This window comes from Sebastes umbrosus, chromosome 16, assembly GCF_015220745.1.
Source record: "Sebastes umbrosus isolate fSebUmb1 chromosome 16, fSebUmb1.pri, whole genome shotgun sequence".
In the NCBI taxonomy this organism is placed as follows: Eukaryota; Metazoa; Chordata; class Actinopteri; order Perciformes; family Sebastidae; genus Sebastes; species Sebastes umbrosus.
Window position 1 is genome coordinate 25,791,524 of NC_051284.1, and position 576,716 is coordinate 26,368,239.

Below are 576,716 nucleotides of genomic sequence, written 5' to 3' on the forward strand. Positions count from 1 at the left end.
TCTGCATAAGTAACATTGTAAATGCAGGACCTTCACTTTTAGTAGATACTGTATTTTAGTGTGGTATTACTTTTGCTATCTAAATACTCCTTCCACCACCGGTAATGAATTAATACTAGTAATTGTATTAAATTAGAGTACATTTTTGTGTTAGCAAATTCACTATAATATTCATTACAAAATCTTAAGAAAACAGTCATGCAGCAATGCACTCAAGTAGAATTTTAAATATAAAGACAGCCAATAAAAGTAGTGATATAATGTACTGAAAGTTAAAAAAAAGAAAAGCACTTTACAAAACGGAGTTACAAAGTGCTTTACATGGTGCAAATAAAATAAGACAGTTAAACTAATACTAAAATAAAATATCCAACAATAATAATAAAAAACAAATAAGTCAAATGTATTTATAATTTATAGCACATTTCATACGACAGGCGTAGAATCAATGTGCTTCAAAGTAAAACAAAAATAGGCAAAGATCATACATGACGAAAACAAGATAAGAAGATATACAAAAACATAAGATAAAAACATAAGTTTAAGTAAGGTATTACAATAAAAAGAAGAAGGTAAGTAAATAAGAAAGTATTTGTATTACTATTAAACTACTGATATTAGAAACGGAATAATAATAATACTGATTGTAAAATGAAAGTTTTATTGGTTAACCACACTTTTGACATACTATACTATGACTTTTTTCGACATTTTATTATTAATAATAATAATAAATTGGACTTTCAAGAAACCCAAGGATGCTTTACAAAGATGGCACTCAAAATCATACTAATAAATAAAACGGAGGAAAAACTATTACTTTTTTCGAAATACTATACTATAATTTTTTTTTTTACTTTTTTCATGGTAGAATACTTTGACTTTTTTTTTTTTTTTAAACAACTTTTTCTTACATTCTTTACTATGACATTTAAAAAAAAAAAAAAAACTTTTTTCCATATAATATATTATGACTTCTTCAACATACTATACAATTATTTTTTTTAACCTTTTGCCATATAAAATACTATGAAAAAGTGTGTTTAGTCTGCTTTTAAAAGAATACACTCTTATAGCAGACAAAGTTCCAGAGAGTAGGACCGTAATGACATGTTGGAAATAAAACAGTGAGCATTAATTATAAGCTGTTCCATGTAAACAAAAAAAATCACAGATACAGTGCAATATTTAGTCCAGTGTGCAATCTAGAAACATGTATAACATGTAGAGTTGAGGTAGTAAAACTACATGACATCACAACTTAATCTGTATTTTGCATTTTATGATTTGCCTCCATGCTTTGTAATTCAAAGGTCGAACCTGCAGTTCCTCCTTCAGCCCATCAGGAGGCAGCAACAACCACAGAGCTCCACAGACTGTAACCGAGGGAAGCAAAGTGAAACTCCTCAATGAGTTAGTTCACCTTCACTGAAATAGTTGGTCCCTTCTTCTCTCTCAAGACTTAACCGGTTTACTGTCTATGCTGATATACAAAAACACAAGATTAAAAATAAAAAAACGGGAAGTAAGTAAGAAGGTATTATTACTATTAAACTACCGGTATTAAAAATGGAATAATAATAATACTGATTGTAAAATAAAAGTTTTACTCAACCAGACTTTCGACATATTTTGTTATGATTTTTTTTACTTTGTTCAGTTGAGTTTTTTTTAACTTTTTAACTTTTTAACTTTTTTCGACATACAATACTAGAACTTTTTTATTACTTTTTTTTTTTATATATGACATTTTTTAAAACTTTTATTCAATATACTATACTATGACTTTTTTTTTTTTTTTACTTTTTTTGACATACAGTACTAGAACTTTTTTATTATTTTTTTTACATATGACATTTTTTAAAACTTTTTTTCAATATACTATACTAAGACTTTTTTTTTTTTTTTTTACTTTTTTTGTCGTACAATACCAGAATTTTTTTATAATTTTTTTTTACATATGACATTTTTTAAAACTTTTTTCAATATACCAAACTATGACTTTTTTTTTTTTTTTTACTTTTTTTGACATCCAATACCAGAATTTTTTTATATGACATTTAAAAAAAAAAAAATTCAATATACTATACTATGATTTTTTTTTTTAACTTTTTGACATACAATAAAAAATGTGACTTTTTTATGACTTTTCTTTTTTTAACATATGACATTTTTTAAAACGTTTTTTCAATATATCAAACTATGACTTTTTTTTTTTTTTACTTTTTTCTACATCAAATACCAGAATTTTTTTATATATGACATTTAAAAAAGAAAATTCAATATACTATACTATGATTTTTTTTTTTTTTTTTTACTTTTTTTGACATACAATACTAGAACTTTTTTCTGATTTCTTTTTTACATATGACATTTTTTAAAACTTTTTTTCAATATATTTTACTATGACTTTTTTTTTTTATTACTTTTTTTGACATACAATACCAGAATTTTTTATATATGACATTTAAAAAAAAAAAATTCAATATACTATACTATGATTTTATTTTATTTTTTTTTTACTTTTTTTGACATACAATACTAAAACTTTTTTTATGACCTTTTTTTTACATATGACATTTTTTAAAACTTTTTTTCAATATACTATATTATGACATTTCTTTTTCTTTTTTACTTTTTTTGACATACAATACCAGAATTTTTTTATAATTTTTTTTACATGACATTTTTTAAAAAAATTTTTAATATACTATTCTATGATTTTTTTTAGATTTATTTACTTTTTTTGACATACAATAAAAAATGTGACTTTTTTATGACTTTTCTTTTTTTAACATATGACATTTTTTAAAACTTTTTTCAATATACCAAACTATGACTTTTTTTTTTTTTTAACTTTTTTTGACATACAATACCAGAATTTTTTTATATATGACATTTCAAAAAAAAATAATTCAATATACTATACTATGATTTTTTTTAATTTTTTTTTTTAAACTTTTTTTGACATACAATACTAGGACTTTTTTCTGATTTCTTTTTTACATATGACATTTTTTAAAACTTTTTTTCAATATACTATACTAAGACTTTTTTTTTTTTTTTTTACTTTTTTTGTCGTACAATACCAGAATATTTTTATAATTTTTTTTTATATTTGACATTTTTTTAAAAAGAAATTCAATATACTATACTATGATTTTTTTTTTTTTTTTTTTTTTTAACTTTTTTTGACATACAATAAAAAATGTGACTTTTTTATGACTTTTCTTTTTTTAACATATGACATTTTTTAAAACTTTTTTTCAATATATCAAACTATGACTTTTTTTTTTTTTTTTACTTTTTTTGACATACAATACTTAAAATTTTTTCTGATTTCTATTTTACATATGACATTTTTTAAAACTTTTTTTCAATATACTATACTAAGACTTTTTTTTTTTTTTTTACTTTTTTTGACATACAATACCAGAATTTGTTTATATGACATTTAAAAAAAAAAAATTCAATATACTATACTATGATTTTTTTTTTTTTTTTTTACTTTTTTTGACATACAATACTAGAACTTTTTTCTGATTTCTTTTTTACATATGACATTTTTTAAAACTTTTTTTCAATATACTATACTAAGACTTTTTTTTTTTTTTTTACTTTTTTTGTCGTACAATACCAGAATTTTTTTATAATTTTTTTTTATATATTAAATTTTTTAAAAATAAATTCAATATAATATACTATGATTTTTTTTTTTTTTTTTTTTTTTTTTACTTTTTTTGACATACAATAAAAAATGTGACTTTTTTATGACTTTTCTTTTTTAAACATATGACATTTTTTAAAACTTTTTTTCAATATACCAAACTATGACTTTTTTTTTTTTTTACTTTTTTTGACATACAATACCAGAATTTTTTTATATATGACATTTAAAAAAAAAAAAATTCAATATACTATACTATGATTTTTTTTTTTTTTTTTTTTTTTTAACTTTTTTTGACATACAATAAAAAATGTGACTTTTTTATGACTTTTCTTTTTTTAACATATGACATTTTTTAAAACTTTTTTTCAATATATCAAACTATGACTTTTTTTTTTTTTTTTACTTTTTTTGACATACAATACTTAAACTTTTTTCTGATTTCTATTTTACATATGACATTTTTTAAAACTTTTTTTCAATATACTATACTAAGACTTTTTTTTTTTTTTTTACTTTTTTTGACATACAATACCAGAATTTGTTTATATGAAATTTAAAAAAAAAAATTCAATATACTATACTATGATTTTTTTTTTTTTTTTTTTACTTTTTTTGACATACAATACTAGAACTTTTTTCTGATTTCTTTTTTACATATGACATTTTTTAAAACTTTTTTTCAATATACTATACTAAGACTTTTTTTTTTTTTTTTACTTTTTTTGTCGTACAATACCAGAATTTTTTTATAATTTTTTTTTATATATGACATTTTTTAAAAAGAAATTCAATATACTATACTATGATTTTTTTTTTTTTTTTTTTTTTTTTACTTTTTTTGACATACAATAAAAAATGTGACTTTTTTATGACTTTTCTTTTTTAAACATATGACATTTTTTAAAACTTTTTTTCAATATACCAAACTATGACTTTTTTTTTTTTTTTACTTTTTTTTTAAATACAATACCAGAATTTTTTTATATATGACATTTAAAAAAAAAAAAATTCAATATACTATACTATGATTTTTTTTTTTTTTTTTTTTTTTTTAACTTTTTTTGACATACAATAAAAAATGTGACTTTTTTATGACTTTTCTTTTTTTAACATATGACATTTTTCAAAACTTTTTTCAATATACCAAACTATGACTTTTTTTTTTTTTTTACTTTTTTTGACATCCAATACCAGAATTTTTTTATATATGACATTTCAAAAAAAAATTCAATATACTATACTATGATTTTTTTTAATTTTTTTTTTTAAACTTTTTTTGACATACAATACTAGGACTTTTTTATGATTTTTTTTATATATGACATTTTTTTAAACTTTTTTTCAATATATACTATACTATGACTTTTTTTTTTTTTTTTACTTTTTTTGACATACAGTACTAAAACTTTTTTTATGACCTTTTTTTTAACATATGACATTTTTTAAAACTTTTATTCAATATACTATACTATGACTTTTTTTTTTTTTTACTTTTTTTGACATACAGTACTAGAACTTTTTTATTATTTTTTTTACATATGACATTTTTTTAAACTTTTTTTCAATATACTATATTATGACATTTTTTTTTTTTACTTTTTTTTACATACAATACCAGAATTTTTTTATAATTTTTTTTTATATATGACATTTTTTTAAACTTTTTTTCAATATATACTATACTATGACTTTTTTTTTTTTTTTTTACTTTTTTTGACATACAGTACTAAAACTTTTTTTATGACCTTTTTTTTAACATATGACATTTTTTAAAACTTTTATTCAATATACTATACTATGACTTTTTTTTTTTTTTTTAACTTTTTTTGACATACAATAAAAAATGTGACTTTTTTATGACTTTTCTTTTTTTAACATATGACATTTTTCAAAACTTTTTTCAATATACCAAACTATGACTTTTTTTTTTTTTTTTTTACTTTTTTTGACATCCAATACCAGAATTTTTTTATATATGACATTTCAAAAAAAAAATTCAATATACTATACTATGATTTTTTTTAATTTTTTTTTTTAAACTTTTTTTGACATACAATACTAGGACTTTTTTATGATTTTTTTTATATATGACATTTTTTTAAACTTTTTTTCAATATATACTATACTATGACTTTTTTTTTTTTTTTTTTACTTTTTTTGACATACAGTACTAAAACTTTTTTTATGACCTTTTTTTTAACATATGACATTTTTTAAAACTTTTTTTCAATATACTATATTATGACATTTTTTTTTTTTTTTTTACTTTTTTTTACATACAATACCAGAATTTTTTTATAATTTTTTTTTACATATGACATTTTTAAAAAAAAAATTTCAATATACTGTACTATGATTTTTTTTTTTTTTTTTACTTTTTTTTTACTTTTTTTGACATACAATAAAAAATGAGACTTTTTTATGACTTTTCTTTATTTAACATATGACATTTTTTAAAACTTTTTTTCAATATACTGTTACAACCCGGCTCAAAGGTTGCAACAAAAATGGGGGACCAGACGAGTTTAAAAATAGTAACAGGCATTTATTTAACAAACTAACAATCAATAACTAAATAAACGTGGAAAGTCAGTAATCAGTAATGTAGGCATGTGTGGGTGTGTGAAAATGTCTGCTGCAAACAAAACCAAAACAGGTGTGCCAGCCAAGGAAGAGAGAGAGACATCTGTTGAAAGGTAGAGAGCTTTTATCCCAACCACACCAAGCCCAGGTGTGGCTCATCAGCCTGACGACCCTCTCTCCTGCAAAACAAAGGAGATCCAGCAAAAAGACACAGGACACCTAGTGGAGTGGAGGGGTCGTCACAATACCAAACTAAGACTTTTTTTTTTTTTTTTTACTTTTTTTGACATACAATACCAGAATTTTTTTATATATGACATTTAAAAAAAAAAAATTCAATATACTATACTATGATTTTTTTTTTTAACTTTTTGACATACAATAAAAAATGTGACTTTTTTATGACTTTTCTTTTTTTAACATATGACATTTTTTAAAACTTTTTTTCAATATATCAAACTATGACTTTTTTTTTTTTTTTTACTTTTTTTGACATACAATACTTAAACTTTTTTCTGATTTCTATTTTACATATGACATTTTTTAAAACTTTTTTTCAATATACCAAACTATGATTTTTTTTTTTCTTTTTACTTTTTTTGACATACAATACCAGAATTTTTTTATAATATTTTTTTACATATGACATTTTTTAAAACTTTTTTTCAATATACTATACTAAGACTTTTTTTTTTTTTTTACTTTTTTTGTCGTACAATACCAGAATTTTTTTATAATTTTTTTTTATATATGACATTTTTTAAAAAGAAATTCAATATACTATACTATGATTTTTTTTTTTTTTTACTTTTTTTGACATACAATAAAAAATGTGACTTTTTTATGACTTTTCTTTTTTGAACATATGACATTTTTTAAAACTTTTTTTCAATATACCAAACTATGACTTTTTTTTTTTTTTTACTTTTTTTGACATACAATACCAGAATTTTTTTATAATTTTTTTTTACATATGACATTTTTTAAAACTTTTTTCAATATACCAAACTATGACTTTTTTTTTTTTTTTTACTTTTTTTGACATACAATACCAGAATTCTTTTAAAATTTTTTTTTACATATGACATTTTTTAAAACTTTTTTTCAATATACTATACTAAGACTTTTTTTCTTTTTTTTACTTTTTTTGTCGTACAATACCAGAATTTTTTTATAATTTTTTTTTATATATGACATTTTTTAAAAAGAAATTCAATATACTATACTATGATTTTTTTTTTTTTTTTTTTTTTTTTTACTTTTTTTGACATACAATAAAAAATGTGACTTTTTTATGACTTTTCTTTTTTAAACATATGACATTTTTTAAAACTTTTTTTCAATATACCAAACTATGACTTTTTTTTTTTTTTACTTTTTTTGACATACAATACCAGAATTTTTTTATAATTTTTTTTTACATATGACATTTTTTAAAATGTTTTTCAATATATACTATACTATGACTTTTTTTTTTTTTTTTTACTTTTTTTGACATACAGTACTAAAACTTTTTTTATGACCTTTTTTTTAACATATGACATTTTTTAAAACTTTTTTTCAATATACTATATTATGACATTTTTTTTTTTTTTTTACTTTTTTTTACATACAATACCAGAATTTTTTTATAATTTTTTTTTACATATGACATTTTTAAAAAAAAAATTTCAATATACTGTACTATGATTTTTTTTTTTTTTTTTTACTTTTTTTACTTTTTTTGACATACAATAAAAAATGAGACTTTTTTATGACTTTTCTTTATTTAACATATGACATTTTTTAAAACTTTTTTTCAATATACTGTTACAACCCGGCTCAAAGGTTGCAACAAAAATGGGAGACCAGACGAGTTTAAAAATAGTAACAGGCATTTATTTAACAAACTAACAATCAATAACTAAATAAACGTGGAAAGTCAGTAATCAGTAATGTAGGCATGTGTGAAAATGTCTGCTGCAAACAAAACCAAAACAGGTGTGCCAGCCAAGGAAGAGAGAGAGACATCTGTTGAAAGGTAGAGAGCTTTTATCCCAACCACACCAAGCCCAGGTGTGGCTCATCAGCCTGACGACCCTCTCTCCTGCAAAACAAAGGAGATCCAGCAAAAAGACACAGGACACCTAGTGGAGTGGAGGGGTCGTCACAATACCAAACTAAGACTTTTTTTTTTTTTTTTTACTTTTTTTGACATACAATACCAGAATTTTTTTATATATGACATTTAAAAAAAAAAAAATTCAATATACTATACTATGATTTTTTTTTTAACTTTTTGACATACAATAAAAAATGTGACTTTTTTATGACTTTTCTTTTTTTAACATATGACATTTTTTAAAACTTTTTTTCAATATATCAAACTATGACTTTTTTTTTTTTTTTACTTTTTTTGACATACAATACTTAAACTTTTTTCTGATTTCTATTTTACATATGACATTTTTTAAAACTTTTTTTCAATATACTATACTAAGACTTTTTTTTTTTTTTTTTACTTTTTTTGACATACAATACCAGAATTTGTTTATATGACATTTAAAAAAAAAAAAAATTCAATATACTATACTATGATTTTTTTTTTTTTTTTTTACTTTTTTTGACATACAATACTAGAACTTTTTTCTGATTTCTTTTTTACATATGACATTTTTTAAAACTTTTTTTCAATATACTATACTAAGACTTTTTTTTTTTTTTTTTACTTTTTTTGTCGTACAATACCAGAATTTTTTTATAATTTTTTTTATATATGACATTTTTTAAAAAGAAATTCAATATACTATACTATGATTTTTTTTTTTTTTTTTTTTTTTTTTTTTACTTTTTTTGACATACAATAAAAAATGTGACTTTTTTATGACTTTTCTTTTTTAAACATATGACATTTTTTAAAACTTTTTTTCAATATACCAAACTATGACTTTTTTTTTTTTTTACTTTTTTTGACATACAATACCAGAATTTTTTTATAATTTTTTTTTACATATGACATTTTTTAAAACTTTTTTCAATATACCAAACTATGACTTTTTTTTTTTTTTTTTTACTTTTTTGACATACAATACCAGAATTTGTTTATATGACATTTAAAAAAAAAAAAATTCAATATACTATACTATGATTTTTTTTTTTTTTTTTTTACTTTTTTTGACATACAATACTAGAACTTTTTTCTGATTTCTTTTTTACATATGACATTTTTTAAAACTTTTTTTCAATATACTATACTAAGACTTTTTTTTTTTTTTTTTACTTTTTTTGTCGTACAATACCAGAATTTTTTTATAATTTTTTTTTACATATGACATTTTTTAAAACTTTTTTCAATATACCAAACTATGACTTTTTTTTTTTTTTTTACTTTTTTTGACATCCAATACCAGAATTTCTTTATATGACATTTAAAAAAAAAAAATTCAATATACTATACTATGATTTTTTTTTTTAACTTTTTGACATACAATAAAAAATGTGACTTTTTTATGACTTTTCTTTTTTTAACATATGACATTTTTTAAAACGTTTTTTCAATATATCAAACTATGACTTTTTTTTTTTTTTACTTTTTTCTACATCAAATACCAGAATTTTTTTATATATGACATTTAAAAAAGAAAATTCAATATACTATACTATGATTTTTTTTTTTTTTTTTTACTTTTTTTGACATACAATACTAGAACTTTTTTCTGATTTCTTTTTTACATATGACATTTTTTAAAACTTTTTTTCAATATATTTTACTATGACTTTTTTTTTTTATTACTTTTTTTGACATACAATACCAGAATTTTTTTATATATGACATTTAAAAAAAAAAAATTCAATATACTATACTATGATTTTATTTTATTTTTTTTTTACTTTTTTTGACATACAATACTAAAACTTTTTTTATGACCTTTTTTTTACATATGACATTTTTTAAAACTTTTTTTCAATATACTATATTATGACATTTCTTTTTCTTTTTTACTTTTTTTGACATACAATACCAGAATTTTTTTATAATTTTTTTTACATGACATTTTTTAAAAAAAATTTTAATATACTATACTATGATTTTTTTTAGATTTATTTACTTTTTTTGACATACAATAAAAAATGTGACTTTTTTATGACTTTTCTTTTTTTAACATATGACATTTTTTAAAACTTTTTTTCAATATACCAAACTATGACTTTTTTTTTTTTTTAACTTTTTTTGACATACAATACCAGAATTTTTTTATATATGACATTTCAAAAAAAAATAATTCAATATACTATACTATGATTTTTTTTAATTTTTTTTTTTAAACTTTTTTTGACATACAATACTAGGACTTTTTTCTGATTTCTTTTTTACATATGACATTTTTTAAAACTTTTTTTCAATATACTATACTAAGACTTTTTTTTTTTTTTTTTACTTTTTTTGTCGTACAATACCAGAATATTTTTATAATTTTTTTTTATATTTGACATTTTTTTAAAAAGAAATTCAATATACTATACTATGATTTTTTTTTTTTTTTTTTTTTTTAACTTTTTTTGACATACAATAAAAAATGTGACTTTTTTATGACTTTTCTTTTTTTAACATATGACATTTTTTAAAACTTTTTTTCAATATATCAAACTATGACTTTTTTTTTTTTTTTTACTTTTTTTGACATACAATACTTAAACTTTTTTCTGATTTCTATTTTACATATGAAATTTTTTAAAACTTTTTTTCAATATACTATACTAAGACTTTTTTTTTTTTTTTTACTTTTTTTGACATACAATACCAGAATTTGTTTATATGACATTTAAAAAAAAAAAATTCAATATACTATACTATGATTTTTTTTTTTTTTTTTATACTTTTTTTGACATACAATACTAGAACTTTTTTCTGATTTCTTTTTTACATATGACATTTTTTAAAACTTTTTTTCAATATACTATACTAAGACTTTTTTTTTTTTTTTTACTTTTTTTGTCGTACAATACCAGAATTTTTTTATAATTTTTTTTTATATATGACATTTTTTAAAAAGAAATTCAATATACTATACTATGATTTTTTTTTTTTTTTTTTTTTTTTTTACTTTTTTTGACATACAATAAAAAATGTGACTTTTTTATGACTTTTCTTTTTTAAACATATGACATTTTTTAAAACTTTTTTTCAATATACCAAACTATGACTTTTTTTTTTTTTTACTTTTTTTGACATACAATACCAGAATTTTTTTATAATTTTTTTTTACATATGACATTTTTTAAAACTTTTTTCAATATACCAAACTATGACTTTTTTTTTTTTTTTTTACTTTTTTGACATACAATACCAGAATTTGTTTATATGACATTTAAAAAAAAAAATTTCAATATACTATACTATGATTTTTTTTTTTTTTTTTTTACTTTTTTTGACATACAATACTAGAACTTTTTTCTGATTTCTTTTTTACATATGACATTTTTTAAAACTTTTTTTCAATATACTATACTAAGACTTTTTTTTTTTTTTTTTACTTTTTTTTGTCGTACAATACCAGAATTTTTTTATAATTTTTTTTTACATATGACATTTTTTAAAACTTTTTTCAATATACCAAACTATGACTTTTTTTTTTTTTTTACTTTTTTTGACATCCAATACCAGAATTCTTTTATATGACATTTAAAAAAAAAAAAATTCAATATACTATACTATGATTTTTTTTTTTAACTTTTTGACATACAATAAAAAATGTGACTTTTTTATGACTTTTCTTTTTTTAACATATGACATTTTTTAAAACGTTTTTTCAATATATCAAACTATGACTTTTTTTTTTTTTTTACTTTTTTCTACATCAAATACCAGAATTTTTTTATATATGACATTTAAAAAAGAAAATTCAATATACTATACTATGATTTTTTTTTTTTTTTTTTTACTTTTTTTGACATACAATACTAGAACTTTTTTCTGATTTCTTTTTTACATATGACATTTTTTAAAACTTTTTTTCAATATATTTCACTATGACTTTTTTTTTTATTACTTTTTTTGACATACAATACCAGAATTTTTTTATATATGACATTTAAAAAAAAAAAATTCAATATACTATACTATGATTTTATTTTATTTTTTTTTTACTTTTTTTGACATACAATACTAAAACTTTTTTTATGACCTTTTTTTTACATATGACATTTTTTAAAACTTTTTTCAATATACTATATTATGACATTTTTTTTTCTTTTTTACTTTTTTTGACATACAATACCAGAATCTTTTTATAATTTTTTTTACATGACATTTTTTAAAAAAAATTTTAATATACTATACTATGATTTTTTTTAATTTTTTTTTTCAACTTTTTTTGACATACAATACTAGGACTTTTTTCTGATTTCTTTTTTACATATGACATTTTTTAAAACTTTTTTTCAATATACTATACTAAGACTTTTTTTTTTTTTTTTTACTTTTTTTGTCGTACAATACCAGAATATTTTTATAATTTTTTTTTATATTTGACATTTTTTTAAAAAGAAATTCAATATACTATACTATGATTTTTTTTTTTTTTTTTTTTTTTAACTTTTTTTGACATACAATAAAAAATGTGACTTTTTTATGACTTTTCTTTTTTTAACATATGACATTTTTTAAAACTTTTTTTCAATATACCAAACTATGACTTTTTTTTTTTTTTTTACTTTTTTTGACATCCAATACCAGAATTTTTTTATATATGACATTTCAAAAAAAAATAATTCAATATACTATACTATGATTTTTTTAAATTTTTTTTTAAAAACTTTTTTTGACATACAATACTAGGACTTTTTTATGATTTTTTTTACATATGACATTTTTTTAAACTTTTTTTCAATATATACTATACTATGACTTTTTTTTTTTTTTTTACTTTTTTTGACATACAATACCAGAATTTCTTTATAATTTTTTTTTACATATGACATTTTTTAAAACTTTTTTCAATATACCAAACTATGACTTTTTTTTTTTTTTTTACTTTTTTTGACATACAATACTAAAACTTTTTTATGACCTTTTTTTTTTTTACATATGACATTTTTTAAAACTTTTTTCAATATACCAAACTATGACTTTTTTTTTACTTTTTTTGACATACAATACCAGAATTTTTTTATATATGACATTTCAAAAAAAAATTCAATATACTATACTATGATTTTTTTTTTTTTTTTTTTACTTTTTTGACATACAATACTAGAACTTTTTTCTGATTTCTTTTTTACATATGACATTTTTTAAAACTTTTTTTCAATATATTTTACTATGACTTTTTTTTTTTTATTACTTTTTTTGACATACAATACCAGAATTTTTTTATATATGACATTTCAAAAAAAAATAATTCAATATACTATACTATGATTTTTTTTAATTTTTTTTTTTAAACTTTTTTTGACATACAATACTAGGACTTTTTTATGATTTTTTTTACATATGACATTTTTTTAAACTTTTTTTCAATATATACTATACTATGACTTTTTTTTTTTTTTTACTTTTTTTGACATACAATACCAGAATTTCTTTATAATTTTTTTTTACATATGACATTTTTTAAAACTTTTTTCAATATACCAAACTATGACTTTTTTTTTTTTTTTTACTTTTTTTGACATACAATACCAGAATTTTTTTATATATGACATTTCAAAAAAAAATAATTCAATATACTATACTATGATTTTTTTTAATTTTTTTTTTAAAACTTTTTTTGACATACAATACTAGGACTTTTTTATGATTTTTTTTACATATGACATTTTTTTAAACTTTTTTTCAATATATACTATACTATGACTTTTTTTTTTTTTTTTACTTTTTTTGACATACAATACCAGAATTTCTTTATAATTTTTTTTTACATATGACATTTTTTAAAACTTTTTTCAATATACCAAACTATGACTTTTTTTTTTTTTTTTACTTTTTTTGACATACAATACTAAAACTTTTTTATGACCTTTTTTTTTTTACATATGACATTTTTTAAAACTTTTTTCAATATACCAAACTATGACTTTTTTTTTTTTTTTTTTACTTTTTTTGACATACAATACTAAAACTTTTTTATGACCTTTTTTTTTACATATGACATTTTTTAAAACTTTTTTTCAATATACTATATTATATATACATATATATTATAATAATTTTTTTTTTTTTTTTTTTACTTTTTTTGACATACAATACCAGAATTTTTTTATAATTTTTTTTATATATGACATTTAAAAAAAAATCAATATACTATACTATGATTTTTTTTTTTTAACTTTTTTTGACATACAATAAAAAATTTGACTTTTTTATTACTTTTCTTTTTTACATATGACATTTTTTTAAACTTTTTTTCAATATACTATACTATGACTTTTTTTTTTTTTTTTTTACTTTTTTTGACATACAATACCACAATTTTTTTATAATCTTTTTTTTACATATGACATTTAAAAAAAAAAATCTCAATATACTATACTATGATTTTATTTTTTTTTTTAACTTTTTTTGACATACAATACTAGAACTTTTTTCTGATTTCTTTTTTACATATGACATTTTTTAAAACTTTTTTTCAATATACTATACTATGACTTTTTTTTTTTTTTTTTTACTTTTTTTGACATACAATACAGGAATTCTTTTAGAATTTTTTTTTACATATGACTTTTAAAAAAAATACTATATACTATGATTTTTTTTTTTTTTTTTTTTTTTTTACTTTTTTGACATACAATAAAAAATGAGACTTTTTCATGACTTTTCTTTTTTTCACATATGACATTTTTTAAAACTTTTTTCAATATTCTATACTATTTGTTTTACATACAATACTAGAACTTTTTCGACTTACTATACTATGACTTTTTTTCTACATAGTATACTATAAACAAAATTGTTTTGTCTGCCTTTAAAAGAAAACACTTTTGTAGTAGACAATATTCCAGAGTAGGACTATAATTGGAAATACAACAGTGAGCATTAATTAAAGCTGCTCCATGTAAACAAAAAAAAATCACAGATGCATTGCAATGTATAACCCAGTGTGCAATCTAGAAACATGTATAACATGGAGAGCTGAGGTAGTAAAACTACATGACATCACAACTTAATCTGTATTTTGCATTTTATGATTTGCCTCCATGCTTTGTAATTCAAAGGTCGAACCTGCAGTTCCTCCTTCAGCCCATCAGGAGGCAGCAACAACCACAGAGCTCCACAGACTGTAACCGAGGAAAGCAAAGTGAAACTCCTCAATGAGTTAGTTCACCTTCACTGAAATAGTTGGTCCCTTCTTCTCTCTCAAGACTTAACCGGTTTACTGTCTTGACAACATGAATGGCTCTCTGCACTCTCCACCCAACACGGTGGACATTAAACTGAAGCGAGGCTCGGCAGGTAAGACTGGACTGTTAGCTCAGTTAGCATGTAGCAGCTACTAGCAGCTACATGCTAAAAAGCTACGTAGCAGCTAAAATCAATGCTGTCAAAGCTAGCCTCAAGCTAACGGCTAATTTGCGCATAAAAAACAACAAAACCTCCTCCCATTATGTGTTATAGTGTTGTACAAGCAGGGGAAAGGTGTTGTGGAAGCCTGCTGAGCTTTAACAAGTTAGTTTTATATATATAAATTTGAATTTATACACTTAAAGTCAGTAAAAGTGACGTTAGCTGCTCGGCCTGTCAGATTCCAACAGTCTCTGCATTGAAGCCAGTTGGACAGTTATGAAGGTTTATTCAGCTCCCTGAGAGAGTCATGTCTGATTCACAGGTAGACAACTTGTACCTGTTGAATGTTACTCTAAAACCCTGCATCTCATCCCACTATGTGTTATTGTGTAGTACAAGCAGGGGAATGGTTTGTGGTTAGTTTAATATATATAAATGAGATTTATATACACTTAAAATAAGTCAAAGTAAACATATAAAACATATCAATATCATGTGCAATACTACACTTTAAATTTGCAATGTCACTGTTCATTGTGTGCAATATTAATATCCAACATGTGCAATATTACTTATTTTTAGCTTACTTTACCTTTTTTATTTTACTTATCTTATCTTATTTGCTCATTTTACTTAATGTATCCTACTTAATTGTTATTCTATTAGGCACTGGTGCTAGAAATAGTACTTTTTTATTTTACTTATCTTATCTTATTTACTCATTTTTACTAAATGTATGTTACTTAATTGTTATTCTTTTAGGCACTGGTGCTAGAAATTGTACTTTTTTATTTGACTTATTTTATCTTATTTACTCATTTTACTAAATGTATCTTACTTAATTGTTATTATTTTTTTAGGCACTGTTGCTAGAAATAGTACTTTTTTATTTTATACACTTGAACTTGTTGTAATTTTGTTGTACTTTTGAGCAATCTCTGGCACAAGAATTTCCTTCGGGATTAATAAAGTTCTATCTTATCTTATCTTATCTTATGTTATCTTATCTTATCTTTAGAGCCAGTGAACAGTTAGGAAGGTTTATCTATTTTCCTAGGAGAGTTATGTCTGATTTACATTTGTTATGTAACATCTACTGAACTAAATACATATCTGAGCAGCAGTACAGGGTTGTAATGATTCCTATTGTACTTTGATCCATTGAGATAAATGACTTTATCAGCAACTTCTGCACAGGTAAACAACTTGTACCTGTTGACTGTTACTCTAAAAACCTCGCTGTCTCATGCCTCTATGTGTTGTTGTTATTTTTTAGGCTTGAAAAAAAAAAAAAACTTTACAAAACGGAGTTACAAAGTGCTTTACATGGTGCAAATAAAATAACACAGTTAAAGTAATATTAAAAATAAAATACCCAACAATAATAATAAAAAAAACAAATAAGTCAAATGTATTATAATGTATAGCATATTTCATATGACAGGCATAGAATCAATGTGCTTCAAAGTAAAACATAAATAGGCAAAAAAAAATACTAAAACACAAGATAAGAAGATATACAAAAACATAAGATAGGAAGGTATTACAATAGAAAGAAGAAAGTAATATTATTATTATTATTATTATTATTAATAATAATAATAATAATAATAATAATAATAAACACTGGTATTAGAAACTGAATAATAATAATACTGATTGTAAAATAAAGGTTTTACTGGTAAACCACACTTTTGACATACTATACTATGACTTTTTTCGACATATTTTAATAATAATTGAGATAAATGATGTGACTGAATCAGCAACTTCTGCACAAGTAAACAACTTGTGCCTGTTGAATGTTACTCTAAAAACCTCTATCTCATGCCACTATGTGTTGTTTTGTTTTTTAGGTTTGGGATTCAATATAGTTGGGGGCGTGGACCAGCAGTATGTGGTGAATGACAATGGCATATACGTGTCCAAAATTAAAGAAGATGGAGCTGCAGGTTTGGACGGAAGACTCCAAGAGGGGGACAAGATCCTGGCGGTAATATAACTTCACTTTTATCAAGAGGAGGGTCCTTTTATCATCTCTATAACCTTTGCTAAGATTATTGTGCAGAAGTGCACTATTAAACTGCACTATTTGATTTACAGAGGTGGTGGCAGTACAACATTAAAGGTGCAATGTGTCCAAAGAAGCAGCTTTTCACATCTACTTTAATTAATCGAAAGTGGAACTGATGATTAACTGCAGCCCTCACTGAAGTTTTGATTAAAGGTGATAATGAATGAAAAACCAGTTCCTCATTGTTCTGTGTCTTGTGGGTTGTGCAGATCAACGGGGTCAAGCTGGAGGACCTGACACATCGAGAGACAGTGGATCTGTTCAGGACATCAGGGGAGGACGTGGAGCTGCTTATTCTGAAAAAGGTGGGAGGCACGATCCTTTAAAATCACCTCGTCTTTGTATTCAAATGTTGAAGTGGTTTGTTGATGTTTGTGGTTTTGTATTTATTTTGTCGGCAGTTGGGGAATTTTTTGCTTTATTGTCCGCCACGGTGGAAAATTGTGTTTAGCTCACTGAAACATAAAAGCAGAGCAAGAACATGCAGAATATAAAACAAATATAGTAATGAAACACCATCAAAGTATAAATCTCAGCACAGTAGTAAAGAAATACAAAAAAAATATGTATAAAATACTTACTAAACATATGTGTGCACTCTGAAGCGCCTCCCAGAGTTTTTCAGTCTCAAACTGAGAGAACAAAGGATGTGAACTGTCTGTGAGGTTGTTATCTCTCGCCCTGACCGTGCACAAGTCACAACTAGTAAAGCTGAAGATAAATTCAGCATGGAAACATGAATAAGTAAATGTTTCCTTCAATTCTCAGAAACAGTGGCCTAGCCATAGCCATAATAAAGTGGCATTTTGTTGACTATCTGAATAGTCTGTCTTCTGTTCCTTTTTCCCTGAAGGTTACTGGTTTAGTTTATAAAAGTTTATTCATTTTTTTTATGATATCAGTGGAGGTGTTTCAGGCGAGATGGCCCACCTCCGCTATAAAACACAATGGGAAGCCCCGAGACATCATGTAATGTAATATCAGTGAACTATTTCCAGCTATGGATTAAAGGTAATGTCCGGGTAACATCCAGCTCCACTTTCTATACCACCGAGTTCCTCCTCTATATCCTACATCCTTTAGTTCCTCCAACCAACATTTCCTCTAGAAAATAGATCAACTGAACACCTGATATTTGTTCATAGCTGCCACACCGTGAACAAATATATCTACTACTTAGACTATAATACCAATAAGACACTTAGGAAGTGTTATGTAGTTTATACAGTGTATATACAGTGTAGTGTTTTCATTCTTCTGATTAAATTACATACATTTCTAATGGTTGGATGTTACTTCAGATGACATTACTTGTGCTTTCATTGGGTTCTCTAGCGTTTTGCCAGCAAGTGGAAGAGATGCCACCAGTCACAGTGGAATTTATCTCTACTCACAAATCTTCTTTTGGTTTAGTGGAATTTTGGCAGCAGGTTTGGCGAGAGCAGTGAGGCTCACTGTTGTTGCTTTGGCGACTTGTCTTAAAGCCACACAAGTGATTTTACATGTTTTATCCATTAAAAGTCTCGCTGTCCATTTTCTAAAGCATGTGCATATGTTTTTACAGTAAATAGATTTCTTAAGTAAGTAAAGGGGCCATAAATGACTAAAACAAAGTGTTTCTCAAATCCTCCCAACAGCATTTTTTCATTGGTGGAACTGAACTTTCCAAAACCGACATTCACGCACGGCCATTTTTAACCTTTCTCTCAGGCTCTCTTGTTTTCATTCTTTACACATTTACTTCTGTGACTCTTTTGTGGTACAAACATGTACAAAACTACGTAGAAATGCCTTTGACAAAAGACGTTATACCCATTCAAACAATGATGATTGTGTGACCTTGTTGATGCAACAAGTTATGAAATTCACATTTGCTTTTATGCAGTGAGTGGTGTACATTCATTAGGTGTAACAAAAAATAAATCCAACTCAATGAGAAGTGTTTAACGTATGTGTAAGGTGATTTTCATGCAATACTGGGATGAAATTATATCAGTCTGAAAACATATGCTTTGGGTCATGGCCAACAATAACATCAAGTAAGTTTTTAATTGGATTTATAACTTCTTAGAAGATTTCTTGAAACTGAAATTGTGTCCAAACACCAGAATGTAATTCAAGCAGCCCGTACTGTCTACGTGCGTGGTTTAAACGGATAAGAAACAGGTGTATTTCTACATAAATATCACCTCCAGTGCAGCTTCAATATTTATTCTTGTTAGGGCTGTCACGAGAACCGATACCTCGGTACCAAGCTGACGCCAAAATTCAGAATATGTGACGGTACTCGATTTAGGTGCCGGGATCAGGGCTCGAAACTAACGGCGTGCCGGGATTGATAGATAGTGTTGAAATCGGCAGAGGAGAGTTAATAACGTTAGCTGTTAGCAGCCGCCGGGCAACACATTCCTGTTTGGCTAAATAACGGAGCTAACAGCTAATGTACGGAGGTTGCATTGATTTACATTATGATGTATTTAAGCTCTATTCAGTAAAAAATGGGCAAAGGTAAATTATAACGTTATCATGATGTGTTCAAATATATTCTTGTACAATTTAGTTTTTGGTGAGAAACTTGAGGCGGATCATCAGGGATTAATAATACATTTTCAAAAACCAGTATGCAAACGGTTATAAAGTAGTGTATGTTGAAGTAAATGGGATTTATTGTTTTGTTTTTTACCGTGGTATCGAATTACGTGACGAGAATCGTGGAATTTCACTATGATTGGTATTGACTACTAAATTTCTGGTATCGAGACATCCCTAATTCTTGTTTTTATATCTGTGTCTTGCAGTTGCCCCATCAGGCGAACGGACCCACCGGCTCACAACCCGATCACAAATCGTCCGGGTCTCCTCTGGGAATACTGGCTGTTTTGGCCGGAGCTGCAGCCATCTTTGCATTTTTCTACATGCGGCACCTTAAGAAGCACTTTTAACGACGCCGGCATTTGTCTGTATATTATTTTTAAGACCTAAAACGTTGCTAAAGGCCAAAGAAAAGACAGAGGGAACAAACTCTAAACGGTAGACGTTATTATTTTTTTATTAGTAGCTGTTGGTGTCACTGATGAGTTCCTCCATGTTCATGTGTATAATGTGATTAATGGTAGCTTCTTGACACCCTTCCTATGCAAAAAGGATGTTCTCTTACCACAGAGATTACTTTTACTAGATAACTTTGTGATTGTAAGGCGTAGAAGAAGGATGTATACATGATATTCCTGCTGCTGGGCTGAGCTGGGCTGAGCTCAGGCAGAAACAAACAGCTGCCCGTACACAGATGTTGTATGCAGAATACTATTAAATGCTCGGGTCAAGTCAGACTGGCCTCAAGCTTCAGGGTCCAAACTGAAAGACAGTGTTGTGTTCAGTCTCTCGTAGGCCTCTCTGTAGCTCCATCCCTGAATGGTAGACCTGTCTGAGAGGAACTCGCTGCACTTTCAGTTCGTCAGTGTTTAAAAATTAATGCGACTGGGTTTGATTTTCATTTTCACTGTTGCACAGAATCACGGGAGGAGTGGCGTCCTGCTGCGCTGAAAAAGCCTGCAGTTAATGTGATAAATTATAATGGACTTTCAGAGTGCCTTTTTCTGTCTATTAAGTAATGTTGGTGTTTGGTTCTTGTCGCTCCTTATCGTGATCAAAATGAAAATCAACCCGCTACATCCATTAATACATTAAATTAAAGGATGTTGCTGGCGATAATCTCTATTTTCTTATTGTCAACAAATCCCATTAAAAAGCCCCAAACCATCAGTGAGTTATAACGTCTCTGGCATAGACTCTACAAAATATGGAGGTAGTCTTTCTTTAGAGCGGTTGTGAAGCTCAAAGTGGGTGTCTACGGGTCGTCGCCATCTTGGCAGTGAAGACACAGCTGATGGTTAAAGAGGTCGATCGTCCTGGTGACGCAGCAGAGCAGGCAGCTAGCGACCTAGTACGGCAACCACCTGTCACTCAAAGCGGCCACGCTCTCAATAATTCCGAACTTTAAGCCTTAATATGAATTACGTTTTTTCGTACCAGGCTGTGTTTATTTCAGCTCTATGGGGTCTATGGGGATTGACTCGCTTTTGGAGCCAGCCTCAAGTGGCCATTTGAGGAACTACGGTCTTTGTCACTTCCGCGTCGGCTTCATTTCTCAGCACCGGAGATTGCCGCTTGATCATTCAATACCTTCCGCCTTCCTCAGCCTGTTTGTTGCACGCATCCACAAACCTATTTGCTCAACATGAAATAAATCTTTAAAGACACGTCACAAATGTAAAGTTTAATTTTCAAAAATGGCTCTCTAGGTTCTTTAGACAGCTGGGCACTGTGGTTTTTTAGCAAATGTTTCTCAAACTGGAGGAAATTGTGCATTTGTCAGGGACTATTTTGAGCTACGGATTAATACACATTTGGTGCTCTAGTGAGTATTTACAGCAGCAGGACGGCGTATATGTGACTGACTCAAAATAATCTGCAGTGCCAGTGTTCATCGTAATGAAAGAACATGTCACCCAGTGCTAGGGGTGCATCGATCCGCCTTTTTCAGTTCTGATACGGATACCTGGGCTTTGGGTATCGGCCGATACCGAGTACAGATACGATACCAGTGTTTAATTAATAGTCTGTATGCCTCACTATGTGGAAGTGACTGGGATCATTCTTTTATGTGTAAGGCAACATCAGGCGTGACTTAAACATTGCTTTCTTAACTTCGTAAAACAAAATATAACAAATAAATGAATAGATATAAATGTACTTAATTGTTATTTATTAAAATAATGGTCTACCTCATCTCTACCCAGTGCAACATGCGTTTTTAATATTTTTTTTGGACAACAATGGAGCTCTATGGCACAGAGGAATAAGATGTATCAGACAATACTTGTTAGTAAAAATCAATTCACTGCTGGTTTTGGTCTTTTAATGGGATTTGTTGACAGTAACAAAAATATAGATTATCACCAGACGTATCCTTTAGAGTAAAACACACCAAGTAGTACAATATCACCAAGTAGTTTCACTTTGAAGGGTTTATTATAAAGTGTCATACGGTCACTCAGGGTGAACCATTAAATCTATACCTTAGAAACAAATCATTCCTTAAATGTATATATATCATGTGGTCAGCAGCTCATTTCTCACAGCCATTTCAAACAGTTTCCATTGAGGCCAGTGCTTATAATCACATCACACTTCTGCTATAAGTGATTTATTGATGTGAAGGATCAACAGCTTAATACTGAAAAGCGGTTTGAGCCAGTTCAATGTAAAGGAGAAGTTATTTTTTAATGAAATTAGTTGCCATCAACAACTTTCAATGTTTTTTTTTGCACTAGACACAATCATGGAACTCCTCCGGTTACTTCCATAGAACAGATGAATAAGTGAATTGTGTGTGCTGGGTGTATTTGTCCACATTTGTCAGTCTGCAGCGCATCGACCATGCAATTATCTCTGACTGTATGTGGCTCCTGTTGTCTGTAAATACATTACATGAGTGGGATTGTGAATATGTGCAGTATGCCAGAAAAACAGATCAGAAGCACTAATAAATTATGCAAAATACTGTTGAGTGCGAGTGTTTTACATCCAAGCACCTACTGTATTACAATTATATTACAAGTAATACTTTTTTTATTTTCATTTAATAGCTGGGAATACAGAATATTTCACATGAATCTGTAACTACCACCGTGTATGGTAAAATAAATGAATATTTAGGAAAGATAAATAATGAAAATACTCAGTAACTGAGATACCAAAATCTAAATTATTTAAAATAAAAAAAAAAAATTTAAATCTACTAAAAAGTCCTAAATCAAGATTTATTGAGTCAAAAGTATAAAATACAAAGTCGAAATTGAGATTTACTGCTTAAAATTAGGAGGTATTAAATCAAAATTATGAGATATTAGTCAAGAATTTACGAGGCTAAAGTTACTATTAAGTTAAAATCTTGATTTACTACATCAACATTATGAGATAATAAGTATGTCTTCTCATAATTTTGACCATAAGTCCAAAAACTGCCTTAATACCTTATTATTGTGATTTAATACATCTCATATCTGATTTAGAACAAAGTTCATTTGACTTTTGGAGATTTGTCTGATGCTAAATCTGTAAAGTTAGTTAACGATAACATAACTAATAGATTATTTAGGAAAGATAAATAATAAAGATACTCTGTCAGTCAAAACTATGAGATACTAAGTAAAAAATGATCCGATTGCAAGTCAAAATAATTATAAAGGCTAAATTGTGAGACATTAAATTGAAATTATGAAATAACCAAAAATTATAGGTAAATTTAAATTATTTTTGGTATTATGTCAAAATATATAGTCACAAGTTGTTGAAAAGTCCTGCATCAAGATTATGAAAAATATGTTAAATTGAGATTTGGTACTTAAAATAAACACTAACACTAACACTAATTCTGTAAAGTTACCTAGTTAATAATAGCATAACACCGGATGTTGCCAGTTTACCTTCAAATTAAAAGTTGACGTGATTGCGACAAAACCTTCCTCTCTTCCTGAATACAGTAAAATATTAACATGAGCACAAATAATACTGCTTATTATTAAAATAATATAATATAATGGGGACTAACGTAAATTAATGATGGATAACTGAATGAAATTTTTTTTAAATATTTTTATAATCATATTTTTATAATTTATATTTTTAATAATTTTTTTTGTAGAGAATTTGATATCACAAAATAAACCTCAAAACCTGTCATTGCATCATATATACATTTTAACACATTTTATTAACCCATTTCAGTGTTAGTCAGTCACAAAAATTCACTTTGACAAACAAAAACAGACATTTCTTGACGCCAACGGTTATTCAAATGAAGTGAATTATCTTTTTGAATATGTGTCGTAACGGTTTTTAACGGTCGGTCTCAGTGGGCTTTAAACAGCACAGTGATGGTGATGGGCTGTGGTTGACAGAAATAGTATTAAAGTGGTTGTCTCTCTCTTTTATAACAAAGATGTTTCTCCTGTAACACCCACCAGCAGAAGCAGCTCTCTGTCTCACATCAGCCTGTTGGAGGATGTTGCCTCGGAGGCAGATATGATGTAATCTAAAGCTTCAGTCCCACCAGGAGAGAGAGAGAGAGAGAGAGAGAGAGAGAGAGAGAGAGAGAGGCAGAGAGCTGGAGAACAACCCGCATCATAACGGATGGATCTCGGCTGCTTTGAAACTCTATTTAAATCCATTTTGAAAAACCGTTGAAGAGATTAAGCGAGTTGTAACGGTTAACGGTTAACGGTTGTTGGAGTCATCATGCCGCGGAGGTTGGTCGCCACCCCACGAAGAGGATGCTGGATGCGGACCAGCAGCAGTAGGAGCAGCACCGGCCGCCGGGGATAGTGCTGCTCAACTTAACTCCCCCCTCCACCACCCCTCCACATCATCAGCTGTATTAACCACCATGGCTCCGGAGTCTTCTCCAACATCCTCCCCGTGAAAAATGAGCCTCTCTCCGGCTCCATCGTCGACATCAGTCCGCTCCAGCTGTCGCCTGCTTTTCGCCCCGTGATGGTGCTGACATGACAGGAGGGATCTTCACATTTCAACACTTGTAGGCCCCTTTATGTCCACTGGGGATCCTTTTTATCACCTCTAGCTTATCTGATATGACATTATAAGCTATTGTTGTTGCTTTTATTTCGCAAATATTATATAATTTCCCCCTTAAAACAGATATTTTGTGGAGCCAGGCCCTGTCCACTGCTGCACTGCCCTGCTGGGATCCATGCTGTCCTGACCTCTCCTCTTCGACACAGTTTCTCTGTGACTTCTTCTTGTTTGTTTAGGGACATTTTTCCTGGTTTTACTCGCTTTTACAGCCACCTCTGCAGAGCTCCATGCAGTAGTAGGAGGGGGTAAGAATGAGCAGCCTCCATCCCTCCAGCTCCAGCTCCAACTCCAGCAGACTCCTGCCAGCGGCCACAGCTGTCCACCGGCTGGCCCTGTGACTTTAGAGGGGTGTGGAGGACCATAAACAAGGTGGAGGGGTGTGGAGGGACGTCTGCCTTTCCAGCTCAGGTTTAAACCATGGCCAATGAACCTGTCATCCTTAACGTGTATGATATGGTAAGAATCCATCTCAATTACTCACTTTTTATTGTTTTGTTTCTTGGGGCTATTTGTAATCTGACACCAGCAGCAGAGTGAAAGTGAATGCACCACTAGAAATAGGCCCACTACACACCTGTTTCACAAGTGCACTTCACAGCTATTTGAATGCTGGAAATAGTCCAGTTGGACTCAAAAATGTGGCATGAAAAACAGCCTGCAGCATAACACTGTTTATATAAATCCCACAGTTGTGTATGAATCATTCTCCAATGCTGATTTTTGCTACTTTAAAAACTAAAAACTGTTAAATTTAAAGAATTTTCAATGGAGTTTGGTGAGCACAGTCACACACATCTTCAAAGATTGAAGAAAAGCCTGTGCGGTTGTGTATAGCTGGCCAGTTTATATGGCTTTATCTGGCTCACTGCAGACATACATTGTGTTATGAAGCCTAATTCAGGTTTTTCTACTAGTCATTATTTAGTAGCATCACTGTATTTGGCTTGTGTAAAAGTAAGAACTTGCAGAGAAATTTGAACATAAAAAGATGACAAATTAGATAAGAAAATTCACTTATTCCAGAGCTTGAAACAAGAGCTTCCTTCAACCCTCTGACCTCTGTCACTGTGTCTACAGCACATGCATACAAAAGCACACATGCACACTAACACGCACACACACACACACACACACCAGTAAAGGACAAGAGTCTTCATTCAGACATGTGCCCACTGCCTGGTCTCTTCAGTCTGTACTGCTGAACAGCCTTCTGTGTGAACATTATGCAACATGTTGCTGTAAATCCACAGAAATACTCCATTTACATCAAAACAGCTGTGCTATTGTGGAGTGTATATCCACATTGGTACTTAAACTACTACTACTAGCAGTTGTAAGCAGATGCACAGACGCTATAAGTGTTTATTAATGTATTTGTCAACAACTGTTCATCTATAATATATAGTTAATGAATGATATAACATAGAGGGTAATCATATTTAATGATATATGATGACACACGGCTCTACTGTGTATTATAAAACGTTTATTAAACTGTTAATACAAGTGTACAAATCACTCACATGTGGGTCCAAAACTGTTATAATATTATATAATAATATAATAATAAATGTGTGCAAAACCCACAAAGACATGGTGAGCTTCAGGGTTCATTCTTGACCTTGAAAACTGTAGAGCTGCAACAATTAATCGATTTGTTGTCAACTATTAAATTAACTATTTTGATAATGTATTAATCAGTTTGAGTCATTTTTCAAGAAAAAAAAAGTCTAAATTCTCTGATTCCAGCTTCTTAAATGTGAATATTTTCCTGTTTCTTTACTCCCCTATGACAGTAAAATGAATATCTTTGAGTTGTGGACAAAACAAGACATTTGAGGACGTCATCTTGGGCTTTAGGAAACACTGATTGACATTTTTCACCATTTTCTGACATTTGATAGGCCAAACAACTAATCGATTAATTGAGAAAATAATCAACAGATTAATCGACAATGAAAATAATCGTTAGTTACAGCACTAACTTCATGTACAAGTGTAGAAGTACTTTGTTTGCACGTAAACCAAGTGAAACCGGAACTTCTTTGCTTTGTTCCAGATGTAACAAAACCTCATTCAAAACCCCATTGACATTTGTAATAATTATAAATCCAGCCTTGGAACAGAGCCTTTCTCAACTGTATGTGGTGTGGCTTGTTTAATCAATATTTATGCCTTTTACAAACACAATCTCCCCCAGTTTATATGATTCCAACTGTTATATTGTTAGTCACTCATTATCTGTTTACACAACAGCTACAGATGATTTATGAGAGGAGTTACAGCTGTTGACAAATACATGAATAAACACTGAACAGTAGGGCTGTAACTAACGATTATTTTCATTCTCAAGTAATCTGTTGATTATTTTCTCGAGTAATCGATTGTTTTTTTGGTCTATAAAATGTCAGAAAATGGTGAAAAATGTCGATCAGTGTTTCATAAAGCCCAAGATGACAAATGTCTTGTTTTGTCCACAGCTCAAAGGTATTCAGTTTACTGTCACAGAGGATTAAAGAAACCAGAAAATATTCACATTTAAGAAGCTGGAATCAGAGAATTTTGACTTTCTTTTAAATAAAAATAATACTCAAACTGTTTAATCGATTATCAATATAGTTGGTGATTAATTTAATAGTTGACAACTAATCGATTAATGGTTGCAGCTCAACTTAAAATGTCCTCATATGTGCTTAAAAATTACACTGATGAGTGTTAGAAATCATGTATTAATTATATGTATACTGATTATAAATGCTAAGTGTATGGGGTTAAGATAAGTGTTAAATAAATAATGAATATAATGATAGAAAGTCTGCAGTTGACAATCTAATGAAGATGATCAGCTTAACGCAAATATTTTTATTCACCAAAGTGTTATGAAGCTTTTTTTTTTGCTCACTTGAAGTCAAGTTTTTCAACAAGTGCCGTCATCTGTTATCTTCCCCAGACGTGAGTCAGCTTGCTCCATATTTTGAGAAATTGTACAAATGTAAAACGACGGCACGATATTATGTGCATATACAGCCAAAAATGAGACTACCCACACACTTAAATGTATAATCATACACTCAGACACAGAGCCAGGTGCAGTGTTTTTGGTATCTTGAAGTCGTCTCACAGATGGGGACCTCGGTGGGTCCATGAGTGACAGCTGCTCAAACAGATGATTTAATTCCGGCGGGGCTCTGATGTGCCAGGACTTAGCAGGTCATGCAGGGTCTGTTGAAGAGGGAGAAAGTGATCATGGCAGTCAGAGTCAGCCTTAAATACTTTTGCAGAGAATTAAACACGAAGAAGGCGGCAAGATCCGCCCGAGAGTGAATCATGCGGGGAGGGAGGATGATGAATCGATTGTTTTCAATGTGAAGTCAATGTGACTGATGGATTTGTGTAGTGTGTAGATGCTGCATCTGCATAGGGAGGGTGTTGTAGAGGAGACTGTATGGATTTGTTGGCATGCAACAAAAGAGTTGAGGCACATCATCAGAGAAGTGTGATTTATATCAGCAAAATAGTGACTGGAAAAACAGACTGTTGTCAGGCTATAAAATAGGCGTTATCAGTCAATAGGGGCCTACTACACCCACTAGTAGGTTTTATAATCTATTCACATTGTAGATCCCTGAAAGAAGGTGCAAAAGAAGACGACAATGACCTCTAACGACCGTAGTATTTATGACAGGAGCAGAAGTGGAAGTCAGGTTGTAGTATAGACAGTGTGAAACTCCAACACAGGTTTTTCACCCAGGAGAACGGAGTTTCCATCCCATTAGAACCAACAACGTGTAGTTGCCTTTAAGTTTGCAGTTATTTTAAATCAAAACACAATTTCTTTCCCTAAACTTGACTGTTTTTTTGCTTAAACCTAAATAAGTTGTAGTTTTGTTGCCTAAACCTAAAAAAGTTATAGTTTTGTTGCCAAAACCTAAAGAAGTTGTAGTTTTGTTGCCTAAACCTAAAAAAGTTATAGTTTTGTTGCCTAAACCTAAAGAAGTTGTAGTTTTATTGCCTAAACCTTGATAAGTTGTAGGTTTTTATTACCTAAACCTAAAGAAGTTGTATTTTTTATTTCCTAATTCAAAAGGTGTAGTTTTTGTTGCATAAACCTAAATAAGTGGTGGTTTTATTGCCTAAACCTAAAAAAGTTGTAGTTTTTATTGCCTAAACCTAAAGAAGTTGTAATTTTTGTTGCATAAACCTAAATAAGTTGTAGTTGTGTTGCCTAAACCTAAAGAAGCGTAACATTTCATTAGGTTTTACAACATGTTAGAAAGTTTCACTTTAACAACCTAGTAGGTGTAGTAGGCCTCCTATTAGCGACTGATGACGCCTATTTAATGGCTTGATAACAGTCGGACTCTTTTGTTTATGTACTGAGCAGGACAAAGTCATATCATTTGATAGTCAGCTTGTCACAATCTCATTTCACACTCTCTGGAAGAATTTGTCCTTGTGGATTGTTCCCTTTGAGGAAGCTGAGACAAATATTTCCTGCAGTGTTCCTGGTGTGAAAAAGGCAAAAGCCAGAGAGCTAAAAAGGGGCAGAAGTCACGGCAGAAACATGAGAAGACTCTGTTGACACAAAGTAAAGAGGTGGATATGCTTTTATTGTATCACTCTGAGCCCGGAAATGTATTCTATTATTAATAGAGGACAGCCGGGGCAGTGTGGATAGCTCTTAGCGTGTTTCCTCAGGGGTGTCTAAGGGTGCGGGAGTGTCGGTGGGCGTAGGGGGGAGAAGAGTGGTGGTCCTGCCATAAATTATCTCCTGATTGTTCTGCAGTGAAGGGCGGCATGGTGGCTCATACATCAACAGGATCCGTTCTTATGTGTTAATTTTCCTCCAGCAAGCTGAAGACCTGCAGGTCGAACATACAGAGACTCGTTGTGTGATTGATTGTTTGTCTGCCCTTGTGATGGATCAGTCCTGGGTGTTTCCGTTGTTTACTAGCCAAGTGCATGCTGGGATGCCACCGCTGTTATGATCCCTGTAATGGAATAAGTCGATAAAGGCAATTAATTGATATTTGCTATTTACTTAATGTTTATTTGACCAGGAAAGCCTAGGTGTTCTGGTAAATACAGACAGGAATAACAGTGAGTTATAAACAGCACAAAGTATTGATACATTACATTTCTTTGGCAGACATCTTTGTTTTACATTTGCACAAACATTGGTAGTGATTGAGGCTCAGTGTCTTGCTAAAGGACTTTTCATCATGTGACAGGAGTAGAAGTAGAATTTATTTAGCAATCAAGAGACTGAATATACTGATGTGGTATTTAAAACTACAGTATCGTAGTGTTTTCTGTAGAGCTGCTGCATTGTCTCTTTCCTGATACAACACAAATTAACTCTTGATATTGATCCTAAATGAAGTCCTCTCCTTAACTCTTCTTCTCTTTCTCTGCAGTACTGGATAAACGAATACACATCCAATCTGGGCATTGGAGTCTTCCACTCAGGCATCGAGATTTATGGCAGAGGTGAGGTACCTTTTTCCTTCCTTTCCTTTATGTCTGTGAAATCCCATTACAGCTTGTCAGAGCAGAATCACAGCAGGCCCAACTCGGACCTGTACGTCACCGTCTGATCGGGAGGTTTGTACGAGGCTGCTCTCACATGAAGTCTGTTTTTTTCAAAATGAAATATGGAATTGTGTTCCTAATAACATGACCCCATTTCTCTGGGTTGAGTCACCACTGACTCACTCTGTATTGTGTGTGTGTTTGGTTTGAAAAAAGAGAGAGAGGCAGAAACCAGCGTAAAATCACTGGGAATGCCATTACGCCCTTGCAACCAGAAATATTGTCTCTATGCACTGTGAAATGTGATGATAGTAAAAATACGGGCCTTACTAGGGCAGGAAATCACTTCTCTTTGTGGGATTTCAGCATATGATTTTGTGCCCGCTGCATATTTTTGCATTATGACGGCATGAATTTAATAATCAATCACTGTCAAGTAAAAAACCTCCAACTCCAAAAGTTTTTGAGCGCTAAAATCACAGAATAGACAAGTTTTTAGAAAGAGTTTTATTTTAAATGTTGATTTTTACAAAAGACTTAAGTACCAAGCATCTATGAGTTTATCCAGAGGAGATTTAAAATTATTAATTTATTTATTTTATTTTATTGTTTTTTTTATTTTATTTTATTTTTTATTTAATTTTAGTTATTTGTTCATAACTCAAAGACAGTGATGGAAAGTAACTGACTACATTTATTCAAGTACTGTATTTAATAAAAATGTCAAGGTACTTGTCCTTTAATTACTCCAGTTTGTGCCATTTTATACTTTTACTCCACTACATCCCAGTGGCAAATATTGTACTTTTTCACCCCACAACATGTATATGTTAGCAATAGGTACTAATTAGCTTGCAAATTAAGTTTTTACATACAAACATGTATGATTATTTTAGAAAATATGATGCATTATTTTAGATTAAACAACCCAACCGTATATAAAGTAGTTAAATTAGCTCCACATGACCAGCTGCAACATAAAAATGCTGCTTAAATGTTTATGCATCAGTAATCATTATAATCCAATAGTATAATTCATGATAATATAACTATGACATTTCTATTACATAAAGAGTACTTTTATTGATACTTTTAAGTAAATTCTTCTGATAATACTTCTGTATTTTAAGTAATATTTTGAATTCAGGTCATTTAGCGTGTGACAAAGTATTTTTACATTGTAGTTTTGCCCCTTACAAGTAAAGGATCTGAATACTTCTACCACTGCCCACATGGGCCTGTTTAATCCTTCAACTGGCATTAAAACATAATATCAACAACAGTATAACTACAATTTACTACCAAATCCCTGGTAGACAGAGTATTCAGATCCTTTACTTAAGTAACAATAGCAATACTGCAATATAAAATGTGTCCTATACTGTAAGTAAAAGTGTTATTAGAAAATTGTACATAAAGTATCAAAAGTAAAAGTACACATAATGAAGAAAAATGCCCCCTGTGAGTGTTATACTATTATATATTATATTATGGATTATCATTTCTGATAAATTAAAGTACAGCAGCATTTAGAGCGTCATGGTGGAGCTCTTTTTTAAATTTGTATATACTGTTGTGTAGTTTAATCTGTAACAGTGCTTCACATATGTTTTGTATGTCAAGTGTTCACTTGTAAAGTAACTAAAGCTATCAGATAAATGTTGTGGAGTAAAAAGTACATTATTTCCCTCTGAGATGTGGTTGAAAAGAAGTATAAAGTTGTATAAAATGGAGATACTCAAGTACAGTACAGTGACATCTTAATACATTTAAGTAGAAGGCAAAAATAACTGCTTTAACATATTATTCACAACAGTATGCATGTTGCGTTCCCATATGGCTGAAACAGCACAGAGTGTTTGTTGTTAAAATGTATAAATTTAAATTAAATTCATAGCTAACAATGTCAGGCACTCTATTCAGTATGCTGTGTTCATCACTGTTTTCCATTATGCTGCTGTAAAGACAGAGCAGAGAGGTCTGTAATTAGCCCGGCCTAATGATTTAAACACACTGTGTCAGTGATTAATCGCTCGCTTCTGTGTAATTACAGCTGTTTGGCGTTTCCATTTGAGTAATTAACGTGTGCTTTGCGTCTTTGTCCACTCAGAATTTGCATACGGGGGTCATCCGTACCCTTTCAGTGGCATCTTTGAGATCACTCCCGGGAACGCCACCGAACTGGGAGAGACATTCAAATTCAAGTGAGGGTGCTTCATTTTAGCATACAGTACTCTGAGAGGTTTGTAAATGGTAATAGGTGCTGATGATGTATCTTTTTCTGCTTTCAAACAGGGAGGCCATTGTTATGGGCACCACAGACTTCACAGAGGAGGACATAGATAAAATCATGGAGGAGCTCGGTAAAGAGTTCAAAGGCAACGCCTACCATCTAATGCACAAAAACTGCAACCACTTCTCCTCCTCACTGTCGGAGGTCAGTCTGATGCCGTTTTTGTTCCTACATATACAGAAGTGCTGAGTAACAACTATCATACATAAGACAAAAATATCCTATTACATGAAAGTTTGTCCAGAGAAATACACTTAAAGGGGCACGCCACCAATTTTATACATGAAGGTGTGAAAACATATCTGTGGCTCTGAAGCACAGACTGTATATAAAGATGGAAGACGCGTCTCCATTTCCTACCACTATGTACAAATGTGAAGCCAAAATATCCGGATACGGTGGCTGCCATCTTGATATTCTGATGTCATTTGGAGCCAGAGTCTGTGCAGTAGTGATCGGGGGGCTGGAGCGGCGTTATCGAAGTCCCACCGAAACCAATCACGAGCCGAGCTGTCGTGAGCCACCTAGCTGCTACGTTAGCACCACAGTAGCTGCTAGAAAGATACAACAACTAACCATAATATCTCTATAACTACATTTGTAATCAAACTGACACATGTTCTATTACACAGACTTGTGACGGTTATGGAAAGTTTAATTTACATCTCCTCTCTTGTACACTCGGCGGCTCACGTTACCGCAGTCTTGGAAAGGTAGGAGTCAGCGGAGGGGTACTTAGTTGGTTGCAATCTGCAACCACACCACTAGATGCCGCTAAATCATACACACTGCTCCTTTAACTTGCTGTTTACTTCCAGTCAAATTCTATTTTTTTAAATATCTCGCACATTTATAGAAATAAAAGAGAGACAATATGTTTCACATCAATGTATTCCCACTTTTTTCAGTTGCTGTGTGGACGGGAAATCCCTCGCTGGGTCAACAGACTGGCGTACTTCAGCTCCTGCATCCCCTTCCTGCAGAGCTGCCTCCCCAAGGAGTGGTTAACCCCGGCCGCCCTGCAGACCCACATCAGCCTCGGCCTTCACAAAGAGGAGCATAACGAGTCGAGCGACGAGGACCCTACGTCCCCGTCCGGAGCGGCCGCTACCGGCTCCTCCCACAGCTGTCGCCACACACGGGTGTGAACTGCCCGACATACTTTGACCTTTGGTACCCCCCCTGCCACCTCTGCTAGTGGCTCAAGTGGCATTAGTAGGCTTGAACAACCAGCTGACCTCATACTGTTTGTCCTCTGAGTAAAGAGGCAGGACAAGAAGAGCTGCCGCCAGAGACTTCAGGCCTACAGAGACCCTGCCTGTCCTTCCTGCAGACGACAGGAAGACAAACTTTGACCTGAGCACTGCAGCGTGGCTCAGACTCCACAACAACCACTTGTAGATCTGAAGTTTGTAGTACATTATTATGAGTCTTTTCCATGAACTTTTAAACCTTTGTCAGCCTTGTTCCCTGCCCTGCCTTCAGAGCTGCTTTTGTAGAACAACTAGATAGACACCTGAGGCTACCAGGAAACTGCTAATCTGCTCAATTTCAACAAGTTCTCGTTCTATAACCTCTATGTGGCCTTCAGTTGATATCGTTGACTCTGCTTTCATTGTGTGAAACTTAAGTAGTTAACTTTGGCCATTGTAGAGGGTTTAAAGAGGATTTGATTGTTCCTCGAGTTCAGTCTGAACTCGTAAAAAATGTTGCATGTTGAAAGAATTTGACAAAACGTCCAACTAATCTGAGACGCCACATTTCTGATCATATCATCAAGTATTTCTTCTCCCTTTTTCTTTTGTAAAACAAATGATCCAACCTGGGACCTGTTTTCCAGTTCATAGACAGTTGTAAACAATCAAGGGCAAATACTGTTCAGTTTAAATAGCTGTTCATACAGCCTCACTCGGGCAGCCCGGTCACTGTCTGTTAACATCTCAGAGACACAAACACAAAGAAAGTCAAGCTGCTACACTGACAATTATTGACTTTGTGACCCAGTACAACTTTTGTCTACGCTTTTATATCCAAATGGTCTTTATATTATAATGGTGCGATAACCTCAAGGCTTAGAAATGTACATTTATGCCCAGAGAATGTTCCTCTGTGATACTGGTCCTATCACCTTTTTCACCATTAAAACCAGTAAAGACTGAGCAGCCATGAGAAAGAAAAGCAGAAAAGCAGTATTCTCCTTTCAATTACAGTTATACATTTTTGGGAAATATACTTATTCGCTTTCTTGCCAAGAGTTAGAGGAGAAACACCATTTTCATGTCTGTGTGGTAAATATATTAAGATGCAGCCTGCAGCTGGTTAGCTTAGCTTAGCATAAACACTGGACGTAGGTGGAAACAGCTAGCCTGGCTCTATCCAAAGCTAGCAAAATACCTACCAGCACTCTTAAAGCTCACCGTTTAACACATTATATCTTGTGTGTTTAATCCGAACAAAAAACCAAAGCGTAAAAACGACATGTTTTTTTGCAAGGCTAGCTGTTTCCAGTCTTTATGCTAAGCTAAGCTAATCTAACCGACTGCTATCTGAAACTTCATATTTCTCCCATAGGCATGAATGGTATCAAACATCTCATCTAACTCTCCGCAAGAAAGTACGAATATTTCCCCAAAAATATCAAACTAACACCATATTTTTATGTTTTATTTATTTCAACTGTGAACTGAACTGTGACATGTTTACAGATACAGAGCATTTTAATCAAAGTAAATAAACCTTTTTAAGAAGTTTACTTCTGAGGTTTGTTGCGGTGAGAAGATCACATACTCATAAAGGGAAAATATGATGTCATAAAGTTATTTGTAATTAGCATACATGCAGGTAAACAACCCCATTAATGACTATTGATGATGGTGGTGATTATAATGATGATAATGATGATGACAAACACCGGCTCCTGGTAGTTTTGCTCATTTTAATTCATGTTGCTTTGCTGTTTTTTTTTTCAATGCAAAAGCTCAGTGAACCAGGCCACATGTGATTTTAATCTTGTCCCATCCCTCCTGCTGTAGTGTGTTCATGGACAGCTACCCTTTCTCAGGAAGGAAATCACAGGACTCGTAATAGTGATAGTCATCTCATTCCTGCTGAACACGTTGTTAAATGGATTTGAAAGTGCAAATTTGACTTCATGTTCTTGAATAAGCTATATTCTTATTTATTTTTGATGTAGTCCTACATTTCACCGGGTGTATTGTGTTCAGATGTTTTGGTATATTTTCAGTTGACAGGAGCTGTACAGTGATCAGTAATCCATGCTCAAAAGTATTTCTACAGAGCAGACCAGACAGGTATTTTTTTCTATCGTTCTGTATCAACCATAACCATGTTTTTCCCTTTTCCTAACCCAAGACAACTTCATGAATGATGATATAGTACTAGAATAAAGAGACAGAATAACAAATACATGTTTTGCCTCTTCTGTTGTAGCTTAGAATATGGGTAGGGTGGGCAATTTGAGGATATATACTGTGAGATGACATAAATTGTGGACCATCAGAGATTTTGCCATGGTTTTAATACCATGATTAACATCTCTGGGTGTATTAGGCCGTGAGCAGGACTTTATAATGGCAATTTTTATATGATTTCTCTTAAGTTCTTTGATTTGTCAGGTATTTAACTTGACTTTCACTTGATTAATTTCTAGATAAATAGAACTAGACAGATATATCAACTAGGCCAATATATCGGCCAATATCAGCTAAACACAGATGTATCATGTCAATGTATTTGATGGCCAATAATTAACAATAAATTGCAGTAGAGAAATGTTAAAGATAGGTTTAAAGTAGTTTTGTCCTCCATCAAGTTTATTTTTCAGCTGTAAAATGTCTCACTTGGTACATATCTTAGTCTTTAAAAATCGAATGTATTGGAGTCTTATCAAAGATGTTAATGTTATGTATTTATGCATCATTATCTGATTTTTGAAAACTCAAATATCAATATTGGTGTCTACGTCAAAAATCCAGTTTCAGTCAGGCTATATGCCTAAATATACAATAGGTGATGACAAGGGTGATTTAGTAAATGTAAAAAAACAGTAATTTTTTTTTGAATAAAAAGAGAAATGTAGAAAATTATATCAAAATATTGAATATTAAATAAATTAAATTAAATTAAAAAATTGTGTTGACACAGCATCACTATGCCTACATATTAGCATAACAACAACATGTATTTATTAAGATGAATATTAAATATATCATACAATAAAAAACAAGTAATTATATGAAAATGTGAGCAGTAATTAAGTAATTAAGAAATATTAAAAACACCACTAGATTTCTAGTTTCTCTCCAGCCTGCTGGCTCTCAATGGAAACTGTGAAGTAGGTTGCCAAATCCGTATTTAATCCCCCTTTAAGGATTCCCCCAAAACACCACATATTTTTTTCATAATTAAAAACATTCTAGTGTATTTAAACTGCATAAGGTGCTGTTTATTTCATCATGATAAGTTAACACAATCGGTGCAATACTTATTTGAACGACAAAAAGGTTACAAAGTCTTCAATTTCAACGAAGTTAAGGATTAACCGCTGCAGTAAGAGACCAACACCCAAACTGGCAACGTGAAAGCAGCAGCATTTCCTGTTCCATGCCAAGGCCTATGGAAGGAGGCTGGGTCACTGGTCTTGGGATGTGTGGTAAAACGCAGGCGCAGTGTTTTTTATTTATTTATTTTTTATTTCAAAATTACAGTATACATGGTAACAGCAGAAAACATTAAAAACATTTACATACAAAAGAAGCATAACGGAAACATAATCAAAGAGCTGTGCCAAACATAAAAGGACAACAGAAATGAAACAAAACAAACATAAAATAAAATAAAAACACACAAGAAAAATAAATAAATAAGTAGATACTAATAAAAAAAAAGATCACGCGAGAGTATGGCAATAATTTCATAGATATTGCATACATTCATTGTTTTCATTGCTTTTTTGTTATGTGAGGAAGACATTGTTGACAGATATAATTCCATTTCTTTTATAAAAACAAAGAAATTTTTTTGGGTAAATTTACACTTGTGAATGTGAAACTTTGCGAGAATTAAAATTAAATTAATAAGAAAAAATGCATTACTGTCTTTGTCACTGATTGGCGGAGTGTAGACCAAAACGATGACGTACTGATGACGCGTGTCCGAGCCTCCTTCTTTAAGCCTTCCTCGCTGCTCTTTGGACTCATTCCGCCATTTTGTTATATAGTCGAGTAGGCTGAGACTAGACCGCTCAGTCAGAGAGGCAGCTTCACCAGCGACCAGAACAACCAAACCAGAGACGGACGAGAGAAATAAACAGGTAAGAATCTGACTGAATTGTTGTATTAATTGTATGTTATTTTAAAATAGCTAACTATGTATGTTCTGAAGAGATAATAGTGTTTTTGTAGCTAACGGTCGGTAGCTAACGCGCCGAAGCTAACGGTAGCTAACTAGCTCTAATTCAGGGGTCTCTAAGCAACCTGCAGCTCGAGCCACACGCGGCTCTGCAGCTCCTCTCCAGTGGCTCCCTATGGGGTTATAAACATGGAAATGAATAACTGTTTTTTGTTTACATTTTCATTTGTCCTTATCGTTGTTGTAGGTCTATTGTACGAAGGAGTATTAGGACCACATTGAGGAACAAAAATAAATCTGAGATTTCAAGAATAAAGTCATAATATTATGAGAAAAACAAAAAAGTCGCAATATTATAAAGTAGTAATTTTACGTGTTATTTTCTTTTTCTCTCATAATATTATGACTTTATTATATAAATCTCAGATGTTTTTTCACTCAATGTGGCCCTAATACTCCGTAGTACATTTGCACTTTAGAGAATAAAATCACAAGTTTAAGAGAAAAAAATCGTAGTATTATGAGAATAAACACATAAAATAATATATAGTAATTTTACGTATTATTTTCTTTTTTTCCTCGTAAAGTTATGACTTTATTCTCATAATATTACGACTTTTTTCACATTAAGTTATGACTTTATTCTTGTAATATTACGACTTTTTTCACATTAAGTTATGACTTTATTCTTGTAATATTACGATTTTTTCCTTATATTATTACATATTTTTTTCACATTAAGTTATGACTTTATTCTCATAATATTACGACCCTTTCGTCGTAATATTTTGACTTTATTCTGGAAATCTTAGACGTGTTTTCCCTCAATGTGGCCCTAATACTCCGTAGTACATATGCACTTTAGAGAATAAAATCACAAGTTTAAGAGAAAAAAAATCGTAGTATTATGAGAATAAACACATAAAATAATATATAGTAATTTTACGTATTATTTTCTTTTTTTCCTCGTAAAGTTATGACTTTATTCTCATAATATTACGACTTTTTTTCACATTAAGTTATGACTTTATTCTTGTAATATTACGACTTTTTTTCTAGTATTATTACATTTTTTTTCACATTAAGTTATGACTTTATTCTCATAATATTACGACCCTTTCGTCGTAATATTTTGACTTTATTCTGGAAAGATGTTTTTCCCTCAATGTGGCCCTAATACTCTGTAGTACATTGTCTCTTTGGCCCTCGTTGCTCTAGACTTATATTCTATATACTTAGACTATAAGCTGTGTTACCTTCATTACAATGATCACATGTTTTGCAGCTCCAGACAGATTGTTTTTTCTTGTTGTTTTGCCTAAAATGGCTCTTTAGATAGTAAAGGTTGCTGAGCCCTGCTCTAAGCTAACTGTAGGTGGCTAGCTCTAAGCTAACTGAAATCGACCTCGAGGCGAGCCGTTCTGCTCGCACCGAGCACGAAGCCACATTATTTTTAAGCGGGATATCGAAAAGATTGCTTTTATTTTGGGATGGTATTTGGCACACCTCTTGCATGTATTCATGAATTTAAGGTTATCACAATTAAAAACATTTAGCTAGCTAGCTAAACATTAGCTTAGCAACGTGTGTCCTCGTAGTAAAGGACTAAGGCTGAAAGTTGGGCCCATGTGATGATTTAAACCGAGATAACTATTAGTAAGGATTGTTTGGCTTACGTTAGATGTATTAAAATAGAAGCTAATGGACTACTCTAACGTTACCATGGTGTATAATGAAGTTAATTTGCATTTTTGAGGTTGTAATTTATGGTGCTGTTGAATTGTATTGTGTATACCGAGAGGTTTTTAAGGTTATCTATCCTATTTATTATCAATAATAAATCACCTAAGACAATTCACTTCAAATTACAGTAACGTTACAACCTCCAAAATGACTATATGTGTTGAAGTAATGCCTTTCTAAAGCCATCCAACATAACCCTATTATAACCTTTGTGTAGGTAGGAGTTATTGTAGGTCTTTCGTTTTATAAAATAACAAGTTGGGGGTGATACGTTTCGGTTGTTCGAGATCATTAGGGCTTTTTGAAACTGTGGGTTCGACCAGAGCTAGCTGGCTTATCACTTGTCTTCAAAGATACTCAGGTTTGCTCAGTTTCACTTGAGTAGTTTTCAGTCTAGACCTGGCTTAAGGTGACACTAACCATGAATATAAATGGTTTGAGAAACCAGAAACCAATGAATAAAGTGGTCATGAATAGATTTAGATGCAAATTTTGATTCTTCAGCTCTGAACACACATCTTGTCTGTATTTCTCATCAGTAATAGATCTGTTACTAATTAATCTTAGAACTTGTACTTTGAAATGTCTATAATTAACTTGTGGCTAAGTGAGTCAACATACTAAGCCTCAAATATTGAGCTACTGCACTTTTCCCCCTACTCTGTTTTAGGGCTGGGCAATATGGAGAAAATCAAATATCACAATATTTTTTACCAAATACCTCAATATTGATACCTCAACGATATTGTAGGGTTGACTATTGGTGCTATCACAAAATATTTACACTATGAGATTTTTGATAAATAATCAACTAAGTGGGTAAAGGCAAATAATAGAACAGCTAGAACAGTCTGGTAACTTCAGAAAATGACATCACTTGTGACTTTACTGCAATGCAGCCTTTAAAACCAGGAAAAGACAACACTTATACCATATTACAATAAGACAATATCTAGTGTCCTATCACGATATCGATATTTAATATCGATATACTGCCCATCCCTATTCTGGTTTAATGTTTACCAGGTCTTGTTTTTTCCCATCTCAGCAGATAACAATGAGTGGTTGTCGTGTCTTCATCGGCCGCTTGAGCCCACACGCCAGAGAGAGAGATGTGGAGAAGTTTTTCAAGGGGTATGGACGGATTCGTGAAATCAACTTGAAGAACGGATTTGGCTTTGTGGTGAGTGTGACTGTGCACTTTGTGTGAATTAAGAGTTCTGATCCTGTTTTTTCGTATTTAGTAAATAACCTTTTGTTTCATCTCTTCTCAGGAATTTGATGACCACAGAGATGCAGATGATGCTGTGTATGAGTTGAACGGCAAAGAATTGTGCAGTGAAAGGTAAGAATTGAATCTTGCATTATTTCCTTGTTCCGGGCCTCTTATTACTCTGGCATGTTCACACAGACTAAATGATAGCATTTGATTACAATCACTGTAATACATTTTGTTACTACCTGAACACTTATACTAGCTTTGTTGTAATTCCTTTTTTGAGGAAGCCATCTATGTCTGCAAGCCATGTCTACTCCCACCATGACTCACTTCTTCATTTTGTGAGAATGAAGTCACAATGAGTATAGACAATAAAAGTATAATGCAGTATTCTTCAAACCTTCCAGTTTGGCTGCAAGAAAGACCAAATCTGATTTTGTTTTATTTTCCAAACAAGAAGAACATAAATTAGTAATGACATCACAGTTCAGAGTTTGTCCATTGACATTGAATCAGTGACTGAATCTGTGGGTTTACTGACTATTTGTTTGAGATATCTTATCCAGACTACCCATATCACAGTAAAATAACCAGCACGCATGCTGTCGGACTCCTGGAAGTAGTTTCATTATTCACTGTCAATGCTTCAGCTCTGGTATTTGTCTCTTGATGACCTCACTACATACTTTCTGTTTCCTGTAAAGCAGGAGTCTGTTGATGCATTTAATCCTGCATTGTCCCCCTAAAAACACCAACTTCATTCAAATTAATGATTTATTTTAAGTCAGCCCACACAGAATTATTAAAAAAGACATGGCTGTATATCTACCATGGACTTTCTTCACAGACAAGTTGGAAACAATTAGTTTGTTATTCATCTGTTATCCTAAGAATTTCTCGCTCTTCTTTTCAGGGTCACTATCGAGCACGCTCGCTCCAGAAGGGGAAGAGGTGGCGGCCCTGGAGGAATGGGAGGCCGCTTCGGCGGTGGTGGAGGTGGTGGTGGTGGCGGCAGCAGTGGTGGTGGTGGCGGCGGTGGCAGCTATCGCCCATCTCGCAGCAGTGGATCCAGGTACATTTGCCTAAAAAATAACTTCTTGAAATGCTTCTACTCATGTTTTGTTTCAGTCAAAGAGTAAGAGTTTTTGTCAAATTTCCAGTATAGTAAAACCAGTGTTAAAGGGTTCTTACCCCATCGTTGTTCCCTGTTTGATAAAGAACTGTCATTTAAAAAACATTATGTTGTTGATTTATCATATCTTAGCATGGAGAGACAGCTTTCCAGCCAAATACAGTAACAGCCCTTAAGTGGCCAAATATATTTGAGTAAACAAAATTATTAAATGTCTTTTAAAAAAGCCCATCCTTTCCTGCCCACATTAAAATAACGCTGACCATTTTACCCATGTTTTGGTTTCTAATTAGTCATACATTTCACTTGACTGTAAACTGAGGTTGTTTAACTGGTTGTGACTAAGTCAAATAAAGCACGGTGAACTGTGACAGCTGTGTTTATCCAAGCGCACAACTCGTAAAAATTGAGTTTAAAAACTGAAAGGACTTCTGCTCATTCATGTGGCAGGAAACGCGTGTACAAAAAGATGTTTGACGTTAGTCTTTTGAGCAACATTAACTAAGATAAAATCAGGTGATTTTAATGTAAACCTGTTCCACCTCTCTGAATCAAGTTTTCAAATATTGACTCGGCTCTTAGAAAAAGAGTAAATACAACAGGTGAACTTGAAGAAAAACTGGTTGTGCTGTGAGAATACGTTACTCCTCTTTTCACTGGAAAATGTTGTATTAAAACCTTTTTTTTGGTTTGCGTTGACTGGACAGGTATGGCCCTCCTGTGCGGACGGACCACAGACTCATTGTGGAGAACCTCTCTTCACGAATCAGCTGGCAGGTAAGAAATGACTAAACTTTCTTATTTATCTTATAACACAAGCTTTTTAAAAAATTGTATACATCACTTTGTAACGACATGTTTTTTTAATAAAGCAGCATTCATTTGATCAGGCCGGGTCAATAGTCTCTAGTCAGATTACATTAAAAAACCCAATAGATAATCGGCCAATTACAGTAAAAAAAAAAACCCAGTGTTTTTTTTTTGTTTTTTTTACTTCCAACTACATTTTTTTTTTTTGTCAGAAAAAAGCACATTACAGCTGCTCATACACATTCTCACCAAAAACACGTAACTGTTTTTTTTTTAGCTGCTCTGATATGGTTTCCTTTTATATCAGAGGTGAATGCACACCCTCCATGGAGGTGTCACAAGTGTGTAGCGCCCTCTCCTGGTTGTTTTTCTGAATAGTGTCCATTTGGTGCCTCTCCTCACACGCAGTTGCCGCCGGTCTAAAGTCTTGGCTGGGCCCCGTAGCGGGTGAAAGTGGTCTAGCGCAGGATACGGTAGCCTTAGGAGGTCCGTAGCCACAGTCTGGAGGTTCTGTGGGCTGGCACCCCCGACTGCTGTAACCCCCCTCAAATCCATGGTCCCTACACTCTCCCGTTTGGGTCTTTTTCTGTTGCTGATGGAGCTGGGGGGGTGTTGAGTCGGGCACACACCCCTCCCCCTACTTGCTCTCTGGTGGTTCCTTACTTGTGGAGGCCGGATGCTGAGTCAAGGCCGGGGTCGTTTCTCAAGGGCTTAACACTGCATTGGTTCCCATTTGCTATTTGGACAAGTGGCTCTATGCTAATATCTTCCTGGGTATGGAGCGGTAAGTAGCATAAAACTCATGTGATTGGGTTTGTTCAGGGTCGGGTGGTAACGGGGTGTAGAGTTACAGTCTCAAATGGGAAGGAGGTAGTTTTACCATGTAAACACTTTAGGACTTTTGAGCCAAATATTTGTATAGGTCACATGAACAAAATTGTTGTCCACTTACCCAGAATACTATTGTCATCAACCACCAATAAACACACAGGTTCATCTCACATACTCAGACACCAATCCAGTATTAATTTGTATGCAATAATGCATCAAACTTAAATACATTAAAATCTTAACTGATGTGTTACCGACTCACTATGGAGCAGAATTTGTGTCTTTGCTGATGCAAATTCATGGAGCCAATTAAAACAGTTTGAGTAAAGGCAATACTTGTCCACACAAAGCATTTTCAGTGGCTCTTTTGTTTACATGCCCTCCACTGAAATGGGAGCTTATCACAGGGTGACAAAGTCAGCATTAGATAACCAAAGTTTCAGTGTGTGTGTGCTGGTTTCTTGCTGCCTGCTCATTTCTCTCCCTCCAGGTATGAAAAGGCTCTCACTGGCACCTCGTGTTTTGTTCTCGTCACTAATCCTGCATTATGCTTTGAAACAGGACCTGAAAGACCTGATGAGAAAAGCAGGTGAAGTTACCTTTGTGGACGCTCACAGGCCCAACAAAAATGAAGGGTGAGTTGCTCTTCTGTAAGTCAAATTTCTCAAATGGTCTCCAGAGTTTGGTCCTAATGAATGTTTCTGCTTTTCTACAGAGTGGTTGAGTTTGCATCCCGCAGTGACTTGAAGAATGCCATCTCCAAGCTCGATGGCTCAGAGCTGAATGGACGCAAGCTCAAGATCTTTGAGGACAGCAGAAGGTGAGCTGGTTTTTAACTATTTTTCGACTTGAAGACAAATGTTTGCAAAAAGTAAATCGTAAACTGGACGATGACTCCACAAGTAAACTTCTTGGAGGGCTGGTACAGAAATAGTTCAGACATTTTGATATCTTTTTGTAGCTTTGCCACGTCTAAAACGCGTGGAAAATGCCAGCCGTGCCGCTTTTATCCTTTTGTCCAAGGTGCTTGGGATGTTGCACTATTGTCACTGGATGAATCTTTAAATTGACTTTCTCTCTTCTCAACAGTCACAGCAAGAGCCGTTCCCGCTCCCGCAGCTACTCCCGCTCAAAGAGCCGCTCCAGGAGCCGCAACCGTTCCAGGAGCCGCTCCAGGTCCATGAGCCGCACCCCGGAGAAGAAGACGTCAGGAGGGGGCAGGGCCTCGGGCAGATCCCCCTCCAGGTCCAAGTCTCGCTCCAAGTCCCGCTCCAGGTCCCGCTCCAGGTCTCGCTCCCGTTCACCGGCTCCCGCTCAGAACAAACAGTCCCGCTCCCGATCCCGCTCTCGTTCTCGCTCCCGTTCACGTTCCCGCTCCGCCTCTGCAGACAGCAAGCACTAAGATCAGTGCACCTGTCGGCCGTAATAATAGACTGATAGTGGCTCACCACAGGCCTGTATGGTGATGTGATTTATTTTTTCTTTTTAATGAAGGGGAGGAAGTCGCCGGCTTCTTTTGAAATAAGATCGTTAATGTGTCCACATTGGCTTTGATTTCTCTGTTTTGTTTTTTAGTTTGGATGTGCTTCCACAGGAAAAAAATATTTTTTTGTGTTCCTATTACTTTGTTTTCCCATCATAAAATGCCCTTTTTTATTTTGATGAAATATCGAGTGACAAAACATTTTGATCAGCAATGCTACTCGTCACAGTCCTGCAGCCTGTCCTGTCTGCCATGTTATGATTCCATCCACTCCCCTGTGCTCTCCGAGTGTTCACAGCAGTTCAAGGTTAGGTAGGAAAATGTTGATAAGTATGTTTTTGTTAGCGAGCTCCTGGCATTGCCGTGAAACTGTGATTCTGCTTCTGATAGTCTACATGTGTTGCATTCACTGCCCTGATATGTGAACATAAAAATGCATCTCAGTTGGTGGTTTATTTCAGCTTTCTTGTGTAATGATGTTGGAATCTGGCATTAATTTCGTGCTGTTCAGGACTTCTCGTCTCGTGTTGGTGATTCATCTTCTTTGCTTTTTATTTACTTCATCTCCAGCGTCGGCCTGTGGGGTGTCGTGGGTCTGAACACAAGTGTCTGTTTCAGCAAGAAGAAATGTCTCTAAATAAGTTTATTAATTTGATACTAATAATACACTCACTGCATATTGTCAATTAATTTTTTAGTAATGTCCAGAAAGAAGTGACTTGTTTTTTTTTTTTTAATATTTTGTGAATATGGGTCGAGAGACTCTCGTACGTTATAAAGTCTCTGCAGTTCAACCGAATAAAGCTTTCACAAACTGTTAAAATCTGTCAGCTAATGTTGATTATTACTGCACAATCAAAATACAGACACATAAAACTGCTTCAATAATGCAAATAAGTCAGTGTGAAAAATGTTAGATATCATGTAACGAGTGCATTTTATTTTAAAGATATGTCAGACTATTTTAGTTATTTCAATTTTATAAGAAAAAAGTATTGTATATTAAAGTGACAAGATTTCAGTCCAGGTTGATTTAGGATTTCTATTTGAGGGAAATATGAAGTTATGCTTAGAGTTTAGGAGTCTAGCCAAAGATTATAGAAGCAAAGAGAAGAAACTTGTGTTTTTTTGACAATGGCCGCTGCTGCCATTTTGGACTGAAAATGCTTATATTTATAATATTCTGTTCAACCCTGGCCATTTCTGTAGAATATGACGATGGAATAGAAATAGTTTTGTTTTACTTTATGGCACTATTTACCGGTGTTCGGTAATCGCTTTCAGTCCAAGATGGCGGACGTGTAACTTCGCGGCTGAGTGCTTATGTTGCAATGGAACGAACAATTGACTTTCACTTCTTGGCAATTTATGTTCCTTGCTATTGTTTCAGGTTTTCAGAATTGTGAGCATAGTTGCATTCTACACCAGCTGACAGGAAGTAAACATGGACCCTAGGTGTTGCTTAGCAACGTAATTCTTTTGAAATGTGCTAAAAACGGAGCGTTTCAGACAGAGGGTAAATTCAGGTATATTCAGGCACAGTATGAGGAAAATACTTTTTTTTTTTTACATAACAGCATGTAAACATGTTCATAATATGAGAATAATGAGCATAATATGGAACCTTTAATTAACATTTTCAATGCAGGACTTCTACTTGAGAATACTTCCTCCACCTGGAAATAAATATAATAATAATTCTCTTTATTAATGTATTTAGACTGTAAAGTGAACATGAATTAATCCAAGGGTATTTTATTTTTGTAAGAGACTTTAATAAACACGTGTGTTACCAAGGAGATTACCTCAAATAGTATAAGAGAGGAGTTATTAACTACTTATGGGCGGTCTATCCATGGATTAATATGTTACAGCTTATCCAGCAGCTCATATTAATCCTTAAAGTGACCGAGTCCATGTCATACAGTCCCTGAACACCTTAATAGCGAACGTTTCCTCCTCCCTAAAACAAAACACAAAAGATTTAATTATATAAAATGATGTACTTGAGAACAAAAGGTCATTCAGTTCTTCAATTTCAACCACACCCATCACCACATGGTGGCAGTACCTGCTTATAGTAAGATGTCATCAAACTAGAGAATGCATGGCTCTGTGTTCACAATTAATATTTAATATTCATTATTATAATAAATATTATTAATAACAACCTTTATTGATATAGCACTTTTCGAAAACAAGTTTACAAAGTGCTGCACAGACATTAAAACAGAAAAATAGAAATTATTAGATAAAAGACAATGAATAAAAGCATTAAACAAAAAGATAAACTCTAATTAAAAGACATTTAAATATACATTTTACTCATTCACAATTAGAAAATTGTTGTTTGGTGGGAGAGCAGGTATAGTTTGTAAAAGTGGGTTATTAAAAATGTACACCAAATTGCACAATAAAGGGAGAAAATGAAACACTTTGCAGCAGTGCACCTGTGTGTCTGATTACTGAGCAGTGACAATTTGGGAAATCAATGTGGTTTGTGACAACGGAACCGCCCAGACCTGCACCGGCTGCACCTGCCAAACAAGTGGGCAAAATGCAGCTTGGAGAGACCTTCAATGACGTCTTTACTTTGGGGGAAAACTGTATGAGAGGTGGTTAATGCCCGAGACGAGCCAGCTGAAGAAGACTGAGAGCAGTGACACTGAAATGAAGCTGCAAGAAAATTAGTGCCACCATCAGAAATAAATCTGCTGTTTCTTATTATAATGAGAACATCTCGTTATCAGGATGATGTGTAACAGGATGTTTCTCTGACACATTACCACCAGTGTTACCTGTTTATTCTACCCTGTTGAATATTTCCATTTTATGCTACTTTATACTTCTACTCCAATACATTTTGGAGCCCAATATTGTAGTTTTTACTGCACTACATTTATTTTAACAGCTTTAGTCACTTTGCAGAGTCAGGTTATAAATACAAAAAACGATCAACTAATTATTAATCCACCTGATAGTACATAAAGTAGTTAGTAGTGCTTACACATTAATGCATCAATGATTGTAGTCCAATAAGATACGATAAGATAAGATATTCCTTTATTAGTCCCGCAGTGGGGAAATTTGCAGTGTACAGCAGCAAAGAGGATAGTGCAAAAACAAGAAGCATCAGCTAACACAGTAAAAAAGAGCTAAACAAAGTCTAACAAAATATGAACCATTTAAATAGAAGGAAGTATAAAAATAGGAGCAGTATATACAGTATTGACAACAAGCTGTTAGAATTTCTGTCCATTTGTGATGTCACAAATAGACAATATTTAGACCATTTCACAGTTTTAAACGTAAACATACTAAATGTGTCCCAGTTTATTTCCTGTTGCAGTGTATGTGAATGACATCAGCTGAAAGGATGCAAACATGGACCCAAACTGTTGCCTAGCAACGCAATTCCGTTGCCATTCTATTGAAATGCACTAAAACGAAGCGTTTCAGACAGAGGGTAAATACAAGTATATTCAGACAGACAGTATGAGAAAAATAATCTGTTTTTTTAACATTAAAGCATGTAAACATGTTCTAGTAGAAACACAAAATACAAGTATGAACCTGAAAATGAACATAATATGGGACCTTTAAGAGTAAAATATCTGAGTAGGCTACTAGCCTACTTCTCCCACCACTGTCTAAAAGTAGTAGGAGGCTAACACTATTAATGAATTAAACAGGAAAATTAAGAATTACATTTTTAATCACATAAAGATTGAAAACAACAGGAAACAAATCTACTCTTAAAGCTTCAGTAGGCAGTATATTTTTGGCATCATTGGGCAAAAAGTTCCATAATAACCTTTCAGCTTATTGTAATTCAATGTGTTCTGAGAGATAACTAGACTTCTGCTCCTCCTCATGGCTCTGTTTTCAGGCTTTAAAAAAATCTAGCCCGTGACGGGAGACTTTGAACAATCACAGGTCATTTCATTGCGAGAGCGTTCCTATTGGCTGTGCTCCGGTCATGTGACCAGAACTTGGCGTTGCTTCACCAGATTTCACAATGGCGGCAGCGTCACAAACGTTCTCATTTTACAGCTAAACCGTGCACTGCAAGATGATTCTGAAAACATTTGAGGAGAGAAATAGGCATTAACGTAACATAATATTGATTCATATTTGATCAGCGCTGCCTAGTTTGATTGTTTGGTCGGAGTTCGCGAGTGATTGACAGCCGGCTCTCATAGACGGCAGCTCTTACTGCTTGTTTTCCTCCGGTAAGTGACATCTTGCACATGCCATTAGGAGCACCGGAGATCACAGAGGCACAAGATTTTTTTCAGGTTACTTGTTTCATGTACTACTGTCAGGATATAGCGACTGTTTTATAAAAATAACTATTGTTAATCATATTTGCTCCAATCTCGCCTACTTCAGCTTTACAGTTTTTCTCGATTGTTTACACACATTTTCTGAAAGCATGCCTCATACTCTCAGAACTCTACACACAAATCAAAAAACACACACACAATGGGCAAAACCCCTCAATTCTCCTGCAAAATGAAACTTTACATTCAAAACAATGTTATTTCTTCTCAAAATGGTATTTTGTTTTCAAATGACACACACAAACCATCATATGAATAGACATTTATAAGAACCAGTTGAACACTGATGTGCTCAATGTAAAACACTATGATGAATGGAAAACACTTCTTCTCCATTCATCATAATGACTTAGGCCTTTTTTTTGTTCAGTGTTACACTTACTACAGACAGTACACACATAAGTGTGTTGTAAAATATTTTAGAATATTGTTTTTATACTCAGAACACACAAATACACGGTAACAAATATATTTTATTTTCCCCACAAAAACAATGTACACAGTGTACATCCCAACCAACACAAAGTTGCACATACAGTGGTCTACATACAAAACAACAGAAGAATTTACTGTATACAGTTACAGTAAAAAAAAACTATGCTGCATCCTCTCTTCTGTTTCGGTCTGGCCACAGCACCTCATCCACATCACAAGCAATGTTTTCCCTGGCCAAGCAGCGGGGGAAATATCGCTTAGCATGTCGAATCCAGCCATGAAAAGCATCAACTGCTATATCTCCACATGCGTCTTCCATAGCTTGGAGAAGGGGTATACGCGTTTGTGGATTTCGGTCATACACTTTCCATGATTGCTAATTGTAACACTGTGTGACAGGTGTTTGCCCATGTGATGAGTCAGTGTGCATAGTAGGGCAATTGACTTTAGAATTTTGAATGACAGTGTGTTCCTTGTGAAAACGAGATTTTCTTCATGAAAATTGTGCCAAATGCAGAGAATTGTGTGTAGTGTTTTGAAAAAAGTGTGTTTTAGAACTGCAATTTGAGTGTAAAGCAGGAATTGTGCTTGTAGTTTAGCAGAATTGGTTCAGGGGGTTGGTGCATGAGTTACATGTTGTGGTCATTGTGTGTCAAGTACCAGTATTTGTGTGTAAACAATTGAGAAAAACTGTAATATAACCATGATTTATATGTAGTCTATGCTGGCTTTCCCTGCCTCCCCTCCTCCCCTCCCGCCCTCAGTGTGGCACTAATCACCCGTCATACCTCCGGAGCAGCGTGGTAGGCACAACAAGCTCAGCGGTCGGTCCGGTCGCTCCTCTGCCGCTCCTCTGCAGTTCCTCCGCTCCTCACACACCGACAGCCGAACCTCCACCAGGACGGAGAAATGAGCTCGTCCTCCGCCGTTCACATCGCACTAACGTGAGCGTGTCACGGCTCTATTTTAACGGACACTCAGCAGAAGACGACCCGCACCGGTCGGTGGTGATAGGTACCCTCCTCCTCCTCCTCCTCCTCCTCCTCCAGCTCGGTGTCGGACCGTCCCAGCCGCAGCACCGGACGGACCATGGCGGAGAGAAGCGGCCGGCTGAGCTTCGCCGGCAGCGGGGCTCTCAACAGACCGGTACCCATGAACCTGTTCGCCACCTGGGAGATAGATGGATCCTCTCCGAACTGCATCCCCAGGTAGGACCCTGAACGCACCACCACACTGTCCTTTTAAACTTTAAAGCGTCTTCAATGCGCCATGCAGGCTGTCATCTATCATCACACTGCTACCGGTACAGCTAGCTGCAGGATGTCATCATGCCCAGTGGATGATGCCCATGCATGCATGCAGGCCCTGCAGTGGGCTCCTGCAGACAGCTGCTGCTGTGGTGGTGAATGTTTAACTGGCACCAACAACAAACAACTCACAAACAAACAGCTCCAGCCTCAGTGCATGGTTGAATCACACTATAAAGGTGTTTTATTATGCAGGTATGTGTGTGTGGGTTGACAGCTCAGCTGTTCAGGTAGATAACCAGCTTTATGCCGGATCATTGTGCCAGCAGGTTGCACCACATTTGGCTCCAGTGACCCAGAGAGACTGCGTTCACACTGATCCTGATTTTACTGCTCAGCTTGGATTTGTATTATTAGATAATTATTGCATCAAAATTCAGGTCCACTTGGTAACTTTTTCTGGGTCTTTTGACTGTATCACATGGTCTTCATCAGTGTGCATGCATTTGTTAACATGTGAGCTCAGAAGCTGTTATGATTTCCAAGATAGGGCTGCAACTAACTAATTGTTTTCATTGCCCATGCATGCAGGCCCTGCAGCGGGCTCCTGCAGCCAGCTGCTGTGGTAAATAAATGTTTAACTGGCACCAACACAAACAAACAGCTCCAGCATCAGTGCATGGTGGAATCACACTATAAAGGTGTTTTACTCTGCAGGTATAAGTGTGTGTTGACAGCACTGCATGCTCACAATCACCCAGTCAGCTGTTCAGGTAGATAACCAGCTTTATGCCAGATCATTGTGCCAGCAGGCTGCACCACATTTGGCTCCTGTGACCCAGAGGCTGCGTTCACACTGATCCTGACTTACTGTGTAGGATACCATCATGCCCAGTGGATGATGCCCATGTGTGCATGCAGGCCCTGCAGTGGGCTCCTCCAGCCAGCTGCTGGTGTGGTGGTAAATAAATGTTTAACTGGCACCAACAACAAACAACTCACAAACAGCCGCAGCCTCAGTGCATGGTTGAATCACACTATAAAGGTTTTTTATTCTGCAGGTATATACTGTTTGTGTGTGTTGACAGCACTGAATGCTCATAATCTCCCATTCAGCTGTTCAGGTAGATAACCAGCTTTATGCCAGATCATTGTGCCAGCAGGCTGCACCACATTTGGCTCCAGTGACCCAGAGAGACTGCGTTCACACTGATCCTGATTTTACTGCTCAGCTTGGATTTGTATTATTAGATAATTATTGCATCAATATTCAGGTCCACTTGGTAGTTTTTTCTGGATCTTTTGACTGTATCACATGGCCTTCATCAGTTAGATGCATTTGTCAATATATGAGCTCAGAAGCTGTTATGATTTCCACGATAGGGCTGCAACTAAGTTTTCATTATGGATTTATCTATTGGTTGTTGAGGCTTTTCTCTTTTTGTTCTTAAATGTAAAGATTTTGCTCGTTTTCTTTTCCTTTTTATGATCTACCAATGAAAATATTTTTGGACTGTTGGTCAGATGAAAAACAAACTGTTTGAAGACGTCATCTTGGGCTCTGGTAACTTGTGATGGTCTTTAAATTCCACAGTTGTTTAATGTTTTATGGGCCAAACAATTAATCAAGACCATAACTAACAGATTAATCAATAATGAAAAAATAATGGCTTCATCTCATGTACGCTGGGTTTACTGCATCATTATAAACTGGCGATGTAATCAAGCCACACACAACTGTTTTATTTGTCTCTTTTTTAAAGACACATACTGGTTCTGTCATTTCAAGTTTTGCGTGCATTGAATTAACTAAAAAATAGAGGATATTACCTCACTGTCGCTCTACTGGGCAACGTGGAGTCATAACAAAAGATGCACTGGAATGACCACAAATGAGACATTCATTTTAAAATGTGTGATTTAATAATGTGTTTTTAAATCTTTAATCTGATCTGGGACTCTTCTGGGAGCACTAAAAACGTAACTCTGGATGTGGTAACCATTTTTAAACATTTAGACCTCTCAAAACTTTGTCCGTTTAAATTAATTTGTGGTTAGAAGTCCGTGTTTTGGACTCTTTTCCAATAACCTTGCAGCTATGTTCGTATATAACTTCTCAATGGAAAAAAAGACCAGTTTTATTGGAGCTTTTTGACATCATGGATATTATTTTGAGGACAAAGTAAATGCACATTATTTACTGTGATGCAACGACAGAGTTTGTGGTTTAAACTCTTCTCGATTTAAAACCTGCTGTCAGACTCTGGTCAGCAGCTGTCTGCCTGTAGAGCTGTAATTAATATGAGAGTTTGGGGGGAGTACGTGTGTGTTTTATTTATTTATTTTAAAGTGATGACTGTCTCTCCTTAACCTCTCTCTCTATCCTCTTTAGTTAATACCTGTAGTGGTATTACATCGCGTGGCTTTTAGCTGAAATAAGACTAATTCATTTTCCAGGAATAGCTGTGATGTTATTCAACAGTAGATAAAAAGGTTTCTGTGACTAAAACATTTCCAGGTTCAATCCCACCGTGACCCTGCGTGTCTGTCTGCAACATTAACACTGCAGGTCCTTAAAAAAGATCCACTTTATTTAATGTGTTTAGTTTCCTACAGAGTCACCTCACTGCCAGTCACCATCCCTGCAGCTCTCTATCGACCGCCGTCTGTCACAGTTTAGACAGGAGGAATTCCGCTTGTTAACCACGTGTCAAATCAGCCGTCTCATTCAGAGATATCAGCCTCTCAAGGTGGATAAACAAGCTGAAGGCTGTCGCTCTTCAGAGGGCAACTTTCTTTAATTTGACTTCTCACTTCTTTTAAAGGTTCCTTGTGGAGTTTCTGACCTCACTTTTTACATGAGTGGGTCCCCGTTTTGTGCAGAAGAAGACTGCTAACTAGTAAACATTAGGGGTGAAAGAAAATATCGATTAGTGGTGCAATCGTTCACAAAAGTCACTGTTTGAATCGTATCACGGTTTTGAGTCACGGATCGGATCAGTAGAAAGAAAGGAGGCGATCACGTTGTTCTGTCGTAGATACAGATTGCAGATCATCGACGAGCCATAGCGGTCGATACAGATCGTTTTTGTTGTTATATTTCAATTTAAATTTTATCCTTTTACTTTGTTATAGTCGTCTATAGTGCTTATTTGCATAAAAACACACAATTCAAATGATTAGGAAATAAAAGATTGTATTTTTATTGATAAATAAATCTTGGCATTAGTAGCTGTATTGTAAATGTAGAAGTATTATAAACTGCTTAGAGCTATAGTGTCAGGAAGTTAAACAGGTCATAATTCCCTCTCTGTTATCTATTTTGTATTGCTGTGAAAACATTTCCTTCAGTCAATTTGATTTATTCAAGTTTCTCGCCAAAAATGAAACTACATTTTATACAAGATTACATTTGAACACATCATGATAACCTTCACCTAATACTCATTTTCACTGAATAGAGCCTGAACGCACCATAATGTAACCTCCGTCTGTTAGCTGCTCCGGTGCTGCCAACGTGACCTTGCTCTCTCCTGCTGATTTCAACACGGATTTGTTTTTCACACCATTTTCAGGGATCGGTGACTAAAAAGCATTAATGCTGATCTCATATTATTACTGAATATCATGCGATAACGATCAGCAGTAAAACTTTATTTCACACCATGATGGTTAAACTGTGTAATAAATCTACGGTTCACATGTGTGCCGAAACGAGGGGGGGGATCCGTACGGATCACAACTACAGTCTGTTACACCACTAGTATTGATACACCTGAGTATCGGGTTACGGTACTGATTCTCAAAAACACTATTGATTTTTAATTGTTAATTTACATGCAAAGATTCAGGACAGACAGCGGCTCAGATTGCACTGAAAGTCGTGCTATGATGTTAGATGTTACAGAGATAAATGCAGATGTGGATCCCACTGTTCTGATTGCATAAAAAAGTCAACTTTTTTTACTCAGATTTTATGCATTTGGTGGTGTGTTCTTTATACTATGACAGTTTTCCAAAAATTACATTTAAAACCCGCAATATACCACCTTGCTTAGTATCGCAATATATTGAATCGTAACCCCTGTATCATGATACGTATCGTATCGCCAGATTCTTGGTAATACACAGCCCTAATAAACATGGATGTAACAATACAGGACTGAAGATGTAAAACAATAAATCAGCTTTGCAAATATTTTATGAGGAGACAGAATCAGGTTTATTACCAAGTAGGTTTTCACATACAAGCGTTAATATTTTGGTGCATAACAATAAACCGAGAAAAGAAGAAAAAAACAAGTGAAGAATCATGAATTTATAATAGAAAAATGTACAATTAAAAAATAGGTCAAATATACTTGTTTTTAGACAAAGGCAAGTTCAGAGTATTAAGAATAAAGAATATGTGCGATGTAGAGCGATAATACAGGAGGAAATGCATTCCCTGTGTTTGTTAGACCTCAGGGAAACACACAATGTGTTTTAGTGAGTAACATTGAATGTTTTTGTTTGTTTACAAGAAAACTCCACAGGGCACCTTTAATATTTAAATATTTTTTTTATCAAACAGAAAGAAGGCTGAGGGGGACTCGGAGTACAGGAGACACAGGGGAGAGTGTTTTTTTGCAGATTTTAGCAAAACCTTAGATGTTAGTCATAAATATTGTGCACAGTCAGTGTTTTTTCACACATTTAATTCACTCTAAAATCTGTTTTATGATCCACACGGTCCTACGCAGCCAGATGCATACTCATCAAAAGCAGATGTCCGCAACATACTGATTTTTTTTTGTTCGTAATGAGACGTGAAAAAATGTGAAAATGTATCTTGAGTAATGTTTCATTATGTCAGAGTGTGCCTCGTGCCAGCAGCAGCCTTGTTAAGTGCTGCGTTGTGCTGCTGGGTTTAATAGAATAGTTCAACATTTTGGGAAATACGCTTTCTTGCCAAGAGTTGGATGAGAAGATCGATACCACTCTCATATCTGAAGCTGGAGCTCTAGATAATCACTGCTCCAGGCCAGGATACACTCTGGCACGTGACCCCTCGGAAAACTGCAACTTGGCGTTTTTACACTTTCGCTTTTGTATAAATTAAACAAACCAAGTAGGTCAAAATACCACAAATTTAGTAGTCGATGCCAATACTAGTGAAATTTCTCAATTCTTGATACCCAATTGATGAAAACATCTCCTTCAAACAACTGGATTTAATCGAGTTTCTCGCCAAAAACTACATTTGGGCTCCCTCTTAGTGGATTAGTCAACTAATCTGTCATTTTGGTCTCGGTCAACCAAGATTTCTTTAGTCGATTAGTAATTTTTCATGCTTTTTTCATGCTGAATGACTTATTTCCAAGAAACTTATGAGCACATCTCTGGTAAACACAAGATTTAAAGTGGTGCTTTTGTGTGATTCTTTGTGGAGAAACTCCGCTTTACAGATCTGTCGATTAAATCAACTAATTGTTTAGTCGACAAAATCGTATGAGTGTTAGTTGACAAGAGTTTCTTTGGTCGAGGACAGCCCTAAACTAGATTTTACAAGATTATATTTGAACACATCACGATAACTTTAGAATTCACCTTCACTCAAAACACATGTTTACTGAATAGACCTTGAATGCACCATAATGAAACTCAATGGCACCTCCCGTTAACGTTAGCCGTTAGCTCCTTGCAGGACTGTGCTGCCCAACGGCTGCTAACAGCTAACGTTAACCAGCTCTCGTCATGCCGATTTCAACACAGATTTGTAGTTCACAATATAGTAATATCTGGGAAAATAGGACGTGTCGATAGTGAGTTTACTGCGTCCTTTCGGATTTTAGACACTGTTAGTCTCGAGCTGTGACAGTACCTATGTTATCTGTGGTAATGCAGAAAAAGGAGTACTGTCACGTCTTTAGAATTTTAGCATCGACTTGGTACCGAAGTGTCGGTTCTCATGACATCACTAAAAATGAGACAGAGCCATGCTTATTGTGAAAGCTGTCAGGTCATGGATCAGACAATAATAATCTGAGTGGAGTGCTTTGTGTTTCTTTTTTTTTGTCATTTAGTTTAGTATACAAGTTAACATAAGATTGCAAGGACTGTGTTGTAAGGCTGCATTGAAAGGAGAGCAAGACTGATGTGATATGATAAGAAGACATTAGGGGCTAGTAACATGTTTCCATCATTGTGCTGATCCACGTTTACACCTGATTTTGTTGCCAAAATGAGAGTCTAGATGTGATCCGTGCTGTATACAGGATAAACCTTTTGTGTCTTAATCCCTTGCTGCTATTTCTTCAGCATGTTTGGTTGTAACACTGAAGCAAACTACTGTACATCATCAGGGACCAAGTAGCATTTTTTAATTTGACCCGCTACACCGTCTTCCTCTGCTGATTTTATCAGTTTGTCCCGTAATTTCTTCATGCCTCCATAAATCCCGCTCGCTGTGGCGCGGAGGTCTCTGAAGCCCAGAGGCTATTAGGCTGGGAGGCTTATAGAAGTGCTGCCTCGGCACGGATCTCACGTTTCCCAGAGTCACTTCAGGACACGTGCCGCTCCACGCTGAGACGCTTGATAATCACCTATCATAGGTGAGGGAGGGGCTGTAATCACCTGTCGTAGAGGGTGGCTGAATGATAATAGCCTGCGGTCTGGAAAGCCAGATGTTGGATTTAGAACTGGCCACTGAAATGCACATGTTGTCATGTCAGAGTTTATGAGGTCTGAAGGACATGAAGTACATGGAGGATACACTGAGGATGTCCTTATTATCCTCCTCCTGAGTGTGAATGTGAAATGTGCTCTTATGCTCCGTCACCTCTTCGTGAGAGGCATTTGAATGAGCACCAAGTGCAGCTCCTCATCGCTCGGGGCGTCTGAATGTGCTCCAATAATTGCACACTTATTCCTAAAGATGGTCGTGTCTCTGAGAGCCTCTTCAGCCCTCTAACCTGCGTTCAAAATCAATCACGCCAGCGATGTGAACACCTAAGCCTCTACTCTGAAGAGCCAAGGGCACGGAGCTGTATTTCATCTTTGGTATGTCTGAAGTGGGCATCGGTTGCATTTCTGCACACATCAGCCTACAGGCGTGAGGCCACGCGAGAGACGGGGCCGATCTCTGAGACAGAGGCGGGATTGAACGGGCCCTCGAGTGGCAGCTGGACCCGGTAGGCTGTCATATTTGGGCCTGTTGGAGGCGAGAGTGCTGAGATGTCGCTTTGAGCTGCGGCGAGACACTCGCTCTTTTGTCCCCCGGCTGCCTGGGATGTTCACACTGCGGGAATTTAGAGTAGGATGATTGAGAGGCAGTTAAAGCCTCTCATTGTTACATGTTGTTCTTGTTGTCCTGTGCTCGCTGCTGGTTCTGTACCAATGTTTAGGAGTTTAAACAAGACTGAGAGTCTACAGCCAGCCGCTCTGTGAGGCTGCACTTACTGGTGCTTTGAGCTAAATGCTAACGACAGCATGCCAACATGCTGATTTTTAACGATCATGTCTAGAAGGTAACCCACATGTTGCAAAACTCTTGCGAGATGGTCAAGGTTAGGCATTGACCTTGAATACTTAAGGTTAGGATAGGTTGCTGGCAGCATGTCTTGCGAGAGTTTTAGCAAGTTTTTGCAACCATGTTTACACGACCATGTTTAGCAGGTATAGTGTTTACCATGTTCACCATTTGGGATGCTTCAATCCAACTTTTTCAGTCCTGATATGATACCTGGGCTTTGGGTATCAGCCGATACCGAGTACCGATCCGCTACCAGTGTTTAATTAGTAGGCAGTATTTCTCACTGTATGGAGGATCATTCTTTTATGTGTAAGGCTTGACTTAAACATTGTTTTCCTAAACAAAATGTCCGTAGACATTTCATTTTAGACATTAAATAGCCTTAGAACTTGTTGCCGTAGCAACCCTGAAATACCTCCAAACAGATGACATGTTTGTTTGCTCCCTCAGCTATGCGGCCTACCGGTGTGCTGCTGACACATGAAGTCGTACATGTAAAATAAATATAATAAAAATGTAGAAAAAAACATTTAAAACAAATGTAGGCATTAATTGAATTATAAAATGTGACATAAATTGATATTTTTGTTTTAATTTTCTACTTTATTTATTTACCATCGTATTAATTCCCCTATCTATCTCCTCTTTTATTAAATTTTCCCTTTTATTTATTTATTTTTAATTCTGGCAGACTTTGTCCTCCATATAAATGTCGATATTGAGATATTTTACTGCAAAAGTGAAAATAATTTGAAAATTTAATGAAAATGTATCCTGTGGGGACCATGAATGTCTGTACCAGAATTCATGGAAGGACCATGGATCGCCAAAGTCACTAGGATCCATCCTCTGGGGAACATGAATATGAGATATTTCAGTCTGGACCGACTGCAGGAGTGTGACAAAGTCAAAGTCACACTGCTGTTAACTTCCAGACTAGTTTTCATACGGACGTCTTTGTCGAGTGAATCTCTGCCGTGTTCTTTGAATGTTAAGTCAGAGAGCCTTATGTAAGATACCCAGATATCCTCCATCTTGCTGATGCAGCGCGTCCTGGAGGACAGACGGGGCAGGACGGGGAAGGGCAGTCGCCTCCTCACACACACACACAAACACTCACACACACACACACACACACACACACACACACACACACACACACACACACACACACACTCACACACACACTCAAACACACATTTGAGATGCTTTGTGACTCTGCAGGCCGATCAATTTTGCCTCCAGCTGACTGTCCTCATGCCTCAGCGCCCGGCGTCGCGCCTGGCTGCCTGCTTTTTGTATCCTGCTATTATTTCCCCGCAGACGCTATTTGATTTTAAGGAACCGGCTATGATAATATCTGTTCAGCTCTTGGTTTTTAATCCACTGTCTCTCTCTGCAGAACGAGTTCAGGGAGTATGAAGGAAAAGCTGCTATATGAGAGGCTGCATAGTTTCATAAAAACATGAAATACTGTAAAAAGCTGACACATTATGGGATTGTTTAAACTGAATTTAGCTTTGTGACTTGAGGCAGGGACTCCAGTAAAAAGTCGAGGCCTGCAGCAGTGTGACGGATATTATACAGCTGATAAAATATAGACATAAACACTAGATTACTGTAAATAGCCTGGTTCAGCCCAGATCTGCAGCGACTAAGAAACAGCACAACAACATAGCAACGAGTTAATCTTCTTTTGGGTGAATAAAGATTGTGAAAATTGCAGAAAAATTAAAGTGGGCTTTTGTGTTCGAGGCGTTTAATACCTCTGGGCTCAGGAGCTAAAACTGTAAATATTCTACGTGGATCTACAGCGCTGACGTTTTTATTAGCTCCCCAAATTAAATTCTCGCTAATTGGAAAAAGGGACAAGCACATGTGCCGCTTGAGATACGGAGTAGAGAGTTTCTTTTTTCAACTCAGCAGAACATTTCGACTTCTCGGAGGAAAATGTCAGCTGTGATGCAGCCGAGCACTCTGTAAACGTTCAGTCCTCTTCAGAGGCTCTTTCAGTCTAAATAGACCTCAGGGTAAGAGCACACTAAATGGCACATGATAAGAACGGCTTACTAGTGGGATATCAAACAGTGAGGCTTTCATTCATCAGCAGAAAAATGTGTAATGCCTCAATAGATTCAATTACATGTTTGCTGCCAGCGTCTGCGGGGACAGATAAACATTTCATTTTCACTATTTGAAAGGTTGTTTGGCCTCGGCTGGTAGAGACGCTTTCAAAATGGGATGTTTCTTCAGTTAAAGCTGCACAAATAAAAATATTGATATTCAAAATGGAAAAAAAAATGATGTGTGAAATGTGTCACACGTAGTGATGAAATATCAGCTCCACGTAGCATTTTATCATCTTTCAGCTTGTTGTTTTGCTCTTATGTTACTTCCTCCGGCAGCGACTACTTCACTCAGAGCAGCTGTCAATCATGTCGTCTCACCCCCTTTTTATAGCATTAAATAACTAACTAGAATGAACACTTGGTTATAAATCAGCGTGATAAGAACTACCTAAAATGACAAAAATATGTATTTGACGTATATTTTGACTTTTTATTTTGACCCATGTCCCATTCGCTAACATGGAGGAGGCAGGATTTATGATCTATACTGCAGCCGGCCACCAGGGGGCGATTCAGACGTTTTGGCTTCACTTTTGGGGAGCTGTAATGTCAGCCATCTTCATGTAGTCTATGGTGGAGACCAAAAACAGAGCTAAAAGGAGAGTGACTATTGAACTAACATTCACCAGGTGGACAGAAGCACAGCTCCAAATGAATGATAAAGTTGCTTTACATCTTGTATATGTGTTAATAAGCAACTGTTTGTTAAGCGTTTCAACTTTATAAGGTGATGGTATATCAGTGTTGTGTTTACAGCTCATTCCGCTGCTCCATAGTGGCCAAAACAATTATTATTAAAGGTTTAAAGCCTAATGTTTGAATACTAATTAGCTGATTTATTCAATTAAAAAGTAATTTATCAAGCAAAAGTATCAAACATTCGCTGGCTCCAGCTTCTCTCCTTAAATGTGATTATTGTAATTGAATATTTTCAAACAAAACAGGCAATTTGAAGATGTCATTCTGGGCTCTAGAAAATTAAAATGGGCACAATTTTCCCTTTTTTCTGGTGTTTTGACTTTTTTTGTTTGGTTTAAAGAGTAACAAATCCATTGATTCATCAAACAAATGAATGAGAAATTAATTAGTAATGAAAATATTTCTTAGTTGCGGCCCTAAAAAAACAATTTCAGCTTGTTTGACAAAATAATCTTAACTTAAGCTTCTCTTACAAACTTTTTCCAGAGCTTTCTAACGCATCTCACTGTCTTCATTGGGTTTGTTCTGTTGTCGTGGCTCAAAAGACCATGAGATGTAGTTGAAAGTTCTGGAAAAGGAGCTTGAATCTGGACCTTGAATTGAGATTATTTAACGCCCTACTTGTTCAGTTTAAAACAGCTGTTATGCACTGCTCATTACTTTCAACAATATAACGGCAGATAATGTGTTATTTAATAGATAATGTCCACCTCATTGACTGAACCTCAATTCATCTAATAGATAAAGTCCATTTCTAAAGAGCGTCATTATGTAAATGTGTGTTTTCTCAGGTCGTTGGCTGCAGAGGTGACCTTCTCTCCAAATGTAGCTCAAATTATAGAAATAGCTCCGTGATTACGCCGGGCATCCTGCGGCCTGTTTACTTTGTCTCATTGTTCCGGCACTTTCGAGGGGTAATGCAGCTAAATGAGGTTAACGGGCTGAAAAAGGCAAAGAGAGAGAGAGAGGGAGAAAGAGAGAGAGAGAGAGAGAGAGAGAGAGGGAGAGATTTGTCAAAACTTTGTGCCAGATGTAGATGAGATTATGTATCGAGGCAGTTGAGGCTTAGTGTAGTGAAAAGGAAATGTGACATTTCTGGAGCGGTGTGTTCTGGCTGCCTCGTCCCTCTTTGAATCATCCGTCCCAGAATAAAATGTTCCTTTGTAGTTCAGTGACTCACGTAAGAGGAATATTTTATAATAAGTTCCTGAGAACTATTTTTTCTTCTCACTTTAAACTCTTCTTGTGTTATTTTCCATCTTTGAAAGGTGAAAAACAGTGCTGGTACATTTTTATGTACTTCAGTATTTCCATTTAAACTTGTACTCCTCTACATTTCACAGGGAAATACTGTTTTTCACTGCACTACATTTATCTGACAGCTTTAGTTACTTTCCATATAAAGTACGGTAGCTAAAATTAGCTCTACCTCAAGACCAGCGACAACATTAATATTAATGTTATAGTAAATATAATCTGATAATATAGTAGCATAAGAATGAAAGATGCTGTTCTGTTGCCTCATGAGTACTTTTACTTTTCATACTTTTCATACTTTTTGTTGCTAATACTTTTATACTTTTGCTTGAGTAAGAATTTTACTTAAAGGGATAGTTTGGGTGTTTTGAAGTAGGGTTGTATGAGGTATTTATCCATAGTCAGTGTATTACCTACAGTGACGGTCAGCACGCCTCCAGTTTGGAGAAACAGACAGGAGTTACTGCACGATAGCAAAGCAATGTACTGATGTGGAAGGGGACGGCAGCAAAATGTATCTTAGCCATATAAAAAAATCAATATCAGTTTAAGTGTACACTATATTTCGAATATTTTCACTGCTTTACCTTGCCATCAGACATCCTTTTCTGACGTGGAACTGAAGCCGTTGTATCCATCTATGCTCTCTTCAAAGCCACCAGACTCCATTGCAAAAACAGTAATTTCACCTCGTAGAACACGCGAGTTGCTGGTCTACCGCTGCCTCGATCGGTTAGTTTGTTTGTGTTATTGTGTGACTTTGGTGTTTTAAAGGGTTAGTTCGGATTCACCAAAGTCACACAATAGCACAAACAAACTAACCGATCGAGGCAGCGGTAGACCAGCAACTCCTGTGTTCTGCGAGGTGAAATGACTGTTTTTGTCAATGGAGTCTGGTGGCTTTGAAGAGAGCATAGATAACGCCTTCAGTTGGGGAAGCATAGACTGTATAGCTAGTAAACCGGAAAATATTCTAAATATAGTGTACACCTAAACTAATGTTGATTCTTTTAGGTGTCTAAAATACGTTCCACAGCGTACATTGCTTTGCTCCTGTGCGGTAACTCCTGTCTGCTTCTCCAAACTGGGGGTGTGACGACCGTCATCTACTGTAGGTAATACACTGATTATAGATAAGTAGCTCATACAACCCCACTTCAAAACACCCAAACTATCCCTTTAAGTAAAAGATCTAAAAACGTCTCTCACCACTGGTGATAAATGAAACGTTCTCTGTTGTCTTTCATTGCTATAAATGTCCCGTTAATCTTCACTGTCACATCGATGCTCAGATCATTAATAACATGAACTCTTCCTGGATGATTGTCTCCGGCTGAAATTAAATTTTTCTGCCTCACTAGTGATGCAACGTCTAAATGATCAGCCTCGACTGGGAGCAGTAATGGTGACATTTTTTTTTACATTTACATTTTGCACTCGAGGCATTTACTCGCCTTATTATTCATCGTGACTTATTACAGGTTTTTTTTATTTATTTCCTGACGTCTTGATTTGTTCCCTCGTTCACATATTGATTATTCTGACCCGTGGAAGTGTGGATTCCTGCTCTGAGTGGAGTTATTGTCGCTCGTCATATCGCCGCTGTGGTTTTGATTTGTGTGTGCAAACACTGACTTCCAGGGAAACCCTTGTAATACATTAGTCACGGAGTTCCATAGCGAGCTGTGTTACTTTGCACTTTGGCAGCGGTAATGGCAGAAAGCATCCTGTGTGTCTGACACTGGTTGTTGATTATTAATGTTGTGCAGGAGTGTGTTGTCATAGATTTGATATCTCAGTTATGACTTAGATAATAATTCATCTACAACGCCGTCCTCGTCAATCTCGGTTCATTTAATCTCTCATGAATACACCGTTTTAGTCTTTTGGTTAATTGCATGAAGACCCTGCTGGCTGGGTTTTGCAGGCTTGCCTCTTGCGGTGTGAAAAGGGGGAGTTTCTATTTCAGTTCCCTTCACTGAGGCTTAAAGAACTTTTTTCTGAATTCAGAGCAGGGAGGAGAAATGTAGGTCAGCTTCCTTTTTAGAAAACCTCGCGGCCGGGAGGAGAGCTTAGAAGGTTTAACATATTGTAGTAATTAGGAAAGCTGCTGTGCCACGTCTGGCAGCTCGCTCTCTGGGTGGCTGAGTCATATGACCCCCGTCCGTGTTTCCAACGGACTCCTCCCTGACGTATTTGGCCGGACAGATGGACAAAATCCTGAGGTTGGCATCAAAACCTTTCACCACTGTCGAAATGAGCATCCATTTATCTCTGCCAGTCAGAAATAAGCATCGCTTTACAAGCCTGTAAACATAACCTCTCTGGCCTCCCAGATGCTGAGCAGCCTGGTCCGGTTAATCTGCTGCAATACGACTGAAGTTGTTTTAATAATGAGAATAAGTGACTCTTCAGGACAGAGCAGACAAACCTCTCATTCAGTTAAGTCTGGTGTATAATTCCCCAATAGTGCTGTTACACAAACGTAATCCAGACAGGAGGGATGTTTTGTGTCTGACCTGTCTGTAAAATACAGATTCACTGTCTCTTTAATCCATATTAGTTTGTGCTATTAAGAGCTTCGCTTACAGCTCAGAGAATAGATCGTGTGATGTAAAAGAAATACACGATGGAAGACTATTTAAAAAAGGTTTCTGTAGATTCTGCTACTTCAGCTGTAAAGTGTCACTATTTGAATTGCTGCCCCCTTTTTTTCGATTAGTTGACTAATGGGTTGTTTTGGTTTTAGATTTCTTTAGTCCATTAGTTGTTTTTTATGCTTTTTTCATGCTGAATGACTTATTTTCAAGAAACTTATGAGCACATCTCTGGTAAACACAAGATTTAAAGTGGTGCTTTCGTGTGATTCTTTGTGGAGAAACTCAGTTTTACAATCAACTAATCGATTAGTCGACAAAATCAGATGACTGTTAGTCGACTAAGAATTTCTTTGGTCGAGGACGGCCCTATTGTAAGTGTTGTGAATCCAAGCTGACTGCAGATGGCCACTTAACCACAAACTAGGGCGATTAATGGCATGATTGTCCATAGTTAATCACAATTAATTGCAAAGTGATCACACATTTTTTATCTGTTCAAAATGTACAAGTATGTAATACTCTTATCAACATGGGAGTGGACAAATATGCTGCTTTATGCAAATGTATGTATATATTTATTATTAGAAATCAATTAACAACACAAAACAACGACAGATATTGTCCAGAAACCCTCACAGGTACTGCATTTAACATAAAACAATATGCTCACATCATAACATGGCAAACTGCAGCCCAACAGGCAACAACAGCTGTCAGTGTGTCAGTGTGCTGACTTGACTATGACTTGCCCCAAACTGTATGTGGTTATCATAAAGTGGGCATGTATGTAAAGGGGAGACTCGTGGGTACCCATAGAACCCATTTTCATTCACATATCTTGAGGTCAGAGGTCAAGGGACCCCTTTGAAAATGGCCATGATAGTTTTTCCGCCACAAAATTTAGCGTAAGTTTGGAGCGTTATTTATTTATTTTATAGTTTCATATAATACCAGTATCTCCACTCTGGCTTTAAAACTACTAACTTTGACAGCCATACTTCTGAAATTACAAATCAACATGTAAACATGCGATGATTTAGCGTGTAAAAATCTTCCGTAATAACATGCTTGAGAAACTGGATGTTTCTTGCTTCATGCTACGAATGTTTCAGAGCCACTTCTAAGCCTACAGGTGTTGAGTATTTGATATTCAACTGATGAATGATTCTTTGGAGTCGTCCTGTGAAACACACTGCATTAAACATCCATAACAGTCCATAAAGAGCTTCAACAGAGCGCCAGACTAAAACAGTTAAAGGTGACTGAAATGTGACCCTTTCAGCCACTTCAGTCAATAAACACTTTTATAAATGGACAGAGTGCTCTGTCTGCGCGTCCACTTTTAGCCGCCCTATATTACAGAAACCTGTCAGAGCGGCGATGCTGCTGAAGAGCTCTTTAACCAAACAACACCGAGCTGTGCAGATGTGTGGTTTCACTGTTGTGACGGGACTGTTCATTTACAGACTGCTCCGTAATTACTCCGACAAAAGAGCCAGAACAACTTCTTGTGTTTCGCAATTACAGATCCTTTTAACAAACTCTGGACTGGTATGAAAATCATCATGTGGGACTCTTCAGATCTGTAATGGGATCTGAAGTGTCTGCTGTTGTTTAATCCACCTTTAGGCTACATTTCTAACTCCGACACCGTAACTCATAATTCACATGGCGGTCTGGCTTTGTAGAAATGATTTAGGGCTGCAACTAGTGATTATTTTCATTAGCAATTCATTATTTGGTCCAGAAAATGTCAACAATTATTGATAAAATATCAATCACAACTTCACAGAGCCCAACCTGACGTCTTCAAATGTTTTGTTTTGTTTGACCAAAACTCCAAAACTCAAAGATATTCACTTTACTATTATATATGACAAAGATTAGCTGCCATTCTTAAAGTATTTTTGATTGAAAAATCACTGAAACGATTAATCAGTTATCAAAATAGTTTTTCTGTTGATCTATTAATCAATGAATCATTTCAATTCTAGCTGCATCAGTGTCGGACCTCACTATTACTCGTGTGGCTGAATGGGAGCAAATTCCTGCGCCACATACTTTTTGCAGTGTAACGTAGGGTCATCATATCACACACTTTCCATATTTCTATCAGAGATGTACCAGCATGCGTGACTGAACCAGCCAGTACATCAGGATCAAACATAATGCAAATGCTTATCAGTGTTTATCATGTGACGGTTTGAATATTTCTGGTTGAACAAAGTGACCGTACATGAACGTCTTGCTTCATAATATATTCAAAGGTTCTGGATGTGAACAGGACTATTGCTGAAACAGATGATTTAAAGTTGGTGTCCAGCAGCATCAGCGTGGCAGCATGGGTGGAGCGGCGTGCTGCAGATCGCTGCATACAAAGCTCTCATTTGTATTCTGATGTCTGCTGCGGCCCCCCGGGGCTCTCAGAGGGCACGCTTCATTTTCACTTCTTCAGTGCAGAAGACACTTTGCTTAGAATCATAAAACAAGCACTCGGCTCTCGGCTGGCTGCTTCGTGTTTCTCTGCTCTGCGTCAGCTGCTTTAACCACAGACCTCATAATACCTACCTTGTCTCTCTTTCATGACGCTCACCTCTCTTTTTCCTCTCACCGCAGACACCTACGAATCTCCCTGGAGATAAATCACTCTCAGTATCCATTGTTGTTGTAATTGTTTCTAGGTCACTCTTACTCTGAGCTGATGGAGGAAATGTAATTCATGTCTCTTCATTCTGCATTTTTAATGGATTGCATTCATTATACATAAAAATAAATCTTCTTCTGGTTTAGTGAATGTAGCTCTACGTCAGTGTTTTCTCTCTCCACCTGTCCTCCCACTTCCAATACCAAGGCCAAGGATATCTGGCACAGAAGAGTCTTGATTATTAAGCTCTTTCTTTGTGGACGGCTCTTCAGTATTCAACAGATTGTTATTTATGTGTGGAGAAGACTTTGCTGTCTCCAGCAAGCTTCAGAAATAGCTCAGCTGGATGTGAAATGAAGGCATGAAAGTGGATATTTTTTGGGTGAAACGGATAAAGAGAGAGCGACCTTTTTCAAATTTTATTGCAGCTAACAAAGTTTTATTGGTTCCTTTTCAGTTCAACAACCATTCATTCATACATGCACACATTGCAATTCATAAAATTGAAAAAGCTTTTATTGAGTGCAAGTCTTCACTGAACCTGAAGGTTTCAAGGTAATCCTCTTTTATTTAGACTTCTTTTTACAAATGTGTCGTTTTGAGCAAACGGAGTTCATAAAAAGCTTCGCAGAGGTTCATATTTATAATTTTTCAACCCAAATTTCTGCTTCAGATGTTCAACTTCATACATACAATTGATTAAGTCCATGTCATTTGATGCATAACGCCTGCAGCAGACACATTATACAAGCAGAAGAAGAAGAAGAAGTCATGGTACAGTAACCAGGTTGTGCCAATCTGGGGAGCGAATCTGATAAATTACTGTTTTTTTGGAGTTGATGCAGGTTGAACCTGGAAAATAGAACAAACTTGATGAGTTGAAGGGTGTTAAAGCAGATTGAAGAGTGTTACGGGTGTTGTGTGTGTTGTTGTGCCGATCAGGAGAGTGTTTGCTATAGAATTGCTGCTTTTCTGGAAAGTTGAAGCGCCTTAAAATGTCAAAATAATTAGAAAACAGTGATGTCCCCATGGCTTAGGGGCTAACCGTAACGTCCCAGGTCCCAGGACATAACAACAGGTGGTGCAGGTGTTTTGTCGTGTGTTGTCCCAACACATTGTCATCCCAACTCGTCACATACTGACGCTTTATCAGGAACCCTTGGTGTCACTTTCTAACGCACTGGGTAGCTCAGCGCGTCAAACTATGACACTCCACTAAGGTTGTAGTAAACACGTGGTGAATTCAAAGAAAAACACTTGCTTAGGTTTAGGCAACAAAACAAAAAAACACTTAGGTTTAGGAAAAACATCATGGTTTGGCTTTAAATGACTACGTTTGTAAAGTGAAAGTGAACATTGTGAACACAAACAACACGTTGTTGGATTCACACAGGACACAAACTGTGCTCTCCTGGATGAAAGCCCTGTGTTTGTTGGTCCCATCCACCAGTTTTTCACTCTCTAATTTACACACTCCCGGAGCACTTTCTCTTAGCGTTTAATATTAACGCGGATGGGATTACGTTGTAGCTACTTGACATCCCGGTACGTCTCATACAGACGCTTAAGGGTGCCTTGTGCGGCAGTATCACATGCAGAGGGGCGTGACAAAGCGTCGGTATTAGAACGGTTTGGTTGCCCTTAAAGGTCCCATATTGTAAAAAGTTGCATTTTCATGGCTTCTATGTTATAAAGCAGGTTTAAGTGCTATATAAATACTGTGAAAGTATTGAAATGCTTAATCCACAGAGAAATACACACAGCCCGTATTCAGAAACTGAGCGTTTGAAACAAGCTGTCAGGATTTCTGGCCATTTGTGATGTCACAAATCTACAATATTTAGACCATTTCAAAGTTTTAAACGTAAACATACTAAATGTATCCCAGTTTATTTCGTGTTGCAGTGTATGTGAATGTCATCAGCTGACAGGAATTAAACATGGACCCAAGCTGTTGCCTAGCAACGCAATTCTGTGTCCATTCCATTGCAATTCCATTGAAATGCACTAAAACGGAGCGTTTCAGACAGAGGGTGAATACAGGTATATTCAGGCAGACAGTATGAGGAAAATAAAGTTTTTTTAAACATTAAAGTATGTAAACATGTCCTAGTAGAAACCCAAAATACAAATATTAACCTGAAAATGAGCACGATATGGGACCTTTAAGAGTCTACAACCATGCTAGCGGCTCTGTGCGGCTGTAACAGACACCGTGGTGCTTTGAGCTAAATAATAACATCAGCATGCTATCATGCTAACAATGACAAGATGCTGATGTGTAGCAGGTAATCTGTCTCCAACGTTCACCATCTTAATCTAACCTGTTAGCATGCTGACATTTGCTAACTACTAAACAGAATACAACTCAACAAACATGCAATATCTTACTGTTTTTATAGGTAAAGCAAATACATATTTTCTATTTATAATATATATATCTTTTACATTTCTTTATTTTTATTGTTTAATATGTGTGTGTATGCACTGTCAGGATTGCTACTCAATTGTTGTAAACGTTGTACTTTGTGCAATAACAATCGGAAGAAGTGTCATTAGTTTTGCAGGTGTTTGGTCGTTTGGAAAATTACAATTTGACCGGATGAAGGTGCATGATGAAAAGTCTGCAGATACCCCAAATCATCAGGATTCATCTGTTAAATGTCAGCTCCAAATATCACGGCAGTCCATCCAATAGTTGTCAAGATATTTCACTTTGGACCAAAGTGGACCGTCTGTCTGCCTCTATAGAGACAAACAAACAAGTCTAGATGATATATTATAAAACCACAGTCAACAGTGAATATTGCATCGCTGTTGTCTCTCAGAATCCATATATTAGATTTCAGATTAAACCCTTTATTTAAAGCCCACTGAATGTCTTGAGGAAATCCTCTGAAGAACAAACGTCTGGAAACACAAAGCTGAAGGTCTGTGTATGCTCCAGTGCACCTTTAATAACTCTTATCTCCTCTGCAGAGCCTCCCTCCTACGCTTTAGTGGGATTTCATTCAGCAGCTCTGCAGCCACTAAAGGCCATAAACCACCAACAGCCTCAGTTCCAGTTCACACAGACTGGGAGATGGTGACGTAGTGAGGCGAGATAGTGAGGCTATTGATCTTTGTGTGTGTTTTTACTCCAGGCTTCAGAGAAACTATTGTTGTTTTAGATTTACTAATACACATAAGTTTATTGGCTTTTGCTGGTCAGTTGGGAAACTAGTCAATGTCGGTCCAATACATGTTTTTCATGCATTATTTAGTGTCTCATAATATCTCATTATTGAGATAGATTAGTGGTTTTAATGACAAACTGACTCAGGAAGTTGTAGTCAGCCTAGTATTGTCGGTCCAGGCTGAAATATCTCAACAAATATTGGATGTATTGGCACAAAAATTGGTTCAGACATTCATGGTCCCCAGATGATGAATCCTAATGACTTTGGTGCTCCTCTGACTTTCCATTTAGCACCACCATGGCATTGACTTTTTTGTTTTTTTAGTGAAATATCTCAACAACTATTGGATGGATTGCCATGAAATTTGGTTCAGACATTCATGTTCTCCTCTGGATGAATACTAATAACTTTGTTGATCTTCTAACTTCTCAACTAGCAGCATCATCAGGTCAAAAACATGATGGTAACATTCCCATCAGCCTCATCTGTACTTTGTATTTAGTGCAAATGTTAGCATGCTAACACGCTAAAATAAGATGGTGAAAGTGGCAAACATTATACCTGTTCAAAACATAGACTGTATATTAGAAGTGGACGTAGTCACCGTGATGTCACCCATTGGTTTGTGGACTGCTGTTTTAAAGCCTCGAGTTTGGCATTTTGGCCGTCACCATCTTGGTTCTTTGCAAACAGAGAGGATGGAGCTAAGTAAAACCGAACGCTGAATAAGACATGTTTAGGCGACCAAATGTTATAATTAACTTTCATGAACTGAAATCACACTGTGAAAGGGTTAAAGTTGAAGACCAAAACACGGACAACTCCCAGACCGGCCATCGCCGTGGTAGCGACCTGTCAATCACAAGGTAGCCACGCCCTAAATCATCCCCTGCTTTATGGTTTATTTGACTCTAAATGGGACCATTATTTACTAAATGAACATCATGCTGTATTGAAGAAGACTTGAAACTAGCGATTGAGACCATAAACTCATGTTTACAATGTTTACTGAGGTAATAAATCAAGTGAGAAGTAGGCTCATTTTCTCATAGACTTCTATACAATCAGACTTCTTTTTGCAACCAGAGGAGTCGCCCCCTGCTGGCTGTTAGAAAGAATGCAAGTTTAAGGCACTTCAGCATGTTGATGTTAGCATTTAGCTCAAAGCAGCAAGTTCATTTAGTCTTGTTTACATAAAGTCAGAGAGGACATGAATGTCGGTTTGTCTTCATCATGAATCATCATCATTAATAAGATAATTGTTTTATTATCTTGTATCTTAAGAAGAAGGAATCCTCTCTGGTTTTCAACACTCTGTCACCAGCCTTCAACACTCTGTGAATCTCGTCTTTCATCATGTATCCGATTGATTAAAGTCAAATTTGATCTTTTGATCAATCGCCGTCTTTGTCTGTTCTGTCGGACTAAAACTGCGGCGACATCAGTGAGACAAGTTTGGATCTGGAGATAATGGGATATTTGCAAACTCTTTGATATGGTTTCATATCTTTAGTCTCTTTGAAGACTGACAAATTTAGATTAAAGCATCTCTCCCCCAAAAGGTAGACAATTTAGTAAGATGTTTTGAAAAGAAACCATTAATTTTCTTCTCGGTGATGATAGCATTTCTTTCTTAACACGGCAACACAACACATGACACCTCTGTTGTGTGTGAGGTTAATCAAGACGCCACGGTACAGTGGAGCAATAACATGTGAGACAAAAGGGAAGAGGAGGTGTCTGATGTGTAGTGCTTTTGTCTTGGAGCGAACCCCAGACGCGTCTCCGTGGCCTAATGGCTCCCTCTATTAATAAAAGATAAGCAGTCAATTATTGAGCCGTCAAAGTGACGTTAGGGACGATGCAGGGCCGGGACCGGAGGGCGGAGGGCGGAGGGGAGGCGAGGAGGCGTGTTGTGTGTGTGTGAAGAATTTCATGGTTGAGTTTCAGTGTCGGAGGGACGGCCTGTATCCTCGGGGTCTGTATGTTCCCACAACATGACCTCCTCCCATCCAATTCACCTTTATCATCTTTATCCCTCTGTCTTTAACTCGCCTTGTCACACTCTTTATCCTTTTCTGTCTTTCTCGGTCTATTTCTGTCCCGTTTGGTCTCTTTTGCTTTATTTCTGGCTGCAAAAACACCAAACTGACTCCTAGCTGTCAAAACACTGTCCTTTCTTTCAAAGTATTTTTGATTGATTATCAATAATGAATTAAACAGTAACTGTACAGTTAAAATACTCCAAACACATCCATCTACTCGAACAAAAATCAAACACACAGGCCACCACGGAAAATGTATTCTAAATTATGGATAAATAAAGTTAAAAGTATAGACAATACAGATTAATATCTATAATACACCTTAATAGTAACTGAAAAAGTTAGTCGAGAGATAAAGGAAATAGAAAATTGATAAATAGAATAGGAAAAAAAAATAAAAACAAAATGTAAATAAATAAGATAATAATAATAATAATAATAATAATAATAATAATAATAATAATAATTAAAAAGAATTTGTGTATGTATAGATAAATAAATAAATAAATAAATAAATAAACAAATACATAAATACATAAATAAAAAGCTAGTGGGTATGTAGTGGGTTTCTCAAAGTCAAGAAGGGGCGCCACACCTTGTAAAATGTACTCTCTGTTCCCCGAGTAGTATAACAGATCTCTCTAGATTCATAGAGGACATAATGTCTCTACGGTAATTTAATGTGAGTGGGAAGTAGGAGCAGAATCTTAAGTAAGATAGATTGTCCAGCTAAAACTATTGTCCTTAAATTGACCTGCAAACTCTTTTTCCATGAAACCAATTAAATGTATTTTTACCTGCTACTAATGGATTTAGTTTAAATGCATCGTTTTTCCCCTGTTTGAGTTTTGCTGTCATTTAGTTTCTGTCTAATCTAATTTAGTGTTTGATTGTTTTGTCATCTTACTGTAGTTGTTTTCTCGCAGTTTCATTTTCAGACCTTTTTTATGTTGTAGACCCCCGGGGGGTTCATCCTTTTGAAGCTTCTTCTTGTACTCATTATTACCCCGCTGAGCAAATTAAAAATTAAAATTCTCTGTCACACACACACATGCACACACAACTGCAGGTTGTTTACACCGAACCAATTACAGGATGTTAAAATGCAGCTGATGTTTTCTTCTTCTCCTCCATTTAGTTGTGCATGCACGTCATAAAAATGCCAAACATCTGTCATGTTGTCATACCTTTTGTGTTTTCATTTTGCAAAGTTGATTTTTTCTTCTTCTGATGTATTAATACAACAGAATAAACTAGTGTTACACTGTTTGTATCAGCATGCATCAGTCGTGCAGATGTTTCTCCTCTTTCATCTGTACGCATTCACTCACACTGACTTCCTTTTATCCTCCCTTAAAGCCAATTAGGAAATACCGTGTTACAATGCCAGCCTACATTTTTCCCTCTGTGCTTTAAATATAAACATGTGAAGCATCTTTCTCTCTCTCTCTGTGTTCCCTCCACCTAACCAGTAATGGCATTCCTGTGTTTGGTCCCGCAGAGGGAAAGCCTCCTCCTCCTCCTCCTCCTCCTCCTCTTCTTCCTTTCATGAGAAAAGCTTGTTTTTGTGGAGACAGAGAGGTGCAAGTGTGAAGAGGTGAAGCAGAGCTGTATCTGACTATCTGCTGACGCTCCGTTGGCCTTCAGAGCTTAATGATCTACTGACACAGATTCAAAGAGCAAATATGAGCGTGATTTCTAGGGAGCGAGGGCAGCGCTCAGGACGGAGTTTAGACTTTGCCTTCAGTTGTTTATTATTCATAAGCAACAGAGGGAGACAGTTTATGTATGAAGCTCAGCGACTTCAAAGAGGGGATGAATGTGTATGAGTGCATGCAAGTGTGCTTTTATTTTCTACTGTATATATGTGGGATTTGCCGTTGTCATGTGTCCTCTGATGACCTTCACACCCTTAGTTTTAAAGGTGCTATTGTCGCATTCTCACTCCCTCGTTTCATTGCAGTCGTTGCCAGGCACTTATCGTCAATCTCAGACATTTATCCGTTTTTTCCACACTAACTGACGACACAGAGATACCACGCGATACCAACGTTGTTTTACTATTGGCTCACAAGTCTTGTTAGAAGTGGGAACCAAACGTCAGATATCTTCCACAGAGATAAACAAAACATTCATTTTGGATCCGCCAACATTTTTATAAATGATGATTTTTTTTTTCAGGAAAAGTCATACTTTTTTAATTCGGCACCTTTCTAAAGGATCTGTGGATGTATCTGAATAATAATACTTCAACTCCAAATGAAGGGTTACCTGCTTTACTGTGAGTTCAGGAAAATATAAGTCTCCCCAAAATGTTCAATATATGTTTGGGTGAAGTCTAAAATGTGTGTTTAATGCTGAACGCAGCTGTTTGTATTGATTCATGAAAAGGTTAGAAGGTCTGTCACTTTGCAGCAGCAGCATGTTAAGGCCCAGACACATCAAGCCAACATCAAAGAACTAGCGCCGGCGATGAAGTCCGACTGTTGTGTCGTCTCACGTTGCCTTCGTCTCGGCTGACAAGTGCACTCGAACACACCGCAAAGACTACAGCCGACAGCCAGTTAGCACGTACATTCTGCGCTTGCGTGAGATGAAATAACTCTCCATACCAGCATGTCACGGTAGTCTGTATCCATCATTGAAAAAGGGAAACCGGAAGACAGAGGACTGCGGATATACAAGCCGTTGTTATGATACATACATGAAACAAAGCGGTGTCTGCACTTAAAATATCCGTGTATTGGAGTGATCAGATGATATGAAGATGAAAAATGAGAAGAGCCTTCTGTGTGTGCCCTCTTGACTTTACTCGTTGGCTTGCTTTCCTCACGTCCGTTTCTCTTCTCGTGCTCTGATTCGTTTAAGCTGAACAGCCAATCAGAGTGATTTCCCTCACTGACAGGCGCCAACATGCTGAATCGGCTGAAAAAACTCGGGCAGACTAGAGCCGACGGTGCAGGAAACACTGCAAAAACTAGACAGACAGACGTTCACCAACGGCCCCAAACTGTCCGAGAGCCATCTGTCGGCTAAATCAGCACCCTTAAAGGAGTGATTTTGCAAAATACTCTTAAATTAGCACCATTAAAAGTACGCCGAATCGACTATTAGCAGCTCCTGTTTGCAATGAACCCATGAATGTACAAACAACTATCACTAGATTACTTTAATACTGAAGAAAATAAAAAACGTGATAATTCTCAGGCAAATTCTGGAGTTATAAGGAGCATCTTTTTAGTAGGCGTTTGACAACGTTTGGATCAATCAAACGAGATATAACGTGTTAATTAGAGGTGCTGGTGGACGGATTTTGTTACCTTTGGACAAAGCTAGGCTAGCTGTTTCCCCCTGTTTCCAGTCTTTATGCTAAGCTAAGCTAACCAGCTGCTGTATGTTCATATTTAACAGACAGATATGAGAGTGAATCTTCTCATCTAACTCTCAGCAACAAAGCGAATAAATGTGTATTTCCCAAAATGTTGAACTTTTGTGAGGATTTGTTTATGTGTGTGTGTGTGTGCGTGTGTGTGTGCGTGTGCGTGTGTGTGTGTGTGTGTGTGTGTGTGTGTGTGTGTGTGTACTCTAGTCTTCAGCACATATTCATTCACAATCTTCAGAGCTCTCCTTGTCAACGCTGTCGTCTCTTGTCAGACAGGTTTGAACTCAAATCTATTTTAGGGCTCGGTGTGTCCTGAGCTTCGTGACCAACACACACACACTCACACACACTCCACACACACGCACACACACACACACACACACTCACACACTTACACACTCCTACCAGGCTCTGCTCTGTCACTTCACTACACCGTCTCCCCAGCCAGCCGGTAAATCCCACAGCTGAATATTGCATGAGCAGCTGAGCGCCGGAGAGCCCCCGGCACACGTCTGAATAATGGGAAGGAACCACGGCAGATTGATTATAGTGTGTGTGTGTGTGTGTGTGAGTGTGTGTGTGTGGTACAGTACGACTGCTCGGTCTGCCTACCGCAGCAAAGCCCGACTTGGAGCTTTTTCACCTGCCACATCTTGCATATATGTGTTGTTGTGACACGTTGTTGTTGTTATCAGGGTGCTAGCAGGCCTGTCCTGAGCAGCTCAGTGAGTGGATCAGAGTACCGACGCTGCAGTGGATCAGGGTCGACTCCCACTGGGCCCACACATACTCCACTATATGCTAATGTGCTCATTTTAGTGCTCAGAGCTCCAATATTCACACTGAACTGTACAGCAACTTAAAAAAGGGGCTGCAGAGTCGACATTTATATCAATGAGGTTAGACTCAATAACAGAAACTCCTCTTTGTATAACAGCACCACAAACTACATCCTCCAAAATGACCTTCATGAAAGTAGATTTACTGCTGACCTAATACCTAACAGTACCCAATAATCTGGCAAGTAGGTAGGAGGGGTCAAAAGGACAAAAGTATGCTGACACAGCACATTTCAGGAGTGAAGTATTCAAAACATTTATTTAAAAGGCCAGTGTGTAACATTTAGTGTGATCTATTAGCAGAAATGGAGTATAATATACATAACTACGTTTTCTAGGGCTGTCAATCAATTAAAATATTTAATTGCGATTAATCGCATGATTGTCCGTAGTTAATCTTGATTAATCGCAAATTAATCACACATTTTTTATCTGTTCAAAATGTACCTTAAAGGGAGATTTGTCAAGTATTTAATACTCTTATCAACATGGGAGTGGACAAATGTGCTGCTTTGTGCAAATGTATGTATATATTTATTATTGGAAATCAATTAACAACACAAAACAATGATAACTATTGTCCATAAACCCTCACAAGTACTGCATTTAGCATAAATGATATGCTCAAATCATAACATGGCAAACTGCAGCCCAACAGGAAACAACAGCTGTCAGTGTGTCAGTGTGCTGACTTGACTATGACTTGCCCCAAACTGCATGTGATTATCATAAAGTGGGCATGTCTGTAAAGGGGAGACTCGTGGGTACCCTTAGAACCCATTTTCATTCACATATCTTGAGGTCAGAGGTCAAGGGGCCCCTTTGGAAATGGCCATGGCAGTTTTTCCTCAGCAAAAGTAAGCGCATGTTTGAAGCGTTGTTTAGCCTCCTTGGCGACAAACTAGTATGACATGGCACCAATGGATTCCTTAGGTGTTCTAGTTTCATATGATGCCAGTATCTTCACTCTAGCTTTAAAAGTGAGCCCGCTACACTCTACTCTTATTGCTAGTAAAATATTTAAAAGGTTGTCTTTTTGTTGCCTCTGCTGGTTGCTTTAGGAACATGTCTGGGGAAAGTCATCCATGTTTAAAGAAGCAAAGGAAATCCTTATCTGTCCCAGATTCAGACCAGAGAGTATAAGGTACACGAACAGTTGTAGAATGAGTCATCATTTGCTCTGTGATAGAGTATATGAGCTGTCCGTCTCTCTTCAGGGGGTTCCCTCACTCAATCCTAATCTGTTTGGACTGAAGTCATTAGAGTCTCTTATCCCTCCGACTGTCGCTGTCATCGACCTTCATGTGTGGTGATGATGGACCTCTGGATTTCTCACTGTCTGAAAAATGAGACTTGGTGATGCTCTTTAATCACTTTTTGCACTTTATTGGACTTGTCAAGGATGAATAAGTGTTACTCTGTTAGGAGCCAGGAGGGGGGCTTGATTCTGACATCCCAGATAAACTATTACATTTCCTGAGTTCATTTCTAATTACCTGATACAGCTGTACCTGTCTGTCTTTTTTGTTTTACAGTTGATTGTTGATGTCTGAATCAGTGATGATGAGGGCCGAGTCACTGTCAGCTCATTGTTGAGGAATGATTGTTACGAATCACTGTTGGTTCTTCTTCCTGTACGTCTGCTTGAATGTGTGATTTGAGACGTGCGTCACGTGTTGATGGACATTCGTTGGAAAGTGCATGAAAAATGGGGAACAACTTTTCATAAGATATCATACGAATCGTTGTATTAAACCTAACTAAGTAGTTTTGTTGCCTAAACCAACAAAAGTCGTTTCCTGTGAAACAGAAGTTTATTTTGAAAAGACTGTAGTGGAAATTGAGATGTGCGTCACGTGTTGCTGGACATTCGTAGGAAAACTATCATACGAACCGTTGTATGTGGATATGTTGCATGTAGGCAGTGGTGGAAAGTACACTTACTAAAGTACTGTGCAATTTTGAGATTCTTATTCTTGAATAATTCCATTTTATGCTACTTTTTCTACTATAATTCAGAGTGGAAAACTTCACTAGACTCTAAAACTCCGTTGTATATATAGTTACATTTCATATTAAGATTTCACATTGGAAACATACACCTATCAGCCATAACATTCAGACCACTGACAGGTGACGTGAATAACATTGATTATCTCGTTCCAATGGCACCTGGAAGTGGGGGGGGGGGTATATTAGACAGCAAGTGAACATTTTGTCCTTGAAGATGATGGGTTGGAAGCAGAAAAAATGGGCAAGCATAAGGATGTGAGTGACTTTGACAAGGGACAAATTGTGCTGGCTAGACGACTGGGTCAGAGCATCTCCAGAACTGCAGCTCTTGTGGGATGTTCCCTGTCTGCAGCGGTCAGGATCTACCAAAAGTGATCCAAGGAAGGAGAACCGGTGAACCGGTGAACCGGTGACGGGGTCAGACCCGAGGCTCATTGATGCACGTGGGGAGCGAAGGCTGGCCCGTGTTGTCCGATCCAATAGAAGAGCTACTGGAGCTCAAATAGCTGAAAAAGTTAATGCTGGTTCCGATAGGAAGGTGTCAGAACACACAGTGCATCCCAGTTTGTTGCGTATGGAGCTGCGTAGCCGCAGACCGGTCAGGGTGCCCATGCTGTCCTAACGTTATGGCTGATCGTTTATGATAAGCTATTAAAATACATCGCATTTATAAGGTTAAAACCAACCTCTTTTGGCTCGTGACCCCTACTGTATGAGTTGTTAACAGTTCTACCAAAGAGACATTTCCCCTCTAAACTTCTCAGATGGTTTCATTAAAAACACTAAAGATGTAAAAGTCAATATCTCTCAAAAGAAGCAAAGATTAAAAAGAAAAAATAGTAATTTCTTTTTTTTGTAGCAGAACATTTTTCATCTTCTTCCCTCTCCCATTAATCATCTCACGTCCCCTCAGATTTATCTTGTAGAAGAGGACCTGACTGCCTGGACTAAAATACTGAACTGAAACTAAAACTGTATATAAAGTAGCTCCTCTATAACAGTAAAATGATGTTTATACACTGTTGCATTAGTATTAACAGTCTTATATTGTAATACATAATAATACATCACTCACAGGAGACATTTTACTGCAGAAAATGTACTTTCACTTTTGATACTTAAAGTATATTTTGCTGATAATACTTCTGATACTTTACTTGAGTCTTACATGTTGATTGTGTAAAGTTTATTATTCTTACTTTTGGCTTTTATTTTCGTGCTGTCCCTTTTGTAAGGAATAATGTACAGCGAGCCGGTCATTTGTTGTGAAATAAACCCTGGCAGGGTCTTGCATCACCCTGAAGGGGTTTATTTCACAACAATGACCCGCTAGCTGTACATTATCCCGCTTATTACACGGCTACTTACTCAAGGAATCAATAATTTGACACAAAAACGGTCCTCCATAGTCATCAGACATCAGAACTGCGCCCATAGCAACGGTCTGTTATACATAGCAACGGGCTGTTATACATAGCAACGGTCTGTTATACATAGCAACGGTCTGCTATAAAGAAAAACACACCGTGGAACGCCATGATTGACCAATCAGAATCAAGTATTCAACAAAGCTGTGTAATACATTTTTATAATACACGCTTATTTCACCATGTAATTAACGCTGGCTTTACAAATAGCTTCTTTGATTGATTGAATAAGACCAGTAAATACACAGGACGCTTTCAGGTTTTCTGGTTGTTTCATGCTCTGTTGTCAGCCTTTAACTCCGTAGTATTAAAACCAGAAGTGACATAACAACAGAACATTAATCCAGTGAATATTAAAAAGTCCCTCACTGAGTAGAAACAACTTTTCCTGTCAGAGTTTTATTCTTGTATTCATGCTGTGAGTTAGCTTCAGGAAAGGGGCAGTAATTGGGATTCGTCGGCTGGCAGATGTCAGCGCAGAGACGGACTGGCTGTCAAATCTGTTTTTGCACTGTGGAAAATAAATAGTGGCACCGGGCTGTGACTGTGCAAATGCTGCTTCTCTTTCTCTTTCTGTGCTCTCGCACTCTTTCATTATGTAGCTTTCACTTTCCTCTTCTTACTCACCCTTTCATCACTGTCTGCTTCGTTTTCCCTCTCTTTCTGTTTCTCTCATTCTCTCTGTGTGTCTCAACATATAAACGCTCTCCGTCACAACCTCGTGGATGTTAGCTGAGCTTGTTGGGGATGCAGGACCGGTGGTTTTGGGGGGTAGTGGGGGGGAAGTCTGGGAACCGATCCAGACCAGGACTCTCCATCCCAGGGCTTCCTGGCCTCACTCCACCAGGATAATACCAGCCCACAGGAGGGAAGAAAAACAAGAAAAGAGTGCCTAATCATCACTCTGAGCCTTTCTCAGCTTCACTCAATTTATGGCTTTTACAAATTCAGCACTTGGCCTCGACTCTCTGTTGGTGCTTCTTTCATCAGCATAGAATAAGCCAGTACCTACGTTACTTTCCCTCAGGTTACAGTACCAGTACTGGTACTGTAACCTGAGGGAAAGTAACGTAGGCTAAGTTTCAGTTAAGTTTTTGAATGTGTGTTTAGATGAGATTATATCTACATAGTAAGGTCACTGTGAAGTATCTCTTATTGGTACGTGTGTCAGCGGCGCTGGAAAGAGTTTTGAAGTGGGGAAGCAGCGTAATACAGAGTTTCTCACAGGATTTTCACAGAACCCTCTAGGGAAGAAAAGTTTGTACATTTTAAAGTTGAATGCATCAATCTGGTGCACTATGAGAGCAAAATGAAGAGGCTATGTCTATGAAGAACTTTGTGCTCTAGTAAACAATTTAATCATAAACACATGTCATTTTTCCACTTGTGCAATTTTGTTAATAGTCAATACTGTTTATATTGTTCCTATTTTTATATTTCCATCTATTTAAATTGTTCATATTTTGTTTCACTTTTGTTTTGCTTATTTTTTTTACCGTGTTGTATCTTGCTTTTTGTTTTTACTGATGCTTCTTGTTTTTTGCACTATCCCCTTTGCTGCTGTACACTGCACATTTCACCACTGTGGGACTAATAAAGGAATATCTTATCTTATCTTATCTTATTAGTTGTATTGATATTAGGGCTGTCAATCGATTAAAATAGATAATCACAAATTAATTGCACATTTTTATCAGTTCAAAATGTACCTTAAAGGGAGATTTGTCAAGTATTTAATACTCTTATCAACATGGCAGTGGACAAATATGCTGCTTTATGCAAATGTTTGTATATATTTATTATTGGAAATCAGTTAACAACACAAAACAATGACAAATATTGTCCAGAAACCCTCACAGGTACTGCGTTTAGCATATGCTCAAATCATAACATGGCAAACTGCAGCCCAACAGGCAACAACAGCTGTCAGTGTGTCAGTGTGCTGACTTGACTATGACTTGCCCCAAACTGCATGTGATTATCATAAAGTGGTCATGTCTATAAAGGGGAGACTCGTGGGTACCCATAGAACCCATTTTCATTCACATATCTTGAGGTCAGAGGTCAAGGGGCCCCTTTTGAAAATGGCCATGACAGTTTTTCCTCACCAAAATTTTGTGCAAGTTTGGAGCGTTATGTAGCCTCCTTCCTGACAAGCTGGTATGACATGGTTGGTACCAATGGATTCATTTGTTTTTTTAGTTTCATATGGTACCAGTAACTTCACTGGCTTTAAAACTGAGCTCACTACAACCTAAAAATTGCAAGATGCGTTAAAGAAATTAGTGGCGGTAAAACAAATTTGCGTTAACGCCTTATTATCGTGTTAACTTTTAACAGCCCTAATACATATACAAATATATGAATGGTGATGACACTCCAAAAAGTCCTACCTACAGACCTCCACCAGTCTCTAAACGAGAGTCCGTGTTTCAAGACGAGTGGGTTGCCGACATCCCCGCAGACCCCAGACGCACTGAGGACAGTCCGCCCTGGTTGATAGTTATGCATTGCACAAAGAGCACTCCACGGCCCCGGGAAGTGGCGAGGTCCGGGTGAGGGAACTCCCGGTTGGAGCCTTGAGCCACCTTCACCACGGGCCTTTCCAAGCCGTTGCACCAGAAGAAATGCATGGCCAAAAAATACCAGTTATTGCAGGTTTAGTAGGATTTAAGTAGGATTTTGAATGCAGGACTTTTTTCTTGAATCTTTGCAGTATTTCTACTTTTAGTAGTACTTCCTCCACCAATGCAGTCAAGTAGATTCATTCTTCATGCCAGAACAGTGCCACTGTTACATCAGTATTCACTATATACTTTATAGTACAGTATGCTTTTGGGACTCAGCTAACGTGTGTGCATCCAAGCAGGGCGCTCTAACCTCTGTCAGATCTCTTCTCACTCACCTTTCCTGCCTCTGAAATGCTCAACAAAGCAGAAATGTCTTGAAAGAAAGAATTCCCTCCTGCATCTTGTTTACCATCTTTTTTTCTGCGGCGGGTGAAGCACGCGGCGCAGTAGCCGATGACTGTGGCGTTACAGAAGGTGTTGGTATGGCATGTCGGTCATTCCAGCCTGAGTAAGTGTGTGAGAGGCGTGTTTAGAGTGGGACGCCACCAGTATGTGTGTATTTAAATAGCTGGAATACAGTATTCCTCTGTAATGTTTGCGTCTCAGGTTTCAGCGTGTCCCATGTGGGCGCTGCTGCTTTTTCTTCTTCCCTCTTTGATCTCAAAGCATGCAAAAAGATCTGCCGTCAGTATTTACGTGCACACTGTGTGTGTGTGCACAGTAAGCTGCAGCATGTGTAATAATCCCAGTTGCCATAGTGACGGTAAGCCCGTGTGTCCGTACTGAGATGTTTCCTCACCAATTCTCCAGTGCTTGAAGGGGTGCGATGAAGAGGCCGTCATCAGAGAGGAGACACCTCGATGGAGAGATAAATACACGCAGCAATTACAATCACATCTTAAATGTTCAGCAGCTCTTACAGGGCCGGAGAAACGTTGATTATGAAGCCTGTCATTTGCTGGCAGATGTGAGCGGAGTGGAACAGAAAATAACAAAGGATTGATTTTCTTTTTGAAAGTTAATGGCAGCCACATATATGCAGTATATATATATATATATATATATTATAGGCATTTAACTGACTCATTCAGAGCAATTTAGTCAGCAGGTGGGTCCAAAATACATGTTAGTTGATGGACATATAAGCTGCTGCAGGGATTGAAGCTGTTACTTTAACAGTAGAGTGATTGAAAGCTAAATTAAAGTGCACTAAAGGTTTTAGGTCTGGATGTAGCCCATCAGAGGGATGAACATGAACTGTACTTAGACTGCAGCAGGTTTCCTCCACATCCATAAAAACATTTTGGTGAAACTCTGAAAGCTCCAGATGGGTGACAAAGTGCAGCACAAACCAAGAGCATTTTCATATTAGGCACGATTGTTCCGTACCGTGCCCGAGTACGTGCCGCTCAGCTTTCACATTAGTAAAGTTCGGGTCTAGTGGCGGAGCATCGTAAAACACTTCATTCAAACTTGACAGAAACAAAATAAAAACTCACCAAAACCGTTAGTCTTTCCAACAATCACCAACTCTGGTTTGGTCAAAATGAACTCTTATTTCACGGGTTAGATATGAAAATATGTCGACTCAACACTCCACACTGTTTCCCCTTGCTGTCTCTCTCTCTGCCTGCTGAGCAGCTCTCGTTCTTCAGAGGCAGACCATTAAACTAAGCTAAATAAAATTACTAATCAATCAACGCGGATGTCTACTATTGTTTATGTTTAAGCAACCTCTCGCCTGCCTTCCTGCTTTATCACCCACGGCCGTGCAGTTCAGAGGATGAGATTGGCGCATGTTGTGTGTATATATAGATTTCAGAGATGCCCGGCGTTGAGAAAAGCCTGCCCTTTCAAAACTATTTGCTGACTGCTAACGTCACATGCGTTAATTAGCAATCCATTCCCGAGTACACATGAACCGTAGTGGACTCGAGTACGGATTGACGAACCGTGCGATTCGGAGAGTTCAAACTAATAAAACAAACTGGACTTTGGGGTCAGGTGTACCCGGGTGCCTGATGTGAAAGCTCCCCAAGACTAACTGTCTTAGGAAGACGTTGGACCACCACAAGCCTCACGATAATTTTCGACTTATTGTACAATATATGACCTTGATCATTTTTGCTGATCTCTATATTGCCCGTTCTGTTTACATGCATGTTTGTGTACGCAAAGCTGCCGTCACTTGATAAGAAATTTGCTCTTCACTCACTGCGAGGTCGGGTGCAGAGCCTTGCAGAGGCAGCAGGTAAAATATGTTCCCAAAAAGAGTGCAAGGAACGGCATTCACTGTTTCTAGGCAACAACAACAACAGTTGCAGCTGTTCTCATTGGTTGTACTTTGAAAAGTCAGCAGCAACCGAGGTCGAATAATAATAAGTTGAACTCTCCACGCCACGGGTATTGTTGACGCAGTCAGCACAGAGCGTTTTTTACCGCTGATCATGTGTGGGCGGCTGAAAAATGTCACCAACATTTTAGCCATCATGATGCCAGAATAAACACCAGGGTTTCCCCTACCAGTATAGGATGATATATTTTTGTTAACAGAGCCAGGTTGTGTGGTTTTTATTTATATAAATGTTTTTTGTATTTAGGATATTTTTTTACATTACAATTCCATTTGCTCTTTGAAAAGGTTTCCTTGCATTATTATGCTATTGTATTATTATTATATAAGTGGCTTGAAATGGTCTTAAAATGAAAATAATATTGTTTATCGTAATTATTTCTGGGACAATATAAAATTCTGCGAGTTTACAAGAACCCTACGGGAGGGATGAACACTATTCTTTCAAACGATATTCCCTCATTTGGTGCATTGTTGAAGGGGATGGAGAGTGATGTCTCTCTTTAGGACCAAATTTTCCCACAGGTCCTCAGTTGCGTTGACATCTACTAACTTAGAGCGATGGAAGTTGAGCCAGTTAAGTCATTTACAGACATTTAACGTTTCTTAGAAGCACATTTGTTCTGGAGGAAGAAATTAATTTGGTTTAATCCTAAGTAGGTGGTGCATATAATTGAATATATCATCATAATTCTATCTATGCCTGTGATTTTTTATTTCTAAGTAATTAATTAATTCACGAGAGCTAGTATTAAAAAGCTTGGCACCCATTCTACTTTAAATGTAAGTTTAACACTAGTTTGATCGCCTCTAGTCACAAATTAATGCTAAAGAGAACTCATTGCAATTTTTCCCATTAAAGTTTAACATTTATCTTCCATCTGATTAAACAAAAGTGGGTCTTCCTCAAAGTTTTACAGTACATTTAAACCCAGTTCTGAAATATTTGTTCACAGCACCTTAAATTCATATTTTCAGCGACACATAAAGTTTAAGTGCAATAGAGAAAGTGAGACTTTCTCCTTTTTTTTCGTTCCCTGAGGCCTCTATGAGTACCTGTGCCAGTGCCACTCCTCCCATGTGACATATTTAATTCCCTGACAGGTGATGGATCTGTGGTCTGACAGGGAAAATACTCTTCTTCCTGCACATCTGCTCCAAATTTCCTCTTAATATATCAAAAAAATTGGCATCTCTCAAAATACACTCGAATTTCTGCAGCTGAGGAGTTGTTTTTCAAAGTGTCTCTGAAGGCTTGTTTTCACGTTTTTTCACAGTGAGTCACAACGTGAGAGATGGTTTGAATCAGACTGAGATAGAGAAAGAGGGAAGGATTACCAGACTGAAAGAAAGATGGACAGAGACAGAGGGGATGTTGCTTTTCCAGAACCCCCAAGAGACGCCAGAATTTAGGTCACTTGAGCTCACACAACATCAACGCAACTGGGAAAGATATGAGCTGAGCGTGAGAGGCGGGTCCAGGCCGGGTCGGGCAGATGATGTTGACTACTAAACATGATTGCAATCAGATGTCAGATTATTAGAGAATGGACAAACACACAACAGATTTATTACATAAACACACATAGACACTGTTTATACCCCAATAAATGCATCACACTTTCTCTTAGATAAACATTATCACTCATAAACATGCACAAACAGATGTTCATACACCAATCTGATGCAGAAATACAACAACATTCACATAATAAGCATATTTTACTTACATCATACCTAATTTCCAACGATACCATAACTAACTAAAATACTCCTCTCTGATTGGCTGGACACCTCAGACAAAGATTAACAGTTTATAATTGTTTTAATGAGTGGCAGCAGTATTGTTGTATTGTTGCTATGGTTACCCACATTCTAATGTTCCGTGCCCACTGATTTAGAACGATGGTGAATATTAAAATACAGGTAACCATAGCAACAAAACAACTATCACTGAAACAGACCTTGAGTTAAACTTACAAACACAAACAACTTTTGAAAAATTAGATAATGATGATGATTTGAATACATTTTCAACTTATTTTGCTTTGGTAAAGTGGCCATGGCGGGCGTGCAACGATACACTCCGAGGTATCCTGATGCGGAAAACGTTATATTTCATTGGGCGTATTATGAGAAAATGGACCCCTGGGCTCAGTCATGCAAAAGGTACCACCTCTCCTTTATAGTTTTTTAGCCTCTTTCTGTTGTTATTTTGTGTGTCTTTGTAGCCGTTACACATCTCTCTGTGAATTTGTGTCTCTTTGTAGATGTTTTGTTTCTCTTTTGTAGTTGTTTTGTGTCACTTTGTAGTCATTTTGTGTGTCTTTGTAGTTATGTTGTGTCTCTTTGTAGTTATTTTGTGTGTCTTTGTAGTCATTTTGTGTGTCTTTGTAGTCATTTTGTGTGTCTTTGTAGTTATTTTGTGTCTCTTTGTAGTCATTTTGTGTGTCTTTGTAGTAATTTTGTGTGTCTTTGTAGTCATTTTGTGTGTCTTTGTGGTCATTTTGTGTGTCTTTGTGGTCATTTTGTGTCTCTTTGTAGTCATTTTGTTTCTCTTTGTGGTAATTTTGTGTCTGTAGTTGTTTTGTGTCTGTTTGTAGTCATTTGTGTCTCTTTGTAATTGTTTTGGTCTTTTTGTAGTTATTCGTTGTCTGTGGTTGTTTTGCCCCTTTTTGTAGTCGTTTTGCGTCTCTTAGTAGTCGTTTTGCATCTTTTGGTGGTTGTTTTCTCCCTGTTCATAGTAGTTGCGAGTCTCTTTGTGTCTTTGCAGCCATTTTTTGTCTATTTGTAGTCGTTTTATGTTTCTTTGTGGTCATTTTGAGCCTCTTCCTGGTTCGTACATGTCTCTTTGTGTGATATTTTGTAGGTGAAGGCCAGGGGGGGCCCCTGACACTTTGGGCCCTTGGCCCTGTGCCGGGTAGGCCTGTTCAATAATCCATCCATGTTTGTATATCATGATCAAGGCTAGTTTACCAACCGAGCAAAGCGGGAATCTGCCCCAGAGCCCCATACCTTCAGGGGTCCCTAGATTCAAAGTACAGGAATTAGTTTGTGTAGTTTTAATACCTTTTTTAATGTTTCAGTTATTGTGCATATTCTTAAATAAATTTGCAGTTAATCAATTTATAATCAAACAAAGTTGGGGAACGTGATGCTGAACAGGGGCCCGAAACTCACTTGCTTAATCCGGCCCTGATCAGGATACTTCCTTTTGTATTATCCCTTCATTACTTCATGTTCATGGCATTCACAGTGTTGGAAAGTCAGCAGGTTAACTGACATAGATGACTGTAGACTAATGTGGCTCATTTGAATTTATAAAGTCGATCAGAGTAACTATTACATGTCATTATGTAGATGAATGTGCCATGTTGGGTCGGCAGCGGCCATAACAAGTTAACACACGTCAGTCCACAGTACGACAGGTGACATCACACTGAGGTTCAGGTCAGACTGCAGGGGGTAATAACAGCAGAGAACATTTCCTGTCCTGGTTAATAACCACCAAAAGTCTTCAGTGGAAACATTAACAGAAACATTTGTTGGTATTTGGACAAAGATTGCCACGGGGTGAATGCGTTTTCTGTTGTACATGGTCACAAATATACAGGCTGGAGGAGGGAAGGTGTTAGTAGTTTGGAGCATTCAGCTCGTATAAACTGGCTCCATTAACACCTGAAGATTTACACATTCCTCATGAAGCATCCATTTCTGGCCTTTATGCTGCCTCAAGGGGATGGGTGCTTTCAGCTTTTGTCAAAGTGCGAGAGTAATCCAGGCAGGGTTCAAGGAACAGTGAAGGGAAATGTCATTCATTTATTTCCAGGCCAACACAGTAGCAGTTTCTTTGAACAGCTTTGGCAATGAAGCATCCATCCATCAAACGCTGGCAGTTTTGTCGAGTCACTGTCACAATGTATGGCATCTGTTATCAGGGCCACAGTCGGTCCAATGCAATACTGAATCTTTATTATTGTCACTGAGTTGTATAGTTTGTCATCTTTTGGAAAGCAGTCATCTTTTTGTCAACACAGATTGAATAAAATAGTTTCCCAAATAGATTTATTTCTAAATTACTTTGGCAATTTACGTCAATTTGTTGCAGTTCGACTGCAAAAGATGGTGAGAAACTGTTAAAAGAAGAGTGACGACATAAAACAGATCCATGTGGTAGTGAAATCCATTATTACTCTGGTCCCTTTGATGCTCCAGCTCTCCCGACTGTGGTGCCCTCATGGACATATCAGAACAGAAGAAGTGCATCAACATGACGCGCATCGAATCGTCTCTTAATGCATTCAAGCCTATGAAGAGGCGAGCTCATACGCTGTCTGACGGCGCTGTACTTTATTCATAACTGATGGTTAACCTACATCAGAGGAGGAGAAAAAAACGTATTTCCATGGCAACCCCTGGAAATTCATGCAGCGTGTGTGAGCAGCAAACCAATAGTCTCAATTAAAAACCATTATTATCAGAGGCTGTCCAGACCGTCAGCGGTCACTTTGGACACATTCATTTCTTTCTTTCAAATTAACAAAATCCCAAAGCGCCCCGAGCTGTTTCCCATCAGGGCTGTGTGTTCACGTAAGTGTAGTTCTGTGAGTGTGTATGTGTGAGTGTGTGACTGCTTTATGTGCAGCATCTGTCGATTTACTGCGAGTCTTGTGTTTCAAATATTAGAGGTAATCAGATCCTTCTGCTCTTCTTGGTTTGAGCTGGACTCAGCCGGTCTGTGCGCTGTGGTAAAGTCAAAGTGACCCAGAGGTCGCTGGTGTGAATCCATGAACAGACTGAAACAAGAGTAAAAGTGTAAAGCCGTTAAACACCAGAAAACAGAAATGTTGGGGAAAAATGGATAGAAGTTTGCTCTTCCTAAAGACAGACATTTAATGAAGATAGATAAGAAGTTCGATATCAATCTTATGTCTGTGCTGTAAAGGCTGTCTAGGAAACCCAGAGCATTAATATAGCATCAAACAACTATTTGCTATGTAAAGATATAGAGGAGTAATGTCTACCTGAGCAGAGAATGAAGTCTCTCTCCCACTGTGTGTGTTGTAATCTGAGTTTCTCCATGCTTTGTTGACATAGCCAGGCAGGTCTATGTGCAACAAACAGAAGCACATGGCTATTTATTCAGAATGACATCATCGGACCTTCCCATCTTGTTGCCTTGAATGCCTCCTTGGTGGTTGGTTAGGTTTAGGCATGAGGGGTGAGATTAGGCAGTAGCCTAGCTTAGCATAAAGACTGGGAACAAAGGGAAACAGCTAGCCTGGCTCTGTCCAATGTTTAAAAAGCCACCAATCGGCACCTTTAAAGCTCACTAATTAACATATCTTAGTTTGTTTGTTTTAGGGGGAGTTAGCTTGCCAACATGCTAACATCGGCATATGTTGACGATTCACATGTGACATTTAGCAGGCTGGCATGCATACATGTGTAATAGTTATAGTTTGCATGGTAATATGTTTGCATTTAGCAGCATTAGGGTGTCGTTTAGCATTGTAGTATGCTTAAGTTAGCATGGTGGACAAATTTGACCAAATTACACCAAAATCTGAGCCTTTAACACTGAAAGAAGTCTTGAATCTGTGGTTAATGATGGAGATTGATGCATCGGTGTGGAAAAACTTGGCTATGGAACAATAACATGTGGGAATATTTGGCCTGTTTTCTTTGACAGACTCAAACTACACATTGACCATGTAGCTTAGAAGTACAATTATGTTTTGCACTGGAAAATCATTCCCTTGGCATTACAACTGCGGGGAAAAGTAGTCATTTTTATTTTTATTTTTAGCAGGAAAGCAATCCCAAACATGGATCGAAGCCGTGCCAGTTCACTGTGTGTAATCTAGGAAACAGCAGTGAGTGCTGACATGTGTGGCTTTTTCTCCACAGTCACCAGACCGCTGAAAATATACTGGGGAATATTTGACAAAGCAAAAGGCAAAACACACGCCTACTGTAATGTCACAAGACTTCTGCTTTGAATAATGTGGATTCTCAAACCTGCCAAAACCTGAACAACTGATGCCAGACGGTGCAAACAATGGACACGACAAGTATTGAGAAAATCGGACTCACAGGAAACATTTGTTTTCTTTTACACACTAGTGAACAAGTGCAGATCAGATGTCCGGTTCAGGACGGAATAATAACAGTGCAGTTGCAGGAAAAAGGTGTCCCGGTATAATTTGATGCAGGCTGCTGTGCCAGCTCAGCCAGACTGAGGTTTGTGTAAGACGTGGGAGTGCTGGAGGTCAGCAGAGTCAGGACGGCTCTGAAATGATTTTCTCCTGCTGCTGCTCAGCCTTGAAGTGTTGTTGAACAGTGCAGCGTCGGCCTGAATCCAATTTCAATTCAGCAGATTCAGAAATTGGATTTTTCTTTCAGGGAGTGAAAGTCTGACGTGTCCAATCTCTTAGGATGATATTGAATGCTTTATTTATCACTGAATTGCAGTTTCACTGTACGGTACGGTGCATTTTTGCCTGAACTGAAACAGCACTGACTGACTGACTGACTGTCTCTCAATCCTATTACAGTGAACTACAGCAAGAAAGACGGGGCTGTAACTTTAAATAACACCTTTGAGCTCTGTCCGAGCTTGGCTGTGACATTTAATCAGAAAGAATGCAGAGATACGAAATTACAAATCCTCTAGTTTATCCTTTGCCCTGTGGTTTAAGCCTCGAACTCAATCATAAACAATACATACAGTATTGCTACTGTACGATAAAAGCCTTGTACAGTACCATCAGTTAGTGACAATTCAGAAAAGCACTTCTTTCTTTAGCTAAAATCCTGCTTTTAAGTGTTTTTCTAAATCGTTATGTTGCTCAAATGTGATGACATTTTCTCTATCTTAGGGTGGAATACCCATCGTCCAGCAGAAGCCCTGCGATGGCTCCTCTCATGATATCTGATACGCTATTAACTCAATTCTTACATCGCGTCCAAGCATCTATTTTAAGTGCCTCTGTGTGTGTGTGGGTGAGGTCCGGGGCAGAAGAGCAGGAAGTAGCAGTGTGAAATATGGAAATCTCATTATGGATGCAGCTTGCTGCTCGCTGCAGCGGGGCTCCCGGTGTACGGTTGCTCGACTCTCACCATCAACTGAAGGAACAAATGCAGGAGTTGAAACTGAATCTCTGATATTTATGTTATCCGACCTCCACGCAGTCGTCATCTCTCCCATCTGACTTGTCTTATGCCACCCTCTCTCTAACTATCCCCTCATGAAAAACAATTCTACATTTTAAAGGTCCCATATCGTGCTCATTTTCAGGTTCATACTTGTATTTTTTTGTTTCTACTATGACATGTTTACATGCTGTAATATTAAAAAAAAAAACGTTATTTTCCTCATTCTGTCTGCCTGCTTATACCTGCATTTACCCTCTGTCTGAAACGCTCCGTTTTAGTGCATTTCAATGGAATTGCAACGGAATTGCGTTGCTAGGCAACGGTGTGGGTCCGTGTTTACTTCCTGTCAGCTGATGTCATTATCATACACTGCAACAGGAAATAAACTGGGACACATTTAGAATGTTTACGTTTAAAACCGTGTAATGCTCTAAATATTGTATATTTGTGACATCACAAATGGACAGAAATCCTAACGGCTTGTTTCAAACTCACAATTTTTCTGAATACGGGCTGTGTGTGTTTCTCCGTATATTGAGCGTTTTTGATAGTTTAACAGCATTTTTATAGCACTTGAACCTGCTTTATAATGTAAAAGACCTGAGAATCTCACTTTTTACAATATGGGACCTTTAAAATATTGATATTATAATTTAGATATTAGATAGATATTTAAATACTAAATATGTCAACAATACTTTACATTTCCAGTATACAGAAGATCAATGTCAAGATATTGTGTTAATAAAAGTAAAACAATAAATTGCATGTACTTCAACATCCTCTCCTTTATTACCGTTCGCATATTGGTCATAATTTCTTCTCTATTATTTATTTTACATTGCTGTGAAAACATCTCCTTCAAACAACTGGATTTATTCAAGTTTCTTGCCAAAAACTAAATTTTACAAGATTACTTATTTCGCCCAATACTCATTTTTACTGAATAGAGTCTGAACGCACCATGATGTAAATCAACGGCACCTCCCGTGTTGAAATTGTCAGGACGAGAGCTAGTTAACGTTAGCCATTAGCAGTCGGTAAGCAGCACAGTCCTACACGGAGCTAACAGCTAACGTTAACTAGCTCTCGTCCTGCAGATTTGTTGTTCACAAAGAAGCATTATCAGGGAAAAAATAGGGTGCGTCCCCTGGACATGTCAATAGTGAGTTTACTGCTTCCCAAACCCTGATGGTATCGTCATGTTTTCAGAATTTTGGCATTGAACTGGTAGTATCTGTTATCATGACATCTTTAGTTCAAACATATTTTTGTTCTTTTCTTGCACACAGAAAAAGAACAGCTTTCTTGTCAGTAAGAGTCCATTAGTTTTGAGGTCTTTTGTGTCTTGAAATATCCTGTTAGCATCTGTGTTCCTTCAGTGTCAGCATGTCTATAGACAAGCAAATCAATGGCTGGCCATGCTCATGGATTATAGGCTCAGGTGTAGGGTGTCATCTCTTGTAACCTAACCTTGTAACCTTCTCCTCTCTACTGATCTCAGCTCTTTTTTTCAGCCAGATCTTGACGTTTTCTTGTCATGTCTTGTGACTTGTTTCAAATCAAGAGATGAAAGCAGCTGTTCGCCTTCTAACCTTAACCCAACTATTGGATGTGTTGTCATGATATTCGGCACAGACATTCGTGTCCTTCTCAGTATGAATTAAAATCACTTTGATGGTTCTTTAACTTTTCATTTAGCGCCATGTTTAATTAAAAAATGTAATTAGTCCAATACTTTTGTTGATAAGAATACCTGTAAAACTAATGTCACTCACCAGCCTCACCTGTTCTTTGTTTAGTGCTAATTTGCATGTCAGCAAATGTTAGCGTGCAAATACGCTAAACAAAGAACACGGTGAACATGTAAATATTACATAAATGCGTTGACATTCACGACATCATCGTGAGCATGTTTGCGTGACAGCTACTGCCATACAAACCACTGCTGTTTTTACATTTACTTCACAGTGACTGCTAAGATTTAAAACACATTTTGTCCTACTACTATTACAACAAGACATTTAGTAATACAAGTAGCAGAGGCAGATAGCTGCGGCACAAGTTCAGTAGTAGCAGTAAAGACAGGAGTAGATGTAGTAAAAGTAGTCAGTGGTGGAAGAAATACTGTGATCTTTTACTTATGTAACAATACCAAATATCCACTGCTGCTTTTGTAGATTATATTTTACAGTCTTAAATGTAAATTTTTTTGTAATATGTATATATCATCTGTCACTTTATGTACATATCTGTCTGAGTAAATATAAGTCCTATTCACTATACATACAGTATATAGACATCTCCACATCATCCAGTCCATATATATCCATTCAGCATGTATTTCTTTGCACTATTTGTATTGTTTACAACTTCCAGAAGACTTTACTTGTATATAGACATTTTATTTTTTATTTGTATTATTGTATTCTTATTTTATTGTTGGTCATTGTTTTTCTTGGCTGACATTTCTATTGTGTAAGTACATTGAGAGAGCTGCATAAAAATCAGAGTCAAATTCCATGTATGTATACAGGTATACCTGGCAAAATACACCTGATTCTGAAGTAATTGTACTTATAGTACATAAGTATTAGTAAGTACATAAGTAATATAATTCAAGTACCAAAAGTAAAAGTGCTCATCTAGATGAGCTAGAATCGTATATATATTATATTACTTGATTATAATTATTGTTGAATTAATTTGTAAGTGGCACTAATGTTGCAGCTGCTAAACGTGGGGCTAATTTGAATTACTTTATATTCTGTTTGGCAGCTTAATCCATAATAATATATCATCATTTATTAGTTGATTTACATTTTTTTATGAATAATCTGAATTTGCAAAGTAACTAAAGCTGTCAAAATAAATGTAGTGGAGTGCAAAGTACAATATTTGCCTCCAAAAACTGTAGTGGAGTAGAAGTATAAAGTAGCATAAAATAGATATACTCAAGTAAAGTACAAGTACCTAGAGTACATTTTTCTACTTAGTTACATTCCACCGCTGAAAGTAGTTGTAGTGGCATTTCTCCAAGCATTAGATGAATGTAGTGGAGTTAAAAGCACAATATTCCCCTCAGTGGAGAAGAATAGAAGTATAAAGATGCACAAAATGATAATTAGTATCTCAAAATTGTGTGTATGTGCAGAGTTTGAGTAAATAAACTAGTACTAGGAAAGTAGCAACGTCAGCAGGAGCAGTGGTAGTAAAGTAGCAGTGACTCCCGTTAGGTTATATACAGCTTTTAATCCATCTTGCCGTTTGTTCTCCTTCACAATAAACATCCTCACAGCTTCACAGAAGAAAGATTAACGATAATCATGCGTTTAATTTACATCCTGTCGTCCCTCTGCTGTGTTTACGTTCGGTACGGTGTTGATACGTCTCTGCATCATTGACACCAAAACAAATTCCTGTTGGTTTGTTGTTCCTGGCAGATGAAGTGATTGTGATTGTGCTAACACAGCACCGTACTGGGCCTGCTGGTCCTCCCCCCTGGTCTTTGCCAGAGCATCTGTGCTGAGCTGGCCCCTGGATCAGGATTTGGCAGGGCCACGCTCCAGGCGGCGGACCGTGTGTTTCAGCAGACCAGAGATCCTCTGGAGCTGCGGCGAGGCGAAGGGAAGAACGGGGAACAGGTTGCTTTGCTGCAGCGCCAACACAGCAGCTGTGTGTTGAAGCTCAGTGCACGAATGCGTTAGCTGGTGGTGGTGAGTGCGTCCTCCTCGACTTCAGCTCAGAGAGAAAGAGACAGCAGCTGTTGAGTGAAACCTCAGCCCTTGGCCATGATGTGTTAAAGAAGGAACAGACAGGACGTCCAGACTGCACTCACTGATAAAGCTGATGACTTCTCAGGGCTTCAACAACCTTTTGATGAGATAAAAATGTGAAGAAAGCGTGACGTCGTATTGAAAAACTTTTCTAACTCAAGGTTTGAATCAGTTTTATATGCTGGTATATGTCACCCAATTGGACTGTTATCAAGCCATAAAAATAGGCCTTATCAGTCTCTATAAGCACCATAGATGTGGGTCATTAGGGCCCTGCTACGCCTACTACGCTGTAAAAGTGAAACTTAAAAGCAACACATGAAACTATGCAATGTCACGTTTTGAACACAAACAAAAAGGCTTCTTTAGGTTTAGGCAAGAAAACTATACAGCTTCTTTATGTTTAAACAATAAAACTACAACTTATTTAGGTTTAGGCAATACAACTACAACTTCTTTAGGTTTAGGCAACAAAAACAGTTAAGTTTAGAGAAAAACATTGTTTTTTGGGTTAAAATAACTACGAATACAAAGCCTAATACACATTGTTGGTTTCACACGGGATGCAAACTTCGGTCTCCTTGGTGAAAACCCTGTGTTTTAGCGCCTGACTTCCTCTTCTGCTCCTGTTATAATTACTACGGTCGCTGTCGTGTTCTTTTATACCTTCTTTTGGTGATCTACCATGTGAATAGATGATAAAACCTATTAGTGGGTGTAGTAGGCCCATATTGACCCACATCTATGGGGCTTATAGCGACTGGTAACGCCTATTTAATAGCCTGACAACAGTCTAATTGGCTGTATATGTGAGCATAGAATGATATAAATTATATCAGAACAGAAGCCGGTATGGAAACCAAAAGATTTTTTATGAAACGGACCAACCTTTGGTGGGAAAATGTCACCAATGTGTCCACAAAAATTCTAAAACAATCCCTGCACTTTAAGTTGCATTTATGTCAGGATTTTATGCCACTAACCAAAGAGAAGTGGGTCAGCACAGATCCTCTTATAAAGTAAGTGGTGTTTCATTAGAAATATCATTTCAGTGCTGTTCCTTTGGGAAGATTAGCCGCTGGAGCACACACAGTGCTTGTGACAAATCCATTGTGAGGGATAAAATGTGACTTTTTAAGCAGCAGTGCGGTCTGTGTGGCAGATATCATTCGGCCGCCCACGCAAACCAACATCCAGCCACCTAGCATAGCTGAAATAGATGGTGCTGTGGGCTTGGAACCAACGGGAACAGGGGAGAAAACAAGAATGCTGCGTATTGTCTGCGTGAGAGCACAAGACAATGAGAGCCTTCATTGGCTTGTGTCCATTGTGCTTGAGATTTCTTGGGCTCAGCTGAAGAAGAGAAAGGTCTTCATTCAGCCTGCTGGAGGCTTCTTCAAACCTGCCATTGTCATTCTCCTCTCTCCGTCTCCATGTTTTGCTTTCTCTCTCGAGGCTGATTGATGCTGCAGCGTTATGTCACTCAGCGCACTGTGTGGTTTTGAAAGCCCTTGACTTGTTAGCGCTGCTGGTTTCTTTTGTTTCGGTGTCTCACCTTTCCGTCAGTGTTTTGCCTCCAGTTCTCAAAATAGGAGAATTGGCGAGGAGTTAAATTACACCCAAGGTCAACCCCTCAGTCCTCACACTAAGTGACAGGGGATATCGGTGTATTTAATGTCGTCTTTCTCCGCTCAGCTCTGAGCACATTTCTCTCTCCGCCGTCATTCATGGCAGTTTTGACCCACATCTTTTACTCTGTGTTGTTGAATAGCCATTCCCGCAGCTGAACGACATTCAATGTCGTGTTGTTGCGCCCCAGAATACTTCAGGAGTGATGTCATTCCGCCGTTAACACTGTTTGATTTTGCAGTAAAAAGAAGGAGAGCATGATGATGAATGGTTGTGGAGTAAATAGGCCTTCCAGATTCAGAGCAGCTCTCCTCAGTGATTCACTCAAAGAGTGCCTGAAAAGAAAAGTTTCTTTTTCACTTCAGTCTTTTGAGGAAGTGTCTCAAAAAATCGTGACGGGCTTGTTAAAGCAGCGCCCCCCCTACGGCCCGCACAACGGCCCCCACCACGCTGCTCTAACAATGCCACCCCGACCGCCCCGCCACCATCCTGCTGGCAGAGGCCCGTCTGCTGCACCGCTCACACACACACTGATGGTAAAAGAGGTGTTAGTTCAGCCTCAGCTCACATTAAGTTAGTCTTACAAGTGCAGGAATTTAGAAATGTTGTTTCTGTGATCTTTGGCTAAGTCTTCCTCCGTCGCTCCGGTGTCAGTTTAGCTATTTGATGAGGAAACATTTCTTTTAGATGAGGTAGTGGCAGCAGAAAGGAGGCCCACTGGCTGCCTCATTACCTAAATGTCATAATGTTTGATTACTTTCTTTTGTAGAAGTTAGAGCCCAACACTGTATTCTTCAGGTTGATATTAGTATTTGAGAGTTTTAAAATCTCATGGTATATTGGCTAATATTTGTTATTTAAAGGTAATCTTTGCAGTTTTGTGCGGGTGACTTGACACATGTTCCTGTTAATGGTTTCACACAACAGTGTGGTGCAGGAATGAGTCCTAAAACCCGGAAGGCATTTTAGTTAGACGCAATATGAAATAAGGTCTGTGGTTAAAACAAACTGAAGAGATTTTAACGTTTTGTTCTACGACATAAAATACGCCAGTAATTATCCCACTCGTGAATTTTGAGGCTTTTACGTGTCTTTAAAAAAGGCGTTCTAATTCGTCATCACGTAGACTCGGCTGCCTTTACAGCCTCGTTGTGTTTACTCCGTTCATGCTACCGGGGTGTAGCTTGCTTATACTGTAGCCTAACGTTAGCTTTTTACTTCTGGCGATTGCATTCACACTTCAAAAATCATAAAAGTGGTGTTCCACAATCCCCTCTCTCACCTGCGTTGTTCTATCAGGAGGTGGAGGGAGAGACATCACTCTGCTAGCTACTATTACCATGGATGTATTAAGAGAACTGGACACAGCGTTGGAGGTGGGGTCCCGTTTATTCCTATGAGAGTTTCTCAGCGGAGAATGAAGCAAAACAAGTTTGACTTCCGAGTGATAAAGTACCCGGATCATCAGGCGATCTTCCTCATCCATTGGACCCATAGAGCAGGCGCAGTAGCGTTTCCTTTAACTCCGCCTCCCAGCCCGCGGTCCAGCCTCGGTCTGGGGCTCATTCACATGAACGGAGGAAGGGAAATAACTCTGGATTCGGCTATAACTGCATTTTACAACTTTTAGGACCCAATTATTTAGATAAGGACTATTCAAGTGTTCATACTGGGAAGTTGATTTACCTCTAGATAAATTATCTGCTGATTTTCTGATGTCTCTTTCCCAATGTAAGTCTATGGGAAAAAGTATTTTTGGGCCGAGTGACATCACATGACGGACACGGAAGTTGTAATTCCACCGTTTGGCCACCACGAAAATTTTGCAATGGTCAAGTGCAGTTTTACATAATGGTTGCTGAATGACCTCAGACATACTTTTAACATTTCTGTCCTGCCATTTCTTATTACTTATCAGCCTGCATATACACAAATAATATAAATCTGTGATAAGCTACAGTAACAATATCGGCTGAGTTATTGTATTGGTCTGTAAAACATTGACCTCTGCCTGCTCACACACCTTCATCTGCTCGGCATAAGAGCATCAAATTAACACCTGCTCTATCAGTGGAATTATCACAACAGCACAGAGTCATTAGAGCTGTTGATTGACTGATGACATGCTGTGTTGTTAACTGTTTAATGAAAACACCGTCTGTTTTTATGTATGTGTGAATGACTCATGTGTTTGTGCATATTAATAAAACACTCCAGTGGTGCCAAACTAAATTCTTTCTCTATCTCTCTCTCTGTCCTCAGATTGTGCAGTCTGACCCTGAAGAAGCTGGTTGTGATGAGGGAACTCGATAAAGAGCTCATCTCTGTGGTGATAGCGGTTAAAATCCAGGTATGCTGCAGACAGACAGACATAACAGAGCGGGCGAGTGCAAACCTGCTGCACACACAAATAAACACAAACAAGTATACGGGATAATGAACAGCGAGCCGGTCATTGTTGTGAAATAAACCCCGACAGGATGATGCAAAGACCTGACCTCTTACTTGAGAAATCAAAGAACTGCGTCTATAGTAACGGTCTGTTATACATAGCAGCAGTCTGCTATAAAGAAAAAACAGACTGTAGAACGCGTGTTTATATTTCACTGTTGACCATTTTAAATCCATGTTTTATTATTCTTTTTATTCCTCTTTCAATGCGAGTTGTAAGTGACTTGTTTTATATTTAATCCACTATAGAGCTGCAGCGATTAATCAATTAACTGTCAATTATTTTGATAATCAATTAATCGGTTTTGAGTATTTTTTTTAAGAAGAAAAAGTCCAAATTCTCTGATTCCAGCTTCTTAAATGTGAATATTTTCTGGTTTCTTTACTCCTCTATGACAGTAAACTGAATATTTTTGAGTTGTGGACAAAACAAGACATTTGAAGACGTCATCTTGGGCTTTGGGAAACACTGATTGACATTTTCTGACATTTTATAGACCAAACAACTAATCGATTAATCCAGAAAATAATCGACAGATTAATCAACATTGAAAATAATCCTTAGTTTCAGCTCTAATCCAGTAGCATGAACATCAAATAAGGTTCTATTTTTTGTCAAAGATATTTTCTCATGCAACCGTAACCAAAATAGGTAAAATGCATCAAACATGTACTGAAAAATAGTTAAGTTTACTTTGTAAAATTGTAATATCACTGTGAAATATATGATGACTTACTGTAAATGTTCTCACACATTCACACCTTTTAAAATCCTGTTGAATTATTTATGCCGTTCACCGCTGCTGCAGAGTGAAAAACAACAGCAGAGATGCAGAATACTTCCACAGGAGGAACTCCCACTAAATTAAACACCAACCTTTAGTTATTTATTTATTTATTTATTTATTATTTTTTTTAAACAGGGCTCCAAACGTGTCTTGAGGTCCCATGAGATAGTGCTGCCACCCAGTGGGTCTGTGGAGACGGATCTGGCTCTCACCTTCTCTCTGCAGGTAAAAACAAAGAAGATCACCGGACTGCTGTTTAGTTTAAAATAAACTGTGTAGGCTGCCATATAAACCATTTATGAATTTTAATTTATAGTTCTATATTTGATGTTTTTTTCTCATTGTAGAGAGATCTTACAGAGTGAAGTATGTGTGGGATGAGTTTTTATTACACTTGTTGCCATGGCGACCGTTCATACTTACATTAGATGTCGATGAGCTCTCTTTTGTAAATTGTTGAAATACTAAAGTCTGGAGATGCATCTCCTTTGTGTGTGCTCAAAGAACACAGTGTTGGGAGAAAAGGCAATAATCTATATTTAACTTGTTGTCAACAAATCCCATGAAAAGACTAAAACCAACAACGTGTCTCTCGATGCTTTACAGCTTCTCCAGCTTCCCTCATTCCTAATGAAGATTTAAAACTTTAAGAACACAAAACAAATAAATACTTTCATTTGAAGACATTCTCGATCATCTTTTTACAACAGTTTTGGTTATTTCACACACGAGAGATTTCCATAGAAATAAAATATGAAGATGTTAACTAGCTAATTCTTGTTATTCTTGTTGAATTTATTTCAGGATTCATTTTATAGCCATATTAATTAATTAATTTAATATTGAATGAAATGACATTCCATAGTAAAAAGGGTCAATTTATTGCTGGTTTTGGTCTTTTTATGGGATTTGTAGACAATAAGAAAAATATAGAATATCACCAAACTGACTCTTAAAGCTATCAGCTGAATTCTAGTTTTTCTTATTCCCGGTTTCCTCTCCCTTCAGTACCCTCACTTCTTAAAACGAGAAGGAAACAAGCTGCAGATCATGCTGCAGAGGCGGAAGAGATACAAGAACCGAACTATCCTGGGCTACAAGACTCTGGCGGTGGGATCCATCGATATGGCCGAGGTACAGTACGACCTGCATTCATGTCGTCTATGTAAAAGTTAATGGTGGGTAATATTGTGTTATTACTGTGTGCGGTATGGAGAGGATAACGAGGTTGCAGCTTCTTTCCGCTGCAATTTTTTCTTGTAGTCTCGGGGCAGACAGGAGCACAAAGGTGCATCAGCTCTAATAGGCTGTTAGTGTCAGAAACGCTGTGAAAATATAATGAGGAAATGCCTGATGACACTTTCCTCCTCATGTTCACCGGAGGGATTGGCAGTGCCTCGTGTACTATAACTCCTGGCTCTTTGATAAGCCGTCTAAAATGAATCCTTTTGCCCTTTAATTAGTCTGGAAAATAATATTTTTATCTTTGAAAGACTTCATATTATTTCCCTTTCCTCAGTACAAACGTGCTATCTCACCTCAACTTGTTTCATGTGTTTTAAGAAAACCACGAATACATGAATCAGGGTGTCTTCCTCTAGATGAATATCTTAGTTTGAGAGCAGATGATGCTGATGCACTAAGGAGTTCCCAGATGGCTCACAAAGCTCAGTGGAGCTTATTAAGGTCACGTCTCAGCAGCTGAGGTAAGAAAAATAAAACATTTTGGCGCCTGTGAGGAAAGAAATAACCCACAGAGCCGTAGTTTACCACAAGAAAGAAATGATTCTCACTTTCTCAACTCAAGGATACAAAGAGGCTTTAACACATCATGCCACACAGGATACAGAGTACACAGCTGAAGGCTGACCTGCTCTCACTGCACTAGAACGGAGACACTCGTCCAGAATTGGGGGCGGCGCTGTCCTGAAGTGACCTGCAGGTTTCAGAGGAGACTTTGAATCTCTGGAGTGTAAAATATGTCAGGAATGAATGAATAATACTGTAGTTCCTGTTGAGCAAAAACAGTCAGCTGCTCTAGTGGAGCCTCAGTTTGAATCAGCAGGAAACGGTAGGTGGATGAAGTGAGCAGCTCCAGGTGTGAATGTGTGGGTTTGTGTAGATGAGGCAGAGAAGCACCTCCATGCTGAAACGAAGGTGAATAACAAAGAATAGGTAACTAAGATACAATCAATTCTTTGAATTGTTTGGCTACCCACTCCCTCAGTGATACGCAATTATGACTTTTAAGTCAAGTTAATTTTACTTATATAGCCCAATATCACAAATCACAAATGTCCCTCTAGGGGCTCTACAATCTGTACAGGATACGACACCCTCTGTCCTTTGACCCTCGCTTCAGATCAGGAAAAACTCCCCCCAAAACAGCCTTTAACTGGGAATAAAGGTAAAGCACCAAAGGACGGATCCTAGATAGATGGATAGATGGATAGATAGATGAATAGACACAGTTTAGACCAGTGATTCCCAAACTCAAGGACCCCTGGGGGTCTACTTATGCAGCCCAGTCGCACAAAAAGGTGTGCAAATGACACGATAATGTGCAGGGCAAAAGCGTGTAATGAGAACGCCCGTCTTGCTTTAGGCATGTCATTTTCACCGCATGTAGTCTGCACTGACTGCAGGGGAGCATGCCGTGGGCGGGGTCCAACAAATACCAGACTTTAACCAGGAGACCGGTGTTCAAGACCGGTGTTTTTGGAAGTTACGTTAGTGACATTTGTTACGTGTTTTCAATACTGATGTTACGTTGTTTACGTGTGTATTTTACTTAGTTTACGTACTTAATTTAAACCCAACCATGATGTTTTTACTAAACCTAACTAAGTGGTTTTGCTGCTCCCTGCTGGTACTGAACCTTCATCAACTCGTGTAATATTCTTGCCTCGGCGAGGCCAAACGTGACACTGACACGCCATCCTCTGGTGGACAGGTGGGTCTATTACATACTTTGGCGTGATACCAGGTTGACTTATGAAAAATACTTTAAAATTGTATTTAAAGCATCACATAGTTTTAAAACAGTAAGGGTACCAATACAGTCATGTTCAACCTGCGTAATTAAGAGGTGAAATCTGTTTTGCACTTCAGTACACTTGTTTTTCGTGGCTTGAATTACATTAAAGTCCAGTTTTATTTCCAAATTTCCACGTTCAATTAGAATTGGAACACAGCATCTCTGGGCCTGCAATGCATTATGGTATATAGAGTTTACTGCAGGTGGAGAACTTGACATATCTGTATTTCTGACATAGAAAAAGCTCCTAAAACGTACAACGCCAACACTGTTAATGTCTCTAAAGGTGTGGTTATTTGATAAGAATCTAAATATCTGAGAAGTGAGCTCAGATCACTGAAGTGAAACATTCCTCCCCTGTCTCATGCTCACCTCTCCTTCACCTCCTCCAGGTGATGCAGCACCCGACAGAGGGAGGTCAGGTTCTTCCTCTGTGCAGCAACCAGAAGGAGCTGCTGGGGAAGGTGGCCGAGATCTGGATCTTCTCCCTGTCCAGTCAGCCAATAGACCACGAGGACGCGGCCCTGCAGGGAGGACAGAAGATCAAATGCTCCGGTACTCTTTCCCTCTCATTACCCCCCCACGGTGTTGTGAGGTTAACGCGGCAGGACGCCGTCGTAATCACCTAATATACTCGATGGGCTCAACAGAGCAGGGATCACAGGGTTCAGGGTGTTTTATTCTCTCTATTCATGCAGAAAGAGATTAAATTCAGGTAGCATACAGGGTACTGTACATGAGTTTATTTAGAGCCTGGCCGCATGTCAGATTTAAAAGAGTCTTTGAAATATGTATGAGACATCTACTTCACTCTTTAATCCGCCTGCTTGTCCTCTGCTTTAGATAACTACTCAGAGGAAGAGTATGAGAGCTTCTCCTCAGAGCAGGAGGCCAGCGACGATGCCGTCCAGGTACAGGTGAGTCAGCCTGGAAGTCTTCGAGACAAGCAGACTTCAAATCAGTTTATCCTGGTCGTCTGTATTGGCTCTGCAGGATTTACTAAGGAAAACTTCAAGACATATAAGTGTAAATAATGCATCGTTATGGGAGGCTGTATTTAACTTGTCTTGTTTTTCAGGATCTGGAGGATGACGAGTACGATGTGAGGAAGCCAAAGAAGCAGAGGAGGTCTATTGTGAGGACGCCTTCCATCACCAGAGTAAGAGACGAGGCCCAGCTAAACTATAAAGAAATGTTTAGTTTGAGCTTCCTTACCTACAGGGAAACAAACCTTTGACCACGAAAGCATCTGTGCAGTGAACCCACACAGTGACCTCTAGTTTCATGGCGATAAACTGGCGGTAACGGGCTTTTTCTTGGCCAGGAACAGTCACTTCCTGGAGTCTTCAGGAGTCTTCAGGAAGTCACTGTGCCTGGCCAAGAAAAAGTCCCACACATAACGCCCCACAACATGTCGGTTTTGCACTTTGGCTTTTGTACATGATGCACAATAACAGGCAAACTAGATATAACATGTCAATCAGTGAACATTAGAGGTGCTGGTAGGCAGATTTTGTTGAGGACAGAACCAGCGTAAACTTTCCTGAAGCATCGTAAAGTAGTAAAGGTGACGTGAACAAGACTATGTTGATGTTTATCTTTTTACCTCAGATTTAGAGGTCTATGAGTTCAACAGACAGAAAGTTCTCCGCAGTTTAGATTGCTTTGCATTTCACAGTTTAACGCTAATGTTTTTTTTTCACCAGTCAGGCATGTGGGTTAGAAATCAGTTATCGAATAACAACAAAAACTATAGTTAACTGTCATGTTTAATCTTTATTTAAGTAAATTAATCTGGAGTTTCGCCCACATCCTCTAACGCCACCCAACTAAACTCCTGTTTCCAGGATACTTGAAATGCTCGCCTGCACTTCAGCTCATTAACTTTGTCTTTACCCGCCGCCATTTTCTCGTGAGTGCCCGATCGGTACTGCGCATGTGCAACTCTCAACGGAGATGGCTCACTCCTCAGCTACTTCCATCATCAGCTCTGGAAAAAAACATTGTGTTTAATTCTTTTTGACCACTTGCCAGTTCGGGTTGAGTTGCTAGATTCAGTAGCCCGACGTGGCATACTTGCCCCGGGCAAGTGGGCGATCCTTATTTTTGAGCCCTGCATTTGTTCACAGCTGAAGAATACAGTATTTAAGATACTGCAGTTGAATGTGCTTCTAAAATAATCACCACTTATTTTCAATTAATGCCTCATTTTGTTCATATTGTAGATGACTAATTTGCAGATGATTAAGTACCTTTCAAAGAGACGGTTTAAATATGTTTTTGCTGGTGGCTGATATGGTTTTATGGAGCTCAGTCAAGAGGAGATGAAAGCCCCAGAAAGCAGATGAAGCATGATGTTGCTTGATTATTGATTCACATGAGTACGCGCAGGGAAATCGATACAACAACCAACACTGCAAATGCATCTACTGCCGGTAAAGTGACTAAAATGGAGGAGCTGAGCAGCTGTAGCTGTTTTCTGTGTACTGAATTGCTGAGAGCTCTGTAGTAAATCATAACTAGGTCACACACTGACTCGTGTGTTTGTTCTCCTGTGTTTTAGCAGCAGAACTTTAAGCAGCGCGTGGTGGCTCTCCTGAAGCGCTTCAGAGTCTCAGACGAGGTGAGTGGTTCTGTCTTCTGTTGTTTCTACTGAGGAGCTGCTGAGCTATTAAACATGTAATGTATCTTTGTGTGTGTGAAGGTGCTGGACTCGGAGCAGGACCCTGCAGAGCCGCCCCCTGAGGTGGAAGAGGAGGACCTGGACCTGGACAGCGTAGAGTTTGAGAACCCGAGCGACAGCGGCCCGGAGCTGGATGACGACGACAGCGTCCTCAGCACACCAAAACCCAAACTCAAGTGAGTGTTTCTCAGCAGTAATGAGTGTGTTTGTGGCGTATATGGGGTGTTACAGACCAAATGATGATGATAACAAAGTTAAAATGCTTCATATAAAGTCTGAATACTATTATACTGTAAGTCTGAAATTGCTAAAAGAGTAAGTTGAGGACATGTCCATGTCCTTAAATGTTCCTTAAACCCTGCAGCAGGCGGTCACATGTCACACAGTCTGAGACTGAAATATCCAAAGGCTGCTTTACTATAAATGTTAGCATTGTTATTGAAGCTTTATTTAGCCAATATGTTGTAATGACATTTTAATGTCACTGCTTTAAAACTTCATATATTCAGGGTTTTCTCGAGGTTTTGATTCTCTGCAGGGTAGGAAACTCTCTGAAACAACTTTTAGATAATCATTAAAACATCAAATTAAAAGAGCACAGAGACTGGCAGTCAATAATCATATGTGAGATAAAGTGATGTGTTTTCTTCTTTCTTGTGTTTCAGGCCATATTTCGAGGGTCTCTCCCTCTCCAGCTCTCAAACTGAGATCGGCAGCATCCACAGCATCCGGAGCCACCGAGAGCCTCCGAGCCCGGTGAGACCGATGTCCCCGCTACAGCACAGCGTATAAAACACAACGTACAAAACAATCCTAAATAACTTCAGCTGGGATGCAGATTTCCTTCTGCATATTTTGAACGTGCAATTTCATTTAATTTCAAATGAGATCAGATTTTTTCTGTTCACATGCCCACCTCAGTCAGACTCCTGCCTCCTCTACATTTACTCAAACAGACTGGGTTACTCACACCTCAGAGAAACAGCTGGAGGCCGACCAGTGTAACCACTGAACTGCACCGACAGCCGATGAGCAAATCCACCGGAGCAGAAAGGCGTCAATTATCCCGCTCAGAGGCACCTTTTAGTGAAGTAACAGTCAGATTTTCCCATCAGTCCGCAGGTTTAAACCAGTTTGTTCATGAAACCGTAGGGTTTCTGTTGATCCATCACGAGATGCTGAATGAAACAATGCTTCGTGTGAAATAAAAGCTCCCTGGGCTCCATCTAAACCAGGTAATGTTTATTATTCCTCTCACCGTCTCTCTCCAGATTGACCCAGATAAAACCAAGAGCGGAGGGGCCAAATTTCCAGATGACGGTGTGTCTGATAACGTCTCCTATGTGAGTATCAACTCTTCCAGCTGCCTTAGATCAGTAGATAGATAGATAGAGATAGATGGATAGATACTTTATTAATCCTAGCAGGAAATTTCACTGTTACAGCAGCTTAGCAAAAAAGACAGGTGATGTGCGGTCATAAACACTCAGACACTATTAGAGTAAATCATGATGGATAACAGCTAAAATCTTCTGGGACAGTCAAGACATCTAAGGTGTGAAAAAGTGTTATTTTGTAAAGAAAATGCATAAACACGTGTGTTTTTCTCTCTTTGTTTTCTGTCAGGAGCAGCCAGAGGCGGTGACTCCGACCACGGAGCTGGAGATGGACAACATGGACACGTTTCTAGAGAGACTGCCACCGAGTGGCAAAATGACCAAGACAGAGTCCCTCATCATCTCATCCAACAGGTAGAAAGAATACATAGACAACAATAGTCCACTTCTTTAAAGCACTAGTATTCATCTGCAGATTGACAGAAATCTTTATGATGGAAATTCGCAGAGAAGAACATGACAGGTGCATTTATAGTGTCTTTTAAATAGATTTAAATAAATAGTGAATCAGTTTTTAATTAATATTAGTGGATGTGTGCCTTTCTGTAATCACCTCCTACAGATGTGAGCAGGGTTTGTGCTTTGTGTCATTCACCATTACATCACTGCCTTCAGTCCTCCAGCTCTCTTCTTCTGCTGTTTTTCAGGCAGGAACCGAAGTTGGCAGGGAGGCGAGGAAGGAGCACGTCACTGAAGGAGCGCCAGCCCAGCAGGCCGCAGAACGAGAGGGCCAACAGCCTGGACAACGGACGGTCCCTGGACACGCGCTGCCACCTACAGGTAGGAGGAGGGAGCCGCAGGACAGTTCTGTCTGTGGAATGGATTTTATCAACATGAAACACCAGTTAATATCACACACGTAACCTCTCTGTACTCACCATGATGTCTTAAAGATTCATCTTAAATCCTGGCAGAACAACTCAGTCACTTTAAAGTTTAGGATGATTTTATCAAACATATTTTATGCTCCTTATTTTAATCCAAAGGTTTTTTATTTTCCTGCCTAGATCCCAAGAAAGACGGTGTACGACCAACTGAACCACATCCTGGTGTCTGATACCCAGCTCCCTGACAGCATCATCCTCATCAACACGTCAGACTGGCAGGGCCAGGTGAGCAATACCAGCACCATGAGCTTAAAATGGCTATTTTTGTTTTAATACTTGCCTTTCAAAATGTTTAGTAGAGCTGTAGATAGTGTGTGATCTGATTCTTCTTCTCCTCTCCTCTCAGTATCTTTCAGATATGCTGCAAAACCACCATCTACCAGTGGTCTGCACCTGCACCACGGCCGACATCCAGGCTGCATTCAACACCATCGTGTCCCGCATACAGAGATTGTGAGTCAGCCTCTCTCTCATGCCATCATATATATTCACTGTGTCACTGATTATGAAGCTATAAGACATCTATTTATTTTCTGTCCTAGTTGCAACTGTAACTCCCAGACGCCCATTCCCATAAAGATCGCCGTGGCCGGAGCGCAGCACTACCTCAGCGCTGTTCTGAGGCTTTTTGTGGACCACCTTTCCCATAAGACGCCAGACTGGCTCGGCTACATGAGGTTCCTCATCATCCCTCTAGGTTAGTTACAACCTAACATTAAAATGTTCCAAATTTAAATGCTCTAATTACTCTATAATTTAACGCTGCACCTTAAAGGCTGTTTGTTGTCTGATTTTTTTTATTACTGTTTCTCTTTGCCTGGTTTAGGTGCACATCCTGTCTCCAAATATCTCGGCACTATTGACTATCGGTACAACAGTTTGTTCCAGGACGCTGCTTGGAGGGAGCTGTTCCACAAGCCAGAGGCTCCTGTTATTGGTGGGCTCTCATGTCTTACTGACTAAACTTTACTCTAGAGAACACATCTTAACAACAAAAACATCTTAATGAATGATTCTGACTGTAGTCAGGTATACAGTCAGCAGTAGAGGGTTAATGAATCACTGTGTGTCCTGTGCAGCCCAGGAGAACCCAGACGTGGTGTCGAGGGTCACTCAGTACATGGTGGGAGCTAACGGAGCTCACCAGCTTCCCATCGCAGAGGCCATGCTCACCTATAAACAGAAAAGGTATGTTCTCATCATTGATTTAAAACTCATTTAGTACCAGACGGACCTGAGAATATTTTACAGCCGTACAGAAGTGGGACTTTAAATGTGTTTTTGTGAGCTATCCTGATAAAGTCGTCTAGCAGAAGATGCTTCTAATTCAGACCAGTTTTTCAAAAGGGGATTGAACTGTTGAACTGTAAAACTCTATGAACAATCCACGTGACACGTTAGCTGCTTTTTCAAAATACATTTCATACATTTCTGCACATTATTTACAAATTCAGGCAAAATTACAACAACACAAAATATATACATCATTGCAAATCTCTTACAATCAAAATAGGCCTCATTAATCAGCAGGATCTTCACACGAACAAAATACAAAAAAAATATGTTTTGTTCAGCAAGATAATCTCAACAAATGAACACCACTGTTATGATTTTTGAAGTGTGAATGCAATCGGCAGAAGTAAAAAGCTAATGTTAGGCTATAAACAAACTACACTACGGTCGTATGACTTCAACTCACCAACACTAAGCTACAGGTGGACTTGTGTTTTCGCCGTGATGACGTTTAGTAGCCTCATTTAGACGCTTGTTAGCAACCGCCTTTTTTAAGACATGTAAAAGCTTCAAAATTCATGAGTGGGATATTTATTGACGTATTTTATGTCGTAGAACAAAACGTGAAAATCTCTTCAGCTGGTGTTAACCACAGACCTTATTTCAAACTAAAAACCCATTCAAAAAGGGAACAGGAAGTGCTAAAATGCTAACTAATTTCCGGGATTTAGCACTTGTGGAGGCAATTTCAACATAAATGTTCAAGGCTGAGAGCCCAGAGGCTCTCCGTTTCGTGACATTTATACCCTTGCGTGCAGGCTCACAGTCGTATATCTCACATTGTCTATCTGACTGACACTTCTGTCCTTTTTAGGGTTACTTGTCCTCAAATAGGCTCTACAAGTTCGTTGACTAGGTGACCGACACCGAAACAGAAATAGGCCTTAAGGGCAATGAGTGTCACCTGTCATGACCTTAGGAATGTGCACATGTTTGTATTTTTCCAACACAGCACTCATTTTTTTAGCCCTCTAAATGGTAAGTGGTTAAGTCGTGAGAACACTGCTGTTAGGCAACGGCAATATTAACGTTACTGTCGGCGTCTAGAAGCCACAGAGTATAGCAAGCGGTAGCCTATATAATGACAGAGGAAAAAGATGAGGCTGTTGGGAATATCAGGAATTTCCTCAGACATATTATAACATGACAAAGAAAAACTCTACGACTCAAATAAGAATATATTCATTTTTTATCCACAAAAAAATTCACTTCCACGGTCGTGTCTAGAGAAGGAAACCCCCAAGTTGCGAAAACATGCGAAAACTCTTTCAAGACTACCCGACAACCAACCCTAACCTTAAAGGGACTGTTTGTAAGAATCAGAAATGCTTGTTAACAGCGACACCTGTAGCCGTTAAGTCAACGAAAGTCAGCGTCGGGCTTGCGCTTGTGCTCGCTCTAAATAGACATGAACGAGCATCGCTCAAAACAGTGAGGCGACAGACGTCAGCTAAAACCACAATATCACTCTATATTTCACCTGCTTGACAGTAATGTTAGCTGACCAGATGAAGGTCTCTCCATGAATCAATGCTGATCCTAGTGTTGGCTTTTCCTGCCTCAGCCTCGCGACCGCTGTCGAAGAGAACCAACTGCTGCTGGCAGAGTAGTTCATATAATCTGGATTACTATGTGAAATAAAATGTACATACATCACAACAGAGGTTCTGTTTTCCATTTTTCAACCCCCTTTTGAAAAACAAAACGAAGGAAAAAGTTTCACTAATGTTGTTGAGTTTGTGTGTTTGTGTGGGAGTGGCGGTGTCGTTCTGTTAAACATCTGTCGTTCCATCACTGTGTGTGTGTGTGTGTGTCTGAATAACATGTTTTTTTATCTTTTTGTTGTATTTTTTCTTTTCTTTTCTTTGAAGGAAAAAGAGCTTTCATTTTGATTTTGCAGTAAGGTATTGTGGTCGATTGAGTTTGTTTCTCACGTAGCCTTGGTGATTCATGCGCTTCCTGTGTGTGTTGGAGCCATTTTTTCTTCCCCTTGAACCGTCTCAGCCTTTCCTGGAGCTTGCCACTTTAACAGCTGCATGAAAAAAATGTTTTTATTTTTTTTTCTATTAACAGCTTGAGAGCTCAGATAAGATCTGTATCCAGGCCACGACTCACAGTTGTAAAGAACACAAGCACACAGACACAGTATGAGACGAACTAATTAAAGCTGCATCGGGTCAAGATTTTATTTAGAAGCACACTTTTTTTTTATCACCCTAGACACAAGAGATGCAATAAACAAGAGTGTCTTATATCCCCAATTGAAATTGGATAGATGGACCTAACATATTGTGTTGTAGACATGTATAAATACAATAAACCAGACCACTTTGTGACATTTTCTTTAGTTAATTAGTGTTTTAATATATTAACATCAACTAAAAGTCAATCCCAGGCACCCTTTTAGATAATCAGTTTCGACGTTTATTAAACATAACGAGCGCTTTCAATTTGGTTTCAATTTCAGACATCAATGTAGAGTCAATACTTCTGCCTGACAAATTTTAATTAAAGTTGATTCGATCAGATTTTACCATCTGTGACGCTACAGCCAGCAGGTATCAAAATCCCTCTAGTAGCCACGTCTAAAACTCACTAATTAAAAGCAAAGATTTGTAGTTTTATGGGTGTATAATATGTGTGTTATATTATATTTCACTTCCACCAGCCAGGAAATAGTCCCGCACATAATGCCCTGTTACACTTCAGTTTTTGGATTTAATAAACATGTTAATTAGTGAGTTTTAGAGATACTGGGAGGCAGATGTTGTTGCCTTTCGACAGAGCTAGGCTAGCTGTTTTTTTTCTAGTCTCAATACAACGTCTGTGTGCTCTTGTTGTGAATATTATGTCATTAATGAAAGAATTTCCTCAACAAAGAAATACAGTTCAGACTCCTCCTCCAAACAATCCTCATTGATAAGATATCAGAGGACTGACTGAAGGCTATAATGTGCTGATAAAGTGGCAGGAGACCAAACATACGATCAGCTCTGTGTTCCCTCTTGTTTCTTCCTCTCTGCTGCTTCCTCTCCGTCATCTCCTCGTGCTTCTGGCCATCCATGTCTGTCTGCTATCTGTCCAGTAGGAAGTAGAAAACCTGCTCGCTGTCTGTGAAATGACAACGTCAAAGTGATATTTTTGTGAGTTACATGTTTGGTTCAATGTAGTCAAACATCACCATCAAACGATCAACTGTGGTGTCCTCAGTGCTAAAGGGCCTTTTATAAAATTATATTAATATATTTGAATATAGTCAGTAAGTGATTTTTATGGTCAATGTAGCAGAGAAAAAGACAGAAATTTCTTTGTATTTAAATTTAGCTTTCATATTTACCCTATAATTCTTACCAAATAATATACATGTAGTTCTGTCAAAGAAACTTGTTGGAAATTATTCAGAAAATGAGAGACCTATAAAATAACGTAGGCATGGCAGAAAAACATGGCATGGAGATGTTTGGAAATATTTACAATATGGAAACAAATTTTTATAACATTTCTTAAAATGTAAAGCAAAAACATTAATAGTGACAAATATGAATAACTTTATTTATATAGCATCAAAAACAGTTACAAAGTGCCTAACAGTAAAACAAGGAATAAAAAAGTAACAAAAATCCAATATATATATATAAATCATGATTAAAAACAATTAATTTGGAGGACAGATCCTGCCAAAATCAAAAATGAATAAATACATAAATAAATAAATTGCTCTATAAATAAATGAATAAATGAATAAATGTACAAAAATAATATTAAAAATAAATGTCGATATTAATTAATTGATAAAATGCGACATAAATTAATATTTTTGTTTCCATTTGCTTCTTTATTTATTTATCTTTGTATTAATTACCTTATCTATATATGTGGAATTAAATTAATTAATGAAATTATTTATTTTATTTTATTTTATTTTTCTTGTAAGGCACTTTGAGCTGCATTTTATGTAATCAAATGTGCTGTAAAGATACAGTTTATTATTATATTATCATTATTGTTGTTATTATTATCACTATTATTAAATTATTCATTTATTTATTCATTTTTATTTTGGTTGGTTCTGTTCTCCATAAATTAAAAGTATTTTTTAGTTAAAATTAGTTCAAATAAAAATCAGTTTTAAGAAGAGATTTAAAAAGCGATAAGGACTTTGCCGTCCTGAGATCACGGCTGAGGGGAAGGCCCATTTTATTATACATAATGCACAAAATAAAGGTAACATTATCATACATTCTGTAATGTACAATACAAACATTAAAAAAGTGCATGTCATGTCCACAGTTACGTCCATCTACATGGATTGACGTGCATGTGCATCTTTTAACCGATACATTTCACATTTGAGCTAAAATATGGATCAAACACATCAGACAGAAATCATAATCCATCCCTGCAATAAATCACTCACATACCAGGCAGACATCTGGCTCTCTCTCTCTCTGGCTGCTCTGAAACCGATTACAGCGGAGATGTGTTGTTGTTGTTGTTGTTGTTGTTGTTGTTGTGTTGTTGTTGTGTTGGGAAAACAAACTGTGACCTACTGTTAGACTGTCTTCTCTCTTTCTCTCTCTCCTCCTCTATAGTCTCTCTGTTTCTTCCCTGGGGGGGCGATGGCAGGTCTCTTCAAGGCAAGAGCAGCAACCTTTCACACCATCAAACGCCTTTGCATTTAGAAAAACCTGAGTAGAAGTAGAACCATTCTTCAGGCTATTTTTCTGGTCATTGCCAGGAAAATAGTTCATGGAAGAGGCTTGTAAGTGTAGTTATGCACTACCGCTCACCGGTAGTGCATGGAGCCGGAGAAGTTGTGGCTTTAGGTTGGTGCTCTTCCTTCTCATCCACCTCTTTATGACTCGGTAGTTTAGTTGCTTTCCCCTTGAATGCCCTCCTGACTTTGGTTTGGTGGATCCGGTCTGTGTCTGCAATAACTGGATGGCTTTTTTCGGAGGCCTGGAATCGGCCGATAGCTGCATGTTTTGCTCCCTTGCTTCTCCAGCTTCAATAAGGGGGCCTGCAGGCGGGTACTGAGTCTGTTTTAGTGGAGCTTTAAGGTGCAGCATGCTCTGTTGATTCTGTCTGGGTTCTGATAGCTTTGCATACTTTCTATGCAATGGAAGACTACAGTATTTCCACATGTGATTCATTGGAAATCAGCATCATCAAAACTAACTAGATCTCAATGTTACTAACTGTAGATTTCTTTATATAATCCTCTTTGATCATTTACTGCCAAGCATTTGGAAATGCTTGTAGGAGTCCGTCCTTTTTGATTCAAATACATTTTTCATCTGTGTTTCATGACTCACTGATTATTTTCTTGCATCCTTTTTCACCTGAACTCTCTTTTGCCGTCTGCTGCGTCTCCACAGCCCGGATGAGGACTCATGTCAGAAGTTCATCCCTTTCATTGGAGTAAGTAGCCATTTTATTTGCCCTAAATATTCACTGTGTTGATTTTGTCTTTATCCAACTGTTTTTTTAGCACATGGTTGTCTCGGTTATTGTTGTTAGTAATAACCCTTTACCTTCTGTTTTGAATTCTGCAGATGGTGAAAGTTGGCCTCGTGGAGCAAACATCTGCAACGTCAGGCAAGCAATAAGTTTGTAGGGTAACCCTTCCTTTTACAGTCCCCTAATTACCAGTATTTACCTGGTAAATAATGGTCCATAGCAGGATATTATTGGGTAATTACCTGCAATCTGGGCTGTTACCAACATAAACCTTGTATAACTACAATTGTAACTTGAATTGAGGGGTAATAGAGAGAGTATGCAATTATATCAGAGTTATTACCAACTTTAAATCAACCTTAATTATAGGTAATTACCCAATAATATACTAATATGTATTAGTAGGTAAATACATCGTAGATATTAGGGGACTGTATCAGGAAGGGATACCATTTGTAGAAGCATGTTTGACATTTAAAAAAGTTAAATGTAAAAAAAGTATTTTTGCACAGTTTGCATACTATCCTGGACCAGAGCTCCACACAAAAGTAGCTCATTTCTCCACCACGGTATTTTAAAAAAATAAATGTTTGATTGTTTCCTCCCTCAGGAGACTCTGATGACGCAGCACCTCTGGGCTCCTCGCTGCTCTCCTCCACCCCTCCACAAGTATCCCCCGCCCTCAAAGAGGCGTCGCCCACCCCACCCTCCTCTCCCTCCGTCACCACCAGCTTCTGTGCTTACAGGTATATAACGGGATGCCTGATAAGGAGCTATTGCAAGATTCAAGATTGTTTATTGTCACTCTAGTTATACAATTACAATCGTATGAAGTGCTTGGGAGGCTCCATAAAAGAAAGAAAATAAATAGTAAATATAAAATGAAATATAATACAATAAAATATAATAACAAAATAAAGAATCAATAAATATATTTTCTTTTTATATATATTTTTAAGCAGACATAGTAAGTAAAAAAAAAAGTCATGATACTGTATTTTTCTTCGATGGAGGAAAATGTATGAAATAAAAGTTTTTATTTATTTATTTTTTAGCAAATTAGCAAACATATTAAATTAATATTATTTATGTTATTATTATTTATTATTATAAACAAAGAAATATTTCCCAAAATGTTGAAATATTCCTTTAATATATAAGAGCTTTAATGTAAGACTTTTCAGTTACTGCTTTAAAAGATAGTTCTATCTATCTCATATTTTCAGATTTAGCTTCTTGAACTCTTCTGTGTGAGTGATTCTATTTAAAAAGAAAGATATACCCATGACATCCACTGTTGTCTGTAGTTCTGTAGGTCCGTCGGAGCTGATGGGTCTCCAGGTGGACTACTGGGTGGCTCAGACAGAAAGGAAGAAAGACATGGAGAAGCGGGACTCCTCCTCCAAAAACACTCTGAAGTGCAATTTCCGCTCGCTGCAGGTCAGCCGGCTGCCACTGGGGGGCGCAGAGCCGAGCACCCAGCCCACCATGTCCATGACTGTGGTGACCAAGGAGAAGAATAAGAAGGGTGAGCTGGACTGATGCATGCATGTTTCTTTGGATTTGTGATTAGAGTGGAAGCCTTGAAAGAATAGTTCACCTCAAAATTACTTTTTTTTGTGGTGTAAGAATCATATTTTAGGATATTCACAGGACTGGATATGATCCGATCAATCCGACCTCAAACGTTGCACCAAAAGGCCAAAATGTCATCCGTCTGTAATCCTCCGAGACCAGAGAGATTCTGAATCCCTCATTTACTCACAGTGTGCATCTCTGTTGTTCCCTTCTGTCAGTCATGTTCCTGCCAAAAAAGAGCAAAGACAAGGAGGTGGAGTCGAAGAGTCAAGTGATCGAGGGCATCAGCCGGCTCATCTGCACTGCCAAGCACCAGCAGACCATGCTGAGAGGTACATTTCTACTCAGACCTCCTGCCCTCTGGCCCTGTACTGACATTTCCTCCCACCTCAACAGAAACACAGACGTCCTCAGAGGATTCACATGTTTTTCTCTTCAGTTTGGTCTGCAGCTTCCCTAATTATTACTCAAAGATGTCAGTGATAGTTGATTCTCTCACAGTAAAACTGAGGAAATCTCTCGACTGGTCAGAGGAAGACATATGCTGTTACGGTAATTGGCCTAGTGTAGAGGGCTGTAATTCATATTCAAAATACAGTAATTTAAACTCAAATGTGACATCTTACTTTGATGAATCTTAGAAATATATTTGTGTGGTTATATGTTAAAATGCAATAGTGAATAATCTGATAGACACATTATAATTAAAGGCAGATTTTATTTCCTACTTTTTCAATATCATGTGCAATATTACTTTTCTATTTTAGTTTACTTAATTTACAAAATGTATCTTAATTTTATTGTTATTCTATTAGGAACTGTGTTAGTATTACTTCTTATACACTTCATATACTATATATTACTCTATTGTTTTTTATTCTTCTGTAATTTTTGAGAAATCTGTGGCAAAAGAATTTTCTTCTGGATTAACCCCCTGAGACCCACAATAGACCATTTTTTGTCTTTTTTATTTGTTCTAGTTATAAATCAGAGGTAAACATTAATTAAATAAATAATAAAATAAATAAATTGCGTATAAGGGCTTGTGTTTAATATGCAGTTGGGACTCAGGGTTGTTCAGGACAACATTTGTTTTGTAATATATTATAATAAATTAGCTGAAACAATTAGTCGATTGACAGAAAATTAATTGGCAACTATTTTATAATTGTTTAAGTAAATTTTCATGCGAAACATTTCATGATTCCAGCTTGACAATTGTGACGATTTGCTTATTTTAATGATTTTTATTAATTTTTAATATTTTTTTGTACAATTTTTTGGAGAAAACAAGCATTGTGAATTTGTCACTTTGGGCTCTTGTGGCATTTCTCACTATTTTCTGAATTTCTACAAACCAAACAATCAATCGATTAATGGAGAAAATATTCAGCAGATTAATCCGTAATGAAAATAATCATTAGTTGCAGTTCTGTACAAACTCTACAACCAACTACAGCAGTAAAATCCTGCTTTTACATTAATGCATGAGACATTTTTCTGCACGTCTGAGTACTTTTTAATACTTTAAAAACTCCAGTAATGAAGGTGTAACTATGTAGTAATGTTTGTGTTGCGTCTCCTCTTCCTCCGCAGTACTGATTGACGGCGTCGAATGGAACGACGTCAAGTTTTTCCAGCTGGCAGCTCAGTGGTCCTCACACGTCAAACACTTCCCCATCGGGATCTTTGGACACACTAAAGGCCCTTACTAGCAGCACCTAAGAGACTGAAACACTGAGGACAGTCCCATCCTATCCTCCCTTTCCCCTGTGCCAACAGATTTTAACCCCTTCCGCCTCCCTACTCCCACCACCCCCTGCACACTTCTTCTGTTCTGCCGTCTTAATTTAAGCTCCAGCTTCCACCTGTTGCATTCGTCCTTTTATTTAATCTTTTGCTTGTTCTTTTTTTAATTTTCTATTTATGTAAAAAAAAAAACGTCTCGAGGCAAAGCTGCCAAGGGAAATATTTCTTTACTCAGCTTTTTAAAAGAAAAGAAATCCTGCTGATGTTTTATAGACTTTTGAGAAAAAAATGAATAAAATAATAATTAGACTTCTAATCTTTAACATACTGTACGAGTGCCCAGGTTTCACTCTCCGCCATCATTTGTTTTTAATTTGGTGAGGCTGGTTTTAATCACTTGGCCGGCACATTTAATCAAGAATATATATATATATATTTAAAAAAACAAACAAGAGCAGCTGCCTTGTAATGAAATGGAAGATGTTCATCGTATTTTCTAATGAAGAAATTTGGTATTTTCAACAGAGACTGTTGTCGATTCATCGTCTTAACCCTGAAGAAGAAAAGCGTAAACGGCCCCTGAGCTTTATGGCTCTCTGCACTCAATGAAGAAGTCTTATGTGCAATAGACTGAATACTGTGTGAATGGGATTCTGAATAATAACCTGGCACTGACAGAAGATGACATACTGCTCAACCCCTCCTCTTCTTTACTTTCTCTGTCTGGTAAAATTGGCTTCTGGTTTGAAGAGTTTCGCTCCAAAGTGAGACATATGAGAAAATTATTAATAGCACAAAATTAATTCCTTTTTAGATGGTAGTACGGACTGAAAGGAATATGCTGACATTGTGGGAAATTTGCTTTCTGAGAGTTAGATGAGAGGATCGATACCACCCATACCTGTACAGTAAATATGTGGCTAGACACCAGCAGCTGGTTAGCTTAGCTTAGCATAAAGACTGGAAACAGGGGGAAACAGCTAGCCTCCAAAGGTAGCCTAATAAAATCCACCTACCAGCACCTCTAAAGCTCACTAATTAATATCTTGTTTGTTTAATCCGCACAAAAAACAGAATGTAAAAACGACAAGTTGTTGTTTTACGGGGGGATTTACAGGAAATAGTTCGGCACATAACCCCCTGAAAAATCACAACTCGTCGTCCTATACCAACAAATGTTTGTTTTGTTCTTTGGACTATCGTGATATACCGCTACGATAACCGTGATATAATACGAAATATTTATTCATACACATATGATCAAAATAGTATAAATAATCCAGCATCCCTTAAATCATTTTATATGTATGAATACAGACTCTCTCTCCATTCCCCCATGAGAGCTGCAACGATTAATCGACTATTAAATTAATCACCAACTATTTCAATCGGTTTGAGTAATTTTGTTGTTAAAAATGATCCGATTCCAGCTTCTTAAAAGTGAATATTTTCTGGTTTCTTTACTCCTCTATGAAAGTAAACTGAATATATTTGAGTTGTGGACAAAACAAGACATTTGAGGACGTCATCTTGGGCTTTGGGAAACACTGATTGACATTTTTCACCATTTTCTGATCTTTTATAGACCAAACAACTAATCAGTTAAGCGAGAACATAATTGACAGATTGATCGTCAATAAAATAATCATTAATTGCAGCCCTATTCCCTATACTTGTATTTTGAGTGTAGTTCATTTGCCCCCAAAAAAACACGCAGTAAACTAAGTTAAGATGAATTTGACTGATAGCATTTTATTTCAAATTTTTTATAGATATTACGATAATATCGTTATCGTAAATTCTTTTGGCCACGACAATCGTGTAATCTGATATTGTGACAGCCCTACTTCCTCCAGTAAGATAAGCTAAGCTAATCGGCCGCTGGCTGAGGCTTCATATAGCTACAACAGATCTTCTCATCTAACTCTCGATAAGAAAGCAAATATGCTTATTACCCAAAATGTCTAGCTATTCCTTTCAGCTTGTTTTATGAAATGAAACACTTTTTTTTCCCTACAATGTTTATTTTAGAAAGAACCCCACACTCCTCTGACACACTCCGTCTTTTGCTAAAAGCAAATGTGACTTTTGCCAAAGGAATACTCAACAACTGCAGCTCACTCATTACCTGTGTGGTATTATAGAAGACGTCATAATGTAGAGGTGAATGTATTGAAGGTACCTTAATGTAAAGCACTTTTAAATGTTTGTCCATGATAGATTAGTGTGTTGAAACTACCCGGGAAACCTGCAGGTACGACAGACTCACAGATGCACATATAGACAGACACTGTGTCTGCCGTCATATCCGAGCTGAACAACAGCACAAACAGCGGCGAGGTGGCATAGTTTATATGCAAAACAAACCAAGCGTCTGTATCTTCTCAGTGCTGTGTGATACCACTTTCTGCTCAGTGTGAGGCCTCCTTGGACTCTTTAGATTTTAGTTTGATATCCTGTAAGGTTAGCTTACAACGTGTATGTGATGTTAACATTTCAAAAAATGTTCTGTCAGTAGATTTTGCTCAATCTTTCGTTGACTGTTAAGCATAAAACTAAAAAGTATTTTGCTTGTAAAAATTTCTTTCAGTAGCAGTTTCATCATAACCTTTGCCAATTTCTTGATAAGTGCCTAAATTGCTTAATTTTGACAAATCAACATAAATAATTTGTCCCTCGCTAACATGGTGCTGATTCAGCTCGGACAACAACAAAGAAAATATTGATTTTGCAGTATAATGTTCACTGGAGGGAGGTTGGCTCTCAAACATGGGTATGAATGAATAAAAGAAGACTACGGCACGTTCGTGTTGAGCAGACATTTGTTTCTCTGTATAGAAAAATGTTTTAGATGTTTTGGTTTTTCATGTTGTCTCAGAGAAAGGCTTGTTGAAACTGAAAGTTCCCTAAAGACTACCACTGTAATCCCAAAACTTGGAGTAATAAAACTACTATACACACTAAAATGTACTTTTCTTTCCACGTGTGTTTCCTACATTTAAATATAATGTTAATCATCTAAACTGGATAAACTACAGTCAGTGAAGGCAACATAAGCATGAAAAAACGTATCTCATCTTATCTTAAACTTAAGTCATAATACGATCTTTAAACATTTTGCGATATGCTGAGTATTGCGATGCGATACATTGCGATATATTGCGATATATTGCCTTTTTTAACTGCTAATTGTTATACTTGACGTCTGTGTATCGATACAATATTGCCATGCAAAATATTGCGATACTATGCTGTATTGATTTACCCCTAGAAAAAACAATAAATATGTAATGTCATAAAAAGAATTATTAGTATTAGTTATTATATAGTTATTTCCTGAGGTTCAAAGAGAAAACAATCTGACCACAAGGTCCTTAGCTGTCACTCATATCTAATGATCTTCATCAACAGAATAGCTACTAAATGGACTCAACTGCTGTTCCTGAGGTCAATAATAAATGCTGAACCTCAGCTTTAAAGCCAACAAACTCTGAAAGTGCTCAGAAAAAATGAATATTTGAACATCTAAAATTCATTAGTTACTTTACAAACTAATATTTTTACATACAATAATAAGAAGAGCTTATAAAATATGTTTTCTTTTAAATTTAACGACCCAACCAATACAAATACAGCTGAATTAGTCGATCGACAGGAAAATAATTGCCAATTATTTAATAATTGTTTAAGTCACTTTTCATCCAAAAACATTTAATGGTTCCAGCTTGAGAATTGTGACAATTTGCTTATTTTAATCATTTTAATTCATTTTTAATATTTATTGTACTATTGGTTGGCCAAAACAAACATTGTGTCATGTTGGGCTGTGGTGGTATTTCTCACTATTTTCAGAATTTTTACAAACCAAACAATCAATTGATTATTGGAGAAAATAATCTGCAGATTAATCCATAATAAAAATAAACATTTGTTGCACTCCTATCCAAAATAGTTAAAAATTTGAATGAATGTTTTGTTTATGTCTGTGGAAATATCTGACGTTTGGTTCCCACTTCTAACAAGGCTTGTGAGCTAATAGTAAAACAACATTGGTATCACGTCGTATCTCTGTGTCGAAAAAATGGATAAATGGCTGAGATCGACGGTAAGAGCCTGGCAACGACTTGTTGTGAAGTGAATGCAATAAAACAGTGGAGGGAGAATGCGACATCTAGTGGCTCAATGTTATCAATAGCACGTTTAAGTACATTTTCCTTACAAACTTTTACTTAAGTTATATATTCAATGCAGGACTTGTAAGTATAGTGAGTATTTTTACAGTGTGTTATTTGTACTTTTACTTCAGTAAATCTTAAAGGTCCCATATTGTAAAAAGTAAGATTTTCATGTCTTTTATATTATAAAGCAGGTTTAAGTGATTTATAAATACTTTTAAACAATCAAAACGCTCAATCCACAGAGAAATACACACAGCCCGTATTCAGAAATTGTGTGTTTGAAACAAGCCGTTAGGATTTCTGTCCTTTTGTGATGTCACAAATCTACAATATTTAGATTATTACACAGTTTTAAACGTAAACATTCTAAATGACACATGAAACATGACATATGGAGCTGGTGGTATGCGGTTTCGAATAATAAAAAAAAATTGATAAATGGCTGAGATTGACGGTAAGTGCCTGGCAGCGACTTGTTGTGAAGTGAATGCAATGGAACCGGGGATGGAGAATGCGACATCTAGTGGCTGAATGTTATCAACAGCACCTTTAAGTACATTTTCCTGAATATACATACTTTTACTTAAATTACATTTTCAATGCAGGACTTTTACTTGTTAATAAGTATACTGAGTATTTTTACAGTGTGTTATTAGTACTTTCGCTTCAGTAAATCTTAAAGGTCCCATATCGTGCTCATTTTCAGGTTCATACTTGTATTTTGTGTTTCTACTAGAACATGTTTACATGCTGTAATGTTCAAAAAACCTTTATTTTCCTCATACTGTCTGCCTGAATACGTCTGTATTTACCCTCTGTCTCAAACGCTCCGTTTTAGCGCAATTTGACGGAATTGCAACAGAAATGCGTTGCTAGGCAACATCTTGGGTCCATGTGTACTTCCTGTCTGCGGATGACATTCACATACACTGCAACCAGGAAATAAACTGGGACACATTTAGAATGTTTACGTTTAAAATTGTGTCAAGGGTGTAAAGACTGTATTTTCGTGACATCACGAATGGGCAGAAATCCTGACAGCTTGTTTCAAATGCAGAGTTTCTGAATACGGGCTGTGTGTATTTCCCTGTGGATTGAGTGTTTCGATACTTTCACAGTATTTTTATAGGACTTAAGCCTGCTTTATTATAAAAAAACATGAAAATCTCACTTTTTTATAATATGGGACCTTTAATACTTCTTCCTCCAGTGCCAGTTTTATACCAACCTTCAACCTAAAAATGTGGATGATGGTGAATTTAGGAGGTTTACACTTCAGTTCCTCAGGTAGAAACTACTTGGCTGGGGTTCAGTGAAAGGTGAAACATGACATATGGAGCTGATGGTTGGAATCAATGGCTGGTGATGCTGAGTGACAGACAGGGGGAGAGAGAGATCCTCCAACCGGAGCAGGAAGCTGCTGCTGGGACTGGCGGAGAAGAGAAGACAGAGAGGAGGTACAAAACAACGTCGACATCAGCGGGGTTTCCACCATAATGTAGACCCAAAACAGAGCAACAACACACAGCACACCGAGCCAACAACACCTCGATGTGGAGGCTGCAGTGGTGACAGCACAAAGCCGTGGTGTTTATTGTGAGTGCACGGTTTGTAATGAAGGAGCTGCAGGGCTGCGGTATGCGCTCCTCAGTGGGCTTTCTGTCCCGCAGAGCTCTGACCGGACAGCCGCTGATGAAGGAGGAATTCCAGAGACGCAGGCTGGCCGGCTGCACCAGCCTCTTCAAGAAGGACATGCTCGGACACTTCGGCTGTGTCAACGCCATTGAGTTCTCCAACAACGGAGGAGAATGGCTGGTGTCCGGTAAGTTGACAACCCTTCTCTCCTCCTCCTCTCTGAGACTGTTTCAATGTGTTAGCATGCTAGCTGCTAACGAGGCTAACTGGCAGTCAGCTGAACCCCCTCTGGGCTAGCTAGGTTAGCTTAGCATCTCAAGCTAGGTGGCTAACGTCAAAACCCAAACAGGCAGCAGCTCAGAGAGGAGGCAGCCAGCAGATGATCTGTCAGTGCTACAGCTCGTCTCTGTGGCTGATAAAACACACATTTTCCCCCTCTCTGATGGTCTAATCATGTCTGCCTGCTGAAACCACAAAGCTATTTATGTCCTGGGAGGATTAAAAACCATCATCTGGCCTAGTATAACAACCTGAGGCTTACTTTGCACAACAGAGCTAATGAAAGGTTCAGTACATGAACTTGACTACACCTGAACAGGTAAAACTGTTTAGATGCATCTCATTTCTCTGCCACTTTCATTGAACTGAAAGATAAATACTGTTCCTGGTCAGTGTAGTATAATTATTAACTCCTCCTGATCTAGATTTTGCACCATATGCTGCACACAATATGTTTTAATGTTGCCCTTATATACTGGATGTCACATGTAAAAGAGCTTATTTGCAGACTATATTGTTCAGGGCTGCAATCAACTAATGTGCATTAAACAATGATCATTTATTCTATGAAATGTCCATGAATTATGAAATAAATGTCCATCATAGTTTCCCACAGTCTAAGGTGATGCCTTCAAATGTCTTGTTTTCTCTAACCAACAGTCCTAAACCCAAATATATTACATTATATACCAGTTTTCTTTTACTTAAGTAAAAATAGCAATATCATAATGTAGAAATACTCTGTTACAAATAAAAGTCCTGAAACCACAAAGCTATTTATGTCCTGGGAGGATTAAAAACCATCATCTGGCCTAGTATAACAACCTGAGGCTTACTTTGCACAACAGAGCTAATGAATGTTCAGTACATGAACTTGACTACACCTGAACAGGTAAAAACTGTTTAGATGCAACTCATTTCTCTGCCACTTTAATAAGGACCATGAAAAATGACCTCCTGATCTAGATTTTGCACCATATGCTCACACAATAAGTTTTAATTGTGCCCTTATATTCTGAATGTCACCTGCAGAAGAGCTTATTTGCAGACTATGTTGTTTAGGGCTGCAATTAACTAATGTACATTAAACAATAATTGATTATTCAATGATCATTTATTCTATGAAATGTCCATGAATTATGAAATAAATGTCCATCATAGTTTCCCACAGTCTAAGGTGATGCCTTCAAATGTCTTGTTTTCTCTAACCAACAGTCCTAAACACAAATATATTACATTATACCATTTTTGGAAGAAGTATTCAGATCTTTTACTTCAGTAAAAATAGCAATATCATAATGTAGAAATACTCTGTTACAAATAAAAGTCCTGAAACCACAAAGCTATTTATGTCCTGGGAGGATTAAAAACCATCATCTGGCCTAGTATAACAACCTGAGGCTTACTTTGCACAACAGAGCTAATGAAAGGTTCAGTACATGAACTTGACTACACCTGAACAGGTAAAAACTGTTTAGATGCACCTCATTTCTCTGCCACTTTCATTGAACTGAAAGATAAATACTGTTCCTGGTCAGTGTAGTATAATTATTAACTCCTCCTGATCTAGATTTTGCACCATATGCTGCACACAATATGTTTTAATTTTGCCCTTATATACTGGATGTCACCTGCAAAAGAGCTTATTTGCAGACTATATTGTGTAGGGCTGCAATCAACTAATGTGCATTAAACAATGATCATTTATTCTATGAAATGTCCATAAATTATGAAATAAATGTCCATCATAGTTTCCCACAGTCTAAGGTGATGTCTTGTTTTCTCTAAGCAACAGTCCTAAACCCAAATATATTACATTATATACCAGTTTTCTTTTACTTAAGTAAAAATAGCAATATCATAATGTAGAAATACTCTGTTACAAATAAAAGTCCTGAAACCACAAAGCTATTTATGTCCTGGGAGGATTAAAATCCATCATCTGGCCTAGTACAACAACCTGAGGCTTACTTTGCACAACAGAGCTAATGAATGTTCAGTACATGAACTTGACTACACCTGAACAGGTAAAAACTGTTTAGATGCAACTCATTTCTCTGCCACTTTAATAAGGACCATGAAAAATGACCTCCTGATCTAGATTTTGCACCATATACTCAAACAATAAGTTTTAATTGTGCCCTTATATTCTGAATGGCATCTGCAGAAGAGCTTATTTGCAGACTATGTTGTTTAGGGCTGCAATTAACTAATGTACATTAAACAATAATTGATTAATCAATGATCATTTATTCTATGAAATGTCCATGAATTATGAAATAAATGTCCATCATAGTTTCCCACAGTCTAAGGTGATGCCTTCAAATGTCTTGTTTTCTCTAAGCAACAGTCCTAAACACAAATATATTACATTATACCATTTTTGGAAGAAGTATTCAGATCTTTTACTTCAGTAAAAATAACAATATCATAATGTAGAAATACTCTGTTACAAATAAAAGTCCTGAAACCACAAAGCTATTTATGTCCTGGGAGGATTAAAAACCATCATCTGGCCTAGTATAACAACCTGAGGCTTACTTTGCACAACAGAGCTAATGAAAGGTTCAGTACATGAACTTGACTACACCTGAACAGGTAAAAACTGTTTAGATGCATCTCATTTCTCTCATTTCAATACTGTTCCTGGCCAGTGTAGTATAATTATTAACTCTGAAGGAGCATGAAAATGACCTCCTGATCTAGATTTTGCATCATATGCTGTACACAATAAGTATTGTGTATTGAATGTCATCTGCAAAAGAGCCTATTTACAGACTATGTCGTTTAGGGCTGCAACCAACTAATGTACATTAATCAATGATACTTTATTCTATTAAATGTCTATAACATAAACCAGTTTTGGAAGAAGTATTCAGATCTTTTACTTAAGTAAAAATAGCAATATCATAATGTAGAAATGCTCTGTTACAAATAAAAGTCCTGAAACCACAAAGCTATTTATGTCCTGGGAGGATTAGAAACCATCATCTGGCCTAGTATAACAACCTGAGGCTTACTAATGAATGTTCAGTATATGAGCTTGACTCCACCTGACCAGGTAGAACTGTTTAGATGCACCTAATTTCTCTGCCACTTTCATTGAACTGAAAGATAAATACTGTTCCTGGCCAGTGTAGTATAATTATTAACTCTGAAGGAGCATGGAAATGACCTCCTGATCTAGATTTTGCACCATATGCTTCACACAATTGTGTTTTAATTTTGCCTTTATATACTGAATGTCACCTGCAAAAGAGCTTATTTGCAGACTATATTGTGTAGGGCTGCAACTAAGTAATGTGCATTAAACAATAATAAGTGTCCACAAATTATGAAATAAATGTCCATCATAGTTTCCCACAGTCTAAGGTGATGCCTTCAAATGTCTTGTTTTCTTTAACCAACAGTCCTAAACCCAAATATATTACATTATATACCAGTTTTGGAAGAAGTATTCAGATCTTTTACTTAAGTAAAAATAGCAATATCATAATGTAGAAATACTCTGTTACAAATAAAAGTCCTGGGATCACAAAGCTATTTATGTCCTGGGAGGATTAAAAACCATCATCTGGCCTAGTATAACAACCTGAGGCTTACTTTGCACAACAGAGCTAATGAAAGGTTCAGTACATGAACTTGACTACACCTGAACAGGTAAAACTGTTTAGATGCACCTCATTTCTCTGCCACTTTCATTGAACTGAAAGATAAATACTGTCCCTGGTCAGTGTAGTATAATTATTAACTCCTCCTGATCTAGATTTTGCACCATATGCTGCACACAATATGTTTTAATTTTGCCCTTATATACTGGATGTCACCTGCAAAAGAGCTTATTTGCAGACTATATTGTGTAGGGCTGCAATCAACTAATGTGCATTAATCAATGATCATTTATTCTATGAAATGTCCATAAATTATGATATAAATGTCCATCATAGTTTCCCACAGTCTAAGGTGATGCCTTGTTTTCTCTAAGCAACAGTCCTAAACCCAAATATATTACATTATATACCAGTTTTCTTTTACTTAAGTAAAAATAGCAATATCATAATGTAGAAATACTCTGTTACAAATAAAAGTCCTGAAACCACAAAGCTATTTATGTCCTGGGAGGATTAAAATCCATCATCTGGCCTTGTATAACAACCTGAGGCTTACTTTGCACAACAGAGCTAATAAATACATGTTCAGTACATGAACTTGACTCCACCTGACCAGGTAAAACTGTTTAGATGCACCTCATTTCTCTGCCACTTTGATAACTGAAACATAAATACTGTTCCTGGCCAGTGTAGTATAATTATTAACTCTGAAGGAGCATGAAAATGACCTCCTGATCTAGATTTTGCACCATATGCTGCACACAATTGTGTTTTAATTTTGCCTTTATATACTGAATGTCACCGGCAAAAGAGCTTATTTTACCTGAACAGGTAAAAACTGTTTAGATGCATCTCATTTCTCTCATTTCAATACTGTTCCTGGCCAGTGTAGTATAATTATTAACTCTGAAGGAGCATGAAAATGACCTCCTGATCTAGATTTTGCACCATATGCTGCACACAATAAGTATTGTGTATTGAATGTCATCAGCAAAAGAGCCTATTTACAGACTATATCGTTTAGGGCTGCAACCAACTAATGTACATTAATCAATGATACTTTATTCTATTAAATGTCTATAACATAAACCAGTTTTGGAAGAAGAATTCAGATCTTTTACTTAAGTAAAAATAGCAATATCATAATGTAGAAATGCTCTGTTACAAATAAAAGTCCTGAAACCACAAAGCTATTTATGTCCTGGGAGGATTAGAAACCATCATCTGGCCTAGTATAACAACCTGAGGCTTACTAATGAATGTTCAGTATATGAGCTTGACTCCACCTGACCAGGTAAAACTGTTTAGATGCACCTAATTTCTCTGCCACTTTGATTGAACTGAAGGATAAATACTGTTCCTGGCCAGTGTAGTATAATTATTAACTCTGAAGGAGCATGGAAATGACCTCCTGATCTAGATTTTGCACCATATGCTTCACACAATTGTGTTTTAATTTTTGCCTTTATATACTGAATGTCACCTGCAAAAGAGCTTATTTGCAGACTATATTGTGTAGGGCTGCAACTAAGTAATGTGCATTAAACAATAATAAGTGTCCACAAATTATGAAATAAATGTCCATCATAGTTTCCCACAGTCTAAGGTGATGCCTTCAGTGTCTTGTTTTCTCTAACCAACAGTCCTAAACCCAAATATATTACATATATATTATATTACTTAAGTAAAAGTAGCAATATCATAATGTAGAAATACTCTGTTACAAATAAAGTAGTATTAGCATCAAATATACTTCAAGTACCAAAAGTAAAAAAAATATTCATTATGCAGAATGGCCCATTTCAGAATAAGAATTATATATTATTATATTATTGGATAACAATTCTTGATGCATTTAAGTGTTACAGCTGGTAAAGGTGGAGCTAATTTTAATGATTTTATATACTGCTAGCTTGTGAATTTCCCCATTATCTCATCTTATTAATAATAATAATAATAATAATAATAATAATAATAATACATCATGTTTTATTTGTTGATTATATTTTGTATTATTAATTGGAATCTCCAGCTAGTAATTCAAATAAATGTAGTGAAGTAAAAAGTTAAATATTTTTCCTCCAAAATGTAGTGGAGTAGAAGCATTAAATGTAAATACTCAAAGTACCTCAAAATTGTACCTAAGTACAGTACTTGAGTAAATGTACTTAGTTACTTTCCACCACTGGTTTATACTGATATAAAACAAAGAAAAACAGCGAATTGGAGAAGTTGGAACAAGAATGGTTGGAGATTTTGTTTGAAAATGACTAATTATTAATAAGAAATAGTTGCTGTTGAATATTCTGTCGATCCATTAAGTAATTAACCAATTAACCATTGTTTGTAGCTCTAAATCTTTCCTTTTTGTTGTGAATTACTGAAGAGTTTCACTTCTTCAAGTCTGTAATATTGAAATTAACCAGTCTGAGGAGGGAACATCAGTCTGTGGTTGAACTGCAACCTTTTGACAGGGCATCATAACTAGTTTGGAAGCAACTGCTCTAGACTAAATTGGGCATTTTTGTAAGTTGGTGGTGTCAATAATCCATCTTGTTGTGTCTGCAGGAGGAGATGACCGCCGGGTGCTCCTGTGGCACATGGAACAAGCCATCCATGCTCGGGCCAAGCCTGTGAAACTGAAGGGAGAGCACCTGTCTAACATCTTCTGCCTGGCCTTCGACAGCACCAACACAAAGGTCTTCTCTGGAGGTAAGAGCAAAACAAACACAAACTACATGTAATCTCCGCTCTGTCACAACAACAAGCTTTATTCCTCATCCTTGCCCTTTGACCTGTGAAGGTGTTATGTGGCTTGTTGTCTCTGTGGGGCGTGAAGGTAAAAGGTACATCTGATTGTATGAGAAAACTTTGATGCACTCGGGGATGCAGTTTTTTGATGAAGAAAAAGTGAATTAACTTAGAATGAATTAATGGAGCAGTGAAACCAGCGTGGAGAAGTGGACCGGAAAGACCTTATCGGCTTATCTTAGTTTTTACATCATCAGCAAGCAAAAGATTAGATAAAATGTTTAAATTATAGTTTTATGTACATTTAAGTGATTGCATACATGTTGTAGTTACTTTATTGCACATTGAAGATGGTGGATGGGAAAATCTAAATTTTCTAAGATGCATGAGTTGCTGATAGAGCTGCCACTAACGATTATTTTAATTATCGATTAATCTGTCGATTTTTTTTTCTCTCCATTAATTGATTAGTTGCTTGGTCTATAAAATAGGGAAAAATATCAATTGGTGTTTCTTAAAGCCCAAGATGACGTCCTCAAATGTCTTGTTTTGTCCACAACTCAAAGATATTCAGTTTACTGTCATAGAGGAGTAAAGAAACCAGAAATGCAATTACTCAAATCAATTATCAAACTAATCGATTAATCGTTTTCAGCTCCAGTTGCTGAATTATTATGTTTTGGAGGCATGTGGTGAATGCTGCTACTGTCAAGCCGCCATGCAAATAAGTTGAGAGGAAATATTGATAATGGTGTATAAAGATTTAGTTGATAGATAATTAACTAACCAACCACACAATCTAAAACACGCCTGAAGGCCAAACTAGTTTTGCATCATTACAGCAGAGCATTTCTCCTTCACTTTGTGATCCACAGTTTGTCTGTTTGTTGTTTTGCAGGAAATGATGAACAGGTGATTCTTCACGATGTGGAGAGGTGGGTAAAATATCACAAATCATACTTGTTAATGTAGCATCAAAACATTTTGATATACTCATATATAAAAAGCTTTGTTGGCTAACGTATTTACATTTACACTCACAAATCAATTAACATTTGGATGATTGTTGTTCCTGCAGAAGAGAAACTCTGAACGTGTTCCTGCACATCGACGCCGTGTACAGTTTGTCTGTCAGCCCGGTCAACGACAACGTGTTCGCCAGCTCGTCTGACGACGGGCGTGTTCTCATCTGGGACACCCGCGAACCGCCAAGCGCAGGTAAGTGGAGGAGGCGTGTGTGTTCCCATGAAGCTCATTGGTTGATGACAATAATAATAACTTTAATGCTTGGTGATGACATGTTTAACGTTTATGCTTCGGGCTACAGGGCTTATAGTAATAAAGCACAAGTCGGATAACTCACACACACCTGGGATGTGATTTCTCATATTCTAAATATATATACTGCTGTCATCCTAAATTTGCTGCACCGGAGGATAAATGAATAAGTTATAGAGTCGGTGCTCAGTCTGGTAAGAACACTGTGGATTAGTAAAGTTGGCTTAATTGCATGAAAATGAACCTCTACAGTGGTCTTAGAGATAATAAAAACAGAGCTTGTCTCTAAAGCATGTCTTCTCTGATGTTGTCTCTTTATGGTTGTAATTAAAGAGCGATCAAACGGTGTATTTTAAGAGACTGAAAAGGGTGTTTAGTACCTCATGATGGGACTTAGTGAGACTTGTTGATAACTTTAAAAATGCAGTGGATCAACTTGCATGACGTCCACATCCTGCTATTTTTGAAGCCTTCCTTGTGACCGAGTTGGCCTAATAATACATTTAGCAGTGATCAGTGCTCCGTGTCTGCAGCCAGCAGGCTTTTTATGTCCGTCTGTTACAACACTCACAGTTTCAAAGGATGAACGTTACATACAAATGTTTCCACACTACTTCCTTTGTTAGTTGAGCTGTCTCTCTAAATATAAGTGGTGTTTTAGTATTAATGCTACTGTAGCCATAAGTATAATGCATCTAAATAAGTAAATACACCCGGGATGGGGAATGTTCTGATTCAATTGTTGACTGACAACGTGCAACAGTGATGTTGAGCGTTGTGGGACAGGCTGGTGAGTTGACTGCCCTCACCTGGAGTATAACTGCATCGTATCAAATCCTGTAAAACATAAAACTCTGATAAATATATGCAAAAATTCTATCTTCCAATGTTATAAATCTGTAGAAATTCAACATTACGTGAGGAAAAATCTGTTTTTGTGGCATTAATCTGACAAAAATGACATCGCCCTGGTTCCCTCAACAAAAAGCCAATGGGATTATTCCATTGGGTTTTGGATTATTGCAGAAAATAAGCTCTGTGGCAAACAAACGTTTATGATACTTGCATGTTTTGTTCAGCAAGATAATCTCCACTAAAGAACACCACTTTTATGATTTTTGAAGTGTAAACGCAATCGCCATATCAAAAAGATAACGTTAGGCTATAAACAAACTACACCACGGTCGCATGACTTCACATCACCACCACTAACCTGAAGGCGGACTGGGGTTCGTCGTGTTGACGTTTAGTAGTCTCATTTAGCCACTTGTTAGCAACCACCTTTCTTAAGACATACAATATAAAAGCTTCAAAATTCATGAGTGGGATTTTTACTGACATATTTTATATTGTAGAACAAAACGTTAAACTCTCTTAAGCTTGTGTTAAGACCTTATTTCAAGCATCTATCTAAAAACCCATTCAAAAAACCCACTGACTTCCAGACGAGGGAACCGGAAGTGCTAAAATACTAACGCATTTCTGTGTTTTAGGACTCATTCCTGCAGCACTCTATGCAACTCTAACATACTGATGTTAGCCAGGTATAATGATCACCATGTTAACCATCTTAGTTTGGTCTGTTTGCATGTTAACATTTGCTAATTAACATTAAAAACAATTAAAAAAACAATAAAAAAGTAGAGCTGAGGCTGATGTGAATGTCATCAGTTGCGTCTTTAGATGATGGTGCTAGACGAAAGGTCACAGGATCCCCAAAGTCATTAGGAAACATCATCTGGACGCCATGAATGTCAGTGAAAAAGTTTGTGCCAAAATGTGAACCGATATTGACTTCCCTAGAGCCGTGCTTCTCACGTGTCTAAAACAAACTGTCACAGAAGTTGACAGCAGTGTTAATAATCATGTAATCATGACTCATTATGATCTCATATCATTCCTGTAGAGCCATTCTGCCTGGCCAGCTACCCGTCGGCCTTCCACAGTGTGATGTTTAACCCCGTGGAGCCCCGGCTGATCGCCACCGCCAACTCCAAGGAGGGAGTTGGATTATGGGACATCCGCAAACCTCGCAGGTTAGACCCTTTCTCCCAGCTTCTAAAGTTTCTATCTCTCGACCCAGTTTTATGGTTCCCTGCGGGGAAATTATCTTTTATTGCTGCATCACTGAAAAATATTACAAGTATGCAAATAAAGCACAGAGGAGGTAATAAATCAAAGACAAAATAATAATCGCAGAGTTAATAAAACAGTCAAAGCATTTAAGTAGTAAAATAGACAAAAAATGTTTTTGTGAGGTTAAATAAATTCATCTTATCTTGAATTTATCTTCACTTTAGAAGATTGGAAAGTGGAAAAATGTATTATCTATGTTTGTGAATTCAAGTACATTGTTACTGAGATGTCAAGATTGTATTTAATATATTTTAATGGTTGGTTCAAATGTGTTGTTAATATTCATTTTTATTTTGGACAGTCAGTCTATGAGTTGTTTGTATCAGCAGAGTCAACGTCCTCATCTGCTCGTGTGGTGCATCGTGTGTCCACCAGGTGGCGCTGTTGTTTCACTGTTAAACTAATCACCACTGGTCCTCTGCCAGCTGCAAAAACCAAATGTTTACACCAAATAAAATAACTGTGAAAACACTTTGGCTGAGTGTGTGTTTAAACATACTCAGGTTTGGTTAGGTTTTGGTTACCAGAACACAAATGATGCACTTCCAGTAAAAGTAAGCACTGAGTCATTTCTCCTCCTCCGCTGATGGCTCTGCCTCTCTCTGCAGCGTGGGCTTGTTTACAGCTAGAAAGTCCCTCGATTCACTATTAAGTTTAAAAATAGCTTCCAGTTGAAGTGTTTTTAATGAAATATCTGTTTTATTTCATCATTATAATTTAATATCGACAACTCTCCGCAAATCCTCTGATGGTGTTTTTATGTCAGTTGCATTTAATCATGTTTTTTTGTGACACCATTTATTAGTTTCTTTTGAAAAGCGCTTTTTAAAAGCTTCAAAGTGTTTGAAAAAAATTGGAACATCAATACCCAGAAAATCATGTTTTCCAACCCGACCGGAGTGTGACGACTTTATGTCAAAGGAAAGTGTAATAGATAAATGGATGTGTTCTTAAGGTTCTTAATCTCAATAAAGATATTGTTGGAAAAAATAGACAATTCCCACAAATAAAAAGACTCATTATAATAAGTAATATCACAATTCTTTACAATAACATGGATATAAAAACAAACTCAGCTCTGTTAGAGATTAGAGTTGGGATGCTCATCTCTTCTGAAGTCTCACTTTGGGATTTAGTTTTCAATAGATTTAAAAAAACGAGGATTGGTGCATACAAGTTTTACCAACAGTAGCTCTAATATTTTCTTTCCTTCTGTTCTGTCAGCTCGTTGCTGCGTTACGGAGGCAGCATGTCCCTGCAGAGCGCCATGAGTGTCCGCTTCAACAGCACCGGCACCCAGCTGCTGGCGTTGCGTCGCCGCCTGCCGCCCGTCCTCTACGAGCTGCACTCCCGCCTGCCCAGCTTCCAGTTCGACAACCAGGGCTACTTCAACTCCTGCACCATGAAGAGCTGCTGCTTCGCTGGGGACAAAGATCAGGTGGGTCATCAGAACCCTGAACTAAAACTCAATCATTGTTACTACTAGTGGAGACGATAGGAACTTGGTTAATAAAGTCAAATTAAATACCACCTACATACAGGGAAATAAATGTATGATATGTTCTACAGGACGTCTAAAATTTTCCATTTCACCTACATGTGCAGCCATAAACGCAACGTCTTGCATATGATATAACATCACTGTGGCTCTCAGGGGAGTGCTTTAGCTCCTGATAGATCAAAACAAACAGTGGAGACATTGTTTTATATGACGTCGGTGGTTGCTTTTAATGTAAAGAGAATATTGGGAACATGTGGGACCAATAGAAATAAAAATAGAATTATTTCCTTCTGTGAAATCGGTACTTCTCAGTGTTGGAGGAACACCAGAAGCCCCTGAACTCAGCCAATGGTCCTCCCGTTGGTCCTGCTCAGACATGACATCACCCTGCAGCCATGTTTATTATGTTAACATTATTCTCATGTGTCAGTGGAGCTCATAAAGACTTAAAAATGATCCTTCTCTACATGAGTGAAGGATGTAGTTTAAAGGTTACTGAATCGGGTCTGGACTTTGAATCTGCTCACTTGCTGCCAAGCTTTTGAGGAAGACCATTGATCTCTGATTGATCAGTGGAAATACTGGATTTGTTCTAATTTTTGCACCATTTTGATCAAGTTTCTTGATTTGTCAGGTATTTGATTTCCATGGAAATCTAATATATCACGATTATAATGATATCACAAAAAATAATTACTTATACAGTGACAATTTTATTCATATCACCCACCCCTAATGAGTGTGAGCTTATTGGCTGAGAGCGTTTTGGTGGGTTTTGAGAGCCACTGCGAGCCACGCTTTCAGTTTGAGATCAAAATTAATTAAAAATTCTTAAACCAAAAAGTAAACTTTTGGATCTTTATGCCAAATATTTCATAGAAATAAAAAAGAACAGGTGACAAAAGAAACCATAACATGTGACAAAGGCCGTGATCGAGGTTTGGCCAGATGATTATGCTTGTTTAAGCCGGAGCTTTATCCCACCGTTGGCCTCACAGTACAACAAGTTTCAGAGACATCCTCATATAGACCCAGAACCACAGACAGCAGAGGATTTTCTCAGAGTGACGTGAAAGCAGAGGAGCAGGGTGGCAACTAACCACAGAAAAATGATGGAAAGGAAAGAGGGAGGGAGTTCTGGGTGTGACATTCCTACTTGACGTGTCCTCTGGGAACCCGAGGCGGAGCACACAGGTGTTCAGTTCACAGTGTGTTCATGTGCCCCGGAGCTACAACCATATGAGTAACAATGATACGATCTTTCATCACCGCAGAGCTTTTTATGTTGGTTCCTTTTAGATAAAGACATATCGCTACTTTTCCATCCCAAAAAAGTAATACAGTGACTTTAGGAAGTCCCTGAAAAAGTAAAAACCCGCAGAGAGAGAGACCAGCAGAATGTTTACAGAAAGGAAAATTGAAGACATTTGTTTAAATCATCGGCAGATAAAACGGCACAAAAATAATTCACAACTTGACAGAATGTCAGAAAAACAGCAGCACAAGACAAGGTCATAAAACAAATGTAAATGATTTAACAAAAATGTGGCTCCAGATGGTAAAATGAGTCCTGACAGACACTCCAATTAAAAAGAAATGAGCTAAAAGAAAGAAGAAAAGAGTATAACTTAAACTTAAACTGTATTTCAATCGTCACATACATACAGGTACATACATGAAATTTGACCTCTGCATTCATGTTAGTGTATAATCACCTGAAACTAAGAATGTTTTCGTTAGCTTAGAATGAGTCCTTCATATCTACATAGGAAGCAGGTCCTCTTCACAGAGTCCGCCATGTTGCTCCACCATGTTTCTACAGTAGCCCAGAACGGACAAACCAAACACTGGCTCTAGAGAGAAACTTTCAAGTTTTTTACGCTACCAGAGTGTAAAACCGTGGTACCGCCAGCCGCCGTCTGACTTCCGTTGCTCCTAAAGTAGTGTTATTATGGTATGGATGGCCTCTGAGTGAGGCGAACAGCGTTACCACAGTTTTGCACTCAGCGGCTCAAGTTACCACAGTCTTGGGAAGGGAGGAGTGAGCGGAGGGGTACTCAGTTAGTTGCAATCTGCAACCACACCACTAGATGCCGCCAAATCCTACACACTCTACCTTTAAATACTTGTTTATTGTTAAATGCACAGAAGGGCGAAAATGGCGGCACAAGATAGAGTACTCGCTCTGGATGAAGGGAAGGCCGAAGCACGTAGAAAGAGAGGACGGACCCCGCCGGTGTATTTGTCCCGCCCCTCCTCAATTGTTATTGGACGGCTGGGTAAAAAGTGACAGCGACAAGCACAGCGTTTTACTCAAAGTTGAACATTCTTCAACTCGCGGCGTCCAGAAAAAAACACCAGACTTGCAGCGCTCAGCCCAGAATAAACACTCAGCGCCTCGTCACGCTGCAGGCGTTTGTTGCAAAGTGTAAATATGCAGCACTCTTATTACATTCAACCTGGCGGGTGCTTGCCTTCCACTGCAGTTGGCTTGTCAAAAGCACGGTATTGCATTATTGTGGTTATTGCGACAGCCGTAGCAGTGTGCTGCTGTGAAGCGCCCGGCAAGCAACTTATGGTTCTGTGTCTCGCTCAGGGACACTTGGATGCGGACAGGAGGTGCCGGGTACCGAACTCCTGAGCCACAGCCGCCCCCAAACAGTATTTTCCACTGGGAGTCGAACCAGGAAACCTAACCACTAGACCATATGGAAAATATAAATATAAGTAGAGGAGGATATAGATGTGGATATGGATGGTTATGAAGACCAATTTGTACTGGTATTTCTATCAGAGATTACAGTCAGTGCAAAAAGTCAGCTTCTAGCCCTTCTTTCCCTACATGTCGCTTTAAGGTATATACGGTATATATAAGAACCAAGCACATCCCCCCACCCTGGCGCTGTCAAAACTTACCTTAAGCGACAGCCTTAAGTGGAACCATCTGTTTACAAAGTCTAATAACAGTTCAGACGAGGAGCAGGAGCTGCGTTCGGGTCAGACTGTCATGTCATGTCAGGAGCGTGTTTGATCCACTGCGATAAGATCTGGTGGGTTTGTGCTGTATATTGACCCCCCAGGGTTTGTTTCTCTCAGGTCTGATGGAAAGTTTTGTCATAAGAAACGGAGCAGACTTAAATCTCTAAACATCCCTCTGTTTTCCTCTTCAGTACATCTTGTCTGGGTCCGATGACTTCAACCTCTATATGTGGAAAATCCCGAAGGACCCAGAAGCAGGTGAGTTACTGAATCTGTCTGCATATTCATGGGGATGTTTGCCATGATTTACCTTGAGCTTTGCATCTCCACATGAGATTGAATCATATTGTTCCCATTTTCGTCCGTCTACTCTGCTAAATACTTTGTTTTATTTTGTATTTGTTTAATTTCACAACGTTCATCCGGAAATCAGGGTTTGATAACGAACGTACCGCAACTTACAAATAGCTGGTTTTAAGGACACAGTTTTTGTGATTCCCGCAAGGTTAAAGATTTCAGTGGCGTCAGTCAGGGTTGGCAAAACAAACCTCATTGACCTCCAGTCTCTGTAAGTTTTAGCCCCAGAAAGAATGATGGACGTCTCTGTGCTCTCAGCCCAGACTGTGGTTTCCCCTCAGTTCATTTGGTCACAATATACTCTCCAATCATGAGTAACTATCGGATATCCTATATCAATGTTGTCTCTTTTTATAGTCTTGGTTCGGTTTAAGTTCTTACTCGTAAACTTTTCTTGAATTTAAATGTGTTCACCTGTCCTACCTAACTAAAAAAGCAAAGGTAATTTAATGCTGAAAAGTTTAATATATGAACTGCTCCACTCTGTGAACAATCCTCAAATCGAATTACTCTGAGAAGAAAATCCCAAAAATGCAGCAATCCAGGAATGTGGTCGTTTGTAGCTCTGTAGCACCACCTGACACATTTATGGATTTTATTACTCACGCTGAAAATATGTGCACCGGGCCTACTTGGTGTCAGACTAATGGCTTATTATGAGGATTACATTACTGCTGTATTTCACAGTCTGTGTTTTCTGAAGCAGGTTGAATAATCATCTTCGCACAGCTGGTTGTGTTTGTTTTAGTGAATCCTTGTATCTCTGTGACTCTGAGCTCATGTGTTTAGTCTGCTAGTATCATGTTAAACAAACCCACATCATGTTCTCCCTTCAAGGAGGCGCCGGGCGTGTGGTGAACGGGGCATTCATGGTCCTGAAGGGTCACCGCTCCATAGTGAACCAGGTTCGCTTCAACCCTCACACCTACATGATCTGCTCCTCCGGCGTGGAGAAAGTCATCAAGGTTAGTAAAAGAACATCATTTCATTGTTTTTAAGAAAGAAGGTTCAGACATTTGTGTTTTTTTAGACGCCTGAAGAGTTACAGAGAGGTAAATCAACTGTAGCGTCAGGATTAGGCCTGTCACGATAATTACATTAATGACTTATCGTACGATATATGGACATGACCTCGCTAATTTTTATGTTATCGACTTATCGTACAATATATGGACATGACCTTGATCATTTTTACAGTATCGACTTATCATACCATATATGGACGTAACCGCGATCATATTTACGTTATTGACTTATTGTACGATATATGGACATAACCTTGCTAATTTTTATGTTATAGACTTATCGTACGATATATGGACATGACCTCACAAATTTCTACATTAGCGACTTATCATACCATATATGGACATAACCTTGATCATATTTACGTTATTGACTTATTGTACGATATATGGACATGACTTCGATCATTTTTACATTATTGACTTATCGTACGATGTGTGGACGTAACCTTTATCATTTTTACGGTATCGACTTATCAGACAATGCATGGACATAACCTCGATAATTTTTGCGCTAACGACTTATCGTACGATACATGGACATAGACTGTATAGAAGTGATTGTGGACTATGGTTGTGAAGCCTCGTGTTCGGCATTTTGGCTTTCACCATCGTGATTTTTTTGGCCGTTGCCATCTTGCTTTTTTGCAACCAGAAGTGATACGAGAGGGTGGACTAGGACTGAATGCTGAATAAGACATTTTTAGGCGACCAAAATGTTACAATTAACTTTCATGAACTGAAAACACTATGAAAGGGTTAAAGTTGTAAAGACGAAAACACGGTCAAAACCCAGACCGGACAACGCCGTGTTAGCGACCTTCAATCACAAGGTAGCCACGCCTTAACGCATCCCATGCTTTATGGTCTATTTGACTCTGAATGGGACCATAATTTACTAAATGAACATCATGCTGTATTGAAGAAGACTTAAAACTAGTGATTGAGACCATAAACTCATGTTTACAATGTTTACTGAGGTAATAAATCAAGTGAGAAGTAGGCTCATTTTCTCATAGACTTCTATACAATCAGACTTCTTTTTGCAACCAGAGGAGTCGCCCCCTGCTGGCTGTTAGAAAGAATGCAAGTTTAAGACACATTGTGTTTTTGTTTGTTTACATAAGAATGTCACCAACATTTTAGCAACATGATGCCAGAATAAACAGCAGGGTTTATCCTACCAGAAAAAAAAAACTAGGTGGAGATACATTTTGCGCTGCTTCTGTCCCCTCGTCTGCTTTCTCTGTCGGAGTTTTCGGAATTTTATTTTTATTTTTGTGACAATATATCGTCTAACAAAAGTAGTTATCGTGTCAGGCCCGGTCCGGATGATGCAGTGTTTGGAGAAATTGTTCTGTAAGTGGACAGACTAAATTTGAGTCTTTGTCCTCAGATGTTCAGACAGTAGACGTGCCCTTAAGTGAGTCATTGATCTCCAATGACACGACACAGTAACTGACTGAGCTCCGACTTCCCTCTGTGGAACGCGGAATGAAAAAAAAAAGATGTATTTCCCCCTATTATTGACTGTCGTCTGTAACAGATGACGTTGGACAGTGTTCAAAAACTGGGTCATGGGAAGATATGAATGGTTCCAGTATTTCTGAAACCAGACCCAGACTGTGATATACTGCCAGCCTTTCAAAAGTCTCCGTAGCCTGGAACAAATACTGAAGTCTTCATAAAAATACCAGTAAATCAAGTATTATTGCAAAAGCTGTCACTGTAGTTTAACCTTGATTAGGCTGCAACATCAGTTTTATTTAGTAGTTTAAAATTAAAAGAGTTTATTTCGATCTGTTAACTTCATCGACGAGAGCCTGCAGTTAAAAAACACTCTTCACCACATTAAGATTTTACGCTGTCGGAATAACAATCGTAGCACAGCAGCTGTGCTCCTGTACTATGAGTCTTATTCAGCTTTCTGAGTCACTGTGTTGTCCTGGTGTTGACCTTATGAATAAACCAGGCAGCATTTGAAGTTGGCTGAATGTCCCACTGATTTTTGGCTGACTCACTTGAACTTCATCAGTCAGTTATTTTGCTCAGAGAAACAGAACACATGTTGTTTTGTTATCAGCGAGCAGTCCACTCCCACTAAGTTGTTCTTATTCTGTTCCTCTGCGGCTGAAAATGAGTGCAAGAAGAAAAATAAAGAGCACCTCTGGTTGTCCGTTTTAGTTGTGTAATAATTAGGCAAACCCAAAACCATAGTTACGCTAGTGATACTTATCGATACTGAATATTTGAAATGGTTTCAATACTCATTTTCCACAGTATCGATACACCAGCTGTGTTTTCTGCTCTCTCTTCTTTCCGACAGCAAATAAAAATAAAACATTTTTGGAATTGAATATCAATATTTTTTTTTAAGGTATTGTATCAAAGTTAGAAATTCCAGTTTATTGTGACAGCACTAGGTTACACTAATGAAAAGTTATCTTTAAATAGCATCATATTAAACATAAAAAAGCTATCATTTATACATATGTAAGCTTTTACAAGGTTTTTATCACAGAGCTATGACTTTATGACAAAATAGTAATTATAATAGGAAAGAAGTTTTCTGCTTATTGTACTTAACTTAATGACATTTGGTATTATTTATTATTATTTTTCAAACAGTATATTTATTCTCTTTAAACAACATAGTTATAAGACAAGACATACCTTAAAAAGTATGTATATATGTACACTTCAAAAGTATATACTGTATAACAGAGGCCAAAACAAGACCAGACAGAAAATTAAAAAAATAATAATTTAAAATGAAATAAGATAAAATTTAAAAAATAATTTAAATAATAATTAAAAAAATAAATACATAAAATAATACATAAAAAATAAATAAATAAAATTTGTGTTGGAGGACATTTGGTTTTATTAGTCATCAGTTTTCAGTCACTGTGTGTCTGTCATTCTCAATCATAATAACTGGAGACGAAAAGAGGCCGATGAATTACTATATCTATAACCTTTCGTCCCAAATGTTACAAAATTCCCAAAACAGTTTTATACTCACCCAGGCAAATAAAAAGTAGCCCAGTTGGGCGGAATAAATGCTTAATCTTGCAACACTCTATCCCATAGTTGTTTCTTCATATGATAACATGATTAATGACTCAACACATCTAACGTGATCTGTCACACGGGTATCGTATCATCGTCTTGTCACGTTGACATCGTGGTTTATGTTTGTGAAAACATATTTTGTCAAATAAAGTTACATTTGTCCGAAAACAGCTGGATTGACACTTTTGTCCAAACATACATTAAAAACTTTGTTAATGATAGTTTAATTTATAGAGTCTATATGTCTAAAATGCTCTCTTGTTCTCTCTGTGTATTCATTTGAATAGACTTACTCCAACTTTATCAGGTTAAGTTAATCAGAAAATGCGGTTTCTTAGTCTGATTTTTTTAATTTGTCCTTGCAGACAGTCTAAAAATCCAGGTAGTAGAAGGAGAAACTGTTCACACAAAAGCATTCGTACAAGGGTAGGAAAGATTCAGCTTCTTCTTTGTCAGTTCAGTAACACAATCGCTCTGTTTTGTACATTTTACTGTACAGAGTGAAAGGTGATCCAGGTCCAGGTGTTCTGTAATAAGAGGCTATCAATAACGGAGAATCTGTCAAACTGACCCGGGCCTCTCCGCTTCACTTTTTCTCCATCCATTTTTCATTCTGTCTTTCTGCCTTGTAATCTGTCCAACTTTAAATCTGTCTTTTTTTCTTTGTCTCCATCCTCTTCCTTTACCGACCCGTCCACATCTCCCTCCTCCGTTCCTCCCCATTGTTTCTAAATCCGTCTCAGGTGTGGAGTCCCTACCAGCAGCCGGAAAGTCTAGGTGACCTGGATGGCCGCGTGGAGGACAAGTCCCGCAGCCTCTACACCCATGAGGAGTACATCAGCCTGGTGCTCAACAGCGGCAGCGGTCTGTCCCACGACTACGTCAGCCAGTCCATCCAGGAGGACCCGCGTATGATGGCTTTCTTTGACTCGCTGGTGCGTCGAGAGATCGAAGGCTGGAGCTCAGACTCCGACAGCGACCTGAGCGAGGAGGCCATCATGCAGCTCCACGCCCGGGGTCGTCGCACCACAAGGCCCACGCCAACGCCTCCCATCGCTGTCTCCGCTGCCGGTCATCAAAGTGACTCTGATAACTCGTCTTCCTCCTCTCTGGCTGGACCCGACGCCTCAGGAGGGGAAGAGCAAGCCGAAGCAGAGGTGGAGGAGCGGCCGAGGAGACGAAGCAGGCATCAGCGGCTTCAGTCCGGCTTCCTCGTGAATGAGGACTCAGACTCAAGTGAGTTTTGGCTCGACCCCATGCCCCGGCCTCGCTCCCCGAGCCCTAGAGACAACTCCACGCTGTCCAGCCCCACCTCCTCTCCTTCGCTTCCCGTCGGAGCCTCCAGCTCCTCCACATCCACTTCCAGCTCCAGCAGCGACGACGAGGAGCGCCGCAGCGCGGTGAGGCGGCGCAACGTCATGAGGCGACGGCGCATGCATGTCGTTTCCAGAGCTGGGGATCGACCCGAGTCTGTGCAGACTCTGTTTTCCGCCATCGACTCCTGCAGTTACCCATCGATAGCGATTGAGGATCTGTCTTCCTCCTCGTCAGGCGAGGTACAAAACTCTCTCCAAATCAAGACCGGAGCTGGCGGCGCCAGAGATGACGAGAAATGTCTGAGCCCTTCTGACTTTGTGTGTCTGAGCCCGGTAATGTCCCCCGAGAGCCAAGAGAACGAGGAAGGGAGTGATAGCAGGACTGAGCTGGAGAGACTTCCAGCTGCGTCTCGGCGGTCGCTGGATGGACGCAGGACTGAAGAAAGGGCTGCTACCAGCTCCGATAGCGGAGAGGCGTGTAGCAGCTCGGTGGCTTTAGACTCTCCGAGTCGACACAGCCCCGGAGTGAACGGGCGACACCGGACTGTAGCACCTTACGTGAGAGAAAACCTCCATGTCTCCTCAGAGTCAGAGGAAGAGACTGGCGTTACACCTGAAGACACCCGGCCACCGAGAGAAAAAGGCCTGGCGCAGAGCGCTCTGAAACGGACTCATGTGGGATCAGAGGAGGGCGAGTCGGGCTGCTCGCCCTCAGAAAAGAAGCTAAGAACATAATGACACCTCTTTCTCATCCCGGAAAAGAAACCATTTGTTAACAGACTTAATTTAGGAAGTGGGTTTTTTATGGGTTTTTACAACTCAGCTTTTTTCATTTTTGCGTCTCACAGTCATGTGACATGTCATGTGAACTGATTATGAGCAGAAGACATTAAGGAACTTTTGTTTTCCGAACAAATGAATTGGACAATGTCATCATTTTTTTTTGGTCAAACCAGAGATGACAATAAAAGATGGAAATATGAAACGAGCTAAATATCATTAATAACAATGATATTTTAATTGAAACACATTTATTTTCATGCAGCATCAGTGTTTTTTTCTATGCTCTGGTTACAGAAAGCTCCACCCAGGATTTGGAGCTCCTCCAACCATAACAACAAAAAGGTCTTACGGAGGACAAAAGCTTTGCAGCATTTTAATTTCAACAGTTTCACACAGAGCATAAATCTGATTGGGCTTATTTTTTAATTTTTAAAGTGATTCTCGGGCTGAGACTGCTTCAGGGTTTCTGAAGAATTGACTGTGTGAAATCTTAAGGAGCCCTATTTGTTTAAGCTGTGCATTGAAATCATTCTTGTTTCTTCCACCAATTGTTTTTTGTCTCATTATCCCAGCCCCTGGGTACCATTACAAGCCAGCGCTCGCTTTTGTTTTCTTGCAATTAAAGAATAATTTGTTCTCCAGTGACAAAACCACGACTTCTTCCTGAGGCTTCGCTGATTCACAATTTTTGAGTTTGATTGGTGAAACGTTTTACTGTTCTATGACACACATCTGTCTTGAAATGATGGAAAACAAGTTGTTTAGCTGTAGGTTTGGGTTCACTTCACTAGTACCTACTGCTGACAGAGTTACCATGGCAACACAGCTTCAACACCGCTGTGAAAGAAATCTGTTCAGCTGGCCGTGACCTTGAGCAGACAACGTCGGCCGGAGTAGAATATGTTATTGACTGAACTAAAAGCTATCTTTGCTTTCAATAAAAGAATAGTTAAATCAGTTATCAGCAGGCTGCCACTCTGAATAAAACATATTCATCACTGAGAATTAAAATGATGAGTCAGACATCATAAATAGTTCATGTCCATCTCTGTGGGGAAAAATAAACCTTTGCGTGGATAGATTCTTGACTCTGAAAAATGCATTTAAAGCAACTGACAAAAACAGGCTCACCACAAAGTGCATTTAGTTGCTGTTCTGGAGCTTTTTGTCAGTTGTCATGGAATTATAAATGTGTTTATAACTGTTTATTTAAGTGTTTTGCAACACTTTTATCGATAAGTAGTTCTATGGAAAAGGAGGATTTTCTGTAGCTATGCTTTTGACATTGGCTACTTCTCATGATTTGCATGTTCAGTAGCTTTGAAAAATGATTTTCACAAGTGGTCTAAGACTTCTCTCACTTGACAACCTCTAAAGCTGAAACAAAACTATGAGCAAAATTAGTCCAAATAATCTGCAATAATGTTCAGCAACTGTGAATTTTATAATAATGTCCACCAGGGACGTAACCAAGATTTTAGACACACATATTTCACACAAATGCTATTTAAAAACTTCTTTACAGGACCAAATGTAAAATTCTGTTGGATAAATTGAGAATCCTTTATCTATTTATTTATTTTGCTACTTTAAAAGTAGCCAAAATTAGTAAAAATATCACTCGGAGCCACTTTGAATATATTGACTCTAACAAATTCTGCAATCTGCTAATTAAAGAGGACCAATTATGCAAATTTTCAGGTGCATACTTGTATTATGGCTTTCTACTAGAACATGTTTACATGCTCTAATATTCAAAAATTGCTTTATTTTTCTCATACCGGCTGTGGTGCAGCACCTCTTTTCACCCTCTATCTGAAACGCCCTGTTTGAGCTCCTGCCCCCCCGAAAAGCCAATTGGTCGATTGGTCAATCAAACTAAACTCTTCGGACTCCGCTCCAGCTCCCTTCTAACTAGCTTTGTTTGAGAGCATGCCGATCTAGCCGCTAGGCAGATATCATGCAAAAAGTGTGTTACTTGGTGACATCACCACGTTACGTTAGGAGAAAAGGCGGGACTTCAAGCGAGGCGTTTCAGGCAGTTAAGGAGCAATGTTTCTGTGGAGGAGAGTAACTCCCTTTGGCTTTGTAACTTTGCAGACCTTTTACATGCACAAAAAACTATAGAACACATTAAAGGAAAGGAAAAAGGCTCAAAAGCATAATAGGTCCTCTTTAAATACCCAATATGTGCAATTTTTTATTCCCATAAATATTAAAGAGAACATGACCTCAGTGTCCCGCTTGTGGGATTTGGTCACTCTTAATACCACAATTTTTCAGCTCAAGTAAATTTTCAAAGTAAAAGTCCACCAAAGACAAAACAAATCTGTATTCCTTCAAAAGAAAATAAAGGCAGGACGTTGACCTTTCATGAGGTGAATAACCATAAATGGACGAGTATCTGTTCAGCAGATAAATTGGCCACACCCACTCAGATTCCCCAACTGTGTAATGATTGTCCATTAAAACACATGATGTCATTCCTGTCTGAGGAAACAGCGATGCCAGTTGTGTCCCGTCTACAGCCTGAACGACGGCACTCTTCTGCCAGACAAAGCAGACTACCAAGAGGGCATACCAGTGGTTGTTGGAAAAGATTACAAAGAGAGAAAACAGACCGCATGGCATCGCGGCCTCACGAGCTGGCGGTGGCGTGGTAATCCGAGGGCAGGCAAACATGCAGTTGAGGGCTATCGAGTTGTTTGTACTGCTCTCTTGTCAAAATGATTTCCTCTACTACTTCTTAGAACTTCTCAGTGTGGCCCGTCACTTATCTGCAGGAAGTAGACACCCTTCATTTAACCCCCATGCTTCCCCCGGGACAAGTATTCATATTGTATGCTTTGTGTTTGTTTATAGTTTGACTGGAGTGTGCCTGCTGGGCTGCATATGGCTTAATGATTAATTACAGGCTGCAGATGCAGAGACGTATAACACAGTTTTAACATCAATCAAAAGTATATTGAGAGTTGAATTTTACAAATTCAGTCACGTATATTTTACTGTTATTACCCACAGTGCTAAAGCATGCTTTACTGGTCACATTAGAAGAGAAACAAACCCATTAGTGAACTTACAATGGCCTTTTTTATCTTTATTTATTCAGGGAAGGTTAACTGCTCCTGTGTGCTCTTTTGCAGCAACACCCTCCTACATAGGTCACATTCACGACTGGGAGGGGCCCAGTACAACCACAGACTTTGAGGACTTCCACTACAGTAAGCATTGGTTCAGTCGAATGCACCACATTGGTTTGGGAGGGGACACCCTAACGTTTTCAGTTTCTTAAAGGCCCCTAATTTATCAATCAGCTTCTTACTATGAGTGTTGTGGTCCTACAGTACATGAACACACTATTTCCTATTATAGAGGAGTTTTTTTTTTTTTATTTCACATAACAGATTCCTGTATTTGTGTTTTTTCTGCAGGGCTCAGCTTGAAAAAGGTGATGGCATGTTTTTAACCTGCACCAATCAGGATTTAGCGATATTTGGATGTAAATGTGATGGCAGTTGTTTGATTATGTTGCCAATCGTATGTGATCAAACCACAGATTTGTTTTTGAGTTTTAAACTCTTTGATTTATGTACATTTAGTAGTGGGCAACCTCCGGGTCTGAAAAGTGAAGCCAATGCTGAAGTGCCTTAAACCTGCATTCTTTCTAACAGCCAGCAGGGGGTGACTCCTCTGGTTGCAAAAATAAGTCAGATTGTATAGAAGTCTGTGAGAAAATGAGCCTGCTTCTCACTTGATTTATTACCTCAGTAAACATTGTAAACATGAGTTTATGGTCTCAATCGATAGTTTCAAGTCTTCTTCAATACAGCATGATGTTCATTTAGTAAATTATGGTCCCATTTAGAGTCAAATAGACCATAAAGCAGGGGATGCTTTAGGGCGTGGCTACCTTGTGATTGACAGGTCGCTACCACGGCGTTGTCCAGTCTGGGAGTTGTCTGTGTTTACGTCTTACAACTTTAACCCTTTCACAGTATGTTTTCAGTTCATGAAAGTTAATTGTAACATTTTGGTCACCTGAAAATGTCTTATTCAGCATTCAAGTCTACTTAGCTCCACCCTCTCATGTCACTTCTGGTTGCAAAAAAACAAGATGGTGATGGCCAAAATGCCGAACTTGAGGCTTCAAAACAAGTCCACAAACCAATGGAATGTCATGTTGACTACGTCCACGTCTTATGTACAGTCTATGATATTTAGTCACAAATATTTGTATGGATGGACAGTTTAAGAACCAAATTCTATGCTGTGGAACCAGATACATTGTCTTTTTTTTATTCCATGCATTCTTCTTCCTTGTCAAAACTTGCCGCCTACATTACCCATAATGCAACTCAACCACCGACAGTTTGGTCTGAGCTTGGTGTGTGCTGTGTATTATGATAGTAGCAGCTAATGTAGCCTCAAGCTGCTAACCTCAAGCAGAGATGAGGAGCGGGCTACAGAGGTCTATTAAGATCACTGCTTTCTAACTCCACACCAACAGATGTTTTTCTTTTTTAAACCTGTAGTCTTCAGCCTCAACCCACTCTGACTCAAGTGACACCACATGTAGCAATTTTTCAGATTTCTATCGGCTCCCTCTAGAGCGACAAAAGGCTTTATACAACTTTTTTTTATATACATATTCAGTAGTACCTGTAGTAGATCTGTTAAAGGTGCAGTGTGTAGGATTTGGCGGCGTATAGTGGTGAGGTTGCAGATTTGCAACCAGATGAAACTTTTCCCGTTGGCTGATACAAAAATGCGAAAAGTGTTTGGTTTGTCCGTTCTGGGCTACTGTAGAAACATGGCGGCCGGCTCCGTGAAGAGGACCCACTCTGTATGTAGATGTGAACGGCTCATTGTAAGGTAACAAAAACACACCGATTCTTATTTTCAGGTAATTATACACTAAAGAAAACACAAGTATTAATACTATATTCCATTTTTGCTAATAGATCCCTCTACGTGCTTCACGCTGGACCACTATCAGACTTTTAATGTGTGAAATCTGTGGAGTTTCCCTTTTAATATTTTACATTTTCAGGGGCTTTAGGTCAGATCTTGTATTTGACCACATCCCTCACCCGCTGCTGCATCCTATTCCAACAGAGAAAAACGCTGCGTTTAGATTGAGTCTTCACATTCTTCATCTTGTGCCGACAGTACGCTCCCTTTGGTCGCAGATGGTGTTTTGGCTCAAGTTGTTTGACCACAAACCCAAACACATGTACAACTCAATGGGATTATCCTGCCTGTTCTGCAGTATCCCATACATGGTTCAGCTTTAACAGCAAGGACAGCTATTTAAGAATTCCCCTCCCTACATGACTGGAATACCTTGGGAACGTGCCAGAGCCCAGACAGAGCCCGATGTGCCGGCTCTTCACATGACCTGTGTGCCTCAGAAAGCAGGCCCGATTTTCTTTGCACCACTGAATCCTCACAAGATATTCTGGGATTCTGCTGAATAGTATTATGTTGACGTCAACTAGCCGGACCCGGTGAAATTACTCCGGTATGCCCAAACCAAACTGTGCAGCGCTGGAGTGTGCCACCAGAATAATTATACACATTTCAGTGGTTAATTATAATGTGTTAATTGATGCGTTTAATAAGCCATCATTTGCAGTGTTGAGAGGAAGAGCTTCTTTTATTCAGCTGGCCAATTAGAGCTCCTGTTGCTGATCCGTGGATTGGACCTCTTTTTAGTTTTTAGTGAGGTGTTCTGGCTGTGTGTTTAAATGACACAATGGAAAAACTCATTAGCAATTTAAATACAAACGTAGCAATTAAAAGCCTTTTTTTCGGTCCACCACTTCGGTCCAGGCTGAAATATCTCAACAACTATTGGATAGATTGCCATGAACTTTGCTACAGATATCCATCTTCCCCTCAGGATGAGTTGTAATAACTTTACCTAAAGGGGTAGTGCAGCATTTTAGTATTGTGCGTGCATATAACTTGGGAACTCACAAGAGACGGATTAAAAAATTGAAGCAGTAGAGGACGAGATATCCTGGCTTTTAGTGCCTAATATGGTCAAGCTCCAAAACTACTCGATTCTTCATTTCCTGCTGTATAATTCATCTCGAGGCCGTCTTTTATTGGCCCCCGCTGACTCTAAAATGCCTACTTCTTTCAAACACCCACACCTCCAGTTCTCAGTTACAAATGTGAAGTCTTGAGCTCAAACCCAGTTTTAACCAGTGGGGACCATTTGGGTCTGAGAAGTGAAGCCAGTGCTGAAGTGCCTTAAACCTGCATTCTTTCTAACAGCCAGCAGGGGGCGACTCCTCTGGTTGCAAAAAGAAGTCTGATTGTATAGAAGTCTATGAGAAATGAGCCGACTTCTCACTTGATTTATTACCTCAGTTAACATTGTAAACATGAGTTTATGGTCTCAATCGATAGTTTCAAGTCTTCTTCAATACAGCATGATGTTCATTTAGTAAATTATGGTCCCATTTAGAGCAATATAGACCATAAAGCAGGGGATGCTTTAGGGCGTGGCTACGTTGTGATTGACAGGCCGCTACAACGGTGTTGTCCGGACTGGGAATTGTCCACGTTTTCGTCTTTGAACTTTAACCCTTTCACAATGTGTTTTCAGTTCATCAAAGTTAATTGTAACATTTTGGTCGCCTAAAAATGTCTTATTCAGCGTTCGGTTGTACTCCACCCTCTGGTATCACTTCTGGTTGCAAAAAATTCAAGATGGCGACGGACAAAATGCTGAACTCAAATCTTCAAAACGCCAGTCCACAAACCAACAGGTGACGTCACAGTGATAATGTCCACTACAGTCTTTTAACACTGTTGACATCATCAAAGTTATTTTTTAGACTTTTGAAAGCTCCACCAGAGCAAATATACTCGTGTTTAGTGCTAATTAGCCAATGTAAGCATGATAACACACTAAACTAAAATGGTTAACATGGTGACCATTGTACCTGCTACACACAGCATGTTCGCGTTTTCATTAAGAGCATGTTAGCGAACTGACATTAGCATTGAGCTCAAAGCTGTGTGACTACAGCCTCACACAGCTGCTAGCATGGCTTTAAACTCTCTTCAAATTTATTTTTTGCAAAGCCATTTAAAAGCTAATTAAAGCATTTATTATTTAAAGTCACAATAATTAAATGGATTTATTAATTGGCACAGATAGTGAGCATTGTATAACCTTTAAGCCAATAGTTTAATTTTAATGTAAAGTTAATGAATTACTTTGTTTTTCAAACTGTAAGTTAATTAACTAATGAAAAAAAAACAGTTGTGTAATTATCTCCAGATTCCATTACTAAGAAGCTGCAGTCAGCTACTTTTGGTTTTAGTTGACTTTCATCACCACCGCCGGGCTGCTGTTGGGAGCAGGCGGGCGGTGAGCTGGCAGTCTGCTCTCGGGCCGTGACATCACTTTCCCAAACATTCACCCTTGGAAGTTTGTCCATATATGGAAGAGTGCTCCACTTTCTCCTGACTGCCGGGGCTATCCCGTGTGTCTTTCCTGCTTTGTGTGAGTGAGTGTGTGCGTGACTGAATGTGTGTGTGAGTGACTGTGAATGTGTGTGTGTGTGTGTGTGACAGGCAGAGAGAGAGAGTCAGTTTACCTTACAAGGCAGACAGACCTGGCCTTCCCTTCACATGTTTACAGGAGCCTCGTTGTGACTCACCTTTCTTTTCTGAATGACTGAAGGCTGATGTGGGAATGTGCAAAGAATTTTACTCAGGATGGAAGAGCTCAATAATGACCTGTATATAGAGAACTCAGAGGTCGAGGAAGTACTCATATGTTTTACTGAAGTAAAAATAGTCCCTTACATTCAAGATCTCAAGTGTTAAAGTAAAAGTACTTGTTGGGTAGAATGGAGAGAGTTGTATTATTATTATATATAGCATATTATTGGAATATTATTTCTTATGCTTTAATGTTGTTTAACTACTTGCTAGATAGTTTAATCTACAGCACAGTATATTATATAAATTGATTTGTTTGCTAAGTCTTAAAGGATCAGTATGTTACATTTCCGGGGATCTATTAGCAGAAATGGACTATAATATTCATAACTATGTTCTCGTTAGTGTATAAGCACCTGAAATTAAGAATTGTTGTGTTTTCGTTAGCTTAGAATGAGCCGTTTATATCTACGTAGTTCTCCGACACGCTTGTGAAACTGCGGTAATGCAAGCCGCCGAGTGCTAAACCGTGGTACCGCCAGCCGCCGTCTGACTTCCATTGGAGGAGTGAGCGGAAGGGTACTCAGTTGGTTGCAATCTGCAACCGCACCACTAGATGTCGCCAAATCCTACACACTGTACATTTAATCCATAAAGTAACTCCTGCTGTCAGGTAAATTTAGTGGAGTAAAAAGTACAATATTTGCCTCTGAAATTTAGTGAAGCATAAGTAGAATAAAATCTAAATACTTAAGTGTAGTAGGCTACAAGTATTTCAAATTGTACTGAAATGCACTACTTGAGTAAATGTACTTGATTACATTCCACCACTGATAGATATTTGTCTAACCCTCAGTGGTGGAAAGTAACAAGTACATTTACATAGTACTACTCTGAGGTACTTGTACTTTACTTGAATCTTTCCATTTTCTGCTACTTTATACATATTGTACCTTTTACTCCACTACATCTATTTGATAAAGTTACTTTGCAGGTTCAGATTAGTACAAAATATTATATTTCACGAGCTACCCAGCAGATAAAGTTTATAAAGGAGTTCAAATTAGCCCCACCTTTACCAACTTCAACATTAAAGTGATGCACACAATAATGCATCAATAACTGTAATCCAATAATGTAATATACATTAATCTGTTTCTGTACAGTATAGTACTTGAGTAAATTTACTTAGTTACATTGCAGTATTGTTACTAAAGTAAAAGGATCTAACTATGTCTTTAAAAACTGCTTTTAAAAAAACCCCAATATTAACAAAACCGCCTCGTCAGCAATTATTTAAAATGTTATTTTTATGTTCTTAAAAAGTTTCCTTTTTTAACACCTTTAGTTACACCTTGTAAAGTAACACGCTACCCTTATTGTACTCTAATTACAGTGTTTAATGTGTTTCATTCTGAGTTTCTTTCTTACATAAAAGCCCTTAAAGTCATGAAAAACAAAAATGCATTGAAACTTCTTAGCATAATAGAAGAATATGAATTAAAGGTACAGCCCTATAGCCCTTAATTTAATTTATTATTATTTTCATGTATAATTTTACATATTTTATTTGTTCTTGTTCTGTATGCACCTTGTCCCTTTACTTGAATGCAATGATCTATGAGCCATGTTGTTTGTAAATTTTAATGTTCAATAAAAAAAAAGGAAGAAGCCAGGAAACATGTTTGATTATTTTTTGTTTGTTTGTTTGTTTAACTTTTTAATTGTATTTATATCAAACAAAAATGCATTGAAACTTCTCAGCATAATAGAAGAATATGAATTACAGGTATACAGCCCTAGTTAGCCCAATTATTATTTTCATGTATAATTTTACATATTTTATTTGTTTTTGTTCTGTATGCACCTTGTCCCTTTACTTGAATGCAATGATCTATGAGCCATGTTGTTTGTAAATTTGAATTTGTTTAATAAAAAAAACAAAAAAAACAACACTTGGATATAAAGCCTCCCTCACTGACAGCCCAGCCAGCCAATCCGCTTCGAGGTGATGTACACATTGATGCATCAATATTTGTAATCCAATAATGTAACATACATTGTCCTACAAAGTACTAAAGTAAAGTAAATTTACTTTTTTATTTTTATTATTATTATATATTTATTGTATTATATACATATTATTATATATTATACATATTTTTATTATATTATTTTATTTTGTATTACATTGCACCAGTATTGCTACTAAAGTAAAGGATCTGTGTCTTTAAAAACTGCTTTTAAAAAAATATTAATTAATTATTAAAAGCTTCCTTTTTTTTAGACCTTAAGTTACACCTTGTAAAGTAACGCGTTACACTTATTGTACTCTAATTACAGTGTGAAGTCTCCTCTCAGATCAACCTATATACAGTCAACCTTGGATATAAAGCCTCCTGCACTGACAGCCCAGCCAGCCAATCAGCTTCGAGGAGGCGGGTCATGTGCTCCCGGTGTCGACCAATCAGATGCCATCATGTCGGTTATCGATTAAATTTGTCTGAAGCAAAGTTTTTTTGCGTCTCTTCGCTGCATCGCCTCCAACTAGAAACCTGCCTGCTGCCTCTCTACCGAGGAGCTCTGCTGCTGCTGCTGCTGGGCGACAACTAGAGCAGATAGAGAGAGAAAAGAGGCAGAGTTGGAGGGTGAAAGAGAGAGAAAGAGAGAGAGGAAGAGAGAGAGAAAGAGAGGACCGTTAATTTCATCCACACGGTCTTGAATGCGTGGCGGAGAGTAGAGCAGAGCTGTGAAGGACCAGGGGGACATATAGCCGAGCGTCTCTCTCTCTAAATATATATATACAGCTTTGTAGTTACACAATATGGAAGAGTATGATGGAGAGATTGCTTACATGCACCAGGAAGATGACTGGGATCGAGATCTGCTCCTGGATCCTGCCTGGGAGAAGCAGCAGAGAAAGGTGAGACACTGACTGACTTCTCTGGTGGTGGAAAGGTGCGGAAGTGTTGCTTTTGTATAATAATAATAATCATATTAATCAGCTTTATTATTATCAGTAGATTTGATTACTTTAAAAGCACATTTGGTGAGTTAAATTGAGCAGAAAGGAGGCACCAAACAGTTTAGACGCACCAAATAGTTTAATTATAAGGCTAATTATGAGGTTGGTAATCACCTGTGCGTGTTTCCTCAGCTACTTTTTCTTTTTCTTTTTTTTTTTTTTTTTTGATTTTCAATATTATATTTATTATTTTTTTTTGTTCATTTTGATCAACAGAATAAACATTCACAAATCAGAATCAGAATGGTGTTTATTGCCAGGTGTAAGGAATGTGCTTTGGTTTTGTTGGTGCAAGTTAAACAGTATAATTAAGTTAAAGTTAAACATCCCCAATAATCAAATTTTCTCGGTATACAAAGAAACTTAATAAACCTAATATTAATAAAAAAAGAAGCCAGTATAGATACAGGAAAAATATATTATATACAAAAAAATAGATATATAAGTAAAAAAGAATACACACAAGTAAAAGAAAAGAAAATTTAAAACAATAAAATCAAATCTATTTACATATATACTCCTCAGCTACTTTCATCAGATGGTGCTCCAAAACTTTTCTCGCCTCCAGATCTCAGAACCCATATCCTGTTTAGCAGTTATGAAATATCCTACAGAGAGGAGGGGAGGGGGTGTAAGAAGAAGGGGTTTTAGAAAAACAGATTATAAACTGGACTGGACAGGACGCCCACCTTTTCCAGAGCAACAGATGTCATCCATGCGCTTGACTGCATATGGATGGTGTGTGACTGGCCCCTCCTGTCATCTGGTCCACGATGCGACGTGGATTAGGCCATGCTTAACAAGCCGGGGGATGCAGTGTGTGTTTGGGTGTGTGTGTGTGTGAGGAGGGGGATAAAACCCAACAGAAATCTCCTTTATTTAGCTGTTTGGTGACTTTTATGCACGGATTCTGCATGTCCCAGATACATAAATGTTGCATTTCTGCTTGATATGGAAGTGCTGTATTGTGGATACAGTTTGGAAGTTCAGTCATATTTAAAACCCTGACTAGATTACTGCTTTACTTTTCCCCCCTTGGGTGAATATGAGCTCCATAACCCATCCATATACTGTCTTTAACATGCCCAAATCAGCTCCACGCGTAGAACAAGTACATGCAACAAAGAAAGGTTTAAGGTTTGAATAAAGCCTCAAATTGAGAGGGAATCCTTGAGTCCATCAAGGGCCTCCCGTCAGTGCAAAAGAGAATACTCTGCACCGGTAATGTTTCAAAACTTCCCATTTGGCCGGTATAAAGATTCAACTAGGCAGGCTGCAGGAGAAATTGTACTACCTTAATAAACTGGTTAAAACTAAAATAGCAGAGTGACCTCCTAGTTTAAAACAATATGACTTTGTCTCTGTTGTTTAGTGGCCCAGTGTTTTGGAAGTTAGTTCATTCATATTTAAAACCCTGACTAGATTACTGCTTTACTTTTCTCCCTTTGGATGAATATGAGCTCCATAACCCCTCCATATACTGTCTTTAACAAGCCCAAAATCAGCTCCACGCGTCCCCCAGCTGCTGCTGCTCTTTCTACCAAGACAAGAGTATGAATGGTCTGTTTCGAGAAGGCGTGTTACTTCTCCCCAGACTTTTTCCTCTGCTTTGAAAAACGGGGAAGAAAAAGCTCTGTGGAATCTGAGTAAGCGCTGCGGTTTGGGCTGGGCTTGCATGGGAGCAAGCGTGCCCAAAAATGGTAATAATCGGCCCCTCTCGCTGCCGTTGGAAAACTTTTTCCCCCCAAGTTTCTTCCTTTGCTCTGCGAGCTCTCAGCTTGTAGTTTCCTGGATTATGTCATCGGCAGGCTGCTACCGGTCGATTAGAGGGAATAAAGGGAAGGAATGCAGGTCAGGTGTGGACAGCAGACTGGGCTGGGCAGCATCTCATGCTGCTACTCCTTTTAGTGCCTTAAAGAGAAAGTATTTCCTGAAGGACAGTAACCCCTCACAGTTTAGCTCCCACATCCTCCTCCAGCCTGGATCACACACTTCCATCATGGTGGAATACTTTTCCTCTGCATGAGCTGCATATTTCTGTGCCTGCATGACCCTCATTGATCTAATCATCCTGCAGAGAGAAGGGATGTTTTATTCATCTGTTCGTCTCCACAGAGAGCAGCGATAAGTGATTATGTTGAGATCTGAACACACAATCACAGGCTGAGAGCCAGCAGCCCCTCTGACAGCCATCACCTCGGTCCTCTATAGTTACACACATAAACACACTTTTCATTCATATGCATGTGATTACACACACACGCACGCACGCACACACACACACACACACACACACACACACACACACACACAGGTTTCCAGCAATCAGCTTCACTGCTGATGAACAGATAACCAAGAAGCCTTTCATGTTTGCTGATTGTTTCCCATCAAGAAAAAAACATTATTATTATTCAAAACTCTGACATGTTTAGTGTTTAAATGAGTCAACCAGCATCTCGGAGGTGCTTCCCCTCACCAAACAGAAGTTTATTCAAGTGTGCTATTAGTATACTTCTTAAAATAGATTTCTTAAAAAAAGAGTATACTTTCAGTTTACTTTTTATGAGTTATACTTAACAAAAGTATACTTAAGTATACTTGGCTCATACTAACAAGTATACAGAAAAGTCTAAGTATACTTGTACTTAATCCTTTGGTCAAGATATACTTAAGAACATTATAAGTTAGTATACTTGTATAAAAACTATTTAACTAGTAGTTTACTGAATATACTTTAAAGTGTACTTTCATAAACTATAAAGTGGGCTACAAGTGTATACTAGTATACTTGCAGTAAAAACACTATTAAACTAGTAATTACTGAGAGTATACTTCAAAGTGTACATCCATAAACTAAAAAGTGGGCTACCAGTATAAAACTAGTAAACTATCAGTACAGTACTTACACTTAAAATATACTTTTATAAACTAAATTAGTCCCAAGAAGTATTGAAGTAGTCCACTTACAAGTATAAAACTAGTAAACGATCTGTATACTTATAGTTGCAATACAAAATAAGACTTAAATGTAAACTAGTTGTGCACTCAAAGTTTACTATTCTTACTTAAAAGTATACTTTTATAAAGTAAAAAGTGGTCCAATTTAGTCCCAAGATGTATTAAAGCAGTACGGTTATAAGTATGCTACTAGCACATTGATATTAGTATGCTTACAACATAAAGTATACTTGGGGAAATATATACTTGAACTTTACTTAAGTATACTTCATAAAATAGCTCTGTAGCCTTCAGACTATTCATTTGTTTGTCAAGAAGTGACAGCTGATATTTACCACCAAAGTAATCCTGTTTGGAGACGTAAGAAACTGTAAAAGTAGAGCGTTGACGTCTGTTAAATAGACTGTAAGACTATATTTTTATATATTACGCAGGTTAGAACTTTTTATTTGGCTCCATTTCGCAATTGACGCACACAACCCCGGCATGTCAGAGAGTGCTTAACATATTTTTGAGTTTGATGCAAGTCCTAACCTGGCCCCTCGGGTATTAAGGCATCCTCTTATCTTGGAATCTAAATGTCTTTACAGATCCAGGTGTCTCAGGTACGCTGCGCCAGATGTTACTTAAAGCTACAGCTCCCACATATTTTCACTTAAACAACACGAGACGTAGTTTATGTGTTAGTCACATCACACCTCAGTGAAACAAACAAACACACAGTCTGTAATGTTTCTCTTCTGTTGTTGTTCACGGCTGGGAGGTGGAGTTCAGGTGTTAACTGCTGCAGCTAAATTGTCCAGGTTTGTCCTTATAAGGACATAAGCTGCTGCAGTACCTTCGATCAGGCCCTGCCTGTAAACCTCCCGCCTCCCACTTCCCATCTCCCACACCCCAAACACTCCCAACCCACACCCACATTCCCCTGCTCCGACTGTACACGCCAGGTCACAGATAAGATCACCTCCTGATCAGTCTGAGGCTTTGTTCACTTTTTCCCAAAACTTATTTTGACTCGTTTTGTGACTTTGAGTCTCAAATATGATCAGCTCTGACTGGCACTCCACCCCTCTTAGTCGATGAGTCGACTAATTGGTTGTTTTGGTCTTAGTCGACTAAGATTTCTTTAGTCAATTAGTCATTTCTTATGCTTTTTTCATGATGAATGACTTATTTCCAAGAAACTTATGAGCACATCTCTGGTAAACACAAGATTTAAAGTGGTGATTTTGTGTGATTACTGGTAGAGAAACTCAGTTTCACAGATCTGTCGATTAAATAAAAAAATAATCGATCGTACGAGTGTTCAACGTATCCTCATACAACAGTTTGTATAAAAGTTATTCCTCATTTTTCATGCGTTTTTCTACGAATGTCCAGCATTTCTGCCCCAGTCTTTTCAAAATAAACTTCCGTCTTCATAGGAAACAACATGGTTAGGTTTAGGCAACAAAAGTACTTAGTTAGGTTTAGGAAAAGATCATGGTTTGGGTTAAAATAACTCAGAAAGTGGTGTAACTTAAGTACAGAGGTTATGTGACAAATCAACGTTGACTTCTGGTTTCACACAGGGTTACAAACACCAGTCTCCTGGGCAGAAGTGCGGTGCTTTTTGACCCACCCATCCGACCTCCTCCCCTTACATACAAATTGATTTTGTGGGATATAAACGAATTACAGTGCATTATATTCATAGGTATAGCTACAGACAGTCATAGACTGTATATAAGAAGTGGATGTAGTCACCGTGACGTCACCTGTTGGTTTGTGGACTGCCGTTTTGAAGCCTCGAGTTCGGAATTTTGGCCGTCGCTATCTTGTTTTTTTGCAACCAGAAGTGACAGTATTGAAGAAGACTTGAAACTAGCGATTGAGACCATAAACTCATGTTCACAATGTTTACTGAGGTAATAAATCAAGAGAGAAGTAGGCTCATTTTCTCATAGACTTCTATACAATCAGACTTCTTTTTGCAACCAGAGGAGTCGCCACCTGCTGGCTATTAGAAAGAATGCAAGTTTAAGACACTTCACTTCTCAGACCTGGAGGTCCACTGCTAACGGTGTATGAGAACTATAGATATAAAACTGTTTTAAATCTATGATGAGGACAGCCACAGTTCAGACAGACATGGACCAGACCTCTTTTCTGAGTCTCTCTCTGACACACTAAGTGGAGAAATGATGAAATAATTGATTCATTTTCATTTTGGAGGTCTGGGCGTTGACTCAGCGTGTTGTCAATGCATTACTAGGAATCATGATGCAATTAATCCACGCTGCAGGCCAGAAGGACGTGTGGAAAAGAACTTGTCTTTTGTGTGACAGATGATACAGGAAGTGCCCACTAAGCGACTCCGTCATCAGACGTGTGTCACCTCCTTTACACTCCCCGCTTTGACTAATCAGCGCTCCCTTGGGTGGGTCTGTCGCTGGCAGCAGCCTGCGTCCAATCAAACGGAGCATCCTGACCTACATCTACATTAACTGACGTTTACACTGCTTCTGGAGAAAAAAACAAATTTACTGTAATACACATTCATATTCAGGAAGGGAGACAAAACCTGCTTCAAGTTTCAGGAAACTGACTCAACGCCTGAATCAGCGTGTGACGTTTCAGTTTTAGTGAGAAGACGGCAGCTGTTTGCCAAATTGCATAATAGGATGTGTAATGTCAGCTCTGGCCACCTCATAAAAATGCTTCCTGTCATCAGATTCCTCTGTACCCATGATGCACCTTGCGCAGCCCTCTTTTAACAAAAGAAGAAGAGCGTCACAGACAAAGCAGGGAATGTGGAAAGAGTGTTTTCTCTCTGTGTGGCAGGTGGCTCTGCTCTCCACCCTGATAAAGGCATTATGTGCTGAAATGTTGCTTCTTTTCACTACATAAAACATGAGTGCGCTGAAGAGTGTCACTTTTTTTTGCCCTCATATTCAATAAACTGTCTGGCTGTGTCATGTGATGTTTTCCATCCTGCAGCCTGACATTGAACCTCTGATTAAACTCACATTATCTATTTTCAGTCAGTGAAATTACATTTTTTTGCATGTTTTTATAAGAGAAGTGGTGTATTCATCTGCAGGTCAACAGTTCAGATCCCATGGGAAAGTTTGAATGCGGCAGTAGCACTTCCTCTTTTCTTTCAAATACTGAAAGTCCCTTGTGTATGTTCAGAGATATTTCTATTTAACGTTTGGTATTCTTTACTAAATGTAGAACAATCAAGCTGCAGTTAGGAAAGACATCCTCAGGTATAGTTTAACATGAGTTTAACAGTGAACAACTCAGCTAGTCTTAATGTCAGTAGCCTGGCATCATAAGAAAACAAAAAATACAGAAAACTTCTCACGTGATATGACCCAAACTGTTTGTTTAGGCAGAAGAGTTCATGTTGATGTCGGACCTCACTGCTCACAATAAGAAACGGACTGAAGAAGTAGGTTATCAGAGCCTTTAAAGTGCCCTTGAGGAGCGCAGTAAAGCTCAGATAAAACTAATCTTTGGCCTACAAATGACTGTATTCAGCATCAACACACGTCTTTTCATCTCTTCAATACAAAAGCAATAGTTCGACATTATGGGAAATATACTTATTCCCTTTCTTGTAAGAGTAGATGAAAAGGTCAACACCACTCTCATGTCACAATGTACACTAACTATGAAGCTACAGCCAGGAGATGGTTACCTAATGACAAGTTCACACTACAAGACTTTCAAGTCGTCGTGGTTTTCACACTACATGACTGACCGGTAACAGGATGTCACACACTACAAGATCTTACACCAGGAGGAATCCCTCATGAGGTCTCCAAACTATGTTTTATCACGAAAGCGCACGTGAGAATACATGGAAAATGACGTGATACCATGCGCGAGACAGATTGCTGATGTTGTTGTTGGCACGTTTTTACGAAATAGCCTTTTTCCACACGTCTATTTTACTATTTATTCCTCCAGGTGCAAAAACAACTTTGCTCCGTGTTGCAAATACAAAACATAAAGTAAGTTCTTATTGTTACAGGAGAGCCCTTTGGCAGTAGGTCATGGCCCCGACAGGTCCAGATATTTAGCATGCTAGACATCTGGAATGTGTCTGCGAGGCATCGGCAAGCGTCTTTCAGCAGTTCACACACACACACACACCGATGTGTGAACGGCGAGCCAACACTGATTTTTGTCTGGGAGCTCCAAAAACTATCGGGGAGCGGAAAATCAGGGCTGAAGTCGTGTAGTGTGAACTAGCTATTAGCTTAGCATAAAGACTGGTGGTAAACAATTCACATATCATAAAGTGGGCATGTCTGTAAAGGGGAGACTCGTGGGTACCTATAGAACCCATTTTCATTCACATATCTGGAGGTCAGAGGTCAAGGGACCCCTTTAAAAATGTCCATGACAGTTTTTCTATGCCAGATGATACCAGTATCTCAGATCAAGATCAGATCAAGTCTCACTCAGCAAGAGAATGAATCAACCATATTTCAAACAAATGCCAAACTATTCCTTTAAATGAGAATGTGAAGCTGTTTCCTGTCCGGAGACGGTTCAGTATTCATTTCTCAGTCACTTAGTCATCCGTCAGGGCGGCTGCTGCTCTCTGTGAAACAGAAAGAAGCGAGACAATTGAAAGATATCTTACTAGAAGTCTGGAGTCCTCTCGGGTGCTGATAATCCCGCGTTCCCTCGCTGTCGTGGTTAACACAGCCGGGCTATAAATCCCAACAGGAGCTCCCCCGGGCGAACCGATCATCCCGCCCCGGTCACGCTGTCAGGGCGCCGTCTCGTTGGTCCTGATTGATGGGGTCACGGGCGGACACCCCAGCTGGGAGGACCCAAGAGCATCCAGACGTCCACCCGGCCCATCGCTGGGAGCTTTATGCGTGTGCTCACAGCTCGGCCAGCGGGGTACGATCACAGTCCAACTTCTTTTAATTCGTCCACTGAAGATGCAGATTGTCTTCTCCTGAATCAGCATTTAGTCGACACTGTTATGGACTTGCACCCAGAAATATTAATGTTTGTGATAGAAATTCTTTTATTAACCATGGTAGCAAGTAAACTTTTAAATTAATGATATTAAACTAATCAAATCTGATGATTTAAACATGATTAATTAAGGATGAGCTCATCATCCAGACTCTCATGTAATGACTGCTGAATTTCTAGCAGTAATAGAAATTTGCAACATTAATTATGCTATTTACAGTGTTGAAATCAATGTAATTCCACCTTGGTGAATAACATTATATGATTTCTATCAAAAACATTAATATTTCTGGGTGACTCGAACACTTAAACGTGTTTTCTTTGTTCCAGTTGTCCCAGTTGGGATTCAAACCTGAGACCAGCTCACTTTTCAACCCACTTCTCTCCTTTTTCTCTCCGTCAGTAATTCAATCCTGCGTGAACACGGTCGCGGTTTGATCGAGCCCGTTTCATAATTAAGCGAAACATCTTGTTATGTGCAGCTAACGAGAAGCTTTCAGTCGGGAGGAAACCATCTACTCTGTGTAGCCTGAAGCTCCCGTCTTGATGTATGGAGTGTCAGAAGATCCTGACCTGTGTCTAATGACTCTTACATAACGTCTCAGAGAGGGGTTTTGTTCTCCACTGAGGTGTACTCTACTACTGGAGAGCTGGTGGCAGTGTTCACCCAGGAAAAGTCAATGGGACAGTTCACACTGATTGATCCTTCAGAGAGTTGTTTTACTACACATGTGGGTGGAACCACCAGCTTTTTCCACTGTGTTAACAAGCTAATTAGCAATGCTAGCGGCTTGGCTCTGTGGACGGCGATGACGGTCCATCGGTTGGTCCAAATATCTCAACAACTGTGTGATGGATTGTTATGACATTTTGTATTGACATTCACGGTCATCAGAGGGTTAATCTTGATTAGTTCGTTGATCCCGTTACTCTTCCTTTAACGCCACAATGAGGTTCACATTTGTGGTTTTGTGTGAGATGTCTAAACAACTATTGGATGGATTATCATGAAGTTTGGAGCCAACACATACTCACCTCCAACTCATCAATTAATGGTTGGTCAGTGCTCCTCGGCATCGGAGACCAACGTACGGGGTTCCCCTTTGCGTTACTTTCAGACATGTCAGTGACGGCGTGTCAATATACGCTCGTTACATGCATTGTGTCCTTTCAAAATAAACTTCCGTTTTCACAGGAAGTTAGGTTTAGGCAACACAATCACTTGGGAAAGTTAGTTGACGTTAGCTTCACTGACTAGCGACTCACAGGATGGACACTACTAATGACTGACGTGACTAGTGACTCACGTGACTCACCACCCCTCACGCTATTAATACAACATCACTTGCTCTGACCGCCGAATAATGCTGCGGGTGGGTTTACATTGGACTTAGTTGAAAGCCCGGCTAGTCGCATACAGTCGCTAAACGGTGCCTCCGTGCATCGTATTCTGGTGCCGAGGGGTGCTGCCCAATCGGCGGCATTTGACGAGTTGGAAGAGAGTACATGCTGTACAGTAGCAAGCTGACGTTAGCATTTAGATTTTTTAGTCTTGTTAGAAAATAAAATAACCTTTTCAACAATCATGATGACGTAATAGTGATCAAAAAGTAAAAACTAACAAGCCACATCCCAGACTTACCAACATTTATGGGATTGGTTGTAATCTTCCATCTGTAGAATTGCTTACAGGTTGTTTTCCAACTTTAGCAATTTAATAATCGAGTGAAAAGTTTAAGATAAATGACACAACTTTTCATTTGAGTTTTGCACTGCAACTTTTTTTCTAAATACCTATTTCAGTGCCAGTGATTAAGAAAGCAGATCCCAGCTCTATACATCTGAAGAGAGAAGGTTGAACTCTTCATCCTTTCTCAGTCTGGAAAACATTTTCCCGCTTTAGTTGCGGTTCTGAATAGTTTCCCCCCCTGTATTTGTTTCTGGAAGGTGAAAGCTAATTCTTCCTCATCAGGCCGTACAAAGCGCCCGGGTTGTTTAAGAATTCACTGTTTGAAAAGTCAAATGTGAGCAATTACCAGCTCTTATCTGAACAGCTCCCAAATGCCAAGGCCCTGATGCAAATTCTTGCATAGCTTATTTTCTCAGGCTCGGGCTCCGAATTTAGAAACGTATACAGAAATCAGCTCCGAGCTCTCGGTTAGAGGTCATTAAAACAGTTTCAAGGCCAATTGTGCAATGAATTTTAACATTTTTTCTCCGGGCTTTGGAGAAGTTTGCATCACAGTTTCATAATGGACGATTCATCCTGCACAGACTGGAGTTTTATGTTTGCAGCTCAGTGACAGATTTGAGACCCCAGACGGGGAGCTTTTTTGGATTCCACATCCACCATGGGATTTGGGGTCAAAGTGCATTTCCTGTGGAGCAACAGACCTGCTCAATGCTCAAACACGTCTGGAAGCACTACACACTTCTGGTCACATGTCTTCAATAGCATACGACCCAGAGGGGCTTTATAGGAGATCCGTCCGCATGTTTCCAAGGAATTTTCCTGCACCACATGGGAAGGATGTAGACGGGTCTTTCCTCCTCTAATGCTATTAATCAAGCCACATGCGTTCTCAAGTGCATGTGCTCGCTGCGAAGCCTCTCTTTGAAGCCGATGGGGGGGGGTTGTACTGTACTCGCAGGGTCTATGAACATGTGAGTTTATTAGCTGTAAGCCTCCTCACAGGAGCAGCTGCGGTGCGTCTCATGTAAGTGAAAGCAGCTCTGAGTAAACAGATACTGTGGTAGAAGCAGGCACACCTTTTCATTCAGTAGCTGTGTGGGTGGAGCTGAAAGGAGAGGAAGAGGAGGGAGGAGGCAGCGAGTGGAAGAGGAGGTTCAGACAGAGGAGCTTTCAGGTCTCTGCACAAAGAGAGCGTGTTCAGGAGGCCATCCTTTGTCACATTGTCAACCGGGAGTCAATAATTTATCATCACTGAGCTATCAGATGACTCGTTATTCTTTAAGTTGCTTCAGGGTGTTTCCCTCCTGCAGCATACAGATCTGGTAACAGTGATCAGCAAGTTACTTGACAAATGTAATCAATTACTCTCACGTATTAAAGTAATCACTTTACTAACAAGAAAAAGATTGATACCTCTCTCATATCTGTCTGTTAGATATAAGGCTAGCCAGCAGCTGCTTAGCGTAGCTTAGCATAAAGACTGGAAACAGAGGAAAACAGCTAGCCTAGCAGTTGCCAGGCAACCTACGGATCAATCAATTAATCAATCAATCAAACTTTATTTATATAGCACCTTTCAAACAAGTGAAATGCAACTCAAAGTGCTGGACAGACAATTGACAAAAATATAGAGTATTAAAAATGGATTTAGAGACTAATTCACACCAAAACTACCAAAATAAAAGTACATTGAATAAGAAAGCAATAAGAGATGGGTATTTAAAATAATAAAAGATAAATAAAATACAAGGAAATAAAATTAACAATAAAAATAAATAAATAAAAATTATGAAACTACAAAAAATAAGCAGATTGTATTCAAATAATAACATTTTTAATAAAATAAAATAGAATAAAAGAGATAATAATGATCAGCAATAAAATGTTGATTAAAAACAGAGACGGAGACTCCATTAAATTACTAGTCTGACACACAATCCCCCTGTAAAACTGGCAAATAGTTATTTTTACACTTCATTTTTTGTAAACAAACTAGATATAATGTGTCATTTATTGAACTACTAACTCGTGCTGGTAGGCAGATTTACTTCTTTAGTTACCTTTGGACAGAGCCAGGCTAGCTGTTTCCACCTGTTTCCAGTCTTTATGCTAAGCTAAGCTAACTGGCTGTAGCCTCATATTCAACAGACAATATGAAGGAGGTACTGTTTGTGTTTCTTATCTAAATCTCAGCGAGAAAGCAAATAAGCTTTTCCTTTAACATCGGAGGAAATAGAAAACAAGTCATTAAGTTTTAACTTATCATTTTGATGTATTTATTTAGTTCCTGTCATCAGGTAGGGAAGGCTTTTTAAAGTGGTAACCTGCAGACGAAAATCTAAACTTTTTCTTGGATTTGCTCTCGATGAAGTTTGACTTTTCTTTGCCGTGTTGGTCGTCACTGCTCTCACTGACTACCCAGCTCTTCTTCTGCTGTTTATCCAGAATTAGCCGGAAGCTTATCAACGCATCACTTCCCATGCGGCGCAAGATTATTTTCCCCGGATGAGTGTAGTCGACTCTGGGAGGGTAGAACTAATGACACGGACAAAATGGATTAAAGTGCTATTATGTTGTGAAACTTAGTGATTAAAATCTGTGAAAACAAAAGTACTAAAAAGTCTTTCTTATGCCAGTTCTGGCTCCTCTCTCATCAGTTTGTCTCACCCTCACTTCCCTTTCTCTCTACCCCCCCGTCTGCCTAGTGACTGAGTGGGTGGCGATGGAGGATAAAGTTTTTTTCCCTGCTTCAGCGTGTTGAAATCTCCCTCCAGCCTTATCAGGAAGCCTGTCTTCCACTGCGCACAGTGTGGCGCGTCACCATTATTTGCTCTGTGTGTAATAAATGGGCAATTGCAGCATTTGAACAATGAAGACAGGATGTTTCTGAAGGTTTTTATTTACTCTGGAGGCAATTAAGTCTAATTCAGAGGGAGCTGAATTCAGTGTGGTGAATCAGCCTTCCTAGGTGGCCAATGTTACAGGCAAGGAGGAGGTAATAATAGCAACGATTAAAGCCACAGTGTAAAGAAAGGAGATGCAGCCAATGTTGATGATAATGTTGGAAATAAATCAATCTATCGATGTGTGTTGGTGAGTCCTTGGGAAGAGTGTTGTTGTGATGGAGGCCAGAGGCTATTTGTTCTGCTGCACTCTTCCACTTTTCTAAAGTGGGACACGTATCGAACGTCTGAATTTCAATCAGTGGCTGTTATTGATCCTTTTTGTCCGCCGGCGATCATGATCAGTTAGTTTGACTCCCTGCAGGCACGTTGCATTACGCGCCGATGACTCTGTGCCGTTTGTGATACAGTCGGCACAATTAAGTTCAGCTGACCGACATTTCTTCTCCCTGCACTACTTTTCCCTGCTGCAGGATTAGTCCTGCACGCTCCCAACGTCACTTGATTTGCGACAGTAAACAACAGAAGCGCTCACGGCAGATCTCATTACAAGTTGTAACAGACACCTCCCTTCAAACAGCCCCACCCCCGGTAACCCAGCAGCACAAGAGGAGAGCTGGCGGCCGGCTGCTTAGTGGAGAGCCCTTGGCAGAGCGGCGGGGCAGCCGAGTGGTTTGAGCCGTGTGAAGTGCTGGCAGGTGCTGGATGGACACAGACAGGGAGGGTGAAACAGCAGCACTGCAGTTCATCTGTAGCTGTGGTCATTTATGGTGCGTGTCCACAGGGGCAGTTTTTATCGAGAGGGATCGCCTCGCTTCCCAGCATTGGGCAATGCTAGAGCTGCTAATGTAGCACAAATACACACACTGTTTGTTGGATACTCACTAAAGTTATGCCGGGCAAACAAAGTATCATTACGCCGTGCAGACACACAGCGGACAACCTGCTAAACTAAACTAAATGTGCGGTGGAGACTTTTACTGGGAAAGTGGCTGCATGTCCGCGACACTACAGGCAACACCGTGGCTGCTAATTTAACACAGTGAATGCAGCATCCGCTCCCATACAGGTTAACGGCTAATAATCGATAAACGAGGATCGGTTATCGGTTAAGAACATTTTTCGACGATTTTTGTTAACTTTTTTTTAACACACATAAGTTATATCATACACTTCTAGGGACTTTTACTTTGGAAAATATCTAAATTAGTACAGTAACAAGGTTGTTACTGTCAAATACATCAATCATCGTCAGGCATTATTACAAGTCAGTGTTACTGATGATTTCTATATGTGACTTGACAGTTTCATGTTGAGGCCAGAGGAAGTGAAGTGGCCTTTGGAGCTGAGCTGAACAGATCACAGTAACTTGTGATGAAGGTTTCAGTATATATATCACCTGGCGTCTCTCGGGAAACCAGCTTTCGTGTTGAGGTATATTTACCGAACTGAAAATGTGCCCGCTTCTCTCTTTGACCCGCATGTGGAACTGATGATCAGGAAGCTTAATTTGTGTGTGTTTGGATCCCACGTATAAACAACTCTGAGGCCAAAGCAACAACAGGCTGCATCCCCCCCATCATTCCTTCAGTCCCTCAGTCCAGCCCACACACAGAATATGTTTTCATTTCCTGCATATCAGATCGAGTTTGACTTTACAAAAAACACAACATGTTTAAAGCAAACAAGTTAAAACACAATTAGCATTTTTGTAACATAACAGAACATTTATGAGGTATTGTTTATTTTGAACAGTGGTGGAAAATTTAAGTACATTTACTCAAGTACTGTACTTATGTACAATTTTGAGGTACTTGTACTTTACTTGAGTATTTCCATTTTATGCTACTTTATACATTTTGGAAGCCAATATTGAGCGTTTTACTCCACTACATGTGTTTGACAGCACAAGTTATTTTGCAGATTCAGATTATTAATTCAAAACAAAATATTGATCAACTAATGAATTATGATTTATTATTATGGATTAAGCTACCAGGCAGTATATAAAGAACATAAAAATGAACTCCACTCTACCAGCTGCAACATTATAGTGATGAACGCACTAATGCATCGATAATTCTGATATAATTAACCATAACATCCTGAGATGGGTCATTCTGCGTAATGAGTACTTTTAATTTTGATACTTTCAATATTTTTTTATGGTAATACTTATTACTTCTACTTCAGTAAGATTTGAATGCATGACTTATACTTGTAACAGAGTATTGTTTACTACTACCACCTCTGATTTTGGAAATGTTAAAGTCTCTATAAACCATTTCACAGGCGTAAACGTAAACAATCAAAATGTGTCCCGGTTCATTTCCCGTTATAGTGTTCAGGTTCAGATGACTTTATTTGTACCCGTAGGTAGATTTGTTTTGCAGCAAAAATAGAGGATGGCATCCGTATTGACAATACACTAAGTAGTAGAGCACAGACAAAAGACAGACACACCAAAAACATGACAAAGAGTACTCAAAGGCTTACTGGAATCAGGACCCAGCAAAAAGAAGGCCACAAGAACAATAAAAAAAAAACACTGAAATATCAGGACAAAAGACACAATAAAGGACAATAGGATAAACTTTCCATAAATATGTGCAAATGTTGCTAGGACTTATTTAAATGAACAATTGCAGCTGGAACAAAGCTGTTCCTGTACGTCTGAAACCTTAGTGTGAAACCAATAGTACAAGAATTGCATACTATTTGCAATAATATATGCAAACGCCGGACGCTACAGTGGCATAAATATCCCACAATGCAATGTGGTAGTGATGCCAACGTTCATAACAGACAATGACGGATGGCTTTGTAACGTCAATAACGCTTCAATATGTGTAAGATTTCACTTTGCGAAGCGTAATATATTTTTTGAATTAGTTCAGTCTTTATGGTTCTCACATTGGTCACATGAGGTTGGTACGGGTTACCATGGTTACGCGTCTCCAACAGGAGGCTCCCAGGAAGTGACGACGTAAATTACTGCTCAGTGCGTCCAAAAAGATACATACTGCTGTTTATTCACTCAAAAGTATGTTGAACGTTAGTACACATATTGAGTATGTAGTACATAGTATGCGAGTTTGGATGCAGCCTGTGTGAATGACATCAGCTAACAGGAAGTAAACATGGAACCAAGCTGTTGCCTAGCAACGCAATTCCATTGAATCACACTGAATAATGCACTCTGAGGTGCCCTAATAATTAACAGTGTATAATTTGTGTTGTTGTACCTTCCTGCTGTCTAAAATATCTTGTATGCAGATATGGAATATGTTTTCGGTGTCCTGATTTACCACGATACAGACAGTCTGTTGTGTTTTTAACAGAAAATGTTGCCTCTGTGCTCCTGATAATACCTAACTTGGTGGATAGAAATGCAGCACATACAGTATGTACAATGATGTTAACAGGACACATACAGTACAGCTGATGTGTAAATGTGTTGAAAGCTCTCTTTGTTGGAGAGCAGCGTAGCTCCTCCCAGCTCAGCGTTTCTCTGAGTCAGGTGACCGTCAGCAGAGAAAAAACGCTGCTCCGGCACAAAGCAGCACCACGAGCGGCCGGCCGCACACTTCCCATCACTCGAGCAGCGCCGCGGGCAAACCGAACTGGAGCTGACTCATGACTACTGTGTTATGACTCGGGTGAATAGGCCACTGTACTTCCCATCACCCTGTTTGGATTGGCGTCTGACTGTTGTCAGAGAGCACGACAGCTCAGGCATGACTCAGGAGTAATATGTGCTGATTCGCTGGGATAGCAACTTTATTCCTGTTGAGAAATCTCTTTGTCTCGTGCAGATCCCTCTATCCATTTTTGCATAAAGTTCTACTGAAATTCATACTGAGTTTACAGCGCCGGACATCTAATATACAACTTTCTAATCAGCATATTTTCTTTAGAATTAACTTTAAATATATAAAATATGATCATTTCCTGCCAACAATCTACATTGGGACAAGTCTATATCATGTTTACAGTGCAGCCTCTGTGCTCACAGTCCTCCATGTTTGTTTAAGTACCATAAAGCTTCAGTTTGGACACATCCAGTCCAGAGAACAGGCTTCTCTACAGACTGGCCTTTGTGCAGCGGGACGCTCTGCTCTGAGCCGGTGAAGCGAGGACATACATGCTCACACTGGGCTTTGAATGACTTGTTGCTCAGCATGGTCTCTTTGATGCCCGGGCGCTCTATTTGAATAACATCTGCACGTGGATTTGCATCCAATTTGTGTGCTGTGAAATCGTCAGAAGTGCCTCATCTTCTTCTTATCAACTTGTGTCACGCTCAGTATGACATTTGTCACCAAATATGGAAGTTTAATGGAGGAGAAATAATACAACAACACTGCAGGTTGAAAGTCTGTGACCGTTTATAGATGTGAGAGAAATGAACGGGTGGCCTTAAGAGTATTTTCTTTTCAGTGGTGGAAGAACTACTCCGATCTTTGAAGTAAAGCTGCAATACCACAATGTAAAAAGTCTTGATCATCAAAATGTACTTTAAATATCAAAAGTAAAAGTACTCATTATGCTGAATCGCCCCTTTTAGAGTGTTATATTGGATTATTATTATTGATGCATTAACTTATAAACAGCATGTTAAAGTAGCAGAGAGCGGAGCAAAGTTTAACTACTTTATATACTATATATACTATATATACTGTACTAAATCTATAATATTGAATTGTATATTAGAAGCTGATCATACTGTATGCTTTGTATCGTCTAAAATCTTTGTCAGTAAAGTAACATGTAACTACAACTGTCAGATAATTGTGCAGTAAAAAGCACAATATATAAGGGATAATGAACAGCGAGCCGGTCATTATTGTGAAATAAACCCCGAACGTTGCCCTAAAGGGGTTTATTTCACAATAATGACCTGCTAGCTGTACATTATCCCGCTTATTACACAGCCACTTACTTAAGAATTCAATCATTTGACACAAAAATGGTCCTCCAGAGTCCGACATCAGAACTGCGCCCATAGCAACGGTCTGTTATACATAGCAACGGTCTGTTATACATAGCAACGGTCTGCTATAAAGAAATAACAGACTGTAGAACGCTATGATTGACCAGTCAGAATTGAGTATTCAACAGAGCCGTGTAATAATTGTCTCTAAAATGTAGTGAAGTAGAAGAGTAGTAGGAATTGGAAATACTATACGTAGAGTACTTAAGTAAACATATTTAGTGACATTCACGACAGAATAAACGACCATCACACTGTTAATAAAATGCAACCATGACGGATGTTTGATCCAGCAGCAGTTTAAGAATGATTTTAGAAAGATCACTTGAACTAGAAATCCTTCAGTTCCACCAAACCCTCCCTTGAAATCGTTGAATTTAACATCCAGGCGAACTCTCACCGTCACAGACGTTCTCGGTGTTGTAAACGTGTGTTGCGTGGGGTGTATGTTAGTGTAAGTGTGTGTGTGTGTGTGTGTGTGTGTGTGTGTGCTGACATGCTGGATCCCAGCGAGCGCTCGGGGAGCCGTGGACGACGACCGTGGGTTTTTTAAGAGCCTCGACGCAGCCGAGCTTGTTTGTTTGTGGGTCTCCGGGCTTTTTTTGTGGTTGTCATAGCAACCGCCCAGTGTTAGGTGCTCTGCGGCATTTTCACAGACGAGCCACTCTTTGTTAAATGAACTCGGGCTGAGGAAAGAGCTACTACCACTCTGTGACTTGTCATTGTAACACACACACACACACACACACACACACACACACACACACACACACACATGAATATGCATCGAGGCCACTAGAGAGTAAATATCAGGGGACTCTGGTCACAATGGCTGCTATTCTTTGTCAATCTGCACTTTTTTGGCCGGCGCGCTGCTTCGTCAGCACGCGCTCCAACTGAGTGTGTCTGCATGCGTGTGTGCATGTGCACGCGTTGAAGTGTATTTGCTGCATTAGTGCACAGATTACTGTATGCAGACAGGCTGTATGTATGTGTGTCTCTGTGATAGCATATTTTCTTGTACGCTCTGGGGGGCATTTTGCTTCAACGCACTCGCCCTCGTGCACGTGTGTGTGTGTGCACTGAAGCAGCAGCAGCAGCCAAGGCGATAGATAAGTGTAATGGGATGACTGTGCTGAGTCGGCAGTTTGCATTAACAGCCTGTTTGAGTGCCTGGTTGGGTGGAAGCTGCACCTGAGAGACTGTCGCACTCCATCATGACTGCAGGCTGGAGAGGAGAGAACGCTTCCTCTTCTCTGGTGGGCCGAGAGACGCTGCTACAGTACGGGACAGTGTGTTTTGATAATCCATTAATCAGTTTGAGTAATTTTTTAAGAAAACAAGTCTAAATTCTCTGATTCTAGCTTCTTAAATGTGAATACTTTCTGGTTGCTTTACTCCTCTATGACAGTAAACTGAATATCTTTGAGTTGTGGACAAAACAAGACATTTGAGGACGTCATCTTAGGCTTTGGGAAACACTGATCGACATTTTTCACCATTTTATAAACCAAACAACTAATCGATTAATCGAGAAAATAATCGACAGGTTAATCGATAATGAAAATAATCGTTAGTTGCAGCTCTAATGACAACAGCTTCATCAATCCATCTATTTTTTTGATTGCACTGTTATTGTGAATTAAACAATCAGTATGACACATTTGGCATCATTTGAAACTTTGAGATCTTGATTAGAATTCATATTAAAGTCTTGTGGTTTTGAAAAGTCCATGAGTCCTTTACAGGGCCGCCAAATAGTTCTGGGAGGTTGAAATAGTTAATGAAGCGTCACACGACACAGAAGATAAAGCCACGACTGTACAGTAGGGCTGGGTATCAAACCTTGACAGATTTTGAGTACAAACAACGTATATCCGTAACATGCATATGGAAAAGTTGGCATAGAATGTAGAGCTGGAAACAAGTAGTCGATTACACGAGTAGTTGATAATTGATAATTAATTAATCCTTTTTCGTAATCTTTCAAACAAAAATGCCAAAAATTAGCTTGTTTACGCTCCTCCAGTGTGAGGATTTGTTTTATTTTGTGTTATATATCTTTACAAATTGAATATCTTTGGGTTTTATTGGACAAGATATATGAACCACGGGCTCCTGGAAATGATGATGGGCATTTTTTGTAATTTACTGACATTTTATAAACCGAACAACTAATCGATCAATGGAGAAAATAATCAGCAAATTAATCGTTTTTGAAAAAAATAAAAGGTTATTTGCAGTTATAACAGAATGCTTGGTCAGATCTTTTGGCTTCTTTGCATATTTTCTGATCGGATATTTCTTGATTTTCTAACTTAAGTCTTTTGGTATACTTCCTGTTTTATCGCCGACATATTGAGCAGTTTGGCAGATTTTGTTGAATTTAAAGAAAGGATTAAAACTTTGTAATATAAACTAAGGTATTGTTTTGATATCAGTACTAAAATCTCAGGTATCATATTGGCACCAATATCTAGAAATTTCATCCAAATCTGTGATGGAAACTGAGAGAAACAGAAAAAGAAAGAGAGCGAGACGTCCAGCTGAGCAGCTCTAGAGGGGAGAACGAGGGGATCCAGAGAGCCACAGTACTGGATTATACTGGCAAGTGTCTCTCGACCAGCTGCAGTGAGCCAGTATAACGGTCCACCAGCTCCATATCATCCTCTATACACACACACACACACACGCATACACACACACACACACACCACATCTGGCAGCCTCAGCTGAGCCTCGCTGATGTTTTTTGGAGCCAGAGAAGTGTGTATTTGTGTGTGTGTTTGTTGTTCGTGTTTGTTATGTGTGTGTGTAGTCAGGCTGTACTCTCCAGTGAGCTTTAGAGGAAGGAGACGGAGGAGGATGAACGACGACCTTTGACCCTTTAAGCGCACTCCCCTGGCTAGTTGGCAGGTCCTCAGACTCCTGTCCTTCCTGTAAGAGACACACAGAGCATCTTCTGGGCTGTAACTGAGAGACAGAGAGAGGCAGAGAGAGATTTCCCCTTCATCTCTCTAGCAGGTTGAGGAGGCAGAAAGGTCACATAGTTCCTGTCCGTGACTCACTCTGAGCAGGATGGATGGAGCAGTGGTGCTGTTTATGCAGCGCTGTCCTGCTGTTTGGGCTCGAGGTGTAAATGTCTTCATGTTGTGGGTGACTCTGTGGACGTCAGTCCATCTCTTTCTGTTTGTTTATTTGTTTGCCTGATCCTGAGTCTGAAGTTTCAATGACTGGTGGCATCAAATCCCTCGTAAATACCAGTGAAAGAAATAGAATATTCTGGTTTAATGCAACTTTGGCCATCATTTCCATCGGTATTCAACCACAACAAACTCCATCAGGGCAAGAAACACGAGCGGCCAAACTAGGGCTGTGTATTGGCAAGAATCTGGCGATATGATACGTATCATGATACAGGGGTAACGATTCAATATATTGCGATATATTGCGATACTGTAAGCAAGGCGATATATAGCGATTTCTTTACACACATTTATACTGCATGCAAAAAACTGCATATACTGTTATACATAAAAAATACAAATATAACAGACAGTAGAACGCCATGATTGACCAATCAGAATCGAGTATTCAACAAAGCCGCATTATAAATCACGACACAGCATGTTTTCTGGTAATTCAGTAAATGGTCTATATGAAATAACCACATGGTAAAGCCTATTTCTGTATACTCGTATGTGTGAGTTAAAAACTTGACAAATGGAAAGTACTGAGTATTTTCTCATTTTAAAAACATGAGTGCAAAATTAATATGTCAGTTTTAAGTGAAATTATCGAGAAAAACATCATCAGAGTTCAATAACACTCTTGAAAAATTCAGATCATGCCGGGAAACAACTGCCTTAGAAATGTTGTTTTCCTGTCTGTCTTCATCATATCCAGTCGTTCTGCCCTCTACCATCACTTTTTCTCAGACTCTGTGCTCTCTCGCCTCCCACTCAATTGCTGAGGTGGAATTTGTGTTTGAGTCTCTCTTTGCTGGCCAGATGCACGGAGCCACAGCACAGCAGTCTGCAGAGCGTCCAGACAGCAGCTTGGCCCCGGCCGGCGTCACGTCCGCTCCGTCCTCTCGGCTTCTCTGTCTCTTCTCCTCTGCTGTACCTCCAGACTGAAACCCGAATCCTCGTCTCTTCACTCTGCCAGACTTTCATTGTCAATTCTGATTCACCTCTCACTTCTTTTTTTTGGATGACGGTTTGTTTTTATTTCAGGATGTAACCCGTACCTGATATCTATATCCGCTGACGCCGCTGTCACAAACGCACGCATCATCACATCTTTTTCAACAGCTGCACTTTTCTGTTTGGAAGTTTTTGTTTTTGTTTGGACCAAATTCAGGCATCTCCTCCGAGAATAAGTTATTCAGTAACTTTCTGTCCTGTGTCTGGCTCAGTCGCGCTGCAGTAGGTGTCCAAGTCAACAACAACAACTGTGATCAGGTGAACTAAAGATTTACTTATTGTCATGGCAACACTGACAAACTCCAGATTACAGGTGACACTTCTCGGTCTCCTATGAAGTTTATATTCCAGCAAAGGGGGGATTAACTGCAATTTGATGGTGCAGCACAGCTAATAAGCTACAAAAGCCTCCTATTTACATACTGAGGGCGTGACAGATAAACGACACAAAATATTATATGTCTAGGACTTTTATTGCAAAAAGGTAAGAACGGAAGGAATCGCAGTGCAAAAGCTCAGAATATTGACCCTGTTTCGAAAAAAGTTATGTCTCTTTTTTGCTGCGTAATATTCACGTTTTGTGTCAATGTACTCATGACAAAAACAACAATTTGAAAAAATATATTGAAGTGCGAATAAAAAGACCCGTGTAAAGGCCTTTTCGGACAATGTTTAACCTTATAGATTAAATTGTGCTCAATTTTTACTTTTTTTTTAACTTTTAGACTCGTCAACTAGACAAGTTTAAACTTCTGTTGTCAGGGAAGTTAGTCGTTTGTAACATCCCTACTGTCAAGACGGCTTGCTATTGGTCGACAACGCAAATTTGTGTGTTTACCAAAGTCGAACTTAAGATTTCTGCAAATTTTACTTCCTACGAGTGAGTTCACAGATTTTATTGAAATTAGTTGATTTTGCCGCAAAATGAGCTAAGTAGTACAACCGAACACTGAATAAGACATTTTAAGGCGACCAATATCTTACAATTAACTTTCATGAACTGAAAACACACCGTGAAAGGGTTAAAGTTGTAAAAATACAGACAACTCCCAGACCGGACAACGCCGGGGTAGCGACCTGTCAATCACAAGGGTAGCCACGCCCTAAAGCATCCCCTGCTTTATGGTCTATTTGACTCTAAATGAGACCATAATTCACTAAATAAACATCACACTGTATTGAAGAAGACTTGAAACTAGCGATTGAGACCATAAACTCATGTTTACAATGTTTACTGAGGTAATAAATCAAGTGAGAAGTAGGCTCATTTTCTCATAGACTTCTATACAATCAGACTTCTTTTTGCAACCAGAGGAGTCGCCCCCTGCTGGCTGTTAGAGAGAATGACAGTTTAAGACACTTCAGCATTGGCTTCACTTCTCAGACCCAGAGGTAGCCCACTGGGTAGGACATGACTACAATGCAGCAATTCAAATCTCATTCTTGAAAGTCTTAGTAGCAGAAATAAATGCTAAAAGTTCTCCCCTTCTTTATCATTCACCATTGCTACCCTTGAACACGGCACGCCTCATAGACAGCTCCCCCCTCCCCTCCCCAGCGCTCCCTCCAGGGTGCCATTTTACTCTCCGTGAACTCGTCTGGTTAAACGCGATGCCCGCTATCCATCACACATCAGGAAGTCATCTGGGAGTCTGAGCGGGAGGAAGGTGCTGTAGCTGTTTTCCTGGCACCAGAAACTCTTTCCACCAGCACTTTTCTGGCCCCCGCGAGCCCCCGAAGAGAGACGCAGGCAGCAGAAATAGACTTAACAGCCGAGAAACGACACTCTCACCTCCCTGGGATTCGCAGAGGCCCATTTCCCCCCCAACTCATCCAGACAGTTTTCATTCTCTCTGGAGCTGTGGGTGGCGTTACGCTCTAATGTTGTGGATTTGATTCTAAAGGGGAAATGTTTTTTTCCCCTTCCGGCCTCCCCTCTCTTACTTTTATTGAACCTTCTGGAGGAGACGCTGGAAACATATAGACGTTTTTCTTGCAATTGATCTGCGTGTTTGTGGGGTTTCATCGGGACACGAGAGGCCCTCTGGTACCCGGAGTTGGAGACGAAGGCTTGAGAAACTGGCCGCGGTGTTGAAAACCGCCTTCCTGTGTCAGACGCTCTGCCAGCAATATCTGCCTTTCCTCTCATCTCTCGTAGAGTTGTCCGCCTGCCCGTGTGTTCGGATATGGCAGCGGCTCCTCGAACTCATGCGCTGGCTTGTTTCAGTAAAAGGATTGTACTAATATGGAGCTGGCAGAGAAGCAGGACATATTTTCCTAACTGAGGTTGATTAATGGAGTGGGGAGTGGATGAGGGGGGAGGCTGGGAGCTGAGAGAGAGAGGTGGGGAGAGGAACAGGAGAGAGTGTTTCAAAGAAGAAAACTATATGTGATGGGATTAAGGCTCCTTCTATGTGTCATGAAGCTGTTTCCATCATCAGAATGTATTTAGATGATGTGGTTCAGTACAGGTAGAGAAAGATAAAGCTCTTTTTTAATTGTTAAAGATGGTTTATGTCTTTATTTGTTCCAACAGTGAATGGTTGGTTACTTGATTAGTTCACCTCCTAGCTTTTTCTGGGTTTTCCAACCGTGTCATGCAGTCACATGTCATGATGATGGATTGGTTGACATCAAGTTCAAATCTATTTATATATAGTGGACTACATAGCGAGTTCACCATTGTGTAGTGCTGTCTGAATGTATAGTGAGAATTATTATACCCTCTACAGTGAACTCAAAGTATCCCACAATGCATTGTGAAAAGCAGTGTACAACGATGGTCACTAACCAGACGGACGAGAGGAAAGAGAGAGCGGCGCGATTGAGACAAGAGTTATGGTGCGAAAATAATATATTTAATGTGAGCAGAGCAGCATCACAACACAAACAGCCACAAAGTACTTTGGATTTATTAGTTTGGGAAAATACTCTTATTGCCTCCACGTTGACAACAGCAGCGCATCACCGCTTTACTCCTTCCGTTCTTACCTTTCACAATAAAAGCCCTAGCGAATACGCTGCATCACTGCTTACCAGGAAGAACTTAAATTCACTCGCTGAGAGGCAACTCAACAAAATAGCTTACAATATGTATTAATCACACACAAACATACATGTCAACATTTATTATGGATTGATTGGCACATTTTAAGTGTGCAACAGCAATGACGTAATAAACGGTGCCGAGAAAATGACCCGAGTAGTGTCCAAAAGTGCTTTTTCATTTTGCAGATGAGCTCACTATACAGTATAGTCCTCTACATAGAACTCCCTTGATAGTGAGTTGGTAGAAGTGAATGATTTTTCAGACACAGCCCACACTGTCTGCATACAGTAAGTCTTCATCATAAAAATTCAAGAATTTACTTTTATGCTTAACTTTTGACCGGTTCCCCCTCAGGTAAACCCCCTCAGCTAAACACTGTTAAATCTGTCGGCAATGTTGCTGTTGTTTTCGCAGTTAGCTATGAGCCGCCGGTTCAGTTGTCGCTATGTTGAGAGCCATGCAGAGGCAATAGAAATGCTCCCAATCTTGCATTCAGCACCTTTAACTATATTGATAATAGACACCAGTTTCAGCTTCTTAAATGTTAAGAATTGTGGCTTTTCTGTGTTTTATTAAGGTGCTATTTTCTGACACTTTATAAACTAAATGATGTGATGATAATCTGTTACAAATAGGCTACCCTATCAGTCTGAAAATAATGCAGTAAAACACACTAGTTTACTCTTCAGGTATAGTTTGTTTGCTGAGCTGTGCGTTTAGTAGTTGCTATGGGAAAAATGCTGCCATAATGACGCTGACTGGCAACTTTCCCTGAAAGTGATGCGGAGCAGATTCCTCCGGCTCTTGACCCCCGTTGTTTTTACAGCCCGCCTCAGTTCTGGGAGGCTGAGACCAGAGCGAGAGAGGAGGGGAGAGAGTGGAGGGGAGAGGGGCTCTCAAAATTTATGATCCTCCAGTTCCTCCCGCAGACAGACAGTCAGTCGAGCTTTCGCTTTGCTCCGTTACTCCACACATTGTGCTGAACCTGAAACAGACTGCATTTAAGTCCCAGTAATGAGGATGATTTTCTGTGGCGCGTTGTTGATGAGCAGGAATTGGTCTCCGGGACTCTGGAGCAGACATTTTAACAGCTTACTGAGATTCACAGCACATAAGGCGCTGACGCAAACTGTACGAGGACAACACCATCACATCGAGCGCACAGGGATCATAGGACACACTCTATACACAGCAAAGTACTGTATTTATACAGCAAACAGGCTGTAAAGTGCTCTCTCTTTCTTTCTCTATTAGGACGAGCATATTGGCTATTATGCTCTGATGCTTAAGGCGGTGATGCCTCTCAAAACACTGACACACTGTTAAACAGCTGTTGAACATCTCATCCTGGGGTCTATTTTGCCCCGATCCCAATTTGAGTCCCTTTATTTTGAGTGTATCGCCAATACAGACCTCGATCCGACACTAATATTTACTTAAATGTTGATTAAATATGTATCTGACTCATTGAAATAACAGCTGTAGACTACTTAATCTCAATCTTTAGAGTACAGTAAAGAAAGATCAGATTTCGATGGGCTTTATTTTAGCCAATACCGAAATTTATGCCATGGACTAACCCTGATACCGATCCTTAGGATCAACTTTAGGTCTTACTGTTGATATCGTTCTCTCCAACACGTTTACACCAGTTTTCAGATCTGGAGTTTGTCAAAAGTCATTCCTGGAAGTTGAAGAAAATCCAAAGTGCTGCAGAAACACAAACATAGTTAGAACAAAATAACATTTCATAATAAAATAAATACTGTGACCATCACAGATGATCAGTGCATACACTTTATCTGATAATACTGTAAGAGTATCCGGATGAAGCTTCACTAGTGGTACATGTTTGTGATGGTACTATTCATCCTTTAGCTATAAATACTTCTGCACAGGGGAAACCCAACGGCAGCAGTTTTAATGGAGTGATAGCAACCGATGACAACTCAACTCTCAGGGGGAGTTTTTCTCTGGTTGCTCCTTCGGTCGTCAAACACAACAATTAATTACAGTATGTCTCGCTGAGTTACAAAGACAAACTAGAGTCATGTGCACGGTTGGAAATTAGCACCAGCCACCAGCAAAATGCTGGCAAATATACAAGATTTGCTTCACTCACCGGCCAAAAAAACAATGATAATCTATTGAGGGGCTGGTAGATTTTGGAATCCACCAGTCACAGTGGCAGGTGAACAAAAGAGTTGCAGGTGATGGATAGTTTGTTAGGCGTCGCCGTCCTCAGTTACTGTTGCTATACTGTTGCTTTATAATAATATTGCTGCATATTCGTAGGTATTTTTGAAACAATGAGTCCCTGTTTTAAGGCAGTGGTGGACAAAAGCTTCTCATTTATAGCAGACAACTGTTCATTTTGTCGACTGAAGCTTCAACTGTTGCTGGCAGATTTATTTTTAACTATTTAGCTTGTATAGCTAGTTTGCTAATTAAGATAACTTTAGCTCCATGAGTTGGTTGAAAATGCAGAATATATAATGTTTCCAGAGGACTTGTTTTACAACAACAAGCCAAACATGATAATACAGTATGAGGCTAAAGCTGCATAATAACAATAAGAAGAAGAAGAAGAAGAAAAATAAACTTTATTTATATAGCACTTTTCTTAACAGGTTACAAAACAGCAGATAAAAACAACAATAGAATAAAATATTTCCATGTTCCTGGCAAAAAGTTCCTCACCAGTCAATGATCTATGTAGAAAAATTGTATATAAAAAACAGCAATATGTATTATAGGTATGATAATGAAAAAATGTTGGACTAACACGCAGTTTGGCTGCTTTAGTGTGTTGTTTGTATTTTTACACAGTATGTTTTCACATTTAACCTTATAAAAGAAAAGGTTTTTAGGAAGTTAATTAACACTAATTGTGTTTGTAAAATGTAACGCTGTCTCGCTAATGTCTTCGCATCCAGTAAAAGTTACCCAAAACTCTGAAAGCATTTAGGACTGGCTTCCACAGAGTAGACAGCTATTTGTTTTTATATTCCTGATGCTTTTTTAGCGCAGAGTTTATAGATTTAGTGAGATTAGACTCCCTCTCTGACCGTGTGACTCATGCAGTAATCTGCCGCTGCAACCAGTGGACCGGTAACGGTGTCATGACCTGCCAAGAGCCCCAGAACACCTGAAGGGCCTTCGAGTGTTGACCAAAACACAGCCAGCGGGGTCACGTGACCATGCAGGTGGCGGCCAGCCGGCACCGCGAGCTGCTGCCAAACTCCACCGTGACCCAGAGAGTTAGAGGAGCTGCAGGAGGAGCTGTGGGAGGGCTGGCTAATTCTCGCCAGGAGGAGGAGGCCCGTCGCCCGGCCCCGGAGCGGCCAAACTTACCCTCCTTCCAGCACATTTAACAAGCTAACATTCCTCCCGTGAACTTTCAGTCGTTTTCACAACCGGGCTCTTTATGTGTTGACTCAGAGCCTTTTGACATTTTCAGCTGTCTGGTGCTGTTAAAGCTGCACTAAGCAGGAGGTTAAAGTAGAAAAGTGCTCATTTGATCTACTCAAAACACTTATCTCATTACCATTTGTACCTTCTTCATGAAATTATGGTATTAGGAGGTCTATCCTATCCTATCCTTTGGTTGCGTCAGTGCTCGAAGTGGGCCGGTACTCACCGGTACGCTGTACTGGCACTTCTTCATTTTACTCCTTGGTGTATCGTGACTTTTTCTTGCGCACCGGCACTTCTCTCAAGCCGCCGGTACTCTTGTCTGCCCTCTCTGCGATTCATAACGGTGCAGCGCCAGCGTATTTGCCTCATAAGCCGTATGATCATAAAAACTATGAAAACTATAAAAATCTAATTTTAGGAAAACTGTCATAGTATAAAGACACACCACCATATGCATAAAATCTTAGTGAAAAAATGTTTATTTTGTATTTTTTTGGGATCTGCATTTGCATTTATAACAATCACTGTAACATCCAACATCATAGCACTACTTTGAGATTTATTTGCAAATAAAATAAAGTTTTGACTGAGTTAATCTTTGCATGTAAACAATTAATTAAAAATCAATAAAGTGTTTTTGAGAATCGATACAGTATCACAAAACATAATATCCCGATATCCAATATTTTCTTACACCCTTAGTGTAAATAATAAAATAATCATTGAACTGGTAATAATAATGGTCCAAAATGATGTCAAATTTCACAGTTTTGAGTCAAAAACCTCCAAATGTTCTTGGGGAGGACCCCCAAACCCAATATCTCCTAGTAATTTTTATTCACTGTCAAAAATTGTCTCTTTATCCTGCTGCATGATATGTAGGAGCATCCACAGGAAAGCACTTTAACTTTTAACACTATGGGTAAATATTCAAACACACCATCTTAACCTTATAATGTTCCAGCTGGAATATTATTGGAGTATTATAAGCCTTTAGAAGATGCATAATAGACCAAGTATAATAATATCGCAATAAAACCACAGCTGATTATGACTGACACAGTAGAACATGCTTAAAGAAATAATAATAAATAGGAATAAGTCCCCAGATATTGCTGATACCGGCCAACACCCACACTTTCCACTTCAAGCACTGATCTGTGTGCATATTGCTGACTACATGTTAACAAGATGTCAGTCTATTAAAGGTCGGTTACCTCTTGCTTGAGAAATTTACAAAATTCCCAAACAGCACTTTGAGTTTCCTCTCTGTCGTTTCTGGAAGGTGTTTGTGTTTAGTTAAGTGGTGAGAAAGTGAACCATAAAAGGGAAGGGAAAGAAAAGAGGCTGACACTTGTCAAAAAATGACATCCTGGACAAAAGAGAATAAACCTTGTGAGAACCTGCAGAGGAGCAAACACCCTCAACGTAACACTTTGATTAAATTATACAGTATTCACGTTAGTTGCTGACACCACAGCCCTTTCTCTACAATCTTTGGCAAGCCTCTAAAAGGTCTATTGATTAGGGTTAATTGAAATATCTTAGTGCCTGTTGGAGCTTGACTTAAATCATGACTAACCTCAGAGGAATATACACTGTCTCTTACGGGCTGAGGGCGTGTGTCTGCCCGTTGCACATAAATCTTCCGCGCTGGTCTTTTTCTGTCAGCTCTACCCTTGGAGATAAAGCACCATATAATCTGCCCTTCTCCCTCCACTTCTTCTACACCATCCTTTGGCTTTTTCATTGGTTGAAACCTCCCACCACATGCCAGCACAACTGGCACACATCTGAAACCCGGCTCTAGAGTTTATTGATAGCCGTGTAAACCTCACGCCACTCCATTTTTAAGAGTGATCTCATCGCGGAAGTTCCACGAGCGCTCCAAAACCAGCTCGCCAGTGACTTTTAAGTGGCTTTTGTTCCCCGTCAGTTGAAGGCAGGCCAGCGGAGAGACAGTGCAGGCTTTCATAAACGCCTGGCTGTGCTCCTGCAGGTCCTCCTTCAGCTCTCTGGTGGAAACATGGTGCCTGGTGTTCGGGGCCCTGGGTGTAATTAACCCGGGAACTCGTAAAGAGGCATTCACGGTGGGGTGCATGGCGGGCCCACTCCTCATTGCCAGCTCCTGTTGGGCGGCTGAGATCCTGTTCCAGATGTTTTCCGTTAGCATGTTTGCATGCCAGCGATGCCAGAGAATCCAAGGCCGGCTACACCTACTGTATACAGTACACAATGCTCCAGTGTGCTGCGGCTCCGACACAGAGAGAGCAGAACATAACGCTTGTTAGCATCACAGGGAAATGTTCCCATGAAGGGCTGCTAGTATGTGAATAAACCAACAGGAAACACATGTATTAGTCAACAGGTCTGGTTCAGCTGCAAAACAACACACACAGAGCTGGTAGTGATTTAGTGTGTCGCTCACAGACACATTAAACACAGATTCTTAGCTATTAGCACGACCCTATTGATGACCATCTGTTGGTCTGTTGGTTGGCCGGTCCACCACTGTGGTCCAGACTGAAATATCTCAACATCTATTGGATGGATTGCCATGAAATTTTGTACCAACATTCATTGTTCTCAGAGGATGGATCCTACTGACTTTGGTGATCCCCTCACTTTCATGTAGCGCCACCATGAGGTTGACATTTGTAGTTTTGAGTGAAATATCTCAGCAACTATCAGATGGACTGCAACGAAATATGGTAGACATTCATGTAATACTAATAACTAGGGCTGTTAATCGATTCAAATATTTATTCGCGATTAATTGCATGATTGTCCATAGTTAATCACGATTAATAGCACATTTTTTATCTGTTCAAAATGTACCTTAAAGGGAGATTTGTCAAGTATTTCATACTCTTATCAACATGGGAGTGGACAAATATGCTGCTTTATGCAAATGTATGTATATATTTATTATTGGAAATCAATTAACAACATAAAACAATGACAAATATTGTCCAGAAACCCTCACAGTACTGCATTTAGCATAAAGAATATGCTCAAATCATAACATGGCAAACTGCAGCCCAACAGACAACAACAGCTGTCAGTGTGTCAGTGTGCTGACTTCACTATGACTTGCCACAAACTGCATGTGAAGCTTGGTGGAAGTTTGTAGAATGAGCCAAGGAAGAACCTATTAAATGTTGGAGCCGATCAGAATAACGGGGTGGAAACACTCATTATTTTCCACTAATGGAAACGACCTTGGCAGAGGTCTGCTCTCTCAGAGTGCCCTTCTAGTTAGCAAATACTATCAAGCTAACAAGCTAAACTAAGATAGTGAACATGGTAAACATTACACCTGATAAACATCAGCATTAGCATTGACAATGTGAGCATGCTGCTATGCAGGGGTTAGTATTTAGCTGAAAGTACTACTATGCCAAAGCACAGCCTCACAGAGCTGCTAGTACATGTCATTGTTACAACAGGGGAGTCCTGAACCTGCATCTTCCAGCTGGTAAAACATCTCACTTCTTCATACACTGACCTCCTGCCTTAATGTTTACGACACAAATCTAATTCTGTCTGTGATGATGTTAGCCTTGCTGGGTTTAATGCGTTGAACTGGCGCCATTGTCAACAGATTGTAAAACGGTGTTAATTTAATAACTGCGGTACGAACAAACATAAAGAGACTCTGGTTGCATCACAGTCATGACCTGCTGGCTGCTGCAGACACGTCCAGTATGTGATTTATACGTTTATCAGCGCAGTGACTGATGATCTTTGTTCTTCCTTCCTTTTCTTCCATCTCTATAGACATTTACAGCGTGGTGTAACTCTCACCTGAGGAAAGCAGGGACCGGGATCGATAACATCGAGGAGGACTTCCGGGATGGACTGAAACTGATGCTGCTGCTGGAGGTCATCTCAGGTAAACAGCGTTTTACTGAACACGATTACCTGAATGAATGAATGGATGGACGGCACTGTCACATGCTGGCATGGCCATTTTCAAAGGGGTCACTTGACCTCTGACCTCAAGATATGTGAATGAAAATGGGTTCTCTGGGTACCCACGAGTCTCCCCTTTACAGACATGCCCACTTTATGATGATCACATGCAGTTTGGGGCAAGTCATAGTCAAGTCAGCACACTGACACACTGACAGCTGTTGTTGCCTGTTGGGCTGCAGTTTGCCATGTTATGATTTGAGCATATTTTTTATGTTAAATGCAGTACCTGTGAGGGTTTCTGGACAATATTTATCATTGCTTTGTGTTGTTAATTGATTTACAATAATAAATATATACATACATTTGCATAAAGCAGCATTATTTGTCCACTCCCATGTTGATAAGAATATTAAATACTTGACAAATCTTCCTTTTAAGGTACATTTTTAACAGATACAAATGTGTGATTAAGTCTGATGCATAGTGCAAAGGGTGCTGGAATGAATATGGAATGATTAATGTAATGTAATGTGACGTATTTCTCTTCTATTTTGTGTTTGGTAGAACAAAATGTTATTTATTTTGAATGAGGAACTGCCAGACACACCCATCATCCTTTATCTGTCTCGTGTTTTCCTGTCTAGGCGAACGCTTGGCCAAACCAGAGAGAGGCAAGATGAGAGTCCACAAGATCTCCAACGTCAACAAAGCACTCGACTTCATCGCCGGCAAAGGAGTGAAGCTGGTGTCTATCGGAGCCGAGGGTGAGTGATGTTACGTTTCAGCCAGAAGATAAAGGTCGGGGATTTTCCTCAAAGTCGCCTGACCTTTCTCTCGGTCTGTTTACATCTCCGATCGTCACCTATTGGAGTTCATTAGGCCATCAGCCAAATCAATAGCCACTCTTCTGCCTGTTATTATGTTAATAGTTATGTATAATGTCGTCTCCGGCCCTCTCTGTCGTTACCATGGCAGTGCCGCTGGCTGCTGTGCAGCTTAATGAGATCCTTATTCCAGAGTGTTCCGGCGGAGGTTGTGCTTTGCGGTGCATTTTCTGAGAGTAGATCTTAGGATCAGCAATCCCCTCTGGGGCTGAGGCTGCTCATTGTTCAGCACAAATAACTCGGGGATGTCCGTCCTCCTCCCATCGGAGAGTAAACAACTCTTTACCAAAGTAAACATTCTCTCTCTCACTCTCACTATCTATCTATCTATCTCTATCTCAGCCACACACCCCTCTGGCATGTTCTGGAGTTGACACACGTGTTGCAAACAGAAACATGTCGAAAATATTTGAAGACTCTTAAAGGGTCAGGTCACCAAGTACAGATATTTTTCTACTTAACCCCCCGTGGTGTTTAGTCATGCAGATATTGTAGGTTTAGAGATGTTCATCTCGCCTGAATACAACGGAGGAGAACAAACATTTTATTGTGTTGCTCAAGGCGCTGAAACATGATATATTTGAGAAACTCAACAGGAACTTGTCTTTCCAAAAACAATGTCCTGGTTACTTTAGATCATCCCTTAACTTTACTGCTGGAACTACTTTCTACTGAAGAGATAGTCCCATGAAAACTGTTTTAATGCTACCTGTTTATGCCCGTTGTATTGGGATGACAACAGAGGTTTCAGAGGCAGATATCTTAAAATCAAAACTTTCTGCATGAACAGACACCACTAAGGGAATTATTATTATTTCTTTTACTGAATTGACCCTTTACATAATATGAACCCTTGTAAATGAGTCAAATCCGTGTTAAACACACAGGAGATCTGACCTAATAAATCTGACCCTTCTAACCCCGCCGTTCAACCCTTCTACTCTTTCTGTGTCTTCCACCGCCTGATACAAATATGTTAAAACAACGATTCCTTGTAAAGAAAATGTATTAATAACAAACGCTGAGCTGTAACTGAAAAAATCAGCTGAGTAGTGCATAATCCTGCTACTCCTCCATGAAACGTGGATCGATAAAATAATGATTTCACATATTTAACCTCATGATTCTCCCCCTCCTTGCTCTATTCTACATTACGGGTTCAAACGCCTACACAGCAAAAATATCTATATTATAAAGTATATTATTACTGTGAGGAACTTTTAACTGGTTATGAAACAGTCTCAGTTTAATACCGATGCCTCTATATGACCTACATAAGTAAACGAGACCCTCAGCGAGAAGATTGGCTATTTCTACATAGTTCTTCTTAATGCTCGTCATCGGTGCCAGTGGGTCGGCCACCAGAAACCTTCAGCTCAGACTGAGCCTCCTCCAGCCAGGAGCAGAGCTTCGCCTCGCAGCCAACACCGACACCACGCTGCCGTGTTGCTGGAGCGGCTGGAGGGAAGGGAGGCACGGGAGAACCAGAACCAGGACTGAGCGGGGCAGACTGTTTGAGCCTGCTGCAGTAAAATTAGAGGTTTTTCTAAAGGGACTCTGGTGCTCTGAAACACTACCGCTTTTGTCCACAGGGACCGCCGAAATTAACACAAGCTCCTCGTAATAGCTTTAAGTTTTAAACTATTCTAAAAATAACTTCAACCAAGTGAAAAAATCTTTCCTTGGTATCAATACTTTTTTGTAACAAACGTAACTGTAACCATAGCATTTTTTCATATTATATATACTGAGCCTTTGATCACTTGATCATCAAAAAACACAATTTTGCCAATTTCAGACTGTATTTTATTCAGGAAAAGTTTTTGCACAGGTGTTTGTGTTCTGACAAGATTAAATATTTGAGAAGTTAAGCTTCTTTTGTTCAATAACAAAAGGTTATTTAAAAAACATGGTTATATATCTTGAAGCAAATTTCGATTTAGTTACGCTCAGATATCAGATTGGATAGGGCGGTCTTCGGCCAAAGAAATTCCTACTCGACTAACACTCGTACAATTTTTGTCTAGTTGATTTAATTGACAGATCTGAAAACTGAGTTCCTCCACAAAGTATCACACAAAAGCACCACTTTAAATCTGGTGTTTACCAGAAGTTTCTGTCTTTGTTGACTAAAACCAATCATCTCTAATCTTGACAGAAGTCAAAGTAAGGCTGATTATCGCGCTAGAATCAATTCAATTTGTATTCTTTAGGACTTTTGGGCTACAAAAGATTAATCTGCAGGTTATTTTCTTGATTAATAAATTAATCATTTAATCTATAAAATGTCTGAAAATAATGAAAAATGCCTGTCACCTTTTTTCCAGAGCCCAAGGAGATGTTTTTAAGTACTAAAAACCCAAAATATTTGATCTACTATCATAGAAGACAAAAAAAACCATTCACATCTGAGACAGTGGAACCGGTGAATTGTTGTCATTTACTCTTCTGTCGATCAACCAAACGTAAACTAATTCATATTTAATATTAATAGCAGATTTTCTTCACTTGTTTTAAGAAAACTTGGCTCAAAAAAAAGACCAAAATTGGGAGATTATTTTGCGGTGCAGAGAGGCCGGTAGAAAAGCTCCTAAACCAGACCAGCATTCCAGACAGATTAGCCGGCTGAATCCCCTCCTGGTGGAGCGGCCTGCAGCTCGCTGCTCGCTGTGGTGGGATGGGACTGGTTGAAGGGTCAGATCCATCGGGGGGGGTTTTGTTGTGGGTGAGGGATGAAAGAGGAGGAGGAGGAGGAGGAGGGGTTGCAGTTTCAAAGGGAATTAACAGGATTTGTGTTCCTCCCCCATGTTGATCAGTCATGTTCATTAGGACTAATCTCAACAAGGATCTGCATGTCTCAGCTCCAACACGACTTTTTCTGCCTCCTAATTCGATCCGAGTCGTCTCTCACGCCGCGTTACACGTACAGACGTCTGACTGACAGCTCGCAGTCCATGTTTGTCCGTCACAGTGGAGCGGCGTGGAGCTCGTGGCCCCGCGCTTTATTGGATTAGAGGGAGAAACAAATGATTATTGAAGGCGGGCAAACACGGCGATCTGTTGAAGGGGGATTTTCATTATCGACAACACAGAGAGGACCAGAGAGAGGCAGTTCATTCACAGCTGATTGACGGCTTAACAACAGGCTCAAATTATTGAACTGAATCATCACACGTTTCATTCATAAGAGCTGCTGTAGTACTCACTGATTCAGCTCTCTGGAAGTACTATGAGCTTATCTGTAGGGGTGTAACGATACATCAGTCTAGATCGATATTGATTCAATGATCAATAATGCAATATCATCGATGCAAAGTGAAAACATCCATTACATATCGTCCTCTTTAAGATACGCCTTTATTTTGAAATTCCCAGGGCATTATTTCTTTCTGTCATTGACAGTTTGTAATAGTGAAAATCCAGAAATAAGAAGTTGCTCTACTGCTGCACATGTATGAGGAATTATGAATGAAGTTCAGGTTAAAAAGCCGTCTAGACATCAAGAAACTTTTGCTAAATTTAGTTGAGACTTTAAGACATCTGGATTACATATAACTTTTTTTTCAACAGCATTTAAAGGATAATATTTCAGTGTGATGCAGAACCTTTCATCTCACTGTAACAGAGTTATTTAAATGCTTTTGAAACTAAGCAGACACCTGACAAGAATAAGAGTTTACAGCTTCACTAGCTAGAGTTTTGGGGAGTTTTTCCTTCTTTCCCCACCGAGGGTCTAAAGATAGAGGGTGTTGTATGCTCTATAGACTGTTAAGCCTTTTGAGCTATAGGAATAAAATTGACTTGACTAGAGGCTCTGTAATGGTACGTGTCCACATGATCAGCCCTTTCCACGCAACCCATTCAGTCCATATAAGCAGCTGTGCAATGCATTCTGGTAGCGCAGCGTTGCGTTTCGAGAGACAGACCGTCACATAATTTGCATTAAGTTGAAGTCTAGGCTGCTTTATGCAAATCAGGGGCGTCCAGCGCGACTCGCTGCCTCTGGAAACTCCCGAAAAACTTGTCATTAACTGTTGTCGGTCTAAAATGAAGACAGATTCAGCAACTGCAATGGCTTATTTCTTGTCTCAAACCTTTTCAGAATCACATTTTGATGAATTATTCTCCTGATAAGAGAATAAAGTTACCAAACGTTAACAACCATGTTGTTTCCATTTTGAAAACCGAGAGCAGACAGTGCAGGAGTTAAAGCATTCGTTCAATCAGGTGCCTCTTGGTGTCTAGTGGCAGCACATCAAGCGTCCAATACTGGGAAGCTGCACGACCCCTCGGGTCCAAAAACATCCCTGTGGACACATACCTGTACCTGTACCGAGCTGAATGCTGCAATGCAACATGCTCACAATGACAATACTAACATGCAGATGTTTAGCAGGTATAATGTTCACCACCGTAGTTTAGCATGTTAGCATTCTAACATTTATTCATTATTACTAAACACAATGTGCAGCTGAGGCTGATGAGAATGTTGTTAGTTTTGCAGTGTGGCTGCATAATTTTGACAGCAGGGTGGGAGGGGAGGTGGATGGGTCCAACAAACACAGGGCTTTCATCCAGGATACCGCTGTTTGTGTCACGTGCGTCACGTCACAATCAGCTGTTGGTTCGTGTCCCGTGTTCACAACGTTCAGTGTCTTTTTCACTGTATAAACGTAGTAGTTTTAAGCCCAACATGTAGTTCATTCCTAAACCTAACTATAAGGGTTTTGTTGCCTAATCCTAAAGTGACGCCAAGCGGCGTAACAAAGTGGCCGTATGTGATTAGTTGGGATAAGAGCGTGTTGATTCAGCCCAGTTTTAACCTTCTAGACATTCAGATAACTTTTTACCTGGTAATCACCTTATCAATGCCTGTGGTCATGGTCTGCCAGATGTGAGAAATATAAATTATGATTGACTGCTAGATGTGTAAATCCTGAAATGTAAACGTTGTTGCTTTGCTCTTCTTACAGAGATCGTAGATGGCAACGCTAAGATGACCCTGGGAATGATCTGGACCATAATCCTCCGCTTCGCCATCCAAGACATTTCTGTTGAAGGTACTACGTGTGTGTGTGTGTGTGTGTGTGTGTGTGTGTGTGTGTGTGTGTGTGTGTGTGTGCATGTGTGTGTGTGTGTGTGGGAACATTTCCACACGCTTCTTGTTCATTCACTTTATTGAAAAGAACTGCTCACTGTCTTCATTTGCAATTGAAAACACTTTTCATTGACACAGTGTCTCAGCGTTCAGACCTTTGTCACGCAGCTCACCGAGCTTTAACAAACGGCACAATAGCACATATAGACTGGAGCTAATGCATGTTCATTACAATATGAATGTCTCACACAGAGAGAGACTGCTCTTTTTCCTCTGGAGGTGGACATGTTTACGTTATGCTCCTCTGCTCGGTTAACATATATAATGCACTTAACAATGTAATCCAATTTAAATGTCAGAAGTGATCAGCGTTGGTTTGTTCAGCTTTAGACTCCTGTGCAGCGTGTTTTAAACTATTTAATTTAACTGTTTGGGTGCAACACAATAAACCAGACACCTCTCTGTATCCGCTGGAAACAAGAGAGCAACCAAACACCCGAGCAATCACACATTCACTTCACCTCCACTTAATCCAGCGCTAAACAGGGATTAGTGGAGAGTTGGTCGGAGTAAAAGAGCTTGAGAGTTTCTCCAACTTCACAATGATCCCTTCTCCCCGACCACAGAGACGTCCGCCAAAGAGGGCCTGCTGTTGTGGTGCCAGAGGAAGACTGCGCCCTACAAGAACGTCAACATCCAAAACTTTCACATCAGGTGAGGAAACACACAATAACTAACACAAAAATGTGGTTTAGTCACATGCAGAGATGATGTTACAGTTAATAAGATGACACAAAGGGTGTCAGCGTCAAGCAGGGAAAATTAGGACAAATAATCCCATCATCTCACCTGAAGTCAGTTTCATTTGGTGTCAACTTCTTCACTTTATTTGGCTCCTAAAAGTTTTACATTGCCAAATTATACGCGTGCCAGCGCTTGTAAAGTAAACAGTCCACAAGAGTTTTTGAGTTACTTGTCATCCCTCAAGTTGAGAGATTTTGCTGAAGGGGGACGTCAATACAAATCCAGTTGTATTGTAACTTAAGTTAAGCAGAGTTAAGACTCAGCCCACGCGATCTTTGCAGCAGTGTGCTCTCATGACACGAGGAACGAGTTGAATATGAGCATCAGTCCAGACTGTAGTTTGTCCTCAGGTCATTTTTGTTCTAGGTTATTGTCTCTCAAACTTTTCGATTATATATAAAGTTTGCATGAGGTCAGAGGTCTGGAACAATGCCATCAATACACTGACATACTGTAAAAAATAATAGGAAAACAGTCAGAAATTCTGCTAGAAAAGCAGTATAATGATATAATTATCTTTATTTATAGAGCTCTTTTCAAAAGGGCAGCAAAATAAAACAGACATGTCATAAAATAAAACATTATTTAAAAGAAATAAAAGACAGTTAAAGGAAATTAAAACTCAAATAAAATCAGGAAAGACTCACTAATAAATGTATAAGAAGGGATTTAAAGGAGTTTACTGACTCTACAGACCTGATTTCCTCTGGCAGATTGTAGTTCACTCTCAGTAGCGTTTAATAATCATAGACTGTATATAAGAAGTGGACGTAGTCACCATGACGTCACCCATTGGTTTGTATACGGCTGTTTTGAAGCCTCGCCATCTTGATTTTTGTGTGTATATTTTATTGACGGACAGATATATGTCATATCATGTACAAATAAGGCAATATTGTTCCTTCCATTGTTTTCTTTTCTTCAGCAAACATACCCTGCTTTACGGTCTATTAGACTCTAATTTGGACCATAAACTCATGTTTACAATGTTTACAGAGGTAATAAATCAAGTGAGAAGTAGGCTCATTTTCTCATAGACTTCTATACAATCAGACTTCTTTTTGCAACCAGAGGAGTCGCCCCCTGCTGGCTGTTAGAAAGAATGCAAGTTTAAGGCACTTCAGCATTGGCTTCACTATTCAGACCCGGAGGTCAGACCTGCCCACTGAGGACACAATTTGGGGCGTCCCGGTAGCTATATAACCACAACGTCCACGGTTTGACTCCTGGTTGTTTCAAACTATAAAAATGAGAGGGACAAAAATAGGATTTTGAAAAGTAAAGGGGTCTCCACACTTTTTGCAGGTCTTGATCTGGACATTGGACTTTTTAAAACTTAAGATGCTGCTGTCTATCAGACACATCAAAATCTGTCTCTTCATACATACATATTGTATTTTAGGTTCTGGGTTTTGTTTATATTCAAGGATCATTTTCAGGCATCTTGGTGCAGTCATTTGGTTTCAGTGGTTTGTTTTCTTCCGGCCAAAGAAAACAGACTTTATGAGTAAAAGCCTGCAGAGTTTGGTTAAAGGGCTTCAAGACTACAATTCTGCACCAAGAGCGCTCATACACAACATTGCAGAAGTAAATCCTTCCATCCTGCTGCAGCTATCTCTTAAGGACACTGCTGTGAATTGAAATGTTGTCGTCGTTTTGTCTGGTTCAGTTAAGATTTTATAGGAAATTAGATTTTAAACACACCAGGATTACATCAGAAATAGTTACTGAGTCAGGACAGACCACAGCGTTGCTGATGCTGAGCAGCGAAACAGACGTGTTCTCATAAACCCGACCAACGGAGACGAGGTGGCAGCAACCAACCAGTGGGTTTGAATTTATATAAGTGGAGTTGTTGCATACAAACACTATCAGGAATTCAGCGGCGTCAAGTAACTAGGTACATTTACTCAAGTACTGTACTTAAGTACAACTTTGAGGTACTTTTACTTCACTTGAGTATTTCCATTTTATGCTACCACTACAGAAGACACGACAGTAGATATTGTACTTTTTACTTCTAGTTACTAGTTAATTTGCAGGTTCAGATTATTAATACAAAACATAATCAACAAATAAATTATAATATATTATTATTGATAACGATAACATATTTATTGAACCCCTGGTGAAATTCTAAATAATATAATAAATATGAAATATATGTAAGGGATGATGTACTGTAAGCCGGTCATTGTTGTGAAATAAACTTTGACCGCGCCCTGAAGGGGTTTATTTCACAACAATGACGTGCTAGCTGTACATTATCCCGCTTATTACATGGATGCTTAATCAATAATTAATAAAGAATTAATAAATTAACTCCACCTTTACCAGCTGCAGCATTGAAGTGATGAACACATTAATGCAACAATAATTAAAACACAATAATATAATATAGCCTATATTATTCTGCTTATTAAGTACTTTTACTTTTTGTACTTAAAGTATATTTTGATGCTAGTACTTTATACTTTTACTTAAGTAAAATTTTGAATTAAGACTTTTACTTGTAACAGAGTATTCTTTCACTGTGGTATTGCTAGTTTTACTTAAATAAAAGATCTGAGTACATAAAGTGCTATGAGTTAGCATCCTGGTTTCATACCCATACGTCTGTTCCTGCCACCGGTGGGTTTATTGAGTCCTCGGTCCGCGTCACAGGATGCCTCCGTGCGTGTTAAATTATTGAAAGAAGACCCCTGTGATCCTCAGATGTGGATGAAAGCCGAGGCGAGAAGAAAGGTGGAGGGGAGGTCATGTGGGGAGAAGGTAAAGGGAGAGGCCTGATGGTCCCGGAGCAGGAGAGGGGGACCGTCAGAGCAGAGGCCAGACCTTTGATGTGGTCTCTCTGTGAGAGGTGATCGCTGTGCATCAGTCAGGAGATGAGAGGCAGACGAGGGAAGAGCTCTGCTGCTTCAGGTATACGAGTCACCTTGTAAAAGCCCCTCTCCTGCATTACAGCCACTTTTTATGGCAAGTAATACATTAAAATATCCCATCTCACTAATTTGTTACCCTACGAGCAGACCGCCCTCAGTAAATCCTCCACAACTCGTCCAAAGTGAGATTGAGTTTGCTCTGCAGCATCCCATCATACTGCATTTATAGACGGCCTGGCCGCAGCGTCAAGGCCACTAATCAATGAACCACGTGAGACGGCCGAACTAAAAATATGTCTTCCAGTTATGATCGTTGGTTTCAGGACAAAATGTGATTTAATTAGAACATTGTTGAACTTTTTAAATTTAGCAGGTTTGCACATTTAACTACTGTATCTATTCTGTAAGGATGTTTTCTTTTACCTGCATTTCTGCAGATGGAAATCTTAAAGATGCTATAACCAGTGACTTCGTTAATATACACTAAATATTCAGTTTTTTTCCATTTCCGTGTACATGCAGCCGTGCATACTTCGATTAATGTAACCGGTGGCGGACTTGATCGACCGTGTGAACACAGCCTTCCTCTTTCATTCCTTCAAACACCTTATTGAAAAGCTCAGCGATATTTGCGAATATTAAAAAACCTGTTGATATCCAAGTTTTTCATCATGTTTAAAAGTAGGTGTGTTTCTCTTTCCAACCAGAAACGTGGGCTTTTCTTTTGGGCACAGAGCTGGATGTAGACAGGAAAGAGGCCACGTGTTGCAAACTGCCGTAAATCGCTGTATATGAATGCTCCTAAAACCTGAATAATATCGGCATATCACACGTCTTAATCAGAAGATGCTCCATTTGGAATACGGTCTAATTCATCATGAGGTAGCCCCGCCCTAAAGCATCCCCTGCTTTATGGTCTATTTGACTCTAAATGGGACCATAATTTACTGAATGAACATCATGCTGTATTGAAGAAGACTTGAAACTAGCGATTGAAACCATAAACTCATGTTCACAATGTTTACTGAGGTAATAAATCAAGTGAGAAGTAGGCTCATTTTCTCGTAGACTTCTATACAATCAGACTTCTTTTTGCAACCAGAGGAGTCGCCCCCTGCTGGCTATTAGAGAGAATGCAAGTTTAAGGCACTTTACTGCCCCCAAGTGGCTTAAAGAAAAATCCCTTAATGCAGCTTTAACTTAATCTTGCAAAATACAGCTAATGGTAGCATTCATTTCTAACATTTACATGGTAAAAACACTATAAACAAATACAGGAAATAGATGAGTAATCTTGAATGGTTTGATGAAAACTTCATATCTTGTGTTTGGAGCTTCAGCTTCAACGTTCTGTGAAACCTGGATCACATCTGTGAGTCAGTAAGTCACAGTGAGACCACTTGCTAAGAAAATTACTCTCGAAAAGTAAAGCAAAGCAGTACCAGAGTACCACGTCTGTTCAGTGTACAAACGTCACCAAGCAGGGATTTCTTTTTCTCTGAACTTGCTCCAGAATCTGGTCCTCAGATGCTAAATGACGGCTATTAACAATTTTGTCCTGGTCCTTGAAAATAATTTGATGGGTCCCCACTTTTCTTTTCCTTCAGAGAGGCACAACTGTTTTCCTTTGTCTGTTTTCCACTCAACTTTGCCTTTTTTTAATTAAATCATTAATCTAAAGCGTATAGTATGTCTTACAACTGTATTTATTTCTGGGGTGAGGTAAGTGTCTCTCCAAAAATAACTTCATGACAAAACATCAACAGCATGTAATTTCTCAAGCTTCAGAAGCTGTGGTTCAGCTTTAATTGGAGACTTGGACCGCGTGGTAGATTAGATAATCTCTCTTCCCCGTTTAGGACCGACGGTGGTCAGGTTTCTGCTGGGTTACAGTAACGCACCGCGTGCTGCTGGGAGGATGTGAGACATGAAACTAATTAGGGAGTCAGACGGAGAGGAATGGTCTCCATCAAAGATTAAAGTCAAATTCCTGTTGTTTTTTTTTATCATCTCCTCAGCTCGTTATGTTTCCCTCACTTTCACCCTCATCACAACCTCATGTTTGTCTCTGTTTCAGCTGGAAAGATGGTTTGGGTTTCTGTGCACTCATTCATCGACACCGTCCAGAGCTCATCGACTACGGAAAACTGCGCAAGGTGAGCGAGCGTTGTCCGACATTTATGTGACAAACACGTAGAGAAACCACTGAGACACCAAATACTAAAGCAAGTTCACCATATTTCAAATACAGAGTGAAAGGAACGAGACGTGTTAAAGGGTAGCTTTTGTATTTTTCAACTCTATTTCCCATGTTTTTGTGTCTAAGTGACTAATGGAGACAACAACTTTTGAAATTGGTCCAGCATTTAAGGAGAGCGCTGTATACGGCAGCTGCGAAATGAGCTGTGAGGGCAAATAAGCAGCGTCAATGCAACGTTAGGTTCACTAAAAGTGCTTGTTTTTGCCGCTGACAGGCTCAGATTGTTATTATAAGTGTCTGACAACATTATGGAAAGAACCCTACAGAGAAATAAAATGTTTTTCTTTCCTTTCTCTTGATCCGGTCTGTTCGTTATTCTGTCCAAGTCCTGCTTGAGGAGAAGTCTCATTGTGAAATCTAAATATCCAGATACTCTGACTCAATTAATTGAATTCAAACACCTCATCCACATTGTGGAAATCATCTAAATATTCAGCCATGCCACTTAGATAACACTAAGCTACGCTTTCTGTACTCCAACACAACAAACTCTTGCGTTTCCACCACGGATATATTCCACTATTCTACCGTTGTCTTCCTGCAACACGTCTCCTCGCCAGATTTCACAACGAGACTTCTCCTTGAGCGAGACTCTTTCCATAATGTTGTCAGACACTTATAATAACAATCAGAGCCTGTCATGGCAAAAACAAGCACTTTTAGTGGACGTAAATGACGGTGCCAGCTTGCCCCAATAACACCATGTTGCGGCTGCTGTTTACAGCGTTCTCCTTCAATACTGGACCAGTTTCAGAGTTTGTTGTTGCTATTAGTAGTTAGACACAAAAACATGGACAAATAGGGTCCAGGTTGAGAAATACTGAAGTTACCCGTTAAGCTTTCACAATCAAGTTCACAGAGATGTGTGAATGTAGAAGTCTCTGCCACTAAAATAACCTCATGTACAGCAGCTGGTAGCAAAATACACAAACATCACACTGTAAACATGAATGTGTTAGTTTAAGTGCCTTTCATTTAGAGAGGTATTTATTTGTGACCTTTTTCTAATCACCGAAAGGTAGAAAAACTGTGTTTTAATAATTAATAAAACCAAAGCATTCATCTTGTTAAAGGGAAATTATGAGAAGGACCCAGGAAAGAAAAGAATAATTACTCATCTATGTTTTTAAATTGTAGATGCACAAGTGCTCTTTTGTCAGCTTTTGTTGAGAGCTACTACAAAATAATAGGGCTTCTGCTAACGATTATTTTCATTGTTAATTATTCTGTCTATTATTTTCTCAATTCATTGATTCATTGTTTGGACTATAAAATATCCAACGTTTAAAATTTTAAAAAAAAAATCTCTGACGTCCTCAGACTGCTTGTTTTGTCCAACAGTCAACAAAGAAAAGCAGCAAATCGTCACATTTGAGAAGCTGGAATTTGGGAATATTTGTTATTTTTGCTCGAAAAAACACAATTTAAATAAGATAATAGATAATTGCAAATTAATATCCGGTCAATCTACTAATTGATTTATCGTTAATTGTTTCAGCTATACTCAATTTATTGTTGTATAAGTGGCAAAACCCAAAGTATTTGGTTGTAATGTAGATTCACTATTAATCATGTGTTTTGAAAAATTAATTTAATTGCTTAAATCGTGTAAATTGGGATTTTCTTTTCTTTGCTTTCCTTTACAAGCAACAAAAAATTGAAAAACAGTACTTAACTTCACATTTCTAAATGACAACTTATAAGAAATATCTGAAATATAAGTTATCAAAAATGTTTTTACATTGTAGTTGCACATATCCTGTCTGTTTTTCAAGTAGTAGCTGTTAAGAGAGTGTGCTACTGTAAAATAGTTGCTGTTTAGAAGCAGGATACCACAATGTTTATGTTTATTTCATTTAAGAAGGGGAAACATGTAAATGTGCCAGATTTAGCCATGCAGGCTGATTTTCATGTTCAATCCCTGGCAGGTTGATGGCATTAAAGAAAACATACAAGAGCACATAAACACAATTAAAAGCACAGAAGCATTCAATGACATTGTTAAGTCTGAAGGTGTTGCTGGTCTGTTGTTGACAGGACGACCCGATGACCAACCTGAACACAGCCTTCGACGTGGCAGAGAAGTACCTGGACATCCCCAAGATGTTGGACGCAGAAGGTGAGCAGGCGGGAAAAATAGGAAAACAGTAAAACGATGATGAGGAGGACAGACTTCTTCCTGTGTTCAAAAACCAAAATATTCTTCTCTCAGCAGTCTGAAAGTGATGCAAAAAGTAGTTTAAGGACACAGATGATGTCTGCACCACCCAGTTTTTAAACCTTCTCGTCTGACAGCGATTAGCCGGGTCTGCAGAGGTGTGAAAACGGGCAGAGCTTCAACTTCTTTCTTCAAATAACTACTTGAATTACATGTTTACTGCTGAGTTGCTGCAATTTGCCTCTGTGCTGGCAGAGTTTAGAGTTAATGTGTTTTCAGAACAGAAACAAGAGGAGAACCAAAAATGACCAAAATCTGAATGAAGTTCTGCAAATATATGATGATAGATGGACTCTTCCTTTTCATCACTTGTTTTTTTGTAGTCTGCTTATTGATCAATAAGCACCAATTTCTCTGAGAGATTATATTTTGGCCTTAAAGGGATAGTTAAGGTGTTTTGAAGTGGGGTTGTATGAGGTACTTGTATATAATCAGTGTATTACCTAAAGTAGATGACGGTTGGCACGTCCCCAGTTTGGAGAGACAGACAGGAGATACCGCAAAGAAGCAAAGCCATGTACTGCTGTGGACGGGGGCAGCAGCAAAATGTATTTTAGACACTTAAAAGAAAGGCTCACCTAAAAAAATCAACATCAGCTTAAGTGTACGCTATATTTAGAATATTTTATCTTGCGGTGAGATATCTATACAGTCTATGTTTCCAACAGGGAAATGAAACCGTTATCTATGCTCTCTTCCAAGCCACCAGACTCCATTGCAAAAAAAATGTAATTTTACCTCGCAGAACGCGAGAGTTGCTGGTCTACCGCTGCCTCGATCGGTTAGTTTGTTTGTGTTATTGTGTGATTTTGGTTAGTTTGGATTCACCAAAGTCACACAATAGCACAAACAAACTAACTTATTGAGGCAGCGATTGACCAGCATCTCCTGTTCTCCCCTGCAAAGTAAAATTACTGTTTTTTTCAATGGACTCTGGTTGCTTTGGCGAGAGCAGAGATGGATACAACGGCTTCAGTTCCCAGTCAGAAAGGGCTGTCTGACGGCAAGTTAAAGCGGTGAAAATATTCTAAATATAGCGTACACTTAAACTGATAATGATTTTTTTCGATGGCTAAAATATGTTTTGCTGCTGCCCCCATCCACAGCAGTACATTACTTTGCTGCGGTGCTGGTACTCCTGTCTCTTTCTCTAAACTGGGGGCTTTCCTACTGTAGGTAATACACTGACTATGGATAAGTACCTCATACAACCCCACTTCAAAGCACCCGAACTATCCCTTTAACACTCATACACACAGCTGTGCACACAGAGGGAGACACACACACATCCTTTTTTCTCTTGAATGTAAAATATGCAGTTGTCGCTCTGCAAATAGAATTTAAACATCATCCTTATTCTTAAAGTCTGTGTTTCTGTGTTAAAGACAGACTGCAAAGTTTCAAATCCTCTCTGTTAAGAACATCTGGACAGTGACACAGAGTGTTTTTCTTTCCACTCTGGATGTTGTTTATGTGAAGAGCTGAACTCCAGCGCTACTTCCTGTTTCTTCATTAATCTGTGCTCTGTCTAACAACCTCACCTCCACCCTCCGTCCCCTCCCTGACCTCCTCTCCTCCACGCAGACATTGTGGGCACTGCCCGTCCGGACGAGAAGGCCATCATGACCTACGTCTCTAGCTTCTACCACGCCTTCTCCGGCGCCCAGAAGGTATCCTGGATGCAGCGTCTCCTTCCTCTTCCTCTTCCTCTTCCTCTTCCTCTTCCTCTCCTCCTCTCGTCCCTCGTTTCTCCTAACAGTGCCCTTCTTCTTTTCTGCAGTGCACAACGCCCCCTGCAGGGGTCACTCTCCTTCACTTTCCGCATGGTTCACGCCACCAAAATGCATGATGGGACGACACTTCTGTTCTTAGAGGCGATGAGCACAAGTGCATCTCCAGTCTACCTCGTTTGTTACGGCGCCGCAGGCCGGCGAATTCGCCCCTAATTAGGGTTTTTGGTTCCGCTGAACAGCAGCTCAGCGGAGTGGGAGGTGCGGCGAAGTTAGTCTGATAAATGATGATGATTGCCTGTGATAAAAGCCACGGCTGCTGACGGAGAGAAACAAATTAGCCTGAAGTGTTGCATGCTGGGGGGAGACGTAACCGTTTAGATGGATGGTTATGTTCAGCCTTGAGAGTGACGGCTTAAATGGAGGGTGGAGGAATGAGTGAAATTAAAACGGGCACTTCAAAGCAGTCTTTTAATTTTAATGGATATGCGCCGTCTGTTTCCTTGTTCCTCTGCAAGAAAGACGTGTTGTATCGGACTTTTCTCTACTGTATAATGAATGATTGTCTCTTAGTCTGACGGCTACCTTGAAGCACAGCGGGAACTCTGAGATTGTGCTGCTGCGCCTCCTTTCTCAGAGGAGCAGAGCATCACAAAGCAGACATTATATAAGAGTCAGGTTCATTCGAGAGGCCCAGCAGCAGAGAGAGCGTTTCAACACAGCTGTGTTTAAGCAACGCAGATAAGAAAATGTCTGTGTTTATAACCGGAGAGCGGTGAGAGGCGTGGCCTGCCTCACTGAGAGCACAGCTGGACTCTGTTGCATTACAGATCTGAGAGCTGATGGCTGCTTCTTCAATTAAAACTTGACTAAGTTTAGTTACAAAAGACAAAGTTTAAAAGTTCAGAAAGTTCCTCCCTCCAAACAAAATTAATGATTACAGAAAACTGTAACTTTGGTCTCTGTTTGACTGAATTCATCCTCCATATTTTATATATTATATATATTTAATATATTATATATATTTTATATATTATATATATTTTATATATTAGATATTTGATATCAAATCTCTGGTTGTATTTTTGGATGAACTTCTAGAGGCTTCAATGTGTTCATTTATTTAAACTACATCTTGAGCTGAGCCAGAGCTTCCCAGCTACTTAAACTGTACGTACATATTAAAGGGATAGTTCGGGTGCTTTGAAGTGGGGTTGTATGAGCTACTTATCTATAGTCAGTGTATTACCTACAGTAGATGACGGTCGGCACGCCCCCCCATCCCTTTAATACATTAAAAAAAAACTTTATTTTCACTATGTCCGCTGACTTCCCACTTTAAATTCAGTCACATTCATCCTAATATTTTTAAGGGTGAAATTGAGATTTCCTTAAAATCAAACCAACTCAAAGACGACCTTCTAGGTAGACCGGAGATGGCTTGTGCTCCAGCTGTTGCCTCCTCTTGTGATTGCGCCCCCTGCTGGCCCTTTTGTCTCTGCACTCTTTTACTCTTGTGCATTTTTTTCTCTTCTCTGTCGTCTCTCCCCGTCCTCTGTTCCCTGGGCAGATATCATTAGCACCTTGAGGCCAGATGAGAAGGCCGTCATGACTTATGTGTCGTGTTACTACCACGCGTTCTCAGGCAAGCAGAAGGTGAGAAATTAAATGAAAAAAAAAAAAGAAAATCTCCAAACGATAACTGGTTATCTGCCAAAGCAGTCGTTTTTGGCATCATTCACTTGTTGGCTGCTAACATTTGACTCTACAACACTGTATGACACCAAAAATGACAATATCAGGCTATAAAATACCTTAATAAAATGTCTTTATGAAGGTTGATGGCAGACAGACAAAGTTAGAGCTTAGCTGGTGAACATAGCGGAGACTTTAGCAGCTGAAGAAACAGATATTTTTCTCGGTTGTTGGTGGAAAGCAGACCAGAGCTAAAAGGAGAGTGAATATTAAACTAACATTCATCAGCTGGACACAAACACGTCTCCAAATGAATGATTATGTTCCTCCGTAACTACTGGATATGATATGTAAATAAGCGACTGTATTTCTGGTCGACTCCAGCTCATTTTAAAACATTAACCAGCCCAAGAAACACACATTTTACATTACTGACATCTCCAAGTAGAGCTGGTGAACTATTTATGTGTGTTGAATTATGACTTCATACATTTTTCTAGCGGGTGGCCCCGGTGGGAAACCGAACCCTCCGTTATTCAGCACCTCCTTATCGGCCCTCTCTCAGCAGCGTATTGATCCTCGATAAAGCACGCAACCTTTCTGCCAGCGAGACGTTCTTACACTCTCCGTGGAATACATTATGCCAAATCCTCTACAGAGGTCTCTGCAGAGAATAATAGAGACTTATCACACACACACAGGATATCCGCTAAGCCTGCTGTACTTAAAATCTTTATTAGGATCCACTTCTTAATGGAGCTGTTGAACCTCCCGAGGAGCAGGAGTCCGGAAACCACCGCAGGCTGGCTCACGGTTTAACAGCGCTGGCACGGAGCGACTCCTCCTCCGTCTAACACGTCTAACACCTCAGACTGTAGTTTCACCCTCCAGGGCGCAAATCTCCCCATAAACACCATCACTCCTACGTTTCCTCGTTGGCCTGACGTGGACTTAAAAATCCTCAATTTACCTTTACAAAGAATAAAGCGTCACAGTTAGCACCAGTTTGTGCTTCTTATGTATTATTTGTGCAATTCATTTAAGTCACAAAGATAAATCTGATGATCTGGTTACAGTTACAAAATAAGGTCGACAATGTTGGAAAGCTAGCATCATTTGAAAGGAGCATCGCCTCAGGAGCTCCATCTAAACCCACACCCTCCACTCGGGGCTCCTTCCAAGGCAACGCCCCCCCACACACACATGCACGAGCACCGCCGCATCGTAACTACTTCACAGACACAGAGCGGAGAGAGGACCTCAACTCAACAACACTACCTCATGACAAGTAACCACGGCAGTGCTATTTTTGGCGTAGTGAGTTTTCTCTTCCATTCTCCAGTAAACGTGCGCCGGCGACGCGCTTTGAGTTCAGGCTGGTGCACGCCAAGGGTAAAGTACGAGCAGGGAGGCATCTGATTGGTTCTTTCCAAGCGGACAGCGAGGCAGTGATTGGTAGACGTTTTTACAGGATTACAGCAGCTACAGATGACGGCTCTTTTCCGGCCCTTTTTCAGAGCTCATCAGTAATGGATCGCTGTCGGGGTGTAAAGATCATTTCAACCAATATAACAAATAGTGAAGACTGGAGAACATCATCAACCCTGCCTTTAAGCACAGCTTTTTCCCGCTGCCCCCAAGTGGCAAAAAAATATGTTATTGCAAGTTTTAGTGCATAAATAAAATATAAAACTTATTTGATGGCTCGTCAAAAAAGTCTATGACCTGAGGATTTTTAAAAGCTGGATAAATGTACCTGTTAATATAACATTTTAATTTTTACATATAGATCAAGCCAGGGGATGTCACAAAAAAATTTACAGAATTTAATGATACTAGAAATAATTTGAAAACTGCCGTAAGCGTTAAAAGACCTTCTAAGTTTTTGAAAGATCATCAGATATTAAAGAACCTGCTCTGCTCTGTGATTAAACATAACACATGAGAGGATCAGACTAGAGCTACTGTAACTTTGGCTTCACAGATCGACTGTAAGATAGTTTTCACCTTCATCAATCCTTCCACTGTCCTCTCTCCGCTGCCTCTGATGTCAGGACGAAGTAATCCACGAGAGAGCTCCTGGCTGTCGGCGCTGTCAGTAAACAGGCCCAGCCTGCAAACATTTGCTCACAGAAGCACGACCTGCACATCCTGGCTCTCCTTTTAAGGCAGCCGGTGGAGCCCCCCGGAGCATGTCTCCGACCGAGCCAACTTTCCCCCGTGATCTTTAGACAAAGGAGGCTGGAAGTCGTCCTATGTGGCGGGGACGCCAGTCTCTGAGCTATGAGACGTGGGTGGGAGGGAGGTTTGAGTCCGTACGCTCTAAAAGGACACTGCCGCAAGGTTATACCGCCTTTTAGATCAATTAATTTCCTAATCGATAATGGTGCAGTTTGGGTTCATGACAGTTGCACATGGATTTATTTTAACTTCAACATACTGCTGCAAACTTTTAGCTGAATTTGCAACATTTCTGAGCTTAAATCTGCAGCATATATTCCAGACTTTGTGCATGATGCTCCTCTCTGTTCTCTGCTCCTTTCCTGACCACATTTACTCATCTTGAACCCAACGGGTTAACTGACTTCATGTTGTCATGGAAACTCTTCTTCGCTCATGCATTGCCGGTCCGGTGATGAAGACTGACGGGCCAATGTTGAGGAAGTGCTGTGTCATGGATGAGCCCCTCTTTATCCCCACTGGGATGCTTTTATTCTCCCGTTCCCTCCTGAGTCTCTGGATGTACTGTAGGCTGAGATAACACGCTGTTCTCTGCTGCTCTATAAAAAGACTGTTGGTGCTCCTACACCTGACGACAGCTACTATAGGACACAGTATGGAAGCAGACATTATACACATTCTGGTGCAGACAGTATTACAGAGAGGTAACATCACATACAGTAGCTGTCCTGTTGTTACCTGCTTGCAGCGTTGCTGATGATCTATCGCTTCATCCCAAAAATGAGTCCTGTGGGAAATCTCGGAGTGCTCGTGTAGGCGGAGTAGATGGATGGATGCAGGTTTAATGACGGAAACAAATGTAAATGTAGAAATACTCCATTACGAGTAAATGTCCTGCATTAAATGTTCTGCTTGAGTAAAAGTACAGACGAATCAGCAGCAAAACAGTCCTGGTACTGATCTATTATTATATATGACGTTAGTAGAATTCTGACAGATCAAAGTGTGAGTAGCATTTTACTTTTACAGCAGGTCAAAGGAGCTACAGTACTACTTAATATACAGTTAGTTAGTTCAGTCCAGTGGTTCTCAACCTGAGGGTCGAGCCCCCTCCAAGGGTCAGAAGAAGAGGCCTTTTAGTAGCTCACCTGGTAGCGTGGGCGCCCCATGAGTCCTTAGCAGCGGACCAAGTTTGAATCCGACCCGCAGCCCTCTGACCCCTCTGTCTCCCTATTTCCTGTCCATCTTCTGCTGTGGGTTACTATATTAAAGATCCCCAATCTTTATAAAAAATAGGGACACAAGAAAAATCGGAGGGGTCGTGAGGTGATTAATGCGGTAGTAAAGAAGCAAAAAATTCTGCCACACAAATTATTTTTTGGGGAAATTGGACGACAGTTTAGCTTTAGAGGTGAAAACATCTGAAATGTGGCCCAAACTACACTGTGCTTTTTGTGTACGAGGTCACAAGCCAAAAGCGTTGGGGGCCGCTGGTTTAATCTTTAACAATATGTTATATTTGATTAGATCATTATATGTTTTGTTTTTGTTTTTTTAAAGGGGACATATCATGAAAAGCTCAACTTTTTACTGCTTGTGCTCAAACATTTGGGTTTCTGGAGTACCTACCAACCCACAAACTGTGAAATAAGAAAACATGTGATTCAGATTTGGCTCCCCTTTCTATGTCACATACAGGCTCATTAGAATATATCTCCCACAGCTGGAGAACTAACTTTGCAAAGGTGCACCATATTTTTCAGAGCAGACTGGGTTTTTTTTCTTAAAGAGACAGGTGCTAAAATGGAGCGTTTCAGACAGAGGGTGAATACAGGTATATGCAGACAGACAGTATTTAATGTTACATTAAAGCATGTAAAGATGTTTTAGTATAAAGTATGAACTTGGAAATGTGCATGATATGTTCCCTTTAAATATGAAATATCTGAAAAGTAACTACTAAATACAGCTGTAATATAAAAATAGGGGTGTAAAAAGCACAATATTTGTCATGTAGTGAAGTAGAAGAATAAAGTAGCATAAAATGGAAATACTTCCGTAAAGTACAGATACAGTCCCTCAAAATTATATTTACATTCACCACTAAACATAAATCACTTTAACGTCACAGCACAGAACAAAACGTGCTCTGGGTCTCACATTGTTTCCGTCATCTTGCAGGCAGAGACGGCGGCCAACAGGATCTGCAAGGTGCTGGCTGTCAACCAGGAGAATGAGCAGCTGATGGAGGACTATGAGAAGCTGGCCAGTGATGTGAGCACTCCCCGATTCTTCCTATAATTGTCCTGCACCTCCTCTGCCCTTCTGTCTCCCTCCTCTCCTTATTAAGCCGCTCCCTCTCCTCCCAGCACCCGGGGGTGCGTGTGCTCGGTGCAGGTGCAGGTGCAGGTCAGGACCGCAGACAGGCTAGACGTGATAGACAGGCAGTCAGGAAACACTGATGGTGTGAGGCATAAAAGAGAAACTTGCTAGTTATCTTCTGTGTTTTTTCCTGTTTTAGCTCATTTACAATGAACTGTAAATAATTTTTCTTCAAATAATTTACCGAAGCATTAATTTTTAGATTGATTAACTATTTTTACCATCTAGGAAGCCTTTGGTTTTCAGTTCATAACTATTTTGCAACTATATTAGATGATTTATTATTTATTTAAAGTGATTTATGAAGCAACAAATAGTTCCAGCCAGCAGATATTAGCTTCTCAAAGATACTGTATATTTGTATTGCTGCATATATCGGCCGCTAAATAACAAGAAATGACTGTAGAGAAATCCAAAAGTTTTGTTTTGTAGTTTTGAAACGGTGTCACTATTTTTAAACTGTAAAATGTCTCGCTCAGTACATAACTTACACAATTCTTTTAGAACCTAAATTCGTTACGTGTTTATCCAAAATAATAATAATAAGCTGATATATCTTTATTGGATAAGCCTAAAATCTTAAATTTTCTTATCTAAAAAACTCTAAAATGTTATGTTTATGATGAAAAATGGTCGGCAACATTATAAAATAACAAAGAAATTTTACTAAATGGGATAAAACATGCAAAAACACAGGTATGGTCCTTTTTAAATGAGCCATAAAATGTTCTTAGAGTTAAATTCGATTGCAAGAAATGAGCAACGAACCAGTTAGCTAACCAATGATCTCAACCTGTATTCTTCTCTCCCTCATTTCACACATTAATTACATCGACTCCACCTCATTTATTTCCCTCTTCCTTTTATATGCATGGTTCTCCTTTGCATTTCCATTTTCTTCCCTTGAATGTTTCTCTTCCATCTCCTCTCTCTTATTCTCACCCTTCAACACACACACACACACATGCACCACCACCTCCATCACCACCCAGCTGTTGGAGTGGATCCGTCGCACCATCCCCTGGCTGGAGAACCGCCTGCCGGAGAACACCATGCAGGCCATGCAGCAGAAGCTGGAGGACTTCAGAGATTACCGCCGCCAACACAAGCCGCCCAAAGTGCAGGAGAAGTGCCAGCTGGAGATCAACTTCAACACCCTGCAGACCAAGCTGAGGCTCAGCAACAGGCCCGCCTTCATGCCCTCGGAGGGGAAGATGGTCTCGGTGGGTCTCCCAAATAAAACACATACATTCTCTCAGAAAAGTTTGAGAGTCAAACCTCTGACTGTGAAACTTTCTTGCAATTGTGATGAGCGTCTGTGGCCAAAGAGTTACCTCACCTTACATTAATCATGTAGGTACACGATGCCAGGGAACATTTGATCCGTGTCTCACTTGGTTGCTTTAAAATGTCCATCTACAGCACAGCTCAGATACGGCCGAGAGTATCGATACCTTTAATCTGGAGAAGATGTCGCCTCCAAAACCTGGTTAACTAATTACTGAAATTAAATATAGTTTCTTTTCTGCACTCTAATATTTTAATTTACAAATATATGACGTGGATAATTGCAAACAAAACATACAATTTGCAAATATTTCACAACTTTATATTTATTTTTAATAACTTCCATCCAATTTAAAGCTGCGATAATCAATATTTTTATATTAACAATGGATCAAATGACTGAGTGTAATGTGACAGGATGCACTTGTAGAGATGAACTTGCAGAAAGTGATCACCCGACTCTGCAGACTCTATGTTGTGTTACAGCGTCTTTCAGCTCATTCTTTTGTATTTACGTCCCAAAACTTTTCTTCTTCAATAAGACAGCTCTCATCAGCGTTGTCTTCAGACGCAACACGCACTAAAAAAAATCCACTGTACACTAACGACAGATAAAGTTAATAATGTTAGTTAATATTTTTCTCAGGAGTTAATAGAGGGCTAAACCAGATAAAACAGAGCTAAAAGGAGAGTTAATATTGGACTTGCATTCATCAAACACAACGCTTGATGTGTAAATAATAACCATATCAACTTAAAAAGTGATGATTTGTCAACATTCACAGCTTGTTTCCGCTGCCCCCAAGTGGCCAAAAAATCTTTGAAAGCAGGTTTAACTTTAGTAATTGTGTTTTGTCAACAGCATAAACTTGTACAATAAAAAGTGAGAGCACAGAAAAAACACCAACAGGAAGGTTGTTTTTTGGGTTTGCACGCCTACTTTACACGTGATGCCATTCTTATGTTTGTTTCTCCTCCTCTGTTTCTGAGTAAATTCTCAGGTATTGTCTCCTCTGCCTCGTACAGGACATTAACAACGCGTGGGGGAATCTAGAGGGAGCGGAGAAGGGCTATGAAGAATGGCTCCTCAATGAGATCCGCAGGCTGGAACGACTCGACCACCTGGCGGAGAAATTCCGCCAGAAAGCAGCGATCCACGAAGCCTGGACTGAAGGTACTGAAAGGAGAAATACTCACTGTCTGAATATGAAGATCAAGCTCCTGTGTTTTAGCCTCATATGCCTTAAGCTGGCTGTTAAAGGCCAGCTTGCCTATTATGTAATTCTCCTTTGTTTTGGTATCACTTAACAAGCATTATAAACAGATTTGAGATACATCTTGGCTTCACTGGTTCATTTTCTGCGTCTCCCCCTGCAGGTAAGGAGGAAATGCTGCAGAAGCACGACTTCGAGACGGCCTCTCTGTCGGAGATCAAGGCCCTGCTGAAGAAACACGAGGCCTTTGAGAGCGACCTGGCTGCACATCAGGACCGCGTGGAGCAGATCGCCGCCATCGCACAGGAGTTAAAGTAAGACGTGATAAACAGGAGTCAGGATATAAAGGATGAAATAGAGTAGGTTGAGGTCTGTTCTTCCATGGCTGTGTCTCTATCTCACTTTTTATTGTAGTTCGTGGTGATCTTAAATGGTATTCAGTCATTTATTATCTTCAGAATATTCATCATAAACATCAAAAGTCTCTCTGTTAAGTTCTGGTTCACTTAATCTGCAGATGTAAATGATGAAACACTAAAAAAGTCAAACTTTATTTATATAGCACATTTAAAAACAACCTCAGTTGACTAAAGTGCTGAACATGTGCATAATAAAATGAATACAAAGCAAGAAACGACAAGAATAAAAGAGTAAAAACAATAAATATAATGTGCACATAACAGCAGTAAAAGAATTGCAGCACAACAGAAGATAAACTTAATCTGACGCCAAAGAGAAGTGGTGAAAAAGAGGAACACAAACAGAGCGAGTGACTCTTCAGGGGTTTATAGAAAAGTCTCACACCATTTAAAAAAAAGACAAAAACAAAGACACAGCAGGATCAGAAAGGCATTAAAGTGCATCGAAGACAGAAAACAACCAAATGAATAATGTAAATGGAGACTGCGGTGATGCAGGTGATGATAACGACTCTCTCGTTCCCTCGTCTGTTTGTGCTCCAGTGAGCTGGACTACTACGACTCCCCCAGCGTAAACGCTCGCTGCCAGCGGATCTGTGACCAGTGGGACGCGCTGGGAGCTCTGACCCACAAACGCAACGAGGCTCTGCAGGTGAGATGAAGTTTAGAAAAGAGGATTAAAGACAAACAACGTCACTGAAGAGTTTCTAAACTTTTGAAATTACTTTGTTATCCCTGTTTTTTTAAGTTCCCTCGTTGGAGCTGGTTAAAGCAGAAATAATTACACATTTAGAGATGAAAGTGGTCTCGCTCACAGTGAGAGGCTGTGGAGAGATTTGATTTTTGGGATTCCCGCTGGCCTTGAAAATCCTTTTAAGTTTGGAGATTTTAGATTTTTTTTATTTGTGAAAATACAGTATGACCCCCAAATCCATCCGTGTCTGCCCCAGCTCTCTAAGATCAAGAATGAAATGAAGCTTCAGTGAATTCTTGAACTTCTCCCAACGAGACTTCCTTTAAAAAGCCTGTGAGTCTGTGTGGTAACCTCGTTGTTTTTTTATGCTCAACAGAGAACTGAGAAGCTGCTGGAAACCATCGACCAACTGTACCTTGAGTTTGCCAAAAGAGCGGCTCCGTTCAACAACTGGATGGAGGGCGCCATGGAGGACCTGCAGGACACCTTCATCGTCCACACCATCGAGGAAATCCAGGTGAGCTCAGAGAGGAAGAACGGAGGAGAACTTTATTCCCCATAGCATCATTAAAGGTAGTAACATGCAGCATGTGAACAGTTGTGGGGTTAAGCTAACATTTACCGGACAGATATGAGAGTGATATCGATCTTTTCATCCAACTCTCGACAAAAAAGCGGATAAACGTATTTCCCAAAATGTCAAATTAATCTTTAGCCCTTTAATGTTCTGCTCGATTGTGATTTTCATTGTTGTGTGTTTGTGTGTGTCAGGGATTAAGCACAGCCCACGAGCAGTTCAAAGCCACGCTGCCGGATGCCGACAAAGAGCGCCAGGCCATCCTGGGCATCCACAACGAGATCACCAAGATAGTGCAGACCTATCATGTGAACATGGCTGGCACCAACCCGTACACCACCATCAACCCGCAGGAGATCAACGGCAAATGGGACAAGGTAAGAAACATCAGTCACGAACGAGCCGGGAAATACACACCTCAAGATGTTTTTTACTGTTTATCCGAGGAAGATTTAATCCAGCAGTTTCATGTCTGCACGGTTCAGACACTTTGCTTTGATTTGTTGGTAAGAGAAGCAGAGAAGAGAACTTTGGGGTTTAGTGCTTTGCCTCAGGAAACTTTAACGGTAGTGGGATTTAGAAATTCAAAGCATTTGCCAGAATAAATGTTTAACAAACTTGTGAGGGACACAAACAAGCCTGTAAAAGCTTCCACCATCCATCAGTTAAACGTTACCTCAGGCCAGGCCAAGACTCTGCATAAGAGATTATGAATAAAATAAAAATTAAGTTTTGGCTGAGGCATTAACACAAGTCCTGAGACATAGAGAATATATCATGGAGAACAGTTGGGCAAAGAGCTAAGGGGCAGGAACAATTTTCATAAATTTTAACATTTTGACATTGTACAGCATTAAAAAATCTGAAATATAAACATATATATTATTGGAGACAGGAGGGTTTTTTTTAATTAGAAAGAGAGAAAAAAGATGAGAAAAGCAAATAAAAAAGTTTCCTTCGCTTCCAGTCTTTATGCTAAGCTAAGTTAGCTGGCAGATTTGTATTTACTTTACGGACATAAGTCCCTTTATATTCTCATCAAACTCTCGGCAAGAAAACACATAAACGTATCTAGTCTGTAGGATGTTGGAGCCTTAATGAGGCGGCTGTAGTTCTGGAGGTTGAGCGGGTCGTCCTTTAATCACAAGGTTGGTGGTTCGATCCCCGGCTCCTGCTGCATTCCTTGAGTGAGACAGTGGACCCCAAGTTACTCCTTGGGCGCTTCACAGCAGCTCTCTGCTCCTAAATGTTTGGATGGGTTAAATACAGGGGTCAAATTTCATGTATGTATGTGACGATCGTAATGAAGTTTAAGTGTAATGTTTGTCAGAAAATCTCAAATTTTACAACTTTTGCTTTTGATATTTTTGGCCCAGCTATCATCTCTTTAATGGAAGTTTAATCCACTCTATACACCCTGGTCTATGTGGGCTCTTAAAATGACATCGTAAGCCTGAATGATACAATAACACCTTTTACTGCAGCCCAAAACTGTGCCTTATTAACGGCACAAGAGTTTGTTTTTATATTTAAAACAGGAGCAAAATCCTGTTTTACAAAGTAAGTGAAATACTGTGGAGAGAATTCCAGTTTATACATCATCATTATGGGAAAAAGTAGAAACAAAATACATAATCTCTGGATGTTTCATTCTCCCGTCTTCACTAAAACCACATTAATAACACGTTTGTGTTTTCCGTGACTCTCTTCCTGCTGCAGGTCAGGCAGCTGGTGCCGCAGCGCGACCAGGCTCTGATCGAGGAACACGCCCGACAGCAGAACAACGAGCGTCTGCGCCGACAGTTCGCCAACCAGGCCAACGTCATCGGACCCTGGATCCAGACCAAGATGGAGGTAAGTGAGAGCAGAGCTGACAGTCACATGACCACGTTAGGAGTTCAGAATGAGGCCGGCGTGATTTCAGTGTGTTTTTATGTTGAGTTTAATCTTAAACTTCCTAGTCCAAGTTAAAAATTAGAAGTGGTAAAACTTTCTGACTCCAGTTTGAGGTCATTTTAATGTTTATCTCATCGGTCGCTGATCAAAAAATGATATTTATGTTTATAAAATTCTTTTAAACCGGCTGTGAAATGTGAAAACAGGCTGTTAATAGTCATAGTGGCATCACAAGATTTGCAGCGATATGTAACATATAGTAAAATACCTAAATTAGATATGATAAGAATGTGTCTGTATGACAGGTTTTTGTATATTCTTACCATGTCCTCCACTTTGCAACGACTCCTTCTCATTAAATAATCTGTATTTGTCTCTGCAGGAAATTGGCCGCATCTCGATCGAGATGCACGGCACCCTGGAGGACCAGCTGACGAACCTACGCCAGTACGAGAAGAGCATCGTCAACTACAAGCCAAAGATCGACCAGCTGGAGGGAGACCACCAGCTCATCCAGGAAGCCCTCATCTTCGACAACAAGCACACCAACTACACCATGGAGGTAAAACCTGGAGCCACGCTCTTCATAAATCACCACACATGACATTTATGTGTTGTTTTAAGTCAGATGGTCGAGGTTTGCCACAAAGAACAAAACAAAGGGAGGCAGGATGTTCAGACGACCACAGGAAAGTCTTTGAGAGTTTAATACTGAGCTTTGCTGACGTTGCAGTTTACCATCCAGTCTCCAGAGCACATTATTAACTCTTGGTCTCATCAGCCAAGTGCTGTAAAACCGTAAACCCCTGCCTGTCTGCCAGGAATCATTTTTACTGGCCAATAATTCATATGAATCTTGTTATTGAAATTCTGCACATCAACTGACCCATTTGCAAAGCTATTATGTAGGTGTGTGTGTCTACAATCAGCTTCTGTTGGGTTCAGAGACAAGAGCAGATTTAAAGTGTAAATGACGCATTTGTTATTTGTATTTATGCAAATTATATTTTTGTCTGCATCTCTTTATTTGCTGGCCATGTGCAGCCTTTCTGTTGTGGTTCAACCTACTTAACTATTCAGACAGAAGAAAAGCAGCAGTGATTCCAGACTGTTTTTGTCTGACGTACCCACATAAAATACTGTACCCCTTCGATAAATAGGCTGTGTGAATGTGAATCCATGCGAGGCATAGTGGTTGTTTTTCCCTGTTTTTCAGTAGGTTTCGTCCAGTTTGTGTTTGTACTACAACTACTGGCGAAAGCTGGACGTTTTAACCATTTATCCACTACTTTCCAGGGGTGTAACAACCCATCGATCTGGATCGATATATTGATTCAATGATCAATGATCCAATATATTGATGCAAAGTGAAAACATCCAAACATGTATCATCCTCTTTAAGATATGCCCTTATTTTGAAATTCTTCTTATTAAAAAGAATAGATTGTTTTTTTATTTAAATGTCTGGAAGAGCTCAGTAATACAACTGTCAAATTATATTTTAGGTGCTTTTTGTGAGTTTATATAAATGTAACTGATTGTGTTAAATACATGAAATATGATATTGTACTATATCGATCGCAGGCCCCTGAATTGAATTAAATTGAATCAAAATCGTGTCGTGGAATCAGCAAATATCGTATAATTGTCCCAAAGAATCAATATAGCATCGTTTTTTGCTAGCGTGCTAACTAGTTTCATGCACGCTCAATCACAAAACGTGTTGTTAAGGTGTTACATCTGAATAGCTGTGTGTTCATTTTCTCCCCAAACACAATATTGAATAGGTTATAGATCTATTCGTCAAATCATAATTTATATTTTTATGCCTCCACGCCACGTGAACGCGATATCTTAGGAACATCTGGAGGTCGTGTCTAGAAGGTTGGGGAAACTCTCGATATAGTTAAGGTTAGGCACTGATCTCGAATAGTGAGGATAGGTCGTCGTTGAACTGTCTTAAATGTGGACTCTATTTATACAGACATTTGACAGGGTTTCTGTATTGTCCTGATGTAGTAAAACCCCAGTTATCTGATCCTCCATGCAGGTTGAAACAAACTTCCAACCTCTGTTTAACCCAAAGCTAAAGCCCACTAAGACTCTTCTACTATCCATCTCCTCCTTCCCTAAACTTCCTCTACCTTTGTGTCTCTCTCTTCTCTGCAGCACATCCGTGTGGGCTGGGAGCAGCTACTCACCACCATCGCTCGCACCATCAACGAAATCGAGAACCAGGTCTTGACGCGAGACGCCAAGGGCATCAGCCAGGAGCAGCTGAACGAGTACCGGGCTTCCTTCAACCACTTCGACAGGGTCAGTATACGTACTGGGTTACGGTGCAGACACAGAGCAGCAGGCGACGAGAGGCGCTGTAGGTGGTACAACGCTCAGTTACAGTCAGCTGGAAACATAACGTACACATGGTGTCAAGTGAGAAATAGGTTAAGGTTAGAATACGTTTTTTTGTTATTAATGAAATGAAAGTGAACAAGAGTATTTTCTTATGTATTAACTTATGTATTTCCCAAAGTGTCAGACGTCTACTGCAGAAGTTCGGCACTTTGGGAAATACATAAGCTAATAATAACTTCTGACATGTGGAGTCACAGGTTTGTCTTTTGTATATTTAGACTGCATCAACAAAGCAAAGAAGTTAAGGTGAGAATATATCATGTCTGGGTTTGCTGCCCGAGGTGTGGCTAATGGAAATCCTTTAATGACCCTTTAACCAGAAAACATGGAGTGTGCAGTGCGTACAGTTTGTGTGTGAAATGCATCTGTATTGACCTTACGCTTGGTTGAAAAGGGACTTACAGTTCAGTGACACAACACTCTTCTTTAAAAGCTCCAGGGCTTTCAGGCATATCAAGGAAAATAGCAGCTAGAATCAGCTTCATGCACCAGCTAAAGTCTTTTATTTTGAAATACAGGAAGGTCTGCATTAGGGATCCACTTCTTTTTGTTGTTTTGGTCTTTGTCGCCTAAGATTTCTTTAGTAGATTAGTCGTTTTTATGCGTTTTTCATGCTGAATGACTTATTTCTAAGACACTTATGAGCACTTTGGTCGTGGACAGCCTTAGTCTGCATTAAATTAAAAAAATAAACACCGAGCCGGTAGAATGGAAACTGAGAATATTTCCATTGAAGGCTGTTTCTATACAACCTGCTCTCTTCGCCCCCCCCCTCCAGATCTTAGTGTTTACACTGCGGCTCACCGTGTCAGGAACAGCACCAATTATGGATGAGTTTTTATTTAGCTCCCCCTCCTCCTCCTCTTCGTCCTCCTCCTCGTCCTCCTCACCCCAGCTCTCCTGCTGACTCCGCCATTACCTCATGTATTTTTCCAGAGCTGGCCTATTGTTAATCAATACCTGAGGTTGACGATCAGAGCCCACAGGAAGCCAACTGTGGACCTGAACTTGTGCTTTTGTTTCATATTTCATTAGATTAAGCCTTCAACCTTCGAGGCTTTCAGTGTGACATTAGATGGAAGGTGTGTCGAGCTGCAGCAACACATTAATCTGATGCATTGATTAGAAAAAAGGAGTCATTTAAGTTCAATATGATGGCGAAACATTTAGTTTGTATTCGTTTTTAGTTTGTGCCAATGCTGAAACAATCAGTTAGTCCATTAAGACAAAATGTGTCTCAAACATTTGTTGATTTTAGCTTCTCAAATTTCAGATTTGCTGCAAATTGAATATTTTTTGCACAAAACAGTCTATTTTGCAGACTCTAGGGAATTGGGATGCGCTTTTTCACTATTTTCTCACATTTTATAGACGAAACAATTAGTTGAATAATCAAGAAAATAATCAACAGATTAATCCACAGTGATAATAATCTTTAGTAGAGCTGAAAGGATTAGTTGCTTAATCGATAGAAGCTTAATGAGCAGGACTCCCTGGAAGAGGAGAGATAATTGTTATTTTGAAAATCCAATAGTCATTTATGTATTTTTTTTTAAGGAAAGATAGCAAAAATTCACTGGTTCCAGCTTCTGAAATGTAAATATTTTCCATCTTTCTTAGTCTTCTATGACATTAAACTGAATGTGTTTTGGTAATGGACTGTTGGTCGGACAAAATTAGACAATTTAAGACGTTATAGGGCGAACAAAAAAAAATGAATTGAGAAAATAATTAGTAGATTAATTGATTAATTGGTTTGAAGTCTAAATCCTCTGATTCCAGCTTCTTAAATGTGAATATTTTCTGGTTTCTTTACTCCACTATGGCAGTAAACTGAATATCTTTGAGTTGTGGACAAAACAAGACATTTGAGGATGCCATTGGGCTTTGGGAAACACAACATTTTTCCCATTTTCTGACATTTTAAAGACCAAACAACTCATCGATTAATCGAGAAAATAAGTGTCAGATTAATCGACAGTGACAATAACTGTTAGTTGCAGCTCTATTGTAAATGTCTGAAGTGTTTAAGGATGCATTTTGCATTTGATGATGTACAAAAGGTAAAAGAGATGCGTTTGCATCTAAGAAGAGCATATTTTTGTGACGTTAAGTACGTGTGCCATCGACGATATGAATAACCTCACCTCAGGGCCCGTAGTCTGCCTGCCACACTGCACATTAACGCCTCTGAATGCCCTCGCCCAGCATGGCAGCACTGCTGCCACCGTGTGTTAACCTGCCAGATCCTAATGAATATGCACTTATGTGTTCTCTGTTCTCTATCCCCTGCATGGCCCTCTCCCCTCACTCCCACTCCCACCCCCACCTCACCTCCTTTTACCCCCTGTGCATGGTGCACTCCCTCCACCCTCCAACACCACCTCACCCACCTCCCCGTTCACCCCTTCACCGTCACTGACACCGCTGTATGTGTTGCTGCATGGCCTGTGGCCCCCCGACGCCTCGCCTGGCGCTCCCACAACCCCAGGACCACTCGGGCACTCTGGGCGCGGAGGAGTTCAAGGCCTGCCTGATCAGCCTGGGCTTCGATATCGCCAACGATGCACAGGTACTTAATCGTAGCCACACCCACGCTGTGAGAGGTTTAACTGGTTTCTCTTTTTCTCTTTTGTACTTTCCCCCTCTTGTACTTCTATCCTTCCCCCTGTTCTCCCTCTATTCCCACCTTTACTGCTCATCCCTTCCTCTCTAAACTCCCTTTGTGACACCTTGCAAACGTCCACATTGTGGATTATTGCGGTTTTTCCTCCTTAATTCTACTCTTTGTTCATCCTTTACTCCTCCACTATCCCTGCCACTGTACATCTCTCTCTTCCTCCTGGTTTCCTTGACCTTGTAGAAGAGATCAGGATTCATGGATGCTGAAGACTTCAAAACCTGCCTTATCTCCATTGGTTACAACCTGGTAAAGCCACGAGCTCTCTTCAAGTATCAAAGTTTGTTTGTGTGTGATTAACGAGACCAGTCGGAAACGGTAATGCATAGATGAAAACTTCATTTTATTTATTTTTTAAAATGTATATCGTATTTTATTTATTATTTTAAAGGATGGTTTATTTTCCTTAGAGCTCCATTAAAGGAATGTATTAACGGTACTTTAAATTAATTTAAAACTCACGCATGTAATTTATATTTGTGCTAAGTTATCCCGAATTATTTCTCCGTATGCAGAATATCCGTCATATGCTGTGCGTCTTTGTGTGTTGCCGTGGCGACTGAGCCTCACACTTCCTCTCTGTTGCCACCAGGGTGAGAACGAGTTCTCCCGCATCATGAGCATAGTGGATCCCAACCGGATGGGCCTCGTCACCTTCCAGGCCTTCATCGACTTCATGTCCCGCGAGACGGCCGACACAGACACTGCCGACCAGGTCGTGGCCTCCTTCAAGGTCCTGGCGGGGGATAAGGTACGGCAGCCTGGTGTTGTAGTAGAGTAACACATTCCTACATTCAGCTCCATTTGGCCAAAAGATGATTTTTTTCCCCCTTTTTATGTTTTCAAAGAGTGATTGTTTACCTTTAATAATGTAAGTGATATTTTCCAGAGGTAGAGTTATGAACTTTGGTTTAGCGGTCTTCTTCCAAGAGAGTGAGATAACTCTTTTTGCATATGAATAAAAGATTTAATTTAATTTTTCTCTTCCTCGACAGAACTACATTTTAGCCGACGAGCTGCGCCGGGAGCTGCCTCCGGACCAAGCGGAGTACTGCATGGCCCGCATGGCGCCCTACACCGGCCCCGACGGCGTGCCCGGAGCCCTCGACTACATGTCCTTCTCTACGGCTCTGTACGGAGAGAGCGACCTCTGAACACTCTGTCAGTCGTCCTGACTCGGGACCACCAGCCTACCTGCTCTGATCACCGCCACGTCCTCCGACTGCCCCGTCACCAAACTCCTGTCCTACTACGCTCATTTTTTGTACGTCTCTGGCCTTATCTTTTTATCATTACCCTCTGCTTCCTCTTCTTCTTCCTCCTCCTCCTCCTCCTCCTCCTCCTCCTCCTCACCGCTCCCTCACACTCTGTCTCCGTCGTATTTGCTTCCCACGCAATGCAGCTGCTCTCCAGGTTTACAAAGAGGGAGAGAGAAAAAATGTTTGTTTCTGTTTTTATTTTCTTGTTGTCATTGTTTTTCTTCATAAAATGAATAAAGTTAACATATTTTATTATACTGAACAAAAAAAGGTATTTTTCTTCACCTGATTGAAAATAAGAGACGAAAATTGTAATAAAGAAAAATTGCTATACTTCCTCTTCTTATTCTCTGTTTGCTGCAGGGACTATTATGGTCTTAATGGATTTACTTTGACATTTTGTGCATTTAGCTGACTCTGAATAGTAAATGCCTTTATCAGGAATCTGTAGGCGATGTATACAGTATGTCCCCGGAGAAGCAGGTAAGAACACTCATTAACATGATTATGGTGGCCTTAATACTCCCACATAGAGTTAGTGATTACATGCATCAAGAGAAGATGTGGACTTGAGGAAACTGGAACCGTGACGATAGTGATGGAGGTACAGACTGTATATAAGATGTTTTTAAAGTTTTAGACCCTCTGAGTGAAATCTATGGAGACATTTTTTTTCAGTTCAGGACTTAATTCTGTTCAGTAGTTTAAGATTATGATTATGGTAGAGCTGTCCCGAATACAATTTTTTGGGCTTCGAAGCTACGATGAGTAATATTCAAAGCTGTTCTTCCATCTGTCTGTCTCCATCTCCCAGTGACCGGGACAGTGCTGCTTCTGCTGCACTACTGTACACACATGCACCTCTACACACAACAAACAGTGATATCCATCTGAGAACAACTAATATTCATTAATGTTGGATATGAATTATGGGATTATTCCTTATTTCATGGGCTATTTGGGGATTTATACATCATTATAGCTTACTTATATAAATAAAACAGATATATAGATATGTGTTAACATACTGGTGTTTTTGCACGTTTTTTCCATTTCATGCAAGTCAGACGATTAACATTACTATCCACTTTTGATAATACCTTTTTGACTTTGGACTGTGGTTAACTGTCCCACAGAAAAACTTTTTTTAATTTTTAGATACTTTTTTTTTAGATTTTATGATAAGGCAGGTGTTGCCTTAAAGGTCCCATATTATCAAAAAGTGAGATTTTCATGTTGTTTTTTTTTATTATAAAACAGGCCTAAGTCCTATATAAATACTGTGAAAGAACCGGAACACTCAGTCCACAGGGAAATACACACAGCCCGTATTCAGAAACTCTGCATTTGAAACAAGCTGTCAGGATTTCTGCCCATTCATGACGTCACGAATATACAATATTTAGACCCTTGACACAATTTTAAATGTAAACATTCTAAATGTGTCCCAGTTTATTTCCTGTTGCAGTGTATGTGAATGTCATCAGCTGACAGGAAGAAAACATGGACCCAAACTGTTGCCTTGCAACGCAATTCCATTTCAATTCCATTGCAATGGAACTGAAATGGAATAAAACGGAGCGTTTCAGACAGAGGGTAAATACAGGCATATTCAGGCAGACAGTATGAGGAAAATAAAGTGTTTTTTGAACATTACAGCATGTAAACATGTTCTAGTAGAAACATAAAATACAAGTATGAACCTGAAAATGAGCATGATATGGGACCTTTAAAGCCCATATCATTTCAGTTTGTGCTATGATTTAGTGGTGTGCAAGAAACGAGGAAAAAACACAAAGTAAACAGTTAAAGATTAAACAAAAAAATACACAAGGAGAAAACAGCAAATACCAAGAGGAGTTTTGACATTTCACAATCTTATTTTGTGTTATTTCTTTCTCGAGATTTAAAAAATAAATAATAATAATTTCTCCTCGCATCCCTGAGAGCGACACAGGAACCTTCGGTCGCGTCTTCGCAACTACACGGACCGTTTACTGCGTTGGACCCGTTCCGGAAGCGTGTCCCGGCTGTGACCTGCTGCTGCTGGTTGTTTTCATCAGTAGAATGGATTTATAGCTGAACACAAGAGTCATGTTTAACTTAAAGGCACTAAGGAAAAACAAAACAATCAAATACGGAGTTCCTATGCTGGTGAGTAACTTTGATTTTACATTAGTGACGTGTTTATCAGTGTCTGATTAGCTGTTAGATAACACTCTGCTAGCAAGTTAGCAGTTTCATGATACAGAACAAGCTGCTGTCAAACATTAGAGAGTTATTCTGTCAGTTTACTGATACAGTGATATCAAAGTCAAAGTTGGTCTTCCATAATTAGTTATTTGCTTGTTTCAACGCAGGTTTTAACGTTACTAACAGGCTGTACCTGATCCTCACCTTGTCTTAGTGACTTGTCATTTAACTGTAAACAAATCAGCACCAGCATTCATGTGTTATGGGAACTTGTGCATATCTAGTAGCTTAAAAGCAACAGCAGTTTTATTCATTCACACATTCAGTTGGCAGTTAATTAAATACTAAAACAGCCCTGCAGGATGCTGAAGTCAGCTTCTGATTTTCAGGGTATTAAACATCCCAGTGAAAGCTTTAAAGGTCCCATATCATACTCATTTTCAGGTTCATACTTGTATTTTGTGTTTCTACTAGAACATGTTTACATGCTGTAATGTTAAAAAAAACAACTTTATTTTCCTCATACTGTCAGCCTGAATATGCCTGTATTTACCCTCTGTCTGAAACGCTCCGTTTTAGTACATTTTGACGGAATTGCAACAGAATTGCGTTGCTAGGCAACAGCTTGGGTCCATGTTTACTTCCTGTCAGCTGATGTTATTCACATACACTGCAACCAGGAAATAAACTGGGACACATTTAGAGCGTTTACGTTTAAAATTGTGTTAAGGGTCTAAATATTGTATATTCGTGACATCACAAATGGGCAGAAATCCTGACAGCTTGTTTCAAATGCAGAGCTTCTGAATACGGGCTGTGTGTATTTCCCTGTGGATTGAGTGTGTCGATACTTTCACAGTATTTATATAGGACTTAAACCTGCTTTATAATATAAAAGACATGAAAATCTCACTTTTTTATAATATGGGACCTTTAATGTTGTTTAAACCCACTTTCAGATTTGTGAAACTTTTTTATTTCATTTATGAAAGCAAAAACAATATTTTTCTCCATCCAGACAACAATAGACCAGGTCTAAAAAAAACCATACATTTTACACCTGTGAAACCTGGACTCCAGTAACTGTTTAACACACGTTCATATTTGTGAAAACTTTTCTCTATTTGTGTACACTTATTTTCCCAACCAAACCGCAAAAACGCTTCACAAATCTGAAACTGTGTTTAAAACTGTCTTAATCTTTTCTAAATTAATCTAATCCAGTTTTGAGAAGTATAGTGGCTTTTGATCTAGACCTCAGGTTGGGGGGAAAAGGCAATGAAATCGCCGCTTTTGTGTTTTCTCAAATAGATACTGTGTTTTAACCATTTAACTTGTTACTGGAGTTACTTGTTAATCAAGTCCAGGTTTGACAAGTGTAAATGTAGATGTTTTTAAGATAGACCTGGTCTATTGATGACAGGATGGAGAAAACACAGTGAAATCACCATTTATTTATTTTTTTGCTTTCATAAATAAATGAAAGGTTCCACGAATCTGAAAGTGGGTTTTAAACAGTGTTGAGGCTTTAACTAGGAAAACCTCTTTATAACAAGAAGTGATGCAAAAGAACTGAATCTGTTGCTCAATGTTTTCATTTAAGTTTCATTCTAACTTCAGTGTTGTCAGCCTTCCAGTGAACCCCATCTTCATGAAGGTTATAATCAGTTTTTAGAGAGGTGTTCTTCAACCCTCTAATCATTTTGGACTCTGTAGAGTAATTTGTGATGCTGTTAAATTGTAATGTATATTTTGGGCTAAAGAATCCTATTCTTAGATAATGAATTCTCAAATGACAACTCATTTGTAAAAGTTATCATGTTTAACTGGGAACTAGTGTTACTGTGATGTCATTATTCATAAGAAACTCCCTCCAACCTTGGTTGAAGCAAGTGCTCTACATAGTCCAAACATCATTATCCTCAGTATGTAGCGTTAAATTAACTAACTATTTTGTATTCTCAATGTTTTTTCAGTTGCTTGTAGTTGGAGGATCTTTTGGCCTGCGAGAGTTCACACAGATTCGGTACGATGCCCAGAAGATCAGAAAAAGGGTTTGTAGTAAATTAACTCTTAATGCACATATTTGATGTTGAGTTGCTTATGATAAATGTGACAGTAGATTAAGTTTCTCACATTTCCACCATCACAAGAATCCAGTAGAATGAACCAGCTCATAATCACTTCAGTGGTCAAAGACAGTCTCTTTACAGCCAGTATGCAATGACTCCCCCCAGTGGTTTGTCACATAACTGCATGTGAGGATCCTTATTTTACCTACTGTATGAGGACAGTGTAAAAATAGCACACATATAGAGCTGTTTGGGTCTGTCTGTGAGGACTGCTGGGATCTCACCGTGCAGTGTGGATGATTTAAGATTATTTATTATTAGAACTAGAGACATTATCTATCCATCATTTCAGACACTGCAGGCACACAGCACTGACAGGCCTTTCTAACCCATTTAGTGAGTCAATACAAGAGCAATAAATGAGAACGAGCTGTAATAATTCATTAAATGACAGACGCAGTTCATTAGAATGACAGAAGACCAGCCTGTTATTAGAAGCCATACCAATCTGATGAGCAGGCTGCGAGGGGAAGTAGCTGTTTTGTGCTATTTTACTCTGACAAACGCCGATGCGCGTCATGTGGGTGGGAGCCAGATGGCAAGGGGGCATCTTTTCTTATTACTGTCCATGTGAGGCGGCACTAGACTGTGGATGACGGCGGTGGAGGGAGGCGGCGGCGTGCCCCTGGCAGCGAGCCTGAGCAGCTGCCCCCACACGACTCGCTCTCCTTTGACGGGGCCTGCGGCACAGCGAGCCTCTCTTCCTCTCAGACCCCGTGGAGCAAAGATTCAACTCTGCTCAGCGTGTGCGTGCACGTGTAATTTAATGCATGGAATATCTAAACAGTTGTCAAGAATGCGCATGATTAAAACCACTCTTGCGGCTCTTACTTGGAGCTGTTATCAGCCGATTCCATTACTTTGTTCTCACAGATATTTTCCCACTTAAATCATTAAAAGCGCTGTCTGAGGGTTAAGTCACTGTATGATCCAATTAGCATTCTCTCTTCAACGATCTAATTTAGCCCGGAGGAAGAGATGAACTTCAAGGCCTTTTCTCCTCCCTGTCCAGGTTGTGTGTGAGTTTTCTTCACCTCTGGTTTGTTTTTGAGTTGAAGGAAAAAGCTAATAACACCTCCATAGTAGGCATCACACTAATTACTTGGGCTATTAATTCCCTGGTCTGAAGGCTGCAAAATATTCCATATATTATTTATTTGCTGTAGTAATGTAGGTCTAATTAAAAATCAATCACGGAATTATGAAACTCATCAGTCACCCGAGTAACTGCGGCATTATTGCTGTGAAATATTAGAACTCATTAAAAGTAATGATTCAGAATGGGATTCATTTCAGTCCTATTCTCGGGCAAAATCAATTTGCATTGCAAAACCCAGATAGCTCCATCGGACGCTCCCAAAACCCTCTGACACATAATTTCTTTTGCCTTTTTACTAAACCTGGTGATGATGCCAAATCAAGCAGAATAATTCAGAGAGTAGAAACAGGGTAAATGAGATCCTCCCTCGAGGTTTGGAGAGGCTAGACTTTGAGAAAAAGTTGAAAATGGCTTCACCTCTTCTGCAGATGTCATCATTTATACATTGAAGAAACAAAACACAGAGAAGAGGAGATGATGCTGCTTCAGTCGAAAGTTGCAACCATACAAACCGCTGAAACAAAGAGCCCATCAACATCTTTGACTCTCTTCATCTCTTTGCTTTTTCATTTCCTCCGTGTTGTTGTGAATGCATGAATTTCTATCAGAAAGCTCCGTATTATATCATTTCTTCTCCTCCTCTCTCTCTTTCAGCTGGATCCTTCTCTGGAGGCCAAAGTGAACGTGGAGAAGCAGTCGGTCATGCTGGAGGAGGAGTACAAGGTAAGGAGACGCCGGCTCCCTGAGGGGGGAGGAGTAGATGAAAGAAACTAACTGGTGTGTCTGTCTGCAAGAGAAGGGAGCTAGTAAACAATATGTGCTTTTATAGGGTGTCATCAAAATGCCAGATGTTTTAAACAGTCTAGAAGAGCGCATTTTATCATGCATCTAAAAAATGTTGTGCAGGCAGGAGAGAGAAGTAAAAACATGGATCGTATATGTAGCTATTCATATAATATTCAACCTCTTATTTAGGAGAAAATCGTGACTGCTATTCTTAAACAACCGTTAATACCTTCTTAGGGCTGGGCGACATGGCTTAAAAGTAATGTCTACATTTTTAGGCTATGCCGAGATATACGATCTACTGTATATCTCTATTTCCATATTTTCTCGTCATAGAGACGCCATGTTGTTTAAAAATGGAGATAACTGCACACAATCTCTCCTGGAAGGCAGGTAGATGTGAATTTCGGATTGTCAGAAAGTTAGAGAAGTCAGACTCAGCCCTCCTAATCCGGCGTTACGAAGCTGTTCACCAATCTGACAAGCTGTTCTGAAGAAGCAGTTTAATTCTTGCCTCCTCTCACCTGCGTGACACAGCAGACAGATGGTCGGAAGCCTCTACATCTGGACATTTCACAGCACGTCTTGTGTTCATGCAAGAACACATGTTCATGTTTTCAGAGCTGAAAAATCCTGTACAGTTTTCAGACAGAGTTTAATCTCAGATATTGAATCATTGTCATCCTGAGGTTTAAACCTCATCTCCTGTTGTTGTTTTGTCCTTTCTGCAGAAGATGCAGGAGGTGAATTTGGAGGAGTGGAGGAACATCCGTGGTCCTCGTCCGTGGGAGGACTCCAAGGAGTACCAGGAGCAGCAGCGCTCCAGGCAGAATAAAAATGCTGAGGGTTAAGGGACGCCAGGCGGAGCGGCCTGCACACACACTGAGTCTGTGGCAAAGACGCCGTTGAGACCCACGTAGGCGAAGCGCTGCAGCTTCAGAGAGTGGACTCGGCTGAGTTGGACTTTAAACTTTGCTCATTGTTTGTCACAAGTTGTGGTCTCTTCTGGTTGTAACATATTCAGGACAACAAGTGGATAAAATAACGCCACATGAGCCCAAAACCTTGAAATAAGTTCAAGGTTGAATTGGTCTTCATCATTTTGTACACATGAGTTTAAAGCAGTCACCTGTTGGTTGGTTATTCTCCACTCTGCTGATCAGGAGTTTGTAATAAAAACCAACCAGTAGGTGGCACATCTGTGTGCTGCTGCTCTGTACCTTTCACACAGAAGGAATAATATATGTCACTGTATGATCTCCATGTCTCAATAAATTATGTTCTATCGATCCAAATTGTTACTTTTACTTTTATTTAGTTTTTGTCAAAAGCTCGTAGACGTAGTGAGTCTTTGTTTACAACGGTATCGCATTGATTTACCAGTTGAAAGTATAAAAGAATAAATAACACAACAGTCCAGCCTTTCCTCAGGCTTTATAGGCCTCGACAGTAATCTGTTTCTCTGACAGTTATTACTTTGCAACGCGCTGGATTTATTACGTTTGTAATGGAAATACTATTACCTTTTTGCTTTTTTTTGTGTCCTACAAACCCAAAGAACATGCTTTTGCTGCAAGTCTTCAGATCGTGCGTATAAGTAATGTTTGGCTGACTGACAGATAATGTATGTACTGCCGAACCGCATTCAGATGGTGAAACGGGAAGTAATGAACATTCTTCAGGTGGAAGAGGTCTGTATGAAAATGTCCTGGGATACATTTCCTGTAATCACATTTTTTTATATTCATGATTTTTGAGTCCCTTTAATACCCAGTGTTTCTCAGGCTCGGGAATTTATGTTACGCAAACAACCACTCACATGTGAGGATTATTTTTTATCATGCTCAGGTTGTACTGATGGAAATCTTCTTGCCTTGTTGTTGTTTGAGTGTCAGGCAGCCATTTCCCTCTAATCCACCAAACAGATTAATCAAGTAATTTGTCACAGGATCGGCAGATCAGATCAAACCTTTCTTGTTTGGCTGTGTGTTGATAAAAATGTCTGGTGTGTCCTCGTGTTTCTGAAGAGGCCTCTCTAAATTTAGAGTAGTCACATGTTGGTGCATCTGTAATCTTAGAGGTCAATCACACACACGTATTCTGGAGGCTCCAGCAGCCGGCCTCCGGGGCTGTTTGTGATTAGATATGTACCGTCTGAAAATCTGTTTCCATCTGTGGGAAAGAAGAAGAAATATTGAGTTTGATGATGGTCGATAAGGAGATCTGAACTGTGCTTTGGAGGATTTGGCTTCCACTGTAAGGTTAGCTGCAGTGGTGGAGGAAGTGCTCTGGATAATACAACAAACACACAGATATGGAAGCCCTAAACAGACATGATTCAAAAAAAAATTTTAATCTCTAGATTACGAGTTAATTACGTCTCGAGAAAACAAGATAATTAACTCGTTATCACAAGAAAACAAAAGGTAGTTTTCTTTTATTACTTATGAATAGGGCTGTCAATGTTAACAACATAATAACGCCTTAACGCAGATTTGTTTTAATGTCACTAATTTCTTTAACGCAACTTGCGATTTTTAGGTTGTAGCTGGCTCAGTTTTAAAGGTAGAGGGAAGATACTAAGATCATATGAAACTAGAAAACCTTAAAAAAGAAAAAAAAACTAATCCAGTGGTACAATGTTATGATTTGAGCATATTTTGTATGTTAAATGCAGTACCTGTGAGGGTTTCTGGACAATATTTGTCATTGTTTTGTGTTGTTAATTGATTTCCAGTAATACATATATACATACATTTGCATAAAGCAGCATATTTGTCCACTCCCATGTTGATAAGAGTATTAAATACTTGACAAATCTTCCTTTCAGGTACATTTTGAACGGATAAAAAATATGCGATTTAATTGCAATTAAATAAACTTATAATGTTTGGGTCAAATCGGCTGACGGTATCTGACGGTATATTCAGACAACCCAGATTGAGTTTACAGCGATGGATGGACGGTGATGGACTTGCTGAAGTTAGCAGAAGGATACACGCGTGACTATGTCCGGTTTTCAAAATAAGGTGAAAAAATACGATAAAAAAAAAATACCTCTAATTTGTGAAGGAAATGTTTTTATTCTTTGATTTTTGGTTGCTGGAAAAAAAAGTTAAATGAATTATTCCTGACAATGACTGATACATTTGAGTGGAGGACATCTCTGACTACATACAGACACAAAATCCTTCCTCTAACTTCAAGTCCGTCATTGTCAGGATGTATACATCCATGGCTGTCCGCTCGATCTGGGCCGTTTGAATGCATTTAGCGTCAGCTGACAAACATTTTTGTAATAAAAGGAGACAACCTTTTCTTTCTAGATATAACGACATGATTGACTAGTGATCTCGAGATAACCGCTTTAAAATAAAATGTGTGAATCATGTCCATTTAGGGCTTCCGTACATAGGGACTATTTCTTTGGTAGGAAGTAGTTTTAATGAAAACAGTTGATCAGGTGTATGTTTTTGATGATTTGAGTGAACTGACTTTTATAATGTATGCCATATTAGATGAAATGGTGTAAAAGTAGCTTACATGGCTGCACTTTCAACTCACTTAGTCATTTTTAATTTTCCTCCTCCTTAAATACACATCATATAGTATTTATTAGCCGTGTGTTTGGTGAACCGTCCGTAACCTCACTAGCTGTGCACAGCCATACCGCCTCGCAGCTTCCCCATAGAGCCCCGCTGCAAATGAACCATGTGAAGGAGACTTCAGAGCGCTGGAGCAGAAGATATGTTACTGCGGTTCTTTTATGGAGATGCGGCGCTGGTGTAGTCATCAGAGGCCAAAATGGGTCAGTCCGGGAGGCCTGGCAACCGTAAGCGAGCTGTCAGGATGCATGATGAGTCTCTAATTTGAGGAAGGGTCTGCCCCCTTCACGTGCTGTTCAATTTTTAATTTGAGAAATGCAAGAAAACGCCATCAAATATTCATTGGACATGGTCGAGGGAAAGAGGAAATCAAATTCAATATTTACTACTTCGTTCTACGAGCGGGAGAACTAATGAGATCTTAGAAACAGGAACCATGTCGCTGGTTGGGATTCGTGGCTGTGAAACACTAAATTACTATAATTTTCCAGGGGGCTCCTTCAGCTCCGGGGCTCCTGAATCAGCCAGATATTTTCTAATCTGCGGCCCTGTGAGTTTGTTTTCCTGCTGCCAGATCTTCACAGCTCTGATGTGGAAACACTCGGCAGAAGAACCCACAGCTCTCAGTCTTTTTGGCCCTCCATGAATGAAAAATCCCTCCTCCCAAACACTCTCACACCCTCCAGATGAAGATTAATTACCACTGGTATTATCTCACAAGAAGACATGTCTCAGAGAGATTACAGACATGATTATTCAGTTCCAATATTCAACCACATTCTGTGAATGGACTGAGGACCCTCCAGTGAATCCTAAAATCAGGTTGACAGCCCAACATGTTGGTATTTATTACTTCTGTACAGTGATACATTTCTGTTTGGAATATATTTATGCTTTGGAAATTAACAACAAAAATTACATTATTCAAAATAAAACATTAAGTGAAAAAAATTAAATAAATAAATAGAAATAATAAAAATAATTAAATGATTATATATTACTGCTTATAATAATAACCCTCCCCTCCCCCCCAAAAAATAAAAATTAAATAAAATTAAATTAAATCTGATAAAATTAAATTAAAATAAAATAATTTCCACTTTCACCCCCTCAAATAGATCTCCATGTAATACACTAGGGGATGTGTTATGACGCAAGATATATAGATAAAAGTAACAGGAAATGTATTTTATGTGATTTTTAATTAAAGGTCCGATATCGTCGAAAGTGAGATTTCCATGTCTTTTTTATTATAAAGCATGTCTAGGTGCTATATAAAAACTGTGAATGTATGAAAACACATATTCAGAAACTGTGCCTTTAAATGAGCCGTCAAGACTTCTGTAAAGTTGTGATGTCACAACTATACAGTCACCGGTAGAAGTGTCGCTAAACTCTGTGTAGTTGACAGCGCACCCAGTGAGTCCCTGGCTGACGCTGTGAAGACGGCGACAGCGCAGATGCGGAAGACCAGAAACACTGACCAATCAGAGCGGACTGTTTTTTTTTTTTTCGGGAGGGGGTTTTAAAGAGACAAGCACTAAAATGGAGCGTTTCAGACAGAGGGTGAATACAGGTATATTCGGAGAGACAGTATGAGAAAAATAATGTGTTTTTTGAACGTTAAAGCATGTAAACATGTTCTAGTAAAAACCAAAAATACAAGCATGAACCTGGAAATGAGCATGATATGTTCCCTTTAATTAAAGTTATAATCCTGAAAGGAATAAAACGCTGTTTTTGAGTCCGCCATTGCTAGATTCAAATGCTCAAATCATGCATAGAATATACAGATACAATGCACGCAGGTAATCCAGGATTACAGTCATTTCATTTCAGTTTCCGTATCAGAGCTGTATTTTTCATAAACTCATAACATAAACACAAAAGGGATTTTTTTAAAGAATTGTGGCAAACTGAGTGAGACATTTTACAGTTAAAAAATTAACTTGTCAGCGCTCTCTAGTGGTCCACCTATGTACAGTAATGAGACTCTTTCTAAGGACTTCAGGAAGTATCTTTGGCATCCCTGAACTTTTTATTACTTTTATTACTTTTTATTATCAGCCAACGACGATCAATATCGTTATATCTGCCATAAGCTGATTTATTGGTCTATCTCCAAGTGTCCCTCACATTAATCACTCACACTAATACTGGTGGAAACCTCCTGTTTTAGTGTTTTAGTGTTGTAGTCGCCTCTCAACTCCCACTGTAATACTGTGCACTGCTAGTAGCAGCTCTCTTGGTCCGTAAACAGAGGAGCCCACAGTGGATACATAAAGTCCCAACTCCTGTCAGCAAAACATGAGGATAATTTGTGTTTATTTCAAGAGTTTGTATACTAAGAAAGTGTGTTGCACTATACACCAATTAGTTGATTAACTTGAGATTTGTTTCTAAACACATTATAGGTCTACATGTTAGAAAATAATTGCTAAAAATGTGAAAATATTGTGAACTATAGTACTGAATTGTGGAGTTAGACCTTTTTCACTGCTTATTTTTTCACAATTTTGAAACCTAATTTATATAAATTTTACTTGGTGATTTTCTAAATCATTTAAATTTGACTGAATGGTTAATAACACATTTTTCTATTTATCCTGTTTATTTATTTTTGCTTTACCCGGACTTTAAAGTAATTTATCCATTAAAAATGTGGATTATTTGCTGGTTCCAGCCTCTCAGATGTGGTGATCTTCTGCTCTCTTATCAGTTTTATATCTTTGTAAGTCGAATATCTTTGGCTTTTATACTGTTGATGAGACAAAACAAGTAAGTTGAAGAAGTCACATTGGACTGTGGGGAGTTATGATGATAATTTTTTCAATATTTTCTGACATAGCTGGTAAACAAAAGATTTAAAGGACCAGTGTGTCAAATTTAGGGGGCTCGATTGGCAGAAATTGAATATAATATTAATGTTTTCTTTCGTGTATAATCACCTGATAATGAGAATTGTGTTTTCGTTAGCTTAGAATGAGCTGTTTATATCTACATAGGGAGCGGGTCCTCTTCACGGAGTCCATGTCATGTTTATACAGTAGCCCAGAACGGACAAACTAAACACTGTTGACTTTTCCTGCTTGGGCCAAAGTCGATAACGTTACTCACTCCCGTCGTCGCCGCTCTCCCTCTCTCTCTTGCTTCACCACTCACTTCCAATGTACACACACTCTACGCACTCTACTCCTACAACAACTGGCTCTAGAGAGGGCCATCGCGTTTCAGCATCGGGTACTGTAGCAATCCAACACGCTTGGAGAAGCCGTTGTAATCTGCAACCTCACCGCTAATTACCGCCAGATCCTATACACTGTTCCTTTAAAGTGTTTTTTTGTGGAGAAACTCAATCAAATCGATTAGTCGACAAAATTGCATGAGTGTTATTGGACTATGAATTTCTTTGGTCGAGGACAGCCCTAGTGTTTTTATCAATCCCCTGTCACAGTTAGGAAATAAAGCTAATGAAGCTGAAAGCCGTAACCTTCACTACATCTACTGAAATGTCACTTCCAGAGCGCTGCAGAATCAAAACGACAAAAAATAGCCTTATTGTACATGGAGGGAGGGAGGGAAGTGAGCGGGGAAATGGCCTCTGTGCTTATTTTATTTAGTCCCTCTCTCCCTCTCTTTCATTTCATTTTCTATAAATAGACAGACGCTTGGCAGCTGAGGGGTAGTCCACGCAGAACAAATGCACCCCCTGGCTGTTTCACTTCATTCCCCACATAATGAGCCAGACGGAACGCGCACAGATCGCCGCCGTCACTTCCACTCTTCCCCAGGACCGAGGCAGGGGCCACACGTTGCCATAGAGACGTGGCCGTAGGGCAGAACGGGGGGGCCTCCCTGAGCGTGCGCCGGCCTAACTGACCCCTCCGCCTTGATCTCTGTCTCATCCCGTCTTCGCCTACTTTTGATCCTCCTCCCTCCTTCCTCTCTTTTCATTCAGCACCATAAGGCACAAGGGAGATGAGTAGATGAGTGAGGAGTCCAGCGTCCTACACTCTTCTTCTGATGTAATGGAGTCAGTGCGGGTATCCCTCTCTCACCCATCTTCCTCGGCACATATATTCCGGACCAGTGAACCACTGAATGCTCAGCTCCAATAGCTGCAGCTGCAGAAGGGGCACTCTCCATAGACGAGCTCGACTCTGTGTGCAAATACTGGTCTCTATGGATCTTATTTGAGCTGAGAGCACATACAGTGTGAGGGCTCCTTTCTATCTGCTCTGCACTCTGTGTATTTATGGAGTGTCAGGGTTTTATTTGAGGAGAGGATTTATTAGTCAAGGTTATGTAGCCTTATACGAGGAGTAACTAGCTCTTCTTCTCTATATGATAATGTGCACCTATCACACCTGTACGTATGGATGATGGGATGACAGTTATGGTGTTTGGCTCGATAACACACATGGTGTATTTATTAATGCAGTGGCTCCTCCTGGCCTGTTTGGCTTATGGCCCTAAAAAGTGAAGCAACTATTTGTGATTACAGGTTAAGTCTCAACAGTTCATGTGAGCAGTTCAATCAAATAATGATTTTATGGCTGATGAGGTCAAATATTACAAAAGTAATATTTATAATTTGTGTGCCATAACTTTCTTTTTGTTTGTTCTGGGGTTACCTGGGAAACCACAAATTGCTCCCGAAGGCTGTGCCATCGGTGTGTGAACAAGTATTTAGTTTAGATCCTGATGAGCAGGTTGGCACCTTGCAAGGCAGTCTCTGCCACCAGTGTATGAATGTGTGTGTGAATGTTGGCATGTAGTGACCCGAAAAGCGCTGTATAAATGCAAGTCCGTTTAATATTTAACCTGCACGGCAGCTGGATTCTTGCAATGTAGAGATCATGCGAGAATCGCGGGATCACATCGGACCAATCAACGTTCTGTGAGGAGCAACTGGCAGCTACGAGCGTGGCTTAGGTGTGTGAGATGAAACGGAGAGGCGACTGTTTGCTCCAAACAACAATGGCGGCTCCTGAAGAGGTTAGCTTCAGTAGCATCAGTTCTATCAGAACTGGAGAGTATTTCTTCAGTGAAAGAAGAACAAAGAACGTCACTGAAGGCTTTTCTCGATGGAAAAGATGTTTTCGCTCTTCTCCTGACTGGCTTCGGCAAGAGTTTGATTGACAGATGGTTCATCCAATCACCTGCCAAGTATTTTTTGAAAGTGCCCGTCCTTTTCCAAACAGTTTCCAATGACGGCTTCTCAGATGGTTCTGTGCAACAAACCATCTAGTGGGTAAGGTTATTGTTGTTACACACACCTAAGCTACGCCCGTAGCTGCTAGCGTTCTGGCAAGATGGATTTTCATTTGATATGTGATCCCCTGATTCTCACGTGATCTTGTGAAATTGCGAGAAACTAGCTGCCGTGCAAGGTTAGGGTGAAAAGGGGTCGCAAGTAGACATTGCCTGGAGTTATGAGCTCTACAAATTTAATTCCATTCACCTGCATCACAGCAGGATGAATCTCCAAACTTAGGCAAATAACAAAAACTATTTAGACGACCAGTTATCACTAGAGGGAAGTGAGTTTATTTAGTAGTTTGGGTGAACTGACCCTTTAAAACCGCAGTATATTCATTTAACTTAAATGCTGTGTCCCTACACTCCATGCATCTTTTAAAGTGAGTCCTGAAGCAGTGGTTGGTGCTTTGCTCTGTGTCTGACCCCCACCACCACACAACCCTCTAAACCAGGGGTCTCAAACTCGCGGCCCGCGGGCCAATTGCGGCCCGCAAGACAATATTTTGTGGCCCCCACCTTGATATGAAAGTTTAATGTTAGTGCGGCCCGCAAGACGATATTTTGTGGCCCCCACCTTGATATGAAAGTTTAATGTTAGTGCGGCCCGCGATTTTTTTTAAATTTTTTTTTATATAAAGTTTTTTTTTTGGGGGCATTTTTTCATTTTTATTGACAGGACAGTGGATAGAGTCTTGGAAAGGGGGGAGAGAGAGAGTGGATGCGGAAAGAGCCACAGGCCGGATTCGAACCCGGGCCGCCGCGGTCAGGACCAAGTCTTGTTACATGGGCGCCCGCTCTACCGACTGAGCTAACCACGCGCCCTCGGCCCGCGAGTTCTATGTGAATGGCAGTTTGCCGCGTTGTGTGTGGAAGGTCCCTTTGTTGCGCGAGCCCGGGCTGAACGAACCGACCAATCACAGCGGGGTATATGGCTCCCGGGGGCGGGCAATCAGCCGGGCTTGATGCAAGCAGAAAAACATTTCACAACAACTATGGCGGCCCGTGTAACATCGCATAAGCTCGATTAAAGCTTGATTTATACTTCTGCGTTGAATCGACGCCGTAGCCTGACTCCACCTCTCCAGACATGGAACTACACGTCGCGGCGACGCAGACCGCAACAGCTGTGATTGGTCCAGTCTCTCAGCGATGCTGAGCGGCCAGGACCAAGTTCTACTTCTCTCTGCCTCCATCTGTTCAATGTTTGTTCACACAGATCCACTTAGATATATGTTCTCTTTTCGGCGTTGCAGTAATGTCAGTAAAAGCTCTGTGGTTCAACAGTTATTAGCTCCAACTGCGCTCAGTTTCTGTTTGGAGTACAAGAAGAAGAAGAAACTCATAGAGACGCCGCCGCCAACTAGCGGTTTGGTGGTGTAATTGCAGAGCAACACAAACACAGCAGGCACAACTTTATTGTGGAGTGACACCAAGTGGAATGAATATATATCATGTCTTTTTCAAAGCCTGCAGTGAAGAGAAAGGTTGGTGACGAGCACAGACAATTTCAGGAAAAGTGGGAGACGCAATAGAGGCCATGTTCAGAAGAACCGTTCATGTTCTTCAATGTTCCATTCATGTTCAGGACAGTTCATGTTCAGAAGAACCGTTCATGTTCAGAAGAACCCATTCAAGTTAAAGAACTGTTAATAATGACGTTTGAGAAGATTGTTTTTTTTTTTAACAAAGCTTTTTTTGTGGAATACCTGATGCGGCCCAGCCTCACCCAGACTCCTCCATCATCCTCCAGCGGCCCCCAGGTAAATTGAGTTTGAGACCACTGATCTAGTGGGTAAGGTTATTGTTGTTACACACACCTAAGCTACGCCCGTAGCTGCTAGCGTTCTGGCAAGATGGATTTTCATGTGGTATGTGATCCTCTGATTCTCACGTGATCTCGTGAAATTGCGAGAAACTAGCTGCCGTGCAAGGTTAGGGTGACAAGGGGTCGCAAGTAGACATGGCCTGGAGTTATGAGCTCTACAAATTTAATTCCATTCACCTGCATCACAGCAGGATGCATCTCCAAACTTAGGCAAAAACTATTTAGATGACCAGTTATCACTAGAGGGAAGTGAGTTTATTTAGTAGTTTGGGTGAACTGACCCTTTAAAACCGCAGTATATTCATTTAACTTAAATGCTGTGTCCCTACACTCCATGCATCTTTTAAAGTGAGTCCTGAAGCGGTGGTTGGTGCTTTGCTCTGTGTCTGACCCCCACCACCACACCACCCTCTAAACACACACATTCCCCAGTGACAGGAAGTGGCCCTCCAGCCTCGAGGTCTTTAGATCCTGATGCGAGGTGACTCTTTACCTTTCTCATTTCACAACTTCACTATTCATTACTGACCGTCATAAGCGGACGTCGCCCAGGGGTGATGGCGGTGTTAACTCCCCTGATGACCCCTCACTCCCCTCTTTCTCTCACCAGCCGAGGCCCACTGTGTCGCCGCCTTGACTGTTTTTTTCCACTGAAGTTGTTGCAACTCCAGCCTACAAATTATCAGCATGTGCAGAGTGCCGAGCGCAGCACGGAGAGAGAAAATACAAATCACAAAGTGCAAGTGCAGCACTATTCTCTGGTGCTGTACTGTATCGCTCGCTGCTCCAGATTCTCCGCTGCCGCATGCCAGACGTTTTAATGAAACTGATCTAGAGAGACGCAGACGCCGTCAAGAGAGCTGTGGCAAGAACAAGGAAGGAGAGGCGAAGTTTCTCTCGGAGAATCAATGCAACCAGTCAGTTTCAGGGCTATGGCCATCAAGCCGGCCGCCCTTGTAAGTGCTGCTCCTCTCAGTGGGAAGCACAAGCAGGCCTGGTGTGTTGATTACAAGCATAATCCATTAATCATCACTGAACGCATGGAAGACTTTGATGAGAGAGGCAAGAGCAGGCATTGAATTCCAATCATGTGATGCATGCTGGCTGCAGGTGTGTGTGCACCAATCTGTCCTGTGTGTTTCCTGCCTCCACCCGTCCTGCAGATAAGAAAACTTCATTAAAACATCCAACCATTTTCTCCATACTAATCGCAGGGTTACATAGAGAGGGAGGATGGCGGATGGGAGTGGTGGCTGCGGTGGCTGTGGCGGCTGCGGCGGCGGTGGCTGCGGTGGCTGCGGCGGCGGTGGCGGGGCCGCCTGACCAGATTGGCCCGTCTCATCCCTCCCGTCCATTTGGGAAGCGATTGTTTTTGAATTTCCTATTTGAATTTAACAAGCATGGAAATCTGAACAGGCTAATAAGATTCTGTACCACAGTGCCGGACTATGTAATTAAAATCGGATCCAATTGATTTTTTTCCCCCTGCTTTGCATACGGGCTGCATCCCAAAAGAGAAAGGGACTCTGCATACTGCAATAAGACGAATCTATCCGTGTTGTTTCTGGGTGGATTAATGATAATTCATTATTGATTAATCGCTAATTAATTTAAAAGACTTTTAAATACTTGTATTAATTTAACATACAGTCTGGTTTGCCCTGGGACTTTTAGGGATTTATCTCCACAGTGCTTGAGGCCTGGATGAGTCTGTAATTGGAGGTGGTGGCAGTGTCAACATCCTGCTTTGCTCCCGTCTCTCTGGGGCGTCGTGTGTCTCGTCAGCGGCGGTTATGGGTGATGGTGCCGCATGAAGGACTGTGTGTGTGTCCAGTGAAGCTCATTATCTGCTTGCTAGTAACGCAGCTAACTGGGGATGGAAGACCGTTGGGTTGTGCAATGCAACTAGAAGAAAGGGAGACAATGGCTGCGTTCCAAATTGTTCACTATTTCTGTTTAGTACGTACTGCAGCTGCCCTTCAAAGTATGCACTGTAGCATGCAGTATGCATACAGCTGGGACTACTTCATCATATCATTGCTCTTTGAACTTTGACTCTCTTGCTCATATTTCCGATACATGTGATATCTGTCAATGAGCTGTCATCAGGCTGTCGTGTGTGCTCTCTCTGCAGTAGGACATCCTGGTTATTTTTGGCATACTGCATTTGACATACTATGTATTGGGACATACTAAGGCTGCGTCCAAAATCGCATACTACGCACTACATACTCAATATGTGTACTATCGGACAACATACTTTTGTTTGAATAAACAGTAGTATGAATCTTTTCAGATACACACTGAGCAGTAATTTACGTCATCACTTCCTGAGAGCCTCCTTGCCAGTTGGAGACGTGTAACCATGGTAACATGTGCCAACCTCATGTGACCAAACGATGATTTGTGAGAATCAAAGTCTGAATTAATTAAAATATATATAACGGGGGAAATCTTTTACTTCCAGTTAAATTGAAGCGTTATTGACGTTACAGAGCTGTCCGTCAACGTCTGTTATGAACGTTGTTGTCACTACCGCATTGCATTGTGGGATATTTATGCCACCGTAGTGTCCATCGTTGCATACTGTAATATTTCACCGGAAATAGTATGCAATTCACGCACTATTGGTTTCATACTAAGGTTTCCGAAGTACTAAAAAAATCTTACATACTGTTTTAGCGTACTAAATAACATGTTAGGATGGAATTTCGGACGCAACCTATTTCTTTGCCGGGTACAGTGACTTCCTGGAGTCTTGTTGCTAGGCAACGAGCCACACCTTGTCAGAAACATAACACCAAATAAATTTGTCATTTTTACACATTATACAAACAAGATATAATGTGTCACTTAGTCAGATTTAGAGGTGCCGGTAGGTGGATTTTTGTTTTAACTTTGGACAGATTCATGCTAGCTGTTTCCCCCTGTTTTCAGTCTTTGTGCTAAGCTACGCTAACTGGCTGCTGGCTGTAGCTATTTAATGGACAAACATAAGTGTGGCATCTTCTCATAACTCTCAGCCAGAAAGTGAATAAGTGTGTTTCTCAAAAATGTCGAACTATTCTCTTAAAGGGCCTTTTGATGATGAATTGGCACACTCAGCCCTACACTTGTCGTGTTTGCAGAAGGTTTTTATAAGACTTGTATAAATTAAGCTCTCCTTGATCACAGAAAAAATCCATATGTGGATTGATCTGACATTAGTGTTATAAAATATGTCTTGTGCATAAATTCTTATATGCAGCACTCATAAATGGGCTATTTTTGCATTCCTGTGCTCGTGTGCGTGCGTGTGTTCTCTAGTTGTTATAATTACACAACATTGTTCTGGTTAAAAATTAACCTACAAACTTGTATTTTAATACTTTATTTAGAAAGTTCAATACATAAAGTACATGTTCAGTTTTTTCATTACAAAAAAATAGCAAAAAGTAACAATACTTCAAAGTATAAAAATAGTATCAAAATAAAATAAATCATACAACAAATAAAATGTAAGGAAAGGAAAAGAATAAAACAATCGGGGTCTGTTAAAACAATTGGAATAAACTGAGAATTTTTTTGTTAAGTTTTCAATCGTAGTCAAATATGTTTTAAGATATTAATCAAATTAATTATGTAGAACCTCTAAACTCCAGAACAGGTGTTGAAGCTCAGAGTTCCTCTTCCTTCATTTCTTCTTCTGTGGTTTCTACTATAAATCAAATGTACAGTTCTCCCAGTGAGAGAGAGGAGGGTGTCATTTCTCTATTATCCTATTATTTCTCCTACTGTTTTGTTTATATTTTGTTTCCGACAAAGATATAACGTCTATCCCAACGTGTGAATATATTTATTTCGACAAACTGGCGCTTAAAAATAGTTGTTTTAAGAGTTAGTTGTTTTCATTTTTATTCATCATTGTTGTAGGTCTAATGTACGACAGAGTGTTAGGGCCACATTGAGGAAAAAAAATAAATTTGAGATTTCGAGAATAAAGTCATAATATTATGAGAATAATGTCAGAAGTTTTCGAGAAAAAAAAGTTGTAATATTATGAGAATAAAGTCAGAAGTTTAAGAGAAAAAAGTTGTAGTATTATGAGAATAAAGTCATAATATTATAAAGTAATAATTTTACGTGTTATTTTCTTTTTTTCTCGTCAAGTTATGACATTTTTCTCGTTATATTATGACTTTTTCCCCGTAAAGTTACGACTTTATTCTCGTATTACGACTTTTTTTTCTCGTAAAGTTACGACTTTATTCTCGTTATATTAAGACTGTTTTCCCGTAAAGTTACGACTTTATTCTCGTATTACGACTTTTTTTCTCGTAAATTTACGACTTTATTCTCATATTACAACTTTTTTTCCCGTAAAGTTATGACTTTATTCTCGTAATATTACGACTTTTTTCCCGTAAAGTTACGACTTTATTCTCGTAATACTAAGACTTTTTTTTCGTAATATTATGACTTTATTCTGTAAATCTCAGATGTTTTTCTCTCAATGTGGCCCTAATACTCTGTAGTACATTTGCACTTTGGTCCTCACTGCATTAGACTTATATACTATATACTTAGACTATAAACTGTGTTACCTTCATCACAATGATCAAATGTTTTGCGGCTCCAGACAGATTTTTTTATTTTTTTGCCTAAAATGGCTCTTTTGACAGTAAAGGTTGCTGACCCCTGCCTTAATTCTAAGCCTCCTCCTCCTGTATAGTGATCACTAGTGATGCCGGTGCTGTGGGCCTCCTGGATCAGATTCCTGCTTTGTGGTGCAGGTTTCTCCTCTCAGCCGATGGTGACGTAGTTGCGCGCCTAACTGAGCCAGTCTGTGTGACTTTTAAAAAAAGAAATGGGGGTTGGAGGTTCTGTAGGACGAAACCATCTCACACCTTCCACCGCCTGAGAATACATAGTCCTAATAATATTAATAACATATTCCGAGGAGGCGAGGAGGGAGAATTCTAGAATCTAGAATTCTAGAATCTAGAATCTAGAATTCTAGAATCTAGATAAAGCTCCATCAATCTGCTCCAGAGCCTGAGTCAGCGCAGAGGAGAGGAGAGAGGAGGAGAGGAGACGCACCGTGCTCATCCTCTACTGATGGTGCGCAAAGTCCAGCTGACAGCCCGGGGAACTTAACAGCCCGTTTCTGATGTGTGTTTTAATATGAATTGCATTGTGTGGTTTGTGTAGCGGAGACAGCCGGGAGCTACCTACAAACAGCGACCATCACAGATTTCCCTGCAGCGGAGAGAGGAGGAGGAGGAGAGAGCTGATTCACGGCTTGCAGGAGGAGGAAGAGCAGGACGGACTGACTCTGAAGATCCATCTCTGATCTTAAAATACCGACCCCCCCTCTAACCCCCTCCCCACCACCACAACCACCCCCCATCCTCCTCCTTCTCCTCCTCCTCCTCCCTCGTCATTGACAGCAGCTCTGCGACCCGGTCAATCCGTCAGACAGGGAGGATCTGGGGAGGAGGGCGCCAAGAGCAGGAGAGGAGGAAAAGGAGATCACCTCTGGACGGTTTCATCCAATCTCCAATACCGAGCTGCAGGACCTGGATCACAGTGCATGAGGACCTGGATCTCCGTGCATGAGGACCTGGCTCTCCGTGCATGAGGACGACACAGTGGCTGCTTCACCAGGGGTTTTTTTTTTGGTCCAAGAGATCCAAGATTCTATATAGAGACTGTGGAGAGAGGCTGATCTGAGCTGCACAACAATAATAAAGGAGCTATTTCGCAGTTTCTACATAAACTCCCCGGAATACAAATCCAGGTAATGAATAACGCATGATGCAAACTCAGGGATATTAGATAATCAGTGTGTTAATGTGTGTTAACGAGTGATGCAAACCATCAAACCATCAGTAATAAACAGCTTTCTAGTTTAATGTGTGACAGATTAACCACGTTAGATGATGCATAGCTGCAATAATAACAGTCGATAAGTGATGTCAGTCAGTCCGGAGCGCAGCTTTCAACCTGCAGCCTCTCTATATGCTCCCATTGCTCCTCATCATCACTGGGCAGATATGATCCATTGCAACGGGCTGCAATGGATTCGTGATATACCGTCTAATGGGTGTGCCATTAAAATAATTGGCGTCTGTCAACGCAAAGTATCGGATACCGGTTGTTACATTCCTGCTGCTGATTTGCTGAACACCTGCATCTCCAGTTTTTTGAATGCATGAATCTTTATATTTTTTGTCATCTCCTGCAAAGGACTGCCACTTTCCTGAGATTAGTTTCAGAGAGGAGAGAATCTAAGCTCCTATATTGTGTGAGCATGTCTCCACGTATAGGCCTGTATGCACCCTATAGTTAGTTGTGGTGTGGGCCTCTATTGGTGCTCCAGCAGGGATTCCCCCCTCAGGTAGCTCTCACATCGGTTATAGAGAGAGAAATGATGATTAATCAGCAACAGCTGAGGCTCTCCGTGTGTCTGCTGAGTCCATGTTTACGCGCATCTCAAATAGCCTCCTTAAACATAAGACCCTCTTCCCAAAATAGGGAAATGGAAAGAGATCTGTGAGCCGAGCAGCAGCTCTGTGCTCTCTGCTCTCAGCAGCAGTCTCAGCTAAATAATGCTGTCTGCATCAGTTCAGGAGATATACATGGTGATCACTTTAAAGATGCACGAAACCAAACAGTAATGTTGTTTTTTCTCATTAAAATCCACTATCTGAGAGATGGAAGTCATCTAGAGTTAGACTGATGAGGGCTGCAACTATCTGTCTATTATTTTATGAATTCATTATTTAATTGTTTGATCCATGAAATAAAAAAATAATCAAAAATGCACAAAAAATATTTTTAAAAATCTCCCAAAGAAAGGGTTGATATATTCAGATTGCTTGTTTGGTTTAACTAACAGTCCAGAACACAAATATATTTAGTTTAATATCAGAAGAAAACAAGCTGGAACTAGATAATTTTTATTATTAAAAAATCACTAAAATGATTAATCAATTATTGAGGTTCCTTTCTCATAACATAAAGTCTTGCAATATATTATTTTATTCCTAACACATTTTATTTACTCAGTTATTCAGTTGATTCGGACACATTTTATATAATTAAAAATAAAACATTTTTTGTTAATATTAGCATATAGTGTTTCCCTCTCATTGTGGTAAAATGCCTTATAGCTCCTTAATGCTAAATTTATTTAATCAGTTTGGACTTAAATGATGATGGTCTTAATACCTTTTTACACCTTACAGAACTAAGAGTCAGGGAAAATATAATTTTTTTATTTTTATTTTTTTACTTTTTTTTAACATTTTATTTTGAAATTTGTTATTAAATACTTGTAGGTTAAGTATAAGAATATTTGCACAGTTATTTCCTTAAAAAAAATCTGTCCGGTTCCTGTAAAATCAGTGTATTGGTCTGCTTCATTAGCTGAGAGATAGCGTATTAATAATGTAGTATCAATATTGGCATATGAAAATAAATATATTTTGGAATATTTACCATCATTTAATATTTTTATATGGCTGAAATACTGACATTTTCTGAACTTTATAATAATAATAGTACTGCATGACCCCCTCAATACTCGTCACATATGTTATTGCATTATAAATATTGAGGATTTTGTGATGTTTGATTTAGTTAATATCCACTTTCTTATATTTCCTAAAGAAAAAAAGTGGTTAAAAGTTGTGTAAATGGAGTTTAAATGGGTTCACCCTCAACTATTTGTGGTTGAAGAGGTCAGTGTTGGACTTAATTGGAATATGTCAAAGCTGAGCTTTACCCTTAATTTAAATATGTCAGCTATAATATGACTCTTAAGTTGCAGTTTTCATGGACAACTTTGTCGTTTACTTTGTGGAGGCAGCTGAACAGTCTTGATTAAACTCCAGCGACAGTCCTCCTCTACATTCACAATGCAAAATACCATCCTTAAAACAGTAATTAGTATGCAAATTGTTTTGTGTAGCTCCTAATTTCGGGGTCGCGGCTCTAATGTTGGTACACATAGAGAAATGGGATCGTTCACTCTGCATCAGCTGACGGCACACTTTGCGCTGTGATAGAAAATCAATATTTAAAATACAAAATCCTTGTGAGGTCATACTGTACACCTGAACCGTCCGTCTGAGAGCTTAAATTTAATCATTTTAATGAGATTTACATTATTGCCTAAGACTATGTGGTTGTGTGTCTTAAATGGTTTCACAATCAATCAACTAACCAATCAGATCAATCCACCCGTATTGGATATATTGCCAGCATTTTGTATAATATGAAGATTCTGTTAAAGGGGCACTTATGGAGTTCAATTTATTAATCACAGAGATTACTATTCAGCCAGTATGATGTCTTCTGGAGCTGTGTAGGGGGCATTTACCAGTCAGGGAGAGTCCAATTCACCCCATTATGGAGGTGCATTATGGAAATTGTAGGTTTTAGCATTTTCCGAGCTTCTAGGGAATAAGACCCCATTTACAACTGGCATTAGCATGTGATCTGTATGTCTGCAGAAGGAAAAACACATGGTAATGCAAAGTGTAAATCGACTGGCTGCCCACACCACATCTGGAGGTAGTCTGGTGTAAATGCAATTTGTACAACATGACCTTGTTCTTAAGAAAACTCCACTTCTTCCTGCTAGCTTAAATCTTCTCTATACGATATCCAGATCATTAATGTAGCCGCAAACAGCTATTGTCTATGTAAAGATATAGAGGAGTAATGTCTGCCTGAGCAGAGAATGAAGTCACTCTCCCTCTGTGTGTGTTGTAATCAGAGCTTCTCCGTGCTTTGTTGACATAGCCGGGCCGGCCGTGCGTGCCTTTTTAGTGCATATTCGTGCATGTGAGCGTGCCCCCCTGGCTAACTCACGGACGCCGCTCTACACTGCTCTCATATGGTGGTTACAGCTGATAATGTAGTCCAGACCGACGGTGTTGTCGCGGAAGCATAGCTCCCATCTTCCGGTTCCACCCCAGGTAAACACTGTTAGCTCTGTCAGCGCTGCTGCTGTTGTTTGCACTGTTAGCGCTGTTAGTACTGCAGCCATTGCCTTGTTGAGAGTCGTGTGGAGGCAAAGATATGCTCTGAATTTTGTATTTGTTAAGTTACCTGGCAAAAACCACACATAGTAGCAGTAGCTAGAAAGAGGATGCATATTAATACCATGTGTAAATGCAAAGTCCCGTGGACCAGATGTCATTAACTAGATACAGATCACATGTTAGTACCAGGGGTAAATGGGGCTTTTTAGTCAGGATGTATCATCCAATGCTGCTTTGATTCTTTTTTAAATCTGTCTCTTACAAGTTTCCTAACTTTATGGACGACCTTGTCTCCTAGAAATTATTGTATAATAGGCCTACTAAAGTATTCCCAATGAGGTGGTGTTGGATAATGTAATTGTTGCATGGATTTTGTTCACAGGCAGTGCAACATTTTTGTACCAAAAGAACAAAGCGCAGGACTTTTACACCAGAAAGCAGGATTCAAATCCTGAGTCCTGCATGTGGTTTGGTTAAGGTTAGGGAAAGATTGTGGTTTCAGTTAAATGTCAATTAAGTAAATGCATTACATGTATCTGTCTTTCAAAAGCACCATCTCTTCCTAACCTAATACGGGGTACACACTACACGAGAATCAAGCCCATTTTGGAGACGATTCCTTCCTTCCGACAACAGCCTGCAAGCCCAGATTTTTTGATGGTTCTAAAGATTATCTTGCCAGATATTCCCGTGGTGAGAGGTGTGTTCAGAGTGATTTTTACATCCCCCGATCTGCTCAGAAGTCCATCCTGTCCGCACCGATTTAAAATTGCACATATTAAACATGTTCAATATTTACGATATCCTGTTGTGAGGGGGGAACCCCCGAGGATGCAAAATAGCAAATTATTCATCATTACATGTCGTTATGTGTGGGATCTCTCACATTTTCAGTATCTGTTAAGATCTGAATAATCTTTTAGTGTGGGCCAGCCTTTAACTAAGTGCTGTGAGTGCTTGAATGTGACCTAAATAAGTGAAATAATGCTTTAGTTGCTATGGATATTGCAGAGAAAAAAATGAAAAACATTGTCAGTGAACATTTTACTGATACTTTCAGTATTAACATTTGGCGACTTGTTGGATACTTTAACATTTCATCATTGTGTTGATAAAAATCATAATCTGCATGGCATTATACATTTCTTTCTTTCAAATCATGTATGTTGCAAATTAGTACTATAAACGTAACTTACAGGAGACGGTTGTTATAGAAGTGAAATAGTAAAAAGCTGGAGTACCCCTCTAACAGCCTTGTGTCATTTCAGGTCATGGTAGTCTTACTAAGAAGGCTAGTAGAAGTACTAATAATGGTGGTGGTAGTAGTTGGTAGCAGTTTTATTCATGTTAGTACATGCAGTAGTAATGCTTTGGTAATCATATTAATAACAGCAGTAATAGAGGAAGTAGTAGTGGTACTAGTAGCAATATTAGGGCCTTACTGAGTAAAATTCAGGGGTGAGGAATTCATTTCTTCATGCACAATAAAAAAGATTAAATTTACTACTTAGAAAAGTGCAAATATCTAATGTGTCTCTTGGGAGACCCGGAAATGAGCACAACTATAGTTTACAATTACAAAATGATCTTTCTGAGCGTGACTTTATTCAGCTTGTGAAATTTATATGTCTAATGGGACACGGCAGGAAGTAGTTAACAGGCAATTGAATCCCTCCGTCCAGTGTTACTGTATGGCCTTTATATCTTTAATATTCTCTGTGTCACTCTGGTAGTTTGCTCTTGGATTTATGGGTATTTGGCTTGTTTGCCATTTTGATGTGCCTCTGTTTATCCAGGGTAGGCTGACTGAGCACATTTACTCTTTTTCAGCTCTTTCCCCCTTCCATGCTCTGATAATAACACACATTCACACATACAGTAGAGACATGAGTATCCAACTGGCTGCATTAAAGCTACAGTGAAGTGTTAAAAGGAGAGTACATTTCAGCTCATTTAAAGCTGCTGTAATCAGTATTTATATATTCACAACGGATCACGTGACCACTATCACTTGTCGTGATTTCACTTCATTGTTTTGGTGATCTGGTTCACTCTCAAGGCTCTCATAGGGGGGTTTTTCGACTGTAGCATGCAGGCAGCTGTTTTAAAGGTGCAGTGTGTAGGATTTGGTGGCATCTAGCGGTGAGGTTGCAGATTGCAACCAACTGAAACTTGTCATGCGTGTAGGAGAACTAGAGCCAGTGTTTGGTTTGTTTGTTCTGGGCAACTGTAGAAACATGGCAGCTGGCTCCGTGAAGAGGACCCTCTACATATTTTGATATAAACAGCTCATTCTAAGGTAGCCTAATAAAACAAAATCTTATTTTCAGGTGATTATACATTAAGAAAACACACTTATTAATATTATATTCCATTTATGCTCAAAGATCCCCCTAATTGCTACACACTGTCTCTTTCACTGATATTTCCCTCAGGAGTTGGTGGAGACCAAAACGGAGCTAAAAGAAGAGTTAATATTGGATTTACAGTCATGTGGACAGAAACATGACTCCAAATAAATGCTAATATTGCTTTGTGCTAGTTGTGTAAATATAGGCAACTGTTTTTCCACGTCAACAATGGAGTAATCTTGAATCATGTTGCTTTTTTTGTGAGCTGGATCAGGTTACAAATGATGAAGTATAAAATAAGTGAGTCGACACTTTGGATTTAGGACGATCTTCTTCTTGTATATCACCTTATAATTAAACAACCAGTCATTTAATCATTCCCGTCCCCAGGTTGTAACATACTGAGAGTCTCTCTAGCCTTTAAATTCTGGATGCTTCGTCTGTTTCTGCCTCATTGCAGTTTCTGCCCATCCACCCAGCGAGCCACCATGCAATAAAACAGACAGGGAGAAGCTAGCAGGTCAGCAGTGCTGCTCTGATTCTAAAACAGGAAGAGGCACTTCCTTTAGGCTCCTTCAAAAGCACATCACTTTTTAAATAAAGGGCATTTACAGTACATATTGGTAGAGGTTTATGACTGTAATTTAAGCATTGCACATCTTCATTCCTAAAACTTTCAGACAGATGCAAAAGTCCAAACAGCTGCACAATCCATAGTTTTCATATTCAACTTTTCTCTCATTAAGTTACAACTTTGTCACTCAATTATTTCCCTGTTGTGTTTGTTTGTGTCAGTTCTCTCAGGGATTGCATAGCTGGCTCCTGTCCATATAAATGGCTCTGCTGATTCAGTTAAATTTAAGTTCCTTGTCTCTCGCTTCTGCTGCCGTTTGCTGTCATCCCCTTTTCTATCCTCCAGATCAGCGTGCTGCTGCTCTGCAATCAACATCTTTTTTTAACATCTGAGGAATCTCATTTCAAGCTGAGATAGCCTGCATTTTTAAGTTTTATCACCTCGAAAAAAAGCACTTCTGGAAAGACATAGTTCTCTGAATGTTATTGAGGTTATGAACTCTTAAAAAGACATCATTGTAATACTGATAGTGGTGCAATTATTTGTATCTATGAACCATTAAATTGGAAATATTAGGAATAATTTATTCCAGAATGTATTAATTGGTTTTGCTAAAGCCTGAGTTTGCACACAAGACGTTGACAGAAACTTTGCCAGTTTTTTTGCAGACATTAGATGTGTGTGTGTTCACACTTCTCAGGTTCCAGAGACAATATTTGGCTTTTAAAATAAATTGGTGTGGGTGCTTCAAATATGCCAGCTCCTGTTCGTCTCACATCTCCATTGAAAAATTTGTCAGCTATCCAAACTGGCCAGTGGTCCATCTGGATGATAGATATCGTTTCCAAAAATATCACCTGGGAGTTCAAGTAGTCGGGAGTTATTTAAAAAGTCTTCAGATCCAGTGTACTGCACAAGACTTAAATCAAATAAGAAATCTGCATTACGCAGCAGAACATATGCCATTTAATGGATGCTTTTATCCAAAGTGCCTTAAAGTGCCATGAGTGCGTACTGTACACATTTTTTAGTGCGGGCGGGCTCAGAGGTAATCAACTCTTTAACCAGGAATCAGAACACAAGAATGCACTTTAAGGTACAAAATGTAGGAAAAATTCAAACTACATTTAGCTCAACAAAAGCAAAGGGAAACAAGTGTGACAGTAAGAAAACATTTTTTAATCCTCCAGTGAATTCTGGACAGAATGATTAACTTACACAGACTGTATTTCTCTGAAGAGATGATTCAGACTAGACTGTCTCAGCGGCCCAAAGGTGTGGTGGAGGCTGCAGAGGGACCCCACCCATCCTCCTGAACCACAACATAATAACAGGTGCCACCGAGGAGAGAGCCTTTATTATAAATCCCCTGTGTTATCTCTTAAAGCAGCTCACATCTTCTAAGTTTGTGGTGGTTCTTCTTGCTCCTGTTGCCTCTGGCCTCAGCTGTTAGCATCAAAAACAATTGTCAAGTCCTATCTCATAAGAGCTGAAGAGGTGCGTAAGATGCTTAGCCTTAGCTTTTATGAATTCAGACAATGTCTGCATTGTTATTGTAATGCTGCTCTCTCTTGCGGAAGTGGTAAGTGTGCATTTAGAGCTCAGTCTGTAATGAATTTGGACGGGACATCTGTACCCTTTGTTTCAGTTTGCTTCTTGACGGTCTCCTGCCTCCCCTCTGCTGTTTTTTTTTTTGTTTTTTTTGCCAATGCGACATTTTGGACAGTGCTTAGTTTGGCAACATTGCACGCCTGCTGAGCGAGCTGTTTGGTTCAGAGCTGTGTATTACCCCCGAGATCTCAGACAATCACGCTCAAATCCACATTATTGGGCGCACGTATCCACATCTAAACTGAAAATAAACTTTATGATTAGAAATGAGCCCGCAGGCTATGATTTTATTAAACTAATGTTATCTCCATTGTTCACATAGTGGTTTACAGACCTGAAAATCTCATGAATTTCTAAGCATGGGGAAGTATTCTCCAGCCCGCCTCTCAAAGATAACATAATGGTCTCATGACTGCTGTTTGTAAAGAAGTCTTACAGAAGGATACTGGGATCGTTTGAATTCTTTTCTTGCTTCAGACACAGTGTGTATTTCTCCGTGTTTCTCCTTGTCAAATGCAAACACAGTCTCACATACTTGTACTAATACTACTCCTGAAACTTGGGATTTAAAACAACATGAAAGTACCCAATGGTTGGATAACCATTCCATTATGTGACTACATTAATTACTGAATTATTATGTTTAATGAGTAATGCATAAAGAAAGTACAATACATATTTATTGAGCAGAAGATGCATTTATCTATCCAGTAAAAATATGCAAAGCAACAATTGTTTTACTGCTGTTATCCCTGTTTGAAAGCTGTTTTTATCATATGAGAGTAAACTCTTTGTGTCTTAAATATATGTAAGGGATAATGTCTGACAAGGTGTCCGTTATCAGAAATTAATGGCGCGTCGTACGGTTGCCTCCATGTATTCAATTAATTCTTAACTATGGACACCTTGAAGGGCATTATCCCGCTTATACCATGGTCACTTGCCAAAGGAAAAAAAATGTAAACCATTAAGTTTATATTTTCATGCGTTTTGCAACCAAAATCTGAAGTTTTTCGCAAGCCATAACTCAGTTTCCCTGGTAACCCTGAAGGTTTGCTAATACCTGTAATGATCATTACCATCTCATAAGGTTCTTATGCAATGGAAACGTTGTTCACTGCTCCAGTGAATAGAACGAACCTTAGATACGACTTGGCAACGGGAGAGATAGTTAGTCGAGAGATATTTCTAGTCCGCTCAGAGATTTTCACAAAATCTTGATTAGCATAATGTTAGCATAAACGTTAAACTCGGTGTTATAAATAAGATATTCCAATTTTTTTGTCGCCAGCACATTCATTTAGAATGGTGAACAGACAGTTTCATTGGAACTACTTAGTCGGTGTACATTATCAGGAATTAATGGACACCCTGCAGCCAATCAGAATCGAGTATTCACCCAGACCATGGTGTAAATAAATATACTGTATGCATCCATGTAATGTCTGTTGTTTCTGTGTGTTGTGTTTAGGTGGTGGGTGGAGAAAAAGCACAGCCCAGTGCTGGATCCCAGGGGGACTATCAGTGTGGTTAGGACCCTTGAGACGAAGGAGGGTGCATGGAGGGTTCACGGCCTGTAAAGCCGGGGTCGTCAGCCTGCCTCTGGTTGGGGCTGGTCTCTGTGGCTGTAGCCTTCCTTTGTACAGAGGCCCGGACAACTCCGAGCCCTCTGCTGACCCCCAGCAATGCGACCTGCTCGGGAAACTCCAAATGTCATGCGGGGATCATCCTGCCCATCTGGTATCCCGAGGATCCCTCCATGGGAGACAAGATCGCACGGGTCATTGTGTATTTTGTGGCCATGATCTACATGTTTCTCGGGGTGTCCATCATTGCAGACCGCTTCATGGGGGCCATTGAGGTCATCACCTCCCAGGAGAGGGAACTTGTCATCAAAAGGCCCAATGGGGAGACAACCACCACCACCATTCGGGTGTGGAATGAAACGGTCTCGAACCTCACCCTCATGGCCTTGGGCTCCTCCGCCCCTGAGATTCTGCTCTCTCTGATTGAGGTTTGTGGACATGGGTTCGTCTCTGGAGAGCTCGGGCCCGCCACAATTGTTGGGAGTGCAGCTTTCAATATGTTTGTCATCATTGGCCTCTGCGTTTCTGTCATTCCTCAAGGAGAGGTACGCAAGGTCAAACACCTCAGAGTGTTCTTTGTCACTGCGGGCTGGAGCATCTTTGCTTACATCTGGCTCTACATGATTCTGGCAGTGTTTTCTCCCAACGTAGTCCAGGTCTGGGAGGGTCTACTCACACTGGCCTTCTTCCCCATATGCGTAACCCTTGCGTGGGTAGCGGACAGACGACTGCTCTTCTACAAGTTCATGCACAAGAAGTATCGCACTGACAAACACAGGGGCGTCATCATCGAGACGGAGGCAGAACGCTCCAAGGGGATTGAGATGGACGGCAAAATGGTCAACTCCCACTTCATGGACGGAGGCGTGGCGAGCAACCTTATCGGTCTGATCGAGAGCAAAGAAGTAGACGAGTCCCGGCGCGACATGATCCGAATCCTGAAAGACCTGAAACAGAAGCACCCCGAGAAAGAGTTGGATCAGCTGGTTGAGATGGCCAACTACTACGCCCTCTCGCACCAGCAAAAGAGCCGTGCCTTCTACCGCATCCAAGCTACACGCATGATGACCGGCGCGGGGAACATCCTGAAGAAACACGTCGCAGAGCAAGCGAAGAAGAGCATCAGCGTGCAGGAGGTGCACGTGGAGGAGCCAGAAGAGTACGTGTCTCGAATTGCGTTTGAGCCCGCCGTCTACCAGTGCCTCGAGAACTGCGGCGCCGCCATTCTTTCCATCACCAGAAAAGGCGGCGACATCAACAAGACGATCTACGTGGATTATAAGACGGAGGACGGCTCGGCCAACGCTGGGGCCGACTACGAGTTCTCAGAGGGTACGATAGTGTTCAAACCAGGAGAGATGATCAGGGAAATAAACATTGGCATCATAGACGACGACATCTTTGAAGAGGACGAGCACTTTTTTGTGCGTCTCGGTAATCTGCGCGTCCTGGAGACAGAGGACGAGGTGCTGTCCCCCAACAGTCTCCCGTACCCAAAGGCCATGCTGGGCTTCCCCACTGTGGCCACCGTGACCATTCTGGATGACGACCATTCGGGCATCTTCACCTTTGAGAGCCACTCGGTGCACGTCAGTGAGAGCATGGGTATTATGGAAGTGAAAGTGCTGAGGACTTCTGGAGCAAGGGGGACGGTCATTGTGCCTTATCGCAGCGTGGAAGGACTCGCCAAAGGAGGAGGGGAGGACTTCGAAGACACCTACGGAGAGCTGGAGTTCAAGAACGACGAGACCTGGTAAGAAAGCTACTCTTTTCTCATATGCGGCAGTTGCTTTTTGTTAATGTGTTGCTGGCGATTTATTATTGCTGACTTTTAATCAACCAAGGTTATTGAAGTGCATTTAGGATTCATAAATAAGTTGTTTTCTTTGCGTGCTTGTTTTTTGCATCCCATTGATTTGTGTGTTTTGTATTTGAGTTGCGGTTTGATGGTGATAAACCTGTCAAGAAACGATAGCTACAGTATATAAGATATGAAAGCTAGCTTCAAAGCTATTCAGCAATCTGCCAGACATGCGTCTCATTGCTTTTGATACAAAGATGTTGTCGTCTTTGCCTCTTGACAATATTTAATTTAGAGCATACTTTGGTAACCTATTCATGTGCTGTTTGCACAAATCAATGTGAATTTTAAACACTTTTTTCTTTACATGGTTAGACAGCGTGCCCCTCTCATCTGAGCGTGCACTCTACATCCCCCTTGTTTTCCTGTCAAGAGATTTTGCTCTCATCAAAGCGCTTTGGTAGCGATTCTGTGTGTGTCGCATGCAATGGGGATTCAACTTTGGGATTCGTCACACAACTGTGGAAACAGGAAGTCCTTAAGTAACACATCCTTGCCTCTCTAATCCCTGCTGCTTTTGTTTTGTCGCACTCTCTGTGTTTTTGCTCTTCTTCTTTCTTTTTTATTGTTTCTGTATCATGTCTGCTCCAGTTGAAAGAAAGCAGCATGGAAGAATAGGAACAGTATAACAAAGAGAGAATGGTCAGAGGCCATGCAGGCTCAGGCCGTATAATCAGTACATGGCGGTCTTTTAGGTTAGACTGTAATATAATGAATGACACGACTGGAGGTTTGATTCCTTCTGGGGGCAGTCATGCTAAAAGAGCTTGCAGTGTGGTAGTAAGCATCTATGAGAGTAATTGGGATGTTTTATGTAAATTGCGTATGTTATGCAGCCTTGTCAGCTGTACCATCTGTGTACAAAACTGCACTACGAAACACATTACAACAGAGTGGGCTTATTTGGCGGTGTTGCAATAACAGCGACATACTGCGCTGTAGTACAAATAGCATCGGGGGCCATCATGTATTGTATGATACTACAGCCTTTTGTCCCGTGCGTGCAAGGCGGTGCTCTGGGATACTGGCATGTGTACAGAAATGCGCCTGAGAAATATTGATTTGTTTATATCACAGCTTGCATCCGCTTGCATCTCACACATTAGTCTGCAGGCTCTGAATCAAAGTGACATGCCTCTGTGACATCCCCCCCCCTCTCTCCACCACAACCACCACCACCACCAATCAGGACCCTCCCAGCGTGCTGTGGCTCACTGGCAGGGTATGGGCTCCAGGGTGTGGGTTCCTGAGGGCTGAGGCAGCCCAGGAGACCGGCGGCGGGGGGAATGAGTGTCGGGGTGATCAGCGTGCTCTTGGGGCCCGCTGAGCTCTCAGGGTTTCGCTTGATTTATGTGAGAGACGCTTTATGGGCCAGGCCTGAAGGCTGCCAGGGGAGTAGAGGGGAGGGATGTGGAGAAAGACTATTATTGTGAGACTGCGGTGATGTTGTTGGCATTGTGGGGGGAATGCTGGTCTATCGATCCGTTCATTGTGTTGCGCATCGTTCTGCGAGTTAGATGTTCTTATAGTGCAGCAGCGCTCCGCTGTCATCTGATTCATGCTAGTAGTGATCTGGGAGAACAATCACACTTTATGGTCAAATAATTATCGCTTCAGAACATCTCAATATAACAGAGAGGACTCGTGTAAAAACGATCCGGGAGAAGAATCCGACTTTATGGACAATTAATAATTTAATAATTTAATAATTGCTTCAGAACATTCAAATGAAAAGTAAGGACCTGTGTCTAGTCACCCCTCTTATTCAAGGATCAATCTTCTCATCTAACACAGCAAGAAAGTAAGAAAATAAGTGTATTTCCTTTAAACCAGAGGTGCCCAAACTTTTTCACTTAGAGGGCCAAAACTGGAACTTAATGGTGGACCACGGGCCAAAAGCAAATACATTTATATTTTATAGTATTGTTAAGATGCAAAATGGTGCAGGGATCCCAACTTCCCTTAATTGAAATGCCTTCTGTCTCTGCTTCCATTTTTTTCTTACTTCACTCATGGCAAACTGACTTCCTACACAATTGTTATTCTGCCCGCCATGCTCAGATTATAAAACAGAATTCATAATTAGGTATGCTACATATTTAAAGAGCATTTTTACCACCAAATGCCAAAAAAATAAAACAGCATAAACAGTGATTTATATTAGAATTTTTTTTAAATATTTTTTTCTTTTTACTAGAAACATCTGGCGGGCTAAATCAGACCTCTTGAATAAATTACTGTCTCAAAAGGGCAATGCGAATTACTTAATTTATCCAGATTTTAGTGCTATATAAATATGCTTAATTGTTAGGCTATTATTGCGTATATCGTTGCTTTTTAAAACTAATTACAAAGAACACAGAAGGGCAACGAGGGGCAGTGTTATTTTCAGCTGAGGCGCTTTTTTCTTGCGTCTGGTTGCTATGATACGGAATATCAAAATGTCAGCACACTTGCTCTGGTTGAAGGGAGGCTGAAATATGTAGGGAGGGAGGACGGACCCGCCGGCCTATGTGTATTAATTTCTCCTTCGTTGTTGTTGTTCAGCACTTGTAGCCAGCAGGTACATGTAGGATGTGACGGTTGGTCTTTGTGGTATTTGTCCCGCCCCTCATCCATTGCGATTGGACGGCCGGGTAAAAAGTGAAAGTGACGAGCGCAGTGTTTTACCCAAAGTTGAACATTCTTCAACTCTCGGCGACCAGAAAAAAAACACCATACGTGCAGCGCTCTGCACAGAATAGACCCTCAGCGCCACGTCACCTTGCTGGCGTTTAGCATAGAGTAACTACACAGCGCTCCCATTGCAAAGAATTCAAAAAAGAAAAAAAAGTGAACATCGCAGTTGTGGTTGGCTTGTCAATAGCACGGTATTGCAGTATTGCAGTGCAACAGCCCTACCCGCGGGCCCCACTTTGAGCAGCCCTGCTATAAACCATCTCAATCCAGGGAGTGGTATGGGATGGATGTAAACTGAACATCCGTTCTATAAACATACCTCTACGTGAAGATTTATTATTTAATCAAACCACTGCATGTAGATGAATTGTTCGGGGTTAAAGACGGGGCCAAAGGTCATATTGTGTGACCTTTTGATCCTTTTAGCGAGAACTAAAACCATATTGTTGCTTTTAAATCAGTTGTAAATGTTGTAAATGTAAACTCTGACATTTCAGTGGCATTGCAAAGACGTGGCCGTGCGCTTACAAAGAAAAAATAATATGATAACGAAATAATAAGTGTCAAAATCACCATCTGTGGAATAAATGTCAAGGAAATGGACTTGTTGATGTACGGTATGTGAACACGCAGGCAGGGTATAAACTAACAAGATGTGACTTTAACTGCAGACGGACAGCACAAGACATATTGTGGATATTACGCTAAACTCACACAGTCAGTGCTGATTAATGCACTAACTATAGAGAGGAATGATAGATTTCTCATACAGGGTATTATTCAGTTAAGCAGTCGAAACAATGAGAATAGTTCATATGCATGATCACGCTCGAGCATTAATATGAAAATCTTCCCTCCCCCCCTTCAGAGACTTCTGTATCTTTTGTAGAAATGGCAGACTGCTGTTACAGAACTCCCAACAAATCTACAGAAATTTCCATAATTACACTCGGATAGTGATGAATTAGATTCTGTGTGCATCCATTAAAAAAAGAAAAAAGACAAAGAGGAGCAGTGGAAGTGACAGCTTCATCCAGAAGCATACTAGAAGATTCATGAGAACATTTCCATACACAAAACAAAGGGGATGAATGTGTAGAATATTCGCTAAAAGGCATAATTACAATGATGTTTCTTCTGCTGCCTCGAAAGCTCTCCTCGGGGTCGTTTTCGCGCTCGCGACATGAAAAAATACAGAATTTATTTGCCTCCTTCTCCTTCGCATTCATATTCCAGCTGAAATTGACAATGGAAATGTTATGTTTATTTTCATTTTGCATAAATGTTGAAAACAACAAAAGGATTCCCTCCTTGGCACACGGTAAAAACTGTTTTCCTCCTTGCTGCTAATTGTGATGACTAAATGAGGGCAGAGTGTCTAAAGGGCGAGGGCTTTTTTTGATGTCCTTTAGGACAATTAGACCTCATAATGCTCCAGCTCTCATGCTCTTCCTTTCTCTCTCGCCCTGTTTTACAAGGCATTGACTCTCAATCTCTTTTGACACACTTTGGGCCCATTGTTATCAACCAGAGTGGAAATTTATTACAGTCCTAATCTGGAGCTCTGGAATACATCACTCCAATTCTTAGCCAGACAATAGTTCTCAGCACGAAGCATGAAGTTTAATAGTTTCTTGGTGGCGGAGCCTCTGCTCCGAGCTAACGGATATGAACCTCATCGAGACACCACGAGCCTCTTAAATGTACATTTAATGGTGGACAAAGCTGTACAGTGACTCTCAAGTTAAAGAATGCTTCCTAATAGGTTATCTATGGCCAACAGGGACACATGTTGGGGTGTCTCCTAGGGTTGTAAATCAGAACTTTCCTCATGATCCGATATTATATTGATTCTTTGGACAACAATACAATATTTGCTGATATCACAAGGTCCGCCACGATACAATTTTGATTAGATTCAATTCTGGGCCTTATATTTTATGCCCATTTAACACAATTAATTACATTTAGAGTATATCAACTCACAAAAAGCAACAAAAATATGATTTGACAATTTTATTACTGGGCTCTGGAGGAAGGAGGGACGGAAATGGTGACGCAGACGTGCCATGGGAATTTCAAATTAAAGGCGTATCTGAAAGATGATGATGTTTTCACTTCAATGATATTGGATCGTTGATCATTGAATCGATATATCGATCAAGATCGATGTATCATTACACCCCTAATGTCTCCAAACCTTTTTGGCTTGTGACACTTAAAATGAGACAACGTCCACTTGTGACCCATCATCACAGGTTATACTGCAGCCTCAGTGTAGACGTGGGAGCAGGGCTACGACTACAACAATTACTCAATTTCTATCGCTTAATGTGTCAATTATTAACCGCTCAAAGAGACATATTCAAATAGCTTGTTTTTTCAGACAAACAGATATTTAATTTACAATAATATAAAAGCAGATTCTTTCATTTGAGAAGCTGAATCAAATGATTAATCGATGATCAAAATTGCTGCTGTTTATTTTTCTTTTGATCAACTAATTAAAATGAGAATGATTTTTTTCCTTCTCATATTGTTTTAAATAAATGCTGAGCTGAAAATATTAAGTATTTCAATAGTGTTTTTTAAATTGTGTGTTCAAACACAATTGTGTTATTAAACTTAAACTGTAAGTGAGTGCTGCAGCGATTAGCAAACTAGAGCACAAAGAGAGAGCAATGCATAAAACAACTAATATATACAGCTTCCACTATTGCAGGGTTATTATTGTTGATCATTCATCCCACACTAAACAGCGTTATTTGAATACACATTTTTAATCCTCTTGTGACCCTTCAGGGGGTCCCAACCCCCACGTTGGTAACCGCCGGTATAGAGCGAGTTTGCTTCTGAGAATATTAAATGGCTTAAGGTGGCAGGCTTCCGTTTCCTTTGACCCAGAGAAGATAACACAGCTGCTAGGTGGAGAAGCTCCATCCCCGGAGACGTGGATGTTTAACTAGGCGCTGATGGATTCATAAACAAATGAGTGGTGTGCAGCGGACAGACCAGAATCAGCTAAAGTAATTGCCACTGTGGTCACGCCTGTATGAGCATGACTCTCCTGTGCTTGTAAACCTGCCTTGTATTTTTATAAATAGCATCACATAGGGGGTTGCGTTATTTCCCCTGCTATCTCCCCCACCTCCTCCAGCTCCTCCAGCTCACGCAGCGCCCTCACCCAACCTTTTTCCTTAATATCTCTTGAATGGATAGCTGTCACCCCTCTGGGCTTCCTGATTGACAGAACACATGTCCACGCTGATCCCCATCCTGCTGACCACTCAGCTTTTCCCCCTGCCAGCACTTTTGCAGACATCCCATCTTAGACCCGCGAGGTTTACCTCACCACCACCCTGCAGCCAGCCCTCTCACACAACCAGCTAATCATATTCAATGCTCTACTTCTGTTGTTTTATTCATGCCAGCCTCATACTTTTTGTTCTCTCAATAATTGGAATGTGTCTTTGTATTTTTACAGTGCCTCAGGGTGCAATCACACTTTGTTTTCTTTGGTAATGTGGTGAAGTTTGTTTTGTAGTATTTTTGTATTTGCCTAATTACAGTTTACGTCAGGTTAAAAGTGAACCAGGGCTCGTAAACAAAAGTCACACTGACTCACATGTGGCTCCTTTTTTTGGACAGTTTTGGTTTTGTTGATTCTATCAGATCGGAGATTTTGGCAGCAAAGGGATCAAAACAAATCTAATTCCAGTTGTTGTAACTTAAGAAAATTTGATGTACTGGCTGATTTAGTGACTTGCAGACGTCAAAACACGTGTAGACATTTATGTTAAAACTGCAAAATTTGGTTTACAAGTGAATGTTTTGTAGATAGGTACAGCTGAGGCTGATGGGAATGGCATTAGTTTTGCAGGTATTTAGTCATGAACCAAAGTACTGGACAGAGTGAAATTTTTTCCTGATGATGCCAATAGATTTAGCTAAAGTCAGGGGATCACCACAGTTATCAGCCTACAATACATTTTTGGGGTGATCATGAATGTACAAAATGTGGTGCCAATCCATGTTGTAGATATGGAGATATTTCACTGGACAAGTGAAAACTTTGACCTGCTGGTGGCGCTAGATGAAAAGTCACTGGATCATCAAAGTTATTAGGATCCATCCTCCAGGCCCCCGCCGATATACGTATCACATTTCATATCAATCCATCAAAGAGTTGTTGAGATATTTCAGTATGGACCATCGACTGTGGGTAGACTGTAGACTGTGAAGCCAAAACATCTGGATCGCCCCCTGGTGGCTGGCTGCAGTATAGGTCGTAAAGCCCTCCTCCTCCATGTTAGTGGATGGGACATGGGCCAAACTAAAAGTAATGAATAAAGTAATTTTAGGTAGTTCTTATCACGCTGATGGATGTTCAAGTGTTCATTTTTCGGATAAGTTTGGTTTTAATTAGTTATTTGATGGTATCAAAAGGAGGTGAGACATCGTGATTGACAGCTGCTCTGAGTGAAGTAGTCGCAGCCAGAGGCTCCAGAATTATACAAAAGAAGAGATGTAACTTTAACTTTCAATAACCGCCATGCGTCTGTGTAATAGAACAAGAGTCAGATTGATCATGAATGTAGTTATAGAGATGTTATGGTTGTTGTGTCTTTCTAGCCAAACGCTAACGTAGCAGCTAGGTGGCTCACGCTAACAAGCTGCGTCCGTACTTGGCTCTTGATTGGCTCGGGCAGGTGTGGGGGCGGGACCTTGATAGCACAGCTCCAGCCCCCCTGATCACTACTGCGCAGACACTGGCTCCAAATAACGTCAAAATCTCAAGATGGCAGCCCCTGTAGCCGAGATATTTTGGTCTGGACCAAAGCAGTCGACCAACATCTGGCCGCACTTAGCATTGCTAAAATCAAGCCCTTTGTGGTGGAGTAGTGAATGCATCCTTAGTAGGAATTACTGGCTGTAAAATGGCATGAAATTGTTTCCGTACCACTAAACACCTTTCCTTCTGCTATCATCTCAGATCAGTTTGTTAACACACGCACATAAAAACACAGGTCCTAACACATCCAAAGACGTACAGTAACTGGAAGATTCATGAGAACATTTCTTATCTTAGCAAACGTATTGTAGCTTTTGCACTTTGGCTCCTTCTCACAAATATTATACAGAAACACACACACACACACACACACACACTGATTCACGCACCTAGGTTGAGTGGCAATAAATATGCTGGCCCTGCGTTTGTTCCTCCCAGTTGGGGGAATGCAATTAAGTTAAAGCTTATTTATAACACGATTCAGTGCAGGGCGTGTCGCCAGCGCCGAGCCTCCCCCTGAGTGTTTGTGTGTAAATCTGACTAGGGATCATATATTCAGGCTCCCCAAACTTTTGACAATCTTCTCCAGCCTAATAGAGTTAGGATGGAGGTAAGTGCATCAGTTTGACCCATTTGACTGTCAAAGCATTTAGCCACAATGTTTTAACAAATAAACAGTCTGCACTGTTTTATAATTCACTTTTATTCTGAAAATATAGGACATGGCGCCTGCTCTTACACAGTGATTGATAGTGCAAACTTTAAATAAGTCTCTCTGTAAAGTGAGTTATTTTAAGTGCTCAGTTGACAAAATGCTAATACTTTCACAGAATGGATCCTCCAGAGATCAGGGGGATCTTTCCCCCCAAAATACATATGCATCAGCGTTTATTTGCCTTAAAGCAATCATGCTGTAAACTCTTCTCATCAACTCATGTTGGAGGAATGTAAAGCTGAATGTGGAGTGATGATGTGGTGGGTCAAATCAAAGTATTCAGGTTGGATTGTTTTACATTAAAAGGTCGATTCACCCAAATTATAAAAAAAAAATACATATTTTCTCACTTACCGCTGATGGTATCCAGCCATGTAGCCATATATTGGATCATGAATTTTGGTTCAGACATGCATGTTCACCCCGGGATGAACTGTAATAACATCCCCTGACTTTTCCTCTAGCGCCATCATCAGGTGAAAATATGAACTTGTCCAGTACTTTGTTTAATGTCCACCAACTTGCAAAACTAGTAACATTCCCATCAGCGTGAGCCTTACTTTGTGTTTAATGGTAATAAGCAAATGTTAGTTTAACATTACTTGCGAAACATCAGCGTGTTAGCATTGTTATTGCGAGCATGTTAGCATGCTGACATTAGCATTTAATTCAAAGCACCACTGTGCCTAAGTACAGCCTCACAGCATGGCTGCAGACGCTTACTGTAGTCTTGTTTTAATGTCATTTTCAGTGCACTGTATTTGTGGTTGGGGCAGAAGTCTTAGGAACAGATATCTTAAAACCTGCAAATTAAACCAAATCTGCCTGCGTAGCTGGATACCACTAGTGGTAGGTATATTGCAATTTGGACCTATTATGCTTATTTTTAGGTGCATACTTGTCTTTAAGGTTTCTACTGGAACATGTTTACGTGCTTTAATGTTCAAAGAACTTTATTTTTTTTCTCCGACCGGCTGTGCTCTGTCTGAGGAACAGCAGAGTCTGCTCTGATTGGTCAGCTGGCCCACTGTGTTGTGATTGGTCAACCGAACCAAACTCTTCGGACTCCGCTCCAGCTCTGCTCTAACTAGCTTTGTTTGAGGGCGTGCCAAACTAGCCGCTAGGCAGGTATTATGCAAATGTGTTACTTGGTGACATCACCATGTTATGGAAGAAAAGGCCGGACTTCAAGCAAGGTGTTTGAGGCAGTTCAGGAGCAGTGTTTCTGTGGGGGAGAGTAACTTCCTTTGGTGTGGAGTTTGTAACTTTGCAGACCTTTTACATGCACAAAAAAGTTTTAACACACTAAAGGAAAGGTGAAAAAGCATAATAGGTCCTCTTTAAACTGTATTTAGCTCCAAAGGATAATTCTGTTCGCTTTTTAAACATTTGCTTTATTTTCTTAATTTTGCCGTCCTGCTGATTGATTATAATCCTGAAGCTCTTCTGCAAAACACAAATAACATCCTCCCAAATCATGTCATATTCAACACCGAAACATCCACACTGCAAAAGGACCCGCTTAACAGCCGATGTTGTGGTCGTCCGCAGCCTGAAACCCGAGCACGCTGTGGTATCAGACATGTTTCTTTAATTAGTGTGAGCTAGTTTGTGAGTAGACAGCTCAAGTACTCTGATGATGCCTTCAGTCACATCAGATGTGCTGTAAATAGGAACTGCCTGCTGGGAAAAAAAAACTTCTCATGTCGGCCTCCTGGAGGTGACAAGTAGGATAATGTGGGAATTTTTTATTGGCTGTGATTTCGACAGCTTGACGTCACAAATTGTGGAAGTGTGTCAACGAAAAGGGAAAACCAAGAAAAGGAAATCTCAGCGGGGGATTCGAGGTTGCACAGTTTTAACAGAAAGCTTGTATTAGAGACTGGAGGTGTAGTGCTTGAAGGACATGGGTGTTTGCCAGGCAGTAGATGCTTTTGTGTTGCATTGTGGGAAATGTAGGATCTAGTATTTTGGGAGCTGTACCCATTTTGGGTGCTGTAAAGTCAGAATATCTCAACCTCTGCTCTTCAATTTGTGCCTAAACTCCTCTTCTCTACTCTTCTTCATCTTCTAATTGCTTGTTTTATCTGATCAACAGTCTAAAACCTAAAACTTTTATAATTGTATTTCATTCAGTAAATTTAACTTTTGGCTGGACGACAGAGTGCCAGCCTGACAAACGCAAAAGTCTGTCGCTGAGTGATGAAGTTGGAGTTTCCTCATTGGCTGTTGCTCTTTCAAAATGAAAAGGTGGGAGCAGTCCTTCGTTTACAATTTCAGGGGGGGAGTGTCAGCGGTTCCACTCACCTGCACGAGTGATCGCCTCTGTTCCCAGCATTGGACGCTTGATGGGCTGCCACTAGACACAAGGCACTAGGCACCGGATTGGACGAAGGCTTTCCCTCGTGGGCTGCTGCTCCCAGCTTTCAAACTGGAACCAACATGGTTCTGGAGAACGTTTGGAAACTTATATCATGAAAATAGTTCACCGAAATGTGTTTCTGAAGACATTTTATGTGAGAAATAAGCCATTCAGTTGCGAAATCTGTCTTTATTTTTGATCAACAATGGTTAGTTTAAAAGTTTCTAGTGAGTGTCCAGAGGTGGCGAGTCGCGCCGGACGCCCCTGATTTGCATAAAGTAGCCTAGACCTCAACTTTATGCAAATGAGGAGCGGCCAACGTGACGCCCCGTCTCTCGAATCGCGCCACAACGCTTCCAGAATGCATTGCACGGCTGCTTAGACATAAACAATGAATGGGAAGCGTGGAAAGGACGGAGGCTGTGGACATGTACTGTATCATTACTGGATTTAACATTATAGACATGACCACTGACTGTTCGTGTAACAATTTAGCCACAAATGTAGACTGACCGTACACAGTCCAGCCTTGTACTCTGTTTTGACAGTCTAGTTTCAGTTAACTTTAACATATGAAAAAAAGCAGTTGTCGTTTATTTTTCTGTCAATTGACTAATCAATCAATCAATCAATCAACTAACTAATTGTCTCTAGTCAGGACTATCTCTAACTACGACCCCTCTGTCCCCACACAACAGTTCATTTTGTTTCTAGGTAGTTTTGGATGCAGGTTTGCAGTTGAAAGAGAGATGAAGAGCGGTGCGTTCAATACAGGTCGCTGCTCTCATTTCATCCCTGCCTGCCAGGGTGACAGTCTGGGGTGCCAGCGGAGGTGCCCTCCCTGCCCCTGCACCTACATCCAGCATCTGCATACTTTGATAAAGGTCAGTCCCGCTCCACAGCACCTTCCTCCACGCACAGTGCAGCAGCATTAAGACTAGAAATCGATACGGCTCACAGCGAGAGGAGCTAAGGTTGCACCGAGTTGCACAGCGAGCAGGGTTTTTGCAAGAGGCAGCGAGAGATGAGAGGAGCTGTCGTTTTTTTTTTTTTTAACCTGCCGTTGTCTTTATTTTTCATGCCTGAAACAGCAATAGAAAAGCATATGAGGGCACGGAGTGTGTTTGCAAATTTTCAAATGTAGAATGTGATTAGAACGTGTGAATTCGGCTCACGGCTCTTGACGTCTGACCAATAAACAAAATGCTTCAGTGAGCATCCCTGAAGGCTCGCGAGAGGCAGTAAAGCTGAATGAATGAATTCAAATGAGTCTGTTCACTTTTCCATAAAATCTTCATCTGTGTCATCCCTCTTCATGTATGGTTGTGGCATCTTTGGTGCTGGGTGCTCATTGTATGAGGCTTTTTCTCACACTACACTTCCCAGAGATCACCTGTCATTCAAACAGTATGGATGTGTCACATTCTCAGTGTGATTTCTGGTTGGGACACACTTTTTTCTTTTTCTTTGTCGACAGAAAATGAATCTACAGCAGTTTTGATGAATGATTATTCGTGCAGCTCATTTATCAAACAGAAATGTGAAATATTTGCTTCTGAAATGGGAGGATTTTACTGCCTTTCTTGCATATTTTATATCATTGTAAATTGCATATTTTGAGCTGTTGGTCAGACGAAACAAGACATTTGAAGTACAGCTGAAAGATGTAGTATATCAACTGATAAAAAATTCATTGGCAATTCAACGATTTTGATAATCGATTAACCATTCAAGTAATTTTTCTTGTTCCAGCTTCTCAAATGTGAAGATTTCACACTTTAATGGACATACAAAGGCATTTAGGTTTTTTTACCTTTATGTTTTGAGAACATGTGATCAACAATAAAAGATATTAAATCCATTCAACTGAAAATCAGACAAAGAGAAGTAGTAAATCCTTGCATTTAAGAAGCTGGAACAACCAACTAATTGGTCAATCAAGCTCATTCAGCTGATTCAGCTCCAGATTATTGAATAATGAAGATGTTAGCTAATTTGTTAACTTGGCCTCTGAGAAACATGTCATTGTTTTCTGACCTGTCAAACTATTAATCTGCAATTTATCGTAAAACCAATGCAGAAATCAGTCAGTAATGGAAATAATCATCAGCCTTGTTTCTGATTATTTAATTGAATATTCCTTTATAAGACTACCAGTGTAAGAACAGGAGGGATGGAAGTGTTTAGAACTGGGGTCGACTTTATCCATCTTCTAGATAGAAAATACTTTCTTCTCTTTTTTTTTGAGGCCTGTCTAATCCATCACTGTTCTCATCTGGTCCAGTCAGTCAGTCGGTCGGTCGGTGACACACATTAGTGCTGTGAACCCTGGAAAGAGCCTCAGCTGACACCCTCCTCTATTCGCCCTCTGACTCCAGACAAGTGCTGTCCTGTCATGCGTTGATGCATCCGTGCGGTTTCGAGCATTTAAGGGAAGCTCAACATTCAGCCCTGGAAAGTGACACTGTGGCTTTTTTTTCTGTATATGATTTGTGGCGTGGGTTTCCAAGTCAAAGAAAAGGAGTCGGTGGCTCCTCGCTTTGTTCAGCTGTATATCACAAGGGGGGGGGGGCTTGTACTACTAAGTTTTTTTCGTTCTCCCGTCTTTGATTATCAGGCTTGTAGCAGCCTCCATCTCTGCAGTGGGGGTGTTCTCTCTCTCTCTCTCGAAACACCCTGAACCGATACTCGCTGTGATCTCACTCCAGTTTGTACACTCTCCACAGTCCCAGGGCTACTCCTCTCCTCTCCTCTTGTCTCCTCTCCTCTCCTCTCCTCTCTCTCCGTGTGTCAGGCCGGACCAGCATGCTCTGCGGGCAGCTCAGGGGACCTCCTTTAGGGGGGAACTCGCTTCTCCATATTATTCCCCGGGTGCTGCAGCAGAAAATGCGCCAGAATGCATCAGTAGTTCCTCGCTACCCTTCTCTATCCTCTTCCTGCACGTCACCCCCACCCCCACCCCCACCCTTCATCCCTTTTCCCATGCCTCCTCTTCCTCCTCCTCCTCCTCCTCCTCTTTTGTTTCTCATCATTTTTCCGGCGGCTCTGTGGTGCAAAAGCAGGCATGGATCTCAACATTCATGTATCAGCTGTTTTATAAAATCGCTTGATTTGTGTTTCAGAGCTAAATTAACTTAGGCACTGACTTTTACAGAGCCAGCAGGATTTCTGAGATGATCTTACTTTTATTTGTAATGTGGTTTCTATATTTAGACGGGATGTCTGGCTCAGATACCCTTATCAGGGATTCTTTGTATTTGCTGAGCAACATCTCCCGTCCTAGAAGCAGCTTGCTGATTAGCGTCGTTTATGACGCTTTGGTGTGTCTTAAAGAGAGCGAAGGCAGCACAGACACAGATGAATCTAAGCGCAGAAAGACTTGTAATCAGTCGAGGGAAATCTTTATTTTGCATCCCTCGGCTTGCTTTTTTTCCTCCGTCTGTCTCGACTTTGCTTCCCCTCCCCTCGAGGAAAGTCCGATCCCCGAGGCACAAGCTAGCCAAACTCTCTCCCCAGTGCCTCGAGGACAGAGTTGAAGACAGGCTGCATGCTCGACACATATTGGATGCTTATGTGTGTGTTATTCCTCCCTGATGCATCTGTCCCGGTGGGAGAAAAGGGTTCACCCAGGAGAGGAAATGGATCTTTTGTGTTCCTCCTAATCCTCCCTGTTGATACTCGAGTGGCAGACTTATTAGGCGACTTATGCTCTGCAGCGGGAGAAGAGTCACTCTCGGGGCTCTCCTGGATGATCATATTTACATCAAACTGAAAACATGTGGGTGCATAAAGAGGGCTCCTTTTATGCAGAGTGCCACATCCCTTAAGAGGTTGAAAAATGAGTGTGGTAATAGCGCAACAATCCCTCCCATTTACGCTCACAACAGGGGGAGTGCTGTGTGATAACTTGAAGCCCTGAGGATTTTGGCAGACAGCACAATGCAAATCATGGCAGGAGACGTTGAGCACAGGATGACGTTTATGGCGTCTTGACAGGAAGACGTAAGCAGAGGCTGCAGGGCGGCGTACACAAGCTGAGGTTAAAGGTTAAGGCCCTGACACACCAAGCCGACGGTCAGCTGTTGGACAGTTTGGGGCCGTCGCCTGTCATCCTACTGTAGTTTTTGCGGTGTGTCCCGCACCGTCGGCTCGTGTCTGAGGTTTTTCGGCCGATTCAGCATGTTGAAACTGTAGCAGAGCTTAAACAAATCAGTGCACGAGAAGAGAAACGGAAATGAGGAAAAGCAAGCAAAGAGGAAAAACACAGAAGGCTCTTCTCATTTTTCATCTTCATCTCATCTGATCATTCCAATACACGGATATTTTCACAAGGACATGGCCATCTGGAATGAAGCTAAGTGGTGAGTGAGAGTGGTGTGAAAATGGTCGGCAGACGCCGCTTTGTTTCATCTACGTACCATAACAATGGCTTGTATATCCACCGTCCTCCGTCTTCCGGTTTCCCTTTTTGAATGACGAATACAAACTGCTGCGACTCGCTGATGTGGAGAGTTATTTCATCTCACGCAGGCGCAGAACGTAAATTGTAACTGGCCGACGGCTGTAGTCTTTGCGGTGTGTTCGAGTGCAAATTTTTGGCCAAGACAAAGGTTGGTCGGTCGGCCTTCGTTGCCGCTAGTTCTCTAATGTCGGGTTGGTGTGTCTGGGCCTTTAGCCAAGAAGAGCTCTGCAGAACAGAAGCCCGAATCCAGGCGACTATTCTTGTCTTAGCCTTAATTTTTATCAATATATTTAGTTCAAGTTCTATTCTTGTCCTTGTTGATGTCTCTCTTGGGATGAGAGGCTTTTTGAATTTCCCTCTGGGTTTCTTGTCTCACCTGTAGAGTTTATATTTATGTTCCTCTCTTGTTTTATGTGTTTTTAGCCTTTGTTTTAGCCAGACAATCTTAGCACTCAGAAGTTTTATCTGTCTCACCAGCCGCCCCAGGTATAAGACTTCTCCGTTTTCATGTGTTAGGGTTTGAAGGATATTTTTCAATGCTGGGATCAGGTTCACGTTCAACAGCACTTGAATCTTCAATGTATATCTCTGGAGACAAAATGTCTGTTTGTCTCCCATCTGTTGTGCTTCTTGTTGACTTCTGATGTTTTTGTCATTTGTTTGCCACTGCTTCTTTTAGTCTATTCTATTTTTTTTCTGTTTAACTCTCTGGGTTATTTGGGGTTACCCATATAATATCACAGTATTTCTGTCCATAATTTAGTATCAAAATCCTTATTTTCCTAAAACAAATTAATAAATATACGAGTGCAGTAAGAGTTTATCAACCTGTTTCCACTTGAAATCAACTTGATTCAAGAATTTTGTAGAAAACAAAAACACTTTTTGACTTATTTAAAGAAAATAAGACTTTAAAGCTGCACTTATCATTATTTTTATAATAACTATGGGTCAGTTGACTTTGTGTAAAGTGAAAGAGGGCACTCATAGTGATGAACTTACAGAGAATTATTACCCAACACTTCCGTTTTTGGGCCCGCTACTTTATTGTTTGGGTTTGCTCTTACTGCTCCTGCAAGCGTCAAGTTGGTTGAGACCAAAACAGAGCTGAAAAGAGAGTGAATATTAGACTAATTTGACCGGAAATATGACTCCAAATATATGATCATGTTGCTCTGTAACTGATAGATGTGCAGCTGTTTGCTAACACGTTCGCCATGACTAAAGATATATATGGTGATAATATGTGCAAAGTTGTGTTTACAGCTTCTTTGTCTGCATCCAAGTGGCCCAAAAAAACTCACTATTTAACTATTTAATGCAGGTAATGACTCAAGAAGCCTTCAGTACTAAATTGTCAAATCTGTAAATGAGACTTGGTTAGTTCAGCGCTGGGACTAACGATCGTTTGGTCTATAAAATGTCAGAAAATAGTAAAAAATGTCCATCCTAGTTTCTCAAAGTCCAAGGTTGTGTCTTTAAATGTCTTGTTTTGTCAGTCCAAAACCCAAAGATATTCTGTATAATATGATATATAACCAATAAAAGCAGGACATTTCCATATCTGAGAGGCTGAAAGCAGCATTTTCTGCCTTTTTGGCATGAAAAATGATCAATTCAATATCAATTTTTCTGTCTTTCGACTAATCGATAAGCCGAGTAATCGTTGCAGCTCTAGGGTGGCGCCTGTGTGTGACTTTAGCTGTTAAAAAATATCAAATGCCAAATTCTGGTACATTTATTGCACAGTGTCAATGCATTGGTTTTGATCTGGACCCATGCTGGTTGTTGGCCAACCTTGGGCCCACATGTATGTGGGAAGGCCAGATACGCTAGAGGCCTGGTAATGGAGGTGCATGGAGGATGGGTAGGAGGGCCATGTAGGGTCAGTTTGGCAAACAAATGTGCCCATGCTGCCCCTCTGGGGTCCTAGAGATGGGTAGAGCTGTCATGTCGAGGGAGCTGGCGAAAGATGAAGAGGTTACGCTGCTTGGATCACAGCTCTGCCAAGGCCTCCGGGACCTCTTTCTCTTTACAACACTCAACCTAATCTCCTCCACTATCGCCCCTTTCATTTCCCTCTCCTTTTCTTCTTTTCATGTTCTTCTGTCTCTTATCGTGTCGGGGGCCCTTGTTCCTGGCTCGCTTTCGCTCTTTTTTCCCCTCCCCACATTTTTTTTTCATGGTTTTATCTCTCCCAGCCTATTTTCAAACAACCCTTTCTTGGATTTTTTACCATTCTTTCTATTTTCTCCACATCCTCCTCCCCTTTATCTCAGTCTTAATGTCTTTTCATTTGAATCGTTCTAATTCCATTTCGTTTCTTCTCACCCCACCACCGCGTTCATATTTATTATTTAAACCCTCAGCAGTGCCTCCGTATGTGCCTTCCCCTCTTTATAGATGTTGGCCTACTTCTGTCTCAACCTGTAATTGTGATCTGGATTGAGAACTCTGAACCGACATCCCTCAGAGTGTCAGAGGCAGCGGGGCTGAGGCGTCAAACTTGTCCCAACTAGTTATGTACACGTAACAGAATGCATAACATGATCATAGTAACATGCATATTCTGTGAGGTGAAATATTTTGCAGTTTTAGCTGATACGGCATAATTAGTGTTTATTTTTTCCAATAAATAAATTAATTGTTTGTCTTTGAAATATCATAAAAAAAAAAATGCACAAGGTTCAACCCGGTCGCACAAAAAGATGTGTATGAATGACACGATGATGTGCAAGGCAAAAGCGTACAATAAGAGCGCTGTTCTTCCTTTTGGCATGTCATACACTCGGAGCTAGTGGCGTAGAGTAAAACGTGAGAAAGAATGCTTATGGCGGGCAGGAGGGGAGGTCCAACAAACACAGGACTTTCAACCAGGAGACCGGTATTTTTGTTTTTTAAGTTACAATTGTGTTTTTTAGTGATGTTTGTGACGTGCTTTCCGTACTTATGCTACGTTGTTTTCGTACATATTGTACCTAGTTTACCTACTTATTTTAAGGCCAACCATGATAGTTTTCCTAAACCTCTCTAAGTGGGTTTGTTGCCTAAACCTAAGTGAGTGGTTTCGTTGCCCCCTGCTGGTACTGCACCTTAATCAAATGCCTTTAATGACGTTTTTTTTTAAAAGCAAAACACAGAAACCAAGCCAAACTACCAATTAACTACACAGCTAAAGCAAGAGCATACAGTGTTTCCTGTAACTAAAATATATACATCTTGATGAACTAACATGTTGGTAATGCAGTATGTTGTCCCACATAAATAGCGCAGCATAATCCAGTCATGGAGATTAAAAATAGATAAACTAGTCTTACTTAAAAGCTAACTTGCCTTGCTTAGCAGAGTAGCATTAACTGCCACCTCAGCTTTTGACTCTAATGGAATTCACTACATGGTGGGGTTGAGCTTCTTCTAAAACATATTTAAATGTGTTAAATTTTAAATCTGGTTCCTTTTGATGTCGGCAGTCATCCTCTTTTGTCTTGTCCTTGTAGCCTAATTTCTTTCTGCTGCTCATAAAATGTAAAATGTAATAGGAAATAAAGCTGCTGACACGTGATGTGCAGGATACAGCCCAAGTAGTGCAGGCTGTTCCCAACATATGTCTGTGAACCGCAGTATTTATAGAGCATAAAACCTCTCTAACCTTCAGACCAATGTCAAAGGAAATGAGAGGATGTCTTCTAGATGTAAACTCCAAAAAATACATTTGCCTCCCTGCCACAGTCGTGGAACCTGTCATGTTAGATTTCATCCAACTGCGTGTAGCAGCGCTCTTCAGCATGCCACCAACTGAGGCTGCAACAGGACAGCGGGGAGGAGGAGGAGGAGGAGGAGGAGGAGGTGGTGGTGGCGGAATGAAACATGCGGGGAGGAAGAGGAGATGGAGACGGATAAAGAGGGAGGGAGACAGCTGAAGAGGGAGAGGAGATGGAGAGAGGAAGAGACGGCATCAGAGGGAACAAGGTGCAGAAAGATAATGATGGAGACACAAAAGGAGAGTCTGAGAAAAACAGACAGAGAAAAGAGAGAAAAATGTGGTGTTTGAGAAAGAGAGGAAAACATACAGCGTCTGTGATAGACAGGAGAAAATGAGAGGAAAAGAGCAAGTGAGACGGATAAAGAAAGCGGGGGAAAGGAGTGGACGTGAGAACGGTTGAATAAGGAACGAGAGAGAAAATGAGAGCTGAGCCTCCCAGATTTCTGTGCAGCAAGTTGGCAGATTTGATGAGGCTTGACCAGGTGAGGAGGAGGAAGTGAAGGAAGGGGCCCCGGCTTCTGTAGACGGGATTGAATTTCCTCACGACAGGCATTGATTATAGGAGCCAACGCTGTGAAAATCTCCAGTCGTAGAGATAAGAGAAGGAAGTCAGGCCAGATCTGTGTGCGAGATCAGCAAGATAATGTGTTTGGTTGAAACAAAGTGAAAAGAGCCAGAAAACAATAAGCTGAACACCAGACTGATGCTCCCCTTTATTTACTCCGTGCAACCTTTCAACTTTCATAAGAGAGATTTATTTAATAGAACATTAAAGGGGACATATCGTGCTCATTTTCAGGTTCAATGCTTGTATTTTGGGTTTCTACTAGAGCGTGTTTACATGCTCTAATGTTCAAAAAACACTTTATTTTTCTTATACTGTCTATCTGAATATACCTGTATTCACACTCCGTTTTAGCGCCTGTCTCTTTAAAACCCCCTCCTGAAAAAGCTCTGCTCTGATTGGCTTGTGAGAAAAATATGGTGCAGCTTTGCAAAGGTAGTTCTGAAGCTGTGGCCGATATATTCTAATGAATCTGCATGTTCATGGGTTGGTAGGCACTCCAGATACCCAAATGTATGAGAACAAGCAGTGAAAAGGTGAGTTTTTCATGATATGACCCCTTTAAAGCAAACTCTAGCACTTCATACGACAGTGTCTTAGTGAAGCCTTTGGTTGACAACATAAAAACACATACAGTATGTACGGTGGTCCTGAGAGCTCAACACACTGCAACAAATAGACGAAGCGCAAGAAAATAAAAAAAACTTATATTATTATTATTATATTATATATTCTAATATATTCTTTATATTTTGTGTACCACAGATATTACCTCTAGTGTTGATATGTATATTTACTGTGTATTTACTGTTCCTGTACATTGCCTCGATAACCTGCTGCTGTAATACAAGAATAAAATACATCTATCTGTCTATCCATCTAGAAAACACAACCAAATACAGAAACGCTTTAAGTAGCAGAGAGGACAATGGAAACTCTTTCCAGGGGACTCTATAAAAATGATGAATATTAAGGGTGAAAAATCAATAATATTGCGATATTTTGCATGGCAACATTGTATCAATACACGGACATCAAGTATCGATCTGTTATTTTATAAACCATAAACATTTTTTTAATCCGCCACTATTCTGTTTTTCAGAGTTTGTAGCTCAGTCTTAAAGCTAGAGTGAAGATACTGGTATCATATGAAACTACAAAACCTAAGGAATCCATTGGTACCAACCATGTCATACTAGCTTGTCGAGAAGAATGTTAGATAGCGACCCAAACTTTTGCTTAATTTTGGCGAGGAAAAACTGGCATGGCCATTTTCCAAAGCAGGCCCTTGACCTCTGGATTCAAGATATGTGAATGAAAACTCTGAGATGAAAAGAGTGAAAACTGTGTCTTATTAGATACAATAGATGTTGATAAACCACATAACTTGCAGGGGGAAAAAGTAATAAATCTCAATATATCGCTATATATATTATCGCAATACTCAGCATATCGCAAAATGTTTAAAATCACAATAAGATGGTATCGTTGGGCTTATGGTGGTTCCCACCACTAACGAATATCCATCCATCCACCACCTCAACCGCATGGCTTTATTTTCCGTCACTGTAAACTGCATGCTAGCCATATACTCCTTCTCTATATCCTGTGAGTCCTGTCACTTTCTTTATCTTCAATAGGCCTAGGTTTTTGCATATTACTGTGAGACCAGGCTGCTGTTTCTTACCAAGCACTTGGTCAGGACTGGGAATTTGGAGGTGCGTTAACCAGCAGCCGCTCGCTGTTCACATGCTTACACAAACGGCTGTCATTAGGTTGACACTTTCATCCACGGCACCGCGCTGTACCGCGAGCGCGATCATTTGTACCACAAGTAGCTCTGGTGGGAAATGAATACTGTATGTATTCCCATTGAACTTTACAGGACCGATCCAAAGTGGGTGTCAGGAAAGAGCCAGGTCTTTGAAACCTGAAATAGACAGGCAGCACGTGTTTCTTCTTCTCATTGTCAGAGACCTCAGAAAGAGAAGGCAGCGAGGCTTTAGACAGGCCTAATTAAAACTTCCAGTGCGATGAATTCTCTTTGATCTCTCTATAGAATCCCGGTGGACGGGCTTCAGTGTCGCAATTCCCTTCTGTACTTCTATCCTATAACTCACTACTTCCTCTTGTTCTAGTCTCTTTTTTTCCTTTATTGTCATTTTCGTCAGAACAATATTCATTTAACTGTGTTTCATGGGTACGCGTGTGTGGAAGTCTGCTTTCTGGGGAAGGGATTTTATAAGGATCAGTTTTACATGTGTTAAAACTTCATGTGTTAAAATTTCTATTAAGTTTTTGAGAGAACTGTATCAACATTTTTTTTTACCAGTTGAAGGAAGACCCTCGGGATACTTGCAACATCAAAGGGGCCATTCACACTGTAGATCTGTTAACATTAGCTTATAATTTTTTTTCTCCTGACAAACTTTGTAAGATTGAGAGACTGTGACTTAAAGCATTAGTTCAGCATTTTGGGAAACTTGCTGATTCGCTTTCCGGCAGAGAGTTAGATGAGAAGATCAGCACCGCTCTCATATTGGTCCGTTAAATACAGCGGGCAACCTCCGGGTCTGAGAAGTGAAGCCAATGAAATGCCTTAAACTTGCATTCTCTCTAACAGCCAGCAGGGGGCGACTCCTCTGGTTGCAAAAAGAAGTCTGACTGTATAGAAGTCTATGAGAAAATGAGCCTACTTCTCACTTGATTTATTACCTCAGTAAACATTGTAAACATGAGTTTATGGTCTCAATCACTAGTTTCAAGTCTTCTTCAATACAGCATGATGTTCATTTAGTAAATTATGGTCTCATTTAGAGTCAAATAGACCATAAAGCAGGGGATGCTTTAGGGTGAGGCTACCTTGTGATGGACAGGTCGCTACCACGGCATTATCAGGTCTGGGAGTTGTCCGTGAAAGCAAATATGACTATTTCCAAAAAATGATCTAAAGTAAAAATCTATTTCCAGTGCAATAAAAGCAAACAACCTAGTAGCCTATAAATGCCCTCATTCTCAATTATTTCTTTATAGATTAATTATAATAATTACAACTTTAGGACTTTATGAGCAGATGATAATTTACTTCCTAAACTGCAAAGTGAACTGACTCCAACCCTGCTTTTTGGTAATGATGCTAATTTTCTTTCTGTGCAAAATGGACGTATTAAACCGATTACGTAATTAGACTCCAAACTCTATGCATAATAAGTCTGAATGCAAAATATTTTTTGAGAGATATTTCCATGGCTACAGACAGGAAAGGCAGGGGAGAGAGAGGGGATGACATACAGCAGAGGGCCATAGACAGGACTCCAACCCCGGCCGTTGCGGTAAAGACTCTTAACACTAGGACCGCCATAGTGCACGCCATTTAATGCTGTGGTTCCAAAATTTTAATTATTACGTCATTGTGTATGATATGATCCCCTTCTGCCTTGACTTTTCCTAAATACCTATACTGCACATGCGTGTATTGTCATATTGATTGAATAACATTTAGGAAACCATAGATGGGTATTTTTTCCATAACAAAAGCCCCTTCATGGCTGACCCACACTAAGAGATTTGAAAATGTGAGAGACACCACACATAACGACATGTTATGTTAGATTGAACGGTTTTGTTCCTATAGTATGTGGAGAGCAACGATATGACCAAACAGCACACCACACAGTAACAGTGATCTATTCATGAACAACAAGAGTCCCGACAAAAAAATAAAACGGAAATCTCGCAAAATCTCTCGTGATCACGTGCAGGAAGAATTACTTGTACTACTTTGTACTGAAAATTCATGAAGGATGGGTGGAGGAAATCATGGAGACGCGTTAAATAAACACTTGCGTTGTTGCCACAAATCAACAAGTTGATCCTCCATTTCTGAGGTCCATCTTACTACTACTTTATGATTTGCGTTTCGCATTAGCTCATGCATTCTTCGCGGCCGCAATGACACGGTGGTTGTCCTTCCTTCTTCAGTCAGTTTAGTTCCCAATTACCCATCGTTCTTGCCAGGGTGACTGCGTCGTCGGCTGTCCTCGGGGTTCCTCACACACAACAGGATATCAGGATTTGAGATCGATGCGGCCAGGATGGACTTCTGAGCCGACTGGGGGATGTAAAAGACACTCTTAACGTGCCTCACACCACAAGAATATCTGGAAAGATAATCTTTGGAACCATTAAAAACTCTGGGCTCTGCTGAAGATTGTCAGGAGGGGGGAATTCTTGATTCTCGTGTAGTGTGTGCCCGACATTAGTCGCCAGGAGTAGCACCAATTAACTTTCCCATGACTCTCCTCCGGCAGCCGAATTGCTGCATTTGCATAATGGCAGTATAAGCGCATTGATAATGCGGTCCTAGTGTTAATGGTGCGCTCTACCCTGTGAGCTACCGGGGCGCCTCGTCAGGGATCAAATTTGAGAAAAACAAATTGTTATTTCACTTCTAGATAAAAACGGCAGATTCTGTTTGACATCTAGATGTGAAGATCAAAGTGAGCAGAAACGCAGGCATCTCCTGCTTCCAACATGTCGGGGGGGCACGTCCCCCCACCTGCATCTCCTTCATCCCTCGTGTTCCCTCCCGCTCTGCGTTGCAAGTGTCAATCCTCGGAGATATTTAAAACAGCTCGTTTTGAAGCCCGCGTTGTTTTTCATCTATCCTCTTGTGAAAAATTCGTCCTTTGATGTTTCCACATCCTCAAAATTGCTCTAATTCCCTTCGCCACTATTTATGAAACTGTTAATTTAGCAATTACTGCAGCGTCGATCTGTCAAAATTACCACTTGTAATGCTATACAGTTTTTTTTTGTTTTTTTTAAACCTAAGTTTAAAGGGATCTGGAACCTCATTTGAGCGAACAACCAAGCGGACTCTGACAAGGTAATTTGGCGTAAAGATAAAGGCAGAAGCAGACACTTTTAATCTTACGATGTTTGAAGTTTGGCCTGTTTCTGAGTCAGCCCAGATTAAAGATGGAGAGCAAGTGTGTGGATAGAAACGTGTGTGTGTGTGTGTGTGTGAGAGAGAGACAGCTGAGGTGGAGGTGCTCCTCCGTTGATGGGTCCTGGTTAAACATGGTATATCTTGTCTTCAGGAAGCAGCGCGATGCATGGCAGCCCCGGCTAATGGGAATCTGCTGCCTGTCATCTATGGCCAGGCCGTTTCATCAGAATGTCAATAAGGGTGGGAAAGAAAGTAGTATGGAGTTTCTGTTGCCTACTGATGAATGCAGCAATGGTGGAAGCAAAAAGGAGAACAGAACAAATGTGGAGCCCGAAGGGGAGGGAAGGCCAGCTCCGACTTGGGGGAGATATGGATTGATGAGGGATTGTTCGCCGGGAATGAGATTTCATAAGAAGCTGTAGATTTTCTCCCTCCAGCTGCAGATATGAAACAGAGTTGTGTCACAAGAGCAGTAATACAACCCCCCCACCCACACACACACACACACACCTGATGTTTACCATGCAGCCTACACCGACAGGGCCTCGGCCACGGAGCGAACTCCGACGTTTACTGGTTGTGTGTGTGTGAGAGCTGATAGGGCTCTTTTGCCTATGACTAATAGATGAAAGCCTGAAAGAAGTGCAGCTGAATAATTGAGGTCTTATGTAATGATAATTGCGGCCCATAAATAGGGATTCACCTTTGGCAGAGCACAGACTCCATTTCCACACCGTGTCCTCCCGTTGTGAAGCCGAACAAACTGTTTCCATCTGAGATCATTTTGGCGAGACTCTGCGTCTCTCCTTCATCTCCTCTTTATGTCTCTCTCTGCCCGTCTTCATGTCTCTCAGAGTTTTCTGTTTTTTTTCGTGTGTCTCAGTCTTTGTCAGTTACACACAGACAGACACACACACTCAGCATAGTGACAGTTTCAAAGCAGTGCCTTGTGGAAGAGCCGGTATTGAACAAGAGCCTCTGTGAGATTGGTTGCTTTAATTGCTGTCAGATGCAGGATGGGAGTGGCAGCGAGCTGGAACAGCTGAACGCTTTCATTCCAAAACGCTGTTTAGTAAAAAAAAAAAGTCTCGCCACCTGAAATGTTTAAAAGCACATGAGGAGCGAACTTTAATATTAAAGGGTTGATTCACCCAGATTAGATTAACAACTATATTTTCTCACCTTTTAGAGGGATCAAGCCTTGCTGATGGTTTGGTTTTCTTTGCTCTGATCTTGAAGCAGCCACCTCTACCACAACTACCCCCCTGTAGTTAATGTCGCTACGCCTGTCAAGCTTTCCGTTCTCGCACGGTTCATATATCCAGTTTCCAGTGATGGCGGTGGGAGATTTACCACTCAAAATTCGTAGTAATTTTCAAAACGACGGGTCTATAATTTCAGACAGAGATGAACAAAAGCAGGCTTCCCATTTTCAGCCCGTGATGATTGATTTTGTTGGCTGTTGCTAACTAGCTAATTAATCCTGTACAGTGTGTAGAAGCCCTACGACTCTAAAAGTCTACTGTTTCCGTCCGTACAGCAATACAGCTGTGCCGCTATTTCATTCTAACTTAACCCAGTTGAACTGCTTAGCTCATATATTTGCAGACAAATATTTTGAGACAGAGGTTATATTTATGCTTTATTATTCGTATTTTAAACACTGTCTTCCACTTTTAACCTGAACAAAGAAAAGGCTCTAAGGCCGAGGACTAACCAATGTGTTTGCAGGACCTAACACTATTGCGTATAATGTCTTTTGTAGGTTGCTGGAGTGTTAAAATCCAATAAAGAGCAGGTTAGAGCTGCTAATGTTAGCCTACACTCTGACAGCTAGGTATAATGATGTGCCCCTTGTCCTTGGAAGTAACTGTTGGGTTACTAATGTAGGTAGGAAGCTAGTTAGTCGGACGTGCTAACATTTGCAGTTTACATTAGAGCAGATAAACACCTTTAATCCATTCCTTACTTTTGTGTTTGAAAAATAATCCTCCAAACTCTTTAAATGCTGTGAGTTCAACAAATGGAATTAACCTCTGTTGTATATCATTTGGGTGAGCCTTCCCTTTAATACTGAGCTACAACATGCTTTATCCGAGCCTGTAATCCTTTTGTAGAAGGAGATTTCCTTTTTTCCTCGTCTCATTTTTGGCCTGTCTTCGGCAGCAGCAACAGCAGGGCCATCGTGAGTGACCGGACGCCTGACGGGTCACTGGGTCTTTACCCATCATGCCCTACTTTCTGGAGCTGCTTGGCTGTGTGGCAGCGACGCTCCTCCCCGTCCTCCGTCTCCCAGCACTCACCTTCTCGCCAAAAACAGCAGCGACGGGGCCTTGATGAATGTCTGGTTCATAACATTGATGTGACTGAGGGACGGGGGGTGGGGGGTAATGATTTAATCATCGTATAATGGATGGAGGACATCATTCAGGCCTGGATTAGTGCAGGTGTTAGCCACCCCAAGAATACTCGCGCTGATGAATCTCATTGTCAGCGCTGAAAGTGATGGTGTGGTTTAATCTTCACTGTGAACTGCAAACACAAGCTATTTTTGAAGTGTCAACGATTCATTTCCAGCAGCAGATGCATGAGAATTAGCTCAAGTGTTCATTTGTGTGGACGCGTTTTGCTTTTGAGTTTGGCTCATAACACTTCACTCGTCATTTTATTTCACTGAGTTTCTATGGCGGCAAGTAATGATTATTTTCATTATTGATTAATCTGCCTGGTATTTTCTCATTTAATTGATTGATTGTTTATGTGAAATGTCAAGCAATAGTGGAAAAATGCCCATCACAGTTTCCCGGAGCACAGGGTGATGTCTTTAAAGGTCTTGTTTTGTCTGATCAACAGTCTAAAACCCAAATATATTCAGTGATATACAACAGAGAAAAGCAGCTGAAACCTGAAAATATTTGATATATTTGCATGAAAAATGACAATCAGATCGATTATCAATTTAGTTACTGATTCACTTTCTTATCATTGACTTATCTGATTAACGGTGTTAACGCAGATTTGTTTTATCACCACTAATTTCTTTAACGTATTAACACAGCTTGCGATTTGTAGGTTGTAGCGGGCTCGGTTTTAAAGCTAGAGTGAAGATACGGGTATCAAATGAAACTAGAAAACCTAAAGAATCCATTGGTACCAACCATGTCATACTAGCTTGTCGCGTCATAACAAGACATGTCAAGACCACCCGCTCCGTTTTGCATCGCTCTGAAGGGGTTTATTTCATATTATTACACGGCTGTGTTGAATACTCGATTCTGATTGGTCAATGACGACATTCTGTGGTCTGTAATTTATGTATAGCAGACCGTTGCTTTGGGCGCAGTGATGATGTCTGACTCTGGCGGACCGTTTTTGTATCAAAATATTAATTTCTTAAGTAAGTAGCTGTGTAATAAGTGGGATAATGTACAGCTAGCGGGTCATTGTTGTGAAACAAACCCCTTCAGGACGATGAGAGACCAGCATCACCCTGTCGGGGATTCTTTCATAACAATGACCGGCTCGCTGTACATTATCCCACTTATTACACGGCTTTGTTGAATACTCAATTCTGACTGGCCAATCATTGCGTTCTACGGTCTGTTATTTCTTTATAGCAGACTGCTGTTATGTATAACAGACTGTTGCTATGGGCGCAGTTGTGATGTTGGACTCTGGTGGACCGTTTCTGTGTCAAATTATTGATTTCTTAAGTAAGTAGCCGTGTAATAAGCGGGATAATGTACAGCGAGGAGTCATTGTTGTGACTTCAGGGCGATGCAGTGAAACTGTACATTATCCCTTACGTATATGCTAGTAAGAAGATGCTAAAACCACCACATCCCCCAAATACTGAGGACATGTCCTCAGTGTCCTCGGTGTGGGCTTTGGCCCAAAAACAAACAATTGATAGATTATTCAGTAATGAAAATAATCATTAGTTGCAGCCATATTAAACACTCTAATTCAAGTGCCAGTTTTGTTTTGTGTGTTTTATTTTCTGAATTAATGAATGCAGCCTGCATTTATTTACTTGTGAGCAGAAATAATATAAACTTCTTATCATTATTTTTGACATTCACAGTTTTCAAACGTATTGTAGCATGCGCAAATTGGGATGATTTCTTCCTCATTTGTGGCATCTGTTCTAAAAAAAACAAAAACAAAAAAAACAGTACAACATGAGCTATTTCTCTCTCTGAACACCCACACTCTCTCTCTCTCTCCATCTCACAGGAGAAAAAGAAAAAGAATAAAACAAACACGTGAGACTCCCAGTCAATTCTCACGGGCCTCAAAGTCATTTTGGATAAAACTGAATGGAAAATGAAAAAGTGTACAAAGTGCTCTTTGTGTGAGAGTCCGGTCTTTGAACGTGGCTATAATTGGAGAGCTCGACAAAAGTGAGGGAACGACAGGGAAAAGCTCGTGGGACTCTCCAGCCTCTTGATTTGGTTTGGAGACGGGCTTGTGTGACAGAGCGGGAAACACAGACAGAGAGAGAGAGAGAGAGAGAGAGAGAGAGAGAGGAAGGCATGGTGTGATAGATGCACACAGAGATAGGAAAAATAAGACCTGCTGGTTTGGTACGGGCCTGAAGTTTCCATGCCAAATCAGGTATTTTTAGACCGTCTGTGCTTAAAATCTAAGCATCTATTTTCTCTATTTTTGTCAGTCTGTCATGATGTCAGCCAAGCCGTGTCAACTTATTCATGTCTGCGTTGAAATAGTCTGAATGAATAGCAAGGAGACGAGCTGTGTCCTACCCCCTAAGTACCTAGATGGCCTTTGAGTATCCATGTCTGTGCCCACTGCCGTGGCAGCATTTTACAGACTGCAGAAGGCGCTTTGGGACATGTAGTAAAATGTGTAGATGGCCGGCCATGTGAGAACGCCGTTGGGACGCCGTCCAGGCCTTTATTGGCAACAAGACATGAAGGGGATTTTTGCAAGGTGAGCTATGTGGTTCCAGTTACGTGATGTGTCGCTGTAAGAAGAAGATCCGTGTGTGAATGCTTGTGCATATTTAGATGCTGCTGCAATGTGTTTGTCTACTGTATCTGCATATGTGTGTGTGTGTGGACTAAACTCAGCACATTCTGTAGATGTAGTTCAGGGGGCCACCTCGGAGGCGATAGGGTTACAAGCCGTCCGAAGCCGCCCCGTGACCAAATGTGGATGAGTTCTCAGTGTGGTTTCATGCCGAGGCTTAATCATATCACCCGCGGATACATAATACACTACGAACATCATCTGTGGTATGCAATGAGGGGTTGAGCAGTGAGTGAGTGAGTAGTGATGGTTTAGAAAAGCTTTCATATACTGTCAGCAAGGCTATATCACAATACTGTGTATATTTCTTTATTTCAAATAATGACGTAATGTCGCCATTGGGCGCCGCGATGGAGGTCCGAAGGTCTCGGGGCAACAATGACTGCGAATGTCAGATTATGTTTCTGAACTGAAGACGAGGCTGTCTGAGAGAATTGTGTTTGACGTGGCTAATTTCTGTGCTGATTTAGCTGGAAGCTGATCATTTTGGTACTGACACAACTCATCAGTGTTGATTTGATCATCTAACCCCGTTAGCATTGTTAACTCATTACCTAAGATCACTATATATACCTGATTCACAAAACACACGGACATCTATCTTTGCACTGCAGTGCCAAATACTCACCACCTGTAGGCTGAAAGGTGGATCCTAAAGGTTTGTGGTTGGCTCTTTAACCGATAGCAACTTGGACTAACAGATACAACGGATCCCAAAGGTGCTGAGAGTTACTGCATGATAAAAGGTATCCAAGCAAAGTTAGAAACGTATGAAACCACTGCAGCATAATAATAATATCCTCTTCTTTTCCATTGATCTGTATGTTCAGTATATTCTGTAAATACTGAACCTACAGATCAACAGCACAGAGGCTGATTATGCTGCAGGCGTGGTTTCTATGGACGTCTAGATACTTAAAGGGACTCTGAACATGTAACGTTAGGCACAGTGAGTGTCCAGATCCCAGAGTTTTCCCATTCTTCCTGCTGATGCTTCACATGTTATTGCCTGCATCCTCAGTTTTTTGGTTCGGCAGCTTATAGAAACTTAGTTCTGGGCTCTTTACCATGTTGGTAGAGCATCCCACCACACAGCAGCTTTTAGGCATCTGTCGGTTTTTTGCTAGCAGATGAAAGTGACAAGGAGGCACCTTCACGCAATACAAAGTTAATGGATAGCGATGAATTGCTTTCCCCTCTGGTGTGGGTAGGAATTAATTGTGCTCTGTCTTTATTAGAATCAGTTGTATCTACTGTGAACCTATAATGTTTCAAGCCTACACTCGGTGAGCATTTGCTACTCAAGAGATTGGTTTCCAGTGGAGTGTTCCTTTAATAATGCTTAGTAGTGGCATGTTAATGTTAAAGGACTGTTTTCCTTTTGTCAACAAGTCCCATGAAAAGACCAAAACCAGCAACGTGTTAGTCCGTCTCTCAACACTTTCTGACTTCCTGCTCTGAGCCTCAAGCCCTGTGATTCCTAGATAACACATAAATCTTTAAAAACGGCTCCCAAATATATAGTTTCATTTTTAAAATAGGCTCGGTAATTTCCCAAAACATCTGAGCGCTGTTGTTTTTAGAAACTTTTAGTCAAACAGGAGTGAATAGTGCATTTGTTGGGGACTATTTTCAGCTGCGGTTTTGGTGCTAGTGAGTATTTACAGCAGCAGGATGGCGTACAGTATGTGGGATTGAGTCAAAATAAACTACAATACCCATGTTCATGATAATAAAGGAACATGTCAACAAGCGCAACAGTGCGGTTTATTGATTTCAGACTACAATACTTAATTGGATATTTCTTTGTTTTAAAATGTAGAATATCACCAGACATTTCTGTTGCTTTCCCACTAAACTATCTTCCTCTGGTAGCTGACAAAGCCACAATATGGTTAACAAATCAGACTCCTCTTAAGCTACATCACAGCAGTTATTTAGAGGTTTTATATATTTAGACATTATTTTGAGCGCAGACACTTTTCCAATGAACCTCCAGGATGGCAGCAGCGCAGCAGTTGTTGCTAGGGAATCTGTGATGTAACTGCAATACCTCTATAAAGTGAGTGTGTAAATATAGGTGAGACTGGGTGAGAGTGTGTGAGGACGTCTCCTGTATGCGCCGTTATTTTTGTGGAATGCACATGCAGAGCCGCACGTGTAGTGTGTTACTGATGTTTGTCGTTTTGGGGCTAAAAAAATCTATCACCTGAGTCCCAACTAGTGTTTAGGTGGCTGCTCTTTCACCACAGCTCCAAATGTCAGCGGGATGGATCACATGTTTTCAGTAACGGTACCCTTCCCACTCAGCCTCCCCACACCCTCCTGCTCCTCGGGCGTCCTCCTGATGGAAGTCGATGTGATGTGGTCCTCGGCCGCAGGAGTGGCGCTGCTAAAACAGATGAAACCGGCTCTAAGAGGCCCTTGTTTCCTGCCTGCCAGGCGCTTATAGAGATGGATGGAGGGGAGCACATCACAAGCGGCACATGAGGAGATTACTGATGAAGGTGTGGAAGGGGATGAGCAGCAGCCTCAGCCCCCCTGGCAGCCAGCGAGGCTCCTTTGGAGGGCTGATGATGGGATTTACGAATAAGCACGGGGGGGGGGAATCAAGTAAACGCACAACAAAGAAAATAAGACAAATGAAACACAGGTGAGGGCTGAGAAGGAGGAAATTAGACGAAACGGAGGAGCAGAAAGAGGAGACAACATGAGGAGAAGGGCGGGGGGGTGGGGGGGGGGGGTGATGTGATGCATGCTGGTAGTGGGAGCGCCTCTGCTCCGCTCTGCTCTGTCCCTCCAGGAAGTCATACCGCTTCTCCTCTCCATCTGAAGGAGGCTACGTCGCCATGGCAACCGCAGAGAACCTGTGCCCGTCTCCCGGCTTGCCGGGGCTGGGCTGTACGTGTGCGTGCATGAATGTGTTTCGGCTCATCGCCGCTGCATGTGTGCCTCGGTCTGATGCGTCACTGTCGTTCGGTCGGTGTGTGAGTAAATGTGTGTGTTTTTTTATGAGCATCAAGTGCAGGCATGCGTGTGTGTGTGTGTGTGTGTGTGTGTGAGAGATACACACTAGCGTGCACGTACACACAGAGACTCACATTCACAGTTTGTACTGCAGGCTTTATTTTTAGCACGTGGCACTTATATAATCAGGGTGACACTGGGGGGAAATAAAAGGAAGGGGAAAAAAACATCTCCTGCATTTTCTTTACCCTTTATGTGCCGCTTTCGCTCTTTGTTTTTCCTCCTCTACATTTTCCTTCTCTTGCTTTCTGTCTTTCCCCTGTTACATTTTCTTGTTTTCCCACCCCTCTCTCTCGTCCTCTCCGGTCTCTGCCTCTTCTCCCCGTTGCTCCCTGCCTCATTATACATTTGACTCCACATCCTCTCTTCCCTTTTTGCCGCTCCTCTCCTCGTGCATTTCTGTCCGTTCCCTCGCCCGTCATCTGTCTTCCTCTTTTCTAGCCTCACCTCTATCTCCCTCCTCGCCATGACGCTCTGCAGCCATGGTAGCAGAGGGAAGAGACAGAAAGAGGGAGGGCAGAAAACACAGAGAGGGGGAATGTAGAAAGAATGAGAGAAAATTAGTAGCAGAGAAAAGACAAGGAGACGGATGAGATGAGGGATAAGAGGTTGAAACACAGCAAGAGGACAAGGGATGTGAAGAGACAAGAGACAGAAACCCTCAGCTCTTCTCTCCAGAAGAGGAGACCAGGGATCCTCTCCGACAGGCTGCTTCTAAAGACTCACATCCCCAAGTGGGCTGTGCTCCACACTCTTGTTCAGCCCCTCGTTTTTCTTCCTCCCCTCTCCTCTTCCTCCATTCTTCAAGGCAATTTGAGAATAGATGACATGTCAGGATTACTTAGTGGGATCAGTGCAGAGTGGGCTCCTGGAATCCCCTCTGCCAGGGCAGCGGGAATAACCCACTCGGCCTTTCTCCCGTTACATTCAGCAAATTGCAGCTCCACTTGTAACCGGCCCCTCCGTGGATTAACGCCGGGGGTTTCGCTTTTAAATAGCCGACACTCGCTGTGAAGTACGGCCAAGGTCTGTTTAAAGAGATCGAGTGCTACACAGGCTGAAAGCCACATCTGACGAGTCATCAAAAAGGAAATAGTGTCTACTTTATGTCCAGCATGATCCTGCTACCTCTGTGGAAAAGTGCTTACGTTATCAGCTCTAATTACTGTAGCTTGTCACACAGTATAGTGTCAGTATCTCACATGAAGTAACTCAAACACTGTAGTTAGGGAAACATCGTAAGCAGCTGCTGATGTGCAGCTATTTGAAACAGCTAAATTGCATACCAGTTGCATTTAAAGATAGGATATACAGAGAGGAATGTGCCTCTTGGACGGAGTTGTTGTGGGTCTAATTTATCTGTGATCTAAAGTGTCTGCGAGCCTCGTTTCTAAAGGCAGTTTCTTCAGTTAAAGGATAGCGCTGGCAATATTATATATATTTGTTATTGTCAGCAAATCCAGCGTAAAAGACCAGCAATGGGTAAATCAATCTCTCAATACTGTGGCTCTCTACTCAGCCCCCAGCCCATTGGTTCCCACTGAAGATGTATAATCTTTAATAATGAATCACAAATACATAATTTTATCTTTAAAAAAGGCTCAGTTATTTCAATAAACAGCTGGGCACTGTGGTTTTTTTGTTAACGTTACTCAAACAGGAGTAAATGGTGAATTTGTTGGGGACTATTTTCATCTGCGGATTAATACACGTTTGGAACTCTTACGCCTCGTTTCCACCATAGACTGTATATAAGAAGTGGACCTAGTCACCGTGACGTCACCCATTGGTTTGTGGACTGCTGTTTTGAAGCCTCGAGATCAGCATTTTGGCTGTCGCCATCTTTGTTTTTTTGGCCGTCACCATGTTGGTTATTTTCAACCAGAAGTGACAGGAGAGGGTGGAGCTAAGCTCAACCGAAAGCTGAATAAGACATTTTTAGGCAACCAAAATGGTTAGAATTAAGTGTCATGAACTGAAACACAAAAAAAAAATGAAGGTGTCGTTTCGCAGATCACGGAGATTCCCATAGGAACGAATGGACTTTCGGTTGACTCGCATACATACATAGAGCTATGTGGAAACTAGTGTTTGACTATTAAAATGAGCAGGGAGGTGTATTGCATTTGGGATTGACTCAAAATAAACAACAGTGTCCGTAGTACGTACTGTATTACAGTAGGTACCAGATCTTTTTTTGGCTCAATAGTTTCCCACTTCTCATAAAATGCAACTCACTGCTTCATTCTAAACTCTTCGCTAAAACTCCTGCACTTTATTTTGAAGTAATGTGACTTTATTTAATTACACTTATTCAGCCATTTCTAGAAAATTCTTTAAAATATTCCGCTGTTTATGCAACTACAACTGATGACCTGCTTCCCAGCACAGGCTGAAAATGCCTGGGAAGAGATTTAGGTGATGAATTTTTGTAATTATATCATAATATATATGAATACATTTAGTGAGTAATACCTACTCCTGTTATGTAAAAACTCGATCTGCTCCTTGTCGTGTGAATGCAGACATTAAATATCCCCCCGTGTGTTGCTGCATGTGTGTATACTGTAGGTATCCGTCTGTGTGTCGACATATGTGTACGTTCATGTTTGTGCTTACCGGTGTGTTTGCGTGTTCTTCGACCAGCATCTCACAGATCTGAGACAGAAGTGTGTCGGTACCTCAGGGAGCGCGTTTCACTTCACTTCTTCAATGGCTGTCAGACCCGGCCAAACGCTAGCAGGCGCAGAGGGAATCCTCGCTACCTGCCGACCCCCATACTGTACAGCACCTGCAAGATCTGCAGTATGAGGGACGTGGGAAAATCTGCTTTGTTCTTTGTCAACCGATACAACACAACAGAAATGTAACCTTTACCCACTTCATAAATACTTTACCATGTTTTATATGCTGTTCTAAACACAATGGCCTCTACATTTAGAGCGGTTGCATTAAAGATTATTAGCAATGCAAACAATGTGACAAAGAATCCAGCTGAGATAACGCACTATAAAGGTGAGACTGAATACAAATATGCACCTGCTTATATCATGAACTTTCATAGCAGTTAAACATATTATTTATGTACATATCAAACAAACGAGGCAGTGTGTTAATTACTAAACTAAACTCACAGACATGAGAGTGTATGATATCGATCTTCTCATCTAACTCTTGGCAAGAAAGTTAATATTTCTATCATTTACCAAAATCTACTAATTGGAAATACACATTTCAAGCTTCAATCCACAGATCATGTACAGTCTAAAATTGGGTCGCGTCTATGTTAAAGCTGAAGTAGGCGAGATTGGAGCAAATATGATTAAGTTATTTTTATAAAACGGTTGCTATATCGTAACAGTAGTACATGAAACAGGTAACCTGAATAAAAATCATGTGCCTCTGTGTCCTCCGGTGCTTCTAATAGCATCTGCAAGATTTCACAGACCGGAGGACAACAAGCAGTTAGAGCTGATCTGAGGTCTGCTGCCCATCTGCTGTCTATGAGAGCCGGCTGTCAATAACTCACAAACTCCAACTGAACGGTCAAACTAGGCAGCGCTGATCAAATATGAATCAATATCATGTTACGTTAATGTCTATTTCTCTCCTCAAATGTTTTCAGAATCATCTTGTAGTGCACGGTTTAGCTGTAAAATTAGAAAGTTTGTGACCCAGCTGTTGAGATCAGGTTGAGATGGCTTGAAGGAACGCCAAGTACCGGTCATATGACCGGAGCACAGCCAATAGGAACGCTCTCTCTCTCTGAAATGACCTGTGATTGTTCAAAGTCCACCGTCACGGGCTAGATCTTTTAAAGCCTGAAAACAGAGCCATGAGGAGGTGCAGAAGTCTAGTTTTCTCTCAGAACACTTGAATTACAATATGCTGAAAGGTTATTATGGACTTTTTGCCCAATGATGCCAAAAAATTGTTGCCTACTGAAGCTTTAAATCAATACATGGATGAGTCAACAAAATCGTATGAGTGTTCATCGACTAAGAATTTCTTTGGTCAAGTTTAAATATAATCAGAGCAATGCTGTTGAAATAAGAGTTATTTGTAGCCTTGGCCCTTAAAAACATTACTCTTTCAATCTTAGATCTTCAATCTTTATCTTAGATGTCTTCTTACCTGTAAATCATCAAATCAATGCCTACTGGGTGTTTTTATCCAACATATCAGAGTCCACATGCTGAGACATACATGTGGTCATTTCAGTTGTGCCTCATGTAGCGCAGGGAACACGGTGTTTGAATGCAGATCCTGTGGATAGTGCTGTTGTGGGTCTGTAGAGAGGTAAATAACACGTGTTTGTCTCCTTTGAACATTAATTCAGTTTTCATTTTTCTGTTTTTGAGTAAATTCAGTTAAGCTGGTTTAAAACCCCGGCCGCCGGTGTAGTGATTGTGTGTTTGCCAAACTGGCTTGGAAACCTGCCTCTTCCATTATTGTTGTCTTGACCTTATCCAATATACAAACCTCACATGCATGTCCCGCGCTCTCTAATCTGATAATATGGAAAACTATCTCAGGTCAATCAGGAAATTACATCTGGCACCCGTCCAGGGATTACGGCGGCAGGCGTTGGACAAAGCAGTGTAGTATTATTGTTGATTTTGGATTATGGAGGCAGCAGAGCGATGACCTATCATGCTGTTGTTGATACAGCTTTTTGGTAACGCCGGTCCCGCTCTGACTTCTGTTGCACACACAGTTATTCCATCTGGCTCACTCGTCGTGTGAAGCTGGGGTTTGATGTTCACCGTTGCAGCGTAGTCGAGGGGAAACCGCCAGTTAGCGAGCGTCATGGTGGGACCGCTCCGCTGCACCGCGATGATGTTCGGTCACAGGCGGCTGCAGATGGGGTTGTGTTTGTTTATATGCACAGGAGATTGAAACATATGTGAGTTGAGATTGCATTGTGAAACTCTGTGTGAAATGTATATGTTTACATGCGTGTGTGCAGGTGTTGTGCAGCTCAGCCGTGTCTTTTCAGGAGGTCTGACAGGCAGCCACAGTGAGGGGTTTTCCAGTGGCTGTAGTTTTGAGCCTGACAGCTCAGTGACACATCATTACATATTGCTCAAGGCAGTGCAAGCAGCAGTGACCTTTTATGCTGCTGCTGAGTTCCCTGCACATGCATTCATGTGTATGTATGTGTGGGAATGCTGCCATATATACGTGCATCATGTTTGTACTATCTACTCTTTAATTAACTTTCTGGGTTCATACCTCTTCTGACATTCACCACTGTTTTAATGGTGTGTGTATTATGAATGGTTTCGCCATGTGCACACACACACTGTATATTTCCTTAGCAACCGAATCCTGAATCCGTCTTGGCCCTTTTTACATTTAGTTTTTCTTCATTCTGCATTAGGGCTGTCAAAGTTAACGCGATAAAAACACGTTAACGCAAATTTATTTTTGGTTGTAGAAGGCTCATTTTTAAAGATACTGTCACCATATGAAATTGACTACCGGATGCCAGTAAAACTAGGGGTGTAAGATAATTTCAATACACATGAGTATCGCAATATTATGTTGTGCGATACTGTATTAGATTTTTAATTAACCTCTTAAAAATCCAGCTGCTATTTGATATTTCGAAGGTTGTAGCGGGCTCAGTTTTAAAGCTAGAGTGAAGATACTGTATCATATGAAACTAGAAAACCTAATGAATCCATTGGTACCAGCCATGTCATACAAGCTTGTCAAGAAGGAGGCTAAATAACGCTCCAAACTTGTGCAAAATTTTGGTGATGAAAAACTGGCATGGTCATTTTCAAAGGGGTCCCTTGACCTCTGACCTCAAGATGTGTGAATGTAAATGGGTTCTACGGGTACCCACGAGTCTCCCCTTTACAGACATGCCCACTTTATAATAATCACATGCAGTTTGGGGCAAGTCATAGTCAAGTCAGCACACTGACACACTGACAGCTGTTGTTGCCTGTTGGGCTGCAGTTTGCCATGTTATGATTTGAGCATATTGTTTATGCTCAATGCAGTACCTGTGAGGGTTTCTGGACAATATGTGTCATTGTTTTGTGTTATTAACTAATTTACAGTAATACATATGCATAAAGCAAGCATATTTGCCCACTCCCATGTATAAAATACTTGACAAATCTCCCTTTAAGGTACATTTTGAACAGATACAAAATGTGAGATTAATTTGCGATTAATCACAATTAAATATTTTAATCGATTGACAGCCCTAACTGCAATATAAAGATACACGTATATTAGTAAGATGACACACATGGTCTTACAGGGCGTAAAATACAGTATCACAATAGAATGATGTTAATAATTGACGGATTCTTACCACAGTAGTCTTTTCTCTCACACAAAATTACACAACTAGCTCAACTACATTTGAGTGACAAATTAAAATGTCTTGGGCTACCACAAGCCTCAAGAACAGATTCAGTGCTTTTTGTCAAACTGTAGGCCGGGGAGATGAACACCATTTTTTCCAAAAGATATTCCCTCATTTGGGGTTTTGATGATGGCGGTGGAGAGCGCTGTCTAACATATCCGTCTCTTATAGGTATCCCAATAATAAACCCTTTTTCAAAGTAATTTACAGTACATCCTTTCCTCTTGATCAAGAATCCAGGTCAGTTTAGCCTGCTCAGTATTTTTAGACATGTCACAGAGCATGACGGGATGTTAATTGCTTAATTGTATTATGCGCTACATCTGTATGGAGGCATCTGTGTTTGTTATGTTTCTCCTCTCATTTATTCAGGTCTTTATCTGGCTGCAGAGCTCGGAGGTCAAATGAGGTTAACTAGCAAGCTAATCGCTATTTATGAGGGAAAACACCAATAAGTGTCCATATTAACTAAGCTAGCACTTTGCTGTAAACACATGACAATAGTTAAAGGTCTAATAACAACATTAACATCACTGATGCTGTATTAATACGGTTAATAAAGTTAACAGCAAGCTAATTCACTTCAGCTTGGTGTCCAACATGATCTCAGCCATATTCGTCATATGTTGCCGCTTTTGTGTAGTATCTTGACACTGAAGGTTTGCAGGTAACGCTTTAACACAAGGTTAACATTGTAAAACAGTGGCAGTTAGGTTGAGGTAACAAAACCACTTGGTTAGGGTTAAAAAAATATCATAGTATCATGGTGTGGCTTAAAATAAGTACGCTTGTAATGGCCGTAACATCATGTGACCCATAGCGTTACGTGACATAACGTCAGTAAAAATAACTCAACAACTTTTGGCTTCGCACGGGACACGAACGCTGGTCCCCTAAGTACCTGTGTTTGTTTGACTCATCCACCCTTAGAGGACTTCTTGCTTGTAAATACTACGCCCGTTGCTCTGAGCGTCTAATAATGACGCGGATGAGTTTACATTAGAGTTAGTTGAAATCCCGTTACATCTCATACAAACGCTAAAGGGTAACTTGTGCATCGGTACGAAGACACCAAAGCCCACTGCCCAAGCATTGGCATTTGACGCTCGCGGGAAGGCGTTTATATAGCACGACATTACAAGGACATTCCGCGTGTCATAGGGACGCATTTTAGGCTTTTCACGTGTCATTTTTACGCCACACATCAAAACTATGGTGACAACCTCAGTTCGGTTTAGGCAACAAAACCATTTAGTTAGGTTTAGGAAAAATGTCATGGTTGGCCTTAAAATAAGTACCTAAACTAAGTAAAATACATACGGAAACAACGCAACATAACTACAGAAAACACGTCATAAACGTCACTAAAAACTACTGAACAAAACCACCAAGTCTCCTGGTTGAAAGTCCTGTGTTTGTTGGACCCATCCACCTCCCTTTCCATCCACTACAAGCGGCCTTTCTCGCTTTTTATTCTACGTCACCAGCATTGAGTGTAGCTTATTTACACTCATGCATTTACATTGCAGTCAGTACAGTACCTGGTGTACAAATGACACGGCAAAAGCAAGAAAGGTGCTCTTAATCTCATACTTAACTTTAAAAGAGTAGTTCAATATTTTAGGAAATACACTTATTCCCTTTCGTCAGAGAGTTACATGAGGAGATTGATACATCTCTTATTGATAAGGTTAATGCTCACGCCAAAAGCTGGTTAGCTTAGCTTAGCTTTAAGACTGGATACAGGAGCACATAACCTCCCTGTAAAACCACAATATGTTGTTTTTACACTTAGGTTTTTGTACGTATCAGACAAACAAGATATAGCATGTTAATTGGTGAGCTTTTGTTGCCTTCGGACAGAGCCAGTGCCAGCTGTTTCCCCATGTTTCTAGTTGTTAACCTAACCTTAAGCTAACCAGCTGCTGGCTGTATCTTCATGTTCACCATACAGATAAGAGAGTGGTATCAATCTCCTCATCTAACTCTAAGTGAGTAAGCATATTTCCCGAAATGTAAAACTATTCCTTTAAGATATATGCTTATGACAGATATGAGAGTGATAGCAGCACTCTCCCTACAGGTCTCTCTTTGCTCTCAAAGGTCTTCACACAAGGACATTATTGTCTTTTTCTTTCCATCCTTTCATTCAAACCGGACTGACCTAATATTTTGGACGTGAGTGGCCTGGGATGGCATCCTTTCTCAAAATTCAAAGCGCATATGTGTGTTTTTCCCTCCTGTCGTCTGGCTGCGAGGCGAGGCAATATCGAGCGAAGAAAGTGTTGACTCAGGGGGAAGGAAAGTGTCAGATTAATAACGAAGACAGGCCATGAGAGGCAGCGGAGGAAGCAATGGAAATTAGACAGGGTGTCCTCATAGTTCAGCCGTCTGAGACGTGTGCCGTGTATTTGCAATGTTGCAGGTTTAAATCAGGCTCATATAGCTGTTTGTCATCCCGTGTCGCTCTTTTTTTTCCACTGCGCACTGTCTAATGAGAGCAAAAAGGCCGACAACATTTTAATTTTTAATAACAAAGACGGGTCATGACAGGCGGTGGAGGAAGAGGGGAGATTAGATGGGGAGAGAGTCCCTGGATGAGGAGAGAGGCAGGTGGGTTAGAGCTGCAACCGATGATCATTTTCATTATTGATTAATCTGTCACCAGTGGTAGAAAGTATATAAGTGTATTTACTTATTCACTACAGTACTGTGCAGTACTTAAGTACAAATAGGAGGAACTGGTATTTGATTACTTCCATTTTCAGCCCAGTCGCTAGGAAAAAATGTTGAATGTCTACGTTTTTGCATTCAGATCAGGTCAAAGAATGAGTGACGTTGTACTGTATATTGGGTGACAGTTGACAGTTGAAAGTTATGTGGTATAATAACGAGTATAACAAGTGGGAAAGTCCACTGAGGGCGGGTGGGTCAAACAAACACAGGACTTTCTCCCAGGAGGCCGCTGTTCGTGTCCTGTGTGAAACCAAAAGTCAACGTTGACTTTACACTTGTTATGTAACGTTGTTATGCTTGTTACGTAACGTTACGTAAGAAAGTCCCCTAAGGGCAGTTGTTATTTATTTACGTTATTTATTTACGTTACTTACATTGTTACGTTACCTTGTTACGTTGCGTTGTTACGTTATGTTGTTATGTTGTGTTATGTTACATTGTTACGTTGCGTTTTTACGTTGCATTGTTACGTTGCGTTGTAACGCTGCGTTGTTACTTTGCGTTGTTACATTGTTACATTGTTACATTGTTACGTTACCTTGTTATGTTATTTTGAACACAAACAATGATCTCTTTTCTAACCATAACCAAGTAGTGTTGTTACCCTAAACCTAACCAATCTTTTCACAACATTAACTACATGGAATTGTGCGTTTCTGCAAGCGTGATACGAGAATGATATGAAACATATTTATGAAACATATTTTTGGTTCAGAAACGTAGACATTCAACGTATCCCGTGGTTTGCAGAAACGTACAATGCCAACATTTTTTCTGGCGACTGGGTTGCCATTTTACAGTAAAATACTAGAGGTTACTATAAACATGAATATTTTGTACAGAAAATATGATCAACTTATAAAATATGATGCAATATTAAAGCTTAAACTATTGAACAGAATAGTTAAAATATGGTATATGTGTCTTAACCACTCAGCTTATAGACGCCTCCCTTTTACTTGTAATGGTTTCATTGTGTGGTATTGATACTTTTACCAAATCTATTAACTGTTTAATCTATAAAATATGGAAAAAACATGAAAATGTCCATCACAAGTTCCCAGCAAGATGACATCTCTGAATTACATATCCTGTCCAACCACAAGTCCAAAATCCAAAGATATGAATTGTACAATGATATAAGACAGAGAGGAGCAGCAAATTCTCACATTGAATAAACTGGAACAGGGAGAGATTTGGCTTGATAAATGACTTAGTTAATCAAACTTCTTTATGATTAATTTTCTACTGTGTAATCAATTAATCAACTAATCGTTTCAGCATTGAGATGGGTACGAAGGAAGTACAGAGTAGAAGGACAGAGGGAACGAACGTGGACGTGAGGAGGGAAGTGATGAAGGAAAGATGGAGGAAGAGGGAAGAAAGCAGTAAAGGGAGAGAAGGAGGAGAGATAGTACTTAAGGGAAGTTGTGTATGTGTGTGTGTGTTAGAGAGGTAGTGGGGTTGAGGAGGGTATATGTGACACATACCATCAGACAGGATCAGGCTGAAGCAAATGAAGTACATGTCATCTCTCCCTGCATCCTGCATTATGCTAATGAGCCTCCTAATGCTTCTGCTGCTGCTCCTCACTGAGTACATGTAGTGAATTTAGCATGAGCACACACACACACACACACACAACAGCAAGTGTGTGAGTGCATGCACGTGTATACTGGCAAAGATATGTGCACGCACATGTAGGCCTAAGCAGACAGTCTTATATAATCCTGCATGCACACCTTTCGCATGGTTGCACAGAGTTTGTCTGTGTCCACCACCCCTCCTCCACCACCGCTTCCCTCTATGTCAGGTTTTATTTGGAAATGTCTCCACTTCTGATGATCAGATACGTACTCCATTACTCATGTTTGTTAATAGAAAAGTCACTGGCAGTGACATTATCCACCTCCTCCTCCTCCTCTTTGCCTTCCTCTCCCTCCTCCTCCTATTTACCATTTTGCTGTTGGTCACATGACATTGTGTCACTCTCTGAGTCAGGATGTGCAATCCAAAGCCAGATTTGTTTCTGGTCAGAAGCAAAAAAAAAAGGTAATTTAGCGGATTTTAAAAGGTTTGTTTTTGTGAGTGGCCCACATACTGTGATGCGTGACTTTAGCAGCAGGGAATAGTGCAGCTTTAAAGTAGAAAAACACAAAATATTTACACTGTAAATTATGTTTAATCTGTGATTTGTACATGCTTTCCCTCAATTCACCTTGTCTAAAGTACTTCTACAATAAGGTTCCAATGATTTCTTCCATTTTCCAGAGTAATCTTAAACAGTTTTCTGTCAAATATGTTCTACTTTGTGTGCCATGTTGGTGGAGAGATTTTAATGGACATAGCAGAAGAGAGTGGAGAATTGATTCTGGCACCCATTTGGAAAGTTATCAGCCGATTGAATGGGCTTTATCAGTGGTTAACTATCATTCTAATGCTTCAGATGGGCCAAACTGCACTTACCACGTGATTTGAAACTAAACAACTTTAGGTTTGGGCAACAAAACTACTTGGTTGGGTTTAGGAAAAGATTGGGTTAAAATAAGTAGGCTACGTTTGTAGGGATCTCCTGGGTGAAAGTCCTGTCTTTATTTGACCCATCCATCGACCCCAACCTCCTCCCTATGCGGACTTTTGTTGCTCTACGCCTCCTTTGCTCTCCTCATAGTTACTACGGCCACTAGAGGACGGTATCGGCGTCTTGTATTTGTATCGGTGATCAACCATGTGAATAGATGGACCCTTCTAAACCATGTCTATGAGGCTGATAACCGCTGATAACACGCATTCAATCGGCCGATAACATTCAAAGCGGGTGATTCTGGAGGTTTCACAGCAAAGCTTACTGCAACCCAACTTGTGATTTTTAGGTTGTAGCGGGCTCAACTGTGTCATACTAGCTTGCCGCGAAGGAGGCTAAATAACGCTCCAAACTTATGCTAAATGTTGGCGAGGAAAAACTGGCATGTTATTTTGTGTTGTTAATTGATTTCCAATATAAACATATACATACATTTGCTTAAAGTAAGCATATTTATCCACTCCAATGTTGATAAGAGGAGCCTATTAATTACCTGACAAATCTCCCTTTAAGGTAGATTTTGAACGTAAAAAAAATGTGCGATTAGTTTGCGATTAATCGCGATTAACTATTTTAATTGATTGACAGCCCTAATGTTTATCTAACATGATGTCATCAGTGTTTGTCCTCTTATTCATGGGGAGACAACATAACAAACTAGGTTTGGAGTTGTGAAGTGTATGGGCCATATTTGTTAACTCCTAGGTTGGTGGGAGGCCAGTGAGGGATCACATCCTTGTTTCTGCACTACAACTCTTCCTGATTGGTACAGAGGACGGTTGGGTAGCATGACCCTCCGCAGCACGTTACATCCTCCTGGAAAAAGCTCCTCACTGTTGCGTGAAAAGAAGCAGCTGGTGCGGCTGATACACATGGCTCTCCTCAACCTCCTCAGGACAAAACGGAGAGTTAGCAGGGACGAGGACTGTGGGGAGGGGAGAAAAAGGAGAAAACGGGAGTAAAACTAGGATGTTTTAATGTTTATTTTCTTTTGAAAGTAAAGTGGGTGAGCCAGATAGCAATTAAAAAATGAAATGTTGGTACAACATTTGCATCGTAAACTGTGGCATTAAGAAAGTTAAGACAGGGAAGTTACTTTACTGTGACTGACAATGTGTACTGTGTGCACACCCAGAATTACTTGTAAAGCATTTTTACACAGATTTACACCCTATACGTCATCCAGATTGTCTGAAGGTGAAGTGTTCACAAGGTGTCGTTGTATTGGTGGTTTCATCGAGGCCAGAGATACGAGGGCTGGTGTGGTCATGGTGGTTTGCTCAGATCTTGGTCGCGTGGGCAGTAGCGTTTGTTCAGCTGTCACAGGGAAGCTCCCAGTGAATGTTCATTCATATCTCGTTGGTCATATTAACAATTTATGCCAGAACATTTTTTTTTCCCTTTTGCTTTCTCAGGCTGAAAAAGGTTGACATGAATATTGACGATAGGAAATGTGCTGTGTGTCTGTGTGCACTAGAGAGAGAAAGAATTACCCGTCTTGTTTGAATGAATGAGTGGAGTCGTTCTCCTGAAACGTGTGTGGATGAGTGGCGTTGTGTGAATGGAGCTGGCTGAACCGGCATCACAGTGGGAGTTACAGAGAGTCGAGGCCAGACCCGGGTCATCACTGTGTCTTACACAACTGACAGCCAAAATATGGATGCTTTGGACAGCTCATCAAACAGAACCAGGGAGAGACTTAAAAGTTTACCTCAATATCTAAAATACCTAAAATATTCATAATTAACTCACATAAATAGTGATGCAAAGGATAAATCAGGATTCACAAATGTTGACGTCACTGTTCCTTTATTTTATAATAAAAAGGTTGCCTGTTGGTTTGCAAGAATTCACAATAAAAGGAAGGTCTTCAAGTGTGAAAAAAGGTTTTTTATTTGATATAAATTTAGTTTTGAGCATTCAGAAAGCTTAACACAAATGTGGGACAGTTGAGACTGTTTCTATTCCAAATCAAAATCATTTTTACTTTGTTTTAACCTCGCATCTCTGTTGAAGTTCTCTTGAGCAAGGCAGAGAGCATTTACCTCCCTGAAACTGACATATTAGTGTCAATAGTACATGGAAAAAGAATACATTCCCGGTCACACACATGTAATATCAATTTTTATTTTATTATTTTACTATTTTATTTAACCTTTATTTAACCAGGAAAGTCAATTAAGAACCAATTACTTTTTACAATGGCGACCTGGCAATTAAGATAAAGACGCAATGAAACTTCTTTCCATCTGATGTGATGTGTTTACCACACACTACAGTACAATGCTGCCATTGTCCGGGTTCGATTACCAGCATAGCCACAGTCATCACCATCAGCCTGCTTGTTAAGTACAATAATTTGGAGCAATTGTCTGCTGATTAGACTAAACATGTTTGAATCCATAGTGCCGTTGTGTCCGAGAGAGGAAGAGTATTGAAGGACAAACTCTCCGCCCTGATCAGATGACACTCATTTAAAACATGTCAGCCAGCTCTTCCCCGCGGGCCACGTTTTTTTTTTTCCTGCCGTGTTCCCGTCATTCCTTTCCCTCCTTGTCACATGTCATTCCTGTTTGTGTTGATTTACATCAGTCTATGTCTCGCGGCCTTCCTGCGCAGAGACATACAGATAACTCTAATGGTAACTAACTAACGACGCCTGGCTCTGGATTTGGCTCAAATTGAATGAATGAGGGTCTGTGTGCGAGGAGTGGAAAATCCAAGCGGCCGTTGCATGCCAGACGGATATAGCAGGCAGGCAGGCAGTCTGTGTACCTCCCAAGCAGATTGGAAGAGGAGGAGGAGGAGGAGGAGGTTTGGATGTGTGAACAGCTGGTGACTGAATAAAGAGGGGTTTGGGATGATGGGAAGGAAACAGTGCAGAGAGGAAGAGATGAGAGGTCAGGCAGTAGCCTAGAGATCGGCCCTGATCTCTGGTCTGCTCTGTCTTGGACACGAGTCTACCATTCTTACGTTTTTTCTTTTAGTTTATCTTTTATTGAGCTAGAGATTAGCACCATTACCTCACTGCAAAAAGCACCCCTGGTACAGAAGGAAGACCTTTTTTGATTATAACTGAGATAATAGAGCTGGAAGCATCCGAGCGGTAGTCATGAGAACAGCTGGTCGTACTCTTAACATGCAGAGAAAAGGTGCTTCCTCTCCCACAACCTTCTTGCATCTTTCATTGCAATATTTTAGTTGATACTAGCTACTAGTAAAGCAAAACATTAGGGCTGTCAAAGTTAACGCGGTAACGCAAATTCATTTTAATTCCACTAACTCTTCAACGCATTAACGCGACTTGTGATTTTTAAATAACCTCTTAAAAATCCAATGGGCCGGCGTCGGGCCCTGCCGCTATTCAATCTTCATCATAACATCATATGAAACTAAAAAACCTAAGGAATCCATTGGTGCCAACCATGTCATGCTAGCATGACATCTTGTCATGAATGAGGCTAAATAACGCTCCAAACTTCTGCTAAATTTTGGCGAGGAAAAACTCACATTGCCATTTTCCAAGTGGTCCCTTGACTTCTGACCTCAAGATATGTGAATGAAAATGGGTTCTATGGGTACCCACGAGTCTCCCCTTTACAGAATTTACAGACACTTTATGACAATCACATGCAGTTTGGGGAAAGTCATAGTCAAGTCAGCACACTGACACACTGACAGCTGTTGTTGCCTGTTGGGCTGCAGTTTGCCATGTTATGATTTGAGCATATTTTTTATGCTAAATGCAGTACCTGTGAGGGGTTCTTGACAATATGTGTCATTGTTTTGTGTTGTTAATTGATTTCCAATAATAAATATATACATATATTTGCATAAAGCAAGTACATTTGCACACTCCTATGTTGATAATAGAATTAATTAATTGACAAATCTCACTTTAAGGTACATTTTGAACCTTAAAAGTTGCGATTAATCACGATTAAATATTTTAATCGATAGGCAGCCCTCATATTTTTAAATGAAAATCTTCAAGCTTATTACTTTTAGAATAGTTGCCTTATCCATGGTTGTGTTTACAACATTCAGAATAGAAAATGTAATATGTGTGAAGGGTTTCATTCATAATAGTAGTTTTAAATTGTCTGTGCAAGAATTCTAGTCGAGTCTATTTTTGTCTCATGAGGTCAGTGACTTTGACCGCGGCAGGAACAAACCCAAATCCACACCTTTGTTTCTGACTCTTGTTGTCGTTCCAGTGGCTCCGACACTGACCCCTCTTTGATAAAAGGTTAATCCCTCAAGCGTGCACACTAAATGAAGCGTCTCCTGCTGAGTGGCAGGTCTCACTGTGGGGGGCTGCTCCTCTTCTCCTCCCAACTACTTCCTTCTTTCCCTCCCTTCCTCACATTCCCCCCCCTCCTTGCTCCGCCTCAGTATTGAGCCCAGTTGGCACACCTAGGGGGGGCTGGGAACAGGTGTTATTCCCCCCGTCAGGGGCCGCACTTGAAGGAGATGGCGGGAATGAAGTTGGCATGGAGATGACTGGGAAATCAGGTCAGCATCCTCAACTCACACACACACAAACACACCGCCAAGAGTGTCTAAATATAGCGATGTCACCGACGGGGGGTTGGACAGGAAAATAAAGTAAATGAAAGCAGAAGCATTTGCTGAAGTAGGGGATGTGATGAGCGCAGGGACGGCCTGGAGAGATACAGATATGGAAGTGGAAGATATACATAAAATGAGAGAGGTAGCGGGGGAAAATGAGGCAGGGGATGAGGATGGAAAAGGAGAAGATAGCTGGACGAGGCAAACCATATCCTCTGTGATTGTCGCTGCCACACCTTGTTAAGGCGTCCTGCTGCGTCCTCCCCACCCCTCCTCCATCCTCGGGTGCTGACACGCTGTGTTCCTGACAAACACGGTAGGGGGGACATGGGGGAAAGGCAGAGGAGCAGAGGAACAACGGCTGCAGGAGGCTCTGCCGCATTGTTCGGGCTGAATTACACGGTCACGCAGGGTGGGCAAAGAAGGAACCCGGCGAACAAGAGGGGAAGGAAGACGACACATACTGTAAAGAGGGATTAGCTCAAGCAGTAGGGGAAGGGGATGAATATGAAACAGAGTCAGACCTGGGTCAGATGGTATTTGCAAAAAGTTCTTTGTGTTTGCCGTAACTTGCCCGATGGGTGGGAGCCTGCTCGAGCACCATGAGAATACATTTATGCAGAAAAGAACAACATAAGGCTGTAACTGAAACAATAAGAGGCAGATTGCACTCTTCAACCGCAGGGAAAGTATCTGCATTTCGCTGGAGAAAACAGCCTAAATTTAGTTGTTGCCCCACAGAAAGTCCTTGCTGAGGGGTATTCCTTCCGCACAACAGCAAATTACAAAAAAAGAACAATATAATGATTAGTTGTTTTTGGGTAAATAAGTATTTTACATAATCCTCGCAGTTTCTTCAGATGTAGGCCTCGTAGAAACGCAAACGGCGATGCATAGAAGGGACTTTTACCATATGGGACTGTGGACGGGTTTCTGTGCAACGTCTTCAGAGAGATGCGTGCGCAGCTAGCGGGCAGAAAGCACGACATATCCAGCAGAGCCAAGCTCCAAAGCTGAGATGCACCAACCGCAGAAAAGATGGATTGAAAATGTTTTTTATTCCGAGAGGATCACATGTCTTTGCTAAAAACAGGAAGAGATTATGGATCCAGGCCTGATATGCAAAAGATTCTAGTCACACAGCGCTAGCAAAGCAGCGGGTGGTCATGGCGAGCTGTCACTCTCCACAGATCGATAAAAATGAACTGATCAATAACAGGGCGATCGACCCACGCTCTGAGGAAATATTTCTATATATTTAGTAGGGCTGGAACGATACACCTATCTCCCGATTTAATACTATCACGATACTTGGGTGTCGGTTCGATATGTATTGCGATTCATTGCGATTTAAAAAAGTTGAATCATACACTTCTAGGGACTTTTACTTTGGAAAATATCTAAATTAATGCAGTAAAAATGTTTGATTTTCAGCATGTATGTAGTCAGAGATGTCGTGAAGTCAAAAAAATCAAAGAATAAAGACATTTCCCTCACAAATTAGTGGTATTTTCTTTTTAATTTATAAGGGACATGTAATGTTTTATACTTCTGGTGAATATAATCCGGCTTTAAATTGCTGTAACATTACGCAAAAGTCACAACAACAAGCAGCCGTGGAAGCTAATGTTAGCCAACGCACGTTTAAATTTGAATCGGACATATCAGCAATATTATATTGACTTTTGGTGTTATGTTTCTGGCTGAGGTCTAACTGCTAACGTTAGCTAACAGCCAGTAACTAAATAGAGAGCCGTCAGGAGTCTAATGTTAATATTGTGTTATAATGTTATATTGACTGGTTGTACTAATAACAAGACCAAAATCCAAGTCTCCAGTTTTATAATAACGTTATAATGTTACCTGTTACCGTTACCTAAGGAAAAAGTGTCATAACTTGACCTCCGACCGGAGTGTGAACCAAACAAACACAGATCCCCCAAATCACACTTATGTCTGATGTAACGTTACCCATTTCATAACAGGTGATAATAATAAACAAATTTCATACCATTGCGTCATATGATAATGGTACGTGGTAGTCGGACTCTGCAGGGGACTCTGCGAAATCAACATTGATTACGACCGGCTGCCTAAGCGGTTTTGCCCCCTGAATGCTCACAAACCCATTAATGTTTGTATACAAGAAACCGGGAGGATGCAGGGAAGGAGATATGAAGATGGGGTAATGTTAAAGGGACTACTGAGCCGGATGAAAGCGAAAGATCAGGCAGGCATCTTAATTGAATAGGCATGTACAGCTGTAGAGGCCGTCCTCGAGAGGTTTTCAACAAATGTCACAGTGAATGAGGAGAGTGATGGAGGACGCGATCGATCCTTTTAGTTCCCACTGATTCCTCCACCTCTACTGCCATCCGTGCCGTCCCCTCTCTGTAGCAGAGGACTTAAATGCTCCTCCGCTGTGAGACCAGATCCCCCCCCCCCTCACTGACTGACTGACTGACTGACTGACTGACTGGCCAGATGATCTTCGTCTCCTCTCTTCCTCCAGGCAGGGAGAGCAGCATTAGACCTTTTCACCACCCCTCACTTCCTCCACTGTGACTCCCTGCCCTTTGCATGTTTCTTCTACATCGCTGACTGTTTGAGATATCCCGCTGCACACCAGCTAGCCTTTTAGTGCACTTTCCATTTAGCAGCAGCAAAAGAGGAGGTTAGCTAAAGTCTTTAATACTCAGGAGGTAGCAGCGGATCTATATTGAGGAGTGATGGAGTAGATGGAGGACGGGGCTTCATCCTGAAGAACCTGAGGTCACTGTACATTTGACATATTCTGTTTTTATTTGGTACTCTTAAAGGAACATAGTAGTTTATTACAACTTGGCTCTTATTTTTCTTTTTATGTTTTGTCGCTGGTTTTCTTTCCAACAGGGGTGAACAAAAATTGTTGGATCATCTTGCTTGTGCCTCATCAAATCTTTTCATGTACGGTTAACCAGCCTGGTGTCACTCCGAGGGCGTCAAATACCAACGCTTGGGCAGTGGCGTCCTAATACCGATGCACAAGGCACCCTTTAGCATCTATGGTGGATGGGTCAAACAAACACAGGACTTTTACTCAGGGGACCGGCGTTTGTGTCCCGTGTTAAACCAAAAGATTAGTTATTTTTACTGACGACAGTGCTACGTCACATGACGTTACGTCTGTAGCTTAAGTTACGTAACAGACGTGCTTATTTTAACCCAAACCGTGATGTTTTCTTTAACCCTAACAAAGTAGTTTTGTTGCCTAAACCTAACCGCGACCGTTTCACAATGTTAACCATGCGTTACAACGTTAATCGCATGTGAACCTTCTGCGTCAGGATACTACGCAAAAGGCTGCAAAATATGACATGTGAGGATGAGATCACGTTGCCCATAAACTTTGCATAGCTACTGACTGAAGTTATTGCCAGACTGTATGAAAATAAAAATGCAGAAACTAACTTGAGATCCATCACATTTTTCCAGCCCGGTCTCACCAAATGGTGTCTGAATGACACGGCATTTTGTCAAGTCATTTCTTGTGCAATAAAAACGCCTTTGTTGCTTTTGGCATGTCATGTCTACGCCATGTAGTCTGTGCTGACTGAAATGCAAACGCACCTGCATATATAGGCCTATGCTACGCTCAGAGCTAGTGACGTAGAATTAAAAAGTGAGAAAGACCGCTTATCGTCCAACAAACAGAACTTTCAACCAGGAGACCGGTGTTCATGTCCCAAAGTGTTGTTGCGTTATTTTGAAGTGACGTTAGAGACGTTAGAGACGTGATTTTCGTACTTATATTACATTGTTTATGTACGTATTTTACTTAGTTTACATAGTTATTTTAAGCTCAACCATGGTGTTTTTCCTAAACCTAAATAAGTGGTTTTGTTGCCTAAACCTAACCGCGTCCATTTCACAGTAACAACAGCGTTAAATGACACGTGAAAAGTCGTTTCACAACATTAAGCCTGTTGCGTAAAAGCACCGAAAAGCCTAAAATGTGTTATCATTCCAAGAGATCGGGTTGCATTTTTCATATGATCCTGCTTTATTTAACGCATCTCCTGTCACCTTTATGACAGAAATATAATAATCTTTAACAAACTTCATGATTAATTTTGACTTTCTATCCAGGAAGAAACATTTTTTATTAAATAAACCACTTTAGAATTAAACAAAATACTAAATATACCTATCTGAGGGTAGAGGTCTTTTTATTTAAAGATGATATTGCACTTAGAGTCTCTGCTCAGATGAGACTACGCTCCTGTACTTGGTTTTGTCCAGAGGCGGATGGTGAACTGAAATGTTCCTGATCTGACATGGCATTATGATAAGCTGTGATGAAGGTTCATGATATCAGTAGCTTATCAGCCCACGCAGCTCGTTATGTTTTTTAATCAGCAGCAGTTTCCGGCACCGCTGATGTCTGTCAACTGCTTGCACCTGCTGATAATGTTAAGCTACGAGGCCCCAGCCTTCCCTAAAGAGGTAAAACACCACCAAATCTCCCCTCCGCGGTCTGCGCTTAGCGGACGGATTGCACGACTCCAGCGTCCAATCCGATCTCCTGCGCTGTTAGCTAATGGTAATGAGGATTCGGGAGGACGGATGATGGCAACACGCTCCATGGGATGGAATTAGCGCCGAGCATTTCGACTTTCCCAGTGAGGCAGTGGCCCTTTTTATCCCGTCATTATTGGCGGAGACAATGATGTGGTTAATCTTTTTAAGACAACACAGCAGAGGGCCAGGAGGGAGGGAGGAGCCGTCCAATAATCTCATCAGAGACCAGAGGACATACTCTGTGATGGAGGAGAGTTCCTCCCTTACATGTCGAATCATCCTCCTCCTCCTGTGTGGATGTGTGTGAGAGGATGTGTGAGCAAGCTGGGAATACACCATGCAGCCATGTTTCCTCTGCGTGTGTGTGTGTGTGTGTGTGTGTGAAAGCATCCTTTCCTGCGTTAAAGAAAGGTGTAATGTGTCAGGAGAGCTGTCAGATGTACAGTGTACATGTGAAGTGTGAAGGGAGCTGAAGATGCTTTCCAGTACAAACTGTAGGCTGTGATGCTTCAGTATGAAGGGAAGCCAGTGATCAGTATATAGTAGGACACGTTTACAGACGAAATAACCAGAAAACATCCTCGTTATTCCCGGATAGTGTTAACTGGTGTACAGATTTTCCCATTTCTTATGTTTATCTTTATCATATTAGTATATACTTAGGTTAGTTGGTTTGTTTTTTATTAATGTTACCTTAAACAATGTATTCTGACAACAAGGTACCTGTTGAAGAGAAGCATTTAAGACATTCTACTTCTTATAAAAAGGTTGATTTCCTAGTTTTGCACTTTGACTTTTTTATGTCAAATATCCCACAGTATCAGAAATAACAAATGCAGTTTTATACCCTTAAAATGTGATCTTTCTTAACGGGAGACACATTAGAGACCTGCAATGCAAAGGTCATGTGACAACGGGAGGCAATATAGTGCCTCAATCCGAGTCAACCAGGAAGTTAGCATCGCCCTGGGTTCCCTCGACAGAAAGCCAATGGGATTTTTCTATTGGGTTTTAGATTATTGCAGAAAATGAACTCTGTGACAAAAAAAAAACGTTTATGATACTTACACGTTTTGTTCAGTAAGATAATCTCAACAAATAAACACCACTTTTATGATTTTTGAAGCATTAATGCAATCGGCAGAAGTAAAAAGCTAACGTTAGGCTATAAACGAACTACACCACGGTCGTATGACTTCATGACACCACCACTAAGCTAAAGGCGGACGTGTCGGCGTGATGACGTTTAATAGTCTCATTTAGCCACTTTTTGGCAACCGCCTTTTTTTAAGACACCTAAAAGCTTCAAAATTCACTTGTGGCATATTTACTGATGTATCTTATGCGTTAAAATCTCTCCTCTAAAAAGACAATAAACATCATTATTAATAATAATTTCATTGTTAAGTGTAACTATTTTAATGTTTTTATAAAAACTCATGAATTATTATCGTCAAAGTCACAGCCAATGGTGGTTGACAGCTCGCTAGCGCCGTTGCTAGCTCGGCTGGCTCCGTCTGCCACGTTACCCTCGTCTTGTAGGTCGTAGCGGTCCCTCTAAAGTCTCCTCTTACCTTTAAACGTTGTCTTAAATTGTACTGGAGATCCCAACATTTCTAAAAATACCAAATAAAATATCTGTATAATATGGTTTATTGAGGAAAATGTGTCTAAAATGATGCAGAAGATATTAATTTCTGTTGAAAAGGAATGGTTATAAAACGAAGTCTAAAAGTTTAAGAATAATGTTGGAACAAAGTCCTACATTATATATTATATATGTGACACTATCACACTGTGAACACTGTGAGATAGTGAGTGAATTTATAGTAAAAGTTAAAGAGGTTAAACTGCTCTATAGTGCTCCTCCTCTCTGAGACAACAGTCTTTCTGGCTCAGCTTCCAACATGATTTCTTTTCTTCCTGCGGGTTCATCTCTCAGCACCTACTGGGACAAGACTATATATGATATAGAGGACGATTGATTCAGCGAAGGTTAACCTTGTTGTTAACACCCCATTCCTCCACCCAACCCTCCTGCCCGCTGACGAAACAGTCAATCTTACACCTGCTCGCCTCCCTGGACTCCAGCTTAAGGAGTGGACAGCTGGGGCGTAAATTAATGTAAAGCAGGAGTTCACAACCTTTTGCTTTTGGCAAGCAGCCCCGTGTTGAGGCCGGAGAACTCCTTTGACCCCAATAACTACGGAGGGAAAATGTTTAGGTTGAGCCTTTTAGACTACATGCAGTGTTTTAATCCTCCACAGGGCAGGAATGAAACTGCTCTCATAAGCCGGTCAATGGAAATTCATTGGCAAGCCGTGTGACGTTTATAGCGCTTCTATGCAGCCCAAAGGCCATTGGAAGACGTTCCACAGTCATTTCTGTATAATTAGGAATTTATCAAGGGACCCGTTTTAACATCAGAAGACACCACATTGGTTGCCAGCCCGAAGGTTGGGGCCACTGGGATGTACTGTAGAGAATTGCGGTGTAAAACCTGGCCACGGGCGTGATATGTATGTGCATTAGTGGAGCCATTGTGAGTACAGGACCCCAGGCTGTGAAGGGTGATCATAATTTCATGGTGTGTTTTCTAGTGTTTGTGTCAGTGTGTGCTAAATGTGTGTGGCTTTATTATGTGTGTATATGTGTCGCCATCAAATGTCAGAGAAGTCGAGGTCTCTGGCTGCCACACACACACACACACACACCCCCCTCCAGAGAAAATCCATGTCCCTGACTATTTTTAGAGCTGTATGCCATCCACTTCTCAATCAGTGATGTCTTTCTGTCGCTGCAGCAAATCAAGTGCACCCCCCACTGCCAACCAATCACATACATAAACACACACACACACACACATTGACACACGCTTATAAGTCTATACAGTTCTTGTGAGTACCCTGATTGACATAATGCATTTCCCAACAGTGGTTCCCGGCCTTTCTTTTGCCTGTGACCACTTAATACAAAGCAATGTTATGGCTTATTCAAGTCTCATAGTGATTTTCTCCTCTGTGATTGTTTTATTTGGCTCATTTTTAGAGGCCTGCAGAGGTAAAACTATAAAATACTTAATATAGATTAGAAAAATGTCTGGAAAATAAACACAATTTTGCATAGCAGAATTTAGTTTCTTATTATTTCTGACCACTGTAATCATATTATGACCACTCATTCACATTCATATTCATCTTGCAACCCTTGTGATGGTCCTAAACCCTGAGAGGGAAACCACTGTTCTATAACCATCATTATTGGAGGTAAAACTAAGACTAAGCGCACAGAAACTGTCTGTAATAACATCACGTTGCACCGGATGACTTGATAGGTCAACACATTGCGTTGCCAGATGATGTTGCATTGCGTTGTGTTGCAGTAAAAGTTGAGCTGGATTCAGCTTTTTTGTTGGACGAGCTTCTATATCACCGTAACAACAATGAAATAAATGAGGAGGTTGCGGTGGAGGAGCAGTGCTAATGCTCGCCTAAAGATGGCCTTACGCTATAACCTTAACCCCTAGAGCCAAGTCTTGTGTCTCATTTACATCCTATGGGACGGATGGTCAACACATTCTTACTCCCAACTCGTCAAATACCGGCGCTTGGTCAGTGGCCCTATGCTTCAAACTATGACGCTCTAGGTGGCCCTCTGGTTTCAGTTATGGACGTGTCAGGGACGGTGTGTCAGTATCTGCTTGTGACATGCATCGTGCATTTTCAAAATAAACTTCCGTGTTCACAGGAAACGTACAGTTTCTGCCTGTTACATGCATAATTTTACATTTCGTCTCTTTTCAAAATAAACTTTTTAAAGTAGGTTTACTTAGTTTTAAGGTTTACTTACGCAACAAAACTACTTAAACATTATTACATTCATCATATACATACAGATAATACATACATTCAATTTGACCTCTGCATTTAACCCATCCTAAGCATTTAGGAGCATTGGGCTACTTGGGGTTCACTGTTTCGCTCAAGGACACTTCGACATGCAGACAGTAGGAGCCGGGGATCGAACCGCCAACCTTGTTGTTAAAGGGCGACCGGCTCTACGTCCCGCTCCTCTTTCTAACAAAAGTAGCGTAAAAGAAGTCAACGTTGACTTGATTTGACACAGGACACGTACAGCGGCCTCCTGGGGGAAAGTCCTGTGTTTGACCCAACTATCTTCTCCTCCCACCCGCCCTACGCAGACTTTCTCGCTCTTTATACTACGTCACTTGCTCTGACTGACATATGGGTTTACATTAGAGTTAGACCTAGCTGCTGTATTTGACGAGTTGGGAGTGAGAACGGGTTGGGATGGTAGAGATGGGAACGATTCCTGTGCTCCCAACTTGCGAGTGTTCACATTTTCAAACAACTCAAGACAGTTTGAGGGTTTAAAATACTGAGTGTTGACTATATAGTGCTATATCCATTAAATTTAGGTTTAATCATCTTAAACAATGGACTTTGGTAGAAATGAGGCATCTACGTTTGATTGGTTTTCAGGCACTTCTGTTTTATTAAGGGAGTCGGATAGATCAGAACTTGGATATTAAAAATTACGATTTGGCTGTTGACATGAATGCCATTTACAAGTCGGGAACTGATAATTAATGAGAACGTGTCGCAGGTCTTTGAACAAGTTAAGTACCAGCCCCGAAACATCGTCACTCTAAAACATGTCCTCAATTTTCTAAATGTCCTCAAGCTCAAGGTCTAAAACACAAATGGTCCTCACAAAGACAGAAGTATAATAGCACACATACAGTAACACAGTGCGACCCCTCCCCCCCCCACCTGCTCCTTCACTGTTACTGTAAAAGTGGTGACATCCACAAAATGCACGAGAACACATAATGCACAGCCACATTTGCACCAACACGCACATACTCACGCTCACGAATGTGCTTTCTGTTGCTTGATTAGAGATTCACTGAGGCGTGACACAGGGTTGTTGTTTTTTTCTTATTCGTTTCCCTCCTCCGCTCCGGTCTGCAAATGCAGAAATAATAGAAGCATGTGTAGTAACACTGATGTGCGGAGCAGAAGACGCGCTGACTAATGTGTGAAACATGTGCTGTGGGTTGGTCAGCTGCCCGCGACCCACGGAGAGCAAATTAGCCACAGAGAGGCCAAACGTTACGGACAGGTGTAGAGATAGTGATAGTAGGAAGCCCTAATTCAGACAGAATACGTACTGAATTTATCTTTTATGATGACAAGGTGGCCTAGTAATTACAGAGAAGAACTTTAACTTGATGATCCAGGTTTAGGGCTCACTGTTTTCATTTTTAAAAATCCAGAAATGTGTCAGTTTTTAGGCCCACAGCGAAGTGCCGAATAAACTTGTGATAACACTGGTGTTCCCGCACCAGACATTTTACAGGAAAAGTCATTTACCAATGACGCTCAATATTTGGAGAGCACAAACTTTGATCTTTAGTATTGGATCAGTGTGTCTCTCCGGTCGAGCTTTGGTTGCGGGGCCGCGGGTTTCCACCCAGGGAACCTGATAGCTGGCATTTCCTTCTAAGATTGTACATAATTTCATTCATACAGTGAATTGCGATCAGTATCTTCTTGCAGCTTAACTTTGTGTTGACATACAGTCTGTTTTATTTTATTTTTTTTACAAAATCTGTCTGTTTTGTGATAAAGTGGCCAAAAAGTGTTTCTCTGTCTCTGACCCTGTGCGGTGTCCTCCCTGGAGAGGAGGTGAAAAGAGTATTTCTGCACACAGGCATCAATAATGGATCACTTTTAGCCCCTCTGGACAGTATCATGACCTTTTATGCTTGCTTTGTAAATTGTGATTTGTGCAATGGAGGTCAAACATCTTGGTACAGTATTGTTTCATAGACAGTTATGGTCCATTTCAATGAAGAATTGGGCTCCAGAATGAAGAATGAGGCCATATTTTACCTTTTCTATCTGGTCTGACAACTCTGATATTATTACGACAGTGTGGAGACGTGGTTCTCAATCAAGTGGAATTGAGGCTCAACGAACTGCAAATCTATATTCCAACCAAACAATACAGCAGCTCATTTAACTGATTACCTTCAACCAGAAAAAAAAGTAATTAATTAGTGAAATCAGCCGCTGTACCAGTTCGGAGGAGGGGATTTCTTCATCCATGGTGGAACATGATGTAGAGCATTTCTGTATCTTAATCCATGAAACTAGCTGATAGGACCTCAAGGCTGATGAGTAGTGAGAATATGTTAAAGTTATTACTGCTCAAATAGAGCTTGTAGGACAGCGTGACAGATATATATATATATGTATGGAGTATGATTTAGAAATCAAGCAGACGGCTCTAGACTTTAGACCTGCAGCCACATAAACGAAGAACGCGACATAAAGTTCTGAAGAAATAAAGTCTGAAAAGAGATATGCAGACTGTAACACTATGAATGCCTTCCAGGAACGTCTGTTCTCGTCTGTATAGTTTTTTGACAAAAAGAAATCCTAACTCAAGGTCCCCTTACTAGATTTCTCACGGGGCTTTCAGACGCATCTCATCAGTGAATGGAGTTTGTGTAGTTGTCATGTAAATAAATACTTGCTTAATAAATAAGAAACATATCTATAATAAATGTCATTATTATGTATAATTCATGTAATAAATACTTATGTATGTAAAATGTTTTGGTTCCACCAGGTATTTGTAAATCCATCACTAAGTTCATTGGTAAAATTCTTCCTAAAATCTTAGTAACTAGCTAGTTTCAAAACGGTTTAAAGGTCCCATATCATTCTCATTTTCAGGGTCACTTGTATTTTGTGTTTCTACTAGAACATGTTTACATGCTGCAATGTTTAAGAAAACCTTTATATTCCTCATACTGTCTGCTTGAATATGCCTGTATTCACCCTCTGTCTGAAACGCTCCGTTTTAGTGCATTTCAACGGAATTGCGTTGCTAGGCAACAGTTTGGGTCCATGTTTACTTCTTGTCAGCTGATGTTATTTACATACGCTGCAACAGGAAATAAACTGGGACACATTTAGTATGTTTGCGTTTAAAACCGTGTAATGGTCTAAATATTGTATATTTGTGACATCACAAATGGACAGAAATCCTAACGGCTTGTTTCAAACGCACAATTTCTGAATACGGGCTGCTGTGTGTATTTCTCCGGTTTCTCTGGTTTCAACCTACCAGTTTAAAGAAAAGAGAAAATTCCCACCCAGGAAGGAATTATAAAGCTCCTGGTTAAATGAACAGAACCTCCAGTCCATGTTGAACACGACACCCAGATCCATCTTTCTATTTTTGGAGCTTCAACAGTTTGCTTGTTTCTAAACACGACAAGAGGAGTTATGCTTTATTATTTCATTTCTAAGATTTACTGTTCCCTGATGCAAAGGGGAGCTTGTCGCTCTCCCAACTCATTCATATATGATGCTGTTTGTCATTTGGCTGCAGGCGGTTTGACTTGGCCGGCTCCGGCTCTCTAAGCTGTCACGGACCCACGCCGACACCCAGAATAGCCCTCGTGCATTTCTTGCCCTCAGCCCAACCACCCCCCATCACCACCACCACCACCAGGGTGCTGCTCCAGCTTTCATTTCGGAGGCTGCTTCCTCTGTTACTTCCCTCTCTTCCTCCTCCTCCTCTCCCTCTCCCTCTCTTGTCGCCCCCTATCAGACACTTTCATCTCTGAGTGTTTTATTGCATTGTGTCCTTGTAGAGGAGGACCTTTGGGCTCGCTCCAGACATCCAAAAAAATATAGCTCACTTTTTCTCCCCCCTTCCTGCTCGCCTCGCTCTTGGCTCAGAAAATATGGAGCATGGTTGTCTGTTTTTTCAATTGCTCCCCCCGTCCTCTCCCTTACCTTTGAGTGTCCTCTCCCTTTTTTCATCTTGTCTTTTTCTCCTTCAGCACCGGCAGTCAGTATGTTTTTATGGAGACAGTGTTGCAAGGGTGCATGACAAGTGAAACGGACCAACTCTCTCCTCCTCCCCCCCGTAGCCAGGCCTCTCTGTTTAGATCAGTGACAGTCGCTTGTCTCTCCAGAAAGTACATGTTATTCTCAGCCGTGTCCCCTCATGTCCCCAGTAGTCCTGGTTTCTCTGGGATCTCCGTTTCTCTGCTTTATGTCCAAAACTCTTACTCTGTTTGAATTATGTTGGAAAATAATTGTTATTGTGTGATTCAATCCTTCATTTCAGATGGGAGGTATTTGCTGCAAAGCATGAGGTTTCATGATTTGAGTCAAGGGAATCCCACTAAAGTGAGCTAGAGCTGCAACTAAGGATTATTTTCATTATCGATTCATCATTGCGGCTCTTAAGTGGGCATCATTTTTCAATTTACAAACAAATAAAAACATCCAAGAACATAAAAAGAAATGATTCTGATAATCCAAAAATGGAAATAGAAATCACACAATTTGTCAGCGTCTTTATTATATGGGTTTGAAAAATCTAAGGCTACATCCACACAAATACGAAGAAAACTAAAAAACTTCAGCCTCAACAACCAGTGGCTGATTCCACACAGACCTTGTTGTCTATACTAGCAGCTTTTGTGCAGTTAAATGCAATCCAAGCAAAGAAATCTCTGGTATTTTCGGTATTGCTGTCGTTCTTCTGTAGTAGTTTCTGCAGCTAAGCAACCAACCGCTGAGTAGACAGTCTGCTTCCTGCCCAGTGTACGTGAATGGTCATGTGATAAGCGTTTTCAGGCCGGAGATTATTTCTGAAACGGTGCTCGTTTTCGTTTTAAAACGCTATTTTATTGGTGTGAAGGGCAGTACACAAAACAAGGTTAGTGACATATAATACAGAGGAATGGACAGAAACAGGAAAATAGATTAAAACGAGACAAAAACATTTTAAAAAATGAAAACGCTGCTTTAAAACAAAAATGTATTATTGTGGATTTATCTTAGATTAAAGGTGCTGTGTGCAGTTTTCCTGTAAACAAACAAACTTCATGTTTACATTCTGAACATTTTGAAACCTGCTTTGTTTAAATCCATGTTTACTTGCGAACAGTCTTCTTCTTCTTCTTCTTCTTCTTCTTCTTCTTCTTCTTCTTCTTCTTCTTCTTCTTCTTCTTGCCTTTTGTTGTTGAATTGCTGCGTAACCGCCACCCGTTGATCAGTAAAGTGATGTGAAACCATTGTCATCCACGTACATTCATACGTACGTGGGGGAACCTTTGAAGATGCAATTTTCATCATCGATGAATCAATTTACTCAATTGTTTGATCTATAGAAGGACATAAAATAGTGAAAAATGCATCACAATTTCACAGAGCCCAAGGTGGCGTCTTCAAACTGCTTGTATTGTCCAAACCACAAAAAGATTCAGTTGACAATGATGCTATAAAGAAGCAAATCCTCATATTTGAGAAGCTAGAATGAACGAATTTAACGATAAATAACTTAAACGGTTACTTGAATATGCATTTTTTTCGTTGATTTATTACCTGTCTATCAATTATAATTAACACAAAACATAGCAGGCTAATTGGGGGTTGCGATCACTGTTAAACATGGTTCTGCTGATCTAAATCAGGACAGCAGGTGACATCCTCAGCATCCCTTTGTGTTTCACTGTGTTATCCATCTTTGGGGTGAAAGGGAGGTCCCTGCTGTTACAGTTGCAGCACAAAGGCGACATCTGTGTAGCCTTTCTCTGGCGTTATTGGCGTGTTTGGACAATGGCTTTAAGGGCTGGAGTAACAGTGTGTAATCTGAGGGGACACAGGAAGCGAGCTGCCACTGTGTGATCTCCTGCTCGCCCTTTCCTCCGCCTGCATCAGCTGTGTGTGTGTGTGTGTGTGTGTGTGTGCGTGTGTGTGTGTGTGTGTGTGTGTGTGTGCGTGTGTGTGTGTGTGTGTGCGCATGGGGTTTGTCAGGGAAGCGTGCAGATGAAGTAATAGACTGTGTGTCAGCAGACAGAGGTAAACCTGTTTGGACTCTTTATTCCCTCCAGGGACACTTTCATTGTACTGTTTAGCTCGGTGCAGCCGGATGAATAGAATGGAAAAGGTTGAAGTTTTAACGGAAAGTGGTCGCGTGTCATCATGTGTCGCATTTAGAGAGGGAGCCGGGGCTGGTGAAAGGGGGTTTTTGTATCCATGACAACAAGTAAGAGCGAGAGCAGCAAATGGGAGCGGGTCCGGGGCACATTAGATATTCGAGTCCTGAGAATGTGAGAGATGCACAGGATCAGGGAGGTATCTTGTCTCTGAGGGCACATTAGATCATGCCGCTCCTCTCTTAAATCTAACACAGGCTGTAACCTGAGCAGCTGCCCGCTATAGGTGAGCTCAATGAGAGGTGCACCGCTCCCACGGAGATGTTTGCAGGTCGTGTAAGACCACGAGGCTGCGTCGAAGGAGGTGAGAGGGACAGCTGCAGTTGGAATCCGGATAATGTGACTCCACGATTCCTCTTAGCAACAGTATTAATAAACCTGGCTGGATCCTCGCTGTGAGCCCTCATCATGAGTTACACGTCCGCCAGTCACAGGAGCACGCACCTCACAGCGAGGCCGCGCCTTCCCATCTGGTTTTGTGTATCTTGTTATAACCCCGATGAGACATCCTCCGCCTCTGTCCTCTAGCTGATATTGTAAAGTCATATAATATTGTATTGATCACTGTGTTGCCGTGACCCCTCACCCTTCCTCCAGAGTCAACTACAGCTCCGTGTCCCTTGAGCTCGCAGCGATTTAGGGGTCGATTGCTCAGGCTGAAGCCGCTGACAGTAAATAATAGTGGACGCTGTGAATGTGACATCAACCACTGGTTTCTAACTGGTTGTTTTCAAGTCAGCAGTATTTATGGTCGCTTTTTTTTTTTGGAGCCAAACCAGGCAGAACGAAGCCAAAATCAGAGGAACAGTGGAGCTCAATATACGGCTGCAACTAATCATTATTTTCATTATCAGGTAAAATGTCAGAAAAATGGCAAATCACAACTCACCTCAATTCACAAGGTGACATTTTTACAGTTTTACATTTTTAAAATATACCATACAATTTCTGCTCGTTACATGCATACAGTCTCTTTTCAAACTTCCAACATTGGTTTACTTAGTTTTTAGGTTTACTTATACAACAAAGGTCCTTGTTTAGGTTCAGGCAACAACAGTACTTGGTTAGGCTTAGGAAAAGATTGTGGTTTGGGTTAAAATAAGTATGTCTATTATGTAAAATATGTACTTTTTTATGTTAGATAGGTTTATTTGTTACGCACCTGGCAATACATATTTAAGTTACATCACAAAACTAAGGTTAAATAAGTCAATGTTGACTTGGTTTCAAGTCCTGTGTTTGTTTGACCCGTCCACTCCCACCCGCCCTATGTGGATTTTCTCACACTTTATACCACGTCAGTTGCACTGAGCATCTAGTAATGACACGGATGGGTTTACATTGAGGTTAGTTGAAAGCCCGGTGCGTCTCATACTGACACTAAATGGTGCCTCAGTGTGTTGGTATCAGACGTCGAGGGACACTGACCAAGTGTCTGTATCTGATGAGTTGGGAGTGGGAACGGGTCGTCTTGTCTGGTGATAGAGTGGCACCAACAGTTCACAACCCAAAGATACAAGATTTACAATGAATACAAAAATAGAGAATAGCAGAAAGTCCTCATATTTGAGAAGCTTGAACCAGTAAATGTGTAGCGTTTTTCGATTAAAGATCTTTTCATTATCAAAATTATTGGTGATTCATTTTCAGCTTATTGGTCAATTAATTGTTTCAGCTTTAGTTTGATGGATTCGGCAGTCAGGAGAACAACCACATGTCTTTCTAAAAGTGTCCATAAAGGGACACATTATGATGTCAGTGATTATAATGTCTTGTAAAAGTAACATTTTGGCTTCATATTTTTAGTGGATGGGTTTGTTTTGGTAACTCTCTAAATGCTCAGACTTCAAGAGAGCGACATAATCATAAAATTAGAACATTAAAACACCAAATCGTAGTAATTGTTAAAATTTGAGATGAACTTAATCTTGCTTGCAAAAGCCGCTTCGCATCAACTCCACGCCTGCTGTTTTATTAATTTCAACTTCACTTTTTGCAGCCATCAAGTGAGTGTTTGCTATCCAGTTAAATTAATGTTAATGTCACTAATGAATCACCATTAACAGCGACTCAAAGTCTGTCTTCCATTTGTGTCGTTTTCTAAATCACCACGACTCCCATCTGTCGCCCGCTCCGATTGGGCGGCAGATATAAAACAAGAGTGATTGTGAATTGATTCATTTCTTCAAAGTGTAGGCGCATAAACGGCACACAAATCAATCTCTCTCTAAAAAAAAAAAAAAACCTGCTTCTAAAATTGCTTCCAATGTGATCGCACCCTTCATGAGCTGCTCAAGGACACTTCAGCAGGGAGGGTCCTCGCCAAAAAACGGCGGCTTGAATTTGGGTCCTCCGGATGAAATAGTGTCTGTTTGGGCACGAGGCCACGCCGCCGCCTCAGCCTGATTGAACATAACAAGAGATACTCACATCAGGGCTTGTATATTGGTACATTTGTGAATGTAGTGCATGCATCTCTTATTCTCTCATTCTGGGTTGAGTGTCCAAACTGGGACTCACTTTGGCAGACATGTATTATTCAAACCGAATCTGGCACCGCTGCACTAACTCCCGTGCTTTTTGCCTTAAACAACATGCAATCACAGCTATTGCATCTGGCTCAAGCTTGGCCAGCACATTTGCAAGTGGCCAAGTGGAGAGTTTTGTGTGATTGCATGACTCATTTTTTTTTTTTTGGTTTGGTTTATGTAATATTGATGCCTGACTTCAGCGAGCCGGTCGCCATTTGGAAGGCGGTTTTACTTCCTTGTTTATAAAAGTTTTAGCTCTTTGTCAGCTGGTCAAGTACGCTTTGATTGGTTCGCCTCGCTGGATGAGAATAGATAAAGTGGAGATGAGGATGAGGGGAGGACGGGGGGGCATATACAGGCCTTGTGGGTGTGGAATATTAAATCTGATGCTAGTTTGTCATCAGATTGGCAAGAAATCATTGACAAATGTGTTTACTGGCTTTTTTCTGTGATTGCCGGGGAAAAGCAATAATCAGGACTATAATGAGCGCGGCCCATAATCCCTGCGCTTGGTGACAGAAACCAGGCCTGCTTAATTAAGGCACTGATTTCCCACGAGGCACTGGGGCCTTTTTTTCCCTCCTTGTCCTCTTCCCGTCTTTATTGGCTTGACTTTATTTGGGTTTTTGAGTGGAGGCGTCGCCGTGATCTGACGAGGCTGAAATACTGGTTTTAAAGCTTGTTTTTCTGATGATTCTCACTAGAGGTGTGCATAATAAAACGAGAAAGTTAACCATGTAATGATTCAATACGGTTCGATATAATACTACTTTGATATGATGCGATTCGGCTCTGATTCAATCCGATTCAGTTTAACTTAATTCATAGTATTCTCATGACGTGTCATATATTTCCTATACCAATACTGCTCAATGCGGCTCATTGGCCATGGTTGTAGTTTAAGGATAATAACCTTTATAGTACTATGAATTAGTGACATGGTGTCCCACATTGTGAAACCATAAGGTAAGATCCTTATTATATATATATATTAGGGCTGTCAAAGTTATTGCGATAATAACGCATTAACCCAACTTGCAATTTTTAGGTTGTAGCGGGCTCAGTTTTAAAGCTAGAGAGAAGACACTGACATCATATGTAACTAAAAGAACTAAGGAATCCAATGGTACCAACAATGTCATACTAGTTTGTCGCGAAGGAAGCAAATTAACGCTCCAAACTTGCGCTAAATTTTGGCGAGGAAAAACTGTCATGGCCATTTTCAAAGGGGTCCCTTGACCTCTGACCTCAAGATATGCGAATGAAAATGGGTTCTATGGGTACCCACGAGTCTCCCCTTTACAGAAATGCCCACTTTATGATAATCACATGCAGTTTGGGGCAAGTCATAGTCAAGTCAGCACACTGACACACTGACAGCTGTTGTTGCCTGTTGGGCTGCAGTTTGCCATGTTATGATTTGAGCATAATTTGTATGCTAAATGCAGTACCTGTGAGGGTTTCTGGACAATATTTGTCATTGTTTTGTGTTATTAATTCATTTCAATAATAAATATATACATACATTTGCATATAGCAGCATATTTTGCCCATTCCCATGTTGATAAGAGTATTAAATACGTGACAAATAATGGGTGTATTGATTTTTGACCGATTCCCTTAAAAATTTGAGTCAGATTCATAGTTCTGTATCGATGTAGCCATTTCAAAGACTACTGTATTGATTTCCGATACGTATCGGTTCATCTTTACACCCCTAATCCCCACTATTATTTCATGTCACGTTTTCCTGTCTATAATTAATTTCCTGGCCCCTGTGCAGGTCGGTTTACTTTCAGCAGATGATGTTTTCTACTAAAACGTTTGAGGATCAGAACTGCTCGTAATCCTGCCGTGAACACTGCAGTGAAGTGAAAATAATGTGTGCTGTTTAAAAACCATGCTTCGGTCCCTCCACACGTGCCTCAGCAGTGGTTAAATGCAGTCTTGCGTGAGGTGGAAAAGCACTCAGTAGATTAAGGGAAGAGATGGAGGCAGAGGAAACTTTCAAGAGAATTTGGAAAGGTTGTGTTTAGTTCAAACCGGAGAGTCCGGGGCCGGGGTCGGAGGCAGCAGGTGTTTTACACGGAGGAGAAAAAGGTCGTATTTAATTGCAGCACTTTTAGCTGCTACTCCTTCTCTCGCCTGGAGTACATAAGTCTTCCTAGAGTTTGTGAAAATCTACTCCAAAAGGGGAAAATCTTCACAGGCTTTGCAGAGTGAAAGCTGAGCGATGTGAGGGTCAGTGTGCACCGACAGAGAAGTGGAGATTGGATATCTCACATATCACATATCACCTCCTCTGGTGTGGTACTCTACCACAGTGGTTTCACACTTCTAGCCGCTACGCAGTATTATTTAGTGTTTGTGGAACGAGAGCCAGAGAGGAGAGCAAAACAGTAAATCTGCTGTCGAAGAAGAGGCATTGGGAAGCGGAGAGGAGGCGGGCAGCTAAAGCAAATTTCAGCCGCAGTGTGGTTTTTGGCCGCAGAACAGAGGGAGTAAGAAACACTCTGCATCTGCCTCTCCATCTCTCTCTCTCTCTCTGGCTCCCTGCACCACCTCCACTTTCATGTCTCACTCCCTCTTCACAGTTTCCATCTCTTCTTTCTTTCTCCTCCTCCGTCTGCTCTGGACGTGGGGAAGGCAAAGGCCGCTGGCTGCCGGCGGTCCAGTGCAGCGGAGGTGTGAACCCTCTAATCGCCTGTCATTACCCAGTGGCACTTCCCACACTAATACTCAACTTAAGGTGCTATGTCTAGCATGTTAGCATCAATAAATCATTTAGTTTGACACGTTAGTGTGATTCAATTTAACAAATGAGAACACTGGTGAGAAGATTGACACCCTCTTCACTTCGTCGTACTTACTTTTACTTTCCTGCAGATTTTGTGTGATTTTTCTGGTGCTGGATTTCTTCACATCACAAAGAGAGATTGCTGTATGCCACAAAATATTGTAGTTTCTACCGTATGTCCGCTTATTGTGTTGAATTTCATATTAGATTTATCCATACCCTTCAAAGCAAGTACACCTACCAGAGAGGCAGAGCAAAGAAGGGATGCAACAACTCAACAATTAATGGTTCTCAAAAGCTGCTACACACAGCATCCATAAAGGAACTGTTTGGGAAATACACTATATTTAACTTCTTGCCGAGAGTCAGATGAGATGATCGATACCACTCTCATGTCTGAGCGTTAAGTACAGAGCTGAAATCAGGAGATAATTTGATTAGCATAGCTTAGCATAAAGACTGGAAGCAGGGGGAAACAGTTAGCCCGGCTCTGTCCAATGTTTAATAGCTACAGAAGGTAAAGCCTCAGTTATGCTTTCCGCACGGGCGGTCATACGGATATCAGCTGATGCGGAATCATGATGAGGAAACGTTTGGATCTTTTATACTCTGTGCGGGTTTCACCTCATGGCAAATCGATATTCTCCCAAACTGTAGGGGGAAAGTATATTGAGAACTGGCGTCTACAGCCCGGGTACAGCACGGTCCGTCCATCCACTTCTATATCTTGTAGCTCGCCTGGTTTCCTAAAACTTCCGTTCCCACATTACGAAACTGCATTGTCAATTACGTTTCAAGGGAACATATTTTCTCCTGGATTACATTTGTTTTTGATGTATCACAAATATGTTCCTAATCATAGTGTGCGTATGGAGGAGGTTGGAGGTGAATGGGTGGCTCAAACAAACACAGGGCTTTCACCCATGGATGTATAAAGAGAACTGGTTACAGCGTTGGAGGCGGGCGGCCGTTTATTCCTATGATGATTTACTAAACCTAACCAAGAAGTTGTGTTTTTGTTTTGTTTCAATTTACAAAGTTAACCACATGTTTAAAACTGTGACTGCAGAAACGTAACTGAGAATGCAGTGTAGTTGTATGGTAATGTAGTTTTGTAGGAGTCATGGTTGCTCATCCACAGCTCTCTGCTCTGGGTCTCTTCACCTCAGACTGGTCGTGTTTGTCCCCTGAAAGTGTCTGTTACACCTCTGATAGAACCAATATCACAGCAGCTCACGCACACAGGTAAAGAAATAAATAAGAACGTATCGAGGCACCGCAAATGAAAACAGTGGAGACGCGTAAGCATGAATACATATATACCTGTGAGTCAGTGTGTGTGTGTGTGTGTGTGTGTGTGTGTGTGTATGAGCACGCCGTCTGCCGCGCACAGTCACACCCCCTGAGCCTTTTCAGTCAACACACCAGAGTGAGACCATTCATATAACGCCACCATCCACTGCACCGGCAGCAGGACAGTCCCTGTAAACACTGCACTGTGATTTGTGCTTGTGTGCACAGCAGGTGTTTGATTGCATCCCTATCACTCCACACACACACACACACACACACACACACACACACACTCACACACTCACACACACTCCTGTTTCATACAGAGTGGCTTTTTGCAGCTTCGACAGCGGCTGATGCCAGATGTTGGGATAGATGGATGAATTATTGATGATAGTCATAAACAAATGTAAATGTTGCTTAATGTTCCCCGCACGTGTGTGGCAGTAATTGGTGTGTGTGTGTGCGTGCGTGCGGGCGTGCGTGCGTGCGGGCGTGCGTGCGGGCGTGCGTGCGTGCGTGTGTGATTACGGGGGGTTTGTGAGCAGTTCATGTTGTGCGTGAAAGTGTTTCTATTTGTCTATGAACAGTATTTTTTTAGCAGAGTGAGTGTGTGTGTCGGGGGGTATCATTGTTGTCTGCTGTGAATCTGAAAGAGGGTCAACTTTGTAAGATATGGATGAACCAGAGGAGGGACCAAGTCATTGTTTTACAAGTCACAACTAAGTCTCAAGTCTTTGCACCCAAGTCCCAAGTCAAGACAGGCAAGTCCCAAGTCAAGTCCCAAATCAAGACAGGCAAGTCCCAAGTCAAGTCCCAAATCAAGACAGGCAAGTAGGCAGTAGGATATGGATGTACCAGATCAGGGTCCATGTCATTGTTTTGCAAGTCACAACTAAGTCTCAAGTGTTTGCGCTCAAGTCCCAAGTCAAGTCCCAAGTTAAGACAGGCAAGTCCCAAGTCTAGTCCCAAGTCAAGTCCCAAATCAAGACAGGCAAGTGGGCAGTAGGATATGGATGTACCAGAGGAGGGTCCAAGTCATTGTTTTGAAAGTCACAACTAAATCTCAAGTGTTTGCGCTTAAGTCCCAAGTCAAGACAGGCAAGTCCCAAGTTGAGTCCCAATCAAGTCCCAAGTCAAGACAGGCAAGTCCCAAATCAAGTCCCAAGTTGAGTCCCAAGTCAAGTCCTAAGTCAAGACAGACAAGTCGCAAGTCCAGACTTAACTAAAATGAAAGCTATAAAAAGAGATCTGGGGAATTAGGTGCCAATCTCCTGGGAATTAATAGCTTTAACGTTAGTTAATTCAGGAGATGAATTGGTTCGTGGCATATTTTTTTTAAATAACATACTTTTTAATCTTTGGGATTGGGGGGAAGGTGTCAAGTATGTTCAAGTGAAAAGGCTCATGTCTAAATGAGGTCGAGTTGCAAGTTTTTTTTAATTATTATTTTATCAAGTCGAGGCTAAAGTCATGTGACTCGAGTCCACACCTCTGAGACGTACTTAACAAATACAGAACATAACCGTGTGTGAGGATGTGGTCGGATTTCTGTCGGCCATCTTTTGACCACAGAAATAGTCAAAATCATGATGAAGATCTCTCCCTTATCTTTTCTTCCTTCCTGTCCCGGTAACTAAAACAGTATCTTCCTTTTCTTTGTGAATGAGATGCTATTTGAGGCTGCGTTGATGGCATGTGGGAATATTTACTACAATGACATAATTGCTCAAAGCAACAACTTGGAAGTGTCATCTCAAACAAACAACCCAGGTGAAGTGTTAGTTTTCAGGATTTTCATTCTTATGTACTCAAATGAACAGAAAATCAAACTTTGCAGTGTCAAATAGAAACAATCCGTCACCGCAATCTGTCACAATTAATCTTAAAATTACAGAAAGACTATCATTTCCACAGCAGCTCTGTTAGCTTGCTGTATATCATGAGGACTAATAATTACAGGTACTGCAGCTCGCTGTGGGACTGTGGGTGAACACCAGGGTGTAAAATGTAGGTGACAAGTTAATTTATGTTGTCGAGCTCCAGAGAAATATCACACCGAGGTGTAATATGTTGGCAAACTGTGCAGCTGCTCAAATGTTTGCTAACATGCCTGTTGATCATTACATGATTGGGTTTTATTAACTCCCATAAGTCCCTTGTCAAATCAGGATTACATAACCAAAATGTGGTGCAAAATCACATCTAATTGAGCTTTAATGGTGTCAAAAGTGTTGATTTGCTCTGAGATATTGTTACCATATTAAGTTAGTAAGCAGTACGGTAGCTTCTGCTTTATTACTCAATATTGAGGCTTGTCTTAAAGCGGCTCTAATCAATATTTTTATATTAACAGTGGATGAAGTGATGATGTATAACAGAAAGGGATCACTCAGTGACAGATAATTATCAACAGACTGCAGTTCTCCTCAGCTTTACGTAGATTTTTAGAGTCTTTTAGCTCATTGTTTTGTTTTTTACGGCTCACTACTTTACTGTTTTAGTTCACTCTCTCGCTCTCATCATCGTTTTCTGCCGCTTTCAGCGAAAATCTTTGATAAACTCACCGTTGGCTCCCTGCCTAGCAACAAACAGCAGACAGACTAAGATAGCAACAAGCTGAGAAACATAGTGGAACATTCAGCAGCTAAAGAGACGATATTTACCTCGGGGGGTGAGTGGTGGAGACCATAAATGGAGCTAAAAGGAGAGGGAATATTGCACAAATATGACAAACACAATATTAATGTTACTCTCTACTGTATCTGATAGATGTATAAAGAGATGACTGCTTGCTAACAAGTTAGCCATTAACTTAAAGGGGACATATCTGCTTGTGCACACATTTTTGGGTATCTGGAGTTCCTACCAACCCACAAACTGTGAATTAAGACGACCCAATCAGTTTTTTTTGTGGGCTGCCTAGATCAGAAAACATGTGATTCAACAAGCCATTCAGATTTGGCTCCCCTTCCTATGTCACATGCAGGTTCATTAGAATATATCGCCCACAGCTTGAAAACTACCTTTGCAAAGGTGCACCATATTTTTCTCACAAGCCAATCAGAGCAGACTGGGCTTTTTCAGAAGGAGGTCTTAAAGAGACAGGCGCTAAAACGGAGCGTTTCAGACAGAGGGTGAATACAGGTATATTCATACAGACAGACATGAGAAAAATAAAATGTTTTTGGAACATTAAAGCATGTAAACATGTTCTAGTAGAAACCTAAAATACAAGTATGAACCTGTGAATGAGCGTGATACGTCCCCTTTGAGGTGAAAATGTGTTAATGTTGCATTTACGGTTTGTTGTGCTGCCCCATCGTGGCCAAAAAAAATCCATTATTGCAGGTTTAAATAGGCTGTGCAACAAAATGTGGTTTGGAGACCTTCATCAATTTCGTTGCTAATTCCTAAATTACCATGTTTAATCAAATTAGCACACAGCAAATCAGTCTAGCATTGAAAAACTGCACACATTGCACAGAGAGTGGAAGGAGATCTTTTCCCCCCCTAGCAGGTTAATCAGCCATGTCGTTAAGTGCATGGCTGATTTTTTGCATGTGTGCATGGTGGTGCAGTAATGTGAGGCTACATATGTGGTTTCTCATGCCTACATGCATGTCAGGCAAGAGAGCCGTACTGTACTCTATCACAGCCAGGCGGTGTGTGTTTGCCAGATCCCACTTGTCCATTAGACTCCAGTGCTTCCTCTTCTCTCATTCCTGGTGAAAAAACAAGGCTCTCTTCCAGGCGGCGGCAGCGGCACTGCAGACATCTCGCCCAGCAATCTGAGGAAAGCCCTGCCGGTGGGATATGAAGAGAGAGAAAGAGAGATGGATTGTACTGCTGTCTGTAGTGTGCTAACAGGATCTTAGATAGTAGACTTCCCCCTCGGCGATTCACATCCAGAGCCACATATACACCGGCCAGAGAAAGGGATTTAGCTATGCGTTACAGCAGCAATAGAAATACATTTTAATTCCTCTAGAGATGCTTGGATTAATGGTTTTATATATACCTGCTGTGTGAGTGTATGAGAGACTGAGGTTGTGTGTGTCAGTGCTTTGACTGACAGAAGCCACGCTATATGTCACGGAGCTGGAAGTACATCAACGGGATGTCAGGGAAACGAGCTGCTTTTTGACTCGATACATGATACATGAGCAGCTATCCATAATGAATGCTGCAGCGCCACTTATTTTATTAGCTGATCCCCCGCTTTCCAAATACACTCCCTAAATAACATGCGTAGAAATTGCATTTTTGCTCGCATGAAGAGGAAAAGCGTCTTCCCATGAGATGTCAGACACATAATAAAGTATGTCATCCCTATTTCAGGGCTAGCTGCGCCGCTGTTGACTGTTGTTGACTCGTCTGCTGCTCACAGGGAATGCTTTCCGAGGCCTAAGAGAGCGGATGCAGCGGGTGTCAGGACTCGTCTCGAGCATTGTCGGTTTGTTGTCGTTTGCATGAGTCCAATTGAATTCAGCACAGCTACTCCTCGAGGAGTTCCCGCTGTGATATGGCGAGGCGCGGAGACATCTGGGTACCTACTGACCACTTAACTGCCTGCACTCGTCAATAACTCTTTAAAAAGATCAATTAGGGCGATCAGTGGCGAGAGCGCCGCCGGGGCTGAGGTGCCATATTGAGCTGTTTCTGTGAGATGATGTCACACGCAGCTCTTTTCCAGAGAAAGAGCCTCACCCCTCCAGACATTTGACTTCATTAAAGGGGTGTTCTCCTCAAACCGGAGCAATAAACTCAGCAATAAGCTGCTTCTCTCTTATCTGCCTCGTCGGTGCCTCGAGAGGCAGCGGTGGCGGTAGGCGAGGGATGGGGGGGAGTCCTCGCAGTGTCCAGCCAGCCGTCTCATTGAAAGTGTTCTGACTGAAACATCGAGCCATAAAAATCGATTTAGATAGCGACAGTTTCTTTCATTTATCGTTGGCTCACCTTTTTGCCCTTGTGAAATGTCCGTTTACACATTTTACAACCTGATTGATTACATGCTGCTGTTTTCAGTTCATTGTGTTCTTTTTATCCTCTCTGCCGTGGAGGGCTTTTCGCCCTCCGTTCCACTCGTATCAGACGCCGTGATAAATGTGGTTGTCATGACGCCCGTGGCAGCCAATGAGCACCGGCCGAGCGTGTCGAGTCCAGGCGGTGACAGACAGGCCCGGTCCACAGCAAGCTGACCTTTCACCTCCTAACCTTTCTTCCATGCTGATTATTAATCCTACTTACAGTGCACTTCCTGTGTCCCTCCATCGCAAATTAACCTTTTTCTCTTCTTCTTCTCTTCCCCCTCTTTCTGTCCTCTTCTTTCACACCCCTTCCTGTTTTCCTCCCCCTTGTTATTTCCTCCTGCAGCAAACTTATTCACGTGAAAATTATTGACGATGAGGAGTATGAGAAAAACAAGAACTTCTTCCTGGAGCTGGCCGAGCCTCGCATGGTAGACATGAGTCTGCAGAAAGGTGCGGTACTGAACCTTTTTCTTCCTCTCTTATCACTTTCTCTGTCTCTCTCCCCAGGCCTCTTTTGTCTCTTCTTTTTACCTGAACTTTGCTGTATCCACCCGCTTCCTCCTCCTACTTTTACACCGCCAAGGACTCTCTATCTCACAGCCATGCTTTCACATTACACCTAAAACCCAAACCACAAACGCTCCATCACCATCATAATGACAGTCCCGCCAGACGACACCGTCATCTGCATAAAAAGAGAGCAGGGAGTCTAGGTGCTGCTAGCAAGTAGCTATTATTATGTAAAGACACGTTTTACCTTAATGCAGTAGCTATTTTTAAGTCCTGTTTGGGTGAAAAATACAAGCTGTTTGTGAAATGAGATTATTGATTTATTTTTCGCTATAAGACTGTATAACTCACAGGACTGTTTGAATTTAATAGTTTGTATGAAAGTCTAACTTTCTGATGGTATCTTGTGCAGCTCATATTGAGGTCATGTCTTCTTTGGCAGGGGCCATGTTACTCACTGCAAGATTTTATTCTTCTGCACACCAAGCTTGTCTTTAGGCTTTTTATTTTTTGCAGCAAGGTGAATGTAGAAATAAAAGTAGGGCACGGAGGAATTCAAATCACACTAAGTTTTCATCATAAGTTTTGTTTGTTTCCTTGTTTCCTGCTTGTCGTCGTTAATGTCTGCTGAAAGAAGCCAACAGGCATTTTTGCGCACCGTTATCTAATGCGGTGTTATCTAACCGTGCTCAAGGCCAGGGGACGGGAGAGGCTCACAAGCTGGTGCGGAGGGTGCAGGATATTATCGGGCCTGGTAACGCTGTCTGAGTGGCGCCCGGCTCCCTGTGTTCTCCCAGTGAGAGTCATGATGAAGAGGAGTTACTATGCAGGTCTTTATGAGTGACAGCTGCATCACTCCAAACACTCCTCCGCTGCTCTGTGATGCTGCTTGTTTTGTTTTTATTCCCTTTGTGTGTCGGTGCAGGTTTTACCCACACACACGCTGATAAACACACAACAAGCTGTCTGTCACACATCTCTGTTTGGATGTTTGTGATATCAGTAAACTTATCAAGTTAGTTGTTGTAGGAGTCAAACTAAATGTGAAATCTAATGTCAACAACTGCAGATATACTCACATATAAATACACACATGCATTCACAATGTTTTATTATACTTTCATTCCCAAACAATAACATGCAACCTTAAAGCAAAGGCTAGCTGCCAGCTTGTGTTAGTCTATGAGTTTTGCTGTGTTTGTGCTAAACTCATAGATTGTACATTAGAAGTGGACGTAGTCACCGTGATGTCACCCATTGGTTTGTTGACTACGGTTCTGAAGCCTCAAGTTCAGCATTTTGGCTGTCACCATCTTTGTTTTTGGACATTGCAACTTGGTTTTTGCAACCAGAAGTTTGAAAATGGCCATGCCAGTTTATCCTCGCAGAAATTTAGTACAACTTTGGAGCGTTATTTATCGTTCTTCCCGACAAGCTAACATGACAATGATTCCTTAGGTTTTCTAGTTTCATCTGATACCATATGAACATTTTAAAGCTTTAAAAGTGAGCCCACTACAACGTCTGTAAGACCGAATAGCGGGACGTCGGATTGTTTAGAGGTTAATAGTTTATATAATAAAAGATCGATACTTGATGTCCGTGTATCGATACAATATTGCCACGCAAAATATTGTGATACTATGATTTTTCCCCCTAAAGTAAACACATTGTGGCAATTTATCTCAAATTATTGCCACTTGTGGCCACAGAGGCTGCTGTTAAAGAAAAGTTTCACACACTCGCTTTAAATGTGAATTCTTAAAAGAGGAGATTTTCCTGCCCTTATGAGAACATACTGTACACCGATCAGCCATAACATTAAGACCACTGACAGGTGAGACCTACTCAATATTAGGCAGGTGGTCATAATGTTATGGCTGATCGGTGTATATACAGTGGTTACTGGTTGATTAGGCCTGCAGTCGCTCCCCAGTAACCCCGAAAATCCTCCAGAAATAATAATTTAGTCCAATCAAAAAGTGAAACAGCCACATCGAGTCTGCAGATGCTAACAAAAAAAAGAAGCATACAATGCAAACACACACGTGCCGTTCTTCATTTCTCGCAGCCATCGAGGCTTCTGTTGAGTTCAGTGCACCGAACACGAGTCGGGATCGTTGCAGACAGAATAGGTGTAGAGGAAGAGGAAGGAGAGAGAGAGAGGGGTATCTGCTCAGATGGAGGGGGAGATGAAGATAGGTAACGACAGCTGGAGCTAAGGAAGACACATGCCAATGGCCAGGTTCAGTCTGAAGAGATCAAAACAGCTGCTTTGTTTGGGTCACACACTGACGGGGGAAAGAAAGTGAAACCTTGTGTGTGTTATGTTTTCTGGCTCCAGGAGCTCAGAGCATCCTGTGATTCCTGACAATGAGACACGTATGAATCATTGGATGTCAAACTGCATCCAGTTAAGGGTGGGTTTTTTTGTCATCGTGGAGCGTAACACGGTGAAACACCTTTGCACCCGTGTCCTTGTTGACATATTTGTGCATATTTACTGCACAAACTGATTAAAATGTTCCTCAGTCTGATACTAAGATGACAACAGAACTGTGCCGCTAATGAAAGTGCAGACAGTGTTGACAATGAGTAATACCAGATACTTTTTTTTTAATGCGGGAGGTAATGAATGTTTGATCAGGGGTAATAAATGTTTGATCCATATATGATGAGGAGGTAATGAAAAAGCTTTTCTGTATTATTTTCCCATGCAGGATCATCTTTTATGAATGTGCTCATGCTGATGAAATTGCTTTGATTCGAAATTAGAGAGAGCTGGAGCCGCTGTTTAGCAGAGGGGTTGCATATATATTCTCCCGTTGCCACAGAAGGTGCTGCTGGATCGCAGCGATGTGAATGATATGATAATTTCTCCCTTTTCATATATAATGTGGCGATTATATTGTTGTTCATAACCGCTGATGTGGGGCTGATTGGGTTTGTTTTTCTCCTTATTAAAGCCGGAGTAGAGGAGCAGAATTGATGAATATTCTATGAGTCTTTGTTATATTTGGCTTCTTTTTTTTTTCCCATTCAACAGCCTTGCTCTATTTTCCGATGCAGCCTTTCCATCAACGCTACGTTGCAACAGAAAACTCTTGTTTTATACCTATTATTTCTCCATTATAGATGACCAAAATAGAAGCACAAGAATAATTCTCAGATCTCGTTTTAACTCTCTGATGTTTTTATGTGTTACGAGCGGTTGCATCACTCATTGTAGCTTCCAGATTTGTTCGTACAGTGGGATGCTGATAGCAGAAGCTGGCAGATGTGAGCGAGTCCTAAGCTGGCGGGTCTGACTTTAGACAGTGTGTGAGTAATGAAAGCAATCAAGCCAACAGTCACCCTGACCTGTCAGTCTGGAGTTGTTTACTGCGATGCCCTTCTCTAACTTATACTGAAGTGGTCAATACCATTAGCACCTCTGGTGAGGTGGCCAGGAGAGTCACTCCACTACTACCACTGCAACACCACAACACTGCAGAGTCAGAGTCACCACCTGTAAGTCTGTACAGGACTTTATTTTGGTGACTCTGGGCCTGAGACATGTTGATGTCCATGCCCAGCCCTGTCTCCTAAAAAGGATGTTCCTGTACGTCTAAATTGCATCCTCAATTATGTTTGGAAGGAAACGTATTTTGTCGCAGAGCAGTCGTAGTAGTATATCGAGCGACTACGAATGAAAATGACGTTGAACAAAAACGTTATTGAATAATAACGGGTATCAGTCAGCTAAACTAATACCCTTTTACCACCAAAATTAGCACGTAGATGCAGGTTTTGTAAACACGGGAAAACCCACTAAAAATTGGCAATAGACTCTTTTCCCATTGCCAGTTGATGAGCATGCCTTTCTGTTTTTTCTCCGTTGTATCAGGTTCAACATCACAAACATGCCGGGAGCAGGGTTAGTAAACAGTAAAAATGTTAGTGTTTACTTCTTCTTTATATCTGTTACTCCTTCAGTCTCTCTTTCAAACTTTTAAACCAGAGTTGGTGATTGTTGGAACAGTGGAAAGACTAACAAAGATGGTTTTGATGAGTTTTATTTTGTTTCTGTTGAGTGTGTGTTTTACAATGATCAACGAGGGAAAAATTACTGTTTCTGTCAGTGGAGTCTGGTGGCTTTGGTGTAACAACCTCTTGTTTTCAGTTTGAACTTGAACATAATCTTTGGCATTATAGTGTGGACTAAGGAAAACAAACAAAGTGTGGCTGTGCTTTTAATTAAAACCAAACTAGGCCTACACCCTGACACAGAAAGCACAAGGACAACAGGACACAGGACAGCATATATCCATTTGCATGTATTTAATTCAGGGTGGCACAATTAGATGATCTTTGAACCAGAGAATCAGGGTTCATGCCCGTGTGTCAACAAATATCTATCCAGCTGAATCAATGCAAAACCCTGCAGGGGTGCTGCTCTGTATCTCACTGTGACCTCTGACCTCTCTGCTGGGCAAAACTACACCACACAGAAATCAATGAATACTATGAAAGTTATTCAACAGCTGCGTGAGCAGTGTGCTCGAGTGACATTATAGTAGTATTAATTATTCAGTTGATAAAATGTCAGAAAATAGTGAGAAATTCCCATCACAAGTTCCCCAAAACCCAAAGGGAAGTCTTCATATTCAACCCCCAGAAATGTTGGTATTGTACGTTTGTGCAAACCACGGGATACGTTGAAAGTCAACGTTTCTGAATCAAAAATACGTTTCATATCAACCTCGTGTCACGCTTGCAGAAACACACAACGCCACGTGGTTAACATTGTGAAACGATTGGTTAGGTTTAGGCAACAAAACTGCTTGGTTAAGTTTAGAAAACATCATGGTTTGTGATAAAATAATAACGTAACAACGTCACATAACAATTGTAACAACATAACTAGCATAAATAAATATCAACCTCCCTAAGCGGACTTTCATACGTAATGTTACGTAACAAGCGTACAAGTTTTGATTTCACGCGCGACCCAAACAGTGGCCTCCTAGGTGAAAGACCTGTGTTTGTTTGACCCACCCACCGTTAGTGGACTTTCTCGCTTGTTGTACTCGTTATTAAACTTTATTACATGGCTACTTACTTAAGAAATCAATATTTTGACACAAAAACGGTCCGCCAGAGTCCAACATCTGAATTGCGCTCATAGCAGACATTTGCTATGTATAGCAGACCATTGCGATGATGTCAGACTCTGGCGGACCGTTTTTTGTGTCAAAATATTGATTTCTTAAGTAAGTAGCCAACAAAGTAGTCCAATAAACATAGGGCTTTCATCCAGGAGACCACCGTTCGTGTCCCGTGTTCACAACGTCACGTCACATTTTCACTGTACAAATGTAGTAATTTTAAACCCAACCATGTTGATTTTTCCTAAAACTAACTAGGTGGTTTTGTTGCCTAAACCTAAGCACATGTTTTTGTTTAATTCACAACATTAAGCACGTGTTTACTGTGACTGAAAAGTGACACAGAGGGGTCTGACAAAGCGTCAGTATATGACGAGTTGGGATGAGAACGTGTTGATATCGTACAATAGTAAATCAGGACAAATCCTCACATTTGAGAAGCTGAACGTAGTGAATGTTTGGCATTTCTTCTACTTGATAAAAGACTTGTGCTGAATGACCAGTTACTTATTTTTCTAGTTAGTTATGCGTCAGGGATATTAAGTTGAATAAGATGCAGTAAATAAATGATGAGTCTTCTTCCTGAGGCTGAATATTGTCATGGCTAGGTCTGAAGTAACCACACTTGTGCTGAAAGCAAGTTCAGAATGAGAAAAAGAGGAAAGAGAGGGCAGAGTGAGCTGCTCTGAAGTGTCTAAAAACATCAGTGGATGAGAGGAAGGGACGTGTCGGGGGGGTGGAGAGTGTTGGGTAGGCTCGGAAGTGTAGGACCTTCAAATGACACTGCAAAAAGCGTGCTACAAAGCAGTGGTTGGCAGCGCCATCATTCAAGTACGCTGGTGTGTTAACACTGTGTTGTTGTGGGCTCCTGTTTCTTCCGTGTGTGCATAAAGCTGAATGAGGAACAATACTAAAGTGAGTATTCTGGAAGTATTATCATGTGAGTGCGTCGGCATGTGTCAGTGTGTTTGTGCAAGCGTGCGTGGCTGTTGGATTAATGCCCCTCTCCCCCCGCGGTAATCCATCTCCCATCCTGCCACTTTCCATTCAAATCATGCCTAGCGTGGGGAAATGTGCCACCCGTCAGCCTCCTCGCTCAGAGAGAGCTCTCGTGGCATCTAAGGGCACTTCACATGCTGTTGTTTGAGCTTGGCCGGGTCCTTCTCCCAGTCCTTTCCATCTCTCTCTCACACACACATACATTCATTACCTACAAATGAGCTGTGAGTCATATTGCGTAGGGATGCTAAGCCAAAGGATCTCTGAACTCAGGAAAGATGAAGTTTGCGTGGACCACTTTAGACATTATTGAAAACTCTAACATCATCATGTAGAATAAGAATAATATGCAGGTTTGGGGCGTTGTACTGTAAATGAGTGTAGATGAAAATGACTTTGCAGAAAATTAGATTGGCCTCCAATCAGTCAGAGACACAACTGCAACCTCAATCTATTCTCAGTTAACTGTTTCCATACTAATAAGTAGTAGCAAAGATGGTGCAGACAGAGTCTACAATTTCTCAGTTCAAATATTATTTACTGTGAAGCATGTATAGAGCAGTCATACAGACTTCTATGGAGTATAAACCATGCCTCATTTCAGATGTATAACAACAAAAGACAAACAATACAAGGTAGTGAAAAAGGTTAAACCACAGACTGTATACAAGAAGCGGATGTAGTCACTGTGATGTCACCTTGTCTGTGGACCACGGTTTTGAACACTCCAGTTTGGTATTTTGGCCGTCGCCATCTTGGTTTTTGGCCATCACCATCTTGGCTTTTAGCCGTCACCAATTAGGTTTTAGGCCATCGCCATCTTGTTTTTAAGCAGTCACCATCTAGGTTTTAGGCCGTCGCCATCTAGGTCTTTGGTTTTCGCCATCTTGGTTTTGCGCCGTCGCCATCTTGGCTTTTGGCTGTCACCATCTTGGTTTTAGGCCGTCGCCATCTTGGTTTTAGGCCGTCGCCATCTTGGTTTTAGGCCGTCGCCATCTTGGTTTCAGGCCGTCGCCATCTTGATTTTTGGCCATCGCCATCTTGGTTTTTGGCTGTCGCCATCTTGGTTTTAGGCCGTCACCATCTCGGTTTTTGGCCATCGCCATCTTGGTTTTAGGCCGTCACCATTTTAGTTTTAGGCCGTCACCATCTCGGTTTTTGGCCATCGCCATCTTGGTTTTAGGCCGTCACCATCTTAGTTTTAGGCCGTCACCATCTTGGTTTTTGGCCGTCGCCATCTTGGTTTTAGGCCGTCACCATCTCGGTTTTTGGCCATCGTCATCTTGGTTTTAGGCCGTCACCATCTTAGTTTTAGGCCGTCACCATCTTGGTTTTTGGCCGTCGCCATCTTGGTTTTAGGCTGTCACCATCTTAGTTTTAGGCCGTCACCATCTTGGTTTTTGGCCGTCGCCATCTTGGTTTTAGGCCATCACCATCTTGGTTTTAGGCCGTCACCATCTCGGTTTTGGGCCGTCACCATCTCGGTTTTGGGCCGTTGCCATCTTGGTTTAAGGCCATCACCATCTTGGTTTTAGGCCGTCACCATCTTGGTTTTTGTCCGTCGCCATCTTGATTTTATGCCGTCACCATCTTGGTTTTAGGCTGACACAAGTCAAAATGTTTGTGAACCGCTGAATTCAGACGGTCTTCCATCACTGACTGACATCCTGCTGCTGCTGTTGAGATTAAATTACACTGCATTTCTAATAGGATGGCTGAATCTATGTGATTTAATAAAGTTTCTCTTCTTGTTTATGTTATGTTGCATGAGCAGGAGTAAGTGTGTGTGTGGAGGAGGACGGCTTTACATGTAACACCACAATGTTGCAGTATTAAATATTGATCACAATTTAAAGCAGCATCCCTCTGAGGTTTGGTTTACAATCAAAGCCACATGAAACCAGAAAGTAACCGCTAGAAGTTTCATGTGAGCCTCCACACAACCTCCTCCAGCTCATCAGCTGATGAATAATGTCTGCCTTCTCCATCGTGATGGAACCAGGATCATACTGTACCACGCCTCAACTTAGAGCTCATTACATTCCCTTTTGCCGGGGTCACGAGGCCGCATAAATCTGTATGACTCAGTGAGTTTCATGAACCTGGCCTTTGTGTTGCTTTAAAAGTCAAGCTTATCATCCCTTTGTTAGCAGTCAACCCGAATCTGACCTCAAATGAATCTCTTCCTTTCAGCGTTGTCTCCGTGTTTAAGGGAAAGTGTTATTGGCTTCCTCAGAACAGTGAAGTGGAGCTAGAGGCGGCGTGGGATTAGCACCATGGGACATGAAAGGCAGCATCCAACACTGTAAATAGTACGATAGCTTCAGTACTTCATCTCAATATCTAAAATGTGCCATGAACTGTTAAACTTAAATTAAGTAGTTGGTTTTGTAGATACATATACTGTCTCAGAACATTGTCTTTATTATTTGTATAAGTCAGGCTGTTCTATACTTACGAAAAGCAATGCATTGTAATTTGTATATGTTCCACAAAATAAATTAGTATGTAGGAATTATGAAGAGCGGCTAACGCCACGTGGGGAGGAGGTCGGAGTCAAAAAACACCAGACCACCGATGTTCATGTCCCGTGTGAATCCCAATTAATTAATAACATGATGATCTTCTGATAATCTAACAATGTAAACACCCATCAACTCAGCAGGTTAGCAAGTTATTTAAGTACAAACACAATGACATTGCTTTTAACAGTCTGTAACAGCGTCACCTTGATGAACGGGAATAAACTCTCTTATTGAAAGAAATTATTTTTTTAAATACTTTTTACCTATTTACAAATGATCGAAGGTCCCGATTGAGGTCGTTAAAGGGCCGCATTCAGCCCACTGGCCGCCAATCGGATAGGCCTGGTATATATCATCATATTGCCAACCCCATAGGTTTATTAACTTTTAGGTTAATTAACTCTGTCATTAGGCAACAAAACTCTGTGACTATCAGTGAATTTAAAATTACTGGTCAGATTTATCCCTGATCCATCCAGATTATAATCTACCAGCTTTGTGGGGTCGAACTCACTCTCTCTCCCTTCCGGGGATCTCACGTCTGTTCAAAGGGCTCAAGTGCTCAATCGCCGGCCTGGAGGAACTCTAAATGACTGGTATTGAATCAATTAGCTGCCTAATTGGGCTGAGATAAAGACTCCATTTCCTTATCGCCAGCCCACCAGCCATTACAGATGGCACTGGGGATCTCCCAGTGGATGTGCCAGTAGGTCATAGTGAAGCTGCTGATGGTTTTGGCAATCTCACTGTAATCCAAGGAGGAGGTATAATGTGTACTGTATGTGAAGTTTACAGAAGTTTACACTGTAAAACATCATTTAGTAATCTAGTGGAATCAACTAATTGTTTGTCATTAATTTAAATATATATGTTTTACTAAATTCAAGCCAGTTCAACTTAGAAATTCTAGTTTTTATTATGAGACCACTTCAGAATTTATAAACTAGGGCTGCAACTAGGGATTATTTTCATTGTCGATTAATCTGTTGATTAATTTCTCGATTAATCGATGAGTTGTTTGGTCTATAAAATGTCAGAAAAATGTGGATCAGTGTTTCCCAAAGAACAAGATGACGTCCTCAAATGTCTTGTTTTGTCCACAACTCAAAGATATTCAGTTTACTGTCACAGAGGAGGAAAGAAACCAGAAAATATTCACCTTTTAAGAAGCTGCAATCAGTGAATTTTTACTTTTTCTTCTTAAAAAAATTACTAAAATAGTTGGTGATTAATTTAATAGTTGATCACAATTAAATATTTTAATTGATCGACAGCCCTAATGTTAACATGTTCTAGTAGAAACCAAAAATACAAGTGTGAACCTGAAAATGAGCATGATATATCCTCTTTAAGATGAGTCATGGTTGTTATCCATGATGAAGGTTAGTGTTTAGCTAGTTTTACATTTCACAACTCACGGCACAACTTTGAACTAATTATTCAGCTTTAGTTCAGTTAACTCACATTTTTACTGCTCATAAATTGAATCAGCTTAAAAACATTCACAGTGCAGAAATGTTGAGGCAGTAAATCACAACAGACACTGAATTAGTTTGTTCAGCATCATTTTGCCCTCAGTCGGTTTGTCTGGAGGACAGGACAGGTGGTCTGGAGGACAATGTCTGCTGAAACTCTGTCCCTCCTTCTTTGTGTTTTTATGTTCTGATTCTGATTAAAAACCGAGGCCTCTACTGTATCCGTGCGTGGGGGGTGGATTACAGAAGCTTTTGCTTGATTGTACAGTGGAACCTCCCACAGCAATGCGAGCATGTAAGGACACATCTGTTACCTCGCGTCCCCCGGGAAATATGTAGAGTATTTTTAACAGACATGCAGAGAACGAGACGCTGCAATCTTCACAAGGACAGATAGGAAGTGATAATCTGAAGATCTGTGGATTAAATGTCATTTTTGAGGATCAAATGACACATTTTACGTGGGTCCCGATTAAATTTTATTCAGTATCGACCTCGTTTAATGAGGGCTTACGCCATCACATGCATCGTTATGCAATAGAACCTCCCACAGAGCAATTAATTATTACCTAAACTACAGTATGACACACAGGAACCACTAATCTGAGACTACCTGCCGGTTTGAGCTGTCTCCTGGTGATTGTACCATCAGTTTTCCAGAGGCTCGCCGAGTTTCAGCAACTGGCGGCGGAAGCGGTGAAAACCTCGGTGAGTGAGCGATGGGGAACAGCTGTCGCTCCCCGCAGGAGCCGCAACCTCGCCACCTGTTGGCAGACGATTCAGGGACGTGACCCTGAAGACCTCATTCTGTTTTGTAAACTCAGCTCAGTTTAGGTAGAGTAGAAGGAGAGGATGGTGGATGGATGGTGACGGTGGATTGACTTTGAAGACAATATTTACGCTGCAACTGAAAGTATCCATATTGATTTTCCCCTCATATGACACAGATATAATGTTATGTTTTCAGTTAAATATGGACCACGTAGATGTGCATCAGATCCTAAAGCAGGCGACCTAAAGGCAGCTTGCATTTGCATACTTAAAGTAAGGTTCGACATTTTAGGAAATGCACTTTCTTGCTGACAGCTGGATGAGAAGATTGATACTTTGATGACAAAAATATTGAAATTGTGTCATAAATTTTAAAAATAAATACAAAAATTTGACATGTTACTAAATAAGCACACAAAACATATTGAGCCAACAATTTCTAAATGTAGAAACATAAACAAAATATTTCTTAACACTCCAAAAGTTATTTGAACTATTGCACATTTTTTAGTTTTTGAGATCAAATGCAAAGGCGTTTTGATAGTTTCATTACGATCCGCACGTAATAATGTCATCACAAGCATACATCGTGGCATGAAAGACAGGAGCCTAAGCTCTCTGCTGCAAAAACAATGAATGTTCTCGCTATTATTGTTTTTATTTTACATTGATTTAAACAGGATCATGCAAACAACCATGTCCCACGGGTTTAAAGGGTTACGCAGGAAAAGGTAAGCTAAGCTAAGCTAACTGGCTGCTTTAAGCCATAATATTTCCACATTCAGCAGCTTGACTGAGCTGCCATTAGGAGGGAGAACATCAGTATTTTAGGGGGACATCTAAATTCAGTCAAAACAGAAGCACACGCCATAAAATTAAGTTTAAAACACATTACAGGCTGCAGGCAGAAAAATCGAATGTCTCCCATCATAGTTGCTCCGTGTGTGTGTGTTTGTCTTTTGATCGTCATCTTGGTTCAAATTGGTGTTCGATTTGACTCCAGATATGAATAACATGTGCAGTTCTTCAATTAAGCTACGATTTGGAATCACATATAAACACATCTGTGGTTTGAATGAAGCCTTTAGTTGCTCTCGAGTTGGTTTCTCTTTTTTTAAATACAAAAAATCTGCACCACGCAGCATTGATACAAAAAGGAGTACACTTGGGTGCAGTGCAGTAAATGCTTCTTCAAATCGAGTCAATTAGGAATGATGGAAATACAATTCAGTGCTTTGAGCATTGAGTGAAATCTTTCTCTAAATCACTGCCTTGACATTTGAGATCAAGCTCTGAGAATATCTCTGATGCACTATTTTCTCTCGTCTTAATTGCCGGGGATCTGTGTTGCGCGTTGCACACCTGCCTCATGAAGTTGCGTCAGTCCTGGTGGGGGGTTGGCAGTTTGTCCCCCGGTCTAAAATCTGTTAAATCTCTCCTCTGTTGTCAGCAAAGTCTCCAGGTTGATTCCCGGCTTATTTTAAAAGTGCACAAGGCCCTCTTTGAATACAGATGACACAATTAATACTGAAATCTGAGAGGGATTACCTTAATATGTCAAGAGACTTCCGAAATTAGAGTGGTGTGACACTGATACTATTCCCCGTGCAAGAAATGGATTTAAGTAAAGATTATTATGTAATCGTGAAATGCGCCCGGAGGACTGTGTGTCACAGGTGACCTGCAGGATTCACTCAGTGAGTCGGAGATGTGGATGTTTGTGTGAGTTTGCTAATTGCAAAATCTAGCATGTTTAAATATCTGCAGACCTTTCCACAAACACTGTATGCTTTTCTTTTATCTAGTCCAGTCAAAGCCAACGTATTGCACTTGGTTTGGTGGTCAGGGATATCGGCAGATGGGTGTTCACCTCCCCGCCTGCTCCGCCAGCCATGGCACAAATGTCACGACTCAGAGGGCCTTCGGTTGCTTCGGCACCACGGAGAAATCACACTGGCACGGATGAATAGATTTAATTCAAATGGGAGCCCGGCGCTATTCATGCATTCGCAGACCCCCGACTTCATTAAAGCTCCACTTCTTTTCTGGGGTCACAGGGAGGAATGTCAGAGGCAGGGTGTGACATGATAATGAAGGTTATGAAGTGTTAATGCACTTTCTACATTACTGGACTTCCTTTTGATTGAAAAATGGTCATTTAAAAGTTGGGGAAATTGAGTTATTAAAGTTGTAATCCTCGAGATTTCAGTCCCGGATGATTTGGCGACACCCGTGGTTACCGTGGTAACGGCAATGAAAGGTCCCTGAGGAGAAACTGGTTTATCTGTTTAGAGTGCAGCCAAACAAAGTCAATACATTTTAATAAAGAAGTCAGTCAATAATCGGCCCTTTGTCTTCATCCATGAGCAACCGTGATTTGATTTCATGCTGCACAGCGTGAGCTGTTTTCCACATAACAGCAGGACGCAGTAAAGTTGGTTAGCTTGCTGAGAGGTTGGAGGTGTGCAGCCCACAGCTCGCTGACCGTCTTGTTTCATTACTCCCTCCAATACGCAAAACTGATCTGCTATCGAAAAATGCTGATAATTACCTTTTTCGTGGGCACATTTTTGATGAACGATCACAGTTGGCGCTAACCAATATTTCACAGAAGTCACCTTGTGTTTCGCCACTGGAACGCTTTTACTGTGAAGCAGCAGCAGTAGGATGTTCCATTATTAGCATTAACAATAACTTAATACAGCTCTGATATGGCAACATGTCCTCTATGGTCATACCACTGTTGTCATCATAGTTACCCTTGGCGTGACTTTAGGTTTAGGTAACAAAACCACTTAGTTAGATTTAGGAAAATCTACATGGTTGGGCTTTAAACTATTACGTTTCTAAAGTGAAAAAGAAACTCAACGTTGTGAACACGGGACACGAACGAACAGCTGATGTAAAGTGAAAGTGAAACTTAACACACGGGACACAAACAGCGGTCTCCTGGATGAAAGCCTTGTGTTTGTTGGACCCATCCTCCTCGACCCTCCCGCCCACCCGGTGTGTCTTTTTGCTCTCTCGGAGCATTTACTGTTGCCGCAGATGGGTTTACATTACAGTTACTGAAAGGTGCCTTGTGCAGCGGTATCACACGCCAACAGCCATGACAAAGCCTCTGTATTTGACGCCCTGGGAATGAGAACGGGCTAGATACAGTGTATAGAACGTGAACTCTAAGGAGGGTGTCTGATATCAATGACATAAAATTACGCTGGATTACATGCATGCCTAATTTCCTGTGAATCCTTTGTGCATGTGAATGCTGTTTGAATCAAGCACAGGAGTGGCAAACTCTGCCACTAACAATGAAAACTACAGTATATAGAGAGGTAACTACAGAGTGTATATACATACAGTAAATGGCTATTGCGAATAGCCTTAAAAATGATTCAAAAATGGGGTTTGATTTCATGAAAATCTGAAGGATTATATGTTTAACATTAAAAAATATGTCTATCAGAAAGTTTATAAGCTCAACAACATTCTGGTTGCCAATTATGCGCTTTGGCAGCAATAAGTTTGCCAGAATAGTTGTCACTTGTTTTAAAAGGCAGATGTCTTGTTTTGCATTACAAGAGAAGAAATACCGGGTGCTCGTCCCCCTCAGATAGCGCTGAGCTAACTGTCAAAGCAGCATTGATTGTATCAACATGCAATTAAATGGTAATTCAGCGATGCAGTGTTATTGTGGGAAGCGCTGCATGAACGGCCCCTTTAATTATCCCTGATTGTGATTATAACGTCGTCGTGCATCTTTATCTTTATGTGCATTGTTTGCCCAACTTTTCCATGAATCAAGCCAATGGTGGAACTGCAGTGTTTACTTACAGCACCGCCTCCCGGGTGTTGGAGGTCAGAGCTGTCTTTCTCTGCTCTGATTGTTGTACAGTAGTAGTTAGTGTAGGATGTGAGACGACGTGCTGGTGATTATGTACTGTGTCTTAACTCTTTCTTCAAGGACAGATCCGTAAGGTAGGGCTACTACAGCCATCTCTGCTGCATTCTTATCCACATTTCCTCAGCATCACGCTGGTGTTTTCAGCTGATAGGAGGGTCACAGGGGCAGCCGTGCACTGGGAATGGCAATAGAAGGTTGCCGTATTGTTATCAAATTAGATTCATCCCTCTGCTCCAAATAGCTACGATGCTGCTTTTAAACAAATACGTTTCATTGCGTCAGCCTGATGTGATTTATGTTGGGATCTCTCTCTCTGTCCCAGATTGGGGTCACAGTTGAAGGACGGGAACCGTCACTTAGCAAATGGCACGAGCGTTTACGTCAACGCCCCGCGTGCCTTCGGTGCATCCTCCTGCCGCCGGTGGCCTGGACGTGGATGCAGAGTCACAGCGAGATTGTTGTCTAGTAATGGTTGCCATGGATGCCACACTCTGTCAGGGGCTTAGGTGTAATGGATTTAAATTGAACTGTTGAATTTGGAGCTGGAAGAGGGAAAGAGGGGGAGGAGGAGGAGGAGGATGGCTGTAGAGACTGAGGGAGGAGGGAGCGACAGAAATAGTCTGAGCATAAAAAAAGACGGAGAGGTGGAGAGAGACAGACACAGTCAACCAAAGAGACAATGAGCCACAGATAGAGGAGAGCAGAGGGGAGGGGAGGCGCTCTGAAAGCCCTCACCATCTGTGATGAGAAGCTGGAAGAGCAGTAATTGTTCCTGAGAGGTGTGTGGGGGCTGTTCTCAGCACGGAGATATGGATGAGCCGCGCTGCTACCTGCCATGCCGGTGGCACACCGCAGTGTCAGGCACGTCTTAACGCACAGGTGAGGGCCAGCACGGGCACTAACCTTCTATGTGGGCTCTCATTAATGTTGATGTCAGTAATGACCTTCTCAAATCCCCCCCGAGAACAACTTCGTTCCACGCTGACACACCTCGTGCTCCGAGGAGGGGCCAGTCAGCTGCTTTGCATTTTTCTTACAGCAGTGAAAGTCTCATCTCTTTAATTCTGAGACAGCTCCCTGTGATGGTCTGATTTATTTGGACCAGAATAGTTTGTTTCTGGGTGGCTCAGCAGTCCTCTCAGAGGTGTGAATGGGAGTGTTTGTGGTTGTTTGTCTATGTTGCTGTGAACAGCCATGGATGGATTAGTGAATGGGACTACCGGGCGCAGGCCAGAGCCTCAGTTCCACCACACTGTTAACAATTCTTGTTAGAAAGTCACAGAGCTCAGTTAAAAGTAGTGATGTCCTGATGACATTAGTCAATCAAGTTACACTGGAGCATTATTTTCCATACAGTTGTCATGAAGGCATTATGAATCCTACATGGGGGTGGCAGACTCCCACACTAGCATGAAAACTACTGTATAGAGAGGAAATTACTGATTTTAGATGCATGAAACCTTAATCCAACCTAATGCCGACCATAAATAGCATCAAAAAATGGGGTTGGATTCATTAAAATCTTAAAGCTTCCCTGTGGAGTTTCAGCTTGTTCTCATTTCCAGGGCGTCAAATACTGACGCATTGTTGGCCGACGTACAAGACACTCTTTGGCGTGTCTATGAGACTTTCAAGTAACAACAATGTAAACCCATCCACGTCAATATTAAACACGCAGAGAAAGTCGTCGGGGTGTGTGGTGACGTAGTATACTGTAAGTGGGAAGGAAGTTGTGGTGGATGGGTCCAACAAACTCAGGCCTTTCATCCAGGAGACCGCTGTTTGCGTTCATAACGTTAAGTTTAATTTTCACTCTAAAAATGTTGTAATTTAAGCCAAACCAGGATGTTTTTTCATAAACCTAACTAAGTGGTTTAGTTGACTAAAACTAAGGTAGTGGTTTTGTTTGAATTTCACAACGTTAGCGAGTTTACTGCAACCGTAACGTGACGCCAAGGGGTCAGAAAAAGCATCAGTAGGTGACGTGTTTGGAGTTTTAGACCTCTAGCGCTGTGGGGTTGTTTTTCTATTGGTGGGTCGCCGTTTTCTTTATCTCGTGCTGCATGTCCGGTACTTTAATATTTTGTCTGATCAAATACTGTACCTGCAAAACTAACATCCCCATCGGCCTCAGCTGTACTTTATTTAGTGCTAAGCAAATATTAGTAATAACTAAACTACTATAGTGAGCATGGTAAACATTAGACCTGCTAAACATCAACATGTTAACATACTGATGTTAACATTTAGCTCAATACAGCCTTGCTGCTAGCATGGTTTTAGTTTCCTTCATATTACACCTTAATGGGGCTACAGTAGGCCTAACATTAGCAAAGGAAATATAAGAGAGAACATCAGAGCAGCTCTGATTTAAGGCTTTCTTTGATGGTTTCCTGTAATATTTTGTACAATATCTGTGTAAAGGAGCGTCATTGTGGATCTCATGTGGCAGGAAGTAAAAGTCGTTCGGCGTATCTTTCAGTCTGGATGTTTTTTTCCTACTGTATGTAGGATGGCTGGAGGGCTTTTACATGTCTGTGCCAGAGGCCTGTTGTCTCATAATCCGTCCATATGACAGCATTAGGTGGGTAAAAGGATGAATGAAGGAGTTTTTTGCCCTCTTTATATATCCCTTTTTAGAGGACAGTCACATGAAGGTCATCTTTCAATATTTCTGGAACAAACTACAGATGGTTAAGTCTTGAAAGTGGTTATTATTGTGTCAACAAACGACTTACATTTGTTTTAATTGTGTGCTAATTCTGGAGGATGTCCCATTTAGGAACAAAATTCTTCAAATACACTTGATAAAATATTCATACGCAGGCTGTCTCGTACCCAGAGGGTAAGAGACATGGAAGTATTAACAAAAAAGTTACTTCCACTGCAGCTCTCAGTGGGAAATGGATAATATTGTTGAAGTTATTAATGTTGCGTATGATAAGTGGATATTGAGGGCTTCAGAGGGATCCTTGGGGCTTCGCCTCCGTGAGAAGCCGATGAGACGGCTCGGCGGCGGCCGTGGTTCTGTCTGTGCGCCCTCGGCCGAGCGCGGCTGTTAATCAGTGCTCAGGGTTACATCGATGATGTCAGCGCAGTGGCCACGCCGCACATCACACTGAGCAACTGAGATCGTCTCCAGAGAGAGAAGGCCCTGCTGGTGTGTTTATCTGCGCGTCTGTGTGTCTGTATATCCAAATATAAGAAAAAATATATTACAAAACTGTAAGACAAATGTAAGAAAAAGCTGCTACAATAAGGACATTTTACCACTAAGCAAGAGGAAAACTTTGAAGAAGTTTGGGGTGACTGAAATTAGGTTTATTTATTTTTGATAAAAGGTTAGAGATTAGACAACAGTTAGTGGAAGTCCTCACAAGTATAGTGTCGCTAATAGTCAGTGAAGGATATATTATTCAGATTCTTTGCTTAAAGGACCAGTGGGTAACATTTAGGGGCATCTATCAGCAGAAATTGAATATATATTAATAAGTATATTTTTCTTTAGTGTATAATCATCTGATAATAAGAATTGTTGTGTTTTTGTTACATTTATATCTACATAGAGAGCGGGTCCTCTTCACGGAGTCCTCCATGTTTCTACAGTAGCCCAGAACGGACAAACCAAACACTGTAAACTTTTCCTGCCTCGGCCGGAGTCAATAATGTTGCTCGCTCCCGTCGCCGCCGCTCTCTCTCTCTCGCTTCACCACTCACTTCCCACGTACACACACACTCTACGCACTCTACTCTTACAACAACTGGCTCTAGAGAGGGCTATTCATATTTTTGCGTCGGCCACCGTTGCAATCCTACACGCTTGACACACGAGAGAAGTTTAATTCAATTCAATTTATTTTTATATAGCATCAAATCATAACAGAAGTTATCTCAAGACGCTTTTCATAGAGAGCAGATCTGGACCGTACTCTATATGTACGTAAAATTGTAATCTGCAACCTCAACACTAGATACGGCCAGATCCTACACACTGTTTCTTTAAGTAAAAAAAACAATACAGTACAACAAATATGCTACATTTAAGTACAAATTCATATTAATTTGTGTCTTTTGTCCCTGTATACATTTATATTTTACTCAGTTTGAATGTAATAAAAGTCAGTATGTAGTCAATTTAATGGGAAATCAAAAAATAAAGATGTTAATCTAGAATATTGCTTCATATTTGATAAGCTTTTCGCGTGTTTTGAATTTAAAATCTTAATATGCAAACTAACTACAGCAGTACTTAAAGGAGACGTATCAGTAAAAACTCACTTTTTCAGTGCTCGTGCCTATAGATGTGGGTGTCTGGAGTTCCTACCAACCCACAAACTGTGAAATAAGACAAAACTAGTCCGTTTTTTGTATCTCCATCCACAGCTTGAGAACTACTTTTGCAAAGGTATAAAATATTTTTCTCTCAAGCCAATCAGAGCCGACTGGGTTTTTTCGGGAGGGGATCTTAAAGAGACAGGCACTAAAACAGAGCGTTTCAGACAGAGGGTGAATACAGGTATATTCAGACAGACAGGATGAGAAAAATAATGTGTTTTTTGAACATTAAAGCATGTAAACATGTTCTAACATGTCCTGAAAATGACCCTGATATGTCTCCTTTAAATACAGTTCCTGCACAGCTAGTAGTGTATATGTGTGTGTGAGTAAGTATGTGAATATCCTTTACATGTTGGTGAGTAAGCACTGAACTTGTGAACTGTATAAGTACTTTGTTTGTGTGTGTTCACTGTGCGTGTGTATTTGTGTGTAAGGCCTGGTCTGATGACATTATCAGAGTTGGTAATCTGCTCTGTAATTGCCTGCTGCTGACACGGCAGCCAGGCTGATATGGCTGCAGAATAAACAGACTGTTAACAAGTAGAGGGAGCTCGTCTCCACTTGATCCGCACGGCGCAGCGTGACATCTGGACGGCACGAATCAGGGAGAGGATGAGAGAGACAGACAGACAGACGGATAGATAGATAGACGGAGAAGCAGGGAGTGAGAGAGATGCATAAAAACAGCGAGAAATATGGAGGCAGAGAGAAGAGGGGAGTGAAGCTTGTGACAGACAGACGGAGATGTGGAAAAGGAGACGAAAGGCGATGGGGAGTTCTAGAAATGTCTGCTATTATGATGTTTTTTACTCCAGGACAAAATATAATCACCCCACTAACTTTTGCTTAAAATGCAGAATTGAATTACTCTGATTTCTACAAGCCTTGGTCGGATTGCACCCCAGTAAACCTAGTGTAAACTCTCAATAGTTGTGACCACGTACACACAACTGGCAGCCTCCTAGGGCGAAAACTGTGGTCGCCAAAGGGTGGGGACATTTATGTGGACTGACCAACCGACAGAGCGAGCTGTAGAGCTGCTGAAAACATATGTGGTTTCTTTCTATTAGTTAATTGTGTATCTGTATGTACAGTAAAGGAAGTCTCTTTGCAGAAATACAGATATACAGATATACAGATACAATACAATTTTTTCCTTCAAAATACTGATTCCGTGTTGTTGTTGTTGTTGTACCTGTGTAGCATAAATGAGCTGATGAATGATATGATAACGTGATATCGTATCAGTGCATAGACTCGCATTCTCGCATTATAGGCTGTATCGGAGGCATTTCCGATACTGGTATCGGTATCGGAGGACAGAAAGACTGCAAAGTCAAGGTGAAGCATGATGGCATATTTGGAGAGTCAACCACCAAGTCAACCAAAGATAATGATCTTACTAAGAACACATGTTCACATATATCAGTAATTGATTTTGGTTATATACAGTCTGACCCAAAGCAGACTCAAGTCCTTATTAAAGTATATATAAACGACACATTTCAGCAAAGAAAGGTAACTTATTTGATAATTAATTATTTGAGTAAATTGCAAAGCAAAAATGCCCAAAAGTCTGTTTTATATTATTGTAAACTGAATATCTGTTGGTTTTGAGACTGTTAGTCGAACAAAAAAAACGAGACGTTAACCTTGGTCTCTGGAAAAATGTGTTTTTTGCTATTTTCTGACGTTTTATAGACCAAACAACTAATCGATTAATTGAGAAAATAATTGGCAGATTAATTGATAGTGAAAATAATTGTTAATTGCTATTCCTAGTATTGGCTAACAACCAGAACATTCTTCTAAAGTGTCTTGGAAGTAACTGTTTTGGGACAATTTGAGGACAATAAGTTGCTCTGAAACAGAAGTGGACAGCACAGGAAAGTTTCAGGTATTGTTTAATGCTGAAATGTTTTACATATCCTGATGTTTCTGTAAACAAAACAATCTGAAAACAGTGAATTTGTTGGCTGATCTACTTCACATATGTTGTATTGGGCCACTGGGCCCTCAAACTTTCTCAGTTCAAGGACAGAAAACATGAAATTAATATTTGGGGCATTTTGTACCTGTTATTAATAGTTTGACAGCAGAGAGATGACAGCAAACAAAATGGAGAGAGACACACTTTAGGGAATGAAACAGGAATAAATGAAAATGAATGAAAAAGGGATGAGAGGGAGAGATATGTGAGAGATAGCGGGGTGCAGATAATACAGAGAATTATAGATAAAGAAATGAGACAGAGGCTGGGAGAGGATAAAGGGAGAGGGAAACAAAAGGCCGTGGAGGGACAACCACCAGAGATTCAGGCAGCAACAGCGAGAGGAACGAGACTCTGGTTAATACGAGAAACTGTCCCATGTGAGATGCAGCATATGGGCCGATTAGGAGCGTCTCTAGTGCGTCCAGAGGAAGGCTGTCTGGGGTTTGTAGTCGTTTCCCAACCAGCCTTCATCAGAAATACAGATTAAACCAAATATGGAACATTTTATTTTCACATCCTTCTTAAAGGATCGGTTTTTGGGAAATATGCTGAATTCGTTTCTTACAGAGACTTAGATGAGAAGATCAATATCCCTCTCCTGTCCTACAGGCAGCATCCAATTAGCTTAGCTTCGCATAAAGACTGGAAATAGAGGGGAAACAGAGGGAAACAGCTAGCTTGGCTTCTTCCAAAGGTAACAATTCTTAAAATTTCACTAATTAATACATTATATCTAGGGCTGTCAATGTTAACATGATAATAACGTGTTAATGCAAATTTGTTGTAACCTAAGGAATCCATTGGTACCTACCATGTCATACTAGCTTGTCGTGAAGGAGGATAAATAACGCTCCAAACCTGCTCTAAATTTTGACAAGGAAAAACTGTCAAGGTCATTTTCAAAGGGGTCCCTTGACCTCTGACCTCAAGATATGTGAATGAAAATGGGTTCTCTGGGTACCCACGAGTCTCCCCTTTACAGACATGCCCACTTTATGATAATCACATGCAGTTTGGGGCAAGTCATAGTCAAGTCAGCACACTGACACACTGACAGCTGTTGTTGACTGTTGGGCTGCAGTTTGCCATGTTATGATATGAGCATATTGTTTATGCTAAATGCAGTACCTGTGAGGGTTTCTGGACAATATTTGTCATTGTTTTGTGTTGTTAATTGATTTCCAATAATAAAATATATACATACATTTGCATAAAGGAAGCTTATTTGCCCACTCCGATGTTGATAAGAGTATTAAACACTTGACAAATCTCCCTTTAAGGTACATTTTGAACCGATAAAAAATGTGTGATTAGTTTGCGATTAATCACGATTAACTATGGACAATCACGGTTAAATATTTCAATCGATTGACAGCCCTAATTGGGACATACTAAATAGTTTTCTGGCATACTAAATAGTGTGGTATTGGCCAGCACAGTGACTTCCTGGATAGCTGCTCCCCTGTTTTCTAAACTAACTGGCTGCTGGCTGCAGCTTTATTTTAACAGAGAGACATGAGAGTGGCACCAATCTTTTCATCTCACTCTCAGTAAGCAAGCACGTAGCTGTATTTCCAAAAAATGTCTAACTATTCCTTTAAGAGGGAGGCCAAAGCTGAGAGAGAACAGCTGCAGGAAAGTCCTAAAAGAAAGGAGATGTAACGTGGTCATATTAGATAAATATTTACATTAACAGCTCCGTCTGTAATGTTCTTAAACATCTAAATGTCATTTTTAAAGGCACCAGATTTCAGGAGTAATTACGCTCCCTCACAGTATAAAAACACAGTGTTGTGACTGGTAGAAGCTGCCAATTTTCTTGGCAATGATTGTATTTGTTTACAGTAATCACCCTAATATCTCAAGATGAATGTGTCAAAGATTTATTGATGTCAAAACGCTCCACGCTGTGACTTTAATTAGCTCGGCGAGATTAAAAACATGACTTTTCGTCCGTGAAAGACGTCCATCAGGACGCTGGAGTGAAATCATCCAGCATTCAGTTAAATTATCAGTTCACTCAGTCTGGCGGCGCTGCCTCAGAAGATGAAGTATGGCGTGTACTTAGCATTTTGACTCCTCGCGATTCCATGCCGTCAGAAACATGGATACAGCATAACAAGATGATGGACGCGTTACACAGCCTGCATATTGAAAGATAATAAAGGCGGCTGAAGCATCCGTCTTTGTCATCTCGCTTCTCTCCGACAGTGTGTGTTTGGTGCGAGCTGAGTAGCGGTGCAGACCGGCGCCGCCTGAACCGTTATTATTTAACACATCACTGTGAGCTGCAGGAAACACTCTGATTGGAAACAGTCTGTGCGTCTGTAGGTGGATGTACAGTAACGATATAAATATCCTGTAACATGCATTTATGTGCATCTTATGAAGAGTGATGACTCATCCTCAGCACAGTAGATTATGTCTTTGTAATGAAACTCCGTGATTAGACAGTTTAGAAAACAGAGAAACATCAGTCATCCCTCCATGTCTACATGTTTGTAGCTCTTCCATCCATTCACTAGTCCATGCATGAGTCACTTCTTCTGTTTCCTCCCTTTCCCTTCATCCCCCTAACCATCCCTCCAATCCTCACAAGCTTCCATCTGTCCGTCCTTTCATCCCTCTATCGATTCATTCATTCCTCTATTTCTCTATGTCCCATCTTTTCTGTCATATTCCTTCAATACTCCATCCTTGCTTTGGTTGTGGCTCATGTGGTGGATCCTGCTGCCCATTCTCTTGGCAACATGTAAGTGTCCTAAGACATTGAACCCCAAACGTCTACCTTGCATGGTAGCTCTTGGGGTGTAAGAAAATAATCGATACACAAGTATCACGATTATACGTTTTGCGATACTGTATCGATCATCATATGAAACTAGAAAAACCTAAAGAATCCATTGGCACCAACCATGTCATACTTGCATGTCGCTGTACTGACTGCAATGCAAACGCATCCATGTAAATATGTGGCGGTCAGAGCTCGTGACGTAGAATAAAAAGTGAGAAAGACCGCTTATGGCTGGCGGGACGGGGTGGATGGGTCCAACAAACACAGGACTTTCAACCAGGAGACTGATGTTCGAGACTGGTCTTTTGTTATCATAAGTTACATTAGTGACTTATTATGTCACGTTTTTTAGTGATGTTTGTGACATGTTTTCCTTATTTCTGTTGTGTTGTTTCATACATATTTTACTTAGTTTACATACTTGTTTTAAGCCCAACCATGACATTTTCCCTAAACCTAAGTGAGTTTTTTTGTTACCTATACCGAATTGCTGCCGCTAGCGTAGTTTCGTTGGGTGGTGTATATAAATGACATGCAAAAAGTCTAAAATGCATCCTCATGACACACAGAATGTCCTTGTAATGTCGTGCTATTTATACGCCTTCCCATGAGATCACTGTATAAGTTACCATTCCTCCATAACTCAAATTCCTTCCTTCCTCCCATCTCATTATTCCACCATCCCCTCATTTCATCTTCTCCTACCTCCACCAATCCCTCTGTCCTCCCATCTCTCCATCAATCATCCATCCATGTTGCTATTCTTCTGTCCCTCCATAAATCTCTTTATCATTCTCCATCCCTCCACATCCCGTCTTTAATATTCCACCTTGCTTCCTCCATAACTTCTTCTTGCTCTCTTGTTTTCTGACAATCCCTCCATTGGTCCATTCCTCCACCAATCCATAAATCCATTCATCTTTCCTGCATCCCTCCATTCTTTTTGCCATCTTTCTTCTCCATCCGTCCATAAATCCATTCACCAATTTATCCATTCACCTTTCCTGCATCCACCAAAACTCCATTCTTCTGCACCTCCTGCACCCATCTCTCCATCCATCCATCCATCCATCCATCCATCCATCCATCCTCTCCTCCTTTCAAACTACAGCCATTCATCAATCCCTGCATCTTCGTCCTTCCTTTCCTTCTCACATCTACCACTCCTTTCATCCCTCCATCCCAAGGTCCCAATCCCCACAATCCCATCCTTTATTTATCGATATTCCATAGCTGCTTCTTCCACTCATACATCCCTCGATTCCTTTCGCCATCTTTCTTCTCCTCCCTCCATCAGCCCATGTTTCTATCCCTCCATCACTCCATAAATCCATTCACCTTCCCTGCATCCACCAAATCTCCATTCTTCTGCACCTCTTACACCCATCCATCCACTCCTCCTTTCAAACAATTGCCATTCATCAATCCCTGCATCTCCGTCCTTCCTTTCCTCCTCACATCTACCACTCTTTTCATCCCTCTATCCCTTGTTCCAATCCGCACAATCCCATCCTTTCATCCATATTCCATCACTGCTTCCCTCCATTCCTTTTGCATTCCTTTTTCTTCTCCTTCCTCCACCAATCCCTCCATCACCCATGTTTCTATCCCCCTATCGCTCTAAAAATCCATTCAGCCATCTCCCCCATTCCTTCCTTCCTGCATCCACCAGATTTTCCCTTCTTCTGTACCTCTTTCCTCCCTCCCTCCCTCCCTCCATACATACGTACATAAATGCAGCTCCAGGCGCAGGCCCACATCCACCTCCGGGCCTCGGCGAACCAGAATAGCCCTGATAAGTCAAATGATGATTCTGTCTTAATGAGCTGTGGAGAGAGAGAAGGCGTACATTAGCGGCTGTATTGACGCTGTGACTCAGAGCCCGGCTGTGTGTGTGTGTGTGTGTGTGAGAGAGCCAGAGAAGGACTCACTCTTTTGTAACGAGACAGATCTGATTCGGCCGAGCGCGCAGGAGAACATGCTGATGATGACAACGGTTAAACACAGACACCCCACCCTACCCCTCCACACACACACACACACACACACATACACACGCACACACACACACACACACACACACACACACACTCCTCCACCCCTCCAATTACATCCCTTTGGTTAATCTTCCCTATCGCAATTGTACTGCTGGCAGAATGACAACCTTCTGGATTGTGAGCGCAATCGGTGTTATGAGTCTGCTTTTGAAACACCTGTTTGTGTGTTTCCTGTTAATGTGTGTGTGTGTGGATGTCTTTACGTATTTGCAAGTTTGCATCTGTGTGTGTGCATTCATCTGTGTATACTGTATGTGCTGATTAATTTGCCCTGTAGAGTTTATTTATACACGGTTGTGTTTACATTCTACATTCAGTCCTCCATGCTTAACAACATTTTAAATTAATTTCCTTCCTGATAATATTGCAAAGCCTGTGTGGTGTATAAAGCCACAATAACAGTGCACCCTCTCTGAAAAGGTATCCTTTATGTAGAAACATAGAAACATAGAAACATAGGACTTTATAAGGATCATATAAGTTGATGTTATGGCCACAAGTTTTAGTTATTTCTGAGTTTCTGAGAAATCGTGTTTTGTTCGTCAGTTTGGCATGGCGGACAGCTCAATATACTACAATACCCATGAGCCCCGGCCACAGTTGCTATGGAGAAAAAGTCCTGTCAGATGCTTGAATCAGAGCAGTAGCAAATCTAAAACGCTTCGTTGTTGAATTTATTAACAAAAAACGGCGTCATAGTTCCTAAAGTCAGCCAAACTCGACCCAGGTTCTAAAAGTGGATTAATCGAAGCTTCAGATTGTGTCATTAGTTTTCTCGACACTGTCATCTTTAGCTAAAGCTTGTCGTTAGCAGCACACATAACAGAAGTTTAAGCTTTGTGATTGGATTTTTTTGCTAAAATGCACCCTGGGAGTCGTAGGTAACATGTTCCCCAAAGAGTTCTCATACACAGGCTTGTACCTTTGTATCAAATATTTTCTCACTCTGTTGTTAATCTTTTGTACTGATGAGTCACCTGGGAGAATTTCATGTCAATCCAAGCCGTTGAAGTGCTCCAATTGTGAGTCACATTGTTGAAAAAGATTATGAATGACCAAAATAACTCATCCGGGAGACCGCTATTAGCGTCCCGTGCGTCACGTTACAATCAGGTGTTCGTTTTTGTCCCGTGTACATAACTTTCAGTTTCATTTTCACTTACAGATATATTAGTTTTAAGGCCACCTATGTAGTTTTTTCCTAAACCTAACTATGTTGTTGCCTAAACCTAAAGTGATGCCATGGGGCATGATGCCAAGGGGTGTGACGCCAAGGGGCATGATGCCAACGCCAAGGGGCATGACGCCAACGCCAAGGGGTGTGACGCCAACGCCAAGGGGCGGTATGTGACGATTCGGGATGAGAACATGTTGTCTATCTCTATTTGTATGTATTTGTGCTTATGTACCTGTATATTTTGTTTGTGTATCTATTTATCTGATTTTGTGTGTGTTTGCCGCTCCCTCACCGGCCTTTACGAAAGGCCATACCGTCATCAGTGACTGGGGTCCGGACACTCACACTCACCACAGCTGGGTTTTACTCCACACTTGGCTTCAGATCAGCACGGCTCGGCTAGTACTAATGATAATGAAGCAAGTCGCCCACAGCAATTAATGCACTTAGCTCCTAATGATGATTAACTGTGGACTGTATTTGATTTAGGAAGTTGATAAGCTGCCTCCGAACACAAACAGGTTAATTAGTATCATGTCTCGGTTGAAGGAGGTTTCAGAAGGAGCCGGACCGTTCAGATGTGAGCAGCTTTGTTTTGTCCTTCAGAGCCTCTGATCCCTTTAAGACTGTGAACATCTTCGTCCTTGTTTTATAAGGAGAAATTATGATGAAGACGTCAAAAGGAAGAGTTGTCATTGTGAATCTCTAGAGGCTGAAAGACATAGGGAGGCTTTCTCCTCTCTCTTCATCCACTTATGGCGTATCCTGTCATGCAATTATCTGCCTCGCTGGATGACTTTTAGAGCCTCTTTTTATTCTTAATCATATCATTTAGTTACGGTTTACACTTTGCCGAGGGCGTCTGAGCGTGATGCGCCGTGTCACTGATCTGCTCTGCTGCCACAGCATGCAGATAAACAATCTGACAGAGTCGTAATCAGAACGCCGTGAGAGGGGCGTGATGGTCCTGAGTATCTGCATGAGGCACCTTCATCATCATCATCAGTTTACTTTACGTTATGTGGATGTTTGTGGTTGGTTGTGACTGGATGATGAGCAGCCTCGACCCTCGTCAGAACACCAGATCTGACTCACTGAAGTGCATCATTTAATCACAACCTCAGACTGCTCCAATGAAAAAGTTATTTGTGCAGCCCGATATCACATATGTCTAGAAACCTCACAGGAATCCATTAGTACCAACCATGTCATACTGGCTTGTCAAGAAGGAGGTTAAATAACACTCCAAACTTTGGCAGAACTTTGGCTAACCTTTGGCGAGGAAAAACTAATATACCATTTTCCAATTAATACATTATATCTAGGGCTGTCAATGTTAACATGATAATAACGTGTTAATGCAAATTTGTTGTAACGCCATTAATTTCTTTAACGCAACTTTTTAACACAACGGTTTTTAGGTCACTTTAAAGCTAGAGTGAAGATACCGATACCGAAATCTAAGGAATCCATCGGTACCTACCATGTCATACTAGCTTGTCGTGAAGGAGGTTAAATAACGCTCCAAACTTGCTCTAAATTTTGACGAGGAAAAACTGTCAAGGCCATATTCAAAAGGGGTCCCTTGAACTCTGACCTCAAGATATGTGAATGTAAATGGGTTCTATGGGTACCCACGAGTCTCCCCTTTACAGACATGCCCACTTTATGATAATCACATGCAGTTTGGGGCAAGTCATAGTCAAGTCAGCACACTGACACACTGACAGCTGTTGTTGCCTGTTGGGCTGCAGTTTGCCATGTTATGATTTGAGCATATTTTTTTATGATAAATGCAGTACCTGTGAGGGTTTCTGGACAATATTTGTCATTGTTTTGTGTTGTTAATTGATTTCCAATAATAAATATATACATATATTTGCATAAAGCAGCAGATTTGTACACTCTCATGATGATAAGAATATTAAATACTTGACAAATCTCCCTTTAAGGTACATTTTGAAGAGATAAAAAATGTGTGATTAATTTGTATAATGATTATGTTTTTAAAAAGTGACTTGATTTGGGACTTGAGACCAAATGACTTGAGTCACATGTTTGATTGGAAGTATGATGAAACACAAAAGTATTGGAGAATGGTTGCATAAACCCCAGCTGTGTTTATTAGAAGTATATCAAAACAAGTTTTTAATTTATATGAAGCAAGACCCTTTATACTTGTATTTCTGTTGACATTCTGTCCACATTTGTTCTTCAGCAATTTACTGTATTTATTTTGAGTTGCATCATGTTCTTTTGTTCTTTCTGTATTGGAAAAGTTGATAAAAACAACTTTTAATTACAAAGTGTGATATAGTAAGTCAGAGTGAAATGAGTCAAGTGTGTGTGTGTGTGTATGTGTGTGTGTGTGTGTGTGTGTGTGTGTGTGTGTGTGTGTGTGACTGTGTGACTGCTGTGTGCATGTTGAACTTTTCTTCCCACTGCAAATAAGACTATTTTGAAACCCATTGTCTTTTAATTGAAGCTCCCAATAGCTCATATTTTGCAGATATGATATCTATTTATGAATCTGATACTTTATTAAGACTCTGTATCGACAGAATAGAAAAATCCTCTGAAGCAGCATTCAGGCCTCCACGAGACACTAAAACTCTCCAACATGCTAACAAGGTTTTTAGGCTGGCTGGCAGCGGTTCATGGCAGGTTGAAGCAGGATTTGTTGTTGTTTATAGACTTCCCCCCTTCACCCCACCTTTCTCCTCCTCCCAACTGAAGCTGTCAAATAAAATCTTTGTCATGCTCACCTCCGCCATATTGACAGCATATGTATATATATATCCCACCAACTGTTATATTTCAATTTTTGTAAAGAGGAAGACATTTCTTTTATACTCGGCAGCAATCTGGAGGACAAACAAATCTTATCATTTAGGCAGACGCTAAAAATATTTTATATTATGAAAACAGGAACTAGAAAACAACTACTGCAATTGTAACCTCCCTAATTTTATTTTATTTTAATTTTCAAATAATATCATATCTATAAATCTTCCAAATCTCTCCCATTGTTTAAATTATTAATTGTTGTATTTTTGTCTATTAATCTTATTAATAATAATATATGTGTGTGTATATATAATTACTCTACTTCAGGATTTATTTAAAGAAATCTGAGCAAGTTGTTGCATTTTGTTTAAATAATTTATTTAATTAATTTATTTTACTATTATTTATTTGTATAATTTATTTTTATTATTCATTTTATTTCTTATTTTTTATCTACATTTTCTATCTTACTATTTCTACTACTTTACTTTTGACATTTATGGCTAAATTTATTCAAATATACACGCATTTTGTCTCTTTTATTTTCATATTATGATAATGATGCAATGCATGTGAAACAAAGGATTTTATTATTATTAATTAAAGGCCAAGTTCTGGTAAATGCATGTGTTGGTCCGACACTATGTCATACTGAACTTGTTAAATCAGGGTTAATGAGGGCGTCATCGGACTGCAGCTGGGAGTCATAAAGTGTTGAGTTAATGTTATGATCATGACGCAAAATATCCTGCAAATTGTGTTGATTTCTATCGGACATTTTACCCTTAATAAACCTCGATCGTGCCTTCTGTGGTCATAAAAAAAATACCACTTTATTTCTACTTCTTCAGCCAATTGAATAATCAGTGCCGTATATATTACACCTCAGGGTCAATACCAGCCATTCTCTGAGGCCATCACATCTCTCTCCTCCTTATCAAACTGTTTTCATCATTAAGTTTCTTCCATTTCCACTGCTCATCCTCTTTCTGTTTCCTCCCTCCTCCTCCTCTTCTCCTGTCCTCCACAGCCCTGTTGTTAGCTGACGGTAAGCTGTCCATTCCCCCTCTAAGCATCTCACTAACCACCTCCTCTGTGTGTGTGCTGTGGTTTAAACATCAACCCTGAATTTGCATGGCGTGAATTCTCAGAGGATGACAGTTTAGACGGTTTATTTTGCCGCTGATGAAGATTTTACGTCGGTACTTTGAGCAGTTTGATATAAATAAACTCTATGCCAGCACTGTTATCTTCCTCTACTGTCACCGTTAACAAACAACACGCTCCTCTGCTGCTCTCTCCCGCTCTTAATGACGGATTTTCACGCTAATCAGCGGATTAATTAATCATAAATCCATAAATCATGTTCTCCAGTCAGGAGGAAGGTGCAAACACCTGATAACCGGTAGTCGAGATAAGAAACCTGCCGTTCCAAAATTAGAAATCGAATTACCTTTGTGGGATTGTGTTATTATTGTTTTCCCCTTCCTTGTCAAGGAAGTTGTGTCATGTAGACGTTGCAGCTCAGAGCGGGGGAATGGCTGGATAATCAATTTTTAAACATGAGCAAAAGAAATCCTGTCAAGACTAGAGGGTGCATACTTTCCTGGGTGTGTAATTGATTTAGTTTAAAAGTGTGTGTGTGTGCAGGAATTCATGCTCTGGTATATTATGCATGCCTCTCTGCATGTGTGTGTGTGTGTGTGCTCGCCGACGACACGCCCTCCTATCAAGGGGACCGGGCTGTGATCTTTAATGGCAACGTTAATATTTAATGGTAAGCGTGTTGTCAGCAAAGAGCAGCAGGCTGGGACTCGGGGCTCGTATAAAAAGATGACAAGGTCTCTGCACCAGGTGGCTCAGTGGGGGTGTCGCACTCAGAGCGGGATGAGAGGCCTTTGGATGCACAGCCGCTCCTTCTTGATAGAATTTGACAGCACAGAATTGATGTTATGGCGCTCTTTGTAGTGTGCGGTGCACTCAGGAGCTCTGTGAAGCATTGTGGCTTCTTTCTACAGCGGAGCCACCCAGGACACGTCTGATAGGCAGATAGGAGGACTGATCGGGGGTGTATTTGAAGAAAAAAGGAGTCCTGACATTGAATAGAAGGCCTTGAAAGTACTTGATTTGTTATTGTTGGTTCAGCTTTGTCCTACAACCAGCACTTCACATCCTGATTGTGAAACCTTATGATGCAGATTTGTGTTGTTGTAGCATTTAAAGGCCCAGACACACAAAAACAAAATCAAAGAACTAGTGGCAACAAAGGCTGCCTGTTGCGTCGTCTCACGTCGTCTGTGTCTTGGCCAAAAATTTGCACTTGAACACACCGCAAAGATTACAGTTAACAGCCAACTACCACGTATGTTCTGCGCCTGCGTGAGATGAAATAACTCTCCACACCTGCAGGTAGCAGTAGTTTGTAAGACCGAGGACTGCAGATATACAAGGGATTGTTTTGTCAAACCACAAAAAGCTATAAAAACTCTTAAATTGAAAAATGTGAAAAACGTTCTGCAGCTTCTATGTCGATTGAAAATGATGTCAGCGGGACGGTGAAGTCACTCAATGCTGACTGAATATGGCAAAACAGAATAACCCCCCGTCCTAAAACATGAATACAATGTCAGGATTTTAGAGACGAATATCTCAACATTTAGGAATAATTGGGAAAATGTATTTTGGGGGGGGGGGATTTTGGACCCTTTAAAGGGCACATATCATGAAAAACCCACTTTTTCGGAGCTTGTGCTCATATATTTGGGTATCTGGAGTGTCTACCAACCCACAAACTGTGAAATAAGACAACCCAGTCAGTTTTTTGTGGGCTGCCCAGATCAGAAAACGTGATTCAACAAACCATTCAGATTTGGCTCCCCTTCCTATGTCACATTCAGGCTCATTAGAATAAATCGCCCACAGCTTGAGAACTACCTTTGCAAAGCTGCACCATATTTTTCTCACAAGCCAATCAGAGCAGACTGGGCTTTTTCAGGAGGTGGTCTTAAAGAGACAGGCGCTAAAACGGAGCGTTTCAGACAGAGGGTGAATACAAGTATATTCAGATAGACAGTATGAGAAGAATAATGTGTTTTTGGAACATTAAAGCATGTAAACATGTTCTAGTAGAAACCCAAAATACAAGTATGAACCTGAAAATGAGCACGATACGTCCCCTTTAAATCTCTATGACGTGTAGGACCTTGAAAGTTATTCTAAACTCATTTGGTTAAAAGTAGCATAATGGGAAATGTTACAAAAAAAAAGAAATAGATCTGCACTAAATATTTGCCTTTGCAGTGTTTTGTGCCGGATTAATCAAGCATGCAAGTTTGTCTAACCTTTACATAACAAAGTTGGAACGCCACCAAGACACTTAGCAGAAAGAACGCTTTTAGAAAACAGCTATTTAGTAGGTATTATTACTACAATGCATCTTATCGTTTTTCACTTTGCACTGATTGAGTGTGACAGACGTGACTGCATATATATAAACTATAATACTGCATATAAAACAAATGTTGTCTCTTGGTAAAGCCTGAACATTATAAAGGCTGAATACATTTAAACTGTTAGCGGCGAGGCAACCCTCTGATGTTTTGTTTGTATGAAGAACAACCCAACATGCTAATCAGCCGAGCATCCTTTTTATTTTGATTGCCGTCTTTCTCGCCGTGATTTCTTTTTTCACTTTGCTCCCTCTCGCCCTCTCCGCTCAGATGTTCCAGACAGGAAGATGACATCAGACGAGGAGGAAGCCAGGCGGATCGCAGAGATGGGAAAACCGGTGCTGGGGGAACACTCCAAGCTGGAAGTCATTATTGAGGAATCATACGAGTTTAAGGTGAGAAAGGTTACTCTTCAAACAGAGCAAACACAGCCTGATTGTTACTGCTGGAATCAGTGTTTTCCATGCAGTCATACGCACTAATTCACCTTGCCTGAAATAACTGCTACATATATCTATTTTTAGCAGTTGCTCCTCAGAAGCCTCCCAACCCACATATAGATGCGTTTCTGAAGGAGATATGGTTTAAATGCATCCTCTAACCTCCTCAACCAAAGAATATCTCCACCATATTTATTTCTGGCGTTTGGTTTTATCAGCATCAAACAGCTTTCTGCAGCCTGGAACTTGATGCCACTGCCATCATGTGGTGGAGCTTGTGTATTTCTCCTCCCTTCTGTCCTCTGAACATAAGTAACGGATGGATTTCCTTCTTGTTTCGGTGTCACACAGAGCACAGTGGACAAGCTGATCAAGAAGACCAACCTGGCTCTGGTGGTGGGAACCAACTCCTGGAGAGACCAGTTCATGGAGGCCATTACAGTCAGTGCAGGTACTGTAAAAACACCACGTTTACTTCTCTGACTCTAGAGGGCTGCACATAAATACACTGGACATCATGGTCCTTCACTGTTTCATATAAAAAAAACGGTAAGAATATCCTATAGGATGGGTGCTGGATCAAAGAAATTTATAGATATAGCAGAATAAAACAGATAGATCCGCACACCAAGTATCTCCCGTTTGAAGGGTTTTATTGCTGATTTCCTCACTTAAACAGCTAATTGGTTTTAGTCATCTATCATTTTTTTTATCTTTTTTAATGTTTAACAGTTGAATATCAGTCAAAAGAACGTCTAAAAATGATCCCTGGTTGGACAGTTTTACAATACATGGTCAGACTGTCCTGTCTAATTTACATATTTTCAAATATTTTTTATATCGTTGTGAATATTGAGTTCTGCCAACATAATGACCACTGTTACCGTGTGAAATTATTTTATTTCATTTGTACGTTTAAATTATTTATGTGATTTTTCACATTTTTATAAAAAGAATTTATACATCATTGAATTTAGTGCCTGATATTGGATATATGTAATTCAAAAATACATCTTTTTGCCATTAAGAGCTGCTATTTTTGACAATTTCATTTGTGGAAGATTTTATTATCCCACTGTCTAAATGCTCATTCGGAGGCTCTTTAAAGGAACAGTGTGTAACATTTCGGGGGATCTATTAGCAGAAATATAATATAATATTCATAACTATGTTTCCATTAGTGTGTAATCACCTGAAACTAAGAATCATTGTGTTTTCGTCAGCTTAGAATGAGCCGTTTATATCTGCACAGGGAGCGGGGTCCTCTTCACGGAGTGCGTCATGTTTCTACAGTAGCTCTAGAGAGAGCCTTTTACGTTTTTACATTACCTGAAGGCCACCGTAGTTCTCCGTCACGCTTGTGAAACTGTGGTACCGCCAGCCGCCATATGACTTCCGTTGCCAAAAGTAGTGTTGTTATGGTAAGGATGGCCTCTGAGCCAGACTAATGGTGTTACCACGGTTTTGCATTCGGCAGGTCACATTACTGCAGACTTGGAAAGGGAGGAGTGAGCGGAAGGGTACTCAGTTGGTTGCAATCTGCAACCACACCACTAGATGTCACCAAATCCTACACACTGGACCTTTAAAGGAATAGTTTGACATTTTGGGAAATATTCTTACCTGCATTTGCTTTCTTGCTAAGAGTTAGATCAGAAGATTAATACTACTCTCTCATCTATATGGTAAATATGAAGCTATGCCAGCAGCTTATCTTATGGACCAGTTGTTTTTGTACGAACTTAACAAACAAGGTATAACGTCTTTATGCTAAGCTAAGCTAGTCTGCCGGTGGTAGCTTCATATTTAACAGCTAGCTATGTGAGTGGTATCTATCTTCTCATCTAACTCTCAGCATAGTTGTCATCTCAAAATATTGACTTCCACCGACTTCACCCCAAAAATATTGTGTCAGTGTGAGCTTTCAAAAACTCATTTAGGTGGAATCCTCCCGGAAAGTAAAGCTCTTGGAGCTCTGGAATAATCTCATGTCCGTAAGAGGAAACTCATCCATCATGTCAGGCGACTGCAGCGGCATCAGATCGGCCTGCAGTGCAGCTGCCGCTCCGCCCGCTGCAGTCACAGCGAGCGCCGCGAAGGCCTCGCTTCGTCACTTTGGAGCTGAAATATTTAATCCGGCGGTGCTCTTTATTTTTTCATGATGCACCCGAAGGCTGAAAAATGCATGTAGCTCACATGGCCTGACACTTTGAATCAGCGCGGTGTCGCTCCTGTCCGCTGAGTTTCCTGTGAGCTGCTGGGACACAGAGGACGCCCGGCTCCGCCACCTGAGGAAGGTGACCATTTACATTAACATTTTTAGCTCTTACAAGATAGCACTTTAATGAAGCTGGGCCCTCAGTGAGCGCGGTTCACTTTGACAGAACAAATGGCTGGTGAGGTGACCGAATCTGTGACCTCTAGGTTACGAGAAAGTCTCCCTGTGACCACTTGGTCACCCTGGCAACCAGTCCCACCAAATACAGCTGCAATGTTCACAATGTGTGACCTCAGTCAGAAGGCCAGAGAAAGATACATCCCAAATCCATGTTACACACTAATTCTATACAGTACACCACATGCTAATTGTCATAGACCCCCATGTGTATGGAAGCTGCACAGGATGACAACAAAAATTCCCTGAGGTCAAAATATACGGCAATGATATCACACCAAATACTCAACAGTATTCCTCAACATTATACTGAAATATATTCCTCACTTCCATCACCATCTAAACAATAAACACAAATCCTGGCACGGCTAAATGGTGCTTATAATCAGGTTATGGACTAAAGGTAACCTACTAACTAAAGCAAAAGTTATATGTATACAGACTTCATCCCCTATTAAAAGACAAAAACTTGCAGCTCTTTTAATTAATTAATACTTATTAATAAATGAATTAAAACCTCCCTGCGGCAGGTATTATATATACAACAGTAACCTCCGGCTGAAGTGAAAAGAATAAGTCATTTTAAGAGAATGTTGTTCTCTTCCTCCCTCTCTGTCATCCCTTATCTCCTTTATCGATCCTTTATCTCGCCCACGTTTTCCTTCTCTTCTCTGGCTCTTTATCCTCCTCCTCTTTGTGCTTCATCATCTGTCTTTCTCTTCTCTTTCCCTGTCATATTCTCTCTTGCTTTTTCATCTTCTGTGTCGTCCTCTTTTTTTGCTCTTCTGTTAATATTTACTTCACCTCCTTCACCCCTCTCTCTTCTCTCTTTATCTTTGCACAAATCATCTTTGTCCTCTCTGCTGCTCCACTCTCTCCTGTCCTCCCATTATGCTGCAATCCATCCCACCTTTCACCCCCTCGTCTCCCCGTCCCTGTCCCCGTCCCCGTCCTTGTCCCTCGCTCGGCCACACTTCTCCCAATCAGATGAGGATGAAGACGACACGGGAGAAGAACGGCTGCCGTCCTGTTTCGACTACGTCATGCACTTCCTCACCGTCTTCTGGAAGGTCCTGTTCGCCTGCGTTCCTCCCACAGACTACCTGCACGGCTGGGCCTGCTTCATCGTCTCCATCATCATCATCGGCCTGCTCACGGCCGTCATCGGCGACTTGGCGTCTCACTTCGGCTGCACCATCGGCCTCAAGGACTCCGTTACTGCTGTGGTGTTTGTGGCTCTTGGTACATCTGTCCCAGGTGAGAAGAGGACATGTCTTTGTCAATACATGTCCTCTGAAGTTTTGTGTATTCATGTTTTTTTATGTCAGTTGAGGGATTATAGACTTCTTTTATAGTTTGATAAACATCTGTGACTTTGTGAGCTTTTATGACTCTTTCAAACATCAAACATGCTTTGTCATCAAGATGGCTGATATTTTTTATTTCCTCATAACTGACATTTTGTACCCGATAGAAACAATAATGTCACCAAAAGCATTGACTCTGTCAGCATATTTGTTATTAAAGGTCCTGAGTGCAACATTAATAAATCATCACCACATTCATTTTGGATGAAATAAGATATATAGAAATATTATAAACAAACAAGACCAATACAGAGAAGATTGCCAACGTCCATCTGCCCTCACAATGCAATTTAGATTTTGAGCGACAGGTGGATTTGGCAGGAAATGCAACATTTGCTCCCAGCATGTTTATCTAGGAGGGAACGGGGTGAAAGGTGACAGGAATTGTGGGATATTTCTGGAAGCACTGATTGCAAAAACTAAATAGTGCTAACAGTAATAATCATCTTAATGGTCAGGAATTATACTATGAGTATAGTGGTGTTTAAAAGCTGTGAACGGTTGGATCCTATACAGCCTTACCAGCCCATTAGACTGTTATCAGGCTATTAAATATGCATTATCGGTCACTATAAGCACCATAGATGTGAGTCACGAGGGGCCTACTACACCCAATAGTAGGTTTTACCATCTATTCACATGGTATATCCCCGAAAGAAGGTCTAAAAGAACACAACAGCGATCTCTAGCGACGTAGTAATTATGACAGGAGCAGAAGCCAAAGTCAGGCGCTTACAGACAGCATGAGTTTGGAGGCGATGGATGGGGCTGGGGTTTGCATCCTGTATGATGGGTTCACAAGCGATTAGTTTCACTTTCACTTGTGAAACAAGGTTATTTTAAGCCAAAACATGATGTTTTTCCCTAAACTTCACTGTTAACTGTTTGTTTTTCTGCCTAAACCTAAAGAAGTTGTAGAAGTTTTGTAGCTGTTTTGTTTGTGTTCAAAACGTAATGTTTCATTCAGTTTTACAACGTGTTAGAACGAGTTGCTTTTAAGTTTCGCTTTCACTTTTACAATGTAGTAGGTGTAGTAGGCCCCTATTGACCCACATCTATGGTGCTTACAGCGGTCGATAACGCTAAAATCGGACTGTAAAGAAACAGCAGTGATTCAAGGGGGGTCAAACATATAACAACAAGAACATCTACTAAAAGATAATAACTTACACTTTAGTTATGACTTATCTTGGCCACGTTTTCATATTAGCTTACAAAAAATAACAACAGAAATATAGCCTAGGCCTACTCATTTTAGTTGCTAGCGTTATATCTAGCAAGCTAATGACGTTAGGCTACATGGAGGTCACTCGGCAATGTCGAAGAAATAACTTTAGCTCCTTACCAAGCTTACTAATGTTACTAATATTACTAAAATAACTCTATACTGTAAAAATCAATATTATAACTTATATAAAAGCTGTATTGGTCTGAGATGTAGTGCTCTAGTGTGACATCTATTGGTTCATAATGTTGTATACAGCACCTTTAATGGCCTGATAATAGTCAAATCGGGTGGCCTTTGTGCCAAAGTTTCAGCAGTTTGGTTATTTTAGATGAGACTTTTCTGGGTTTTTTTGTTTGTGCTTTTCCCTGTGGTTCAAAGTGGGCGGGAAAAGGTGATGTCATGTATTTCTGTGCCCCAATCACCGTTTGGCAACATTAAAATCAATGTGTAATGACTCCTCTCTCTGCAGACACCTTCGCCAGTAAGGTATCAGCCGTCCAGGACACCTACGCCGACGCCTCCATCGGGAACGTGACCGGCAGCAACGCCGTCAACGTCTTCCTGGGAATCGGCTTAGCCTGGTCGGTGGCGGCCATCTACTGGCACATGAAAGGGAAGCCGTTTGTGGTGGAAGCCGGCTCGCTGGCCTTCTCCGTCACTCTCTTCACCATCTTCGCCTTCCTGGCCATCTCGGTGCTGCTTTACCGGCGCCGGGCCCACATCGGAGGAGAACTGGGCGGGCCCCGGGGACACAGACTGGCCACGTCAGCCTTCCTCTTCGGCCTCTGGTTCCTTTACATCCTCTTCTCCAGTCTGGAGGCCTACTGTCATATAGAGGGCTTCTAAAGCAGAGGAGAGAGAATACAAACATGCAGGGGTTTCAAGTACAACTTCAGAGGTAAAAGAGTGAATTGTCACTGTGGAATTTGGGTCAGTCTTGTATGGTATGAACGGACAGGAGAGGTAGACCCAGGGTTTTCCCAGACACCTCCCTCCCTCTCTCTCTCTCTCCCTCAACCCCTTCTGTAAGGACGCTTGGAGGTGAGTATCCTGCCCTCTAGTGCCGACAGGCCTGTTCGCCCCCGGCTACATACAAGAGCGCCGTCCTGAGCCTGTGCGAGTGTGCTTACAGTTGGGATTGGGTTACCACCGAGTCCAGAAGATGCCGATGCCGGGGTGGGCCTGCATTCCACTGGAAGAGTCTTATATCTGGAGAGAGTTGAGTTAATCAGAGGTCTATATTTTTCTCAACATCTGACGAGAACGACTTTTTTTAAAAAGTATTTTGGGGATAAAAACGCAAAAAATACATAAAACAAAAAAAATAAACACACACAAAAAGAGGAATAAAAGAACTATTTTCTGATCTACGTTAAGGAATAGCAAAAGATAATATCGGGAATATGTTGTTGAGTGACAGTTGGATGGATTCATAGTATTTATTTTTTATTTGCATAGTTTCCTAAGGAGCGCTGCAGAGAAATCACACACAGAAGAAGAAGAGGAGCGACAGTGACAGTTCATACTGGCAGACGAATCACCATTCAAACCGGCGAGGAGGAAGAGGTGGACACAGTGAACATGGTCAAACTGCCCTGGACATTACTTCCGTACTCTATACGTATCTATATATAATATATTTCCATATTTTCTGTATATTTTGAATATTTGTTTAAATGTGGTCACCTTCTGCTCTAACAACAGAGGATTGCTGTGGCTAAGCGGGAGGGGACGGGGTGGGGGGGGTCAAACTATATACTGGAACGATGTCTTCACATTTCTAAGAGTTATGTATCTTGCCTAGGTAAAAGTATGACATTGTATTTTATTTATTTACTGATATCTTGGTCTCACTCGAGTTTTCACCTTTTCAATCAGAAAAAAAGAAGAAAAAAAAAACAACGTGTTGCTGCAGAGGTAAATTCAGAGGTATTTTTGTACTGTTCCTTCCATGCACTTTGCTGTATAGTTCTATTTATGGAGACTTCTACTTGTACATGTGCAAAAGGCCAATATTGAAGGTGTCACTATGGACTGAACAGAGTGCCTGTGGAGGGAGAGGCGTTTCGCTGCAGCTGCCCACACTGACGAGCTCTTATTGCTCGGCTGAACAACTCAAGAGTTTCTTCCTAAAATGGTGCGTAACCGTTTATTAAAGCTGCATTCATAGATTTTTTTTGGCCACTTGGGGGCAGCAGAAACACAACATCTGCCATATTACATATAACCTTATAGACGGGACCGGCATCAGGTTAAGCGCCTGGACGTTTTGTGAAGTACCCGTGTGTGGCGGTCTGGTCTATAGAAACCCAAAGTCCTGATGATGCTGCTGTTCCGCTAGCTTCTGTATCTCAGCAACATTGAGGGTTTCTTTCATCTGCATTTCTGAAAAAGTTAATCATGATCCTGAGTTCCACTTTTTTTTTTTTAGATAATTGAGTATCTACGAAGTAATAATAATTTTATACTCGGAAGCTGAACTTTTTTTGCTTCATGCGTCACTGAGCAACTTTCATAGGAATGAACGGGGCCCCGCCTCTGACGATGTATTATCCAGTTCTCTTTATACATCCATGCTACTAACATTTACCAGTGCGCTGGCTTTAGCATTATTCTAACCTTCTGCCATATCCTTAATTCTTATAATGTAATTTTTCCAACTATTTAGCTGTAATTTCTGTCATCTAAAAACGTCACATCGTGTTTAAATTGTTACCCTAGATTTGCGAAAATGTGAGATAAATCTCGTAAAACTCGATGCCCAACGACCTATCGCAACTTTAATCATTCAAGATCAATGCCTAACCTCAACCTGATAGCGTTACTGCTAGTCATTCGTTTCGTCATTGGACAAGTATAGCCTCATTCTGTCCAGCTGGTGAGGTTTAACCTGAATGGTCTAGGGCTTATGGAAAAAGTTAAATGCCACTTAATACATTAATATTAAATAAACAATGTATTTATTAATTTTTATTACCCTTCCTGTCTTGAGAAACAGAACATGACATAGGTCTACTGTTGAGCTACATCATGTTGGAAGGCTGAAATAGCAGAGTAATTTGCATTATTATAAATTTTAATGTGATTTTGAATCCGTTTTTGTCACTTATGCTCGGAAGTTATCATACAGTGGAGTTAGCTAAAACTGCTAAAATGCTTCCACAAACTGAGGATAATGGCAGAGTTGGGTTTTCACGTTACGCAAAATTTCAGTGATTGTTAAATATCAATTAGTGCATCTTTAACTAAGTAAAATCTAAATTTTTTTGACATTACAGAAAATTAAAGTGAGGCCATCATCAGATTTGTAGGTGTTTTGTTGGCAGCGCTTCAAAAAATGACTCATAAATTGCATGTCTTTCCATAACAACTTTTACTTTTGCTCATTATGTAAAGAGTAGGTGTCATTTTGGATTGAAACTCTTCAGTGGAGAAGCAGGTGTGGGTGTCGGAGCAGCAGATAGCTGCTGGTTGAATTTGAAAGTAGCCTGATATTGATTCTGAATGCTGTTTAACACACGACTGGTGCTTTTGTTTTTAAAAACGAGAGAGAGAGAAAAAAAACAAAAATGTAAACTCCCAAGAAGCAGCAGAAAATATGTTTATTACAATACTTAATTTGCATAAAAATTGTATGTTAGTATATAATCAGTCAATTCTTGGCTAATTTAAAAATCACCCAAGAGATTACCAAAGAGGTGGGATGCAACATCTGTTTAAAAAAATAACATAAAATGAAAAGTAAACAAAAAAGAGTGAGAGTAAGTGGCAGTGACACTGTATTTCCACAAGGGGGATGTCATTCTCCAGTCCCTGTGGTCATCCCTTCTACTTCAGCACTCCTCCTCCTCCTCCTCTTCCTCCTCAGTGTTCTTCCTTTGTGGTGAGCAGTGTTGTAAATATGTCTCGTGGCTGAATCGGATGCTCTTCTCCCGGCCCTGGACCACACCTGCTCACTCCGTCTCTATCTCTCTAACATATACAGTATAAACACACACATTCAGAGTAGAGCGACAGGTCCACTGCTGCACAAGAGGGAGGACGGTGTGGCTGACTGCCCCATTCAGAGGCAACACTAAACCCACATTATGTACATAATTTTCAGTGTATGTTTACATAGACACAGTATAGGTGTCCTACTGGGGGAAAGCATGTCAACACAACTCTCACATATCTCATCTACAGTACAGGTTATCTGCAGTCGCGTCATCTGAGCCAGAGTCAGTGGACGGTTTTATTATTTTATTTTATGGGGCTCACCTTTATGGAGGATGGAATCTACCAAAATCAAAAAAAAAAAATTAATTACTCATTAAATTAATAAATATGTCATTAAATGTTGCAAAATAATATAAAAAATAAATGTGGTGGTAAATTAATTGAAAAAATGTTGAGATTTCTTAAAAAATAAATACATGAATAAATAAAAGGGAAACGGAAGAGTAAATAAATACGGGAATAAATTAATACAAAGATAAATAAATGAGCAAATTAAAATATCTATAATATCTATTAATTAATGGCTATATTTATTTATAAATGATAAAATGTTGAGATTTCTTAAAAATTAATAAAAAATAAATATATGAGTTAATAAAAATATATTCATGAATACATAAAAGGGAAAATTAAACAGAACAGTAAATAAATAAAGGAAAACATTAATACAAAGATAAATAAAGAAGAAAATTAAAACAAATATAATTTTCTGTCACATTTTGTCAATTAATTAATGGCTATATTTATTTACAAATGATAAAATGTTGAGATTTCTTAAAAATTAATTAAAATAAATGCATGAATAAGTAAAAGGGAAAGTTAAACAGAAGTGTAAATAAATAAAGGAATACATTAATACAAAGATAAATAAAGAAGCAAAGTAAAACAGAAATATCAATTTATGTCACATTTTATCAATTAATTAATGGCTACATTTATTTATAAATGATAAAATGTTGAGATTTCTTAAAAAAATACTAAAAATAAATATATGAATTGATAAAAATAAATACATGAATAAATGAAAGGGAAAGTTAAACAGAAGAGTAAATAAATAAGGGAATTAATATAAAAATAAATAAATAAAGAAAGAAACAAATATCAATTTATATCACATTTTATCAATTAATTAATGGCTATATTTATTTGTAATATAATTTTTGCTACATTTAATGACATATTTATTTAGAGAGTTATTTATTTTTTATTTTACTTTTTATTTTGGCTTCCATCCTCCATACACTTTGTGACCCTTTCCCTTGTTCAAATCCTGCAACAGGAAATATTTTCCGTCTGGAGTTCAGCAGGTTTTCATGATGTCATAGAAGTGTTCTTAGTTTTATCTTCGCCTTTTAGAGGTTATTTGTATTGTTCATTTGGTTGTATTCTTGATTTTTAATCTGCCGGGACGTGTTGAGCTGGACGTCGGCCAGTGTGTGTGTTTGTGTGCTGTGCATGTTGCCAGGCTGTGCGCATCTTCGCACTTGTGTGTGTGTGTGTGTGTGTGTGTGTGTGCACAGGCGGGCTTGTTCTTCACAAGTGGGCACGACTCTAAATTGTTTATTTTGTCTTAAAAATACATGTCTTAATTCTGTAAAAGATGAATAATATTTATCATACACATCACCTCTCAAGGCACCAGTCTCTTTTTGTTTCTCAGAAGTGAAATATCACCGTATAGGTTGAGTTGAAGTTGTGAGACATGAAGGAAAGCTTCATTGATTTAGGTGAATACTGTTCTTTTAACTTCTTTTTGTTTTGTGTGTAACAGAAAAGGGGCACATTTTAATGGATGGGTATGTTTTTTCCTGGCCTGCAATGAGATGTCAAAAATAAAAAAGCAAATTTCCAAAGCTGACGGTGTTTTGAGATCAACCCGTTTTGTTCTTTTACTGGAATAAAAGCAGCTTTCTGGTTCATAATAAGCAAACACTGGTTGACTTAAATCAAGCCTGATTATGTGTCTTTGAATCCAACTATTGTCACTGTCACCGAGTTAAGCAGACTTTATTATTATAGGTTTTAAAGGTACAGTGTGTAGCATTTAGGGGGATCTTTTGGCAGAAATGGAATATAATATTAATAAGTATGTTTTCTTTAGTGTATAATCACCTGATAATAAGAATAATTGTGTTTTTGTTACCTTAGAATGAGCCATTTATATCTACAAAGGGAGTGGGCCCTCTTCACAGAGTCGGCCGCCATGTTTCTACAGTAGCCCAGAACAGACAAACCAAACACTGACTCTAGATAGAGACATTTGTGTTTTTGCGTCATCCACCGTAGTTCTTCTACACACTTGGAGAAGAACTACGGTTGCCACCAAATCCTACACACTGCACCTTTAAAATGTTTCCACAAACAAACCAAAATTCTCATCAGATAAGAAAAAAAATCTCCAAAACTGGTGTTATTAGGGTTTTCACAAAACAATAGTAACGTGGTGCATCAGTATGCTGCTATTTGTATATGTTGCAGTGAAAAAGCACAAGTGTTTCATCCCAAACTGGACACATGGAGGTGTGGATTTATGTTTGTGATACAGGGTCATAGGCAGTGATGAAATGAAAGATGTTTATTTGGAAATAACTTGTGATTCTTGCGTTTCATTTTCCTTTTACCATCCAACACCAAGTGAAGGGATTACTTTGTCCCATTAAGGACATACTTTTACTCCTTTTCTGTGAAACCAGTCCTCTGTCTAGTATCTCATAACTTTATATCTATGATCTCCATGTCTGTTGGATGCACTTCACTGCATATCTGCATTAATATCTACTGTCACAAAACCTCTGGCTAGCCAGACCACATTTTTTCTGCTGTGGGTGGTTTTGTGTGTTTTTCATAATGCTGTTAAAGTAGCACAGCTGCAGAGGAAATGCTTTGTTTACATTTTGCAAACCGCAAAATATTCCAAATTTAGATTTGACATTGTTTTTTAAGCCGTGCAGCGCTGAGGCAATTCTCCTGTAAGCTGCAGAAAAGTAACTTTAGACAGATGTTTTGTTAACATCTGTAGCTTATTACGACATTTTCATGCACATGAAAGCTTAATTGATTATCAAAGTCTTCCTCGCTGTCTTTCTCTCACACTCGCAAGATCACTGAAGTCTTTATTCGGTGTCTGATGAAAAATAAGGTAGCCTTTTAAAAATGATCTCCGTTGTGCCCGATGTCAAATAAAAGAGCTTAATGTTCAAAGTACAAATCAAATCAAAACACAAAACAACTGTCACATGTATGGAGGAACATTTCTGCCAGAAAAAGAAAAACATATAGATGAAAAGTCTTAATAAAAACAAAAATGTCAAAAGTATGAGATAGTGAATCAAAATTCAAGGATTAAAAGTCAAAATTTTGATTTGCTATCTCCTAATCGTCACTTAAACTAATATTTTTTTTACTTTATATCGCATAACTTTGACTGACTGTTTCAAAGTTTTGACTTAGTAAACAAAAATAGACTTATTATCGCATTCTTTTGACTTAGTATTTCCTCATTTTAGGCCAATGTTTTCACTTATTATCTCATAATTTTGAGTTAGTAAGCTACTTTTTTTACTGATTAGCTCATAATTTAAGTCAAAAGTTTTAATAACTATCTTAAATGACTAAATTGAATTGAAGTCATAATTTTGACTTAAAAATTGTATTTTCTATCTCACTCGTAATTTTTGACTTATCTCATAATGTTGATTTACTATTTCATCATTTTGATATACATGTAGCAAATAAAAATGTTGACTTTCCATAAGAATTTTTGTTTTTACTGTGACTCCCTTTTCATCTATGTTTTTTCTTTTCCTGGCAGCATTAGGCTTCCATACACACGTCATCTTCTCTGTCACAAACTTCCCAAACACATTTTATATTTATTTACAACCTCTGTGTGACTACACTGATGATATCCTGTATTTCTACATATAAATACAAACATAAAATGTGCAAACAGATCCTCGTGAAATGTGTCAGGAAGTTGAGTCTCGGTTGGATGTGTCACTGTTTGGCTCATTCATTATTTTGCAGACTAAACATATGAAACTCTTTAATTTCATCTCCACTGTTTGTTTAGTCGGTCAACCTGGACTGGGTCCTCAAAGCTACAGAATATTCCTGATGTCTTACCACATTATATTTAGGGTTTATTTCATCAATCAAGTAAAAAGAAAATCTCTGAATCCTTTAATAATTTCTTACAAGTATGGAGGGATTTTAGTTTGACTTTCAGCTACACAACTACACCCCTTATCCTCTCATCACATCACTGAATAGTTGGATTGTTCATTTGACTGTTTGTTATGTTGACTGTTTTTTACTCCTTGCTATGGATTCTGTTTTTATTTCAGGGAATTGTGCATGGACTTTAACATTAGTTGAGTATTTTGTTATGTTTTTGATTATTTTAGTTTTTTGAGGGGGGTCAGTAACTAAATAAAGGAGACAATTTGAAGAAACGCTTCCTTGTGTATGTGTTTGATTGACGTGGAGTAGGTTGGTGACGCTGAGATGAGGGACTTTATATCACATAGCTTTGACTTACTGTTTCAAAGTTTTGACTCTGTAAACAAAAATGTAGACTTATTATCATTTTTTTGATTTAGTATTTCCTAATTTTGACTTATTAGGCCAATGTTTTCACTTATTAGATCATAATTTATGCAAAATGTTTGATTAACTATCTTAAATAAATAAATTAAATTTGAATCAAATCTATTACAAATATTTTTATCTCATAATTCTGATTTAATAGACTAAATGTATTTTTTTTAATCTCATAATTTGTATTTAGTAAGCTAAATGTTGGGGTATTTTTATCTCATAATTCTGATTTAATAAACCAAATTTAGTTTTTTTTAAATCTCATAATTCTGAGTAAGTAAACTAAATTTTGGGTATTTTTATCTCATAATTTTGATTTGGTAAGCTAAATTTGGGGGTATTTATATCTCATAATTCTGATTTAGTAGAAAAAATGTTGGGGTATTTTTATCTGAGAATTTTGATTTTGCAAAATAATTTTGATTTGGTAAGCTAACTTGACTTATCTCAAAATTTGTATTAACTATTTCATCATTTTAATATACATGTAGCAAGTAAAAATGTTGACTTTCTGTAAGAATTTGTATTTTTACTGCATTTTTTTTCTTTTCCTGCAGCAATGCAGCAATTGTGCATGGACTTTAACATTAGTTGAGTATTTTGTTACGTTTTGGTTATTTTAGTTATTTCAGGGGGTCAGTAACTAAATAAAGGACTTAAACTCTTCCTTGTATATACTGTATATATGCGTTTAATTGGCGTGGAGCAGGTTGATGACGCTGACCGGAGGGCGGGACTTAAACTGTGACTGACGTGTCTGCGCACCAATAGGAATCCGGGGCTGATTCGCACTTTGGCACAAATGGCTTAAACTAAAGACTGCTGTTATTTTTATATCATTATTCTGATTTAGTAAACTAAATTTTGGGGTATTTTTATCTCATATTTCTGATTTGGTAAGCTACATTTTGAGGTATTTTTATCTCATAATTTAATAGGGGGTATTTTTATTTCACAATTTTGATTTAGTAGACTCAATTTTGGGGTATTTTTACCTCATAATTCTGATTTAGTAAACTAAATTTGGGGGTATTTTTTATCTCATAATTCTGATTTAGTAAACACATTTTTTTTATCTAATAATTTTGGTTTAGTAAGCTAAATTTGGGTATATTTTTATCTCATAATTTTGATTTGGTAAACTAAATGTTGGGGTTTTTCTAAAATTGATATGCATGTAGCAAGTAAAAATAGATTCAAGATTCAAGATTCAAGATGTTTATTGTCACGCCGGTTGTACAGGTACAAACGTGTGAAATACTTTTTGCTGCGAAGCTCCATTAAAATAATAAGTTATATTACATTTACATTACAATTACATTTACATTAAGATAAGATAAGATAAGATAAGATGGACCTTTATTAATCCCCGGAGGGAAATTCAGGTGTCAAAGCAGCAACATCAGCAAACAGAGTGAATCACAGGAGAGGTAGAGGTATACAAACATTATAAAAACAATAATAGAGATATAAAAGATACAGAGTGAATGGGTGAACATAGTGTGTACAGTCCGTCAATAAATAAATGTAGTATGTACAATAAATAAATAAATAAATAAATGTAATATGTACATATGTGCAGTCAGCAATAAAGTGGTATATAGGATGTATAGTGTAAAGTGAGTGTATATAGGATGTATAGTGTAAAGTGAGTGTAAAGTGCGCCAGATAGTGCATGTTTAAATTTCTTAAAAGTCCAATAATTAAATTTATAATTACAATTATAAAGAAGAAATACTTTGTACAAGGGCATATTAAGAATAAATACAGACATATTAAGAACATATACAGTATATACAATATAAGATATATTTTTGTCTGAGAAGGTGTCGTGTATCTATTAAAAAGTCTGATGGCCTGGCTTTCTGTAAGAATTTATATTTTTATACTGTATATTCATACTGTTTTGATACTGTATTTTTTTTTTTTCTTTTCCTGGCAGCAATTTTGCATGGACTTAATCATTAGTTGAGTGTTTTAAAGAAAAGCTTCCTTGTATATGTGTCATGGGATATGTGTTTAATTGGCGTGGAGCAGGTTGATGACGCTGAGAAGAGGGCGGGACTTAAACTGTTAAGTGACGTGTCTGCGCACCAATAGGAATCCAGGGATGATTCGCACGTTGGCACAATTGGCTTAAACTAAAGACTGCTGCGTCGCGGTGCGTTGCAGGATGATTGGCTGCAGGATGCAGGAGGATTGGCTGCAGGAGGATTGAGCACTGAAAGAAGCAAAAGCACCAAGCTGGAGCTGAATGTTTGATAGCAGCCAGCGGAGGACTGGAAACAGAAGATGCTGCAGAATGGAGGCTTCCTGCGGGGTTTTAGTGCGGGATTAGCCGAAATTTAGAGCCGAACCGAGCCGAGCCGAACCGAGCCGAGCCGAGCAGGTGGATGATGCGCCTGCAGTGATCCAGGTCGCCCCTATGGATCGCGTCCAATGGATGTCTTCAAACCCGCTTCGGACACCAGTTTGAGTCCCAAGGCGTGCGTGTCCTCGTCTTCAGAAGCAGATGTTTTCCGCTGGCCCGGTCCGGATCATGACGCGCCACCGGTACCGGACGCAACGGTACCGGTACCGGCACCGGGCGGCTTCTGGACCGCCGTGTTCGACTATGAAGCGACTGCGGACGACGAGCTCAGCCTGCGGAGAGGAGACCTGGTGGAGGTGCTCTCCAAGGACTCCCTGGTGTCCGGAGACGAGGGCTGGTGGACCGGCATGATACAGGACCGGGTCGGCATCTTCCCATCTAATTATGTGAGCAACGGGAATGTTATACCGGAGGAGATCCGGGACACCTCGGAGCAGCAGTACTCAGTGCCTCCTCTGCACCGTGAGTATCCCATTGTGTTCCTCTCAGTGGATGGATGTTGTGTCTTTTGTCAGACAGCCAGAGGAACTGTGAGTGCTGTGTCATCCTGTTGGCCTAGAAACAGGCTCCAGCATCCTCTCTCTCAGCATCAGGACCAGTCTCCAGCACACTGTCAAACAGCCAGCCAGCCAGCTGCGGTCTGTGATGCACCACCGCCTCAAATTACAACCTGCAGCTGCATCCCTAAGTCCTCTATACGTGCAACATTAACATTAGATATTATATGCAGGGAATGCATTGGTGTGATATGCATTCATTGTCACGGTGGACTGTAGTGTTTGCACCAAGATTGTGCAGCAATAGATAGATAGATAGATAGATAGATAGATAGATGTATATATTAGAAATTATTGTGTTACAGCAGCAGGTTATCCAGGCAATGCACAGGAACAGTAATAATACGTGCATATCAACACTGGAGTTAAATATCTATAGACAATATAAAGAATATATACACTATAAATATACAGAATACACTATAAATATACCACACTTACACACATTAGTAAAGTGTGCAATAACCTATTATATATATATTAGCGTAAGTGATGAAAACCCATCCCCAAGTCCTGTATACGTGCAACATTATCATTAGATATTATATAGCTTTTTCTTTGTTATGCTCTCTAAAGGAATGCATTAGTGTGTTATGCATTCAATGTCACGGTGGCCTGTAGTGTTTGCACCAAGATTGTGCAGCAATAGATAGATAGATAGACAGATAGATAGATAGATAGATAGATAGATAGATAGATGTATATATTGATCCCAAACTGGGAAATGATTGTGTTACAGCAGCAGGTTATCCAGACAAAACAGTAAATAAATCAACACTATGCATATCAACACCAGAGTTAAATATCTATAGACAATATAAAGAATATATACACTATAAATATGCAGAATACACTATAAATATACCATACTTACACACATTAGCAAAGTGTGCAATAACCTACTATAGATATTAGCAAAGTGATGTCACGTTGTGCTTGTAGAGAGAAGGCTTCTGCAGCTAAATGTGCAGCCAAGGTCTCAGACAGATACAGTAACCTGGCAGCATCCCCAAGTCCTGTATACGTGCTACATTATCATTAGATATTATATAGCTTTGTCTTTGTTATGCTCTCTAAGGGAATGCATTGGTGTGATATGCATTCAATGTCACGGTGGACTGTAGTGTTTGCACCAAGATTGTGCAGCAATAGATAGATAGATAGATAGATAGATGTATATATTGATCCCAAATTGGGAAATTATTGTGTTAAAGCAGCAGGTTATCCATGCAATGCACAGGTACAGTAAATAAAATGTGCATATCAACACTATAGGGTTAAATATCTATAGACAATATAAAGAATATATACACTATAAATATACCACTTACATACATTAGCAAAGTGTGCAATAACATACTATATATATTAGCAAATTGTGCTTGTAGAGAAAAGGCTTCTGCAGCTAAATGTGCAGCCAAGGCCTCAGACAGATACAGTAAGCACAATCAGAAGCACCTATAGTGCACTGCAATGTGGGGTCCAAAGTGTAAAAGGATGCTCTGCAGCCAAACCACCCCTCACAGGTAATTGCATATAATGAAAGTTGTGTTTTAAGGCCGTACGACCCACGTCGGCAGCGTTTGTTTTGGTAGATGACACCGCCTCAGCTGTCTTTGTTGGCAGTCTCAGTCTTTCATCTCTTCGTACTCGGCAGCAGCAGCTGGCCTACTTTCACAAACCATCCCACCTGAAATATTCATCAAGGTCAGTCTGCTTAGTAGACTGGTAGGAATCCACGACATGAGAGAGACACAAAGGCTCCTGTTCACAACATCACACACCTTTCATTTAAACTCCAAGAGGAAAGGATCACTATCTTTTCCTTCCTGTCTTTCTTCCTGTCTTCCTCCTCCGAACACCGAGCCAGATTTAAGGACAGATGCTCACACTTGTGTAACAGCAGGAGGGGGAGCTCCACCACATCCTGTATTTGGGGCAGCAGAGTGGCTTAGTGAAAGCATCCTTCAACTGACTGACCTGGTTTTGAGGTTCTTGTTAGCAAACATTTGCCTCGCTGAGGACTAAAACAGAGAATCCGTACCAGCTGCAGACACAATGACCTTTAATGTCCTTGGAAGAGTGTGTGCAAAAATGTAACTGAAGATTGTTTCGTGTCTCTAAATCTTTGTCTTCTGTTCCCGCGTCTCTCCTCAGTCCTGGAGATTGATTTCTCCGAGCTGACCCTGGAGGAAATCATCGGCGTGGGCGGTTTTGGGAAAGTCTACCGTGCAGTGTGGCGAGGCTCAGAGGTGGCAGTGAAGGCGGCGCGGCGGGACCCCGACGAGGACGCAGAGCAGACTCTGGAGAGCGTGCGTCAGGAGGCCAAACTGTTCGCCATGCTCAACCATCCCAACATCATGGGTCTGCTGGGGACGTGTCTGCAGGAGCCCAACCTGTGTCTGGTGATGGAGTACGCCCGGGGCGGCCCTCTCAACCGGGCTCTCGCTGGGAAACGCATCCCTCCGTGCACGCTGGTGGACTGGGCGGTGCAGATCGCCCGGGGCATCCTCTACCTCCACAGCCAGGCCATCGTCCCCATCATTCACCGGGACCTCAAGTCCAGCAACAGTAAGAGTCCCTCTCTGTTCACATCACACGGTTACTTCTGCTTTCTTTTGTGAAGTTCTCCCTAAATGATAATTGATTTTAGTCGGGCTGACCCGAATGCTTCAAAGCTTCGATCGTTGCCAGGTAATCAACCTCCAAATCAGTATTCAAATGCTTAATTTTTTATTTTTTATTTTGTATATTATGATAAGGAATAATTCCACAACATTACTTATATTCAACATTAATTATTATTAGTTATTCTCAGACGGATATAACTGTTTGTTGTGTGTGGAGGTGCATGTGTGTGTGCAGTAAATGATGGAGACAGACAGACAGACAAACAAACATGTCAACCTGCTGCGCCGCTAAGCTTCGAATGCCTTCGAATGTTTCTCACCGAAGCTTCGAAGCCCAAAAAATGGTATTGGGGACAGCCCTAGATTCAGCATTCATTCCTAGAGTCAACAGAACATTAACCAACTCCAAGTTTGGTCGCCACGTTGCTTGTTTTGTCTGACAAACCAACACAGTCTCGCGACAGTTTGTGATATAATCACGGAATTTAATCTATTTGATTCGTGTACATAGACACAGATTTCCCTTTTTTTTTGTGACCCTCAACTTTCAGCATCGTCTTTTTTGTGCTTTTTCCTACGAATGTCCAGCAACACGTGACGCACGTGTCAATTTCCACTGCAGTCTTTTAAAAACAAAACTTAGGTTAGGTTCAGGAAAATATCAACTTGGTTAGGTTTAGGCAACAAAACTACTTAGTTAGGTTTAGGAAAAGATCACAGTTTGGGTTAAAATAACTCCGGAAGTGTTGTAACTTAAGTACGGAAGTTACATGTCAAATAAATCAACGCTGACTTCTTGTTTCACACGGGGTACTAACAGCGGTCTCCTGGGCCAACGTCTGATGTTTTTTGACCCACCCGACCTCCTCCCTACGCAGCGTTCGCCGCTCTTTGTACTTCCACAGTAACGTGGATTACAGACAAATTGATTTTGTGCTGACCATCATGAAAAAAATGTCTATGTACACGAATCAATACATTAAATTTTGTGACAATTTCACAAACTGCTGTGCGACTGGGCTGGAACATCAGTCCAAAACTCAAATATTGTGACATTACAAATATATAAAACAGAGAAAAGTGATAAACACTCACATTTGAGAAGCTGGAACTAGAGAAGGTTTGACCTTTTTTTTCTTGAGAAAGGGCTTAAACGATAAATCAGTTATCATAATAGTTGCCAATTTAAGTCTCTGTTGACAAATCAATTCAACCGATTATTACATATTTTTGTGTTTTACATCATTGTTTGGTTTTAGTCGGACATAAGCAAGCAACTTGGAAACACAACTGTGGGTTCTAACAACGTCTGTGCCATTCAATATTGCAGTCAAATTATAGGGTAACCTAGAAACTGATCAATATTAATAATGATTGATATTTAGTCCTTCGGGTCTTTAGTGTGTTTTTTTGCACAGTTTCAGAGTGAAACGTTTATCGACTCGATGGGGAATCAAGGAATTGAAGTTTCATCAGGCTTGTGGCAGAACTTATAGTATCCTGTAATGGACTGTAATATAATTATGGGAACTCGTAGCAGGCATTTCTGTCTTAAAGTGGAAAAGTTTTATAGTAAATAAATGCAAGAGGGAAGGTTGTTTTTAAACCGAATACAGGTTTCAAACACAGATTTATTTGATTTTGTCTGTGGGACTTAATGCACCTTTCAAATATAATGAATCATCCATGCATTCTGCAACACGCTGTGATTTTGCAGTGTTAATAATCAGTGTTCAGAAAAGAGAGCAGAAAGCAAAAGGAGTTTGCATGTATGTTTGTGGTGCAGTTGTAATCTTGCATTTTACCCAACTGGATCCCCCTAAATCCCAAGCCTATTACTGAGGATTTGCCCAGTGCTCGGCCCCAGCCTCCTGCTTCCTATTGGAGGCTCCGACAACACACACAACCGGCCTCCTGCCCGTCATTGGTCCGCTCTCTGGTGATCAGCTCAGGCGCTTCACTTCCAATAGGCTGCTGCTAAAGTGTTAAATCAGTCTAACCAGTTGCCATCCTGGGCTGTCAGGGGAAAACCAGTGCCCTCCTCACAGTACAGGACGCTGCAGCATGCCAGTCTGCTCTTTCACTTTTACTTTTAATCCATGTTAGTGTCTAATCTGGACTTTTCCTTTCCTTTCTTGCCTAAATTTAGGTTCTAAGAAGTAGTTTTTATGTGATTAAAAACCAGTATGTCGTTATTTTGGGGAGTTTTCTTCTGCAAAGTGAGAGGTCTTTGTGCATTATATAGAATTAAATTAGAACATATTTCACATCTATTTGATTTGCATCAGTTTAAGAAATCTCCACATTTTCATGTCAGGTGGGTCCTTGTGGGATGCAAACCCTTTCATTTCAAAACTCTGTTTTAATCAGTGATTACAGGAGCTACTCAGGATGTGGCTCACTGAGACTCAGACTCCACCCTGTGACGCATCACTGTGGTAATGAAGTGGTTGTTGGTGGCACAACTGGCAATATTATGAAGCTCGGCCTCTAAAAAAAGACACAAAATTTAGATTTCTTTCTTGCATCTCTGCAGCTTTTTTTCACCCAAAGGCAAAACAGAAACTGACCCACTTCACAGTTTAACGTTAGCGGTGTGGTTCTAGGGATGACAAAGACGGTCTGTCAGTCTACCACTTTGGTCCAGACTGAAATATCTCAACTACTGGATGGCTTATCATTCAGTTTTGTGCAGATACTCATGATGCCCCTGATGACTTCTCCCTCACCCACGCACCATCATAAGTTTCACATTTGTGGTTTTGAGTGAAATATCTCAACAACTATTGGATAAATTGTGATGACATTTGGTACACATTCATGTCCCCCTCAGGATGAATTGTATTAACTTTGTTGATCCCTTGATTTTTCATCTTGCATCATCATCAGGTCAACATTTCAACTTGTTCATTAATTTGATATGAGGCCAAATACCAGCAAAACTATTTACATTCCCATCAGCTTCAGCTGTACTTTGTATTTAGTGTCATTTAGTAAATGTTAGCTGCTGCTAAACTAAGATGGTGAACATGGAAAACATTATAAACATTATGTTAGCATAGTCAGCATCATAGAGCCACAGATGTGTCTTTTTACTTTAATACTACATATACTACAGTATAAACTATACACCTAATAATATATAAAAGCCTTGTTATCTTGGTGTTTCATACTCTAATCCTCCCTGTGAAACAGTGGTGGCTGAGCCAGTCTGTATATACCTTTCCCTGACTTTACTTAATGTGATCAAAATGTGACAATTTAATTAATAACAGCAGTGATATGTTTAATGAACATCACTTTTTTTCATAAAAACCTTCAACCCGATCTCACGGGAAGGCGTATAAATAGGAAGACATTACATGGATATTTTTGCATGAGGAAGCATTTTAGCCTCTTCAAGTGTCATTTGTACACCACGCAACAAAACTACGGTAACAGCCTCAGTTAGGTTTAGGAAAAACGTCATGGTTGGGCTTGACATAAGTACGTAAACTAAGTAAAATACGTTCGAAAACAACGTACCAGAAGTACGGAAAACACGTCGCTAACGTAACTTCAAAATAACTCAACAAGGCACTTTGGTACATGAACACCGGTCTCCTGGTTGAAAGTCCAGTGTTTGCTGGTCCCATCCACCTCCCGTCGCCTCCCGTCCCGCTTACACGGATGCGTTTACATTACAGTCAATACAGACTACATGGCGTACACATGACACGCCAAAAGCAAGAACAGCGTTCTTATTGCACGCAATATGACTTGGGAATTATCATGTCATTCATACGCCTTTTATCGCAACCAGACCGAAATCTTTTAGCAGAACTTAACAAACTCTACTTTTGCTGATGTGAATGTGGAAAAATATAAATCCCGCAGCAAACTTATCTGTAATTCTTGCTTCAAAGACAAAATCACAAAAAATGTGATGGCACCAAACACTTCACATTTTTATTTGTAAGCCAATCAGTCATTTGTCATTTAGCAGTCCTCCTAATCCACATGTTTTGTTTTGTTTTGTTTCTACCTTCAACCTTTCACTTGTCTCTGCTGCATCTCTTTCACATGACATGCCATTTAGCTGATGCTCTTAGCATCTAAAGCGCTGTGCATTAGGCTACAGTGAGTGCATACATTTGGAGCATGACTGTCCTCAGGGGGAATCAGCTGTGTTTGTTTCATGTTCTACCTCCTCAGCTACACAGGAGCACGATCTACTTCAGCCACATGTCTGGGGTTTTTAGTTTCTTTGGAAAGTGCCTCTGCAGCATTAGAGCCACATGAGCAGCAGATGAAGGGACGCTTGAAGTGCACCGCAGCCTGCAGACACACCCTCTCCACCGGGCACCGCCACAGCAGATGGCCTGCTGGAGCTGAATGGAGGACAGAGAGAAAGAGTGTGTGTGGTTAGGAGGAGCACTACTTTGTGCATGTTGGGTTGTTTTTTAGAGCCTATCAGAGCAAACGTGTGCGTCATAACAGGCTATTTCTGTACTTTAACTGTAGTATTGGTGTTTGTTCTGTTGTAAGGATACACAGTGAGATCATTGATCAAGGTTGTGTTTTTCATCTCTGTTGTAGTGGCTCACTGTTTCTCTGTTTGTTCTCTCTTCTTCTCTACTCTGCTTTTATCCTTCCGATCCTTTCATCATGGCCTCCCACCAACCGCACCCTGTTTTGTTCATCCACCATGTTTTGCGTTTCCTCATGCGTTTTATCGTGGCTCTGATCCTCCTCTTGCTGCCGCCCCTCCCAACATCACAATCCTCATGATGATTACCTGAAACCTTTTTACTTTACCGCCAATCTGCACGTACTCCACCCACACATCCTCCTCCCCATCCTCCAACCAAAATCACCTCCCGCCCCGCCATCTCCGACCCCTCCAGTCCTGATCTTAGAGAGGGTTGAGATGGAAGACCTCAGCAACAAGACTCTGAAGATCACAGACTTCGGGCTGGCTCGAGAGTGGCACCGCACCACCAAGATGAGCGCCGCCGGCACCTACGCCTGGATGGCGCCCGAAGTCATCCGCTCGTCCACGTTCTCCAAGGGTAGCGACGTGTGGAGGTGGGCAGAGGAAGCAAACAGAACTGCACCAGGTGGTAGAGCTGGTCCGATACCAGCAGAGCAAAAACAGAGCCAGTTTATTCACCAATGCATCAGGAAAAAGTTCAGCTGTGGCAGCAGTTGCCATAGTAACAGAGCACAGACTGGCACACGGGGAAAAGAACAGCATGTTGTGTTTTATGAGACGGGTACAAAACTAAAGAGTTCATATAACTATAAATATACATTCATGAGCAGCTTTATGTACTCGGGCAGCACGAAAGATCATCACAGGGAATCTTGTGTGTCTCTCTTATTTAAAAGATTTAACATAAACACAGAGCTAGACAGGCTAGTATGCAATATAGAATAAGAGTAAGTGTAAAAATTAAGCTTTGTTTATACTTACGTGAAGCACCGTGGCGCGGGCCGACAGATGGCGCACAAAGGCGTTTATGCTCAACGCGTTGTTCGTTGCAGTATTCTCCAAAATACCAGAGTGCATACAACTATAACTATAATAATCCATACCTCTCTTTTATCTTAACGCACTTCTTCCTGGTTTATTTTATTTATTGCAGGTCATTTACCCACAGTGCATCAGTGTGTGATTTTGGCATCAGTCACATGGATCTGTCGACCGCTGCTCTATTTTCTTATTTTTACCTTTTCTGTCTCTCCTTGGTATTTACACGAGTGCTAAATAATGCCATCCTAATCCCCTTTTTGACATTTATTCCTACAGCGTGCTTTGCTGTAGATTCACACTATATTTCAGCAAACATCCTGCTTGACATTCATATATTCACACATTTATCTTCACAACCAGATTGTTTATATTGTACAATAGGTGTTTTAACACTCACACCAAGCTCCTTATCTAAGGAGGATATTGTAGCATGAAGCACATTTTTTGAGGGTGTATATTCAAATAGTATTTATGCTTATTTTCAGATTAATTCAGCACCTGTTTTTCTGTGTTTTTCTTTCCTTTTTTTAACCTTAAAGTTATGGCGTGCTGCTGTGGGAGCTGCTGACTGGAGAAGTTCCCTTTCGGGGTATCGATGGTCTCGCCGTGGCGTACGGGGTGGCGATGAACAAGCTGGCTTTACCGATTCCCTTGACTTGCCCTGAGCCCTTTGCACGTCTCATGGAAGGTAAGAGACACTAAAAGTGAAGCATTATCCTCCAAATGAGATGGAAATTATCTGAACTGTGTCCAAACATTTTGTAATGGAGAGCCACAGGCAAAACAACAGTGCCAGTTTATGTGCCAGAAAGATACCTTTGAACATTTATAATTAAATTAGTAAAGAAAGTAAGTTCATTCAGCTCAGTAGCATCGAATAAACAGAATATTTGATAATTTTTCTGGAATCATTTGAAAGGCCAAAATACATTTTAGCTGAGGCAAAATTGGCTCAAGTTTCTGAGACGGTTGTTTTTCATGTTGTGCCACAGAGTGCTGGAGCTCGGACCCTCACTCCCGACCGCACTTCACAATTATTCTGGACCAGCTGACGGCCATCGAGGAGTCTGGCTTTTTTGAGATGCCAGCAGAGTCTTTCCACTCTCTGCAGGATGACTGGAAACTGGAGATCCAGGAAATGTTTGATCAACTGAGGACCAAGGAGAAGGTAAACATGAGAGGTCTCTTCTCTAATGACATAGCCTACATATAGGAATATATTTGTATTAGGAAGTTTAAAGGGATAGTACGGGTGTTTTGAAGTGTGATTGTATGAGGTACTTATCCATAGTCAGTGTATTACCTACAGTAGATGATGGTCGGCACGCCCCCAGTTTGGAGGAGCAGACAGGAGTTACCGCACAGTACCAACCATCATCTACTGTAGGTAACACACTGACTATGGATAAGTACCTCATACAACCCCACTTCAAAACACCCAAACTATCCCTTTAAGGTTTGGAGTTCAATGCAGATGTTTCACAGGTTTCACCTCTTCTTCTTCTTCTTGTTCCCTCAGGAGCTGCGATCGTGGGAGGAGGAGCTGACCCAAGCCGCTCTGCAGCAGAAATGCCAGGAGGAGGCTCTGAGGAGGCGCGAGCAGGAACTGGCCGAGCGGGAGATCCACATCCTGGAGCGAGAGCTCAACATCATCATCCACCAGCTCTACCAGGAGAAGCCTCACGTGGAGAGCAGGCAGGGCAAGTTCCGCCGCAACCGCCTTAAACTCAAGGATGGGAACAGGATCAGCTTGCCTTCAGGTATTAGGGCAATAAGGGCATGTGTTATCTGATTGCTGTATCATCATTACTTTATGATATTGCTGCTATGACTTCCCTGCATTGGGGATATCTGCAGGGTCATTGACAAATATTGTATAATATCTGCAATTTACTTGTTATTTTACTAAAAAGTTACATACAGCAGCTTTAAATGTCCAGTGTTTATTATTAGATTTTAATAGAATTGTGTCAATCAGATTCCTAAATTTTCTCTGACGTTAATGTGTTTTATTTTTTTTAACCTTATTTAGATTTTCAGCATAAAATCACAGTGCAGGCGTCTCCCTCTCATGATCGGAGGAGGAGTTTGCTCAGCAGCAGCTCCAGTCCTCCGAGCAGTCCACCGATGCTGCCCCGCCTCCGAGCCATCCAACGTAAGCACCATCACAATCTCATATATGGATCATTATTACCATGGAGCACAGAATGTGTGTTTTCTCTCCAAGGACGTCTGCATGAACTTGTTTACTCAGTGTAGTTAGTATTCATTACAAGCTATTAAATGTTTGCCCTTGATATCTATTCTCATAATGTATTCTCTTTAAAACGTCTCGTTTTGCAGTCACCCCACGGGAGGGATACACAGCCTGGGGTCGCGGCACAGGTTTACAGCAGGACGAAGAGGAGAGTGAGGAGAGGAAGGGCTCCAGGAAAAAGGGCAGATCCCGCGGGTGTGGTCCATACAGGGAACACAGCGCTGACGCCAGGTGAGTCCAGAAATAGTCCTCACCACGTTCTCCAGATAACCTTAAAGGAACAGTGTGGAGCATTTCGAGGGATGTATTAGCAGAAAGGGAATATAATATTCATATGTATGTTTTATTTAGTGTATAATCACCTGAAACTAGGAATCGTTGTGTTTTCATTACCTTAGAATGAGTCCTTCATACCTACATAGGGAGCGGGTCCTCTTCAGAGTCCGCCATGTTGCTCCACCATGTTTCTACAGTAGCCCAGAACAGACAAACCAAACACTGGCTCTAGAGAGACACATTCACGTTTTTACGTTACCTGAAGGCCACCGTAGTTCTCCAACACGCTTGTGAAACTGCGGTAACGTGAGCCGCCGTCTGACTTCTGTTGCTCCTAAAGTAGTGTTATTATGCTAAGGATGGCCTCTGAGCGAGGCGAACGGTGTTGCCAAAGAACGTATATTGCCAAGAAGTGAAAGTCAATTGTTGGTTCCATTGCAATATCAGCGCCCAGCAGCAAAGCTACGCTTCCGCCATTTTGGACTGAAAGCGACTACCGGACGCCAGTAAAACGTCCGCCTGAAAAGTACAAAAGTAAAACTAAATTATTTCTATTTCTATTGTCATATTTTACCAAAATGGCCTGTGTTGAACAGTAAAATATTCTAAATATAATAGGCATTTTCAGTCCAAAATGGCGGCAATGGCTGCTGTCAAAAAAACACCAGAGTTTCATCTCTGCTTCTATACTTTTTGCCGTCACCACGATTTTGCGCTTGGAGACTCATGTTGCTAGATGTCGCCAAATCCTACATGTTGTACCTTTTTAAATGTTTTCAGTTAATGTTATTTTTAATATAATGGGTCAGTTCACCCAATGATGAATACCTTTTAAATTTAGTTTTTGGTTATAATAGGTCTTGTACGAAAAACAAAATCCGAGCCTGTTTTTCATAATTTCTGTTTTCATTTTTTCTACCTGACAGTGTGAAGCCTCCTCATGAAGGCAGCAGGCAGCGGTCCTGCAGCGCCCCAAACCTTCGCAGATCCCCGAGACACAGTCCAGCAGTACCTGGAGTCCCGAGCCTTGTGGAGATGGGTAAGCAGGACCATATTATTGCGTCTACATTTGTCTGTCCTACAGTATGCATTCACGCTCCACATGACAATACAGCAGCTGTAGTCTAACGGTAAGCGAGGTGGCAGCCCGGCTGGGATAGATGCTTCACTCCCACATGGCTCTTAGTGGTTGACCAGAGAAACTCACAGACGTGCATGTTTGTAGCTGTGTGAGTGTAAACAAGCTGGTCCTGAAAAAGCATCATGCACACTCAGCAAAACAAACTTAGATGGATGGAATTTAACTAACAATGTCGCCTCAAGTCACTTCATATTTGAGGAGCTGATATTCAGGTCTTGTCCACTATTGTGTCTGTGAATATATCTACAAATACTGGTCTTCAGTTTACATGCTTTATAACACAATGTGAATGATCCTGTTTTTAGAAAACGAAGACTGCTGCTTCACTACTGATCCAGGAGCAGCCTCTGGTCAGTCCTACCTCTGCATCCCCTTCCAGAAGGAGGGCCACACGGCTGCTGCTGCTGCTGAGGGTGATGGAGATGAGTACTGCCCCAGCGTCCAGGTTCCAGGGACACCGCCGTGCAGGAAGAGCCCCGGTGGGGGGCGGCGGTCTGAGTTGGTCCTGCTGGGCTGCGGAGCTCTGCTAGCAGCTGTCGGAATGGGCTGCAACTTGCTGACTCTGGCCCAGCCGGAGGAGAACATCAAGTCACGATGGGACGGTTTCTTCCATAGAACGGGGGGGCAGAGGCGAAGCACCAGCCCCCCGACTCGCAGACTGTTCCGGCGGGAGAGCCCGCTGAAACCTTCGGCGCCCTCGCTGCCCGAGAAAGGCTTGCCCCCCTCTTACACGCTGCTGTCCTTATCGTCGGTGTCTGACTGCAACTCCACCCGCTCCCTGCTGCGCTCCGACAGCGAGGAGCTGTTGGTCTGCCGCCCTGTCTCGCCGCGCAAACATATTCCGGCCTGCCAAACCCCGATCAACCCGCTGGTCAACACACACATTGAGAGCTTCAAGCGTAACCCCCGCCAGTCCCTCACACCCACGCATGTACCATCTGCCCCAATTTCCTCACGTAGCCTGCGGCGAACTCCATCAGACGGAGCCATCAAGAAGAGCTGTCCTAATAATCTGGAACCACTGATAGAAAAAACAGCACTAGAGAACGCAGGTAAAGTCTTCTTTAATTCTAACCAGATGGAGAGTTTTTACTACTATGGGGTTTTTGGCCGAAGCCAGTTCGTCTGTTTGTCTCATTCTTGTGAATGTGATATCTCAAGAACAACTTGAGCAAATTTCTTAATATTTTGCACAAACTCAAGGATGAACTGATTAGATTTAGGTGGTCAAAGTTTCACTGTGACCTTACAAATGTTTTTATTTGTGGCCATAACTCAGGAATTCATCTGCTAATTATCACAATTGCACACAAATATCTAACAGGATAAAATCATGGATGTATAAAGAGAACTGGATACAGCGTTGTAGGCGGACTCCCCGTTCATTACTATGAGAGTTGCTCAATACCGCATGAAGCCAAAATGGCTCGAGTGATAAAGTACCCGGATCTTCAGCATCCATTGGGCCCATAGAGCAGCGCAGTAGCGTTTCCTAGCCTTTGCTCCAGCCTCGGTCTGGATCTCATTCACATGAACTGAGGAAGGAAAATAACTCTGGATTCTGCTATAAGGGCATTTTACAACTTTTAGGACCTTATGATTTAAATAAGAGCTATTAGAGCGTTCATACTAGGAAGTTGATTTACCTAAAAAAAAAAGTATATTTGCGCCCAATGGCATCACATCACGGACACGGAAGTTGTAGTAACGCCGTTTTGCCACTACGAAAATTTGCTTCACAGCCCGGCACTCTTCCCGGGGGCTTGGATAAAATGATGAAGTGATGACATATTGGACAGACATGCATGTAAACTTGAATGGTTCCCTCATAACACAGCCTCAATCATACAGTATTAATGTTGTGCTTTATTGGCCGACACCTGATAGTTAATAAATCTCAGATATCGGCCTGATAACGACCCAATAAAACCAATAACTATCCCGATAACTTTCAGTCTGAAAATAGGTTGGACTTGTTGGGTTTTCTCTAATTGTTTTTATCTCTCTCCCTTTTTTCTGACAACAGGTGGCTTCAGAGGTTTAAAAGAAGACCGACCCGAGGTCCCCCGGCTCCCCGATCCCAATCTCGTGTTTCCCCCAACTCCTCGTCGCCGCTGTGCTCCCGAACGCCCCAAAACCCTCGACTTTGTAGCTCGGCCTCGGCCGTCGCCACGGGCGCGCTGCGATGTGTTTTGGGCGGAGGGGAAGCCCAGGGGAAACGGACAAAACCTGGGCAACGGCGAGTCCCCCGCCCACACGTCCAGCACAGAGACTCCTCCGACCGTAGAGTTCGGTAGGGACCCGGCGGTGCTGCCCACCCCCATGGAGGCCCCGACGCCCTACTCCCCCCGCCGCAAGAAGGAAAACCTGCTGGATCGGCTGGATGAGGGACAGTGCCGGGATGGAACCGTCCCGCTCTGCAGACCGGAGATCAGCTTTCCCAAAGACTCACCGTACCGCTACAGACCTGGATTCTGGTCCTAACTCAGCGGTCCAACACCATGAGGGGGACTGTCCCTGCTGTTAGCCTTTGGACTCTTACAGGTCAACTAGTGCTGACAGAATGAATCTGCTCTAGCTTTAATCAGTACTGAACGGGGGCCGCTCACCTTTCCCTCTCAACAATATTGTCACTAAATTACAGGATGACATTTACTGTGAATATCCTCAAATTTGGCGTCTAAAACTACGAAAACAAACCATAGACTGTCTATATAGATGGACGACGCGTCTCCACTTCCTCCCACTGTACAAAAGTGAAGCCAAAATATGAACCAAATAATATGAGTGCTGCCATCTTGAGATTTTTACATCATTTTAAGCCAGAGTTTGCGCAGTAGTGATCGGGGGGGTTGGAGCCGCGGTATCGAGGTCCCGCCCACACACCCGCCCGAGCCAATCACGAGCCAAGGACGGCCGCAGCTTGAGTGAGCCACCTAGCTGCTACGTTAGCACCATGGTAGCTGTTAGCTAGAAGGACACAACAACTAACCATAATATCTCTATAACTACATTTATGATCAAACTGACACACGTTCTATTACACAGACTCATGACGGTTATGGAAAATGAAAGTTACATCTCCTCCCTCGTACAATTCCCGCGCCTCCGGCTGTGACTGCTTCACTCAGAGCAGCTGTCAATCACAGCTGTCAATCATGACGTCTCACCCCCTTTTTATAGCATCAAATAACTAATTAAAACCAGGGCTCTCAGTTGATTAAAATATTTAATCTCACATTTTTTATCTGTTCAAAATGCACCTTAAAGGGAGATTTGTCAAGTATGTAATACTCTTATCAACATGGGAGTGGACAAATGTGCTGCTTTATGCAAATGTGTGTATATATTTATTACTGGAAATCAATTAACAACACAAAACAATGACAAATATTGTCCAGAAACCCTCACAGGTACTGCATTCAACATAAACAATATACTCAAATCATAACATGGCAAACTGCAGCCCAACAGGCAACAACAGCTGTCAGTGTGTCAGTGTGCTGACTTGACTATGACTTGCCCCAAACTGCATGTGATTATCATAAAGTGGGCATGTCTGTAAAGGGGAGACTCGTGGGTACCCAGAGAACCCATTTTCATTCACATATCTTGAGGTCAGAGGTCAAGGGACCCCTTTTGAAAATGGCCATGCTAGTTTTTCCTCACCAAAATTTGGTTCAGGTTTGGAGCGTTATTTAACCTCCTTCTCGACAAGCTAGTATGACATGGTTGGTACCACTGGATTCTTTAGGTTTTTCTAATTCTATATGATGCCAGTATCTCCACTCTAGCTTTAAAACTGAGCCGACTACGACCTCTGAAAGATCGATTGTATTAATGCGTTAAAGAAATTAGTGGCGTTAAAATGAATTTGCGTTAACTTTGACAGTCCTATTGAACATACATCAGCGTGATAAGAGCTACCTAAAGGTGGCGATCCAGATGTTTTGCCTTCACTTTTGGGGATCTGTCATGTCGTCCATCTTTATATACAGTCTATGAAGCGAACCATGAAAAGTGTTTGAGAAAAGGTCTGGTTGTTGATGCATTAGAGGGTCTTGATTTCTCTCACTTCCAGAAACCCTGTCGTTTGTCATTCAAGATGTAAATGATTTATTTGGGAGTAAACTGATTATTGTCTTTATAGCAGAACGGCATTGACAGTTTCACAAAGCTTTACATACTTTTTATTTCAAGCTTGAGTTCAAGATTGTGCATTTAATGAAGTGCACTTTTGGAAAGCGTCATGAATGTAAAGCTTCAGGTTTTTTTCCATCGTCAAAAAAAACCCCTCTGTTATTTGAACTCGTCTGTATAACTCACTCTCCTGTGCTCGTGGCTGATGGATTCCTGTTTTTCTACTGAGCACCTGTCATCACCAATCACTCGTATGCAGTAATGTCCCAGGGACGGGGGATGCTGTTGTATAATATGAGCACTTCTTTGCATTAGGTCTTGAAACGGTGTCGGTACAATAATGTGTGACACCGTCTCGAGCCCTCTACGGTGAACTGAACTATAAAGAAGAATGTCACTGCTGCTTGAGGTTTAAATTGGGACCGAAACACTGTCAGGAAGTCACAACCAAATATATCAAAGAACTCATTAATTCCCCGTCGAGTTCGTTCTTTGTTTGTGATCCTGTCAGAGCAGCTTGTTTAGCAGTTGAGAAACATTTCTCCAAACTAAAAAAGGGAACTTTGTATTTGTAACTCTGTAAATTGTCTGCCTCATAAAATGTTGATCGAGACAGAATGAGGGATGTAAAGTATGTAAGCGACAAACTGCATGAGTGTTGAACGGCACACAGGTGAAGCAGCCCTGGAGGCATGTGTAAGCTCATTCCTGATTATTTATATTTGTAATGATTTATTTAATTTTATTTATTGATTAATTTATCTGATGGTTTATTTTTATAATTATATTTGCCTTGATTTTTGATGTTTTTAGAGCTAAATGTGGCTTCAAACTAAATGCAGCCGCATTTGACTTACTTCATATTCATTTGTCTGTTTCTTGCATTTTAAATAATGTTCAGGTTGTTTTAACATCTTTAACGAGGGTGCAATCCAACTAGAGAACTAAAGCTGACACGATTAGTTGATGATCAATATTTTGAAGTAAAAAATACCAAACATTCCCGAGTTCCAGTATTTTTGGACTGTAATCCTGGGAAAACAAGCAATTAGAGCTGCAACAATTAATCAATTAATCGATTAGTTGTCAACAATTAAATCGATTAATCGGTTTGTGTAATTTTTTAAGATTCCAGCTTATTAAATGTGAATATTTCTGGTTTTCTTTACTCCTCTATGACAATATCTCAACATATCTCAATACATCATTTTATAGAACAACCAACTAATCGATTAATTGAAAAAATAATCAACAATGAAAATAATTGTTGCAGCCCTACAAGCAATTTTATGACCCCAAATGGAGCTTTAGTGAATTGTGACGGGTGTTTTTTAATTGAGAAAATAACCAATAATTCAAATAATCATTAGTTGCAGCCCCAAATCCAACAATCAGAAATGTTATTTAACTGAGCTAAACGCATAAAAACTGGTCCGTGCACATTGATTAGTTTTTGTTTCTACATTTTACTCATGTTTGTCTGGACCGGACTGGAGTTAAATATTAATTTCAAATAGGTTTTACCATTTTTTCAACCTGCTTGACAAGGAAATTCACAATATTGGAGGAAGTGCCAGGTTACTATGCTGTCAAAGGTGGGAAATCCTACCATTAAACTGTCAGGTAAAAAAAGAGCTAATTAATTATTTGAAAAGAACAAATGGAAACACTCTGACTCTGGTCTTGAAGCCCCGTTTCTCTCATTTCATTTCCAAATGTTAAGTGACCTCTCAGCCTGGAGGGCAGCATCCTCTGAGATCTGATCTGTCTTTATCCCGAGTGTGATGTAAACGTGAATGCTTTTTTTCTCGGAGGACTGTGCAGAATGTGATCAATGTAAAAACACAGTATTTCAACTGAGGGTGCTAGTTGAAGCAAAGCTCTCTTGTCTGAGCCTGAGTTGTAGCCAAGGTGTCGTTATCTGTCTGAAATGTTACCACGAATAAGCTGATCTTACTGTTGCTGATGGACATTGTTCAGGTTGGGAATAATACTGTTATTAACTGACTTGTATTTGCACTGGAACACACTGATTTGAGTAAAATCATAGTAAACAATCCAGCGGGGTCACCGTTTCTTTTGTAAAGTTCTGTGTTTCCTTGTTGAATTAACAGGTATAAAAGCCGCTATAATCTATATTTTTATGATAATAATGGATTAAATGTGTCATATGAGAGACTCTGGAGTTCCCCTTCAGGAGTTCCCCGGTTCTAAAGCATCTTTCAGCTCATTGTTTTGATTTACCAGCACAAAACTTTACTGTTTTGCTTCACTATCACTGCTCTCATTGTGTTGTTTGTTGCAGTTCTCAGAAGAAAAACTATAAATGTCACTGTGCACTACTTGCCCAGCACAGTGTAGCATAGGCCCTTTATACAATCAATTAAGGCCCTGTTCCATTTAGGGGCGCCACTGTGACACTAAATACAACAGGACCATAATTGATTTGATCAATTACACCTGTGTTTACCCTGCTAAGACATGTCAACATGGCTGCTGTGATTTAGCAGCTAAAGAGCCACATTATTCCTTCAGGAGAAGCTAAGAGACGAGCAACAGTTTGTGCTTCTTATGTATTAGCAGTAGATTTTAGTCAGAGAGCTAAGCATCCATTTCATAGAAAGATAGTTACCCGGTTGTTTAGCAAGACTTCCTGCTGTCTTAATGGTATTTCCAAAATCCTCAAAGACTCTTCTAACCATCTGAATGAAAATAATTCAGTCCTCTTCACGATAAAAAAGATTCTTCAACCGTTTTGCAACTCTGTTTCCTATCCAGGTAACCGGCCGGCTGCCCTCTTTGTTTGATCAGGACAGCAGCGCAACGTGGGAAACAGGTAAAAATGTTTTTTATCATGCAGTTTACAGAATATTTTTCACGCAGATGAAAACAACCTTCTAGGTTTTTTAAATCTTGCTAATAAAATAATTATCTGTCTGAGAAATGGATAGTCACTATGGTACGGAAGAGGATTAGGGCCACATGTGAAAAATGTTATTTGAGTTCTGAGGTATAAATCAGAATTCATTCATTAAACTCAGAATTTAAATACATTTGTAACATGTGGCCCTAATCCTCTTATGTACCATTGTGACTTTAATAGAGTGCTCCGGGGGTGACGTATTTTTGTAGGCCAACCAGGAAATTAGCATCGCCCTGGGTTCCCTCGACAAAAAGCCAATGGGATTTTTCCATTGGGTTTTGGATTATTGCAGAAAATAAGCTCTTTGGCAAACAAACGTTTATGATACTTACACGTTTTGTTCCATTAAATAATCTCCACAAATGAACACCACTTTTAATGATTTTTGTCGTGTGAATTCAATCACCAGAAGTAAAAATCTAGTGTTAGGCTATAAACAAACTACTGACGGTTGCATGAGTATACACAACGAGGCTGTAAAGGTGGACGAGTTAGTGATGACGTTTAGTAATCTCATTTAGCCAGTTGTTAGCAGCTGCCTTTTTTAAGACACATAAAGGCTTCAAAATTCACAAGTGGGATATTTATTGATGCATTTTATGTCGTAGAACAAAACGTTAAAATCTCTTCAGCTTATGTTAACCACAGCCCTTATTTCAGTCATCTATTTAAAACCCATTGACTTCCAGACGAGGGAACCGGAAGTGCACTCTATGTAGCTAATGTTGATTCATGAGAGACACAACCTAGGACTAATCCAGCACCAAACAGCAGACAGTTTGCAATTAGCTGGGGAACATTGTTGAGCATTTAGCAGCTAAAGAGCCAGATATTTCATTCAGGAGTTGGTGGAGACCAAAACGGAGCTAAAAGAGAGTGAATATTATACTTAAAGTCATCAGGTAGCCAGAAAGATGGTTCCAGGTGAATGCTAATGTGTCTGTTAATGTATAAAGCACCAACTGTTTGGAAACAAGTTTACCTATCAATATATAAATGGTGATAATATCACAGTGTTGCGTTCACAGCTTGTTTTTACTGCCGCCAAGTGGCCAAAAAATCAGTTATTGCAGGTTTAAAGTAGTAAATCTCAAGATATCCATCTTTGTAAATAATGTCATGTGTTATATATATTTTCTGTCCCATGACACCATGCCTCATTATATAATCTTCTTGGAAAATCGACTCCATGACCCAACTTCTGACCCGAGCCTCACCGTGGCAGCTACCAAGATGAAAAATCATTTCAATCGGCTTTGGTTGACTTATTTATTTACACGTGTCGCTTTTCAGGAACGTAGGAGAAAAATTTTAAATGTAAGATAAATCCACAGCTGCATCACAACAAAAAAAGGTACTTCAATCAATAGACACATTTATTACACGCATACCTTTACAATAAACATACAGTATTTGTTGATACAGTAAATGCTGTGAATGAAGTGCTTTGTTTTGGCATCAATAAACACAAATAGCTTGTCTCTCCATTATATTTTTCATGATTCATATAAAGTAGCCTATGTACATTTTGTGATATGTCTCTTACTGCAGCATGTGCTCTTGATGTCCTTGTCTACACAGTTAGAAACCTACTCAATGAAAGCACCTTTACTTCTGATATAATCGAGAGTATAAAAAAATGTGTCTTTTTGTTGTACTTTCAAAATCAAAGTACTGCGGTGGTGTAGGTGGCTGTTACTCATTGACTCCGTGCCACTCAAGAGACATCTTGTGCGAGGGCACGTGCTAATTAACAGTGACACCCGCCTGCAGACATGCTGGACTCACTCTATGGAACTTGTTGCTCCTGTCTCTATCACAAGTGTTGGCCTGTATGTGCAATGTTTGGACTGGCAGTGCATCAGTTTGTAATGGTTAAAAAACACTTGGGATGGATTCATACTAGATAAATTTGGCAGTTTGGAGACAGACACTCAGCATCTGGTACGATTTTTAAAAAAAGAAAATGCTTCAAGCACACAACGATGAAGTTCAATCACGTAACTGGCAACCGGATGCTGTGCAAGGCAAAAGCAAACAAATATCTTCTCACACCAAGACCTCTGACTCGTGGTGCGTAAGGTCTGGGTGGCACTCGGTAGGGCTGACGGGTGAGAAGTCATCGCACAGCCGGCGCTTATGTCGCCTCTTTCTTTTCCCTTTGGGCGCTCCGGCGGATCTTCATCTCTGTCAGCTGGATGTAGCGGATGGCATTGGTGTCTGGAAAACAAAGACAGGAAAAGGCTCATTTACTTCCTGCTCAGACAGGAAACGGTGCATCAATATGCTCGTAAATCTACCGCGTAAACTGAACTCAGTGGGACATGTGACATGGTAAAGTGGCGACAGGAAATAATATTAAGAAATGTTTTTTCAGGAACTATGAATAAACATGTTTCTGTTTCCAAATACAACACCATGCATAATTTAGTTTATTTATCCTGTGCGGTTTTACAGGACCAACAATGGCAAACAATGATCTTATCAATCAGGTGAAACATTAACAAAGCACGAAGCATTTGAATAAAAAGCTAGTGAGTGAACCTTGAGTTTAAAATCATTTATCACAGATGTTTTCTGTTTCTACTCTATTTCTCTGAACAAACTGATAAGTGTTTCATTGATCATTCAGAAAACAAATACATGCACTGTAGTACTACAAAATACACCACGTCACAAACTTTATTACTTTTATATTAATCAAAAGGGACATTGTTGTTGAGACAACTGAGAAGCTTAGTTCGTTTTGCTGTTTCTCATAGCTGTGGTTCCCAAAATGAGGCCTTGAGACCACTGCAGGTTTCTAGGAGGTCCCCAGAAAATTAGAACTACTCTCATTTCTTTCCCCAGATGTTACAGTAGAAGAAGAAACTAGAAAAGCGTAAACATTAAAGGTACATTATGGAGTTTTTGGCCACTAGTAGTGCTATACGGTAACATGCAAAGACACGTAGCAACACACCAATAAAGGCAGGGAAGAAAAAGACTGCAAGCTAGTAGATAAGGATATACAGTACACCGATCAGCCACAGCGTTAGGACAGCATGGGTACCCTGACCGGTCTGCAGCTACGCAGCTCCATACGCAACAAACTGCGATGCAGTGTGTGTTCTGACACCTTCTATCAGAAAACAGCATCAACTTTTTCAGCAATTTGAGCTCCAGTAGCTCTTCTATTGGATCGGACAACGGGGCCAGCCTTCACTCTCCACGTGCATCAATGAGCCTCGGGTCTGACCCTGTCGCCGGTTCACCGGTTCTCCTTCCTTGGACCACTTCTGGTAGATCCTGACCACTGCAGACCGGGGACATCCCACAAGAGCTGCAGTTTTGGAGATGCTCTGACCCAGTCATCTAGCCATCACAATTTGGCCCTTGTCAAAGTCACTCACATCCTTAAGCTGGCCCATTTTTTTCCTGCTTCCAACACATCTTCAAGGACAAAATGTTCACTTCCAGGTGCCATTGTAACGAGATAATCCATGTTATTCACGTCACCTGTCAGTGGTCTTAATGTTGTTAATGTTATGGCTGAATAAACAATGCAGGATTTAAAATGTGTTAATAATCAGCTCTGCAAATGTTTCATATAGAGAGAAAATGCATTCAACACGTTTGTTAGACCTCAAAGATACACACATGTGTTTTGATGACTGAATGTGTCACAAAGTGTAGCCATGAAGCCAATGTGTTTTGCATGTTAATTTTACAGTGGAAATATTCAGTGTGGTGTTTTTCGTTTGGTTGTTTTTTGGCAGGCAAATAAGACTCTCTCCGAACACACCTGAGGCGCATCACATAATAACAAGAGATAACAATACCATGCGTGGATCCAGCCAGCGGACTGTTGAGTAAGGTGCCACCAAATCCTACACACTGTACCTTTAATATGTAAGCATCATTTTCATGTTGTAGCTAGGTGGAGCTAATTCTAGCTACTTCATATAATGTTGGGTAGTTTAATATATAACAGTGCATAATTATTTTGTTGATCATATATTTTGTGTGTAAAATCCCAATATGTAAAGTGACCAGTAACTATAGCTGTAAATACATTCAGTGGAGTAGAAAGTACCCTACTGTATTTCCCTAAATGTAGTGGAGTAGAAGTAGAAGGTGGCTGCAAACCAAATCAAATAGGGATCTGTGGTCTAATCCACGTTTGTCATGGAAGAAACCCCCCATTGAGACGGTGCTCAGCCCTGACCTGATGGTTCCTGTTTGTTTGACTCCTTCAGGTAGTACAGGGCCTTCTGGAACTCTCCTAGGTGGTAGTAGGCCACACCGGATCGGTACAGAGCCTTGAAGTTCTTCCCCTCCTTGTGAAGCACTTTCAGACAGTATTCCTTCACTCGCTCGTAGTTCACCAGCTCCATCTGCAGCAGGCAGGCTAAAACAGGAAAAGAGGACAAAGTTACTGATTACACTGCGTCAGCCAATGTTTGGATTTCATTATACTAATATGTGTCCTGTCTGGCACCGAGATACGACGGGTTCTTTGGTAAATTCTTTAAATATATAACACATATAATGACTGAATTTGGCCAAGGGGTGAATAAATATACCATCAATGTGAAGTGGATATCAAAAAGAAAGTGAGGCCGATCTACTCTAGTGGGGTAAAACCTGAGAATGACTCATCTATCATGAATCATTCATGAGCTCAGGAGGATTCCCAGAATCTCTCTGCTGAAAAGACAGCAGATAAGTGTAGTGCAGTGTGTGTGTGTGTGTGTGTGTGTGTGTGTGGTGTGTGTGGTGTGTGTGTGGGTGTATGTATGTTGATGTTTATGTGTGTATGCTGATGTGTGTGTGTATGTTGATGTGTTTGTGTGTGTGTGTGTGTGTGTATGTGTATGTTGCTGTGTGTGTGTGTGTGTGTGTGTATGTATGTTGATGTGTGTGTGTGTGTGTGTGTGTATGTTGATGTGTGTATGTATGTTGATGTGTGTGTATATGTATGTTGATGTGTGTTTATGTATGTTGATTTGTGTATGTATGTATGTGTTTGTGTATGTATGTTAATGTGTGTATGTATGTTGATGTGTGTGTGTATGTTGATGTGTGTATGTATGTTGATGTGTGTGTGTATGTTGATGTGTGTATGTATGTGTGTGAGTATGTATGTTGATGTGTGTGTGTATGTTGATGTGTGTATGTATGTGTGTGAGTATGTATGTTGATGTGTGTATGTATGTGTGTGAGTATGTATGTTGATGTGTGTATGTATGTTGATGTGTGTGTGTGTGTTGATGTGTGTATGTATGTTGATGTGTGTATGTATGTTGATGTGTGTGTGTGTGTGTGTGTGTGTGTGTGTGTGTTTTGTATGTTGATGTGTGTGTGTATGTTGATGTGTGTATGTATGTGTGTGAGTATGTATGTTGATGTGTGTATGTATGTTGATGTGTGTATGTATGTGTGTATGTATGTTGATGTGTGTGTGTGTGTGTTGATGTGTGTATGTATGTTGATGTGTGTATGTATGTTGATGTGTGTGTGTGTGTTGATGTGTGTATGTATGTTGATTTGTGTATGTATGTTGATGTGTGTGTGTGTGTGTGTGTGTGTGTGTGTGTGTGTGTTTTGTATGTTGATGTGTGTGTGTATGGTGATGTGTGTGTGTGTGTGTGTGTGTGTATGTATGTTGATGTGTGTATGTATGTATGTTGATATGTACTGTATGTGTGTTCATGTGTGTATGTGTGTGTCTCTCTCTCTCTCTTACCAGCCAGGCTGTTGTAACACTCCAGCTCTGCGTTCTCCATGGCCCCCTTCTGCTCATCTGTCAGCCTCTCTGACTTGCTGATGGTGGGCAGTAGGGGGGACGGTGGTTTGGAGCTGGAGTCCGGATCCCCCAGCACCCTGCACAGCCCTTTAATCTCCAGCAGAGCGCGGTGGTACTTGCCTATCGCCTCTCGGTACTTCTTATCCTTGTAGCACTGGGTGCCCTGACACTTGAAGTCCAGCGCCCGTCTCACCACGTCGGCCGGCTCGTTGAGAGACGGTTGCTTCAGCATCGAGCCTCCATGATGCCTCTGCTGCTGCTGGAGCTGCTGCTGGTATCTGGCATCTCTGGTCCGGCTGCTGCTGCTGCTGCTGCTGCTGTTGGGAGGCTGAGCGCAGTGCTGCTGGAGCCTCGGAGAGCCGCCGCTGCTGTCAGTGTGTCCACCTTTGCTGCCGTCGTGCCCGGCCTGGATCACGCTCATCTTTTCGTCGTTATTGTGTTCTCGCTGCTTCACTGCATCCTCTCGGCCGCAGCGTCTTCTTCTTCTTCTTCTTCTGTGCGCAACTCTCCTGCGCGATGCGATGCGATGCGATGCGACGCGCGCTCCTCAGTTGGAGCCTCTTCGCGTGTTTTTCCTCTCCGACGAGCTGATTGGTGGATAAACACCAGGCCACTGGTCCTATGGGGGTCCTCCAGCAGGAAGAGGAGAGGGGATGATTTCATTATCAGTTTATTTAGAGATAATTTCATCATCAGTTATGTTTACAAACTGGACACAGTGTTTTATTTTAAATCAGACTGCATTTATAATGCTTTCTTTCTTTGTAGATACCATGTGTGTTTTATTCACAAAGGGAAATTTCACTGTCAATAAAAATGACAAAAGACCTACAATTGCGACAAGATATACTGAAAACTACAAAACAAAAAACACAAAAAATAGGTAAAGTAGATGTAATAAATACATATAAACAGAAGTGTTACACTAGAAGTATAAAATATAAAAATTGAAAATTAGTTAATTAGTTTTTTAATTAGTTAAATTGGAATAAAGGGCACAAATAAAGCGTAGAAAATGCATTTTAATAAAAGAGAAGAAATGTGCAAAAAGAGACACTGCTGTTATTATTCTCCCTTATTGTTTTATTATTTTAGCAAACACAAAAATCGAAGTTATTATTTATATAATATATCATTATTCTAATTGATATACCATTTTTGAGCCCAATTTGGCAATATTGTACCTGCACTTTTATTTCATATAAACCCTTTAATTTATTGTATTGGTAGAAAAAAACTAAAAACAACAACAAAGAAATAAAAATAAAAATAAGAATAAAATGTGAATAACACGTACTCATACTGTTATATTTGTTACACCCATACTTATTACTCTTGGCATTTTTGTTATGTTGAAAATAAAAATACTGAAAGTGACAAATGTCAATTTCAATCAGGTATTTAGCGAGCCTGATTTGTTCTGAATTGACAAAAAATATATAAATATTCCTGTTATATTATTTTGTGTTTATTATAGTCAAATAAAAGCCGGAGAATGTAATACTAAATAATGCCTCATTTTATCAGATTTCTCTGGGCCTTGCATGCAAATTCCTTTGGATATTACAATAATTCAGCCTCCTCAAATTAAATACATTTGTGAAGGAGGAGCACTTGAGGACAGTGAATATCAGCTCCCTCCTTCCACTTAAATATCCTTTTCAGTCTCTCGCTCTTATCTCACATCGGAGGAATGCAGTCATCTCCACTCAGATGAATCAGATAATGATCATCCAGCCTGTCGTCTCTCGCCCGAGCAGCCTGCAGCCTGCCTCTCCTCCAGACTGCAGGCATTCTGCGCAGCCACTTTGGACACATTCATGACAGGCTCTGGTCTCTAATGACAGGCTATGATGTCATTCAACTCGGGGTTTATGCGGGGTAATGCTGTTATGAGCCTCTATTATGAAGAGGGGAGCATCTAGGCGATGAATATGGTCGTCCTTTGCCCTGACAAAAGAGCTTTTTCACTGTCATTTGATCAACAACACTGAGTGTGTGTGCTGTCACACTCACAGGGCAGTGAACCAGCTGTCTGGGTGTGTCTCTGGAATTTCAGCTCTCTGGAGCAAATGCTGCTGATCAGAAATAAAGACCGTGAACCATGAAAGCTGCTCTTGCGTAAAGCTCAAACTGATGCTTGTTTGCAATATCACGCGCCTTTAATTGGGATCTAGATATAGCTTCCTAGGCCTGGTTGTTGTTGTCAAGAAAGATGCACACATGCACAAACACTACTAATACAATACATTTAAAGGGACTGTTCTGTAACTTTCAGAAATGCTTGTTAACAGCGACACCTGTGGCTGTTAAGTCAACGAAAGTCAGCGTCTGGTTGCGCTACCTCGCTCTAAATAGACATGAACGAGCATCGTTCAAAACAGTGAGGCGACACACGTCAGCTAACAGCACAATATCACTCTATATTTCAGCTGCTTGGCAGTAATGTTAGCTGACCAGACGAAGGTCTCTCCATGAATCAATGCTGATCCTAGTGTTGGCTTGAAGAGAAACGTTATCGTCTCCGACCGCAGTTAGAGGGATGCACCTGCACCCGGTCAGAGACGATAACGTTTCTCGCTGCGGAGCCCCGTCACTTCACAAGACACGGGAAACCTCTGTTGGTCTGGAGGAGCTGCAGCATTTATTTCTGCACAAACGTCCACTGTACATTCACTAGATATTTCCAGAGCTAAACTAACTCCTATGCAGTGTGGAGTGTGCGCGCATGCACGTGTAGAGGTGGAGCGAGAACACGCGCTGTGAGTGAAGGCAAACAGGCAGAGGAGCGAGGTACAGCAGAGACTCAGACTACACGCGAGCACACATATACGAGCGAGCATGGGAAACCGACCCGGTAGATTTATACGTGTGAAAAGTTACAAACAGTCCCTTTAATGACATTTTGAATCAATGTGCACGTAGATTTTTTATGTCTGCCAATATAATAAAAAACAATGAGAAAAAATAACAGCAGTGTCTCTTTTTGCACACTTTTTTTCTTTGATTAAAATGCTTTTTCTACGCTTTATTCGTGCCCTTTATTACAATTTCACTAATTCAAACTATGAAGGCGACGTCATCACACAGCGACCTGAAGTTTACTGAAGATGACGTCGTCTTTGTGAGACAAGTTGTTTACATCATGGCAGCGATGGATTTCAAAGGTAGATAAATCACCGCTTTATTATCTCTTAGAAAGTTATTTCAGTGTTTTTGTTTTTTTTGGCTGGAGTGGTGTTTAATAACTCTTATTTATTTGGACCGTTGAGAGAAAGCTGCTGCGGATATTTGCTGCTAGAAGCTAAAGTTAGCAACGGTTAGCATCTCCTCCGCTTTTGATAGCACGTCGGCTAACTGAGCTGATACTGCCTGGCTCCTAAAGTAGTCAATAAAGCAACGAGTTATGGTCTTATATAAGTTCCAGCAATGTTGTTGGTAGCGGAGGTTTCGAATAACGTTATTCTGAAGTTAACGTTTCGGTCACTGACAGCTCCGTTACTGTAATGTGTGTAACCACAACTGAAAACAAACTCTTTCACTAACGTCACAGTTTCCTTAGTAACAAATGACTGTTAATGTGACTCAAGGGTTCAGCCTTTATGAGATGTAGGAGGATAAATCACAATCACTTCTTATCTATATGTCATATATTATATAATATATATATTATACTATATGTCATTCCATTTATTTTTAACTTAATACTGGTATAAAACTGGATTACTTCCAAACAACAACAAAGGGAAGAGATTGGGAAACATTTAAATGCAAAGCAAGATTTGACTTTCAAGATTCAAGATTCACTTTATTGTCATTTCACTGAGTATTTGCATACACAGAAGGAAACGAAATATTGTTTCTCCCAGCTCCCGTCAGTGCATTAAAAAGGATAGAATAAATAAGTATTAAAATTAACAATACCTAAAAATAACAATAAAACAATAAAATAAGTAAACGTTTCAGCCAATTTGCAGTCATACACCCAATTTGCAGTCGTGTTTAGCAGCAGAGAAAAGTGCATTTATGTCCATAGTAAAGTGCTGTTTGCATTACTGTTCCAAAAATTGTCTTTGACAGGTGACTGGCTTTAAAACTGTTTCTGTGTTAATGCTGGGGGGTTGGATGTGAGTGTGTGTGTGTGTGTGTGTGTGTGGGGAGGGGACACAGTCCATTTACAAGCCTAACCACTTGTGGGAAGAAGCTGTTCAGCATCCTGCTGGACCTGAAGCAATACTTGATTTTATTCTGTCTTAAGCAACATAAACATAACACACAAATATTCACATAAAGAAACAAAAAAAAACTTGAAATACCTGAAGACCCAACTATTTCAAAACAGGCTAAAGGAATGATTTAAATATGATGTGATTTAGCTTTTTATTCTGGGATACTTACTCAGGTCTTACAGCCCTGATGGCAATGGCCTGATTGAAGCGTTTTTTTTTTTTAATTATACTTTTCAAAACAGAGCTGGACATTATACCCTGAGGCTGTGGTGGTGGTGGTGATGATGATGATGATGATGATGATGATGATGATGTGTATAACATTAGTGCCTGCTCCATCCATTTATCCTTAAAAGTGTTGAGCAAAATCCTAATATCATTTTGAACCTCATATGTAACCAATGTACTAAAATTGACCAGCCTTTAGCTTACGACATTAGTAACATTTTTCGTTCAATTTGCAGACAACCTTCTTGGGATATCCTGGGTGGACAGCGGCTGGGTGCCAATTCTTAACCCTGGAAATGTACTGGACTACTTCTCTGAGAGAAGTAACCCCTTCTATGACCGAACCTGTAATAATGAGGTAGTGAAGATGCAGCGGCTTACTCTGGAACATCTGAAGTAAGTTTTCTCAATAGTTGCACAAGAATAAGAAATAAAGAAATGAAGTGTCACATTGAACTAAGAGTGGTATCGGCACAAAGATGATACTGAATGCATTGTAGGATTCATGCAGATTAATTCACATGTGGATCTTAAGCAAATCCCAATAAAACACACAGATATAGAAGTTATTAAGACTTGTTCTGTTTTAAAGGTCAGAAATATATTTTCAGTACAGAACTGCAAGATGTTGTACTGAGTGACATTTGCAAAACTAAAAGCAAACATTGTTTCTGTCTTATTTTCAGTCAGATGGTGGGAGTGGAGTACATTCTTCTTCATGCTCAGGAGCCAATTCTTTACATAATCCGGAAACAACAGAGGCAGTCACCAACACAATGTGAGCAATATAGCGTGTAGATGATTGCTACTGGTATTGTACAAAGCACATGTATATTACTGTTTAATAAAGATGAAATTACCTTATGAGCAGCCACAGTATCAGTGAATTGTAGTATCAGTGACGCAGCTGACCACATGTGTCCTCTCAATCATTATCCAGCTGCATAATGTATTTATTTAATTTAATATACTCATGGCTGTCACAAAAAATTTTAACACACACACAATTGTTCATTTCATGCTCTATGTGATGATATTATTGCCACTTCTATTGAATGTTTTTATCTTCCAGTGATTCCCTTGGCTGACTACTACATCATAGCAGGAGTGGTGTACCAGGCGCCAGACCTGGGAACAGTTATCAGCTCCAGAGCGGTGAGAATTTATAGTTTGATCCTATAAAATACACTTGGAAATGGAGTATTATTAAGGCTGCTGATGGTGGATTTTGATAACACATAAATTATGTTATTTAGCTTTCTGCTGTCCATGGAATCCAGTCTGCTTTTGATGAGGCCATGTCATATTGTCGCTATCACCCATCCAAAGGATACTGGTGGCACTTCAAGGACCAGGAGGAGAGAGGTTAGGTTTTGGCAGTTCATTTAAACTTACAGTTTAGACGTTTAAGTGGTATTGTTATTAGCAGTGGGATAGTTCCTGTAACGAGATCACAGATATATAAAAAAAAATAAAAAATAGCGAAGACATTAAGGGCCATAGCAATGGTGTTCAGCAATCCCAGAATGTTTATAGTAGTGAGTTCAAGTTTAATATGATGACTTTGGCAAAAGCCGATTAACTCTTTATTTGTTTAACAGAAAAAAACAAACCCAAGTCTAAGAAGAAAGAAGAGCCGAGTTCACTGTTTCAGAGGCACCGTGTTGACACGCTCCTTCTGGACCTCAGGTCAAAGTTTCCACCAACGTTCTACCAGGTACATGTTACTCCGACTCAATTGTTATTCATGTTGAGTATTCTCAATCTTTTCATTTGAAATTTCCTATAATACAATTTATTTATACTGTTTTTCTTTCTGCAATTTCAGCCCAAGCCTGGGGAGAAGCCTATTCCAGGTATGACCTTGAAATAGTTGCGTTATATTCAGATCCTAAAGTTACATAATAAATAGTGCTGTAAATGAGGTTATGTTCTTTTCTTAAAATTCTGCCTGTCTATGGTTTTTCATTTGTATTTTGTGTGCACTTGTGGTATTATTTTACTTAAAGGGACAGTTTGGGTGTTTTGAAGTGCGGTTGTATGCTATAATACATTTTGCTGCCCCCGTCCATAGCAGTACATTGCTTTGGTTCTGTGCCGTAACTCCTGTCTGTTTCTCCAAACTAGGGGGAATTACAGCCCCACTTCAAAACACCCAAACTATCCCTTTAATCTTGGGTCTATGTTTATCTGGCAGTGCTATAACATTGTCTTTACATTCAGACATTTTAGATTTTACATCTATATTTCAAAGTACATGGTGTTCAGATTTTGATGTGAAGATAGTGACTCAATATCCACAAAATCCATGAGTTTTCCTCTAATTGCATGCTCTTGTATTGCAGTTGAGGTGAAGAAAGAGCCTGAACCCCCCACAGAAGCTGTTAAACAAGAGGAAAGGGAACCAGCCACAAAGACCTCCGCCCCAGCTCCGCCAAGCAAACCACCTCCTGAGAAGAGAGCCAGACTACAGTGAGAAGAGTCATTCGTTTCACACTCTGGGAAGATGGAGAAAAGAATTGAAAGTCCTAAACGACTAACTAAAAGAACAGCTTGGGAGTAGTTTTGTTCCTACAAATTTACAAGATCGTCTGCTCATTTCATCAGTTTACAGGAGGCTAAGAATGAACTGGCTCAAAAAAAAGTCAGTTCCTTGTCTCAGTGCCAGGACTACTTTTACACTGTAACCTTAGTCTTGTGCACGTGATAACTTTGGCATCATGGACATCTCAGGCAGCTGTACTACAAACGGGGGTTAACTGCCTGAGGCCCGCAGGCATTTAGCAGTATTCACTGAGGATGGGGTTTTTTGATGATAAGCTGACATCAGCATCAGTGTCGGTTTACTGTTGACATCAGCGTAATATTTGTGTTGTAGTGACTTCAGAGGACAGTTTAATTCCTTGTCTGCGTTACAGGGTGATGTGTCATAATGCATCATCTCATCTGAAAAGCAAAAAGCTTTTTGACTTTAGCACCTCTCTTTAATTACAGACACTTTCACCTGTTTTTTTTGTAAGGAATACTTTTTGTGTGTTTTTCTATTAAACTATCAGCTACTGTGTCCTGATGTGTTCAATTGTTAACAAGTAATAGTGCTGAGTCTTGCTTGATCAGTTCATCATGATCTGAACAAAATATCATCTAAAATATTTTTTATATATATATATATATATATATACTCAAATCATTTATATGAGGACTGAAGTTTATTCACTTCTGTCCCGCTGCTCTCATGTTGACTTGCCCTGAGCCCCCTTTATTTTCTTAATAATATATTAGTCACAGGGGCCATTTTTCTGCAGAATGAATACCTTTAATTTGTATATGTCTGTACTTTTACTAAAGTTGGGTCTTTTCTAAGGTTACAAAGGGGTATAAATTGAGCTGAAAATGAGTTTGAAAATGGGAGAGTGTGGCCAGCAGGTGTCGCCGTTTTGTCACATTTGATCCGAGCCTTTAATTGCCTAATGATACATTTTATATCATGCATTTATTCTGTATGTCATCACTGCATTGAGTCATGTTCAAGTCAAATATATTAAGTCACTCAGGAAATATTCATTTTCTTTTTTTTTAAACTTTGATATTTATTTTGCATTTTCAGCTCTGGGTTGAACATCATGAGCATCCATACAGAATTCAACAAACAATACAACACTTAACAAATTCAGCATACAGTACATCATTTAACAAAAACAGTTGTCAGGGGCAGTCAAACGTGTATATTCTCCAACAACACATGTCTCATGTTTCATGTTCCATGTAAATGATCCATTTTTCCCAGTTCTTGTCAAAGATATTATTTTTCATTTTTAGTTGGTACGTCAGTTTTTCCATTGAAAATTATCACGGACAATCTCAAACCAGTGATCTTTCCCTGGACGTCCCGCTCCTTACCAGTTTCTTGTTATAGCTTTTTTGCTGGCTATAAGCAGAATTTTTGCCAGATATCTATCTGCTCCATGCACAACCTCCTCAATGTTCCCTAGGTACATTACAGCACAATTGTTTGGAATAGCATATCCCATAATGTCATCAATAGTTACATTTACATTATTCCAGAAAGGCTTTAGTTTAGTACAGCTCCAGAAAACATGGGTATGGTTGGCCTCCAGAGAGCCACAGAGCCTCCAACATGGTTGCTGGGTCTTTAGCTGAGAAATATTCATTTTCACCAAGGAGAGAAAGTACAAAGCAATTGTGCATATATATATATATATATATTATATCAGCTGGGTCTTCAGCTGAGAAATATTCATTTTCACCAAGGAGAGAAAGCACAAAGCAATTGTGCATATATATATATATATATTTATATATATATATATATATTATATCAGCTGGGTCTTCAGCTGAGAAATATTAATTTTCACCAAGGAGAGAAAGCACAAAGCAATTGTGCATATATATATATATATATATTTGATTTAGTGTAGACAGTAGCTGCTTTCATGGCTACTACTACTACTACAAAGCAATTATTATTTCAGAAATATTAATTTTCACCAAGGAGAGAAAGCACAAAGCAATTGTGCATATATATATATTTGTATATATATATATATATATATATATATGTATATATTTGATTTAGTGTAGACAGTAGCTGCTTCCATGGCTACTACTACTACTACTACAAAGCAATTGTGCATATATATATAGAGATATGTATATATCTCTATATATATATAGAGATATATATATATATCTATATCTCTATATAGAGAGATATAGAGAGATATATATAGAGATATTATTTCAGAAATATTCATTTTCACCAAGGAGAGAAAGCACAAAGCAATTGTGCATATATATATATATACATATATATATATATACATCTATATCTATATCTATATATATCTATCTATCTATATATAAATATATAGATAGATATATCTATCTATCTATATATCTATATCTATCTATAGATAGATATAGATATATAGATATATCAGTTGGGTCTTTAGCTGAGAAATATTCATTTTCACCAAGGAGAGAAAGCACAAGGCAATTGTGCTTATATATATATATATATATATGTATAAAATATATATATATATATATATATATATATATGTATAAAATATATATATATATATATATATATATATATATATATATATACAAAAAAAATATATATATATGTATATTTTTTTTAATTATTTAATTATTTATTTAGTGTAGACAGTAGCTGCTTCCATGGCTACTACTCCTACTAGGTCCGGATGCCACGAAGAAGAGTCGTCTCGCAGGGCGTGGTGGGATAGGAGTCTCCTCAGTGGAGGACTGGAGGACTGGAGGACTAGAGAACAGAACAGTGCCCCAGCTGGCTGGCTAGCAGCAGCAGCAGAAGAAGAAGAAGATGGCTGCAGAGGGAGAGACTCTCAGGCCAGTGTCTGGATATAACAGAGCTCCGTTTGTCATGATGTTCACCGACGACTAGAGCCAGCCCAGCAGCGTGTCTGTCACCTCACCGCCCGGTCGGTTGTTCCGTTCGCTCCGGTTCCTGCTCGGATTCGTCGGGATAATAACCTGAACATGGGGTCGCAGACTCTCCAGATCCTGAGGCAGGGGGTCTGGGCTTCAGTCACAGGCGGCTGGTACTACGACCCCGACCAGAACACATTCGTCAACGCTTTACATCTCTACATCTGGCTGTTCCTGCTGTGTTTCCCCTTCACACTTTACATGGTGAGCCTTTTGTGTTGTTTTAACCCGTTTTATACTCCATTTGTCTTGACTGTTGACACCAAACCCCAAAGTGTCCGTTAGGTTTAGCTGCTGCCACACAGAGGATACTAACGGTCGGACCCTGGCTATTATCTGGAGCGGAGACAATGTAAACGTCCAATTAAACTAACGAAACGTGACGGAATGTTTTAACTACACACTAAATATGTTATAAAACAAAAAGGTTGATGGAATTACACGCAGATAAACCTCATTTAGATGACAAAAATGATTAAATAATCTCCAAACAGCTGCCCTCTGATGTGTACCATCCCACTACATAGATGGGACCCTCTTTTGTTTATATTCTGTGTTTTATCACAGTGATGCGGTTAAAGAGCTGTTAGGATATTAAACAGTCGTTTATACACTGTGCTAGGCTGTAATCAGTGAATTTAATTCCCCCATCCCCCCTTTTATCTAGTTGTTTTCCTCCTTTCCTGTAGTGATTTGTGGTATCACCAGTTTTCAGGAACTCTACCAGCTGACAAGGGAGGATGTTAACAGGAATCTGGCATCTTAAAGGTCCCATATTGTAAAAAAGTGAGATTTTTATATTTTAAAGCAGGTTTTAAGTGCTATATAAATACTGTTTTAAACTATCAAAACGCGCAATATACTGAGAAATACACACTATTCAGTAATTGTATGTCTGAAACAAGCCATTAGGATTTCTGTCCATTTGTGATGTCACAAATATATCTGTAAACGGACCCAGAATGCTCTTTTGTCTATATTCTGTGTTTATCACAGCGATGGGGTTAAGAGCCGGTAGGATATTTAATACACTGTGCCAGGCTGTAACCAGTGAATTTAATTCCCCCACCTAGTTGTTTTCCTCCTGTCGGTAGTGATTTGTGGTATCACCAGTTTTCAGAAGCTACACCAGCTGTGACTACAAGAAGCACAGCTGAAAAGGGAGGATGTTAACAGGAATCTGGCAACTTTAAAGGTCCCATATTGTAAAATGTGAGATTTTCATGTATTTTATATTATAAAGCAGGTTTAAGTGCTATATAAATACTGTTTTCAACTATCAAAACGCTCAATATACTGAGAAATACACACATACTGAGAAATACACACAGTATTATGTAATATAACTTATTATTTTAATGGAGCTTCCCAGCAAAAAGCATTTCACACGATTGCACCTGTATAACTGGCGTGACAATAAACATCTTGAATCTTGAATCTTGAGCCTGTATTCAGAAATTGTGCGTTTCGTAAACATGTTCTAGTAGAATCACAAAATACAAGTATGAACCTGAAAATGAGCATGATATGGGACCTTTAATGCACAAGAAAACACACTCTGGCTGCAGTTTGCTCTGTTCATTTGTCACAAGATGTTTTTGTTGTTGTTTTTTTAAAGGCACTGCTTTGGATTTACTTTAGCACAGTGGTAGCTCACCCTCTCTAAACTGTCTTGACTTGACACCTCAAGTTATAGTCCACCTGTGCATGTTATCTATGGGTTGTTTGTCAAGTAATTCAGGCTACAATAACAACCTGAAATGTCAGTGACTCATTGTTTATTTTTTTATAAACCTCAGTAATTCCATTTTATGTTCATTTATGCTTCTACTTCACTACATTTCCGAGGCAAATATTGTACTTTTCACTCCACTACGTGTACCGAAATACTGATTAATTTACAGATATATACATTAAAAAGCATTGTGACCCCTTACTTAAAGATCAGTGTCTATTTGGGGCCCCTTGTCATGTTTCAGATATCTATGAGTTGTTAGCAGTTCCACTAAAGAGACATTTCCCCTCTAAATTTCTCAGATGGTTTCATTTAAATAACTGTTCAAGGCCCAAAGAGGTAGAAAATGTTCAATATTTCACAAAAAAAGAAAAAGATTAGAGAAAGGTACAAAAATAAAAACAAACATGTGACTTTTAAACTTTTGGAGGGGGCTGACCCCTAGGTTGGGAACCAATGGATTAAACTACGTGGTAGCTCACCCTCTCTAAACTGTCTTGACTTGACACCTCAAGTTATACTCCACTTGTGTATGTTATCTGTGGGTTGTTTGTCAAATAATTCCGGCTACAGAACAAGCTGAAATGTCAGCGAATCATTGCTAATACATCTCTATAAATGTACCCATGTCAGGAAATGGCTGTTTGCTAAAGCATACTAACTTCTATATTGAGAAGCTGATGTTTCAAAAAAAGGTTTGTAGTTTCCGTTCTATTCCTGGAGTGGAAATACGCTGGTCAGCTATGTGGTTTATATTGAGCCACAGGTTTGAGTGGTGGTGCTGCTGTTTGTATTAACTGCAAACAGATGCAGCAGCAGCAGCAGCAGCGGGACATCTCAAGGACAACAGAGACGCAGAAGATGGAGCTCGGATACCTTGTGGTAGACATACAGGTGCTCTGTGACAGCCTCCTTCCCTGGCAGCTTAACAATTAAAAGAGACATTATAAAGATAATTGAATGCAGTTTTTAAGAAATGCTGCCAGTGTGCGTCATAAATAATTGGCACAATTAAATCTATCTTTCAGCTGTGTTTAGAGGAGCTAACTTGGATGCAGTTCACAGGTTTGAATCTTGTGATCTGTCGACTGTTATTCCTCATGACCGAATGTCCTTCAGTAAGACATATTTAACTGCCTACCTGTCGTTTTGGGGGGGAAAAAAATCAGCTAAAAACCAGTGAGAGCAAACATAGTTAAACATATCTTTATTTTCACTTTCCAGAAGAACAAAATAATCTTGGACAATACTAATAATATATCACTCCTTAGCCCTTGAGATAAATAAATAAAATCAAATATACCGTCAGCATCATCCTGTTCCTTCTACAATATTAAAAGCTTCTTTTTCTAATCCCAGGCCCTGCAACCAACCATGGTGATCGTGGGAATCTACTGTGGTGTTATCGCTGCCATGTTCTTGCTGCTGAAGATGGTGAACTACCGCCTCCACCATGCCCTGGATGAGGGGGAGGTGGTGGAACACCAGGCCAAGGAGAACCAGGGCAGCAGAGGTGGCACTGAGGGGGCTAACGATGGCGGCATCACCCGTCGGGAGGACAGCAATGGCCCGGGGTAAGTTCACGTCTTAGTCAGCCCAGTGGTGGATGGGGGTATCAGGAGATGTAGGACAGAGACGCTCCAGGAGTATGACTAAGCTGCTCAGATGATGAGGCAGACAAGGCTGTGTAGGAGTGTGGTGTATTAGCTGGGAGACGTCATGCTTCCTTATCAATGATGGTGAAGAGTCACATGGAGCGTGATTGTGGAGTCATTTAAAGGTGATGTGTTCTGGAGATGAGGTCAAAGGTCTAGTCTTCAGGTAGAGAAAAGACACGTTATGGATAATCAATATATCAATTTAAAGGCTTCCAGATAGGGCAAATCGAGCCTAGCTGTCACAGCAGCTGTGATGGGGGAAGTAAGATTTTAGAGAGACGCCTGCAGAAAGAGAGAGGTATTAAACGCAACACATGTTTTAGGCTGAGTTCAAATTATTAGATGATACACACCATGCAAGCTGAACCACCAGGGCACCCTGGGAAAATTTACTCCGAAAGTAATCAGTTTTAGTTTCTCAAATTTGTCCACGCTTTGGCTAAGAAGCTTGTTGTTGATTAAGCATACTTAAAGTTTTCTTGTAAACAGTGTTTCTGTTTACTTTGAGTGTTACTCACCAAAACGTCTGAAATTGCATACTATGCACTACATAATATATACTCAATATGTGTACCGTTCAATCTTCTTTTGTGTGAATAAACAGTAGTGTGTATCTTTTCGGACGCACTACGCAGTAATTTACAACGTCACTTCCTGAGAGCCTTTTTGCCGGTTGGAAACGCGTAACCATGGTAACCCGTGCCGACCTCATGTGACCAAACGGTGATTTGTGAGAAACATAAAGTCTGAACAAATTAAAAAGATATATTACGCCTAGAAAAGTGAAATCTTATACTTAAATTGAAACGTTATTGACGTAACAGAGCTGTCCACTACTGTCTGTTCTGAACATGTGTCGTCATTACCGCATTGCATTCTGGGGTATTTATGCTTCCCTGGTGTCCAGTGTTTGCATACTATAATATTTCACCGTAAATAGTATGCATTTCACATACTATTGGTTTCATCCTATGGTTTCGGACATACTAAAACATCTAAGATACTATTTTATAGCGTACTAAATAGCATCTTTGTATGAAATTTTGGATGCAGCCATTGTTTATATCATTGAAGCCTAACAAACGTGTGGATTGGGATGCATTTACCCCCTGATAAAACATTTTCAAAGCCGAACGTTTTGCTTTTTTTTGAGATTTTTGAAACCTGCATTGTTTACATTAATGTTAACTTGCTAGCAGTCATTTTTTTGCTGGTGCATTGCTGTGCCTCTTGGTGCTTTACGGCCACCTGTAGACCAGTAATATACTGTTGTGTGAAACAGTTGGCTGGAGCGTGTATCGCATCACCCACATTTATGTCTGGGCTCACTCACAATAACATCCCTCCAGAGAGCTACAAGTAGTCACAAACTCCACGGGGAGCCTTTAGGTTACTTTCTCTTTCAGTTGTAAGCATGCTATTATTTGTTCTCACTTTTGTATGTTCTGCTCTGATGTTATGGTGCATGCATTGTTAGAGCGGTATTTGTGTGTCTTATGTCCCAGCGTGTGTATAGACGCATGAATATTGGCTCAAAAAATGATGATAGAACTTGTTTTACCTCTTAGGCCGCATGTTCCTTTGTAGAATACATGATCTGACTAGATAAATGAGTACCTCTAAAACCACTGAGCATCCTCAAAGCACGGAAATTAAATATGCAACCCATATGTTTTTAAAGCCAAGTATGTTGACAGTGAAATATGTGCTAATTAATGCTTTGATTAGGGTCATTAATGAGCTCATTAATATGAGGAATATATTTAGCATGGTTGAACAATAACATGAACAACTGACAATGAATTACACAAGTTTTAAAAGTAATTTAAATCATCAGTTTCTATTAAATAGCAAGTACTGCAACACATTAAAAAAGTACAAAATGACGTATTACCGCATCTCTGAATGCCAGGCTTCAGCTCTCATTCAGAAGAAACCAAATCCAGTGAAGTTTGAGCGTTTTACTGCCCATGACTCGAAGAAGTGACTCATATTCACATTCCAGAGGGAGTGCTTAGCAGGACGCTGAGAGAGGGGAAAGACAATAAGGAGAACGAGAGCTACCGACCACAGGGGCAGTCGCAGCTTTGCCCACACATCTGGAGTTACATTCCGGGTTGTTTGAGTTTACAGTAGAGCAGACGAGCCGAGCTGAACTTGATTAAGGTGTCTTTGCAACACCACCCACTCTTTTTCCCCTCACTGGTCCTTTTTCCAGTCTCTATGCGTTGCAGTTTGTTATTTGGAGTGTTGGTGTTGTGGTTTGACCCGTTATGAAACGTTTTTTGGCATATGGAAATGATTTATAGACAATCCCTGGCTAGTTGTTTGTTTCGACATACCAACTGGTTAAACAAGCACGTCCGGGCTAAATATAGGCCTGGAGAAAACCTACATCATGGAGGCTTTCATCTGTTTTTGCTCTTTCAGTTGATTTTCAAAACTCATATAAAGGATGTGAAATACAGGCCTGTTTAATAAAGGTACATGATTTGTTTTGTCCTGAATTGAGTGAGGTGAACCGATAGAAGCGGAGGACATAAATGACATATAACAGTGCCAACTATACATCATCTGAACAAGATTTAAGTGAGGGAGTGCACTGTGTCTGTACTGGTGATACAAGTGTATGCATGTGTTTGTGTGTCTGTACAGGGACCCTGGAGGGGGTATTGAGATGGCAGACTTCATCAGGCAAGAGACTCCACCAGTGGACTGCAGCTCCAGGAACTCCTATATTGGGTTGGAGTCTAACCAGCAGGTAAAAAAATACTGTGAAACTAATTTATTTGTTTAACAGGTCATTACAGAAATTGAGTACTCCAATATGACACAAATTTTTGATGATGAATGACTGAATGATGGACATTTACGTTTCACTAATGTAATGTTTCCCCAAAAAACTCACTCTAAAAACTCAATTGGTCTCACTGAATGTCTTAAAAGTGTTTCTAAAAGGTTTGGACGCAAGCACATCTGCCTGTAGATGTTTTGAATGCTGATGAATGTTTTTTTGAGACCTTATGATTTTGTAATTTGCTATTTGTCTTTGTTTTAAATTGTTATGTTTGTTTTATGTCTGCAACCGTATAACTGTGCTAATGCCTATCTTGGCCAGGACAATCTTGAAAAAGAAATTTTTAATCTCAACGAGTCTTTACTCCTTGTTAAATAAGGGTTAAATAAATAAATAAAAATATAGAGAATACCTGAGACAATTTCTACTTTACCTGAAGCTGTATATAACGGGCCATAACAGACAATAAACTGAGCACTGGTACGGTACTCCAATTTGACACAACTGAATGATGGACATTTACATTTCACTAATGTGGTGTTTCCCCAAAAAGTCACTCTAAACACTAAATTGAAACAATTTCTACTTTACCTGCAGCTGTATATTTTACTTTTCTGTAAACGTTGGATCAACAAAAGTGATGCAATCCAATACTTTGAATTGTGGGGTTGTTGATGCAAAAAAGACAGTTGTGCAACACTACTACACTCTGTTATGGAGCCTAAATATCTTTTGACTACTATCAGCCCCAATTAAGCAAAGCAAACATGACATATACTTTGTGATTGAAAGATACAGGATTTTAGTGTCTTCTTTTAATGGAAACAGAGTCCTAAAGGAGTGATTTAGTTTCAGAAATTGCATGTACATACTATTGTGCAAACTGAACTACATCTGAAGCATCCAAAAGCACCAGTTTAGTCACAAAATAGTTTTGCAAATCACTGCTTGTGTTACAAGTGATAAATGAGCAGGAAACTACTGCTACAGACTGCAGGGAACATCTTTAATCTTCCCACAAACAAGTGTCATCTGCTGAGTCCTGACAGCTTTTAAACCTCCTCCCAAACCGAAGGAGCAAAAGTCCAAGTTTAAAATGGACTTTTGTTATTGCTGGACTAGAGGAAGGAGCTGTTTGTGTGTCTCTCTGTGTGTGAGTGTAGAGGGATCATTTCATTAGGTATGATCCTCACGCAGCTTGCTGACAGCTGATATCTTCTTAAATATTCAAAGTTATTTAGCTGTTTTATTCTGTGAGATATATTTAACCTCTGAATCCCCATGGGTGCTGTGCTCTCCGTCTTTGTACTGCGTGTCCTTGAGTCGCTAATCAGCCGGCATGTTCTGCTCAGCTGCTGTGTACCGAGTTGGAAGGGAAGCCAAAACTTTTCTCTGCGATAGCACAGTGAAGAGGCGCGCCGGCTGTTTGAAATACACAAACGGCGTCTTCTTTTGGATGTTGCATCCTCTAATAATCACACACCTTGTCAGTTTGTCTTTATGAACATTTTACTCCAGAAGTTTGCTTTTGATATCCTGACGATCTGTTTCAAAATACAAAAGGCTTGACTTATCTTTTTATTCAAATTTCAGATTGCATCCAGCCATGGAAGAGCAACACTAGCCAAAGGTAACCACGACTACCTTGTCATGCATACTTAAATCATTTGCCAATCATTGTCCCCTGTGTCTGTGTAAGAACTGACTCGTTCTGGTTTTACAACCTTCTTTGTGACCCTGCTGTGATGCATTTTCGTTTCTGCGGGATCACCACATCCCTGACCATGATCACCCCAGCTGCCCAGGAGATGTAGTCTGACTCAGCATTACTGTGACCTCACCAGTCACATCAAGATGAAGCAGCTGTTTGAAAAAAAAAAAAAAAAAAAAGTAATCCACTATAAGACCCAGCATGGGAGTCTTTCTCCAGGAACTCTTTATTGGGAAAACTGAGCAGAAGACAATAAATGAACTTGTAGCTTTGCTTTGGGTCCGTTGTACTGAGTGTTAGAGTGAGGCGGCTGCGTCGTCTGAATAATTCAGCGAGTCTGTTCGATGCCATTCTAATTAGCCGGCAGTTTGTGATGACAGGAAATGGTCTGAAGTGGGACAAGGGCTCTGCTGGGGTTTAGCTTTTTAATCTTCTTCCCTTCAAGGATTCCATCCGCTCAGACTGTCCATCACAAACTCCCAGACAGTATCACCAAGTAAGACTTGCAGGATTTGAGCAACAGCGAGCACAAAGAACAGTTACATCGTTTGTTCAAAGGTTATCTTGCAAAGCCAGCAGGGCATTCAGGGAATCTGTTCAGAAGAGCTCATGATATTTTGGTTGTTCCAGGTACACAACTTGGAGCACCTCTCAGAAGTAGTGATTCTGAGAAGAAGGCAGGGCTATCTGTTTCTTTATCCTCTGTAGACGCCAGTTATGTGTGGCTGCCCAGGGTTAGTGGTTGTCAATGTATTAATAATTGATTAAACATGTCATCTCTTAATTGCCTTCTTCCCATCTTCGCAGGAGATGTGGGAAAGACTTCAGATGACATCAGTTTGACTCTTGTCGAGAGCTGCAGCCATGATCATGGTAAACATGCACGGCGGACAAAAAGCTTTCTCGTGTTACTGTCTGTGACATGTCAACACTGTTCTTAATGTTTCTTTTCTTTGTGTCCGTTTAGATCTGCTATCAGACACAAAGATGTACTGCCTTGTCCCCAATGACTCCTTCGCGTCCTTGCAGCCGTCAACCTCCTTGTGTCCTTCAGAGCTGTCCAGGGAGCCTGCTGATCTCTGTAATTCTGCTGCTTACCACTTCAGCCTGTCACACTCCGGTGACACAGAGGTGACCTCTCACGCATCCATGCAATCTCAGACCTACAGGAAGGAGCTCCGTTCTCGGGGCCTGCCTCGGACCTCGAGCTCGGCGGGTTCTGCTTTCCCCGACCCGTGTCTGCCAGACTTTGCTCTGTACCCTCCACCCAGGAGAGGTGGCCTTGACCCTGTGTGTGAGCTGGAGGCCGCCAGACCACACAGGCCAGGGTTGTGTGGCAGAGAGGGGGGCGAGCGGCTGTACCAGCAGGACCAGGCTGTGCCCTCCACCTCGGGAATAGAGTGTTACAGGCACAAAGAACCACGTAGAGTCGCCCGCTCAGCCTCCAGGGAGGCGGGGGAGGGTAGCTCAGGACTGTACCAGGTGGAGGTGGGTGGTGGTGGGAAAGGCTCTGCTGGAGGAGGAAAGTCCCAGGGAGGGGAGCGCAGTGCTGAGAGCCTGAGGAGCTTGAGTACTCGCAGCAGTGGCTCCACTGAGAGCTACTGCAGTGGCACAGACAGAGACACCAACAGCACCGTCAGCAGCTTTCACAGTGAACAGACCAGCTCTACACATGTGGAGAGTCTGCTCTCACTTTCAGGGGACGAGCGTGGACGGGACAGAGCAGATGCTGTATCTGCACCTACAGACGGCAGGACTTCTAGCCTTGGCAGTATTAGCTCTCGAGGTCTCAGCAACCTTCCCTCCAGGGAGGCCAATAAAAACCCTCATGCCAATGAGCTGACTGCTAAACAACCTGCTGACACACCGTCCTCTGCAACCCAAGAGTTGGTAGAACCTGGTAGGAGCCAGGAAGAGCCTGGCATCAGGACCAATGCTGATGGCTCAACAGGTGTAGCTGCCAGCGAGCAGGAGCAGGTCAAAGATGACAGTCAACCAAAGTCAGCCAACAATGTTCAGAGGACTTCCTCCCTGTCAACAGGGCGCAGTGGACGCCGGCGGACTGGCAAGAAAAGGGCGAGCAGCTTTGACGCCAGCCGTCACCGGGACTACATGTGTTTGCGTGGTGTGGCCAAGCCTTGTAGTGCTGTGTTTACTGGGGGTGGGGAGGAGGACTCCAGCGATCAGAGTGAACTCAGTTGTGCCTCCAGTCTCCACTCCACCCACCACCTAAGCACAGACAGCTCATCTAGCACCACTTCCCGCTCCTGTCACTCACCAGAGGGCTGCTACCGGGCCCTGAAAGCCAAGCACACTGCAGCCTCCGCCTCCTCCTCCACAGCGAAAGCTGCGGCAGGATCCGAGGCAGGAGCGCGAACCGAAGGGAAGCGGCGCACCTCCCGCCGTACCCCCAGCACAGGCAGTGCCAAAACACATGCCAGAGTGTTGAGTTTGGACAGTGGTACGGCCGCCTGCCTTAATGATCCCAGCCGCCTCGGAGCTCCAGCTGGGCCCCGGCCCCTTACCACCTCCAAGTCGGACCTGGAAGCCAAAGAAGGGGAAGTCCTGGATGCGGCATCCCTGCTGGGTCGGGCCTCCCAGCTAGAGTCAGTGACCCGCTCCAGAAACAGTCTGCCCAATCAGGCAGCTTTCACTGAGCCTCAGGATGCCACTGCTGCTTCCCTGCGGGGTATGTACCACACACCGTGAGCTGACATACTGTACACAGTGCATTCTGTCTGGTTTACTACTAGTGTTTGATGACTAGTCCACTTTTCATGTTGTCTCTGAACAAGAAATGTCGTGTTATTCACATTTAACTGGCTGATTGCTCCACTTTAGACATGCACTCTATTTTGTGAATTATCAGCAGAACTGTATTAGACTGAAATGATCCCAGACAGAATAATATAGGCACTATTTTTTATTTTTGCCTGCTTTGCAGATTTAGATTGTTTAAGTGATAACCTGAATGATGCTTGTGTATTGAACATACTTTAATTGGAAGCCATATATTATGCTCACTTTACTGGATAGCTGCTCTTCGGCCTATTAGCAGGAGCGTAAGGAGAGAACTTGCAATATCGAGAGTGTTTTGGGTGTAGTCCTCCAGACATTAGGCTTGCTTCATTATTGCCTGTGTGTGTGAGAGTGTGTGTGAGTGTGCGTGTGTGTGTGTGTGGCTGCATATGAGATGTTGTCTGCCTCACTCATTCAGTGTAACCATGGTGAGTTTCCATGGAGTGACAATTCTGACCCAAGCATAGTGTTCCTTGTGTAGATCACTATTAGCATGACGGCACAGTGTGTGCTTTGTGCTGAGGTTAGACAAACAGCAGCTCTCTTATTAGTGTCATACACACCGAGTCACATAGACAGACACTCCCTCCCCCACATTCTTCGTTTCTCGTTATTTGGCTTCTGTGTGTCGTACGTGGACATTTTTCACGACGTTGCCTTTGCCTGTTTCGTAGCTTTCTACAGTGTTCACCTCCTGGGATTTTCAATATGAGAGAGAAGATATGCCTGGGAAAGATTTCATAATTAGTGTTTGATTCCTGACGTCTGGATTTGTGTTAACCTGACTCTAAGCCATCAAGGTCACAGTCAGTTCCATATAGAGAGGCAAAGTCCCGCCCCTTCCGGTGGACCCCATGGGAACTTATATGTACGGTTGTCAACAGCGAGAGACAAATCATTTTTTTAACCTGTTTGAATTGCCCCATGAATCACACATATGATTGTCAATTTAAAAGATAATTTTGCGATTTTGCAAAAAGAAAGAACGAGCGAGACCCGTTGCTGGTGTGAGTACATCCCAGTACGAAAAACACAGGCACCGTAGCTTCAGAGAGAGACGTCACTTACAGTACGTAACCGTTGGGTGTGTAGTCTTTCTAATGACGTATTTTCACAGTCTTATCCTTCAACAGTTTTATAACAAAGTGAGACTTTCTTGACTTGTAAAGTTATGTTTTTAATCGACAAACATATGTGTGATTCATGGCGCAAATCAAACAGAATAAAAAATATATATATTTGTCTCTCGTTGTTGACTACCGTTAATATTTTTTCAAAAATAAGGTCCCATGGTGGTCCAGGAAGGGGCGGGACTTTGCCTCTCTATAGGGGCATTCACTGGTAGTAGAAATGAGCAAAGCGTTGGTTGGTTGAATAAAACTTTGTTTGACTGGACTTGGAGTCCTCAATAGTGGTTATTATTGGTGGGAATTTTCTGGACTGAAAATATTTGTATGTCAGTCCTCACGCTTCTTGGTATTGTTATGCTGAAGGGTTGATTTATTGCAGCAAAACTAAGTATCTTTTCAGCGGATAAATTTTGCATTTTTTCTCCTACAAATGAAAAGTTAAATTTGTTAAGTGAATTCAACCCTGCTCAGTTTAATACACTAGAGAGATTTGCCACTACAGCCTGACTTGTTGATGTACACCCAGGCTAACTATAGCTAGACTCCAGCTAGAATTAGCCCGGGTGTATGCAAGGTTAGTTAACTTTGGCTGCTAGAGTTAGCTAACTTTAGCTAGAGTTTGCTGAGTCATTTTGCTGCATTTGATAGTTTTATCTGTGCTACTATAAAATGCTGCAGGGATGACGTATTTTTGTAGGCCAACCAGGAAGTTAGCATCGCCCTGGTTCCCTCAACAAAGGGAATGTCAACAGTTTCCTCAGACAAATTATACAATTACGAAGAATTATAATAATTATAATGGCCTCCGCCATTTCTGATATATGTTACAAATAATTTCTTCCCGTCTGAAACACATGAACACGCCTCCCAGCCGCAGGAAAATGTGATTATGTATTGTGAATTCGCGGAAGCAGAAGTAGAGAAGAGTTATTAAGTCAGCAAACTGACTCAGCAGTTATTGAACAATATATCTATTTAAAGTTTGCTAACATTAGCCACCATGAGGTACTGGTCATACCAGACCAAATACAGCAAAACCCCCGGGTGTAATGAATTGAGCAATGTTGTTTTATTACTTCTTAATTCAGCTTTTCATTTGTAAAAGGACTGTGTTTTTTAATCTTCTGAAAGTGACACTGTCTTGCTTTAAAGCAGCTGACTCGAGCAGATCTTGGGGAAATTAAGTGTTTCATTATCTGTTATTCACCACTTGTGGCCACAGTGGACGCTGTCCAGCAAAAGTTATAAGGCTCACTTTGAATGCTCCCAGAACAGTACAGGCTGTTTGTTAGTGTTGTTCAGTCAGTCATGTTGTAGTTGATGTCTTAGTTTGAAATGTTTGGAGTGAAAGTCTCAATTAGTAGTCTGAAGTTCAAGCAGTGGATTTTGTAATAGTTGTTGCTTTGTTATTTAAATGTACCTGAAATCCAGCAAGTGTCCACATAAAGCTCTCAAAAAAAAGGAAACGCATCCAGTCTGACCGGCCAATGATGTCTCTCACCATGACAGCCCCAGGGAGCGAGGAGACGGTCATATTTCGGCGTGAGCGTAGCACGTTTCGTCGGCAGGCTGTGCGGCGGCGACACAACGCAGGGAGTAACCCCACCCCACCCGCCTCTCTCATTGGATCTCCTCTCAGGTACGCCGTGCATGGAGCAGGGAATCCTTTCTGTCGTTGTGTTGCCTGGTGTGAGCATGTTACCAGGTGGCGCTCTCTCCTCCTGTCCCACATCAACACCAGTCTGCTGCAGTGCATGGCATCAAGCAAGACGTCATCTATCATTGGATGGGTGTCTCCACTCTGCATGTGATGTCTTTCGTCCTCCTTTTCTCAAGACTCTTTTCCATCCTGTTATCATATGATCTAACAACCTTTTTAAATTCCACATACTGAGCATGGATCAAAGAATGGAGTCCTCGCAAACTCAAAGACACAATACCACATGGTCTGACTGTTAAACTATACTTGGCTGACACACCGCCTCCTCTCAGAACTGCGCATGATTCGCTCAATAATACACATAGACGTGCCGCTGTATCACATTGCTTTGACCTTTTGAGCAACCTTTCTAAGGAGAGAGATAAAGATGGTATCGATCACTTTTTTTAAGGTTTAAGTCTGTCCCCACAGGATAACACTGTTTGTGTTGTTTTTAATTGTGAGAGACCCTCGCTGCTCATTAATAGATTTTAACAGCCCAGCTTTTAACACCTTTTATGGCTGGCGATATGGCCAACATCTTAGAGTAGTAAATGTCACATTGGGTGTGTCTACAGTCCCCTTATCAGTCCCTTTTGGCTTTATGTGGATCTAACCTTGAAAACCTGAGTCCTCTTTGACCAGAGTTGTATTTTAATCCTCGCTGTCCAGCATGACAGTGACCTGACACGATTGACTACTGCCCTGCAGAGCACTTCAAATGAGCTGTCAGGCCTGAGGTTGTAGCCTGATTAGAGAGACCACGTCGTAACTGGAAGGTCACAGGTTCTTTCATGGCAACAGCTTGTGTGTCCCTTCCTGTCAAATCAGCAAAGCGTAAAACCCCTCAGAGATATATCTCAAATAACAGACTCTATTACTGTATTTAAAGAGGCAATTTAACCACTGTTAGCATTACAAACATAGAAGACATAAAGCTGAATGTTTATGATCTACTGGTCTTATGCTGTGGATATACATCAGCTCCTGGGGTCTGTCTCCAGTTTCGATGCGCAACTGCCAAAAGCTATTCACCTCCAGCCAAGACTCTCTATTTTCCTGCATCTATCTAGCAAGGTCACATTTCTAAATGCTGAGCCTAGAAAAATGTTAAGCAAGGAACACAAGCGTGCTATCCTGCCAGAGGTCAATAAACTTGCAAAATCGTTCCCTCTTCCATTGATCCCTCCATCCTCCCCTGTCCCCTCACTCCAAACACTTTTTTGACTTTCTTAGTGGTGCACCAGTCACTGTATGATTAATTAAAGGAACAGTGTGTAACATTTCGGGGGATCTATTAGAAGAAATGGAATGTAATACTCAGAACTATGTTTTCATTAGTGTATAATCACCTGAAACTATGAATGGTTGTGGTTTCGTTAGATATGAAGGAGCCCTTCATATCTACATAGGGAGCTGGTAATCTTCACGGAGTCTGCCGTATTGCTCCTCCATGTTTTTACAGTAACCCAGAACGGACAAACCAAACACTGGCTCTAGAGAGAGCCTTATGTGTTTTTACGTTACTTGAAGGCCACCGTAGTTCTCCGACACGCTTGTGAAACTGCGGTATTGTGTGCCGCAGAGTGCGAAACCGCGATACCGCCAGCCGCTGTCTGACTTCTGTTGCTCCTAAAGTAGTGTTGTTATGGTAAGGATGGGGTCCGAGGTGATTGGCGTTACCATGGTTTTGCACTTGGCGGCTCACGTTACCGCAGTCTTGGAAAGGGAGGAGTGAGCGGAGGGGTACTCAGCTGGTTGCAATCTGCAACCCCACCATTAGATGCGGCCAAATCCTACACACTGTACCTTTTTAAAATATTATAAATTTAAGTAATCATAAAATTAAGTCACCTACCAGTGGTGTAGTTACTGAGAATTATCTCCATCTCCAGCTTTTTAGCTTTTAGAAGTCTTAGAAAACAGGATTTACACTCAATTTCACAAAACACGTCCATAGCTGGTACCATTATGGAGGTCCACCTGCAGTGTGCATGTAAATGTGAAACATGAAAAAGAAATATATGTTTAAAGAATGTGTTATTGGTAAATTTTAGTCTCTCATCTGTAGCCCCTAGCCTCTTCTGCAGATCAATAAATTTGTAGTTAATGTCAACATTAACTGTTAAAAGCAACACGTGATGATTGGATACAAAAAAGGTGTAAAGATTATACATTTGTTTTTGGAAATTAGCCATTATGATATGTTGATTTCTTAAGACACCAAACTTAACACCTGTTCAGGGCCATTTTTGCCTCAGAGTTGGGGACCTCCACTATGACACCCAGCATCTGCATCACATCACCCTCTATTGTGAAATGACCTGTGCCCCTCCTCTTCCCCACCCTGTGATGATGTTGTATATCAACAGTACCCCTCTGGCCTCCATCACTTCTCATGTCCTCCCCTTCTCCCTTCTCCTCCAACAGTCTTCAGGAGGCTCTCAGCCAGGCCTCCCAGCCTTCTACTTCCCAGGTGAAAAGTCAGCCATCCAGAACCCCGTCCCAGGTGACCGTGCTGAGCGCAAGCGCCTCCCTGCTGGCCAGGAATGGAAGCACACACCTGGAGGGTTCTCAGGACAAGGCCTCAACTGTTGGCGCTACCAGCTTGCAGGATGACTTCGGTAGGGAGCGCACGAAGAGAGACGAGATGTTAAGATGGAGGAGTTTCTCACGGAGTTGGATTTGTAGTTTGTGGGGACGTGGATCCATATGATGATTTTGTTTGGCTGTATTGTCCTGGTTTGCTTTGGTTAGAAAGTTGCTTCAGTGGCTTTGATGGTTTGAAGAGAGCTGATCACGGATATGACTGTTGCAGTCAATCATAGCAGAGCACAATTATCCACGGTCGGTGGGTTGACGCAATCGGTCAAAGCCGAGCGCAATTATCCATGCTCCATTTACCACTGTCTGTGATATTGTCTGTAGCCAATACTTGACCTCACTGGGATGCGACCCCCACTGCTGACAGCCGAGTTTTACAGATTGCTGTTGATGCCTTTACATAAACATGTGTCACTGATATCCTTATCACGTCAATGATTGTAAAAGAAGAGAGGTTTTGTAAGAGCTGTTGCGTCCTTCCTCTGAACCGATGGTAAATGGATTACTGCTGCGACTCATAATTTGACCCGGAGCAGATGGCTATTATGAGAAACTTGGTGGTCTGAGTGTCTGTGGCTTGTAATCTCAGAGCATTAATAATTCTTCTCTAACTGCTGCATATGATTTCCCTACTTTGACTATATCTGAGTTTATATGCAACCCTGATGACAGACATGGGTTTACCAAACACCGGTGTGCACGGTTGCGTAAGGTATCTTAAGAAAATATGTAGTTCTGATTTATTGAGGGAAACTTAGGTCATGTCCTTATCAGATGTCCTTGAGTAAATATGTTTTCATCCTGAAATACACTTCAAAGCTCTAAGGAATTCCTGAAAGGTCATTTTCAGTTGCATCCCTTAGTAACGAAAATACAAATATGCATTCCTTTTTTTCACTGGCAAACAGGAGGAAATGGGTGTTTTGACGCTATGGATGCATTTTTAGGGCCCGAGAACGGACAACATCGGGCAGCAAAGGCCCTATTGAAACTGTAGGAATTATTGTTATCACTTTTATTCTTGTCATATTTGTTGATTCACGCTGGACAATACTTTACTTACTCTGCAACATGTTTTCTCTTCCTTCTTTATCTCATTCTTCCCAGCATTTTTAACAAACAAACTATTAAAACCACGAACCTCGAGTAGTCGAGCACATCTCTGGCAAACACAAGATTTAAAGAGGTGCTTTAGTGCGATTCTTTGTGTAGAAAGTTTTACCAACTAGTCGAAACGACACATACAGAGTTGGGATTGCAGTTGAGGTTTCATTAACCTGAGCGGGAGCAGCGTTACCATGGCAACTTTTTAATATTCCTCCAGGAGTGTTAGGAATAATGCATTATTTTAGGAATCTATTTAAGATGTGTCTTGCAAAACCCACCAGCACATTAGTTTGGAAATGAAAAAATAACATTGTAAGAGGAGTCAACCAGGCAACGGTTGTTAAATTGTGTCTGTGAGCCTTTCTGTCAAGTCTTTGTGATGTACTATAGTTATTGAGCTTCATGGCTTCTACATTTCTATCCTGCTGTTATACCTCATCACAGGATAAATTGTAATAAAGCTCCACTGAAGCAGCAGAAGTACAACGGGAGCAACGTGACTGCTGTTGAAGGAAATGACAGACTTCTTTATGGCCTCTTTGGGAGGAGACACATTCACTCAATGATCCCATTAGCTCAGATGAACACAGTAATATTACCAAAGTCATCTAATTCCCTGCATGTAAACAGTGCAGTTTAATGAAATTATTCCCACAGACACAGTCACTCTGCTTGTGATTTCCGTGGACTGACGTTGCTTCTCTCTCTTGTTTTTTTCCCCAGGAAAGCTCACGCCCTCGTTGTATGAGGCCGGCGGGTGTGACATGTCGCTGGTCAATTTTGAACCTGCAACCAGACGAGCCTCCAATAACGTATGGTTAGTGTCAAACTGATAACTCATCTAATTTGTTTAGTGGGATTTCAGATGATGACCTTGTTTTCTCTCACGATGTAGCTCTCTGAAAAAGCAATGTCTAACGTCTATATTGTTCTTGACAGGGAACGGATAATTGAATCACTACTTGATGTGATTTTGTGCTGAGATAGTGTCCAGTTGCTAGACAGCTAAGCATGATATCTGGTCTGCTACACATCGTTGTTGCAGAAGCAGTTAATGCATATAGTAGAGGACAGTAGTATTGCCAGCGGGTTGTATATGCTGTCTGCTTGCTAGTTAGCCAAATATTTGTTTACATTTATTGACTTAGTTTGAACAACAACTTGAACAGGTCCCCATTTTTCACATTTTTCTACATATCCAGTGATTTATCAATGAATCTAGAAAAATATTCAGAGTAATCAATAATGAAACATTTAAACATCTTGTGTAGTTGCAGATGACACTCTGCCGTATTAATACATTTAGTGATCCATGCTGCTTTAAAGGTGCTATTGATAACATTCAGCCACTAGATGTCGCATTCTCCTTCCCTCCTTCCATTGCATTTACTTCACAACAAGTCGTTGCCAGGCTCTTAACGTCAATCTCAGCTGTTTATCCATTTTTTCCACACTAACTGAAGATACAGAGATACCACGTGATACCAACATTGTTTTACTATTGGCTCCCAAGCCTTGTTAGAAGTGGGAACCAAATGTTAGATATCTTCCACAGAGATAAACAAAACATTCATTTTGGACCCGCCAATTTAATTCACCATCATAATATATATATATTTTTGTTATTCGGCACCTTTCTAAAAGCTCTGTAGATGTAGTATATTCTTTGTAAAAATATTTGTCTACATAAAAATGTTATCAATAAGACCTTTAACTCCTGGATTTGGAGACCATAGTTCATGCTTAAATGATGCTTGGTCAACATGTTTTTAAATCTGCTCCATATATAAACTGATTACTTGAGTTGATCTAAATGTACACCAAAAATCTTTTTCTTCTTTCATCATATTGTGTCCAGTAATCTACCTGATCTTTGTCTACAGTTCTTTGTGCAGTCACTTCTCGGTGTGTGTCATGGCTGTAGCTTTTTTTTTTTTTTTAAAAACCTTACCGTACAGTACAGAAGCAAAACAAAATAGCCTATTGGCTATTTAGTTTGAGGTCACCAGGAAATGAATCGTGATTTAATACAGTAAGTGCAGCAGATGCTTTTCTGTCATCAGTGTGCTCATTTTATCTAATGCCCTGCAGGGACACCGACTCCCACCTCTCCAGTTCTACCTCAGTTCGCTTCTACCCTCATGACCTGGTGAGTACCCAACCAGTGAGCTGTTATAAGTCTGTGTGTGTGTGTGTGTTTATGTGAGAGAGCTAGACTCGCTGAGAGCAACAGAATACTGAAACACTGGACATAAAGAGACAAAAACAAACATTTTTTTTCTCCTCTGCGTGACTGTTTTGCATATTTCTGCATATTATTTTTAGCATTCACGATTGTCAGTTTGAACAGTTTTCTTGCTGTGTTGGCTGTTGCTCTACTCTCCATCCCTTTTCTTGCCCTTGCATGTTGCCTCAGACCAAAGACAAATCATATTACACACATTTTAAAATCACTACACTGGGTACCAGTTGGCTCCTAAACTGATTTTGAAAATATTTTATTGGATTTCAAAAACCCTTTACAGCCTGGCGCCTACATACTTATGTGATGTGCTTGTTCTATATGAGCAGGAAAGGTGTCTCTGATCATCTGTTGCTGGCTTTTTAACCATTTCTGCAACCAGAATCCAGATGGCTGGGAGTGGGTGGGGTGGTGGTGGTACACTCTTTATTTTGTGTAACAGCCAGAATCAAACACTCTCAGTGGTATTTAGAGAAAACATTTCACTCTAATACTTTTTGTATTTATCCACTCTTAACTGCATATCTTGATCTTTTTATACATCTGTCTACTGTTCTTATTCAAAACCACATTTGTGAAATACAGGGCTGTCAAATTGATAATAACACGTTAACTCAAATTTGTTTTAATGCCACAAATTTCTTTAAAGCGGTAATGCAACTTGCGATTTTTAGGTTGTAGCGGGTGTAGTGAAGATACTGGTATCATATGAAACTAGAAAACCCAATGAATCCATTGGTACCAACCATGTCATACTAGCTTGACGAGAAGGAGGCTAAATAACTTGCACTAAATTTTGGCGAGGAAAAACTGTCATGGCCATTTTCAAAGGGGTCCCTTGACCTCTGACATCAAGATGTGTGAATGAAAATGGGTTCTATGGGTACCCGCGAGTCTCTCCTTTATAGACATGCCCACTTTATGATAATCACATGCAGTTTGGGGCAAGTCATAGTCAAGTCAGCACACTGACACACTGACAGCTGTTGTTGCCTGTTGGGCTGCAGTTTGCCATGTTATGATTGGAGCATATTATTTTATGCTAAATGCAGTACCTGTGAGGGTTTCTGGACAACATGTGTCATTGTTTTGTGTTGTTAATTGATTTCCAGTAATAAATATATACATACATTTGCATAAAGCAGAATATTTGTCTACTCCCATGTTGATAAGAGTATTAAAGACTTGACAAATCTCACTTTAAGGAACATGTTGAACAGTAAAAAAGATGTGTGATTAATTTGTGATTAATCGCAATTAACTATGGACAATCATGCGATTAATCGTGATATTTAAATATTTTAATTGATTAACAACCCTAGTAAAATACTTAAAGTTTTATCAAAATGCAGCATGAATAGGTTTGACTGACCGTGAGACAGATCTCCCTCCCTCAGATCCGTCTGAACCGTCTGCTGACGATGGACCCGGAGCTGCTGGAGCAGCAGGACGGAGATCTGAGCCCGGAGCTCCAGGACGCACCGCTGGGACCAGAGGACCCTGCAGCCGCTTCTGCCGCCGGCAAAGCCAGGCAGTACTACCGCTTGTGGCTTCTGCCCTTCCTGTGGGTCGGCCTGCACTTTGACCGGCTCACCCTGCTGGCACTATTTGACAGGTAAATTTTTACTAAGCAGAAGGCAGCTTAATGCTTAGGTTCCCCCGAGGGACACAGGGAGAGACTAAAACTGAGATACTATAACTACCAAAAATTCCTATACTTGCTAATTGTAATTAAAAATGTATCAGATAACATACATCACTACTTTGACCTAAATTTCCTTTTCTCTTGGACATAATCAGCAAGTTATGTCATCTTGTTTTATCATACCAGACTCTTCTCTGCTGGAACCCCAATTTATCATTTATAATAATAACACAGGTGTATCTACAGATTAAGATTCTACCCAGCACAGCGTTAACCGTTTATTTAATTAGGTCAGTCCCACTGAAATTAAGGACAGTCCAAGATGGCTGCGGCACAGTTTCTGACTGATACAGAGCAGAGAAACAGAAGTCTGAGACAGCAGCGTACCCCTAGAGCAACCAATTCCATACAGATTATCCAACCATAAACATTAAACTCACAATCAAATGTCACATTTCTCTGCAGGCTGTTCAATGTAGAGATGAATTGGATAATGTAAGCTTTTATATCCACCTCTGTCTAAGCTTTAAAAACTGGAAATGAATCAACAGAAATCACTCTTGGGGTTTTACAGACCTTCTTTATGGGAATTTTGAACATTATCTGTATGAATTTGAAACGGTATCACATAATTTAGCTTGTAAATAATTTGAGATGGGGTGACTATGATTGTTTTCAATGTATAGTATACAGTATATATTTGTAGTTTTAGTTTTACAATGTCACAATACAACTAATAGGTTTTCCTCTCCACCCATCTGTACATCCCTTCTTACTGTTGGGCTACGTGCAGCTACATGGAACATGTTATATGCAGCTTTAAAGGGATAGTTCAGCTGTTTTGAAGTGAGTTTGTATGAGGTACTTATTCATAGTCAGTGTATTACCTACAGTGGGTGGCGGTCAGCACGCCCCCAGTTTGGAGAAGCAGACATGAGTTACCAACACTGGAGCAAAGCAATGTACTGCTGTGGACGGAGCCGGCAGCAAAACGTATTTTAGCCACCTAAAAGAAAGGCTCACCAAAAAAAAAATCATTATCGGTTTAAGTTTACGCTATATTTACAATATTTTCGCTGGTCTACTTTGCTGTCCGTCAGCTATACAGTCTATGATTTCGACGGGAAACTGAAGCTGTAATAGCACAAACAAACTAACCGATCGAGGCAGCGGTAGAGGCAGCGGCAGCCCCTGTGCTCTGCAAGGTCAAATTACAGTTTTTTCAATGAAGTCTGGTGGCTTTGGTGAAGGCATAGATAACGGCTTCAGTTCCATGTCAGAAAGGGCTGTCTGATGGCGAAGTTAACCGGCGAAATTATTCTAAATATAGCGTCCACTTTAACTAAGTGTTTTTTTAAGGTGGCTAAAATATGTTTTGCTCCTGCCCCCGTCTGCAGCAGTACATTGCTTTGCTTCCGTGCAGTACTCTGCTTCTCCAAACTGGGGGCGTATCTACTGTAGATACACTGACTATGGATAAGTACCTCATACAACCCCACTTCAAAACACCCAAACTATCTCATTAACTCTACTCAGTTGCCTTGAGGGTGTTAAATGCTGGATACCTCCAGGCTTTCTGCAGCTAAACAAGGACAAGACTTTCTTTGAATGTAAATGTTAACTACCATGTCGTTAGGTCTACTGCAAAATTAAAATCATTCCACTTGTTAAGGGATTTGGAGACCATGCTTTTATCTCCTCTTGTCTTGATTACTGTAATTGTCTTTATGTGGGAGTCAGTCAGTCAGTCAGCCTCGGCCCGCCGGCAGCTCATTCACAATGCAGCTGCGAGGCTGAAAGAGTCGAGCCATATCTACCAGTGAAACATAGATTTCAAAGAATCTTTTATTTGATTTTATTTGATTTTAAAGCTGTGCATGGATTGGAGTTAGTTTATATCTCAGACCACCTCAGCCCTTATACTTGCTTCTAGCCCCTCCAAATTACTGACCAATCACTCCATGCTACCAGTTAAAATCCAAGGGGCAATTGAGTCTTATATTCAAGAACTGTTGAATGCACTCTCAGGCTGATTTTTCTCCATTGCTTTACAGGAACCGTGAGGTTTTAGAGAACGTGCTGGCCGTGCTGCTGGCCGTCCTGGTGGCCTTCCTGGGCTCAGTGCTGCTGGTCCACGGCTTCTTCACCGACATCTGGGTCTTTCAGTTCTGCCTCGTCATTGCAAGTTGCCAGTATTCCTTACTGAAGGTGAATACTAGAGTTAACAGCACAACATTGTTAGACTTGACCTGAAAAATCAAAGCAGAGAAGAACAATTGATGCTAAAAAAATTATCGAATGCTTTACTTACTCTGAACTATTTGTAATAATGTTTGCTCGAGGTATGACAAGATATTAAATGTAAAATAGTCAGCATTATTAGAGTATTTATCAGTGTCTTTCTTCATTGACAGAGTGTTCAACCAGACTCCTCTTCCCCTCGACATGTAAGTCATTATAACTCATGAATCATTTTTCATGTCAAACTTTTGGGGCCATTAATGTGTCCACTGTTTTGGGGAGTTTTGGGCTAAAAGTTGATGCTTAGGTTTGGGTCAGGAGTGCAAAATGTAAAATAAAATGGCACTTAGAAAACAGAAAATGAAAAGGTCTTTACACTTTAACGTTAGACTGTTAGACTGTGGGGTAGACAAATAGAGAATCAATTTCCTTTCATCTGTAATATGACCTGCAGTTATTATTCAGTATTTCTTTCTGTTTCTGTTGTGGTTCTTGAAAATGATGTTGCTTTTCCCCTGTGAGGCTGCATGTTCCTCCCTCCCTTGCGTCAGTAGCCTGCTCTGAAACGGCGTCTTTTATTAATGCAGCTCCTACTCAGCTGCAGGCACGAGCTTTAAATAGCTGGCCAGAGTTTAGACCACAGCTCGCTCTCTCACTCTTTGTCTGTAGCTCCCTTTCTCTCCCTCTCTTTCCTCCTCGTCCCCCTTTTCCTTCACCTCATCTCACCTCGTGGACTTCTTCTTCCTTCCCTTTTCACGACATCGTTGACACATTTTGAGCAAACCTGGTCTATTTAATCTGATTGTTGGTGCGTGAACGCCCTTCGGTTAAAAAGCAGGACAACTCATAACCTGGGTTGAAACCTGCACACTGCAGACGTGCATTCTCCCTCTCTTGTGAAACCTCACACTTGATGCTATTTCGGTTTCTACCTGTGTCACTGTCCCCGGGGCTCATATGACACTGATAGCACTAACTGAATTCTTACTTGTTAGAGTGATTATTTTATTGAGTTTTGCAGCGAGTGTTATTTGTTGTGTGCTTTTACCCACAGTGTATCACGAGGGCACACATTTTAAGTATTTTCAGGCATGGTTTCTTATTAAAAAGGCTGCGTGTTCTGAATACTGAGCAGTACTGGACCATAATGGGAAAGCCCAGCTCCTGTAATGAACCATTTCTATCGTCATACCCTTGTCCCTGCAGGGCCATAATCGTATCATAGCGTACAGCCGGCCTGTCTACTTCTGCCTGTGCTGTGGCCTCATTTGGCTGCTCCACTACGGCAGTCTGAGGACCACTTCTTCCCGCTTCACCCTGTACGGAGTCGCACTCACCAGCTCCCTGGTCCTCGCCTCTGCCAGGGACCTTGTCATTGGTTAGTACACACACAACCCTGTGGCATTTACGCACAGTGATCATCAACATCCCTCATTAGTATGGCATTTGCTGAACAGAAAAAAATATGCCAAAACAATAAAATAACAAAAATGATTAGGACAATACAAATAAGTCAAAAGTGACATGGAACAGAAAGATTACTTAAAGCTGGGGTAGACAGTTTTTATGGGGAATCATTGGGCAAAAAATCCATAATAACCTTTAAGCATATTGTAATTCAAGTGTTCTGAGAGATAGCTACACTTCTGCACTTCTGACAGGAGACTCTGGCCAATCACAGGTCAATTCAGAGAGAGCGTTCCTATTGGCCGTTCTAGAAATGCAAATGCTCGTGCACGGCCCCCTCAGTGAAAGCCTGATTCAATGGTAGAAATTCCTCCTAAAAAAGTCGCTAATCCAGCATCGGCAACAACTGCAAAGCAACCCGAAAAAAGGAAGACAGACTTATCAAAAACAAAGTCTAAAAGATAGTCTGATAATAAATGAAATAAAATATTTATCAAAGTTGGCAAGTGTTTCAGAGATGGAGAGGAAATGATGCTAATAGTTTAGCCTTCTGCTAACCATAGCAAAAAGGCTAACTGCTGCAGCTAATTCATGTTTATGTAGCTAGCCTTGAACAGTGTGGCATCTCTGCAAGTTTGTAGTAAAGTAAAAGGACGGTAGTTCTCATAGAATTGCTGCTATATAACGGTACCGGGATCACAGTCACAATCGGGATGATGTTTGAAATGAATGACTTGTACTCGTACAGGTTACTGTATGGGAGAAGCCCCTCCCACCCATGCTCGTCTGGTGGGAGGGGCTTAGAACAGAGAGGGGAGAGCTGCAGGATACATTTTCCAGAAATCTGCCTACCCCAACTTTAACGCAGAAATGCAACTTTATAAAAACGACTTGGGATTGCTGGCAGAGTCTTAGGTTTTGGTACATATTGGCACAAACGCTCACAAATGTATGCTAGAGGTAGACTGTGAAATGCCTTAAAAGTACAAAAACCTTAAAATCAATTCTAAAATCAACAGCCAATGCAAAATGGCTAAACTGGTGGCTATGTGAACTTTCTTATTTGTTCCTGTTAAGAGTCTGGCTGCAGATTTTTGTATAAGTAGAAGACATGAGTGAGTTTTGCCGCTCAAGGTGAACAGAAAGTTACAATAATCAATTCTGGAAAAGATGGATAACTTTGTCCAAGTCAAAGAATGATAGAAATGATCTAATTTTTAATACAATACAAAGTAGCTGTAGTACTTTATTACCATGATCATCAATCATCATGATTATAATCAAAGATAACCCCACATTTCTGGCACTGTAGGCCTAATGGAGGGTACCAGTTCATTACATTTATCATAGTTTAAACATCGTTTAAACTATGGAGATTTGTTGTCCCATATTTTCAGTGAAAGGTGGAAATTACTCTGAAAACACACAGGAATGATATATGAGAGGATCCACTGTGGCACTTTAATTGTCTCCCCAACACAACAGATAATTTAGCTGCATCAAGATTAGAAGCGCATTCACCAAAATGATGGGAAAATGCAATATTTATATAGTCCACAATGTCTCTACTAAAAGCAATATTTATTTGTTTAGAGAGTATTAAAACCAGCTTTCATCAAACAATAATCAACATTAATTGCTGCAGTTTCCCTGGAGTTGTGCCACTGTGCAGCAATATGAACCAGTAATAATCTGTAGCTCACAGTCACAGATGCAGAACAATAAACCACTCATTGTAATCTGTGTTATCTAAAAGCTGATGTCTGGGGTAACTATATGATTTTAAGATGTATACATTAATCAGAGTTAATTCTTGTGTGTCTCCCTGCAGTCTTCACTCTGTGTTTTCCCATCATCTTCTTCGTTGGGCTGTTGCCACAAGTCAACACATTCGTCATGTACATCTTTGAGCAGCTGGACATCCATGTGTTCGGGGGCAATGGTGAGTCACTGGTAGATGACTTTGACCTCTACAGAATGAGACACTCACACTCTCCTTCCCTTATATATTATGATATGGCAGGCTTCATAAGAGGCCAAAGTGCTGATTTGCATTCTGCCGGCCTGGTGCCTGTCGGGTTGAGTGGTCTGATTGCTGACACCCTTCTCTGTGCTCTCCGCAGCCTCCACCAGCCTTCTGTCAGCGCTGTACAGCATCCTGCGCAGCATCGTCACCGTCGCTCTGCTTTATGGCTTCTGCTACGGAGCTCTGAAGGTGAGCGCAAAGCCAGCTGAGCATCTGAATCTAATATCTAGATGCAATACAATCAGCTCGATAGCATCTAACTGTAATCAAAAAGGAATCTGAGGACATAAATCCAGTTTGAATGTAGTTTAAAACTATGTCCTCTACAGCTAGTAAAAAGTACTGTGTTTTAACCACCACTTTTTTTCATTAACTAACTTTGCTTGCTGTTTCCAACAATGTATTTCTAAACACATTGCACAGCTCTTCATCATCTTAAACCTGCGGTATCTGCTAACCAGCAATATCTGAATTTATTCAAATTCCTGTATCATGGATGTAAATTAAAGCTCAGCAATTCAAACTGTAATATATTAAAGGGGACATATCAGTGCTTGTGCACATACATTTATGTAATATTCATAACTATGTTTTCATTAGTGTATAATCACCTGAAACTAAGAATCGTTGTGTTTTCGTTAGCTTAGAATGAGTCCTTCATATCTACATAGAGAGCGTGTCGTCTTCACAGAGGCCGCCATGTTGCTCTGCCATGTTTCTACAGTAGCCCAGAACGGACAAACCAAACACTGACTCTAGAGAGAGACTTTCGTGTTTTTACATTTCCTGAAGGCCACTATAGTTCTCCGACGTGCTTGTGAAACTGGTAACATAAGTCGCAGAGTGCAAAACCGCGGTACCGCCAGCTGCTGTCTGACTTCCATTGCTCCCAAAGTGGTGTTATTATGGTATGGATGGCCTCTGAGCAAGGCGAAAGGGATGAGTGAGCAGAGGGGTACTCATTCAGTTGCAATCTGCAACCACACCACCAGATGTCGCCAAATCCTACATACTGTACCTTTTTAAAGAGACAGGCGATGAAGAGCGTTTCAGACAGAGGATGAATACAGGTATATTCAGGCAGACAGTATGAGAAAAATAATTAGTTTTTTGAACATTAAAGCATGTAAACCAGGCCAAACCTGATGATAGAAACCTTCCACATATCTTAACACATCAGCATGATAAACGATAAGCTCCTACATCCATTGTAGTTGGTAGAAAAACAGAACATTTGAGTATTAAATATATTTAAAACCTTGTCTTTCTCTGTTGTCTTAGGAGACCTGGGAGCCTCACCACATCCCCGTGTTATTCTCTGTGTTCTGCGGCCTCTTGGTGGCAGTGTCTTACCACCTGAGCCGGCAAAGCGGCGACCCGTCTGTCCTCATGTAAGTTCACTGTCTCGCACAGCAAACCTCAATAGTCATTTATAATATTTGTGGTATCTGAGCTGTGGTTTCTCAGAGAAATAAATATCAAAGTGACGTATTTGCCTTAATGTGTGTAAAAATATGTGGCACTGATGGTGATGTGTGGTGAACTCATCCATCTGGCACAACACATCATCAAAAATAGTTTCCATTAACTGCTTGACCCACATCTGCTAGAAAGAAATCCATATTAGTGAATAATCTGTGACTTTTCCACTCATACATATAATGTGGATTATCTCCAACTGGGATTTTCTAAGCATTTCAAAAATGCTCTGTTCAAATAGCTTGAAACTGCTTCACACAATGGCAGTAGTGTTAACAGTGAGTGATTATACTTCCCCTCTGAGATAGATCACCCTCAGGAGATTCATGGTATGTGAACCAGCTAATATATTTGCTTTTTGCTTCATAGCTCGCTGATACAGTCCAAGATTGTGCCCAATTTAAAAGATAAGAACCCAGAGGACCCTCTGTCGGAAGTACAGGACCCTCTACCTGAGAAGCTCAGGGCCTCAGTGGTGAGTTGACCTTCAGCATTTATCTAATTAAAGCCTGGACGGGGCAGTTGTACTGTAACTAGGACTGTTGTTTGAAAAATATCAGGCATACAATTACATTTGTTAAAGCTGCTATGGTGTTTTAAATGGTGCTTGTTTTTCTTTGTTTCTAACCCCGTCCCCATTGTGTCTTATTGAACGCACAGAATGAGCGTCTGCAATCTGACCTGATTGTCTGTGTGGTCATTGCTGTCCTTTACTTCGCCATCCATGTCAGCACAGTCTTTATTGCACTGCAGGTACAGTAAATATGTTCTTTTTAATGAGAGGCTGATCTCAGTCTTATTTTTTCCTACATATTTTCAGTTATCTTTATGCCTCCGCCCCGGCGGCTATCCATCCGTCCGTCCCAGTCTTGTGATATCTCAGGAACGCCTGGAGGGAATTTCTTAGGTTTTGGTGGTCAAACTTTGAGATCACTGTGACCTCACAAAACACGTCTTTGGCCTTGATAAAGTGATGTAGTGATGACATTTTGGGCAGACATGGATGTAAACGGCAACTTGACTTTTTGGCATACAACCGTGAGGCGGTAATTCTAGTTTATTGATGAGTAGGTTGTAACGGTACAGAAAGTCACGGTTCAGTGCGGGTGTGGTACAGCAGAAAAACTCAAATGCATAAGGATCCGTTTCTTATCATTTATGTTGAACAGACAGTGGTCCTCCTACTGAAGTAACATTTTGTCCACTGGCAGCTCTGATAAATTTCATAATAAAAATAAGGAACATTTCAAACACTTCTGTATTACACTGTAGGAACATGAACAGACACTTTCCCAAAATGCAACAGGTCACAACAGGCTATAAAACTAAAAAGCGTCTCTTGTGCCATTAAAATTGAAAATACAAAATACTGTACATAGAATAATAAAAATAAAACTTGTGCATTAGGAGGAGGGTTTCAATTAGTTCCACCTTAGCTATATTTGAACATTGAAAGCACCCAACATTTATCATCCCAGTGATCGTCACATCTTGGTGATGCATTAGCATGTTCAATGTGTTTCCACTCACATCCTCTACAACGGTGGAGCAACACTGACACACCATCCTCGTCTTATACGCAATCCTCTCTCCGTTGCTGTTGTAATTGGCCTGTAACCCGCAGGCGGGTCTTCCAACTCTGCAGTTTCATTTGCGCTCGTCATAGTGTGACTGACTCGCACGTCAATCCACTTGTTGTGCTAACCTCAGCATATGTTGCTAACGACATACGGCTAAAAGTTTCTTGCACTTGTGAACTTTGGTGCCTCATTACGTGATGAGTTGGTACGAATACATGAACAGCTGTATTGATGAGACACTTAAGAACAAGAAAAGATCAAATGTCTGTCGCTATTACAAATTACAAATGGTTGCATACTTGTTTTTTTAGGTTGGTCTCATGCGTTGTGTATAAGTATTAATTCCCACTGTCTCTGTGCTCCTCAGCCTTTCCTCAGTTATGTCCTGTATGCACTGTTGGGGACGGTGGGGTTGCTCACTCACTACCTGCTGCCTCAATTCCGCAAGCAGCTGCCCTGGTACTGCTTCTCCCACCCTCTGCTCAAAACTAAGGAGTACTATCAGTTTGAAGTCAGGGGTAAGTACCGTATGCTGGATGAGATATAGCAACCAAAACAGCTCCCAGTATCACGGCAGTGTTTCCAAGTCAGACCCCAAAGTAGTGATACTAGAAATGTGTGTTTTGTCTTCGTCTGTTCAGCTATGATGATGATGAACATAGAGCTTGTATGAAGTAGATAATTTTTTCCCATGAAAGTAATAGCAGACACTCGTTTAGAAAAGCAAATGAAAATACATTAATTTGATATTTTATGTCACTTGCTGATATCAACAAAGAAGATTGAAAGCATTAAGAACATGTTTCTTTTGTTTTTGGATTCTTGTGGATAGTTTGTCCACTTAACTCTGCTTCCCCTGTCTCGTTCCTCAGATGCGGCTCATGTGATGTGGTTTGAGAAGCTTCACGTGTGGCTTCTGTTTGTGGAGAAAAACGTTCTCTATCCACTCGTCATCCTCAATGAGCTGAGTGGCAGCGCCAGAGAGCTCGCCAGTCCAAAGAGACTCGACACAGAGTGAGGATTCTTCCTGTTTTACAACATCTTTTAAATGTTTAGTAGCTTACAAATACTAAAAAGCTAATTATTAGTAGTTAATAGTTTAAAACATATTTTTATGCTTTTAACTACTTTCATCATGATTTTAGTGTCAACATGTACAAACTCTACCATGTTTGACTTACTACCACACACTGATGTTATTTCAAATGTCCTCCAGGGTGGGTGCTCTGATGATCACAGTGGCTGGCCTGAAGCTGCTCCGTTCCTCCTACAGCAGTCCCACCTACCAGTACGTCATGATCCTCTTCACCGTCCTCTTCTTCACCTTCGACTACCGCCATCTGTCAGAGACGCTGCTGCTCGACCTCTTCCTCATGTCCATCGTTTTCAGCAAGGTGAGAGAGGAATATATAATGAGTCGCACATCTTGCTCTGAGACATTATGCATATATTTAATATAATCTTAAATCATTATAATTAAATACAAATGAGTCATACTGCCCAATTATTTTAGGACAAAGTAAAACAGTATTTTTTATTATTTTATTATAATGTGCTGTTTTTTTTTACAGATGTGGGAGCTGTTCTACAAACTGCACTTTGTCTACACCTACATCGCCCCCTGGCAGATTACATGGGGCTCAGCCTTCCACGCCTTTGCTCAGCCCTTTGCTGTGCCTCGTATCCTTTCACTGCTGACGTCTATCACGACATATACTGTACACTGACTCACCAGTTTCTTAGGTAGACTGGTTTTGGTGTTTCAGAGAGGCGTTGACTCAAATTCATTGTAATTTTGAGGCCGTAGTTGTTGGTGGTGTTGGATTGTTTTTAATGTTGCATTATTGTCCCCCTCATGTATGTTATGTACAGCGAAGCATACATATTTTTCAAATGATCCTTGACCCGAGCCCCTCCAGACTCGGCCATGCTGTTTGTCCAGGCTGTAGTGTCAGCAATCTTCTCCACTCCCCTCAACCCCTTCCTTGGCAGCGCCATCTTCATCACCTCCTACGTCCGTCCCGTCAAGTTCTGGGAGAGAGACTATAAGTAGGGGAAACATTTTTATTCCATGCTCAAATCTAATACTATCTCTGTGAATGTGCTTCTGAAATGTGTGATTTTCTGTCTTCTCTCTTTGCAGCACTAAGAGGGTGGATCACTCCAACACTCGGCTGGCCTCTCAGCTGGACAGAAATCCAGGTGAGGGCATAGCAGTCAATTTTACAAGTTTATTATGGCAGGACAAAGGATCTGATACAACTGTTCTGGGTGTGTTGGGTAGCAAGACAGAATTTTATTTGGTCAAATTCAGAGAATCTGTGCTCTTATCCATGTCATACTTTGTGACTTTAGGCTAAAATAACATGCGTGTTATTACATGAAACTGCTTTAAATCCTCAGTATATTCCAGTGATGTCAGTGACAAGTTTTACTAATCTGCCTTTCTTCTTTCCCTCTTCAGGCTCTGATGACAACAATCTGAACTCCATCTTCTATGAGCACCTTACCCGCTCGCTGCAGCACAGCCTGTGTGGAGACCTCCTCCTGGGCCGATGGGGCAACTTCAGCACCGGGGACTGCTTCATCCTGGCCTCCGACTACCTGAACGCTCTGGTGCATCTCATCGAGATCGGCAACGGCCTCGTCACCTTTCAGCTCCGAGGGCTGGAGTTCAGAGGTGAGAATGTCCACATGTGGTACAGACGGAAGAACGTGCTAACAAATGAGTCAGGAGTTGTGATTATATTTATTATTCCTATAAATTAGGAACTTCAAATTTGGTATAAAGGTTGACAGTGTTGTCTAGTTGTGCCTTTTGGGGGTTAGAAGTCCAAGGTGCCCAACATTTTTGAAATGTTGAAAGGAAGGTGAGCTACAGTAATAACAAGCTACTTTGGGTTCAATAGACTAATTCCATTAGTTCCAGTAGGGGTCAAGCAGTGAGCGGGGGTATGTGAGCCATGCTCAGTTTTGCCTTGTTATATTAGATATAATTATTTATTTATTCATTATATTTATTTATTATAATTATTTGCAAACTACTTGAGCTCGGCGTGGATATTGAAGATGGAATGAATGTTGATCACTAACCGGTTCCCGAACATTTCTATTTGTGACAGGAACATTCCTGCATCTAAGTCTAGTCGTGCCTTATCTTCCTGTGAAACACACCTGTGCACGCGTTGTCAGCATGACTTGTGCCAATAGTGTTCTGCTACAGTATGCAACAAACCTGCTGGAACAAAGGCCATGTGACACGCTGTGAACTTTTGACAGAATTGGAGACACTCCTCAGAGCATTACACTCATCTCCTGTCTGTCAGCAACTTTTCAACTTTCACTGTTGGAAATATAATCTATTTTTACAACATCTTTTTGTGTGTCAATATTCATTGGTATTTAAACAGTTTATATATGTGAGATTCAGACGGGTCAGGAAGAAAATTTGATTTTCTCTCAATGTGCCAGTCGTCATAGTTGGGTCTGAAATTAGCACCAGTCACCCGCCAAATGCAGGTAAATTGTTGGCAGTGGCGGGTCAAATCGTCAGGTCATCCGCCACTTTGGTGGACAGGGAAAACGCAGAAAAACACGTTTAATAAGGTTACTGAATGATTGGATGGAGCTACATGCCCACTCGTTACTGTATCAACTTCACTAGCTATCTTACGTGTCAGTTTCGTTTAAAGGAATAGCTCAGTGCGTGGCGAGTGTGGTGGTCGAGCGATTCAAAAAGACCAAAAAAAAATACTTACCTGTGAAAAAAGTTAATTTGAGATCCTTTATACGGTAGTATTCCGTCTACATGAATCTGTTGATATTTCCCGCCGCAGGAACTTACTGCCAGCAGAGGGAAGTGGAGGCCATCACTGAGGGGGTGGAGGAAGACGAGGGCTGCTGTTGTTGCGAGCCGGGCCACCTCCCTCACATCCTGTCCTTTAACGCTGCCTTCGGACAGCGCTGGCTGGCCTGGGAGGTACTGGTCACCAAATACGTGCTGGAGGGCTACAGCATTACGGATAACAGCGCCGCCTCCATGCTGCAGGTGTTCGATCTACGCCGCATCCTCACGACCTACTATGTCAAGGTCAGTGGGATGTAGCTGTTAAAGAGAAGGTGTAGCTTTTATATTATTTATACGTGATCTAATCATCCCTTCCTGGTCTCAGGGGATCATCTACTACGTGATCGCTTCCCCCAAACTGGAAGAGTGGCTGGCTAATGAGACCATGAAAGACGGCCTCCGGGGGTGTGGAGAGAGGAACTACGTGGACCTGGATCCCACCTTCAATCCCAACATCGACGAGGACTACGACCATCGACTCGCAGGCATCTCCAGGGACAGTTTCTGTGGAGTCTACCTGGGCTGGATCCTGTACTGCAACTCTCGAAGAGCCAAGGTAATGCTGGGTTTTTGTTCCCTGAGTGACACTGTGGATCAGGCTGGCACTAAAACAGACAACACTCATTCAACTATTATATAGTGTTTGTCTTAAAGTGGCAATAGACAATAAACAACGTTTCCAAGTGGTATGACTGTTGGCGCCACTGTCGCAAAGACAGATTGCTTTCCGTTTTCCTCAGAGCCTAACGTTACTGCTAGCAACAACACAGACACGACACACTGCATTTTGTTTTCCACGGCTTTGTGCCTTAAGCTGAGCCTTCATTTTCCCAGAGGATCGCGTGCCGGTAGCAGACAGAATTGAATAAGGAAAGCGAGGCTTATAGGGAACCAATCTAAACGCAGATGGTGTCATTATTATTTTATAGCGATTACATTGTGCAATTATTTACTTAATAATGATAAGTTAAAGCAGAAAACTTGTCTATTGCCACTTTAGTATGGGTTGCATGGTTAAGATATGTCAAAATGTAATGTTGTGTATGATTTTTTTGATGAAAGTTGTAGGGATTATTTTTGTACATTTTGTCAGATCAGAAGTGCTACACAGCAGTATAATTTTAATAAATGTTCAGGAATGATTGTTACTCCCCTAAGGGGTGCTGTACTTGTCTTAATAAGTGATAAAAGGCAATGGAAATGCCAAGGCCAAGGGTTGAGTTTCCACCCATTATAAAAAAACATAAATATGTTCCTAATACTGTTGTTCATAATACTGTTAAGATTTGTATGTAAAAGTTTGCACTTATTGTGATTTGAGTTTCATGAATCTTCCTGATCTCTGCTTTGTTTGCAGCCGCTGGACACCGAGAAAGACTCGGCTCTGGTGCTGCTCTGCTTCGGCCTGTGTGTGCTGGGGAGGAGAGCTCTGGGAACAGCTGCCCATCATATGTCCAGGTTATTTAGTAATCTTTTATAATGCTTTAAGGGCCGCCAGAGAGTTCACTTATGTAGGCCAGACGATGTAACACAGCAACAGAACAGAACAGCAAGAGTTTTCTGGGACGTTCATGTCTTTGATGTTTCTGCTGTAACTTTTAAAAGTATAAAGAAGCATATTTTATTAGATAAGTAAAAAAAGACACATGCATACACATACATATGTTTTCTTTCCTTCCTCTCTTTCTGTCTTTGCTCTGGATAAACATATTTTAAACCTTATGAGTCATAACAAAACTATACTGTATGTCCTCGATCTCTTCTTTCCATCACAGCAATCTGGAGTCTTTCCTTTACGGACTTCATGCATTATTTAAGGGAGATTTCCGCATCTCTTCAGTGCGAGACGAGTGGATCTTCGCCGACATGGAACTCCTCAGGAAAGTTGTGGTGCCTGGAATCCGAATGTCTCTCAAATTACACCAGGTGAGAGGCTGCAGGTGTCATGTTGTCGATACCACGTGACTTTGTTTTTAGGTTTAAATTTAGTCTGTAACAAAATATTGTTTTTCTTCTAGGACCACTTCACGTCCCCAGATGAGTACGATGAGCCAGCGGTTCTTTTCGAGGCCATCTCCTCCCACCAGCAGAACCTGGTCATCGCTCACGAGGGCGACCCGGCCTGGAGGAGCGCCGTACTGTCCAACTCCCCGTCACTCCTCGCCCTGCGCCACGTCCTCGACGAAGGAACCAACGAGTACAAAATCATTATGCTCAATCGACGATACCTCAGCTTCCGTGTCATCAAGGTGAGAACTGCAACTGATTAAAATTAACTTTGATTCCTTGATCGTTGCTGACACAGTACGTAATGAGATCTTAACCCCTTGTGCTGCAGGTGAATAAAGAATGTGTCCGAGGCCTTTGGGCGGGGCAGCAGCAGGAGTTGGTGTTCCTGAGAAACAGAAACCCGGAGCGCGGGAGCATTCAGAACGCCAAGCAGGCTCTGCGAAACATGATCAATTCCTCTTGTGACCAGCCCATCGGATATCCCATCTACGTATCGCCTTTGACCACCTCCTACTGCAACTCGCATCCGCAGCTCGGACACATCCTGGGAGGCCCCATCAGCATCGGGAACATCCGAAACTTTGTTGTCAGCACTTGGCACAGGTTCGTTGCTCTCTGCAGTTCAGTAGGTTAAGTGTGGTGCTCTTAAAAACGCAAACTAGGTCAGTGAGAAGTCCTACTTCGTGATCTGTTCATGTTTTCTTTCTCTGTGTTTTTTTATCTGATGGATGATGCTCAAATGTTCTTTTGTAGGTTACGGAAGGGCTGTGGTGCTGGCTGTAACAGTGGAGGTAATATCGAGGATTCAGATGCAGGGGGGATGTCCTGTGGCAGTGGGAACGGGACGGGTGGCGACTCTCAGCAGAGCTCAGTGTCTCAGGGTGGGAACTCCGGACCTGCACCCTCCCACACGTACCAACCGCACACTCTGGGTGAGAACTACTGAACCTGGCAACCACTAACATTATGAATGCTATGACAAAATAAAGGAACAATGTGTAATGTTTACTTATTTTAATATTTAAATAAAAGTTTTTGACATAAACTTTGGATGTGTAGTTTGAAAGATGAAGGTATTTAATAAGTAGGGAGGGTCAAATGAACTATTGAGTTGCATTATTGGAAATGTAGGATCCAGCATTTTTGGAGCTTGACCCATACTAGAGCTGAAATCCAGGATATTAAATTCCTCTGCTGCTTCAATTTTTATCATTTTAAAAAATAGAAAACAAAAAAAATCTGTCTCATATGTCCCCAAATGTTCTGAGATTCCAACACTACATCACCGGAGCGTTCCTTTAATTTCATATGGTCTGACTTCTCCGCCCTGCGTCCAGGCACCAGTCAAAGTTCCCAGTCTGTCCAGTTGGGTTTGGTACGCCACTCTCCCGCTCGAGCCTCCGTCGCCAGCCAGTCATCCTCCTACCGCTACAGCAGCAGCCGCCACTCCTCCCTGCGCACCTCCACCACAGGCCTGGAGCCCTGCCGACGCTCCTCCACCAGCCAGCTGTCTCTGCGCACGCTCCCCACCTCCCTGCAGCTCCGGCTGGGCTCCACCTCCGACCCCGCCGGCCCCTCCGCCTCCCTCTCCAGCCACAGCATCCCTCCCTGCAAACGCCACACGCTGGTGGGCCTCCTGGGCAACGACGGCATGTGCAGCACCGTGACCGATCCCCTCAGCCAGCATCATCATCACCACCATCACCACCCGCAGCAACACAACCCCACCGTCTCCACCGTGCGCAGAGATGACATCTCCTACAGAGTGCAGGTTTGTAGATATTATATAAAAAATGAGTAGGAAAGAACAAAAAGAACACTGGCACAGTTTGCGAGTGAAATTTTGCAGCAGATTTTCTGTTTCACGCATTAATTTATATCAACAAACAGAAAACTGTACCAGAGAACTTTTAGTGTTTCTCATCCAGCTGTATTCTGTTCCCTTAGTTCTGTTTAGTCTTTAGCTCACTGACCCATAGACCTACCTGATATAACAAGCAGCAATGTGTTACATTTTTTAAATACATTTACGACAACCTTCATGATATATATAACTGTTAATGCCATGTATAAACTAATTGGCAAATATTATCATGCTGACACACTAAACTAACACGGTGAACATGGTGAACATTATATTTACTAAACATCAACATGTTAGCATTCTCATCGTGAGTGTGTCAGCATGCTGTGACCATTTAGTTCAAGTGCAGCCTCACGGAGCCTTTGGCATGGTTGCAGACTCTTGATCTTGTTATACATATAATTCAAATAATAGGCCATTTATTGAATTTTAGAGCATGTCATCCTCTGCTTAAAACTCTATAATTACATTAATGCGCTACTAAAATGATAATTTATCACAAAAAGGAGAACTTTCTCTCTATTCTGCTGGTTTGCATGTCATGTTTTTCTGTCCCTCAGTTGAATTTTCCTTGCCTCTTATTACTCCAAGCGGTCAAATAAAGGCATAAAGGAGAGAAAAAACTTTAACCTTAAACTATTATTGTTATCATTATTTTGGTGTAACTGTTAAGTATAGCAAAGTTGTAGCTATCACTATTTCAATAAACTAGTTAGTAGTTTTTAAATGTTTTTTTTTTTTTTTTACATGAATACTTATGCAGTTCCTATTAAAATGCTCCATGAAAACACTATTCTACTGTAAATAGTTTAAATAATTCACAGTTGATTCTCTATGAATGACATGCATGTGCTGGTTACAGTTACTTCCTGTGGCGCTCTGTGGTGCATCTCCAGGGAGTAAGTACTCTTAGTTTGACCAGCAAATCATTGAGTGAGTGGGAGACATTGTCCACGACGACACCTTCTTATCTTGGATATCTCTTTGAGTAACGACCCTCAGTCCTGCTGCGACATAAATGTGATTCTTCTGTGATGTTGCCTTTTACAGTTTAAAGTGTAGATAAATACATCGGGGGAGAGAGAGCGATATGATTTGCAACAAAGGTCCCCGTTCAGAATCAAACCAGAGACATTTCGGTCATCTGTTATGAATCTTGACCACAAGCACGGCCACCAGGATACCCTTGTTTTAAAAGACATCAATGCTAATGAATGAACCATCTGCACTTGTTTCCACACTGAATTTGAACTTATAAAATATATTTGCATATCAGTCACCTCAAAATCAGAATCCGAAATACTTTATTGATCCTGACGGTGAAATTGGGACACAATATATATAGAGAAATATAAATAAGAATATAAATAAGAATAAGGGATTAAAAATATAAGACACGTGCAAATATGTGCATCAAACACACACAATATATAACCACAGTCAAATCAGTAAATACAAAATGCTGAGAAGTGGGATCTTTTAAGTATGTTAAATATAAATGCAAGAATAATTAGGAATATTTCTTGAAATGTACAGTATCAATGCAGTATTAATGACAGAGTATTGCACAGTTCAATTATTGTACAATTTACACATGAGAATAATAAGAAATGATGGGGTAGTAGCTGCTGACGGGTGAATTAAGTCCAGTTCCAGTTTATTGATTGTCTGTCACTCAGAGGGAAGAGTTGAATAGTTTAATGGCCACAGGCAGGAATGACTTCCTGTGGCGCTCTGTGGTGCATCTCCGGGGAGTAAGTACTCTTAGTTTGACCAGCAAATCATTGAGTGAGTGGGAGACATTGTCCACGATGAATACGTTCTTATCTTGGATATCTCTTTGAGTAACGACCCTCAGTCCTGCTGTGACATAAATGTGATCCTTCTGTGACACGCTCAGGTCGCGGACGTTGGTCAGGTGCTAGAGAACATCAACTTATCAAAGCGGAAGGAGCTGCAGTGGCCTGACGAGACCATGAGACTGAGGGCAGGACGGACCTGCTGGAGGGACTGGAGCCCCTTAGAGGGCATGGAAGGACATGTAAGTCTTCATCAACACATCACCCTTCCTTATAAAGCGCAGATAAATGAAAGTTTTATTTATAGATAAGTAAATATGATCTTTTTATTCAGCTCACACATACTCTCTCACCTCTTATGCTATAAATGTGATTTTGCTGTGATTATCTTGTTCGTACTGTGTCCTATTTTTGGGCGTGTAACTCCCTCTGTGACCTACTTGCTCTGTAATAAACGCTCCATAAATTTGATTGGATGCTTCCCCTCACAAAGCCGCCTCCTCTGTTGCCCTCTGCAGGTGATTCACCGGTGGGTGCCTTGTAGCCGAGACCCAACCAATCGCTCCCATATCGACAAGACCATCCTGCTGGTACAGGTGGAAGATAAGCTAGTGCCCATTATTGAGACTGGGGTCATTGAGTTGGGTGCAGAGGTTTGAGACAAGCAAGCACACACATCACACACACATCACACACACGCTTGTGTGAAGACGAAGCCAGACCGCCCTGGCTTTCAGCAGGATGCTGGAGCCTGCAGACAAACAGGAAGTGGGAGCTCTCCCCCCTCCCCCGTTCCTTATCGCTGAGGGGGAAAAGGATGCCAGGGAAAAAGTGCAAGCAGAGGCAGAGCATACATTCATCCAACATCCTTTACTGCGTTGACACACATCCATAATATCTGCCTTGCTTTGCGTCTCAGATATGCTGCATGACAGTAAACAACCCTTAAGTTAAGTTAGTTCCTGCTACTGGATATTAATTTCTATGCATTTCATCGACTATTATGTTGGCAATTCTGACAGAGCTGAGTGTAAAGAGCGTGTGGAGATTTTTTTTGTGTTCTGTTTGTCTTTACGTAATTTGCCAAAATAAGCCTGGTATTGAATATCTGCCATGGTTTCACACATGTGAAAGCTTTTTTACTTCTTTTTTTCCGCTGCCAAGACGACAGAGAAAGTTGTGGTGCAGAACAGATTGAAGTCAGAGACTTGACACTGCTGCGCTCAACTAACTCCTCTGTTTCATTGTTGTCATTCCGTTTGGATTACTTTGAAATTTGCAAGATTACTTTGCGCAAAGAGAAAAGAACTTGCACTATAATTTTTGATTTTTTTTTTAATTTACAGTGATGCACTACACTCTTTACATATAATATCACATTTTATTTATTACAGACTCTGAATGGCCATGGTTACCGATGCCTTGGGAATGAAAAAAATGCAATCATCATTCTGTTTTCAGCCATTTTTATTTTACTATTTTATGTTTGATAAACTTGAAATAACTTTTTACTGTATATGATTATATATCTATATAAATATATATATATATATATTTACACAAATATATATATATAAAGTCAATGTATAAAAGATTTTCTTTTCAATATTTATTACTGTGAACAACATGGTATTTACACTTTGTTACATCTTTTTTTTCATTTTTGGGACAAAGGTTAATGTATTAAGGACCATTGGTTGAAAACGAGATGCCGAATTTTTGATGGACTGTTTCACTATTTAACTTAATTCTTTTCTATATGGAGAAATAAAAGTTTGATTTATTGCTGACATCTTTAATACGCCTCTTCTGATTGTTTATGTGTAATTTTATTGAATTCTCCAAATCACTAAATTAAAGAATACACACTGGTACACATTAAGCTCCGTCATCAACAGGGGCTTTTAGTAAATATACAAAATGTTCCACGAGAGTTTACAATGAAACTTGTGATTTGCAGGTGCAGTGTATGACATTTTCTGGGTTACTTGCTGTGGTTTATAAGATTTTTTTATAGCGGATTGAATCATATGACTTTTCTTTACTGTGTGAGCTTAAATAGGTCATAAGGAAGTGTGTAACATGCTGCAAAATTGGTGTCGTACAGTGTGTGAAGAATCTGTCAGTCAGCAAAATGACATTCTGGTACATATTCTTACAAAATCTGTTCTGCTTTTTCCCAAAATGTCAGGAAGTTTGCAATCATTTGCATGGTGGAAGATTTCTGACATTTGTCTGCCAGGATAATTGCTGACTGAGTTTCTTTGCTGACCTAAATCTGTATATTTAAGGTTCTAACCTCGTTATGCTTTATCAGCAGGTAAAGGTCAACCAGTTAAGCCCACAGTACTGTATGTTAATGACAGCCCTGCTGTCACTTGTAAGACAAAAAAGAGATGTTAATGGCTCAATCACTGAGTAAAATGACTTGATAAGGAGTATGATAATTTTTTTTAGAGGTAGATCATGTTTTGTATGAAAATATTCTTACACTGCAAAGTAACAAGTAACTATAGCTACCAAATAAATGTAATGGGGTGGTAGTATGAAATGGAAATGAATTAAAATATAAATTAATTACATATATTTAATTTATTTATTTTATATATTATGTATTTATATAATAAATTGAAGTATAAATAAATTATATATATAATTTATATTTAAATGTATTTTATATATATAGTTTTTAAAAAAAGTTTAAAAATAAATAGTCAAGTAAAGTTGAGTAAAATACTCAATATTCTTAGCACAAAAAATGCTGTTACTAGTAAAAGTCCTGCATTCAAACTCTTACTGAAGTAAAAGTACAAAAGTATTGGCAAAAAGTACCAAAAATACTCGAAAAGCCCGTTTCAGATATATTACTGGATTAGTGATGCATTATATGTACAAAACTTAAATGTTGCAGCTGATGGTGGAGTTCATTTTAATAACTTCATATACTATACATAATGTTTTTGTTGAGTACATTTTATATTAATCTAAATCTGCAAAGTAACTATACTAAAGGTATCAAATACATGTAGTGAAAGTATAAAGTAGCATTAAATAAAAAATACTCAAATAAAGTAAATACTTCCACCACTGCACCAGACTCATAAAAGGCATTGATTTATTCTATAAATCAGAATCAGAATCAGAAACAGAATCGTGTTTATTGCCAGGTGTAAGAGGTATACACTAGGAATTTGCTTTGGTTTTGTTGGTGCAAGTAAGCAGTATAATAACAAAAGAATAGATAAAAACGTTAGAATAAAATAAGAATAAAAAAAAGGAATTTCTACCAATTTACAATATACAAAATAAGCTATAAACATGATATAAACAGATAGTGCAGTGTTGCACTATATGTGTTTGTTTAAAGAAATAGATACGGGACTGTATTCTCAGAAATGATAATCCACTTGAAGTCTAGTTCATCTAGTTTCCACTGTAATAACCAGTAAACAGAGCATTATGGAAACAGACCAGCTGACATGTTTTTGTTGCTCTTTCAACCACATGACTGTTTTACAGTGAAGCCCCGCCCACCGAGCCACCGAGCTCTCTGATTGGCTGCTGCTGTAGAATTCCTATCAACCGTTTTTTTCCCGACGTCACGTCACGTCACATATAAAAGTCCCAGTGAGTCCTGCAGAGGAGGTTCATGTAGTCACTTCACTGCTGTCTCCTTCCTACTTCACCAACAAAGAAAAGGTAAGACATATCTTTTTCTCTTTATAAATCGCTTGGGATTAACTCGGCGTATTTAAATGTTATTATATAACAGTATTGTAGCGTTATTAGCTCTTTAAAAACAGTCAGTTTTGGTAGATTGTTGTGCTAACAGCTGAGCTAGCTTGTTGTTGGATCTCATCATGTGACTTGCAGGATTCAAGATTCAAGATACAAGATGTTTAGTGTTTATATTACTGGTACAATCGTGTGAAATGCTTTTTATTTGGGAAGCTCCATTAAAATAATAAGTTATATTACAATTATAAAAGGAAATACTTTGTACAAGGGTATATTAAGAACATAATATACATATCAGGAAGGATGACTGTACATATATAAGAAATACTTTGTAAAAGGGCATATTAAGAACATATACAGACATTAAGAACATATATATTAAGAACATATACAGACATATTAAGAACATATACAGACATTAAGAACATATACAGGCATATTAAGAACATATACAGACATATTAAGAACATATACAGACATTAAGAACATATACAGACATATTAAGAACATAATATACATATCAGGAAGGATGACTGTACATATATAAGAAATACTTTGTAAAAGGGCATATTAAGAACATATACAGGCATATTAAGAACATATACAGACATTAAGAACATATACAGACATATTATGAACATATACAGACATATTAAGAACATATACATATCAGGAAGTATGAATGTACATATATTCATATATTCATTGTGTGTAATATTAATATTCAACATGTGCAATATTACTTATTTTTCTTAAGTTTGTTAGCTTACTTTACCTTTTTCATTTGACTTATCTTATCTTATTTACTCATTTTTACTAAATGTGTCTTACTTAATTGTTATTCTATTAGGCACTGGAGCTAGAAATAGTACTTTTTTATTATTTTATACACTTGAACTTGTTGTAATTTTGTAGTATTTTTGAGCAATCTCTGGCACAAGAATTTCCTTCGGGATTAATACAGTTCTATCTTATCTTCTCTTATATAAGAAATACTTTGTACAAGGCATGTTAAGAACATGTGCATTAAGAACATATACAGTATATACAGTATAATATATATTTTTGTGTGAGAAGGTGTCGTATGAATTATCTATTTAAAAGTCTGATGGCCTGGGGGTAAAAAACTGTTCCTCAGTCTGCTGGTGAGAGTCCTGGGGGTCCTGTATCTTCTACCAGAGGGCAGGAGGGAGAACAGGCTGTTGTTGGGGTGTGTGTTGTCCTTAATGACATCCAGACAGTCAGGTGGCGTGTTATTTGTGTTATTTGATGCTTATCTGGGTGTTTTTTATGCCACCTCACAGTCCTAACAAACACTTATTTTAACAGTGATATATTTTAAACTATCCCTGTCATTCATTCAGGACTCCCACAGAAAGGCGAGGATGTTTAAGGCAGTCTTCCTCGTGCTGCTCGGCCTGAGTCTCGGGCTGCTGGATGCATTCCCCTCCCAGGAGGACTCGGACGGTGGGAAGCACTGGGCGGTGATCGTTGCTGGCTCTAATGGCTGGTACAACTACAGACACCAGGTGAGAGCTGCACAATAGGAAACTACTTTCACAATGTGATGACATTATCTAGTTCAAACTGACTCAATTGTTATTTTTACAATCAGCATTGTGGGTTTGATTATATCAACTTCTCAGATAAGCCTTCAACTTCTCAGAGCTGCACAACAGTAAACTACTCTCACAATGTGATGACATTATAAAGTTCAAACTGACTCAATTGTTATTTTTACAATCAGCATTGTGGGTTTGATTAGATCAACTTCTCAGATAAGCCACTTCCCCTTCACAAAATCCAGTTTTTCCAGCCTTCTAGTAATGAGTAACTGACCTCTATTGTTCTTTCTTTTTTCCTCTGTCTTTCTCTCAGGCTGATGCATGCCATGCCTACCAGATCCTCCACGGTAATGGCATCCCAGATGAGCAGATTGTGGTCATGATGTACGATGACTTGGCACAAAATGAGGAGTGAGTTGACATTTTTTGTTTCCGTCCAGCATTATCTTTGTGATCCGGAGACTTCTTCTTTCCCCTGAAGTGTTAAAAAAAAACATTGTAACTTCTGTTAGTTGTTTATCTTAATTCTTCCCTTTTTGCAAATTAGTAGACTGTGAAAATGTGCTATAGCATGCATGTTTTATAAACCATTTATGCATGTTGTATTGCATGTTTCAGTTAAAAGTTGAATTAAAGGATAACTGTTTCAGCGTTCCACACTGTCCTAAATAGTGTATTATGAGGTGCCGTATAGAACTAAGCACTAAAGTTAATGAATGATGATGTCAGCTATGTATATTTTACTTAACGTCTGCTTATCTGTCAGTAGAGCTCTGGAGCGATTAGTCGTTTAATTGATTAGTTGATTGACAGGAAATTGATCTGCAACTATTTTGATAATTGTTTCAGTCATATTTTGCCAGTTATTTGATGGTTCCAGCTAGGGATGTCCTGGTCAAGTTTCTTTGGCCCTGATCTCGATCTAAGTCCCTTTTTAATATGGTTATATAGTTATCTGCTAGGGCTGCAACTAACGTTTATTTTCATTGTCGATAAATCTGTCTATTATTTTTTTGATTAATCAGTTAGTTGTTTGGTGTATATAATGTCAGAAAATGGTCGATCAGTGTTCACCAAAGCCCAAGATGACGTCCTCAAATGTCTTGTTTTGTCCACAACTCAAAGATATTCAGTTTACTGTCATAGAGGAGTAAAGAAACCAGAACATATTTACATTTAAGAAGCTGGAAGCAGAGAATTTTTGACTTTTCTTTCTAAAAAATGACTCAAACCGATTAATCGATTATCAAAATAGTTGGCGATTAATTTATAGTTGACAACTAATCAATTAATTGTTGTAGCTCTTGTATCTTTTACTTAAATGTTGATTTAACAATTGAAATAACAGCTACTTAATCTGACTTATTTTTCATGTGCTACTTGATCCCAAAACTGGTAGAGATCCTGGTTCAAAAGTATTTAATTTATAAGCTTAAATTATTGATGATAAGTGATAAGTTTGGGAGAATGCAACTCCTGTAATTGATATGGCGTGATCCGCTAGAGAGAAGACGTCTCACTCTGCTAGAAACACTCACGATTGTACAGCGATGTAACAGAGTGGAGGTTTGCAGCCCTATCTGTAAACCGCACAACGTTGGTATTTCTCATGTCGCTGAGGTATGTCGGCGCTGTGTGGTTCATTGTCAGAGCGGCAGCAGCAATAACAGGCTGAGTTAAGGAGATCCACTGAAAGGAGTCACAAGGAACTAATTTTAGTGCACCTTCAGGACTCGGAGTTAAATTACTGACTGGATGGAAGAGCAGGAGTGAAAGCAGATCTGTCGGTTTCAGTCAGAATTAGGATCACTGTTACACACTGTGACATACAGCAGTGTTCAACAGTAATGATTGTCCACTTGCTCTGGGGGGGTGTTGTCAGTTAGTGGCCCAGTTGGACTTCACTTTCCTACTGTATATAATTTATGAACTTAAACCTTTCTTGTATCATTAAAAACCTGCTGGAATGTATGAAAAAGTTAATTGCAAGTCTAGACCAAGGCTTAAGTAGAATTCAGAGCCAAGATGGAAAACAATGTGATCTCCAAATAGTAAACTAGAGCTGCAACTGACACTAATTTCCACCATCTATCAATCATGTTAATTAGTTTTTCAATCACTCAGTAGTGAAAAACCCCCATCAGAAGTTCTCAGAGCTCAAAGGTGACATCTTGAAATGTTTTGATTTGTCCGACCAACAGTCCAAAACCCAAAGATATTCAATATATAGTGAGATATAAAACACAGAAAAGCAGGAGATCCTCATATTGAAGAAGGTGGAACCAGTGTATGTCTGGTATTTCTGCTTAACAAATGACTTAAAGATCCAGTGTGTAACATTTAGAGGGATCTATTAGCAGAAATAGAATATAATATTCATAACTATGTTTTCATTAGTGCATAATCATCTGAAACTGAATGTTGTGTTTTCGTTAGCTTAGAATGAGCCCTTCATATCTAAATAGTCCTCTTCACAGAGTCCGCCATGTTGCTCCACCATGTTTCTACAGTAGCCCAGAACGGACAAACCAAACGCTGTTTTGCTCCACCGCTCTCTTGCTTATGCTTCACCACTCACTTCCCATGTGACGTACATACACACTTTACGCACTGAACCGCTACATCCTACACACTGGTCCTTTAAACAATGAATCGATTATCAAAGTGATTTATTTATTTTCTGTCCATTGACTAATCAAGTAATCGTTCCAGCACTGTAGTCAACATTAGCTTTCAGCACTGTCCAGCTTTGTAATATGACAGATAAAACAATATACTGTATATATATTCCTTGATCTGCAACGATAAATCGACAAGTTGTCAACTATTCAATTAATCGCCAACTATTTTGATAATCAATTAGTCGGTTACAGCTTCTTAAATGTGAATATTTTCTGGTTTCTTTCCCCCTGTATGACAGTAAACTGAATATCTTTGAGTTGTGGACAAAACAAGACATTTGAGGACGTCATCTTGGGCTTTGAGAAACACTGATCGGCATTTTATGACATTTTATGACATTTTATGACATTTTTATGGACCAAACAAGTTATCGATTAATCGAGAAAATAATCGACAGATTAATCAACAGTGTTAGTTGCAGCCCTAAACAGTACTAATATCTTTTTAGAGAGAAGTTGCAGATAGTAGATTATTTCCACTGCAGAACTGAATTATTAAGTAACAACCAATGATAGCTGAGGAATATGGCTATTCCGCTATTATTAACTGTAGACACACTTTAGTGTTGCCCAATGTGTCCCTGCATCAAAAGACGCTGACATAATGTAGGTCAGGTTTTAGAGAGAAGTTATACACCATTTATTGTTTTATCATACTCTTGACTGTGTGTCTGACATGCTTATCACGTGTGGGAATTTTGGTTAATAACTAACTTATATTAAAGTCAATGCGGGCGAGAGTGCAGCATGATTTCCCTCACAGACTGCAAAAATCGATGGCCACACATTAGAGTCCTTGTTGTTGAGCGTTAGAGAAAGTGATTCTTGGCGTGAAAGGGGAAAAACCTGCAGTGCAGTGGAGTTTTCTCTAGTTTCTGACTCTGACCTGATGACAGGGTATCAGGTGAATGATTCACTGACCAGCTGACAAGTGTTTGTCAGCTATTTTCACTTCCTTCTGCACATCTGACTCATAGTTTTTTGTTCCCAGAAACCCCACCCCTGGCATAGTAATCAACAGGCCGAACGGCACAGATGTGTACAAGGGAGTTCCTAAAGACTACACCGGGGATGTGAGTGCTTCATTGCGTAACATTTGTCTAAGAGCTCTTAAATAAATGTTTGGCAGTGCTCTTGACATTCAAATAGATTTGTTTGAAGAGTGTTAAAATCAAACTTTTTGATTTCTGCAGGATGTGACTCCACAAAACTTCCTGGCAGTGCTGAAGGGCGGAAAAACCACAGGTGGCTCTGGAAAAGTGTTGAAGAGGCAAGTGATGAAATAAAAACTAAAGAGTAGAGGAGTGGTGAATCTCATGTGACATCAAAGCAGCACAAAATCTGGTTTATCAACATATCTGTAACTAACTTTATTCTGCTTGTCTTGGCAGCGGCCCCAAGGATCACGTGTTCGTGTACTTTACCGACCACGGGGCGCCTGGCATTCTGGCCTTTCCCAATGATGACGTGAGCACTTTTCTAATTCCTGCTTCCTGCTAATGTTCACTCATGAGCTTACTGGAACAGACACATAAGAAACTATTATGTTGCCCATCTGGCGTTGTCAGATAATTGTCTCTCTCAAGATCCGTCCTGTGTGTTTATATAATTCAATACCTTACCATACAGAGACATGAATCTAACATTTGATCAGTATTTAAAAAGCAAAACCATGATATATATAAAGCACAGATCAAGAGCCAGATAGTCTTTGAAACATTAGGAGTAGTGTTTTAAAATGTTTTGGTACTTGTGTCAATGAGACACCAAGACAGCCTGATACCAAAATGACACCTTTCTTTGAGAAACATAAACATGGTTTTCTACAAATTTTCATTTTAAAATGTTAAATATAATATGATTAAAGGGGCTCTATGTAAGAATCAGAAATTGCTTGTTAACAGTGACACCTGTGGCCGCTTAGTCAAGGACAGTCAGCGCCCTGTTGCTCGCGCTTGCGCTCGCACTACGTAGACGCGAGCGAGCATCGGTTAAAAACAGTGATGCCTCACACACGAGTTTGAGCATGATTGACAGCTAAAACCACAATATATTTCACATGCGTGGCATTAAGGTTAACTTACCTGTCCAATAGGAATTTTGCCAGCTCGGGGTCCGTTTTGATACGTAAAACTAAACGAAGGTCCCTCCATGAATTGAAGGTCCGGCCGATGTTGATCCTAGTTTTCCCCCAACGTCGGTCACATTCCTGTTTTGCAAGACGGGCTTCACTAGATATAACCTAGATTTTTTTTGTGCTTCTGTGGAGTTTGTGTCGGAGTCTGAGTTGTGGTGGGGGCTGGTCGTTTGTTGGCGTTAGCGGACTCCATTTCTAGCTGAACGTTAGCTATGGTTGCACACTGTTAGCCCTGAGGCGGAGCTGAAAATTAAGCCACTCGTGAGATCCGTTGTATTTTCCCAGAAAAAACGCCCCGCATTCTTCACATTAAAAGCAATCTACAGTAGGGCTGCACCTTTATGGCCAAAATTATTATCATGATTATTTTTCACGATTATTAATTTATTTTTCCTGCTAGTTAACAAATCTTTGCATCAAAACAAGATGTAAAATAAGGTTCCTCTACACCTGAATTCAGTGCATTTTTGTTTTGCCCATCTGCGCTACAGTATTTTACTCTTCTACTCCGGACTACAGCCGCTACATTCAGGAAGGTTTTTCACAGGCTGTCGCTGTAGTGTGCACGACGGCTCCCCAAAAGTGAAGCCAAAACATCTGAATCACCCCCTGGTGGCTGGCTGTTAGTTTATGGAGCGCTTGATTTGATATGCAGCGGAGTTTTCTATGAGTGGAGCATTTTAAACATCAATATCGCAGTCGATCATGTTCATTTAATTGTGGGAAGCCAAAATTGTGATTAATATTTGATTACTTGTGCAGCCTTAGTCTACAGGCTGATAGAGGAAACCCAGAAAGTCAAGGAAGGTTTAATTTTTTTAGGTTAGGTTACTGTTCACACACTGGCAATAAAAACGTGCATACCGTCCCTTTAAAGTAAACAAGACTGTAAATCTGACCAAATCAGGATGTTCAAAGTACACAAGTGCAACATGGTGGTTTACCTCTGAAACTGTTACATTAAAAGTATTTTTTGTCCTCTCTCTATTACAGCTCAATGTGGCAGACCTCCAAGACGCCATTAAATACATGCACGAAAACAAGAAGTACAAAAAGGTACGCAGCAACATGCTGTTGTTGTTTTTTTATATACTGTATGTGTATACATGCCTTTAAGTATGTAGGTCAGTGATAAAATCCAGTCAGGTGATGATGTAGCTGTGCTGCAAGATCATATCATAAAACTTCTCCTTTTTTTTGCCCTCTCACATTCACAGATGGTGTTCTACATCGAGGCATGTGAGTCCGGGTCAATGATGACAGACCTCCCTGCTGACATTGACGGTGAGTTGAACTTTACATCAGCAGAATCACTTTCCACGAAAAACCCCAAGAGATAAGGAAGCAGCAACGATCAATAGCTGCTTGAATCCTCGACAACATGAACTTGACTTTTCCTTGTGACCATGTGACTGAGGTTAGCACTGCAGTCCAGCTTGTGGACTTCACTTTATAGTCCCGTTGTGTGTCTAGTAAAACACTGGGGTCAGCATTATGGCTTGTGGTAATCTGTGAGCCTCGTCAACTCTGTCATGTGCTCGGCCTCATCATGTGATGAACATGAATCAAGGTTCTGGTTTTACTGTGTGAATTTACATCCCTATTTTTAGTTTAAATGACTAAATGAGATATCTAAAGTTCAAATGTGAAACAGCAGTTTATTCTCTGGAACTCACTCTTTAACTTTAACATTTACCTCTAAATGAGTTCACAAACTGGCCTTTAGAGCTTCAGATCTTGTCTTTGAAATGTATGACTCGGTCAAGCAGACACGTGAGTCGTGTTTAGGTTCGCCTACTGGAAAATTATAATTCTCTACCAAACTATTACACAGCATAACGTGAGAATATATCTCTGTTTTTCAGTGTACGCCACCACAGCAGCCAACTCGCAGGAGTCGTCTTACGCCTGCTACTATGACGAGAAGAGGGAAACCTACCTGGGAGACTGGTACAGTGTCAACTGGATGGAGGACTCCGATGCGGTGGGTGATGATGTTTCCCCCCTGTTGTATTTTTTTCAATCTTTTTATGATTTTGAAATTACAATTGAGTTCAGAACTGCGCCCATAGCAACGGTCTGTTGTACATAGCATCGGTCTGCTATAAAGAAATAACAGACCATAGAACACCGTGATTGATCAATCAGAATTGAGTATTCAACAAAGCCGTGTAATAAAACATTTCAACTTGTTTGCATGTGTACATTTTTATCAAAAGTAAGCAAGCAATTAAATTTCCTTCAGAAATGTTTGCCTTTTCTAGTTATCTGTATTTTCCTACAAAGTATTGGTAATTTTACAACTCTGTTTCCAACGGATATTAAACCGTTCAATAGCAACTGAGACTAAATGAAGTCCATTAAAGGTTTATTTGCTGTTCCAAACACCTGTTGTCAAAGAGGCAGGAACAGGAAAAGGAAGTGGTGAACGTTTCCAACAGCAGCAACGGTGGTTTGGTACTTTGCATAAGCAGTGATGGCACCTGTGGCTCTACAATATACTGTATAAACATCCCCAAAACCTGAACTTCATTAACAGATAATAAAACAAATGAGTTCCAACCATTCTGTTTCATTTGTGCTTCCAGGAGGACCTGACCAAGGAAACTTTGTCTAAGCAGTTCAAGATTGTAAAGAACCACACAAACACCAGCCACGTCCAGCAGTTCGGAAACAAGGTGAGAGGATGAAATGAACACTGCTGAGGAGGGAAATGTAGAGTTGATTATTATTCAGTTATTATCATTGATTTTCACATATATTGTGCAATCACAAAGTGCTCAAAGCTCCAAAATAAGATAAACATAAAAACAGACTATTGCTAGGTATTACAAACTGCAAATGAAATACCACTTCAGTGCAGGTAATTGGCACTTAATAAATAAATAAATAAATAAATAAAATACAAATGCTGAATATTATGTCTGTTGCTTTGTCTTGTCGGAAAAAAATAGGAGGGGGGTTGGGTACTGTTTTATTTGTGTATATAAATGGCAGAATAGTGATGTGGAGGGGGAAAAATGTGTGTTTCCTGCCTTTATTTTGACACTTATCTTAAGTGTCTTGCTCTCTATACAGACTTTGGCCCACATGAAGGTCATAGCGTTTCAGGGTAGCCCCAAAGCCGGTGTCCAACCTGCTCCAATGACCCTGAAGCCAGTTACAAATCCCAATCTGATCCCAAGCCCCGACGTTCCTCTAGCCATCCTCAAGAGGAAGATGATGGCCTCCAATGACATCATAGCTGCCAGAGGGCTGCTGATGGAGATCAATGCCCACTACAAGGTAAACATTGAAAAAGCCCTGCGGTGCTGTTGCGGTATGTTGCATGTTTCAGGTCCTCTGTGGTGGACTTTTCATGCCATGGAAATCTGATTTATCAGGGAGTTTAACTGCACAAATTTACGTAATTTACCATGACAGCTTTCATGTTACAGATTCCTAACAGTGTCTGAATACGTGTGTGTGTGTGTGTATTCAGGTCAAGGAGATGCTGGCTGAGACTATGCGCCAAGTGGTTGAGAAAGTGACCGGCAACAAGCTCATGGCCGAGGAGATTCTCAACGAAAGAGCTGAGCTCTCCCAGCATAAGTGCTACAAGGCTGCAGTCAACCACTACAAATACAACTGCTTCAACTGGCACAAAACCGAGGTAGACGAATACATCCCGCACATTCATTTAGACCAGACCGGGAGCCGTGCCATCCAAATTTAAATTAGATTAGATTAGATTTAGAACAATTTGTGGTTAACATAGCGGATGATTAGTCACAGTTTTTGGCAGGATTCATCTGTAGCTGATGATGGAAACTTACTCGCGTGTCAAGACTCTGGTTCTGCTTCAGAAGAGGAAATGGTAGATCCGTTTTACATTTATTGTGAAACAGATCTGGCGTAGGTTAACCATCAGTAGGTTTTGGATCTACATGCATTTGCCTTTTTGCATTCAGCTGACTGTAATCCAGAGAGACTGACAGTAAGCAGCGGGTGCAGAATAAGCTTGTATGTCTTGAGTTATGCCTTAACACATTAGGCCTCATCAAGAACACGGGGCCTCATTCACCAACTTACACACTTTGTGCAAAATAATTGGTTATTGCGTTTTCTTAGAATATGATTCAAATTACAATAATATTTTCACCATTTTTTTTATGTTTTTAAGAATCATTTTCATTATTTTACAAAGCATTATGGTCTAAAATAAACCCTACACTAACACTACAACACTGAACGAGTAATAGCATCCCATGCGTCCTTTATTGTGTTATTTTATACCCACTACTGACGCTACGAAATATGACGACTTGTTTGGCGTTCGCTTCGTGCTGAAGTACCTCCACTTCAGAACTACTGAAGTTTTTTATTGGAGGCATTTGGAGGCCGGTGCTCCACCCTCTTTAGGCTTTTGTTTGGGCATTCTTGACTTAATTCTCTCAAGCTTTCTTTTCACAATCTGTGTGTGCACCTGGCCCTGCAGTCTCATGCCCTTTATGGGGATTGCCAGGGTGTTTACTTGTGCTAAATTAGAATCAGGTGGCACACACTTTCAATTCACGAGGAATAGGATTCATTATTATAAGAACACCGATACAAACAATTCTGTGGTTTAAGAACATGAATCTGACGTAGACTTTTAGTTATTCAGTTCTTTATTTGTGCGTAAAATAAATCATAAGAGAAGAGATATACAATAACATAAATAAATGCACAGGTGGGTTGAAAAAAAAAAAACCCTGAGGGCTTTTAAAAGGAACCCATCTAACAATGACAGACATAAATATTTTTAAATATCTAAAAGAAAGAAAAGAATACTATTTCCAAACAAGAAACGCTAGAGATAAAAATAAATTAAATAAATAAAAAACAGGATAACAATAACCAATATTTGCACTGCTTTCATACACTATATCCACCTCATTTACAAAATACTGTACTCTGTCAAGAGAAGTTGTGTAAGAGCTCTTTTAAAAAAAAAATAAAAATGAGTGACTGACTTTTCTTAGGATGTTTCTCAAGAACGCATTTAAGAACAATCTTAGGAAGAAATTGGTGAATGAGGCCCATGACTTTATGTATTTATCTTATTCAAACTTTTTTCTGTGAGTACCAGCGTCCCAAGTCGGATTCACCAAACTTAACTGCACAAACTTGTAAACTCGTAAATCACATTTTTCAACCTGATAAATGCAACCTGTTTATGAGTTAGTGCGTGTTTGTGAGATTCAAGTCCTGCTGTCGGAAATCATCAGACAAATTTAGCAGTGTCAGTTGGTCTTAAAGGGGACCTGAAACAATCTATCATCAGAGCAGTTCCGTACAGTGACACAAATAGGAGGACTAGTTTGATATGAAGTAAGATGTCTTACTAAAGCAAAGTGGTCCATGACTTATAGATGGCTGGAAGTCAAGTGGATGTGACGGTAGCAGAGACGGACAAGCAAATATTGCACTTTAGATGATGTTACACTGTTCACAAATATAATTATATGGTTTATTGTAGCTATTAATTTTTATTTAGTTATTTATATTTATCTTAATTGATACTGATAACTCAAATACCATTCAAATTAAGGCATTATGATAATCTTATTATTATAATCTGTAGTGTTTTTTTCCTGTGTGGATAGCGGCAGACTGTATCTGTATCTGTTCATGGACAACTTGTGAATTTTGTTCTTTACATATGAGACATCTGTTTGGTTTTTGTATTTAAGTAAAAAAGAATCCAGAATCATAAAATAGATGAGGCAGATAAAGAAAAGAAGATCCATCAAAGAGGTATCAGATCAGGTAGAACAGAGCAGCCCTAGTAGAGAATATGTTTTAGTTCCACATGAGTGTAAAACAGAAATAAGATGTAAATATATGATGGGGAATGGTGGCCTGAGAGTAACTCTGCAGTCCTGCTACAGGAAGTATGTAAAGGATGGGTTTTTTTTATTCTTTTTCTTTATCGTTATTTAATTACAATAATATCCTGGGTACTTCCAAGCAGCTGTATGTGTTTTATTGTTTCCCTTTTCTCTGGAAATGTTTGACATTTGGAGTGCCACAAATACGACCGGGGGAAATTAACTTTGTTTATTAACAGTTTAGTATCACAGACTGTGGGGACATTTCTTTGACATGTGACGTCCTCTTGTGTTTCAGTATGAATACGCTCTGAGACATCTCTACGCTCTGGTGAACCTTTGTGAGAGAGGATACTCTGCAAACAGGTGAGATCCACTTCCCACTTCATAAACCACTGTTTTTAGACCTGCCTGTTTCAGTTGTCTTTGTGGTTTTATGATTCTTATTCTGATGTACCGAATAGTTTGAAGCTTAGAAACTTCATTCATAACATTGACATTCTAATTATTATTATTATTAATAACTTAAAGATATAGTTAATATAGATAATATGGCAAAAAGTACAACATATGCAGAAAAAAAGAGTGGGCTTAAAGATTGGATTCACCCTAAAGTGGGGGACGATTCAAAGGTAGTGAGCTTCATTCGAAAACCTCAATAGAAACTATGAATGTAAAAAAATGACATTCGGTACCTCCTCAATTCTTGTTCAACAGTGGGGGATAAGAAGTAATCTGATTGTTGTTTAATCTGTATAAAACTGTACATTTTAAGTTCATTATTTGTCTTTAAAATGTGAATATTTGATACTGAAACAAGTTGTGTTTTGTTTCTCTGCAGCATCCAGCTAGCCATGGACTCCGTGTGTTATTTCCGCAAGTGAAAAGGGGTTTCTATAAATCCATGAAAGTCTCCCATCAAAATGCTTCTTCCGTGTGAGAAGGCCTGAGAAGACGGAGCTTCTCTTTGCACTGCTTAGGAATCAATCTGACATGGAGTTGACATTATTGTTTCATCAACACACTAATACTTCTTCTTTCTTTTTTTTAAACTTGTGATGTTTTTTTGATTTTACCGAGAACTTTTAAACTTGTTTTTAAGATGAGTTGCACGATCACTGTGAAAGGTTTGTGAATGAGATTTTACTGCTTCTGATTATTTTTTTTTAGATCATAGGATTGACGACAATAACATGAAATTAATATGTTTTGCTATGAGTTTTATTTGTGGTATGGACGGCCTGGCATGAATGATTGATTGACATGTAAAAAGGACGTACCACTGAACGTTGAATGTTTGTTGAACCTCAAGAGACTTTGCTGTAACGCAGGGATCTTGAAATAAATCCGAAAGACCAAAACTGCTAAAAAAAATTGCTTTTCTTATTCCTTAATATCAGAATTACACACTTTTGGGGATAATATTTCACATGGTGTTATTCTTCACATATCAACAGTAGCTAGTCTTCAGAAGAGGATTTGTATGCTGTCCTAATAATTCTGGCTAAGCCTATTTTGCTGTGATTTCTCTGCCTGACAGACAGTTAGACCCACACACATCCTCCTTTACCATGAACCGCTGTCGGCTTTATGGGGATTGTGTGATTTTTGTGTGAGCTTGTTTAAACTCCTGATACATTTTACAGGATATTTATTTCTGTGAGAAGGATTTTTTAAGCACATTTAGGGCCCGATCCAACTGGGGATCAAATACACTCACATTAAAAATACCCTCTTCGTCCTCCCCTTTATACAGTGTGATGCCTTGATTACGTCTTAGCTATGTATGTATGGAACAGTACATAAAAAATAAACACAGGGCACAGTTTCAAATGACAAACGAAACAAATGTGATTGCCTGGTATCAATGTTAAAATGTATCCAGGTTTGAGAATTTAGCCCAATGTGCAAATGAGTGATGTACATGTCAAACGTAATTTTACTTTAATTGACTTACAGTGAAAAGATGAATAACCACCGGAATAAATAAGATTCATATTTAATTAAAGGTCCCATATTGTAAAAAGTGAAATTTTCAGGTATTTTATATTATAAAACAAGTTTAAGGTTTGATTTCTGATTTTCCTTAGGATTTCTGTCCATTTGTGATGTCACAAATATACAATATTTAGACCATTACACGGTTTTAAACATAAACATTCTAAATGTGTCCCAGTTTATTTCCTGTTGCAGTGTATGTAAATAACATCAGCGGACAGGAAGTAAACATGGACGCAAGCTGTTGCCTAGCAACGTAATTCCGTTGCAATTCCGTTGAAATACACTAAAACGGAGCGTTTCAGACAGAGGGTAAATACAGGTATATTCAGGCAGACAGTATGAGGAAAATAAAGTTGTTTTTTTTAACATTACAGCATGTGAATATGTTCTCGTAGAAACACAAAATACAAGTATGAACCTGAAAATGAGCATGATATAGGACCTTTAATATGAAAAGGATTTATGCTGTGAAGTATGTCAACATCCACTCGATCAATTGGCACAAAATTTTGTCCAGATCTTCATATTTCACAGGCAATAAATCCTAATGACTTGGATGATCCCCTGACTGCTCCTCTAGCGCCACCATGAGGTTCACATTTGTGGTTCCCAGTGAAATAATGTTGAGATCCACTGGATGGATTTGACATGATATGTACACATATTTCAATTCCTTTCAGGATGAATTTTAATAACACTGGTGTTCCCTTAAGTTATCATCAAGCACCATCTTTATTACCTTTTGTAATTAGTTTTAATATTATTTATGACTAAATACTTGTAAACCCAACTAAACTTTGTCATTAGTCCCTGTGCCACAGATTTGTCTGACTGGCTTGGGGTAGATTTTATTTATATATTATTTTAATTGACGGATGTACATCATCACACACATAAAATAACAAATGCTGCATTGAATAATAAAACTCCACGCAAAATAATGAAATTGCGCTATCTAGTGGCGACTTTTTGACCTGCATGTAAAAATTAAAAAGTATGATGTGTGGAAGTTATTTTGGGGATTTTGTCTTTACTGATGACTGGCTATATCATCATATGGAGGACCACAAGAGTCACACAAATAGTAATAAAGCATTTAATTGATTAATAACTAATTGTACAATAAAAATTGGCATTTGAATTACTTTGTAATTTAGTCCATTTATTCATAGATTAATAAATACATTTGTAAACAAATTCATTAATGCCTATTTTTATAGTACAATTAGTTAATTAGGACAGGACTCCAACATAAACTACACGGAAGCACCAAAACCGCAAAGTTACATCTAGTGAAGCCCTTCTTGTTAAACAGTGTTGGTCTCCAGGGCCGGAGTCTCTGCGGTACTCTGCTCCTCTGCCTTTTGATAGTTTAACAGTATTTATATCGCTCTTAAACCTGTTTTATAATATAAAAGACATGAAAATCTCACTTTTTAAAATATGGGACCTTTAAGAAAAGGTGTAGGAGTCATTTAAAGATTTCTAATTTAACTTTTTTTGTAAAAAAAATATATATATATTCAAAGCAGGGTATTTTTAAAACATGACTGGAGGGGATTTTAATGCCATTTGTTATTAAATTTGTATCATTACATGCGATTATTAATTTGGCTCCATATTTTATACACAGTTTATATATTTATATTGAAATTTTGATATTTTTAACAGCATTTGAGCTCAATGGCTGACTGACTGTTACGGTTGAGATGGTCACCCTAGCAGGATGGTCCCCCCTCTCTATAGCCAGCTCTTCTTTAGCATGCCTGAATGAATGTATTTAATGTTGCGGTTGAGATGGTCACCCTAGCAGGATGGTCCCCCCTCTCTCTATAGCGAGCTCTTCTTTAGCATGCCTGAATGAATGTATTTAATGTTGCGGTTGAGATGGTCACCCTAGCAGGATGGTCCCCCCTCTCTCTGTAGCTAGCTCTTCTTTAGCCTGACTGAAATCAATTTATAGAGTTTCAAAAAGCCGCCGGATAATTTTTTTTTAAATAATATGTATCAAATTCATTTGTTTAACAGAGTAGATACCGTGGTATGTAAAAAATAAAATTATACATTATATAAAACAACATTTGCTTCGTATTTTAAGCAGGCAAAACGCTCTGCTCCTCAATCCCGCGGAGCTCTGGTCCTGGTTAGCATAGTACCTGCCCTCTAACGTCCCACCCACCTCGTCAAACCGGAACACAACCTGACCGAAACCCGTCTAGTTAGTATGAAAACACGACAGATCAGTGAAAAGCTTCAATAGCAAACAGACTATCTGCTCAGAGACATCACCGGGAGGACATTAAACCGGCTGGACGGATTAAACTGAAGCTACTAACGGCTGTTAACGGCTCTGTTGGGTAGCAGCTTTTAGCTCGCTACTTTAGCTTGTCTGCTAACTTTAACATAAATCCGGATTTCACAGCTGTTTAAGGTTGCGCAAGACTTTATAAAACACCCTTTTAATATCTCACCATGGGATCCAGAGCGTCCACGTTACTCCGAGAAGAGGAGATTGAAGAAATCAAGAAGGAGACTGGCTGTAAGTTGAGCTCTTTACTTTACTGTTGGACGTTAACTGTACATTTGTTGGGTTGCCTTTCACTGTTTCACTGCAGAATCCCCCTAAATCATGCACTAAAAAAGGAAGTTTCACTAATAACATTATTATATAATAACATGTATTGCATGACTCTTTATGTTATTTAAACTGTGTCAGGTGTTATTGTGTGGTGGTACTGATTCCCCCAGACTTTAGTTGATCAGAAGACTGAAAACCAGTTCCCATCCACATAATAATATAAAATAAAATGCCTCCTTAATAATAATAATAATAATAATAATACAGAACAAATGCCTCTACAGTAACAAACAATTAAAGAAACTGAAATATTGTTTTTATTTTTCCTTTTACTCTCCTTTAAAGTTTCCCCAAATAAAATAGACTAAAAGAAATGGGTATGAAGGGTTTCAGTGAAAATATCTTTTATATTTATTATTATTATTATTTTATTTACAGTTGACGTGTATTACGATGTGTTATGTTAGTGTATGATGAGTGAATGTGTATTTTTGTATTGTTACCATGTAAACTATGTGGACCCCAGGAAGAATAGCTGCTGCTATGCAAAAGCTAATGGGGATCTAAATAAACAAACAAACAAACAAACAAATAAACTCTGTATAACTGGGTAATAGTGCACAGACATGCACACTCTGAACATGACTTGTGGTGGTGTAATCAGGTATTTAGGTGAAAAGTTATTGTGCCTGAAGCACTGAATACCTGTTATCTCTCCTGGTAATCTGGTAATAAACTCCTCTCCTCTGTGGTATCCTCACTGCAGTTTGGTTCCTGCTTCTGCTATATGTAATGAACCATCCAGACCTCTCAGGTCATCTGGATCAGGTCTGCTTAGTGTCCCCCAGAGTCACAACTAAACATGCAGAAGCAGCGTTCAGTTTTTAAGCTCCCAGAAACCTGCAGGACCGCTCCAACTCTGAGTTCTTTTAAAACAAAGCTTAAAACTTTACTGTTTTCTGCTGCCTTTAATTAAACCAGATAATGATCTTATGCTGCACTTTGGCTTTGACTCTTGTGTGTTATATTCTATTTTAGCTTCTATCCTATAGCTTTTATTTTTATCTTGTTTTTTATTTCTAATCTTTAATGTTTATATAACTGTTTTAATTATGTCTTAATGTTCTTTTGCACTTTGTCGAAATGTTCTTGAGTGTTTAAAGCACTTTGAATTGCCCTGTTGCTGAAATGTGCTCTACAAATAAAGCTGCCTTGCCTTGCCTTGCAGTCTCCCACAGTCAGATCACTCGGCTGTACAGTAGATTCACCAGTCTGGATAAAGGAGAAAACGGCACCCTAAGGTAGGCAATAACACAAACCACCATTATAGTGAGAATAAACGCATTGAACACCAGACAGATGTTGTGGCTGATTAGTTTGGTTCCTTTGACAGCTATTTGGCAGGTAACCAAGCAAGCCTAGTAGGACATATTGTGGAGGACAGATTGGCTAGATAAGTGATTTAACTTTGGAAAAGCTTTGTTGCAACAGTGGTAGACAAAACATGTTAAGTGTTTTCTCACTTACAGCTTTGCAAATTGTAATCAAATGAAGATGCCTGCAGGCTATGCTTGCCTTATATTGGGTTTGTCTGTGTTTCTTCCCTTTTATCACTAAGAAAAGATGTTTTTGCAGTTCCTATAACAGAATTACAGACAAATACTAGAAATAAGCAGTAAAACAAAAGTGCCTTTTAAAATTAAGTGGAGGAGTTGCAACAATGTTCTTTTAAAAACATGTTTTATTCAATGAATGTACGATTGATGGTGTATTGTCATTAGATAAAGGTTGTCAGCCACAGTGTAGCCAGACATTACTGACTCTCAGATGGGGATTGATAATGAAATCTTTCATGTGGTTTATTATCTGAGCGTATTGATATTTAGAGTATTCCGTTGAGACCTCAGTTTGACATTTCTATGGTTTGTGATTAACTGCTGGCTCTATCCATCTGGACAGAACAAACAACAATAGGTGAAGAAATAGGTAATCATTGAAGCTGCTAAAGCATTCGTTTGAAACTTGATTTGGCCATGAGGGTGTATTTGCAGATCAGTCTCTAAAGGGTAAAATAAAAATACATCCCTCTACGGATTCGGAGAACCCATTCTTTTGTGTTTACACATAACAAGTTCTTGGTTCCGCTTGTTCTTCCTCCGGTGCTTTCAGTCACAGCACACAGTCGGGTACATCTTCCCAAGGTGACTTTCTTATCATTCATTAGTTGCCACAACAGTGAGGTTTTACATTAAATCTCAGCTGACCAACCTCCGGTCCTACTGATGGACCGAGGAACCTTTTTTCTGACTGACAAACACTTGAATTCACTCAACTGATATATTTTAAAGGGCTACAACTAACGATTATTTTCATTGTCCATTAATCTGTTGATTATTTTCTCGATTAATCGATTAGTTGTTTGCTCTATAAAATGTCAGAAAACGGTGAAAAATGTCAATCAGTGTTTCCCAAAGCCCAAGAGGACGTCCTCAAAGGTCTTGTTTTGTCCACAACTCAAAGATATTCAGTTTACTGTCATAGAGGAGGAAAGAAACCAGAAAAATATTCACATTTAAGAAGTTGGAATCAGAGAATTTAGACTTTTTGTTCTCAAAAAATTACTCAAACTGATTTATCGATTTAGCAAAATAGTTGCCGATTGTTTTAATAGTTGACAACTAAGCAATTAATCGTTGAAGCTCTAATATTTTCCCAGCAAAATCTATTTTTCAGAATCAAAAATGTTTATCTTCCATCCTGTTTTCTGTTCATCTTGTCCTGTTTTCATATTTGCAGTCAAATCAAGTCTGCTTTTAAAGAATAATGAAGCCATGAGCTCTGCACTGTCATATCTGTTTGAAGTTGATCACAGTTTAAGATCTTTGGTAAATTGCCGTAAGGTTTTAAATGAACAATATCTCTTTTGAAAAAATATGTTTTGATTGATTATATCTCCTCGTGTCTGCAGTCGAGAAGATTTCCAGAGGATCCCGGAGTTGGCCATCAACCCGCTGGGAGACAGAATCATCAATGCGTTCTTTCCTGAAGGGTGAGTTGTCCGTGTTTTTAAAGATCTTGTTTTTCGCAGTATTGTGCATTTTAGGTTTGAGTCACAACCACCACAAATCTGAACGAGGCCACCCGGCTGCTCAGTTGTGGCTGCCTGACTGCAGACTTGAGACGCTCAGTCTCTTCTGCCAGTTCTGTGTTTGAACTGGGGTTTTTGACCACCGCATGTTTTTTCTGTATATTCTGCAGTTATTTTGCTGTTTTATCTGAAAGTTGAAAACCAGATGTTTCCAAATGTATCATTAAAATCCCCCAAAAAGTCAGATGTGTAGGCTTGTAATGCTTCATAGATGTGTTCTTCTTGTTGCTCTGGTTTTGTGTTGTTTGCTTCTGAACAGCTTGAGAATAGAAGTGGAGAGTGGTCGACTCTGTAAAGAGGTGTTATGTTACGACTAGTTTGAGTTTTCATTGTGTTGCCCACACAGCTAGTGTTCATGTCGAGTATAAAGGCAATCTGAGACGCAGCAAAGTTGTAGTAAATCCTTTTTTTCTCTGTTAAATGTGTTATGTTATTCTCCGTCTCTGGTTTTCAGAGAGGACCAAGTAAACTTCAGGGGCTTCATGCGAACCTTGGCTCACTTCAGACCAATCGAGGACAATGAGAAGAGCAAGAACGCCGCCGTCAGCGAGCCACTCAACAGCAGGACAAACAAGCTTCTCTGTGAGTGCAGCGCTCGGTCACACGGGCGTGTCCGGGTGCAGCCGGTGACCCGTATCAAGAACAGTCACAGGATTTCATAAAGTGAGCTTAACCGTGTCTGACATGATGTGTTTATTTCTTTTATTTTTCCAGTTGCTTTCCGTCTGTATGACCTGGACAGAGATGACAAAATCTCTCGGGATGAGCTGCTGCAGGTGAGTGGATCAGTTTGTCATGTAAAGAGGCTGAGTCACAGTGGAAACAACTTGTTCACGCAATAAGTAAATTAGCCAGATGGTGAATAATTTCAAAGAGGGCTAATGGAAATCCTTTGTTATTACCTCTGAAAATATTTGCTGTTCAGTCTGTGTTTAACAAGGGAACAAATGCTATTGTGTAATATCTATGTCAAAATGCTCCACAGAGGGATTTCCTAGTCCATGAGAGGACTTTGCCCTTGTGCTGATAATGATGTGATATCTCACCTTAACTACAGGTTCATTATTCCCAGACGGTCTAATATCCTGTATTTTGGTTCCCTCCGTGTTATTTGTTATCCCTCTGTGAAGCCAGCTCGGTTTCGGTGACATTGTGGGACCTGCAATTGCTCTAAGCTCCGGTTTAAATGACTCAGACGGATCTCTTGTTTTGCGCAAAACATTTCTGTGTCGCCTGCTTCATGTGATGTAGTATGGAAGACGGAACCTGCCAAAATCATTAAAATGAAATGTATAAAGAAAATAATACAGAAATAAATAAATTTGGGGCAATAAATAAGGGTTGAAATGCAAAGGGAAATTGTGCATAACTAAATAAATATATTTAAAAAATAAATATAAAATAAAAAAATAAATGAATAAATAAAAATAACTGCAAAATAATAAATACAGAAATACATAAATTAATAAAAGGGAAAATTAAACCGAAGATTAAATAAATAAGGGAATTAATAGAAAGATAAATAAATAAAGAAGCAAACTAACAGAAAATTATCAAATATGAAATAACTAAAAAATAAATTAAAAATAAATGCAAAAATAAATAATTAAAATAAATAAATAAAAGGGAAAATTAAACAGAAGAGTAAATAAATGAAGGAATTAATACAAAGATAAATAAATAAAGAAGCAAATTAAAACAGAAATATCAATTTATGTCACATTTGATCAATTAATTAATGGCTATGTTAATTTAATATTATTTTTGCTACATTTAATGACATTTTTTTATTTTGGCAGGTTCTGTCCTCCATAATGCACGAGCCTCTAACGCTATAAACATGCAACAAAGTATTGTGTATTTCAGTAAATATGTGTTCACTGTATTTATAATCATGTACTTCTTACAGTAAAGTGTGGCTGCTGTCTTACTCGCCATTTAACCGTAATAACTACAAATTATCTTGTGTAGTGCTTAAAGACACGTAGCACCATCACCATATTGTTTGGGCAAACATCATGACTGTTATTTAATCTTTTCCAGGAAGTGTTTTTTTCCACTAGTATTCATTAACCATGAAGGTGTTCATTGTCTACAGGTCTTACGGATGATGGTTGGTGTAAACATTTCAGATGAACAGCTTGGCAGCATTGCTGATAGGACCATACAGGAGGCTGACACCAACGGAGATAACTCCATTTCCTTCAATGAATTCATCAAGGCAAGTTCTGTTATCTGTCCCCTGACATATACAACTCTCTGGTGTCCTTATTTATGCTACTTATTTATGCTAAGTGTTTCTATTATTTATGTATTATTATGTATTTTCTCTTTTCTTATTATTTTGATTTACTGAGGACTTTACTGAGCGTCTGCAAACAGCCTTTGGGCCACACATGGGGGTGTAACCTCCAGCCAATAACAGCGTGCAGGGTGTACAGCCCGTTTAGATGGACAAATATCACCGCTTTGTCACGCCCCTCCTATTTTTTTATTTTGTCGAGTCGAGTCTAAAGTCATCAAATTTGTGACTCGAGTCCACACTTCTGGTGTGTAACAATGCTGTACATTTTTAGCATTTGAGGCCCCAGTAGGACACAAACGAGCCACAGGAAAAAGAAAATATCCCAAGGACACATTTTACACAGTACAGGACAGAACTTGTATCCTTGTTTAGTTACTATGAGAACACAAGATACAGCGGATGGATTCTTTTAGGTTAATCTAAGCCCTGGTTTTCGATATTTTGAGCACAGTTTCTTAATTTGTGTGAACAACAAGTTCAAATGTTTCAAATGGATTTAAATATTTAGACAGATTCAACAGCCACATACTGGTTTTGATCCCCAAAGTGCACGTTTAATGTTTTACATGTTTGAGTTAATACCAACAGCCGGTGTTGAGCTCTGTTTAAACCTCGCTGTATTTAAACTTGTTCTGTTATGATTGTTTCCTCAGGTCTTGGAGAAGGTGGACGTCGAACAGAAAATGAGCATCCGGTTCCTACACTAAATAGATTTTTTTTTTTAATTATTATTTTGAGTAGAGCTTCAACATGTCAGTTGATGTCAGAACACAACCTCATCCAGCTTCTCAGCAGGCTGCTGTGGCCCACACTCTGAGTACACGCCGTCAGATCAGCGTTAGGTAGATAAAGTCATAGATCTTGAGTTTCTGCCTCTGCACTGCTCTGTAAACAAAGGGAAAAGTTGCGTGCCTTGGGTTGTTTTATGCAATGTCACTGTATTTTTTTCCCAGTTATGGAACATTATTTATTAGAAAACCTTTAGAAGGTCACGGTTAGTGCCACTGCTGTTCCACTTTTCACATGAAACATTATTTTAAAGCGCTGTACCATTTTTGCTATTGCAGTGAGTAAGTTTATTCTAAGTTTACTCATGCTGTTCAGTGGATAGTTAGCACACTTTGTGTCTTTGTCCATATAAATATGCAACGGTTCAAAGTGAAACTCGTAAGATGTGTGATTCCACTCAAAACAGACAGTGTTTTTATTGCTAACAGGATCTTATGACTCCTTTTCTTTGACTTGTGGCAGAGCAAGTCAAACCAGCCTGCTCTAAGTTTTACCCTTGAAACAAAGCAGGGCCTGCTCCACAGATCTTTTGTGTTTTACTCACTGAAGTGCCATGGCTTTGGTTCCCCTTTGTAAGTTATTATCTCAACAGTAAACCAGAACCTATGGCCATGTTTGTGTATTTTTTAACCTAGCTACTGCCAATAGATTATGTTTCAATTGTTGGACTTCAACCAAAGCCAGAAACCACCTGGGGCCTGTTGGAGCCGCTGCTGATTCAACATGTGTATAATGTGATATTTAAAGAACTGCTTATTCAGTTACAGCTAGAAGAATGAAGACTTCCATCTCTTTGGCTGGTGTGTGTGTGTCTTCCCTAGCACCTGTTCTAGTACATTTGCAAACTGATATCACTAGGATTTAGCTGCTTTCAAAAAGTGTTTCCCCGGATTGAGTCTTGGCAAACAGTGTCAGGCCCTGTGGTGGGAACTGGGCTGTGTACCAGTTAGTTTGTAGACTCAGAACAGGTAAACCCATGATAACGCGCTATGCTTCTATTTATCTGATCAGTCTCTCTGTGGATAAGAAAAGTGTTTGTCTGACTATTTCTTTTCCCCATTGACTAGTTCCAGATGCTAAAGAGAATCAAATGTATTCCGAATATATTTTCTGTACAGGCTAGTGTACATTTACAGGCCGACCCTCTAATCTTTAATGTGAGTTTGTTAAATCATTACAAGAACACCCTCCAGCAGCTGAGTGCAGGAAATACAACTTGACCATTTTATTAATCATTATGTGATTATCAATCAAGATATGGTTCACATGTTACGTGATGTTGGTCTCTGTATTATCAAAGTGATTCATGAATTTGATTTGAATAAATTAAGTGCCATGCTTACTTTGTGTCATTGAAATAGCTGTTTTTTTAACCTTCTGTATCTGGTTTTATTTTAGTCCTTAGACTGTGTTAACACTTATTATGGTAGGCCCAGATCATAGTGCACCAGGTGCATGTGAGTAATTCAGCTTGTACAATAATGACACAAAAACACAAATGCAAACCAATACCAAAGATAGCATACTAACACTATAGTATTTAACTTGGGCTACAAATGTATGCTTTCATGTGATATTTTATACTTTTAGCTACCCAACCAATTCTCAAAGGGAGATGATGTACTTATTACTCTTCTGTTACTAGCTAATTAACTTTGCAAAGTTTAATTTTACATGAAAAAAAACCACACAGCCCTTATTCAGAAATAGTGCGTTTGAAACAAGCCGTTAGGATTTCTGTCCATTTGTGATGTCACAAATATACAATATTTAGACCATTATATGGTTTTAAACGTAAACATTCTAAATGTGTCCCAGTTTATTTCCTGTTGCAGTGTATGTTAATGACATCAGCTGACAGGAAGTAAACATGGACCCAAACTGTTGCCAGGCAACGCAATTCTGTTGCAATTCCGTTGAAATGCACTAAAACGGAGCGTTTCAGACAGAGGGTAAATACAGGTAGATTCAAGCAGACAGTATGAGGAAAATAAAGTTTTTTTTTTAACATTACAGCATGTAAACATGTCCTAGTAGAAACACAAAATACAAGTTTGAACCTGAAAATGAGCCCGATATGGGACCTTTAATGTCTATAAACTAACCTACAGTTTAAATAAAGTTACTCAACTAATGCATTGATTTTTGGTTCATTCTGGTCATACTTTGTGTTCAGTTATCGGCCTTTAAACACACCACAAAGCTGATTGATATCTGTCAGGAGAAAATAAAGAAGAAGTACTTCCGGGGCGGGCTTTAATGTTTGATTGACAGGACTTTGGCATAATCTTCGCACTCTTCCGTTGGCTGGTAGTAACACAGCGAAAATGGTGTAGAGCGAAGACGGGGAGACCTTTCTCCTTTCCGGGGTGTAAGGAGGGAGAAAAGAGGCCCCGGTGGTTTCTTGGTTTATTCTTCTCTAAACATATCCTCACCCGATTTAAGACATGAAAATCTCACTTTTTACAATATGGGACCTTTAAGAGGCCTCTAACTGAAGTTTATACATCTATAACTTACTCTTAAAAGGGCTGTTCTTCAGAATGTGTGCTTTCAAGCCTTAAGTATATTTTAGTGTTAATATCTATACACAATAAAGTTAAAATAACTCAACTAATGCATTGATTTTTGGTTCATACTGGTCATACTTTGTGTTGAGTTATGGGCCTTTAAACGCAACACAAAGCTGATTGATAACTGTCAGGAGAAAGTACTTCCGGGGCGGGCTTTCATGTTTGATTGACAGGACTTTGGCTCAACCGTCGCACTCTTCCGTCGCTGGTAGTAACAGAGCGAAGATGGCGTAGAGCGGACGGAGGCTGTGCGGAGAGACGGAGACGAGGGGACCTTTCTCCTGTCCGGGGGATAAAGGAGGGAGGAAAGAGGCCCGGTGGTTTCTCGGTTTATTCTTCTCTAAACGTATCCTCCCCCCTCCACGGAACCCGGTATACTTCCCCGGTTAGGAGACGTGAACGAGCCCCGTAGAGGAAGAGAAACCCCCCCGGCTTTTGTTTACCATTGTGGGCTGCAGCATCAGCAGCTCAGCAGCAGCATCAGCTCAGTAGCAGCAGCTCGAACCAGCGGTGGAAATACCTCTGCATCATCTCACACCAAGGTCAGTGCTTCTCAATCATGCACCAGCTTTCATCTGAATTTTAATGCACATTTTTGGGAATTTGCAATGCATTTAAAGGGGAAAAATCACTCTTATATTAAATATACATTTAGCAATTCCTGTGATTTTAGACACTAAAATAAGTATCTGCAAAATCAGACAAATCTCTCTCTTAGCTGGACGTCAGAGCACTTCAATGGACTAATTAACCCTCATTAACAATCAATATCCCAATTTTTCATGTTTTTTTTTATATTTGTTTTACAGGTCTAGGTTAGACTTAGAGCCGAATTGTGATAATCCATACATTTATTAAATAAATCCTTTTTTTTCAAGCAAAAAATACCAAACATTACATAGTTTCATTCTTGTGAAGGGCTCGTTGCATGGGTGGAAAAAAGTAAAAAATGCAAGTCTCCCTCAAAAATAATCCAAGGCACACTGTAGTGTTTGAACAAAATTAAAATGCCTTTATTTTACATGGCAATAATTGTTTAAAATGACCAACATAGGTCTTCATCAGGGTCAATGTCCACTATTACATAGTTTCAGCTTCTTCAATGTTGATATGGAACACCAAAATACACCATACTGGATTTTGTGCATTTTTATATATGTGCAAATAAATAAAAAAAAAAAATAAAAAATAATAATAATAATATTTGCTGTTTTCTGTGTTTTTAAATCACAACAAGACACTTGAAGATGTCACCTTGGGCTCTAAGAAATTGTAACAGGTGTTTTTTCACTATTTTCTTACATTTTATAAACAATTAATCAGTTAATGGAGATCTCTATATAAAATCATTCTTGTCTTCCAGCTGCTCAGCTTTAGAAGAGACGGTTCAAATTAAATCACAATAAATAACAAAGAAAATATGTGTGCATTTTTTTATTCTAGGATGGCTTTTCCAGTCAGTGCAGTCGTGAATCCTGCTGAAGCCCAGACTGGAGGAACAGCTCCCGTCAAATCAGCTCCAGCACCATCGACGGATCACTTCCACGGCCGCCCGGACTCGTGTATGTAAATGACGAGGAGTCATTGTGAAGATGACCTATTTCGGGCTTTTGGGACACGGGTGACCTCCTTCCTGCTGTTGCTGGGACATTGGCCCTCTCTCCTTCACAGCACCCTCCCTCTGTCCTGTCCTGTTTCTGCAGCATGATGAGACATCTGGCAAGATCGTGGGCTAGACTGACCTCCATCCCTCACACTCTGACTACGTCTACATGTAGCCACTAAGTTGTCTGAAAGGCAATGATCAGGCTGCATGTAAACGTAGTCACTGATGCTTTCCTGAATAAGTAAAACTAAATCCCCACATGCTCTGTAATTAGATCAAAACAGTTTGGTAATGAACAAACTGCTCCCGTTCCCTGGGAAGAAAGTAAAGACACAAGATACTGTAGCAAAGATCAAGGCCTGTGATTAAATTAGACTCATAGGGTGTTTTTCGTTTTGTTTTTTTGCACTACCTCATCGCCATAACAAGTCCAACACGAGTGAATGGGAGCGTGATCAGTACAAGTAGCTTAATGGTTGTCAAAGCGCCACAGCAGTTTTATATGTTGTTCCTGGATTCATTTAGTTTCAGAGGGTTAATAAGTGAGGTTGTTGACAGGTGAAATAGGAGAAGGCCGAGCAGCCCAGAAGCACAACACTGTCATTTACTTTTCAACCATTTCACTCAAACTGTGCTCCCCTATGCATCTGTTCTAAAGGAAGGTCACAAGAGTGTATTTTTACGTCATGCTCTAATTTTTTGCATTTCAGTGCTCTCCTTTGTCAAGTCTGCAGGTTTATTCACAAACTGAAGGCAGAGACAGAATTGGCAATATTCCCCTTGTGACTTAACCCTCTGAGACCCAAAATAGACCTATTTTCAGTCTTCTTTTTTAAGGGGGTACAGGGGGTGTTTAGGGGGAGATAGCAGGTCAGCAGTAGATGTCACATAGAAGTGGTGTACATCATCTGAAAGCTGCGAACCTGAGGATTAATTTGAGATGCAGCTCAGCACTGAGTGTCAAATTGTTCTAGTCATAAATCCGAAATAAACATGAATTCATTAAATAATTGATTAAAATAAAAATTTAGCACAAGTTTGGAGCGTGACAGAGCATCCTTCCCGACAAGCTAGCAAGACATGGTTGGAACCAATGAATTTCTTAGGTTTTTCTAATTTCAATATGACATCTGGACCTTCACTCTAGCTTTAAAACTGAACCTGCTACAGCCTCTGAAAGATGGTGAAGTCCTGCGGGTCTCAGGGGGTTAATCCTGGATATCTCTCAAATTCGTCAATTTACAGAGTTTAAAGTTACTAAAGTCCAATTTTCTTCCCTTATTATATTTATATTTCCGCCCCTTGACTTACTTTTATTTTGTCACATCATATGTTCTCATTTTGTCCTTTTCCCCCTTTAACATGAGCTCTCACATAAGAGACGTTATTACCATTATTTACATGCTGCAGGTAGAGACATAATTAACCATGTGATTCCTTTTGTGCCATGAACCGTGAGACAAAATAACCCAAAAGATAAGTTAAGTCTGGCTTATCAAACGTCAAGCTTCGTCTCTGCCTGCTGTTCCTATGTGTCCGTCCAGTAAACAGAGAGATACCAGTGCTGAAGTAGCAGCTCCTCTGATTCAAGCTTCCCTTGAATTTGTCCTGAACTGAAAGGAAACCCTGGTCTCATTTATTCAACTTTTTTATTTAGTATCATTTTTATATGAAAAAAAGAAAAAAATTAACGGGATTTGTGCAATATTTGATCTTAACTGTCATGTTGTTGACCAAACTGTATATTGTATAAACAAGTGACAAGTTGTTTGAAAGCAACAAAATCACCAATGTCTTCCATTAAGATATGTATAGACTCATGTGCATTAGCTTATTTAGCGGGACTGTGGTGCCAACATTATTGTAGCCATGCATGACCAGTAGTGATGCTTGCTTCATGAAGAATAGTGGAATTTCTAGACTAAGCTGGAGCTCAAAACTTAAAGGATGGTAGATTGATTTAATGACACCACATTTAGATACAGCTTTGCCCTAAAATCTTAGACTAATGCGAGATCTCCTTTTTATTCCATGTCTTGGGTGTAGGATAAGTTGCGTAATAAAAGTAAAATTAAAGTATGACACAATCAAGGTATGCAGTTAATACGTATTCAAGTTTATATAGGCGTATATGCTCATTATATGTATGTGCTTTTTAACAGGATTCTTATTTGAAGAAAAAAAAAAAAAGCTTACGGCTACATTCACACCAGATCAGGCATTGCGGTTGATATAGCGCAGTGTTGTGCAGCGGTCATACTTGACAACACTCCCGATTTTCCCGGGAGACTCCCGTTTTTCATCGCCCTCTCCCGCATTTCTATTGACTTATGACAAATGTTCACACCTTCTTTTTTCCTTTTTGTTATCTCAACCTGTTTCTGGCGCTGTATAGCGTGTAAAAGATTCACGCAGGAAACAGGAGGACCCACAGACACCCTGCTTTGGTTTCAAAATCCTCCCTATTTTTGAGGTCTCAAGGTTGGCAAGTATGGCAGCGGTGTGGGAGTGTCACTTTAATAGCCCATTAACACCAAGCGACTGCGTGACGATTAACGTCTTATGGCAGGATTGTATAGCTCTGGATCGCCGGTTACGTGATCGGCCACACAGCGTGACGTCGGGTTTCTGCAAAAGTTGATTCTGTTTCAACTTGGTTCAGCGTCTGGAGTTCAAAAACAGTTTTTGTCATATTTGTTTAAAGGACCAGTGTGTAAAAATTAGGGGGATCTATTGGCAGAAATGGAATATAATATTAATAAGTATGTTTTCTTTAGTGTATAATCACTTAATAATAAGAATCGTTGTGTTTTTGTTAGCTTCAAATGAGCCGTTTACCATGTTTCTACAGTAGCCCAGAACGGACAAACCAAACTCTGTTTACTTTTCCTGTTTGGGCTGGAGTCGATAACGTTACTCGCTCTCGTCGCCGCAGCTCTCTCTCTCTCTTGCTTCACCACTCACTTCCCACGTATACACGAGAGGGCCGTTCTTGTTTTTGTGTCGACCACCGTAACTCTCCAACACACTTTGTACATTGGAGACGCTTCAGTTGGTTGCTCCTCACCTCACCGCTTAGATACCGCCATATTCTACACACTGGACCTGACCTTTAAGATTACCAACCCTAGCTTTAAACGCACATTAAAATGAATGGGAGGATCGGCGTTTTTTACCGCAATGCCTGATTTGGTGTGAATGTAGAGGTTTCCTAAATTGTATTCATGCACTCTAAAGCATCAAAATAATTAGGCAGTAATTATGCGACAGCCAAAAAGCTCCCAAAAAACAAGTCTCAGATGTGACGATGATAGCAACCTTTAGAAAAAACGTTAGTGCTTTAATCTTAGATTTGGATATAATTGGTAGGGATCCGACGTAACGTTTTAGTCCTAGAATTAAGATCTCATCATGACATTGTATTGTACATAATACCTCATAGTTTTGGGATTCAGAGCGAGATATTTTAATCCATAAAATTGTATTTGATTATAGTTTTAGAAGCAATAACCTACAATAATGCATGAGTTTAGTGCCAGGGTGTACGTGTTAAAAGGAGTCTGTAATGTCCCCCTCCCTCTCTCTCTTTTATGCCTACCTATCTATTAGTCACTTTTTTTGGGGAGTCGTATATTTGGCTTTAGAATACAGTATCACTTATGAAGGTTTGGGATTCTTCCTGCAGAACAAGGTACACGTGAGGACAGATGTAGCATCATGTATTTATTACACGGACAAAGTAAATACTTTTCCCTGCCTTGTATTCTTTCAACACCAAAACAACAAACCAATCGGTACATGAGAGATGCTTTAAATTTCAACTCTTGTAGCATTTTTACATCCACAGAACCCACCCCTTCCTTTAGAAATAAAGACTTTCAGTAGCTCTGTGGCTGCAAAGGACTTACTGAATGAACTGTTTGAAAAGCACTTTCTCTCTATGTACTGACTTGCACTGTCATCATCAACATCCTGTCTTGAATACTGTGTTCTAAAAACCCTGTAATGCTCTTTGTGGGGATTTATAATCAGAATTTATAAACAAGTAGGCGTCTAGCAACATGAATATATGGGTTTAAAAAATATGCATGACTTAGCAGAATAACGAATGATTTGTATTGCATGCAATAATCCAACTTTGTAATGTGAATGAGTGTAATTAGGCTATTGAAATGTTCATATCAGATATGTTCTGTGACAAGGTGACAACCTGGGGACGCTTGTTTGACACAACAGCAAGCATGTTGAAGTAGCTTTGATCACCACTTGTGGTTTTTACAGACTAAAATGACACCCAAAAAAAAGAAGTAGCGGAGAGTTTGATGTGCTCTCCCTCTCTGTTGTGTCAAACATGACCATGGCGGTACAGCCACAGTGCAGCTGAAAAACACTGATCAGCCTTTGTTCCCATGAAAAAAAAACAACAAATGCTTAAAGTAAAATGATTAAAGACATTACTTTGTTGATCAACTTTTCCACTGAGGAGGTGGACTGTGTAGAAACTATGCACTCCAGAGGCAGGAAATGGGCATGCTTATTACGTGTGAGCCTCTTGTCTGGTTTTGTATTAACAAAAAAAGAAAAGAAGAAATTCAGCAATAAAATGCAGCATGGTGCCAATTGGATGACTGCGTGTTGATGTTGACTTACAGTTTGAGCGGAATTAATGACAATGTACATCATCATCTCTGCAGTCGAGGAAAACGTCTATAGCCTCGCTAACACCCATGTGAGTCTGGCTGAGGGATAATGTTCAGCGAGCCGGTCATTGTTGTGAAATAAACCCCGACAGGGTGATGCTTTTCACAGAGGGGGTCTTGCATCGCCCTGATGGGGTTTATTTCACAACAATGACCCGCCAGCTGTACATTATCCCGCTTAAAATGTACTTCATTCATCATCATAAATCTGCAGAGATTGATCAAAACAAATGAATAAGACCGAGAGAGCAATACCTGCATCATCAAATAAGTTTAATGGAAACACAAAACACATAAAAAAAACAACAATTTACAACATAAAGTAGTCTACAAGAGGGATGGGAGAACAGATTAGATAACACATGATCCTTAACCCGAGGGCTAGGTACAGTCTAGATTGTCTGTGCACACTACTTGACCAATTCACTGTTAACACTTCCATCTGCCAGTCTGCTCTTAATACGTGACATCTGATCCAACTGCTCTTCAAACTGCTGCCTCACCTGCAATGAAAAGAGAAACTGATTTAGTTTTTCAGTGAAAGATATTTGTTTTGGGCCCAAAAGCATCAATCAAACCTGCCTGGTTTTTCTTTACACTCTTGAACATGTATGAAAACATCTAGAGGTACAAATTCAAAGGGAACTGGATTTGATGGAATGCTGATTTGCCACTTTACAAAGAGGATTCTTCAGTACAGCTGAGGCTGATGGGTAATAGCTTAATGTTACTCTGGTGTCACACTCAGGCTAAACATTCAAACTTAATTACCTGTTTGAATGTAGTGAAGCACAGCAGTTGTACATACAGGTATTGATCGTGGTCGTCACATTAAACAGTGTCAGATTTCATTGTCTCACCATATTCATGCTTTCTCTGAGGGGCTTCAGATCAAATGTAAGTGAGGACGCCTTCACCATTGAGCAGCAGTTGAGGATGTAACTGCAGAGACAAACAGGAAAGGGAGGGTTGAAGGATCAAGTGATGTAGCCTAAAATATTTTCATACAAACAGTATCCATAGAATGAAAAGGAAAGGAAACAGTCACTTGTGAAGTTGGCTGTGTTTCATCTGTAACCTGAGCTTTAAAAAGGCAATTCATACAATGGACAAAACTCATAAGGCACTTGTTTATTTCAGCCTCTCCTGACGGCAGTAAACCTGTACACAAGAAGTCAATATGCTTTGTGTGCTCACAGAGGCAGCAGCGCTTACCAACTGATGTTTGCTTTGTGGAGGAGAAACAGGGAGCGGACCACGGCCAGACGCGACGGGGCAGAGTGAATAACTTTCCCTACAGCACAGCGGCAGCCGCGACATTTTAGAGAACTGTAGATGCTGAAAGGAAACAACAACAGCAGTGAAAACAAATAGGACACAGAAACCTTTAAGTCGTCACTGTAGAACAAGTATCAGATATCTTCAGAGATAAACAAAACAGTCATTTTGGACCAACCAAAAATTTTAAAGTGATTTATTCACAATCATAATTTTTTAGGGAAAGCCATACTTTTATTCGGCATCTTTCTAAAAGCTTTGTGGATGTATTATTTTGAATGATGTAATACAATGTTATCAATAAGACCTTTAAGTTATACATGTTAATTTACTTAAATTACAGAACATTATCACAAGTAAGGCTAAGGATTTAACAAAGACTGAAAAAATAGTATGGGTTTTATTTTAATACATTATTTGACTTTGCCCACATGATAAAAGTTTGGTGAAGTTATCTACTGTTACTATGTTTTTTAAGTTGCCTCTACAAGAGAATAACATTTTATCCAGTTAAATAAATAATTAATATTAAATAAATACTAAGGCATATTTGGAGCACTCTTGTTTTTTCCACTCACCAATTAGCCATTTCCCCTTTATGTCCTGACTCCATTGCATCACCGACGACCACATCACTGGTTACTTCTGAAGGGAGACAAGCAGCAAAGTATTGATTAATGTTTATGTGATGATCACCGATGTGAGGAGGGTACAGCTGCAGGAAGGAAGGACCTGCGCTGATCAAATATGAATCAATATTCTGTTACTGTAATGCCTATTTCTCGCCTCAAATGTTTATCAGAAACATCTTGTAGTGTACTACTTAGCTGTAAAATGTGAACGTTTTTGACCCGGCAGCCATGTTGAGATCAGTAGAGGAAATACTAAGCACCGCCCACCAGCCGGAGCACAGCCAATAGGAACGCTCTCTTTCTGAAATGACCTGTGATTGGTCAAAGTCTCCTGTCATGGGCTAGATGTTTTAAAGCCTGAAAACAGAGCCATGAGGAGGTGCAGAAGTCTAGTTTTCTCTCAGAACACTTAAACTACAATATGCTGAAAGGTTATTATGGAATTTTGGCCCAATGATGCAAAAAAATATTCTGCCTACTGCAGGTTTAAGTCAGACTTTGAATGCAGGACTTTACACTGCAGTAAAACTACTTTTAGAAAGCTCTTAATACTTCTTCCACCATCACTGGTCATGTCAACTGAGTTATCTCCACGACAACTAAACAAAGAGATGAAGTGAACTTACTTAAACACACGATAGAGTCCAAACACTTCACCTCCCCACAGACGCTGAAGGAGTCTCCCAACACGGTGTTGCACTGCTGACAGTGGAGAGTCATCCGCTGGTTGGGTTCTGCTGTGGATATCTTTACATCGTTGGTACGTTGGATTAAGACACTGTCTTCAAACTCCATGTTAATGAAGTTTTAACAGAGTCTAATGTTAAACTAGCTAGCTGGTTGTCCCGCTTTGTGAGTTTGAACTCTTTGGACCAGAAAACAAGGCCTATGGAAAGGAGGCTAAGTCACGCGTCATATCCCGTAGGGTTTGACACATGCGCAGTAGAATCGGTTCTGCACTCAAAACGCACGACCGCAGCTTCAGTTACACTGCGCATGCGTAATACCCCATATCCCGAGGCCAGTGACCTAGCCTCTTTCTATAGGCCTTGCCAGAAAGCAGGACGTCTCTTTTTTTTTTTTTTTATTTCAAAATGACAGTATCCATAGTAACAGCAGAAAACATTAAAAACATTTCCATACAGAAGAAGCATAGCGAAAACATAAACAAAGAGCTGTGCCAAACATAAAAGGACAACAGAAATTAAACAAAACAAACATAAAAAAACACAATAAAAAATAAACGAATAAATAAATAATAATAAAAAAAGAAGAAAAATGTCCGAAAAAAAATAGTCCGAAAAAAAGATCTGAAAAAAAAGTCTGAAAAAATGTAAAAAAAAAAAAAAAGTCTGGAAAAATGTCCGAAAAAAAAGATCTGAAAAAAAAGTCTGAAAAAATGTAAAAAAAAAAAAAAAAGTCTGGAAAAATGTCCGAAAAAAAGTCTGAAAAAAAAGATCTAAAAAAAGTCTGAAAAAAAACTCTAAAAAAAAGTCTGAAAAATGTCGGACAAAAAAAGTCTAAAAAAAAATATCTGAAAAAATGTCCGAAAAAAAACATTTTTAAAAAAAGTCCGCAAAAAAAATATCTGAAAAATGTCTAAAAAAAAATATTTGAAAAATGGTCAAAAAAAAGGTCTAAAAAAAAATATTGAAAAATGTCTGCAAAAAAATGTGTAAAAAAATGTCCGAAAAAAAAGATTAAAAAAAATGTCCGTAAAAAAAGATTAAAAAAAAATGTCCGCAAAAAAAATATCTGAAAAAAATATCTGAAAAATGTCCAAAAAAAAAGTCTGAAAAAAAATATCTGAAAAAGGTCTGAAAAAAATGTGTGAAAAAATGTCCAAAAAAAATGTCCGTAAAAAAAGATTTTAAAAAAATGTCCGCAAAAAAATATCTGAAAAAAAATATCTGAAAAATGTCCGCAAAAAAATATCTGAAAAATGTCTGAAAAAAAATATCTGAAAAATGTCCGAAAAAAAATATCTGAAAAAAGTCTGAAAAAAAAGTCTAAAAAAAAGTCTGAAAAAAAAGTCTGAAAAATGTTGGACAAAAAGAATCTGAAAAAAAAGATCTGAAAAAGATCTAAAAAATTGGCAGAAAAAATATCTGAAAAATGCCTGAAAAAAAAGATCTAAAAAAAATGTCCGAAAAAAAAGATCTGAAAAAAGTCTAAAAAAATGTGCGAAAAAAAAAGTCAGAAAAAAATTGAAAAACAAATTGAAAAAAAAATCTGAAAAATGTCTGAAAAAAATGTTTGAAAAAAAGATCTGAAAAGATGTAAAAAAAAAAAAAACAGATCTAAAAAAATGTCCGGAAAAAAAAGATCTGAAAAAGTCTGAAAAAATGTCCGAAAAAAAAGTCTTATGAAAAAGATCTGAAAAAAATGTCTGAAAAAATGTCCAAAAAAAAAGTCTGAAAAAATGTCCGAAAAAAAAGTCAGAAGTATTTCATATGTATTCATTTATATGTTTAATTATTCATTCATTCATTTATATATTATCGACAGACTGACTGACCTCTTGAATGAATCTGAATGGCCCATCACGTTCATCAGAACGGTACTTTTATTTTGAAGTCAGTTCCTACACGCTCTTACCGTAATGGCTCACATTTCAAACTGACATTGTTAGAACGCCAAAAATATATCTACGCTCTGATTGGCTGCGAGGCACTTCCGGTCACACACAGCAGCCAATCAGACGGCTCCGATGCTGTGTTTTGAATCGGAGGAGCTTTTTAACCGTCAGCAGCCACATCCCACTTAGTCGGTGCATGAGAAAGCTAACGTTTTGATTTCTTCTCACTAAAACGGAATAAACTATCACACCAACATGGATTTGGACTCCATGAAATATGCGGAATTGAGAAGCATCGCTAAGGAGCTCGGGCTTAAAGCGAATATGAAGGTAATGGAGTTGTACTTTTTAAATTAACTTAGATATACTTGGAGGTTGTTGTTGTCCAACTACGCTAACGGTCACTGTACGCTAGCTAACTGTAAGATAGCTACCCAGTAGACCACTTACACACCAATAATGACAATAACCTGATATTTTCAGGTGGAATTTCATTTAATTCTCACTGTGCAATGTCATTTTCTACTTGTGCAATTTTGTTAATAGTCTGTTTATTGTCAATACTGTATATACTGCTCCTATTTTTATACTTCCTTCTATTTAAATGGTTCATATTTTGTTACACTTTGTTTTCGCTCCTTTTTTTACTGTGTTAACTGATGCATCTTGTTTTTCCCACTATCCCCTTTGCTGCTGTACACTGCAAATTTCCCCACTGCTGGACTAATAAAGGAATATCTTATCTTAAGCATTCAAAGTCTTTTTCTTAAACCTGCAGTAGGCAGAATATTTTTTGGCATCATTGGGCAAAATATCCATAATAAACTTTCAGCATATTGTAATTCAAGTGTTCTGCGAGAAAACTGGACTTCTGCTCCTCCTCATGGCTCTGTTTTCAGGCTTTTAAAAATCTAGTCCGTGATTGGAGACTTTGACCAATCACAGGTCATTTCAGAGAGAGAGATGCGTTCCTATTGGCTGTGCTCCAGCTGGTAGGCGGTGCTTAGTATTTCCTCTGCTGATCTCAACATGGCTGCCGGGTCACAAACATTTGAGTAGAGAAATGCTTCCGTTTGTGTGTAAATGGGCGAAATCTACTCTACAGTTTTTTCCCCCCAGGCCATCAGACTTTTAAATAGATAATTCATACGACACCTTCTCACTCAAAACTATATCTTATACTGTATATGTTCTTAATGTAGATGTTAATATGTCTTGTACAAAGTATTTCTTATATATGTACATTCGTACTTCCTGATATGTATATGTTCTTAATATGCCCGTGTACAAAGTATTTCCTTTTATAATTGTAATATAAAGTATTATTTTAATGGAGCTTCCCAGCAAAAAGCATTTCACATGATTGTACCTGTATAACCGGCATGACAATAAACATCTTTAATCTTGACTAGCTAACATTTTTTTGTTCTAAAACAGGCCGATAAACTCCTGAAACTGATCAAGCAGCATTATCAACAAGAGAAGGACAAAGAGGAGGAAGGACAGGTAATTTAATCCTGGTCAATGATATTGTTTCATGTCATAAATCATGCCCTTTTTTTGGTTCATATCTGATGTGTAGCTTACATACCGGTGTATTATTCTGGTGTTGTTCCAGGGACAAGAGAAGGAGGTTACTGCTGTTCAAGAAGACGAACCTGTGACACAACAAGACAGTGCTCAGGAAAATGAAGACGTATCTCGCAAGGAAGAAGTTTCCAGCCCCGCTGTGTTTGTGAACACACGTCGGGGCAGAGGAAACGGTACCAAGAGAAAGATCTCTGATACTGCAGCAGTGACTGAGTGTGATGCTCCTCCAAGTGCTGCAGAGGTATTTACACATCATAACACACTCAACACTAACAGAACTACAACTAAATACTTACTTTGCTGCAGTATCGATGCTTTGCATTCAGGATGATTAAATCTACTGTTGTTCCTTTAAGGGTGACACTGAAGTGCCTGCATCTAGGGGTGCTAAGAAGAGGAAAGTATCCTCTGACAAAAGTGAAGCTGAGCCTCCTAAAGCGCCCCAGGCCACTGACAGTGAGCAGCAGCAGCCTGACATAAAGGATGAAGCACCTGTGCATGGTGATACAGGTCAGTAGTACAAACTTGTAACTGTTCATTTCTTCTGCTTTGAAAAAACCTGTTCCTTCTGGAGCCTAATGTGTTGCTGCAGTCTTTCTTCGGAGATTCTTGACTCCAACACAAAGTTGTGATCACATACTAATCCTTTATTGCAGGGCCAGGGACCCCTTACAGGGGAGATTTTTTTTCTAAAGAACCCCTCATAATCGTACACAGATTAAACATATGCTTACTACTATTTGTACTCTTAGATGCCTTTAGGAGCTATTTGCTTTCTAAAACATTTCAACCTAAATACTTCAGACCTGTTTCATAGTGATACACAGAAACACATTGCAATCTTAAATTTGCAATGTCATTGAATGTTAATACCACTTATATACCTTTTTAAACAGAGAGTGATATTGTTAAAATTACATTTGGACTCCACTTGACAGTATTTATAGTCTACATTTCAAGTAATAGATCTTAAAAGCTTTCAGAAAATGAACAGTAGCAAGACTGGCATAGTCCTATTAAGTCCAGATATTTAAACCTACCAGTCTAAAGCTGACTTTCAGTTAGTGCTTCAACTTAGAAATAATTAACTTATTGTTGTGTGTCACAATCATATCAGAGTTTCTATTGGCCCAAAGCTAACATGGGTTGGAGTAATGGACACAATGTGCTGGTTTTATTAGTGCAAATGGTCCCCATCTTCAGATAAACACTTTTTAATGATACAGCACAGTTTAATAATTTATAGCAAATTATTCTGGGGACCCCCTGACAGACTGCCAAGGACCCCACTATGAGAATCACTGATTTATTGTATGTGTACTTTATTTCCAGAAAAAGCACCCATGGTGGCCAAGGCCGGTAAAATCCCTCGACTCCAGCAGAAGAACAAGCCAGTGTTGAAGCCTATCACTCCGAGTAAGTTTTTTTTTTTTTTTTTTGCTCCCATCCAATCTCTTAGGAACCAAAAATTCAGAGACCACATAACCGTAAGGACATGGGTTTCCCCCACAAACTCTCAAAAATATTTGATGTCGTCTCTTTTGTAGACTTTAAAAAACTCCACGAGGCACATTTTAACAAGATGGAGTCGATTGACTCCTACGTCCAACGAAAGACCAAGCAGATGGACACTTTCAGAAGTTCAGTTAAAGAACTGAAGGTACTCAAAAGCATCTCAACAGTCTTTGCTGAATTTATCCAGAACATTTTAAATGTTATATCTGTAAGTGGACTTGATTTTTTAAATTTTTTAAATTTATATTCCATTTTATTGTTTTAGAAGCTTTCGGACAAAACTAAACTGAAGCAAGTTGATGGCAAAACTCAAGTGGTAAGTATCATCACTAGTTGAACATACAACATTTTACGGACACTACAGTTGCAGACAGTATATTGACCACTTCCAGAGAACAGTGAAGGTGATGACCTGTATGCATGTGTTCTACAGAAGGCGAATAAGAGTCGTGCTTCCATGTTCAGCCCCGTCCTGTTTAACAAGAGACCAGCTGAGGACAGACGCACACTGCTCTCGGCCAGTAAAGCTCCTCCAAATAAACCTGCTGGGAAGGAAGTGGCTCCGTTCAGACCGAATGTCCTTTCCACTCGCAGGATCAATGTTCGGTGAGTCACCTCCTCAGGCCTTTGCTGGGACAGAAATATATTTCTTCTCTTGTCCATAACATTCTTACAAGGAAGTTTTCATGTTTTATTCTTTTACAACATTGCGTCAAAGGGCATGTGGCTTTTTTTGACAGTGATCAACAGCAAAATACCCTCTAGAATGAGCCCTTCATATCTACATAGGGAGCGGTCCTCTTTATGGAGTCCGCCATGTTTCTACAGTAGCCCAGAAGGGACAAACTAAACACTGGCTCTAAAGAGGAGTGCCTTTCACGTTTTTATGTTCCCTGAAGGACATTGTAGATTCTCCAACACGCTTGGAAAAGGGGGGGAGGTATTCAGTTGGTTCCAGTCTGCAACATCACCACTAGATGGCACTAAATACTAGACAATGGTCCTTTTTAAAAAGGTCTTTTTCTAATGATCATTGAACCACATACAAGAGCCACATTAAATCTCTTTTTGGTACAATATTAAAACATGAAAACTTCAAGGGGTGAATTCATCTTTTTGTATGTAGATTTCAATGTGACGTTTTTAACAACCATGTGTGTTTGCAGCTTCTCAGAAGCGACTCATGACAATGAGAATAAGAGGTCTATGGTGAAGACGCCGGCGCGCATGTCGCTCTGTGTGGCCTCGAGCACCCCACAGAAAAAGGCCGCCGAGGGAGCAAAGCCCAAAAATGTCAAAACTTCGACTTTCTCTGCCACTAAAACTCCAGGTACTTCTGACTTTAATCCTTGGAAAGATATCTGCATTTTCCTATAGATGGGTAGAGTGAGTGATTTACTTTTTTCCCCACTAAATTCCAAAGGAGCGTTTCTTTTCACCGGAAACACAAGTACTTCAACAACCCCCGGGACACAGAAGAAGTCAGGCTTTGATCTGCAGGCGAGTCTGTCTCGTCCCCTCTCCTACAAGCCTCATGCAGGTACAAAACCACTTTTAATTTCTCTGCTTCCCTGAAATACAGTATCAGTAGCCAGATGAATCCCTGACATTTTATTTTATTTTTATAGGTAAACTGAAGGTGTTTGGAGAAAACGAAAACACGGAAGGAAACAAGTCGCTGATCTCAAACCCTCATCAGAAGAATTACAAACAGCACCAAGTCCAGACAAGGTAGGTTTAAAATTAAAGCACACACTGGCTGATGTTAATTAGCCTCCCATAACAAATCAGTCTCTTATAGATGTTTTTGTATCTTATTTCAGGGGCGACAGGAGAGTAAAACACGCAGAGGGCCGGAAGCAGAAGAAAGAGAGCATGCTCGGGGCAAGACGAGGCCTCGTCATGACGTAAAACTATCGTGCTTGTTTGTTGACGTTTTGTACAGCCTGTTTTTCCAGTGTAAATATTTATTCGTATATAACGGACTCTTTCATTTCTGAAGCCTCTTTTAGTCTCCTGTTAGGAACATTTTCTGCTTCTATCCTACCTACTGTGCAGTGTTTTTGAATTTGACTTATGGCGTAGTTTTAACACCTTGCAGCTCTGAATGATCCTTTTATGTGTAGAGAATCACTATCCTGTTTTGCTGCATTTGAAACTGATAATTTTGTTCTTAAAAACTGATGCGTTGTTTTTACCTTTTTCGGAAAGACTGATAAAAAGACATTGATACAAAAAATTCCCTTGTTGCATTCTCCATTGTTAATGTGGTGTAATCTTTTAAAGAGGATCTCTTATGCTTTTGTGTTCTTTCCTTTAGTGTGTTTTATAGTTTTTTTTTGTGCATGTAAAAGGTCTGCAAAGTTACAAAGCCCAAAATCCAAACCAAAGGGAGTTACTCTCCCCCATAAAAACACTCCTGAACTGCCTGAAACGTCATTCTTGAAGTCCTGCCTTTTCTTCCGTAACGTGGTGATGTCACCAAGTAACACATTTGCATAATACCTGCCTAGCAGCTAGTTTGGTGCGCCCTCAAACAAAGTTAATTAGAGTGGAGTCTGAAGAGCTTTGGTGAAAAGAGGTGTTGCAGCACAGCCGGTATGAGAAAAATAAAGGTTTTTTTGAACATTAAGGCATGTAAAAATGTTCTAATAGAAATCCAAAATATAAGTATGCACCTGAGCATAAAAGATCCTCTTTAACATTTGTGCACAATCACGATTTGATAACAAAATCTGTCGTACAAAAAAAGTCAAAATTCACATGAGAAATATTTTTATTTTAAATAAAGATTTGATTGATTTGACATGATCTGTTGGCGTAAAATGTGTCTCATACAGGACTTGGAACAGGATAAACAAGCTAGACGGTCTCAGTTAATTGAAAGGTGTCCTTTCTCTTTCAACAAGTCCTGAATTGTATTGGTCACATTTTCTTATTTGTATAACAAGAAACATACATTAGGGCTTTTACGATGTTCTGCAGGTAAGAAGTGGCTCACAGTTACTGTGGTTTCACAGTTCATGTGTTAGAATCCACATATACAGCGTCGTACCAAGAAGGATGATGGGGTGTAATTGACATTTGTTTATTAGCAGTTTCAGTACAATGCCGCCATTATCCAGTAACCGTTCATCTGCTGTGTTGTAGCAGTTGCTCTCAAACCTCAGGATTCCTCTTGTACAGCTCATAAGCAAACTCCTCGGTGTGTGCATAATCTTTGCAGACGCCAATAAAATCGATCTCCAGCTGGAACGGACCGTCCGCTTTATCCCCCAAGGTAAATCCAATGGTGTTAACCTGTAAAGATGTACAGTAGTAAATATAAACTAATCGGGGCACGGCAAAATGTATTTGATGACATGTCAGTTGGACTTTTCCTTTGCTCTACCTTGTCCAGCCAGAGAGGATGCTGGTCGTCTTGTATCCTCCCACGATGTGTAAGGAAGAACTTGGAGAAAGGTATCTGTAGATGAGTAACACTGAAGTGTTAGAAGGACTGCTTACGTTTCATATTAGACAAAAGAAAGAACATATAATATTAAATAATATTTATATTTACTAAAAGTAAAAGTGCAGCAAATGTGGTAACAATGTTCTTCAAATTCTGTGAGGTTTCTTCAGTTCATGAATGGTTTTAATGATTTGCTGCTCACCTTGACCTCTTGCCAGTAGGGTCCTCCCCTGGTATACAGGAAATAATTGTATATGTCGTCTTTCTGGTGAGAGAAGTATGTTTCTGTGGCAATGTTGATCATCCACGGACGGCCGTCGCCACGCACTCGCAAATGCAGGGTGTTGAAACTGGACCAATCGTAGTGCTTTTTTCTATCGAATGAAGCCTACAGCAGGAGACAAAAAAACATTTTGGAGGTTAACTTTTAGTGGAACTGTATTAGTCATCTAACTGCCACTAATGAGAACACTTTCCAGACCTTGGGTGTGGGCAGGTTTTCATTCCAATACAAACTTAAGCAAATAAACCATAAAGAAGGAGGAACTAGTCAGTATTAGGAATGAATAATAATAATAGCCGTTGGTACACTGATTTTTGGTGACCTGCCAAAGTGGCTGGTGGTAGTAGAGCTAGGAAACATGCAACAGAAAAGATTCATAATTATCTATAAATGTCCAAATGTTTTTGTTGTCTGTTTACTTGGAGAAAATTACCTGTTAAATTGTGTTTCAGGAACAATATTCTATGAGTTTAATTTGGTAACTGATTTAACTGTCAATTCAATACTACTCACAATATGACAGAGAGTAAAAACATATATCATGATTCATAATATTTAAAACATCTTTAAAATTCTGATGATAAATACTGAAATATTTCCCGGCTCTTTGTGCTAGAGTAGAAAACTTCCCAGCTACAAGCAAATGCAGCATCATCGACTTACATTTTTCTAGGACTAGGAATTTATAGGAATATTTAAATATATATTGAGTCATAAAATCAACCTACAACAACAGAGAAATTTCCAGAGAAAATAGTGAGGACCTCAGTGGTCCTGGATATGATAACTAACTCCCCAACCTCATTAGAAGTGAATGTATGATCCCACAAACGTGTGGAAGAAAAAGCAGCATGGCACTAACCAGTAGTTGCTGTGAGCGCACGGTGCAGTAGCCACTGTAGCGTGTTTCTCCATCTCTTGGAGGAGCAGAGCTCAGAGTCCCGTTCAGAAAACAGGTGTTATTGTTTTTGCCGAGCTTCAAGTTAACTTCACTTTGGCCTCCTATCTCATGATCCGAGGACACCGTCCACTGCTCCAGGCTCTCTGGACCTCTGAACTCCCATACCACTCGGTTCTGCTCCAACATGTGCTCAAGGATCGGTTTGCCTTCTGGACCGACCCAGGGGTCGGTAAACTCTTTCTTCAGCAGTGTGAACTGCTTCTTTATCCCCTCAATGCCCTTTGAGAAGCCAAAGTTGACCGGCTGCCATCGGAACATTGGGTTTTTTTTGGGCTGGCCGGGTCGTCTGTATTCACCCACAGCTCTTCTGGGCACAGTGAGAGGAGTGATAGACGGGAGGAGCAGCTGCTGCTGCTGGAGGTGGTGGTGGATGGAGCTCAGCAGCCTCACTGAGGGGAGACGTGTGATCTTTGGCAGAGACATTTCAGTGGTGATGTGGACGGTTCACTGCTGGGATAAAACACACAGAAAAATAGTGTCATTAAACTCCAAGTTTCTGTGATTTACAAAGAGACAAAATGTAAAGGGAACTCTTATTCCACTGGCTTGACAGATTGTGATCAATATTATTCTTTACATTATTATTGATTTAGTGAGACACATTTCAGACTAATGCTGAAACTATTAGCCGATAATGTTTTGTTTATTTTTTTGGTCCTGCATCACTCGTGATTGGACTTGTAGTAACTGATCAATTGCATGTATTGTTTCATTTTATAGCTTAGTGGTTTGGCCGGCTCTTTAACTACACTAATGTCCTCTTCCTGACATATGTGTTAGTATTAGTATGTCTTCATATACCATCTATTGTGTGTCTGACTTGTGTCTCTTTGCTTTTATGGTGCAAACCAGTTTCCCCACTGGTGGTAAATAATACATATACATGTATCTATTTGCTGTTGTGTTACTTAATCAATTGTTAAAGGTCCCATATTATAAAAAAAGTTAGATTTTCATGTTTTTTTATTATAAAACAGGCTTAAGTCCTATATAAATACTGTGAAAGTATCGAAACACTCAATCCACAGGGAAATACACACAGCCCGTAATCAGAAACTCTGCGTTTGAAACAGGCTGTCAGGATTTCTGCCCATTTGTGATGTCACAAATATACAATATTTAGACCCTTGACACAATTTTAAACGTAAACATTCTAAATGTGTCCCAGTTTATTCCTGGTTGCAGTGTATGTGAATGTCATCAGCTGAAAGGAAGTACACACGGACCCAAGCTGTTGCCTAGCAACGCAATTCTGTTGAAATTCCGTCAAAATGCGCTAAAACGGAGCGTTTCAGACAGAGGGTAAATACAGGTATATTCAGGTAGACAGTACAAGGAAAATAAAGTTGTTTTTTTACATTACAGCATGTAAACATGTTCTATTAGAAACACAAAATACAAGTATTAACCTGAAAATTAGCATGATATGGGACCTTTAATTGTTAATTAACTAATTAAGAAGAATATGGCTTGTTGACACCTCTATTAAGTAAATGAATGAATTACACACTCGTTATGAAGTCGTTGGTTACAGGCATGTTTAAGACTTTGAATACATAGCTACCGTTATAATGAATAACCAAGACCATGTGGTTTACATTGCTCTGTAGAATAATACTGTGATGGAGAACATGTTTAGCATAATCTGTTTCTACTCACTGTGATCATGTTGCACCAAAAGGTGACAGATGGATTATTTCCTCAACGATTTCTGTTCTTGTTTTAGTTTAACAATCAAATGATCTCTTTAAAACACTGTTATGGATTAAAAACATGCATAAACGGGTCTCATTTACACGAAACAACAGATTCAGCTACAACAGTAACAAGGTTGATTTATCCTGGACCTTGAACGCAGCAGCGGTGCACCAAAGACTTCTGTCCGGACTGACGCACTCACTGTCAATATGTAGTTCCACTCTTAGCTAACTGTCAATATCCTCGCATCCTGGTTAATTGTTGTATTGAATAAAGCCATAACTTTACGAGAAAAAAAGTCGTAATATTACCAGAATAAAGTCATAACTTTACGAGAAAAAAAGTTTAATATTACGAGATTAAAATCACAACTTTACGAGAAAAAAAGTCGTAATATTACCAGAATAAAGTCATAACTTTACGAGAAAAAAAGTTTTAAATTACGAGATTAAAGTCACAACTTTACGAGAAAAAAGTCGGTGGTATTATGAGAATAAAGTCATAATATTATAAAGTAGTAATTTTATGTTGTTTCTTTTTTTTCTTGTAAAGTTATGACTTTATTCTCCTAACATTACGACATTTTTTCTGGTAAAGTTATGACTTTATTCTCATAATATTATTACTTTATTCACGTAATATGACTTTATTCTCGTAATATTATGACTTTATTCACGTAATATGACTTTATTCTCGTAATATTATGACTTTTTTCTCGTAATATTATGACTTTATTCACGTAATATGACTTTATTCTCGTAATATTATGACTTTATTCACGTAATATGACTTTATTCTCGTAATATTATGACTTTATTCTCGTAATATTATGACTTTATTCACGTAATATGACTTTATTCTCGTAATATTATGACTTTATTCACGTAATATGACTTTATTCTCGTAATATTATGACTTTTTTCTCGTAATATTATGACTTTATTCACGTAATATGACTTTATTCTCGTAATATTATGACTTTATTCTCATAATATTATGACTTTATTCACGTAATTTGACTTTATTCTCGTAATATTATGACTTTATTCACGTAATATGACTTTATTCTCGTAATATTATGACTTTATTCTCGTAATATTATGACTTTATTCACGTAATATGACTTTATTCTCATAATATTATGACTTTATTCACGTAATATGACTTTATTCTCGTAATATTATGACTTTTTTCTCGTAATATTATGACTTTATTCACGTAATATGACTTTATTCTCATAATATTATGACTTTATTCACGTAATATGACTTTATTCTCGTAATATTATGACTTTTTTCTCGTAATATTATGACTTTATTCACGTAATATGACTTTATTCTCGTAATATTATGACTTTATTCACGTAATATGACTTTATTCTCGTAATATTATGACTTTATTCTCGTAATATTATGACTTTATTCACGTAATATGACTTTATTCTCGTAATATTATGACTTTATTCACGTAATATGACTTTATTCTCGTAATATTATGACTTTTTTCTCGTAATATTATGACTTTATTCACGTAATATGACTTTATTCTCGTAATATTATGACTTTATTCTCATAATATTATGACTTTATTCACGTAATATGACTTTATTCTCGTAATATTATGACTTTATTCACGTAATATGACTTTATTCTCGTAATATTATGACTTTATTCTCGTAATATTATGACTTTATTCACGTAATATGACTTTATTCTCATAATATTATGACTTTATTCACGTAATATGACTTTATTCTCGTAATATTATGACTTTTTTCTCGTAATATTATGACTTTATTCACGTAATATGACTTTATTCTCATAATATTATGACTTTTTTCTCGTAATATTATGACTTTATTCACGTAATATGACTTTATTCTCGTAATATTATGACTTTATTCACGTAATATGACTTTATTCTCGTAATATTATGACTTTATTCACGTAATATGACTTTATTCTCGTAATATTATGACTTTTTTCTCGTAATATTATGACTTTATTCTCGTAATATTATGACTTTATTCACGTAATATGACTTTATTCTCATAATATTATGACTTTATTCACGTAATATGACTTTATTCTCGTAATATTATGACTTTTTTCTCGTAATATTATGACTTTATTCACGTAATATGACTTTATTCTCATAATATTATGACTTTATTCACGTAATATGACTTTTTTCTCGTAATATTATGACTTTATTCACGTAATATGACTTTATTCTCGTAATATTATGACTTTATTCTCGTAATATTATGACTTTATTCTCGTACTATTATGACTTTATTCTCGTAATATTATGACTTTATTCACGTAATATGACTTTATTCTCATAATATTATGACTTTATTCACGTAATATGACTTTATTCTCGTAATATTATGACTTTATTCACGTAATATGACTTTATTCTTGTAATATTATGACTTTATTCACGTAATATGACTTTTTTCTCGTAATATTATGACTTTATTCACGTAATATGACTTTATTCTCGTAATATTATGACTTTATTCTCGTAATATTATGACTTTATTCACGTAATATGACTTTATTCTCATAATATTATGACTTTATTCACGTAATATGACTTTATTCTCGGAATATTATGACTTTTTTCTCGTAATATTATGACTTCATTCTGGAAATCTTAGATGTTTTTTCCCTCAATGTGGCCCTAATACTCCGTAGTACATTGTCTCTTTGGCCCTCACTACATTAGACTTATATACTATATACTTAGACTATAAACTGTGTTACCTTCATCACAATACTCAAATGTTTTGCATCTCCAGACAGATTTATTTATTTTTTTGTTGCCTAAATTGGCCCTTTTGATAGTAAAGGTTGCAGACACCTGCTTTAAGGAGCCTCATGTGTCTCCAGAGCTGCAGGTTGCTGACCTCTGCCCTCTGGTAGCGATAGGAGCGGCGCATGCGCAGTGCTGCCTTTGTGTGTCTGCAGCAGAGCTAGCAGCAGCGGTTAGCCACTAGCATCTAGACGACACAGAGAGGTGTAGCGAGCTAGCAGGTTAGCATCGCAGCTAATCATGGTGAATGTAAAGAAGCGGAAAGGTCGAGTCGTGATTGACTCTGACTCTGAGGACAGTGCTAGCGACGATAACTTAGATCAGGTAGGTGCTAGTTTATTTATTATTTGTGTTAAAACAGATATCTAATTTAAGTTGTGAGCAGTTTGAGGTGAAGCTAATGTATGCTAATGCTAGCTAGCTGTGGTTTGCCTCGCTTGAACAAGCTGAGCAAAGTGGGCTGTCTTTATTTACAGCTTCTGTCCTCAGCACACATTCCCAAGAGACACAGATTCCCCACGTGTTTCTGTAAGATATAAGGAAAGCGTGAGTGTCTTATAGCATCAGCTAGCTAAGTTATGCTAACGTTAAGGGTGCATTCCGAGAGATGCAGACATGGGGCCTTTTACTGGTTTGGAGTAGTAAGCTGCTTGACAACGTGCCGTGCACTTGTTGTTGTGGGGGGGTTGTTTGTTTGTTGGCTAGCTTTCAGACTGAACGAGAACGGGACATGTTTGTTTGCACACACTGTGGAGCTGTAGTGGAGCTGCACTTGAATTAGCCAGAAGAACCTTATCTGCCAGATGACGTCAGAGGCGCAGAGCTGTAGGTCTATTTCGGTGTTGTTGTCAAACAAGCTCTGGCAAAGCTGACCGAGGAGCTATCATGTCAGTCTGCAGAGCTGTACAGGACTGTACAGTGATCCACCAGTAAACATACCATGTGCATTACCTGACAGTAGCACTACCAAACAGTTGATGTCCAGACACATGTAGTGAGAAACATGACCAGAAGAGTGAAAGCAAACCGAAAGAGAGAAGTTCAGTTTTGTTTCCTTGGTTGCACAAATTATCAATAGTTTTTTTGTTTGTGTCAAGAAAGCAATGCAGATCAAATGTTTGCAGTATTGAATACATCATCTCTCTCCAAGTATTGATTTTGATATTCAAACTTTGCTAATACATAGTACTGATCCAATCCAAGACTGAAAAACCTCAATGCTTGGAAGTCATTCGAGTATTTTTGATGTAGGTAACATGAGCCACTACAAACTGAGTCAACAGCCTGGCAAGCTGACTGAGGAGCTATCATGTCAGTCTGCAGAGCTGTACAGGACTGTACAGTGATCCACCAGTAAACATACCATGTGCATTACCTGACAGTAGCACTACCAAACAGTTGATGTCCAGACACATGTAGTGAGAAACATGACCAGAAGAGTGAAAGCAAACCGAAAGAGAGAAGTTCAGTTTCGTTTCCTTGGTTTGCACAATTCATCAATAGTTTTTTTGTGTGTCAAGACAGCAATGCAGATCCAAATGTTTGCAGTATTGAATACATCGTCTCTCCCCGGGATCGATTTTAATACTTCAACTTTGCTAATACATAGTTCTGATCCGATCCAAGACTGCAAAACCTCAATGCTTGGAAGTCGTTAGAGTATTTTTGATGTAGGTGACATGAGCCACTACAAACTGAGTCAACAGCCTGGCAAGCTGACTGAGGAGCTATCATGTCAGTCTGAATAGATGTACAGGACTGTACAGTGATCACCAGTAAACCCCCCATGTGCATTACCTGACAGTACACTACCAAACAGTTGATGCACCAGAAACATGTAGTGAGAAACAGATGAGTTGAGGGAAGTTGAGTTTTGTTTCCTTGGTTGCACAAATCACAACAGTGTTTTTTCTCGTTTTTGACACTTCAACTTTGCTAATACATAGTACTGATCCGATCCAAGACTGCAAACCTCAATGCTTGGAAGTCATTAGAGTATTTTTGATGTAGGTAACATGAGGCCAGGGATTTCGGTGGCACTATAAACTCAGTCAACAGCCTGTTGTGACTGATGGCAGAAATACTGTACACTATAATATAATGACACAGACAAATGTGTATGGTAATGTGAATTGATCACATCAGTAACGGTGCATCCCTGCTTTGAGGTCATCTCTACGGACTACAACTTTTCCACATTCTTACAGCAGAGAAGTAATTCAGCTATTAGTATTATAGCACAAACATGTTCAGGGTTGTGTTATGTAGCTGCACATTACTGCTTCAGGGTATGATATTGCTCAGATGTGTTCAGGACCTGTTAAACCTGCAGTAGGCTGAATGCTTTTGGCATCATTGGGCATAAATTCCATAATAACCTTTCAGCATTTTGTAATTCAAGTGCTCTGAGAGAAAACTAGACTTCTGCACCTCCTCACGGCTCTGTTTTCAGACTTTAAAAAAATCTAGCCCGTGACGGAAGGCTTTGGCTAATCACAGGTCATTTCAGAGAGAGAGAGCGTTCCTATTGGCTGTTCATTCAACGGTCAATCACTCACAAACTCCGATCAAACGTCAAACTAGGGAGCGCTGATCAAATGTTAATTAATATTCTGTTGCTGTAATGACTATTTCTCGCCTCAGTTGTTTTCAGAAACATCTTGTAGTGCACCGTTTAGCTGTAAAATGAGAAAGTTTGCTCCGGCATGGTGGGCGGTGCTTGGTATTTCCTCAACTGATCTCAACATGGCTGCTGGATCACAAACTTTCTCACTGTCAGGATATATTGACCATTTTAAAAGAATAACTTTTTAAAATAATATTTGCTCCATTGCTATCCCGCTGCACCTTTTAAGAGAACAAGTATCTTGAGTCAAAGTTCTGCATAAATCCAGTTGAGACAAACTGCGGCTCACTCCTGCCATCAGATTGTGTTTTGACGACCACTTGTGACCGGACTTTGCTTCTTTGCTCACATGTTATTTTACCTGTGGGAAAGTGACCGCTGCTAAACAAAAATACATATTTGCTCCTGCCCACTCAGCTAGTTGTCAGTAAGCTTTCAAATGCTTGTTTTAGCAAATCAACTGTGTTTGGAGGGTCTTTCGTGCTATATGCATATTATAAAGTTGAGTAGTCCGTCCTTAAATATAATCACGGGCCATGTGCATCTCACCTCTGAATGTGGCTTGAAAAGTTGGTTTGGGTTCATTTACACCTGTATTTAGAGATGTCCACAAGTACAAGCACTTCACTTGCAGGATGCATTTTCCCGCTTTTTCTTGTGCTCTTCCCACTTTTTGGTGCTCTTTCTTAACCACATCACTGTTGTTCTCATTTTCAGGAGCTCTTGTCCTTGGCAAAGAGGAAGAGGGTTGATTCAGGTGATCAGGATGAGCCGGTCAGCAAACCTGCAGCTTCTACAGACTCCGAGACGTCCGATAGTGATGATGAGGTATGGCACTCGTAGTATTCGCTCTAAAATATGTCACTTTTCACATTAGGACATGACAAAATGTTGGATAGTTACAGCTATTTGATAACCCAAACGGAACTTTTCACTCCTCTTGTCTAGTGGACTGTGGGTGGCACCAAAGGCAAAAAGAAGGTTAAACCAGGGAAAGGGTCCGAGAAGAAGAACGCTACAAAGAAGAAGGTTAATAAAGCGACGGCGTCTGGCAGCTCAAATGGAGACAGCTCAGCTGAGAGCTCCGCACCAGAGGAGGGTACGTCTTCACTTTTAATGGGCAAAATATGCTCTGTGCTCAACAAGCAAGCACACTTCATTTCTGTGTGTAAAACCACAAACCATGTATGATAAGAAACGAGGAACTTGTTTTGGTGGTAGTTGTACAGATGTGAACTAACAGCTCAGCAAACTGACACACACACACACACACACACACATGTCCTCAGGTTAATGGCATCTTACATAAAGTGGCGAGACCTATTATGAACTGTAGATTACACATATCAGCAGGGTGTCATGTCCACGGGTATCAGGTGGCTGAGATTAGGTGACTCACTCCCTCATCCCCTTTATCCGAGCTGGCACACAGTGTAGCATCGTAAACTGTTGTTTGTTTATTTGTGTTACATCGTCTTGCTATACACTGGGCCCACATGGTTATGGAAAACCTGGAAAAGTCTTTGAAAAAAAAAAAAAAATGTTCTGGAAATCTGGTCAAAACCAAATACAAGTATCCAAGATGTATGGATGTCCTCGACCATAGACATTCTTAATCGACAAATATTTTGCTGACTAATCGATTAGTTTATTTAATCGACAGATCTGTGAAACTGAGTTTCTCCACAAAGAATCACACTAAAGCACCACTTTAAAACTTGTGTTTACCAGAGATGTGCTCATAAGTTCCTTGGAAATAAGTCATTTAGCATGAAAAAAGTATTTAAAAAATGGCTAATCGACTAAAGAAATCTTAGTCGACTAAGACCAAAAAGACCAATTAATCGACTAAGAGAGGGCAGAAAAAATAGCGTCATCATAGACTCTCCTTAATTGCTTTCATTTAATTTTAACAAAATAACAAAGTCAACAAACTGTAAAGTATAAGTAGCTCTGAAAAATATTTAATATTTATTTTGTCCTTTTATATCGGTGCCTTATCATTTTAGTCATGTTGAAGAAAAGCTGTTATTGCCACTTGGTGATATTTAGCCATCGTAACCATCACAAGTTGCTGTTAGGCTGCATTCATTATCTAGTCTAGAGTAGTTCAATGTCACTTTTATTTCAGCCACTCGCTACCTTTTTAAAATGCATGTCTCACTGCCAAGAGTTGTACATAAATCTTTGAAGAGACATATGAAAACAGAGCAGACTCATCCTTTAAAATGAAGGAGTAGAATTTGTTCATACTTAATGTAGCCAATAACAACCAGGACATCCCTACCTGGTAGAGTCGTGTTTGTGTTACTGAACTCTGGATGAGAACTGAACTCAGCTGAATGATTGCTGTTTGTGCCAATGATTTTTATCAGGCGAGGTGTCTGACTCCGAGAGCAACAGCTCGTCTTCCAGCTCCGACTCGGACTCTTCCGAAGACGAGGTGTTCAGGGACGGTTACGACGACGACTTGATGGGAGACGCGGAGGACAGAGCTCGCCTGGAGCAAATGACGGAGAAGGAGAGAGAGCAAGAGCTGTTCAACAGAATTGAGAAGAGAGAGGTGCTAAAGAGACGGTGAGTGGGGATGAATGTTAAATTTATTTGAAAAGAGCACTGGTTCTGCTTTTTCTCAAAAATTTTCCTGATTTCTCAACAACATTATTGCAATAAAAGTGAGAAATCATTCAAGAAGGCAGATTCTGGCATTTCAACATTGCTGAGTGTTGTTTGTGATGTTTGTTTTGACAGTTTTGAAATCAAGAAGAAGCTGAAGACGGCAAAGAAGAAGGAGAAAGAGGAGAAGAAAAAGAAGCAGGAGGAAGAACAAGAAAAGAGGAAGCTATCTCAGGTTCAAGACACACAAGTGGTGAGTCATTTTTAACATTATAAACAATATTATATGGTAAATTATAAAGCGCTTTTCTAGTCTGCCATACAAGGTGCCAACCTGACCATCAGGATCTAATCTAAATACTCATTCATACACCGATGGCTCAGCCTTCGGGAGCAATTTGGGGTTAAGTGTCTTGCTCAAGGACAGTTCGACATGTGACCAGAGGAGCCAGGGATCGAACCACCGACCTTCCAATTTGTGGAACCTCTGTGGCTCAGAGGTAGAGCAGTCTTTAAGTCTGATTGTAATGTCCAACCCCTCTTTAGGTCATGTCACACAACAAGGAGAGACGATCCAAACGTGACGAAAAACTTGACAAAAAGTCCCAGGCCATGGAGGAGCTCAAAGCTGAACGTGAGAAGAAGAAAAACAAAACAGGTTGGTGTGATTTTTAACTTCTTTGTGACGTGATTATTGTGACAATTCAGTCGGTTCCAAAAGCTTAGCGTTTCTTCTCTTTGGTGAGCAGCGGAGCTGCTGGCCAAACGTCAGCCCCTGAAGACGAGCGAGGTTTACTCTGACGACGAGGAGGAAGAGGAGGAAGACGATGACAAGTCATCAGTCAAAAGTGACCGGAGTTCCCGCTCATCGTCTTATGATGATGACGAGTAAGTTTTATTCTGCTCCTGCTGTTTTTAATCAATACACACTTTTCTCTTGATTTCAAGTAACATCTTGACTGTTTTGCTAACAGAAAAGAAGATACTCCACCGAAGTCGCAGCCTGTTTCATTACCAGATGAGCTCAACAGGGTCCGCCTGTCCAGACACAAGCTGGAGCGCTGGTGCCACATGCCCTTCTTTGCTAAGACCGTGACCGGCTGCTTTGTGAGGATAGGGATCGGGAACAGCAGCAGTAAACCAGTTTACAGGGTAAGTTTTGGACATTGGACAGCAATGTGCTCTTTTATAAAGGTGATAGTGAAGATCCGGGACTCTTTAGAAAAAGATTTAGTTAAATAAAATCTGATTTGTGAAGTTTTGATTTAATTTTAGTCCTCTCCTTGTTGTTGAAAGGTTGCTGAAATTGTGGATGTGGTTGAGACGGCGAAGGTTTACCAACTTGGAACAACGCGAACAAACAAGGGATTACAATTAAGGTGGGTACACAATTACAGATACTTCGTTGGTAACCACAAATCCGGACCTTCTCTTCTGTTGTTTCCTGCTTACCAAAAATGTGACTTTTTGATTGTATATCGTCCTCAGGCATGGCGGTGACACGCGGGTGTTCAGGCTTGAGTTTGTATCAAATCAGGAGTTTATGGAAAGCGAGTTCATGAAGTGGAAAGAGGCGGTAAGTGTATTTTGAAACAGCAAAATATGTCATCTGCAACATCAGTTTAAGTAGAAACTCCTTCAAGAGACACACGAGGAGCCGTCTGTTCAGGCTGTGAAGAAAGATTGTACGAGTTCAGGGTTTTGGGTTTTGATTATTTTGTCTTTTCCAGATGGTCGTTGCTGGAATGCAAGTACCGACTCTCGACGAAATCACCAAAAAAGAGCAGTCCATCAAAGAAGCTCTGAACTACAAGTTCAATGACAAAGACATTGAGGATGTGAGTCTGCTTCTCTACACGTTACTTGATTTCTCTGGTGTCGTGCATTATGCAATGGAACTAAAATATTTTTTGTTTTAACTCGCCACAGATTGTTAAAGAAAAGGACCGATTCCGAAAAGCACCACCAAATTACGCCATGAAGAAAACGCAGTTACTCAAAGATAAGGTGAAGAAAATGACTTGTTTTTGTGTTTTTGCTGACGGATACTGTCATAGATTCGTCCAATAATGTGTAGTGACCCTAAATCTATCACCAGTTTGTGGCTCTTGCTTACTCATTTGTATTTGTTGTGATTGAAGGCCATGGCAGAAGAGATTGGAGATAGTGACAAAGTGAAAGCGATCCAAGATGAGCTGAACGAACTCGAGGAGAGGGCAGAAGCACTTGACAGACAGAGGACCAAGAGCATCTCTGCCATCAGGTACATGAGCTACTGTTACACATGTTTTTATGTCTATCTGCAGTAACTCCTGGCTTCAGACACATGGTTGTAAACTACTGAAAACATGTCTTTATTGCTGCAAAAAGCTCACCTAAAATGTGTCTTCCTTTCACTGGTTGAAAATCATTTCAGATTGCTGGGAAGGAAATTATGGAAATTACAACTTTTTGTTTAAAAATGATGTCCACAATATCTCCCATATTCAAACAATACAATGCAAACAACCTCAGGATTGGTTCATGTCATATTTTGGACTTAACACAATGACATTTTGTTTTGGAGCTGATTGTTTTTGATTCTATTTGTCATCCAGCTACATCAATCAGAGGAACAGAAGCTGGAACATTGTTGAATCTGAGAAAGCTCTTGTGGTGAGTGTCCACTTCACCTTCTTGTTTGACTGGAATGATTTTTAATATTAGAGGGGAACTTTGATACACCCTGTACTTTTTTTTCCCCCTGTGTTTTTGTGACTAAGAGACTAACAATTGTTGAAATTTGTCCAATATTGAGCGAGAGTGTTGCAGACGGCAGCCGCTAAACTGGCTGTAATTAGTTATGTTACATGCTGTGCGAAGGCTTCGGAGCGTGTCGAGTAATCAATCCAGGAAGTTTTCTGTAAAGTGCGTATGGAGGCTTGTATCGGTTTAGACCAATGACATCATTGAAGACGCCCAAAGCCGAAACACAGCTGAGAAATTATTGCTCCTGGATAAAAAACAAATGAAGTCTCCCCTCCATCATTTTCCTATAGTTATACAGACACATTCGCTGCCCTCTGCCCGGTTACACCACTGCCTCACATCTGTAATATATAGGTGGTTTTGTGTGCACATGAAGCCCAGCTGAAGCCTCGTGAAATAAACCCTTTTGCGAACCAATTTGTATCTAACAACATTATGGAAAGGACCCTACAGAGAAATTAAACCTTTTTCTTACCTTTCTCTTAATCCGGTTTGTTTGTTATTGAGGCTAACCAAGTCTCTCTCAAGGAGAAGTCTCGTTCTGAAAGCTTGCTAGAGGTGACTTGTTGCCGGAAGACAATTTTGGAAACTTGAGTGAGAGTTGGAGAGGGGAGTGCCGGTGTTGTTGGTTTGTTTTGTTGCAGTACAGAAAGCCTAGCTTAGTGTTATCTAAAAGATTTTCAATGTCATGGCTAAATGTCTTGCTGATTTCGACAATGTGGATGAGGCCTAGCTGTCCTGCGAGATTTCAGAACGAGACTTGGCTCAAGTCAGTGGCAAAAAAGTGAATGTAAAATGACGGGACGGAGTTGTTCAATATGATTATATTGCAGCCCGTTTAGCGCCTTCATGCTGTTTCCCTTTAAGGCTGGGATGATAAAAAATAAGTAGGAATTGATTAAGTGCAACAAAATCATTGATTATTGTACATATTGTTGCTTTTATAATTTAAATGGAAACTGTGTTTTAAAATATAAGGTTTTGATATGGTATGAATATGGAAGCGCTTGAAAATTGATTTGTTAAACACATTCATGTTGCATCCTGTTCACATCCTGTAGTTTCTGTTTGCTCTGAATGGGGTGTGACACAACAAGTACGACAAAAATGTTACTAAAGGACAGGAAGGGAAGGTTCCTTCTTTACAGATTGATTGTGTTTTGTGAAAACAGTAGTAGTAGTAACAGTAGTCTCTATTGGTATTTACTACCCACCAAGACCTTGAAACGCCGCCTCTCTTAAGATGTTTTCCTGATGTGGCAGCACTTAGTGTGACCGTGTTCAGTCATGCTGCGGTTCACTTAAGGGAGCTCACAGCAGTGTATGTGAGGAGACGAGAGTTCTGTGTATTTCATACTAAGGTGGTCCGAGCTATACTGCTGTTAAAATAACCCACTTTATTTGCTTATTTGTTTTCTCACAGGCTGAAGGACAAAAAAATGCCAAAAACCAACAAATGGATCCTTTCACACGAAGACAGTGCAAACCCACCATGGTGTCTAATGTAAGATTCTTATCATTATTTTAATAATTATGTACAAAGTAAGTAATAAACACTGCTGAATCTAATTTTGTTAATCTGTCAACCTGCTCATTTGGTTCGTTCTGCAGGCCAGAGACCCGTCAGTCCACGCAGCTATTCTTGCTCACTTGAACCAGAAGTACGGCTCTGGGTCGGAACTCGATGCTAACACTGACATAAACAAACTGGTAAGCAGGACAATAACTAAGATACACTCCCAGTGCTTTCACATAGTATATGTTTGGAGAGTGAACTCTGAGGTGTTCACTTCTTTCACTTGTTAAAAGAGGTGCAAACAATGCCAACATCCTGATTATGGTCCTGTTCCAATACAAACATGAAGCTGCATGCTTGTTGCACCATTTCCAGAAGATAGACTCTGTTATATTTTTTTGAAAGAGTAAGGCTGCATTCACACTCGATTAAGCTTTGTGTTGATTCGCCGCAGGGTTTTGCAGCAGTGTGAGAGAGTCACTTTAATGGCCCATTAATTGTGACAATTAAAGTCTTTTGTTCCCTCGTGGCTGGGTTGTATAACTCTGGATCGCTGGTTACGTTGGTCACCGCAGCGTGATGTCAGGTTGTGTTTCTCCAAAAGTTCCTTCTGTTTCTACTTTTCCGCAGCAGGCCACTGCGTTTTTCCCAGAACCCAAACGCAGACGTTTTTAATGGCTTTAGGGACAACAAGACATTTTAGTCTTCTAGTTCATCTAGTTTTTTAGCCTCAGCAGATATGATAAAACTTTAATATCAGTGATTATGTGCTTATAATGCATTTTAAACAGAGACACATTTTTTCTGATTTGATGTAAAGTGAATGCCAAGTAGAGAATATCTTTCTACTTTTGCAGAAGGAAATAATCTTTTATTTAAAGTATCTAAATGTCTAATCTTACCTCTGTTTGTTATATTATAGGGTCAACTAAACTCAAAGGACAAAGATGGCCCCAAGCCAAACACTGACCTCTCAGAGGACTTGTTTAAAGTTCATGATTTCGACGTCAAGATTGACCTTCAGGTTCCCAATGCAGGTGAGGTCATTTTTCCCCATTTTCATTATTTTATTTGTTCATATTTTACTAGGGGTTACTCGGGGATATGATTTGCGATATAAGAGGGAATGATGATTTTTACAAAAACCTATTAAAATGATTATGGTGTGATTTTTGTGGAGATCTGTACCAAACAAAGATGTTTTCTTAAAGGACCAGTGAGTAACTTTTAGGGGGATCTATTAGCAGAAATGGAATATAATGTTTTTGTAATGTTTTCATTAGTGTATAATCACCTGAAACTAAGAATCCTGTTTTCGTTAGCTTAGAATGAGCCCTTCATACCTACATACAGAGCGGGTCCTCTTCACCAAGTCATCCATGTTGCTCTGCCGTGTTTCTACAGTAGCCCAGAACGGACAAACCAAACTCTGACTCTAGAGAGAGACTTTTGCATTTTCAAGTTACCTGAAGGCCACCGTAGTTCTCCGACACGCTTGTGAAACTGCGGTAACGTGAGCTGCAGAGTGCAAAAGCCGTGGTACCGCCAGTAGCCGACTGACTACCGTTGCTCCTAAAGTAGTGTTATTATGGTAAGGATGGCCTCTGAGCCGGGCGAACGGTGTTACCACGGTTTTGCACTTGGCGGCTCACGTAACCACAGTCTTAGAAAGGGAGGAGTGAGCTGAGGGGTACTCAATAGATTGCAGTCTGCAACCACACCACTAGATGTCGCCAAATCCTACACACTGTTCCTTTAAGTCTGTAGAATATGATGTGTAGGTCACAACATCTCTGCAGCATGCATTATTTAATTTAAATGGTACATTTAAATTGGCTTTTAACAAATATTGCACCTTCTTCAATTTGAAAATTTTTAGGTGGCCATATTGCGTTTTTGATATAATTTCGATTCATTGTGCAGCCCTATACTTTACTTATCTATAGTACAAAGGTGGTTGTTAATGTCAACCGCAGCACTTTAGAAACAAAGCGTATTGATATCGCTCTTTTGTTCTGCAGAGGCAAAGTCTTTGTCCGTGAGCTCCAACGCGCTGCCGGTGAAGGACGGCGCTCCCCGCCGGTCCCTCAACCTGGAAGACTACAAGAAGAGGAGGGGGCTGATCTGATGTGGTAGTCCATCATTCAGTAACCACATTGCATGTGTAATTGGCTGTGCAAGAGAGAGAGTGTGTGTGTGTGTGTGTGTGTGTGGTTGAGAGAGTGAATGTGTGGATGAGTGTGGGTGTGTGTGAATGACTCCCAGAGGACGTGTGTTTGAATGTTAGTACAACAGACTGTTTATCCGAACACAGAGGAAATACTGATTGGGCAAAGACAACATTTTTCTCTAAAGGATCTCTCTCGGAAGATGTCCAGATATTTGTTGTTTTGTTATTTTTGCATTATCACACACAAACTTGTATATTGAGTTGTGTTTTTTTTATGTATTTAACTTCTTTCCTCCCGCTGTTTTGGATCTTCTGGAGTCTTTTTTTGTCTTTTTTTTTCTAAAAGGACACGGCGCTTGTGGATTATTACCTTGAACAAGGACACTATCTTAGAAGACTTAGATTGTTGAGGTATTTTGAAATTACTGGACTGGATATCTAAAGGAGCCGACCAGCTTGTCCTCACCAACAATGAATTACTGTTGTAAATCTTCCCCCCCCACCATCCCTACATGTGTGATCATCTGCCCCTTGCAGTCCATCCGGGATTTTAACAGCCTCATGTTTTTTTTTGCGAAGTGTAGATGATCACCACTCGATCGTCACGCCGGCCCTCCGTGACAAATGTGAAAAGTTGAGTCCGTGTCAACTGGACATTTATCACTTTTTAAGTCTTTGAAACGACCCGATTTAAGAGGAACCCTTTTCTATGACTGGCCTAGTTATAAAAGTGTTGCTTAATTTCTGTTATCTCTTTGTTGGTTGTTCATGGAATAACTCCCCTGCCCTTAACTCCCAGAGCAGATTCTACGTGTTATCGATTGTGTCCATAGTTCCTGTATTGATGTGGCATGCCATGTAAATATGCATTTTGGAGTGAGTGCGGAAAAAATAAAGAGGCACTGTTTCATAACGTCTGTGTCAGTTTGTCTGTTTTCTAATCTAAAGGGGAGACGAAGCAAGCATCATTATGTAGTTAAAATATTTTTGATACAAGTACAGGTGCATTATCAATAATATATCATTACCACATTTTTTCTTTTATAATTATTAATTTCTTATGTTTTATTTTTCAGTTTCAGTATTTGCTTTAAAAACAAAAAAGAAATGTTGATACACGTTGGTATTGAATTGTAAAATAAGCATTTCGCTAATAAAAATAAATCTTTAAAAAAAAAAAAATCCACTGAAAACAATGTAGCTTGAACTTTTTTAAAGGGGTTGCTTTACTCCTATTCAATTTTAAGTAAGTACTTTTGCTTCTAAAATAGCAGTAGGTAAACGATATTATTACACAAAGTCTTGTACTCCTTCCACTGTTAAATTACGTATTGTAATTTTGCAATGTATTATTTATTGATCTGAAAAATTGTCCGAAAAAAAAGTCTGAAAAAAACTATCTGAAAAATGTCTGAAAAAAAAGTCTGGAAAAAAATATCTGAAAAATGTCTGAAAAAAAATATCTGAAAAAATGTCCGGAAAAAAAGATCTGAAAAAAAGTCTGAAAAAATGTCCAAATAAAAAGTTGGACAAAAAAAGTCTGAAAAAAATATCTCAAAAATTGTCCGAAAAGGAAAGTCTCAAAAAAGTCTGAAAAGAAATGTCTGAAAAATGCCTGAAAAAAAAGTCTGAAAAATTGTCCGAAAAGAAATGTCTGAAAAAAAAGTCTGAAAAATTGTCCGAAAAGAAAAGTCTGAAAGAAAATATCTGAAAAAATGTTGGACAAAAAAAGTCTGAAGAAATGTCCAAATAAAAAGTTTGAAAAAAAATATTTGAAAAATGTCTGAAAAAAAATATCTGAAAAAATGTTGGACAAAAAAAGTCTGAAAAAAAATATCTGAAAAAATGTTGGACAAAGAAAGTCTGAAAAAAGATATCTGAAAAATTGTCCGAAAAAAAAGTCTGAAAAAAAAGATCTGAAAAAAATCTGAAAAAAAGACTGAAAAATATCTGAAAAAATGTTGGACAAAAAAAGTCTGAAAAAAGATATCTGAAAAACTGTCCGAAAAGAAAAGTCTGAAAAAAGATGCCTGAAAAATTGTCCGAAAAAAAAGTCTGAAAAAAAAATCTGAAAAAAAAGATGTGAAAAATGTCTGAAAAAAAGTCTGAAAAGAAATATCTGAAAAAATGTCCGGAAAAAAATATCTGAAAAAAAGTCTGAAAAAATGTCCAAATAAAAAGTCTGAAAAATAAATCTGAAAAAAAAGATGTGAAAAATGTCTGAAAAAAAGTCTGAAAAGAAATATCTGAAAAAATGTCCGGAAAAAAATATCTGAAAAAAAGTCTGAAAAAATTTCCAAATAAAAAGTTTGAAAAAAATATCTGAAAAAAATGTCCGAAAAAAAATATCTGAAAAAATGTCTCAAAAAAGTCTGAAAAGAAATATCTGAAAAATGTCTGAAAAGAAATATCTGAAAAATGTCTGAAAAAAAAATGTGAAAAAATGTCTGAAAAGAAATATCTGAAAAAAAATATCTGAAAAATGCCTGAAAAAAAGTCTGAAAAAAAAGTCTGAAAAATTGTCCGAAAAGAAAAGTCTGAAAAAAAATATCCGAAAAAATATCTGAAAAAATGTTGGACAAAAAAAGTCTGAAAAAAAATATCTGAAAAATGCCTGAAAAAAGAATATCTGAAAAATGTCTGTAAAAAGAGTCTGAAAAAAAATCTGAAAAAAATATCGGAAAAATTTCTGAAAAAAATGTCCGAAAAAAAGTCTGAAAAATGTCCGAAAAAAAGTCGAAAAAAAAAAATCTGAAAAATTGTCCGAAAAAAAAGTCTGAAAAAAAAATCTGAAAAATGTCTGAAAAAAAATATCTGAAAAAAAGTCTGAAAAAAAAGTCTGAAAAAAAAAATCTGAAAAATGTCTGAAAAAAATATCTGAAAAAAAGTCTGAAAAAAAAAATCTGAAAAAAGTCTGAAAAAATAAATCTGAAAAAAAGTCTGAAAAAAAAATCTGAAAAAAGTCTGAAAAAAAATATCTGAAAAAAAAGTCTAAAAAAAAATATCTGAAAAATTGTCCCAAAAAAAAGTCTGAAAAAAAATATCTGAAAAATTGTCCGAAAAGAAAAGTCTGAAAAAAAAATATCTGAAAAAAAAGTCTAAAAAAAAATATCTGAAAAATTGTCCGAAAAAAAAGTCTGAAAAAAATATCTGAAAAAAATCTGAAAAAAGACTGAAAAAAAATATCTGAAAAATATCTGAAAAAATGTTGGACAAAAAAAGTCTGAAAAAAAAGATCTGAAAAAATGTTCGAAAAAAATATCTGAAAAAAAAGTCTAAAAAAAGATATCTGAAAAAGTGTCCCAAAAAAAAGTCTGAAAAAAAGATCTGAAAAAAAGACTGAAAAAAAAAGATCTGAAAAATATCTGAAAAAATGTCGGACAAAAAAAGTCTGAAAAAAATATCCGAAAAATTGTCCGAAAAGAAAAGTCTGAAAAAAAATATCTGAAAAATGCCTGAAAAAAAAAATCTGAAAAATGTCTGGAAAAAAAGTCTGAAAAAAATCTGAAAAAAAATATCGGAAAAATTGTCCGAAAAAAAATCTGAAAAAGTCTGAAAAAACATATCTGAAAAATGTCTGAAAAAAATGTCTGAAAAATGCCTGAAAAAAAGTCTGAAAAAAAAATGTGAAAAAATGTCTGAAAAAAAAGACTGAAAAAAAGATCTGAAAAATGTCTGAAAAAAATGTCTGAAAAAATGTCTGAAAAAAAATCTGAAGAATTTCTTAAAGAAAAGTCTGAAAAAATGTCCTAAAAAAAATCAGATATTATATTATATTATATTATATGATATTATATTATATCATATTATATTATATTCATAGCTCATAGGAGTATACAAACCAGCAGGAAGTGGGTGATGTGCATTGTAAAGCTCATTGGTTGATTTTTAATCAGGCTTCTGTGGAGTCGCTCTTGTTTTGGGGTCCTTGCTCGCAGCGCTTCCTGCTCCACGTATTGAGCAGATCACCAATATCATCCTCTCTGACAGATAATGACATTTAACCGTGTTTATCCAAACTTCACCTCTAATTCATGCTCCCCTGTTAAACCCCGGCGGTAGCCAGCTGACAGGAGACATTGAGGACATTTAGGACGTCTTTTAAACGGTACGTTCAGAGTCTCTGTCCTCTCTAGCAGCCTGTTAGCAGGTTAGCTTCAGCAGTGATGGAGTTTATCCTGATCTCACTGTGTTTACTTTATGATACTGTAATCCCTGAGCTGCTGACAACTCCTGTAATAACTCCTTTATAGTCATGTATGTGTACCAGAAACAATGCAGTGTTGTTATAATACCTAACTAGCCAGCTTTGGCTCTGTTGAGTTATTGAGTTATTGATCTAGCATGCTAGCTGTGCAGAAATTGTGCAGTCAATTATATCTGACAGGTTATAGCTCAGTCCTTTTTACCTGCTGACATTCCTTTAAAGGACCATAAAATACAGTTTTCATCGCCAAAAAGTGATTGCAGCTCCTACCTTGTGACTGAAATGTCTGTCTCAAAATGGTTTGATCTCAAATGAGGATTATATCTGACAGATTAAAGCCCACTCAGTCCTTTTTACTGGCTGAAATTCCTTTAAAGGACCATTACAACCCATAAAATACAGTTTTTACCTGCCAAAAACTGATTGCAGCTCCTACCTTGTAATTGAAATGTTTTTTCTGTCTCAAAATGAGGATGATCCTTCATGAGGATGATATCAAAACGGTCTGCAGGACAGATAATAATGCACACAGTGCACTTTCATAGACTAAGCTACTGGAGTTACCCAACACTATACTCATTTTTAACAGTCGTGTATCACAGCTGTTACCCTGCACTATATTCAGTTTTAAAAGTTTCTTCATCTCCTTGTATTTTTATATCTGGTATATTTTTTTGTACTTTGCACTACTAACTTTTTTACTTCCTTTTTACTAACATGTTTTGAACTATGGAACTGTGATGCTGGAAACTTGAATTTTAGCATGATTATAGCCCACTCAGTCCTTTTTACCTGCTGAAATTTCTTTAAAGGAACATAAAATACAGATTTCACCTGCCAAAAACTGATTGCAGCTCCTACCTTGTGATTGAAATGTTTTTTTCTGTCTCAAAATGGTTTGATTTCATTCATGAGGATTATATCTGACAGATTATAGCCCACTCAAGCCTTTTTAATTGATGAAATTCCTTTAAAGGACCTTTACAACCCATAAAATACAGTTTTTACCTGCCAAAACTGATTGCAGCTCCTACCTGGTGACTGGAAGGTTTTTCTGTCTCAGAATGGTTTGATTTCATTCATGAGGATTATATCTGACAGATTAAAGCCCACTCAATCCTTTTTACCTGCTGAAATTCCTTTAAAGGACCATTACAACCCATAAAATACAGTTTTTACCTGCCAAATAACTGATTGCAGCTCCTACCTTGTGATTGAAATGTTTTTTCTGTCTCACTTTTCTGAACCTGTAGGCCACCACTGCCCGTAGTTATACTGTTAAAAGAAAAAAAACAAATTTGTTTGGGGAGCCCTTATGGCACATTTTCAAATGATTTTGAAATTACAATCTGTTGTTTTTTTATCCTTTAGGGGGGCAAGTGTGTTATTACCTGTTTAATATGTTAAAAGTCAAATCATAGCATGTTGGAAGCTGTTTGGGACTTAGCAAAAAGGCCCATTTCATCCTCAATTTGTGCTGTTATGTTTCTGCCGTTAGGATACAAAATGTCTTGGTTTACTGACTTCGCTGGGAAAGCTGAAGACTTCCTGAATAAAGTGGACCAGGGAGCTGCCACTGCTCTGACCAATAACCAGGAGAGAACATCCTCCTTTTCGTCATCCTATGAAGAAGAATCAGTTGTCAAACCTGAATACAACATTGCAGGTTACCAGACCCGCCCAGCTGTGACACATCATTCCTATGCATCCTCTGAAGATGCACCGAGCTTCGTCTCTGCAGCAGCCGGGAACATTAAGAGATCCAGTTCTACCCTGCTGGTTGGCACCGCCAACGTGGCCAGTATCCCCTCTGGTTCTGGCAGCAGTCCCCCCAACTCTGCCAAGACCTCATCTGGCTTTGTGAGGCGCAAAAAGAGCGAGCAGGATGTGGACGATGACATGCTCTTTGACTTTCTGAACAGCTCGGACCCTCCAGTCAACAACAGGATGGATTCAAGAAGGGAACATGTGAAAGTGTCAGTTCCGGTCACTGAGGCCCAAAACCCATCACCTCCTCCTTCCACCACGCCTCATACCATCCCCTCGGCCCCGTCGACGCCACCCTCAACCCGAGGTGTATCCAGGGCCTCAAGCATGAGCTCACTGTCGGCTCACAGCATGAAAACATCAGAGGAGAGCTCTGCTAGAGAACAAAGCCATGGTAGGATCAATAATACCCTACATATTACACATGTCATTTTCAGTCAGTGTTTTAAAGTGTTCGCTTTCCTTATTCATAAAGGAGTAGAAATACCAAGAATATTACTCTGGTAATAGTAAAATGTAGCTATGCGTTTGGTATCTGTAATTGTATTTAGTTTGTAATACACTAGATCTAAAGTGCTCATTGCTCGTGACAGATTCTGAAATGAGAAACGTAGTTGTCCCTCTTGTGCTTTTAATATCAAAAGAATATATTGAGCAGTGAACACAGTAAAAATTAGTGTTGCCTTAACCTTTTTATTTTTATTTTTTTGTCTTATTGTTATAATCAATACATATATACTTAATTCCTAAATTTATTTTATTTATTTTATTATAGGGGAGAACATAAGGATGGGGTTTAATGTAATTATTATATATTTACTTGTTTTTATTATTACCATTATTTGTAATTATTTTTATTCACATATTTATTTTTCATATCATTATTTTATTGTACTTGTCTACCTGGTTTAAGTATGTCTTGTCTGCTTTGTTTTATTATGTATGCAAAACCACTATAAATAAAATTTTCAAAAGAAGATTATATTTTTATAATATATTTAGATATTATTAATGTGTTATTATTAGTACTATTTATTATTGTCCACCTGTAGATTGACAGCTTTACAATGTAATTTATTTACAGAAATTCAGGCATTTATATCTGGATGATATATTTGTGTGTTCTCTCTTCACCCCTACCCGGCCGCCACAGACACACCTGACAGTTCAGACTCCGGCTTGGCTGTCCCTCAAGAGTCCAGCAGGCAGGAGCTTCCTCCTCTTCCTCCTCTTCCTCCTCCTGCTCCCACAGAGGAGCCACAGAGCCACATCATGTCCAGTCTGCGTCTGGAGAACCAGCTGCTGCGCAGTGAAGTGGGCTCCCTCAACCAGGAGATGGCTTCGGTCATCCAGAGGGCAAAAGACTTACAAGACGGTAAGAGATGAGATCAAGCAGGAACAAAGATGACCTACATGTCTGCGCCTCTCCCTCTGTGTTGATTAAGTGGTTTTCTACTCACATAGAGTTGAACCAGGCTCGTCTACGCGCAGACAGATGGAACTCGGAGCAGTCTCAGACTGACCGGATGTTACGGGAACTTCGGTCAAAGGTTGACGACCTAACAGAAACCCTCTCTGCCAAAGACGGTCAACTTGCAGTCCTAAAAATCCGACTTGATGAAGCTGATCAGATGCTGAAGTCCCGCTGTGCTGCATTAGAGGAGGCACAGAAGGAACAGTCAAGGTGCACTTTCTTAACCACCTTTTTGAAATAGAGATCAGATTAAGCTTTTATGAATTGGTTTATATATCGTTTTCCTTGTTTTTAGAATTATGCAAGACCACACAGAAGGGAGCAGCATGCAGTCCCAAGCTCTTGAATCGATACAGGATAGGCTGCGAGAGGCTGACCTCGCCGTCAGGAGGGAACAGGACAGCTACCGGCAGATGCAGGTGCACATCTTTCATCTGCCTTTATAAAATATGAAAGTTAAGTCTCGACTGAATACATGGAAATGATCAGACTTCTTAACTCTGTGTTCTTGTGTAGAGTGAGTATGCTGGCCGCCTGTCCAAAGTGGAGGCTGAGAGGCAAACCCTCGCAGAGGCGGTGACGGCAGCAGAGCGGCGAGCTGCAGAGGAGAAGCTCAGGGTCGACGACCTCCAACCGCAACTGAAAAGTGCCAAAGCTGCAGCCGAGACTGTCAGACAGGAGTTACAAGACTACAAGCACAAAGCTTCACGCATCCTGCAAGTAAGACTCGCTGTCTTTTTCATATATAGTGTCAGCATTTACTGTAGTTAAAGTGTTCTAGACAATCATTGTAATTTTATATACAGATTTAGACCATTTTTCTGTTGTTGTTTTTTTTGTCCTTTTGCAATTGTTATTAGGCTTTTTTGATAAGCAACTGTTGTTGATAATGTTTTAAATGGTTGTCTAGTCCAAAGAGAAGTTGATCAGCAGTCTGAAGGAGGGATCTGGTCTGGACACCCTGGACGGCAGCGGGGCCGTGGCTATGGAGCTGGAGGACCTACGTCACGAGAAGGAGCTACAGAGGGAGGACATACAAAAACTACAGGGGCAAGTTCACACACTTCGGATAGAAATACAGGTGAGATGCTTTAAATGGCAGACAATATGGGTAGAGGAAGTGTTAATTCAAAGTAATGTGAGTAATGTTGATCCCTGTGTGGTTGATGGACTGGGAGGTTTGTAAATGCATTTGTCTGTAGGTGCTGTATAATTCCTGCAAAAACAAATATTTATGTTTTCTGTCTAGTTTATTGTTGATATACGGCTGCAAATCTGCAGTTGGGATGTTGTTGATTCAGCTGTACTGTATAAGTGAGACATATTTTATATCTGGCAGGATTTGGAGAATCAGGCCCTGACGGAGGCAGAGACGTGGCGGGAGCAGCAGCTGCAGTTAGAGGAGCAGCAGGCCTTACAGAACAGAGCTAAGCAGGAGGTGGAGGCCGAGGTTGAGCGCTACAAACAGGTGAGGGTGATGATTTCTTAAAATGGCTGTTAAAGAAAATTACAAACTGCCACAGATTCCTGAAATTACATTCATAGTTTTTACACAGCCTGTTCGCATGAAAAGGTGTATGAATGACACCGTAATGCACAAGGTATTTAGCATACAATAACAACGCCGTGGTTGCTTTTGGCGTGTCATTTGTATGGCATGTAGTCTGTACTGACTGCAATGTAAACGCATCAGAGCAAATATGCAAATATGCCACGCTCAGAGCTAGTGACGTAGAATAAAAAATGAGAAAGACTGCTTATGGCAGGTGGGACTGGAAGCGGATGGGTGCAACAAACATATGAATTTTAACCAGGAGACCCGTGTTTTTTTTTTGTTAGTTATGTTAGTGACGTATGTGACATGTTTTCTGTACTTATGTTACATTGTTTCCGTTCGTATTTTACTTAGTTTACGTACTGATTTTAAGGCCAACCATGACGTTTTTCCTAAACTTAACGAAGTGGTTCTGTTGCCGAAACCCAACTGCGGACATTACCATAGTTTGGTTGCGTGGTGTACAAATCACCCGAAAAGCGGCGTACAAATGGCACATGAAAAGCCTAAAATGTGTCCTCATGACACACCGAATGTCGATGTAATGTTCTATTTATACGCCTTCCCGTGAGACCGGGTTGTTTTTACATGTCTGATCAATCTCTTAATTTATGTGGGATGTTTCTGTATTTTTCTTAAATCACAGGAGCTGCAGTACCTAGAGGAAGAGCAGCATCGAGCCAAAACCAGTCTGCAGAGCAGAATCAAGGACAGAGAAGATGAAATCCAAAAACTCAGGAACCAGGTCAGTCACTTTATAATTATTATACAGTGCCTGTAAATGCAGAGCTCTCTTCCTGGGTCAGGGCTTGGTCAACATCTGCTTTGTGACAGACTTAAGTAAATTTACCACTTTGACAAACATAGTTTGATGATGTACTTCCAGTTGACCAACAAGACTCTCAGCAGCAGCAGCCAAACGGAGCTGGAGAATCGTCTCCACCAGCTGACAGAGACGCTGATCCAGAAGCAGACGATGCTGGAGGCTCTGGGGACAGAAAAAAGCTCGCTGGTCTTTCAGCTTGAGCGTCTGGAACAGCAGCTGAAGAACACTCAGGGAGGACAGAGTGGAGGGCCGGCCATCAACATGAGCGGTCTGGAGGGACCAGGTAGGAGAGGTTTAGATCAGGGTCAAAGTGTTTTGTATTTTAAACACAGGTGATTGTTAAGAGGCAGTGATATGTATTTTTATATAATAACTAATACTAACTTGATATTTACATTTTCAATACTTATGTGAGACCATGTTGCTCTGCCATGTTTCTACAGTAGCCCAGAACGAACAAACCAAACACTGGCTCTAGAGAGAGCCAGTCATGTTTTTACGTTACCTGAAGGCCACTGTAGTTCTCCGACACGCTTGTGGAACTGCGGTAACGTGAGCCGCAGAGTGCAAAACCGTGCTGCCGCCAGCCGCCATCTGATTTCCGTTGCTCCTTAAGTAGTGTTATTACGGTAAGGTAACAGCTTTAACACGGTTTTGCACTCTGCGGCTCCCATTATGCAGTCTTGGAAAGGGAGGCGTGAGCAGATGGTGTTCAGTTGGTTGCAATCTGCAGCCACACCACTAGAAGCCGCCAAATCCTACATACTGTCCCTTCAAACATTGGGTCATTCTGTGTTTTATTAGGCTTAGTTTGAGTCCACTGGTAACTTCTTTACTCATGGTGTCTTTTTTTCTGTGTGTTGTATTTTCAGTGGCACGACAAAGAAACACACCCGTCCTTTTCAGTGATCATGACAGTCCAGGAGTGTATGGCAGAGTACGCAAGGCAGCCAGCACCATTGACCGTTTCAGGTAACATTTCACAGGAGCTTTATATGTTTGTCCTCACCATTACTGCACTATAATTACAATGTTTCCTGTGTAATCAACGGAAAATGTTGTCATTTCAGCATCAGACTGGGTATCTTCTTGAGGCGCTACCCTATGGCCAGAGTCTTTGTTATCTTGTACATAGTGAGTATTTAAAAAGTGGTGTGCCATATTTCCATCTGAATGAACTGTGGTTAATCAAAATTAACATTTCAACCTGTTTTCACAGGCGATACTGCACCTGTGGGTCATGATTGTTCTCCTGACTTACACACCAGAAATGCACCACGGTCATCCTGATGGAAGATAGAAGGCTTGAATTTTAGAGTTGGGTGTTTAAAGGATATTTGTTTTATGGCCTTCAATGTAAGGATGGTACACGCTGCTGGAATATGGGCTCTGGGCTCTGGGCTCTGGGTCCTGACTCTCCCTGTTTTGCACAGAAATGCTATGAATTAAAGACATTTCCTCTGATTTATTCTTTATTTTTTACAACTGAAGATTGATAGCTGACAGCTGCAGCAGAGTTTTAAAATAATCACAGAGTGATATATTGTATTGGTGGTCTGCTGAAAGGACGTTAAATCAAACATGATCTCACATCTGTTCTTCTCATCATCTGCTTTCAGACCTCTGGTCTCTTGAGAGATTGTATTTAACACTATGTAAAAAAGAATCTTTTAATAAACGAGTTAGAAGAAACAACACAGCCTGGAACTCTTTTAATTGATTATCTGATAGTTGTAACTTTGGATATTTTTGCCAAATCTGTAATAAATTATTATTAAATAACAGCTCTTAAAATGTACTTAATGTAACATTTGGGTTCAATTTGGTTTGTGTGTTAACTCTTTTTTCCCCCAAAATGTCTAATTTACACACACACACACACATATATTTATATTTCACATTTGTCATCTTACGAAGCATACAAGATTAAAAGGGAAGATGCAGTATATCTATGAACATACTGTATGCTAGCACTGTAAGAGAAACAAAATAAGTATTAATAAGTAATATAATAACTTAAAGAGAGAAATAAATAACTTAATAAATACTTAATATATGTTATAATATATGTTTTTGTTAACTTAAACTCATTTTGAAATGTTATGAAACTTTCAAGACTATAGCTTTAGATATTTAATATATATATATCCTCTTTTTTTATTTGGAAGAATTACACCATCATAATTTCTTGAAATACGGAGGGTAAAGGGTGGAACTAACTCCAGCTAAACGAAAATCAATAAAAAATAACAAAAATATAATAATAAACTAACAAAAAACAACTGTATCATATTGTATGAAAAGAAGAAATGTCAATATTATGATTATTATATTTTTAATATACAAGTGTTGTCATCAGGGTAAAAACTTTATCTCAAGTATTATTTATAGGGATTTATTATCGATATTTTAAATTTGGAAAAATTACACCATCATAATTTAAAAAGGGTGGAACTAACTCCAGCTAAACAACAATCATGAAAAATAACTAATATAATATAATAATAATAATAACATAATAATTTATTATTATTATTATATTATAATAATATGATATAATAATAAATTAACAAAAACAATCAAAAACAACTGTATCATATTGTATGAAAAGAAGATATGCCATTATTATTATTATTATTATTATTATTATTAATAATAATTTTTTATGATTTTTTTTTATATGATTTTTTTTAATATACAATTGTTGTCATTCGGGTTAGAACATTATCTCAAGTATTATTTATAGGGATTTATTATCAATATCTTTTATTTGGAAAAATTACACAAAAAAGGATTGAACTAACTCCAGCCAAACAACAATCAATAAAAATAACAATAATATAATATAATATAATAATAAATTAACAAAAACAATTAAAAACAACTGTATCATATTGTATGAAAAGAAGATATTCCATTATTATTATTATTATTATTATTATTATTATTATTATTATTATTATTATATTTTAATATACAAGTGTTGTCATCTGGGATTTACTATCGATATTTATCCTTTAACAGCTGCTGCGCTTGACTGTAGTTCTCTGAAGGTTCTTGAACGCACCTTGAATGTGTTGGTCCTCCAGCATCCCACAATGCACCGCTTCCGTAGTTCCGTGTCCACGTCAAACCTGACAGCAGCCATCGCAGCAGCAGCAGAGCTGAGCTGATCTGATGGCTGCAGCAGAACCAGTTGAGGTGGCACTTTCTGAGCTCTGTGTTGTTTAGAACCGGCTTAAAAACCTGCTGGAAATACCCACCGTAGACGACACAGACTCTCAAGTAACGTAAGGGCTGTAATGTAACGTTATTAGCTGTTTAACTGAAGTGTAACTGTCGGTTAGCTTAGCTTAGTCTTGACACATTCCTCCAGGTCAGCTGTTATGAGCCGGAGTCTCTCTGCTAAATGAGCGTCTGTCAGCCGGAAAACAGACTCAGTTTCATGAAGAGTTGAGTTGATTTAGAAGTTAAAGACGTCTCTGTGGTGTAGAAGTTCACAGTTACAGCTTGATGATTAAGTTTACTGTCTCACCTCTGGAGTTAAAGCTAAGCTAGCTTCCTCTAGTCCTCCTCGGCCCTGCTTTGTTGTTGTTTGGTTTGTGGTTTGGTCTCCTCGAGATGTCATCGTGGCTGGGTGGTATCGGCTCCGGCCTGGGTCAGTCTCTGGGTCAGGTCGGAGGGAGTCTGTCCTCCTTCACCGGACAGATCTCCAACTTCACCAAGGACATGCTGCTGGAGGGGCAGGAAGAAGTAGGAGGTGAGTTTGACTTCCTGTTTTATTGTTTGGTAGCCACATCATCATCACACTCAAGTTGTTGTTTTGAATTACACAGCTTGAAGCAGAGAGCACACTTTTCCTTTTTCAATGTATTTGGTAAACATATGCATTAGCTGGTTGATAATTCAAGTGTACCAACCTTAAATAAAGGTGCCTTTAGGTTCCCAAGTCTTGTCATGCCAACCAGCAGGTCCTAAATTAAACAAGAATTTGTTCTTTAGGAAGATTGTAAAGATATCTCAGCTGTCAGAAAGGCATAACATTAAGCAGTAAAAGATTTCTGGCAAAAAAAAAAATAGCCAAAGGCTTTATTGGCATGACTGTTAGGTGAACAATATTGCCAAAGGGTCAATTCAATAATAACTAAATAAATAAATAAAAGAACAAAATAAAAACAAAAACATATATATACAATTCAGTAAGCAAATTACAATATATAGATATTTAAAAAGAACATGCATGTAAATGGAAGAAAACAATAAAGAGGTAATTCATGTTTGTTGTGTCAATAAAACAAACAAACAAATAAAAAACAATTAATAACAATATATTGCCATATCAAATGATAAATGTAAAAAAATAAAAAAAACATGAACCAACCTTAAATAAGGGTGCCTTTAGGTTCTCAAGTCTTGCCAACTAGCAGGTCCTAAATTAAACAAGAATTCTGCACAAGATATCTCAGCTGTCTTGGGAGGCAACAGCAGAGAAAAACAAGGCATGACTTTGAGCAGTAAAAGATTTCTGGTGCCATTAACTGAAAGATATCTTCAAGAATTGTTACTTATACGATCAAAAAGTATCCAGTGACTGGAAAACTACCAAAAATGTTTGGCCAACTTACTGTAAATGATGTGAAAAACAAGTAGACACATGTATCTATTGGCTGGTTGGTATTTATTTCAGTGTATCTGCCAAATAGTAGACACTGAAATATAAAGATGTTGCTTTAGGAACACCGCAACATACTCAGCTGTCATAATTGAAAGCAAATGTCAGCTCACAAGAAAGAAAAATCTAAATTATATGATAAGTCGACATTGCTAGAAACAATATAATGCATACACTCTGTGACCAGTTTACTTGGTACAACTATCTATAAGTCAATAATTCAACAACACAACAATAAACTGGCCCTGCACTAAATTCAATATTCAGTTTTTGTTGAAACAGTTTTAGAGAGGTGTTAGTGATTATATTGAAGGGTGTTTCCAATATTTTGTCCATGCCATTTTCTGTATATCAATAAGTATAGACTACATATTAGAAACACCTCTCAGTATAATACAATGTAATCAACAGCTCAACAAACTACATCCTCCAAAATGACCATAAAGATGAATCAACACTGAAACAGTTTCAACAAAACTGTAACATTATACCCTCATGAATTATTTAGCTACTGAGTGTATATACAGTATGTTGATTGTACTGCTACAGGTTAGATTAGATGGTAAATGGACTTGCATTTATCTAGCGCTTTTCTAGTCTTCCGACCACTCAAAGTGTTTTACACTACATGTTAGCATTCACTCATTCCCACACTGATGGCTATGGCTTCGGGAGCAATTTGGTGTTAAATGTCTTGCTCAAGGACACATCGACATGTGTCTGGAGCAGCCGGGGGATTGAACCGTCGACCTTCTAATTGGTGGACAACCTGCTCTACCCTCTGAGCCACAGCCGCCCCTATTAGAGTCATCAGTGTCCATTTTTAATTAGATTTAGGCCATTTAAATAACATTTCTCAGTTCTAGACTCATTTTTTTTTTACCTTTATTTATTCAGGGGAGATTCACTGAGAGCAATGCTCTCTTTTTCAGGAACGCCCTGATCACATTCACTCAGTTACACATACCCTATTTTTCTTCATTAATAGTGACGCACTGAATGGATTTATGTACATTGCTGCTTTGTTGGTCTGGGGTTTTAAAGACTGTCTCATGGTGGATGAGTGGATAATTATATGTAAACATTACAACACTGAGAACTCCATTTTCTATTGCTGCTCTGTTGACACTGAATGAGAGTTTGACTAGTTGCATGACAATAATGTTTGTTTGAGTTTTGTGTTTCGCTTTAATTTTTTAATTTTGGTAGTTTCTAGCTATTGAAGGATTGAGACTGTCAAGGTGATTTATAGAGTACAGTGTGTGTGTGTGTGGTGCCTTTAAATACTCCATACCACCAGTGCTCTGCATTTTGGTGTCTTTAAATGTACGGTGCAGATTGTGTAAATAGAGAGGCCACATGTTTGCAGTTAATTCCACTTCTGTGCTTCAAGCGAACTATGAACACACATGATTATAAATACTTCTTTGTTAAACACAGGGGAGGGTTCTGCTGAAATCAAGTCTGTTGCACCACACAATGGTCTAACTTTTTCCTGTCAGGATCACGTGATAGCACCAGAGAATGAACTTGGAAAACAGATTGATGACCTCTTACTTGGATCAGCAGTGTTAAAACTGTTTCCTGTTATCCTAATGCATGTGGAGCTACCTGTAGCGTGGGTTAATTATATGTTTCTTCCAGTTTTAAATGTAGCCCGCATATGGGCTATCCGATAGCCGAGTGGTTAGTGAGCATATGGGCGCAAATGCTCTGAGCAGCGAGTCCCTGGTTTGATTCTCGGCTGGCCAGACCGTTTGCTGTATCTCATTCCCCTACTCTCTCCCCACATTTCCTGTCTCTTTCCACTGTCTAGGGCTGCCCCCTCTTAGTCGATTAGTTGACTTATCGGTTGTTTTGGTCTTTGACTAAGATTTCTTTTGTTGATTAGTCATTTTTTATGTTTTTTCATGCTGAATTACTTATTTCTAAGAAACATGTGAGCACTTTATCTCTTGTAAACACAAGATTTAAAGTGGTGCTTGTGTGATTCTTCGTGGAGAAATTCAGTTTTTACAGCTCTGTCTATTAAATCAACTAATTGATTAGTCGACAAAATCATATGAGTGTTAGTCGACTAAGATTTACTTTGGTCGAGGACAACCGTATCACCGTCACTGTCAAATAAATGCAAAAAATTGCCAAAAAAATTATCTGTTAAAAAACATGTAACCGACATATTTTGGTTGAACGTCATGTTATGACAAATATTATTTATCCCCATCAGAAGTCTTTATTTTGATAGATGATGGGGGAATATGTTTCATGCATGCACGTAGAAATATACAAACATTTTCATCTATAGCAACATCTATTGAAGTTACAGTTCAACGTAAAAGTTATTCGGGTGTAAAATGTCATGCAAACATTCTCAGTCGATGCGGTCACCCCCTCATTCATTGCCAGTGGAGCAGCTAACAGCCTGATGGTAACACAGATTATAGGATTCATGATCAAATCAAATTCTAGTCATATTCCCTTTGACATGTTGATGCCTGATTCTGAATTTAATAGTACTAATTTGCTTGGTTTGTTGTTACCACCACGTTAGTCTGGGCTCATGAGTATTTTTATGATGTCAAAGTGCAATAATAATGGAGTCAAATCAGTCAAGTCAATTTTATTTGTATAGCCCGATATCAAAAATCACAAATTTGCCTCAGGGGGCTTTACAATCAGTACAGGATACGACAGCCTTCGTCCTTTATGACCCTCTTGAACGATGAAAAACTTCCCTTTTAACATGGAAAAAAATGGAAGAAACCTCATGAAGAGCAACAGAGGAAGGATCACTCTCCCTGGATGGAAAGACATGCAATAGATGTCGTGTCCACAGAGTAACAACATAATGAAATTACAACATTGACAATCCATATGACAATGTGAACATATATGAATGGATCCGGGAGGATATCAAGTAGTGCTGAATGATAAATTGTATTTTCATTGTCATCGTGATATGAACATGCGCGATAAACACATCCCAAAAGACAGCCGGAAACGCGATGATTAAGAAAAGTAATTTTATTTAGGGAGGTTGTTTCCAGTGAGATATTATAGAGTTCATATAGTGACTTTGTTGTTGTAAGCATTTCTGTTGTTCCTCTAGAAACAACATTTAGCCTAGTTATATTTAAAATATTCTATTCTAATCTGAATTTAAAGACAACCAGACTGACATACGTAAAGCAAATATGAACACTTCAATATTTGTTTATTTACTGCAAGTCATATCTTCATCACAATACTGAACAATGATATCGCACATCGCAGATTTTCCTCATATCGTGCAGGCCTAATATCAAGCCAAAGCACAACCTCAGGCTTCTATCAAAAGGCCAGTTAAACCCCGAAAGATCCATCAGTCTGAAACAAACAGACGACGAGTGATAAAGCACTGACGCAGAGAGAACTTTGCCCCGCAGATCTCCAACTCACAGCTCTAATCACAAACCAAAAGTATGAATTCTTATCACTGAGCCAGCTGTGTGAAGCTCTCTGCACGTCAGGCCTCTCACATCCACCTTTTTAAGTACATTTAAAAAAAAAGAGAGGATATTAACTGGAACCAGATTAGCCTGCAGGGTCAGTTTAGTTTGTGTAGTAATGAATAAATAGTATGTCGGTGTGTTGGCTGAGCTTCGTGTTCGTGTTAGGAAGATCACGTAACTCTTGATTCGATCTCCAGACATGTTGGCCTGCTCTGCCGACCGTACATGTTTGTTTGTCATGTGAGCCGGGTAAAGCAGATCTGTGTGTGTGACTAAGATAGAGAAGGAAATACTGTCACCAGTTAGTATCTCCTGAATGTGCTGTGGTAGATGAAATTCATGTTATCAGAAACCTGAATAGAAATAATCATCTATGTTTCTCTTACTGTGTACACGAGGAAAACATTTAGCTGGATTATGCTTCCATTCATGCTGCCTGTTTTTTTACTGTTTTTTACTGTTTTTACTGTAAATTGATGACTTGTGCATATTGTGATATATTCAATGCTATTCTTTCCATGTAACTGCAGATGCTGCCACAGAACTGCAGGTGTCCAATTCCAAGTTGGCCGACGTCGAGGTGGCGTTCGCCTCTCAGAAATCTGAGGTGAGATTATTTGTGCACTTATTCAGAGTCGAGGGGTAAAACTACATGCTTTTCTTTTCATGCCTGATCTGGTGCGCTACACCAGGGACCTGAAACTGATATACACCTAAATAAAATGCAGCCATATTCTTTCTTTTTTTTAACAAAATGTTTATTCATACTTATGTACATTTGGATTATATATATGTAATTTATATTGCAAATGTATGTATATATTTATTGGAAATCAATTAACAACACAAAACAATGACAAATATTGTCCAGAAACCCTCAAAGGTACTGCATTTAGCATAAAAAATATGCTCAAATCGCAACGTGGCAAACTCAAGCGCAACGTGGCAAACTCAAGCCCAACAGGCAACAACAGCTGTCAGTGTGCTGACTTTTTTTTTTTTTTTATTATACATACATGTACACACACATAACATGACGATACCAAGAAGGAAAGGAAAAAAAAAAAAAGAAAAAGAAAAGAAAAATTTAATTTTAAAAATCACTATTAACAGGTCAGTAAAGCAATTCATGGAATTTGTTGATAATAGGAAATATGTAGACCTTTTCAAACTTGACAAGTTAAACATTTTAAATGGGCCCCTTTGTATTTCCTGTTGCAATGTTTGTTAATACAGTAGCTTACAGGAAGTAAAAGCTGTTGCCTTAGCAACAAAATGGCAATGAAAAAGTCTATAATATAACACCAGCCTCATTCTTCAGGATAGATCACTGTGTTAATAAGCATCCATCCGGCTGAAGTGCCCTTTAGCATCTCTCCAGGGTGCTGCTCCGTACTTGACCTCTGACCACCTTCTTGTAAAGTGGACAAGAAAAATGTTAATTTCCTGCATATTTCCATATTATTGACTTCCTCTCTTCTCTCTTTCTTTGTTGCAGTACGACAGATTAAGAAAGCTCTACGCAGAGCTGGAGGAGAAGCTGGAGGCATCAGAGATCCAGATTAAAGGACAGTCTGCAGAGTACAGAAGCCTCCTGCAACAGAGAGATGTACGTACATTTCTATTTATAATTAAAGCATTTCTTTTGGTACTGTGACATGCTCCAGCTAATTCTTATCAAGACAGGATATGGATGTGAAGCTCATGTTTGGTATAAAAGGGTCCTCATGTTTGTTTGCGTCTCCCAGGTGGAGATCAGTCACCTGAAAGCTCGGCAGAGTGGACTCCAGGAAGAATTCCAGACGCTGCAGCAGTCGGCTCAGTCTGCCTCCGTCGGTCCCGCCATGCTGCCCGTCACCACCGCTTCCTCCACCACTACCTCCTCTTCTGTTTCCTCTTTTATGTCTCGACCCTCGGGGTCCCACCAGGGCTTCCACGGCGACGAAATGGACCTCAGCGACGTCCTCTGGTCGCAGCAGGAGATCAACCGGCTGTCGACAGAAGTCATGCGTCTGGAGGCCGAGGTGGCACACTGGAGGCGGATGTCTCAGGTAATGATGATGACGTAGCAGGGAGCTGAACATGGGTCATCCAGTTAAAGGAATAGTTCAATATTTTCAATATAACTTTCTTTGTTTTGAAATAACTTTCAAATAAATGCTTTGGTTTTATTGCGATATTCACAAGAAACCATTTTACATTAATTTTACTTCATTTGTTTAACTACAACTTTCTGGCATACAACAAACAACTTAAAAACAAATGCTAAGACATGGTAATGCACAATCATACATGATATTTTATATCAACAAAAACTAGATTAATCTTTATTCTGTTTATGTTTCTGAGGGGATCTAATTCATTATTTTTATTTCAGGCATCAACAGCAGTTGGAGCTGGTAACGGCGACCAGGGAGATATTCTCAAACTTCAAAGAACTATTAAGGTGAATTTTTCATTGTTGCCAGAATAAATTATATTTGATGGTAGAATCTACATCTTAAAAACTGCTATAATGAATATTTTAAATTGACAATGGTTTGTGTATGTGAAAGGGGTTCCTCGTATTACCCGATTCTGAAGTTCCTCTTAGCTTTATGGAGCTTTGTAGTGTCAGTGTTGTGTTTACAGTTTGTTTCCGCTGTCCCCATGTGGCCAACATTTCAGTGAATGCAGACTTGCAACAACTTGCACAGACTTTAACCGTGATGTTATTGCTTCTTTGGAACAGGAGCTGCGAGAGGACATGGGTCGCGAGGTGGATGAACACCAGCACGAACTGGCCGCTCTGCAGGACGCCCAACGGCAAAAGATGGCCGACATTACCCGGCGACATCGAGAGGACTTGGCAGAGTACGAGGAGAGGATAGAGGAGCTGGAGGAACAGATGCAGAGTGGTAAGCCTAACTTTGGTCTTTGTTATTATAACGTGTGGCGGGGACAGGAATTCACAGATGTTACTGAGGAAGTCATGGTTTTAATACCAGGAAATTCGATTTTTTATTTCTGCAAAGGTCAGCTGTAGCAGACAAAATGTTGTAGCAAGGTACCTTTGCCAAATAATTCCCTTCAACTCAGTGTTTCTACAAGACTCACAAAATGAACTCCTTCTCTCCAGGTGGTGGTCCAGCCACTTCCCCGTCAGATGCCTCCAAACTTCCTGAACTCCAAAAAACTATAAGCTCCCTGCAGGAAGCGGCAGATCAGCGGGAGAAGCAGCTGGCCGAGCTGACCGCCAGTCTGGAGGAGGCGCAGACGAGACAGGAGTCTCTGCAGCTGGAGAAGGACGAGGTCCAGGAAGAAAACACCGGGCTGCTGCAGAACTACACGCGGCTGCAAACCTCTGTCACCGAGCTTCAGACACGAGTACAAGAGCAGGAGGGGAAGTCTTTGCAAAAAGCCCAGCTAGACCACGAGATCCAAGTACTGAGAAAAAACCTTGCAGGTATACTGTCATTATTCTGATTCATGCTACTGAATACTCTTAAATTAAAGCTCTTCAATGCTGTAAGAAACTCACTTTGCTAAAGCTGATCTCCCCACTATAAGCCATATGTTGTTTTCCTTCATAATCAACATGCATATTAATTAAAACGTCTACTTTCCAGATGCAGAAAAAGAAATAGAGGAAATTAAAAGCTTGGCTGAGGTAAGCGTGAGTATAAATCCTTAACTATACAACATGTTGAATATTCATAATATATATAGTGGTAGTTTTTCATGATATAACCCCCCACCCCAGTTTAATGACTTCTGTAACTCTCTCTTTATAATTAGGCAGCACCAAAGGAAGAAGTTGAGCACGCAGACATCTTGGAGCTGAACACCATTATTGGAACGTTGAGACAAGAAAAGGAAGCCCTAGAACAAGAAAAGGTTTGTTTGTCTGATGCAGTCTGATTATTTTCACCACAGGCTGCTCAAAATGTCTGCAATAGCTTTATCGGTACAATTACTATATGCACTTTATTTAAAGTAAATGTGTCACATGTGACATTTACAGCAGCAATATAAAACATGGTGATACATTTACATGTATATGTGTTAAGTTATTGGTAAAAGTCAGAACTCTGATGGAATATCGTGGGAATATCTCTAAATTGCCTCTGTATTGTCTGATTTATTTGTTAACGTCATTACTGTGATTGCTCATAGAAAACAAAGGAAAATTCCCACACATAAAATCCACCTCTGCATTGCCTTTTGATTATTTTATCAAGACATTTCTCATGGTACACTTATACATACACATATACAGTTTATATGGCAATACAAAAGGTGAAGGAAGAGGATTTTTTTGTGGGTGTTTTTATGGGAATATGGATCTTTCAGATCAATTTGAGATGTGCCTCTGGTTCCACATTTTATTGTTAAGTATGTCATGCAGTGTGGGACAGAGTCTTGGTCTCGTCTCGGTCTTGATATACTTTGGGTTTGGGTGGTCTTGACTATAACACTGATAAAAAGTACACAGTCTAAGTATCTTAGGTCTATTGGATTATATATATATATATATAAGTTCTGAAGTGTAATTCTTGTTTTTTTGTCTCTTTTCACAGCTTAATCTGCAAGAAAGACTGAAAACGACAGAGGAGCGAACAGTTAGCAATAATGAGTCTGAGTTTGTTGACTCTGAGTCACTGGAGGATCTGAAGGTCGAGCTCGAGAGGAGAGAAAAGGCCCTGAGAAACACTGAGGAGGAGCGGGACACCCTGATGTCTGAGCTGGAGGAACTAGACCGGCAAAACCAGGAAGCAACACAGGTCAGACTGACCTCAGTGGCCCACTCCCTTTGTTATTATATAATGATAATGATAACGTTTATTTACACCACACCCAACACCTCACACTTCACCTCTCAGCTTTATAGTGTCTGTCTCTTGTATCTTAGTTGTAGTAGTTTGGTATATCTATAGTGTATTCTGATATATTCTTTATATTGTAGAGATTAAGGCGCAGAAACGCTTGAGAAAATGTAGCTTGTGTGGATGCTACCTGAAAAGCAAATTTGATTCAGAAAACAGTGACGCTACCATCATGCTACTGAGAAGTGTAGTTAAACTAGTAGTGCCGCTACTGCAAAAATTATAACATTCAAATCAAGCCAGAACATGGAAAAGTATGACATGTTAAAAGGAAAATATGTAGAAACGCTTCACAACAAAACGGGAGGAAGGACTATTTGGACAATTTCCTGATTTTTACTACTTTGTTTCTGCTTTTTCTGCTTCTAGCACATGATCTCGGTGAAGGAGCAGCTCTCTGGGCAGCTGAAGGAGGCCGAGGCAGAACTGACGGGACTGACTGCACAGCTGAACACAACCAAAGACCAGAAGAGGGCACTGGAGCAAGAGCTGGACACCCAAAAAGAAAAAGCGAGCCAGAGCGCTTTCACCCTCAACGACCTGCATATGGGCAAACAGGAGCTGGAACGGACGGTGAAGGAGCTGAAAGACAAACTGGGACATGCACAGGAGCAGAGCAGGGAGGCACGAAGAGAAATCACAGAGATGAAGAAGACTGTTGAGGAGAGAGAGGAGCAATTATCTGTTGCCAAAGCATCGCTGGATCAGGCAGGGGAGAGAGGAAGTGGGGCAACTAAAGAGAAGCTGGCTGGGAAGGAGAGGGAGCTTTCAGACCTCAGGAGAGAATTGGATGAGGTGAGGAACTCTCAGGAGGAGGCGCTGTCTGAGGACTACGAGTTGAAGATGGAGAACAGGAGGTTGAAGGCGGAGAGTGAGCAGGCTGTGGGTAAAGCCGAGGAAGTAACCAAGCAGATGAAGGAAAGCCAGGCTGCTCTGAAGAGGACGGTACGGGAGAAGGAAACTCGTATCGAAGCTCTAAAGCTGGAGAAAACTCAGTTAGAGGGTGAATTGGGACAAGCTGAGAGGACGCTAACAGAACAGGCAAAACAGTACCAGCAAACCATCGAGGAGCTGACTCGAGCCCGCTCCATGGACGCCTCCGCTTTGCAGACGGAGCACGAGCGAGCCATCAAACTCAACCAGGAGAAAGACATGGAGATAGCTCAGCTGAAGAGAGACGCAGAGCAGTTGGCGTCCGACCACAGGGACACCAACGAGATGCTTTCGATCACGGTCGCGGGGCAGAAGCAGCTGACCGATTTGCTGCAGGAGAAGGACGTCTTCATGGACACGTTAAAACAAAACGCTTCAGATTTGCAGAAGGAGATGGAGAGCAGTATGTTAGTCGTGACAAAGGAAGCGGATGCTCTCAAACAGGCACTCGAGGAGAAGGATAAACAGTTGGGGGGTATGAAGGAGGAGAACAGTCATTTGAAAGAAGAGATCGACCGAATCAGGGATCAGCAGAGCAGACCTCAACCTCTGGCTGAGCCCAGGACCTTGGACATCATCACAGAGCTTGAGACAGAGATCACCCAGCTCAAGTCCTCCAGGAACGGTCTGGAAGAGGAGGTCCAGACTCTGAGGAGAACCATGGAGGAGGTGCAGGCCTCTCTCCTTCTGTCCCAGCAGTCCCTCCAGGTTCAGCAGACTGAGCTCGAGCAGGCTCATGCTCGCAATCAGCAGACCACACTTAACTATGACAGACTCATCCACGCCAGAGATGAAGAGATATCCTGCCTCCAGCAGACCGTAGATCAGCTCAGTGAGAGTCGAGTCCGTGCCGACTCCCCCCCTATGCAGGGAGAGGTCATCCTGCAGGAGGAGAAGACCCAGACTCTAAATCAGGAGAACGGCAACGAGAAACACGACCTGTCTAAGGTAGAAATAGAAAGACTGGTGAGAGGCATCAAGGAGAAAGAGACTGAGATCAGCCAGCTGAATGAGAAGAACCTCTCACTGGCCAGACAGCTGGATCAGCTGGTGGTGTCTCGTGACGAAGTGGGCAAACTGTCCCAGATGATCCTGCAGAAGGATCTGGAGATCCAGGCGCTTCATGCCAGAGTGACCATGGTTGGAGGTGGTGGACACAGCCAGGATGTCATGTTCCTACAGCAGCAGTTGCAGGCGTACGCCGTGGAGAGAGAGCAAGTGCTAGCCGTGCTCAACGAGAAGACCAGAGAGAACAGCCAGCTTCGCTCCGACTATCACCGCCTCATGGATATCATGGCGGGGAAGGAGGGGGCCCTGCTGAAGCTTCAGCAGGAGAACCAACGCCTCTCCAACATGAGCGATCCCTCAGGAAGCCAAGAGATGTTCAAGGAAACCATCCAGAACCTGTCCCGCATCATCAGGGAGAAGGACATAGAGATTGATGCTCTGACCCAGAAGTGCCAAACGCTGGTGACCGTCCTGCAGTCCTCGGGAGGAGAGTTCGGCACCGGCTCCGGAGGCGTCAGCAGCAACCAGTTTGAGGAGCTGCTGCAGGAGAGGGACACACTGAAACAGCAGGTGAAGAAGATGGAGGAATGGAAGCAGCAGGTGATCACCACAGTCAAGAACATGCAGCACGAGTCGGCTCAGCTGCAGGAGGAGCTGATCAAACTGCAGGGTCAGGTCGACGCCGACAGCGATTGCAGCTCCAAGCTGTCGGTGGACTACGCAGGACTGATCCAGAGCTATGAGCAGAAGGAAAGGAAGCTGGGAAATCTGAGTCAGGAACTCGCTCAGGTCCAGCAGACCATCACCCACCTCAGCACCACCAAGGACGTCCTGCTGGGTAAACTGGACAGCGTAGCACAGACTCCTGAAGCCGTAGCTGTTCAGTCTAGTGGACCTTCTCTCTCAGCTGATGCTCCAAGCCACCAGACGTCTCCAGCAGCAAACAACGAGAAACTGCAGGAAGAAATTGCCCGATTGCAAAGTCAGTTGGCTGAGAAGGAAAACCTAATCAAGACTCTTCAGGAGAACAACCACCGGCTCTCCAACTCAGCATCCGCCACAGAGAGCGAGCAGAGAAGTCAGGCCGAGGAGGCTCGGCTGGTCAGAGACAAGCTGGAGGCCCTGCAGAGGTCTGTGAGGGAGAAAGACCTGCTCATCAAAACCAAAGGCGACCAGCTGAGTCACGTCAGCGAGGCGCTGCGTAACCGCGAGAACGACAACGAGGTGCTGAAGCAGGCCGTCACCAACCTGAAAGAGCGAGCTCTCATTCTGGAAATGGACGTGAGGAAGCTGAAGGAGGAGAACGAGCTGGTTGCTTCACGCTCTCGAGAGAAACAGTCTGAGTTCAGAGCGCTGCAGGAAACCAACATGCAGTTTTCTCTCCTGCTGAGAGAGAAGGAGTTTGAGCTAACTGCTGTAAGCGAGAAGTCGGCAACTGTGGAGAGGATGCTCAAGGACAAAGAGCAGGTCAGTTGGTAGCTAAGATTTCAAAATTGTTATGTTTGTTTCTCTTTCATTTGATTGTTTTGTAACTACAGGATCACATTTTGATATTCACATTACACTTTTTTGTAACAAACCTGTTAAAAAGAGTAAATAATGATCTATTTTCTGGTGATGTGCTGCAGGGTAAGTCTGGAGAGCTGAATCAACTCCTGAATGAGCTGAAGTCCATGCAGGAGAAAGCTGTGGCGTTCCAGCAGGAGAGGGATCAGGTGATGATGGCACTCAAGCAAAAGCAAATGGAGACGACTGCAGTACAAACTGAGGTATGAGGACAGATGGTACTCACTCACAATATCCTCACAGTTAAAATGAAACCCTTTTCATTTTCATATTGCATCTGTGTTTGCTCGCTGCTGATTTATCACCTCTTCCTGTTTGGGTTACAATTTTGTACATGACAAAGTAAATATTCTACGACGCAGTATAAGGGCCACATTGAGGAAAAAAAATCGATCTGAGATTTCGAGAATAAAGTCATAATATTACAAGAACAAATGCCTTTTTCTCGTAAAGTTATGACTTTATTCCGTAATATTACGCCTTTTTTTTTGTAAAGTTAAGACTTTATTCTGGTAATATTACAACTTTTTTTTTCTTGAAATAGTATGATTTTATTCTCGTTAAATTACGACTTTTTTCTCGTAATATTCTGACTTTATTCTCTAAATCTCCGGGGGGGGGTTTTTCCCCTCAATATGACCCTAATACTCCATCGTAATATTCAGTATGTCAGTATATAGAAATGTTTTCACCTTATGTCACATTTCATACTGTCATGAATTATGTTATCAGTTGATCAAAATTTTTACATCCATAAAATAGATTTAAGTATGTAGAAACAGTTTATGAATTAAAGTTACTGTGGTATATTCTCATATCTGTACTACACCTGAAAGGATGTTTTTGTTATCGTTACAGCTTCAGCATATGAGGGACAAAGAGCAGCGTCTCAACTTGGAGCTGGAACGGTTGCGTAATCACCTCTTGGAGATCGAGGACTCGTACACGAGAGAAGCCGTCGCTGCAGAGCACAGGGAGACTGAACTACGCAGGAGGGTGGTGCTGCTGGACGGCAAACTGGCCACGTCCTCCAGTGCTGTGGAGAATGCCAGGTTTGCATAAACTAGAACTGCAGTGTCACTCACAATAATCACGATAGAGGAGTGTTGTTGTTATTTATATCTAACTAATAGCTAATATGTTGTTACTTAGTTTTTGTTAGCAAAGGTCCTCACCATTGAGAGACTGGATTGGCAGTATTGCCTGTTAAGGAATGAATGACTGTGCAAAATGGCGTGATGACGTTCAGTAGTCTCATTTAGCCACTTCTTAGCAACCGCCTTTTTTAAGACACGTAATAGCTTCAAAATTCACAAGTGGGGGTATTTACTGACGTCTTTTATATCATAGAACAAACCGTTAAATCTCTTCAGCTTGTGTTAACAACAGGCCTTATTTCAGTCATCTAACTAAAAAATCCATTGACTTCTAGTCGAAGTGCTAAAATGCTAACTCATTTCCGGGTTTTAGTACTCATTCTGATGTCTGAATATTCTCAAGAATTAAAAGTTCATTGCTTTTGGAAAGGGTATACTTGCAATATTATGCTATTACATTATCCATATACAGTTTGCATGTTCTCCCCGTGTTAGCGTGGGTTTTCTCCGGGTTCTCCGGCTTCTTCCCACGGTCCCAAGACATGCAGGTTAGATTAATTGTTGACTCTTAATTGTCCAGGGTGTACCCCGCCTTCACCCAATATCAACTGGGATCAGCTACTGCGACTCTGAATAGGATAAACGGTTACAGATGATGGATGGATTATCCTTATATTAGTGGCATAAATGATCCTAATCTGACAATATCGTTTATCGCAATTATTTCTTTGGCAATATGTCGTCAATATATATTTTGATATCAATGAGATTGCCTGATTAAATTAAGGTTATATAAATAGTTAAAGTCATTTACCGTCCCTCTGCCTCCAGCCAACAGGCCAGTATGCAGGTGGAGTCTCTGCAGGAGCAGCTGAGTGGAGTAGTGAAGCAGAGGGACGATGCACTCATCCACCTCAGAACCTCCCAGGAGCAGGTCAACCAGTATGCAGTGTCGCTCTCCAACCTGCAGATGGTGCTGGAGCAGTTTCAACAAGGCAAGTCAGCTGCTTCTACACAAACACTCTGGTCATCTGGGATGGGTCGAAAAGTCTTTTTCTCTCAGAAAGGTTCCTAACGGAGTAAAATGACCCGGAAGTGTCTCAGTAGCAGCTATGATAATGGCTGTTTGAATCCTCTAAATGTTAAGGAAAGGTGCTTCAATGCTTCCTTTATCATCTCCTTTAGCATAAGTTACACTGGACCATCCTTTACCAAAGGAAAGGAGATAATGCCGTCTCACAATTCCTTGCTGCCGCAACTTTTAAAGCGACGTACCATTCTGTCATTCATGAAAACAAACAATATGCTTATCTTGCATATATTGGGATTCATGTTGATAAATATGAGTGGACAGTGACAACCACTTTGTTTAACTTTATTTCCATTTATTTGTTTAAGTAACAAATGAGTAAAAAACAAAAGAATAACAAATAAAATGAACAGTAAACACATAGCAAACAAATAATCAACATAAATAAATATTACATCCGAAAAGGAAGAAATATAAATTTAATGTTTCTATTCCTTCGCCATGGATCAAAAAATAACTCAATATTTATCATATAAACTTTGTGGTAACCTGTAGGTTATTCCTTTTTTATTTAAATTCCAACCTTGGTAGTGAAGTGATATTTTTCACCGGTTGTCCACGTTAGGTCAGATAATCCTTTATTACATGCTGATGTAAAGTGTTAGAGCAGCAGGATGACCATTGGTATCTCTTTCACACACCGCAGGTGAAGCAGCCGGTCATTGAAAGACATTTAAAAACGCACGGGGGGGAAGTAGCGCCTTGTGTAGTCCATCTTCAGAACATTGTAGTTTTACCACGGCAGAACACGTCGATAACGTCCGCCGCCGTCGCATCATAACTACGCAGCCTATAGAGAAAGTGCAGTCGGATTCTCTTAACAACACGGTTGTGTTTTCCTCAGTCCTTCTGAATTCTTCTTCACATCTTTCCCTGACCTCATGACTTTTTCCTTCGAGGTCAAGGAGAAGTGGTTAGAGTGCAGTATTTCGGCCAGCTTTTTGGTCTAAAATCAGAGAACCTTGTGGTAATTGTAGTAATTGTCTCTCCCCCCATCAGAAGAGAAAGCCATGTACTCGGCAGAGCTTGACAGGCACAAGAAGGAGAAGGACGAGTGGAAAAGAAAATCTAACAGGCTGGAAGACCAAGCATCTGCTCTTCAGGTAAACCAGCAAATCAATAACTGATCCATTCACTTTATTAATATCCGACATGTGCCGCCCAAAAGCGAGGCCACAAAGCGAACACATAGTGACATATTTCTTGATGACAGCTGAAGCTGCAGTTACATGAAAGCCATAATAACTGATGGTGTCATGCTCTCTATCAGATTAACCTCGATGAAGCCAACGGTGCTCTGGAGTCAGCGTCTCGCCTCACTGATCAGCTCGATCTGAAGGAGGAGCTCATCGAAGAGCTGAAAAAACAAGGTGAGCTGCAGCCAAGTGTTTTCACCTGCCAACTTTTAACACATGTCTCCTGAGGGAAGGATGAGATTATCAGATAAAATACAAAACACAAGGTGTTTCACATATCTTGGAATACTGTAATTGTTGCTTTGAAAACTCACATATTAAATCATCATTGCTATGTAAAGTATTGCAGCATACCTTAGTCTTAGCCAACCAAAACCCTAACTTATCTATTAACTAATACATGACTACAGTTTAAATGCTGAACAGGTGGTTTTCACGTGAAAAACACTGTAGTAAGAGAACACAGTTTCTTCTTAGTATTTTCTTTATTCACAAAATCTTTCATCTGAGTGAAACTCAAAGAGCAGAACGTAAGCTTGTGTTGGATATATCAAACTCTGACAGAAAATTATAAGAGAGCTAAGCAGAAATTTTATTTTTTTAATATTTTTATTGATAGATTTTATTGATTTAATCAGTTATTTTTTGATGGTTTTAACTAAAGTGGAAGGAAACCGGAGCACCCGGAGTAAACCCACATTACCCAAGTAGACAGCATACTGCTGCCACTGGTGTTTGTCCTATAGAGGCCATTACACTGGTCCTACAGAGACTGTCCTATAGAGGCCATTCACTGGTCCTACAGAGACTGGTCTCTGTCCTATAGAGGCCATTCACTGGTCCTACAGAGACAGGTCTTCCCTACTCAAGTAGGTGGAAAAAAATGTTGCATCCCGTCTCTGGTGGTGTCCTCAGGTGGTTTTTGAAAGTGGAGGCGATGTAGTTATCAAAGTCTGTTGGGTTTACAAGCATTGAAACCAGCACAGCCTTTGGAGAGCCCCACTTCTTGCACAGGTCCTTGTGGAGGGCTTTGTCGGCGCTATGTGCCATTTCTGGGGTGATTTCAATCGCCGCGCCCTCGACTTCAGCCCATATATTTTCAGACACGCGCATAATGACGGGCTCCGGGTTTGCAAAGGCGCAGTTCACAATTGCATTGCGGAAGATGCGCGAAACCAGTTTCTCCACAATCATCACGACAGATGTTTTTTCTATCTGTACTGTGGGTGACTCTGTGTTTTTCAAAGCATATGTGACCCGACCACTGTGTTTGCAAACATGACTGGCTATCCACCACCCCATCAATGCCAAGAAACGATAGACTGTGCGATTTGTTTCAGCACGCACTGACCTTCTGAGCGCCTCTGGGACAATGTCAGGTATGTCCACCTCCATGACGTGATTGAAGAGGAGATCGCAAAGGGCGTTTGTGAATACCAGGTCTTTCCCGCTGCAAATGTGTCTTAATCTATCTACCACACCTTGTCCATCATCTTCAGGCAGAAGCAGAGTGACAAAATCTTTCCCGAATTGATCTGCATCGCGGTCGTCAGCTCCGGAGCCGTGGCTGAATTTGTTCTTCAGCTCAGTTGCGAAGAAATGCATCGATAGCTTTGCGAACTCTGTGGCAAAAAAGGTCTTTATCTTTTTTGCCACACCTTTCAAGGTCAATTTCCTCTTTTTCTTGGATTCTGGGCTTGCAGCATGTTCCCTTTCCAGATCCTCAACCTCTTTAACGACTGACTGAGCGATGTTAGCCGCAATATTTTCAGTCTCCTTTGAGGTGTAGCATGGCAGCAGCTCATGCTCGGTGTCGGGAATGTCATCCAGAAGAGATCTTGTGATTTCACTGAGCTCTCTCCCAATGATTTCCTGGGCAAGCTTGGTCGTTGCATCCACAAAGCTGACCTTCTCCAGGGTTTCTGATTGGCACTCGTCATCACGGGTCTTATCACCATGTTGTTGTGCGTCAGTTACGGAGGTGTCCTGGATTGTGGGACTGTCAAAACGGTGGAATTTGGTGAGTTTGCAAGGAGTTGTTGCAATCTTTGACCTTGTTGATTGTCGAGGTTTGCACAGACCTTTCATCTTGCCCATGAATGTTTTAAACATCCCGCAGGCATGACTGACCATTTCAGCAAGTGTCTTAGACTCAAGGTAAGAGACACTCTCTGCAGATGAGCCGTTGATCTGTTTTGCAACTTCTACAGCAATCAAGTTGGTCAAGGATTTCGCGTTGCAACAGGTGACGTCGAAGTCCACGTTCAGGACCACAGAAGCAGTCCGAGGGATCATGTCGCCCAGACTGGACAGAACACAATGCGTACATATGGTTGTGTCCTTAGGCGGCCAAAGGGACTGTAACAACACTGATATCAGGTCCAGAATCAGCTTTGCCAACATAACCTCTGTGGCAATATCAGCTACACCTGATTTCAGCAATGTCTGCTGTCTCACTGTCATCCTTTGGAAAAAACATTCCATCACAGGACGAATCTCCTCCACTGTAATCTTTCTAGTCATGGCGATTGTCTTCGGTGCTTTTCTGAATTTCTGTAAAACGAATTGCTTTTCAGGTTACGAAGTTTCGGGTTACGAAGTTTCGGATTGCGAAAATGTGCTAAAGGATGGCATTGGCTTCTATATGTAAACTATTCAAAGCCTGACGTCATAGACGATCAAAGGAACGTGTTCCTTTCATAGGAACGTGTTGTCTATGACGTCAGGTCAACGTCAGCACCGTTCTAAACTCCAACCTGACGTCAGAGATCGAAGTAATAGATCGTCTGCTAAACTCCACCTGCCCTCAGCAACCGTTGCTAGGCACCTGCAGCAGCTCTTGATCGTTTTCACGGGAGTTAAAGACATTTTAATGAATAAATCTGAGATTTCGAGGGGGAAAAAAAAGTCGTAATATTATGAGAATAAAGTCAGAAATTTAAGAGACAAATTGTCCCGGTTTTCACTACTATTAAAATAACATTATACTACTTACATAGACGTTTATCATGTTCCACTCAGTCACTTATTTATAAGCGCATGAGATATATATAGTATAGAGAGAGAGAGCCGGTACAGCGCACCACGCTGCGTCAACAACTAGAGCAGAGGTCTGCAACCTGCAGCTCTGAGTTATAAGAGGAGAGAAATGCCCGTTGATGCGCAGGAGGAACTGTGTGCAGAATAATTAATCACAACGACACGTTTGATGTGAACACAAGCAGCAGAGTTCTGTGGTTCAAACTGCACAAACTGTGATCACCGGATCTGTTGTGTCTGCGCGTCATTGTGGCTCGACAGCGCGCAACATCCCTCTAGTTGGAGACGGCAGCCTTTACTATCAAAAGAGACATTTACTATCAGAAGAGACATTTACTATCAAAAGAGACATTTTAGGCAAAGAAAACGAAAACATTTCTGTCTGGAGCCGCAAAACATTTGATCATTGTGATGAAGGTAACAGTTTATAGTCTAAGTATATAGTATATAAGTCTAATGCAGTGAGGGCCAAAGAGACAATGTACTACGGAGTATTAGGGCCACTTTGAGGGAAAAAATATCTGAGATTTACAGAATAAAGTCATAATATTACGAGAAAACTTAAAAATTACTACTTTATAATATTATGACTTTATTCTCATAATATTATGACTTTTTTTCTCGTAAACCTCTGACCTTATTCACATAATATTATGACTTTTTTTCTCGTAAACCTCTGACCTTATTCACATAATATTATGACTTTATTCTCTCGTAAACCTCTGACCTTATTCACATAATGTTATGACTTTTTTCTTATAAACCTCTGACTTTATTCTCATAATATTATGACTTTATTCTCACAATATTATGATTTTTTTCTCTCGTAAACCTATGACTTTATTCACATAATATTACGACTTTTTTCTCGTAAATCTATGACTTTATTCTCGTAATATTATGACTTTATTCTCGAAATCTCAGATTTATTTATTTTCCTCAATGTGGCCCTAATACTCCGTCATACCGTAGACCTACAAAAATGATAAATAAAAATGAAAATATAAACAAAAAACAATTATTCATTTCCATTTTTAGAAATCCACAGAGAGCCACTGGAGAGGAGCTAAAGAGCCTCATGTGGCTCCATTTGTTCTCTGTTCAAATGATATCTTTATGTACACAGTTAGGCACTATAAGCTCGTTCAGGAGATCAGTGATATGCTCAGATTCCAGTTTGTCTTCTAACCATATAGATGGACAAAATATTCTATCTGCTGCACAATATATAACATTTTTAGCATATTATCATTGGTTATATTGGTATATATTGACTTTCTAATATTTTATATTTTCATACAAAATAAAGCGTTCATATTTTACAAAAAAGAGCAAGGACATGTCCGACTACGTGGCAAGGAAATATAGACGCGGCCTGAAACAGGTTAAAGATCATCTTTATCATATTTATTATAAAACCATCCAGATGGTCAGAAGAGTCTTTGATGCTTCTGAAATACCTTCAGGACAGCCGGTACGTCTTGCTAAACGGGTCGGGTGTATATGTATTTTTCTGAGATCTGCTGCTGGTAATACATGAAAGGCACACACACTCTCTGGGACTATGTGAAACAGGGACGTGACTTTAAATGATTAAATAACATCCCTCCGCTCTGTCTGTGTGTGTCTTTGTGAAACAGTGGAACTGAGACAGGAGATGTTGGAGGAGGCGCAGAAGAAGCTGATGACTCTTCTAAACAGCACAGAGGGGAAGATAGACAAGTAAGTTCAGTCCTATCTGGGTTCATTCAGCTAAATGAGATTACGATTAAAAACACATATGGTTTTCATTATTACTCTCACAGTTCCAAGGAATTGTAGACCGTCACACAACATAAAAAAGTTTTAAAGACTGTATCTTTTACGCCTGTGACGCCTGTGAATCTTAAGCCCTATTGGCAGGGGACTAGTATTACCATGAGGGGACCTCATGTGATTTAGAAATCACCCCCACGTCTGTTTAATGCAGCGCATTCGCACGGGACAAGTTATATTTTAAGTGATTTTTACATCAACATCTTCAACATCCGCTTATATTTAACATATACTATATAATATTTATATTTAAATGTGCTCTGTACGATATTCAGAGCATTAATATCTGCACTGCGCAGAATTGAATTGCCACAAATAAAGCTTTTGTAACTCAGTTTCCCCGGAAAAACACCTGTAAACAAATACTGAAATGAATAAATGTATTAACGATCCATGCAGCTGCATAAAAATGGGATTAAGGTCTTGAATTACATCATGCCTTATTATTCCTTGTTGTTCTGTTTCCAGAGTCCTGATGCGTAACCTGTTCCTGGGATACTTCCACACAGCTAAAACCAAGCGTGCCGATGTGCTGAGGCTCATGGGAAGTGTTCTGGGACTGAGCAGAGAAGACGTTGACAAGGTGAGAGATTCCTTGACTCATATTCAAAGTATTTACTCAAGCAATCACATAATCAACCTTTTTAGGCAATAGGTATTAATACATTTTATTATGGTATAATGGCAGTGAGTAATGTTTGTGGCATTGTGCCTTACTGGGAATAAATGCATGACTCATCACCACAATAATAAGTTAAGTATATATAAGATTCATTTAATTAAATACATTTTTCCGTACATGTATGATTTTTTTTTAGTATCTTTGGTTGAGTATATGTAAGTGGACAAAACAATGGAAACGCCACATAAAAAGGCAGTTTCACTTAGAAGTAACTACAGTTACGCACAGCTGCAAAGCTTGTCATGTTACATTACCATTTAGCCTTATTTTGACACAACATGAGGTAAGAGAGCTTTATAGTCGATGTCCGAATTGCAGATTCAGTGGTTTGTTACGACAAAAAGAACAGCGTGGCAGCGTTGAGAAACTGGACGATAAAGATGAACAGTGTCGGCAGGCTAATGCTCGCTGACTCCTTGCGGACGCCAGCGTCCTCGGCCAACTTTGCTGTATTTCAGAGGCTGTAGCACGCTCAGTTCTAGAGCTAGAGTGAAGGTACTAATCCTGAGGAACCCATTTGTACCAACCATGTCATGCTAGCTTGTCAGGAAGGAGGCTAAATAACGCTGTCGAGGGAAAAATTGGCATGGCGATATTCACAGAGGTCCCTTGACCTCTGACCTCAAGATATGTGAATGAAAATGGGTTCTATGAGTACCCACGAGTCTCCCCTTTACAGACATGCCCACTTTATGATAATCACATGCAGTTTTTTGAATGCAGTATAAATGTGTTATTTTTGCCTATTCTAAAAATGGTGTGTTATATAATATTTCTGCATACTGGGGTCCCTAAACAGTCTTGGAATTACATACATTTGATATCACTGTAAAGCTGAGACTCTTGTGGATCCAATGAGCTCAACTGTATTCATGTGTGATGATGTTAGTCCCCGTAGTAGCCATTTCATTGTAGTGAGACCATTTTTTTAAATTTGACTACTCACTGTATAAAATGACCTGTGGTGACCTCTAGGATAATCACAGCCTCATGAAACGTTGCAGCCACAAACTAGAGACCTAGAGCATTCAGAGGATGGATGGCTTTCCCAGCTAGATCGACAGTAAGGGGGTTTCTGAGCAGTTTCCTGAACAGAAGAGCTCGCCGTCCCATCGCTGAAAAATGCAATTCTTGCAGAAATCTCCAAATGTCAAAAGTTATTGATACCAAATCAAATCATGGCTTTTTCTATGGTGTTCCTCAAGGTCTTGGTGTCTTAATGTAGTATTTTGGAAGGATTATTGATCATTATTATAAATTATTGAGTGGTAAAAAATGGTTAAATCTTGCACCAAATCTCTGTAACATATGGTATCAACTCAAAAATTGTTGCAACTACTTATGAGACATAAGAGCTGGGGAGCTATCTCTCCCTAAAAACCCCCTCTATCCCCCCTAAAAAAGACAAAATGGGTCTATGGTAAAGAAGGGTTGAGTGGAGGAGGTTAAAATCTTTTGGCCGAATACTGAAGCAAGTCCAGTATTTATATACTGTCACTGTCCCAGGTCACTCTGACTGTAAGGCAATCGATCTCTTCCGGCCTTCTAATGTTTAATTACTCAAACAGGCAAACAGTAAATCCTGAAACTCGCTGTTCAACTGTGAAACTCCAGCAGCCCCTGAAAACCCTCTCAGTGCTCGGCTCGAAAAACGAAAGCATTTCCTTATCCAAGACCTTCTGGCAGGAGCTCGGTGGGATTCCATCCAACGATTCCAAAGTATATTACCCAATACCCTTAAAGTAAAACAGAGACAGCATGAGGGGTAAATGCGATTACAACTCCTCAGAAGACCCAGTTTTATTGTGCTGGAGGTCGTTCCACTTTCTTTTTTTTTCAATCTCCCCCTCATCTCCTGTTAATGCGATTTAAATTTTCCACTCAACTCGTGTTTACGGCGGCCAAGTGTCCCACAAAACCAGACAGCGAGTATCCCCCCTTCTGCTGCCTTTTTTTAGCCCAAAGCTGTGGTCCGTTCACTCTATATATGGGGTCCGTCCAGCTGGATCCTGCCCGGCACAGGACGCTGACGATTAGGGAGTATGAATGACAGTGAATAATAAAGCCATAAGTTTCCCTTTAGGATTGTGGGCTGTCAGCAAAGAGTCCGAGTCCCTGTATATAAGCTTAACTAGTGAGTAGGTCCACAAAATAATTTTCCAGAACGTGGTGGCAGGCAGAAAGGAAACTAAGGGCAATTAAAACTGAAATAATCCGACCGCTTCTTTGAAAACAGAAGAAAATCGACTGTCCAAAAATAGCCTGAATGGACTGTATAAGACTGTAACGTTTACTGTACCTGCACTCTTCATCATTTTGCTTGTTTAAGTAACGATTAATACCTTATATATACCTTAATACCTAATAGCCGAGTGGTTAGGGTGCGTACCAGATGGGTGCAAATGCCCTGAGTAGAGCATCGGTTTGAGTCATTGTTTTTAAAAGAAAAAAAAAAGTCTAAATTATCTGATTTCAGCTTCTTAAATGTGAATATTTTCTGGTTTCTTTACTTCTCTATGACAGTAAACTGAATCTCTTTGAGTTGTGGACAAAACAAGACATTTGATCTTGGGGTTTGGGACACACTGATTGACATTTTTCACCATTTTCTGACATTTTATAGACCAAACAACTAATCGATAGATTGAGAAAATAATCGACAGATTAATCATTAATGAAAATAATCGTTGAAGCCCTCGCCCTGAGCAGCGAGTTCCCGCTTCCTGGCTGGCCGGACCGTTGCTGCATGTCATTCCCCTACTGTCTTCCCCCACATTTCCTGTCTCTCTCATGATCAAATAAAGGCATAAAATATTAGGAGTCAGTGATGACTTGAAGACTTTATTCCTTGTGATAATCCAATAGTAATTGTCTGCACTTCCTAACCAACCATCTGCAGATGTTAGAGGACGACGGACGGCACGGCGTTACTGGATGGGTGTCGGGCTGGCTGGGAGGTAGAGGAGCACAAAGTGTCCCAAACACTCCCCAGAGGCCCACCAGCGGCCAAGGACTCAACTCGGTAAGAAACACCACATAAGTTCTTTTAACACAGAGACACACAGTTTCTATTTTATACAGTATACTATACCCTAGTCTCACATGGCGCTAAAGAAAGGTCTGGCTCCACACATTATCATTCTGATATAGGGGAAAAAAATGCTTCTTTCAATGAAGAAATACTCTCCAGTTCTGATATAACTGATGCTACTGCAACTACGCTAACGTCTTCAGGAGCCACCATTGTTGTTTTGAACAGTCGCCTCTCCGTGTCGTCTCACTGACTATGGTCTCACAGGATGCCGATTTGTCCCTGATCTGGCTTGCTGAACACAAACGCATTACTTGAAGAGTAATGACGAGATGGATTTTCATGTGATAATGTGATCCTGCAATTCTGGCATGATCTCATGACATTGCGAGAATCCAGCTGCCGTGCATGATAATACAAATTGTACATTACAAACTATTAATTTCCATAAGATACATTAACAAGACTTCCCTCAGAAAAATAGGAAATAAATCTGTGTTAACATGTGCCCTTCAAAATAAAAGTCTCAACAACATACACACCACCACACATACTCGCCACTGCAGTATTTATACCGATGTTTTTAGAGATACACATTTATGGCAGCAGAGTAGCTGGATAAAAAAAAACATTAAACTGTGATCTGCTGAAGTGTCCTTGAGCAACACACTGATTCCTCGTCAGGATGCTATTCTCAAGCCAAGAGTTGGCTTGAGAATAGCAGAGCTTTTGGACTCCTTGTTTAGGATGTAAAGCAGAATTCCCTTGTCAGAAAATCTCAGTAATTCATCAGCGCTACACACTGTCCTGTCCTCTGTTGTTGCAGTCCTTCTCAGAGATGTTTGTAAAGTTCCTGGAAATCGAGTCGACCCCTTCGCTGCCTGCACCGAGGCTTCCAGTCCATGACATCAAGCCTCTGAGCGCCCCTCCTCTGAGACGAACCAGCGGTGCCGCTTCCAGCGGCGCGACAGGTAAACGGCCGCTTTGGGGGGAAAAAACGCCGCCAGGATGTTTCTTTCTTCTGGTGCGCTTAATCAATCCTGTCAGACGGGAGGCGTTGTTCTTCCTCTTACATCCCCCGAACACATCAAACCTTATTTAAATCTCTCCTCACAGGAGCTGCAGTATACGGCAAACGGCCCGGCGAATCCAATCCTTTCCTGGCCCCTCGCTCTGCTGCCGTGCCCCTGCTGGCTGGTTCCAGCTCCGGCGGCCCAGGAGGTCACCTGCTCATGAAGCCCATCTCCGACGCCCTGCCCAGCTTCACGCCCGTTCCGGTCTCAGCCGAAAGCGGAGGAGCCGTGCTCAAAGACTTGTTAAGGCAGTGATCGAGTGCCAGATAGACACTGATAGTTTTACACTACACAGACAGCAGTTCTGCTACTTATTGCTGCTCTTTCTTTTTTTTTTTTTAATATCCTTCAAAAATAAATGATCTGAGAATTCATGAAGGCTTAATATTCCCTTTTTTTGGGAGGGGATTTTGTTTTTTTTGCAATTACTGTTCTATGCAACAGATTCTCCCTTTACACATCAGTCTTGACATTATTGTTACGTGTTGACCCACAAGTTGAAAATGATCAATGAAGTGACTACACATGCAAACAGGTTGCGAACATTTTCAACTAGTGGATCGTTCATAGTTTAGAGAGCATAGAAACTGTCCTTTCGGGTTTATGAGTTACGTCTTACATTTATGATTTTTCTTCATCGCAGCAGTTCTGAACACAAGTGACCTTGTAAACTCACTGTGTGCAGTTCAATCCATGTGGGTTGAGTCTAATCATCACCTCTGTTTGCAAGAGGAAACATCTCATGTCTTTCAGTGTTCATCCTTTGACTTGCATTGGACAACTTGTATTTTCTTGTCTTTCTGAGTCTTTATTTTTTTTCTTCTTTTCAACAATGCAGTGAATTGTTTCTGATCCAGGACTTGCCTAAAACCTCTGGCAGCAGTAGTCTGCGTAGAGATTTATGTGGTTCAGTACATCTGTTCAAACCATAAAGACATTTTTGCTAAATCTTGTCTTTTCCAGACGGCCAGACTGTGATATGCAACAAGTAATTATGGCTGCGGACTGTGGTTGATCAGAGGCTTGAGACTGCTCAGTACTATTATATAGTCATATATATATATATACATATATATATATATATGTAAATGGGTGGCGTGTTTTCCTATTTATAGGCACTAAGGAAGTTTTGGGAAGTTAAGTGCCTGCATTTTTGCTAATTAGATAGTTGTATAATCAGGATTGTAAATGGTTAATATAAATATATATATTTACAAAATGTAAAAAACTGCACATTTAAAAACGTTTTACCTGACCAGAGCTGGCCAGCGCATAACTGAGCTGCTCTACATTTTTTTGTATAGACATCAATCAGCCGCTGCAGAGGGAATGTTACAGGGTGTCTCCAGGTGTATTATTAAAATGTAATAAGAATTTTTTTAGATGTAAAAATCAAAAACTTGGACGTGTCAAACAGGAGTTGGATTATCTTAAATTGAGTTAGTACTGGTGATTTAATTGGAATTTAAAATCAAATAAAGGTACTGCTGTGCTGACCCTTTACTGCTGTGATTTTTGTCTTCTTCCTTTTCCCCCTCCAACGCGCATTCATGCAACCCAGATGTGGCTACTACTACAGCGTGGGTTGGCTACGCCAGCTGTTCAGTGTCACTCAGCTGTATGTGGAGGAGTTGTGTGGAGTGGGGGCTGTTTATATCTTTGGAAAACAGACACCCACTGTGTATGCTTTATGCCTTTTTGCACAGGAGTAGCAGCTTGTTGGGAGTTGAGTGTCTCTCTCTCTCTGTGCGCGCTGACCGGAGGGGGCTGGCTCTCCATGATTGAATCCAGCTGTTTCTGAAAGTGCTCGGAGGAGGCCAGTCGTCAATTTGCATTGCTAAATAATCTGCAAGAGCCTGACAAGAGTGGAGGAGAAACGGAACAGTCCATTTTGAAAAAGGCATTTGCTGCAACACTTGGTGGTCAATGCACCGAAGCTCCAGCTCGACCAGCCAGACAGCGGTTTAATGACAACCAGGTGTCTGTTTACGCGTAAAGGCGCATAGTTGTTGGGGTGGGCGGTTCGAGTCCTGCTGAGGGGATTTGGGGAGAATTTACGGGTCGTCTGAATCTTTCCTTTGAGAAAACAAACCATGCTTTTTGAAATACGTGGCTTCAGGTTTTGCTCTTCCGCAAGGTCAGTAATCTTCATTTTGCCTTTTAACATGCACTATCTACCTTTAAACATGCACTATCCACCTTTTAACATGCACTATCTACCTTTTAACATGCACTATCTACCTTTAAACATGCACTATCCACCTTTTAACATGCACTATCTACCTTTAAACATGCACTATCTTCCTTTTAACATGCACTATCTTCCTTTAAACATTCACTATCTGCAACCATTTTGGACTCTAACCACTCTAACCAAAGACTTTGTGTTTGAATGAATGTGAAACAAGATGCTTGCATCGAGTTTACTGTCTCTGAGAAGAGTTTACTAACTTGAAATGTCCTCTTTTTTGCAGGATGTTGGCAGCTCTGGTATTTATTCTGCTTTGTATCCAGCCTGGACATGGACAGGTAACATCTTTCATTCATTTTAGACCAAGATCATGTCTCCAAATGCTGTGCCATCTGGCTTTAAATACACAAGAAAACTGTAATTGAACTGTCAGTATGTAAAGTTAACAAGGCATGGCAGATTGTAACAGACACAACTTAATATTAAAATCATATTTCATGAACAAACACCAACATCTTATATTTTATACTTCTAGTGCAACACTTCTGTTTATATTTATTTATTACATCTACTTTACCTGTTTTATTTGCTTTATAACTGTGTGTGTGTTTTACCTGTTATATGTTTTATCTGCCTTGTTTAGTTTTGTCAAGTATTGGTTTTAAAGCACTGACCAGAAATGGCAACTGTGAATCTCGTTGTATTTAATACAATAATGACAATAAAGCTTTCTATTCTATTCTATTCTATCTATTAAAATGTTGTGCCATCTGGCTTTAAATACACAAGAAAAGTGTGGTTAAATTATCAGTATGTAAAGATAACAAGGCATGGCAGATTGTAACAAATAAAACTTAATATTAAAATCATATTTCATGAACAAACATCTTCTTGATCATCTCTCCTCAGACCTGCACAGAAGGTTTTACTTATGACCGCAGGTCGAGACAGTGTATAGGTGAGTGATGACTTCTGCTCTTCTCTCTTATTTTGAAATGTTACATATTTTGTGCATGTCTACTAGAGTAGAAACACATTAGAGTGTGAAGCAGACTCACATAGCAGTGAGAAGTAAATGGAGCCCACAGATGTTCTGGATGCGCACGCTCTGTGTTCCAGATGTGGATGAGTGCCGTGCCCTGCCAGATGTTTGCCGTGGAGACATGCGCTGTGTGAACCAGAACGGAGGCTATCTCTGCCTGCCGAGGAGCCTGTACAACCAGCCCTTCAGACCGGAGACTCCAGCCCTGCCGGAGCCACTCTACCCGGACGCGTCGGCGGGTTTTCCAGACACCTTCCAACCTCCAGCTCTTCCGAGATCTGTGGAGCCCAGCTACCCCAGAATCAGGTCCACTGCGCAGTGCACCCTGGGATATACTCTTGCAGAGGATGGCACCTGTAATGGTGAGTCACTGTCTGCAGACATGAAGAAGTGCTCAGGTCCTTTATTTAATGTCAGTAAAAGTACATTTACAACAATGTAAAAATACTCAACTGCAAGTCATGCATTCAAAATCAAGAGAAAAAGTACTTTAAAAGTACTTGTTTTGCAGAAAAAAATGCCCCTGTGGTTGATATATCACAATATGTTAAGGGGACTGTTTGTAACTTTCAAAATGCAAAATGCTTGTTAATAGCGACACCTGTGGCCATTAAGTCAACGAAAGTCAGCGTCGGGCTCGCGCTTGCTCGCTCTACATAGACATGAATGAGCATCGCTCAAAACAGTGAGGCAACACACGTCAGCTAAAACCACAATATCACTCTATATTTCACCTGCTTGGCAGTAATGTTAGCTGACCAGACGGAGGTCTCTCCATGAATCACTGCTGATCCTAGAGTTGGCTTTTCCTGCTTCAGCCTCCGGGGCTGAAGCAGGAAGCGAAACGTTATCGTCCCCGAACGCAGTCAGAGGGAGTTGATAACGTTTCTCGCTGCGGAGCCCCGTCACTTCACAAGACACGGGAAACCTCTGTTGGTCTGGAGGAGCTGCAGCATTTATTTCTGCACAAACGTCCACTGTACATTCACTAGATATTCTCAGAGCTAAACTAACTCTTCTGCAGTGTGGAGTGAGCGCGCATGCACATCAAGAGGTGGAGCGAGAACGAGCGCAGTGTGCCTGAAGGCAGGCAGCAGAGCATAGGAGCAGAGACTCTGGCCCTGGAGACCAAAACTACGGTCTCCCCCGCGTACTACGACCGCCGCCAACACTGTTTTGCAAGACGGGCTTCACTAGATATAACTTTGAGGTTTTGGTGCTTCCGTGTAGTTTGTGTTGGAGTCTGATGGTACGTGTCCACAGGGAGTCTGAATAGCGCAGCCACACGCGAGCGCGCATAGGAAACCGACCCGGTAGATTTATACGTTTAAAAAGTTACAAACGGTACCTTTAATACTGATGCATAAGTACTTTTTACTATACTTTAAACAGTTTGGTAGTTTGGGTTGAGCTCCCTCCAGGATGACACAATTAAAATCTAAAGGGTCCTGAGATGGTTAAATGTGTAGGATTTAGCAGCATCTAGCGATGAGGTTGCATATTGCAACCAACTGAAGTTTCTCCCGTGTGACAGGTATGTAGGAGAACGGTGGCTGACACGAAAACACGTTTGTCCCTCTCCAGAGCCAGTGTTTGGTTTTTCCGTTCTGGGCTACTGTAGAAACATGACAGCTGGTGTTCTGTCAAATTGAGCTACCCGCTCAGAATGACCTACCAGTAGCTCATCCTGTCAGACTAGTCTGATGGACCTCTATAAATGTAGTCAAGTAGAATAGCTCATTCTGTCAGGTAGGTAAAAGTTATGGGCGTGCCATCTGGAATATATTTTTCTCCTCTGAATCACACTGTTGCTCGGTCATTCTGAGCGGTAGCCCTATTTGTCACACCAACTCCGTGAAGAAAACCTGCTCCTTATGTAGATATAAATGGCTCATTCTAAGGTAACAAAAACACAACTATTCTTATTTTCAGGTGATTATACACTAAAGAAAACATACTTATTAATATTAAATATTAAAAGTTATGATTGACAAATTCGTTGCCATTTTTTTGTACTCTAATATTTCTTTTTGTTGTAAAATATTGCATAATAACACATCACATCGTTGGGCCTCAATCTCTTATTTAAATGAAACCAGATGAGAAGTTTAGTGGGGAAATGAATCTCTGGTAGAATTGCTAACTCAGAGACATCAGAAATGTGTCAAAGGGCCCCATAGACACTGATTTTTTTTGTAAGGGTTCACAAGCCAAAAAGGTTGGGAACCATTGAATTGATTTTTAATAAAATATTGTGTTTTCTAAGCTTATCATGTGCTCTTTAGTACAACATTTTTATTGGTAAAGTAACAAGTCACTCCAGCTGTCAGGTAGGCTAAATGTAGTGGAGTAAAAAATATGATATTTCCATCTGACGTGCGGAGGATTAGAAGTGTAGAGTAGAATAAAATGGAAATAAGCACTTGAGTAAATGTACTTGGTTACTTTCCATCACAGTTTGATTGACTTTTAACCTCCTTATAAGACTGTAATGGTCTGATTATCTGTTTCAAGACAGTTCAGGCATTACATCATGCTGTGTTGCAATTTTCTTGTCTTCAAGACAGATTTTGAAACATGTGGAGGAAATACTGTACCACTGGGTCTTATTTATCAAAAGTCTTCATCTCGTCCAAAAGTGCTGCCCATTGTTCTCAGTTTATTTTTCTAGCCACACAAAAAACCTTGTTTAGTTATTCACACTGGGTCCAGCATGTGCTCCCATTCATCACAGACGCTGCAAATGAGCCAGAAGTCAGTTTGCTTTCTCTGCCAACACAGTGGTTTAAGAGCCGAGTGGGATCGTAACCCCTTCACCCAGTAGTTCCCAAACTTTTTCATGTAAAGGACTCCTAAACTGACACAAATTAAACCTCTGACCCCCTTTTGAACATGTTGTTGTCTCAGGGTCCCACATCTGATTAGATGTTTTATTATAGAATATATGAAACCCATGACCAAAATATTCATACTTTCTGTCATTGTGTCATTTTTGGATGGAATTATTTGGTGCCTTCAAATGAAACTTGTGAGCTTGTATTTACAACAAGTCGTGTACACGATATGGTTGGCGTTCAAGTGGTTAAGTCGTGAGAACACCGCTGCTAAGCAACAGCAACATTAACGTTATTGTCGGCGTCTAGAAGCCACAGAGGCTAACAATTTAGCAAGCTAGGAAGTGGGGAATATCAACATTTTCCTCAGACATATTATAAAATTACCAAGAAAAACAGTATACGACTAAAATTACAATAACGTTATTATGCACTGAAGCATTAACTTCCATGGCCTAAGCCATTTCTGACAATGTCAACAAACACGTCACAACTCATGAATTAGGAGCTTTCAGAAACTTTCCACTTACGAGGTTGTGAATACCACAAGAGGGGGGGGCGTTCATATGGACTCTTCACGTGAACACGGTAAACATGACCCCATTTGAAGGCTCCAATAGTGACAATAAATGATTCCCCTTTTTGCTGGGGACCCCCTGGAATCCCTCAAGGACCCCATGGGGGTCCCCGAACCACACTTTGAAAACCACTGCCTTAACCCATTTATGCAACACAACTGAAATTTTGAATTTCCTTTGGTGGAAGTGTGTTCTCTGGGCTTGCCTACAAATCTGAAGAAATTATCAAAATTAGTTAAACCGTTAAAGTGAATTTTTCTTATTATATACTGTATTTAATCTTTGGGCTCATGGGACTATTGCTTATTTTTCTATATGTAACCGGGTGGTATATACATAGATAGATAGATAGTAACTTTATTGATCACAAGGGAAATTCAAGTTTCCAGAATCACAGTTCCATAGTGCAAAACATGTTCGTAAAAAGGCAGTAAAAAAGTTAGTAGTGCAAAGTACAAAGTACAAAAAAATATATCAGATATTAAAATGCAAGGAGATGAAGAAAAACTGTTAAAACTGAATATAGTGCAGGATAACAGCTGTGATACAGGACTATTAAAAAGTGAATGTAGCGCATAATAGTGCAAAACTGAAATTTTGAATTTCCTTTTGTGGACTTGTTTTCTGTGCTTTCCTATAAATCTGAAGAAATCATCCAAATTGGTTAAACCGTTTGGTTGACAAGTGAGTTTTTCTTATCATATACTGTATTTAATCTTTGGGCACATGGGACTATTGTTTATTTTTTCCATATGTAACCAGGTGGCATATCTATTTAGGTGTAATTTTCCACTTTGTTTGGGTTTGGTATAGTTCTCAAAGTTGTTTAAAGTGTAATACATGTGTTCTTTGTTGTTTTAATTTTGAGTGTGAAGATATTTATGTGGGTTTATGCAACTTTGGGAATTAACTTTTTTGTCCACCTGCCATTGTGGTTTATGGATTCCAAAATCTACCAGACACTCAATAGATTAGAAATGTTTTTTTGTATGGTGAGAAAAGCAAATTCAAGATTCAAGAGTTTTATTTGCCATTTGCACCTACAAGTACATTGGAATTCTGAGCAGTTTACACCTCAGCTTTAAGAAAAGAAAAAAGGTAGAAAAGGCACAACAGTAAAATTCAAGCTCCTGAAGTAATTGTGTTCTGTGTGGCATCTAATTTCACGGGCTACATATATATTTCATTATATTTTAGGAAAAAACTGTAGTCAAATGTGCTCAAAGACTAAATATAGTATGATAAGTAAATGGCTTTATCTAAAAAAAATAGTGTACAAGGAGATATCTATGAACTCATAACAAGCAAAGACATGCACACATATGCAATGTAAAAAAAAAGTTACATGGAAGACAGATATTTAATAAACACAATGTTAGCATTTTCAAAAATCCTGACTTTGACTATCGATAATAATGATAACTTTATTTATATAGCACTTTTTAAAAAACAAAGTTACAAAGTGCTGTACAAACTTAAAACAGAACAAAGCAATGAAAAGACACAGGGCAAAGAGACAAAGTGTTAGGTAGCAAAGCAAGTATTACAGAGGCAATTACAAATATGAATATAAAAACAAAAGTAATTTAAAGAACAAACAGACTATGAAATAAGTACAAAACAAAAATAAACATTAAAGCATCAGAATCAGGAATCAAAAGCAGCTCTGTGAAAGTGTGATTTAAAAGGGGGCACCGTTTCAGCACGCCTGATTTCCTCAGGCAAGACGGAGATCAGTGTGATTTTTCATGTGGTCTAAAGATTTCAAAGTTGTACTGTTAGATACTTGCCCAAAGTATGTCCGTACCAGATTTCAAGACTTTAGGCCAATCAGAACAAATGTTGTGGCATTTTTCCTTCTACTAAATATAGTCTTTAGGCACAAATGGCTGTCTATTTCCAACCCCTTTGTCACAGGTTGCATATGTAACTGATGATATATGAAACTTTGCGAACCGCTTTTAGATGAAGGTCAGATTTTCTCTCCTGGAATCGTTGTAGTGAGTCTTAAAAGATGTCATGTAGTGAGCGTTGACATCACGTTTAAAGGATTATTACTGCTTAATTACCTGCAAGAGATAGATGGTGTCAGTCTTTTGCTGCAGCTGTTCTGGTCCCTTTGGTGAATCTCTGCTGTGACTTTACTTGAATGATGTGAATGTTTTGAGAAAGACAGTCCTGACATCTGCCCCCTTCTGCTGTTTATCAGATGTTAGAGTGAAACTAGATGGGCGAGGTGACATGAGGGGAAAGGCGATATTCAGCGTTAGTCATTAGAGATTATGGTTGAACTCCAGGGGAATGCATGAATCCATCAGATCACAGGGACAGATGTTGTTTGATGCTCGGTTTGCCGTCACCGAGCTGGAGCAGAGGGGCCTTCAGCTCCTTGCAGTGAGGAAATCTCTGCCTGCTTGATTGATTCTGTGGAATTTCACAACCGCAAGAGATCCCAGCTGTCAGATAAACACTAAGTGTCTGATGTTCTCCCCCCCAGCTGAACATAATTTCCCAAGTGTGTCCAGCCGGGACAAGCTGTTGAAAATGGCCTCCTTAAAGTCCATTTGGGTTGTTTTGGATAAATCAGCCGTGACCCTGTAATGAGTGGAAAATGTACACATATATTTTTCTCTGAAGAGAGCTTTGGAGTTTAGCTCATGCACAAATACGGACTGTTTCTCTCTGTAGGGGAGAAGGCCTGTCAGGGAATCGGCTCACAACCTTGTTTGAGTAAACTATACCATCACGGTGCCAAAGATGAGGTCATGTTTTGCCAAATCTGTGCCTGGAGAACAAGCATGCCTCTGTGGGGGCCATTCGTAACGGGTCCTCACACCCCTAAAGGCTGGTCTCTGTGTATTACTGTATGTGTAATGATGTAATGGCTTGTTGATTGATGCTGCTATGGGGCAGAAATTACACAGACTGTGACATCCTGTCTGAACTTGCAACAAACTTGGCTTTGTCTTTAAGTTAATGGCACTCTGCTCCATCAATGTCACTAATGGCACCAGTCTGGGAGAACAATAGAACTAATTAGGCCTCCGGTATGCGTTTATGCATTTGTGGGTTTGTTTTTCTTAAGTCAGATAGTACTACAAAAGCCTATTACAAGCACAGTTATGTTGTATTATAGTCTTATCCCTCTCTTAGCTATTTTCTGGAGCCCATCCGTGCTGCAGTTCACACAATTTACAAAGACTATTATTTATTTACCCCTAGGGGTATCTAGTCAAGCAGATACACTATGTGGACGCCAGATTGTTGAACATCTCATTCCAAAACCATGTGCATTAATAGCCTCCACTCTTCTGAGAAGAAACTCCACAAGATTTCAGAGCTTGGCTGCAGGGATATGCTCCCAATCAACCACAAGAGAGTTAGTGAGGTTGGCCGCTAATGTTGGGTGATAAGGCCTGGTTTACAGTCAGCGTTAAAGGGATAGTTCAGGTGTTTTGAAGTGAGGTTGTATTAGGTAGATGAGTAGATGGAGGTCGGCACGCTCCCAGTTTGGAGAAGTAGACAGGAGCTACTGTACAAAACCAAAGCAATGTACTGCTGTGGACAAGGGCAGCAGCAAAACATATTTTAGCCACCTAAAGAAAGGCTCACATAAAAAAATGAATTTCAGTTTAAGTGTATGCTATATTTAGAATATTTTTGCCGGTTTACCTTGCCGTGAGACAGCTATATAGTCTCAGTTCCGACCCCAAAGGTGTTTGATTGGGTCTGTGCAGACCAGTCATGTTCTTCCACAGCAATAATGTCTTTGTGGACGGAGGCCGTGTTGAAACAGGAAAGGGCCTTCCCCAAGCTGTTGACTCGAAGTTAGAAGCAGAATCATAGTGGAAAGAGTCATTGTATGGCATAGCATTAAACTTTTCCTGAAAGGAATGGTTTGAGGAAATATGCTTTTTTGCTTTCTTGCCAAGTGTTAGATGAGAAAATTGATACCAGTACGGCAATGAAGCCACAGCCAGAAGCCAGTTAGCTTAGCATAAAGACTGGAATCGAGGGGAAACGGCTAGCCATAACACGCTGTATCTCGTTTGTTTAATCCAAACAAAAACAAAAGTATAAAAAGCCAAGAAACAGTCTGGCACAACTTGTGACCACGACTTGTTTTCGTATGGATTAAACCAACAAGATAAAGAGGTGCTGGTAGGTGGATGTTGTTATCTTTAGACGGAACCAGACTAGCTGTGAACCCTCTGTTTTCAGTCTTTATGCTAAACTAAGATAATAGTCTCCATGGCTCCAGCTTTATATTGAACAGACAGATACAAGAGTGTTATCAAACTTCTCACCAAACTCTCATTAAGAAAGTGAATACAGTGTGTTTCACAAAAAGTTGAACCATTCCTTTAGTGGAACAAAAGGGCATTTCCCAAACCGGACCAAAAGTCACAAGATAACCCACAGACTTCACTGTGAACAGTTTTCACTTTGAGAATTACTTTCTCCCAAAGAATGAAAACTGAGGTTTATCGATAGTCTAATCCAGAATGCCGTTTGCCAGCCACAACAGCGAACATTAGCATCACATCTGGGGTCCGATTAGTTTATGTATTGTGTAGTTAACACTAGCCCCTTAGGTTGTTGTTGTGTGGAGTGGACCTGGTGCTATTTAGGAAGAAACTCATTGCAAAAATGGAACACGGCAATGCAGATAATTTGCACCAGACCCGGCGTGCATAGTGAATTTTTCGCATTCCCGCACCACATTTTCGCATTACACTGGTGAGAAAATGGTGGGGGGGAAAAACATGTTGCTGTTGAGTTTTTCAGAATCATTTTTCAATCCTCTGTGGAGAACAAATTAAATTGTGTTACTGGATTAGTAAATATCTCAAAACTTCTGCGCATGAAATCAGAAACTAGCTGCATGACCACCAGACACTGATAATGGCAGATGAGAGAATGTTTTTGTAATTTGGGTGAACTAATCCTTTAAGCAGGAGATAAGATTGCTCAAGCACACGTTGACACACATAATCGTCATATGAAGCAGCAGTTGTAAGTCAAACGATGCATCCAGATACTTTTGTTTTTTCTCCTCACATGGGACTGTAGTGTTCATTTCCGCTCGTAACTCCAGTTTTGGAGATTTTCATGTTTTTACTCGCATTGAAGGATTTCGTGCTCCTCTGTGGCTTGAGAGAAACATCCAACATTGTTGGCTTTTGAAACCAAAAATGCATAATAGCTGATCTGAAAACGAGACTGTGTGTGGCATTTTCCTCGTCACACTGTTATAAATTGCTCTTGATCACATACAGTATTTTTTTCCATGTGATTTGAGAGCAGACGATGAACACAGCTGGCATGTTAGTCTTTGTAACCAAGAGGATCTGGCATTAAAAGCCACTGGGGGATTATTCTGAATCAGTTTGTGTACAAATTTGGTGTCAAAACTGCTCCAAGTTTTCTCAGCTTTCCTACATGTGACTGACATTTCAAACAAATCCCATCTGTCTCGTCTTCCCTGAAGCTGATCGGGGCTGTCAGTGGTGACCCCAAAGCTGGTGGGCAGCTCATGAAACAGTCTATATAAGGAGCTGAACTGAAACGCTCCTGCAGCTCGTGTGTGTGTACGTTGAAGATCTGCAGTGGGGCTGCACATGGGGTGCAGATGAAGACCATTCAGAGAGGTTTTGACTGGTAACTGCAAGCAGGTGTCGGGGGGCCGTGTAGCTGTTGGCCGGCGGCCGAGTGCTTCGGGCCTCCTCCGCCCTCGCGAAGGGCCAACGGTCCAAGTTGGCACAAAGGGCAACGGTCCCACCGACAGACTTTATCGCTTATCATAGCTGCCTGTCCAAACAAAACGCTGGGCTCCCACCCACTTCCCCCATCGGTTTTCTAGAGATTGGTGACTTCATGGTCTGAGAACCATAAACACAGTTTGGAATTTTTTGATTGGTCATATCCTCATAAGGAAATATGGCTATTATGATGTAGTGTGTGAGCTGCACCAGGGGCGTCGGAGGAATTCAGATTGTAATCTGAGAAATCTTTAATCTTGTGAAAAAACAAGTGTAAGTTGATGCTGTATTGAAATGTTAAATGTTGTGTTAAGAGGGTTTTTTTTCAAAACAGGGTGGTGAAAACCTGAGTGTTGGAGAAACAGACTTTTGACCAAAGGATTGCCGGTGCAATCTCCAAGCCAGCAGTCTAGTGGGCATGCTTTTGAGCAAGGCACGTAAAGCTGCAGTGGAGTTATCATCAGTAGGCTGTGCAGCTTTTATGACTTCCAATTTCTATTTTGAACTATAACATCAGTGGTGTAAATCAGAAAAAAAGACAACGAGACCTGCAGCAATTAGTCGACTAATTGATTAGTTGATCGACAGAAAAATATTTACAACTACTTTTGATAATCGATTAATAGTTAGTGTCATTTTTCATGCAAAAATGGCAGAAAATTCTGTTTTTAGCCTCTCAAATATGGATAGTTCCTGCTTTTCTTTGTTTTATATCATATTAAAGTGAATATTTGGGTTTGGACAAAACAAGATATTCAAAGATATCACCTTGGATATTTTTTCCCTATTTTCTGACATTTTGTAGACCAAACGATTAATTAATTAATCTAGAAAATAATCAAAGTTTAATCAATAATGAAAATAATCGTTAGTGGCAACCCTAAAGACAACCTTTTTCCTGTTCCCACCCAACTCGAACACAGAAACTAGACGGGTCAACCTAATAAAGTGGCGCTCGCTTAGAAATAAAGCAAAAAATAAGAAAAGAGTACAAAAGCATAACTGCCATATGGAAATCAATATCATCACTGTGCTTCCACCTTATCCGTTCACTCATTTATAAAAAGAAATATATACACTTGAGAAAAATATTTTTCTGTTCTGTTTTGCTTTTGTGTAGATTTTAAGGACTAACTCCCAAACTGACACAGAAAAGCAATGTATGCAGTTTAAAGTAATCACACGGAAAGTTAGAAGGGTATTATAATACAGTAGTACCATAATAACCAATTACAGAATATTACCAGGCACTGTCGATGTATATATTAAAAGTACCTTTTTAGTTCAGTTTCTAGATTTCATTTATTTACAGTATGTCCTTATGCTGTTGTGTTGATTCTTTTATGTGATTTGACTGTTGTAACAGTGCTTAAGGATGAATAAAGCACTCTATGTATCCATCTATCTAGCTATCTATTTCCTTACATTCTCTACTCGGGAATCAAAAGGTTTTTTATTATTGTTATTATTTTTAATAATAATACCCTCTCTCTTTGCTCCTTCTCTCTGTTCCAGACATTGATGAATGTGAGACAAACTCTCATCAGTGTAACCCCACCCAGGTCTGCATCAATACAGCAGGTGGCTACACCTGTTCCTGCACTGAAGGATACTGGCTCATTGGTGGACAGTGCCAGGGTGAGTGAACATCAGCATGACATTATTAACATAATAGTGGAGGAGTGGTTTTGTATATTCACGTGTATGTCATGTGCTTTAAATTAGTGTTTAAAGTCAGCTAAACTCACTTGAGAAAGCTAATTCCTTTAAATGGTGGTGCGTTTAAGGAAGCGCTGACATTTGAAAGTCAAATTTCAGTTGCTAAAAGACGGAATAAAGTGATTTCTAACATTTAAAAAAAGTTTGATTGTCTCAAGTCTGTGATGTTATCATACCAGGTAACAATAAAGTACATGACAAAATATTAAGTGGAGTAATTATTTATTGAGATGGTTTATTTCTGTCAAGCTTTTAAAAAAATAGTGTAATGAATGTAATGGCAGCCTTGAAGGTACAAAATTGATTGCACATGGTTTTATGAAATGGCGTTAACCATTCAAAACCACCAAAGTGGTCCATTACACTTATACCAAAATGTACTGGAGCACTGGGCCACATCGGTGGATTATGAGATAATGAGCCCCACCACCTCTCCTACATAGGAGTAAGACACACAGACCTTATAGTTGTTTAGTGTCTCTTTGTGGTCATTTTCTGTCTCTTTGCATTCATTTTTTGTCTTTTTGTAGTTGTTTTGTCTCTCTGTGTTAATCTTTTGTCTCTTTGTAGTTGTTTTGTGTCT

The 576,716-nt window shown here is 39.6% G+C and overlaps 21 protein-coding genes and 4 long non-coding RNA genes across 50 annotated transcripts in view; 20 read left to right on the top strand and 5 right to left on the bottom strand.

Moving 5' to 3' along the window:
* Positions 1 to 15,245: 15,245 nt before the first annotated feature.
* Positions 15,246 to 23,370, top strand: LOC119474972 (synaptojanin 2 binding protein). The gene is made up of 5 exons (XM_037747379.1): positions 15,246 to 15,367; positions 15,446 to 15,683; positions 17,591 to 17,727; positions 18,018 to 18,113; positions 20,607 to 23,370. Exons 2-5 carry the CDS (start codon positions 15,620 to 15,622, stop codon positions 20,748 to 20,750), a joined length of 441 nt encoding a protein of 146 aa, XP_037603307.1. The 5' UTR covers positions 15,246 to 15,367; positions 15,446 to 15,619; the 3' UTR covers positions 20,751 to 23,370.
* Positions 23,371 to 24,783: 1,413 nt separating this feature from the next.
* On the top strand, positions 24,784 to 36,713 carry LOC119474970 (deubiquitinase DESI2). Of its 3 annotated transcripts, none has more exons than XM_037747376.1 (6): positions 24,784 to 25,405; positions 25,528 to 25,920; positions 30,882 to 30,954; positions 33,107 to 33,200; positions 33,292 to 33,433; positions 34,198 to 36,713. In XM_037747376.1, exons 2-6 carry the CDS (start codon positions 25,882 to 25,884, stop codon positions 34,435 to 34,437), a joined length of 588 nt encoding a protein of 195 aa, XP_037603304.1. In that variant the 5' UTR covers positions 24,784 to 25,405; positions 25,528 to 25,881; the 3' UTR covers positions 34,438 to 36,713. The 3 variants fall into 3 exon arrangements, with proteins under 3 accessions (XP_037603304.1, XP_037603305.1, XP_037603303.1); XM_037747377.1 differs by having other exon boundaries at positions 25,641 to 25,920; XM_037747375.1 differs by having other exon boundaries at positions 24,784 to 25,920.
* Positions 32,201 to 47,463, bottom strand: LOC119474976. The gene is made up of 3 exons (XR_005203693.1): positions 47,303 to 47,463; positions 40,917 to 40,920; positions 32,201 to 32,211 (listed from the first exon to the last, which is right to left on the bottom strand). It is a non-coding gene; the product is annotated as an uncharacterized LOC119474976 (long non-coding RNA).
* Positions 38,450 to 46,700, top strand: srsf5a (serine and arginine rich splicing factor 5a). 3 transcript variants are annotated; one of them, XM_037747367.1, is made up of 8 exons: positions 38,450 to 38,621; positions 41,451 to 41,585; positions 41,677 to 41,747; positions 42,535 to 42,693; positions 43,452 to 43,530; positions 44,956 to 45,029; positions 45,110 to 45,214; positions 45,484 to 46,700. In XM_037747367.1, the coding sequence occupies exons 2-8, from the start codon at positions 41,460 to 41,462 to the stop codon at positions 45,794 to 45,796; spliced, it is 927 nt and encodes a 308-aa protein (XP_037603295.1). In that variant the 5' UTR covers positions 38,450 to 38,621; positions 41,451 to 41,459; the 3' UTR covers positions 45,797 to 46,700. The 3 variants fall into 3 exon arrangements, with proteins under 3 accessions (XP_037603295.1, XP_037603297.1, XP_037603296.1); XM_037747369.1 differs by having other exon boundaries at positions 43,461 to 43,530; XM_037747368.1 differs by having other exon boundaries at positions 38,457 to 38,621; positions 41,454 to 41,585.
* A 4,060-nt stretch (positions 47,464 to 51,523) lies between the features above and the next one.
* On the top strand, positions 51,524 to 120,770 carry pacs2 (phosphofurin acidic cluster sorting protein 2). 5 transcript variants are annotated; one of them, XM_037747349.1, is made up of 26 exons: positions 51,524 to 51,863; positions 101,378 to 101,465; positions 102,490 to 102,579; positions 103,363 to 103,488; positions 105,784 to 105,946; positions 106,235 to 106,308; positions 106,470 to 106,550; positions 107,955 to 108,014; positions 108,096 to 108,250; positions 108,740 to 108,830; positions 109,346 to 109,417; positions 109,701 to 109,825; positions 110,119 to 110,251; positions 110,479 to 110,583; positions 110,705 to 110,811; positions 110,901 to 111,055; positions 111,185 to 111,295; positions 111,438 to 111,546; positions 113,523 to 113,555; positions 116,244 to 116,288; positions 117,030 to 117,072; positions 117,207 to 117,249; positions 117,722 to 117,857; positions 118,419 to 118,639; positions 118,908 to 119,021; positions 120,286 to 120,766. In XM_037747349.1, the coding sequence occupies exons 1-26, from the start codon at positions 51,745 to 51,747 to the stop codon at positions 120,402 to 120,404; spliced, it is 2,718 nt and encodes a 905-aa protein (XP_037603277.1). In that variant the 5' UTR covers positions 51,524 to 51,744; the 3' UTR covers positions 120,405 to 120,766. The 5 variants fall into 5 exon arrangements, with proteins under 5 accessions (XP_037603277.1, XP_037603278.1, XP_037603280.1 ...); XM_037747350.1 differs by having other exon boundaries at positions 107,958 to 108,014; XM_037747351.1 differs by lacking the exon at positions 51,524 to 51,863 and adding an exon at positions 88,539 to 88,721 and having other exon boundaries at positions 120,286 to 120,770.
* Positions 82,003 to 86,455, bottom strand: LOC119474974. Its single transcript, XR_005203692.1, has 4 exons — positions 86,415 to 86,455; positions 84,999 to 85,055; positions 82,257 to 82,458; positions 82,003 to 82,140 (listed from the first exon to the last, which is right to left on the bottom strand). It is a non-coding gene; the product is annotated as an uncharacterized LOC119474974 (long non-coding RNA).
* Positions 120,771 to 125,811: 5,041 nt separating the features above from the next.
* dcaf5 (ddb1 and cul4 associated factor 5) lies at positions 125,812 to 147,992 on the top strand. The gene is made up of 9 exons (XM_037747360.1): positions 125,812 to 126,438; positions 132,710 to 132,853; positions 133,791 to 133,827; positions 133,971 to 134,110; positions 136,077 to 136,206; positions 137,531 to 137,744; positions 140,978 to 141,044; positions 141,981 to 142,108; positions 145,987 to 147,992. Exons 1-9 carry the CDS (start codon positions 126,231 to 126,233, stop codon positions 147,292 to 147,294), a joined length of 2,376 nt encoding a protein of 791 aa, XP_037603288.1. The 5' UTR covers positions 125,812 to 126,230; the 3' UTR covers positions 147,295 to 147,992.
* Positions 147,993 to 157,525: 9,533 nt separating this feature from the next.
* Positions 157,526 to 225,085, top strand: actn1 (actinin, alpha 1). Of its 5 annotated transcripts, XM_037747359.1 has the most exons (22): positions 157,526 to 157,948; positions 190,035 to 190,149; positions 190,817 to 190,936; positions 196,030 to 196,116; positions 196,781 to 196,868; positions 201,918 to 201,996; positions 204,138 to 204,219; positions 205,903 to 205,988; positions 212,106 to 212,198; positions 213,299 to 213,529; positions 214,620 to 214,767; positions 214,971 to 215,121; positions 215,770 to 215,878; positions 216,297 to 216,437; positions 216,692 to 216,874; positions 218,217 to 218,351; positions 218,776 to 218,955; positions 220,563 to 220,709; positions 223,300 to 223,380; positions 223,672 to 223,737; positions 224,081 to 224,239; positions 224,484 to 225,085. In XM_037747359.1, exons 1-22 carry the CDS (start codon positions 157,850 to 157,852, stop codon positions 224,640 to 224,642), a joined length of 2,739 nt encoding a protein of 912 aa, XP_037603287.1. In that variant the 5' UTR covers positions 157,526 to 157,849; the 3' UTR covers positions 224,643 to 225,085. The 5 variants fall into 5 exon arrangements, with proteins under 5 accessions (XP_037603287.1, XP_037603284.1, XP_037603286.1 ...); XM_037747356.1 differs by lacking the exons at positions 205,903 to 205,988; positions 223,672 to 223,737 and adding an exon at positions 207,619 to 207,704; XM_037747358.1 differs by lacking the exons at positions 205,903 to 205,988; positions 223,300 to 223,380 and adding an exon at positions 207,619 to 207,704.
* A 1,596-nt stretch (positions 225,086 to 226,681) lies between these two features.
* On the top strand, positions 226,682 to 232,252 carry LOC119474973 (cytochrome c oxidase assembly protein COX16 homolog, mitochondrial). Its single transcript, XM_037747380.1, has 4 exons — positions 226,682 to 226,901; positions 228,917 to 228,994; positions 230,826 to 230,894; positions 231,689 to 232,252. The coding sequence occupies exons 1-4, from the start codon at positions 226,842 to 226,844 to the stop codon at positions 231,806 to 231,808; spliced, it is 327 nt and encodes a 108-aa protein (XP_037603308.1). The 5' UTR covers positions 226,682 to 226,841; the 3' UTR covers positions 231,809 to 232,252.
* A 5,346-nt stretch (positions 232,253 to 237,598) lies between these two features.
* LOC119474978 lies at positions 237,599 to 244,009 on the top strand. Its single transcript, XR_005203695.1, has 3 exons — positions 237,599 to 237,636; positions 239,814 to 239,816; positions 243,847 to 244,009. It is a non-coding gene; the product is annotated as an uncharacterized LOC119474978 (long non-coding RNA).
* Positions 244,010 to 246,267: 2,258 nt separating this feature from the next.
* Positions 246,268 to 375,636, top strand: slc8a3 (solute carrier family 8 member 3). Of its 6 annotated transcripts, none has more exons than XM_037747345.1 (9): positions 246,268 to 246,749; positions 246,840 to 247,428; positions 256,689 to 258,556; positions 333,924 to 334,030; positions 365,088 to 365,105; positions 367,777 to 367,901; positions 368,298 to 368,397; positions 371,329 to 371,598; positions 373,406 to 375,636. In XM_037747345.1, exons 3-9 carry the CDS (start codon positions 256,776 to 256,778, stop codon positions 373,780 to 373,782), a joined length of 2,778 nt encoding a protein of 925 aa, XP_037603273.1. In that variant the 5' UTR covers positions 246,268 to 246,749; positions 246,840 to 247,428; positions 256,689 to 256,775; the 3' UTR covers positions 373,783 to 375,636. The 6 variants fall into 6 exon arrangements, 5 of the variants coding, with proteins under 5 accessions (XP_037603273.1, XP_037603274.1, XP_037603272.1 ...); XR_005203689.1 differs by having other exon boundaries at positions 246,706 to 247,428; positions 373,406 to 373,834; positions 374,395 to 375,636; XM_037747344.1 differs by having other exon boundaries at positions 246,706 to 247,428.
* An 8,064-nt stretch (positions 375,637 to 383,700) lies between these two features.
* On the top strand, positions 383,701 to 399,491 carry map3k9 (mitogen-activated protein kinase kinase kinase 9). The gene is made up of 11 exons (XM_037747342.1): positions 383,701 to 384,367; positions 386,620 to 387,033; positions 391,979 to 392,159; positions 393,147 to 393,295; positions 393,600 to 393,775; positions 394,127 to 394,367; positions 394,640 to 394,762; positions 394,951 to 395,095; positions 396,067 to 396,179; positions 396,587 to 397,333; positions 398,308 to 399,491. The coding sequence occupies exons 1-11, from the start codon at positions 383,974 to 383,976 to the stop codon at positions 398,763 to 398,765; spliced, it is 3,141 nt and encodes a 1,046-aa protein (XP_037603270.1). The 5' UTR covers positions 383,701 to 383,973; the 3' UTR covers positions 398,766 to 399,491.
* Positions 399,492 to 402,855: 3,364 nt separating this feature from the next.
* Positions 402,856 to 407,530, top strand: LOC119474977. Its single transcript, XR_005203694.1, has 3 exons — positions 402,856 to 403,088; positions 403,200 to 403,257; positions 407,103 to 407,530. It is a non-coding gene; the product is annotated as an uncharacterized LOC119474977 (long non-coding RNA).
* Positions 404,600 to 409,726, bottom strand: LOC119474967 (tetratricopeptide repeat protein 9A). Its single transcript, XM_037747373.1, has 3 exons — positions 409,073 to 409,726; positions 407,552 to 407,734; positions 404,600 to 405,564 (listed from the first exon to the last, which is right to left on the bottom strand). The coding sequence occupies exons 1-3, from the start codon at positions 409,551 to 409,553 to the stop codon at positions 405,482 to 405,484; spliced, it is 747 nt and encodes a 248-aa protein (XP_037603301.1). The 5' UTR covers positions 409,554 to 409,726; the 3' UTR covers positions 404,600 to 405,481.
* A 2,448-nt stretch (positions 409,727 to 412,174) lies between these two features.
* med6 (mediator complex subunit 6) lies at positions 412,175 to 416,653 on the top strand. The gene is made up of 8 exons (XM_037747372.1): positions 412,175 to 412,299; positions 413,826 to 413,985; positions 414,276 to 414,367; positions 414,662 to 414,744; positions 414,846 to 414,954; positions 415,191 to 415,306; positions 415,418 to 415,445; positions 415,935 to 416,653. The coding sequence occupies exons 1-8, from the start codon at positions 412,200 to 412,202 to the stop codon at positions 416,063 to 416,065; spliced, it is 819 nt and encodes a 272-aa protein (XP_037603300.1). The 5' UTR covers positions 412,175 to 412,199; the 3' UTR covers positions 416,066 to 416,653.
* A 2,160-nt stretch (positions 416,654 to 418,813) lies between these two features.
* Positions 418,814 to 460,261, top strand: pcnx1 (pecanex 1). Of its 5 annotated transcripts, none has more exons than XM_037747335.1 (36): positions 418,816 to 419,286; positions 422,177 to 422,391; positions 425,131 to 425,236; positions 426,866 to 426,902; positions 427,791 to 427,856; positions 427,951 to 429,672; positions 432,422 to 432,551; positions 435,042 to 435,235; positions 437,046 to 437,139; positions 438,414 to 438,471; positions 439,947 to 440,179; positions 442,264 to 442,417; positions 442,624 to 442,656; positions 443,657 to 443,828; positions 445,689 to 445,799; positions 445,981 to 446,072; positions 447,165 to 447,274; positions 447,732 to 447,837; positions 448,023 to 448,115; positions 449,310 to 449,460; positions 449,815 to 449,956; positions 450,159 to 450,336; positions 450,514 to 450,622; positions 450,862 to 450,991; positions 451,086 to 451,144; positions 451,407 to 451,622; positions 452,779 to 453,032; positions 453,115 to 453,345; positions 454,147 to 454,247; positions 454,565 to 454,715; positions 454,808 to 455,038; positions 455,128 to 455,402; positions 455,553 to 455,731; positions 456,137 to 456,570; positions 458,564 to 458,704; positions 458,981 to 460,261. In XM_037747335.1, exons 1-36 carry the CDS (start codon positions 419,134 to 419,136, stop codon positions 459,119 to 459,121), a joined length of 7,002 nt encoding a protein of 2,333 aa, XP_037603263.1. In that variant the 5' UTR covers positions 418,816 to 419,133; the 3' UTR covers positions 459,122 to 460,261. The 5 variants fall into 5 exon arrangements, with proteins under 5 accessions (XP_037603267.1, XP_037603263.1, XP_037603264.1 ...); XM_037747336.1 differs by having other exon boundaries at positions 439,962 to 440,179; XM_037747337.1 differs by lacking the exons at positions 432,422 to 432,551; positions 435,042 to 435,235.
* Positions 460,262 to 462,013: 1,752 nt separating this feature from the next.
* lgmn (legumain) lies at positions 462,014 to 475,809 on the top strand. Its single transcript, XM_037747366.1, has 14 exons — positions 462,014 to 462,161; positions 463,565 to 463,729; positions 464,079 to 464,176; positions 467,438 to 467,519; positions 467,640 to 467,716; positions 467,838 to 467,913; positions 469,577 to 469,639; positions 469,801 to 469,867; positions 470,449 to 470,567; positions 471,172 to 471,261; positions 471,662 to 471,868; positions 472,065 to 472,235; positions 474,734 to 474,801; positions 475,277 to 475,809. The coding sequence occupies exons 2-14, from the start codon at positions 463,586 to 463,588 to the stop codon at positions 475,317 to 475,319; spliced, it is 1,305 nt and encodes a 434-aa protein (XP_037603294.1). The 5' UTR covers positions 462,014 to 462,161; positions 463,565 to 463,585; the 3' UTR covers positions 475,320 to 475,809.
* Positions 475,810 to 478,578: 2,769 nt separating this feature from the next.
* Positions 478,579 to 486,598, top strand: chp1 (calcineurin-like EF-hand protein 1). Its single transcript, XM_037747374.1, has 7 exons — positions 478,579 to 478,975; positions 480,243 to 480,315; positions 481,983 to 482,063; positions 482,617 to 482,744; positions 482,877 to 482,938; positions 484,261 to 484,383; positions 485,121 to 486,598. Exons 1-7 carry the CDS (start codon positions 478,909 to 478,911, stop codon positions 485,172 to 485,174), a joined length of 588 nt encoding a protein of 195 aa, XP_037603302.1. The 5' UTR covers positions 478,579 to 478,908; the 3' UTR covers positions 485,175 to 486,598.
* Positions 481,190 to 503,967, top strand: nusap1 (nucleolar and spindle associated protein 1). 2 transcript variants are annotated; one of them, XM_037747364.1, is made up of 13 exons: positions 481,190 to 481,200; positions 498,813 to 498,953; positions 500,061 to 500,129; positions 500,242 to 500,454; positions 500,570 to 500,723; positions 501,546 to 501,629; positions 501,761 to 501,873; positions 501,994 to 502,044; positions 502,162 to 502,334; positions 502,895 to 503,058; positions 503,152 to 503,268; positions 503,357 to 503,459; positions 503,552 to 503,967. In XM_037747364.1, the coding sequence occupies exons 2-13, from the start codon at positions 498,879 to 498,881 to the stop codon at positions 503,637 to 503,639; spliced, it is 1,404 nt and encodes a 467-aa protein (XP_037603292.1). In that variant the 5' UTR covers positions 481,190 to 481,200; positions 498,813 to 498,878; the 3' UTR covers positions 503,640 to 503,967. The 2 variants fall into 2 exon arrangements, with proteins under 2 accessions (XP_037603292.1, XP_037603291.1); XM_037747363.1 differs by lacking the exon at positions 481,190 to 481,200 and having other exon boundaries at positions 498,766 to 498,953.
* oip5 (opa interacting protein 5) lies at positions 494,388 to 496,978 on the bottom strand. The gene is made up of 5 exons (XM_037747378.1): positions 496,672 to 496,978; positions 495,992 to 496,058; positions 495,351 to 495,473; positions 494,996 to 495,077; positions 494,388 to 494,638 (listed from the first exon to the last, which is right to left on the bottom strand). Exons 1-5 carry the CDS (start codon positions 496,838 to 496,840, stop codon positions 494,546 to 494,548), a joined length of 534 nt encoding a protein of 177 aa, XP_037603306.1. The 5' UTR covers positions 496,841 to 496,978; the 3' UTR covers positions 494,388 to 494,545.
* Positions 503,968 to 504,486: 519 nt separating the features above from the next.
* ndufaf1 (NADH:ubiquinone oxidoreductase complex assembly factor 1) lies at positions 504,487 to 508,315 on the bottom strand. Of its 2 annotated transcripts, none has more exons than XM_037747371.1 (5): positions 508,086 to 508,315; positions 506,328 to 506,873; positions 505,385 to 505,570; positions 505,120 to 505,194; positions 504,487 to 505,028 (listed from the first exon to the last, which is right to left on the bottom strand). In XM_037747371.1, the coding sequence occupies exons 2-5, from the start codon at positions 506,847 to 506,849 to the stop codon at positions 504,888 to 504,890; spliced, it is 924 nt and encodes a 307-aa protein (XP_037603299.1). In that variant the 5' UTR covers positions 506,850 to 506,873; positions 508,086 to 508,315; the 3' UTR covers positions 504,487 to 504,887. The 2 variants fall into 2 exon arrangements, with proteins under 2 accessions (XP_037603299.1, XP_037603298.1); XM_037747370.1 differs by having other exon boundaries at positions 506,328 to 506,876; positions 508,086 to 508,314.
* Positions 508,316 to 511,086: 2,771 nt separating this feature from the next.
* On the top strand, positions 511,087 to 538,397 carry rtf1 (RTF1 homolog, Paf1/RNA polymerase II complex component). 2 transcript variants are annotated; one of them, XR_005203690.1, is made up of 19 exons: positions 511,087 to 511,268; positions 514,288 to 514,398; positions 514,519 to 514,669; positions 515,946 to 516,147; positions 516,322 to 516,439; positions 516,733 to 516,844; positions 516,936 to 517,074; positions 517,161 to 517,338; positions 517,483 to 517,565; positions 517,675 to 517,762; positions 517,917 to 518,024; positions 518,116 to 518,193; positions 518,328 to 518,449; positions 518,784 to 518,841; positions 520,358 to 520,438; positions 520,546 to 520,644; positions 521,373 to 521,487; positions 522,472 to 522,663; positions 538,381 to 538,397. XR_005203690.1 is itself a non-coding variant. In XM_037747362.1 (18 exons), exons 1-18 carry the CDS (start codon positions 511,185 to 511,187, stop codon positions 522,576 to 522,578), a joined length of 2,034 nt encoding a protein of 677 aa, XP_037603290.1. In that variant the 5' UTR covers positions 511,087 to 511,184; the 3' UTR covers positions 522,579 to 523,533. The 2 variants fall into 2 exon arrangements, 1 of the variants encoding a protein (XP_037603290.1); XM_037747362.1 differs by lacking the exon at positions 538,381 to 538,397 and having other exon boundaries at positions 522,472 to 523,533.
* golga5 (golgin A5) lies at positions 526,530 to 534,144 on the top strand. The gene is made up of 13 exons (XM_037747361.1): positions 526,530 to 526,728; positions 528,326 to 528,988; positions 529,748 to 529,969; positions 530,059 to 530,278; positions 530,364 to 530,487; positions 530,585 to 530,788; positions 530,979 to 531,149; positions 531,408 to 531,536; positions 532,270 to 532,368; positions 532,510 to 532,732; positions 533,322 to 533,421; positions 533,520 to 533,583; positions 533,669 to 534,144. The coding sequence occupies exons 2-13, from the start codon at positions 528,334 to 528,336 to the stop codon at positions 533,747 to 533,749; spliced, it is 2,292 nt and encodes a 763-aa protein (XP_037603289.1). The 5' UTR covers positions 526,530 to 526,728; positions 528,326 to 528,333; the 3' UTR covers positions 533,750 to 534,144.
* trip11 (thyroid hormone receptor interactor 11) lies at positions 535,552 to 563,510 on the top strand. Of its 2 annotated transcripts, none has more exons than XM_037747340.1 (21): positions 535,552 to 536,209; positions 541,143 to 541,219; positions 542,111 to 542,221; positions 542,361 to 542,663; positions 542,990 to 543,058; positions 543,344 to 543,509; positions 543,731 to 544,057; positions 544,221 to 544,267; positions 544,390 to 544,488; positions 545,172 to 545,375; positions 545,847 to 548,885; positions 549,047 to 549,187; positions 549,843 to 550,036; positions 550,913 to 551,076; positions 552,171 to 552,274; positions 552,442 to 552,541; positions 557,047 to 557,128; positions 557,690 to 557,804; positions 560,803 to 560,925; positions 561,761 to 561,905; positions 562,051 to 563,510. In XM_037747340.1, exons 1-21 carry the CDS (start codon positions 536,071 to 536,073, stop codon positions 562,260 to 562,262), a joined length of 5,961 nt encoding a protein of 1,986 aa, XP_037603268.1. In that variant the 5' UTR covers positions 535,552 to 536,070; the 3' UTR covers positions 562,263 to 563,510. The 2 variants fall into 2 exon arrangements, with proteins under 2 accessions (XP_037603268.1, XP_037603269.1); XM_037747341.1 differs by having other exon boundaries at positions 544,221 to 544,261.
* A 180-nt stretch (positions 563,511 to 563,690) lies between these two features.
* Positions 563,691 to 576,716, top strand: part of fbln5 (fibulin 5) — an 18,893-nt gene continuing 5,867 nt past the window's right edge. Inside the window, exons 1-5 of the mRNA XM_037747433.1 lie at positions 563,691 to 564,144; positions 564,482 to 564,536; positions 565,108 to 565,156; positions 565,318 to 565,602; positions 575,930 to 576,052. Of these exons, the coding sequence (XP_037603361.1) occupies positions 564,101 to 564,144; positions 564,482 to 564,536; positions 565,108 to 565,156; positions 565,318 to 565,602; positions 575,930 to 576,052 (556 nt within the window). The 5' untranslated portion in view covers positions 563,691 to 564,100. The remainder of the gene's footprint in view (positions 564,145 to 564,481; positions 564,537 to 565,107; positions 565,157 to 565,317; positions 565,603 to 575,929; positions 576,053 to 576,716) is intronic.

Bases quoted from the DNA above. Each gene is read 5' to 3' on its own strand.
- srsf5a (XM_037747367.1), top strand. From the start codon at position 41,460: ATGAGTGGTTGTCGTGTCTTCATCGGCCGCTTGAGCCCACACGCCAGA. The intron at 42,694-43,451 runs GTACATTTGCCT...TGGTTTGCGTTG, and splicing joins TCTCGCAGCAGTGGATCCAG to ACTGGACAGGTATGGCCCTC. The intron at 45,030-45,109 runs GTGAGTTGCTCT...GCTTTTCTACAG, and splicing joins AGGCCCAACAAAAATGAAGG to AGTGGTTGAGTTTGCATCCC.
- oip5 (XM_037747378.1), bottom strand. From the start codon at position 496,840: ATGGAGTTTGAAGACAGTGTCTTAATCCAACGTACCAACGATGTAAAG. The intron at 496,059-496,671 runs GTAAGTTCACTT...GTCTCCCTTCAG, and splicing joins GGACTCTATCGTGTGTTTAA to AAGTAACCAGTGATGTGGTC. The intron at 495,078-495,350 runs GTAAGCGCTGCT...TTGTCTCTGCAG, and splicing joins CACAAAGCAAACATCAGTTG to TTACATCCTCAACTGCTGCT.
- map3k9 (XM_037747342.1), top strand. From the start codon at position 383,974: ATGGATGTCTTCAAACCCGCTTCGGACACCAGTTTGAGTCCCAAGGCG. The intron at 393,776-394,126 runs GTAAACATGAGA...TTGTTCCCTCAG, and splicing joins AACTGAGGACCAAGGAGAAG to GAGCTGCGATCGTGGGAGGA. The intron at 395,096-396,066 runs GTGAGTCCAGAA...TCTACCTGACAG, and splicing joins GAACACAGCGCTGACGCCAG to TGTGAAGCCTCCTCATGAAG.
- pcnx1 (XM_037747335.1), top strand. From the start codon at position 419,134: ATGGGGTCGCAGACTCTCCAGATCCTGAGGCAGGGGGTCTGGGCTTCA. The intron at 425,237-426,865 runs GTAAAAAAATAC...TTCAAATTTCAG, and splicing joins GGTTGGAGTCTAACCAGCAG to ATTGCATCCAGCCATGGAAG. The intron at 454,716-454,807 runs GTGAGAGGCTGC...TTTTTCTTCTAG, and splicing joins TGTCTCTCAAATTACACCAG to GACCACTTCACGTCCCCAGA.
- golga5 (XM_037747361.1), top strand. From the start codon at position 528,334: ATGTCTTGGTTTACTGACTTCGCTGGGAAAGCTGAAGACTTCCTGAAT. The intron at 530,488-530,584 runs GTGCACATCTTT...GTTCTTGTGTAG, and splicing joins ACAGCTACCGGCAGATGCAG to AGTGAGTATGCTGGCCGCCT. The intron at 533,422-533,519 runs GTAACATTTCAC...TTGTCATTTCAG, and splicing joins AGCACCATTGACCGTTTCAG to CATCAGACTGGGTATCTTCT.
- LOC119474972 (XM_037747379.1), top strand. From the start codon at position 15,620: ATGAATGGCTCTCTGCACTCTCCACCCAACACGGTGGACATTAAACTG. The intron at 15,684-17,590 runs GTAAGACTGGAC...TTTGTTTTTTAG, and splicing joins ACTGAAGCGAGGCTCGGCAG to GTTTGGGATTCAATATAGTT. The intron at 17,728-18,017 runs GTAATATAACTT...TGGGTTGTGCAG, and splicing joins AGGGGGACAAGATCCTGGCG to ATCAACGGGGTCAAGCTGGA.
- LOC119474967 (XM_037747373.1), bottom strand. From the start codon at position 409,553: ATGAGCGTGATCCAGGCCGGGCACGACGGCAGCAAAGGTGGACACACT. The intron at 407,735-409,072 runs GTAAGAGAGAGA...TTCCTGTTTTAG, and splicing joins GTGTTACAACAGCCTGGCTG to CCTGCCTGCTGCAGATGGAG. The intron at 405,565-407,551 runs GTCAGGGCTGAG...TTTGTTTTCCAG, and splicing joins AAACAAACAGGAACCATCAG to ACACCAATGCCATCCGCTAC.
- dcaf5 (XM_037747360.1), top strand. From the start codon at position 126,231: ATGAAGGAGCTGCAGGGCTGCGGTATGCGCTCCTCAGTGGGCTTTCTG. The intron at 136,207-137,530 runs GTTAGACCCTTT...CTGTTCTGTCAG, and splicing joins GACATCCGCAAACCTCGCAG to CTCGTTGCTGCGTTACGGAG. The intron at 142,109-145,986 runs GTTAGTAAAAGA...AATCCGTCTCAG, and splicing joins GCGTGGAGAAAGTCATCAAG to GTGTGGAGTCCCTACCAGCA.
- actn1 (XM_037747359.1), top strand. From the start codon at position 157,850: ATGGAAGAGTATGATGGAGAGATTGCTTACATGCACCAGGAAGATGAC. The intron at 214,768-214,970 runs GTACTGAAAGGA...CTCCCCCTGCAG, and splicing joins CCACGAAGCCTGGACTGAAG to GTAAGGAGGAAATGCTGCAG. The intron at 218,956-220,562 runs GTAAAACCTGGA...TCTTCTCTGCAG, and splicing joins ACACCAACTACACCATGGAG to CACATCCGTGTGGGCTGGGA.
- LOC119474970 (XM_037747375.1), top strand. From the start codon at position 25,882: ATGGCCAATGAACCTGTCATCCTTAACGTGTATGATATG. The intron at 25,921-30,881 runs GTAAGAATCCAT...CTTTCTCTGCAG, and splicing joins TCCTTAACGTGTATGATATG to TACTGGATAAACGAATACAC. The intron at 30,955-33,106 runs GTGAGGTACCTT...TTGTCCACTCAG, and splicing joins CATCGAGATTTATGGCAGAG to AATTTGCATACGGGGGTCAT.
- lgmn (XM_037747366.1), top strand. From the start codon at position 463,586: ATGTTTAAGGCAGTCTTCCTCGTGCTGCTCGGCCTGAGTCTCGGGCTG. The intron at 467,717-467,837 runs GCAAGTGATGAA...TTGTCTTGGCAG, and splicing joins TCTGGAAAAGTGTTGAAGAG to CGGCCCCAAGGATCACGTGT. The intron at 471,262-471,661 runs GTGAGAGGATGA...CTCTCTATACAG, and splicing joins TCCAGCAGTTCGGAAACAAG to ACTTTGGCCCACATGAAGGT.
- pacs2 (XM_037747349.1), top strand. From the start codon at position 51,745: ATGGCGGAGAGAAGCGGCCGGCTGAGCTTCGCCGGCAGCGGGGCTCTC. The intron at 105,947-106,234 runs GTACTCTTTCCC...CCTCTGCTTTAG, and splicing joins ACAGAAGATCAAATGCTCCG to ATAACTACTCAGAGGAAGAG. The intron at 108,015-108,095 runs GTGAGTGGTTCT...GTGTGTGTGAAG, and splicing joins GCTTCAGAGTCTCAGACGAG to GTGCTGGACTCGGAGCAGGA.
- chp1 (XM_037747374.1), top strand. From the start codon at position 478,909: ATGGGATCCAGAGCGTCCACGTTACTCCGAGAAGAGGAGATTGAAGAA. The intron at 482,064-482,616 runs GTGAGTTGTCCG...TCTGGTTTTCAG, and splicing joins AATGCGTTCTTTCCTGAAGG to AGAGGACCAAGTAAACTTCA. The intron at 484,384-485,120 runs GCAAGTTCTGTT...TTGTTTCCTCAG, and splicing joins CCTTCAATGAATTCATCAAG to GTCTTGGAGAAGGTGGACGT.
- slc8a3 (XM_037747345.1), top strand. From the start codon at position 256,776: ATGGAGGGTTCACGGCCTGTAAAGCCGGGGTCGTCAGCCTGCCTCTGG. The intron at 367,902-368,297 runs GTGAGAAAGGTT...GGTGTCACACAG, and splicing joins AGGAATCATACGAGTTTAAG to AGCACAGTGGACAAGCTGAT. The intron at 368,398-371,328 runs GTACTGTAAAAA...TCTCCCAATCAG, and splicing joins GGCCATTACAGTCAGTGCAG to ATGAGGATGAAGACGACACG.
- med6 (XM_037747372.1), top strand. From the start codon at position 412,200: ATGAAGGCGACGTCATCACACAGCGACCTGAAGTTTACTGAAGATGAC. The intron at 413,986-414,275 runs GTAAGTTTTCTC...TCTTATTTTCAG, and splicing joins CTTACTCTGGAACATCTGAA to TCAGATGGTGGGAGTGGAGT. The intron at 414,368-414,661 runs GTGAGCAATATA...TTTATCTTCCAG, and splicing joins GAGGCAGTCACCAACACAAT to TGATTCCCTTGGCTGACTAC.
- rtf1 (XM_037747362.1), top strand. From the start codon at position 511,185: ATGGTGAATGTAAAGAAGCGGAAAGGTCGAGTCGTGATTGACTCTGAC. The intron at 520,645-521,372 runs GTAAGCAGGACA...GTTATATTATAG, and splicing joins ACACTGACATAAACAAACTG to GGTCAACTAAACTCAAAGGA. The intron at 521,488-522,471 runs GTGAGGTCATTT...TTTGTTCTGCAG, and splicing joins CCTTCAGGTTCCCAATGCAG to AGGCAAAGTCTTTGTCCGTG.
- nusap1 (XM_037747364.1), top strand. From the start codon at position 498,879: ATGGATTTGGACTCCATGAAATATGCGGAATTGAGAAGCATCGCTAAG. The intron at 500,455-500,569 runs GTATTTACACAT...TGTTCCTTTAAG, and splicing joins CTCCTCCAAGTGCTGCAGAG to GGTGACACTGAAGTGCCTGC. The intron at 500,724-501,545 runs GTCAGTAGTACA...CTTTATTTCCAG, and splicing joins ACCTGTGCATGGTGATACAG to AAAAAGCACCCATGGTGGCC.
- trip11 (XM_037747340.1), top strand. From the start codon at position 536,071: ATGTCATCGTGGCTGGGTGGTATCGGCTCCGGCCTGGGTCAGTCTCTG. The intron at 543,510-543,730 runs GTAAGCCTAACT...CCTTCTCTCCAG, and splicing joins GGAGGAACAGATGCAGAGTG to GTGGTGGTCCAGCCACTTCC. The intron at 548,886-549,046 runs GTCAGTTGGTAG...GATGTGCTGCAG, and splicing joins TGCTCAAGGACAAAGAGCAG to GGTAAGTCTGGAGAGCTGAA.
- LOC119474973 (XM_037747380.1), top strand. From the start codon at position 226,842: ATGTTTAACTTAAAGGCACTAAGGAAAAACAAAACAATCAAATACGGA. The intron at 228,995-230,825 runs GTTTGTAGTAAA...TCTCTCTTTCAG, and splicing joins CCCAGAAGATCAGAAAAAGG to CTGGATCCTTCTCTGGAGGC. The intron at 230,895-231,688 runs GTAAGGAGACGC...TCCTTTCTGCAG, and splicing joins TGCTGGAGGAGGAGTACAAG to AAGATGCAGGAGGTGAATTT.
- ndufaf1 (XM_037747371.1), bottom strand. From the start codon at position 506,849: ATGTCTCTGCCAAAGATCACACGTCTCCCCTCAGTGAGGCTGCTGAGC. The intron at 505,571-506,327 runs GTTAGTGCCATG...CTCCTGCTGTAG, and splicing joins TGCGCTCACAGCAACTACTG to GCTTCATTCGATAGAAAAAA. The intron at 505,029-505,119 runs GTAGAGCAAAGG...ACATCTTTACAG, and splicing joins ATCCTCTCTGGCTGGACAAG to GTTAACACCATTGGATTTAC.